General features: G+C 45.5%; 11 protein-coding genes, 4 long non-coding RNA genes and 2 pseudogenes across 38 annotated transcripts; 9 read left to right on the forward strand and 8 right to left on the reverse strand.

Moving 5' to 3' along the window:
- Nucleotides 1-9385: 9385 nt before the first annotated feature.
- On the reverse strand, nt 9386-38090 carry RPN1 (ribophorin I). The gene is made up of 10 exons (XM_025448264.3): nt 37722-38090; nt 34114-34178; nt 29340-29646; nt 22283-22492; nt 20733-20925; nt 16497-16596; nt 15051-15189; nt 14689-14808; nt 10913-11158; nt 9386-9802 (listed from the first exon to the last, which is right to left on the reverse strand). Exons 1-10 carry the CDS (start codon nt 37980-37982, stop codon nt 9620-9622), a joined length of 1824 nt encoding a protein of 607 aa, XP_025304049.1. The 5' UTR covers nt 37983-38090; the 3' UTR covers nt 9386-9619.
- Nucleotides 9802-11160, forward strand: LOC125753094 (uncharacterized). The gene is made up of 2 exons (XR_007404108.1): nt 9802-10319; nt 10761-11160. It is a non-coding gene; the product is annotated as an uncharacterized LOC125753094 (long non-coding RNA).
- Nucleotides 38091-51389: 13299 nt separating the features above from the next.
- On the forward strand, nt 51390-77694 carry LOC112660642 (small nuclear ribonucleoprotein G-like; annotated as a pseudogene).
- Nucleotides 58413-63483, forward strand: LOC118351659 (26S proteasome regulatory subunit 4-like; annotated as a pseudogene).
- Nucleotides 77695-103489: 25795 nt separating the features above from the next.
- RAB7A (RAB7A, member RAS oncogene family) lies at nt 103490-175437 on the forward strand. Of its 2 annotated transcripts, XM_035702468.2 has the most exons (7): nt 103507-103735; nt 121416-121553; nt 154400-154460; nt 156151-156277; nt 168256-168474; nt 170141-170269; nt 173982-175437. In XM_035702468.2, the coding sequence occupies exons 3-7, from the start codon at nt 154408-154410 to the stop codon at nt 174075-174077; spliced, it is 624 nt and encodes a 207-aa protein (XP_035558361.1). In that variant the 5' UTR covers nt 103507-103735; nt 121416-121553; nt 154400-154407; the 3' UTR covers nt 174078-175437. The 2 variants fall into 2 exon arrangements, with proteins under 2 accessions (XP_035558360.1, XP_035558361.1); XM_035702467.2 differs by lacking the exon at nt 121416-121553 and having other exon boundaries at nt 103490-103735.
- A 10245-nt stretch (nt 175438-185682) lies between these two features.
- LOC112660657 (uncharacterized) lies at nt 185683-188057 on the reverse strand. 2 transcript variants are annotated; one of them, XR_003137129.3, is made up of 3 exons: nt 187938-188057; nt 186338-186475; nt 185683-186120 (listed from the first exon to the last, which is right to left on the reverse strand). It is a non-coding gene; the product is annotated as an uncharacterized LOC112660657 (long non-coding RNA). The 2 variants fall into 2 exon arrangements; XR_003137131.3 differs by having other exon boundaries at nt 187942-188047.
- Nucleotides 188058-188600: 543 nt separating this feature from the next.
- Nucleotides 188601-192671, reverse strand: LOC118351660 (collagen alpha-2(I) chain-like). Its single transcript, XM_035703100.2, has 5 exons — nt 192198-192671; nt 191424-192119; nt 190859-191035; nt 190104-190175; nt 188601-189922 (listed from the first exon to the last, which is right to left on the reverse strand). The coding sequence occupies exons 1-5, from the start codon at nt 192669-192671 to the stop codon at nt 189902-189904; spliced, it is 1440 nt and encodes a 479-aa protein (XP_035558993.1). The 3' UTR covers nt 188601-189901.
- Nucleotides 192672-198129: 5458 nt separating this feature from the next.
- On the forward strand, nt 198130-199431 carry LOC112660663 (histone H1.10). The gene has a single exon (XM_025448347.3). It carries the CDS (start codon nt 198360-198362, stop codon nt 198999-199001), a length of 642 nt encoding a protein of 213 aa, XP_025304132.1. The 5' UTR covers nt 198130-198359; the 3' UTR covers nt 199002-199431.
- Nucleotides 199432-199663: 232 nt separating this feature from the next.
- On the forward strand, nt 199664-203657 carry LOC125753095 (uncharacterized). The gene is made up of 2 exons (XR_007404112.1): nt 199664-199775; nt 200879-203657. It is a non-coding gene; the product is annotated as an uncharacterized LOC125753095 (long non-coding RNA).
- Nucleotides 203658-207420: 3763 nt separating this feature from the next.
- HMCES (5-hydroxymethylcytosine binding, ES cell specific) lies at nt 207421-229441 on the reverse strand. 6 transcript variants are annotated; one of them, XM_025448389.3, is made up of 7 exons: nt 229306-229441; nt 228544-228749; nt 219051-219194; nt 218267-218392; nt 212480-212658; nt 209503-209695; nt 207421-208059 (listed from the first exon to the last, which is right to left on the reverse strand). In XM_025448389.3, exons 2-7 carry the CDS (start codon nt 228724-228726, stop codon nt 207811-207813), a joined length of 1074 nt encoding a protein of 357 aa, XP_025304174.1. In that variant the 5' UTR covers nt 228727-228749; nt 229306-229441; the 3' UTR covers nt 207421-207810. The 6 variants fall into 6 exon arrangements, with proteins under 6 accessions (XP_025304174.1, XP_048953602.1, XP_035558363.1 ...); XM_049097645.1 differs by having other exon boundaries at nt 229248-229345; XM_035702470.2 differs by lacking the exon at nt 229306-229441 and adding an exon at nt 229029-229130.
- A 967-nt stretch (nt 229442-230408) lies between these two features.
- COPG1 (COPI coat complex subunit gamma 1) lies at nt 230409-258367 on the reverse strand. The gene is made up of 24 exons (XM_025448376.3): nt 258209-258367; nt 257230-257282; nt 256706-256786; nt 256169-256240; nt 255976-256055; nt 254395-254470; nt 254041-254133; nt 253566-253652; nt 251966-252123; nt 251745-251878; nt 250596-250663; nt 250003-250191; nt 248943-249038; nt 246796-247039; nt 245299-245374; nt 241661-241764; nt 241064-241189; nt 240686-240754; nt 236585-236727; nt 236088-236259; nt 235302-235399; nt 234159-234297; nt 233736-233834; nt 230409-230888 (listed from the first exon to the last, which is right to left on the reverse strand). Exons 1-24 carry the CDS (start codon nt 258243-258245, stop codon nt 230758-230760), a joined length of 2625 nt encoding a protein of 874 aa, XP_025304161.1. The 5' UTR covers nt 258246-258367; the 3' UTR covers nt 230409-230757.
- Nucleotides 258368-258450: 83 nt separating this feature from the next.
- LOC112660683 (CCHC-type zinc finger nucleic acid binding protein) lies at nt 258451-327286 on the forward strand. 10 transcript variants are annotated; one of them, XM_035702473.2, is made up of 6 exons: nt 258451-258602; nt 258926-259108; nt 324213-324350; nt 324449-324541; nt 324698-324896; nt 326276-327286. In XM_035702473.2, the coding sequence occupies exons 3-6, from the start codon at nt 324227-324229 to the stop codon at nt 326391-326393; spliced, it is 534 nt and encodes a 177-aa protein (XP_035558366.1). In that variant the 5' UTR covers nt 258451-258602; nt 258926-259108; nt 324213-324226; the 3' UTR covers nt 326394-327286. The 10 variants fall into 10 exon arrangements, with proteins under 10 accessions (XP_035558366.1, XP_048953607.1, XP_035558371.1 ...); XM_049097650.1 differs by having other exon boundaries at nt 324449-324539; nt 324693-324896; XM_035702478.2 differs by having other exon boundaries at nt 324213-324329.
- Nucleotides 327287-330386: 3100 nt separating this feature from the next.
- On the reverse strand, nt 330387-343606 carry LOC112660727 (uncharacterized). Its single transcript, XR_003137169.3, has 3 exons — nt 342971-343606; nt 335887-338511; nt 330387-335655 (listed from the first exon to the last, which is right to left on the reverse strand). It is a non-coding gene; the product is annotated as an uncharacterized LOC112660727 (long non-coding RNA).
- Nucleotides 343570-370279, forward strand: ISY1 (ISY1 splicing factor homolog). Of its 3 annotated transcripts, XM_025448430.3 has the most exons (11): nt 343570-344149; nt 346640-346662; nt 347502-347553; nt 348750-348815; nt 350222-350264; nt 353819-353931; nt 357472-357589; nt 361973-362095; nt 363774-363895; nt 369075-369161; nt 369529-370279. In XM_025448430.3, the coding sequence occupies exons 1-11, from the start codon at nt 344147-344149 to the stop codon at nt 369634-369636; spliced, it is 858 nt and encodes a 285-aa protein (XP_025304215.1). In that variant the 5' UTR covers nt 343570-344146; the 3' UTR covers nt 369637-370279. The 3 variants fall into 3 exon arrangements, with proteins under 3 accessions (XP_025304215.1, XP_025304217.1, XP_048953604.1); XM_025448432.3 differs by lacking the exon at nt 361973-362095 and having other exon boundaries at nt 344013-344149; XM_049097647.1 differs by lacking the exons at nt 343570-344149; nt 346640-346662 and adding an exon at nt 349940-350123.
- Nucleotides 370280-377070: 6791 nt separating this feature from the next.
- Nucleotides 377071-413264, forward strand: RAB43 (RAB43, member RAS oncogene family). 6 transcript variants are annotated; one of them, XM_025448459.3, is made up of 4 exons: nt 377269-377401; nt 394671-394852; nt 406184-406367; nt 409271-413264. In XM_025448459.3, the coding sequence occupies exons 2-4, from the start codon at nt 394721-394723 to the stop codon at nt 409519-409521; spliced, it is 567 nt and encodes a 188-aa protein (XP_025304244.1). In that variant the 5' UTR covers nt 377269-377401; nt 394671-394720; the 3' UTR covers nt 409522-413264. The 6 variants fall into 6 exon arrangements, with proteins under 6 accessions (XP_048953605.1, XP_035558372.1, XP_025304230.1 ...); XM_025448467.3 differs by lacking the exon at nt 377269-377401 and adding an exon at nt 377915-378127; XM_025448453.3 differs by lacking the exon at nt 377269-377401 and adding an exon at nt 378177-378425.
- Nucleotides 413265-425599: 12335 nt separating this feature from the next.
- GP9 (glycoprotein IX platelet) lies at nt 425600-427303 on the reverse strand. The gene is made up of 2 exons (XM_025448476.3): nt 427171-427303; nt 425600-426220 (listed from the first exon to the last, which is right to left on the reverse strand). Exon 2 carries the CDS (start codon nt 426207-426209, stop codon nt 425676-425678), a length of 534 nt encoding a protein of 177 aa, XP_025304261.1. The 5' UTR covers nt 426210-426220; nt 427171-427303; the 3' UTR covers nt 425600-425675.
- A 17879-nt stretch (nt 427304-445182) lies between these two features.
- On the reverse strand, nt 445183-487129 carry EFCC1 (EF-hand and coiled-coil domain containing 1). The gene is made up of 8 exons (XM_025448484.3): nt 485983-487129; nt 484246-484529; nt 455102-455259; nt 453265-453409; nt 451907-452069; nt 449927-450067; nt 448244-448313; nt 445183-447397 (listed from the first exon to the last, which is right to left on the reverse strand). The coding sequence occupies exons 1-8, from the start codon at nt 486712-486714 to the stop codon at nt 447261-447263; spliced, it is 1830 nt and encodes a 609-aa protein (XP_025304269.1). The 5' UTR covers nt 486715-487129; the 3' UTR covers nt 445183-447260.
- Nucleotides 487130-487587: the final 458 nt, after the last annotated feature.

A 487587-nucleotide genomic window follows, 5' to 3' on the forward strand; every position in this document is an offset into this window, starting at 1 on the left:
TGCTCCACTAGGTCTTTCTGCGAGCCCCACCTCCTGAGTCAGCTTGTCCGACCTTGCCTGGGGAACTGCATGTCCCTATGACCACTGTGGTCGCTCCAACAGTGAGCATGGCTGCTCTCTGGGAACGCTGATGCCTCAGAGCATACTGGAGCTTAAGACCAGGGCTCCCTCCTTGACCAGACCAGGCGCAGCACCAGCACTGTGTGGGCAGCACCACATAACCCCTGCTCTGCAACCAGACCTGCCCAATGGCTGTGTGGCCCCAGAAGACACACTTGTCTCTGGCTTCCAGTCCTCACTGCAAATGGGAATGAATTACACCTGCCAGGTTTGTTGTAGGGACCAAACAGAACCCTGGACAAAGTATCAGAATAGGGGGATACCCATGCACCCCAATGTTTATAGCAGCAATGTCCACATCAGCCAAACTATAGAAAGAGCCCAGTGGTCCATCAACAGATGAATGGATAAATAAGATGTGGTGTGTATGTACACACACACACACACACACACACACACTGGAACACTACTCAGCCATCAAAAAGAATGAAATCGGGATCCCTGGGTGGCACAGCGGTTTGGCGCCTGCCTTTGGCCCAGGGCGCGATCCTGGAGACCCGGGATCGAATCCCACATCGGGCTCCCGGTGCATGGAGCCTGCTTCTCCCTCTGCCTGTGTCTCTGCCCCTCTCTCTCTCTCTGTGACTATCATAAATAAAAATAAAAATAAAAATAATTTAAAAAAAAAAAAGAATGAAATCTTGCCATTTGCAACAATGTGGATAGAAATAGAAGGTACTATACTAAATGAAAGAAGTCAGGGAAAGATAAATACCCTATGATTTCACTCATATGTAGAATTTAAGAAACAAGAGATGAACATAGAGGAAGGGAAGGAAAAATAAAATAAGACAAACAGGAAGACAAACCATGAGATTCATAACTATAGGAAATAAACTGCTGGAGAGGAGACAGGTGGGAGGGGTAACTGGGTGATGGGCATTGAGGAGGGCGTTGGATGGAATGAGCACTGGGTATTACATGCAACTGATGAATCACTAAATTCTACCTCTGAAACTAATTTGAAAACAACAGAGTGCCACCACTGGTGGGCGGAGGGGGGCAGCAAACTGGTGGCGATCCTTGCATAGCCTGTGACTCACCAGTCCTCCCTCCCAGCTTCTTTGGCCAGTCCTACTCCCTGAAGCCTCCTTTGGGATAGAGGGAAGATGAGATGTGTGGGTGTCCATCACTGGGAATGGCGGTTAGGACACAAGAGAAAATGGGCATTATGGACATCCAACATGGCAGTGGGAGGTGTGACACGAGGGAAGATGAGGGCTGTATGTGGGCATCCACTACTGGGAGTGGGGAACGGGATATGAGGGAAGATGAGAGTATGTGTGTCCACCACTGGGGGTGGGGGTGGAACATGAGGGAAGATGGGGTATGGGCATGCATCAGAGGGTTAGGGGGTGGGGTATGAGGGAAGATGAATGGTGTGGGCACCACCACTGGAGAGTGGGACGTGAGGGCGGATGGGTGTCCACCACCGGGGGTTAGGGGGTGGAACATAAAGGAAAGTGGAGGTATGGGCATCCATCACTGGGCGTTGGGGGGTGGGACATGATGGGATATAGAGGGTGTGGGCATTCACCTCTGAGGGTAGAGGGTGAAGAGGTGGAGGACACACAGTGAAATAATCTGGTATAGAACATTGTGGAAATACACACAGCAACACGGGTAGACCCCCAAAATTGAGCCAAGTGAGATCAACAAAAATCAGATTATGATCTAGAACCAAGTGGACACACCTGCATGAAAACACAGCACACGCTTTACCAGGACACATACACATCTTAGGACATACACTCTACACAGGGGGGGTGTCCATGGGGACAGGGGATGGCAAGGGGGTCAGGGTGAAGATACTGTGAGGACAGAGGCAGTGGGTCCCAATTTGAGAAAAAGATAAAAGTAGAAAAGATTAATAACAGAATGCCCAGCACAGAAGCTAGCCTATCAGACCCTGGTTAAGGCCTAAGTGCCCGTGCCCATGTCTGTCATGTGGGAGCCTCGGCAGCCAGGACAGCCATCTGTGCTGAGCCCATACTGGGGTACTGTGGGTCCTGAGTAACAGGTGCCAGCGCCCCAGAATCACAGGACACCCAGGCTAGGAAGGACCTTTAAGACCAGCTCTGCCAGGACCTGCAGGTCACAAGCCCTAAATGGGCCCTAAAATCCTCCTCTGACACACACATAAGTGAATCACAGCGACTATGCATTAAGTACACACACTGTGCAGGGATATTTACTTTCATATTTTTCATGCTCATAACAGGTATCATTTGGCCCTCTGGGTGGACTTGAGTGACTTGAAGAACCAAGAATCGATTCCGCATAGGTCTGATTCCGTCCTCTTCCAGCTTCCCCAGGGCTGCCTTCTACCACCACCACCACCACCACACACACCCAGGAATTCGCACATGTGCACATGCACACACACAGGTCATAGCCTAACAGAACACCTTTCGGAAGCTGCCTCTTCCCCTCCCATGCCTGAGTGCACAGGTAGCCCATCCCAGGCCTCACGCCCCAAGTCGCCCTCTCTAGCTCTGCCAAGTTCAAACGGGTCTCCTCCTCAGGACCCAGTCTCCACCCCTGACAACACTCTCACCCCACCTCCATGCTCCCAGAGTCCTCACCTGGGTCTCTAGGGACTCTCCTGGCTCTGAGCACCCTGCTCCAGAGATCGGGCCTCACAAGCAGGAAAACCTGGTTTTTCTGGAAGAGCTCTGGGAGCCAGTGGGTGAGAGGCTGTGCCTTCGTAGTGCTCCTGCAAGTCTCCCTCACTATGTCCACAGACCTACCTCTACTGCAGGCCTCATGCCATGCACATAACCCAGGCCCTGCTAATTGGGATGGCCAGGCCTGAGCGCTTCTGTGCCAGGCCTTAAGGGGGATGAGTCAGAGCCACAGGAGCAGGGGCTGTGACGGGGTAAACAGACAGACAGGTGCCCTCCATTGAGAAGCCCATGTGAGCCAGGAAAGAGGAAGGGATGGAATAGTTGTGTGATGGGAATGGTGCACGTGAGAGCCCCACGCAGAGGGCCTGAGGGTGCAAAGAAGTGTTTCTGTTCATGAGGGTGCCCCTGGAGCAGCCTGTTAACCCCAAAGGAGAGAAAACAAGGTGAGAAAACAAGGGCCAGAAAGCAAGAGCGACAGGGGGGCCAGAATGCCAGGCCGACCTGCTGTGCCAGCCCTCCGGGCTGCAAAGTAAGGTAATAGCACCTACTGACAGAGGCTGAGGGTGAACAGGGGTGGACGCGAAAAGCAACTAGAGCAGCGGCAGTACAAGCTGCATGCCCTGAGCGCTGGCTGTCATTATGACGGAGTCTGTGGCCTTTGAGGGTCCGACAGGGCAGGGACTTTGCCCACTCCTCACCTAGCATCTGGCATCTATGACTCAGCCCAGTGGGTGCACATGTCCCTATGACCACTGAGTGCGTGTGCCCAATTGCTGGATGGCTGCACGCCTGTGGCTGTGGCCTTCTCTGCCCCCCATGGGGGTACACAGGAGACAGACACAGAGAGAAAGTGTAGGTCATGCAGGCTTAGGAAGGATCTGCTCTGCTCAGAGCCCCTAGGGCTGGATGACATGGCAACAAGGAACCAAGCCCAGCTCTGGGAAGAAGCCAGAATGGGGGGGCGGGGGAAGGAGAGAGGGTAGCCCTGTGCCTCCCTCCTCGACTGAGGCTCCTCCCTGCCTGACAGGCCCCAGCATCCTCCAGTGCCCTTGCTAGGAGGGCCCTCGGACATCTGTCATTGTGCAAGAAGACTTGAGTCCTAGAGTGGAAGGCAACTTGCCCAAGGTGGCCCAGGAGCTGGCTGCAGATCTGGGACCCAGCCTCCATGCCCAGGACCTCAAGTGGGGCACTGTGGGAGCCCCGGGAGCACCTGAACCAATGAGTAACAGACGCTTATAAAGGCACTTTGCAAACAGCTGAGCTCTTCCGACAACAGGGTTACATGCTGATCATTCTAATACCTGTTGAGGAAAGAAACTCCATTCCGTGGGCCGCCGCTGTGGAAGGCTGTCACTTGGTCCTTCCGTGGGCCGCCGCTGTGGAAGGCTGTCACTTGGTCCTTCCAGACCTCCCAGTATGGTCCCCAACCTCCAGGTGAGCAAGGTGAGGCCAGAGAACAAGCCGAGTCTCGAGTGGGTCACTCAGGCAGTCAGGAGCCTGGGTCACGACCACACCCCGACGCACAGGGCTGGGGAACGCCACGAGGACCTACAGCCTCAGGAGGCAGGCCTCAAGCCAGAGCGGAGGCTGAGGGTCTGGGCTGCCCTGGAGGGATGGGCGCCATGACCGGAGCTTCTGTAGCCAGGGTGCTGAGGCGGGGCAGGGCGGGAGGGGAGAGGCCGCAGGGCCTCGGGCATTCCCTCCAGAGGTCCTGGCTTCCTCTGCTCCCATTTCAGCTGCCCCCTCCCCCGGATCCCTGACAGCCCTTCAGACCAAACCGGTTTACTACAGCCCCCTATCTTGTCCTCGCTAGCATCCGTCACTACCTGCAAACATCTGCTTTCGAGTTTCTTTCTAAGGTCACACGCGATTGTGCCCTTTTAGGCACAGGGTCCGACACGTCGTAAATGTATCTGTTAAGTGAATCACAGGTGTTGCTGTGACGGCTTTTGGACTCTGCTCAGAGTGAGCCCCAGCCCAGGGAGGCGAGCGGTCCACTGCACCTCAGAGAGCGCCGCCAGATGCCCAGGGGGAAGGAAGGCCGCGGCAAGGTGAAGCCTCACCAGGCCTCTGCGGCTCCTCGGAGGCGGCACTGGGCAGCTGACCCAGTGGCTCAGACCTCCCTGGTGTCCCCCTTCAGCCCTCAGCCCGTCCAGTCCTGCTCTGGGGGCTCCGTCTCTCCTGGATCCACACCCTTTCCCTCCCACAGCATTTAAATGCACTCCTTTCTCAGCTTCAGATGAATCTTTCTGGATTTCATCTCCTGAATGGAAGTCAAAACTGGGGGCTGGAGTCCAGGCTTCTCCTCACCATCCCCCCCCACATGCAAATCCTTCAGGCCCCGGTACTACTCCTCTCAACTATGCCCCTGTCCTGTCTGCTTCGTCCGGGTGCCAGCACTACTACTGTTTTGTTCACTTCTGTGTCCCCTGCATTTCCTTCTGGGCCTGCCACAGAAAACACAGAGCCCATGACCTGAGGGAGCCTGAGAACGCAGAGGGCTGGGTGGGAGGCTGGAGGCCCCGTGGAAGGACTGGCCCCAGGAGGGGAGAGGATCTGGGTCAGGTCTAGCCCAGTCTCTCTTCCCTCCATCATCTCCCAAGGCTGTCCAGGCAGGTGACAGAGAAGTCCCCAGATCCCCGGCCAGAGTCCTGGAGTCCAGCCCAGCTTCAAAATGGCGCCAGGGCCTGGTCCAAGGCAGCAGGCCTGTGCGGAGGCCATGGGCCCTGGGGTACGCTTGGGGGCGTTTCCTGTCTGGGCCTGCGGCCCCCAACCGCTGGCAGCGCGGTTTCCGGCAGGGCTGCGGCCGGGCCCTGCACTATCAGCTCGGCACCAGACGCCCGGTCAGGATACTTGTGGTGAAACTGTGAGGGTGCACTCAGTCCTTTGGGGTTTTCTCCCATGTCAGCCTCCAAGACAAATGAAGGAGAGAAAGTGACATCCAGCCCTTCTTCAGCCATGTTTTCCCCCTTCTGAGCCGGGGGCCAGGCTGTGGGCAGCGGCTGCAGGGGCAGCTCAAAGCTGCGGCAGTAGAGGAAGCCAGGGCTGGCCACTGGGGTCAGGAGTCTCGGCCAGGACTGGACAAATGGGATCGGCCTGGGGGTCTGAACGATGCTGGGGAAGCCCCAGGTGAGCACTCCCCTCCCCCTGCCATGAGGGCCACAGAGCGGGCAGGCTGGGTCTGAGGCCGAATGAGAGCTACCAGGTGTCTGAGGGACCCCACCCTATACCGGGGTGGGGGGAGGAGTGGGGGCTAGGCCTGGGCCAAGACTGCACACTCGGGACCCCAGCTCACACCTCGGGACTTACAAAGGAGAACACTGGGGCCCTGTCTGCCACGGAGATCAAGAACCAGTGAGGCAGAGGGCTGTCCGCGGGCGAAGATGAGTTAGGGATGCGAGGAGCAGGGGCAAGGAGAGTGGGGATGCCTCACCTGTGGTCCCCAGCCCTGATGCTGGCCCCCAACCCCTACAGGACATCTGGAAACCCAAGTCCTCCTTGCCCTTCGGCAGCGCCACGGCCTGCCTTGCGCTCGGACCCCAGACCCAGCTGTAGCCCAGGCCCGGCCTGTGGTTCCCGACCCACACCCCTAGATGGCGCCACAGCCAGGGCATTGGCGTCGAGGCCACTCCGAGCTGCCCTGCCTTAAAGTGGCGGCAGCCCCGCACATGCGCGGCTTCCCTAGCCCAGCGGGCCCTCTGCGCCTGCGCACGGGCCTCCCTTCCTGGCGCCCCCACCGACGCGCCCGCAGGTTCCACGTCGTCACAAGGGCGCAGGCGCAGCTCCCTCCCCAGGCCTGCGGGCGGCCCACCGGCCCAGCAGAGGGCGCCCGTCGACGCAAGCCCTTGCTTCCTGCCCAGCTGTCCTTCCTGCTCCGAAAGTGAGAAAAGATTGAAGGAAATGCAGAAGGGAGTGGGGGCTGCCGCCCAGCAGTCGGGCGATTCCGAGGCCGCCACGGGAGGCGCAGCTCCGTCCCACCTAGGGGCGCCAGAGCGCGGGCGCCTGTGGGGCCGGGCCCGCGAGAACACCACGGTCAACACCCCTCAGCGCCGCCTCCACAGCTTCCAACCCGGGGGGCCCGGACACCCAAGGCCGCACCCGCGCTGCCGCCGGAAGCCCTGACTGGCGGACGGAAGGAGGTTCCCTGGCGGCAGGGAGCCAACAGCTAATGCCTAGCAAGCAGTTGCCCTAGGACACTGCACGGCTGTTACCTCGTGTGACCCCGCCTATGAAGCCGATCACCGAGCACCGCTCCATTCAAGGAGGAAATGGACACCCCAAACTCCCCGAAGTTTCTAGAGAGGCCGTGTGGATGCATGCCCAAGCCTTGAGCCAACGTTCTCCTCCATATCCACGACCTCTCCTTTCTTTCGACCCCGTAGCTTCCCACTGCCTGAGAAACCTCAGACAGCCCACCTGTATCTCCGTGTTTGGCCTCTCCTTTTCCAGCAGGCCCTTCCACAGGCCCTGAACACACCTGCATCTCCCCTCTGATAGCTTCCAGCTGCACATGCCCCGTGGCCCCGTCCTCGCCCCTCCGTCTTGCACCCGATCTCTGGTGCACACCATCCACCCTTGAAGGAAGCCCCAGGTAGCTCCCACTCCCTCCTTCCCACTGTTCCACCCGCACAGTGAAGGACCCCTTCAGTGACCTGCTCCCAGCACGGGCTGACCCCTCCCGGCCTTCCTCCTGCACAGCCACTCAGCAGCACTTGCTGCTCCTCCTAAGATCACGTCTCCTCCTGGTTTCCATGACACCACATGCTCCTTACTCCCCAACCTGTGTAGAGTGGGGTGCTCCAAGCGGCCACTCTACTTTGAAGCCATACATTCAGTTCTGGGTGTCTTCTCAACACCCTTCCTAGACACCCTCACCCACCACCACCTCTACCTCACCATTTCCACATCCCTTCCACAGCGTGTTGAGCAACATCCACATTTATCATTTCCACACCAAGCCCTTTCTTTGAACTCCAAGCCTGAATGTCCAACTGCCCCCAACATTCCCACTTGGAAGTCACAGGCACACCCACCTCACCCTGTCTGAAACAGAACCCATCATCATCATCCTCAAAACTGGTCTTTACTAAACTTCTCCATGTGAAACGGTGGGCACAAGGCTGTCACTTGTGTGTGACACCCTCAACCCTCAACCCACCCCAATATGTCACACACCATGAGTCACATGCTAATCCGAAAAACCAGCTGGTAACATAAGGCGACCTTATCAGACGACACCCCTGCCCCATTGGAACCAGTTCCAGCAATTAAACACCTCCCAGCTGTGGTATGATGTGGAGACAGAGTGGAACAAGAGGACCTGACTAGGTCTGGGACATCGTGGAAGGCCTCCCTGAGCCAATAACCTTAAGCTGTTGCCTGAAGGGTGAGCAGCAAATCTAAGTAAAGACCAGGCACAGACCTCAGGCAGAGAGAAAGCCTGCACCCACCTACATCTCTCAGCTGCGCCCATGTGGGCACATGGCCCTCCCTGCCCAAGGTTTTTTCCCACACCTATTTATGGCCTTTAGCAGTGTGTTCTCAGCCAAAATACAAATCTAAGTACGTCTCACACTGGTCGGTCTCCCCTTGATTTCAGGATAAAACCAGAAGCCTTGTCAGACCTACAAAGCCCGAGCTCATCTGGGCTCTCCCCCACCTCTGCAGCCTATGCCATACCCCCTCCACGTCTCTGGATTCCCTTCAGGTCCACAAGCCCCAGCCTGTCCCAGGGCCTTTGCACATGCTATGGCTATCTATATAACTCCTATAGAGCCCAATTCCAAAGTCACTTCCCTAGGGAAACTGCCCAATTCCCCTATCCATCCAGAGTACACCCAGTATTCTCCAGTAAATACTGTCAGGAGAACCCTGTCCCTTTCCTTCATGGGGTTGTCACAGTTTGTGATTATGAATTTGTGTCTGATCATCTATCTGTCCTCAATAAGAACTCCTGTTCTCTGGGACCCCTGGGTGGCTCAGTGGTTGAGTGTCTGCCTTTGGCTCAGGGTGTGATCCTGGGATCTGGAAGGGAGTCTCACATTGGGCTCCCTGCAAGGAGTCTGCTTCTCCCTCTGCATATGTTTCTGCCTATTTCTCTCATGAATAAATAAAATCTTTTTAAAAATTATTTTTAAAAAGAACCCCTATTCTCTATTTCATCCATCACTGTGTCCTTAGTGCCTAGTACAGCATGTGATGCAGAACAGACAAAAAGTAACAACAGAGCCCTCACTCCCAGACTCTGTCCGGTAACCTTACGTAGCCCACATTATCTTTGTGGCCTCACTGTTCTAACATGTAAAATAGAAGTGATGCTTGCCATGCAAACGTGCTCTAAGTAAATCCACTATTTAATAAAAAGCACTTGATAAAAGTACTATCCTCAAGGTAAGTTATGAGATTGTCGCCAGAACAAATGTTCACAGTCCCTGCTTTATTTTCATTTGGCCACGCATACTTTAAAAAAAAAAAACAAACAAACACACTCACACACACAAAACACACACTCATAAAATACCCAAACATCAGGTATTAAAAGGGCAAAACACAAGGGGCTTACGGGATAAAAGAATATCCTAGGCTTCAGAACAAAACCATCAACTACTGAAAATTTCTTTGTTCAAAACACAAAGATATTTTGTTTTTAACGGGATTTAATTTTTTTTTTTTTAAAAAAGAATACTTTTAAGACAAAAACTAAGCTGCTTATGTTGCCTATGGCAGGGCCTGGCCTCACTTCCTTGAAGGCCTTTTATAAAATACAGATGCCAGCATTCAATGGCCTTGCTGGTGGCCTTCCCTCCTTCACCCCCAAACTGCCATCGGAAAGTGCAGCGCCCTGGGCCCATGCTGATGATAACGGTCAGAGGCTACAGAGCATCTAGAATGTGGTCGATCTTGGTGACCAACTCCTGCCGCTTTCCAGAGATGAGCTTCTCATTCTCAATGTACGTGTCTTTCTTGAGCTTGCCGGCCACCAGCCGCTCAGCTTCCACTGCAGACTTCAGCACCAGCTCCTTGACCTGTGCATCCAGCTTCTGCATCTCGCTCACCTGGCCAAGGCAAGAGCAGGGCAGAGCTTGAGAATGGTCCTCCCACCCACACTCAGCAGGGCCCACCACCTCCCATGCCTACAGACCCTGGAGCTCCCAGGGTAGAGGGGCTGGCTGTGGCAGGAGACAGGCCTGGCTTCAAATGCCAGCTCCACTTTCTATACCTTCAAGCTCTGACCTTGGACCTTAGCTATAAAGGATTGTGAGGATCAAGTGGAAACATTACGGGCAATGTCCTGGTGCGGTGCCAGGTACACCTCTTCCCTTTGGCTAGCCAAATTAGGTCCAAGGACTCAGGCAAGACTAATGGCAGGGGTGTGCCAAAGAGACTGAATGATCACCAGCTGGCTGTGAGGCTGAGGACTTCATAATCACAATCACTCAACATTCAGCAATTACTTAGTGAGCCACAGTGCTAGGCACTGGAAAACTGCAATCAAGAGAGATGAGCCATTTTGCTTTCATGAAGCCACCAGGAAACACTCGAGCACATAAAGAAAAGAGCTGCAGATAAAAGGTAGGTGCAATGAAGAGCACAAGGTAAGGGGAGGGAGTTCTGGGAGCAGCATGTGGAGAAGGGCTTGATCAGGGACTCTGAAGGGCACCTCTTCTTGTACAGGTAACAAGAACCACAAAGCACATCCCAGGTAGGGTGCCCAGCACTTTATATGCACTAACTCATTGTGCACTCACAACACTGTGAGGTACTAAGACACAAAGAAACAGAAGTTTGGTTACTTGGCCAGATTTACAAAGTCTGAGTCAAACACCTGAATCTAAGTGTAGCTTCTTCTCAGCACACAAGAGCAGTCTGGAGCTGTGCCCAGTCCACCCTCTGGGAGAGGAAGCCGCTGCTCTCAGTAGCAGCCAGGTGGAGAACGGACAGTGACACGGAGGCTAGCAGAGCCTTCTGAATCAGCCAGTAACCGAGATCCCAACCTTCTTATTCCACCATAAGGGTCAGCACCACAGGACAAGGCAAAGCAAGAGCTGCCCGGCATGTGACCCACACACAGCAGCCCCATGGTGCTCTAGAATGTGGAGGACAATCCCTAGAGGTGTGACAAGAAGGGCAGAGAGCTGAGTGACTCTGGGATGGCACACACTTACTTTGTCACACAGGTCGGAGCCCTCTGTCTTCAGCCTGGACTGCAGCGACGCAATCTCACTGGTCAAGGCCTTGTGTTCTGTCTCCAGGCTCTTCTTGCCACTGTTGAGGGTGGACACATCCCGCGACTGCTTGTACCTATTGATGGTCTCATCAAAGTGACGGTAGAGACCTATTCTCTTGTTGACCAGGGTCAAGACCTGCTCTGTGATGCAAGCCACCTTCATCCTGGCCTCTGCAGCCGGATCCTGTGGGGGAGACATCATGGGTGACAACATCTAGGCCTGAGCCGGCTCCAACCTTGACCTCCCTAAAAGTACCCACCACTGGCTGTGCAAACAAGAAAAGCCATCTTCTTGGAAAGTCAGAGAATCAAACCTTTGTGGATGTTAAATCTTGACCAGTTCAGCATAGGGGAGGACAGGGGACACAAAGATAAAGAAGACATTCACTTCAAAGTCCCACAGCGCAGAGAGAGGATGGGAGAAAGGCTACTAATGCTAGAACACACCACAAAAGGGACAAGAAAGGGAAGAAAGAGCTCAGTGCACGTCAGGGAAGGCTTCCAAGACTTTTATTAAGTCTCTCTCCTTAAAACCTTCAAGAGTTTCCTAGGGCCTGAAGGATAAAGCCCAAGCCATTCACGACCTGTCATTCACAACCCTTTAGATGAGGCCCTACATACTTTCCGGAATTCTCTCTCATCCCATGTCTACTCAAAAATTCTGACTTGGCAGCTCAAAGGCTGAATCTGGTCTGCAAATGGCTGATTTGGCCCACAATTGGTTTTTTCTCAATAAATTATCAAAGGTTTAAGATAGGGAGATGTATACATAAGGAACTGATTAAATAAACTGACCCATTCATTCAATGCAGTTCTCTGTAGCTATACAAAAAATTAAAAAAAGGTAAGATCTCTACAAACTAACATGGGTAATTCTCACAATCTGTTTAGTGGGGAAAAAAATGACAAAACATATATGGTGCTTTCTTCATTTTGTGCAAGAAAGAGGAGAAAATAAAGTATCTGCTCATTTTTGCAAAATAAATCATGAAGGATATCCAGAGACTGCTCAAATTGCTTATCTAAAAGGCAGGGTTTTACAATTTTACAATCAAAATTAAATATTTAGAGTGCCAGAGGGAGAAACTACAATAAATTCAAACAGAAATAAATGAATCTAGCTATATTTCCTATGAGTTAACATAGAAAAACTAAGCTAACTACCTTAGAACACAGTACTCAACAAGATATTCTCAGTCTAAAGACAAAAAGAACTGCTAGCAAATCTTGGGACTCTACAGATAGGCCTGGTGTTTGTGGTGGCATGAGTGCAGCAATTCTGAAACTATTTTGTATGTTTATGGAATTCAACGAATATATAAATATATTGACGTAGGGTCCAGGAGAGAAGGAAAAACAGTAGAATGAGGAAGGATGGCAAGAACCCTGTGGCATCAGACTGGAGTGAGATATCAGTGTTAACTGCTATTGTAAATACCATACATTTCTCCCCTAGCTCTGTCTGCTGGAAGGCCCAGACACAGCAACACCCCAAAAGCAATGATCACACCTAGCCCCCAGATCCTGCTCTCTAGGTACCATTCTCCTCTAAAAGGAACCAGGGCTGACTGGAGAAAGTACAGGAGGCTATGCCTTAAACACACTGTTGTGCCCAACAAAAAGGAAGTACTCTAAAAAATGACAAGACATGAAAAAACCAGACAAATCTAGAACAATTTGAGCATCAAAATAAGTAGCACCAGAGGACACTGGCCCATAGAGTAAAGAAGCCAGGAGTCCTAACAAGTAACCAGCCAACCAGGAAGAAAAGCTTCCCCTTACAGAACAGTGCCAACAAAAGGAATCAGTTTTTCAACCACCACACTAATAACAGATTCAGGTAAGAATCAATACTAAATGCTATGACTAATGAGTAAATGTACATGAGAGTATTTATATAGCCTCAAACAGATCATACCTTAATTGCAAAGAGAAAAACAATGAACTTTGGGGCTGCGATAGATCTCTGGGACCTGGGATGGAGCCTGAAGTCAGGCTCCCTGGTCAGTGGGGAGTCTGCTTCTCTCTCCCTCCTGCTCCTCCCTACCCCTCATGCTCTCTCTCACTCTCTCTCTCTGAAATGAGTAAGTTTTTAAAAAATCTTAAAGATAAAAAAAAGTAACCTTAACATGAAGAAATTAGGTAGACATCCGCTTAGCCAAGTAAGGAGAGTTAACATCCCCAGCACTGAGACCAGCTGACATCAGGTACCCCCGGTTGTGATGCGCTGCAAATGCAGCATCACTTTATAGCATTCTTGCCACAAATGCATAATCTGAATTTAATCAGAGAGAAACAGATGATACACCTAAGTTGAGGGACATTCTACAGAACCGATGTATACACGCCAAATATGTCAAGGTCATTAAAGACAGAGAAATGCTCCAGAGCTGTTCCAGATGAAAGGAGACTAAGGAAGTGTGGCAACTAAATGCAATGCATGATCCTCAGCTGGATCCTGGAGGAAGAAAAACAACTGCTGAAAATGTTATGGTCCCTAGGACAGTCTGCCAAATCTGAACACAGTTTGCAGGTTGGTTAACAGTGTTACAGTGACATCAAGTTTCCTGAATTCGATCATTCTACTGTAGTTAAGAGAATACTCTTGTCCCTGGGCTACACGCACGCTTTATTACTCAAGAGAATAAAGGATATAAATGTCTACAATCTACTCTCAAATGTCCAGGAAAAATAACTGTATATAATGGGAAGGCCGAATGTTAACTGTTACGCCTAGGTGAAGAGTATACAATCATTATTTCTGCTATTCTTGCAAAGTTTCCATAAATGTAGAATTATTTTATTTTTTTTTTTTTTTAATTTTTTTTTTTTTTTTTTTTTTTTTATGATAGTTACAGAGAGAGAGAGAGGCAGAGACACAGGCAGAGGGAGAAGCAGGCTCCATGCACCGGGAGCCCGATGTGGGATTCGATCCTGGGTCTCCAGGATCGCGCCCTGGGCCAAAGGCAGGCGCCAAACCGCTGCGCCACCCAGGGATCCCTGTAGAATTATTTTAAATAAAAGTTTTAAAAAACCAAAGCAGGGGTACCTGGCTGGCTCAGTCAGTGAAGCACGCGACTCTTAATCTCAGGTTCATGAGTTTAAACCCACATTGGGGGTGGAGCCTACTTAAAAAAAATTTTTTTAATAAATTTAAAAATGAAAGCACTTATAGCTTAAAAAGTGGGGCCATTTCATAATAAAATCTACACTCAGCCCTTCTGTATGACAAGGCTTCCTAGCAGATGACTCAGTGGGTAGCCTCACTGTTCTACGGAACCAGGTTGGATCAACATCTTTGCTACATGTACCCTACTGCTCCCCTTTGGATTCCACCAAAGTTGTCCCTGCTGTTGCACAAACTGTTCCTGCCAGCTGAATGCTCTTCCCCAATTTCTCTGCCAGTCACATCCTCAGGGAAGCCCCAACATGAAACACACACTGCTGGCTGTCCTATTTCTGCAGTGCTTGCCTACCAGCAGCACCCTGTCTCACAGAACACTGCATGCTCTGTGATCATAGCAACAAGAACAAGGTCTCTCTCTTTACAATAAGGGTCAGCAGAGGCCACAGGCAGGAAGGGGCTTCTGGGCAAGAGGGTTCTGTCTCGGATTTGCTGTGAAGACCAATGCTCAGTAAAAAGCTAATGAAACAAATTATCAAGGTCCAAAATGACTAACCAAAAACGTGAGCAAAAGGCCAAGGGGTGGGTACCTTTGTAATGGAAAAGTCCAGCCTGACGTAGATGATGACAGTGAAGAACAAGATGTAGAAAGCTGCCACCACCAGCAGTGGCTCCTGCAGCATGAGCACCTTGTTGAATGTGTAGTGCACCTGTAGGGGCAGAGAACGGGGAATGGGCAGGGATGAGGGGGACTGGCTTCCACAGGTCTGCCTAGGGGCAAGAGGGGCCCTAGCAGGCCCACCATCATCCAGGCCGCCCACTCACCCCCAGACTGTGCTCAAAACCCAACAGCCCCAGGAGGGAAAAGATAAAGACAGGCAAGTGCCTGGCCCCCAGGACCCCATACTCGGGGAGGAAGACACAGAAGGCAGAGAACAGTGGAGTCACTTACCACGATGTCCTGAATGTGCTGCTCCACCAGATTTTTCTTATAGGCAACAATCACAGGGCGGCCAAACGTGTCTAGGTAAGTGTAGTGCAGCTCATCTGGGGCCCGACTGATTTCATAGGGACTGTCAACTTGGATGTTCCTAGATGCAGGTAGGAATGAAATACAGCCTAAGACAAACCGCACTGACCAACAAGTTCTTTAGGATTGGAAAATTTTAATGCCCACGGGGGCCTTTCAAGGTCACTAAGTCCACACTCCACTCTGCTCCCCTCCTGGCACCACAGACCACCAGACCTCCTGAAACAGCTGACCCGCTGTCAGAATACCCTATTAGACCATTCTCCTGCTGAGGTAATGACCAGCTCCCTGCATCTTGCTCTTGCTAGTGCTCACCAATACTGGCCCACTCCTGGAGGCACACCACCCACACAGCCCGCCAGCCTGCTGTGCACTCCACCCAACAAGAACTTCTTGGGAACTTAATAAGGCCTCTGAAAAGTCACTCCATAAGGTACAATGGAGACATGTCCTGTTTTTGTCTGCCTAGATCCACTCTCCCTCCTCTGGGTTCTCACTATAGTTTTTGCTAGAACTTCCCATCCCCAAGAGAGGGCAAACAGAAGCTCCCCTTGAAGTAGAGTGAAGTGCACAAAGACACACATAGTTGTTTATCACTCATGTCAAGGGTAGGTCCTCTCTGAACAACTGTCTGTTTCCACCACCTGGATTTCCAAAGATGTCCTGGCTCTGCAACTTCTGCTGCCATTTTATAAGACATGCCTTACCCTTCCAAATGCACTCCTGTCTGCTTAAACTGGCCAAAGACAGCACCTACTGTTTGCAAGCACAGAACCCTAACACAAGGGATCCCTGGGTGGCACAGTGGTTTGGCGCCTGCCTTTGGCCCAGGGCGCGATCCTGGATATCCGGGATCGAATCCCACGTCGGGCTCCCGGTGCATGGAGCCTGCTTCTCCCTCTGCCTCTCTCTCTCTCTGTGTGTGTGACTATCATAAATAAATAAAAATTAAAAAAAAAAAAGAACCCTAACACAAGATCAGGACCTCACTTTCGGAACCTAGTTTGACTAGTCCAGGATAAAACAATGCCATTGCTGCACCGCTCTTCTTTTTTGTATTAACGCAGCACAAGAGCTACCTGGCTGTCCGGACTCTGCATTCTGTCTGCTACAGACCATCCCATCCCCTTTGGATGCTACACCTGTCATGAAGAGGGACTCTGTTCAGGGAATATATTTCATAAATCAAGCTTGTGCCTCATTTGAGTCTAACTTTTCTGTTGAAAGTCCAGTCAGAAAGTCCCTATAGAGCTCTCAACTATGTGCTGAGCACCTACTCAGCGCCCCCAGAACACAGCTTCCTCTTGAGGTACCACAAGGCCACTGCCAGAGAAATGGGAAGCAGAGGAAAGGAACAGTCACACCCACTTGGCCCCTTCAGGCAAGATGATCTTCACTGTCAGAGAATCTATCACTTGCTCATCAAACACATGGTCCACGAACCTCATCTTCAGTGCATACTGGTCACCTGAAGAAAGACAAAGATGTGCAGGCATGTGAAAAACAGAGGAAGTGACACAGGAGCTAGGGGGCAACAGAGGGTAGGAACACTTGCTCTTTACACAGAGAAGAATAAAGAGATACTATCTAAAGTTAACAGACTACGAGATTCTGGGAGACCAAGGTGGTGGTGGCAGTATACTTACGGGTCTTTCCCAATTTTTACATAAAGACAGAGCAACTACACAGCAAAACTAAAAACCCACAGAACGTATTTATAACAAAACTAGGTAAAACACAGATCTCCAAGGGGGCGGGGGGGGGTGTTATAAAACAAAATGTGCATACAACCTGCACATTACTAGTGTACATAAAGGAGAAAGTGGAGGAGACAACAGGGCAAGTGACAGACCTGAGAAGAGCAGAGCCCCAATCAGGCCACGCTGTTCACCAGAGAATGAGGCAGGCCAACTGTAGAAGAGCGGCTGGAGTTCCAAGGAGTCCTCCCCTGACCCCACATGGTGGGTGAGCAAACCAGGCCCAAGGAACTGCCAGTCTAGAGCAGTCTAGTCCCTGAGAACTTGGAATAGCCATCAGAGCTCCACTCCCAGGACAGCACCCTACTCAGAGGAAAAACTGCCAGAGGAAAAATCAAAATGAAGCCTAACATGGACAGCAGAGCTACAGGAAACTGAGCCAGGGAAGGCTCCAAAAGGAAGCCGCCACATTCAAATCAACAGGGAACTGGGCAATTACAATACCTCCTCCTAAAAGCTCACATTAAAAATGAACAGAAGGGCACCTGGCTGGCTCAGCTGGGAGAGCACACAACTCTTGACCTCAGGACTATGAGTTTGAACCCTACACTGGGTGTGGAACCAACTTAAAAATTTTTTTCTTGGGCAGCCCCAATGGCTCAAGGGTTTAGCGCCGCATTCAGTCCAGGGTGGGATCCTGGAGACCAGGGATCGAGTCCCACGTCGGGCTTCCTGCATGGAGCCTGCTTCTCCCTCTGCCTGTGTCTCTGCCTCTCTCTCTCTGTATATCTCTCAGGAATAAATAAAATATTTTTTTTAAAAAGTTTTTTTTCTTAATTAAAAAAAAACGAGCAACAGAAAAAGGGGGCCCCCTCACTGTTTTTAAAAGTTACAAAAAGAGAGAATATCCCAAGTAAAATGAAAAACATGCCAGAAATTCATGCCACAGAACTGATTAAAACTGTTCCCATGGGGCACCTGGGTTTCCAACTCTTGGTTTCAGCTCAGGTCATGATCTCAGGGTCGCAAGATGGAGCCCCGCATTGGGGTCCATGCTGAGTATGGAGCCTGCTTAAGATTCTCCTGCTCCCACTCTCTCTTAAAAACAAACAAAAAAACTGTTGTATTTCAAAACAAGCTAAAGCCATTTAAAAAATGACACAAGTCGGGATCCCTGGGTGGCTCAGCGGTTTGGCACCTGCCTTTGGCCCAGGGCATGATCCTGGAAGTCCCAGGATCTAGTCCTACATTAGGCTTCCTGCATGGAGCCTGCTTCTCCTCTGTATCTCTGCCCCTCTCTCTCTCTCTCTCTCTCATGAATAAATAAAATCTTTAAAACAAATGACACAAGTCATAAAAGAGCAATATAAACCAGAATTATAGAAATTCAGAAAACTGACAGAAAGTAAGAAAAAATTCAGAAAAGAAATTTTAGAAATAAAATTGTTTTAGAAATAAAGGCTATGGGGCAGCCCCGGTGGCTCAGTGGTTTAGTGTCGCCTTCAGCCCAGGGCCTAATCCTGAAGACCCAGGATCGAGTCCCACATCGGGCTCCCTGCATGGAGCCTGCACTCCCTCCCTCTGCCTGTGTCTCTGCCTCTCTCTCTTCTCTCTGTGTGTCTCTCATAAATAAATAAATAAAATCAAGAAGAAAGAAGGAAGGGAAGGGAAGGGAAGGGAAGGGAAGGGAAGGGAAGGGAAGGGAAGGGAAGGGAAGGGAAGGGAAGGGAAGGGAAGGGAAGGGAGGCTATGCTAAAAGGAATACAAGTGAAAAAACACAACAGGTAATGTCTTGTAATAAATAAAAAGTAAAAAGAAGCAAAGTTTTCAATGAAGGAAAGACTCAAGAGAAACTGCCAAATATTGAAAACAGGCAAAGACTCAATATAGAATAGGAGCCCCAACAGAGAAAACTTACAAAAAGGTTTCAGACTGTAAGGTAAAACCATAATGCTAACCCAAGAATAGCAGCACAGCAACCACATGTAGCCAAAACATGTTCTATAAAAGTATTAAATTTTAAAGAAAGAATCCTTTTCAGTATTTATATAAAAAGACTTAGAAGGGGAGGTGACTTAGAAAGGGGAAAAATTAGATCATCAGACTCTGACAGTGACACTTCATACCAAAAAAAGTAACCTATTTAAGATATTCAAGGAAAGATGTGTGAGCCAGTGATTTTATGTTCATCAAAATAGCTTATATGCACAAAAGGCACAACCTGTTATCAACTATCAACATGTAAGAACTCATTCCCACAAGCCTTCCCCAAGGAATCTACCAGAGAATGAGCTTCAGAACATGAAAATGACGAAAGTCATTGGTCACTGTAAACACTGATGGGGTGAGCATTAATTAGAGTTACTGCAGAGCTAAGTCTAGAGTTCAAATGGGAGAGGTACACTATCAGTTCTGACAAGAGATATTCAGTATACATACAGCACACCAAAACACTAGGGTAGGATCAGGAGAGGTCATGCCAAAAATAAATAAACTTTTTTCAGTAATCCTATTGGAAATGGTAGCATGACCACTTTTATTCTGAGACTGCGTAAGTGTGGGATCAAACAATTGTGAAAGGCTCTCTAATTATTACGTCACTTCTCCTCCTTCAGAACAAGGACTCTCAATATAGAATCAGATACAGACAAAACCTATGAGCAAAATCCCTATAGTCCACACTAACTATATAACTTCACAATTTTCTTCCACATAGGTATAATACACACCTAGCTCTGTCAGCTGAAAAGGCCTAGATATTGACCAAACTCAGAACAATATGCATTTCTAGTTCTCCAACTATGGTCTTTTAAAAAAAAAAAAGATTTTATTTACTCATTAATGAGAGATACAGAGAGAGAGGCAGAGAGAGAGAAGCAGGCTCCATGCAGGGAGCCCAACACGGGACTCGATCCCGGGTCTCCAGGATCACGCCCTGGGCCAAAGGCGGGCACCAAACTGCTGAGCCACCCAGGTGTCCCTCCGACTGTGGTCTTAAAATACATTTTTCCACAAAGAGAAACTGGGGTTTGAGGAGAAACAGGTGATTCCAAGTCTCGGTCAGAAAATACCCAAGCGGACCAAGAATTATCTTTTGTACAGCACCAAGGGAGGTGAAAGCTTTCAGCTTGTAAGAAATACACAAAGGCAGGATGCCTGGGTGGCTCAGTAGTTGAGTATCTGCCTTTGGCTCAGGTCATGATCCCAGGGCCCTGGGATCAAGTCCCGATCAGGCTCCCCACAGGAATGCATGGAATTGCATTCTGAGTAAGGAGTCAGCAAAACCTCTCGACTATAGGTTACAACTGACTCAAGGTCTGCAATAGATAAGCAGAAACAAATAAATCAGGTGGAGGAGGGAACTATGGATTAAGAGAAACCAACAAAACCTCAAATTTTTCAAAAAGGGCAAAACTAAAGTAGAGATTCAAGAGACATACAGTTGGGTGATAAAACTGAAGAAAGTCGAGAAAGTGGAGACTAAAAACCAGGGCAGTAAATACTATTGTGGGGAAGGAAAGCTGGCTGGCTCAATTCAATGTCTTGGCCTGAGTGAGTGGTGGTTATAAGGTGTTCTTAGAATCAGTTACTGAGGGCAGCCCTGGTGGCGCAGCGGTTTGGCGCCGCCTGCAGCCCAGGGTGTGATCCTGGAGACCGAGGATCGAGTCCCATATCGGGCTCCTTGCATGGAGCCTGCTTCTCCCTCTGCCTGTGTCTCTGCCTCTCTCTCTCTCTCTCTGTCTCTGTCTCTCTCTGTGTGTGTGTGTGTCTCTCACAAATAAATTAATAAAATCTTAAAAAAAAAAAAAAAGACTGGCAATTGTTAAAACAAAACCACCACTAGAAATAAAAATGCAGGAAATGAAAGAAAATGAGTGTCTCCCCTTTCTATTCCCTAAATACTGACCCAAATTATAGAGGTACTCATAGCTTGGGAGGTTGTAGCCAACGATGTAATGGGTCTTCCACCCGCCAAACAGAGGGAAGCGAGGCCGGATTTCCATCTCTACCGAGTCATCCAAAATAAGGAGGTGGCTGGTGGAAACATTGCCAATCTCATCCCGGTAGTAAACATCCTGGGCAGCGGCAGGGAGGATGGTCTGCAAGAGAGAGCACAACGCCTTCTAAAGCCTCCAGAAACTTACTCACAGGAGATGATCCTAAAAACAGAAGACTTTCTGTGCCAAGAGCCTTCCCCATAGCATAGTCCCCAAACTGGGAATAACATAAGCCTCCCAATCAAGTTTGCACTAAATAGTGCAACTATTTCTCAATCATGGCAGGTAAATAGCTAATTCTCCTAAACAATAAATAATGGAGACAATTGTAAATACTTTAGCAAATACTGAAGGACTAATACAAAGATAAAGGTAATTGCTAAGTTACTCTGCAGGGAGAGAAACTAAAAATGAAAGAAACTATATCCAATCACTAGGTGATAGGGTCATGGAGGGGGTTTCCCCACCTCACATTCTTTACTGTACCTTCCAAATCTATAAGCATATTTCCATAATGAGGAAGAAATAATTCTAACACTTCATTCCCATAATGAATCCTTCTGTAATACTTAAGTACAGTTAACTCTTGAATAACATGGGTTTGAACTGCACAGGTCCACTTTTATGTGGATCTTCTTCAGTAAATACAGTAAGTACTATAAATGTATTTTCTCTTATGATTTTCTTAATAACATTTTTTTCTCTAACTTAATTATAAGAATACAGTATATAATACATACAACATACCAAATATGTGGTAATGGTCTACTCACGTTAGTAGTTAAGCTTCCAGAAAACAAGAGGATGCTAGTTAAATTTTCAGGAAGTCAAAAGTTACATGCAGATTTTCAAATGTGTAGGGGACAGGTGCCCCTAACTCTATGTTTTACAAGGGGGTTTTCAACTGCATATGTTTTCAGTTTTCAACTGTACATGAAAATACAAGATTTCATTTATAAGACTAAAGATATATACAATTTCATGTGCAATATGATAAAATCTTTTTAAGAGTATTATAAAAGTAAGAAGAAATATTAAAATATGAGCAATACTAATTCTGGGTGGTGGTATGGTTTTCCCTTTTTCTATTATTCAAATTTTCTTTTAAAAACATGGCCTACTTTGGTGTGCCTGGCCAGCTCAGTTGGTGTAGCACATGACTTTTGATCTCAGGGTTGTGATTTCAACCCCATGGTGGGTATAGAGATTTAAAAATAAAATCTCTTTTTTAAAAAATGGCCTATATATAAATGGGAACTATCTTTTTTAAGATTCTTTTAGTTAAAAAAAAAAAAAAAAAAAAAGACTCTTTTTGTTAGTCCCAACTGTGATCTACTTGAACACCTTGAACACCAATCGAACCCAAACAATGCTCCATATTTAGACACTTTCAAAAAGCCAAAGCACAGATATGATAAAATGATACTTTCTCCCAATGTCTGAGTTGCATACCCCATACCTTAAATGAGCGGATGGACGCTATTCCACTATCTGGCTGTCTCTGGTAATCATAGCGTGAAAAAGGTCCCTTCAGCACAGCCCCTGTGTGCTTCAAGTCCACATTTTCTTCCACAGCAATGTTACCCCAGTGAGACACCTCAATGACTCGGGTCATGCTGGTGATGGTCAGGAAAGGGCTGTTGTTCTCATAATGTACTTTAAAAGTATCCTGGAGAGGAAGGAAACAATTCCAATTTTGGGTGACGGATAAATCAACACTAGTTTCAAATACTACTGGAGTCAATACATATATAAGCAAAAGAACGGCTCAATTATGGGATAGTTAATGTGTGCTATATTCTAAAGTGATGCTTACTAGGACTTTTTAATGGCGTATGGAAATAAATACTCATGATGTTATTACTAAATAGAAAAATAGGGGCAGCCCCGGTGGCTCAGCGGTTTAGCGCTACCTTTGGTCCGGGGCGTGATCCTGGAGACCTGGGATCGAGTCCCATGTCAGGCTTCCTGCATGGAGCCTGCTTCTCCCTCTGCCTGTGTCTCTGCCTCTCTCTCTCTCCCTGTGTCTCTCATGAATAAATGAATAAAATCTTTTAAAAATAAATAAACAAATAAATAAATAAATAAAATAGAAAAATAGGCTACACAAAATTGTTTTAGGTTCTAATATAAATACCATTTGTATTTTAGAAACAAAAACTTCTACATGCCACTTATCTTAAAGCCACCATAGGAGTAAAAGAACAAAAAGAACCTGAAATGAAATACAGAAGAATCCCAACACAGGCAGAAATCAGAGTTCTTAGATTGTTTCTACCTTCTCCTTGTGGTTTTATTTTCAAAATTTCTATAATGAGCTTTTTTAAATTGCCTTTTAACTAATTTTTGCAGTTTTTTTTTTAAAGATTTTATTCATTTACTCATGAGAGACACTAAGAGGGAGAGAGGCAGAGACACAGGCAGAGAGAGAAACAGGCTCCATGCAGGGAGCCCAATGCGGGATCTGATCCCAGGACCCCAGGATCACGCTCTGGGCCAAAGGCAAGCACTCAACCGCTGAGCCACCCAGGCGTCCCTAATTCTTGCAGTTTTAAAAGAAAATGAAACCTTAAATTGTAATAAAGAAAAATTCTGATGAGGTGATATATATGATCTCATAAAGACATAATGTCTACCCAATAAGCTAGCAAATAACCTCAAAACTGAAGATGATTCATAGCACTGCTGGGTTTTTCTAACGTGGAGAAAACTTACCTGGAATAGTCCCTGGAAGAGAGACTTGTTTAGCTAACTTGTCGAGCTAACACAAATATACGTGTCAGGGCAGCCCAGGTGGCTCAGCGGTTTAGCGCCACCTTCAGCCCAGGGTGTGATCCTGCAGACCCGGGATCGAGTCCCGCGTCGGGCTCCCTGCATGGAGCCTGCTTCTCCCTCTGCCTGTGTCTCTGCCTCTCTCTCTCTCTCTCTCTGTGTATTCTCATGAATAAATAAATAAAATCTTTCAAACAAAACAAAACAAATATACGTGTCAGTTACTCTTTCACGAGCGTTAAACAAACGCGTGATCATTTAATCCTCAACACAATGAGCTAAGTACTACTCTTTGCGTTTTACAAACTAAAAACACCAAGGTCCAGCAGTTTCAGCATATTCAAGGTCATAAATAAATCTAAATGGCAATAGTAGGTCTTAGGGTCTTCAACATTTTAGCTCTGGCTGTGCACTCCTCTGCAGTAAATACTGCCTTCCCAGACAGTTCTCAGAGAATTAAAGGATACACCTTTAGAAATTCCTCCACTTTGCCAATTTTACCACTGAAATTACTATTAAATCTTTCTGGTCACTGAGTAGTATGAGTGCCCTTCTATGAATACATACTTGGAACCTTAGAAACAGAATCTGAAAGGACAAGAAGTAATAGAAAAACACCCTTCTTCCCCCAAAAGTCCATGAAAAAGGACAGTTTATTAATTCTCATAGCTCCTGCTACTTTATTCACTCATTCTATGAGTAAATTCTTAAAGGTTTAACTTCATAGTATTTAATGCCAATACTGACAAGGGTACAGGAAACTGACAGTTTCTGACTGCTGGTGCCATAATAAATTCGCTAAATCTTTTGAAAAACCACTTGGCAATATACCTCAAAAGATTTTTAATTTTGGGCAGCCCGGGTGGTGCAGCGATTTAGTGCCGCCTTCGGCCAAGGGTGTGATCCTGAAGACCCAGGATCGAGTCCCTGCATGGAGCCTGCCTCTCCCTCTGCCTGTGTCTCTGCCTTTCTCTCTCTGTGTCTCTCATGAATAAATAAAATCTTTTTAAATTTTTTTTTTTAATTTTTGAAAAAGATTTGAGAGAGTGACAGCTCATGTGTGGGGGGTGGGGGGGTGGCATAAGGTGCAGCAAAGGGAGAGAGAGAATTCCAAGCAGACTTCCTGCTGAGCACAGAGCCCAAGGCAGGGCTCAAGGCTGGGCTCAATCTCACGACCCAGAGAACATGGCCTGAACTGAAATCAAGAGACTGTTCAACCAACTAAGCTACCCAGGTGCCCCACATTAAGAGATTTTTAAATGTTCATATGCCTTGATTTGAAAACTTTTACTTCAGAAAATCTACCCTATGACCAAAAGACACATGAAAAGATGCTCATCATCACTTATCATAAGGGAAATACAAATTAAAACCACAATGAGGGAAGCCTGGGTGGCTCAGCAGTTGAGTGTCTGCCTTTGGCTCAGGGCGATTCCGGAGTCCAGATATCAAGCCTGCTTGTCCATCTGCCTATGTCTCCGCCTCTCTGTGTCTCTCATGAATAAATAAATCAAATATTTAAAAACACACACACACAATGAGATATCACCTTAGAACTGTCAGAATGGCTAAAATCAATAACATAAGAAATAACAGGTGTTGGGGAGGATATGGAGAAAAAGGAACCCTCAATGCACTGCTGGTGGGAATGCAAACTAGTGCAGCCACTGTGGAAAAAGCATTAAGGTTCCTTAAAATGTTAAATACAACTACCTTATGATCCACCAATGGCTCTTTTTGGGTATTTACCCAAAAAATACCAAAACACTAATTCTAAGGGACACATGCACCCCTATTATTTATAGTAGCATTACTTACATTAGCCAAGAAATGGAAGCAGCCCAAGCGTACATTGGCTGATGAATAAAAATGTGGTACATATATATTCACACAATGGAATATTATTCGGCCATTAAAAAAGAATGAAAGCTTACCACTTCCAACACAGCATGGATGAAGCTAGAGCATAATGCTAAGCGAAATCAGAGAAAAACAAATACCATGTGATTTCACTCATATGTGGAACTTCAAAATAAAGCAGCAAATGGAATATGTAGATAGAAGTCAAGAAACAGACTCTTAACTATAGAGAACAAACAACAAAATGATGGTTACCAGAAGGGAGGTGGGTGGGGGGATGAGTTAAATAGGTGATGGGGATTAAGGAGGGCACTATTGTGATGAGCACTGAGTGTTGTATGGAAGTGGTGAATACTATGTTGTACACGTGAAACTATTACACCATATGCTAACCAACTGAAATTAAAGTCAAAACTCAACTTAAAAAAAAATTTATCCTGAGATTATATAAAAAGTTGTATGTAAAGAGATGACTACTGTAGTGTTAGAGAAAAAAAGCTAACTGTCCAACATAGGAAACTTGGCAAAAAAGCTTTAAGGCATCAAATTATAGGATCTTATATGGCTATTAAAGATGCTTTACAGGGGTGCCTGGACGGCACAGTTGGTTAAGTGTCTGCCTTTGGCTCAAGTCATAATCCCGGATCCTGGCTTCCTGCTCAGTCGGGAATCTGCTACTCCTTCTCCCTCTCCCTGTCTGGCACTCCCCTACTTGTGCTCTGTCTCCCTCTCCCTCTCTGTCAAATACATAAAGAAAAAAGAAAAAAAAATATTTTACAAAGGTAATGTAAAATGTTTAGAGAATATTCTAAGTGGTAAAAGTATCATGCAATACTTTAAACACGATAGGATTTCCATATCAAAAAGCACCCATGCTTAGAAAGAAATGACTCCGGTACTATTATGTCAAAAGTAGAGGTCAACTGGTGTCAAATTTTCCTCTGTATATGCCAGTCTCTCATGAGTATTTTATTAATTTAAAATGGAGGAAGAAAGTCCAAAATCCAAAAGATGTAAAATTTAAAAGCCAAAACATTAGAAAGATAAACCAAAAGCTAATATGAATGCTCTCCAAGAAGAACAGAGAGAAGGGAGAAGTGGAAGCAAGAGTTCTCTGAGCCTACCTTGTTACAGAATTTTGGCTGTTTTCATTTCAAAAAATTGAATCAATTAAAAAAAATTCTTAATAGTGGAATGACCCAAAATGAACAGCCCTATGTCAAACTAACATCTGAGACACCAAGAAAACAATTATTTCAAATGACATTAGAACAAATTATTTTGACTGTACATCCTCAGTGATATATGTTCTAAACAAGAGATTGCAAAAGAAGTCTTAAATATCCTTGTGTTTTAGAGATGATAATTAAGTACGTAGGCTGAAATGACACGCTTCCTAAGATTTACTTTAAAATATTACAGCAGAAAAAAATAATAAAATAAAATAAATAAATAAAATAATAAAATAAAATAATAAATTAAAATAAAATAAATAAAATAAAATAAAATGAAATAAAATATAAAATAAAATAAAATAAAATAAAATAAAATAAAATAAAATAAAATAAAATAGGGATCCCTGGGTGGCACAGCGGTTTGGCGCCTGCCTTTGGCCCAGGGCACGATCCTGGAGACCTGGGATCGAATCCCACATCGGGCTCCCGGTGCATGGAGCCTGCTTCTCCCTCTGCCTGTGTCTCTGCGCCTCTCTCTCTGACTATCATAAATAAATAAAAATTAAAAAAATAAAAAATAAAAAAAATAAAAATAAATAAAATAAAATAAAATAAAATAAAATAAAATAAATAAAATAAAAATTACAGCAGAGGGACAGCCAGGTGGCTCAGCAGTTGAGCGTCTGCCTTCGGCTCAGGGCATGATTCTGGAGTCCTGGGATCGAGTCCCACATCGGGCTCCTTGCATGGAGCCTGCTTCTCCCTCTGCCTAGGTCTCTGCCCCTCTGTGTCTCTCATGAATAAATAAAATCTTTAAAAAATAATAATAATAAAATATTACAGCAGAACCTGGGTGGTTCAATCAGTTAAGAGGCTGCCTTCAGCTCAGTTCATGGTCCCAAGGTCCTGGAATAGAGCTCTGCATCAGGCTCCCTGCTCAGCAGGGAGTCTGCTTCTCCCTCTTCCTCTGCCCTGCTTCCTTGTTCATGTGCGCGCGCTCTAATTAATACATGAAAATCTTTAAAAATAAATAAATAAATATTACAGCAGAGAAAAAAGAAAGTGTCGATAAGTGTGGTAATATTCTGATACCCACAGAGTTAAAGTGATAGGCTATGGGAGTTTATTACACTATTCTCTACACTTCTGCATTTGTTTGAACTTTTCCATAACAACAGTCTGTTTTAAGCCTTGACCGCTCCCTCTATGTTTAAGGCCCAACGCCTAGGCTCAGCGAGGCAGCCAGCTTTACTACCCCAGCCACCCCAGTCAGTATAGTGCCTGGTCTCCCATCTCCAGGTCTCTACATACAATGCCTTGTTCCCTTCTCCCCCAGCCCCCACTCCAACTCTCTATATGCTACCTCCTTATTCTTTATTATTATACTTTTTTAATGTGAGTATATTTGCTGGAATTGTGCTACATACAACTTGGCCATCCACCCTAGAAGCCAATTTATTTGTAATCTAATCTTAGAGGAATCATTTAGTTTCACCAATTGCTTCATCTATAGCCAAAGACTTTTAAATTTTTAACTATTTTTTTAACTATGATTCAAAGAAATGCTCATATTTATTATTTAATACACTGTCTACAAAGGCTAGGAAATAAGATGGTCGGTCAGCAAGCTATTCTTCCCTTCCCTAATCCCCTCCTCCTCCACTTTGTTTGCATTTAAAAAGTTAAAAAAAAAAAAAAAAAGTTAATGTCTCTAAGCTCACATTTTATTTCATGTGATGGGAGTACTTTTAGTTTAAAACTGAGCCTTTTCATCCAGAGGACTGGTATACCTTAAATAAATGGTAAAGTGGAGAAAAATGGACAGGGCATGCACTCCCCAGCTCCTCTGCTTCGTCTGGCATACCTGCCCATGGGCAGTTTGAGATCTCACTTCATTTGCTGGCAAGACCTGCACGTGGAGAAACTTGCCCTAGCCCATCTTATTTGTATGGACACTTCTGTTTCAATTTGGAGCTCAATATTAGGAAACACCCAGCAGTACCTACAGATAAACTATCTTCTTCAACCTAGTCTTTAACTGTAATAAAGCTACATTATTTTTTCACTTCCAACCTATCTCAATACTCTTGTTTCTCAGTATGTACAGAACTCAGGAAGGGGGAAGAGGACTACTGTTTGTAGGGTTCCCTCAGAGACCTTAGCAATCTCCATTTAGCACTGTCACTAGCTAATAGTTGGCTTTGACAGATCCTAAATGCTGATGCAATAATTAAACTAAGTTCATGTGTCATTGCTTCAAAAATCCAAGTCATGAAGTTTGAGATTCATCTGTCATGTTTTTCCTCTTTAAAAATCTTCCTAAACCTCCCAGCCTCCATCTGTACTCCCAAAATGAGAAAGGGAACCCCCAAGAGAGGCATTTCACAGTTGGTGAAGATATTTGGGGATGATCTTAAAAATGACTTCAGGGACACCTGGGTGGCTCAGCGGTTGACCATTTGCCTTTGGCTCAGGGCGTGATCCCAGGTCTGGGGATCAAGTCCCGCATTGGGCTCCCTGAGAGGAGGCTGCTTCTCCCTCTATGTCCCTGCCTCTCTCTGTCTCTCATAAATAAATAAAATCTTAAAAAAAAAAAAAATGACTTCAGATTTACGCCCATCTCACATCACCGTGCCTATCAACTAGTAGTCACTCCAGAAGACATTCACTGAAATAGACAGGGACAGACTGGACCCCACATGAGCCTACCTGACTATAAGCAGGGATGTCTCTGAAAGGTCCATAATCCAGGAGGTCCTCAGAGCGCGTAGGGTTTCCCAACTTGGTGTAGCTCTCTACATTTCGGGATGCAAGCTTCACACGCATCGTCTGTGTCTTCGTTGGATAGGGAGAATAGAAATAATGGTTCCCCTCAAACACTACAAACTGTTTCTCTGACTGTGTGATCTGGGTTGGATATGGCTGAAGCACATGGGTATAGACTGTTTCCACAACGACTGAGACCTTGGCCCCAGGATCAAGAGCAACTGGGAGCTTGACTGTGAAGAATCTCCCACTGGAGGAAGAACAAGGCAAGAGAATTAAGAGATGAAGGGAACTGAAAAGAGAGGCAGCAACTCACCATCACAGCAGTATTTTGTACCCAAAACGAAAGCAATTACCTTTAGGAGATCACCTCTAACCTATTAATTTAAGCCTTTTTAGATTAATGTCTGGGTTATCATTTCACATTTGTTTATAATAACAAAAGTATAGGAGCACCTGAGTGGCTCAGTTAAACATCCAACTCGTGGTTTCGACTCAAGTCATGATCTCAGGGTTGTGAGATTGAGCTCCCCAAGTCAGGCTCCACGCTCAAAGGAGAATCTGCTTGAGATTCTTCCTCCTTCCTTTGCCCCATCCCCACTCTCTTCTCTCTAAAATAAATAAATCTTAAAAAAAAAAAAAAAAAAAAAGATGGGACACCTAGGTGGCTCAGCGGTTGGGCATTTGCCTTTGGCTCAGGGCGTGATCCCGGGATCCAGGATTGAGTCCCACATCAGGTTCCTTGTGGGGAACCAGCTTCTCCCTCAGCCTGTGTCTCTGTCTCTGTCTCTCTCTCTGTCATGAAAAAATAAAAAATCTTTAAAAAGAAAAAGTATAAAACAACTAATGGTTGGATAATGGATAATGGATAATATTAATGGATATTAATATAATGGATAATGGATAATGGTTAATGGTTGAAGGATAATGGTTGGAGCATTCCAGCAGAGCCACACAGTAGAATATTGGCAGCCACTAAAAAAGATGTTTGGATCTGTGTAGATATTAATCATTTCCATGTACCATGTAAAAAAACAGAAATATTTACAAATGACACAGTATGACTCCACCCTAAAGTATAAACATACACAAATGTGAAGAAAAGTATTCCAATGAAATGTTTCCAAACTGTTAATGCTGTGTTGGGGAGGAGAATAAGCTTCATTTTATTTTTATTTTTCAATTTGTTTAATGAGCTTATATCACTCTCTAAACTAAAAAATAAAGCTACCAGCATTTTTTTTTTAAGATTTTATTTATTTATTCATGAGAGACACAGAGAGAGGCAGAGACACAGGCAGAGGGAGAAGCAGGCTACTCACAGGGAGTCCGATGTGGGACTCGATCCTGAGACCCCAAGATCTCACCCTGGGCTGAAGGCAGCACTAAACCGCTGGGCCACCAGGGCTGCCCAAGCTACCAGCATTTTTAAGAAAAAGAGATGGCTGGAAACTACTGAGATCCATAGGATATTAACTCAAAAATGAATCTGAGTTTTCTAAACCAGGAGATAACTTTTGGTAGACCCAAAAACTGTTAGTGGAAAATTAAAGGCATTTAACATACTTCCTTGGAATTTGTCCTCCAAGGTCAGAGTATGGATCACTTTTCCTGATATGGCCTTACAAAATTGTAATCTTGCATGTCTTTATCATCAGTCACACCATTACACACCCTGTTACTACTCTGAAGTACCTACTCTAAATATAAGCCCTATACCTTCTCCCAGGGCAGTCTTAACCAATTCTTGGCTTCAAGTTCCAGATCTGCTTCTTGTCCCATGCTCTGTCCAGAGCACTAAACTCTCCTATTTTCAAATCTTCAGCAGACAGCTCCAACAACCAAACCAAAATACCTAGTAACAAAAAAAAAAAAACAAAAAAAAAGAAACCTAGTAACATACATGATCCCAATTCCTTACTCTGTTAATACTACTACCATCTGACCACTTTTTTGTCAGATTTTATTTATTTATTTGAAAGACACAGATCACAGAGATAGAGGGAGAAGCAGACTTGCCACTGAGCAGGAAGCCTGACGCAGGGCTTAATCCCAGGACTCTAAAATCATGACCTGAGCCAAGGGCAGATGCTTAACCCACTTAGCCACCCAGGTGCCCCAATCTGACCGTGTCTTTTTTTTTTAATACTTTATTTATTTATTCATGAGAGACAGAGAGAGAGAGAGAGAGAGAGGCAGAGACACAGGCAGAGAGAAAAGAAAAGGCACACCCTGAGCCAAAGGCAGATGCTCAACCGGTGAGCCACCCAGGTGTCCCTCTGACCACTTCTAAACCAAAACCCTCTTGCATGTTCTATGCCTCACTTTACTCTATCCCCAAGGGTCTGGATAATCCTGCCTTAGAATGTCTATCATATTCATCCCTTCCTGGCTTCCCATTGCAAACAATTCCCCACAGTTCAAACAATTCCTCCTTGCCAAGATTATTACCTGTCTCACTACCTGACCCAATCTCTTTGTCCCTCTAGCCCATCAGCACAATATCTGATACAGCACCACTTTAATTTTCACATGAAATGTCCCAGCATAACTGAATCTCACTTTAACAACATTTCAGTGCTCCAAGATATCAATTTTCAGAGGGGCCTGGGTGGCTCAGTAAGTTAACTGACTGACTCAGTTTTGACTGACCTATCAGGGATTGAGCCCCTCTCAGGCTCCGCGCTCAGTGGGAAAGCCTGCTTGGGATTCTCTCTCCTCTCCCCCTCTCCCCCCCTATTCCTGCAGGCACTCTCTCTAGAATAAATAATACATTGAAAAGAAAAGAGAAATATCAATTCTCAGGGTACCTGGGTGACACAGTCAGTTAAGCATCCAACTCTCAGTTTTGGCTCAGGTTGTGATCTGAGGGTCCTGAGATGGAGCCCCGAGCCCTACATTCTGCACGGAATCTACTTGAGATTCTCTCTTCCTCTTCCTTTCCCTCTACCCCTCCGTCTCATGCTCACTTGTGCACACACACTCTCACTCACTCTCTAAAATAAATAAATAAATAAATCTTTTTTAAAAAGGAAAAGAAAAAAGATCAACTCTCATTGCAGCTCGGGGGCATCAACTAATGAAGGCTTCTGATTAATAAAAGACTAGGTGGACAACACAGATCTGACGACACTGGGGTCCAAGATTCTTTCATGGATCAGAACAATGACATGTAAGTTGTCATGTTAGGGTTGCAGGATACATAACTTGTTTAATGTTGCCATTAAGCTTTATGTAGACAAATTAATAAACTTAAAATTATCCCATTTATATGCTTACGTAAAATTATGTATAAATGGGCACATGCATAAAGAAAAGTTATTACTGTCATATTCTCATTTTTTAAAAATTCAAAACGAATGAGAAAATAACTTTAAAACTGTCAAGCAAGGAGACCAAACTGACACTTTCTGAATCACATAAGGACCAACAGCTCTAAGGTTCAAAGGTTTGCTGGTCAAGAATCAAGTATTTTATTTCTGCTTATGATTACAGCATAAGCTTAGTCCATTTGCCTTCAGTTACGAATCACTGAGCTAGGGGTACCTGGATGGCTCAGTCAGTTAAGCACCCAAATCTTGATTCTGACTCAGGTCATGATCTCAGGGTTGTGAAATCGAGCCCTGCATGGGGCTCTGTGCTGGGCATGGAGTCTACTTATAAGATTCTTTCCTTCCCTCTCCATCTGCCCCTCCCCTCCTCAAATAAATTTAAAAAAAAAAAAAAAATCACTGAGCTAAAAACATTTCTTCCTCCCACATCACTCATTCAACAAATATTTCATTTTTTTTTTTTCAACAAATATTTCAATGCCTACTAAATATCATGCAAAATCCTGATAACTGTTGAGGCTGAGTGATGAGATATATGGGGATTCTTTATTCAATTCTTCCTGCTTTTTATACATTTTGGAAAATATCCTTAACAAAATGTTTTACAATAACTACTAAGTGCCAGGCCCCTTGCTAGGTGCTGAGGTTAAAGCAGAGAACAAGGCAAGTCCAACCTCAGCCTTCAGAGAAGCTTGGTCTATCTCCTTCAAAGAAGTATCATGTTCAATGCTCTGAAGGCTCAAGAGGTGGTAAGGGGGGTACATTTGTCTGCCTTTTAGAAAGAGTATGGTAGCCAACAAGAGATGGTAGGCTATCTACTGAGACAAAGAGCTTGGAGTTCTCACATACTGGATCTCCATCCATTGTTTGGGGATCTCTATCCCCACATACATTAGCAGACCTAATCTGGTGTGGAAAGTAGCTAACTTCTGGGGATCCCTGGGTGGCTCAGCGGTTTAGCGCCTGCCTTTGGCCCAGGGCACGATCCTGGAGTCCCGGGATCGAGTTCCGCGTCAGGCTCCCGGCATGGAACCTGCTTCTCCCTCCTCCTGTGTCTCTGCCTCTCTCTCTCTCTCTCTCTGTCTATCATGAATAAATAAATAAATAAACCTTTAAAAAAAAAAAAAAGAAAAGAAAGTAGATACCTTCTTGTAAAACAAACTGCCACTGTTGGGGGCAATTTTAGCATTAGTGATCAAAAAAGACATAAATGGGTCAGAATATATTACAGCCTGTTGCTCACCTACCACACACTGTATTAATTGAAACAGTGTCTAAAACACCAGGTACTTCCTCAGCAACTCTCTTACCTTATGATTCCAACTGATATGATAACCTGTGACAAGAAGAGGCAAGATATATAGATATTCTGTTTGGGAGCTTACCTTTTACCCTTAATTTTGGTTTCTCTTACTTCCAAGTTGTTCTCTTCCTCATCTTCTCCCTTCACCTGTAACAGGACAAAAGAGACTATTCTTTTTATTATGTCTTTCAGTCTCTACGTTTGAGTCACCAAGTAACCAACTGCCTCAGAATGTCCACAGTAAAGTATTCAAACTACAAAAACTTTTTAAAGATAATTTTTTTTTAATTTTTATTTATTTATGATAGTCACAGAGAGAGAGAGAGGCAGAGACACAGGCAGAGGGAGAAGAAGCAGGCTCCATGCACCAGGAGCCCGACGTGGGACTCGATCCCGGGTCTCCAGGATCGCGCCCTGGGCCAAAGGCAGGCGCTAAACCGCTGTGCCACCCAGGGATCCCAAGATAATTCTTTTGTAACAATTTTTTTCATATGAAATACAAGAACATGGTCAAATACTTTTGCGCTGAATAAGCTATATAAAAAGCTCTATACATACATAACATTTTTCCTGAATGACCAAATTCACATATGTAAATAAAAATTATACTTACACTTTACATTTCCAAATATAAAGGTGACATTTTCTTCTCCATTTACATTCAAACACATATTTGCATAGAAAATAAGTATTACGATTTATTGTTATAGTAGAAAAGTCTCACACATGGCCAAAACTGGTTCTACCTGCATAAAAGTTAACAGTGGCATAAATCCAACAGCCACTGCTTGTCACATTCCCTATTCTCACCCTTCACTTCAACAGGATGTGTAGAACCAGGAAAAGAATGTTAACTCCAGTAGGCTGCATAGTTTATGTGAGAAAGAACAGACACCCTGAATCATGAGACTGTGGAGCAGACTATAAGGTAAAACTTATACCCACCGCTGATCACTTTGCCAACCCAATCTCTGAAGAAAGAAAAGAAAAAACAGAAGAAAGGGTAAAATTACTCTTTGGGCTGAAGCATTTGTTCACAATAGGATACACATAACTATAATGAGGAATAAGCTATTTTTAGTATTTTAAAATGTCTAAAGTGGACACCTGGCTGGTAGAGCATGGCATTCTTAATCTCGTTTTAATTTAGAACCTCCCACTGGGCCTAGAGACTACTTGAAAAATAAAATCTTTTAAAAAATTGTTTTTAATTTAAATAAAATGCCCAAAAGTAATCATACAATCATCCTCTCAATAAAGTTCTACAGGCTAATAAAAACAAGTTTCATCACTCTGACTGCAATCTTATCACAATGGTAACATTCTAGTATATTCCTACTTATCATTATTCATCTTAATAAAAGACATTAATGAAAGATCAGAGGGACGCCTGGGTGGCTCAGCGGTTAAATAAGCATCTGCCTTCGGCCAAGGCGTGATCCTGGAGACCCAGGATTGAGTCCCCACATCGGGCTTCCTGCATGAAGCCTGCTTCTCCCTCTGCCTCTCTCTCTGTGTGACTCTCATGAATAAACAAATAAAATATTTTTAAAAAATAAAATAAAATAAAATAAAATAAAATAAAATAAAATAAAATAAAATAAAATAAAATAAAATAAAATATCAGAGAGACAAAGATTTCAAATATAGGGTCCATATGAGAGGAAAAATACTAAGATGGATCCTTGGTAGTAAGAAGATGAGGAACCACTAGATTCTCATCATTAAACATCACTCTCATGAATAAAAAGATAAATTTCTAACCAGTTCCTAAAATTCTACATGGAGGGCTGAAGAAAATCCACTGAAAAACTTCTAACAACCTTACCAAGGCCTCCAAATCAACTGTTGAAAAATATACACCGGGAACCCTGGGTGGCGCAGCGGTTTAGCGCCTGCCTTTGGCCCAGGGCACCATCCTGGAGACCCGGGATCGAATCCCACGTCGGGCTCCCGGTGCATGGAGCCTGCTTCTCCCTCTGCCTGTGTCTCTGCCTCTGTGTGTGTGTGTGTGTGACTATCATGAATAAATAAAAATTAAAAAAAAAAAAAAAAGAAAGAAAGAAAAATATACACCGTTTTTGCTAAGCGTAACACCCAGTTCTGTTTCCCATTGGGACAGGGCTGTAAAGGAGCACATATACTCATTTAACCTGTTTCATGAGACTATAAAATTAACAAATGATTTTGAATAAATCTGGCAATGCGACTGCAGGTCTTATAACCCAACACAATCCTACCTCAGAGCCGTCTAGGCCAAAAGAGGCATTGGGGTACAGTGAAGAGCACAGAAAGTTTGAAGCTAACCTAACCCCTGATTCTCTCATGGCTCTGAGAGCTGACCCAGCAGGTTTAAACAACTTACTCCTAGACAGGCACTCCTCACCTCAAAGGGCCGTTATGAGGGCTAGGAAGAATGTACTCAAAACACCTACCACAACACCCATAGAGCAGACTGCCAAGAAGACAAGCCTGCAGCATTCTCCAGCATGATGGCAGATACCTCCTGCAGCTGTCTTGTTATACAATGGCAACTTCAAGACATCAGGACTAGATTTTACAAAAGAATAGGATCTAACACTCAAAACACTAAAAGTGGCAGCACACATTTATATGAAGTTTTGATGCATCTTTACATAAACCCGAGTAAAAGTGTGCATTCCATCATGGACAAGGAATGAAAAGGAAGAAGAGTCCTTTCAGAAGTATAATCTCTGTAAACCCAGCTTTATAGAGCTCCATGTTCAGTTGGAGAGTAAAGCCTACTTAGAAGAAATGTGACATTGTAATGACTATTCTCTTCTCAATAACCAAGGTAACCACTTACTGGGTGTTGATTAATGAAAATAGTAATAAAAAGCAAACCTAAGACTACGTAAGCTAACATTTTCCTTCCTTGGGAGTCGTGGAAGTGTGCACTGAAATGCCGGGAAGTACATAAAGCAAACTTCCACGCCAGATTCTGCGGAAGTGCAAGAACAGGAACTGGGAGGGGAAAGGGAGCTATCTGGACTTGGCCTTTCTGTACAGTTCAAAAGACGTTTTATGACCTATATGACTTTTTTTTTTTGTTTAAGATTTTATTTCTTTATCCATGAGAGACACAGAGAGAGAGGCAGAGACATAGGCAGAGGGAGAACAGGCTCCATGCAGGGAGCCTGATGTGGGGCTCGATCCCGGGTCTCCACGATCACAACCCGAGCCGCAGGCCTGCGCTCAACCCCTGGGCCACCAAGTGTCCCAACTTATAGGACTAAAATTTTTAAAAGGAGAGGGACAAAATTTTAAAAGCGGTCATGAGCAACCTTACGAATATGACACCAACAATGGGTTCGAGTTACAAACGGGAACATGCACAGCGTTCGGCCTCTGACCGCACCTACTAAGGGCCAGACGCGGAGCCAAGGGCTCACTTCGTCCCCCAGCGGAGCTCCTGAGCCAGGTCGCGCGCGGGGAATCCAAGTCTGGAGCACACCCGACCCGCCCGGCTCTGCGCGGAGGCGGCCGCTGCCCTGGCCTCCCGGGAGGGGGCGGCAGGGGGCTCGCGAGGCCCGACCGCCCGGGGCCCCGCCGAGCAGTGCGGCCCCGCCAGCGGCTGCCCACGTGGGCGGCGGCCCGCTCCTACGCTGACGTGTCCACCGCCTGGGCGCGCCGGCCGCGCGCGGAGCCCCGCCGCTGCCCCGCACTCACCTGCACGCCGAGGTGCGCCAGCCGGGCCTCGAGCTCGGGCTCCAGAGCCAGGAGGAAGGAGGCTGCGCGGGCCGTGGAGCCGCCGCCCGGGTGCGCCAGGACCACCTCAGCCGTCACCTTGGCCAGGTGGCTGCTGAGATCCACCGTGCGCTTCACGTCCTCGTTGACCAGCAGCGGCGCCTCCGGGGAGGCGCTCTCCGGCGCGGGGGCCCAGGCCCCGAGCAGCAGGAGCAGGAGCAGGCGGGCGGTGGGCACCTCCATGGCCGGGACGAGCTGAGCTGCAGGCCGTGCGGAGCGCCGCCGCCGCCCCGCCTCCGGCCACCGTGCTGCCGCTCATTGGGCCCGGCCTGGCGCCACAAGATGGCGGCGCCCACGGAGGAAGGATCCCGTCTCCAGGGCGACGGGCAGCCCGCGGGGCGCCGGAGTGCACGCGCCTGCGCCCCGGCCAGTGGCCCGCCTACGCTAAGGTCGCTTCCGCTCGTTGGGGCAGTTCAAGGAGTTTCTTCGTTCAAACGGGGAAAGTAAAAGCCTAAGCAAAAGTGTAAGCAAAAATAGGCTATTTGCAGTCTCAAAGTATATCCCCTAAAATATTTAGTTATTAGAAACAGGAAAGTATTAAGTTTACCGTGGAGGATCCTACCAACCACCAACCATATTAACCAAATGATTAAGGTTAATATAACCAATTATAAGATAGAGTGACGTCATGTACCCACTGATAAGATATACCCAGAACGGCACCCCACTTGTGTCCTATTGTCATAGAATTGCTGAAAATGCACAGTATAACCTCCAGGCAACCGTAAGAAACGTCAGACAAACCAAAAGCATCTTGACTTCAACCGGACGACACCCAATTTGACAGAACTGTAGAGATAATAAATTTGTATCGTCTTAAGCAACTAAGTTTGTGGTAATTTGTTATAGCAGCAATAGGAAACTATTACAGAAGGTAATATCTCTAAGAGCAGAAAGTTATCACTCCAGGATCCCAGTGTGTGAATAAATATTTAATGAATAAATGAGCTTTTCATTATAAATATTATTATCCTTACTTTATAGATGATCAAAGTCAAATATCAAAGTTAGAGGGGATCCCTGGGTGGCTCAGTGGTTCAGCACCTGCCTTCAGTCCAGGGCGTGATCCTGGAGTCCCAGGATCCAGTCCCACATCGGGCTCCCTGCATAGAGCCTGCTTCTCCCTCTGCCTGTGTCTCTGCCTCTGTGTGTGTGTGTGTGTGTGTGTGTGTGTGTGTGTGTGTGTGTGATGAATAAATAAATCATATATTTAATCAAAATAAATACCAGTTTGGAAACCTGGACTCTAAACTAGAGCTCTTTCCACTACCCCCACACCCTTAAATAAAACCCCAGATTCGTATAGACAAAAAGAAACATTAGGGATTCCAATCTAATCTTTATTTAACAGATATGAAATACAGGCCCAGAGAGGGTACCTTATCCAAAATCACAGCTCTCCATGAGCAGAACTTGGACAAGGAAGCCAATCTCATAACTCTCCATCAAAAATGCCAGAATAGGGACACCTTGGTGGCTCAGCCAGTTAAGCCTCTGCCTTTAGCTCAGGTCATGATTCTGCCTTCTGGGATTGAGCCCCCTATGGGGCTCCCTGCTCAGCGGGGAGTCTGCTTCTCCCTCCCCTGCTCTTGTGCTCTCATTCTCTCCCTCTCAAATAAATAAAATCTTTTATTAAAAATGCCAGAATGGAGGGCAGCCTGGGTGGCTCAGCGGTTTAAGCGCCTGCCATTGGCCCAGGACGTGACCCCGGGGTCCCAGGATTGAGTCCCACATCAGGCTCCCTGCATGGAGTCTGCCTCTCTCTCTCTCTCTCAGTCTATCATGAATAAATAAATAAAATATTTTTTTAAAAAATGCCAGAATGGATAATGTTAAACATTTTAACACAATCATTATTAAAATACAATATAGGGAAGTTGCTTTGGGAGCAGTCGGCTGCAAATCTAGGGAGATCCACCAAGTTCCAAATGAATGAACCAATTTGATTTTTTCCACCAAGTAACAATTACAGCAAAGATATCCCTGAATCATCCTGGAGTTTCAGACCTTTGTTTTTCCTGGGTAACTTCTGGCGCCGTCAGGCTCTTTCTCCCTCCCTCTTTCTTATTCCTCTTGCCAAAAACCACTCAAGTGAGCTTAGAGAAGATCCTCTAGCCCCAGTCAAGGCTTCAGAGGCTGCAGCCCAGCTGACAGATCACTCATGTGGCTACTGGCAGGAGGTGTCAGAAAGAGACAGCAACCAAGACAGAAGCCAGAGTGCCTCCCGCAATGTGTTGATGCGCAACGAGCAAACCTTTTAGAATCTCTAAAAGAGAGTTAATTTGAGCCCAAGTTGGGACAGCTGCCAGGAAACATGTTCTTCACAGGGAAGAAAATGTTCCAGAGAATGAATAGTTTTCACAGGGTTATATACTTTTTTGATCTTGTAAAAGATCAAAAGATTATAGATTAACATATAGGCGAGAATCACAAGTTTTAACATCAAGGAATGCTCAGAGTAGGAGCATTGATCAATATCTTAAGGACAAAGCGGTTTTCTTTAGACTACTCATTTACAAAGTAGGTGCACAATGTATGCTTGGTGGGCCATAAATCAGGCTTTGGTTCAAACAAAGTTTATGTACAGTAATGGTGACTTAGAAATTTAAAATGACTTCCCTTATATGTCAAGCCTTTAGAGAGTTTTTTTCTCTCATCAAATATAATGTCAGAAATGACATATCATTATTTCTGCCATATTCTACTTGTCGCAGACCAACCCCAGTACAATGTAGAAAGGAATTATGCAAGGCCATGGTGAAGACCAAGAGGCAGAGGACCATTTTGGAGGCAGGTGACTGCAAAGGATATGCAGCGGCAAGTCAGTCCTCATCTTCTGTTCTCCAGGAACCTAGTCATACTCCTAGAAGGCAACTGCTGCTCCCATTTCTTTAGTCTCTTATAAGGATAGTTACAAAGGGGGAATACAAATTGCATCTGTCTCTCAAAAATGTCAATACTGAGTGAACAGTATTTTTTTTTAATTTTAGAAAATACTGCCCAAAAACGTTCTGTAAACATTGAGGCCATTGACATTCTCTTCATTCATTCATTCACTTATTCACTCCTTCAAGAATCTTAAAAAAAAAAAAATAAGAACAGTTCATGAATCTTACCTACACACACAATTAATCCCTCATACTTCTGTGTCCCCTAGTAGGTGCTCTGTATACCTGCCTTTCTTTAAAGGAAACAGGAACACCAAGCTGTAATTCATCCTTCCCCATGAAGACTCCCAGAGTGCATGTATGCCAGTAGAAGGTATAGAAAAGTGTTTCCATTCAGTCAAGTGAGTTTGAGAAATACCACTCTGCACATTATCAGAACAGTGAACCCTCCTTATTATTCCCCTATTTTAGAAAGACAGAACTGTCCCGATATCACAGAAAACAAAGTCAAACACTGAGCCTATCAATTACTCACAGAAGAATATTCAGAACATTTCTTTCCTTTAGATCCCAAATTCCTGTTGTCATTTGTGTTAGCCAAAACTCTTTCAGTGGCAAGAGACAGAAACCTCACTCAAACTGGTCATAGCATAGTAGTATGCAGTATGAACTGCTGTTAGAAAATTCCCAAACAAAAAAAAAAAAAAAAAAGAAAAAGAAAAAGAAAATTCCCAAACAACAATGGATTAAACAAGAAGAATGTTTATTTCTCATGTAATAATCCTGTGGAACCCAGAACACAGCTTCCTTCAATAAGATTACTCACCCAGCCTTACCACATGTCTTCCATTTCATAAGCCAGGAGAGCTGCCCCTACTTCCTCATAAGGTCTACATTCTACCTAAGGGGAAGAGAGGAGAGGGAGGGCAAGAGCATGCTCCTTTCCTATAGAACTAGAGTCTGAAAACTATGGCCTGCAGGCCAACCACCTGTTTCTATAAATGAAGTTTTACTGGAACACAGTCACACCCATTCATTTACATATGATTTATAATCACTTTCATACTACAAAGCAGAGTTGTATAGTTGCAGCAGAGACCTTATGATCCACAAATTCTAAATCACTTACTATGGGGATCTCACAAAAAAAATCACTTACTATGGGGATCTCACAAAAAATGATGCCCATTCTATTCTATTATTATGCAAGAGGATCACATAAGGAAAAGCTGGGTGAGAGAGTGAGGGAGCAAACTAGCAGCTCTGCAGAAAGTCTGAGATTGGACAGGGACACTCTCTACTATTTTTCCCAATTGTTCTACAAATCCAAAACTCAAATCAAAAACAAAAGATTTTTCGGGACACCTGGCTAGCCCAATTGGAAGAACATGTGACTCCTGATCTGAGGGTCATGAGTTTGAGCCTCATACTGGGTAAACAGATTACTTAAAAATAAAATCTTAAAAAATAAATAAATGTGTAAACAGAAGATTTTTCACAAGATGCCATTAAGTGAAACACAGAGTGGAGAAGGTCACTGGAACACATCTAACAGAGAACCTACACCCAAAATATATACAAAAATACAAATCAATGAGAAAAAGACAGCACAATAGAAAAACAAGCAGAAGAATTTGACCAGGCACCTTTGAAACAAGAATTATTCAAATGGCCAATAAGGATGATAGGCATAAAATATCACTAATAATTTGGGAAATGCATATTATAACCACAAGAAGATGCCACTACACACTCACCAATTGGCAAAACTCTTAGTCTCATAATACCAACTGTTGGTGGGTATGTGGATCAAGGGGAATGCTCATATTCTGCTATAATTTGGTATAACCACTTAAGAAAAGTTTGGCAGCATCTACCAAAGACACGTGTACCCGATGGTATAGCAATTCCACTTCCAGATATATATGCTAGAGAATGTGAGCACGTGTCCCAGACACATGGACAAAAATGTTCATACAGCTTTGTTTGTAGTGACAAAAAAACTGAAAACATCCTATGTGGTCATCTATCAAGAGGTGAAAAGTAAAGACTTCTAAATACTACATGGATAAGACAACATCAGCAGGAATGACAAAGTAAGAACCTCTTAAACTGCTCTCCTTCATAAACACAACGAGAACACTGGGGAAAATGGTCAAAATCAATGTTTTGAAACTGAGGAATGAAATGTTCCATCTTCTTGTGGTCTAAAGGCCACATAAACATGTAGGGCTGCACACATGCTCAAAAAATACCTTAGGAGACTCTAAGCTCTCACTTGTGGCTGCTCATGAAGCTGTGTGGGAACAATAAGCGAAAGATAAGGTGGAGTTGCAAACTGCCTTCATGAGCATTGAAGGTTTGCCTGACAAGTACACAGAGCTCCTCAGCAAAGGTTGGAAGATTTAATGGTTCCAGGCATTTAATAAAATATCTGTGTAATCATTAGCTGACCACTAAGCTAACTGATCAGAGACTTCACTGACCACACATGACAAAGAACACAGACCTCACAGATTTTGTTCATGAAAGTCACTAAACAAACTGCAACAACAACAAACAGCAGAAACAAGTTCTGGGGAAGAGAGGAATCTGAATTACAGAGTTGCCACATTAGATTACTTTAAATGCCCAGTTTTCCACAAACATTATGAGGTATGCAAAGAAATAAGAAAGTATGGCCCATACATGGCAGAGGGGAGGGGGTAAAGGGAAACTGTACCTAAGGAAATCAAACATTGGACTTTCTAGACAAAGACTGTGAATCAGTTATTTTAAATATGTTGAAGGATCCCTGGGTGGCGCAGCAGTTTAGCGCCTGCCTTTGGCCCAGGGCACGATCCTGGAGACCCGGGATCGAATCCCACATCGGGCTCCCTGCATGGAGCCTGCTTCTCCCTCTGCCTATGTCTCTGCCTCTCTCTCTCTCTCTGTGTGACTATCATAAATAAATAAAAATTTAAAATAAATAAATAAATAAATAAATAAATAAATAAGTTGAAAGAGGGGGATCCCTGGGTGGCTCAGCGGTTTCGCGCCTGCCTTTGGCCCAGGGCACGATCCTGGAGTCCCGGGATCGAGTCCCGGGATCGAGTCCCGCATCGGGCTCCAGCATGGAGCCTGCTTCTCCCTCCTCCTGTGTCTCTGCCTCTCTCTCTCTCTCTCTCTCTGTCTGTCTATGATAAATAAATAAAAATAAATATTTTTTAAATAAATAAATAAATAAATAAATAAATAATAAATAAATAAATAAATATGTTGAAAGAACTAATGCCAAGTATAAGAACAGGATTCAAAGCAATCCATACCTAGACACATCATAATCAAGTGAACAAAAGGCAAACACAAAAAGAGCATCTTGAGAGGAGCAAAAGAGAGATGATCTACCATGCACAAAGAATCCCTGATAAGCTGAACAGGAGACTACTCAACAGAAATCAAGGAGGCCAGAAAGCAGTGAGATGCCCTCAAAAGGACAGAAAGAAAAACACTCAATCAGGAAATCTATATGAACAAAATATCCTTCAAAAATGAAAACCATGGGTAAAGGACTGACTTCCAGTATGACATGAGGAGTTCCACTGACCTCTGTGGTAAAACTGGTGTAAACTATAAAAACAGAACTATTTAAAGCCTCTGGAAATGACCATGCAGGCCAAGAACGAATGAAGAAACACCTATTCAACAAAATCTATAAAAATTGAGTAAGAAAAGCAAGAGTCTGAGGTATTCGAACCAAGACTGCTACCTCCCACCACCATCCTAGCTCAGCAGGGCAGAGACTCTACTAGGCCACTGCAGCTAAGAATACAGGGCTCCCTCTTCCTCGACCTCCCAGTCAGAGGGTTTGTTTTCTTTCCAGGAGGGACAGGGTAGCATGTCTCATCTTGCACCTACTTACCTAGCGTTCAGTCTAAGAACTGCAGGGGACACTACTATTGACGTTACAGAAATAAGAAAGGATTATAAAAAAAATAAAAGAAAAGAAAGGATTATAAAAGGGGGATCCCTGGGTGGCTCAGCGGTTTAGCGCCTGCCTTTGGCCCAGGGCGCAATCCTGGAGTCCCGGGATCGAGTCCCGCATTGGGCTCCCAGCATGGAGCCTGCTTCTCCCTCCTCCTGTGTGTTTGTGTGTGTGTGTGTGTGTGTGTGTGTGTGTGTCTCTCTCTCTCTCTCTATCATAAATAAATAAATAAATCTTTTTTTAAAAAAAAAGAAAGGATTATAAAGGAATAATATGACTATTTGTACACTAACAAAATATATAACCTGGATTAAATGAATAGATTTCTGGAAAGACACAAATTACCAAAACTGACTCAACATGAAATAGACAATCCAGGGGTGCCTGGGTGGTTCAGTCAATCAACCATTCAACTCTTGGTTTGGGTTCAAGTTATGATATCAGGGTTGTGAGATGGGGCCCCACATCAGGCTTTGTGCTAGGCATGGAGCCTGCTTAAAATTCTCTCTCACCTTCTCCCTCCACTCTTTCCTGCACTCACACTATCTCTAAAATAAATAAAATCTTTTTTAAAAATACACAATCTGAATAGAACTATAAAATTTTAAATTAGTAACTTTAAAAACTACCCATAATGAAAAGCCCAGGGGATATAGCTTCACTGGTGAATTCTACCAAACACCAAAAGAATTAATACCGATTTTTCACAAACTCTTCTCAAAAACAGAAGAGGAAGGAACACTTTCCAACCCATTTTATGAGGCCAATATTACCCTAACAACAAAACCAGAAAAAGATATCACAAGAGAAGAAAGGTAGACCAATATGTTTTGAATATGAATGCAAATGTTCTCAGCAACATTAGCAAACAAAAGCAAGCGACATATAAAAAGAATTATACACCATGATGAAATGGGCTTTTTCCCAAAAATGAAAGGTTAGTTTAATATACAAAAATCAATGAATGCAATAAAAGAGAAATTAAAACTTTCCTAGATAAACAAAATCTATTTAGTATTTGTCACTAGCAGATCTGCACTGTAAGAAATGCTAAAGAGAATCTTTTGAGCTAAAACTAGTAATTCTATTCCAAATGAAAAAACAAAGAACAAATAAAAATAACTACTTGGGTAAATAAAAAAAGACAACATAAATGTCTTTTTGTTTGTCGCTCTTTTTTCCCTCTAATCTAAACGACTATTGCATAAAGCAATAATTGTACATATTAGTTGGATAAAAGTGCAAAGGTCTGATATTTCTGTTTGTTTTGGTTTGTGTTGTCCTGCATGAATGATATTTCTATATTCAAGGATGACATTGTAGAGGTGCATGAGTGGCTCAGTCAGTTAAGCAACCAACTCAATTTTTAGCTGAGGTCTTGATCTCAGAGTCAAGAATTAGCCCTGCATTGGGCTCCACACTGGGCATAGAGCCTACTTAAAAAAATAAAAGAAAGAAAAAGACAATATTGTAGAATTTCAATCAGTTAGATAGTCCTAGAAAAATAAGAAGAGGCTTCCTTATTACATTTCTTCCACAACAAGACAATAACATTTGTGCACTTGCACACCTTGGTGAACAAACTTCATATATTTCTCTAGGACAGAAACAGTACCTTCTCTAAGTATTGGATTCTCACCCAGGAGGAAGAGGAGGATATGATGATGAAGATGAAAAGTATGATTTGCCCTTAACTAAGTGATAAATACATCTCTATTGAGTTGCTAACTAATAACCAATGTAGGGAATGATAACAGATATGAAGGTATTTTTGTATTTTCTTTATTTTTTTAATAAAAATTTTAAAGATTTTCTTTATTTATTCGTGAGAGACACAGAGAGAGGCAGAGGGAGAAGCAGGCTCCATGCAGGGAGCCAGATGTGGGACTCAATCCCCAGTCTCCAGGACTGGGCTGAAGGGGGTGCTAAACCCCTGAGCCACCCGGACTGTCTGTATTTTTGCATTTTAAAGAGAGGTCTCCTGAAGACCTGGAATGCATCCAATTTCCAGAAACAGGAAACTATCCTAATGGAATTGAAGGTGGTTTGATTGATGGTTTGAAGCAGATAGAGCAGGGAATGTTATCTAAAGATTCCAGAAATCACTGTTTATTTGCAACATCCTACTTAGTAAATAGGTGCTATGGATCTTGGAGGTGTGAATACCAAAGAGATCTAGTTTTCCTTCTTCTAATGAAGCCCCTGACAAGTGGGATCCTCCAGGAGAAGCCAGGCTGCCAGACTCCTGAGACAGAGCCAGGACTGCTTCCTAGGGCCTGCCCAACTTCAGTCAAGTTTCTGCCTGAAAGAGCTGGTAGTTGGGTGGTACAAGAACACCATCAACCATGAGAACGCATCACCAGCCACAGGTAAGGAACAAGGCTGTGTGGGCTGGTTTCTTCATGTTGGGCCTATATGGATTATGCTTGCCTAGAATTCTTCATAACCACCTCTGTCTGCTTCACAAACCACTGGGCTTAATCCTTAACATGTCGCTGACCTTGTTTAGCTTAGCAGGTATGTTCATTCCTCATCTACCCCATGGTTGGCCCCTCTGACGAAAAGTTTCCTTCGTTCTCATCAGCGATGTCCTGACCCCCATGCACCACAATGCTCCTACTGTCCTTCACTATTTCAATTTCTCCCTGCTCAGAAAGATCCTTCAGTCTGTGTGGATCCTGGGCAGCCAGGTCGCCATCCTGTTGCTTAGTGTTCACTGCCATCCTGGTGATGGAGCACCTGGGGACCATGCCGTTCTCCATCATCACCACCACCAAAGTCATGCCCTCGAACTCATTCAGTGCCACTTTATAGGACAGCCCATTTTCTTTGGTTGGCACCCTGACTGCCAACTACGTGTTTCCTATAAGCAATCAGTGCCTGAGGATCGCCTCCTCCCTGCACGTGACCAGTGCGTCCTCTCCCTGCCCCATAGCACGGCAGCATCAGACAGTGTCTTCAGCTGCTTCTTCATGGCATATGTGGTCATCCTGCAGATCACTATTTCCTGGCCCTGTCTAGGCTACAGTTCTGCCACTACCACAAACAGGTGGACCAGAATAGCATGGTGGACCACACACAGGCAGAGAGGATGAGCTATTCAGCCCTCAGCCCACAGCCTTCCTCCAATAACCCTCAGGTGGTTCTCAGAAGCATTGCAGTCCTGGCTCCTATCCCTGGCACAGATGAGGTGTCCCCACCAGGTCTGCCAAAGTTTAGCCCAGTGAGGGCACCAGCACTAAGCAAGCGACATATAAAAATCGCTTGCTGATATTTCTGTTTGTTTTGGTTTGTGTTGTCCTGCATGAATGATATTTCTATATTCAAGGATGACATTGTAGAGGTGCATTTAGTTGAGGGCACCAGTGCTAGCGGAAACTACTTTATTCCCGCATCCTATTCCTTGACTTTTAACATCTCTGACTGGTTGGGACACAATCCCATGGCTGTGTGCAACTGGCCATGGGGGGCCAGCTCAGGGCTGGCTTGAGAGGTGTTCCTGCCATGGATCTTGTCATGTATGCTGTGACTGCAAAACGCACCTACCTGGGATCTTCCAGCACATGGGGTAAAGGAACACAAGGAGAAATTTCTGGGATGCTGGCAACATTCTCTTTCTTGTTTTTTAAAGTTTATTTTTTTAAAGATTTTTTATTTATTAATTCATAGAGACACAGAGAGAGAGAGAGAGGCAGAGACACAGGCAGAGGGAGAAGCAGGCACCATGCAGAGAGCCTGACGTGGGACTTGATCCAGGGTCTCCAGGATCATGCCCTGGGCTGCAGGCGGCACTAAACCGCTGCGCCACTGGGGCTGCCCACATTCTCTTTCTTAATTAAGTAGTGGTTACATAGATATTCATGTTACAATAATTTACTAAATTGGACATTTACGTTTTACATATTTTTTTTAATTTTTTATTTATTTATGATAGTCACAGAGAGAGAGAGAGAGGCAGAGACACAGGCAGAGGGAGAAGCAGGCTCCATGCACCGGGAGCCCGATGTGGGATTCGATCCCAGGTCTCCAGGATCGCGCCCTGGGCCAAAGGCAGGCGCTAAACCGCTGCGCCACCCAGGGATCCCCGTTTTACATATTTTTTATGTATGATTCATAGTAAGAAGACTTTTCTGCACTTAAAAATAGAAGTCTGCATCCCTGATGGCACACTACACCCATACAAACTTCAGATCTATCTACGCGTGGACCACTTACTGTATTCAATAGATTAACACTGGTCTGTTAAAGCTGCAATAGAGTATTCTATTATCTGCAGCCACATGCATCATAATTATATGTGATAGATATAATCTTGGAGCTCATTCCATACAGCACTGCTTTGTTCTTTTTAAGAGCTGCATAGGGGCGCCTGCGTGGCTCAGTTGGTTCAGCGTCAGACTCTTGATTTTGGCTCAGGTCATGACCTCAGGGTCATGAGAGGTCAGGTCACCCTGTGTTCATGAGATTGAGCCCTGTGTCAGGCTTCCTGCACTCAGCAGGGAGTCTGCTTGAGATTCCCTCTCTCCCTCTGCCCTTCTCCTCCTCGTACTCTCTATCTCTCCCTAACAGTAAAAAAGAAAAAGAAAAAAAAAAAAAGAGCTATTAGTCCTCTGTCACACAAATGTGTGATTTTTTTTTTATAAAGATTTTATTTATTTGAAAGAGACAGAGACAGAGAGAGAAAGCATGAGCAGGAAGAGGGGTAGAGAGAGAGGAAGAAACAGACTTCCTGCTGAGAAGGGAGCAGGACTTGGGGCTTGGTTCCAGGACCCTGAGATCTTGACCTGAGCCAAAGGCAAACACTTAACACATGAAGCCCCCTGGGCACCCTGATGTGTCATATTTTTTAAACCAAATCAGTCCCCTATTGATGAATGAACCATTAGGTTGTTTCCAGGTTTCACGATTCAAACGATGCTGGATTGTTATCTCTTTGTACAGGTGTCTGTGCACATAGGGAATACACTGGTAAAACAATTCCCTGAGCCTTTAAGTGGTTGATCAAGTGATTTATGGACACGATTAATTCTATGTTAAAGGGCATTGACAGCCTGGCTTTTTTTTTTTTTTTCTTTAATGATAGTCACAGAGAGAGAAAGAGAGAGAGGCAGAGACACAGGCAGAGGGAGAAGCAGGCTCCATGCACCGGGAGCCCGACGTGGGACTCGATCCCGGGTCTCCAGGATCGCGCCCTGGGCCGAAGGCAGGCGCCAAACCGCTGCGCCACCCAGGGATCCCGACAGCCTGGCTCCTAATGAGGCTGTAAAAATGTACATTCCCCTCAACAGTAGATACCACAGTGCCCACTTGCCCCAGCCTTGCCAACACAGGGTCCCATTAAAAATCATACCAAATGATAGTGTAGGACACCAAACTCTCTCTCAAAACAGTCTGGCGAGGTGGCTGGGACAGAGGTTACCCTGTTTATTACCGCAGTTTTATAGGTAAGCAAACCCTGCCGAGGATAAGGGACCTACTTTTCCAACTTCACCCTCTGGGTTAACACCTCCTGAGAGTCGACGCGGTAGCTTCTAAGCGATCATAGCAATTATTGTTACTCTCATCCTGACTCCCCATTCACAAGCTGGAAGCCATTTCTTACACACCTGGTGCAAAGACAAAGATGTTGTTCTGTCCTCTCTCCCGCATTCCCTCTGGCTTAGTCCTTCTCTGGCCCCCACCCTCTTCTCATTCCTCCCAGATAAAGCCCATCCTTAGAAGCCCCGCTGCCCTGTCACAACAAGGCTACAAGAACTACGAAAATTGGTCCCTGTTCTTTACTGCCTTTTTAGCACATTCTCCAACCAGGTCCTGTTTCCCGAGCAGCGGTTAGGCTCAGTGTCCTACCCCAATCTGCCTGCGCAGGGCTACCAGCTATTTCTCAAACTGGGTCCAATTACTCTTGCATTCCTCGCTGTCCTCATTTGCAAAATGGCAATGCTGACCCTACTTACTTCTTAGACTTGCCGTGTGGTTAAGATGCCGTGCGCGCGGCACGGGCTGGTGGGGGACTACGTTACTACTACTGTCAATGGAGAGGAAACTGTTACTAACCAGGCATTGAATCTCGATCCTCGGTCCTCACGACAACCCCATTACTTATCCCATTTTGCAGAAACGGTGAGGGGAATGAGTAACCCAGAATGGGCAAGGGGAGGAGTGTGTTTCCTCAACTGGAAATGTAAGTCTCTCACGCGGTCGTGGTGGATTCACACGACACACAAGACCCGAAACAAGCGCGGGTTTCTCCATGTCGCACGCCACGGCCGCTCAACGCGCGAACCCACACTCCCCCCTAAGCCTCGCGCCCGCTCGGCGAGCACCCTGGGGCCCGGCGTCGCCAAAGCCCCGCCCGAGCCGACCCGGAAGCAGACTCCCCAACAGGTCAAAGCTGGAGCCGCTGCTAGGGCGCCAGCGCCAGGGGGCGAGAGAGTTGCCTGTGTGGGCCCGTGCCCCCGTTACGTCAGCGGGCCGCTCCGGAAATGGAGGGGTTTGCGGTGCAAGATGGCTGCTTCCTTTGTGGTTGTACGGAACGTTGAGCGTTTTCCCGTTTCCGAGAAACGCGATGATCTGAGCGCAGGGATTGCCGAAAAGGCTTCTCGTAAAAGATGGCTGCCGCGGAGTTTCCAGGTGTCTCTCTTGACGGAGCAGGGGACCCAAAGTCCAAGATGGCGGCTCCCACTGCTGCGGAGACAGCCGGAAAAATGGGAGCGTGGGTGCGTGCGTGGGGCGGGGCGGGGGACCGGCCCCGCCCCCTGCCCGCGCCGCAGGTGGGACGGGCTTTGCATGCCGGGGCTTTGTGTGCAGGTGGAATGATGGGGGCTTCCCTTCTGGGCTCCTCGCCCACGCTCTTCCTGGGCCTCAGCTTGAGCTTAATGATACCCAGATGTGGCGCGGTAAGGAATTTTTCCCTTCCAACAACTAAGAAAAGTGGGCGGAACGGGGATTCCTAATAACCTCACACTGACTCATGTAGACATAAAGACGTTTTCGTCCCTTAAACCATAAAACCAGAGAGTGACCAGGTGAGATTAAATTAGACCCCATTTTCCCCCCCCGCAGGAATAACTTGAAATTGCTAAAAAGAGCAAAGCAACAGTTTACATATTAATATGGAATGAATTCCAAGATACATTACGTGAAAAAAAGCAAAGCACAGATAATTGTGTTATGGTTATAACATTGCCTGCATTTTGTTTTGTGACCCATACGGGTAGCCCTGGGGCGCCAGGCCGGCTCTGTAGGTGGAGCATAAGACTCTTGATCTCCTGGTTGAATTCAAGCCCTACCTTTGGGTGTAGATATTACTTAAAAATAAAATCTTCAAAAAATTTTTTAAAAGACCCACGTGGGTAAAGATACAAAGGAGCTTGTGAGGGGAAGCAGAATATGCCACCCCAAAGTGTGCCTGCCACTTTGGCATGTGGATTATTTTAAAGGTATGTCAATACAGACCCAGCAGACCCAAGAAAAACTGTATTACCTCTTCCTTAACTTCCTGAAAGGATTTAAATAAGGGGACCTGGCCCAGAAAGAGAGTTATTACCAGGGTTACCTTTTTATCTCAAGGACTTACCCTCACTGCAGGGCAAACATCTGCTTTTATCTTTCTGTGAATTGCCCTCCTCCTCTTTGAAGTCCCAAGCCCTTAACCCATTCCTTAGCTCAGAAATGGCATATAAGTTTCAATTGCCTGGGTGTCTTTGGGTTTCACATTTTTATGGGGCTTTTGTATATACAAAATTAACTCCCCCCCCCAATTAATCTGTTTCATGTCAATTTAATTATTAGACAAAGAACCTAGGAGAGTGGAAGGAAAATTTTTCTGCCCTGACACTTGCATAGGCATAAAATATCTCCGCAGAGGAACTGGTAACAGTAATCGCCTCATCTAACAAAAGGAATAGATATGAAAAGGTGAGGAACAGGAATAGAAGGAAAGATAAGTTCTATGAATATTTAAATATGTGATTTAATCATACAAAGATTCTTTATAAGGTTATCATATCATTAAAGGACAATGGCAAAAGAAAGTGACATTTTTCAGCTTTAACCATGAATTTAATAAAGATCCATAGGATTCAATTTGTAAGGATAAGATTTTCAAGGTCAATGCTATAGCACTTAGTGCAAAGGATCTATTCTATATCCATGTGACAACCATAGCCCTTTTGAAGGCTAGATATGTGGGATGGGGGTGGTTTGTTGCTTTTTTGTTTTGGGGTGGTTTTGTCTGTTTTGGTTTTTTTTTTGTTTGTTTTTTAAGATTTTATTTATTCATGAGAGACACAGAAAGGCAGAGACTAGGCAGAGGGAGAAGCAGGCTCCCCATGAGGAGCCTGATGCAGGACCCAATCCCAGGACCTCGGGATCATGCCCTGAGCCAAAAGCAGACATTCAACCACTGAATCACCCGTGCACACATCTGTTTGCTTTTTGAGGGGAGGTGGGGGAACAAGAGGTTTGGCCTGGCAAACAGAAGACACTCAAACTTATTTGTTGAATGAATGAGTGCCTTTTTACTATAAAGCCACATGTCCTTATCGGCATCTTCTGGTATATCTTCCTGGTTTTAGGGTTAGTATCATGGAAAACAGTGGCAACATTGAGCTAGCATTCAAAGCAAGTTCTGCCTTAAAATCATCCAGAAATGTGTTTCCAATGCTCAAAAAATAAAGTATTAGTAACATGGGAAACAAAGGGAGAAGAAAAATTATTAAATTTCCTTACTACTTCTAGCCCATTGACAAGTCCTTGAAACAGGGTGAGCTTCCTCTGGGAGCTCGGCTGCCTCAGTGTTGACACTGCTGTGACCAAAAGGCAACCTTAACCTGACCCTCCAGGATCCTGTGAGTCTACTCTAAACATATAGAAATTCCTTTGGAAGCTCCCTTTCTCTTTACCCCCCTCCCCTAGGTACACATTAAGAATCATCCTCCAGGCATATGGCCCACTGATAGACATCTGAAGTGTCTCATGACTGAAGGCTTACTAAACAATAATGATCCTTCCAAAAAATAGCTAGCCCCCTCAAGGTCCTGGAAACCTTGTTTCCAAAATACACGGGAAGCTTAGGCTATCTCAAACCCCCTCCCAAGTTGAAGACATATTATCACTGCCCCTCACAACCCCATTGCAGCTCTTTCTGCCCATGGGTCCTGTCCCCATGCTTTAATAAAACCATCTTTTTGCATCAAAAACATCTCAAGAATTCTTTCTTGGTCATCAGCTTCAAACCCTAATGTCTTTCCTACATCAGTCACAGTTCCAGAATTGGCATTGATCTTGGGAATCATATATTTCAATGTGAAAGAAGTATTTATCCTCTGTCCTGTGGGCACCTCAGTGGCTTAGTCAGGTGGGCATGAATCCCAAGATGGAGCCTCACATCGGGTACTCCACTGGGCAGGGAGTCTCCTCCCTCTACCCACCCCCCCTTGCTCTCTTTCTCTCTCTCTCTCAAATAAATAAAATCTTAAGAAATCCTCTGTCCTGAAATAACTGACCATTGCTGAGACTTAGCCAATGTGCAAAGCACTGGACAAATGGGCACTCTTAGACATACCACCCTGGGTTATTGGATATATTAAATGTGGTAATGTGATGAGGGTTTCACCAAGTTCCTAACCTGTACTAAATGCTCTTTTATAGAGCAATTACTACTAGATTACTAGATTACTACTAGATTACTACTAGATTACTAGAGTATTAGCAATTACTACTTTGTGGCAACTCTGAGTTACTTACAGTATATTTTTCCCTCTGAGACCTTATGGAGGCTTTAAAAATATCCCAGGTACTGTAGACGTTTTATTATTATTATTATCATAGGAGCCACATGATATAATGGAAAGAATTTAGTGTCTTATTGTGCATCTTTGAGTAAGTTACTTAACCTTCAGGACTTTGGTCTCTCATGAATAAGACAAGAATCACAAGACCTCTTTCATAAAGTCACTGTGAAAATAATAGAAACAATATGTAAAGAACTTTGTGCAGGACATATAGTAGAACTCAATAAGTGGTCTCTAATTCTGCAATATTTCAACCTCAGAGTTAAGGAACTAATAGTGCACTCAGAGGCAGGAGAACTCTGGTCAAAGGACAGGAGCAGGCGGCCACAGGGTGACAGTTACCACAGGAAGCTACAAGGAGAAGTTGGAGGGATGGCAGGTCCACTGGCTTCCGTCCCTCAGGCTTCTTGCCTCCATTGGGAAAATTGCAAGGCCTCCACCCCAAGCAGATATGGTCTGCAGACCGTTTGCAGAGACACCCCCTTGCCAACAGCCACTTGCACTATTCTAACTCACAATCACCTCTTTGGAGCATTTACGATGCCTCTAAGAGGCACCAGCTACTATTTCCAAGGCTTATTCCTCATACTTCAGAGTTTAATATAAAGTGCCTACTACATATGTTTAAGAATTTTTAATTGTGGAAAAGTAAAATTAACTTTTTTAAAGTGTACAGTTCAGAGCAAGAATAGGTACAACAACAGTGAAGGATCATGGGCTCATGGTTGGTTGAATCCTTTTCACAAGGTTGATGACATCACACTTCAGAACCAAATTAAGGGGATCCCTGGGTGGCGCAGCGGTTTGGCGCCTGCCTTTGGCCCAGGGCGCGATCCTGGAGACCCGGGATCGAATCCCACATCGGGCTCCCGGTGCATGGAGCCTGTTTCTCCCTCTGCCTATGTCTCTGCCTCTCTCTCTCTCTCTCTGTGACTATCATAAATAAATAAAAATTTAAAAAAAAAACAAATTAAATGCTTAGAGTATTAGCTGTTCAAGGTTTGAAAGATATTTAAGAGTCATCAACTCCAATTACCTAATGCTCTGGACATCTTGCCTACCACTTGAGTACCCAGTTTCTACCTGTGTTGCTCAAGGAAAAGGACGCAAACTCAGCCTGTTCCATTTTTAGAGAGCTCTGGCTATGGGAAAGTATTCACCCACTTGGAGCCAAATCTGATCCCTTGCTCTGTTCCTTACAGATGCGCAGAGTGTGTAGTGCCTAATCCAAGACAGATAACGAGGGACTTTAAAGTATCCACCTTGAACTCTTGTGACTTGTTTTTTTCTAGCCCAATCTTTTTTCCAAGTTCCTGACCTACATATCCTGCTGTCTCCTGGTCCTCCACAAGTGGCTGGCTATCCCACAAGGATCTCAGACTCAACATTTCCAAAGCATGACTGTTCTCTTCTCCTTCCTTATCCAGAACCCAAGCACAGTGAGTGCCCTTTGCTATTTGTATCTGGTACAAGTAACAAACAAATTAGGACTTTTCTTTTTCCCTTTTCTTACTTAAAAAGTTCGGATTTAGGCAAATGTAACTACCCTGTAGTGCCAACAAAGACCCAGGTTCCTGTGTTTTGACGGGAAACCCATAGTACCTTAGCCAAACAGAGATTTCCTTTTTCTCATGGTTTGAGAAGTTCTGAGAAGTGCAGTCAACCCATGAAGCCATCAGAGGCCGAAGCTACTTTTATACTTTCTGTCAATTATTCTTATCCTGTGTCTTTCATCTTCAGGCTTGTCTCTTCTGTCACATGCATGTTTCAGCCAAGGTAAACACGAAGGGAAAATAGCAACCATACTTGACAGCTTGGTTGGTCTTTTATGAACTACTCAGGAAGCTCCATTCAGCAACTGCCACTTCCACCTCTTTGCCTAGAACCATGTCACCCAGCCTCTAACTACAAGAAATGCTGAAAAATGTGGGACTTTAGCCGGGCACATTGTTGAACAAATCAGGGTTGTAAGAACAAAGAGGAGAGTATATATGTGAACAGTAATGTCTGTCACAGTAATGCTTCATTGAGCAATATAAATCAGGTTTCCTAGTTGCAGGATTTCTCAGAGCCTTTAAAATTCCAGGGAGAGGAATGCCTGGGTGGCTCAGCAGTTTAGCGCCTGCCTTTGGTGAAGGGCGTGATCCCGGAGTCCCGGGATCAAGTCCCACATCGGGTTCCCCACAGGGAGCCTGCTCTCCCTCTGCCTGTGTCTCTGCCTCTCTCTGTGTCGCTCATTAATAAATAAATAAAATCTTAAAAAAAAAAAAAGAAAAATTCCAGGGAAAGATACTGTATGTATCCATGGAAAAAATACTTTTTGCAGTGGTAGTGTCTCAGGAATACCGTTTCATGCTACATGTTTAAGGAAGCACAGAACAAATACAGTATCTCTATAATTCTTTCAAAGAAAAATTTTATCTGAATCCAGGGTGGATTTGTTAAGGTATTTTTGGTACTATTATCTAAGAAGAATGACAGATTTAATATTTTCATAATAATTATATCATTATTCTTTCCATTTCCTTTTTTTTTTCATTTCCTTTTTTTTTAAGATTTTATTTATTTATTCATGAGAGACACACAGAGAGACATAGGCAGGGAGAGAAGCAAGCTCCCTACAGGAAGCCCAATGCAGGACTCAATCCGAGGACCCCAGGGTCACGACTTGAGCCAAAGGCAGACGCTCAACCACTGAGCCACCCAGGCGTCCCATTTTCTTTCCATTTCCTAATCCAAAAAGCTTCTGGTCATTTTCAGTATTTTTTCCCTTTCACAGGGAAATGGATTTTTTCCATTTTTTTTTCCTTGGACTTTTTTTTTTTTTTTTTTTTTATGATTGTCACACACAGAGAAAGAGAGGCAGAGACATAGGCAGAGGGAGAAGCAGGCTCCATGCACCGGGAGCCCGATGTGGAATTTGATCCCGGGTCTCCAGGATCGCGCCCTGGGCCAAAGGCAGGCACCAAACTGCTGCTCCACCCAGGGATCCCTTCCTTGGACTCTTGAAACAAGTCTTCACCCTTAACATTTTTATGTATTTCCTCCTTGTCTTTTTTTTTTCCCTAGTCTTTTTTTATATGCATGGGTATATGTATTTTTATAAATAGTTGAGATCATATGCATATATGCAGCAGCAAGAATGATGTTTTGGGTTTTTTTTTTTCTTTCCATTGCCTGTTTTTTTTTTTTTCCCCCCCCATTGCCTGTTCTAAGACCAGGTATACACAGAGATTAATACAAGAAGAAAGTTTTTGGTCACTAGGGTAAGCTCTGTTGATTGATATTCCTCCTTTCTCTTTGGAGGCACACTGGTTAGAAAGCTCAGAGTTAAGAAATAGATACAGCTACTATGACAGAGATGCAAAATAATAGTTATTTTATTAAGATGAAAATATGTCTCCACATAAAAGTCCAATCTTGGTGGCTCCAATGGCTGAAGCAAGAAGGGTCAAAGTCAGAGTAGTAGTAGTCATGGTCTTGGAGGTAGTAAGAAGGATGACAAGGACAAGAAAAAGAAATATGAACCTTGTGTACCAACTAGAGTGGGGAAAAGAAGGAAACCAAGGGATCAGATACTGGCAACAAACTGCCCCTGGTGATCCTCCCATTCAGTGCCAGATAAAATTATTGAAGTTAGAGGAGGAGGAATTCATTAGAAATGAGGAATAAGGGATCCCTGGGTGGTTCAGCGGGTTAGTGCCACTCTCAGCCCAGGGCCTGATCCTGGAGACCCAGAATCGAGTCCCACATCAGGCTCCCTGCATGGAGCCTGCTTCTCCCTCTGCCTATGTCTCTGCCCCTCGATCCTTCTGTGTCTGTCATGAATAAATAAAATCTTTTTTTAAAAAATCAGGAATAATTGAAGACTTTAGGAGAAAAGCAAGGGGAGGAAATATCGAAGGTGAATTATCTGGGGATCACAGTTCCTACCAAAAGTTGGTAGGAACCTTAGAAGAGGTCATTGATGATCGAAGCCATTTTGTCTACATCTGTGGGCTCAGAATACCACATCAGGATTCTTTCATTTGTTGACAGCAATCTGCTGGAACCCAACTGCTCAGCCCTGCTCAACCACAAGCTGCATGCTGTGATGGGGTGTTAATAGATGACATGGATCCCCTGGTCACAGTGAAGAAGGTAGAAAAGTCCCTCCAGGAGACCTATGCTGTTATTAGGGTGTTAGACAACCAGATCAGGGAATTAAGGAATCTGTGAGTTTCCTCTTGCTCATCCTGAATATTATGGGGAAAAAAATGGATATAAAGCACCCAAGGGAGTCATTCTCTATGGGCCACCTGGCACAGGTAAAACCTTACTGGCCAAAGCAATAGCAAACCAAACCTCAGCCACTTTCTTGAGAGTAGCTGGCTCTGAATTATTCAGAAGTACCGAGGTGATTGGCCCAAACTTGTACAGGAATTGTTTCAAGTTGCTGAAGAACATGTACCATCCAGCATTTTTTATTGATGAAATTGGTGCTATTGGGACAAAAAATATTATTCAAATTCTGGTGGTGAGAGAGATACTCAGCAAACAATAATAGAACTGAGGAAGAATGGGATCCCTGGGTGGCGCAGCGGTTTAGCGCCTGCCTTTGGCCCAGGGCGCGATCCTGGAGACCCGGGATCGAATCCCACATCAGGCTCCCGGTGCATGGAGCCTGCTTCTCCCTCTGCCTGTGTCTCTGCCTCTCTCTCTCTCTCTCTGTGACTATCATAAAAACATAAAAAAAAAAAAATTAAAAAAAAAAATAGAACTGAGGAAGCAATTGAATGGATTTAATTCAAGGGGAGATATGCCCTTGTATCATGTATCATGATACATGATACACAAACCATGTTTGTATCATGGCCACAAACCAAGTAGGAAATGTGGATCCACGGGCACCTGGGTGGCTCAGTGGTTGAGCATCTACCTTTGGCTCAGGTTGTGATCCCCAGGTCCTGGGATGAAGTCCCACATCAGGCTCCCACAGGGAGCCTGCTTCTCCCTCTGCGTATCTCTCTGCCTCTTCCTTTGTGTCTCTCATGAATAAATAAATAAAATATTTTTTAAAAAAAGAAATGTGGATCCAGCACTTATCAGATCAGGCCTCATTGACGGGGAGAGCAACGTCCCCATGCCCAGTGAAAGGACTAAGAAATATGATTCATGCAAGCAGGATGAGGCTGGCTGCTGCTGATATAACCCTAGATGGCTTTGATCATGATCAAAGATGACCTCCCTGGTGTTGACATCAAGGTAATCTATATCTATGTCTAGTCTGATGACCTTGAGAGAACATAAAATAAAAGTAACAAATGAAAAAAAAAAGTAACAAATGAAGACTTAAAAAAAAATCTAAAAATGTTTTTATGAAAAACAAGAAGTCACCCTTGAGTGGCTTTATCTTTAGCAAACCACAATCTCTTTCAGAGAAATGGTTAAGAGTACACCAGCCCTCAGAGAGATATGATTGGGGAGGGATCCCAAAGGAATATGTATTCCAGTTGATCTTTCTTAGCAAAATATCCTGTGTATCTTTAAAACTTTTTTATTCAAGTATTATTTATACAATGTTATATTAGTTTCAGGAGTATGATATAGTGATTCAATAATTCTATACATTACTCAGTGCTCATCATATTAAGTGTACTTTTAATTTTCTTCATCTATCATCCTTTGTATCCCTTAGAACGTGATGTGTAGGATGCCCTCTGAGCTGCCTACACCTTTTGGTCATGTGCAATGCTCTCTTTCAAATAAAGTGTGCTCTTTCTCAAAAAAAGAAAAGTCCAAGCTTTTTCAACAGCTTTGATTCAAGAAATCAATAGGTAGCTAGGTTCCATCAGTCATGTTTCTTTGTCATCTCTAAGGAGTTGTCATTATCTAAAGAGTCTAAAACTGGTTACCACCACATCCAATTCTAGCCAGTGGAAAGTGGGGAAAGAGTAAAGGAGGTACACTCCTTGTTTTCAAGGATATGACCTAGGAGTTTTTCGCCCATTGGCCATCACTAAGTGCTTTTATTCTGAGCATCTATATATTCAGATAAAAATGTGAGGATCCTATTACAGTAAGAGGGAGGCCAAGATCTTTGCCTTCTTGAAGTTTATATTCTCTTTGAGGAACAGAAGGTAAAAACAGATGACGTGTCAGGCAATGACAAATACTAATAAAACAAAAGCAAGGTAATGGAATAGAGATGAAGATGGCACTTTAGATAAGGTGCTGAGGAAAGACCTCAGTGAGAAGAGGATGAATAATCAGAGATAGGAAGGCAGTATGTTCCTGAAAGAAGGAACAGCAAATATAAATGTTTGAGGTGGGAATGTACTTGGTGTGTTTGAGAAAGAGCATGGTGTGGGCAGTGTTCCTAGAATTTGTTGAAATCAGAAAAATGTAAACTGGATCATGTAAAGGCCTGCAGGCTAGAATAAGAATGATTTTTAATTTGATTGAGGTAAAAACCTCAGGAAATTTCTGATCGTATTGACATGATTGTTTTTTTTAATATTTTGAAAATTAAAAAAATATATATATATATTTTGAAAATTTATGTACTTGAGAGGGAGAACAAGAGAGTGAGAGAGCACAAGCAGGGGGAGTAGCAGAGGGAGACAGAGAAGCAGACTCCCCGCTAGTAGGAAGCCCCAATGTGGGACTGGATCCCAGGACCCATGGATCATGACCCAAGCTGAAGGCAGATGCTTAGGCAACTGAGCCACCCAGGTGCCCCTGTATTTATATTTTTTTAAAGATCACTAATTTAACAAGTTATAAAACCTAAAAACTGTGGATCAAAGACCTTAATGTAAGAGGTAAAACTATAAAACTCTTAGGAGAAAACAGTACAAAACATTCTTAACAATGGATTCAACAATGATTTTGTGGATCTGAAACAAAAGGCATAGGCAAAAAATTGGACTTCATCAAAATTTAAACAGAATTACCATATGATTCAGTAATTCCATTTATGGGTATATTCCCAAAGAATTGAAAGCAGGTATTCAAATGCATATTTGTATACCAGTGTTCATAACAATATATTCACAAGAGCCAAAAGGTGGCCCAAATGATGGACCCAAATGTCCATCAGTGAATGAATAAACAAAATTTAGTGTATGCATATAATATCATAGAATATTACTCATCCTTAAAAAGGAAGGAAATCTAACATGTGCTACAATATTGACTTTTAAGGAAAGTACATTAAGCAAAATAAGCCAAAAGGATGAAAGAACAAATACTGCATGTGTTGGGAGGAAGAATTTCTTTTCTACCCTTCTAGGTTCTTTGGCTGGTAATTTGATATAAAAAATATTAACAGGAGAAAAACATTTAATTACATACAGAAGTCCCATCAGAATAGGAGACCCAGGGGATCCCTGGGTGGCTTAGCGGTTTGGCGCCTGCCTTTGGCCCGGGGCGCAATCCTGAGGTCCCGGGATCGAGTCCCGCATTGGGGTCCCAGCATAGAGCCTGCTTCTCCCTCTGCCTGTGTCTCTGCCTCTCTCTCTCTCTCTCTCTCTCTGTGTCTATAATAAATGAATGAATGAATCTAAAAAAAAAAAAAAAAAGAATAGGAGACCCAAAGACAAGCCCATCTGTTGAGGCTTATGTGGCATCCTGAACTAAGGAATGAGATAGGGGCCTGGGGCTCCAAAGGGAAGGATGGTGACAGGACAATAAGAGGAATAAGTGTTTGGTAATTAGATGTTTGCTCTACCATATAGATAAGTCTTTCAAATAAAAATTTATCTCTGATAATCGCTCTCTTTCTGGGCCAGGTTCCTTATCTAAATTCTTTTATGTGATTTTGGAGAAATAAAAGTTTTTCTTGAATCTGCCTTCAACTCAAAATAACCCATAAGCCAAAATGGCATATTTTGGAGTCACAAAATTTGCCCGTCCCCTCCATCCCACCTTGGAAATGTCCCCAAGATGTTTCACAATTCTGAAATTAAGTTGGTAGATTGCTCCATCTCACTGAACCACTCTCTTAATACGGAGACTAGTCAGTTCAATTAAACAGTTGTATCTCATTTCAGAAGGTGATGATTCAGGTGCACTCACAAAGTTAGGGCTATGGTACAAGAAGCATTTCTATGGAAACAAAAGAAAAACAAATATTAATGATTGGAGCAGTGGACTCCTGTTGCGGAGTTCTGAAGTCAGTGATACAGGAAGATTTCTAGATATCTGGCTCAAAATACCTTCAGACAGAGGCAATCTGACAGATTTTTCTGGTTTGTAGTTTGAATATCACTGATCTTTTTGAGGGGACACACTCCAACAGGCATCAAGATTTTCTGTACATGAACTTTTGTGGTGATTTCTCTGAAGTTTTTGTTGTTTGTTTGTTTGTTTGTTTGTTTGTTTGTTTTTTGAAGATTTTATTTATTCATGAGAGACACACGGAGAGAGGCAGAGATACAGTGGGAGAAGCAGGCTCCGTGCATGGAGCCTGACATGGGACTTGATCCCAGGTCTCCAGGATCACACCCTGGGCTGAAGGCGGCGCTAAACCACTGAGCCACCAGGGCTGCCCGATTTCTCTGAAGTTTATATTAAGTTGTCCAACTTGCATAGCTTATGCAACTTGCATAGTGAACTTGCATAGCTTCAGCAAAATAGCAGTTTTAGTTCTCAAGGATTCCATGTCAGAAGTGTGGGAGGAACGCTAGAAACCTTCATTTGGACATTTGTAGCCAAATATTAGAGAAAACTAGAAAAATTCAGGATCTGGTCCAGTTTACAGGTAGAAAACAAAATCCCAAAGACAATTAACAACACTAGAATTTGATATCCACAAAGATATATTACTAAAACATAATTTTTCTCTCTTCGATCGCCCCCATTTTCACCAAAGATAACCACAGCAAGACTAATTCATCTGAAAACCAAGCCTAGCTTAAATCAACTTGGCCTGATTGTTTACAGAGATGCAGCAAGAGTAGTGATTGACTGTATAGGGTCTTTTAAATCTACTTTGCTGGAACTTTTTTTTTTTTTTTTTTAATTTATGATAGTCACACAGAGAGAGAGAGAGAGAGGCAGAGACACAGGCAGAGGGAGAAGCAGGCTCCATGCACCGGGAGCCCGACGTGGGATTCGATCCCGGGTCTCCAGGATCGCGCCCTGGGCCAAAGGCAGGCGCTAAACCGCTGCGCCACCCAGGGATCCCTGCTGGAACTTTTTTTTTTTTTTTTTTTAAAGATTTTATTTATTTATTCATGAGAGGCACACACAGAGAGAGAGAGAGAGAGAGAGAGAGGCAGAGACACAGGCAGAGGGAGAAGCAGGCTCCATGCAGGGAGCCCGACGTGGGACTCGATCCCAGGTCTCCAGGATCACACCCCGGGCTGAAGGTGGCGCTAAACCTCTGAGCTACCGGGGCTGCCCCCTGCTGGAACTTTTAATAAGGAATCTCAGATTGAACTTTTAAAAGCTTCTTGAGGTTAGCAAGCCATGCCAAGAAGTAGCATCAGATTGAGCCTGTGATACCTATAGATTTGGGTAAATTCTTTTTTTTTTTCTTTTTTTTTTTTGAGGTCTTCAAAATATCCTAAGGTCCTACACCTGCCAGGATGTGCCCTTCTTTATTCACCTGGTGAGGCTGGTAGGAACCCTGTAGGCAAGGTACCAGGCCAATTTTTCCATGAGACTTTATTGGCTCCATAAAGTTACTCTTAGTTCCTTAAAGCTGTCTGGTCATGGGAGTCATGGGACACCTAGCTGGCTCATTCAGAAGAGCATCTGACTCTTGATCTCAGGGTCGTGAGTTCAAGCCCCACATTTGACATAGAGATCACTTAAATAAATTTTTTAAAAAACTTTAAAAAAATCTGTCTGGTCATATATGAGTCTATATACATATCTCTCAAATGTGACATTCCAGTCAAAGCCTTGGTAATATAACCTGTCTTTTCTTTTCTTTTCTTTTCTTTTCTTTTCTTTTCTTTTCTTTTCTTTTCTCTTATGTATTTATTATTATTATTTTTTATAACCTGTGTTTTCAATTGTGTCCTATTACAAGGAGAATGGGTTCTTACTGATTTTGCAAATAATTATATTGCTGTGAATATAAGAATACTCATTCACCAAATTCTAGAGGGGTCAGGTAGGGAGAAAAATTGTTAATCTTTGTTCACAAAGATATATCTTACCAAATTGTTAATAACAAAAGGTTTCCTTAAATCTGGAGAAACAGTCATAAAATATTTCCCAAAAGTCATAAAAATTATAATCATTCCCCTTGGTTCATTCATTTCCAAATAATTAAGACTTGTTCCACCTAATCCAGTTTTTCCGTTGGTTCTGGAAATTCTTCCTTAGCACAATTTTTTTGGTGAGGGTTTTATTTTATTTTATTTTATTTTATTTATTTTATTTATTTTATTTTATTTTATTTTTTTATTTTATTTATTATTATTTTTTTATTATGTAGGTTCCATGCCAAATATGGACATTGAACTCACAACCCTGAGATTAAGAGTTACATGCTCTACTGACTGAGACAAACAGGTGCCACCATTATCCAGCCAGTTTCATAATCTCAAGTTATCAGAAACCTGTACTTGTCAATAGTTACTCTCTTGAATCTCCTTGAAAAAGGAGTACTTTTGCAAGAACACTTTGCAGAGCATCAGAGTAGAACAACTATCTGTAAATGGCAAAAAATTTTAAATGCCCCTTGTTGAAATACAAATCAAAACCACAATGAGATACCACCTCACACCAGTGAGAATGGGGAAAATTAACAAGGCAGGAAATCACAAATGTTGGAGAGGATGCGGAGAAAAGGGAACCCTCTTACACTGTTGGTGGGAATGTGAAATGGTGCAGCCACTCTGGAAAATTGCACTGTTGGGGATTTACTCCAAAGATTCAGATGCAATGAAATGCCGGACACCTGCACCCCGATGTTTATAGCAGCAATGTCCAAAATAGCCAAACTGTGGAAGGAGCCTTGGTGTCCATCGAAAGATGAATGGATAAAGAAGATGTGGTTTATATATACAATGGAATATTACTCAGCCATTAGATTTTTTTTTAATTTTTTATTTATTTATGATAGTCACAGAGAGAGAGAGAGAGGGGGGCAGAGACACAGGCAGAGGGAGAAGCAGGCTCCATGCACCGGGAGCCCGACGTGGGATTCGATCCTGGTTCTCCAGGATCGCGCCCTGGGCCAAAGGCAGGCGCCAAACCGCTGGGCCACCCAGGGATCCCTACTCAGCCATTAGAAACGACAAATACCCACCATTTGCTTCAACATGGATAGGACTGAAGGGTATTATGCTGAGTGAAGTAAGTCAATCAGAGAAGGACAAACAGTGTATGTTCTCATTCATTTGGGGAATATAAATAATAGTGAAAGGGAATAGAAGGGAAGGGAGAAGAAATGTGTGGGAATATCAGAAAGGGAGACAGAACATAAAGACTCCTAACTCTGGGAAACGAACTAGGGGTAGTGGAAGGGGAGGAGGGCGGGGGGTGGGGGTGAATGGGTGATGGGCACTGAGGGGGGCACTTGATGGGATGAGCACTGGGTGTTATTCTGTATGTTGGTAAATTGAACACCAATAAAAAATAAATTTATTAAAAAAAATTAAATGCTCCTTGTTAAAGATCTGTTGAGAGTTTATTATAGTGGAATTTACACATAAACACATAAATGTGGTTATATATGACATACAATATTTTAAGGTAGTAACTAGAATTATGACTGATAACGTTATAACAGTACATATTAGAATTTTAGGAATTTCATACAACTTCTGTAATATTTATATTAATATCAATAACATACAACATAATCTAAGAAGGTTTATCATCACTTATTTTTTTTTAAGACCTCTAAGATTTTTTATTTATTTATTAGAGACATAGAGAGAGAGAGAGAAAGGCAGAGGAGAAGCAGTCTCCACGCAGGGAGCCTGACATGGGACTCAATCCGGGGTCTCCAGGATCATGCCCTGGGCCAAAGGCGGCACTAAACCACTAAGCCACCAGGGCTGCCTTTTATCATCACTTATTTGACAATACTTCCACTGTAGTTTAACATACCAAATAAGCCCAATTGATTTTAATAGCTCTCCTTTTATAAAAGAAAACAAATCTTTTGAGATATTACAGGGACCCTCTGAAATTCTCAAAACTTAGTTTGAGGTCAAAAAAGATTGTTTTTAAAAGATTTTGTTTATTTATTTGACAGCACTAGCAGGTGAACAGCACAGGAAGAGGGAGAAGCAGGCTCTCTACTGAGCAGGGAGCCTAATTCGGGGCTTGATCCCAGGACCCTGGGATCATGACCTGAGCCAAAGGCAGACACTCAACCGACTGAGCCACCCAGGTGCCCCCCCAAAAAAAGATTTTTAGAAAGATTTATTTATTTAAGAGAGAAAGAGGGAGCAAGCACAAGTGGGAGGGGCAGAGGAAGAGGGAGAAAGAATCTCTAGCAGACAGCACATTGAGCAGGGAGCCCAATGCTGGGCTCGATCCCATGACCCTGAGACCACTACCTGAGCTGAAACCCGGAGTCAGATGCTCAACTAGCTGTGCTGTCCAGGTGTCCCTGAGGTCAAAAAAGATTTTACTGAGAATTTTATTGTAGAAACTTTTTCAAAAATATAAAATGGAAAAAAATATATAAAATGGTTTGGACACTTAACCAAATAGGATCACAGATCACTATGAAATAATTCTTAATTATCTATTGAACCAATGACAAAAGATTTTATTTTTTTAATTATTTTTTTTAAAGATTTATTTATTCATGATAGACATAGAGAGAGAGGCAGAGACATAGGAGGAGGGAGAAGCAGGCTCTATGCCAGGAACCCAATGTGGGACTCGATCCCGGGGCTCCAGGATCGCACCCTGGGCCAAAGGCAGGCGCTAAAGGGCTGAGCCACCCAGGGATCCCGACAAAAGATTTTAAAGGCAAATGCAAAATGTTATGTAGTTGTGAGCAAAACCAACAAAAGACCTAGTAAAGCACAGAAAATTATTTTGATAAAACACAGAATCTCTGCTTTCTAGGCAGATTATTTAAAAGGTGAATTTCTGGGATCTCTGGGTGGCGCAGCGGCTTAGCGCCTGCCTTTGGCCTAGGGCGCGATTCTGGAGACCGGGGATCAAATCCCACGTCGGGCTCCCGGTGCATGGAGCCTGCTTCTCCCTCTGCCTGTGTCTCTGCCTCTCTGTCTCTCTCTGTGTGACTATCATTAAAAAATAAAAAAAAGAACCAGTCCTAACTTTAAAATAAAAGGCAAACTTCTTTTGCGATCTGTTACAAACAGCAGACCAAAAGTCCAAGAAAACTTTGTCCTTTTTTTTTTTTTAATTTTTATTTATTTATGATAGTCACAGAGAGAGAGAGAGAGAGAGGCAGAGACACAGGCAGAGGGAGAAGCAGGCTCCATGCACCGGGAGCCCGATGTGGGATTCGATCTCGGGTCTCCAGGATCGCGCCCTGGGCCAAAGGCAGGCGCCAAACCGCTGCACCACCCAGGGATCCCACTTTGTCCTTTTAAGAGAGAGAAAATCAATTCTAATTTTTCACTAGCTTATTTTTGATATTAAAATTCACTTACCTGGGCTGCCTGGGTGCCTCAGTCAGTTAAGTCATGGGTTCTTGGTTTCGGCTCAGGTCATGACCTCATGGTCATGAAATTGAACCTCTGTTGGGCTCTGCACTCAGTAGGGAGTCTCTTGGAGTTCTATCTCTCTGCCCCTCCCATGTTGCTCATACATGCATTCTCTTTCCCTCTCTCTCTCAAATAAATAAATATTTTAAAAAATAAAATAACTCACTTAAAGTTACTCTAACATTAGCAAGTTTGACCGCATATTAAAATTTCTTTCCAAAGATTATTTTTCCACAAACCTTCTACACCTTCTTTTCCTTCAACAAAAATTCATTTTCTTTCTTCATATCTTTTTTACCAGAAACACACATCCTACTTTCCTTGCATATGGAGATATTTCCCTTATTATTTCTAGTAACTTTAATTACATATATTAATTAGAATTCTTAACCCTTAGAAATCTTAATTTCTAATGAAAAATAAGAATAAGCAACTGTGAATTGTATTATACCAGTGTTCTTTAAAGTGGCAAATTTATGAATACATTTTATAATTTCTAGAAACACATGCTTCTTCACAGAGTAATCTTTCAACATGACACAAGATGTGTTTACAAAAAGACCCAAATATCTTTAATTCCTATGTGATACACTTAAAAAATTCAGCTGAGTTAAATTTAAATGTCTAATTGGCAAGATTCAGGAATAGAACAACATCCAAGGAGCTATACAAAATGGAAGGCTTGGAGGGCACCCAGGTAGCTCAATCTGTTGGGTGTCCAACTCTTGATTTCTCCTTGGGCCATGATCTCAGGGTTGTGGGATGGATGGAGCCCCATGTCAGGCTCCATGCTCCCTGGGGAGTCTGCTTGGAATTCTCTTTCTGCTCCTCCCTTCTGCATTCTCTCTCTCTCCAAAATAAGTAAATCTCTTTTTTTTAAAGGAAGGCTTTTACAGGCAGAAAAGACAATAATTACTATTCAGTATTTTATGTTATTTGAAAATGATCTCAGGGCACCTAAGTAGCTCAGCAGTTGAATGTCTGTCTGCCTTTGGCCCAGGTCGTGATCCTGGGTCCCGAGATCAAGTCCTACATCAGGCTCCCTGCAGGGAGCCTGCTTCTCCTTCTGCCTATGTCTCCGCCTCTCTCTCTGTGTCTCTCATGAATAAAGAAATATGATCTTGGGGCAGCCCAGGTGGCTCAGCGGTTTAGTGCCGCCTTCAGCCCAGGGCCTGATCCTGGAGACCCTGGATCAAGTTCCATGTCGGGCTCCCTGCATGGAGCCCTCTTCTCCCTCTGCCTGTGTCTCTGCCCCTCTCTCTCTCTCTCTCTCTGTCTCTCATGAATAAATAAATAAAATCTTAAAAAAAAGAAATAAGATCTTTAAAAAAAAGAATAGATATTTGGTGACTATACATCCTTTGATTTAACTTAGCAAAACTCTCAAGTTGTAAGTTACTGAAAAGATTTGGGGAAGCTAAGTAGACATATCTTAAAAAAAAACCATAAATATTGCTCAAAAGTTGATTTATTTTTTTTATTTATCTTTTAATTTTTATTTATGATGGTCACAGAGAGAGAGAGAGAGAGAGAGAGAGAGATGCAGGCAGAGGGAGAAGCAGGCTCCATGCACCAGGAGCCCGATGTGGGATTCGATCCCGGGTCTCCAGGATCGCGCCCCGGGCCAAAGGCAGGCGCCAAACCGCTGCACCACCCAGGGATCCCCAAAAGTTGATTTATAAACTGTTACCTTACATTTAATTCACTTGTTCTTAACAATTATGTTTAGATTATTTAGGAAAATTTCATGAGACATTAAAAAGCTAACCATCTTAAGGTGTCTTTCTTGCTGACAAATTCTATAACAGAGATGGCATGAACTTATTTGACTTTTGGTAAACTTAGGTAGAATAAAAGTATATTTTATGCTGATAATTCTGAAGATATGCCTATTTTAAAAACACCAACAAACTTAAACTAGCTTTAATACTAAATGTTTCTCCAGACCACTTGAACTGGAAAAATATTTGGGTTACATATTTCTGAGAACTTGATTATGTAAGCACTTCATTTTCTTAATTTTGGCAATACCATCCACAGGGATAAGGTGGTACACATCTACAATATCCATATATGGACACACATAGAACTACAGACAGACACAGAAAGCTTATAGTTTCATTTTAAAATTTCAGCCATGAAATAGGTATAATAATGTAAAATTCATGTTACAAAAGAACAGTTGAAATAAGTTTGCTCAGATGGCTAAAGCCTTTTAGAAGATACTTAAGATTTGTATTTGTTCTTGACAAGTAATCTTAATGCAAGTTCTTTCAAGACCTTTGGTTTCTTAAGAGTTTTTTTAGTACTTAGGTTTCAGGATTGGTAAAAAGGAATAGGTGGAGTTTGAAATGCCTCTAGAGCTGTATTTCTAGTTTTGCAAAGATTTGTAAGACAAGAACAGTCGTCCAAAATTCCTCAAAGAATTGGTTTGTAGCCTGGATAATAAGGAACCAACACACCCATACACTTACATTAGAATGTTTTCCTTCCCTCTGGGTACATTATTGTGCTGCACTTTATTATGTTTTGCAGATACTGTGGTTTTTATGAATTGAAGGTTCCTGGTCACCTTGGCATTGAGCAAGTCTATTGGCGCCATGCCCACTTCATGTCTTTGTGTCACATTTTGGTAATTCTTAAAATATGTCAAACTGTCTCATTATTATATTTGTTATGGTGATCTGTGAATGGTGTTCTATTATGTTACTATTGTAATTGTTTTGGAGCACCAAAAAATGAGACCACATAAGGTAGCAAATTTAATTGATAAGTATTATATGTGTTCTTGACTATTCCACCAACCAGCCATTTCCCCCTCTCTTTATCCCTCTCCTCAGGTCACCCTATTCCTTGAGGTACAACAAAACTGAAATTTGGTCAATTAATAAACCTACAATGGCTTCTAAGTGTTCAAGTGAAAAAGAGTCACACATCTCTCATTTTAAATCAAAAGCTAGAAATGATTAAATGTAATGATTAAGGCATGTCGAAAGCTCAGATAGAGGCTGGAAGCTAGGCCTCTTATGTATGCTAAACAGCCAGAGTTGTGAATGCAAAAGAAAAGTTCTTGAAGGAAATTAAAAGTGCTACTCCAACAAATCTGTGAATGATAAGAAAGCAAAACAGCCTTCTTTCGATATAGAGAAAGTTTTAGTGTTCTGGATAAAACCACCACCACATTCTCTTAAGTCAAAACCTAATTGAAAGCAAGGCCCTAACTGTAATTATGTGAAGACTGAGACAGGTGAGCAAGCTACGTGAGAGAAGTCTGAAGCTAGCCGGAGGTGGTTCCTAAGGGTTAAGGAAGAAGCCGTCTCCATAACATAAAAGTGTAAAGTGAAGCAGCAAGTGCTGATGTAGAAGCTGCAACAAGTCATTCAGAAGATCTAGCTGAGATCATTAATGAAGGTGGCTTCACTAAACAGATTACCAATGTATATGAACAGCTTTCCGTTGAAAGAAGATAGCATCAAGGAGTTTCATAGCGAGACAGAAGTCAGTGCCTGGCTTCAAAGCTTCAAAGCCAGGCTGACTCTCTTGTTAGGGGCTAATGCAGCTGGTGACATTAAGTTGAAGCCATGCTCATTTACCATGCAGAAAATCCTAGGGCCCTTAAGAATTATGCTAAGTCAACTCTACCTGTGCTTTATAAATGGATAACAAAGCCTGGATGACAGCACATCTGTTTACAACATGGTTTACTGAATATTTTAACCCCACTGTTGAGACCTGCTGCTCAGAAAAAAAGATTCCTTTCAAAATACTACTGCTCATTGACAATGTACCTGGTCACCCAAGAGCTCTGATGAAATTGTGTGAGGTTAATGTTGTTTTCATGTCTGCGACCATAACATCCATTCTGCAGCTCAGGGATCAGGGAGTGATTTCAACTTTCAAGTCTTATTATTTAATAAATACTGTGTAAAGCTATAGCTGCCACAAACAGTGATTCCTCTGATAGATCTGGGCAAAGTCAATTGAAAATCTTCTGGAAAAGATTCACCATTCTAGATGCCATTAAAAACATTCATGATTCATAGGAGGCAGTCAAAATACCAATTTGAACAGGTGTTTGGAAGAAGTTGACTGCAGTCCTCAAGGAAAGATCCTCATGAGGATTGCAATCCTCATGCAATCCTTGAAGGTTTAAGACTTTAAGGGAGGAAGTAACTGCAGAAGTGGTGGAAGTAGCAAGAAAACTAGAAGTGAGCCTGAAGACGTGACTGAATTGCTGCCATCTCATGATCAAACTTGAATGGATAAGTTGCTTCTAATGGATGACAAAGAAAGTGGTCTCCTGAGATGGAATCTATTCCTCACGGAGATGCTGTGAAGGTTGTTGAAATAACAGGAGATTTAGATAACATAAACTTAGTTGATAAAGCAGTATCAGGGTTTGAGATGATTATAGTTTTGAAAGAATTTCTACTGTGGATAAAATGTTACCAAAGAGCGTCCCATACTACAGAAAAATGGTTTGTGAGAAGGAGAGTCAATGCAGCAAACTTCATTGTTGTCTTATTTTAAGAAGTTGCTACAGCCACCTTAGCCTTGGACAGCCACCACCACCAACAGCCATCAACATCAAGTTAAGACCCTCTACCAACGATGAGATTATGAATCCCTGAAAGCTCAGGTGATGGTTAACATTTTTCTAGCAATAAAGTATTTTTAGGGCAGCCAGGGTGGCTCAGCGGTTTAGTGCTGCCCTCAGCCCAGGGCGTGATCCTGGAGACACAGGATCGAGTCCCACATCGGGCTCCCTGCATGGAGCCTGCTTCTCCTTCTGCCTGTGTCTCTCATGAATAAATAAATAAAATCTTTGAAATATATATTTTTTGATACAATAGGAATTTCTTTTTTTTTTTTTTACGATTTTATTTATTTATTCATGAGAGACACAAAGAGAGAGAGACAGAGACACAGGCAGAGGGAGAAGCAGGCTCCATGCAGGGAACCTGACATGGGACTTGATCCCGGGTCTCCAGGATCTCGCCCTGGGCTGAAGGCAGGCGCTAAACCGCTGAGCCACCCGGGCTGTCCCAAAATAAAGTATTTTTAAATTAGGTGTGTACATTGGGTTTTTTTTAGACATAATGTGCATTTAATAGGCTGAAGTATAGTATAAACATAACTTTTATATTCACTGGGAAACTAAAAAATTCATTTGGCTGACTGTATTATGATACTCGTTTTATTGTGGCGGTCTGGAACCAAACCTGCAATATCTCCAAGGTATGCCTGTATCATGTTAGTTTTCAGCCAGAACAAACAGCAAATATTTCCATCAGTATTAAACAAATTCTCACCTTGGATGTAAGAGGAGTCCCCAAAGAGGGTGCCAAAAATATTACCTTCCCAAGATCCAGAGTCACTCCCAAAGGTAGCCAAAAGAAAAAACCAACAAGGAATCCTTGGGTGGCGCAGCAGTTTAGCGCCTGTCTTTGGCCCAGGGCACGATCCTGGAGACCTGGGATCGAGTCCCACGTCGGGCTCCCGGTACATGGAGCCTGCTTCTCCCTCTGCCTGTGTCTCTGCTTCTCTCTCTCTCTCTCTCTCTCTGTTTATCATGAATAAATAAATAAAATCTTAAAAAAAAAAAAAAAAAAACCAACAAGCTGTATGTCCCAGGCAAACAGAAGCCAAACCAAGTTCTTAGGACACAAAACTAGGCAAGCAAGAGTAAACAGTTATCCCTGGGAGTAAAAGGATAAAAACCAACAGTTCTGGATTTGCAAAGGAAGAAATAACGTGAAATTTTATTTTCTGCCATCTTGAGAACATGAATTATTTGGATGGGAGTCTACAATATACCTGCAAAGGACATTAGTAGGAAAGCCTGACATTGGCAGAGCCTGATTGTAGAGCCCAGCAAACCAAGCCCTATTCCCTGTCCTGGATGCTTCTGTTAAATTCACTTCCTGACTTTTAGCACTTACATGAGTAACTTACATAATCATGGGCCTGGAGATCAGGCCACAGTGCTCTCTGTAAATCTTACGGGGAAAAGAAAGTTAAAATAGGCAGATGGGGCCAGATTTTAAGAAGAGGAATTCGGGAAAAAAAAAAGAAGAGGAATTCGCATCAAATTTAATTTTTAAGTCAAATTTGTGTTCTTTCATCTTGTTAAGAGAGTCCCTGAGGCTAACCATTATAATTTTGTGTGTCCTTTTTTAAGTTTGGTCTTTGTATAGGTACCAATAAAATAATTGGTAGGATGAGAGCTCTCTAAAACAATTTTTTTCTTTTAAATATAGCCAATTCAGAGGCTCCATCATCTGGTCATTGACAAGTAGGATTTTACACTAATTTCAATAACAACTCAAACCAATAAGCCTTTTTGTGATAACCATAAACTCAAGAGGTTTGTACTCAAGGAGAGTACAAAAATGCGGCCCTAACAAGGTCCAAAAAGTTCACTCCCGAAGTTAGCCTGAAAAAGATCTAGCTGCAAATGGAGTACATCCACATTTCTGTCCAGCCAAATTAGTGACAACAAAGGTTGAGACAACAAAGGCCCCTCATGGACCAGGACCCCTTATGATAAATTCCCTTGAAAGCTGGTACAGTTGGACAAGGAGAATTCTGCTTATCAAATCCACAGGCAGTGGTTATCCCCTGAATGCACACCTGTACATGCGTCCTCCAGTTGGCAGAGACCTGAGAGAATATTCTCACTATTCATAAAGCCAAGCCCTCAAAACACAGAACAGGGCAAAAGAGAAACCATATTCGGGTTTTCTTATACGTATATCAACAGCTTTAGCTAAGCTAAAAGTGTCTCTCAGCCAAACTAACAAGTAGGAGGGATATGTGCCCCAGGGGTGGGGATTGTGTGGTGGTTTACAGTGTGCCTCATTACACAGAAATGTTTTTTGCGGTTGGCAGCTAACCTATGGTCAGTCCAATCTGTTCTGTGACTAACTTATCCTAACACAAGAGTCTTTGAGTTAGGTAGCATTTGCTCTAATAGCCATAATGTGCTAGACCATGCCCACAGCAGAGTTTGTCTAAGCGAACATTGGTCTGGTGAAAACCATGGACTCACTGTGCTGTGAGGCCAGGTCAAACAGCAGGCTCACAGGCCTTACACCTGCATCCTTCCCAATGGTTTTCTTCCTCATGACAAATGACACAATAGAGACAAAGGAAAACAGTGACCATCTCTAGGAGGAAAATGATCAACAAAAATCAAGAGTACTCCTAACAATTCTTTAGCCGAGTCAATAAATCCAAGGAACTAGTTGCACAAATATTTTCTCCCACTTACCTAAATTTTAAAAAAGAAAAAAGAGGGGAGAAAAAGAGTCACCACTCATACTTCTACCAGTAGCTGTGGGCAGAGATGTGGGAGACTGAAGTAACAATTCTTGCCTTCTGCTAGTGCTTATCAGAGATCCCAGGAGCTCTCTGCTGCAGCAGCTTCAAAGCAAGCAGTGTCCAGTCAATGGTTCATCCTGCCACCTGTGCTGACTATTGGGAAGGAAAAATCTTTCCTCTACCCTTGGCTGCTAAATTGACATAAGACAGATTAATAGAAGAAAAACATTTAATTTCATACATATGCGGACTCCACAAAGACCATTAGAGTCCAAAGACTAGTCAGTCAGTTGAGGCTTAAATGCCATCCTAAGCTAAGAAATGGGATGGGAGCCTGGGGCTCAGGGGGGGAGGGGGGAGGAGTATAATTCACAGGACCATAAGAAGAGCAGGTATTAGGGAATTAGGTGATTGCCCTGCTGTACAGATTAATCTTTCAATTAAAAAAGTTACCTTTGGTAAGAGCTCTCTTTCTAGGCCAAGACTGTTACTAAATTAATTTAAGTAGTTTAAGTACTTAAGAGAGAGAAATTTTTCTTGAGTATGCAGGTGATTGCCTTCAGTTCAAAATAATCCACATGCCAAATTGACATATTTTGGGATCATGTATTTTGCTCCCTTTCATATGATTCCATTTATGTGAGGTTCTTGAAATAGTCAAATTCATAGAGACGGAGTAGAACAGTAGTTACCAAGGGCTGGGGAGAGGCAAATGGGGAGTTGTTAGTAGGTACAGAGGTTTAGTACAGAATGATGGGAAAGTTCTGTAGATGGTTGGTGACGGTTGCAGAACAGTATGAATGTACTTAATGCCACTGAATTAAACACTTGGAAATGGACAAGATGGCAAATGTTATGTTACATGTGCTTTACCACAATAAAAATTTTAATTTAATTTTAAAAATGTAAATCAAATTCCATTTGGAGGCATATTTAAGCTTACTCAGTAGACACCATGAGCAAAGCTCACCCTCCCAAGTTGAAAAACTTATGGGCAAGAAATTATCATTGAAGTTAAGTGGTGGCCAACATGTCCAAGGAATATTACAGGGGTTTAATCTTGTTTTTGAATCTTGTGATAGATGAATGTGTGGAGATGGCAACTAGTGGGAAAAAGAACCATATTGAAATAGTGGTAATATGAGGAAATAGTATCATCATGTTAGGAGCCTTGGAATGAGTATAAACAATGGGTGTGTTCATTAGAAGAAATCAACTGCTTCCACATGTCCTCTCTCCATATAGTACCTGTTTTTACTGCAATATAAAAATAAAGTCATGTGTGTTTTCATGTTAAACTTTTTTTGTTAAACTTTTATAATAGTCAAAAAATCAAAAATTTAAATCTACAGACTTGAATTACCATAGAGTCATTGTAAAAAATGGAAGACTTTTCAGACATCATTAAGTAGAAACAGTTGATTTTTATTTGCTTTTTATTTTATTTATTTATTTTTATGATAGTCACAGAGAGAGAGAGAGAGAGAGAGAGAGAGAGGCAGAGACACAGGCAGAGGGAGAAGCAGGCTCCATGCACCGGGAGCCTGATGTGGGATTCGATCCTGGGTCTCCAGGATCGCGCCGGGTCTCCAGGATCACGCCCTGGGCCAAAGGCAGGCGCCAAACCGCTGCGCCACCCAGGGATCCCTTATTTGCTTTTTAAAATATTTTATTTTTATTTTTTTAAAGATTTATTTTTATTTATTTATTTATGATAGACATAGAGAAAGAGAGAGGCAGAGACACAGGCAGAGAGAGAAGCAGGCTCCATGCCGGGAGCCTGACGCGGGACTCGATTCCGGGACTCCAGGATCGCACCCTGGGCCAAAGGCAGGTGCGAAACCGCTGAGCTACCCAGGGATCCCCCAAAATATTTTATTTTAAAAAAGATTTAATTTATTTATTTGAGAGAGGGAGTGCAAGCAGGGTTGGGAGTGGAGGAAGAGGGAGAGAGAGAATCTCAGGCAGACTCCATGCTGAGCTCAGAGCCCAAGATCCTGACCCTGAGCTGAAATCAAGAGTCAGATGCTTAACCAACTGAGCCACCCTGGTGCCCCTATTTTATTTTATTTTATTTTATTTTATTTTATTTTATTTTATTTTATTTTATTTTATTCTTGTAAGTAAACTACACCTACCATGGGGCTTGAACTCATGACCTCAAGACTGAGCTAGTCGGGTGCCTCTAAAAATAATTGAATACAAGAGAAGTCAAAGGATCCCAAGAAAGAAAATGTAACCATTGTACACTGCTTGGTTGTGCAGGTAATAAAGTTTATATAGTCTTAATCATATGAGCAATATTTATTGACTTTTCAACTTTTTAAAAATTTATTTGTTCATGAGAGACACACAGAGAGAGGCAAAGACACAGGCAGAGGGAGAAGCAGGCTTCTCACAGGGAGCCCGATGTGGGACCATATCCCAGGATCATGACCTGAGCCAAAGGCAGACGCTCAACCACTGAACCACCCAGGCATCTGACTTTTCGAATCTGAAAGCCAACCTGTAGACTCAGCAAAGAAGACAGTTGTGGTTACAGAACAAAGACATAAACACTATCCAATTTGACAGTATAAAATTAAAATCACAGATCATGGAAGTAGGGAGGCAAGAGAATGAGGCAATGGGAAGAGTAGGTGCCAGAACAGCCATATCTGATAAACTTGGACCTTAGATACTGTCTTGATTTGATAGAAAAACAGAAAACCTAAAGTTACAAGGATGAAAAATAGTGATAAAAACTCTATTGGAAAGAGTGGGAGATGGCAAGGTATAAGTGACTTAAATCCCCACACAGAGCAGGATGTTGATAACATCATTCATATATCCATGAGTAGATTTAAGAGCATAGGCCAATTATTCTGTAGATTGTCCCTCAGTTTGAGCCTTCCTGATATTTCCTTCTTGTTAGGTAGATCCAGGCTTTACATTTTTGGCAGAAATACTGTATGTGAACTGTCTAGGTTCATCTTATCAGGAGGTCCCTGATGTTACTTTATTTCAATATTGCTGACATTAAGTATGATCATTTGGTTAAGGTAGATGTCCACCAGTTTTTAGTACGTCAGTGTTTTGTAATTAGTAAGTTATAGGGAGATACTTGGAGACAAATGTGTCCTTTTTTTCCTAAGCTAGTTAGGGGAATGACAGGAGGCACTTGAGAAGAGGGTTTGGTAAAGGCTAGTTTCTGGGACCCAGTATCCTTTCTGTTCACCTGGTTCTCCCAGCCTGGAGAGCTCTACCATGACTTGCCATTGGTCTCCTCTAAGTCATCCATTTCTGCCTTGGGTATCTTCAGAGCCAGTGGCTAAATGAGGCCCTGTGATCATTTCTTTGAACCCGAGGCCTAGAAGATCCTAGGGCAATGGTTCTCAAACTGTTTTTGAATCTAAGACATAAAACAGAAGTTGTTTGGGTTCGAACAAGGGCAGTGCCCTAAAAGACCTTCTCTTTCCCTGCTGTTTGGGTTGAGGGCTCCCCAACCTGAAGCCTATGACAGTGTCGAAACTTCTGGCCTGGAAGCCTGGATAGCTCAGTGTTTGAGTGTCTCTGCCTTTGGCTCAGGTCATGATCCCGAGGTCCTGGGATGGCGTCCCATATCGGGCTCCCCATGGGAAGCCTGCTTCTCCCTCTGCCTGTGTCTCTGCCTCTCTCTCTCTCTGTCTCTCATGAATAAATAAATAATATCTTAAAAAAGAAAGAAAGAAAGAAACTTCTGGCCCAAGAGACATACCAATGGCCACTGGATCCTTGGGAAAGCTGGCTTGGATCTTATCCGCCCCTCTTCCATTTCCTCAAACAGCTCTGACTTTGAATCCTGGGGCCACATGGGTCACTGACTTTGGAGAAGGAATTCTCAGCCTGTGCTCAAGCAGCATCTCAACCCCCTTATGCCATCCCCACTGCACTTTCTCTTTTATTTTCCTAAAATATAGACCATAGTCCAGAGACAAGGGCAAGGAGAAGGAACAGGGACAGGCTCCCCCCATCTCTCTGGCCTTGAACCTTCCAGCCTGGGATGCTGGAGGAGGCAGCCAGGTTGGATGTCCATACCCCAAACCTGGCAGATTTCCTGAGTGTTCTGTGCAACAGACCAGCCCCAACAGAGGGGAACCGGGATCAGGTGGATGACCTCAGCCACCAGGAGGAAGTGAGCTGGAGGAATTTTCACTTCTCCAAAGTCGTCTGTCCTGGTGCCTTGCAGAGCCTACATGACAAATAAGATGGGGAAAGAGGGGGTAAAAAACGTTGGCCAGAAAAAAAAAAAAAAAAAAAAAAAAACGTTGGCCAGGAATGAATCTCAACTTTGTCACTAAACATAGCAGCCATGTGACCCTGACAGGTCATTTGTGTTTCTGGACCCTCAGTTGCCATTCAAAAACAGGGGCAGGTGGGACGCCTGGGTGGCTCAGCGGTTGAGCGTCCTCCTTTGGCTCGGGCGTGACACCGGGGTCCTGGGATGGAGTCCCACATCGGGCTCCCTGCATGGAGCCTGCTTCTCCCTCTGCCTGGGTCTCTGCCTCTCTCTCTCTGTGACTCTCATGAATAAATAAATAAAATCTTTAAAAAAATAAAATAAAATAAATAGACAACTCCAACAGTTGTCTTGGAGAAATAACTGATCCTGCAGTGGGCTTTCCAAATTTTAGGAAATGCCATGCCACCCACATGGTTTGGGCCATGTCTTCATGCCAGCTCTACTACTACTTACCTGATAACTCCCCGTAATTGGTTTGCCTTTTAAACATGTCCTGAAGGGATGCCTGGGTGGCTTCAGCGGTTGAGCATCTGCTTTGGCTCAGGGTGTGATCTGGGGTCCCCAGATTGAGTCCCGCGTCAGGTTCTCTGCGTGGAACCTGCTTATCCTCCCTCTTCCTGTGTCTGCTTCTCTCTCTGTCTCTCATAAATAAATAAATAAAATATTTTTAAAAATAAAAATAAAATAAACATGTCCTGAAGAAATACTGCTCATGGGACACCTGGGTGGCTCAGTGGTTGAGCGGCTGCCTTAGGCCCAGGGCATGATCCTGGAGTCCCAGAATCGAGTCCCAATCAGGCTCCCTGTGTGGAGCCTCCTTCTCCCTCTGCCTGTGTTTCTGCCTCTCTCTCTCTGCCTCTCATGAATAAATAAATAAAATCTTAAAAAAAAAAATACTGCTCATGAAATTGGCTTTATTTCATGTGTTATATTTTTCTACTCTACCTTAAAAGAAATAAACAATGATTTTTTTAAAAGATTTTATATCTCTCCCCTCCCCTCCCCCTACAGTCTCTGATTTAATGTCCATAGCTTTGTTTGTATGGAAAAGAAAGAGGCCCCAAATCTCTGTAATGATAGGTATTTTAACCCATTCAATATATTTTTGCAGAAACTCAAGTGGCCTGAGTCATGGCCAAGATTGTACAACCCCTACCTTTGGGTGTGGAAGGGAGGACCATGAGAGAGAGCAGACTATGTCACCCCAAAATATGCCACTTTGGCATATGGATTATTTTCAATTGAAGGCAGTCAAGACCCAGTAGACTCAAGAAAATGTTTACTTCTCCCTTAACTACCTAAAATAATTTAAGATAGGGAGAGCCTGGATGAGAAAGAGGGCTCTTACTAGAGGTAACTTTTTAGCTGAAAGATCTATCTGTATGGCAGGACAAACACCTAATTACCAAACATCTGCTCTTCTGATTGTCCTTTGAATTATCCTTCTCCCCTTTGAAGCCCCAGACCTCCATCCCATTCCTTAGCTCAGGATGGCATATAAGCCTCAATTGCCTGACTTGCCTTTGAGTCTCATATATTTTGGGCTCCCTTAGGTATGAAAGTAAATTTGTTTTTCTCCTGTTAATCTGTCTTATGTCAGTTTATTAGATCAGCCAAAAAACCTAGAAGGGAACAAGGGAAAAATTTCCCACCCCTACAATTGATATATCAGAAGCAGGATCTCTGCAGAGCAGGCTGTGTTTACACTTACCCTAACTAACTCTCAGAAGTGGCCTATTCTCCACTTATAGCAGGCCAGGCCAGGAGGCTTTCTGGTAGGGGGTGATCACATTGCCTCTTAGGCATAACAGTAACAGGCTCTCCAGACGTAAGCCAGAGCCTGATTTGAGTCTACATTTCAGGTGGAATACAGCTAGATAGTTCCAACTGACTATCGCTCTGCATTAATCAGAATTCAATTATGAGAAGCAGAACCCATTCTAGCGATTTTAACCACACGGAGATTTAATATAGGGGATTAGATGCTTATAAAATCATTGGAGGGCCTAGAGGAATGGCTTTGCTGGGTCTCTAAGCCAGCACCCAGAATGACGCAGCAGAGCTGACCTACCAGAGGAACTGCAGTTTCTCCCTTAGGAAGTGGGGGAGTCAGGAGACTGTCACTTGAACTGTGATCTGGATATAAGGAAGCTTTTGCCTCAGCTGCAACTCTCCCTTAATCTCTTTTAGCTCCCACAAGGAGCTGCTGTGAACTGCTGCTGAAACCTAGTGTCTCCCAGGCATTGCCAGCCAGAGAAGCAAAATAATGGCCTCCACTCCTAGTTGCATGAGTTTAACTGGTAGAGCTAACTCTTACCCAGAATTCCACCTGCAAGGAAGGCAGTGAAATTTTTGGTTTTCTAAACTCTGAAACATGTTGAAGGCACACTAGGATACTGGAATGGACAATGAGAGTCAGTTTATCTTGCCTACCACGGTTGGAAAAATGAGGCCCAGCGAATCTCCCCAGCATGGGTTGCGGGTTACAACCCATCCACACTGTGTTCAATTGAATTGCTGGGGTACCTCCAATACTCAATGCATTTTCTCAAGATGAACCCTTTGTTGGTAACACTCTTACTTTTCCTTCCAGATAAATTTGGATGGCCTGTCCTATTTTTTTTTAAGTAGGCTCTATGCCCAATGTGGGGCTTGAACTCACAACCCCAAGTTTGAGAATCACATACTCTACCAATTAAACAAACCAGGTGTTCCTGGATTGCCTCTTCTTAGAAGCTTTCTCTTACCTCCTGGGAAAAAGTCTTGTTCTTGGCTTCTGTATGTATACCTTCTCCAATTATTTATTTACTTGATTGTCTCCTGTACTAGACCAAGAGGGCAGGGACTGGGTCTCACCTGTCTCTGTTTACACAGCTGAGCAAAGTTGGGGGCAATTCCTTTTAGCTCCTGGCATACAAAAAAGAGAAAGAAGACAGAAACAGGGTAGCAAAATTGCTGCTACTGTTTAAAGGTTTAAGTTTACCAACTTAATGCTTTAACATTAAAAGAGTATTAGAAACTCCAGGAGAAAAATGTTAATTTTATTCCAAATCGGTTCTCTACGTTTTATGTTATCATGATCCTCAATTTTTATTTTATTTTATTTTATTTTTTTTTTAAATATTTTATTTATTTATTTATTATAGTCACAGACAGAGAGAGAGAGAGGCAGAGACACAGGCAGAGAGAGAAGCAGGCTCCATGCACCGGGAGCCCGATGTGGGATTTGATCCCGGGTCTCCAGGATCGCGCCCTGGGCCAAAGGCAGGCGCCAAACTGCTGCGCCACCCAGGGATCCCTTATTTTATTTTTTTAAAGATTTTATTTATTTATTCATGAGAGAGAGAGAGAGAGAGAGGCAGAGACACAGGCAGAGGGAGAAGCAGGCTCCATGCAGGGAGCCTGACATGGGACTTGATCCCAGGTCTCCAGGATCAGGCCCTGGGCTGAAGGTGGCGCTAAACCGCTGAGCCACCCAGGCTGCCCATGTTCCTCAATTATTAGCTGTATTTATGGTCAACCAGGTCAAATACTACACTTCCCAGACTCCCTTGCAGCTATGTGTGGCCATATAATTAAGTGTGGCCTCTAGAATGTGGGAGCAAGTGATATACACAACTTCAGATGCTTTAAAAGGGAAAAGGTGTTTTCTTGCTTCCAATAGGCAGTAAGCCATATTGGGCTGAGCAAACTTGGGCATGCCTAGGTACAGGTGAGCAATGATACATTTGGAGGCTGGCTCCCTGATACTGCAAAGTAAGACTATTAACAGATAAAAAAGAAACTTCTCTTTAATGTGCAAGTATTTAGGTTCTCTCTTAGAGCAATTAAAACTACACCCTAATTGTTCCTGGTTCAGAACTATGGAATTATATGAATACTACTCTTTGGCAGGTATAATTTCATTTGGAAATATTGGTAAAATTCTAAATGTAGGGTTTTATTCCTGAGTCCCTGTAACAGGTGCTAGACTTAGGCCCAGAAAAGACACTCACTATAGAAAAGAATCTAAGAGGTCATATGTGTTTTTTACTCTATCTCAGGTGGGGCTTTTTTTTTTTTTTTTTTTTAGATTTTATTTATCTATTCATGAGAGACAGAGACAGAGGCAGAGGGAGGATAAGCAGACTTCATGCAAGGAGCTTGATGTGGGACTCGATCCTGGAACCCCAGGATCATGCCTTGAGCCAAAGGCAGATGCTCAACCACTGAGCCACCCAGGCGTCCCAGGAGGTGGGGTTTTTAAAATTATTTAATTTATTTATTTATTTGAGAAAGAGAGAGCATGAGTGGGGGAGGAACAGAGGGAATGGGACAAGAAGACTCTATACTGAGTGTAGAACCTGACATGGGGCTTGATCCCATGACCCTGAGATCATGACCTGAGCCAAAATCAAGAGTTCAATGCTTAATCAACTGAACCACTCAGGTGCCCCTCAGATGTTGTTTGTTTGTTTGTTTGTTTGTTTGTTTTGACAAGATAATTTGTTCCCAGATTTAAAGGAGTTGTAAAAAGATATAAAATGGTCATTATGCAAAGATGTCCATCACTGTGAAACATCGGAAATAACCTAATAATAAATCGACATCAGAAGGATTAAAGAAATATGATTCATTCATTGAAAGGAAAATTGCAGCTATTAAAATAATGACAATTATGTGTCAAAATATAATAAGCTTTGAAGTTTTTCTGAATCAAGAAAGATTATAAAATAGTACTCAAATTGAAAATCTGACTCTGTTAAGAAGCATGCACACACAAAAAATCCAAAAAACTCATGATCACTTACAGTGTGCTTGACCCTCTTCTGAGTCTTAAGAATACACAAATGAATAAAATGTGGTCCTAATATGACTTTCTGTTATGGTACTTGTACCTAGTGATGTGCTGTTGATTGTTTAACAGCCACCTATCAGTTGGGGGTGGAGAGAAACATTTTGTATTTTTTGCTGATTTCTGTGGTGTAAGCCTTTCAACCATGAGTGATTTCAAGCTATCAATGAACTCTCTCTGAACAGAGAATTGGGAATAGATGTATACAAATGGGTCTTGAAAGTCAGTGCATACTGGCTCCAGCATATGCCTGGAGATTTCCACCTCCTAATGTCTAACAGTTGGGAGGTGGTTCTTAAAGAAACAATAATTTATTCATGGAATGGAATGCAACTCAGTCATGAGAACATCATACTTTAGGATAATTAGTCTTATTTTTAAAAGTTCAGGGTTCATTTTCAAGTTTAAAAAACAAGTATGTGTGAGTGAGGTCAATGAAAATGACAATACAAGGACTCAAAAAATTGTCTCCTCCATAAAATCAACCAGAAAACTGGCAAAAATTATCAGAATCAACTTTTTGAGGAGTGTGGAAATTAGCCAAAGGCTTGGAATAACTAAAGAAAATTTATTCAAGAATAAAGGTGAATACCAGTAAGAACAGTGAGTTTTATGACATTTTAACTTGCCCTAGACCTATCTCCTGTTCTCCAGGTCCTCAGTAGCCTTCAAAAATAACAGTCTGCAGGGTGCCTGGATGGGTCAGTGGATTGAGTGTTCCACTCTTGATTTCAGCTCAGATTGTGATCCCAGGGTCATGGGATCAAGCCCTGCATTGGGCTCCATGCTCAGCACAGAGTCTGCATGAGACTCTCCCTCTCCCTCTGCTCTTCCCTATCACACACTCTCTCTCTTTCGCTAAAAATAAATAAATCTTAAAAAAAAAAAAAAAAAACCGCCATCCTGGTATAGTGTGGCAGATACCAGAGGAAGAAGAATGGAGCTGGAACTCTTTAAAAGATGCATTTCCAGGGATCCCTGGGTGGCGCAGCGGTTTGGCGCCTGCCTTTGGCCCAGGGCGCGATCCTGGAGACCCGGGATCGAATCCCACGTCGGGCTCCCGGTGCATGGAGCCTGCTTCTCTCTCTGCCTATGTCTCCGCCTCTCTCTCTCTCTCAATGTGTGACTATCATAAATAAATAAAAATTTAAAAAAAAAATAAAAATAAAAGATGCATTTCCAAATGATTTTCATTATTTGACTTGTCTGGTGGTTCCCTAAAAGACTTCAGTGGCAAGATTGTATTTGGCTCACTTGGAGCTCACCCAGTGTGAAAAGTTTTCTCTTTAGGTGATTTATTTATTTATTTGTTTGTTTGTTTGATTTTAAGATTTATTTATTTTAGAAAGAGAGAGAGTAGCAGGGTGAGACACAGGAAGAGAGAATCTCAAGCAGACTCCCCGCTGATCTAGGGACCCCCCCCCCAAACACAGGGCCCCATCTCACGACCCTGAGATCATGACATTGAGATCGTGACCTGAGCCAAAATCAAGAAGTTGGATGCTGAACCAACTGAGCCACTCAGGTACCCCTGGGGGATATTTTTTAAAAAACAAATACAGGCAGGTATTTTAACTTTGTGACTGCTGGAGGTAGTAGATAAGAGTTGGGTCACACAATAGATGAAAAAAAGACTGAAAAAGGAAAAAGTAGGGAATAGATGTCCATAGGGGCTTTGAAAGCTTTGACATATTCTAGGAAGTCTAGAAGTTCAATGTACTTGCCCAGGGATGCACATGCTCAGGAAAGAATCAAAAACACCCTAAGCTCTCATCTTTAGTTGCTCTTGAAGCACTGCTCAAGCAGGAAGTGAATGTTAAGGTGTAGTTGTAACTGCTTGCCTGCACATTGAAAGCATGTCCTAATATACATTCAGAGCCCCTTGACAAACTTGGAGATTTATTGATTCCAGGCATTTATGGAAATCTCTGTCCCATCATCAGCTGACCACTAATCTAACTGAGTAGACGTCAGTGGCCCTATATAACAAAGAATACAGACAATATAGTTCAGGATAGTCACTTAACAGACAACTACCACAACAAGCAGTAATGACAAAAGACCTTGAGGAGGGAGAGAATGTGATTTCTAGAGTTGCACATTCAGTTATTTAAAATGTCTAGTTTTCGGGATCCCTGGGTGGCGCAGCGGTTTGGCGCCTGCCTTTGGCCCAGGGCGCGATCCTGGAGACCCGGGATCGAATCCCACGTCGGGCTTCCGGTGCATGGAGCCTGCTTCTCCCTCTGCCTGTGTCTCTGCCTCTCTCTCTCTCTCACTGTGTGCCTATCATAAATAAATAAAAAATTAAAAAAAAAATAAATAAAATGTCTAGTTTTCAACAAGAAAATATGAGAACACTTCCCAATTCAATCTATGAGATCAGTATTACCCTGACACAAAACCAGAGAAAGACATCACAAGAAAAGAGAAAAAAAAAACTACAGACCAACATCTTTTGTGATTATAAAAATAAAAATCCACAACAAATTAGCAGCAAACCAAATTCAGTAGCATATAAAAAGAATTATATACCATGACCAACTGAGATTTATCCCAGGAATGCAAAGTTTACTCAACATATGAAAATCAATTAAGGTAATGCACCATATTATTAAGATAAAATGGGGGACGCCTGGGTGGCTCAGCAGTTAAGCATCTGCCTTCGGCGCAGGGTTCCGGGATCGTGTCACGCATCAGGCTCCCTGCAGGGAGCCTGCTTCTCCCTCTGCCTATGTCTCTGCCTCTCTGCGTGTCTTTCATGAATAAACGAATGGAATCTTTAACAAAAAAATCAATCAATTAATTAATTTAATGGGGAAAAATGACCATCTCAATAAATGCAAAAAAGCATTTGACAAAATCCAACACCCTTTATGATTAAAAAAAACAAAAACAAACAAACAAACAAAAAAACCTGGGATCCCTGGGTGGCGCAGCGGTTTGGCGCCTGCCTTTGGCCCGGGGCACGATCCTGGAGACCCGGGATCAAATCCCACGTCGAGTTCCCGGTGCATGGAGCCTGCTTCTCCCTCTGCCTGTGTCTCTGCCTCTCTCTCTCTCCCTGTGTGACTATCATAAATAAATAATTAATTAATTAAAAAAAATACTTAACAAAATAGGTATAGAGGAGAGTTCCATGAATTTGATAAAGGACATCTAACAAAAACCCACAGCTAACATCATGCTTAATAGTGAAAGAATGAGAGATTTCCCCTAAGATCAGGAACAAGGCAAGGACATCTGCTCTCATTACTTCCAGTCAACATTGTTCTGGAAGTTTTTGCCAGGGAAGTTAGGCAAGAATAAGGAAATAAAAAGCATTCAGATTGGAAAGAAAGATGACATGATCTTGCATATAATAGAGACTCCTAAGGAATAAGTGCACACGAAACAATGTACACTATTAGAGCTAATAACAAGCTTATCAAGGTTGCAAGAAACAAGGTATGTACAAAGATGCACGAAGGGCGCCTGGGTGGCTCAGCGGTTGAGCGTCTGCCTTTGACTCAGGGCGTGGTCCCAGGGTCCTGGGATCAAGTCCTGCATGGGGCTCCCTACAGGGAGCCTGCTTCTCCCTCTGCCTATGTCTCTGCATCTCTCATGAATAAATAAATAAAACCTTAAAAAAATTGAAGGCAGAGAAATGACCAAAATAACTGTCTGACACTTGACATAATCTCCAAAGACACCTGAGAAGGGAAATTGATCTACTCTCTCACATCGCTAGTGCTATTAATTTCAAGTTATTTGAAAGCTTTACATAATTGTTTGTGTTCTATTTGCCTTACTTCCCCCAAGAGTGGATTAGAGACCTGGCCCCTTCAGGATATTCACCAATGTACACAGTGGGAGAAAAACATATAGTGTGATCATGGTCACTAGTATTCAAAATCTCCTCCTTTCTTTTTTTTTTTTTTAAGATTTTATTTATTTATTCATGAGAGAGAGAGAGGCAGAGATACAGACAGAGGGAGAAGCAGGCTCTCTGCAGGGAGCCCAATGCGGGACTTGATCCCAGGACCCCAGGATCACACCCTGGGCCAAAGGCAGACGCTAAACCCCTGAGCCACCCAGGGATCCCTAGATTCTCCTCCTTTCAAGGACATAGTAATATCATGCTTCTCTGCCTCATTGAGGTTAGGGCATGACCATGTGACAGGCTTTGTCTAAGAAAACACAAATGGAAGCAAAATGTTTCACATCTGGGTGGTGGCCAGAGCATAGTTTGCATAGTCACACCTCTGTAATGCAGTAACATGTGATATGTCAGGAGATGGAGGCTGGCTCCATCAGCCCAGGTTCCTAAATTAGGACAAGTTGGGGCAAGACATACCATTAAAAAACACATGGTCTGTGATGATAGAGACACAAACCTAGACAGGGGATCAAATTGTATAGAATTTAGTACACATACATACACACAAATGAACACATGTAAAACTGAGGAACTTTGGGGATCCCTGGGTGGCTCAGCGGTTTGATGCCTGCCTTTGGCCCAGGGCATGATCCTGGAGTCCCGGGATCAAGTCCTGCATAGGGCTTCCTGCATGGAGCCTACTTTTCCCTCTGCCTCTGTCTCTGCCTCTCTCTCTCTCTGTGTCTCTCATGAATAAATAAATAAAATCTTTAAAAAAAAAAAAAAAAAGAAAGAAAGAAAATCATCTGCCTTCAGCTCAGGTCGTTATTCCAGGGTTCTGGGATTGAGCCCTGTGAGGGGCTCCTTACTCACTGGGAAGTCTGCTTCTCCCTCTCCCTTTGCCCCTCCCCCTACCTCATGGATGCTCTCTCACTCTCTCTCTTGCTTGTGCTCCGTGTCTCAAATAAATAAAATATTTTAAAAATATTTTTTATTTACTTATTTTAGAGGGAGGGAGAGCGAAGGGAGGGGCAGAAGGAGAGAGAGAATCCTGAAGCAGACTCCTTGCTGAGGACAGAGCCTGACAAGGGGCTCAATCCCAGGAGCATCGTCTGAGTCAAAACCAAGAATTGGTTGCTTAACCGACTGAGCCACCCAGGCACCCCAAGATGATCTTTTTTTTAATTTTTTTAAAAAAGATTTTTTTAAAAGATTTTATTCATTCATTCATGAGAGAGAGAGAGGCAGAGACACAGGCAGAGGGAGACACAGGCTCCATTGCAAGGAGCCCGACACAGGACTCAATCTGAGGACCCCAGGATCACGCCCCGGGCCAAAGGCAGGCGCCAAACCACTGAGCCACCCAGGGATCCCTTAAAAAGATTTTTATTTATTTATTCATGAGAGACACACAGAGAAGGCAGAGACACAGGCAGAGTGAGAAGCAGGCTCCCCGCAGGGAGTCGAATGTGGGACTCCATCCATGAACTCTGCAATCATGCCCTGGGCCAAAGGTAAACACTTAACCACTGAGCCACCCAGGCGTCCCAGATGATCTTTTTAATAGATGATACCGGGTCATGGCTGCTTCTCTGGCTATGCTCAGTGATCCCGAACATCCTCTGTGGGGGCTGCATTTCTACACAGGGCACATGCACAGAGCCCTATGGGGCCTTCCCATAGTTCAACACCATTATAAGGGAGATCTGACTCATGCTTGAACTATTTCTACCCCTTAGCTCTACTGAGGAAATATTCCCAATCCTCTTAAGTTTCTTCCATTCCCTCACCAGCCCTCTTGGGTGAGGAGCCAAAAGAAGGATGTGGTCTCCAGTCTCCATATTGGGCCCAATGAGCTTAACTTCCTGGTATTCATTTCCTTCTGCAGTTTCATCTCACATTGAATCAAAGCTGAACTGTATAGCTAGTAGAATTCTGTAGAGGTGATGATGAATGGCTTCTGAAGCTTGGTCATCTCACACATTACAGCTTCTACCTTGGTCCTTTGGGTTGTTTTCTCAGGGAGAAGTCAGCTGCCATGTCATAAGGACAATCAAACAGCTCTATGGAGTGGCCCATATGGAAAAAACCAATTTGTTGGTACCAGTTTGCTGGCCATGCGATTAAGCCTCCTTGGAAGCAGATTGATTCTCTAGCCCCAGGTAACCGTTCAGATGATTCTAGCTTCTAGCTTTGTGTCTTTAAGCTGAGGTCCCAAACATCATGGAGTAGAGATAGGTCATGCACACTGTGCTCCATCTGAACTTCTGGTCCATGGAAATCATGAGATTTATCATCTGTTGGTTCATGGCACTAAATTTTGGAGTGTTTTGTTTTGCAGCAATAGGTAGCTAATACAATGGCTCATGCTTGATGCCCTTCTGGACCAAACCTGGGAAACTCTTGCACATTAGCCTCACCCACGTGGGTTCATCGGCAGCTACCCTGCAGCCTCGTCTTGTCCTTTTATCCCTATCCTTTCCCTGTCTAGGGAAGCGGAAGGCAGGATCAGTACATCTGCCTCATCAGGGGTTCCACTAGGAAATGAGATGCTCATCAATCTTGTTTGTAGCCCCGCCACCCTACCTTTAAATCTCTCAGAACCCCCTCAACTTGGCAGTGGTGGAGAAGGGGAAAAACCCAGTATTCCCCAGTGGGAGTAGCCCAGGCCTACTCAGATTCCCTGTCTCAACACTTCCCACACTTTTGCTCATTGAGAGTGGGGGAGGAGGGTGAGTGACTGTTGTAGGGCCAGTCCTGCCACTTCTCCGTATCCTCCCAGGGCAGTGCCTGTTCTTGCCCAAGTCTTAGCAGAAATCCTTAATCATCCTTAAATGTGAGGTCCTCAACTCTGTCCTCAATCTTGTATCTCAATTGTCAATACCAGGAAAACAGGAAAATTTTCCGTCAACATCTAGATGAAAGGCATTCACAACCTATCATGACTGCTGTTTCTTCTTAGGTTTCCTTGCTGCTCCTGCTTCCTTCCTCTAACTCTGTTCTCTAGGAACACTGAACTGTCAGCAGTTTCTAGAATGAGTTATGACATGCTCTCTCTTTTCTCCAAATCTTTGCACATAGCTCTCCCTCTGTTGGCAGTAATGTCCTCCTTCCTTTGCCCAGCAGATTCTTTCTTACCCTTCATGAGCCACCTCAGCACTGCCTCCTCTGGGAAGTCCCCCGGAGGCACCTGATGTAGTCTCCCAGGCTACATAGGTGCCTCTGCTAGGCCACTCTCAGTCCTTTGCTTCCTTTATGTAGCATTATCATGCTGTATTTATGGCAGGGGACAGGGTCTGTTGCCACCCTGCTTCCCTGCTTTGTTTTTCTCTGTCACTTACACCATCTAATACTACATAGTTCACTTATTTACATGGTTTATTTTCAGGGGCTTCCACTAGAATGTAAGTTCCATGAAGGAAGAGGTTTTGTCTGATTTGTTCACTGCTCTCTCTCTCCAGGGCTCAGAACAATGCCTGCCACTCAGTAAATGCTCAAACTAGGCTTATTGCATGAATAAATCCATGAAAGGGAGACAAAGACCAAATGATGTTGGGCCTCAAAGACCTCAGTAGTAGGGCCATTCCAGGCAAAGGGGACAGAGGCACACACAGGGATGGGCATGTGTTGGTAAAGGCAGGACGAAGCACCCACAGCATTGTCAGAATGGAGCCAGAGGACGGCTTCAATTCACACCATAGAAGAATGACTGGGTGGAAGCAGGGCTCCCTGGTCCCCTGAAGGGCAAAGTCTGAGACAGTCAGGTGCAGTGGTCCAATGAAGTGGAGCCAGGGGAGACATTGCTTACACAGGAGAACACAGATGGAGCCTGCAGCCACTGAGGAGATAGCAGCCCTGTCTCCCAGCCCCATTAACTCAATGTGTCAGGGCCCAGCTCTGGGACTCAACTTCCTGTGTTCCAGAGTGACTGCACTGACCCATTGGCTCTGGCTGTGTGGGTCATAAGGTCTTTTTACCTTTTCGTCCATCCTGGGGTGTCAATGGGGTAGGAACTCTTATCCTCATTCCACAGAAGAGGAAACAGGTGAGTTTTCCTCAGGACTCTTGGATGTAAGTGAAAGAAACCTAACTTGAACTGCCTTATCTTGGCTTAGCTCTTAGAAACCAGCCCTTGAGAACAAAGCTAATGTGCTGCCACTTTATTGTGGAGTTCCGTACCTGGGCAGCAAGAGTGAAGGACAGAGTGATGAGGGAAAGAAAAGAAAAGAAAAGAAACACAAGGTTGTCACACCGTTATCACACTGACCACAGTCTCAGCAGACACAGCTTGTTGCTGGGTCTCATACAGGGCTGCCAGACCAATATAGGACCCCCGGGTAAATTTGAATTCCAGATGAACACAAACAGTATTTTACACCAAGTGTTTTTATTGGCTAATTCTGACAACTTTAGTCCCATGAGATGTCACCAGAAAGGCATTTGGAACCATCCACTGGGGAAAGGTAAAAGCAAAGACTTTACCTCTCAGCTCCTCCCCAAATCCTGAGTCCCATTGGGGATGTTCACTCCCCCACATCTCTGGGCTGTATCCCTTGACTTTCCTGAGCAGTCACGAGAAGAGTCACCAAAGCCTCTGTGAGTCCATTCAGGCAGGACCTGGGACAGAAAGCTGCTCCAGTTCCAGCTAAGACTAGCCCCTGATGCAGCTGAGATTTTCTTTTAAGCAAGTGGTAAAGGTTGGAGTGTGGAGTGGAAATGAGGTTGGGGAAATGGGGAAGGGAGAAAGGCAGGTGAGTTCAGGCATCACTGGATACAAGTGCCCAGGTTTTAACCTTAAGATGTACGTGTCCCTCACCATCTCTTTGTTTTCCCCTGCTTTTATTTTTAATTTATTTTTATTTTTTAAGTAGGCTCTACACCCAACATGGGGCTCAAACTCACGATCCCAGTATAAAGAGTTGCATGCTCTACTGACTGAGCCAGCTAAGCACCCCTGTTCTCCTCTTTTTTATTTTTAAAGATTTTATTTATTTATTTATTTATTTATTTATCTATTTATTTTTTTAAGTTTTTTTTTATTTTATTTTATTTTTTTTATTCATGGGAGACACAGTGAGAGAGAGAGGCAGAGACATAGGCTGAGGGAGAAGCAGGCTCCTTGCAAGGAGTCTGATGTGGGGCTGAATCCCGGATCCCGGGCATAATCCGGGATCACACCCTGGGCCAAAGACAGAGGCTCAACCACTGAGCCACCCAGGCATCCCAGGATTTTATTTATTTATTTTAGAGAGATAGAGAGAGAGAGAGAGAGAGAGAGACATGAGTGGTGAGAAAGGACAGAGGGAGGGGGGAAGCAGACTCCCCGCTGAGCAGGGATCCTGATACAGGGCTCAATCCCAGGATCCCGAGATCACAACCTGAGCCAAAGGCAGATGCTTAACCATTTGAGCCATACAGGCACCCCTCCTCTGTTTTTACTTAGTATTTAGTTTTACTCTCCAATAGGTTCTGCCCTTGAGGTGATAAGAAGTCCCCCAGCAATTCTAGACATGTCTTATTCTTTCTTCACAGGGAAAAGATCTTCTTCCTTCTAATCTATCTGCCTCCCTCCACCCTAAAAAAGAAGCAGATCTGAGAGTTACTGGCCTTGATTGCCCTGGAGCTGGTTGAGTGCCTGTTCCGAAAGGGTTACTGTGGGCAGAGAGGGGGCTGCAGTGTAGCTTTGTGAGCAGGAAGGCTCTGGAAAGCAGCCCGTGGCTAGAGTTATGGGAGGAGGAAGAGGACCTAGTATGATGTGAGGTTGTCTTTTTGGGGGTGTACCCCGGGCTACACACAAACACACACACACACACACACACACACACACACACACACACACAAAACTGGGACCTTTTGGAACATAGGGACTGTGGCTGGTTCATCTCTGTGTCTTTAGGGTTGTCCTGGAAGCTGAGGACTGATTTATTTTGGATGAATCAATGAATGAATCTTTGCTTTCTTCACCACATCTAGCAGGAAAATGCCTGAAGCTACCATCCCAGATTTATCTCAACCAGCAACTGATACGTAACTTCAGCCATTCTATGTGTGATAGAGCACTTGATAAATCACTTTCACATCTGGTTCCCACAATATCTCAGAGTTGGGGTTATTAACACCATTTTATTTATTTTTTTTTATTTTTTTTTAAAATTTTTATTTATTTATGATAGTCACAGAGAGAGAGAGAGGCACAGAGACACAGGCAGAGGGAGAAGCAGGCTCCATGCACCGGGAGCCCGACGTGGGATTCGATCCCGGGTCTCCAGGATCGTGCCCTGGGCCAAAGGCAGGCGCCAAACCGCTGCGCCACCCAGGGATCCCATTATCACCATTTTAGAATGAGGAAATTGAGGCCCAAATTGCTCAAGTGAGTTGCTCAAAGGGATTAGACTGGGGAAGTACCAAGAAGGGAAGACTAGAGCGGGCATGGAGGGACAGCCAGTCAGTGACTCCTGGATTAGTAAAAACTGCCAAGGAAGGAACTCTTGAGCAAAACTGGCCATGTTTACATAGCAAACCCCAAAGAACTTCATAAATCATGTAAAGCTGTGTCAGAGAGAATAATGCAACAGTTGACTCTGTTTTGAATGGTTCGGTTGCGTGGTGAGGTTTGGCAATGCCTATTGGGGCACTGGGGACATTAAGGCAGATCCGAACAAGTGCTGGCCCTTGAGAAGCCCCTCAGTCTAGTTGAGGAGCAGAGGAATAAGCAGACATCAAGTAAGCAGTGTCGTGGGGCTGTGACAGGGGCCTACCAGGGCTATGGCTTCACGTGGAAACAGGAGACAAGAGAGTGATGGCCAGAAAAAGCACTACAGTGCAAGTGACCTGTGATGGGAGACACCTCTCATACATAGACACATACATGCACACACTCTCTGCCTAACTTCCAGGGGCTTCATCACAGCTAGTATGTATTTCAGAGGTCTTACCATGACTATGAGACCCCATGTGACCTGCTCTGCCCATTTCTCCAGCCTCACCTCTTTGTACATTCTCCCTTCCTCGATCTGCTCCAACCACACTGGGGTCTTTGCTGTTCCTTGAGCAGGACACTTGTTTCTTCACAAAGTTTTTGCCCTTGCTGTTCCATCTACCTGTAATGTCTTCTGCTCAGGTACTGTCAACAGGCTGGCTCCCCCCCTTGTCAACAGGTGTCTGCAGATATGTCACCTCCTCAGGGAGCCTTTCTTGCCACCTGTGTCTAATATCACTTTCCCCCCAACTTCCATCACTGTTTCTTTGTTGATTTTTTTTAAAGATTTTATTTATTTATTCATGAGAGACACAGAGAGAAGGCAGAGACACAGGCAGAGGGAGAAGCAGGCTCCATGCAGGGAACCCCATGTGCGACTCAATCTGGCACTCTGGGATCACAATCTGAGCCAAAGGCAGACGCTCAACTGCTAAACCACCCAGACATCCCTCCATCACTGCTTCATATACCATCTTACCATCTGCATCCCTTCATCACTTTATGGATTTCTTTTTTTTAATTTAAATATCTGATAGATAATATAATCTCATGGTTAAAATTTAAAGATAATATAAAGGGCATGGACTGAAAATCTAGCTCCCAGCTTTATCTCATTCACCAGGTATTATGGTGGCTTTGTAGTACAACTAAGCTGGAACTACATTTCCCAGAATTCTCTTTCTCTATGTGGATCTGTGGTCACATTGGTCATAAGAGACATTTGCATGAGATTTGGAAGGCAAAAGTGAAACAGCAATTATACTGTTTATCCTCTGAAAATCATACAGGGCGCCTGCTCCTGGGACAGCTCATAGTGTCACTAGTCTGGTGGTCTTGTTGGCTTGAGTCAACACCCTCTCCAGCCCTCCATCAGATCCCCCCCTTCAGCTTCTTTTAATCCTGGGCCAAGCATGTGTGCAGCTTTATGGCAAAGGACAGACACTAGGTTTTGCTGCATGTCATCTACTCGTGGCACTGAAGTTAGAGGTGAGAAGACAGACATGGGTTCTATTTGGTCCTTGTGGATTCTAATTATCTTTATGGGGTCCAGTGTGTCATTGCCCTCCTCCATATCTGACCTATGGTGACCAATGTTGGTCCAACACTGAACACAGAAGCAACAGCCTGCATAAACTTTTTTAACAACTCCAACAATTGGGTAGGTCTAACCCCTACCATTAATTTCCTATTCTAATTTCTCTGATTAAATATTAATTAAGGGACACCTGGGTGACTCAGGAGTGTCTGCCTTCATCCCAGGCCATGATCCTGGAGTCCCGGAATCAAGTCCCACATCGGGCTCCTACATGGAGGCTGCTTCTCTCTCTGCCTGTGTCTCTGCCTCTCTCATGAATGAATGAATGAATGAATGAATGAATAAATAAATAAATAAATAAATAACCTTTTTTAAAAAGTCTTAATTGAGGGTGCCTAGGTGGCTCATCTGGCTTCAGCTCAGGTCATGATCCCAGGGTCCTGGGATCGAGTCCCACATCGAGCTCCCTGCTCAGTGGGGGGCCTGCTTCTCTCTGTCTCTTTGCCTGCCTCTCTGCCTGCTTGTGCTCTCTCTCTCTCTCTCATTCTCTGTCAAATAAATAAATTGATACACCAGTTAATCACATGTTTTATTTGCTGAAGTATGTTCTTATTCTACCTTCACTCTTCCCCCCTCCTGAAAAGCAACATATGGTATATTCTGTATTTTGCTTGTCACTTAATAAAATTCTTACAGATGTTTTCATATCAATACACAGATAATTCTCTCATTCATTTTTATAGTTGCATAGTATTCCATTGACTGAATGTATTGTACTTTATTTAACCAGTTTCCCCTTGATGGAAATTTGAGTGAAATTCTGTGTATGTGGGGAGGTGTCTACTTATGCATTGTTTACCACACAAAGTAGTAAGGATCTTGAGAGCAGAGGCCTTGCTTTTCTCATGTCCTTAGCATGTAACAATGCTTAGCACATAAGAGAATCTCAGTAAATAGTTTATTGAAAAATCAACCACCTCTAGACTTTTTTCATGGGTTATCTTAGTCACACCCATCACTACTCTCCAATCTCTACTGTCATCCAAATCCATACTGAGGGACCCAGATTGCTAACTGCCCTCTCTCTTCCTCAGTTTCCTCCACATCTCTACTTACATGTCCCACAGACATCCTCTGAATCAGTATTTCCAGAACTGAGCTCCTTACTCCTAACCTCACTTTAACCTCCTTTGAACCTTCCAGGTTCCAAACTTCTCTCTTATCCTCTGGCCTCACAAACTCAGTCAGAGCACCACGTCCCATCTGTGACCCACTGACAAATTTCCTTAAGTGAGTTTTCTGCATGGATCAATAAGTCACAATCTCTCATTCCCTGCCCACTCAGCCTCACATGCAGTCCCAGGTTGGGCTTCCTTTCTCACTTCCTGCAGGACACCAATTTAGTGAAGACTCTTAAAACAGCTGTCAGCATGTCATTTCCTTAACTAACAACTCTGAGAGGGATCCCTGGGTAGTGCAGCGGTTTGGCGCCTGCCTTTGGCCCAGGGCGCGATCCTGGAGATCCGGGATCGAATCCCACGTCAGGCTCCCGGTGCATGGAACCCGCTTCTCCCTGTGTCTCTGCCTCTCTCTCTGTGTGTGACCGGTGCATGGAGCCTCTCTCTCTCTCTCTCTCTCTCTCTCTCTCTCGCTCTGTGACTATCATAAAAAAAAAAAAACCTCTGAGGTCTGTCTCCCTCAAATCTGTTCTACTAGAAGTCTTTTTTTTTTTTTTTTTTTTACTAGATGTCTTTTATATAACTGTTCCCTTCCCCTTCATTTTCTTTTTTTTTCCCCTTCATTTTCTATAGGCCCTATTCTGGTTTTCTGTTGCTATATAACAAAGCAGCCCAGGAGTACCTGGGTGGCTCAGTGGGTTAAGTGTCTGCCTTCAGCTCAGATCATGATCCCAGGGTCTTGGGATTGAGCCCTGCATTGGGGGGGGTCCCTGCTCAGCAGGGAATCTGCTTCTCCCTCTCCTTCTGTACTTGGTCTCTTGCTTTCTCTCTCTCAAATAAATAAAATCTTTAAAAATAATCATAATATCTAAAAAAAAAAAAAAAAGCAGCCCAAAACATGGCAGCTTAAAACAAAAATTTATTAGCATCTCTTGGTTCTATAGGCTGGCTAGGCTCAACGGGGTATGTCTCACTTGGAGCCTTTTGTATGATTGCAGTCAACTTTTAGTTGGGGCTATACTCTTTTGAAGTTTAACATGGCTAGACATCCCACATGGTACAGTTACGTGGCTGGCAACTAACGCTGACTGCCTCCTGGGGGCTCAGCTGGGGCTGTTGTTAAGAACACTTGTGATGGTTTGGGGTTCCCAAAGCACGAAGGCTGATTTCTGAGGAGGAGCCTCTACTGCCTGAGCCTTTCAAAACTTCTGGTTGAAAACTGGAAGGCTGGGGCACCTGGGTGGGTCAGCGGTTGAGCATCTGCCTTTGGCTCAGGGCGCGATCCCAGGATCCTGGGATCGATTCCCGCATTGTGCTCCCCAAAGGGAGCCTGCTTTTCTCTCTGCCTCTCTCTGTGTCTCTCAGTAATAAATAAATAAAAATCTTAAAAAAACCTCTAAGGCTTCTTATGATCTAGCTGTGAAAGTCACAGGATATTACTTCTCCTACATTCTATGGGCCAAATAAATCAGGAAGGCCAACCCAAATTCAAAAGGAAGGGAAGTAGATTCAACATCTTGAAGGAGGAGCAAAAAATTTACCACCATCTTTAATCTACCATAGTCCACCTTCTGGACACACATTATTTACTTCCTTCCGTGTGCAAAATATATTCACCTCCTCCCAAGGACCCTTAAGGTCTCATTCTAAAACATCGCTGGGTCATAATGTATCTTATCATATAAATCAAGTCCCAGTACAGATTAGGCATGATTCCTCAAGAACAGATTCTTGAGTACTATTCTTCTTGAAGACCTGTAAGCTACAGATAGGTCTTCTGCTCTTCAGAAACCCAACAGAATTGATGGGCTTGAGATTACCAGACCAGACACTTTTTTGAAAAGATTTACTTATTTATTTGAAGGGGGGTGCAGAGGGAGACAGAGAGACAGTCCTAAGCAGACTCCCCACTGAGTGCAGAGCCTGACACGGGCCAGATCTTAGGACCCTGAGATTGATTGCAACTTGAGCTGAAACCAAGAGTTGAACACTTAACCGACTGCACCACCCAGGTGCCCCCAGAGCAAACACTTCTGTTCAAAAATGGGAAAAACAGGAGTAACATAACTACCACTGGGTCATAGCAATTCTGAAATCCAGTTAAGCACACATTGCCAGCTCTTTGATAGGGGTTCATTCTTGCTCCCTGTTAATGATTCTGTGCAGCTCTTGACTCTATCCTCTTGGCTCATGTGCTTCTTCTAAGTCATCCCTTCTTTTCCATAAGAAACAGCCCATGTTGGGGCGCCTGGGTGACTTAGTTAAGTGTCTGCCTTCAGCTCAGGTCATGATCCCGGGGTCCTGCGATAGAACCCTGAGTTGGGCTCCCTGCTCAGCACGGAGTCTGTTGCTTCTCTCTCTGCCCCTCTCTCTGCTCATACTTTCTCTCTCTCTCAAATAAATAAATCTTTAAAAAAAGAAATGGCCCATGTTTATATCTGAATAGCCTTCTCAGTCAGCTTTTTGGAGGGCTGGGGCTCACAGCTCTCTATATTTTGCTTTGCCTTTTCCTGTGTTCTCTAATTGCTTCTTTATCTTCAAACCTAGCATTTTATATGGCTGCAGAATAGGGTGGAATTTTCATAATTCTTGGCCTTTGAGACCATTTCCAGTTTCTATTCTCCCAAATATTCTGCAAATGGTCCTCATTGAACACCTTCTGTGCGCCAGCACTATTCTAGGGGATCAGGGATATAACACTGAATGAGATAGACAAAAGTGCCTGCCCTATAGAACAGCCATTCTAGTGGGAGAGATGGGCAATAAGCAAGAAAACAATATAAAGAAACAAAACAAGTGCCTGGGTGACTCAGTAGGTTAAGCATCTGACTCTTGGTTTTAGGTCAGGTCATGATCTCATGGTCGTGGGATCAAGCCCTGCACTGTGCTCTACACTAAGCAGGGAGTCTACTTGAAGATTCTCTCCCTCTTCCATTCCCTCTATCTCGAATAAAAATCTTAAAAAAAAAAAAAGGCAAGCAGGAAAATAGCATGTGGTGTTTTGTGTCTAAATGTTGATAGGAAGGGCAACTTCCATTTTAGAATTTTTTTTTAAATTTCTACTTTATTTTATGATAGTCACACAGAGAGAGAGAGAGGCAGAGACACAGGCAGAGGGAGAAGCAGGCTCCATGCACCAGGAGCCCGACATGGGATTCGATCCCGGGTGTCCAGGATCGCGCCCTGGGCCAAAGGCAGGCGCCAAACCGCTGCGCCACCCAGGGATCCCGCAACTTCCATTTTAAATAGGAAAAGCCATTCTCAATGGGAAGATGACATTTAAGTCAAAGTGAGGGATTGGCTATACATGTATCTGGAGGAAGAGCATTCTAGAAATATAGAAAGAAATACAACTGCAAATGCCCGAGTTAGATATATCCCTTCTCTTTTCATAAACTAGTATAGTTTGAGAAGACTGATCTGAGGGGATATTAGAAGGAGATGAGGTCAGAGAGGTATTTTGGGGTCAAAGCTTTTAGTTTTAGTCTTATTTACGGGAAGAATTTGAGGAGGAGAATAATGGTTTGACATTTTTATAGAATTACTTTGGCTGCTGTTTAAGAAATGGCAAAGGGTCACATGGGAGTGGGAAACCAAGGTTTTTTTGCAATACTGCAGGGGAGAAATGATAGAGGTTCAGACCAGGTGGTAATAGCAGAGATAGTAAAAAGTAGTCATGTTCTGAATATCTTTTGAAGGCTGTGGATGAGGGGTACCAGAGAAAAAGGAGTTAAATTCATTTTCTAGGACTTCTGTAAGAAATCACCACAAGCTTGGTGGCTTAAAACAACAGAAATGTATTCTCTCATACAACCTAAATAGGAAATTCAAAATCAACACCCCTCCTTTTCCTTGGTTTTTTCAGCTTCTGACGACTGTCAGCACTCTTTGGCTTGTGGCTACTCATTCCAATCTTTGACTCCATCTTCACGTGGACTTCTTTTCTCTGTGTGTTTGCACTCCATGTGTATCTTATAAGGAAACTTGTCATTGGATGTAGGACTCACCTGATAATCCAGGATGCTCTCATCTTGAGATCCTTAATTACATTTGCAAGTACCTTTTTGTAAATCGAACCATATCCACAGGTTCCAGGATGTAGGCTTATCTTTTTGTAGGTCACTTATTCAACCCACCACAGAAGACAAGAATGATTCCAAAGTTTTTTGTGGAGTGAGCAACTGAAAGAATAAAGTTTTCATGAACCAAGACAGGAAAAAACTATGAGAAGAGTATGATGTTGAAGATGGAGATAAAGTTCTGAGTTGATCTGAATGTGTTCAGATGGGGTGGATCTTTGGTAGTATGTCTTATCCTCTTAAGAGCTGTATAGTGTACAACTTTATTGTCTTTATTTATTTACTTATTTATTTATTTATATTTTATTTATTTATTCATGAGAGACACACACACACAGAGAGGCAGAGACACAGGCAGAGGGAGAAGCAGGCTCCATGCAGGGAGCCTGACGTGGGACTCCACTCAATCCCAGGTCTCCAGGATCACGCCCTGGGTGGAAGGAGGCACTAAATGGCTGGGCCACCCGGGCTGCCCTATTGTCTCACCTTTAATAGTAAGCTCAGAGTCTTGAGCTGTTGTCACCAGCTGGACTCTGAAACCTGACCTTTACTGTCTACCTGCTTATTGTACTTACTGATGGGTCTCACATTTTTCCTTAGGTTCTTCTTTCCAGCTTATCTCTTAACTCAGGCAAAAGATCCGAGGGGCATAATATTCCCTGATGGAAACCAAAATACCCCTCAAACAATAACAACTGCCCAGATCACACAGACCACTTTGGACTTAACCCTCATGCCTATGCAGATGGACCATGGAGTGACCCACAGAGTGACCAAGTTACCTCGTTATAATAGTAAAATCTCGACCCAAGGAGGAGCACAAGCTTTATATACATAAAATACAATGTATGTTTGTGTAGGCATGTTTCCTTAAGACACAAGCACCTCCTTTTGCCCACCTCTACATTCGATGACAAGGCTTCCCTATCTAAACAATCATCCTAACCCCAAATGATAGGAACCCATTCTCCCTTGATCCATGAGCCATGGATTTGGCAGTTATTTCCCAGCAATTTCCTTATTTGCTGCAAATAAAGTTTACTTTGTGAGACAACTCCATCTGGTGTATCTGTGACTCATTAAGGAGCAACCTCAGGTTAGTTGGGTTACACTATTTTTCCATTTTCTTGGACCCTCTCTTCTGCCATAGGAAATGTTCTGGTAATGCCTAATTCACCTTGGTGTCTCTACCACTCTGTTACACCATTGGTGCAGTTGTTTTCAGCCTACTAGATCATGCACATTGACATCAGACACCCCTTGGTTCTCATCTCACTCTACCACCTAAGTGTGAGAGTGAGGTCAAGTAACTGTGGTGGGTCTCTGTTCCCTATTTGCAAAATGGTGAAAATAATCTCTCCTTAAGCGGCTAAAGTGAGGACAAATAGAGATGATCCAAAGGTGCAGTATAGGGCCACGGCAGGTGTTCAGTAAATAGGGGTACCCTTTCCCAAAGCATTGCAAGTGTGTCAAATAATCACTCTCTTATCTCCCACCACTTTCTCAATGAGAAAGCCCATTCCTAGAGCATGCTGCTTTGCGGATCCGGAAGAGCTCAGGGCACATAGTAGGATTACTTAGTTGACTGATCTGTGCCTTCTGCAGAGGGACACTACTGTTAGAGCCAGTTTAATCTCGTCCTCTTCCCTGGCTTTCGTTATTCCGGGGACACCGGGGAGATGGCCGAGACATCGGTTCTTGGATTCAACATGGCGTCGTCCTCCTCATTGTACGAGCCTCAAAGATGGCGACAACTGCCTGGGGGCAGACATATTTGCACCACGTGATCCAGGTTCAGCCCAGAGGCGGCCGGAACGTGACGCAATATTGAGGCGGGGCTCCCTCCCCGCACTCTTGGCGTCTAGAGTCTCGTGACAGGTACTTCCGCTCGGGGCGGCGGCGGTGGCGGAAGTGGGAGCGCAGCCGGAGTCTTGGCCATAAAGCCCAAGGCGGCGGCAGCGGCGGCGTTGAAGGCCTGGGGAGTGCCGAGGAGTCCGCCGGAACCGGAATTTGGACTTGTCCTCGGCCCCTGTCCATCCTTGCTCCACTTCCTCCGCGGGAGCCCTAGCGACGCGCCCTGCCCGGAGCCTCCAGCGGAGCGGCTGCGGTAAGCAGCGGGCCCAGCCTGGCCGGTGGCCTGGCCCCATCCCCCTCCTTAGCTCCTCGGTCGCCTGGGCCTCCCGTCGCCGGTAGTTTGGGGCGGCTCTGGGCCGGTACAGGCCCCGTGGGGAAACCCTGCGGAGCTCGGGGCCCGAGACCAGGCCCGGACCGCACCCGGCGGGGAGGAGGTCAGAGGTCGCCGGGTGTGACCTCTGGTCGGGTTGCGGACCGCGGGCCGGCTGCCTGGGACGCCTGGTTTGCCGCTAGCGTCAAGACCTCACACCCGGAGTGTCTCCTGATTTGGGTGGCCTCCGGACACTGAGGGCCTGCGCCGCGGTGGGACGCGCTGGGCCGAGTCCCTGGGAGCCGCGAGCGGAGTGTGTCGGAGCCGACCCCGCCCGCTGCCTCGTCCGGGGACGCTGGCCCGGGGCGCCGCCGACCGCGCGGGCCTTGCCAACAGGCGCCCGGGGCCGAGGCACGTTCCTGACCCTGTTAGTGCGGGAGGTTCCCTGACGGCAACTGAGTCAAGGCGGTGAGTCAGGTCTCGTGCACTGGGCTCGCCCCAAGCGCTTGTATACATGTGAGACGCCTCTGGCTCTGGGAGACAGGGGGCTTGTTGTCGTAAATGTGTTGTGGTCAATCCCGAAGGAAGTTTTCAAACTTACTGGGTGAGAGATGGTGGCTGACTCTAGAGCTATGTTTGGATCCCACCGCATTGGGGGCCTCTTACTGCATTACATCGAAGCTTGATGCCTAGTGGTTCGTAAAGGTGGAAAATTGAGAAGAATAATTGCAAACATTTAAGCGCTGGTTGTGTTCTGGGCAGCGTGGCAAGACCTTTGCATAGATTTTTGTGTTTGATTCTCAGAACAGCTCTCTGAGGTACCGTAATTGTCAAAGAATGGAGAGGTTAAGTTGTTTGTCCAAGGTCATCCAGCTAATAAGTAATGGAGCGGAGAGTCCAGCCCAGGCAGGCAGACTCCGGAGTACTGTGCTCAGTCTCTGGGTTGTATTGCTTTCCGAGGCTCCTGAAGTTTGTGATCTATCTTTTGTCACCTGGCATCTTCCTCTCTCCGCCTCCTTTGTTTCCAGTGATGCCATTTGAAAGCCTCCTTCGGTTCTACCCTACAGCCAACTTGGTGCTACCTTAAAATCATAAAATGTTCCATTTGCGGTTGTGACTTTTAACACAACTTTTTTTTTTGTACTGTAGTGGCAGTAGATTAGAAGCTCTGCAGTTTTAGCAAAGTGCTTAATTGAGGTCTGAAAAATTTTGATAAGTAAATGTTTTGTGAAATGAAGTAAGCCTGGCAATCCTGCCATGTGAACCTTTCTTAAAACCTTAGTACATGGGTGTCTAGTCAGTTGGTTCTGTCCTGTTGAAAATACTGTATCTTCTCTTTGGATTCCAAAAGAACAGCCTCTTGTCTTTTCCTTGTGACTTAAGCAGCTGATTAGCCTCATGACTTATCATCCATGGATTAATAGAGTCTCCTATTAGTGTGTTTCTCTTCAGACTTGGGAGACTTTGTTCAGATTTGAGTCTGAGAACTGGAAGGTGAGTTGTGAGTATTTCTGAAAATACTGTCCAAGCTAAAGCTTAGTTCTCCCAATCCTATTGTATTCTAATTTAGTTTCTTTTTAAACTTTGCTACCCAAAGTTATATTTGGGTATCACTCAGTTAAATATATCGGCAAACTGATATATTTAAGTGAGTCTTAAATAATGTTTGAATTTAGAGAATAATGATGAGCACCTTTTCATTCAGAGATGTTTTGAGTATCTACCATGAATTAGGCATCACTGGTTATTGACTCAGGGAGACAGGTGTGGTTATTGTCCTGAAGGAATTTAAAAATGGCGTGTGATCATGGCCAGGAATTCTGTTGTGGAATGGCTTGGTGATAGAACCTGAGGCTTTTGGAAAGAGGAATCTTTTCTCATCACTGCATGTGAATCCATAGTAGGCAGTCTGATGTTCTGGCCAACTTGAAGGCTTTGTTAATTGTAATAGCATTTGTATGATTTGCTCTTGAGAGTATAGAGGATAATGTTACAGTTTCAAATTGGTCATGTCTTTGGAAGAGAAACCTTCAAGACTAAATATGTTTTTCCTTTTGCTGCACTGGCATTTTGTCCTTCACTTGAGGGAATTCTTGTCACTGCTATTTGACACTGTAAACGTTTGCTGTTGCTCTGCTCTTGGAGCAAAAGCACATTTGGCATGCTGGATTATTATTATTATTTTTTTAGCTGATGAAGAAAGTTTAATATAGTGTCCACCATTTATAGTCCCAGTATTTTACTAAATAAAGCCCTACGCCACCCCAACTCCTGCCACTGCTCTGGCTCCCCTTCTTTAAAAGGAGATGTAAGTTTTATGTTTGTGTAGAACTGCATGAGTAAACAAACAGAAGGGTGGAATGTAGAGAAGACACTCTAAAAATAGTTTTGTTAGTATATCTCTCTAGGTAATTGTTAGCAGTCACTTGGGCATTTGCTTGTTTTGTTACGTTTTTTCATGCCAATGAGGCCTAAACCCCCAAACCCTGTAATCAAGAGCATTGTTTTATAATAAAGTGTAAAAGTGTAATCGGCTTTGAAGCCGATTCGCGATCCCACCACCAAGTGAAACAAAAACTTGGTTTTGATTATTGATTAGCTTCTAATCTCCAAGAGAATTGTGCGGTCATTTCTGCCCTTCTATTTAGTATTACCCTTTCTCTGCAAAGGTGTAGCAAACTCAGACCACACTTTTGTGATAGTCTTCTTATGCACTGTTTCTTTCTGAGATTTGACATAAGTATTTACCATTATTCTGTGATAAAGCGTTTAACTCTACATCTGTACAATTCAACAAATAAGGCTTTGGATTTGACCAAATATTGGACTAGGAGTTACATACAGACAGGCAGAGTTTTCTGGGGAAGTAAGGACAAGTCCTCCAGAGTAAGGCTAACTGGTGGTTCCCCTTGGTACTGATGTCATCCTCTGAAGGAGACCAAAGCTGTAGAGATGAGCACCCCCCCCCCACCTTGTGGCTGCTGGCTTTCTGCAGACTCTCATCACCCATGTAAGGTTGCTATTGTGTCCCGGGTCAGCCATCCTGTGTTAGCAGACAATCATCTGTTACTGCCATCTCCCAGATCTCCATGCCTGTCTGCAGTTTGCTGCAGACACATTTTGCAACGTGTTGATCTCTTCAGTTTTTTGCTCTCACATCTTCCTTCTATTTTCTGCTTTTTCATAAACACAGAAAAATAGCTTGCATTTGTGTTTTAAAACTTCTTCATGGTGGTTGTGGTCAGTGTGATTTGTGAATCGAAGGTAAACGTGATGTGTGGTGGGTGAAATCAGAGTAGGCTTTATAGCAGTGCCTCTGACTAGTTTCAATTTTAGTACTCAGGCTGTGATTTCAAAAACAAATTTAAGAATAACTACTTACAGAATGTCTCTGTAGGGGAGGAAGAAAGCTTGGGACTTGGTTCCAGTGGTGGCATACAGTGTTGGCCTTGCTCATTTGCCTGAGGATGCAGTTCTTAATGCAAGGGACCTCAAGCCTCTTCTAGGCTGTTTTGGTGATGTCGTCACTGCTGTGGAGCTCAGTCTGACTTTGTTGTCCATTTCCTGGTCGACTCAGACTGCTTGCTGTTCGGGCAGAGCAAGACTGAGGAGGCATGGTAAGGGAGGCCTGGGGACCTGACAGTGTTAGGAATTCTGTAACCTCACTTGGCTCTCAAATGAGCTTGCTTGTGTGATTGCTGCCAGAAACGGTGGAGCTTCTCTGTTCTCCCTGACCCTTCAAGTAAAGATGGCTTGTGCTTGCTACTGGCTTTCCTATAGTTGTTCAGCTCAGTTGGGTTGGTAATCCTTTAAAAATTACATTGTGAGCTAAATAGCTACATTGTTGGTTTCTAATTTTTGTGTGCAATTTTAATTAAAAGTTTATTTCCATTTGATGAACTTTTAGTTTGAGTAATTTGAGAGTACATGATAAAGCCAATATGAATTAACCTTTTAAAAACCCAGTTGTAACAGCATAGAATTTATTTAAAAAGTAGTGCCTCTTACATATGGTATTTAGTCAATCTACCAGCAGTGCTCTATGCACTTACAGATCTGAGGACCCCGGAAATTACCCTGGGTCATTTGGACAGCCTACAAGTTAAGAGCCACTCATCCTATGACATGTTGCCATTCAGTTGACCGTTGCTAAAGAGTATTAACATTCTGTAGAAACCTTCTTACCCAATACTTGTTTCTAAATGCTTTTTAGTGTTTGTGTAGTACTTACCATTTTAAAGTTTTGGTTTTTTCTTGTTATCTTTACACTCGACATGGGGCTTAAATTTATAACCCCAAGATTAAGAGTCACGTGTTCCTCCCACTGAGCCAGCCAGGCACCCCCCACTACCTTTTATTTAGGATGACATTTCTTGGGACCCCTGGGTGGCTTAGTTGGTTAAGTGGCTCTTTCATTTCTGGCTCAAGTCATGATCCTGGGGTCCTGCAATAGAGCCCCACCTGGGGCTCTGCGCTTAGCAGGGAGGGGGCTCTAGGATTCTCTCCCTCTCCCCTACCACCTGCTTATGCCTGCATGTGCTCTCTAAAATAAATAAATCTTTAATAAAATTATGTTTCTCTTTTGCTGATTAGTAAACAAGTCAATTATTTTTAAGAAAAAAAGAGGGGGAACACCCCCCCCCCCCAGGGGAAAAGAAGAAGTAAAAAGAAATCGATTCACTACCCAGAGGAAGACCACAGTGTTAACTGGTTATTTTCTTCCTATGAATGTATACTTTAATCTTTCTTTTATGCAGTTGAATAAGATACAGTATGGTAATTTAACTATGGGGGGACTGAACACTCTTGGGTCTTTGACCTATGGGATCTTTCCTAAAAAAACACTCAGTGATAGGAAGCTGGGCATCATCAGACTAGCTGTGTTTTTCATATGTTTAATGGCAACTGGTAAAGAACCTGATACATCCAGTTCAAGAATAAAGTTATTTGGTGTGGTGACACTTGATAAGTAAAGTGTTGCTCCTGTTTTTAAGTAATTTTTCATTTCTATGTTAGTAAACTTTGAATTTGAAGTAGGACATACGGAAAAGTACACAAATAAGTGAACTTGGATATTTTTTATAAACTTAGAAGCCTCCTTGTGACTCCTTCAAGTCATTATCCTCCCATCCTCCCAGCGTAATGAGTCTGCTGATTTTGAACATTATAATGTGATTTTGCTGCATTTGGACTTTGTATAAATGGAATCACACACTACATATTCTTCTTTGTCTGATTTCTTAGATCCATTGTTGTGTTTTGCATTCAGTGCAGCTGTAAACTCCATCTTCATTGCTCAGAAGTATTCTATTATGTGGTATACCATAATGTATTTATTAATTTATTGATGTGCATTTGGATAGTTTTAAATTTTATGGCTGTTACAAATCATGCTGTATGAATGTTCTTGTGTCTGTCTTTTAACTAACATATTTCTATTACGTTAATAACAAGCAGTGGAAAGGCTGAGTTTTAGGGTATGTATCTGTATTCTTTTGTGGGAGTGCTGTAGCAAATACCACAGGCTTAACCAAAAGAAATTTCTTTTCCTATAATTCTGGAAACTAGAAGCTCAAGATCAAGCTGTTGGTAGGTTTGACTTGTTTAGAGACTTGTCTTCTTAGCTTGTATGTGGCTGTCTTCCTGTGTCCTCACATGGTCTTTCCACTGTACCTGTTGTATCCTAATCTCTTATAAGGGCATCAGTCATATTGACTAGAGCTCACCCTCATGACCTCATTTAACCTCAAATCATATCTTTAAAGTCCCTGTCTCCAAAGATCATCACATTTTGAGGTGTTGGGGGTTAGGACTTTAACAAATGAATTTGGTGGGGATACAATTCAGCCCATAAATGTATTGCACTTTGGTAGATACTTTCAATTATCCAATTGTTGTACCAGCTTTCACTCCCACCAGCAGTATTGAGAGTTCCAAATATTCCACATCTTTGTTAACAATTGTCGTCTTTTTCTTTCTTTTTTTTTTTTTTTTTTTTTTTTTGCCGCCCGGGTAGGAGCCTACTTTTTATAGCCCCATTCAGTACCAGTATAGGCAATCCTTGAAGGAGTAGAGAAGTTGTTTAAGGAGCTAAGCGTGTTAAAGTTTGAGACAACCTCTTGTAAATGCTTCGTAAATCTGTTAGGGTTAGAAAAGCAGATTGGTTTCTGTCTAGTGAGTGGTTAGTCCTCCATAGTTGTGGATTAGTTTTTGCATTTATGATCTGGATCCATTCCTGGTGGTGGAATTGGCCCAAAAGTATCATCTGTAGGGTATAAATCTAGCCATAATAAACAGTGCTTTCATTCAGATTCTTCTTTGATCTAAGCTTGAGCCCTGAAAATATTGGATTCATTCATACATGTACTAAAAAATATTGGATTCATTCATACACATACTAGAAATAGGTCTGTTTGCATATTCTGGCTGACCATTTATTTTATTTTTTTTATAGATTTATTTATTCGAGAGAGGGGCAGAGACACACAGGCAGAGGGAGAGGCAGGCTTCATGCAGGGAGCCCAATGCAGGACTCGATCCCGGGTCTCCAGGATCACACCCTGAGCCAAAGGCAGACAGACGTTCAACCGCTGAGCACCCAGGTGGCTCTGACTGACCATTTAGATATTGGTGTTTGACCAGCAGTTTTCTGGCTGAGTGATCTTGAGCTTTGTACATCTACTGTAGACCTAGTTTGGTTGAAATATTACATGACTTTTCCTCCCTTCCTACCCCCCCCCCAAAAAAAAAAAAAACTCTAAACTCCTGGAGAGCAGGGATGAATCATTCTAGGATAGATCTTGAAACACTACTCAGTAAACTTAAACTTTTTTTTTCCAGTTCTAACTTTGCACAGTAAGTTACTATTTGTAAGTTATGCTTCTGGGCCTGTGATTAATATGTAGAGCTTTTTTGGATGCTAAACTGTGTTCTGTATTCATTTGACAGATTTTTATTGTCTGGTGTAAGAAAACACTGCTGGCAGCTGTGGGGAATATAAAATAAAGATCACTGGAGGTTTAGAAATAATTGTAAAACAAGGCGGTTGGAAGTCATAAAAATAGCTTAAAGAAAATGCCAGAGGTGTTCAGATGTCTTGGTTCAGTAGATGCTGAGTGGAGTTTTGGTATGGAAGGAGACTTGGGAAACCCATTATAGTTGGAGGGAATGGCACAAGCAAATGAATGGAGGTAGGGAAATGCTAAGGCAGATGGAGTAGCTGCAGTATCTCCAAATTGGGAAAGACTGTATGGGGGCCAGATTGAGTGGGGGAGGGGAGGCACTCCAGTGCCTTCTTGAAGGGTTTATGTTTAACAAAGTGGTACTTCACTAGGTAGTGCTAGGATAGGGCATCCTCTCACTTAAACCTCAGTACCCTACTGAGTAAAGCAGGTGGTATCCCAGTTATGGATAAGGAATGAGTTTGATGTTATAATTTACTTAGAGAAATACATGTTGAGAGATTAGTGGGACTAGGACTCAAATACAAATGTGTTTAAACCTTGAAAGAGATGCTTCCACATAAGTGCCTTTAACACATTAAAAGGAGTTGGCTTGGGACGGATGGGATGGAGACAGAACAATTTGATTTTCCTCTTTAGCCTGCTGGCCCATTTTGAGCTCCTCTTACCAATTTATGGATAATCTATTTTACTAGGTAAATGCTTGAGATAAACTAAGGTTGCTAGCAAAAGCTTTGAGCTATAGGAAATAATTCTGTGTAACTGTTTTACTATCTCTGCTTTCCAATCTGTTTTACCAAAAAAGAGGGGGGAAAGGCACCATCGTCCAGGTCTCTGGCTAAAAACTCAGCTCTTGATTTGGTACCTGCCTTTAGAAAGCTTGAGAGCAGTGGGGTGCATCATAGTCAAGAATCTAGGCTGGGTTGCAAAGTCCTCTTAACGAGAATTGCTTTGCAGGGAACTTACTCCTTTGTAAAAGTTGCTTTAGTTTTGTTTTTTTTTTCCCCCTTCCACATGACTGATACAAGGAACAAAAGTATGTATGATCAGTCTCTTACAGAGCTCACCTGTTACCTTGTTTTCAGCTTCACTTCAGCGTTCAATTCAAGCAGCATGAATTGTGACCATCTCTTTTCAGATGAGGAAATGGCCCAAAGGACATGCTCAGTATCATGGAGGCCTGAGTAGTGAGATTGGAACTGGCACTCCATATTCCAAGTTGCCAGATGTTTCTTTAACCCTAATGGTCATGAGGAAAATAACGTCTTCTCTGGAAGAACAGCCTGTGTAAATTTTATTGTTCAGTTTAAGTTTTTTTTTTTTTAAGAGTTTTATTTATTTATTTATGAGAGATACAGAGAAGAGAGGCAGAGATACAGAGAGAGGGAGAAGCACACTCCTCTCAAGGTGCCTGATGTGGGACTTGATCCCCAAACCCGGGATCACACCCTGAGCTGAAGGCAGACACTCAACCGCTGAGCTACCCAGGCATCCTAGTAAGTTTTTTTTTTTTGTTTTTGTTTTTTTAAAGAGGGATGCTTTGACTACTTCTTTTGAAATGTAAGTTTTTTCCAGGTAGTGAATTTTCCAGCTGTATGAGACTGAATAGGCTAGGTTATTCTGCAACAAATAATAACCTCAAAATGGTGGAAAGCAACATAGGTTTATTTTCTGTTCATGCAGCATGTGCAACATAAATTTTCCAGAGGCTTTGCATCATTCCTACTTCAGTTGAAGGGGCAGCCATGGTACGGAATATTGTTGCGTATCTTGGCAAAGTGGAAAAGAAATACTGGAGGGTCTTGCTCCTGCAGTTAATAATGTTCCACCCCAGAATGACACGTCACTTCAGCTTCCAGCTCTCTGGCCAGGATGAGTCACACCACACAAGAGATCAAGAACTGTGATTCTGCTGTGGACCCAGAAAGCACAGAGTTGGAAATATTTGGGAAATAGTACTAGTTTTACAGTGGCTTGCTGTTAATAGGTAATAGCTGTTGGGGGAAAGAATGCCTCATTTGTAGATTCTCATTCCAGTCAAGTGGCAATTTAAATGAGGAAAAGGATACCACCTTGCCTCACTGACAGATCACCTATCCTAAGAAATCTGTATTTCTTTTAAATGATGTGTGATAATCTCAATTCAAGTGCCTTGAAATACCTTTTGCAGAAGCAGGTGTGAAAGAAACGATTGAGTATTCCCTTGCCTTCCATGTTTTCAGTGCTGGAATCCTATAGACTTAGTAGATATCCTTTTACTGATTTCTCAGCCCCCCGCCCCCCTTCTTGTAAAGCACTATCAGATAGTCTTAAAAGTACTCCTTAGGTTGTTCCTTCTCTGCCCAGAGAACCCTTGGTTTTCCATTGCCCTTGGTTATGTCTCTTCACACACTGCCTCTGGTTTGGTCCTTTCTCTGATGCACACCTTGTATTGTTTTATTTATCCTAAATTGTTTTACTTACTTGTTCCTTGCCACACATTCCTTGCTTCCTTCAGCTTGGCTCCTGTCACTTCCCTTCATTTCAGTGTTCTTCTTTTGGCATCCTGCCTGGCTCAGGTACCACGAGCTCCATTTTTAAAGCTTTTTGTGGCTACTCTCAGCTTTCACTGAACGCCTGTGACTTGTATTTCATAAATGTGTCTTATGTTCATTTTGTGTATGCATTTGCCTACTCTAGGAGAGGGGCTTCAGGGTAGATATTAATTTATGTTTTCCCCCAAAGCTCATCATTTGAAGGAAAGAACTGAAAATATGTCCTCCAAATGGCTTTTGATGTGTGTGTGTGTGTGTGTGTGTGTGTGTGTGTGTGTATGCACATCTGTTGCGTTCTCTGGCTGAAAAAAGAAATATCTGTAAATTCTTCACATTGTTTGAAATCAGTAGGCCAGAAGCTATAGGATTGCAGAGTCTTTTCTTTTCTCTTTTCTTTTCTTTTTCCTTCCTTCCTTCCTTCTTTTCTTTTCTTTTCTTTCTTTTTCTTTTCTTTTCTTTTCTTTTCTTTTCTTTTCTTTTCTTTCTTTCCTTCCTTCCTCCCTGCCCTTCCCTTCCCTTCCCTTCCCTTCCCTTCCCTTCCCTTCCCTTCCCTTCCTTCCCTTTTCTTTTCTCTTTTTTTTTTTTTTCTTTTCTTTTCTTTTGCCTTTTTTCTTTCTTTTCTTTATTTTCTTTTCCTTTTTTTCTTTTCGTTTTTTCTTCTTTTCTTTTCCTTTCTTTTTACTTCTTTCTTCTCTTTTTTTCTTTTCTTTTCTTTTCTTTCTTTTCCTTTCCTTCCCTTTCCTTCCTCCTCTTCCCCTTCCCTGCCCTTCCCATTCCTGTATTTCCCTTACCTTTTCCTTTTTTCCCTTTCCTTGCCCTCCCTTCCATTCCCTTTCGCCTTCCCTTCCTTTCCCTTCCCTTCCCTTCCCTTCCCTTCCCTTCCCTTCCCTTCCCTTCCCTTCCCTTCCCTTCCCTTCCCTTCCCTTCCCTTCCCTTCCCTTCCTTTTCTTTTCTTTTCTTTTCTTTTCTTTTCTTTTCTTTTCTTTTCTTTCTCCACAAGAGACTCAGAGAGAAAGAGGCAAAGTCACAGGCAGAGGGAGAAGCAGGCTCCATGCAGGGAGCCTGACGTGGGACTCGATCCTGGGTCTCCAGGATCAAGCCCTGGGCTGAAGGCGGCGCTAAACCGTTGAGCCACCTGGGCTGCCCTAAGATTTTTTTTATTCATGAGGGACACAGAGAGAGAGAGAGAGAGGCAGAGACATAAGTAGAGGGAGAAGCAGGCTTCATGCAGGGAGCCCGATGTGGGACTCCATCCCGGGACTCCAGGATCATGCCCTGAGCCGAAGACACACACTCAACCACTGAGCCACCCAGACGTCCCTGAAGAGACTTTCTTAAGCAGGGCCACAGTATGGCTCTTAAATAAGTTACTAAGCTTCCGTTTCCACTTCTGCAAAACAAGAGTAGCAGATTGGCTCTTCTCAAGATCATTTTATATTTTGGCTTTCTTTGGCTTTTGATCATACTGCAGTGGCTTTTGCAATATCCCAACTGACAAGATGACGCTATAGGAAACTTTGAGGACCCTTTAAGCCATTTTAAAAGCTATCACCCACATGAAGGTCCTGCTCATTGACTTCTTTATGAGGGGCAAGAGTTATCGCACTATATAGGTGGTTAGATTTTTCCTAAAACGGATTTGTTTCTAAGTTTCAGTGGTAAGTGAATAGTTCTCTCTCACCCTTCTGGGTAATTTGGTGGTTATACTTCCAATCTTGTTTATATTTAAATGGTATCATACAATGTACACTCTTCTGTAACTTGCTTTTAAAAAAAAAAAAAGTATATTGTATGTACTACACACCTTTTTTTTTTTTTTGTCATTACCTACTGTTATTTTCTTTTAAGATTTATTTTAGAGAAAGTGTGCACACGCAGCCGTTGGGGGGCAATTAGCAGAGGGAGAGGGAGGGAGAATCTCAAGCAGACTTTATTGAGGGCAGAGCCTGACACAGGGGTCAATCTCATGACCCTGAGATCATGACCTGAGCCAAAACCAAGAGTCAGGTGCTTAACCAGCTTCACCACCCAAGTGCCCCCCAGTACATACTGTTTTTAATGGCTGTGTAATACCATATTTACCAAGTTTAACCATCCTCTAAATGAACATTTCAGTTAGTTCCAACTTTCCTCTTTAAGAAAATTATTTGAGTGGCTCAGCAGTTGAGTGTCTGCCTTCAGCTCAGGGCATGATCCCATGTCCAGCTGTCTGTGGGGAGCTTGCTTCTTTCTCTGCCTATGTCTCTGCCTCTTTCTGTGTGTCTCTCATGAATAAATAAATCTTAAAAAAAATTTATTTAAGGGGCACCAGGCTGGCTGAGTCCGTGGAGTATGTGACTCTTGATTTCGGGGTTGTGAGTTAGAGCCCCATGCTGGGCCTAGAGATTACTTAAAAATAAAATCTAGGGATGCCTGGGTGGCTCAGTGGTTGAGCATCTGCCTTTGGCTCAGTGTGTGATCCAGGAGTCCTGGGATTGAGTCCCACATCTGGCTCCCTGCAGGGACCCCGCTTCTCCCTCTGCATATATCTCTGCCTCTCTCTCTGTCTCTCATGAATAAACAAATAAAATCTTTAAAAAATAAAATAAAATCTAAAAAAAAACCCTAGTTATTTAGTATTTATCTTTATCCACTTCTTTGATCATTACCTTATAGTTGTTATTCATACTTAAAATTTGGTATTCATTATACTGCCTCCAAGAAGGTTGTCTACTTTACATTTGTAGTTTGAGAATTCTATTTATATAGTTGCCAATTGTCAATTTTCTTCATGGTTGCTAGTTTAACTAATGGGAAATTTATGTATTTATTTTAAATTTTCAAAAAATATTTTATTCATGAGAGACACAGAGAGACAGGCAGAGGGAGAAGCAGGCTCCATACAGGGAGCCTGGGGCAGGACTCTATCCCAGCACTCAGGGATCGTGCCCGGAGTCGGAAGGCAGATACGCTTGCTTAATCACTGAGCCACCCAGGCATCCCCTAATGGGGAAATTTAAATGATACCTCATTTTTATTTTATTGATGAATAGATGTAGCTTTTTAAAAATGTTAGCCATTTCTTTTTATTCTGTGAATTGACTGTTTTCTCTAAAGCTCAAGTGAGGCTTTTTAGTTTTGTTTTAAACTAAACTTTTTATAGAGCAAGAATATTGACCTTTTTCATGGTGCAAACATTCCAGGCTTGTTATACATGGCTTGGTTTGGTTAATGGTGTGTTTTTGTAGTAAAGAAACTTTGCTATAGTCAACATCTGTTGATTTGTTTTAGTTTTGGGGTTTTATGTTAAATATACTTAAGCCTTCCCTATCCTAAGGGCAATAAAAACGATGTTTTCCCCTCATACTTAGTACATTGGAATTCTTACATATGCTGCAGTATGACATCACAATCTTTCCAAACATGTGGTTGTCCCAGTATTTCGTTGTATTGTCATCCTTTCCTCACTGACTAGAAATCTTTTTATCCAAACTAATTACCCACCTACATGTGTCTTTTTTTTTTTTTAACTCTTCTGATCTATTCTTTGTGGGGCAGTACTATTGTCTTATTTGCTTCTGCTTCATAATACATTTTGACAAGCTCAGCAGTTTTCCATCTTTCATAGAACTTTGTTGAAGTTAGGCTCAAACACGTTTGTTTCTCATTAAATTGGTGTTCTTTCTACCCCTTGTCCTGGTTCTTTAATCAGTTTGTTTGGCAGTTTCATCCATCAAGAAATTTAGAAGAAGCATTTCTAAGGTGCCCTGGCATAGGGAGGCAGCTAAATTCTCTCTCTTAAGTATCTGGGACAAATATGTATCTGTATATGTATCTGTATAATAGCTCATACAAGTCAGTAGGTTTTATTGAGTACCACCATATCCCAAGCCTTGTGCAAGGTAGTAGCTCTACAAACCATAGAAAACCTGGTTTCTGAGGAAGCCTTGGAAATCCAAGGAGCCTTGGATTTGATGGGGCAGTATCTTTCAGTCCTTACAACCCATGTGTCTTATGTAATGGATTGAAAAAAGACTTTGGAAAGCAAGTATTTAAATTAGGTCCATGAAGCTTTTATGCATTTCATGTTTTGACTTCTATGGTCATTTCTTGTGGTATTTGAACATACACAGTTTATAATCTGCACTCTAGATGGATTTTTTACCAACTTTTTTTTTTTTTTTTTTTAAGATTTTATTTATTTATTCATGAGAAACACAGAGAGAGAGGCAGAGAGAGAAGCAAGCCCCGTGCAGGGAGCCCAATGTGGGACTCCATCCCAGGACTCTAGGATCATGCCCTGGGCTGAAGACAAATGGTCAACCACTGAGCCACCCAGGCGTCCCTTTACCAACTTTTTTGGTCTCTGACAAATGAGATTTGTTTGTCACTTCTGGTGGAGGATTGTAAAAGCAGATTCCATAGGAGTGTCTGAGACTTGGCATGAGTTAAAATGGTTTTTTCTTTTTTTAAATTGTAACAGATAAGGAGTGAGTTAATTAATTTTCACAGATAAGGAGTAAACCAGTGGCTCAGTCTTTATTTTTAGGGCTGTTGAAAGACTGTTAGTTTGAATTGGGAGAAACGATTGTGTTTTAGGGAAAAAGTACACTGGATCAGGCAATTCTTTTTTTCCCTTGCTTATTCTAAAGTTATAGCTAATCATTTCTGCATGACAACAACATGAAATCTTGTCTGCACATGACTGGCCAGCTCCCCTGCCAAATGGCAGTCTTCTCTGGCTTGCATTTCTATGCACCCATAAAGTCATCTGGAGTTATAGAGCATCCATGATCTACTTGGAGGAGAGAAAGGCATGCTGTTTCTGTGAAGGGTGGAGCCTTGTGGCCAGACTTCTGTTAGACCACTGGAGAAGTGAGGCAGTAGCAAGATTCCCCTTGTGAGTTTGGGAAGGGGGGGTGAGAGGGGAGTGAGGAGCTCCTATTGGTCAGCCTTTTAATGTACCTGCTCCCTAGACAGATGGTATATACAGTTAATGAATAATTCATCTGTAGTGTTCTCAGGCCAAAATCAAACAGTGCATGTCAGAATCTGAAAAGTGAGTTGGTTTTTCTGCTTCCCACTGCTGTAGTAGAGAGCAAGTTTTACCCCTGGTGACAGAGGAAGTGGAAATGTAGTCATTCAGACATCAAGCATCCAAAGGATGCTTTGTATCAAGTGCTATAGGGAAATGCCAGAGGAGTGAGGTAGTTCCTGGAGGAATTTTTCTTTTTGACTGTGACATGTGAGGAGCCACCCACAAAAGGTGGTGATGTAGTATGAAAAAGATTTGATAGTAGGCTTCTGGACAGGTGTCAGTTTTTGTATGTGAAGAGGTAATGATATACTTCATACATCCAGTTGTACAGAAGGAAGCCTTGAAAACAAATATTTTCCTACCTCAGTCCTTCCTACTGTAGAGACCGTGAACCCTATAGATTTGCTTGGTTTTGACCTACAAGCTTGGTCTAAGATGGTGACTGTGCAGGGACACCTATTTGACAGGTTTTGCGACACATAGGGGTAGGCATGGGCAAGCACAGGGTGTTGGTGAAAGAGGAAACAGCTGGCTGCTCCTGAAAAAACAGGATTAACCATTAACTGAAGATACCTGGGCAGTGCGGGCATGGTGTGGTACCCTGATTTGTATCCATTGATTGCTCCTAACCAATGATTATGTCATATTCATAGTGAACTCATATTCACAGCCACTGACTGGTTAATTGTTGAGGTAGTTTGGCTGTTTTTGGAGGAAGCATTTATTTGGTATTTGTTGGGAACTGCTGACTGTTAGAACATTAATTTCTCAAACATTGTAACTCCTGGCTTATTTTACTAATACAAATTTATTGCTTCAAAAAAGGCATGTTTTACATTAGAAACAACAAATACATACCCACCATTTGCTTTGACGTGGATGGAACTGGAGGGTATTATGCTGAGTGAAGTCAGCTCAGAGAGGGACAAACCTTATATGGTCTCATTCATTTGGAGAATATAAAAAATAGTGAAAGGGAATTAAGGGGAAAGGAGAGAAAATGAGTGAAAATATCAGTGAGGATGACAGAACATGAGAGACTCCTAACTTTGGGAAACAAACAAGGGATGGTGGAAAGGGAGGTGGGCGGGGAGTTGGGGTGACTGGGTGATGGGCACTGAGGGGGGCACTTGACGGGATGAGCACTGGGTAATATGCTATATGTTGGCAAATTGAACTCCAATAAAAACAATAAATTTTTAAAAAGGTGTGTTTTAAAGTTTTATTTTTTGGAGAGTGAACAGGGGGAGGAGCAGAGGAAGAGGGACAAGCAGACTTTGTGCTGAGCGTGGAGCCTCACTGGGGCCTCGAGATCATGACCTGAACCGAAATCAAGAGTTGCATGGTCAACTGAGTGAGCTACCCAGGTGCCCCCCCCAAAAGGCATATTTTAGAGAGGTTTCTGGAGTGTGAGCTAAGTACTTTACCTGTATGGAGCATTCTTTGTATCCTTTCTTATGTATGCTTCCAGAAAGTTGCTTCTATTAAGACAAAGGAAGCTAAATATTTTAGCAAATATTTAAGTCCCTAATATGTGCTGAGCACAGAGTTAGAAATATTAACTCCAGCTGTACCTTTAGAGCACTGGATGGTTGTATCCAGAAATCAAAACTTTTGAAGCATCGGGCTCCCCACAGGGAGCCTGCTTCTCCCTCTGCCCCTATGTCTCTGCCCCTCCCTCTCTCCGTCTCTCATGAATAAATAAGTGGAATCTAGAAAACAAAACAAAAACTCTTGAAGTAAATTCTCTGCCCTACTCCTAGTCAATCACCTCTTTTTTTTTTCCAACCACCTCTTAATACTACATTTCACTCCTAGTATTTTGTTTTGTTTTTTTGTTTTTTTTAAAGATTTATTTATTTATTTATTTATTTATTTATTTATTTATTCATAGAGATGCAGAGAGAGAGAGAGGCAGAGACACAAGCAGAGGGAGAAGCAGGCTCCATGCAGAGAGCCCGACGCGGGACTCGATCCCGGGTCTCCAGGATCACGCCCTGGGCTGCAGGCGGCGCTAAACCACTGCGCCACCGGGGCTGCCCTCACTCCTAGTATTTTGAACAATACCTCAACTCAGGAGCCCCTAGTTTCATATTTTAAGCCTGTGTTATTAGATTATCTTTGTCTTCTGCTGCATGTCACATTCTTTCCCGTGATGGTCTTCTATAGTCACAAGAGATTTAAGAAAGATGTTACATTTAAAGAAGGAATGACTCATCTCGAGCCTTCACCAGAACTAGAAAACAGGTCATATTTATGTCCAAAAAATATTCATGTACTTGGTATTTTCTGCTGAGCGAATTAGCAGTAATTCAAGGGCTTGAATGAGTTTGATCAAGGTCTGAAAATTGGACTGATTGACTATTTACATTAAAAGATTATAGACTAAAAAAATAAATAAAAGATTATAGACTGCAGTGATGTCACACAAAATGACTTGAATGGGAATCTTTAGAGGGCAACCCCTCTACCTAGTCAGCTATTGACCTGGAGAGAGCAGTTGGAATCAACTGTCTTGGAACTCCAGGACCTACTTGGTTGGAGATATACCACATTATAATGCTTAGAATGTTCATTTCTCAACAAGAAAAAAATATGAAACATAAAAAGAAACAGGAAACTGTGACCCATTCACAGGGAAAAAAGGAATTGGACAGAAACCATCTCAGAGGAAGCTCAGACATTGGAATTGTAAGTTAAAGACATTAAATTGGAGTGTCTGAGTGGCTGAGCATCCAACTCTTAATTTCTCCCCGGGTCATTGTCTTGGGGTCATGGGATTGAGCCACACATTGGGCTCTGCACTCAGCAGGGAGTCTACTTCTCTTTCTCTCTCCTACTCTCCCTACTTGCCCATGCTTTCTCTCTCCTTAAAATAAATCCGTCTTTTTTTTTTTTTTAAGATTTTATTTATTCATGAGTGACACAGAGAGAGAAAGAGAGAGGCAGGCAGAGATATAGGCAGAGGGAGAAGCAGTCTCCCTGCAAGGAGCCCCATGCAGGACTTGATCCCCGACCCTGGGATCACGCCTTGAGCCAAAGGCAGATGCTCAACTGCTGAGCCACCCAGGCATCCCTCAATCTCTCTTTTTTTTTTTTTTTTTTTTAAGACACTGAATCAACTGTGTTAAATATACTCAGTGAGTTAAAGGAAATCATGGACAAAGAATTAAGGGCAATTGAGAATAGTGTCTGCATAAAACCATCAAGAAAGAAATTCTAAAAAGGAAACCTGGAGTAGAAAAAAGGTACAGTAACAAAGTTTTTTTTTTTTTTAAACAAAGATTTATTTATTTTAGAGAGAGCACCTGCGAGTGGGGATGGGGGGTGGACAGATGGAGAGAGAATCTCAGGTAGACTCCCTGCTGAGAAGGGAGCCTAATGGGGCTTCATCTTATGACCCTGAGGTCATCACCTGAGCCAAAATCAAGATTCAGACTTTCAATTGACTGAGCCATCCAGATGCCCCTGAAATGAAATTTATTAGAAGGGTTTAGCAGCAGATGTAAACAGACGGAAGAAAAGATCAGCAAGCTAAAGGTAAGACCATCAAAATTATTCAGTCTGAGGAACAGAAAGAGAAGAGAATTATAAAAAATGAACACAGTCTGAGGGACCTGCAGGGCACCATCAAGCATGCCAGATACGCTTCACAGAAGCTCCAGAAGGAGAATGTAGAGAGGAACAATACATTTGTGAAAATCTAATGTCCAAAAACTTCCAGGATCTAAGGAATTTACACATCCAAAAAGCTTAATGAAGTCGAAGGAGAATAAACTCAAGAAATTTACACCAAGACATGTTATAGTCAAATTGTAACTTGAATTTGCAAAGCAAGAAGAACTTGAAAGCAAGAGAATCAACCTGTCATATATAAGGAATTCTGAATAAGGTTTATAACAGTTGATTTCTCATCAGAAATCATAGGCACAGGGGGTGCTGGGATTGAGCCCCATGTCAGGCTCCCTGCTCACTGGGGACTCTGCTTTTCCCTCTCCACCCTGCTCATGCACACTCTGTCTCTCAAATAAATAAATCTTAAAAACGAATATTCATGGCTGCCAGAAGACAGTACAAATGACATTTTAAAGTCCTGAGAGGGGGAACAAAACCTTATCAACTGAGAATACTGTATCTGGTAGAACTATTCTTCAAGATTGAAGGAGAAATTAAGATATTTCCGGATGAACAAAAGTTGAGGTTATTCATCATAGGTATGCCTGCCCCACAAGAAATGCTAAAGGGAGTCCTTCAGTCTGAAGTGAAAAGACACTGATACTAACTCAAAGACATAAGAAGAAATAGTACTGGTAAAGGTAACTATAAAAGCCAATATTATTGCTCTTTTGTTCTGTCCTTTTTGTAAATATATGATTTTTTAAAAGATTGTATTCCTTCATGAGAGACACAGAGAGGCAGAGACATAGGCAGAGGGAGAAGCAGGCACCCTCTGGGGAGCCCGATGGTGGGACTCAATCCCAGGAACCTGGGCCACCCAGGTGCCCCTAAATATATGATTTTAAAAAGACAGGAACATGAGGGTGCCTGGGTGGTTCAGTCAATTAAGCATCTGTCTTTGGCTCAGATCATGAACTCGGGGTCCTGGGATCAAGCCCTGCGTCGGCCTCCCTGCTCAGCTGGGAAACTTCTCCTTCTTCCTCTGCCTATCCCCACCACTCATGCCCCACCCCCATAAATAAGTAAAATCTTGGGCAGCCCCGGTGGTGCAGCAGTTTAGTGCCGCCTGCAGCCCAGGGCGTGATCCTGGAGACCCGGGATCGAGTCCCACGTCGGGCTCTCTGTGTGGTGCCTGCTTCTCCCTCTGCCTGTGTCTCTGCCTCTCTCTCCCTCTCTCTCTCTCTCTCTCTCTCTCTCTCTCTCTCTGTCTCTATGAATAATAAAATAAAATCTTTAAAAAAATAAGTAAAATCTTTTAAAAATAAATAAATGACAAAAACATAAAAGTTACAAGTTTGTCATAACAGGCACACAATGTATATAGATGTAATCTTTGATAATAACAATGTAAAGGAGAAGACAGATTAGAAAGTGTATACCAGGGTAGCCTTGGTGGTGCAGCGGTTTAGCGCTGCCTGCAGCCCGGGGTGTGATCCTGGAGACCCGGGATCGAGTCCCACATCGGGCTTCCTGCATGGAAGCCTGCTTCTCCCTCTGCCTGTGTCTCTGCCTCTTTCTCGCTCTCTCTGAATGAATAAATAAATAAATCTTAAAAAATAGATAAATAAAACTTAAAAAAAAAAAGAAAGTGTATACCATTGAAACTAAAAAGATGTTAATTGTCAACCCCCAGGTAACCACTAAAATAATAATAATAAACAGAAGAGGAAAGAAGAGGGAATCAATGGTACATAAAACTACATTAAAAATTCAACTAGATACAAAAAAATCAGTAAGTGAAGACTGAACAACAAAAAAGAGACGTACAGAAAACAAATGTTACTCAGCAGAAGTAAATATTTCCTTATCAATAATTACCAAGTTTTCTTCCGCAAGCATCTTGCACACACAGCATGTACTTCTTTTTTTTTTTTTTTTTTTTTTAAGATTTTATTTATTCATGAGAGACGCAGAGAGACAGAGGGAGAGGCAGGCTCCCTATTGGGAGCCCGATGCAGGGCTCCATCCCTGGACCCTGGGATCACGCCCAGAGCTGAAGGCAGATGCTCAACCATTGAGCCATCCAGGTATCCGTCTGTCTTCTCTTTCTCTTTCTCTTTCTCTTTCTCTTTCTCTTTCTCTTTCTCTTTCTCTTTCTCTTTCTCTCTCTCTTTCTCTCTCTTTCTCTCTTTCTCTTCTCTTTATTTATTTATGAGATACACAGCGAGAGGTGGAGACACAGGCAGAGGGAGAAGCAGGTTCCCCGCCAGGAGCCGGATGGAAGGCTTGATTCCCGGGATTCCCAGACCCTGGGATCGTGCCCTGAGCTGAAGGCAGATGCTCAACCACTGAGCCACCCAGGTATCTGTCTTTCTTCTCTTTCTCTTTCTCTCATTCTTTTTCTTTCTCCATACTTATTTATTCATGAAATACACAGAGGCAGAGACACAGGCAGAAGGAGAAACAGGGTCCATGCAGGGAGCCTGATGCGGGAATTGATCCCGGGCTTCCAGGATCACGCCCTAGGCAGAAGGCAGGCACTAAACCGCTGAGCCACCCAGGGATCCCAATTTCTAGCTTTGAAGACCTCAGTGTTTACACTTAAAATATCCATTTCCTTTCACTTAAACTGTGATTGGCCTCAAAATGACCCTGCAACTCTGTTTTTATCACAGTATAGGAAAGGGTTTTGTTGCATACAACACAATAAGGTCTATTATCTGTTAAGCCAAGAGGAAGATTGCTTTCTTTCATCTTATTTTCAACAATAAGGTCATGAGTAGATTTCTCATCAGAAACCTTGGAGGCCAGACTTGGGTTGGACATGTTCAAAGTGTTGAAGGGAAAAACCTGTCAATCAAGAAACCTTTATCTGGCAAGACTATTCTTCAAAAGTGAGGAAGAAATTAAGACATTCCCAGATAAACCAAAGTGGAAAGACCCAAGTTACAGTAGGTTCTAGCTTTTATCATTTTCCAAGTATTTTCTTTACCAGACACTTAACCAACTGAGCCATCCAAGTGGCCTTATTTATAATGTTCTGAGTTACTGTCTAGTGTCCTTTCTTTTCAACCTGAAGGATTCTCTTCATTTAGGCCATATCTAAATACCCAGGCTACCCTTATATTTTTTTAAATTAAATATTTTTGGACATGGGGATCCCTGGGTGGCTCAGTGGTTTAGTGCCTGCCTTCGGCACAGGGTGTGATCCTGGAGTCCCGGGATCAAGTCCCGCATCGGGCTCCCTGCATGGAGCCTGCTTCTCCCTCTGCCTGTGTCTCTGCGCCTCTCTCTCTCTCTCTCTGTATGTCTCATGAATAAATAAATAAAAATTTTTAAAAAGGGCATTTAAGAAATAAATATTTTTGGACACATGCATAAATGTGTAACATTAGTTACTGAAAGGGTGTGGGTTGGAGCTATAAAGGAATTGAGGTTTTGGGGGTGGGGTTTTTTTTGTTTAAAAATTTTTTTTTTTTTTTTTTTAAGAACAGAGAGAGAGCGAGCCCACAAGCAGGGCAAGCGGCAGAGGGAGAAGGAGAAGCAAGCAGGCTCCCTGTTGAGCAGAGAGACCAGAACAGTCTCAGTCCTAGGACTGTGGGATCATAACCTGAGCTGAAGGCAGGTACTTAACCCACTGAGCCACGCAGGTGCCCCAAGGAGCCGAGTTTTTATGTTATTGAAGTTAAGCTGGTATAAATACACATAATGGTGTGCATAATTTAGGATGTTAAAGGTAATCCAGGGATAATGACAAAGAAAATAGCTATAGAATACCCACAAAAGAAATGAGAAAGGATTAAAAAGTTTTACTTTTTATCAAGCGAACACAAAAGAAGATAGTTATGTAGAATAACAAACTGTAAGACATATAGAACACAAACGCTAACGTGATTGAAATAAGTCCTTCCTTATCAGTAATTTCTTAAATGTCAATGCATTGAACTCTCCAAAAAGACAGATTGACATATTGGATAGAAAAACCTGATCCTGGGATCCCTGGGTGGCGCAGCGGTTTGGCGCCTGCCTTTGGCCCAGGGCGCGATCCTGGAGACCCGGGATCGAATCCCACATCGGGCTCCCGGTGCATGGAGCCTGCTTCTCCCTCTGCCTATGTCTCTGCCTCTCTCTCTTTCTCTCTCTGTGACTATCATAAATAAATAAAAATTAAAAAAAAAAAAAAAAAAGAAAAACCTGATCCAACTATTTGTTGTTTACAAATAGACAGTTTTCAGTTTAGATCCAAAGACACAAAAAAATATGAATATGAAATAGTGGGAAAAGATAATCAATGCAAATAGTAACCAAAAGAGAGCTAAGATGGCTGTACAAATATGAGTCAAGACAGATTTTATTTTTTTCAAGATAGATTTTAAATTAAAAATACTTACAAGAGGGCTCCCTGGGTGGCGCTGTGGTTTAGCGCCTGCTTTTGGCCCAGGGCGCGATCCTGGAGACCCGGGATCGAATCCCACGTCGGGCTCCCGGTGCATGGAGCCTGCTTCTCCCTCTGCCTGTGTCTCTGCCTCTCTGTGTGTGTGTGTGACTATCATAAATAAATAAAAATTTTTAAAAATTTTAAAAAATACTTACAAGAAAAAAAATACAAGAGACAAAGAAGGACATATATTAATAAAAGTCTCAGTACAGCAAGAAGATAAAATGGTAAACCTTTATACATCTAATGACAGGCCATCAAGTTATATGAAGCAAAAATTGACAGAACTGAAGGGAGAAATAGACAATTTTACCATGATACTCGAGAGTGGATAGAACCAGAGAACAGAGAAGTAAGGAAATAGAGAACTTGAATAACCCAATCAGATCTAACAGACATATACAGGACTCCACCCAACAACAGCACATGTGTTCTCCTCAAGTGCACATGGGACCTTCTTTAGGACACCTGGTGTTAGGCCACAATTTAAGTTTCAATAGCAAGGTAGATATCATGCAAAATAACTTTTCTGACCACAATGAGCTGAAGTTAGAAATCAGTAACAGGTGGAAAACTAAAAATTTCAAATCTATGAATATTAACACACTTTTATATATTTATTAAAGGTTTTATTAAAGGTTTTATTTATTTATTCATGAGAGACAAAGAGGCAGAGGGAGGAGAAGCAGGCTTCATACAGGAGCCCGATGCAGGACTTGATCCCAGAACTTCAGATTATGCTCTGAGCTGAAGGCAGACGCTCAACTGCTGAGCCACCCAGGCGTCCCTAAACAACACACTTTTATTTATTTATTTTTTTAAGATTTTATTTATTTATTCATGAGAGACACAGAGAGAGAGAGAGGGGCAGAGGGAGAAGCAGGCTCCATGCAGGAACCCTGACGTGGGACTTGATCCCGGGCCTCCAGGATCAGGCCCTGGGCTGAAGGTGGCACTAAACCACTGAGCCACCCAGGCTGCCCCAACAACACACTTTTTTTTTTTTTTTTTAAGATTTTATTTATTCATGAGATACAGAGAGAGAGAGGCAGAGACACAGGCAGAGAGAGAAGCAGGCTCCATGCAGGGAGCCCGACGTGGGACTCGATCCTAGGTCTCCAGGATCACACCCTAGGCTGAAGGCAGTGCTAAACCGCTGCACCACCGGGGCTGCCCCCAACAACACACTTTTATTTTTTTTATTTTTTATTTTTTATTTTTATTTTTATTTTTTTTAACAACACACTTTTAAAGAACCAATAGACGAAAGATGAAATCACAAGGGAAATTTTTAAATACTTAGAGATGAATAAATTGAAAACACACATACCAAAACTTACAGGGCATAGCAAAGCAGTGTTAAGGGAAAGATTTATAGCGATAAATACTAACATTGAAAATGAAGAAACAGGGCAGCCCTGGTGGCTCAGCGGTTTAGTGCCACCTGCAGCCCAGGATGGGATCCTGGGGTCCCGGGATTGAGTCCCACGTTGGGCTCCCTGTGTGGAGCCTGCTTCTCCCTCTGTCTGTGTCTCTGCCTCCCTCTCTTTCTGAGTCTCTCATGAATGAATAAATAAATAGTGTTAGAAAAAAGAAAAAGAAAATGAAGAAACATCTTTTTTTAAAGATTTTATGTATTTGAGAGGGAGTGCACACAAATGCAGGGGTGGAGCAGAGGGGGAAGGAGAGAGAGAAAATCTCAAGGAGAGTCCGTGCTGAGGGTGGAGCCCCATGCAGGACTCAGTCTCACCACCCTGAGATCATGACCTGAGCTGAAACCAAGAGTCAGACTCTTAAACTGACTGAGCCACCCTGGTACCCCATGAAGAAACCTCTCTCTCTCTCTCTCTTTTTTTTTTTTTAATTTATTTATGATAGTCACAGAGAGAGAGAGAGAGAGAGGCAGAGACATAGGTAGAGGGAGAAGCAGGCTCCATGCACCGGGAGCCCGACGTGGGATTCGATCCCGGGTCTCCAGGATCGCGCCCTGGGCCAAAGGCAGGCACCAAACCGCTGTGCCACCCAGGGATCCCCTGAAGAAACCTCTCTAATCAACAACCTAACTTTACTTCCTACAGAATCAGAAACAGAACAAACCAAACCCAAAACTAGTAGAAGGAAAGGAAATGATATAGATTATAGCAGATAGACTTCTGGTTGGATTGACTAAGGAAAAAGCCAAATATTCCTAAAATCAGAAATGAACTTTATGAGAATGTTACTATCAATTCTACAGGGGGGGGAAAAAGAAACATTGTAAGAGGGTCCTGTGAACATTTGTACTCCCAACAAATTTAATAACCTGGATGAAATTAATAAGTTCATAGAAACACAAACTACCAAAACTGACTCAATAAAAATCATACTTTATTGTCAAGTGAGGAGATCGAATCAGTTACCCAAAATCTACCGACAAAGAAAAGCCCTGGACCTGATGTCTTCACTGGTGAATTCTAACATTGAAAGAACTAACACCAATCCTCACATTATTCCCAGAAATCAAAGAGGAGGGAACAATAATAAATCATTCTTGAGCCAGCATTGCTCTGATACCAAGGCTAGGCAAACCCTACAAAGAAAGGGAAACTACAGGTCAGTAGCCCTTATGATGATTCAAAAATACTGAACAAAATACCAGCAAATCAAATTTAGCCTATTAAACGGATTACACACATGAGCAGTGGGATTTGTTCCTGAGAGGTAGGATGATTGCACATTGAAAAAGTGATCAGTATAGTATATACCACATTAACGGAGTGAAAAGAACAAGAAAAACACATGGTCATCTCAGTTGATGCAGGAAAAGCCTTTGACAAAATTCAGCCTTTCATGACGCAAAACACTAGGAATAGAAGGCAATTACTTCACCATAATAAAAGCCACATAGGAAAAGCACACAGTGAACAGCATAGTCATTGGTGAAAGACTGATAGCTTTTCCTCTGATTTAGTTCAGGAAGAAGGCAAGGATGCCCACTGTTACCACTTCTAGTCATACTAATACTGGAAGTTCTAACCACAGCAGTTTGGCAAGAAAAAAATAAAAGGCATCCAAATGGGAAAGGAAGGAGTGGAATTATCTCTGTTGCAGATAACATGATCTTATATATGTAGAGTATCTAAAGATTTCCTACCTAAAAATAAAAATATATCTTGGAGCTAATAAACTAATTCAGCAAAGTTTGCAGGATAGAAAATGAACATACAAAAACTGGTTGCATTTTGATATACTAACAATGAACTATCCAAAAAGGAAAGCAAGAAAACAGTTCCACTTAAAATAGCATCCAAAAAACTAGAATTAGCTTGGTAGGAAAGACAAACTATATATCTTGGCAAACCCACTCTTAGGTATGTACCCAAAAGATTTGAAAACAGTTAATGATACACTGTTGTTCATAGCAAAATTATTTACAATAATCAAAAAGTAGAAACAACCCACATCATCAGCAGATAAAAGGATAAGCAAAATACACTATATGTTTTTTGGTTTTAAGATTTTATTTGAAAGAGAATGAGTGGGGTGGGGGTTGGGTAGAAGCAGACACCCGGCTGAGCAGGAAGCCCAATTGTGGGGGGTGGGGGGGTGGGGGTGGGGGTGGCTCTCTCCCAGGACCTGGAGATCATGACCTGAACTGAAGGCAGATGCCCAACCACCTGAGGCACCCAGGTGTCCCCAAAATACACTATATGTTAACTAACTTGAATTTATTTATAAAGATGGATGAAGTTCTGATGCATTTTATAATGTGGATGAACCTTGAGAGAACATGCTGAGATATGCCAGACATGAGGACAAATATTGTATGATCCCACTTACATGGGCTATTTTAAGAAAGGAAAATTCATAGAATAGAGATTACTAAGGGCTAAGGGAGTGGGACCTGGGGAATTGCTGCTTAACTTGTATGGAGTTTCTGTTTGCTGTGATGAGAAAGTTCTGGAAATAGATGCTGGTGATGTTCTTACAAACGAGGAAATTAAGATCAGTATCTTCAAAAAAAAATCAGTATCTTCTCTTCATATAAACTCTTCCTCAAATAAAGCCAGACTACATTTTTAAAAAAGATTTTATTTATTTGTAAGATATGCAGAGAGAGGCAGAGACATAAGGAGAGGAAGAAGCAGGCTTCCTGTGGGGAGCCTAATGTGGGACCCTGATGTGGGACTCGATCCCAGGACCCTGGGATTATGCCCTGAGCCACAGACAGATGCTCAGCCACCCAGGTGTCCCAGCCAGACTGCATCTTAACTGACAGATTATGGATATTGAAGTATGATTTTATAAACCATGTATTACCACATAGTGTGCTCAGCTGTGCAGTATGGTGTGGTGGAAAAGCAAGTATAGTTATGGAATGTGGTGGAATGTTCATCCCTTTTCCTTTTTTGTCATGGTAGTTTTGTGTTTTCACCTTGAGTATTTAGCAGTGATGTCTCTCAATGTCCGAAGCAAGCTATGTGTTGGTGATATACAGTTTGGCAGACAGATCTTTATTTTGCCAAAATCTTACTAGCATAGTTTCTGTCCCCTTAAACCTTCTCTTCAATAATGTAATCTTTGAAATAGAAGCAAAGTGTTGTGAAACTTTTGACATTACTGTTCTTTAGCATTTCCTTTTTAACCCTAAAGAGCTGGGCCTGTGCTTGAGCATTACAGTTCCCCATTTTACCTGAAACCTCAAATAGGTGAGCTCTGTTAGCTTTTCATATCTAGCCCTGGCCTGGTGGTTAATTTTATGTGGCAGCTTGACTGGGGCAGGGATGCCCAGGTATTTGATTAAAGCACTACTCTGGATGTATCTGTGAGGGTCTTTCTGGCTGAGATTAATTTGAATTTGAATCTGTAGACTGAGCAGAGCAAAGCAGATTGCCCTCATCCAGTCATTAGAGGCCTGAAGAGAACAAAAGGCTGAGCAAGAGAGAATTCACTCTATTTGAATGTCTTTTCCTGCCTTCAGACTCAGACTGGATCTTACACCACTGGTTCTCCTGGTTGTCAAGCCCACAGACTGCAGATCTTGGGACTTCTTGGCTTCTGTAATTGTGCAAGCTAATTCCTTGTAATAAATGTTAGATATATAAAGTTTATGTATGTATATATACAATCTTGTATGTATTCATGTGATCTTATACATTATTAACAGATACAAATCTTCCATATATAAAGATTATTTTTAACATATTTTAAATCTTGCTTGAAGGTGACTGGCAAAATATGGGCTTATATATGGTGCAACAGAGCTAATAGATTCTCTTCCTCCATCTTGGTGGTCTGTTGGTTCTGTTTCTTTGGAGAACCCTAATACATTTGGCATTAATAGTCACTCTTTCCTAAGGACAGGTCCCAGAGCATCCTTATACTGGTATTCATTCCCTTTCAGGCCCTTCTGCCCCAACGCAGTAAACTAAACAGTGTTGTTTATTCTTTATTACAAATCTCTCCCACACTTCTTAACTTTCTGAAGTCTTATCACACAGCACTCTAAAACAAAAAAAACGGGAGTAATATAATGACGTCAATCATTACTTAAACCTGAATTAGTAGTGGAGAGCCTTCTTGCCTGGGGAGAACTAGCTACTGGTTAAGGACACCTGAAGTACTATAGAAGGTTTAGTTTAGTTTGAGGCATTTCTGCATGTTGAAGTTCTGCATGTTGAAAGCCCATGGTGAAGTTGGGGGATTCTGGGGATTAAGTATCAGAAACTGTTTAACCAGATTTTGATTTGATCAGAGATCATGCTCTAACAGTGCTGCTTCAGGAAGCCACTCTTCCTCTAATGTGGAGTAGCTGTCTCTTTTTAAAATGTTCTATTATGAAAAAATTCAAGTAAATAGAATCATAAAATACACGAACACACACACTTCTACCTAATTTCAGCAGTTGACCCTTGAACAATGCAGGGCTTAGGGGTACAAACCCCCATGTTGGTCAAATTCCAGTATAACTTCTGACTCCCTGCAAACTTAAGTACCGGTAGACTGTTGACCAGAAGCCTTACCAATAAAGAGTCGATTAACACTTGTTTATGACTTATATACAGTATTTTTACAATAAAGTAAGCTAGAGAAAAAATAAAATATTTTTAGTACCATACTGTAAAAAGTCCACATATAAGTTGACCCACACAGTTCAGACCGTGTTGTTCAACGGTCAACTCTATTTGCTCTATTTTTTTGGTTAAACTAATACAAAGCAAATTAGATATTTTCATGACACTTTACCCCTAAATGCTCAAGTCTTTTCATCTAGAATGTGGTCCCCTCCCCCCCACTTATGCCATTACCTTTAACTTGAAAACATCAAGCCAGTTGCTTTAACAGAATGTTCCACATTCTGGGTATATCCTTTGATATTGAATGTTCCTCTAGCCCTGATATTTCTTGTGCACTGAAAGTTAGATCTAAAAGTTTGGGTGAATTTAGGTTAAAAAAAAATTTTTTTTAAGATTTTATTTATTTATTCATGAGTGACACAGGGAGGGGTGGGGGCAGAGACACAGGCAGAGGGAGAAGCAGGCTCCCTGCGTGGAGCCTGATGTGGGACTCGATCCCGGGACTCCAGGAGCACGTGCTGAGCCAAAGGCAGATGCTCAACCCCTAAGCCACCCAGGTGTCCCAGGTTATATGTTTTTGATGAGAATATTTCATAATGTCTGATTGTCCCACTGTTAGTGAAGATTAGTTTTTTTTTTTTTTAGTGAAGATTAATCACTATATTAAAATGGTCACAAATATGTACTGCTCTTCTTTCCCAACCTCTGTGATTAGGAAATGATCTGTGAGGTGCTATTTTGGTGACATACATGTACAGCTTTAGTTCCCCATCCCCCCTTCACCTGTGGAATTAGCATCATTGATGATATTGACCTTAACCTTTTGTTTTCATTAAGGGTTGCAAGATGATTTTTTTTTTATTTCAGTTATTCTTTATATGTTCCTTTTTTTTTTTTTTTTTTTTTTTTTTTTTAGTAGGCTCCATGCCCAACTCGGGGCTTGAACTCAAACTGAGATCATGACTGAGCCGAAATCAAGAATCAGACACCCAACTGACTGAGGCACCCAGACATCCCTCAAAATTATTTGTTAAACAGATAGTTCAGGTTCTGTCATCCAGAGTAATGCAATTTGGCAAACATTTATTATATTCTAAGGCTACCATGTTTGATTATCTGTATTCAATGTTAATGTTATCATGTTAATGTTATAATGTTAATTTGCCTATGTAGGTAGAGAGGCCAACTGAAGAGATGTGTTCAGTTTATTTATTTTTATTTTTTATTTTTTTAGATGTGTTCTGTTTAGGAGGCGTTATTTAATTGTGTTTTTCGAGGTGGATTAGGGAGGGTTGGTGGTACCCTTGAAAAGGGGCAGGAAGGCCATTGGAGTTAAAAGCAGCATCACTGGCAGAATCAGCAGTAGAAAAGTCTAGGGCACTGGAAAGGGACTGAGTTTGGCAAAGTAAGAAAGTTGTGGCTAAGGGAACTGTTTCTTTCTGAGGATGGGAACAGTGTGTGCAGTCTAGACTGCCTCCACATTACTCATGACTCACGTGGACAGGCTTGCAAGAATTGCCAGGAGGACAGTGGAGAGAATCTTAGGGAATTCATTTCCAGCCCAGCTTAATGGGAGGGGGAAAGGTAGTCCTCTCTGTGGAATGTCTCATGGATTCTCATCTCTCCTTTTTTTATTTCTTTAGGTTCCCTAAGGGTCCAGATGATTTTGCTTACTCAGCTTTTTCTGTGTTCAACACCAGATGTTGGTACACAGGTGGTTTTCTCTTTTTTGGCTATCGTGGATAATGATGCTGTCAACATTTGTGAGCAGGTTTTTGTGTGGATGTATGTTTCATTTCTCTTGGGTTCAACTCTAGGAATGAAATTGCTGGGTCATAGGGTGACTCTATGATGAACTTTCTGAGGGACTGCCAGACTTTTGCAGAGTGACTGCACCCATTCACCTTTGCCCCAGCAGTGTATGGAGGTCTAGTTTTTCCACGTGCTCATCAGCACTTGTTATGGTCTGTCCTTTCAATTATAGTCATCCTAGTGGGTATGACGTGGGTTCTTCTTGTCTTTTGACTTACACCTGGGGCTGGCTTGCCTGACACCATCTGTTGCTGGACTTTTTGTGCCCAGTACTTGGCACTATTTAACCAGATTGCATGCTGGGATTCAGATTCCATTGAGAATCTGCGTGGCTCAGCCCCTACTATGGTTGGCTTTCTCTTCAATCAGTTGTTTACTTTTAGTCTAATCAGGAGTTGCTGGGTTTGGGTCACAGTACAACAGGGATGCTCCTTGTGGGAGCTGAGGCTGGCAAAGTGTGAAGAGGCAGGTTACAATGGAGGGGGGAGTTGAATGTGGTAAGCAAATAGACCAAAAGGGAGCTGGGGCCAAGCCCTGGGAGGGCTGGAAAAGTAAGCCGAAGGTGCTCTGTGATTGCTAACACCATGTATATAGAGCAGAGCAGGGCAACTCTGGGGCTGAAGAAATAAAGAAGCAGGAAATAACGAGGATTCTCACTGGGGCTGTGCAAGTTTTTGAAAAGTTTAGGGAAGATTAGTTATGGGTAGGACTAGGTCAGATGTAATGGTTAGGGTAGAGGAGCATAGGAAATAGTTTTATGTTTGAGAACAGGAGAGAATGTTCCCCTTGGACAGATTTGGGTGGATGGAATGTTTTGTATGTGATGCTACTCTAGGTGCTCACAGAACACATGACAAATGTGTGTGCGGCAGATAAAAGCATAAACTGGAATCCAGGTTTGATGCCCTGAATGAAGTAGAAAGTGAAGCATTGCAAGGTCACCAGTTCTTCCAGGTCATCTCCTCAAATATCTGCAGATGGCCTCTGATTACCTTCTCTTTTTTATAGAACAGCTTAATTGAGGTGTAATTGCCATATAGTAAACTGGACGTGTTTATATATGTTGAGTTTTGACATATGCATATGTCTGTGAAACTGTCACCACAATCAAGATGATGAACAAATGCATTATCCCAAAAGTCTCCTAATGCCCCTTTACAAATCCTCCCTCCTGTCTACTGCCCCTTCCTTATCCATCCCCAGGCAATCACTGACTGACTTGCTTTCTAGTTTGCATTTTCTTTCCATTTCATTTAAATGGAATCTGTGTATGTACTTTATGTATATGCACATACTGTGGATATACTTTTGAGGGAGAGGTGTTTGACTTCTTTCAACGTTGTTATTTTGAGATTCATCCATGTTAAATGTATCAAGTAGTTCATACCTTTTTGAAACCAAATGGTATTCTATTATATAGATGTGTCACAGTTCTCTATTCTCTGATTGATGGCCATTTGCTTCCAGTTTTTGGCTATTACAAATAAACCTGCTGTGGGACGCCTGAGTGGCTCAGCAGTTGAGCGTCTGCCTTTGTCTCAGCGCGTGATCCCAGGGAGCCTGCTTCTCTGCCTCCCCCCCCCCCCCCCCCGAATAAATAAATAAATCTTAAAAAAAAACACACACAAACCTGCTATGAACATTTGTGTACAAGTCTGGATATATGCTTTCATTTCTCTTGGGCAGCTACTTAGGGGAATTGTTAAGTCTCACCCTTTCAAGGTTTGTTTTAGTGCTATTTTAGTTTATTCACAAGATTGTGCAACCAACACAACTCTGTCATTCTGGGAACATATTTTATATTTTCATCACCCCAAAATGTATGTTTAATTTTTAAAATGGTTTTTCTGTGTCTTACATTCCCACTAGCAGTACTGTTCCATATCCTCCAATTGTTCCATATCTTCACCAACACTCAGTATGTCATTTAAAATTTCTAGGCATTCAAACAGGTGGGCAGCTTTTTTTTGTTTGTTTGTTTTTAAAGATTTTATTTATTCATAAGAGACACAGGAACAGACACAGGCAGAGGGAGAAGCAGGCTCCATGCACAGAGCCTGACATGGGACTTGATCCTGGGTCTCCAGGACCACACCCTGGGCTGAAGGCTGCACTAAACTGCTGAGCCACTTGGGCTGCCCAGGTGGGTAGTTTTATCTCATGGTTTTTGCATTTCCTTAATGAGTAATAATGTGGCTCATCTTTTCACATGCTTACTCATCTTTGATGAAGTATCTGGTTAATCTTTTGCTTATTTTATTGAGTTGTTTTTGTACTGAGTTTTAGAGTTCTAAGTCTGTTAGATACATGGTTTGCACATATGTATTCCATCTTTGTCTTTCCATTGTATTAACAGTGTCTTTTGAAGAGCAGAAGTTCTTAACCCTTATAAAGTCCAGTTTGTCGGGATCCCTGGGTGGCACAGCGGTTTGGCGCCTGCCTTTGGCCCAGGGCGCGATCCTGGAGACCCGGGATTGAATCCCACGTCGGGCTCCCGGTGCATGGAGCCTGCTTCTCCCTCTGCCTGTGTCTCTGCCTCTCTCTCTCTCTCTGTGTGACTATCATAAATAAATAAAAATTAAAAAAAAATAAAGTCCAGTTTGTCAATCCTTCTGTACATTGTGCTTTTGTTGTGATGTCTAGGAAATCTGCCTACCTCAAATTTCCGACAGTCTTGAAATAGGACTAGGTTTTATTGTATTTTATTGGGTTTTTTTGAAAGATATTATTTATTTATTCATGAGACAGAGGCAGAGAGAGAAGCAGGCTCTCCATGAGGAGCCGGATGTGGGACTCGATCCAAGGACCCTAGTATCACGACCCAAGCTGAAGGCAGATGCCCATCTGCTGAGCCACCCAGGAGTCCCAGGACTAGATTTTAAACTGAGGTAGGGTCTCAGGTACCCAGGGGGCATTTACATTTGTCGTCTATGTCCCTCACTGGATACACTGGAGAGTCAGAAATTGTCGGGTTAATAAATAAGCCAGTTATCAAAGTAGTCAGTTGCTCAGTCACCTGTCAGTTATGTGAGAATGCCTGTACTTAGCCAACTCTAAAATGATACAGGGTTCCTCATCCCCATCTGTCTCCCGTGTTCTCTGAACTGGCTCTTCCTCCTGTCAAATGGATGCCTAAAGAAAAAAAATCAGTGTTACCTTAAGAAAAATAAAATTTGGGAGGCACATCCCCTTTCTCTTTCGAAAAAATCCAAGTCTCCTCTGGAGTCTTCCATCTCTGAGTATGGTTAGACTCCTTTTATAAAAGTTGTAGTTACAGAGCCTGTTAAAACTGAAGGTATGAGGATTGCCCTTTCCTTATTGTCTTCCCACTCCATACCTTGCTTTGCTAGAGAAGGAATCCTATTATGCTTGAGATGAGGAAGCTTTTGATCAGTGGCTACTACATACTCTTTTCCTAAGCCTCTCTTGTGTTCTTGCTCCTGTCACCTAGATGTTCCCAGTTTTCAGGTCTTTGAGTTTTTCTTCCTTTTCTTTCTAGCCATATTTCCTCTCTTACCTCCTAAATTCCTAAGGAGACCTAAATTTATTGGCCCATTAGTATGTTTAGGCTTCATCGTTGTAGATTGTACTCTGACATAGATATCTTTTTTTTAAAGATTTTATTTATTTATTCATGATAGTCACACACAGAGAGAGAGAGAGGCAGAGACATAGGCAGAGGGAGAAGCAGGCTCCATGCAGGGATCCCAATGTGGGATTCGATCCCGGGTCTCCAGGATCGCGCCCTGGGCCAAAGGCAGGCGCCAAACCGCTGCGCCACCCAGGGATCCCTTCTGACATAGATATCTTGACTGAGGCATATTGATATCCCTGAGGGCTATGTTTGCTTATTGTAGATGTTCATTTCTTTTTTCTTTTTTTTTTAAGATTTTATTTATTTACTCATGAGAGACACACAGAGGCAGAGAGAGAAGCAAGCTTCCTGCGAGGAGCCCAATGTGGGGCTCTATCCCAGGACCCTGGGATCATGACCTGAGCCAAAGGCAGACGCTCAACCACTGAGCCACCCAGGCGTCCCGTGTAGATGTTCATTTCTTGATTGGACTCTTGCTGCTGTTTTTCTTTTCATTAAGTGTTAAGAAAGGATGTATTTTTTATTCTGGGACGCCTGGGTGGCTCAGTGGTTGGGCCTCTGCCTTTGGCTCAGGGTGTGATCCTGGAGACCAGGATCAAGTTCCACATTGGACTCCCTGCAGGGAGCCTGCTTCTCCCTCTGCCTATGTCTCTGCCTCTCTCTCTTTCTTTCTCTGTCTCATGAATAAATAAATAAAATCTTTTAAAAAAAAGATTTATTTATTGAGAGAAAGAGCATGCACATTTGCACTGGAGGCAGGGAGGGGCAGAGGGAGAGGGAATCTCAAGCGGACTCCCTGCTGAGGGCGGAGCCTGATGTTGGACTCCATCCCATGACCCTGAGACCATCAGCTGAGCTGAAATCACCTGTTAGATGTTTAACCGACCAAGCTACCCAGGTGCCCCAAGAAAGGATATGTTTTAATTTTAAGTTCTGTAATTGGAAAATGTTCTCAGTCATGGGGATCATCTCAGCAAGAAGAGTGAAGACTAAAGTATGTTCTATAGTTACATTGGTTGAAGGACAATCCCGTAGCAAACTGAATTGGAGAATATTGTATTGCGTTTATTAGGGACTCACTCCATTTTACCACTAAGCATTAGTAGCTCCAAGAATTCAAGAGGTGGGGAGATACTGATCTTTTTTTTTTTAATTGTTCTTCTTTTTTTTTTTAATTTTTATTTATTTATGATAGTCACAGAGAGAGAGAGAGAGAGAGGCAGGCTCCACGCACCGGGAGCCCGACGTGGGATTCGATCCCGGGTCTCCAGGATCGCGCCCTGGGCCAAAAGCAGGCACCAAAGCGCTGTGCCACCTGATACTGATCTTAATAGTAATGAGCTACCACCACTTTTTTTTTAAAGATCATATTCATTTATTTTTTTGAGAGATAGACAACATGAGCATGAGCAGCAGGAGAGAGGAGGCAGAGAGAGGGAAAAGCAGGCTCCGCACTGAGCAGGGAGCCAGATGTGGTGCTCGATCCCAGGACCTTGACTTCATAACCTGAGCCAAAGGCAGATGCTTAACCAACTGAGCCAGCCAGGGGTCCCACCACCACCCCTTAATGATAATGTATCAGACATTGGTGTCTCTGGTTCTTTTACATCTTCATTCTCATTCTTCAAGGAGCACAAAACGATAAAACTACAACTTTTTACAGATTTAGGAATTCACTATAAAAGGCCCAAGAAGGGCAGATTATTTACCCCAACTTGCACAACTAGTAGGTTTCAAAGCCCTGATTTGAACCAGAGCCTTGCTTGGTTGGTCTGTTATCCCAGTTTGTCTTGCATCTGGATAAGGATCAGATCTGCTTTTCGGGAATAGTATTGAGAACACCCCCTAAGCCATAGCATTCCGACCAACCTTTGTATGACCAGCTGTGGATTATTAAGGAATCCCAACACTCCTCACATTCTTTCCTTAAGAGTATTGCTTTTTGCCTCTGAAGATAAAACAAACACACTTAAAGCTTTGTTAGAAATGTTAGCTGTAGGGGATCCCTGGGTGGCCCTGCGGTTTAGCGCCTGCCTTTGGCCCAGGGCGCTATCCTGGAGTCCTGGGATCAAGTCCTGCGTTGGGCTCCTGGCATGGAGCCTGCTTCTCCCTCCTGTGTCTCTGTCTCTCTCTCTCTCTAGGTCTAAAATAATAAATAAATAAATAAATAAACAAACCAAAAAAGAAATGTTAGCTGTTAAATCTATGATCCTTTTCAAGAAAAGGTAAGATCATGACCGTCATTTAAATATGAAATGAACACATGTCAAAAATTTTGTTTAACACATTGATTGAATAAAGCAGGGGGGAAATGTTACAACCAAAGAATACAAAGAACAGATATAATTGTAGGTCAGTAAAGTGAAAGGAACATGCAAATGAACATAAAACCTGCTCATCCAGAGGGGAAAAGAGAATTCTCCAGCTAGAATTCATTTGCATATCCACAAACAGAGGTTCTCTACAATTTACAGTTGGGTTACAGGCAATGGAAAGCTAGAGTCAACCCAAAAGAAAGTGCTCTAGATTTAGAGTCTAAGTAATGCATAGTTTCCCACTGGAGACATCCCATGCTGCTTTTAAATTCAAGTTTACTTACAGAATATGAGAATCTATAATGTTTTCTCTACTTTCTTTTGTTTCATATATTAAGTACTTGTTTAAAAATGGTTTTGGTGGTGAGGCTTTCTGATTTTAAGCCCCAGTGATTGCATATTAGGCTTAATCTAATCTGTTCATGTATTTTGGAGACATGATATGAAGTAAGATCTTTATTTTAAAGCTGGTGTACTTAGGGACATGTGGGCGGCTCAGTGGTTGAGCATCTCCCTTCAGCTTAAGGCATGATTCTGGGATCAAGTCCCACATTGGGCTCCTCTTGAGGAGTCTACTTCTCCCTCTGCGTGTGTGTGTGTGTGTGATGAATAAATAGATAAAATCTTTAAAAAAACTTCAAGCAAGCAAGCAAGCCGGTGTACTTAGAAGCATTTACTACTTTGAGCATCTGTTTTGAGAATTACAGCCACTTCAGCCCTTCAGACAAGTTGTCAGACTTGCAGTATTCCTGCATTCCTAGTATCTGACTTGAAGAAAGAATCAAGGGTTTAGAACCCTGTAGAACCTTAAACATTGGGTAAGAGTTTGCTGCTCTAACTTGTATTTCCCTAGAGGTAACTTGCCTCCTCCCTCCTTCTAATATCAGAGAGAGAGAAATGCTATATAGCTACAGTTTTTTATTCCTTTGATCTATTTTTTTAATGTTTTTATTTATTTATTCATGAGAGGCAGAAAGGGAGAGGCAGGCTCCCCCTGGGAGCCTGATGAACCAATCCTGGAACTCCTGGATCACAACCCGAGCCAAAGGCAGACACCCAACAACTGAGCCACCCAAGCGCACCCTCCTTTGACCTATTAAAAAGAAAATTCAACTGAGTAAACTAAAGATTTTACTGGTTTTATTCAAGAAGTCATGAACCAAAAAAAAAAAAAAAAAAAAAGAAGTCATGAACCAGGCAACATCCCATTTAGCAGCGAAGGGAACTCCAAAGAGCTGTACAAAATGAAAAGACTTTTATTGGCAGAAGGGAGTGGGACAGGGAAGTTATATATTAGTAATAACTAATAATAAGTTATTAAATAAGTAACTAGTAATAAGTGGATTTTGTGAGAAGGTCACTTTTCTATGGGAGACAGAGGGGTCTTCAGGCAGATTACCTCACTGGTGTTGACCAGGTAATTCCTGACTGACTGGTTTAAGATTCCATTCTGGAAGAGCCCAGAACTGTAATTACGTCTCAATTTGGTGATGCTGGGCTTAGGATAAGTGACTTCGTTATATGCCTCTTGTCTTGTTTTTTAACAGATCTTATTTTTTGGAGAGGTGGGATTGGTGTGTTGTGGTAAAAAGAACTAGTATTTTTATTGTGTTGTCAAGAGTGAAAGACAAGATAATCAATAATGAAACAAGGAATAGCCGTAAATTGAGATTTGAGATGTTTGAGGACTGTACACATCCTAGTGAAATGCTCTGGAATTTAGACCAGCCCTATACAATAACACTTTCTGTGATAATGGAAATGTTCTATATCTGCACTGTTCAGTATGCTAGATGCCAGCCACAGGTGGGTGTCAAGTGCCTAAAATGTGGCTAGTGTGGCTGAGGAACTATATTTGACCTCATTTAGTTTCATTTAAATAGCCACCTGTGGTTAGTAACGACTGTACAGGACATGTGCCCTGTCCAAGCAGTAGTTGTTTACCAAGCCCTCTGTGGGGTGCACACTGTTGGAATTGGGGATTCAGGGATGGAGGAGAGACTGCCTTCAAGGAGAACTTGCCTTTGTCCCCGTTTGCGTGGGAGGCAGTTATGCAGGAAGGCCCGATTCAGTATGATGAAGGGGGCTCTGAGACCCAGATGCTCTGGAGTTTGGGGAGTGGTGTGCAGGAAGACAGGTTCTCCACATTACCTAGCCGTTACCCCCTCCCAGAGGAGCAAGCTCCTGGTACATGAAGAGGGTAGGACCCTGGGGGAGGAGTGGCAAGCGCACTTGAGATAGAGGGAATATAGGGGTGGAAATGATGCATAATCTGGAGAAATATTTTAAGATTAGACTTGATACCTGCCTCCCATGGTCGTCTGGAGGGCCCATGGCAGGCTGGGCTTTTGTGTGCCCACTCTCTAGTATGTGAATTCATACTCTCAGGTCCTGTGGGCATCCCCGCTGTCTTGACCTCAGACAGCTGTTTTTCATCCTTCTGGTCCAGCTGCTCCTCAGACCTGACCCTTCACGGTCTTGCTCTTTCTCTTTTCAGTCCTTTAACATTTCCCACTAGACTTCCTGGGAACTTCTCTGAAGCTTGTAAGGGATAGAAAACAAGTAAAACATCCTGACCAATTAGTTTTGACACGTTGGACATTCCTCCTTACACATTGTGTGTACAGCTCTTCAGCCTTGCTTTTTAAACTGTTCCAGTATTTCTGCTGGTAGTGTTCTTTCCCTTAAACTCCTGTATTTATACTGCCCTGTGGAATGATTATGTCTTCTTGCCATCAAACAGCACACCTCTAGAAGGCAAGGCCAGCCATCTATTACTGTTCTTTGAACTGCCCTGTGTGTCCAGTGAATGTTGACATTCCCATTTTAGCACAGGCATCTAAACTGAAGTCATAAAATCCTAGCACAAAAAACATTCCTCAGCAGTGAAATTTGAGATACAACTATAGTATATCTTTTTTTCTTTTTTAAATATAGTATATCTATATAAAAAATAGGGATGCCTGGCTGGCTCATTAGTTGAGCATCTGCCTTTAGCTCAGGGTGTGATCCCGCGGTCCTGGGATCAAGTCCCGTATCTGGCTCCCATAGGGAGCCTACTTCTCCCTCTGCCCATGTCTCTCTGCCTCTCTCTGTGTGTGTCTCATGAATAAATAAATAAAATAAAATAAATTTTTTAAAAGATTTGATTGCAAAATTACTCCGGGCCCTCTATTTAGGAAGAAAGGGAGGGGGGGATCCCTGGGTGGTGCAGCGGTTTAGCGCCTGCCTTTGGCCCAGGGCGCGATCCTGGAGACCCGGGATCGAGTCCCACGTCGGGCTCCTGGGATGGAGCCTGCTTCTCCCTCTGCCTGTGTCTCTGCTTCTCTCTCTCTCTATCATAAATAAATAAATAAATTTAAAAAAAAAAAAAAGGAAGAAAGGGGAATATGATAAAATTCAACTGAGCTCATGTTTTTTCCTAGACTTGGAAGTCCCCTTAAGCTGTAACATGAAAGTAGTTGAAATATGAACTTCAGAATCCATGTTCCTGACCAGATCTTTGACTCTGTTAAATCAGTGGCTCTTTTTTTTTTTTTTTAAGATTTTATTTATTTATTCATAGGAGAAAGAGAGAGAAAGAGAGAAATCAGTGGCTCTTGAACTTTCCAGAGTACAAACTGGTTCGGCATGGCAAGAAATTCCACAGGCCCTGCCCACTTCTCCCAGCCATCTTTGTCCCAGGTGTGGGCTCCCTCTTAGGGCATTCCACCCTGGGTATGCCCTAAGACATATGACTAAGACAGCTTAGTCATGCCCACAGCATCCATTTGTGTACTGGGTGGTTGTAATGGAAACTAGTGGAAGGAAGCCTTGAGTTTGTCTTGGGTTCTGGGGAGAGGAGGCTAGAGGAGGCTTCCTTCTGAAGGCAGCATTTGACCTGAAAGGGAAAGAAAAAACTTGCTACAGACAAACCCTGGTGCCCTGGAGTAGAGACCTAGATTTAAGGTTTTAGGATTATTCTGAGATACACTTGTGTTGAATGAAGGGCATTGGAGCTTAGCCAGTTGAAGGGTAAGAAAGGTGCTCCAGACCAGGCAAGTGACTTTATTCAAAGGCTAGTTAAAAGTAAAAAGGTGGCTTACCTGCCTGAATGCCTGTTGTACATTTGGAGATAGTGATAGTTCGTACCAACCAGTTGCCAGATTCTTCTTTCCAACCTAATCTTGTTGTATGAGTTTCTAGAACACCAGCATTATCCTGAGCTTGTGACTTGACTCCACAGAAAGGGCTTTTGTCCTTCCCTCTTCCTTCCCATATTGGCAATCTTTCCACTCCTGTGCCACCGCCCAGGATGAGCCGCCTCCTCTCTGGAGCTTTGTATCCCTTCTGGAAGTATATGGCTGTGGCCTCCTACATTCTTCTCCCATTCACTTTGGTGTACCTGCACCAGGTACTAGCACTGTCTGATCATTGGGTTTCCAAACAACTCCAGTTTTCCATCTTTCTCATTTCCTTATAGGAGGAATTTTTGCTACTTTTTTTTTTTTTTTTTTTTTTTTAAGATTTTACTTATTTATTCATGAAAGACACAGAGAGAAAGAGGCTGAGACACAGGCAGAGGGGGAAGCAGGCTCCATGCAGGAAGCCCGATGAGGGACTTGACCCCGGGACTCCAGGATCACGCACTGGGACGAAGGCAGGCACTAAACCGCTGAGCCACCAAGGGATTCCTGCTACTGTTTTTAACTATGGCTTCAGTTTTAATTTGGGAGCTTTCAAAACATCATTTGAGATGTTATTTTCTTGCCTTTCTTCTGGGCCTAGAATTTTGAGAACATTTTTATTTTTAACTCAGGCAATCTGTTACACCCCGTCCTTTTTCCTCTTTTTTAAAAAAAATTTATTTATTTATTTTTTAATAGGGTATTTTCTGAATTTGCTAACCCTTGGATTATTAAAGTAGCCGTGCTCCAACTCCCATCCCCAAAGGACACACTGAACATCCTTTAACTGTCCCATAAGTAACACTAAGTTATCTTAATCTTTATGCTTACCCAGATGAGATGATACAGGTAAGATGCTTAGCTTGGAGACAAGCACACAGTAAGTTTTCAAGAGGTGCACTTAGTAATGTTTGATTGTAGGCTTTCACGTAGCTAGTCTTCCTTCACTTGTTACCAGTGCTTCCCATGCCCATCAAGCACACCTACCTTCTACAACCAGTATAACTTATTTCCTTTCATCTCCTGGCTTAGAGCTGCTGCTGAGAATTGTTTTTATTTACCTTTATGACCTTTTATGGTTCTCTCCTGCTACTCTAGAACCCTTCTACAGTGCCAGTGCCTTTTAGCCATTGACATTGGGATTGGCTGGGTGTTATTATTGGTTGAAAATTCTGCTCTTGGGGAGCCTAGCTGGCTCAGACAGTAGAGCATATGACTCTTGATCTTGGGATCATGAATTTGGGGGTAGTTTACTTAAAAAGATTCTGCTCTTGTTCAAACTTCTCTTTCCATCCTTTAAAAAAAAAAAGATTTATTTATTCATGACAGAGAGAGAGAGAGAGAGGGGCAGAGACATAGGCAGAGGGAGAAGCATGCTACATGCAGGGAGCCCGACATGGGACTTGATCCCAGGTTCTCCAGGATCACACCCTGGGCTGAAGGTGACGCTAAACTGCTGGGCCACCAAGGCTGCCCTCTTTCCATCTTAAGCTGCTCTGTTGTGGAAATCCAAATTCATACTGTGCTTCTCCCTTTTTCTCTCAAATTGATCTTAAAACAAGTAACTTCTGGGGTGCCTCGCTAGTTCAGTCAGTAGGTTATGTGCCTTGATCTCAGGGTCAGGTCTCAAATTCCATGTTGGGCCGGGAGCCTACTCCAAAAAAAAGTTACTTCTGGGGCACCTGCGTGGCTCATTAGGTTAAGCATCTGCCTTCAGCTCAGGTCACGATCTCAGGGGTCCTGGGATTGAGCCCTGAGACAAGCTTCCTGCTCAGTGGGGGAGTCTGCTTCTTCCTCTGTCCTTCCCCCTAATTCTTTCTCCTCTCTCCCTTTTTTAAAAAAAGTTACTTATCAAAGTCATAACATAGTTCTTTATTTAGGCTTCATTTTTAGAAGGTATGTACTAGATGTTTCTAACCTAAGATTTCTATCATGACAAAACTAACAGTCTTCTTGCCCTCAAACCAAAGGCTGATTATCACAGATAACCAGAGATGATTATCAAGCCAGAATCTGGGATACATTGCCATAAAAGTTTGTCACAGTATTTTTATTAATGAAAATAAATGTATACATTCTTGATTTTCCTATAGACATTCCAATTTGTTAAAAATGTGAATTGCATTTACAGTTTTTTAAATTGAATTTTATTTATTTATTTATTCATGAGAGACACACAGAGGAGGAGGTAGAGACACAGGCAGAGGGAGAAGCAGGCTCCATGCAGGGAGCCTGACGCAGGACTCGATCCCGGGTCTCCAGAATCATATCCCGGGCTGAAGGTGGCACCAAACCCCTGAGCCACTGAGGCTGCCCCTACAGTTTTTATTATGGAAAAGTTTCAAATATGTGCAAAAGTAGTGTGAACCCCCATGTACCCATTGCTCAGCCTGTTAATAGCTCATGCCCATCTTCTTTTGGCTGTGCACTCCATCTCACCCTGTGGATACAGCAGACATTACTGTTGAGGTTGGCAACCAGCACAGTCATACTCTGTGATTTCAAATTCCTTTCCAGTCCCTTCCCTCCTCTGTTTCCCCTGAGCCACGTAGGAGCCCCTGCTGGTCTTCTTTAATAGTAGGGTACAGAGCACAGAGTCTTGGAAGAAAATGGATTGGAGAGGTTTCATTCTGGTTAAAGTTTAGAATGGTACTTTAGAACCTGCTCAGAAGCCTACAGCTCCAGGTGGTTTGGTGGCTTAGTTGGTTAAGTGTCTGCCTTCTGCTCAGATCATGATCCCAGAGTCCTGGGATCAAGCCCGGCACTGGGGCTTAATTCTCCCTCTCCTTCTCCCTCTGCCTACAGCTCTGCTTGTGCTCACTCATTCTCTCTGTCAAATAAATAAAATCTTAAAAAGAAAAAAAAAAGCCTACAACTTCTAAAATCTGTGTCCCCATGATACTTTCTTCTCAATACTGTATTTAGACTATGCAGTGAATCACTTTATAGTAGGTAAAATAGACAAAGACCATCAGACAACTGAAAGATACCTGGTTGAAATGTTTGACCTCTGCTTATCTAGGAGTTGCAGATGGAACCAGTTGACTCTCTCTTCTAGCTATGTGATTAACAATGATTTGTGCTAATGATAGCTGGGGTATGGCAAAATGGAAATACTAGTTCACTGCTGGTGTGGGTGTTAATAAAAGCTGTTCTGGAAAATAATTTGTCAGTATATTTCAAGGGCTTTTAAAATATTCATACTACTTTGCTGAATGATAACACATTTATGTTTGTGTCTGATGAGATATGCTGACAGATTATATGCATAGGTTCATCTCATAATTAAAAATAACTGCATGCTTAATAATGGGATTATCAATATGCTGAAATATCATGCCACCTTAATAACACCGGAGGATATTTAATATAGTAAAAACAGGATGCACCAGTATAGTCTCAACCATTTGAAGGAAAACTAGAAAGACTTCTACCGTGCTGTTTCAGTATTGATTGTTTCAAGGAGTTGGAATTTTGGGTCCTTGGTCCTTTTTGTCTTTGCTTCACTCTTTTATATGCCTTTGAATTTTCTATAATTAATACTTTAATTGGGGGGTGGAAGAGAGGGTAGCAGAAAAGCCAACTGTCTGATTAGGATCTAGCTAGCTGTTAGAGGTAGGCAACTAACTTGGCAACACCAAGCAAATAAAACTGTTAATGGGCTCTAGAAAACCAGTTGGTTTCACTGTCCCAGCCTTGTTGGACATCTAACGTTTCTGCCATCACTGTGTCAGACACACATGTAAATCAGAACAGCAATTATGGGGCCTCAGATCAGTGGTTTCCAGACCCAGTGTGTGTGCCTCAGTTGCCAGTGGGAACTTTTCAGAATGCCCTGATGAGGATTGTTCTCCAGCTTTGGTGAACCAGAATCCTCTTGCAGTGAGAGCTGGTATTGCAGAGTGGCATGATGGTGGAGTATTGGGGCCTGGGCTGACATATCTGATAATTCCAGCTCTGCCACTCAGTTGCTGTGTGATCTTGGATATGATACAACACCTGGTTCACTTTTATTCCCTGTGTTTTACACTGTTGATGGCTTTGCAACGCTTTGCTCAGCTCCTTGATACTGCAACTCCCTAAAGTCTCACCTCTACTTGAGCACAGTCATCATGAGTTTGTGATCACCATGCAAAATTGCATTGGCCAGACTTTGTAGTGGCCCCATGACCGCCAACTTCTACCGCTTCCCTGCTCCTTCTGTTTTTCCCATACCCATTCTTTGTTCTTGCTGCCCTCCCCTTGACCATTCTCGATTGAGCCCTTTCTGACTCATTGACCCTGCCCAGCCTAGACCCTTGGAAAGTATTTTCCTGACCTTTAGAAGATAACGTATATAAATGGATTAATGGATGTTATCAGAAATGTTAAAAGGGGTTAGGGACCTCATACAACTTTTTTTCCTCTTTGCCTCCTTGGTTTCTCCTGTGGTCTCCAGTGGTCTCTGCGTTAGAAACTGTTTTCCAGTTAAAAATTGCTAGTTTGTAGTTGTGCATGCTCTACCACCTGAGCCAGCCCTGTTGCCTAAATTTGTAGGATTTCAAAAAGTAATTTCAGTCCTCAGAAATCCATGAAGGTGCTGATGGAAATCAGTAACAAAAGAAATTGCTAGGGGCACCTGGGTAGCTCTGTTAAGTGGCTGATTTTTTTTTTTTTTAAGATTTTATTTATTCGTGAGAGACACAGAGAGGGACAGAGAGACAGAGACACAGGCAGAGGGAGAAGCAGGCTCCCTATAGGGAGCCTGACCTGGCACTCGATCCCTGGACTCCAGGATCATGCCCTGGGCCGAAGGCAGGCGCTAACTGAGCCACCTGGGCTGCACAAGTGGCCGATTTTTTATTTCAGCCCAGGTCATGATCTCAGGGTTGTGTGAGCCCAACGTCAGGCTCTACACTCAGCGAGGAGTCTGCTTGCCCCTCTCCCTCTGCTCCTCCTCCCAAATAAAGTCTTAAAAAAGAAGAAGAAGAAACTGCTAGTGGAGATTTTAAAGCCATTGCAGCCTGGGCAGCTTCTTATAGGAAAAGTACTCAGGTTTTGTTATGGTTTTTTTCTTAGCTCTTTTGTAGAAACAAGTGTCCCATTCTTGGTCCTGGAGATCAGTAAGTACAAAAACATAGCTCTTAACTTTGCCAGTTTAAAGCCATCAACGTCCTGGTGAAACCACATGTTGGTTTCTTCACATCCACTGTTGAGTGCCATTTGCAACAAACCTTGAATTTTCGATAGGCCCTAAGTGAAGATGAAAATCCTCATTCATGTGTAATTCATCTTTCATGATGAATAAGGACTATTTTTGTAGTGAGGAAACGTATTTGAAAAATCAGCATATTAACATTTTCCTCCAAAATTGAGGCCTTTTCAGTTTAAAGGTAACATGTTCTTCCAAAGGTCACAATAAGCTAGTATAAAGAAAACTAAGCTATTTGTAATTCTGTCCCCCAGGAAGAACCTGCTAAAGTTCTGTGTATTCCTTTCAACTTTTACATTTACATCTTTACTCCTTTGGGAATCTGTTTTGGAGCATGCATTGTAGAGATCTTAATTCTCATCAGAATTTTTCTGGCTGCCTTCTCTTAGTGAATTCTTTTTTATCCTTTTGCTACTGAATTTTATAATGCCGTATTTGCCCAAATTATTCATTTCTGGGTTATTTTTCTTTTTAGTCCTATTCCAGCCCCATACTTTTAATACTCTATTTTTCTAACATACTTTCCCAAGACTATGAAGGCAAGTCCGCTGTCCTATCATTATTATTTTGGGGGAGGATTGAGAGGGACTCGTGTATTTTTATGAATAAAAATCCTTGGGATTGTTTCAGTATGGGAGAATTTACATCTCTCATTAAAGCTTCCTATTGGAAATATTTCTTCAGTTACTCAGATTTCCTTTGTTTCAGTAAGATTGTCATTATTTAAGTGCTATACTGCTGTTAATCACTGCAACAGCGGTTATAGTATAAATTTGGAGGGACACCTGGGTGGCTCAGAGGTTGACTGTCTGCCTTTGGCTCAGGAAGTGATCCCAGGGTCCCGGGATCGAGTCCCACATCCAGCTCCCTGCAGGGAGCCTGCTTCTCCCTCTGCCTGTGTCTCTGCCTCTCTCTCTCTCTGTGTCCCTCATGAATAAATAAAATTTTAAAATAAATAAATAAATTTGGAAAATCCTTTAGGAAAGCGAATTAAAGTCATGAAAATGTTTATACTTTTGATTCAGTAACCCCATTCATGAACAAAATCTGTAAGTTAAGTTTAACAAAACCCTTTGGCCAGTGTGAAAATTTGGCCTGTGGCTAACTTTGTTCCTAGGGAACCTGATAAAGGCAGACTATCACTTCTGTTGCTGTGCACTGTGGCTTATAGTAAAATGTCTCCTGGTTGGTAATTGCATCTGGACAGGGAGAGGCTGTGAGTACCCAATAGACCCCCATGCTTGGGCTTCCCAGAGCACGGTGGCTCTTGTGCTGGATATGCCCCTCACAAGGAGCCAAAGGAGCTATTAAAAGAGATGATTGGCTCCTCAGCAATGTGGGTATTAAGTCAGGGGTTGAACCCACACTGTCTCCCTGTATCTGAGCCTTCTTCTGTGTAGACTGCTACAAGAACAGCCAGCAGCTGTGTTCCTATCCCAGTCCTCCTTCTTGACAAGTGCCAGGTATGCCCTGTGATATGCTTGTGAGTCTAAGAACATCATCCCCACCACATGGCTGTTCCTGTGTCCCAAGGAAATGATCCTACAAACAAGTTCAAAGATATTCTTTATAGCATGACTTTCCCCAGATTTTTGGTATATTAAGTAAAAGGCAGGAATGGCTATTTATTTATTTTTAATATTTTATTTATTCATGAGAGAGACAGAGACACAAGGCAGAGGGAGAAGCAGGCTTCCTGCACGGAGCCTGATGCCAGACTCATCCCTGGACCCCAGGATCATGCCCTGAGCCAAAGGCAAACGCTCAGTCACTGAGCCACCCAGGCACCCCAGGAACGGCTATTTAAACACTTAATTCACTCAAAGAAATATGAGGCGTTAAGACTATAACAGAAGCAAGTACTAGCAACAAGGATAAAGAATAATACAGAAGGAACAGAATATAGATTGTGTGCTGGGCATATGTGCCTGCTCTAGTGAGCACTTAAGAACCTTTTGGGCTGTGTCAGGTGTTTCTGGGATCTTTATGACTGAGATTTGCAGATGAGGAAAGAACTTAGGACTCTCCTGCCCTAGAGAGTCAGTCTGCCTGACAAGGTGAGTTGTGTTTGTTTTTTAAATAAAAATAATAATAAATTATAAAATATTTTGTTAAATATTGTTTACAGTATTAAAGAGATACGAAGCAATACTTGGTACACCAGTGAGGTTTACTAAACCAAGTAATGGAGACCTCTTTTCACGTTCTCAAAATCAGTGACTTTCCTAAATATCCTTCAAGAATTTTTTTGTAAAGCTTCTCATCTTTTTTCATCCTTTTCCTTAAGTTGCCCTTCTTTAAGTTTGAAACTATCCTGTCATAATCTGATCTCCAACCCAAAATGTGGACCAGAACTTGGGGTGAGATTCTTTAACGTTGGTCAAGGCAGTCTCTGGGGAGGAAGGTAGGGCTGGTAGGGCTCCTTAGATAACAGGTGATTTGAGGGTATAACTCTCACTGTGGATGGGGGAAAAAAAAACTAGGTATGATGCAAGACTAAAGGAAATGGAATTTACAACAAACTCAGCTCATCCTATATTGCTCCCTGACACACCAATGGGAACTTTATAGACTGATCCTGGTGGGCAGAGAGTTGGTGTCTTCAGTAGACCTACCAGAGAAATGAGACTTTGGGCAGTGACACAGCATAACCCTTGGGTGTGATGTGGGGGCTGGTTTAAGTGCCTGGTAGTCTGTCTTCTGGTCTCGCTCCCACTTCCAAAGTGTTTGAGAAGCTTTTGGAAAGCTCCACCTTCAGGAGCATAGGGCTCATTATCTAATCCTTCCCTGTGGGGCAGTAGTCAGTTGTAATATTTCCTTTCAGTTTGTGGTCTTTGGTGCAATCCCACCTGTTGAAAGAGAACAGTTGACAGCGAGGCATCTGGAAATGAGGGAGCGTAGCTTAATTGCCTTGCATGGACTCTTGATTTACTGGTTCTCTCAATGCCTTCTGAAGTCCATGTTCTGTTTTTATTCTCTCTGTATTTGACACACATTAAAATGATAGCAGCCAGTACTCACTGAGCACTTACTACATTCTAGTGACTGTCCTGAGCATTTTAGTCCCTCAGGCCTCACAGCATCCTTAGGACCTGATAGCCATTACCTGTATATCCCTAGCTCAACACAGTGGTTACATGACTTGCCTCAGATCACAGCTAATAATGAGTAGCATAGCCAGAGTAAAAATCTAGTGGTCCAGGATCAGTATTTGCATGCTTAAGTCTCACTCACTATAGCCAGTATGATCAGCCTCAGCCTTCTAGAAGCTAGGTGGTTAAAAATGAGACTAAAAAGTAGCTTTTCTGAAATGGAGTTTTGACAGCATTGTTCCCCCAAACTGAAGAAGAATAACAACAGGCTTTACTGAACCCACTTCCTTACCTGCCTTTTTTATATGTAAACACATTTCCTCCAGCTCCACTGAAGGCAGGAGGTTGATGTTGACCCTTGCCTGGGTCCTTGTAGTCTCCTGCCCTGGCATTTTCACTGTCTGCTGAGGATAATGGGCCAGAGCTAAGGTTTCTCAGGTGTAGGTATCAGTCTCGATTCAGTCTTGAATTCCTGATTATAGAGAAGAATGCAGGCCTTCTGCTGGGGATTCCAGCTGTCTGAGGAGTGATCCTCCAGCAGTCTTAGGTAAGTTGCTAACATTGGAGTCCGGAATATAGGACTCCTGCTTTTCTGAAACTCAGAATCAGGTTCAGGAGACCAAGGGATAATTAAGACAGGAACCCTGCCTTAGTAAGTAAATAGGGGCAGATTTCTGGAATAGAGATAAGCAAAAATGAGGCATCTTACATATTGTCTAGCCAGGCTGCCTGAAAGGTTCTTTTCTTTTCTTTTCTTTTCTTTTCTTTTCTTTTCTTTTCTTTTCTTTTCTTTTCTTTTCTTTTCTTCTTTCTTTTTTTTTTTGATTTTTTTTTATTTATTCATGAGAGGCACACACAGAGAGCGAGGCAGAAACACAGGCAGAGGGAGAAGCAAGCTCCATGCAGAGAGCCCAATGTGGGACTCGATCCCCCATCTCCAGGATCAGGCCCCGGGCTGAAGGCAGCCCTAAACCACTGAGCCACCTGGGCTGCCCTGAAAGGTTTTCTAGAAAAGGGTGATCTCAAGAGCTGCAGGTCAACAAGTATTGTTCTCACACCAACCCCAATTTTTTTTTAATTTTTTTTTTTTTTTTTTTTTTTTATGATAGAGAGAGAGAGAGAGGCAGAGACACAGGCAGAGGGAGAAGCAGGCTCCATGCACCGGGAGCCCGATGTGGGATTCGATCCCGGGTCTCCAGGATCGTGCCCTGGGCCAAAGGCAGGCGCCAAACCGCTGTGCCCCCAGGGATCCCCCAACCCCAATATTTGATAATTGTTCTCTACTTGGCACTGGAGATGCAGTGGGGAATAAAACTGTCTTGGTGGAAGTTGTTGGAGAAGGGAGAAAACAAATTAATAGATTTGGATGTCAAGTAGTGGTAAGTGCTCTGAAGAAAAAAAGTAAGGCAATGTAAAGGGTTAGAGAGCAGATGGGGAGAGGGTGTGCCACTTTAGATAAAGTGATCATGTCTCTGAGGAAGTGCTATGTGAGCAGAGACTTGAATGAAGCAGGGCCTAGTTGTTAAATTGAACATTAATCCACAGTGATCCAGCAACATCTGAGAGGGAGAATCCATCCTTTTAGACTGCTCCAAGGGGCAGGATGACCCTGCCTCTCATGATTTTGCCCAGCTTGTGTCCAAAGTTCTAAGATTGATTCTGCTTTCTGTCTGGTCCCCCTGGGTGGCAGGGAAATAGCTAAATGGGAAGGCTTAGTGCTCCTGGGGCTGTGTTGATGCTTGTACAGAGGGATGAGGTTTGCCTGGGTATTTCTGTCACGCTCACAAGTACTTTCTCCTTTCTCCTTTTAGTTTGAAGGATGACCTCTAGGAAGAAAGTGTTGCTGAAGGTTATCATCCTGGGAGATTCTGGGTAAGTTTGAAGTAACAGATTGGTTTGGATTAAATGTGACTTTGAAGCCATGCCCTCCCTGCTCACATTTGCCACTTCTCTAATAGTAGTGGCAGTAGGGTTCTAGGTCTCTTGCCATTTCCAGCACAGCAGATTTTTTTTTTTTAAGCACAGCAGAAATTTTAATGATCTCTTAGCCTGTAATCCTTGGTTCCCTGGTCTTTGGCATGATTTAGGGGAAGGAGTAGCCATTTAAACTCAAGAACGGTTTCACTGGAATCTCTTTTTTCTGAGCTGATTAGACAAGGGAGTTCTGTTCATGTGTAGATTTGTTGCCACTGACCTCATGCCTACCAGTTGTGGGTTTGGAGTCTGGATACAGCTGTGCAGTATCTTCCCACTACTGGGTCTGATTTGGGGTGTATCTGAAAGAACCTGCGACTGGAAAACTGGGTTCTGATCCTAGATCTGCCACTAATTAAGTGACTAACTCTTCAGTAGCTGTTAACGATTCTGTGGGAGGCTTTTCAGACTCAGCATCTGATGTGACCTGGAAACCTTAGACCAACTAGAAGCTATGTATTTTTTTTAAATGATGATGATGATGATGATGATGATGATGATGATGATAAATCCAGGTGTGCCTCCTTACACGAAAGTTCCCTGCCCTTTAAGAAGGCAGTGATTTTTCTACCCTGTCTGGCTTTTCTGATTGCCCTGAGGAGCTTTTCAAAAGTAAGCATTTTTCCAGACCATTGTGTTGGGCCTCATTGGCAGTACTTAAATACATATATCTCTCTGTCTCCCTCCTCCCTCCTTCCTGGTGACCACTGTGCTGTCAGGAATGAAAGGTACTGTTTTAGGCCCAAACTTGCATGGGAAAAATCACCGGGCCTTTATTTGATTAGAGACCTCCTGACCTCTCCCCTGAAAATTCAGACCCAGGTGACCTGGATTGGAGAACACTGCCTTAAGCCATAACTTACTTCCAGGTCCTCTGCCTATGAAGATGAATATGTTCCTTAGAGGGAAAGGAAGGTGATCCTGTTGACTTGGAAGAAGACTTTTATGTTATCTTCAGCCTGCCCTAACTAATCTCATCACCAAAAAAATCCACACATTGTCTCTTACTGAGTTTTCTTACTGAAAAACTTCCCTGGAGGAGCTTACTCTGAGGTAGATTCTGATTTGGTGGGAATATTGATGCTTTCCTCACTTCAGATTTTAATCTTTGAAGTAGCAGGTGGCTGACTGGCATATATGTCTGCTCATAGCCAGTGACTTTCTCCTGCTATTACTTTCTTGGACTGAATATCAGCCCCTAAATGGAGAGACACCCAGGACAGCAGAGATATTTTTAGAATGGTGGCAGGATCTTATTGCTGTAGCTTCTTTTAGAAAGAGAGTATTTGCTGACATCTTTCTGGAAGGAAAAAAATAATACTAAGTTCTACCATCTGAGTTACTTGTACCAAAACTTAAGAGCAGCTTTTCAACATCTGATCCACATCTATAGCCCGTACTTTTGTTCCAGGAGAAAATAAAACCTCGAATGAGTAACACTGAGCAGTTTGCTGGCACTATCCTCTGTTGTGATTACAGTTGCTTGTTATCTTTTAAGCTGGCAAGTATCTTCAGAGCTGCAAATATCAGAATCATTTTTCTGCCCCTTCTAACTTGACCTATACTTGTGGTTTTTCTCCAATTTCAGAGTTGGTAAGACATCACTCATGAACCAGTATGTGAACAAGAAATTCAGTAATCAGTACAAAGCTACAATAGGAGCAGACTTTCTGACAAAGGAGGTGATGGTGGATGACAGACTAGTTACAATGCAGGTAAGCACACATCTCAACTTTGTCACCCAAGCCTTGTTCATTCAGTCTGAACTCTTTTGTTCATGCCTAGGCATTTTCCCACCCCATTCCTCATTTCCCACTACTATATTCATGGATAATTGGTCGCAGGTAGGATGGCCAGATACAAATACAGGACATCAGGTATGACCCAGGCATTGCATGAGACATACTAGAAATTTTTCATTGGTTTTCCAAAGTTCAAATTTAATTGGAGTTCCTGTTTTTTTGTTGGTTTGGTTTGTGTTTTTTGTTTTTGCTGAATTTGATAACATACAGGCCCAAACTTTTGTCTCCAAAATGTTTAACTCATTCCTTTCTCTTAATATCCCCACATGGGGGACGCCTGGGTGGCTCAGCAGTTGAGTGTCTGACTTTGGCTCAGAGCATGATCCCGGGGTCTGGGATCAAGTCTCGAATCAGGCTCCCCTTGGGGAGCCTGCCTCTCTCTCTGTCTGTGTCTCTGGGTGCTCCCCCCCCGCCCATGTCTCATGAATAAAGAAATAAAATCTTAAAAACAAAAATCGCCGCATAGTATTTTAGGTCAGAATATCTTTGGGTCTCTCCTAGATTCTTATAGTAGCTGTTAATGTAGTTTCCCTGTTTTTCTGACTTTTAATCTGTCCTATCTATAGCCACCAACTTTGTATTTCTGTTAAGTCAGCCTGGCTTTTTTGTGTATCACCTTACTTTAATCTTTCAGGGGGTTTCCCTTGCAACAGTTAGGATAAAATACACATTCCTTAATATGACCTTTTGAAAGTCTTTGCATTCTGACTACAAACTATTCTTCACTTTTTGTCTTTTTCCAGTCCTTCCAAACCATGTGCTGCTTTTAACAAGCTGTCGTTGCACCTGTCTGCCTCCATCCCAACCCCTTTGTCCCATCTCCATCCCAACCCCTTTGTCCCATCTCCATCCATCCTGAAAAGTCTCCAACTTTTAGCCTAGGTGTTGTCTTTTGAAATTCCTATCTCCACAGCAGTTGTTCCTTCCTGTATTTTTTTTTTCTAAGATTTTATTTATTTATTCATGAGAGACAGAGAGAGTCAGAGACCTAGGCAGAAGGAGAAGCAGGCTCCATGCAGGGAGCCTGATGTGGGACCCTATCCCAGGTCTCTAGGATCATGCCCTGGACTGAAGCCAGGCACCAAACCACTGAGCCACCCAGGGATCCCCTCCTTCCTGTATTAAATGAGATCCCTGGCAGACTAGGCCTCTAGAGACAAATGTAACTCTTAATCCCACTGTGTGGTCCTAGCAAAAACCAGGCTCACCAAAATGTTTGGGTGATCCAGGTGTTACAAGTAGAAGCTTTTACACGTTGACCTCAAGCTGTGATGTTCTCTGAGAGGATAAGGACTCGACACTTCCTTGGCTCATACATCCAGGATGGATTTAATACGGGTTCAAAAAATTATTAAAGAGATGTTCAAAATATGACTGAAGTTTTAGTAAGCCAAGCTTGAGAGAAAGAGAATTTCGAGATTATCAGAAAGAAGGGAGAACTGAAAGCCAGTGATTCGCTCAGGGGCTTCTGAGCTCATGGTGCTTTGCAAGTGTATAACCAGGATGAGAACTTCATCACTCACCAGGGGCAGGAGATGTGACTACAAAAGATAGAGGAGCTATCTTTTTTGTCTCCCTTGGGGAGATACACAAACACCCTCTTTCTCTCCCTCTCTCTGTCACTGACTCTCACAGTCACCCAGGACCTCAGAAAGCTGTGGAAACAGGATCAAGTACCTTAGCCCAAGGAAGTGGCAGAGCTCATGAAGTAAAGGCCTGAGGCTTTGCCTCTTTTCCTTTTTTTTTTTTTTTTTGGGGAGACTGTCATTCTCACTATGCTTGTCTGGATTCTGAGCTTATACTCTGTGGTACAGAAATGTAGATGAAAAAAAAAAAAAAGAAATGTAGATGACTTCAATATAAACCCATAAATCCCCGTCGTTCGTGACAAAAGCAGAGAAAGGACCATTCTATAGGAAGACTTGCAACCTCAGGATAGAAGATGAGCTCATAGCCACATGAGGAAATAATGTACCACAAAAAATGTTCACAATGACTAGAGATTTTTTTAAAAAGGAACAGAAACCATAATGAACAAGGACACTAAAAAAAATGAGGATATGGAAAACTTAGAACTTGAAGAAGTGAAAAACGTGGTCAGCTAGAGAGAAAAGACAGATTACTTACAAAGGAACAACAGAGGAGTTCTCAGGGACAACAGGAGGCAGAAGGAAAGGGAATGTCTTCCGTATGCTGGGGTTAAGTCCTACCTGCAAATTTGACATGTGTTCCAGCCAGACTGAAGGCTCCTTCTTGGACCAGGAGAGACAGAGCTATGGAGCCAGGCTGTGGTTTTGACAGCAATGTACGTTGATCCCAGAGTCAGAAACCTGCTCCTCCTGAGTGTAGGGCCATTATAATAGAGCCCCATGTATTCGACCAAGCAGAACCCTGTGGTGCTGCACTACAAGACTGGACACCACATGGAGAACCACAGGTCATCAGAGTCAGGAAACAGTGGGAAAGGGAATGTGTTCCTGAAAGGTTGAAAAAACGGCTGACCCTCATGCTCTTGTGGCCAGCTTGAAAGACTAGAGGGAAATGAAAACCATCATCTCTGGACAAAGGCATCACCATCCTAGATCTTTTTCTTTCTTTTTTTTTTTTTTAAGATTTTTATTTCTTTATTCATGAGACACAGAGAGGGGGAGAGAGAGAGGCAGAGGGAGAAGCAGGCTCCATGCAGGGAGCCCGAAGTGGGACTTGATCCTGGTCTCCACGCTAAAGGTGGTGCTAAACTGCTGAGCCACCCTGGTGGCCCACCATCCTAGATCTTGAGGAGAGGAATATTCACATACTTTTCACAGGCTTTTAGCAGCATGCAATAAGATAACTCGTAAGTAAGAAAACAAGGCAAGAACTAATGGAAAGCTCCCTGGTCATTCAGAGTGATTTTTATATTTAAAGAAACAAGGCAATCTTATATATCTGGAGAGAAGAAATTAAACAGGTGGTTTAGGTTAATAGAATTTCTAAAAATAAACTACAATAAACAAAAGGTGGAAATCCAAGAATGTTTTTAGCAGCAGCTAAGATATGCCAGAAGAGGGATCCCTGGGTGGCACAGCGGTTTGGCGCCTGCCTTTGGCCCAGGACGCGATCTTGGAGACCCGGGATCGAATCCCATGTCGGGCTCCCGGTGCATGGAGCCTGCTTCTCCCTCTGCCTATGTCTCTGCCTTTCTCTCTCTCTCTCTCTCTCTCTCTCTCTCTCTCTCTCTCTCTCTCTCTCTCTGTGTGTGTGTGTGTGTGTGTGTGTGACTATCATTAAAAAAAAAAAAAAAAAAAAGATATGCCAGAAGAGCTGAAAGGAAGAATGGTAGGAAAGAGGCATGAACAGGATTCAGTAGATAGGTCAGACCTCCTTTTAATCTCAAAAAGAAGAGATCAAAGATAGTATTTGCCAAAAATTTTCCAGAATTGACGAGGCACCAATTCAGAGATTGAGGAAGCCCAAATTGCAAGGTTGGATAAATAAAAAAGAAATCTTGACAAATCATAATAAAATTGCAAAAACAAAAGATAAACTCGGAAAGCATCAGAGGAAAAGATGACCTTGAAAAGGAACAAGAATGAGGCTGACAGTTGACTCTGAACAGTATTAGTGGAAATCAACAGGCGGTGGAATAGATTCTGAAAGAAACCTTCAGCACAGTGTTTTGCCTCTGCTAAAAATAACCCCGAAAAATGAAAACCTACATCCTTAGGTTCTATGGCGAAAATTCTAAAAGCTGTACTTCAGGCAGAAGGAAAGTAATTTCATTTAGTAAGATCTGAGATGGTAAGATAAACTGAGATAAATTTTATTTTTTTTAAAGATTTTATTTATTTATTCATGAGAGGCAGAGACAGAAGCAGGCTCCCTGCAAGGGGCCCGATGAGGGACTCCATCCCGGACCCCAGGACCACGCCCTGAGCCAAAGGCAGACTTTCAACTGCTGAGCCACCCAGGCATCCCTGAGATAAACTTTAATTGTATGCATATATTATTAGAATTATGACCCTAATAGAGTGTGTATCTTCCAAACTATCACAGAAAACTGGGATTGGACCTATACAATTTAATGTGCAGAGGAAGATTAGTGATCCCTGTGGATTTCTTTTTAAATTCCTTCTCTTGTTCACGAAGAAGCTAGAAATCAATCAGTATTTAACATTAGATGGAATCCAGTATGCTTCAAAAAAGTAAAGGTAACTTACTATGAAGTGATGGTAATTTAAACAATGTGTTATTGTCAGAGATTCACAAATCGGGGACAGAGAACACAAAAACAGGGCACACTAGTTGGACACTGGGTAGACAGGTGCCTTCCAGAAGAGTAGGGAAAGGGGTAGTTATACAGTAAATGGGAGTGGGCCAGTATTCCATTTGGATGGGGAATAACCAGAGGGTTCAAAACCTGAATGAAAAAAATATAAAATGAAAACTTTAGAAATGAAAATAATTGGGCAGCCCTGGTGGCTCAGCGATTTAGCACCTGCCTTCGGCCCGGGGCGTTATCCTGGAGACCCGGGATCGAGTCCCACATCGGGCTCCCTGCATGGAGCTGCTTCTCCCTCTGCCTGTGTCTCTGCCTCTCTCTGTGTGTCTCTCATGGATAAATAAATAAAATCTTTAAAAAAGAAAGAAATGAAAATAATTGTTTTACCTTAGGTGTTTAAAGTAGAGAAAGCACAAATCATAAAAGATTAAAGATCGATAGTAGACCACATTAAACATTTGAGTAACAGGGCAGCCCTGGTGGCGCAGCGGTTTAGCGCCGCCTGCAGCCCGGGGTGTGATCCTGGAGACCCGGGATCGAGTCCCACATCGGGCTTCCTGCATGGAGCCTGCTTCTCCCTCTGCCTGTGTCTCTGCCTCTCTCTCGCTCTCTGACTGAATAAATAGATAAATCTTTAAAAAAAAAAAAAAAAAAAAAAACCATTTGAGTAACAGAATTCCCAAATAACAGAAACCGCAGACCAGAAGAAAATGTTGATAATGCATAATAATATCCAGTCAACAAACAGCCTGTGGAGAACTGGACAAATGACATGAACAGGCAAGTATTAGAAGAAACCTTTACTGTCTAGTGACTTGGTTTCAGGGAATTAACAAATGTAAAAATGTAAACAAATGTAAAAAACGACAGGACAGGGTAGCGCTGCTGTAGACACGGGGATATCTCTCTCTCTCTATCTCTATTTCTATCTCTCTCTCTATCAAATGATGCTCTTTAGAAAAATTTCCCAGCGGTTGGGTGGCTTAAAGAAACTCCCATGGTCACGTGACTTTGGATACTTTGGGTTGGTTGAATCAAGCAGATGTCAGCCCTGACAGGTGGCATCCAAGTGGCTGTGCTGTGGGGCTGTGGTGTGCTACCATGGCCAGGAGAGTTGGTAGAAAGACTACAGCAACCTTTCATCAGGCCCTCTGGGCAATCAGAATGCAGGCAGTTGATGCTACCACTCTTAAATCATGAGCATTAGATTTGACACATGAAGGGCTAACAGCATGCTGGAAAAACAAGATCATGCAAATGTCATTATATTGAGCATGACTGGAGGGACTTTGTAAACTTGAAAAGTTTAAAGTAAACTTTAAACTGGGGCCCTGAGATTGAGTCTCAAATCAGGTTCCCAGGGAGCCTGCTTCTCCCTCTGCCTAAGTCTCTGCCTCTCTCTGTGTCTTTCATGAATAAATAAAAAAATCTTTAAAAAAAAAAAAACATGTTGGAAATCTCATCTGGGTCTATCACAGACAGAAGCATCATTGCTCTATATCACTTAAGAAACCTCAGGTTTTTTGCTGTTAAGTAAACTTACTGGAATAAGAGAAAAAGAAAACTCTGTCCAAGCCTTTGAGATAGCACCATCTTCTCTGGTCTTAAAGTAAAATAATAATATATTCAGTAAGTATCTTATTTCATATGGAAGCAGCCAGCCCAAGTGTCCATCTACAGATGAATGGATAAAGAAGATGTGGTGTGTGGAACATCTGGGTAGCCTAGTGGTTGAGTGTCTGCCTTCAGCTCAGGGCATGATCCTGGGTCCAAGGATCAAGTCCTGCCTCAGGCTCCCTGTAGGGAACCTGCTTCTCCCTCTGCCTGTGTCTCTGCCTCTCTCTGTGTGTCTCTCATAAACGAAATCTTAAAAAAAAAAAAAAAAGTGCAGTATATATACACAATGGAATATTACTCACCATAAAAAAGAATGAGATCTTGCTGCTTCCAACAACACAGATGGGCCTAGAGAGTATTCTACCCGGTGAAATCAGGGACAAATACCACATGATTTCACTTATATGTGTAATCTAAGAAAAGAAATGAACCAACAGCAACAACACAAAAATAGACTCATCAGTACAAAGAACAAACTGATGGGTGGCCAGAGGGGAGGGTGTAGGAAATGAGAGAAATAGTTGAAGGAGACTAGGAGGGACAAACTTCTGGTTATAAAATAAGTAAATCATGGATATGGGGAAAAAGTGTCTTATTTCAATATAAAGTCTCATTTGAAATTCTTGATCATAAACAGTAACATTTATCAACAGAACCAAAAAGGTGATCCAACACAACATTTTATTTATTTTTTTAAAGATTTTTATTTATTCATGAGAGACACGGGGGAGGTGGGCAGAGGGAGAAGCAGGCTCCATGCAGGGAGCCCGAACGGGACTCCACCCCAGGTGCCCAGGATCAAGCCCTGGACTGAAGAGGGCGCTAAACTGCTGAGCCACCTGGGCTGCCCCTACTACTATATTTTAAAAGCGAAGAGCCTCTCATGTAGAAAGTAAATGTTCAGATATGACATACTAAAGTTAATGAGTTGGAAGTGAGAATTTATGTACATTTTAAGAAAAATGCAAACCAGATAGCATTTTAATTCTAATCGATTCCTCATTTTACATAGCTGTCTCTTAATGTAGATAGTGTTCTTTAAAGTCATTTAAATACAAAACACTGATATTCCTTACTGTATTTTAATAGTAATTTGTTATGTTTTACTTTAAAATTAATAAATCATGTTGCTGTAAATGTAAAGATATGAAAGAAAAAACAAGTTTTGGATGGAATATAGATGGTAGAATATTCTCAAGCTGATAATGGGAGTGTATCAGTGCCGCCCTTTTCATTAGAGACTATCATTTTGCTCTCCATTGTTAAGCATGCGCAATTACCTGTCTAGGCAGAGAACCTAGATGAACTGAATGAACTCTGGGCTCAGGAAGAGAAATCTCATTGCCCCTGAGATGACCAAAGAATAGAGTGTGTATATGAAGACAGTGGAATGCTATATAGCTGTTAACTTTTGGAAAAGAAAAGAAACAAGTTGCAAAAAGTTGTATAGGATCATTTACATCTGGGAAGAAGGAAAAGGAATGCTGAGGAAGGGTTAACTCCGTTTCTGGAAGAAAAAAAATAACTGACATTAAGGTGGCAGTGTTGGGCAGCCCAGGTGACTCCCTGCCACTCCCTGTTTCTCCCTCTGCCTATGTCTCTGCCTCTCTCTGTGTGCCTCTCATGAATAAATAAATAAAATATATTTTTTAAAAGTGGCATTGTTAATATTTGTCACATTGGAGTGTGGGTAAATACATATAGGGATGTGCTTTGAATGTAGAAAATAAACTATTTCAATTAAAATGTTAAAAATTTTAAAAGATCACAGCCATAGGACTGTACATTTCTGGTGTGAAAATAAATTAATCTTTGAAAGTTGCTGAGAATAGGGCAGCCCCAGTGGCTCAGCGGTTTAGCGCCACCTTCAGCCCAGGACATGATCCTGGAGACCCGGGATCAAGTCCCACGTCGGGCTCCCTGCATGGAGCCTGCTTCTCCCTCTGCCTGTGTCTCTGCCCCTTTCTCTCTGTGTCTCTCATGAATGAATAAATAAATAAAATCTTAAAAAAAAAAAAATTGCTAAGAATAACTGCTAGTTTTTCAACTTTTTTTTTTTAAGATTTGTTTATTTATGATAGACATAGAGAGAGAGAGAGAGGCAGAGACACAGGAGGAGGGAGAAGCAGGCTCCATGTCGGGAGCCCGACGCGGGACTCGATCCCGGGACTCCAGGATCGCGCCCTGGGCCAAAGGCAGGCGCTAAACCGCTGAGCCACCCAGGGATCCCCAGTTTTTCAACTTTTTAAGCCTTACTTCGTCTTCTCTGTATACCCCAATTCCAAATACCCATTTGGTTCCACCAGGAGTCATAGAGTTCTTATGTTACTCTCCTCTTGGGATTCTTCTGTCCTAAACAAGCAATCAGAAACACAGAAGAGACTCTGAGGTCCTTAAAATTGTGGAAAATTGGCAGCAATGTGTTTATATTTTTATTCTTCTAAAGATTTTTATTTATTTATGAGAAGAGAGAGAGTGCATGCACTTGCACACACATGAGCAGTAGGGGCATAGGAAGAAGCCGACTCCCTGATGAGTGGGGAGCCCATTGTGGGGCTCAATCCCAGGACTCCAGGATCATGACCTGAGCCAAAGGCAGATATTTAACAGACTGAGCCACCTAGCCACCCCAGCAATATGTTTTTAGAAAACAAGAATGAAATTGCTGAATTTATTGGGCAGCAATAAAGGTGTGAGCTGCTGTCAGAAAGTACCATGGTAGTCCACACAGAGAGGAGTAGGAGTGATGGGGGAGAGCAGAGAGTGACATGTGGTATTAAGATTTCAGCTCCAGGGGATCCCTGGGTAGCGCAGCAGTTTAGCGCCTGCCTTTGGCCCAGGGCGCGATCCTGGAGACCGGGGATCGAATCCCACATCGGGCTCCTGGTTAATGGAGCCTGCTTCTCCCTCTGCCTGTGTCTCTGCCTCTCTCTCTCTCTCTCTCTCTCTCTCTCTCTCTCTGTGTGTGTGTGACTATCATAAATAAATAAAAATTAAAAAAAAAAAAAAGATTTCAGCTCCATAGGGGTGCCTGGGTGGCTCAGTGGTTGAGCGCCTGCCTTAGGCTCAGGGCATGATCCTGGAGTCCTAGAATTGAGTCCCACATCAGACTCCCTACATGGAGCCTGCTTCTCCCTCTGCCTGTGTCTTTGCCTTTCTCTGTGTGTGTCATGAGTAAATAAATAAATAAAATCTTAAAAAAAAAAAAAAAGCTGAAGCTCCATAACCTCCCCCCCACCCCAGCATTAGACACCTAGAATAACAAATGAGGTAATGAAGATGGTCTCTGTGTGGAGGGTGCCAGGTCTTGAGGTGTGGGTATTGGCTTTGGCTTTACTTAACCAAATGTTTACATAATAGTGTTACTTCTCTAATAGAAAAAAAATTTTTTTTTAATTTCTACAAGCCTAGACTTAAGTTCTGGTTTTAAATCTTTCCTACTGTCCCTTTATAGGAGTAATTTTCTGTTTCTACTTTCCTTATTGTATGACCATGCTCTTGAGTCCCACTCCATCTTAGTCTCCCTCTTGTGAGAGATGTTTGTTTTTTCAGTGCGAAACACACATTTGCTATAGGACTTTGGGAAACCAGAAAAGCACACAAGCAGATAGCACCAGCAGTCTATCTACTGGTTATTCACTGGCAACAGAGATTGTATTTGGTCTACATGTGTGTACTCAGCTTGTTGCGTTGGAGGTTGCATTTAGTTCCCCATCCTGATAAGAGAAATTTGCTTTGTTTTTATGGTCTTAACCCTTATGTTGAAGTCATTTTCACTTCCTTCTGGTTCTGAGTGGTTCCTACTTTTACCAGTGGGCTGAGCACTTCTCTGCCATACACAGACATTTATGACACCTCCTACCTCTACTCTGCAGTCAGGCTGACCTCCCATGGCTGCTGGGGCACGTCCTATTTTAGAAGGGTTCTTCCCAGAGTGAAGTGCGTGTAGATAGTGTATATAGTAGTTGGGGTTTCCTGGGAATGGAGTGGGCTGCCAAGGTCAGGCTCCCTGCTTCCAGAGCTATGGCCAAGAGTTCCGTCAGCCCTGTCGTCATTAATGACTGTGGAGGACCATGTGCACTGAACGAAAAGTCTGAGGTGGGCTTCTCAGAGCTGTTGTCCTCATAGGAGTAATGCTTGGGCTCTCGGGGAAAACTTAAGTGTGTCCTTGCCTAGCACTGACGTCAGTAACCATAGTAGCCCCCTCCACCATGCTGCTGACCTGAGCTGTCCTTGGCCAGTCTGTGGGCCAATATTAGTATGTGCACAAGCAAGGGGAGCATCAGGCAGAGGGAGAAGAAGAAGCAGACTCCCTGCTGCACAAGGAGCCCAATGCAGGCCTCTATCCCAGGACCCTGGTTCATGACCTGAGCCGAAGGCAGACTCTTAACCAACTGAGCCACCCAGGCGTCCCTTTAGGGGATTCTAATGTTTCCAGCCCTCCAGTTAGTATTTAAGTTCTGGCTCTGCTCCTATTTGCTGCGATGTCATTTGAGCCGGTCCCCAAGAGTAAACCAACTGCCTGAGTTTACACATTGTTTTAGGACTCTTTCAGAGGATATTTTGGGAGATGTTACCAGATTTAGTAGAACATCATGAGCTTTGATTACCTTGGTGTAGTATTAAGAAAATGTGAATCCCGCATTACTGCCCTCTCCTGTGTTATATTTCCCTTGTGCAATTTTTTAAAGATTTTATTTATTTATTCATGAGAGAAAAAGAGAGGCAGAGACACCGGCACGGCAGAGGGAGAAGCAGGCTCCATGCAGGGAGCCCGATGTGGGACTCCATCCTGGAACTCCAGGATCACACCCTAAGCCAAAGGCAGATGCTCAACCGCTGAGCTACCCAGCCAAGCATCCCATGCATATTATTCTAATCATAACCTCATCTTCTGTGATATTCTTGCTACCTGAACTGGGAGCTCAATCTGTGTATGGCCTAGGGACACCGGACAGGTTCCGCAAGTGTTCTGGATCACTTGGAGGGAGGCAGGACTGACCACCTGAGAATGGCTTCACAGAGGAACTCAACCATCCTTCTGCAAAATCTGGTTCTGTAGACAACACGATAGTGGCCCAGTCCACACCCCATTTTGGTTCAAACCCTGGGTCTTTGGGGTGATTGGCTGGTGAGTTGGACTTAAAGTTGGCATTTATTTGGGTTATAAGGGGTGGTCCAAGTTTTTGTGTTGTTCTGAAGCTAAGTGGCTTCCCTGCAAACAGTGAATCCAGCAGTTGAAGACCCTGGCCAGCTAGAAATGATGGTGTGCTACTTCTGAGCAGACGCTTTTTAAAACCAGGTGACTTGTTGGAGCGTGTGGGACCATTCCTTGGAACACTCACCATCTCTCAGGTTGACCAGGGTGGCCTTGTTAGGGATGTAGAGCAATGAGGAAATCATCCTTGCTCTTGAACCTTAGCAGGCAGTGAAGGATAGGAAGTTTTTGAGCTGTTGAGTAGTGGTACCTGGTGTTCTTTTGATTAAAAGCTGGCTTTCTCCTCTATTCTAAAGTATGTTCTTATCTTTCCCTTCATCTCTCTCTGTCAGGGGTTTTTGCTTTTTTTTTTTATTGAGTTATGACATAAATAAAACGTTGATTTTTTTTAAAGATAACTTTATATGCAGTAAAATATGTAGATTTAAATGTATATTTCAGTGAGTGATCACGTCCCTGTATTTCCATCACTCCCAGAAAGTTCCTAGAGTACTAGATCTTAAGTTTTCATCCTGAACGTTACATAAATATCTATTCGTGTGACCACCACCCATGTCAAGATAAAAAGGTTTTGTAACAGAGTTCAGACTCAGTGTTAGCTCTTGCAGAACATGTACTCACACATGCTCTCTCTCCCGGGCTGTTTGGGATACTCTGGTGCTGTACTCTGCTTCCTGAATTCTGAAATCTGACTTTGCTTATCTCGGAGTGGCTGCATGATGCAGCTCGTTTCCTCTGATGCCCCTCACTCCTAGTGCTGTGCCCCTGAAGGGATAATGTTTTTGTCTCTCGCAGATCTGGGACACAGCAGGCCAGGAACGGTTCCAGTCCCTTGGTGTGGCCTTCTACAGAGGTGCAGACTGCTGCGTTCTGGTATTTGACGTTACTGCCCCCAACACATTCAAAACCCTCGATAGCTGGAGAGATGAGTTTCTCATCCAGGCCAGTCCCCGGGATCCTGAAAACTTCCCTTTCGTTGTGTTGGGAAACAAGATTGACCTCGAAAACAGACAAGTAAGTGCTAAAGATAGTGGGAATCCTAAATGTGGAGGCTCATGAATCTACCCTCATTAGGGTCTTCTTTTAAAAGTGGCAGCTAAGTTTCAGATGACAGGTACTGTTTTTAGTTTTGATTGGTAAAAACCCATGTGGCTTAAGGAGACCAGCATCCAGTATCTGTGTGTGTGTGTGTGTGTGAGAGAGAGAGAGAGAGAGAGAGAGAGAGAGAGAGAGAGAACCCACCATGGGGGAGAGAAGGAGGGATGACTTAACTAGTTTCCTGCCCAGCCTTGGAATCAGGCCTTGCTTCCTAATCTACTAAAGGCATACTGTTTTTGCTGGGGGAAAACAGAGACCATGAAAGTCTGCAAGGGTACAAAGTAGCAAATCCATTTTGTGGAGTTGCCCATACTAGCCATTGTTTTGGTCCTGCTGAAATAATTTGACTTGAGGCTGGTTGCAATCTGCATTTTGGTCTTTTGGATTTAAAGGCAAACTTGCATTTAAAACCTGGCTCAAAAAAAAAAAAAAAAACAAAAACAAAAAACCTGGCTCATGCACTTTTAATCTGGGAATATTTCTTGGAGTCTCAGTCTTGACTTACATGACAAGAATACTCAATGACAAGAATACAAATGACAAGAATCAGATGACTATACCCAAGAGCCCTGGCACCTAGGAGCAGCTTGGGAAATGGTGACTTTCTAGTTGACCGTTGCTGTTTTCCTCCCCTCTGAGGGACACTGACTTCTGAGTGACTTGTGGTTTCGTGGGTTCTGTGTGAAGTCCAGAAGGGCTCTAGAAAGGTACCTGTGGGAATATGAACTACCTTCCGGCCAGCTGCCTTTGAGGGCAGGGGCCCAGAAGATCTGGTTTAAATCCCTATGCTTTCTCTGCCTGGCTATGACTTTGGGCCATTGCCTTTGCCCTCTGAGCCTCAGTTCTCCTTCTGCATTTGAAGGAATTAGATTTTGTCATTCTTGAGTGCTCTCCTGCCCCTCAGGGGCCTGCCTGGATCTCCATGTGTGCAGAAGATTGCACTCTGGGCTCTGAGCAAAATTGCTCTGGTTTACTTTGAAATAACATTTTTCTTGGGAGCATAGACTCTTAATTATAGCTTGGTTTATTTCTGGCCATTGATCTCTTTTTCTGCCTTTCCTAGGTGATGGTCTTCTCGTGCCTGAAAATGAACTAGGGGTGGGGGAAGGAATTAGGGTAGGAGAGGTAGGGGGACAGTGAGAGCTGCAGAATTCTTTGGCAAGAGGGTGTGGTACAGGTGGTGTAATACTAGCAGTAATGAGGAAGATCTACTGCAAACCTTAAGACCAAGCTGCCGGGCATTTCCTGGGTTGGGACCTCTGAGGTCCCAAGAGAAACGATTCACTACTTCTCAGGCTGCTTATTCCTTTCACCGTTGTCTGTAAGTGTAGCTAGGGGTCAGAAACTATGGATTGTAGAGTGGGCTTGGGTTTGAGGCCCAGCTGTATCACACAGAGCTAGCAACATGACCATGGACAGGTCTGCAGCTCCCTTCCTCCAATCCTGCACACCCTCATCCCAAGTTTGCTCCCTCCCCTGTGCTACCTGTATAGCCTCGGTACTGTGACCTTTCCTAGAGAAGGTACAGTCCATGCTCTCTGCTTCTGTTAAGAGCATACGTACATCTTGCTTCCTCTTCCAGGTGGCCACAAAGCGGGCACAGGCCTGGTGCTACAGCAAAAACAACATTCCCTACTTCGAGACCAGTGCCAAGGAGGCCATCAATGTGGAGCAGGCGTTCCAGACGATTGCAAGGAATGCACTTAAACAGGTGGGTCTCTGGCAGCTGTCTGGCTCCCTCTGGTGACTGACCATCAACCCAGCCCCATGCCTGGCTTTCCTGTCCTTAATCTTTCTTAGTGCTTTTTCCTGTGTAGCCAGAAGAACCCGTGTTGTTTATCTGGGAAGGTAATGAGACGTTCTGCTAAAGCTTCTATAGAAACCCTACTTGTTTGTGAATAATCTATCCAATGCAGAGGCAACAAAGGCAGGCTGAAGCCACCATTATTTGGGTATGTTCTTTATTCTTCAGGAGGCCCTTGGTCTGGTGGTTCCTTCTACCAAAGGAGGGGATAAACTTGAATTCAAATCCCAGGTCTGCTACCCATCATTACGTATGTTTTTTTGTTTTTGTTTTTTGTTTTTTTGTTCTGTTTTGTTTTGTTTTAATCATCTCTGCTTCCATCCCCTCATCTGTCAAATATGAATACTGGCTTTGCAGAGTGGTTGTGAAGATGGAATGAGATGGGCTCACTCTTGGTGTTCTCATAACTGGTTCTGTTTGATCACCAGAAGGAAAGCTTAACCAGAAGTTCTAGGAATTGCATTCCTTGAGTGAGATTTTCTTTCTTATTTATGTTGTTTACTCAGCTGTTCCCACAAGAGACCGTTACCTCTTGTTGGCATGAGGGAGTTGAAAGCTCTCTTGATTCAACAGCTCTTTTGGGGCCAGTGCATTAGGGCAGATCATGAGGCACCATCAGTCATCTGTGGTGGTCAGACTTGGGGAGTGGGTGAGGGTCAGAGGTGAGGTGCACGCCAGAAGGCGCGGCAAACAGGTAGGAAGCATGTGTTAGCTGTAAAGGGCACAACAGGTTTTGCCAGATCTAGGAAACTGGGATTATAGAAAGCAGCAGTTCTTAGCAGAACAGGGCATCTGAACCTGTGGGAAAGGAAGTAACTGGATTGGGTTGTTCCAAGAGCTGGAGGCTGCACCGCGTGTCCCCTGATGAAAGGAATCAAGCCTCCCGAAATGCTGGGAGCCCCCACTGAGCAACACTGATAGCAGGATGCAGGTCTGAGGCCTTTGCTTCCCCCGTCCCCCTTCTTTTAACCCACCTTCACACTTAGGTCAGTAACCCAATGTGCTTTTCCTAATTCTCCCATCCTTGCATGCAGATCTAAACAGGCATGGGGAGTTGTTTCTACAAGCTCCCTTTGACTAGAACCACTGTCAGTTCTTCTCTCTGAATAGTGCTGTCCCTGTAGTCTGATTATAGTGCTTTTTTGTTCCTACCTGCTAGCTCTCGGGACTAAGATGATTAGATTGAAAGGTATGTGTGCTTTTAAAAAATGGTACCAGATCTACTTTCCTCGAGGGCAGTAGTACATCAGTCCTTCCTCTTACCCACTCACCAGCAGGTGGCCAGCACCACCTGTAACTCTGCTGCCAATCTGTGGGTTCCCTCTGCTACACACCACCACCAGTACATGACACTGGCCCAGGCACCCATCGCTTCCCATGAGCGTTCCCTGAATGAGAATTAACTTTACCTGTGTTGCAAGTGACATTTCCACCTCTGCTGTATCCCTGAGCCATAGAAAAAAAAAGTAATTTTTGTTAGATAGGTGTGTCATTTTAAATGTGTAGGTTTCCTCTGTCTAGATTATTTATTGTCTAATTCAGTTAGAATTCATTTTGGCTTTATGGCAGGAAATAGCTACTCACCTTTTTCTTTCAGAGGGATAGCCAGTTTTGAAATATGAGTAGCAAATTGTTAAATAAACCACTTTACCCAGTGGATTGAAGCATTACAATTGAGATTGCGCATTACTGCAAACTCAGTGGCAAAACAGCAGGCTTTTATCTTCTCTCAGGTTCAGAGACCAGAGGTTTATAACTAAGGTGCCAGCAAATTCCGTTTCTGCTAAGGGCTCTCTTCCCCCACTTGCAGACTGCCGTCTTTCTCCCTGTGTCCTCAGGTGTGTGGCTTTTCCTCTGTGCTCGCAGAGAGCGAGCTAGAGCAAGTGAGAAACCACCACTCTCTGGTGTCTTCTCAAAGGACACACTGATCCTCTCGGATCAGGGCCCCACCTCTGTGACCCCATTTAACCATAAATACTTTCTAATCCTAATACTAGCACCCTGAGGATTAGGATTTCAACATAAGAGTTTTGGAAACATACAAGCAGTCCATGACAGCTGTTATATTTTAGATCCTGTGTGATACCCTTCAATAAAACTATCATTTTTCAGATCCTTTGCCTTTCATATTAAATATACTCATAGGTGTTAATTGGAATGTAAAATGGTGCACCCACTTTGGAAAACAGTGTGGCAGTTCCTCAAAAAGTTAAACATAAAGCATTATCATATGACCCAGCAATACTACTCCTAGGTATAGGCCAGGAGAAACAAAATCTTATCCACATGAAATCTTGTACATGAATATTCATAATGGCCAAAAAGCAGAAACAAACGTTCATCAAATGAAGTGTCCAAAATAGACAAATCTGGGGATCCCTGGGTAGCGCAATGGTTTAGCGCCTGCCTTTGGCCCAGGGCGTGATCCTGGAGACCTGGGATCGAATCCCATATCGGGCTCCTGGTGCATGGAGCCTGCTTCTCCCTCTGCCTATGTCTCTGCGCCTCTCTCTCTCTCTCTCTCTCTGTGTGTGACTATCATAAATAAATTTAAAAAAAAAATCAAAATAGACAAATCTCTTAAGACAGAAAATAGGATGTCTGGTCACCAAAGCCTGGGGCTGTCTGGTTGGAGTGGGGGATGACTACTCATGGGTGCAGGGTTTCCGTGTGGGGTAAAGAATCTGTGGAATTAAGGGTGATAGTTGCCCAACTTTGTGAATGCACTAAAAACCAAACCACTGAATCATATGTACTGTGGTAGATCTCAGTAAACCTTTTTAAAAAATTTTTTTAATGTGTATTCCTAGAGGTTTTTACTTTTATAGCTATTATGAATGGAATGATTTTCCCCCAGAGAATTTTTAATGAATAGAAACATTCCTGCTTTATCTCCTTATCCTAGACAGTTCCTGACACATAGGTGCTCAGTGGTCAAGTGACACATTGTTTTCCTTCCTACACCAGGAAGTAAAAGCTGCTCCTCACTGGACACATTTTAATTCAGCAAAAAGTCACACTAAGCTGACCATGGTCCATCTCCTATGACCTCTCACCATCTCCAGTTGGTGATAAAATTCATCCATAGCTGGTTCCTTAGCATGCAGCACTTAGAGGCAAAAACCTTCCTAAACCTTTGGAAGAAAAAAAAAAAAACAGACCATCGGTCCAGAAAAATGAGTGGCAACCAGGGAGCTAGAAGGATGTTTGGGGACTGAGGAGGCAGGTAGCACTCCTGTTCCAGCCCACTCTTGCCTTGGGGAAGTGCTAAGGGCTGCCACATTCTAGCCCGTGTTGAAGTCTGACTTCTGGAGTGTTGGCAATGATCCGATACGGAGACCAGAGAGCATCTGTGGGGCTGGCTTTGGTCCCTACGCCACCAGATTGCCATCATGCTGGAAGCGTGAGTCAGCTCTGTCCCGACTGCTCAAAGTGTGGATTGCTGCTCTTCCTGCTTAGTTTCTCTCTTCATGCTGTCCCAGGGTTATCACAGAACCTGCCGAGCCCTCCCTTCACTGCCACATGCAGTAACCCGTGGGAGAGCACCACTAAGGGCCACCGCTGGGCTTGGAGGGCGCCCAGTACCCTGAGTAACAGGCCTCTCTTTCTCCCTGCCCAGGAAACAGAGGTGGAGCTGTACAATGAATTCCCTGAACCCATCAAACTGGACAAGAACGACCGGGCCAAGACCTCAGCGGAAAGCTGCAGTTGCTGAAGGGGCAGTGAGAGCAGAGCACAGAGTCCTTCACAAACAAAGAACACACTTAGGCCTTCCAACACGAGCCCCCTCTCCTCTTCCAAACAAAACATAAAGTCATCTCTCGAATCCAGCTGCCAAAAGACCCTACCAAACACATTCACCCTGACACACACATACACACACATACAGGCCCCTGACACAAGCAGACTCCAGCCCAGGCCTGCGATGACGCCGTTGGGGTCTGCCCACCACCGCATCAGCCCTCGTGTGGCCACAGGACAGGCAAGCTGTAGAAATCATTCTGGTGTGGAGTCGGCATCGGAAGTTTAGTCTTTTTGTCCACTGGGGAGAGAGAACTGTTTACAGTTAATCTGTGTCTAATTAGTTATCTGATTTTTTTAACGGTCTTGTGGTCTTTTTACCCCCTATCCTGCCCCCCCCCCCGCCCCCTGTGAAGGCTACCACTTGGGAAGGCTGGTGCCCCGTGCTTCATTACAGGCTCACACCCAGTCTGATCAGACTGAGTTTTGTATGTATCTGTTAATGCTTGTTACTTTTAACTAATCAGATCTTTTTACAGTATCCATTTATTATGTAATGCTTCTTAGAAAAGAATCTTATAGTACATGTTAATATATGCAACCAATTAAAAATGTATAAATTAGTGTAAGAAATTCTTGGATTATGTGTTTAAGTCCTGTAATGCAGGCGTGTAAGGTGGAGGGTTGAACCCTGTCTGGATTGCAGAGTATTAGCAACTCAGAATTCAGAAATCCAGCTAGAGGCAGTATTCTGTACAGTAGACACAAGAATTATGTACGCCTTTTATCAAAGACTTAAGAGCCAAAAAGCTTTTCATCTCTCCAGGGGGAAAACTGCCTAGTTCCCTTCTGTGTCTAAATTTTCCAAAAGGTTGATTTGCATAATACAGTGGTGTGTGCAATGGATAAATGGCTGTCGTTTCAGAAATTAAAATTCTTTTTTTTCTTTCTCTCCCCCTTCCCCCCAGCTCCACACTTCAAAACTCCCCTATTAGGTCAGCATCCTACTGATAAGAGGGAAAGGAAAATCCAAATCTGTCCTAGTGATTTTACCTTTGTTCTAGAAGGCGCTCCTTTCAGGGTTGTGGTATCCTTAGGTTAGCAAACCTTTTTCTCCTTTTCCCCACTGCCTCCCAGTACTGTCCACTCTTGATTAACCTGTTTCTTTGGTATGGAACCCTGACAGTCCTGCCCCTTCCCTAGGATCTGCCCCTGCATTGTAGCTTGCTTAACGGAGCACTTCCCCTTTTTCCAAAGGTCTACATTCTAGGGTGTGGGCCAAGTTCTTCTGTAAAGAGATGAACGTGATGCCAATAAAATGTAACAAGAACAAAGATCATCTGCCTTTGCCCTGTCTTTTTTCCTTCTTCTGGATCCTTGGCTCGGTAGAGCCCATGTTTCATAGTCCGTGCTTTATCAAGCCAAAGAATCCTCCATAACTGGGCACATGTGGTGCCTCTGAGGCAGAAAGGCTTGTCACATCCAGCCCTGCATGCAGTACCTGTCCCTGGTTTTTGGGTTTGTTTTTTTCTAATTACAGTGATGGGGTATGGGGACTCTGAATGGAGAAAACACTGTCCTGTCCCTGTAGAGGAGCAACTGCAAACTGTTGGTTGCCTGTGGACCATGCACAGCCTATTGGATACAAGTGTAACTTAGCTTTTGTGTTGTTTTGTAGTCAGCATAGTTGCTAATACTTAGATATCACATGGTTCTGATTTTCTGATTATTCACAGGGAAAGATGATGTGGCAGCCGCAGGGCACTGTATTCCGATATTCTAGGTCACTAGCCAGAACTGAATATATGCCACCTAGCACCAAATGTATAAAATAGTAGTGTTTCAGTAGAGGGTTGGTAAAGGTTTTGCTTCTAGAAATGCCGACAATAACTAAACTCTTGGATTCTACTTTGCTCCACTTTTCTACATTTCCACTTCTCAGGCTCCTCAGTTGGTTCCTCTCCTCGTGCCTGCTAATGGCTCAATTTTCGTGTTACAAGTAGCATTTTTAGAAGCTCACAACTACAACTCCACCATGGCTAGTACTCCATGGCCTAGATCTTCTCCAGTTTATGGACCCTGTGTGATGCCCACGTATACAAACCAGACTCCTATTCCGTGATCAAGTTCTCTAGTCTTAACCTTAAATGTGACGTGGAAACGGATCTGGACCTCGGATCACAACCATCAGTCTGAAACTGATAATCATCCTGACATTGACTTTCCTCATTTTGAGATGACCACTTACACAAGAGGTAATGGCTGAAGGATGTCTGGGTGCCTGTCAGTTGAGAACCCTGACTCTTGATTTTGGCTCAGGTCATGATCTCGGGATCCTGGGACCAAGCTCCACATCAGACTCCTTGCTCACTGGGGAGTCTGCTTGAGATTCTTTCCCCTCTTCCTTCCCCCCACTCGTGCACACATATGCATGTGCTCGCTCTCTCAAATAAATAAAATCTTAAAAGGCGGAGCGGGGAGATGCCTGGGTAGGTCAGTGGTTGAGCATCTGCCTTTGACTCAGGTCGTGATCCCAGGGTCCTGGGATGGAGTCCTGTATCAGGCTCCCAATGGGGAGCCTGCTTCTCTTTCTGCCTGTGTCTCTGCCTCTGTGTATCTCATGAATAAATAAAATCTTTGAAAAAATAAGTTTAAAAAAAGAAGTAATGGCTGAGACTGAACTCTGTGTTCTATTTTCCATGTTCCCAATTAGATTCACCATAAACGTGCTTTTGAGAGAAACAAATAGTTTTGCTTCAACAAGCAGTGTAAGGATTTATTTTTGAGAAGAAAGTCTGGGATTGAGTTTGTTTTCATTAATACTTAGGATTCTTTTCAGTAATACTCCTTGGGTTCATATGAATTTGCTCTGCTTCCCAGTAAGAATGTGAATTGAGGGACACCTGGCTGGCTCATAGGATGTGGTCCTAGAATCCCTGCAGGGAGCCTGCTTCTCCCTCTGCCTATGTCTCTGCCTCTCATGAATAAATAAAATCTTTTTAAAATGTGAATTGAGATGAACGTGTGTTGCTGTTTCCATTCCTCTCAATTTTTTCTAACAGGAGTTACTTTTGAGAAGAATGGGAATGAACTTAAAGATTTTTATTTATTTGCAAGAGGAGGGTCAGAGGGAGAGGGAGAAGCAGGCTCCCCACTGAGCAGGGAGTCTGATGCAGGGCTCCATCCCAAGACCTCAGGGGCAAGTCATGGGCCGAAGGCAGAAGCTTAACCAACTAAGCCACCCAGATGCCCAGCACTAATATAGATTTATTTAAATAGTATGCCTTAGTTTGACCCAAACTCACTATCACAATATGAATGTGTATTGCTGTGCTTACTTGAAGTTTACTCCAACAATCTATAAGGAGTCTGAGGCTGGGTTTGTTGCAGTTAACAGGAATTCTTTTCCAAACACCTATTCAGATTGATTCTCATTCCTTCCACTTCTTGTTAAGAATGTGCCTTTGAGATGAATGTATGTTGTACTGCTTATTTTCATGTTAGTTAATACTAACCAGCAATAAGGTTTTGCCTTTAGGAAGAATGTCTGAGATTGAGGTTGTTTGAACTAAATAATGATGCTTTTCAATAGCACTAATTCAGTTCATGCCAATTCACTCTACATGAATGTGTGGAGCACACTTCTTGAGTCCATCTTGGTTTACACTAGTATGCAGTAGGAGTTTTGTAAATCAAATGATTGAGATGGAGAATGCTTACCTTAATTAGATGCCTTTAGTTGACTCAAACTCTCAGAGCTGGCTGTTGAGGTGAATCTATATTGCTGAGTTTCATTCTTGTCTCACTAATCCTGACACAGGCCCTGATGCTCAGCCAGACACACGCCAGAGACCCATGATTTTTCCCCCAGTCTGACCTTGAATGTGAGTTTGGCCTTGATATTGAACCCTTAACCTTCATTATGACTTTGATAATCTTCCTGTACCTCACATTGACCTTGACCATTCCCAGGCATGAAAGGACCTTGAAACTCATTCTGACCATGTCTCATCCTAATTTTAAATTGACCCTGTACCTTGCCTCAAACTGGATCTTTTCCATGAACCCAGCCTTGACCTGCCCTGGGTCAAGAATGGTATTCTGGCTATGAAATGATCTTGGACTTGATTTTATCATTGAAACTGCCCTTGATCCTAACCCTGATCCAGTCTTACCCTTTTAGATAATCATGTTTCTCTTGAATTCCCCCAATTTTGAGCTTAGCCTGAACTTGACCCTCAATATTATATTACTATTTATCACAACCTTGGAGTGAACTTGAATTTCAAAATCTTAGCCAAGATCATGGGCACCGGGGCAGCTCAGTGATTGAGCGTCTGTCTGCCTTTGGTTCAGGGTGTGATCCCAGGGTCCTGGGATCGAGTCCCACATCGAGCTCCCTGCATGGAGCCTGCTTCTCCCTCTGCCTGTGTCTCTGCCTCTCTGTGTCTCATGAATAAATAAAAATCTTTTAAAAATAGGCAAGATCAATGTTGAACTTTAATTTAACTTAAAATTTGTTTGTTTGGTTTGGTTTGGTTTGGTTTGAGAAAGATACAGCATGGGGGGTTAGGGGCAGAGGGAGAAGCAGACCCCACAGAGCGGAGCCTGACACAGGAATCCTGGGATCATGACGTGAACCAAAGGCAGATGCTTAACCAACTGAGCCACCCAGGTGCCCCAAATTTGATCATCTTGAAGTGACCTTGAAATTGACCTTTATCCCGACCTTGATCACCCTGCCACCTCAAACTGAGTTGCTGACTTTAACCAGAACTTCTTGACCCTGATCTTGTCCTTCATACACTAATGATCCTGACCATTGATCCTGACTAATGATCCTGATCCCCTTGAAATGACAAATGACATTGTATTTACTTTGAAATTGACCTGGAACCTGACCTTGATCTAATGTTCTATATATAGGTCACCCTTTTAACTTGACCTTGACCTATCTTGTACACTGATAATCCTGATTTTAATCCTCCCTGAGCTTGGAATGACTATGAATTTGACCTCGAATTTGAAAGTGGTCCTGAACCAGGCCCTGATTTTGACTCATTTTCATCCTGACCATAATTCTTACAATATTCTATTCTCAGTTTTATCCTTGAAACTGTGACATTGCCTATGGTACTGAACCAAATACACTGATGATTTTCATGATCTTGAGCCTAAATCTGAAACACCCTGATTATTGTCCTGGCCATGTCGTTATCCTGAGTTTAATACTTAACCTTGAATCTGCTCATTGCGTCACTGATGATGGACCTGATTTTGAGCTGCCCTGAACTTAAAATTACTTTAATCCTGGCCCTTCACTTTATTCAGACCTTTGACCTGACCCTTACCCTGATGTAAACCAGCACTCAGACCATATCTTAGCCTAAATTTTTACTTGAACCTGATCTTGAACCTGACCTTAATTCTTGGGACTATTTATTAAGTGTTTTTATTTATTTTTATTATTTTTTTAAGTAACCTCTGCAGCCAGTGTGGGGCTTGAACACATGACCTTGAGATCAAGAGTCGCATGCTCTTCTGAGCCAGCCAGGTGCCCCTTTAGGGCTCTCTTCCTGACACCAACAACCTTCCTTATCTTGAGACACCCTGACTTTGAAGTGATTTTGAATTTTTCCTTGAATCTGACTCTGGTTCTGACCCTGATCATTATGATGACTATATCTTTCATACTGAACCTGACCTTGACCCTGCTCTAGATTCTCACTTTGACATTGACAGTCATTCTAACCCTTCTCAGCTTGACCTTCAAATAACATTGCCTTCATACTGATTGTGCCACTGTGCTGACAGGCCACTGTAACCTGGTACCTTATATCTTAACCATCGTTTGTACACAGACCATCATTCATACTTTAACCTATTGTGACCTTGAAATGATTGATAATTGGGTGTCTGGGTGGCTCAGTGGTTGAGCGTCTGCCTTTGGCTCAGGTTGTGATCCTGGGGTCCTGGGATCAAGTCCTGCATCGGGCTCTTCATGGTGAGCCTCCTCCCTCTGCCTGTGTCTCTGCCTCTCTCTGTGTCTCTCATGAATAAATAAAATCTTTATTTTAAAAAAATGGTAATTATCCTAAAATTGACCATAACACTGACTCTGATCCTTATTCTCCTACCTTCATCCTGACAGATCATAATCTGATCTGCCACTCCTTGAACTTTATCACGAAGCGAACTCTGAATCTGACCGTGACGTGCCCTCCTAGAGGCCTTTTCCTGTGTCCCAAACTACTGTCACCTCACAGATCTCGTTTTCTTGACCCTTCTCTTGGATATGTCCTGTATTATTAGTTTACTAGGACTAATCTTAACAAAGACTGGGTGACAATTTTATTTTCTCACAATTTTGGAGGATAAAAGTTCAAGATCAAGGTGTCAGCAGAATTGGTTCCTCCTGGGGGCTGCTCTCCTTGACCTGTAGGTGGGCATCTTGTTTCTTCACACGATCTTCCCTCTGTGTGTCTGTGCCCTAATCTCTTCTTATGAAGACACCAGCCATACTGAGTGAGATATACCTGCATATATAACCTCATTTTAGGGACGCCTGGGTGGCTCAGCAGTTGAGTGTCTTCCTTTGGCCCAGGGCATGATCCTGGAGTCCCGGGATCAACTCCCACATCGGGCTCTCTGCATGGAGCCTGCCTGGGTCTTTGCCCCTCTCTCTCTCTCATAAATTAATTAATTAATTAATTCTTTAAAAAAAAAAAACTCATTTTAACTTAATTACTTCTATAAAGAGCCATCTTCACATTCTGAGGTACTGGGAGTTAGGACTGCAACATATGAATTGGGGAGGGGACACAATTCAGCCCTGTAACAAATCCTGTCTACATATTACCTCCCGTGTCTGTCATTAACTTTTCACTTGTCTTCATTTCTTAAAGCTGGCTTCATGCCAGGTTTCCCCTTTCCTGACTTAAAACTTTGCTCTTTTCCTTAAAAACCTTGTAAGGTACGAAATACCCTCTATAAAGAGAAGGAAAAAAAAAACCAAACAGTTAAAACAGCCTACTTGTGTATTAGGATTAGCTGGAGGGGGCCACCTGGGTGGCTTAGTTAAGGATCTGACTCTTGGTTTTGGCTCGGATCTTGGTTTCACCATGATCTCATGGATCGTGATCATGAACCCCCCGTCAGGCTTTGTACTTAGCAGGACATCTTCAAGATTCTCTCCCTCTGTCCTTCCCCTTCACTTGTGTGTGTGCTCTCTCTCGCTCCCTCTCCTTTCTCTAATCTTAAAAAAAATCAGCTGAAGGCCTGGGCCCGACTCTATTTACTGAACTTTACAGTAAGCTTTTTTTTTTGTTTTTTGTTTTTTTAAGATTTTAAGTAATCTCTACACCCAATGTGAGACTCAAACTCACAACCTAGAGATGGAGTCATTTGTTCTACCAACTGAGCCAGCCAGGCACCTCCAGGGTAGCGTTTTAAAGCCTCACCAGGTAATTCTAATGTGCAGCCAGAGTTGAAGTGGTGAAAGTTATTACCCTAAGTATTTTATGAGCTATAATTATGTGTAAGCCCGTTGCTGGTTCCTAAAGAGATAAGAGAATTTTTAGCCTTAAAAATGCAAGATTGCAAATGTGTGCTCTAGCCCTACATCCTAGACACACACTAAGTTGCAGTCTTGCCCACTAACTTTTGACTTTCCATTTTCCACGTTCCCTATGCACATCCAACCAATATCTAAACTGAAAGCTGCAAAAAATAAAAATAAAAATAGGGATCCCTGGGTGGCGCAGCGGTTTAGCGCCTGCCTTTGGCCCAGGGCGCGATCCTGGAGACCCGGGATCGAATCCCACGTCAGGCTCCCAGTGCATGGAGCCTGCTTCTCCCTCTGCCTATGTCTCTGCCTCTCTCTCTCTCTGTGTGACTATCATAAATAAATAAAAATTAAAAAATTAAATTAAAAAAAATGGGCAGAGGAGGTAAATAGACATTTTTCCAAAGATGGCTAATAGCTATATGAAAGAGTGCTCAACATCACTTATCATGAGGGAAATGCAAATCAAAACCACAATGAGAAATTACCTGTCAGAATGGCCAAATCAAAAAGCTGAGAAATAAGTGTTGGTAAGGATGTGGAGAAAAAGGAACCCTTGTGTACTGTGGGTGGGAATACAAACTGATGCAGCCACTGTGGAAAACAATACAGAGGTTCCTCAAAAAATTAAAAGCAGAACCACCTTATGATCCAGGAATTCCATTTCTGGGTATTTATCCAAGGGAAATGAAAATATAAGGTCAAAAGACATATGCACCCCAAAGTTCACTGCATTATTTATGATAACCAAGACATGGAGCAATCTAAGTGTCCATTGATGGATGAATGGATAGGATGTGGTCTATGTGTGTGTGTACACAGCCATAAAAAGAGGGAAATTTTGCAATTTGTGTCAACATAGACCTTAAGGGCATAGTGCTAAGGGAAATAAGAAGTACCGTATGATCTCACATGTGAATCTAAAAAACAAAAAGTCATATAGAGAACTGATTGGTGGTTGCCAGAGGCAGGGGATGGGGAGTGAAGGAAATGAGTGATGGTGGTCAAGGGTACATACCAGTTATAAAAGAAGCCCATGATATAATTATAGAATGGTGACTGTAGTTAATAATACGTATTACATATTTGAAAGTTCTTAGTAAATCTTTTTTTTTCAGAGTAAATATTAAAAGTTTTCATAACAAGGAAAAAAATTTTAATTGTATTGATGGATGCTAACTAGATATACTGTGATCATTTTACAATATATACAAACATCAAACCATTTTGTGCACCTGAAATTGATATAGTGTTATGTCAGTCATATCACAAAACAATACAACATCAATTCATGATAAAAACAATAAACTAGGCAGCCCAGGGGCTCAGCGGTTTATTTATTTATTTATTTTTTAATTTTTATTTATTTATGATAGTCTCAGAGAGAGAGAGAGAGAGAGAGAGGCAGAGACAAAGGCAGAGGGAGAAGCAGGCTCCATGCACCGGGAGCCTGCTTCTCCCTCTGCCTGTGTCTCTGCCTCTCTGTGTGTCTCATGAATAAATAAAATCTTAAAAAAAAAAAAAAATAGCAAGAGAAGGAAACTTTTTTTACATAAGAAGGGCCACATACGAAAACCCAACAACAAACATCATACTCGGGGTGAAAGCATTAAAGCTTTTTCCCTCAAATCAGGGAAGAAGACAAGGATATCCACTTTCATCACTTCCATTGAACATACTGTTGGGAGGTTCTATGCAGAACAATTATGCAAGTAAAAGACTACCACATTGGAAAGGAAGAAATAAAATATCTCTGTTTACAGATGAAACACTTTCTTAAAAAAAGATTTTATTTATTCATGAAAGACAGGCAGAGGGAGAAGCAGGCTCCCTGCAGGGAGCCCAATGCAGGACTTGATCCCAGGATCCCCGGATCATGATCTGAGCCAAAGGAAGATGTTCAACCACTGAGCCACCCAGGTGTCCCCAACACACTCTTATATACAGAAAACCCTGAAGGATACGCACACAGTGTTAGCAGTAGCAAACTATTCAGTAACACTGCAAATTACAAAGTCAATACACAAAAATCTGTTGGATTTCTATACACTAACCGTGAACAATTCAAAAAGTAAATTTAAGAAAATAATTCCAGGGACACCTGGGTGGCTCAGCAGTTAAAGTGCCTGCCTTTAGCCCAGGCGTGATCCTGGAGTCCTGGGATGGAGTCCCACGTCAGGCTCCTTGCATGGAGCCTGCTTCTCCCTCTGCCTATGTCTCTGCCTCTCTGTCTCTCATGAATAAATAAATAAAATATTTTTTAAAAAACTGATAGAAATTAAAGATATAAATAAATGGAAAGACATCCCATCTTCATAGATTGGAAGGCTTAATATTAAGGAACAGTACTACCCAAAACTATACAGATTCAATGCAGTCTTTATCAAAATTTCATCATGTTGTTTTTTTTGTTTTTTGTTTTTTGTTTTTGTAGCAACAGAAAAACCTGTCAGGTTTTTCACCCTGGGTGGCTCAGTCAAGTGTCTGACTCTTGATTTCAGCTCAGGTCATGATCTCAGGATGGTAAAACCCACCCCTGTGTCAGGGGATCTGAAGCCTGCTTAAAATTCTCTCTCCCTCTTTCTCTGCCCCTCCCACTCCCTCTTTAAAAAAAAAAAAAAAAAAAAAACACTACTGTAGGCAATCTCTCTTTTGCTCTCCTGCCTGCTGCAATGTGTTCAATAAACTTCTGTCTCCTTAAAACAAAATAACAAAACTAGTATAATAAAAACAGTGTAGTACTGGCACGATAACAGACATACAGACTAATGGAAGAGAATTGAGAGTCCGGAAATGAACCATTGTTGGGGTGCCTGGCTGGCTCAGTCAAGTAGAGCACTCAACTCTGGATCTCAGGGTTGTGAGTTCAAGCCCCGTGTTGAGCGTGGAGTCTACTAAAAGGGGGAAAAAAGACCTCTTACATGTATGGTTAATTTTCAACAATGATGACAAGATGATTGAGTGAGGAAAGGACAGGTTTCTCAACAAATCATGTTGGGAAAACTGAATAGCCACATGCAAAGGAAAGAAGTTGGCTTACCTAACACCATATACACAAATCAAAATGGATCAAAGAACAATAGCTAAACCTACAAAACTCTTAGAAGAAAACATAGGGGGACACTTCATGGCAGTGGCTTTGGCGATGATTTCTTGGATATGACAACAAAATAGGTAAACCTGACTTCATCAAAATCAAAAACTTTAGTAAATCATATCTGATAAGGGATTAATAGAGTATATATAAAATCCTACAACTCAATAAGTGTTCACAATGATATGGAGAAGCTGGAACCCTTGTGCATGATGGAGGGAATATAAAATGGTGCAGCTACTGTGGAAAGTAGTCACTCTTCAAAGAGTTAACGTAGATGGGATGCCTGGGTGGCTCAGTGGTTAAGCCTCTGCCTTTGGCTCAGGGTGTGGTCCTAGTCCTGGAATCAAGTCCCACATTGGACTCCCCATAGGGAGTCCCTCTTCTCTCCCTCTCCCTGTGTCTCTGCCTCTGTGTGTATGTGTCTCTCATGAATAAATAAGTAAAATCTTTAAAATATATATATAATCCAAGTGCCCATCAGCACCATGAATGGATAAACATGTGGTATATATGACTGTGTGTATATGTATACATATGTGTATATATGTAACATATATGTATACATGGCTGGTATTCTAACTATACCAATTTTTATAAACACACATATATGTAGTGGGACACTATTCAGCCATTAAAAGGAATAAAATTCCAAATCCTGCTATGACATAGATGCACCCTGAAAACATTATGCTAAGCAAAATAAGCCTACATACAGGGATACCTAATGTAGGATTCCACTTATATGAAGTGCCTAGAAGAGGAAAAGTCTGAGAGACTGAAAGTAGAAGTTAGGGACAGGGGGAATGGAGAGTTAATATTTAGTTGGTACAGTTTCTATTTGGAATGATGGAAACATTCTGGAAATAGTGATGATGGTTGCACAACATTGTGAATATACTTAATGCATTGAGCTGTGAATTTTGTTTCATACATTTTATTTAAAAAATGATACCAATGATGAAAAAAGGTCAAAGCCAATTAGTACCTAAAGTCCATGAACCTGTAACTAGGGCTTAGCCTCACAGAAACCCCAGCTGCCTCCATATCTGGTTGAAAACTTCTCCATCCTCTGTATGTCTCCCCAAAACAGACACCTCTTTGGAATCAGCCCTCCCAGCTGCAAAGGAGGTTGTGAGCACCCAACATCATACAGGATGCAAGACCAAAGGATATAACCTCCACTCTCAGCCCAGGTTGAGAACTATTGAGTTCTGAGTTCTGCAGCCTTCTGATTGCAGCTCCCTTGTAGGAACAGAGGGTGAGCTTTTTGCAGTGTTGGGGAGGAGTGAGGAGGGAGGATTTCTTTGGCCATGATGCTTGAAGAGAAGCTGTGGGCCACACCTGCCAGCTTTGCTCCTGTTAGGACATATAAGCAGAAGGGAAAAGAGAATGCTTGTCGGGCACCCTTACCCCCCTGTGAAATGATCCAGGAAAATGCAGTGACATCCCCTCTTCCCGCCCCCCATCCCAGGTCCCAGGCTTCCCTTTTACCCAGCTTCAGATTGCTCTCTACTTTTGGGAGTGGATCCCCTCCCCACAGCCATTCTGGAAGCGGGGATGCCCAGAAGCTTACCTCTTTGACCACTGGGAGCCCCTGGAGCTCTCATCTCCTTGGGTTGAGCTGCAGAGCTTAACCTCCCAAGGCAGTATTTACACATGTTTCAAGACAGTTGTTCTCCCCCCCTGGTGATGCTTGGACTTGACTGGAGAGCTAGAAGTAGGGAAGGAGTGGGAGTCATTGTATTCTGACATCCCTGGCCCCGTAAGATGACAGGTTGGCAAGAGACTAGTATTAGTGGGCAGGCACAGAGGTTTATTTCTATTCTTGCTTTGTGTGCTTCTGTGTAGGCAATGAAAAAAAAATCTTTTCCTTTCTTAATCAAGGACTGAAACCTGCAGAACTGCTCTTCACATATTGTATGCACATGAACATGGTCCCTGGAGGAAGTTGTGACTATCCCACTGCTTTGGGAAGCCACACCTGGACAGGAAGGAGGCAAGGACTCCCCTAGAACAATGTGGTCCCTGAATTGATCGCTGGTGTGCCTGAGTGGGTGCTGGGTTACCGACAAAGGCAGGTTGCTAATTAGCACTTATAAGCCAGCCAGAAAGGGGCCCAAGAATTCGTCGCAGGTATCTTTTTTTTTTTTTACGATTTTATTTACTTATTCATGAGGGGGGGGGGGTAGGCAGAGACACAGGCAGAGGGAGAAGCAGGCTCCATGCTGGGAGCCCGATGCGAGACTCGATCCCGGGACTCCAGGATCAGGCCCTGGGCCGAAGATGGCGCTAAACCGCTGAGCCACCCGGGGCTGCCCCGTTGCAGATTTTTAAACCTTAGTTTAGGCATCTCAGGGCTGGGTGCGCGAGCCAGGCACTGAGACGGGCAGAGTATGGTGTTCTGCGTCTGATCATGTCTCCGGTAGTTTTTGGTCAGGGAAGTCTGGGAAGCACTGGTCCCCAGGGTCCAGTGTCAGCACAGGGACTGGCGGCATGGATCCTAAAGACGGAGAGCCAGCAGGTGCTTATTGCACAGGCCTTGAAGGCAGCATCAGGAATAGAGCCTTTATCCAGTGGTCAGTGGGGATCAGTGAAAAGGTCATTCTGGAAGCTGGTGCTGCATTAAGTTCACCGCGCCACCCGAGACACCCGAGAAGTCAGCGTTCAGGTCAGCCTGCCCCAGTATGTGTATTTTTAACCCATGAGTTTCTCTGCTGGGACTCGAGACATGTAAAAATCTATTCTGGGGGTCTTCCAAGATCAGCAGCTGGTCTCCTTGTCAGGCTTAGATGTGGCCTAGCCTGAAGCGGAGGAGACCACAAGTGAGCGCTAGAGTATTCTTCCAGCCTCCCAGTTCAAGATCAAAGACGGCGTCAGCTTTGCAAAGCTTCTGGGATAGCCTGGCTAAGATTGGTTGCGGACTAGCAGTGCCCAAGGCAGCAGTGGCTTCCCCGGGGAGGGAAGTCCCCGACCCAGCAGCCTCAGAGCCTCCGTCACTGCAGCCGCCCAGGGGATCTGTACCCAGGGCACAAGCCCCTGGTGTCTGACCTCGGCTCTGCCCCAGGGGAACCTTAGCGACGTTTCCGGGGAACCTGGCTGCAGCAAAGCTCTAATGCAGGTCGAAACTCCCTAGACTTTGGGTCAGTTCCCTTCCCAAGCCCGCCGATCCTCACCGACCCTAAGAACCGCCCTGCCAGAGTAAGAAGCTACCGCCTGACTCCTCGGAGGCGACTGGGGGGCACAGGCCCGCGGAGCGCAGGCGCAGGCGCAGGCGCAGGCGCAGGCGCAGGCGCGGGACGCCGCTGGGAGGCGGGGCGGGAAGCGCGCTGGTTTCCGTGGAGACGGGGGCGGGGCCGAGCGCCGCAGCGCTGACGCCGGGGGCGGGGCGCGCGCCCAACGCTTAACGGCCGCGCGGAGAAGCCGACGGGGCTCGGGCGTCTCTGACGACGGGGGGAGCCGGCGGCGGGGCGGATGCGGGAGGGAAGGAAAGGCGCCCCCCAGTGCCAGGGCCCCCGAGACCTGAGGGGCTGGGAGGGGGCGGCGCTGGCCGAGGCAGGCGGGCAGGCGCCGGGAGCGCGGGAACAGGCCTCCGCCGCGTCCGGGCACCTCTTGGTGCTGCCCCCAGAGGCCGGCGCCGGGGCCCGGCCTCGGTCCTCGCCGCCCGCAGCGACGCCGCCCCCCTCCTCCCTGCGCGGGGGAGCCGGGGTGCCCCTCGGGGTTCCTGCGGTCACGGGGTCGGCGAGGGGCGAGATGCTGGCCTAGCCTCGCCCTTAACCCCGGGCTCCGCACACGCCCGGTTTGACACTTGGGGCAGGAAGGACCAGGCCAGACCTCCGTACGCCACGAGGGCCCTTTTTATTTCATTTATTCAAATGTTTATTGAGCATCTACTGTGTGCCAGGTGCGATGGAGTCCGTGATCGCCCAGACAAGCTGGCCTGAGGGTGGCGCAGAAAACTAGGGTTATCAGTGCAAAAGCTCCCAAGTGGTGATAAGTGCTACCGAAGAAAAACATGGAAACGTGATTTGTGAAAGACGCGGGGGCGGGGGCTCGGGGAAGTGGTGAAGCAGGGAACCCCACTGCAGATGGGGTGTTTAGGGAGGGCTTCCCTGGGGACACTACACCTGATCGGCACAGGGGGAGGAAGACTGTGAAAGTCTGCGAAGAGAGGGAACAGCAGCACGAAGGCCCCGTGGTGGCGGGCGGCTCGCGGTCCGGGGCAGGGACGGCGAAGGGAGCCGGGGTGGGGACCGGAGGAAGACCGCGGGGCGCAGGCCACACCCGGCCTTGGGGCTGGGGGAGACCCCTGGATCTTACTCTAAGTGTGATGGGAAGCAGGGTGTGGGCAGGACCCGATGGAGGATTTGGGGAAACCTGGCCCCTATGAAGACCTGGCACCAGGAGCCCCACTTGGAGGCTTTCTCAACTGGACAGGAGATGGAGGCGGGTCGGGTGGGGCAAGAGTACTGGACTGGGAATTAGACTTGGAGTATATCCAGATGGCCCCCGCGGGCCCTGCCTCTTCTCTGGACCTCAGCTGCTTCATGCAAAACGAGGCAAGGGCAGGGCAGGTGGGACAACAGGACAGGGCTAAGGGTCCTCCCTTTGGATCCCTTGCCCATCCCAAAGCATTCCTCAAAGGCCACCTCTTTCAGGAGAGATTACCTGAAGAGGGGGGACACATTTTCTGAGAGCTATTTGTCAGGCTCCAGGTTAGGTGTTGGTTTGATTGGGATTTTTTTTCCCATCCCCATATATATCTCTGAACCTGAGTAGGGCCAGAGGTTAGACTCATTTCTAGATTCTCATCATTCGATGCTACACAAGACAGACAAGGTCTTGGAGGTAGGGGAACAGATAGGAAGGAAGCAAATGAAAGCCCACATAGCTAGAGGAATCTTATGAGAAAAGGAATCAGGATGGCAGGATTGAGGGAGTTCGTGTGGGGGGCAGGCCCCAGGGTGTCACTGCCCAATGGGACCCCATGAGTCTGCTCAGGGTGTGCCCCACAGAGAGGGAGCCCAAAGGGAGGGCAGGATCGCCAGGAGATAAAGTCGAAGAGGTCAGCAGGGTCTGGAGGCTGCAGGACATGGGGGCAGGTCCACTCAAGGACAGCAAAGAGCTCAGGTTCGCCTTCTCAAAGCTGCCCTGGCTGCCTCTAAGGGGAGGAAGAGCTGGATTGAACATGGGGGAGGAGAAGGCCGCGGCAGGGCCAACTGGCAGGTGACTGTCCAGAGTGGCCCATCTTTGTGACCAGCCACCCAGTGCGGCCATCACGTCCCGCTCTTCAAGCCCCTCAGATAATGGCCGTTAGGGAGCAGTCTGGCTTGAGGTCTCACCTCCACCTCATTGCAGCAGGAAACTTCCAGAGCATTTGTTAACCAGTTCTTGACCAGTTCAGGATCCTCAAACTGGACGAGCAAGTAACAGAAATAAAATTCTCTGGGCCTTGCAAAGATTACAGGCTTTCTGCCAGACTTTTCAAAGGTGCTGCAATCCTGTGGGGTCCCTTGGCTGCTCTGTTAGGAGGCCTAGTAGGCTCAGTGCACACTTTTTGAGTTGTGACACATGTAGGGACAGTACTGTGACAGGAAGCACAAGCCTCATGGCCAGAACTAAGATTTGAATCCCACCCATCTCATTCATTCAACAAATATTCATTGAGGGCCTACTATGTGCCAGACCCTATGCAGCAGTGAGTTAGACAAAGTCCCTGCTCTTGTGGGGACTCCAGGCAGCGGACAGGATAATCTCAGCAAAGTAGAGAGACTGCCTGAGAGCAGGAGGGGCTACTTGCAATGGGGTAAACAGCAAATGCTTTGCCATCTTTTCCTGGCCAGTATCATTGGGGACATTACCCAACCTCCCTGAAGCCTCAGTTTCCTCATCTGGACAATGGAGGTAGAAATACACCCACCCCACCCCCACCCCCCTGCCCTGGAATGTTCAATTCCTGGCCAGCATGATACTTGAGCAGGGGCCAGGCTGCTCTCCCACCCATTAGGGCTTTCAGTTCTTCCCCAGGAAGAGGGTGTCCACAAACTGAGACTGCTTGTAAGAGAGGGAGATAAAGCCAAGATTCCCTTGTCTGCACCTCAGAACAGGGATCGTGATGCAGCGGCGGCCAAAGCAGGCGTGTGCTTGATGGCACAGGAGGGGGAAGGAGGTGGTTTCTCCGTCTGTCAGGTTTTGTCCTGGTTGTCTGGAGCCCCCTCCCAGAATGGTCTTTCCATCCTGCCGTCCCAGCTCCTTGGGCCTCACATGGAGGCTTCTGGAGAAGAGATGTCAAGTCCTACCGCAGGTCGGAGGCTGGCCTTGTCCACCTCAGGAAGCCAAGCCTACCCCCAGAGCCGCACTTCCCAAAGGGGCAGAAGCAAGGTCCAGCCCAGCCGGGCCATGCTCCCCCTCGGAGGGGGTGGGAGGCCCAACACTGGGCCTGGACACCCCTGCATCCCTGGAGAGGACGCCCCCTGAAGGCTTCCGCCTGGGAGCTACCCTCCTCTCCTCCCAGGCCTTGCCTCCCAAACGCGACTGGCCCGGCTCCTCCGAGCTTCTCTCCACGGTCCCCACCCAAGGGCGGGGCCTGGAGAAGCCATTTCCCAGCTTCCACGGCTCAGTCCCTCCTCCTAACCCTCAGCCCTCGAGCAAGCTCCCAGCACCTGCACCCCGCCCTTTTCCAAGCCCCGGGACCCCAGGGCGGGGGAGTCAGGGCTCTGGGGAGCCGCAGGGCCCAAGGCGGCCAGGCAGGCAGACGGGCGGCTTCGGCCTGCGACGGGACGAGGAACGGATGTGAAGTTAGACGCGCCGGCAGAGGGCGGGCGCCGCGGGGATGCCAGGGCCGGAGGGGGACGCCAGCGCCCGAAATGGGGGCCCAGGGGAGGCGCACATTCACAAGCCGGGGCTGCCAAACAGGAAAAGAAAACCAAATCCCGAGGCTGAGTGCCCCGCGCCACCCGCCCCGTGGTGGCACCGGTGCAAGGAAACGGGCCCCAGGTGGGGCCACGGGGCACGGCAGGAGGAAACGGGGCGGGGATGAAGAGGGGGTCCGGGGCAGGGCTTGCTCGGAGGACGGCCAGGCCATGGCCACCAGGAGTTAACTCTCTGACAGAGAAACCGCTTACAGACGAATCTCCTAGATCTTTCGGGCTAGCGAAGAAAGGGTAGCCACGGGGCACGGCAACAGCGCTGCACGCCCATCCCCGGGGCCGCTTGGGTAACCTCGGCACCGGGCGGGCGGCGGCGGCGGCGGCGCCGCGGAGGAGCGAGCTGCGCCCGCAGGAGCCCCGGCCCGGCCCGAGCGCCCCCGGACACCGGCGGGGAGTGGGGCCGGGGCTTTGTTTCCACTTCGCATCCTTCTACACCGGGGGGGCTTAGACCACGAATAACTTTACTGAGAAGAATCTCGAGTGGGCTTTTGAAGAAATGAGGCAAACGAAGGCGTGGGCAAGAGCAGCGCGCTCTGCTGCAGGGCCCGCCAGCGGGGCCCACTCCCGGCCCGGCCCCAGCCCTCGCAGCCCCGGGAGGACCGGCAGAGAGGGCGGAGGGCAGGGCCGCGCGGCTTCAAACTCCGACCATCCTCCGCTCTCCGCCCTTTTGTGGGCCTCCTCTCTAGGTTGAGGATTCTCACTGGGCACTCCAGGTCCCCCGGTGCCTGGGGTGGAACCCTGCCCTGAGGCTCCACGCAGACGTGTGCACGTGGGCCTGCCGTCCCTCGGCCTTAATGCAGCTCCGAAAGAACAAGGCGCTTCACGCTGAGCGCCCCCCACAAAGGTCTGGTTTCTTCCCCCAGGGGCGCTCCTTACCTCCATTCGCAAGACAATCGCATCGGAGCCCTCCGCCGGCTGGGTTTGCTGGTGCCCTAAGCCTGGGCCGCCTGCGGTTAGGAACCCGCCCCTGGCCTGCCCCATTCTCCCGGCAGAGTTGGGGCCCAGCTCCTCCTTCCGGACCCTCCCAGGCTGGAGGGCCCAGCCAGCTACCTCCAAGTGAGGCCTCCGGGAACTCTAAGCTCTCTCCGTCCACATGTTTCGCACCCTTTCAGCCTCAGCATCGACTTGTCCACTCCTTTGATCTCAGGCCGCTCTGCCAGGGTTCTTCAGACCCTCCGTCCCCTCAGAGCCCACTGCACAGCCACAGGGGGCCGCGGGCCAGGGCCCCTAAGAACGTCCCCATTCGGGGCTTCACAATACACATTTGCATCTTAAAGGCAACCTTCCCCAAGGTCTTGCCTGGTGAATTTCCCTTTGTCTCCCCTTAAATGCTGAAAAATACTTAATGCCTCTCTATTTACATTTTAAATCCCAAATTGGGCCCCATCACCCTCCCTCCCGGTCCAGGCCTAGGGTGAAGCCAACCTCTCGGTTTAAAACACATTTTGGGGAGACACTCTTGGCCCTCCACTGTTACCCTCAGCAGTTAAAAGCCAACGGGGCCTCCCTGGTGAGGGGCCCTCAGCAGCAGGGCCTCTGAACCCGGTCCCTGAGGCTGGTGACACCCACCCAGGCCTTCTGAAACCCTCCCATGCAGAGGGGCCTCCGCTTGAGCTCTAGAACGGATATCCTCTCTACAGGTAACCCCGAGGCCGGCAGAGGCAGAGGAGCCCACCCAGAGTCTAGGGTTCTACATCCTAGTCCCAGACTTGCCACCGGGCCAGGCCGACTCCTCTGTTTCGTGTCTCATCCTCCAGGAAGGTTGTATTCTTGTGGGTCTTCCCTTCTCTTGACATGTCCTCTGTTCAGAAGTCCAGGCTCAGGCTGCCAGAGCTGGAGGGCGCGGCACACATCCACCCCCTTTTCACAAACTGGGACACTTAAGGGCAGAGTAGTGTAGGAGGAGCGGGGGGCCACATGTGGAGTTTGTGGGAGTGCTAGGGTCCAAGCACAGCTGGGAGCTCCTGTGACTCCCAGCCCACCTTCCTGTTGCAGGAGCAGGCAAACCTGTCCTGGCTCCAGGTAGCAGGCGGCAGTGAGCAGGGGCAGCAGCCAGGCAGGGTGTGCCCAGGGCTGGGGTCCAGCGGGGAGCAAGGCCCACCCAATGCTCTTCTTACCAAGCACCCGGTACACATGTAAACAGACCAAAGACGGTGGGATGATGAGGATAGTGGGCAGCCCGGGGGGCTCAGCAGTTTAACGCCGCCTTCGGCCCAGGGCCTGATCCTGGAGATCCGGGTTGGAGTCCCGTGATCGAGTCCCGGGACGGGCTCCCTGCATGGGGCCTGCTTCTCCCTCTGCCTGTGTCTCTGCCTCTCTCTCTCTCTCTCTCTCTCTCTCTCTGTCTCTCATGAAAAAAAAAATCTTAAAAAAAAAGAAATGATGATGATAGTAAGTGCTATGAAGGAAATCAAGTAGGGCGCTGTGATTACAGAAACTCTGGGAGGTATGCAGCCTGGCTGGCTAGGCGGCTACGTGGGGAGGCTCTCAAGGATGGAGATGGGAATAAGTGTAGTCAGCCGCACAGCAGGTGCAAAGACCCTGAGGCGGGGACGCCCTGGGTCTGTGTGAGGAAAGAAATGGCCAGTGGGGCTGAGAGCAGACTCATCCTAAGTCTGATGACAGCCACCGGAGGCCCTTCCGCAGAGGTGAGATGCAGATCAGAGTTCTGTGTTAGCTGCTCCATCTGCTGCTGCGTGCCTGCAGTGTGCCAGGGCCTGGCAAGCCGAGAGGGGACAGGTGGAGACGGGGTGGAGCTCGGGGAGGATGTTTGCGGATAGATGTGACAGGAATCTGTAGGTTGAATGAGAGGGTAGAGGGAAAAAATGGGGACAAGTCTGTGCTTTGGGTGGAACTGCCCTAGAAACCTTGGGGAGGAGCAGGTTTGCGAGAGAAAAAAGTTCTGTTTTAGCCATCACCCGAGAGATGTGTTTGGACATCCAGGTGGAGTTGGGGGCAAGCAGCTGGCTGCCAGTCTGTCGGTCAGAAGAGAGACAGAAATGAGGGTTGACATTAATGGGTGTCATCAGTATATGGATGGTGTTTGGAGCCCCAGGACTGGAGGACTCTCCTAGGGAGAGAGGACCCACATGCCCACCCTGATTCTGCCTTCAGCTTAGCTCCCAAGACTAGCCTGGTGCTGGGGGGATGAGGGAAGGGGGTCACCCTTCTAGGCCCTGGCCACTTCCAGATTTTATCATTTTTCATTGGTTACTTGAGGCCTTCCCCACCTATGTTTCCTGGGAGGGGTGCCAGGAGGCTGCTGGGGAGTGTGGGATTTGAGAAGCATCCCTGAAGACTGGCAGGACCCCAGGCCTAGAATCCTGGCTAACTGGACAAAGCCACTGTCCTCTGTCCTCCAAGCCTGTTTTCCTCATCTGTTTAATGAGGCCAGTGGAATGAAACCACTTGGTCTCTGCCAGTTCCCAAGGCCCTGGAATCAGTCTCCCAGAGCTTGGTCCACAGGCCCATAGGCAGAAACCCCTCCCCCCCACAAAAGCACCTGCTCCACCAGCAGGCCAAGGAGCCCAAGCCACACTGCCCTGCCTGCATGTGTCCACTCCCTCCACTGATTCCTTCTCCCCTCCAATCACCACCAGGCCTCCCCCAGGGCTAGAGAACCTTCCCGCTGCCCCACAATGGCCACACTCCCCAAACTGAACAGGTGCTGGGAGTCTGGCTCATCCACAGGGGTGATGGTTTCAGGCCCCATTATTTCTGCCCCCACCCAGGGTAAATCTTCAGATTTTTTTAAGGGAAAGCTGAAATCTGGACACATTTTTATCTGAAATCACTTGAATTTTCAATCCTATTTGTTTGTTTCATTTCATTTTTGTTTTTAAAACACTGGGCAAAAACAGGCAGATTCTAGCCAGAGGGTCTTGGAAGCTGCAAGCCTGCCAGGCTCTCCAGCTCTGCTGAACCTGTCCACTCTGCTGATTCATCTATCCACTTTCTGAATGGGCTGCATTGTGACAGACCAGCCCTTCTTTCTTGAAACTCTCTCCTCCTTAGCTTCCGAGACACCAGCCACACCTGGTTCCCTCCTTACTTTCTGACATTCCTCCTCTGCCTCCCACAGAGCAACCTTCCCTTTCCTACCATTTCCACATCCTCCTCTTCCCTGCACCATGACCCCAGGGAGACACACCTGACCCAGCCTCCTGCTGAACCAGCTCCAGATTCACATTTCCAGCGACCTTCTCTCCGGGATGGCTGGACCAATATCAGTCTGAGGGTGCCCTTGCTCCCATGCAGGGGTTCCATCAGGGACATCACCATCTGCTATTGCTCTGACCTTTCTGAGACCAAGCTCAAGTCTCCCTCCACCCCCCCACCCCCCCCACCCCCCTGCCAGTCACCTGGCTGCCTGCCCTCCAGCTAGGTCCTTGGGCCAGCTCTCTTCCTGGTGTTCCTGCCCCAGCTCCAAGCACCCTGGTCCACTGCAGCAGGGCGGCCATACCCACCTCCCTGCCAGGTCCTCTGCTCAGTCTCGGATGGCTTCTGTTCCTGGACAGAACCTCCTCCGCCGCTGCAGCAGCTCCATCTTACTACTTCTCTTTCACTGCACTACATCCTCTGTGTAGCCCTGCATGCACACACTTGCATTTCCAGAACCTGTGGTTTTCTCCGCAAGACCTTTCAGCTCCCCAGGGCCGCCCCCAGGGTTCAGCCAGCAGGACTTCCAGGAACCCACCCCAATCTCTGCTAGGAGATTCCTGATGGTCTTTTCTCACCTTGCGGGAGGTCTCAGGCCTGCAAGGTTTTCCATGGCTCAAGGTCCACTTAGGGTCCTTCCTGGGAGAGAGGCTTGGCCTTCTTTGCAGGGACCTGAGCTTATCTTTCCTCTCCTATGGGCTGTACTCACTGCGGGGGAGCTGAAGACCTCCCCTGCCTCCAGGCCACTGGCTCCTCTCCCCGCCAAAAAATCTCCACCCCCCCCCCCCCGTCTCACTGGTTCCTAGCCTCAATTTCCTCCTCTCCTGGGTCTTATTCACTAGCTTGTCGGAGGGCAGATGGGGTCTGTGCCTGCTTTGGAAAAAGGGTGCCCACTGACAGGGACCTCTTGGGGTGGAAGGCCCAGAACATCTCCCCTCCCCCTCCCCCCCTTCTCGGACTTCACGGCCTCCACCTCTCTCCACCCCGGAACTCCAATTTTCTACCGTCCCGTCCCATCCACTCTTCCATGCTCGGCCTAAAATCACTTACCCCGAAGGAATCAGCTCTCCCCCCGGGGTGTCTCCCCATGGATCCAGCTTCCCCAAGTAGAGGCATCTTTCACTTCGTGAAATGCCTTCCGGCGCCTCCAGGGCACCAGTCACGCTGGATCCCGCCCATATCAGAGCCTCCAGACTTGCACAAGCCCCCGCGGGGGACTTCGCCTGGTACCAGGAGAGAGGGAGCTGGGAAAGCAGTCTCCAGGCCCGGCTCGCAATCGCCCTCCCCTCCCGCGAGGGGGAGGGGTGCGGCCCAGCACCTCCCCTCCCCCCATCACGTCGGAGAACTCCTTGGGGGGTCGCAGCCTGACACTCAACCGGCTCCACCGTGGAACCGCCATTTGGCTTTGGGGCGAACGGTGGCGGCCACTTGCGCACCACAAAATGGGGCATTTGGAGCATCGGCGCCAGTTGGGTGGGGGTGGGGGGAGGTTAGGGAATGTCCGCAGGGAGACACCCGCAGTGGCCCCCACGTCCTCCCGGGCCGTGCTCAGGCCCCTTGGCATAGCAGGACCGCGGGCGCGCAGTCGGAGGGCGCCTCCAGCCGCCGGCCCCTCGGACTCGGGTGGAGACCCCCCTCGAAGATGTCCTAGCACACTTCACATTGCCCCAGCCGACCACGTGAGGGCGTGCCCTGTGTTAGTTCGGACAAATTAAAGCTCGTCCTGCGGGCAGGCCAGGGCCCCCCAGACCGCGCTCAGGGCACGGGAGGCCGTGGCGCACTCTTGGCCGCCGGCCGCAAAGCTCCGGGCCGCGTGGCCTCCCCCGGAGCCCGCGCTATTCGCCCCTAAACCGGGTGCCCCCCTCCACTCGCGCTCCCGCAGCATAGGGTGCGCCCCTCCGTTCCCCTTTGCCGAGCCCTTCCCGGGCGCAGGCCGCCTCTCCGCTGCGCCGCGGGCTCGGGCCCTGTCCGGGGCGCTCGGCCGTGGGCTCGGGGGCGCCCGGGAGGCGCGGGCCGGGAAGCCAGCGGCCGAGGAAGGGGCTCCAAGAAGCACAAGTTGGCGCTGGCTCCAGACCAGGCTGTTGTTGTTCTCAACGTGGTCCGCCACGGAGCTATAAAAGCGGAGCGCAGCGCCCTCCTCGCCAGAGCGCAGCGCGCACGCCCAGCGAGCTCCGGCAGCGGCTTCCGCGGCGCCCCCCGGCCGACCTGCCCCCGCTCCGGCCGGCTCCCGGCTCCGACCCCCTCCGCCCCGGCTCTCTCCGCTCCGGTTCCGGCTCCGGCTTCGGCTTCGGCTCCGGCCCCGGCTCCGGCCCCGGCCCCGGGACCCCCGCTCCGGCCGGCTCGGCCCCCGCCCCAGCCCTGCCGCCCGGCCCCAGGCCCGGCCGCGGCCGCTCCCGCCTGGAGCCGCCGCGCGCCCCCAGTCCCCCGGCGCCCCCTCGGCCCCTCGCCTTCCTCTTCCCGGCGCGGCCCCCGGGCTTTCGCGCCCCGCCCGCCACCAACCCGCTCGCCACCATGTCCGTGGAGCTCGAGGAGGCCCTGCCGCTGACGACCGCCGAGGGGGCGGCCAAGAAGGCGGCCAAGGCCGGCGGCTCGGCGGCACTGTCCCCGTCCAAGAAGAAAAAGAACAACAAGAAGAAGAACCAGCCGGGCAAGTACAGCCAGCTGGTGGTGGAGACCATCCGCAGGCTGGGGGAGCGCAACGGCTCGTCGCTGGCCAAGATCTACACGGAGGCCAAGAAGGTGGCGTGGTTCGACCAGCAGAACGGGCGCACCTACCTCAAGTACTCCATCAAGGCGCTGGTGCAGAACGACACGCTCCTGCAGGTGAAGGGCACCGGCGCCAACGGCTCGTTCAAGCTCAATCGCAAGAAGCTGGAGGGCGGCAGCGAGCGGCGCGGAGCCACGGCGGCCGCCACCGCCCCGGCGCCCGCCGCGCACAAGGCCAAGAAGGCGGCCCCGGGCCCACCCGGCCCCCGGCGCGCGGACAAGAAGCCGCCCAAGGGCCCGAAGGCCGAGAAGCGCTCGCACAAGAAGGGCGCCGCCTCCAAGAAGGACAAAGGCAGCAAGGCTAAGAAGGCGGCGGCCGCCGCGGGCAAGAAGGTGAAGAAGGCGGCCAAGCCCAGCGTCCCCAAGGTGCCCAAGGGCCGCAAGTGAGCGCGCCGACGCTCGGTTTTCTACCCAAGTGTATGTAGGTTTTGTACGGATGCCGCCGCCCCTCCTCTGAGCCGCCGGAGGGCCCCGGGCCCGCGCTCCATCCCCTCCCCGCCCCTCCCCCGCCGCCCTAGCGGTGGTTTTTTTTTTTTTTTCCTTGTTGTTTTTCCTTTAGATTTTTTGAAACGGCCTGGCGACGCCACTATTGGCTCTCGCCCTTGGCAACGGCCGTCGTCATGGTTACCGGCCCCTCGGCGCCAATGGCCGCGACCGCGCCTGCCCGGCCCGGTCCGGGTACTCTGGGGGACCTTTCCCACTCCCCACCCTCCGCCTTTGGGTGCGCGACACACAATCGCTCGGGGCGCGGCCCGCGCGGCCTTCCCTTCATCCCGCCGGCCTTTTTGGGGCACAATAAATTGTTTAAACCTTTGAACCGCTCTCGTTTCCTTCCGAGTGGAGTAGGGATGGGCGCGGTCGGCGCGCGCTGGGGGTCGGATGGTGGGGCCCCAGGGCCCTGGGCGCCCGGGATGTGCGCGAGTGGGCCTGGAGCCCGGAGTGCTCCGTCGGGGGCGGTAACTGCAGGGGGCTGGGGCCGACCGGCTGATCCTGGAGGGACCCTCGAGGAACGGATCCCCTGGGAACGGAGGTGGAGACATGTTGAAGACCCGCGGGTCCGGGGCTGGGGGAGGGGGGACGGGGCAGCCCTGGCTCTTCCGGGTTTGCCGGCCTGGGCCCCTCAACACGTACAAGGTCACACCAGGCTAGGCATTTGCACAGGTTAGTTCTTCTGAACTCACGGAGACTGTGCTGATGCAACAGGATATTGGAAATGAGGCCTTGGGCTCTGGCTCACTGAGTACGACCCTAGGTGTGGCTTGAGTCAGGTGCTGATCCTCCGCTCACTGGCTGCTCCGGGGTGTACATGGTCGAGGGTTATTGGACAAGTTGGAAGGATGACCCTCCGCCCTGAGACACCCTGGCGTCCAGTACATGTAATGGTTGTATTTAAGACCAAGTGAGCCCTTGACAGATGCTCCCATGAGGACAACCCTGCAAAAGGAAGGCTCTGGGGCAGTGGGAAGCTAGGGAATGTTCCAGAAGAGTGGGTATGTGCATGTACCAAGCTAGGTAAGCCTGGGCTGGGGGTAGGTGACAGACGGAGATGATCTCTGGGTTAGAGACTATGGGTGGGGGAAGGGGAAAGAGCATCAACTAGAAAAGCCCCTCTGGCTTGCTGGTGTCCCTGACCCTGGCCTGGCAGCCACTAGCCTCCCCCAGCACAGATGGTGGGGTCACAGGGCAAAGCTTCAGGCACTCACCACCCTGCAGATCCTTCCACACAGGGCAAGTGGCCAATCCACGGGCTCTTTCAGTTTAAAAGTCTTGCTGGGTCCCCCAGCTGCCTCCTGTCTCTGGGAGCTGCTTCCCGCCCTGGGCTGGCTGTGAGGGGGGCACAGTGGCGGGCGGGACAGCGCAGGTGCCTGCCCTGCTGGAGCCTCCCTGCCAGTGGAGAAGTCCTATACGGTCCCTTGGCACATCATTGCTCTCTAGGCAGGAGGTTTGAGAACAAGATGAAACACCCCCCTCCCCCCCACCCCGGCAGTACAGACACCTGTGTCTGATGGCAGCAGGGGGCAGGGCCCCCACTCCTAGTTTTCTAGGACCCAAACCACTCTACCCTCAGGCCATGTGGCTCTGGGGATGGGACTCGCCAGGCCAGGGATGGTCATGTGACTGGAGACCTGACCAATGAGTGTTCCGTTGTCCCCTTTGCCACAACCATTGGGTCAGAAATAGGTTCTTGACCCCAGTGAGTTCAGTGAGAGTCAATCCTGGGACTCTTCCCAGAGCTGTAGACAAAGAGGTGCTCTCTCCCCCAGGTGGGGATGTGGGGCCAGAATTGCAGCCATCTTTGTCAATATACTGTGAGAGCCCATCTGAAAAAGGAGCCAAGACAGAAAGTTGGAACCACAAAATGGAGAAACAGATACTTGAGGACGTTAACAGAGCTTCTGGATCCAGCCATGCCTGAAGCTGGTGTGAACCTGCCTCCTGAGCTGCTACTTTGCTTTTTATGTCAGCTCACTTGAATTGGTTTTGTCATTTGCAATCTGGTCTCACTCTGTTGACTCACTTTACCCTCCCATGCTCCCAATGGACCTTGTCATTCCTTTAAATTGTTCTTCTGAAAGGACTGCCCCAGTGTCCCACTGTCCACCCACAGGCCCCTGCCCTCCTCTCTTCTCGGGGTGCTCCCTAGGCCCTTCAGCTGGCCCTTCTGTGTGGGTCCTACATCTCTGCCCTACACCCCAAGGAGAAGAATGGATGGCTGTGACCTGCTCCATATGGAGACTTAGTGTATACCAGGCACTCTAAGGAAGGCTGCATGGGCCGTCCTTCAGCCTTGGGACAGCCCCAGCAAAGACGGGGTTCAAAAGCTTGTCTTGCTAGTCTGGTGCTGAGACTGGAAGGCTGTATTTTCTGCCCTGACCCCACACTCCACTCCTACACAGGGCTGGGGAGCCCTGGACCCACCGTTGGCCTACTGTGTCTCTTAGACCTCACTTCCAGGAGCCCCGTGAGGCTCTGGAGAAGGGCTTCCTGTGCTGGGGGGGGGGGGGCAGTGACCCCAGTGCCATGAGGAAGCAAAGGACCACATGTATTTGCTTGTCTGTAAAATAGGGGCTTAGCAATGGCCCCAGCCTCCTCTCTGTACTCCCTGACCAGGACGGGGGGGGCACTTGGGCAGGAATAGGTCTCTGGAGGCCTAAGTCAGCATCCTGGGTCTGGTCCACCATGGCTTTTGGTCCAGGCAAGCTTCTTGTTCCCACGCCTCCACTTCCTTATCTCTAAATGGAGCCAGGAAAGATTTCTTTTACTCACCCATCAGCTAAGCTGGGAGAGGGTGGACACACCTCCAGTCAGGGGCTCCAGCTTTTCCAGCCTCCAGCCCTCATCCCCAGTGTAGCCACTCTCCTGTGCCCCTGCCTCCCGCCTCTGGTGGGGCTGGAACCTGTGTCCCTGCAAACCTCCTCAGCACAGAATCAGATGGGGTTGGGGGGCTCAAGCACTCAGCACAAGCTCAAGCTTGCCATCCCTCTGTCCCAGGCATCAGACCTTGGGTCATATAGCCAGAGGGCCCTTTAGCCATTTCGGCAGCTCCATTTGTCAGAGGCAGCAGAGAGGCCCTGGGTCTTTCTACAGCGAGCACTACTGAGGCCACTGGCACTTGCACAGTGGGGCATTGATCCTTACAGAGGTACTGGGGGAACAGGAGGGCTCTATGGCCCAGTCCACAGGTACTCATCAGCACACACTGGCTGAACAGAGGCAGCGATGGGGACCCATCAGACCTGCTTCCTGTTCTTGGGGAGGATGCACAGGAGGACAGACAAGCCAGCAGCTTTAGGGTAGGGACCGTCCAGGCTGGAGCACCAGCACAGGCCCCCAGGATGGCCAACACTCCTGAGCCTGGAGAATGGCGAAGATGGCACGTAGACTGACCAGGCACGAGGCAGGAAGAGTCAGCAGGGCTTCAGGTTCCCCTCTGAGAGTTCAGTGGAGCAGCAGAACCACAGGGGAAGTGGCACATACACACACCTGGCCCCTGGCTGCACACTTGAGGGGCTGATGAACCAGTTCCTGAAGACTGGATTTCCATGGTGGAGGCTGAAGTCTGAGACCCCCAGGCATACAACCTGGGTCAGTGAAACAGAAGGAGAATCCAGGGAAAATGGAGTCATTGGTGCTGTTTGACACTAAGGAGGTAAATCAGCTGATCAGCAACCAAAATGGTGGTTTCCTTCCAAATCTGGCAAGAATTGAGCTTGTGGCCCACCCTGCAGAAAACCTGTGAGTAAGGGAGTTGTGGGAGATGTAGTTTTCAGCCTGGCCAAGCTGACACACTCCACTGCCACCACGTTTCCCTGTTACAGAACAGGCACATGTGAGAGGGTGAGGAGGAACTGGCCCAGAGGTCTCAAACATAAATGAGCACAGGCACCAGGCCAGGTAGGGCAGACTTGCCAACCAGGGGACACAGACCCTACCTGAAGGGGGGCAATGACTACCAGTTCTGCGAACTGCTTCCCATTTTCTCAGAAAGTGTCAGAAGCACCTCCTGAAAATGTGTCTACATCCCCTTCCAGAGGCAGGGAGTGGCTTGGGCCATCCAGGGGGCAGAGGAGGGTGCAGCTGCCTGCTAGTGGTCCCACAAGGGGCTCCATCTTCAGAAGCACTTCCTGAGAATTTATGTAGAAACCATACTTTTGGGGGTGTGAAACCCACTTGTAAAATGAGAGCTTAAAAAAATACCCCACCTCACAACCATCAGGACAACTACTATTTTAAAAAATCACAAGTGGTGGCAAGAACGTGGAGACAGACATAACCTTTATACACTGTCAGTAGGTGGGATCCCTGGGTGGCGCAGCGGTTTAGCGCCTGCCTTTGGCCCAGGGCGCGATCCTAGAGACTCAGGATCGAATCCCACGTCGGGCTTCTGGTGCATGGAGCCTGCTTCTCCCTCTGCCTGTGTCTCTGCCTCTCTCTCTCACTGTGTGCCTATCATAAATAAAAATTAAAAAAAAAATACACTGTCAGTAGGAATGTGAGATGGTGCAGCCACTGAGGGGAAACACTATGTCTCAAAAAAATTTTTTTAAATTATTTATTTATTTATGATAGTCACACACACACACACAGAGAGAGAGAGAGAGAGAGAGAGAGAGAGAGGCAAAGACATAGGCAGAGGGAGAAGCAGGCTCCATGCACCGGGAGCCCGACGTGGGATTCGATCCCGGGTCTCCAGGATCGTGCCCTGGGCCAAAGGCAGGTGCCAAACCGCTGCGCCACCCAGGGATCCCTCAAAAAATTAAAGAATTATTATATATATCACCCAGTAGTTTTACTTCTGGACACATGCCCGAAAGAACGGCAAGTATCAACTCAAAAAGATTTGTACACCCATGTTCATAGCATTGTTCACAGTAACCAAGAGGTGGAAGTACCACACATGTCTATCAACATGGATAAACAAAATGTGGCATCTCCATATGATGATTAGCCCGTCTTAAAGAGAGAAGTCTGACACACACTAGAACATGAAGGAAGCTTGAGGACACGGTGCTAAGTGCAGTAAACCAGTCACAAAAAGACAAATACTGTATAATCTCGCTTACATGAAATATCTAGGACACTGAAAATCATAGAAAACCTGGTGGTTGCCAGGCCCTGGGTGGGGTAGACAGAAATGGGACTTGTTTAATGGACAGAATTTTAGTTTTGTAAGATGAAAACGTCCTGGAGATTGGTTGCACAACAATGTGAATATATGTAATGCTACAGAACTGTGCACTTAAAAATGGTTAAGATGGTAAGTTTTATGTCATGTATTTTATCACGACTGAAAACACTACATGAGCCAAACAAAACCATGTGTGAGCTCAGTGGGGCCTGCAGCTCCCCACCTTTTGAGGTCACTCAACCTGATCTTCTATGAGGGCCCTTCCGGCTGCTTCACAAGACAAGAAACCCGAATGGTGATGTTCTGGTGGCAAGAAACGAGGCCAAAGGAAGCTCTAAAGTGGTGAAAGTGAGACCCAGCCTGCCAGTACTGTGGGTCGGCACCAAGGGTCACAACCTCTCCCCAGAGGATTGTCATTAGGATTTCTGAGCCTTCGGCAGCCCTGGTGGCTCAGCGGTTTAGCGCCGCCTTCAGCCCAGGGCGTGATCCTGGAGACCCTGGATCGAGTTCCATGTCGGGTCCCCTGAGTGGAGCCTGCTTCTCCCTCTGCCTCTCTGTGTGTCTCTCATGAATAAATTAAATATTAAAAAAAAAAAAAGAAAAGATTTCTGAGCCTTGTGAGTGCACCCTGCAGATACACACTTCCAGAGGCCCCTTTTCTTGCCCACCTCACCTTGGCTCTCCTAGCTCCTGTCCTTCTGGAAGCTTCTGTTAGGAGCTGGGAGTGTGGCACTGGGGCCCTGCCTCAGCCTGTCCTTGAAAACTTTTTGTTCAGCTTGATTGTCCAACTCCTTTCACTGATACTCCCAGCTCCGCCAAATAGTCCTCTGGCCTCTGTGGCCCACAGGAGCACTGCCTGGGAAGTCTGCAGTATACCTCTCCTCCCAGGAGTCCTGGATGCAAGGGGAGATCCTCATCTATCTCGTCAGAGCCCAGAGGTAGATTCTGGTCTCACAACAATGAGATCTGTTTCTCTGGGCTCTTAGGAGTTCAACTGTGAGTACCCACTGTCCTGATTCACAGATGGGCAAACCAAGTCTCTGAGGAGCCAAAGTACTTGGTCAATTTTTCTTATACTGGGGACCCTGCCATACAACCTGAGCCAAAGCTCCTTTCTCCAAAGAATGACCTTCCACCCTTCCTACCACTTGCTTCTTGCTCCGGCTGAGAAGGGGAAGTTCAGGCCCAGTGGGGATTTAGGAGTCTGAGGCCTCCCATTATTCTCTGGTTCTCACCACCAATCCCCCCTCTAGGTGTTCCCAACAGCAAACAGGAGCTTGTCCAGACTCTAAGCTTAAACACCCCTCCCAGGCTAGGAGCCCTTTAGATTTGTCCTCAACTTAATGCCTAGCTTTGTGTCCTTGGCCAAGCCCCTCCCTTCCTCCCTTGCTTGAATTTGTTCTGCCTCTGTAGGAAGCAGGTTGGCTTTAGGAACACAAGCTTTGCACTAGGAGATGGATCTTGATGGACTGGAGACAGGAGCAGAGGAGGCGGGGTGGGGGGTGGGGGGGTGTCGGAGTGGTAGAGTGGGCAGATACCTATTAGGACCTGGAACAGAGGACCCTCCCCTCCTCTAAGGCTACAGAGGAGCAAGGAATCTCCTAAGGCCTGGACCCAAGCCTGGTCACTGCACAGGCTGAGCAGGGGCAAGAGGGGCTTGCTATCTGGGAGCCCAGCCAAGGGGCCAGACAGCCATGTTTGAGGCCTGTCCCACCTATTCCGGGGAAACCGTTGGGGTCCTGGCCTGACTTGGCCACGTCGAATGGCAGGTGAAGGCTGTCCTGTTTGTCTCTGAGATTTGTTCTTTAAAAACAAAGGATGGGAGGAGATGCTCCACTGCTCTAATAAGCAAGCTAAGTATTGAAAGGTGGGATTCACGTGTCCCTGAACTGAAAATTTGGAGCAATTTGGCAATACCTATTAAAGCTGGATGACCCAGCTAAGAAAAAAAAAATGCAAGGGGAGATGCCCAAAATGATACCATTTACAAAAACCTGAAAAATCATAAAATATGTTATCAGGTTCAAGAATGTGTTTTTTTTTTTTTTTTTTAAGAATGTGCTTTTAACATCCCATTTATGTGCAAGTAAAACCTGAATGAAAAGGATACACACCCCTGAGGACCTTTCGTGTTACAGTGAATACTAACAACTCAATAAGCCCAAACCAACATGGAGGCCGCTGTGAAAACGCTCCCACCTCCAGGGCTCAGGGAGCTGGGGCGCGACCCACCACAGCCCACTCCGCCCCTCGCGGGAAGGAGGGCGCTCCACAGAGGAACCCGGAGAGCCGGGAAGGAGACCCCGGGCTGGCCCCGCCCCCAGGCTCCCATTAGCGAACAGCGCGAGAGCCCCCCTCTGATTGGTGGACACTGCGATCCTTGATTTGCATAGGGCTTCGGGCTCTCGCCCTGCCCGCCGCGGGCTGCGTCTGCGCAGCCTGCTCCAGAGGAGCCCTGCCCCGCCCCCGCCGGCCTGTGCATCCCCTCTTCCCCGGAGCCCTGAGGGAACCTTCCCTTCTGGGTGCGGGTGTGGTTATTCCTATTCTGCCCGTACAGAGCAGGGCACGTAGAAGTGCTCGCAGTCACCTAACAAGTAGTTACACGTCCGTCTGTTAACGGTGAAGCAGCGGCCTCTGCTTTCAGAGAACTAACGGGCAGGGTGCGGAGAGGACAACAGATAACCATTCCAAGTAAGGGTTCAGTGCCGAGGAGGAGCCTGCAAAAGCAAATCACAGGGGCTGTGTCCAGCGCCCTTGGCAGCCCGGGTCACCCTCTGTGTCTGCTCTGCCCAGAGGCTGGGAATCTGGGTGGAGCTTAGTGGGCTGTGCCTGGGGCTTCCCGGCCAGACCCTATGGTCCCTGTGGTCAGGACAGGGTCTTGACCTCTGTGTCCGATTCTCTGCCCAGCTTTGTGTTTAGCAACCACTCAGCTTGGTTTTCAGCTAAAGGATTCACAAAACTTCCAAGTATTAAGAGTGAACAGTGCCTCAACGAAGACACCCTCACCACACACACACACACACACGCTGAGCCTTTTTGCGGTTTCCAAAAAAAGCAGTTTTGTCCACAAAAAGCCCCAGGGCTCCATATTTGTGACAAAATCCATTCCTGGGGACTGATGCCAGGAGAAAACAGTAAGATCCAGAACTTCCCCTGCCAGCAGCATTTTCTGAAATGTAGACAGTATCAAATATAATTTATTCAGAGAAAAATACAATGTTTTAAGAACTTAATTCCAAAAGGCTGACAGAACCCAAAAGCTGAGCAGAAAACAGCCTTCTGTGAGCAGTAACAGGTCAAGCTGAGAACCACACGGGGTCTAGCTTGGAGAGAAGGCTCCACCAGCCACACACCAGGTATAAAGGCCCCTATGAATTACTGATGGTGGGCGGTCCCTCCTCTGCCCAGGCTGCCATCTGCTCCACTGTGGGTTCCTAGTTGCAGCCAGGAAAGCTATCCACTCATGAATCCACAACTGTCAAAGCAATACTGCTATCTCATCCCAAAGCAAATCCACACACATAATAAGCAACAAAATTGAGTACAGCAAATCACAGTCTTGGTCTCTCAAAGTCCCTGATATTGGCTGTGAGGCCGCTTGGCTACAGGCTCCTCTTCCTTCTCCTGCTTCAGCCATCGCTCCAGGAGTCCTGCACTTCCTCTCTTGGTGGGGAATGGGCTCTTTTGTAGGAACTGGCTGGACCACTGGGGCACATCTGACTCTGCCTTTTGGGGTGTTTTGGACTCTTCCTTTTTGGGTGACTTTGTGGCCAGCCATTTCATCATCTTCTGGCTACTACCACTTGCCTTGAGATCCTAGGAGAAAGAGGAAAATGCTCAAACCACCCAGCTTAAGCTTTTGGGAAAAGGCCAACTGCAAGGTAAGACTAGAGAAGAGGAATTAGGTACTGACCCAGCCTTGGAAGAGGTTACTGAGAGCGAGACTGGGCCCAGTGGTCAGGAGTGGGGAGAAGGGAGGAGCAACTGAGTATACTCCAAGAGGTGCAAGGAGTAGGGAGTAGCTCTTACAGCAGGCCTCAGATGAAGTGTGTGGGACCAGTCAGAAAAGAGCTGATGGGCAATCCAAACAGGTGCAGAGAAAGAAGAATTCTCAGGGAAGAGGGTATATTCAGTGTGCCCAGGCTGAGTGTGGGGATATCAAACTGGAGATGTATGGCTTCAAGCAGTCACCGTGATTAAGGATTCAGCTAAGGCTGAACAGGCTGACCTGTTTCCCCACTGTGCAGCCAGCCTCTCCTCGACTGGCACTGCTTCCCCCTCCAGCTCTTACACTTGCACCTCAACCCTAAACTGAAGGTTTTATATTCATTTAAATGCCACCTCTCCAGAATTGAGAATTCTTCAGGGGTAAAGACCATGGCAGAAATGGGGCAGTATCTAGTACAAAATGAATGTGTATCATTACATTTTTAGAGACCTCTAGGGAATAGAGGGATCAGGATTGCAGGAGTTTGCAGAGAACTGAGACAAAAGAAAAAAAGATGACACTGCGTATTGAAAACTTAGAAACTTTCAGAAAAATGAGGTGTAGTAGCTATTTTGTAATCATTGTCCTTAACACTTCTCAGGCATTCTAAGATGTCTATTCTTGGAACACTCAGAGCCATGTCCTACTTAAGTCCCTCAGTATCACCTGGAAACAACTTCTATTCCCAAACCTTTGCTCTGGAACTTTTGTTCCCACTGGAGGTCTCTGGCCTGTTCACCTTCCCTTCAGAATATAACTATTCTTTCCAATTCTGAAAAGTTAAAGTTCATGGCAGGAATGTTCTCAAATCCTCCTGAAGGAGTATAAGGATTGGAACTCCTCCAACTTGTAGCTGGGAAAACAAAGGTACAGAAAAGAGACAGAAAAAAATTCCACAGTTGCAGACAAAGATACAATTGCTGACAAGGGCTCTTTTGTCTTTCTTAAAATCACCCTCCAGATTAGGAGTCCTCAAATTTGGCTTATCAGATTCGCTTAATGACACAGAAGCCCAAGCCCAGCCCTGAATACTGACTCAACAGGTCTAGATAAGGTCCAACATTTATATCTTGAAAGAGTTCTCCTGAGGAGTCTAAGTCATAGCCAGATTTGAGAATAGTGCTCTGCTCCATCTTACCATACATAAAGAAATGTGAGTCTTGGGTGGTTTAGATTAAAGCTAATTGTGAAAGGCCATATTCTAACTGAAAAAGCTATCCTGGCAGAAGACAGAAAGCTCAGAAAGGACTATCAGAGTCACAGGCCCTTACCTTTTTGACCAATAGGTTGACAGGAGCAAGACATTTAGGAGTGTTGTTTCGGGAGTTGTTCACCACGGAAGAGACTGGATGGAAGGTGATGTTCTCTGTGGGGTGGATTAACTTCAGAGCTTCCTGAGTTGAGACCTCACCAAAGTTAAGCCATTTAGAGACTTCTTCCTCTCCATCTAATATGGCAGGCATCCTAGCCAGTGAGGTAGAGACATTGGTTAGGAGGTAGAGAGAGGGTAGGGAGACAGAAGGAAGACTTGAGTCAGCACAAATCAGCCTAAGGATAAACTTGTCCTCTTTTTACACCTCCTGTGCTGATCTGAGGCCATGTGCTCCCTGACCACAACTTGATAGGGAACAACATTCAACCCTTGGGAGCTAGCTTACAAAGTTTATGGCAAAGACAGTGAATAGTGCTATGACAGGATCCAGTGCATTCCAGTGTACTAGCTAACCAACTGGTGAACATTCTGTGATGACTCAGATGCCTAAAATTAAAGGGAAATTAAAGGGAAAATTTGTCTATCAGTAATAATCTCTAGATTTACAGTAAGAAAGAGCTATTTACATAATTGTGAACTACCAGAAACTATGCCTCAGAAAGCAAGGATGCTGCCTAAGATGACTCCTGATATCTACCCAGGGAAATGTTAGGAAAAGACCCTGTGTTTAGCTTCCAGTTTTATGTCCTAGACCAAGGGAAAGCATGCTACACATTCACTGGTGGAACACTTGATTTTAGGAGATATATGCATAAACATCTATTTTAATAATTATTAGAACTTCAACAAATCAAACGTTCACTTTCAAAAATATTTTAGAATTGGGACATCTGATCTGAGTGGCTGTTGGTTAAACGTCAACTCTCAATTTTGGCTCAGGTCATGATCTCAGGGTTGTGAGATGGAGACCCACGTCAGGCTCTGCACTCAGTGGGGAGTCAGCTTGAGATTCTCTTCCTCTGTCCCTCCCCCTGCTTGCTAGCTCCCTCTCTGAATAAATAAATCTTAAAAAAAATTTAGTCTGTGAAATCCAGATGCATTTTCTGATGAATGGCATCTCTGCATTGTATTATAGTTTAACTGGAAGTAAATGGGAGCACTTAACTTTTCTTAACAGTGTATAAAATAATGTTGTATTAAAAAAAATCAATGGGAATTTATTATTTTTTTAAAAGATCTTATTTATTTATTCATGAGAGACAGAGAGAGAGGCGAGACACCAGGGAGCCCAATGTGGGACTCGATCCTAGGACCCCGGGATCACGACCTGAGCCGAAGGCAGACGCTCAACCACTGAGCCACCCAGGCATCCCAGAATTTATCGTAAATTAGTGAGAAATACAACCACTATATCATATGAAAGTATAATTTCACAAAGAATGCTTAGGACAAGGCTAAAATAGATAATCCTATCATGTACAGCACTACATTCTTTTCAGCAAAACATCAAGTATCACTTCTGAGGGCACCTGGATCTGGCAAAACCTGTTAGTGACAGACAGTCAATTCTACTAATGCTTGTTTTTAAAATGTGGTCTGTTCCAATGTGATTGATGTATTAGAGAGCAATTTCAGCATAATGTAAATTTCTTTTTTTTTTTTTAATTTTTATTTATTTATGATAGTCAGAGAGAGAGAGAGAGAGAGAGTCAGAGACATAGGCAGAGGGAGAAGCAGGCTCCATGCAGGGAGCCCGACGTGGGATTCGATCCCGGGTCTCCAGGATCGCGCCCAATGACAACATTGTGAAAGTAAAAGGAATGTCTATGGTTGCAATAACTTCAAGAAGTATCATGAAGTCAGTATCAATCAGGTCTAAAGGAACAGAAAAAAATGAAGAGATTCTTCAGCATATGGATTGAATGCCAAACAGTAAAAAAACAAAAACAAAAACAAAAACAAAAACAAAAACAAAAAAAACCCCTGTAAGCTCTCATAAGTTTTATTTATACTTAAAGGCCTGGATGGCTTGGTGGTTTCAAACAGTGATTAAATTTCCAAAACTTTCAGTGTCAGGAGAAGACATTAGCATGGATGAAAATGCTGCTAAAGAATTTTCAGGGGGATCCCTGGGTGGCGCAGCGGTTTAGCGCCTGCCTTTGGCCCGGGGCGTGATCCTGGAGTTTTGGGATCGAGTCCGGCGTTGGGCTCTCAGCATGGAGCCTACTTCTCCCTCTGCCTGTGTCTCTGCCCAGCCCCCCATGTCTATCATGAATAAATAAATAAAATATTTAAAAAATAAAGAATTTTCAGCAGTTAATACAGAAGTTAATTGCAGGAAGGGGCTATATACACTGGATTAAAAAGTTCACTTTTGATTAAATATGTATTTATTATAAATGCATGCCCTGAAGAACAACATTTCTTTTTTTAACTCTGAGATCATGACCTGAGACTAAGGCAGACACTTAACTGAAATGAGCTAGCTACCCAGGCACCACCCCCTAAGGAACATTTCAAAGGCAGAAAAACTTGCCCCAGGACTTACGGCCTTCACAATAGCTCATAAGTTACAACTTCTCCGACACTCATTTTCCACAAGCAAATTCTGCAACTTTCTAAGGTAAAGTGCCATATTTAATGTAATATCTATGTAGATAACTGTGGAACTGTTAATAGGTTCCTATTATTTTTTAATGTGTTCCTGATGAATTTTTAGGCATTGTCCTCTTTTTTTAAAATTTAATTTAATTTAATTTAATTTAATTTTATTTTATTTTATTTTATTTTTTTTTTGGCATTGTCCTCTTAACCCACACTTTTCTCATATGTTCTTGGGTTTTCACTGTACAGTTTGGCATAGTGTGGGGACTTTTTTTTCATATTATAGCCAAACTCCACAAAGCAACTGCTACTCTCTAAATTTCTGCATACATAGAAACATTGAATCCAAAGCTACCTATCTAAAAGCAGAGGACAAATCCTAAATCCTCTTCTGAATGCTTTTGGACCTAGGTATTAGAACTGTAACTTACCTAGGGTGAATGTCATTCAAGCTCTTGCAGGAATCTACTGTGATGATGGTGTAGGAATACAGGAGGTCTCCTTCTGGGGACTCCCAGCAGTCAAAGATCCCCGCCATTGTCAGCAGCCTCCAGTTGTCCCAGACTTTCTCCCAGTACTCAGAACTGTCCACAGCACCAATGCTACCTGACTGGAACAAAATACATGGGCAGATTAGATACTCAGCACCCCCTCCTACACACAGGCTGGGCACTACCACAGACTTAACATAGCAATCATTTTAGAAGTACTTTAGCCCATGCGCTAGCTCCTCTTGATCCACTATTGCTAAAAGAAAGAGGTTTGATGGCAAGTACCCACTGAAGCTATGGATTTATGGCTCCTTAATGCTTTCAGAATACAATCCAACATCATCAATGGGCATTCAGGCATTCCATGATCTGGCCCATCATTCCAGCTTTTACTAACAATTTTTTTGGTCTTTAAAAAAATATATTTATTTATTTGACAGAGAAAAGAGAGAGTGTGAGCACAAGCAGGGGGAGCTGCAGCAGGAGAGGGAGAAGCAGATTCCCGACTGAGCCCGACACAGGGCTCAATCCCAATCATGACCTGAGCTGAAGGCAAATGCTTAACTGATTGAACCACCCAGATGCCCTTTTAATAACAATTTTAATTTGAGCCAAACCCAGCTGTTTGTAAATAAAGCCCTTGTACAATTTCATGTCCTTGTATCTTGCCAGAGCAACTTCTTCTGCCCAAAATGTCCTGCCATTTCTCATCATGCCAGCTCCTACCTAACATTTAAGATTCAGTTCAGGTATCCCTGGGTGGCGCAGCGGTTTGGCGCCTGCCTTTGGCCCGGGGTGTGATCCTGGAGACCTGGGATCAAATCCCACGTCGGGCTCCCGGTGCATGGAGCCTGCTTCTCCCTCTGCCTGTGTCTCTGCCTCTCTGTCTCTCTCTGTGTGACTATCATGAATAAATAAATAAAATCTTTAAAAAAAAAAAAAAAAGATTCAGTTCAAGACCTAGAACTTAGAAAGCTGGAAAGAGTACCCCCTCTACTCTAACAATAAGAAAAAAGCTAGATAATCTATAAAAGTCATAACTTTTTTTCTTCTTTTATTATTTTATTTTTATTTTTTATGTTCAAGCCCCATATGGAGCCCAACACGGGGCTTGAATCTATGAACCTAAGATCCAGATCTGAGCTGCTATTAAGAGTTGGACACTTAACCAACTGAGCCACCTAGGGTGCCCAAAAATCATAACTCCTTAAACTCATCAGAAAACAGGTCACTGGGCAACCAATTGGCATAAACTTTATGGAAAGAGAGGGGCTTCCAAGGGAAGATGAAACATAAGTACTGGCTTACTGGAGACAACAGGAGGAAAGCAAGGCCTTCATTCAGGTAAAATTATCATCAAATTGCTAAAAACAGTGTATGGGCTAGCCTGAGAGTCCAGAACCCCTGGAAGCTGCAGACATTAGGGGAGTTTACATCAGTTTACAGAACTCTTCTCCATGAGCCTCTCCAGCTGCTCACAAGAAAGACAGGGGCAGAGCAGGAAACCAGAGAAAGCCTTTCTTGCTGGTCCATGCCTAGAGGAGGGAGGCCTCACTCTCTTACACCAAGGAAAGGCATGAAGCCTCACCCAATCACTTCTCCTCTAAGGAGCAAAAGCCTTAAGGGGCCAGGGTATAGGTAATACAGCCTGTTGCCCGTAAGATACAGGTAAGACCCACTGAGTCTGGGGAAGGGTAGAAGATCCCTCCTACTCGAAGCAGCAGGATTCCCGAGAAAGCCTGAGCCTGACACCAAGGGTCACAGATCTGTTGAGACTGAGGCTGTATGAAGACAAGAAAGAACACTCTCCCACCTTTTAGATCAGCAAGTACCACATGAACAGCAACAGAAGCCTAATTCTGGGGAAGGGGCAAGAGCATAGAGATCCTCTCGAAAGCACAGGCTTAAAGGGAGGTACTATAGTTGAAGGAAGCAGGGCTACTGAGAAAAACGCTCTGGAAGTTTACTCTTACCCTGAACACAAAATGGCATGGAGAAATTTAAACCCTGTAGTGGGGATCCCTGGGTGGCGCAGCGGTTTGGCGCCTGCCTTTGGCCCAGGGCGCAATCCTGGAAGACCCGGGATCGAATCCCACGTCGGGCTCCCGGTGCATGGAGCCTGCTTCTCCCTCTGCCTGTGTCTCTGCCTCTCTCTCTCTGTCTGTGAGACTATCATAAATAAATAAAAAAAAAATTTTTTTATGATAGTCACAGACAGAGAGAGAGAGAGAGAGAGAGGCATAAACACAGGCAGAGGGAGAAGCAGGCACCATACAGAGAGCCTGACGTGGGACTCGATTCCGGGTCTGCAGGATCACACCCTGGGCTGCAGGCGGCGCTAAACCGCTGCACCACCGGGGCTGCCCGAATAAAGGTAATTGTAACAACAAAACCAGTTTAGCTCCTGATAAGATCGACTCAATCTCATACATTTATGGCTTATTAGAAGAATAAATGTATCCATTTCCAGATGTAATTATCTCAGTCTCTGGCAATCAAAAATTTTAAGACTGGGCAGCCCCAGTGGCGCAGCGGTTTAGCGCCACCTGCGGCCCGGGGCGTGATCCAGGAGACCCGGGATCGAGTCCCACATCCGGCTCCCTGCATGGAGCCTGCTTCTCCCCCTGCCTGTGTCTCTGCTTCTCTGTCTCTGTGTCTCTCATGAATAAATAAATAAAACCTTAAAAAAAAAAAGGACTGGAAAAATTCTAGTCATTATTTTAAAAAACAAAACAACCACACACACACAAAAAATACCAAAACCAAAAGCAGATGCTCAATCACTGAGCTACCCAGGCATCCCCACTATACAGTTTAAAAGGGTGAATTTGGGCAGCCCGGTGGCTCAGCGGTTTAGCGCCACCTTCAGCCCAGGGCCTGATCCTGGAGACCCGGGATCGAGTCCCACATCGGGCTCCCTTTGTGGAGCCTGCTTCTCCCTCTGCCTGTGTCTCTCTGCCTCTCCTTCTCTCTGTGTCCCTCATGAATAAATAAATAAAATCTTAAAAAAAAAAAAGGGTGAATTTTATGATATGTAAGTTACTTCTCATAAAGAAAATTATGATGATTAAAAAAATGAACTAGATAGTTTCTTGGACAAACAAAAATAGAATTCATTACCAATAGGCCTGAACTACAAGAAGTATTAAAGGAGTTCTTTAGGCTGAAGGAATATGATACCAGATAGAAACTTGGATCTACCCAAAAAAGTAAAGATCCATGGAAATAGCTAAAAATTAAGGTAAATGTAATACTTATTTTTTATCACTATAAAATAATTGTTTAAAGCAAAATAGTAGCAATGTATTGTGAGTTTATAGCATATGAAAAAGTAAACTGTATAACAATATACCAAAAGATAGGAGGATTCAGAATGCACTATTATAAAATTCTTACACTATTCAGGAAGTAGTTTATTCTTTGCAGACTTTTTTTGAAAGATTTTATTTATTTATTCATGAGAGAGAGAGACAGAGACAATGTTCAATGGGCTGAAGGCGGCGCTAAACCACTAAGCCACTGGGGCTGTCCTCAGATACATTCTGATAGGTAAGAAAAACTGGACAGAATTGAGAAAGTGCCATCCTACTTAATCCACACAAGTGCCTAACAGTCTCTCAAGAAGAGGGGATCCCTGGGTGGCGCAGCGGTTTGGCGCCTGCCTTTGGCCCAGGGCGCGATCCTGGAGACCCGGGATCGAATCCCACGTCGGGCTCCCGGTGCATGGAGCCTGCTTCTCCCTCTGCCTGTGTCTCTGCCTCTCTCTCTCTCTCTCTCTCTGTGACTATCATAAATAAATAAAAATTAAAAAAAAAAAAAAGAAGAGTGCCAGAGGGAAAGACTCTGAAAAGATATATAATTCCTAAAGACAGAAAAGCTAAGCTCTAGAATCCTATGGAGTGGTGCCCTCAAGAAGCCACAGAATTCTGACTTACTGCTAATTTATTTATTTACTTAAATATTTTATTATTATTTTTTTTTAAAGTAGGTTCCATCCTGGCGATCAAGTCTCAGATCAAGACTGAGCTGAGGGATCCCTGGGTGGCGCAGCGGTTTGGCGCCTGCCTTTGGCCCAGGGCGCGATCCCGGAGACCCGGGATCGAATCCCACATCGGGTTCCCGGTGCATGGAGCCTGCTTCTCCCTCTGCCTGTGTCTCTGCCTCTCTCTCTCTCTCTCTCTGTGACTATCATAAATAAATAAAAATTAAAAAAAAAAAAAAAAGACTGAGCTGAGAGCAAGTGACTAAGCCACCAAGCACACCTAAAGGATTTTATTTTTAAGTAATCTCTGCACTTAAAGTAGGGCTTGAACTTACAACCCTGAGATCAAGAGTCACATGCTCCCTTGGCTAAGCCAGCCAGAGGCCACCAATAATTCCCAATTTTTAAAAAATTTAAATTCAATTAGCCAACATATAGTACATCATTAGTTTCAGATGCAGAGTTCAGTAATTCACCAGTTGCGTATAACACGCCTGCCTTCCGCTCAGGTCATGATGCTGGAGTCCGGGATCGAGTCCTGCATTGGATTCCCTGCGGGGAGCCTGCTTCTCCCTCTGCTTATGTCTCTCTCTTTCTCTGTATCTCTTTCATGAAATAAATAAATAAGTCTTAAAAAAGACAAAACCACACCCAGTGCTCATCACATCATGTGCCCTCCTTAATGCCCACCATGGCCCCCCCCCCCCCAAAAAATGCCCATGGCCCAGTTACCCCATCCTCCCACCCACAATAATTCCCAATTTTAACAAAGCAAACTGGTGAGAATGCAAAGGCTTTAGCAACACCAAAGCAACAAATGTGATTAAAATGAAAACATGATACTGGCATGTCTGATTTGTTTTTAATTTCCTTATAATGGGGGTGCCTGGGTGGCTGAGTTGGTCAAGCAGCCACCTTCAGCTTGGGTCATGATCTTGGGGTCCTGGGATTGAGCCCCACATTGGGCTCCCTGCTTAGTGGGGAGTTTGCTTCTCCTTTTCTCCTTCTGCTGCTCCCTCTGCTTGTGCTCTCTCACTTGTATTCTCTCTTAAATAAAATCTTTAAAAAACCTTTTCCTTAAAATGTTATGTGAACAGCCTAAATTTTTTGTCTTAAAATGGGAGTTCTATGAGGAAAATGCTAAATATAATCACCATGTGACCTAGCAAATCCACCTCTAGGCATAAACCCAAGAGAAATTATAACATATATTCATATGAAAACTTGTACATGAATGTCCACGTAGCAATATCTGTAAGAGTCAAAAGTAGAAACAACGTACGTATCCATCAACTGGTGAATGAATAAACAAAATGTGGCCTATCCATATAATGGACGAGCAATAAATGAGCAATGAAGTAGTGACATGGATCAACGCTGAAAAATTATATTCAGTAAAAGAAGCCAGCTACAAAAGACTATATATTGTAGAAGTCTAAATATATTAAATGTCCAATATAGGCAAATCTACAGAGATCAAAAGACTAGTGGCTGTCAGGGCTGGGGAGAATAGACATGGACACTGACAGTTAAAGGACATGGGGTTTCTATCTGGGGTGATGAAAATGTAAAATTAGCAGCGATGGTTGAACAACTCTGAATATACTAAAAAATCACTGACTTGCATACTTTAAAAAGGTGAATTTTATGGTGAATTATACCTCAATAAAGCAGTTATTTAAAAAGAAATTCTATGAAGAAAGAAACAAAGTGTGCCTCTTTGGATTAGCTACTATTGACAATACCTTTTCTGTTTTGGCTTGGGGGAAGTAGATGAAGTATGGCTGTCTTTCACTAGTAACCTGACATCGCTGCCACTCGTAGAATCCATCTGCTAAAACAACACAGCGTCTTCCTTTTCCAAGAGGAACCTGAGGGAAAATGTGAGCAAAATACAGTTTTAGTGAGAGAATATGTCATGGGCTTGAGTTGAAATCTCAGGTCCACCAATGTAGGACCTTAGGGCAGTTATTTCTGTCCCTCACTTTTCCTATGCATAAAGTCACCATTCACACAGCTGTTGAAAAGATTAAATAATGTACTACAGCCTCAGCTGCATTTAATTTTAATGCATGAGGGGTGCCTGGGTAGCTCAGTGGTTGAGTGTCTGCCTTAGGCTCAGGTCATGATCCCGGGGTCCTGGGATTGAGTCCCGCATCGGGCTCCCTGCAAGGGAGGCTGCTTCTCTGCTTCTCTGTCATAAATGGATAAATAAAACCTTAAAAAAAAATGTAAGTGCATGAGAACCTCCAAATGAAAGCTGTCTACCTGGGGGGGCGGGGGGGGGGAGAGGAAACTGTCTAGCTGGACCCATTCAACCTACAGAGGATGAGAAGAAATAATAGTTTTGTTTCAAACCATTAAGTTTTGGGATGACTTACACAGTAATATATATAATAGCACTCAACATTATTAGCAACTGGGAACACACTTTCCAGGAGAATCTTATTTCCTGGGTATATAAGGCATTAATAGCTCTGTTGGAAGAAAGAACAGAATATGCGCATTTTCCATAGACCTGTGACCTACCTTAAAGGAACGTTTCTCCATCATGGTATCACTACGACAGTTGGTAATGTTGAATGGCAGCTTGGAAGGATCACTCTCTTTGAACCATGATGGGACCAATCCCCATCTCATGGGAGCAATGATACGCTCAGATGAATCTGCACCCTGCCATGGGAAAAGATAAGATCCGTGAGGAGATCATAATGAAATTTAGAAAACCAATGGCTCAGCGGTTGAGTGTCTGCCTTCACTTCAGGGTGTGATCCCAGATTCCAGGATTGAGTCCCACATCGGGCTCCCCACAAGGAGCCTGCTTCTCCCTCTGCCTGGGTCTCCACCTCTCTCTGTCTCTCATGAACAAATAAATAAAATCTTTAAAAACAAAACAAAACAAAACAAAACAAAAGTAATGGGGATCCCTGGGTGGCTCAGTGGTTTGGTGCCTGCCTTTGGCCTGGGGCGCGATCCTGGAGTCCCGGGATCGAGTCCCACGTCAGGCTCCCTGCATGGAGCCTGCTTCTCCCTCTGCCTGTGTCTCTGCCTCTCTCTATGTCTAACATGAATAAATAAATAAATAAATCTTAAAAAAAACCAAAAAACAAATGTAGCACATGCATTATATTACTATTAGTATAAAAATACAAAAATAACAGAGATTATTAAAAGGAAAAGATTCGATTTGAAAACAATTTTAATGATTTATCACAATGTGAGTAACTTAAGTTCTTCAGCATTTATTAGAATGTAAGACATACTACTTGGGTAGGGTGGGACACAAAATTTAGTTTCTAGGGCGCCTAGGTGGCTCAGTTAAGCTTCTGTCTTTGGCTCAAGTCATGATCCCAGGGGCCTGGGATGGAGCCCTGTATCAGGCTCTCTGCTCAGTGGGGCATCTGTTTCTCCCTCTCTCTCTGACCCTCCCCCGTGCTCATTCTCATTCTCTCTCAAATAAATAAAATCTTAAAAAACACAAAAAACTCTTCAAAGAAGTTTAATTTTTTTTTTAAAGAGACATACAGAGAGAAGCAGAGACATAAGCAGAGGGAGAAGCAGGCTTCCTGTGAGGAACTCGATCCCAGGACCTGAGCCAAAGGTAGACAGACACTCAACCACTGAGCCACCCAGGTGCCCAAAGAAGTTTAGTCTCTGTAAATGTTTACTTAGTGCCTCTTATGAGAGTCATAGTACTAGGCCTAGCAGTATGTGGTCCCAGCTCTCAAGAACTACATATCACAGACAATGATAATACAATAAGGTAAATGCTATGATCTAGGGATACACAGGGTGCTGTGGGGCAAATGAAGGAGTGCTTAACCTCAAAAGGATTGCACTATAACATATGAAGCCACAAAGACATAAAAATATTAAAACATGGGAGTGGCAGCAAAGGAGTTCAATGAAGAGTGATCTGTAGGAGATGGAATGGAGAAGTATCAACTTGGAAGGGACAGAAAGGACAGGGGTGGTGGTGGGGTGGTTCTTAAATCAGATCTCACAAGAGGTACAGAATTACACTGAGTGTGGAGCCTATTAAAAAAAATAATAAAAACATTAAAAAAATATTTATTCATTCATGAGAGACAAAGAGACAGGCAGAGACACAGGCAGAGAGAAAAGCAGGCTCCATGCAGGAAGCCTGATGTGGGACTCGAACCCGGGCCAAGCTGAAGGCAGATGCTCAACTGCTGAGCACCCAGGCATCCCCAAATAAAAATCTTAAAAAAAAAAAAGATTTCAGAAAGAAAGATAGAAAGTGTGCAAGTGTGGGGAGGACATAGGGAGAGGGAATCCTCAAGCAGACTCCCCACCGAGCATGGAGCCCAATGCAGGGCTCGATCCCAGGACCAAGATCATGACCTGAGCTGAAATCAAGAGTCAGTTGCTTAACTAACTGAACCACCCAGGTGCTCCTAAATAAAATCTTTAAAAATAAAATGAAACAAAGCAAAAACAACAAACAATGTTGGGCTTTCAGTTTCTAAAGGGTTGCTCCAGGTAAAAACACTGCACAGTACTACTTTTTCACTGCTGGAGAAGCAACATGCCTGGTGTATCCTCTCACAGAAAGGAGGGAAGATAAGGAAGCCTGTGCATGGATTTTTTTTTCCAGATTCCTACTGGTGTTTTTCCCTTACTGATTCTATTATGTATTTTTTCACTGTAATAAACCTTAGCCATAATATGCCTTGTATGCTGAATCCTTCCTAACGAATCTTCAAACGTGAGGGTACACTTAGGGGCCTCCAACACATCCTTGTTTAACTTTTTTGGGGGGTAATTGGCCCCTTGAGAATCTGATGAAACCTATAGATTATAATATCTGTTTGCATGCACACACAATTTTTTTTTTTTAGATTTTATTTATTTATTCATGAGAGACAGAGAGAGACAGAGGGAGAAGCAGGCTCCCTGTAAGGAGCCTGATGTGGGACTTGATCCCAGATCCCGGGATCACACCCTGGGCCAAAGGTAGATAGATGCCCAATTGCTAAGCCATCCAGGCGTTTCCCCCCTCCCCCGCCCACTATTCTATATGTGTACACTATGGGTCGGGAGACACCATGAGCAGAGAGCACATTCTGGGTGCTATCATAATGGTTTAGGGATAAAAATACGGTGGGTCTCATGATGGTAGTAGAATAAAAAACAACAAAAGATAGACTAAAAATAAAATTGTGAATGTAAATGTAAAAGAAAACAAGACTGTTTAAATTTTCAAGCCTAGATGACTGAGCTAAAGAGAAAAGTCTGAAGAGGGGCATGATTTGGGGAAAGGTCAGGTGTTGAATTTCAAATAATAACTGGAAGTCTGGAGCAGTTTAAAGAGATGGTTGCAAAATCTTTGATACTCCTCTCATTGACAGGTGAAGGTGAATGTTCCCTCCCCTTGAATCTGGATGGGCCTGTGATTCACTTGTAACCAACATAATGTGGCACAAGTGACACTATATGATTTCTAAGACTAGGTCAGAAAATGTGTGTCAACTTCTTCCTTGCTTATGGAGACATCGCTTCTGAAGCTCTGAGCTGCCAAAGAAGAAATCCAGCCACCCTAAAGACTGTCATGCTGCAAGGAAGCCCAGGCTGCATTGTGGACGGCCATGGACTAGCTAGAATTACTAAACCAAAACAAGCTCGGACTTGCGTCCCTCATTTACTCATAAGGCTGAGAGCCCAAACGGTAAATAGTTGGTTGATGCTTGAGAAAGGGCTTGAGCAATGGTTTCCGGAGCTCGCTTATACGTGATCACCCACATAATACAATTGATATAATGTGTTCTAGCCTGATGGTAAAGTTAAATAGGGGTCTGTGCTATTCTTACTGGTCTGTTAATCATATCTATTATCCTTTTGAAAGCTATGTACCTAGAATAGCATGTTTATCTATTAACTAGGACCCTCCTGTGTCAGTAGGGTCTGTCATGCATGTAGGTATTCCTTTATCTTTGTTCTGCTTGTGCTATATAATACCGTAAGAAGCTTGAATAAAGTTGACACTGCTTGGACACCGTGTCCCTCCTGTCCCCATCTCTTTACATTTTTTTATTTTCCTCATCCTCTTACCCTCAGGACCCTGATCGTGTTGCCACAGAGTGCGCAACACTGCATGGAGAGGCCACATGTAAATGTTCTGGTCAACAGCCTCAATTGAGAACCAATGTCAACTGCCAGATAAATGAGTGAAAATGCTTCTAGATCAGAGGTTAGCAAATTTTTCTGTAAAGGCCAGATATTAAGTATTGAAGATCTTGGAGGCCCTGTTGCAATTATAATATAACTATTGTTACAGGGACAAAACAGCCATAGACAACGGATAAATGAATGGATGTTGTTGTGTTGCATAATATTTTATTTACATAATAGTCAGAGGGCCCTAGTTTTCGGATTCCTGCTCTAGATGATTCTAGCCTCAAATGCCAGGCCTTCTCAGCTGAGACTCAGATGTCAGGGAAGAGACAAACCATATCTGTAATGCCCTGTCCTCATCCCTCACTGGTGAACAAACGTAACAAAAGGTCCTTTAAAGTCAGTTGAATAAAATCCAAGTACAGGTGTTTATTATGTCCAAGAAACATTTAGAAATATGGAATTAAAACTTAGGAGAGGGGGATCCCTGGGTGGCGCAGCGGTTTAGCACCTGCCTTTGGCCTAGGGCGTGATCCTGGAGACCCGGGATCGAATCCCACGTCGGGCTCCCGGTGCATGGAGCCTGCTTCTCCCTCTGCCTGTGTCTCTGCCTCTCTCTCTCTCTCTCTCTCTCTCTCTCTCTCTCTCTCTCTGTGTGTGTGACTATCATAAATAAATTTTTTAAAAAATCTAAAAGTTAGGAGAGGGACACCTGGGGGCTCTGCATGGAGACTGCCTCTCTGTCTCTCGTGAATAAATAAATAAAATCTTACACAAACAAACTTAGGAAAGAGGCAGCATGAGGGATCCCTGGGTGGCGCAGCGGTTTGGCGCCTGCCTTTGGCCCAGGGCGTGATCCTGGAGACCCGGGATCGAATCCCACGTCGGGCTCCCGGTGCATGGAGCCTGCTTCTCCCTCTGCCTATGTCTCTGCCTCTCTCTCTCTCTGTGTGTGACTATCATAAATAAATAAAAATTTAAAAAAAAAAAAAAAAAAAAGAGGCAGCATGGTACAAAGAATGGGTCAGCAAGCTTTCTCTGTGAAAGGCAGATAGTAAATATTTTTGGCTTTGTGAATCCATAGTTTCTGTTGCAATGACTCAAGCAACTCAACTCTACTACCATTGGTATGATGAAAGCAAAGAATGAAGGAGCATATCTGTGCTCTAATAAAACTTTATTTACAAAAACAGGCAATGGGCTAGATTTGATCTGAGGACCAGTTTGCCAACTGCTGGTATAGAGCAAAGAATAAGGCCTTTGCAAGAAGATCCTTGTTCAAAAATCTTGTCTCTGCTACTTATGAGATTGGACTAGTCTCAACTCCCTGGACCTTCAAATGTCCTTATTGAAAAGTAAAAGTAAAAGTCAACTTATAATAAAAGTAAAGTGAACAATACCTACCTTGCAGGATCATTTAAATGCATGACATGAAATACACAAATTATAGTTCAATATTTTTCTAAGGTTAGAATTAAAAATAAACAGTAAAATTTTTCTATGCAAAGGTGATTGTTAAAGCCATGAGGATAAAAGTTTCTTAGAAAGTACATCAGGGTGCCTGGGTGGCTCAGTTGGTTAAGTGTCCAACTTTTGATTTTGGCTCAGGTCATGATCTCAGGGTTGTGAGATTGAGCCCAGCATAGGGCTTGGTGCTCAGGGGGGAGTCTGCTTGAGATTCTCTCTCTCAGATTGATAAATCAATCTTTTTTTTTTTTTTTTTTTTAAGATTTTATTTATTCATGAGACACACAAAGAAAGAGAGGCAGAGACAAAGGCAGAGGGAGAAGCAGGCTCCATGCGGGAAGCCTGATGTGGGACTTGATCCTAGGACTCCAGGATCACAACTCCAGGATCATGCCCCGGGCCTAAGACAGGTGCTTAACTGCTGAGCCACCCAGGTGGATGCAATTCTAAGAAAAGAATCATCAGCAATGGTACGGTCTCCAACGGGCTTCCCTTTTGTTCAAAGCTAATCCCTCCACTGTGCTCCTGGTAAGATCCTGTCCTGTTTCTTCTAAAATCTTCCCTGGGGGCACCTGGGTGGCTCAGTGGTTGAGCATCTGTGATCTCTGTGGCCTGGGATTGGGTTCTGCATCCGGCTCCCTCCCTATAGGGAGCTTGCTTCTCCCTCTTATGTCTCTGCCTCTCTCTCTCTCTGTGTGTCTCTCATCAATCAATGAATGAATGAAATCTTGCCTGTATCAGATAATCCTCTTCTCTCTCTCACACACATACACACACTCCATTTTCATTATTCATGGCAGTTAGGTTCTACAAAGTCACTGGAAACATTTTATTAGGGAATACTGAACTGCTACTCTTAGGGGAAATATAAGGTTAGGTTCCCACTTGTGTATGGAGACAATATTTTTATCAATTGATCAATATATAACCTGTTCTGTATGTATTTCTGTTTAAAAACACTTTAATAGGGCAGCCCGGGTGGCTCAGAGGTTTGATGCCGCTTTCGGCCGGGGGTGTGATCCTGGAGATCCGAGATCGAGTCCCCTATCAGGCTCCCCGCACGGAGCCTGGTTCTCCCTCTGCTTGTGTCTCTGCCTCTCTGTCATGAATAAATAAATAAAATCTTTTTTTTTTTTTTTAAAGGAAACTATTTGTAGCAAATAATATGGAAGTAAGTGGAGATGGGGTGGTAGTGAGCAGGTTTCTTTTATTTAGGGTTAGGATGAATATTCAGAAAGTGGAGCTTTGTCATTGCATGTAAAAGTGGGCATAAGGTTGCACAGATGTACTTTGAAAACATGCCTATAATGTATCTGATGTTACGTTAATGAAGCCTGTGTTCCTCCTAGGGCAGAGACTTTAACATAATGAAGCAGACTCTGGGATCATGACCTGAGAGGATGGCAGATGCTTCTCCCTCTGCCCTTCCCTGCACTTGTGGGCACTTGCGTGTGCTCTACGAAATAAATCAATCTCAAAAAAACAAACCCCCAAACCAAGAAAAACCGCTTTTGTGAATCCTTTGAGAATCAAACGTGTGAAGCAGAAGAGCCCCCTACCCAGAGGATAAATGATTTAACATTATACAATAGTGATCTAAATGATCTCTCATCAGGAATTTACAAGACAATAATACTCTAAATTTGAAGTTCTCAACATGCCCTTTTATTTATTTATTTTTTTTAAGATTTTGTTTATTTATTTGAGAGAGAGAGAGAGAGAGCACGAGCTGAAGAAGAGGCAGTTGCAGGCTCCTCACTGAGCAGAGAGCCTGACGTGGGGCTCGATTCCAGGACCCCAGGATCATGACTGGAGCCAAAGGCAGATGGTTAACCAACTGAGCCACCTATGCACCCCTTAACATGCAATTTTGACAACCCGTCCCCACCATCAAGATCTAGTGGGGAGAAAGGAGGCATCTGGTGGGTGAAGGCCAGGAATGCTGCTAAACATTCTGCAATGCACAGGACAGCATCCCATCCAAAATGTCAATAATGCCAAGGTTGATAAATCGTATCTTAAAATCCCACTGTTCAGCTTTAATGTTAGTGTGTTCACTGGACAGTTATAAGCCAAACCTAAACATGAGGCTTCCCCCTACTGGGAACAATAAATAGAAAGTAGCTGAGAAGCCACAATATTGAAAATATTGCTCAATATTAGTCATCTTTTCCTCTACCCTTTTGGACTTGTGTAGAGCTGGGGTAAATAAATGAAAGAGGAAGTAATTTGCAAACCAGTGGTTTTAAACGCAAATGTTGCAATCTATACACATGTGCTGGCCACTGATGATATGGATTAACGAAGACCTGAAATGATTCTAATTTTGTTTTATAATTTATAGGTTTCAGACAAATGGAATCTCATATATTTAACAAAATTAGGGAACTCCAGCAATCTTAAAATTTATTAGAGATGTGGAGTCAAAAAACACTGCATCAGTAAATTCATAACACTGATGGAAAAGAGAGGGGGTTATGTTTACTAGGGGCTCTACCTTCTCCATTTCTAGCTCTAGAAGCATCCACTGGAGTGGAGAAAGTGGTCTGGACCTCAGTCCCAGCTCTGTCCCCTCACTTACTGGGTAACCTAAGATAAGTCACAATCTCCCTACGTTTCTATCTTTATATCTGTTAAACAATTTTTTCTTCTAGCTAACGTGCATTCTATAATTCTACAGACGTGATATAGAGAGAAGCAAGGTCAAAAAAGGCACATACATTTAATCTGTCTTCACTTCAAATTAGGCCTTCCTTTATTTTTATTTTTTAAAAGATTTTATTTATTCATGAGAGACACAGACAGAGAGGCAGAGACACAGGCAGAGGGAGAAGTAGGCTCCATGCAGGGAGCCTGATGTGGGACTCGATCCCAGGACTCCAGGATCACGCCCTGGGCCAAAGGCAGGTGTTAAACCGCTGAGCCACCCAAGGATCCCTAGGCCTTCCTTTAAAACATGTTTTATTCTTTCCTTTCCCAGTTAAGGTTCCCCATGATATTTATTTTTTATATTTTTAAAATACTTTATTTATTTATTCCTGAGAGACACAGAAAGAGGCAGACATAAGCAGAGGGAAAAGCAGGCTCCCCGACTTGATCCCAAGATCACGACATGAGCTGAGGGCAGAAGCTCAACCACTGGGCCACCCAGGTGCCCCTCCCCATGATATTTAATTTTGATTTGTCTCATTAAAAAAAAAGTTTTTTTAGTTTCAATAGGGAAGGATTGCACCCAATAAAAATAGCTCAAGAATAAACTATTTCATATATATGGCTTCATTCAACCAAAAAGATCAATGTTATTTGGTATGCTTATTCCAAATAATATAGAAATGAATCTTGACTATCACAAGAATTCTGACAAGTAGCATAGGTATAACTGACTTTATAAAGTGATTTAAGCATTATGGATCAAAGAGAATAAAAATCCAGGATGGAAACAATCATGATTTTTTATCCCTATAAATGCCACTTAAAATGCTTAAGACATGGAGGGGCCCCTGGGTAGTGGAGCCAGTTGAGGATCTGACTCTTGGTTTCTGTTGAGGTCTTGATCTCAGGGTTCTGGAATGGAACCTGGGGACCAACTCTGTGCCCTGTGTGGAGTTTGCACGGGATTCTCTCTCTCTCTCTCTCTCCATCTCCCTAACCCCTCTCCCTCTGCCCCTCTGTTCCTGTTGTCTCTTTAAAATAAATAAAATCTTAAGTAAAATAAAATGCTTAAGGCATGGAGAAACCATTGATTTCTGGAATTAAGCATTTTATTTACCGCACTGGTGCCCACCTGCATACACATACACCCACACACACATTCAGGAGATAAAGAACCAAAACAGGATTTTGAATTATTGGGCATGCCAACACTACAGAGGTAAATACTATAGAAACAATGAGTGCAATTAAACCTCAGATACCCAAACCATCCACCATCCACATCGGTTCTTAGCTTCAGTAAAAGACAAAACGACTGAAAACATAAGCAGAAAAAAAAATCACCAGAGGTGTTTCAGATTAGCTCATCTTAATCCTGCTCTAGCCTAGAGATTCTGGGTCAGCTGGGTCGGTAAGGGGCATGAAAGTCTTTTTTTTTTTTTTTTTTTTAAATACTCAAAAGACTGATAATCAGTAAGGTTTCGAAGATGTGGTCTTAAAAAACGTATTCAAATAGGGGGGTTCTAATCCCTTTGCACGCATTACGACTAGCCCTCAACTGAGCCTGAGGAACACGGCGCCATCTTCTAAGATGAGCAAATACCGAGGACACTTCTCCTTTGCACCGGGGCGGGGGTGGTGCTCAAGGAGGCGGGCGTGGGTCGCGGGGGGTGGGGGGGTGGAGATCAGACCCCGCGAGCCGAGGCGGAGCGCTCGCCACACCAAGCCCCGCCGGGCCGGAAGCGGGCGGGCACACAGCGGCGGTTACCTTCTCCAGGTGCAGTCGTGACAGGAGCACTGGGCTGCTGGACTGCGGGCTCTTGTTGTACGACGGGCAGTACTTGTCGGGGTCCTTCCACTCGGGGAGCCGCTGCCGGCCCTGCCGGTCCCGGTAGGCACACGCTCGGGCCAGCACGTCCTTAGGCAGGTGGCAGGAGGTGCGCCCGCACATGCTCGCGCGCGGCCCGGCGCGGCCTGCAGACCGGAGCACAGCGGGGACGGTCACCGCCCCGATCCCCCGCGGGCCCCCGCGGCCCGGCACAGCCTCGCCAGGCCCGGACGCACGGCGGGGAGGCGGCGCGCCCGGAGACGCCGCAGGCCGGTCTGCGGTCAGGGCAGGAGCCGCACGCCCCGGCTCCGAGGGACCCTTTCCGGCCTCGGCGTCCCGGCCCCACTCCTCCCCTCCTCCCTGCCGACTCTCCCCTCCGGGCTCCGCCGCCGAGACAGGGCACGGGGGGGCTCCCGCCCGCCAACCTCTAGGACTGCAGCCGCCGCCGCCAGGGGTCCCGCCTTCCGGCGCAAACTCCACCTGCTCCTCACCGGCTCGCCTCCCGTCCTCCGCGGCCTGCCCGCCCCGCCTCGCCTCGCCCCGCCTCGCCTCGCCTCCCCTCCCCTCCCCTCCCGTCCTCCGCGGCCCGCCCGCCTCCCCTCCCCTCCCCTCCGCTCTCGTCCTCCGCGGCCCGCCCGCCTCACCTCCAGTCCCCTCAGCTCGCTCCACGTCCACCTCGGCCGGCTTGCCCGACCGCCTTACCTCGGCCGCCTCACGTCCACCTCCGCCCGACCGCAGGCAACGCTCTCCGGCCGCAGGCTCTCAGTACAATGCCGCCCGGCGATCCGGCGCCAGCCCCGCCCCCAGCGCGGTCGGCCCCGCCCCCGAGGGGCCGCCGGATCCCGCAGCGTCCCGCGCCCGCGCAGGAATCTGAATCTTCTTAAAGTACCCCAGGAGGAGGCTACGGCTGGCTTTGGAGGCTGCCGGCTCCCTCCATCTTGGCCCGGCCCCCTGCGAGGTTAAGCCCCGCTTCCCCGGCCGGGCCGCAGCAATGGGCGGGCGGAGACCTCCGGTGCGTCCCAGGGAGCGTGAGGTGCCCGCCTGCACAGAGGGAGCCAGAAGTAGTGCACCGCATCCTCGTGGTGAGAACAGGAAACCTTCCCTTTACGTCGCAGTGAGGCTAACTGCCTCAGTTTTGAGGCAAAAATTGAGAAACCATCAGGAAAACTTCATACTTCACTCTCATACTTCAGTGGGCACCAGAATGCGATTTTCCAGGACCTTCCCTTCCTAACCCTAAAACTGAATTTTTAAGGGTGAGACCTAGATTTTTTAAAAACAGGCCTTGCAGGTGTATTTCGGGCATGAAATTAGCAAAGCTACATGGCTTGAGTTTAACAGAAGTTGAGGTGGCCTCTGAGCCTGCTCCCTTGGGACATAAACCAAGGCTTTCTGGTCTTCAGCCAACAGAGTGCTCTCCTTAGAGAGGGGGCTGTTCTTCCCCTCTGTGTGTTCACAGAATTGGGCTGATTGGGAGCAGACAAACCCCAGGGCGCATGTTAGGGAACACCCAAATCATCCATCCAAACCCTCTGAGGGCCCCGTTCATAACCTAGAGAGGGAGCAATGGTCAGGACTGCAAGAACAGGTGCAACCTCAGTGCCTGCTGTCATCCTCTCCACAAACCTGCACTGCTCCTGTTCCTGGGGCTTGAATGGAGAGGAGTGGAAGTCGTCTGACCTCAAGTACAGCAGCCAAAAGGCTGTGTGTGTAAAGGGGATAGGTCAGGTGTTCCTGGGATGGGGCTCAGAAGGGGGGAAGGGGAAAGTGGAGCCCTTAAGCATGAGTCTGCAGAGTAGCAGCCATTCAATAAATACATGCTGATTTATTTATATGGATAAGATGGTTTTCTTGGGGATAAATTCAAGAGGAGGTGCGAGCATTTTATTCATTTGCGATGTCCTACCCTGACAAGAAGGGCAACAGGTTCTAGGACAAGCTAAAATCATCCCCTATTTAAAAAAAGGAAAAAAAAAAGTTATCCCCTAGCAGTCCTGCAGGGAAAAAAATTTTTTTTTTTCCCCAGTGATTCCTAGTTGTTTTTGAATGCAGAGGCTTGGGAAGGAGTTTCCATTGGAATTCAGGATGAAGGCATGACTTCTGCGTAGTGTTGAGGGGAAAAGGGTAGGAGCAGGGTCCATGCAGTCTGGCCCCTTAGCCCACAGATGCCAAGATGATGTCTACTGGCAGCTCCTCTGAACTTCTGGCTGTCACCTGCATTGTTACTGTGTCCAAAAGCAGCAGTCTGGAGCGCACCAAGATATCATGACCTCCCCGGAACACACCTAGAGGAAAGAGAGAAGTACAGGTGTGTAAGGAAGAAGCTGCAGAGAGTGGGCTAAGGGTGGGATTTGTAGCAACTCATCAAGGCAGCTGTGATGCAGTGAAACGGGAGTGGGCCTGCAAACGGGAGTTGGGCTGAAATCCCTGAGATTTTATGCAAGTCACTTTACCTCTCTGAGCTACAGTATCCTCAACTATGAAGTAAAGGAGATAATTATACTGTTTTTTAAGCTTTTGCCAGGTGCAAATGAATTAATAAAACATACAAGGCTTTTACCTGGCATCACAGAGGCTCTCATGCATGTTGGCTAAATCTAAGAGCAAAGATGAAGGGACAGCCCCTTCATGACAAAACCACATCGCAGGTGTCTGCAAGACCCAGGGGACTAGGTTGCTTCAGTGTGGCCAGAAACAACCGCTTGGGGTCTATCAGCTGTGAGCAGGGCACTGAAGCAGAACTGCCTCCCAACCCTGTTTAGAAACACTCAGGAAAAAGGGACGCCTGAGTGGCTCAGCAGTTGAGTGCGTGCCTTCGGCCCAGGGCGAGAACCCAGAGTCCCGAGTCCCGGGATCTCTCTCTGCAGCTCTCGTGAATAAATAAATAAAATCTTAAAAAAAGAGAAACAGGAAAAAAAGAAAATCTCCCATTTCCTTTTGTTCAGTTTTAGGTGTGATAATTGTATTGCCCCCACTCCTTTAAACAAGGCATCATTATCTCTTAGAGAAATATACAGATATAGAGACATTTACATACAAAATGCTGTATCTGGAATTTTCTTTAAAATAACTGGGGATGGGACGCCTGGGTGGCTCAGCGGTTGAGTGTCTGTCTGCCTTCGGCTCAAGGCGTGATCTCAGGGTCCCAGGATCGAGTCCCATGTCAGGCTCCCTGCATGGAGCCTGCTTCTCCCTCTGCCTCTGTCTCTGCCTCTCTCTCTCTCTGTGGCTCTCATGAACAAATAAATAAATTTATTTATTAAAAAAATAATAAAAATGAAATAAAATAAAATAAAATAAAAAAATAAAAAAATAAATAAAATAAAATAAAATAAAATAAAATAAAATAAAATAAAATAAAATAAAATAATAAACCGGGGTTGGGGGATAGAGGGAGTGGCGGTATGGATGCTGTTAAGTTACTGAAACTGGAAGATGAGCACATGAGGGCTCATTATAGCATTCAATTTTTTTTTTTTTATAGCATTCAATTTTTGTGTAAGTTTGAAAATTTCCATGTTGACTTCTTAAAATACCATTCCTATTAAAAAAAGACCAATCAACCTAGTAGAGAATTTGAGAAAGGATATGGAAATAATTCACAGAAAAAGAAATACAAATGGCACACATATTTGGGAAGAATGCTTAACTTCTTTCAATATACAAGAAATATAAAATAAAAACTACAGGGACACCTGGGTGGCTCAGCCATTGAGCATCTGCCTTTGGCTCAGGGTGTGATCCTGGAGACCTGTGATCAAGTCCCACATCGGGCGCCCTGCATGGAGCCTGCTTCTCTCTCGGCCTATATGTCTGCCTTGCTCTGTGTGTCTCTCATGAATAAATAAATAAAATTTAAAAAATAAAATAAAATAAAATAAAAACTACACTAAGATACCATTTTCCACCCAGACTGGCAAAGATCATTTGATAATGACCTGATAATATACTCTGTATATTACTGATTACTGTATTATACTGATAACATACTATGTTGTCCACAGTGTGGAAGGAAAGGCATACAGTTCCAATAGAAGGCAACTAGAAAAAAAAAAAAAAAGAAGGCAACTAGAAATTTATATCAAAATGAGAAATGCGCTTTGACCTGGTAATGCCTTGGGAAGTTTATCCTATAGATATCCTCAGGGAATACATGCAAAATAAAGTATGTGTGTGTGCATGATTAGTCACTGTAGCATTGTTTGTAATAGCAAAAAGCCTGGAACAATCTATATATTTATCAATGCAGGCTGATTCTATAAATTATGGTACACCCATACAATGGAATATAAGGAAGCTACAAAAAAGTATGAAGATTTACTCTGGGATGATAAAAAAGTCTTGGAGAAGAACAGTGCTAATATCTACACAATAATGCAGATATACTTCATGCCACTGGGCTGTATACCTGAGCTTAAAATGGTAAATTTTACATTATGTACATTTTACTACAATTAGAAAAAGAGGAAACTCTATGTATTTTTAAATATATTTTTAATTAGAAAAAGAGGAAACTCTATGTATTTTTAAATATATTTTTAATGTAATCTCCACCCCCAACGTGAGGCACAAACTTAGGACCCTGAGATCAAGAATCACATGCTCTACCGACTGAGCCAGCCAAGCATAGGAAAGACAATATATATACTATTTACACGTAAACATCTGAGTTAAAATAGGAAATTGTGCATGTCAGTGTTCGTATCCATAAAATCACTGTTTATAATAACAATGCTGATCAGTCACCTGTCGGAAAGGAACTAGATAGATGACAGGCAGCAAGGGTCGGATATTTCACTGCTGGGCTTTTTTTACTCTATGAATTTTCTTTTTTGTGTTTTTAAAGATTTTATTTATTCTACAGAGTGAGAGAGAGCACAAGCAGGGGGAGTGTCAGGCTCCCCACTGAGCAGAGAGACGGACACAGGGCTCCATTCCAGGACCTTAAGATCATGACCTAAGTTGAACGCAGACGCTTAACCGACTGAGCCACCCAGGTGCCCCTTACTTTGTGAATCTTCAATGCTATAAATTTGAATCCCCATGTTCCCAGTGGGAGCCCTCAACCCAGGGCACAGTAGCATGCAGACTGTAAACTACGTAGGCCCTTCCCACCTAGAAGTGTTGCTTACCAGCCAGAAGCAATGTGTGGGTGTTCTTGTTATCTGGCACTTTGTCTGACCTCTCACAAGGATGCATTCCCAGGAATTTCACGATATTGCCCACAGCCTCTATAGGGAGAAATCCCAGCATCATTAAGCCACATCTCATTTCTACCTTTGTGTCACCACCACTCCCCCATCCTCTAAGCCTGCTCTAAGTTGCGCTTTTAAAAATTTTATTTAGTAATCTCTACACTCAATGTGGGGCTCAAACTCATGACCCTGTGATCAAGAGTCACATGCTGTTCTATTGAGCCAGCCAGGCCCTCTCTAAGGGCCTTTTCATGAAGTGCCATCTGAAGTATATACTCTCAACATGGCCCTGGGTTCCTGGGGGGCCAAGGCCAGGAGGAGTGAAAGGGGAGGACACATTTCAATAGCCAAGGATTTTACCTTCAAGTGTCTTGATAGTAGACAAGGTGAATGTTTCCTCTTTCTCAAACTCATCCCCTACCTCATCCCAGGCTGCTTCAAAGTTCAGTTTCATGACCTTTTGGATATGATCAGCAACAGTGATTTCCAGATCTTCCAGCTGTGGAGATGGAGGTGGAAGTTAGGCATACACCTCCGGGGGAATGGGTTCCTGTTCTGCACACCTGTGGGGCCTCTGCTCTGCACTCACTGCTTATCCCTTTCTTCAACGCATTGGGCAAGTGCTCACTAGACACAGAGCACTGTGCTTGGCTCTGGGGACATACAGTAACTGGACTTTCCTTCAGGTGCTCACAGCCAAGTGGTGTCCTTTCAATAGAAATGCCCTGACCCAAGTGCTCACCTTAGGATGTCAGCTGCAAGGTCACGTCCCTTTGGAAGCCTGCCTAGAGTCAGTGCCTTAAGGATCCAAAGGTCTGCCTTCTACGGCTCGGACACTTATGACTCATCAGATCCCACCCTCTGCCTCAGAATCTCTGAGCCTGACAGATTCTGGACCCCTAGCCTCCATCTCAGCTGTGTCCTCTCTGAACCTGACACATATTAACCCCCAACCTTGGACTGAGAGAGCACATAAAGGTTCCCCATTCATCCAGCCACCAGCTCTTCACTGAGCCCCTACTCTTGGGGATGTTTGTTTCAGGTATGTAAGTAGGACTCCACTCCCACAGCAGAAGCAATCCTCAGGCCCAGTTCTCCCAAGGAGCTCACTTGATCCTAGGGCAATTCCTGCTCTTAGGGTTACTGCTGGCTTCGGGAGGTCCCCTTAACAATGGCCCCCGTGTGACAATGTCAATTATATTCCACAGTGACTGTCCCTCTAGTCACGAGGAGCTGGAACAATTTGCATCACCAGATTGAGTCTGCCCTCAGATGGTACTGAACCACACTGCCCCACGGTCAAACTCCAGAGCAATCCTGCACTCAGCTCATCCAAGCTCAGAAAAGTGGAATTAGACGTCCTTTGAGTGCATGAAAGGACTACTCAACAGATGCAAACCAATCCAATTCTCTAGAAAGCTTGAAGTCTAATTGTTAGCTCCTGGAAGGGGCTGCTCTGCAACCTTAGGCACAAAATTGAGCCTTCCAACACTAGCTTCTTACCACATATTCATCTTCATAGCCTTCATCATCAGTCTCCCCAGTGGTGGGGTCACAGTCCTTGACAGTGAACTTCATCATGCAGCTGAATGTGCAGGCCACTGCAGAGAAGAAAGGCTGGGTGGTCAGGTTGGCCCTAGTCCCTACAGGGGATAAGTTCCTCCATAGGGCAGGTGGCCATGGCCTGTGTTATATTATCAATAGCAGCAACCCCACACAAAATAGCCATCCAATCCCACAAATTTGGACAGAAGATACCACCTTGTGGAAGAGTTAAGTCATGGGTCTGAGGAGCCCCCTCAGAGGGAAGGAAGAAAGAGGAAAGCAGGAGTGCTTTCAGGATGGCTAAGCCCATGCCAGTCACATGTCCAACGTCCAAGGTCTGGAAAAAGACGCTGGTGGGTCCCTTGGAAGGAGTGGAGCTGGGGTGTTTGAGTCTTTGTGCCTATCTTTGTACTCTCATGGTAAAATGAAAAAGTACAAGTTGAGAACCAGAGAGACCTGGGTTCTGCCTCTTACCAGCCACAGGAGCTCAGGCAAGTCCTTTACCCTGAGTCTCATCTAGGAATAGGGAGAGCAGTACTTATCCCCTTAGGAGACTATGAGGGTGAAATGGGATGATGTAGGACAAGTTCCCAGGACTCAGCCTTTCTTCTTCTTTTCCTCAAGACTGAAATCAAGGAGTTGAAGCTCTCAGAGGAGACAAATGGCTGGTGTACATCTGGCCCACACCATCTGGATCCCCAGGGTTCTCACATGGTCCAGGGTGATTTCTGGAGAGGGGCTCACCAGCTGTGGGGTCTTCCTTGGGCAGTGACACCAATGTGTAGCAGGTCCCAGGCTGGTTGTAGGGTAGGCTTCGGGCAGGCACGTAAGAGACCACCTCATAGGCTTCAGTGGGCTCCATCTGCACTGTGACGTTCTCCAAGGTCTGGTCGTTGAGTGTGTTTGTGCAGTCAAACTGAACCAGGGAGGAGAAGGGTTGCTAAGAGACTGCTCTAGGTCTAAGCCCTGCTGTAGAGGAACAGCCCAGAGATCCTAACTCACCCCATGAGCCAAACTAATTCCTATCCCAGTACCTCTGCGCAGGCTCCCTGTCCCAATGCTGACACATAAGAGCCAGAGAAGTCCTGGGTCAAGACTGCAAGATACATACCAGCTGGTGACAGAACCTATCATTAAATTGGGCTCCTGACCAAATCAGTGTGGGACCCTATAGGACCTGTCGCACTTAAGACCACTCCCTAGGCCCAAGCCCCAGCATGGCCTCGGCACTCCCTTCTCACCTGGAACACCATGTGATCAGTGAAGGTGTGTTTGGTGCAGCGGATGACATACTCTGTCTCTGATTCAGTGAGGGCCACAGGCTCAGGCGAAGACTTGAAGAGGGGCCCCAGGCCATGGAACTCTGGCACTGCCGCCAACTGCTCTGAAAGCCACAGGCCACAAATTCACTCAGCCTTTTAATTCCCAGACCAACCTGTGATGGTTTCTAATATATGCTCATGGCCAACTCTCCATGTCTTTCACCCTACTGAGATGGATGTATATGTATACACAACGGGTTACTCGCTATTTCCCAAATATACAAATACATTTTCTCCTCTTGCTAACAAAAGACCTCAGCCACAGAAAACTGACTGAGAGACCCCAATGTCTGAGGCCTAATCCATTTGGAGACTCCTACAACTTTAGAAGCTCAGCAAGAATTCTTTTTTTTTTTTTTTTTTTTAATTTTTATTTATTTATGATAGTCACAGAGAGAGAGAGAGAGGCGCAGAGACAGAGGCAGAGGGAGAAGCAGGCTCCATGCACCGGGAGCCCGATGTGGGATTCGATCCCGGGTCTCCAGGATCGCGCCCTGGGCCAAAGGCAGGCGCCAAACCGCTGTGCCACCCAGGGATCCCAGCAAGAATTCTTAAAAGGAAAACTCTGGGCAGCCCCAGTGGCTCAGCAGTTTAGCGCCGCCTTCAGCCCAGAGTGTGATCCTGGAGACCTGGGATCGAGTCCCACATCAGGCTCCCTGCATGAAGCCTGCTCCTCCCTCTGCCTGTGTCTCTGCCCCCTCTCTCTCTCTGTGTTCCTGGTGAATAAATAAAATCTTAAAAAAAAAAAAAAAAAAAAAAGAAAAACTCTAAAGATGAGATGAATGACGTTACAGCCACAGAATCAGGCAAAAGAACAAACTGGTCCTATACATTTGTCAGTTAAGATAAACCGGCCAGTAATGAGATGTTTCAGATTCAGACTTGTAGAAAACCTCACTTCAAGTGGTCTTGGGCACCTGGTAAACCTATCCCTACACCCCAAAGCCTGCTTCCAGCAGTGGGCTGGGTCTTCTGGCCTACAGGCCCACATCTGGCAGCAGTCTGCACACCATGTTTGTCTATGATGACTGTGCCTACTGCTCTCTTCCCTGTTCTACAGTAGGGGCATCGTTTCTCAAAGTATGGTCATGGATCACTGGTGTCAAGAGTTATCTAAGGGTGTGACTTGTCAAAAACTCAGATTCTTGGCCCATCATAAATATGCTCTGGCTCTGGGATTCAGGAATCTCATTTCTAAGAAAATTTCTCAGATGTTTCTGATGTACACTAATATGTGTAGACCACTGCCCTAAGATTTTTAACTTGTCTTCCCAATTAAGTTGAACTCTGTAAGGACAGGAATTGTGGCAAGGCCAGGGATCTGATTATTTTGCCCTGAACTTAGTAGGTACTCAATTCATGTTTCATGGGTAGAGACAAAAAAAGTAGGCATTATTATTATTTTTTGCTTTCTCTTTGTGACTGCTTCAGTCCTCTGCCACCTACAGGACTGCATCTGATGAATGTGCAGGCAGTAAAAAGCCCAGAAAGAGCCAGCCTAGATATCTGGGCAGTAAAAAGCCCAGAAAGAGCCAGAAAAGGGCACTTTTGGGCCATCATGATCATGAGCTACTACAGTGCTTTTTCTGTGGGAATTTACTTCTTGGAGCACCATGTTTCTACACCTGACACTTAACTAACCCAGGGGATTCTATAGAAGCTATCAGTTAACACTGAGTGTCTGATTCTTCACCAATAAAATAGATTTAACAATCTTGTTCACAGTGTTGTTGTAAAGATAAATGAAGCAATAAATATCAGGATCTAGCAAAATTCCTAGAACTGAACAGGTGATCAATAAACGTTAGGCTTTGGAAGACTGTTTAAAGATGAAATTCACAGCCCCTTAGAGATTTAGAAGGAGTCTTCCTTCGAAGGTATGTCAGAATGGTGGCCCCAAGACGTACACAGGCTAACTCCCAGAACCTGTAAATACGTTACATCACATGGTAAAAGTGATTTTGCAGATGCGATTAAGTTGTATTTTTGAGAAGGCGAGATTATCCTGGATTATCTGGGTGGGCCCAAAGTAATCACAAGGATCCTTATGAGAAGGAGGCAAAAGGCTCAGAGTCAGATCTGGCTGACTGTGAAGGTGCTGGCTATGAAGGTGAAGGAAGGGATCATTAGGAGAGCAATGAAGGAGGCCTCCAGAAACTAGAAAAAGCAAAGACATGTTTCTCCCCTAAAGCCTCCAGAGGGAGCTCAGCAATACCAACACAGTGAAACCCATTTTAGACCTCTACCCTCAGAATTGTAAGACAATAGGGATCCCTGGGTGGCGCAGCGGTTTGGCGCCTGCCTTTGGCCCAGGGCGCGATCCTGGAGACCAGGGATCAAATCCCACGTCGGGCTCCCGGTGCATGGAGCCTGCTTCTCCCTCTGCCTGTGTCTCTGCCTCTCTCTCTCTCTCTCTCTCTCTGTGTGTGTGTGACTATCATAAATAAATAAAAATTAAAAAAAAAAAAAAAAAAGAATTGTAAGACAATAAATTTGTGTGGTGCTAAGCCACTAAGCTTGTGGTGATTTGTGGTAACAGCATGGAGAAGGTAATACAGAAGGAAAAATTCTGTGTTAGAGTGGTCCCAGTTAGTTCCAGATCCTAGTTTTGCTGAATTTGAAAGGTAAATTGATAGAAGATAGGATTCTCGAATGGAATGGAAAAGGGGGGGATTTAATTAAACAATAATTGGGAACTGACCGTGAGGAAGAAAGGTTCTGTTCTAAGTGCCATGATAGAGCATATAAAAGACAAAACCTGTGAAGAACCATATAGAACTAATTAAGAGAAGACAGAAGAGCTGGAATAGAAGAGATGAGCATAGGAGATCCTTCAAGAAGAAAGAGGGGCACATGTTAGATCCTGAAGGTGGGAATTCAGTAGATAATATGGTATGGCAATTAGATACACAGCCTCTACCCTTAAATAGATGCAAGACCAGAGGGATAGATAAATATCTAAATAAAACCTTTCCAGACAATGTGGACTTAAACATCTCTGGAATCCAAGAAAAAATACTAGGGTCTCTGGATCCCGACTATACTGAATTTGACCTCTGGTACCAGCCTGGGCTCCAGGCACCCAAGCTCTCAGAACCAAGGCTAAGTGGTAGCCTTGAGCCAGTCTGATGTGAATCTTAATTCCAACCCCTCTACTTTCTTGCTAATGCAACTTTAGGCATATCACTTTCTCTCTCTGAACTTCCAATTCCTCCAATACTAAATGGACCCAATACCTTACAACTGAGGATTAAATGTGCTGTCTAGGGTACCCTCAGGGCCCAGCACTCCAGAATAAGAACTGTTGTTGATGGGAGTCTGGGTGACTCAGTCAGTTAAGCATCTGCTTTCTTTCTTTCTTTCCTTTTTTTTTTTTTTTTAAGATTTTATTTATTTATTCATGAGAGACACACACAGAGAGAGGCAGAGACAACATAGGCAGAGAAAGAAGCAGGCTCCATGCAGGGAGCCTGACGTGGGACTCCATCCTGGGACTCCAGGATCATGCCCTGGGCTGAAGGCAGGTACCTAACCACTGAGCTACCCAGGAATCCCAAGCATCTGCTTTCGGCTTAGTCATGATCCTAAGTTCCTGGGATCAAGCCCAGCATTGGGCTCCCTGCTCAGCAGGGAGTCTGCTTCTCCCTCTGTCCTTCCCCACTCATGCTCTCTCTCAAATTAAGAAGTAAAGGGATCCCTGGGTGGCTCAGTGGTTTGGCGCCTGCCTTTGGCCCAGGGCGCGATCCTGGAGTCCTGGGATCGAGTCCCACGTCGGGCTCCTGTCATGGAGCCTGCTTCTCCCTCCTCCTATATCTCTGCCTCTCTCTCTCTAAGTCCATCATAAATCAATAAATAAATCTTAAAAAAAAAGAAGTAAAATCTTAAAAAAAAAAAAAAAAAAAAAAGAGTAAGAACTGTTGTTGATTGAGTCTCTTCTAATTTCCCTGAGAAGATCAACTACCCTAAAGCTGAGGAGACCAAGCCCAGGTCCTAAGAGCCCCACCAAGCACTGCTACTCACCCTGGAAGATCTCTTGCCGGGTAGCTGCCACTTTCTCAGGCTGCTTGGCGGCTGTGATGGGGGTGCTTTCTGCAGGAGCAAACAAACATTGTGACCAACAACTCCAGTAATGGGGCATGTTGACCACAGAACTGTTACTTAGGGATTATAACTTCCAACTCCCCTGACAGAGTGTGAACATGTAAGAGTACAGAACACGTGAGAAAGAGTGTGTGCATGCGTCTCTATGTCCTGGAGCTAGATGTAGAAAGGATTATTCCATCCTTTTGGTGTAAGCACCCCCATCCTGACTAGGTTTAGTGGCTTCAAGGCCCATGCAGACCTTCCCACAGAGCTTTGGACCTGATGGCCTCTGAAAGGAGCACAGATATTACTTACCTGTTCTCTGCTCTGCCATTGGCGTGGTGGCCAGGGGCACAGACTTGAGGTCAAAAGGTTTTTCCGATGGTTCTAGAGTATACTGCTGCAGAGCTCTCTCCAGACCAGGGATGGAAACCGTCAGACCTAGAAGCCAGTGGGAGACAGACATGCCTGCATACATGACAGAACGAGCACCTGGAATCCCCCACAAAAGATTGAGACCCAGGGGCCTAGGTTTTATGACCCTAGACCACTGAGAAAACCACTTAAAACCCTCTGGGCCTCCACTTTCTCATCTATATCCTTCTTCACACAGCTGGTATGGGGATAAATGTATATAGAAAAGTGACTTATAGAGAGTAGAGTACTATGCAAAGAGAGATTTTTATTAATGACTAGTGTTTCAATTTACCGAGCTGTTTCCACCCACATTGGTGTGAACCACAAGATTGTAGGTCTCCTGAGGTTAGTGATACCATGAAGTTTCCATGCAAGTCTAGCCGAAAGTGTCTTGCCTCAGGCTTCCCCTCCCCAGTGAGGTGCACCTGCTCTGGAATAGTGAGAAGGGCCACAGCTCTGGGATGGGGCCAAGTCAAAGGAGCCGGTGAGACTCACCATTTAGGATATACCCTGCATTGAGGGCCTTCTGCTTCTGCTCCAGGACATTGAGATAGAAGGTGGCTCGGTCCCTTACTTCATTGTCATCATCCATCACACACCTGCAGTCAGAACACACAGTTTTCCTGGCTGGGGCCCCACAGGGATAGCAGGAGGGATACGGGAAGCCTTCATCAGAGGCCAGTCAGAGGAAGCAAGTCTCCTAAAGCTTGGTCCCTAAATGTGCAATCCAAGCATGAAAAGCACAGAAGAGCCTATGATATTCTAACTACCTAAGGGGTGGCCATATTCATATTCCCTGGACCCCCTCCCTGAAGTCCATCCAGTGAAGAAAGCAATCTCCTATATCCAGCAGCATGTGTCAAAAAACAATTTTTTAATTTTTTTATTGGAGTTTGATTTGCCAACATATAGCATAACACCCAGTGCTCATCCTGTCAAGTGCCCCCCTCAGTGCCCGTCACCCAGTCACCCCATTCCTCCCGCCCACCTCCCCTTACATTACCCCTTGTTCATTTCCCAGATTCAGGAGTCTCTCCTATTGTCACCCTCTCTGATATTTCCCACTCATTTTCTCTCCTGTTCCCTATAATCCCTCTCACTATTTTTTATATTTCCTGTATGAGTGAAACCATATAGTTTGTCCTTCTCTGATGGACTTACTTCACTCAGCACAATACCCTCCAGTTCCATCCACTTGAAGCAAATGGTGGGTATTTGTCATTTCTTTTTTTTTTTTTTTAAGATTTTATTTATTCATAGACACACAGAGAGAGGCAGAGACACAGGCAGAGGGAGAGGGAGAAGCAGGCTCCATGCAGGGAGCCCGATGTGGGACTCGATCCCAGGTCTCCAGGATCACACCCCAGGCTGCAGGCGGCGCCAAACCACTGCGCCACCAGGGCTGCCCTATTTGTCATTTCTAATGGCTGAGTAATATTCCACCGTATACACAGACCACATTTTCTTTATCCATTCATCTTTCGATGGGCACTGAGGCTCCTTCCACAGTTTGTCTATTTTGGACATTGCTGCTATGAACATTGGGTGCAGGTGTCTCGGTCTTTCACTGCATCTGTATCTTTGGGCAAACCCCCAGCAGTGCAATTGCTGGGTCATAGGGCAGCTCTATTTTTAACTCTTTGAGGTACCTCCCACACTGTTTTCCAGAGTGGCTGTACCAGTTTACATTCCCATCAACAGTGCAAGAGGGTTCCCCTTTCTTCACATCCTCTCCAACGTTTGTTTCCTGTCTTGTTAATTTTCACCATTCTAACTGGTGTGAGGTGGTATATCTCATTGTGGTTTTGATTTGTATTTTCCTGATGGCAAGTGATGTGGAGCATTTTCTCATGTGTTTTTGGCCATGTTTATGTCTTCTTTGGTGAAATTTCTGTTCATGTCTTTTGCCCATTTCATGATTCCACCCTCACCACTGCTATTCAACATAGTACTAGAAGTCCTAGCCTTAGCAATCAGACAACAAAAAGAAATAAAAGGCATTCAAATTGGCAAAGAAGAAGTCAAACTCTCCCTTTTCGCAGATGACATGATACTGTACATAGAAAACCCAAAAGCCTCCACCCCAAGATTGCTAGAACTCATATAGCAATTTGGCAATGTGGCAGGAAACAAAATCAAGGCCCAGAAATCAGTGGCAGTTCTATACACTAACAATGAGACTGAAGTAAGAGAAATGAAGGAGTCAATCCCATTTACAGCTGTATCCAAAATCATAAGATACCTAAGAATAAATCTAATCAAAGAGATAAAGGATCTATACCCTAAAAACTACAGAACACTTCTGAAAGAAATTGAAGAAGACACAAAGAGATGGAGAAATATTCCATGCTCATGGATTGGAAGAATTAATGTTGTGAAAATGTCAATGCTACCCAGGACAATTTACACGTTCAATGCAATCCCTACCAAAATACCATGGACTTTTTTCAGAGAGTTGGAACAAATCATCTTAAGATTTGTGTGGAATCAGAAAAGACCTTGAATAGCCAGGGGAATATTAAAAAAAAAAACCAGAGCCGAGGGCATCACAATGCTGGGTTTCAAGTTGTACTACAAAGCTGTGATCCACCAAAACAGTGTGGTACTGGCACAAAAACAGACACATAGATCAATGGAACAGAAGAGAGAACCCAGAAATGGGCCCTCAACACTATGGTTGACTAATATTCGACAAAGGAGGAAAGACTATCCACTGGAAAAAGGACAGCCTCTTCAATAAATGGTGTTGGGAAAATTGGACAGCCACGTGCAAAAGAATGAAACTGGATGATTCTCTTACAATATGCACAAAGATAAACTCAAAATAGATGAAAGTTCTAAATGTGAGACATGAATTCATCAAAATCCTATAGGCAACACCCTTTTTGAACTTGGCCACAGCAATGTCTTGCAAGATACATCTAGGAAAGCAAGGGAAACAAAAGCAAAAATGAACTATTGGGACTTCATCAAGATAAAAAGCTTCTGCACAGCAAAGAAACAGTCAACAAAACTAAAAGACAACCTACAGAATGGGAGAAGGTATCCACAAATGGCATATCAGATAAAGGGCTAGTATCCAAGATCTATAAAGAACTTATCAGGGGCAGCCCCGGTGGTCCAGCGGTTTAGCGCCGCCTTCAGCCCAGGGTGTGATGCTGGAGACCCGGGGTCGAGTCCCAGGTCGGGCTCTCTGCGTGGAGCCTGCTTCTCCCTCTGCCTGTCTATGCCTCTCTCTGTCTCTCATGAATAAATAAAATCTTAAAAAAAAAAAAAAAAAGAACTTATTAAACTCAACGGCAAAAAAACAAACAATCTAATCATGAAATGGGCAAAAGACATGAAAACAGAATTTAGTATGACCCAACAATTCCCCCTCCTGGGTGAATTCTCTTGAGAACTGACAACACAGGTCACACAGAAACTTGTACGTGAATGTTCACCACAGCATTATTCGCAAGAACTAAAAAATGGGAAGAACCCAAATGTCTGTCAATTTGGTGAAGAGCTAAAATGTGGTCTACCTGTACAATGAATTCTTTGGCCATAAAAAGGAATGAAGTATTGGTACATGTTACAGCATGAATGAACCTTGGAAAAAAAACATTGTGGAGAAGCCAAACACATGAAAGCCCACAGATTAAATGATTCCATTTCATGAAATGACCAGAATGAGCAAATCCATAGAAATAAAAAGTAGATTAGTGGTTGTGTGGGGTTAAGTAGGGGGGGTGCTGAGGGGAGGGAAAAGTGACAAGTAATGGATATAGGGTTTCTTTTCTTTCTATCTCCACCCTCACCAGCTAACCAGCAAAACAGCCAAGCAGGTACAGTTGAAAACAGCCTCATCAAACTTCATATATTGCAAAAAACCCACAGAGACCAAGGAGTCTTAATGCTAGGAACACACATCCACAGAAAGTACTACCCTAGTACAACATTTAGTCTGCCGTATAAGCACCATGGATATAGGGTTCCTATTGGGGATGACAGATATGTTTTAAACTTAGATTACGGTGATGGTTACACAGCTCTGTCCCATAATAAAAAACATCACATTACACATTTTGAGTTGGTGAACTTTATGGCTTGCAAAATATATGTCAATAAAGCTGTTTTTAAAAAAGACTCACCTCTTCAGCAACACCAAGATACTGGGTAACATCTCTTCATTCTGGGCTCCAAACTTGGCCAGAGCACTCACAGCACCTGTGTTTATGAAGCAACTATGATTTATTCAACACACCTGACAGCTCATAGCTCGGACACTTCCAGCACTTGGAACAGGTGTTTGAGCAGAAGAGCCCCAGAGCTTATAAGCAGTCCTGAGCATGGAGGCCCAAATCTGCCACCATTGCAATGACTGGTCTTGGACGGACCTTCACTGGGCCTCAGCTCCCTCATCTGTTTCATGGAGAAGGCAGCCCCATTCTTGGGTTCCAGGAGCCATTTTGGCATTAACTGAGATGAGGCCACAGAAGCTAGCCACACACAGGTTGCTCAGCTTCTATACACAAATGGCCTCAATTTGTAGTTATTAACCTTTGGATTAACGTAAGAAAATGAACTATTATTAATGAATATCAATCGCTGAAACTGGAAAGATCTGTCCAGTGGGGGCATTAGAAGACAGTAAATTTGAAATAAAGAATATGATGGCGGGACACCTGGGTGGCTCAGCGGTTGAGCATCTGTCTTCACCTTAGGTCATGATCCTGGGGTCCTAGGATCGGGTCCCACATCAGGCTCCCTGCATGAAGCCTGCTTCTCCCTCTGCCTCTGTCTCTGCCTTTCTCTCTCTCTGTGTGTGTCTCTCATGAATAAATTAATAAAATCTTAAAAAAAGAGAAAAATATGATGGATGCATACTGAATTGTATACTCATTTAAAAGAGTGCATTTTGGGGTGCCTGGGTGGCTCAGTTGGTTAACCACCTGACTCTCAATTTTGGCTCAGGTCATGATCTCAGGGTTGTGAGAGAGAGCCCTGCATCAGGCTCTGCACTTGGTATGGAGCTTAAGTTTCTCTCTCCTCTTTCCCCTGCTCCTTCTCTTAATAAAAAAATAAAAAAATAAAAAAAAATAGTGAATTTTATAGTCTGTGATTTATATCTCAATAAAGCTACAGTTTTTAAAAAAGCTAACCAAAAAACAGCAAGAAATAAAAGAAAGTTAAACACCAACATGTAGTCAAAGTTAAAAACCAAAAATCAGTAACAAATCAGAGAGCTAAAGAACCATCCAACTGGGTGATACCCAAGCATCTGAGGTCCTTTCCACAATGTTATAAATCATGGAGCTTGTGAGGCAAGAACACAGAGTGCCTGTGGGCTGGGGCGTAGGTCCCTTTGGCAGGCCATTTGCTCAAGCAGCAGCTAAGAGCCCCAGTTTGGGGAGTGCCTGGGTGGCTCCGTCAGTTAAGCATCTGCCTCCCACTCAGGTCATGGTCTTGGGGTCCTGGGATCTAGCCCCGCATCGGGCTCCCTGCTCAGCAGGGAGTCAGCTTTTCCCTCTCTGACTCTCCCCACTGCTTGTGCTTCTCTCACAGTCTCACTCTCTCTTTCAATGATTAAATAAAAAAAATCTTAAAAAAAAAAAAAAAGCCCCAGTTCAACACCAGCTCAGACCCACCTGCCCGGACCTCCTCATGCTCCAAAACTACACGGTTATAGATGAAGCGGATATACTTGGAAGGGTTGTTGGTCTTGGGTCCCTCCTGCCCTAGAAGATGCAGGATGCGGGTGGCCAGCACGGTGAACTCGCAGTCCTCGATGAACTCGCACAGGTGTGACAGCCCCGTCTCCTTGCTCTCTGTGTTCTCCTCAATGATGCTGATGATGCAATCCACGATGGCCCGCTTGTATTCAAAGCCACCCTGCAATGGGAGGGGTTGAGCTGAGCAAGAAAGTTGCTCTTTTCAGAAATGAGCTGTGAGGCCCAACACCTAACCAGGACGAAGGACAGCGGTCCCAACACAGAACCTGGTCAAGGGAGACCAGGGACCTGGCTTATATTCTGTGTAAAATATAAGGCTTGGACTGAATGCATGCTGGGGCCCTTGCAAATCTAATAGTAGATCATTTAATAGAAATATTTTGGGTTTGTTGTATGGCTGTGAGTTACTTTCCTTGTCCGAACCTCAGGCATATTCATAATAAGGACCATCAGTGTACTTAGTTCACAGATTATTGTGAAGGGTTAAGATGCTATTTGTATGCTGTTTTATTTCAGTGAGGCGGTTATGTGAGAAAGCACACTATAAACCTTCAAACACTGTTTTCGGTAACAGTTTTACAGCCAGGCAAGCAGTGAAGGGGGGGGCGGGCAGCAAGAAGCTCAGACTAACTGCATCAAGGCTTCGCTGGCAGCTGCTCTGATTAGTGAATGGACATACCCCTGTGCACAAGCAGCAGATCCATTTCTAGAACACAAGGTTTCAGTGTCTGACTGCTGCACCCTAATGAATGAAGTCTTACATTTTACTGATATTTGGAACCATGAATTTTTCTGGGAGGAAAGGAGGTATGGGGAAAAACCATGGACTCTGGAGCCAGATACATCTTAGTTCAGATTTTGGCTCAGATACTGATTGGGCAGGTGACCACAGGCAGGTCACTTCACCTGAGTCTCAGATCCCTGATTTTTTTTTTAAGATTTTATTTATATATTAGAGAGAGAGAGAAAGAGAGAGAGAGAGGTTGAAGGAGGCAGGCAGACAGACAGAGGGAGAAGCAGGCTCCATGCAGGGAGCCTGATGTGGGACTCAATCCCGGGGCCTCCAGGATCACGCCCTGGGCTGAAGGTGGCACTAAACTGCTAAGCCACTGGGGCTGCCCAGATCCCTGATTTTTTTTTTTTTTAAGATTTATTTATTTACTTATGATAGAGAGAGAGAGAGAGGCAGAGACACAGGAGGAGGGAGAAGCAGGCTCCATGCCAGGAGCCCGACGTGGGACTTGATCCCGGGACTCCAGGATTGCGCCCTGGGCCAAAGGCAGGCGCTAAACCGCTGAGCCACCCAGGGATCCCCCAGATCCCTGATTTTTAAAGGGAGGAAATGATGTCTGTCGACAAGGCCTGTTATGAAGATCACAAGATTGTATACGCTGTGTGGTGTCTCCAAAGTGTTGGACCCATTAGCTAAAAACTCCCTAAGTATTAGCACCCTCCTCCCCTCTAATATTGCAAGAATCCCAAAGATACCCAAGGCAAGGGTTCCTCACCTGCCTTGTTCCAAGGGCCACTTTGGGCTGGGGTAAAGGGGCACTAGATATCTGGGGACCAATTCTACTCTAAAGCCCTTTGCTTCTGCTCCTCTGAATTAACTGGTTTTGTTGACACACCCAAGGAAGGCAGTGTGAGTCACAAACTTACATCAAAAACAAAAATAGAACCCAATGTTACATACATTATTAGCATTAATTTCAGAAGAAACCACCCCTGGAGCTCTTGGAATGCCCAGAAAATTTCTATACTAGACACCAGTGAACACAGGTGTTCCTGACTCTGGCATAAGCATCGCCACAGGGCATCTGCTGTGTCTTTAAAGCCAGGGTGGTGAGTCATTACTTATTACTGTAATTACTAGCAATTGGTATGTTTATACTATGGTTCATGAGGAGTATAAAGGCCACAGGCACCAGGAAATCTACCTCGTTAATAGGTTGATCTGGGTACCCCCCAAGAAGAGGACCTTGGCTCCAAATTGAGCATGGAGTTAGCAGCCAGGTCACTCCCTGCACGAGGAGACCTGGCAGGCCCCAAATGCCAGCTCTTACCTCTTCCCGCAGCATGGTGAACAGGAAGTTCATGAGCACAGCGTGTTTGCGAGGATACTTCTGACACAGGGCACTGATGGCCTGGACCACCACCACCTGAGTCAAACAGACATGTGTGAGCAGCGGCCTGACACTAGGGTCAAGTTACTTAGTTTACTACGTGCCAACAGAGTCCTTCCTTAGGTCCAGCCAGGCCCTGGACCTAGAGGGCAAGGAGGAGAGAGGAACTCCACTACCCTCAGGGAGTACATGATCCCTAAGCCCATCCAACTAGGGTGGCATGCACACAGGTCCCAAGAGCCCCAGACCCAGACTCTGGATCCGGACTCTGCTTTTCTCAGACCTCAAAGTAAGTCCACAGGCCCCTCTCCTTGCCACCTGTTCTGCTTCTCTTCCTACCTCCACCCCCACAATCTTACACATCAGCTGATCTGGTTCCTCCCTAGGTACTTTGGTCTTGGCCCTCTCCCCTTTGCACACAGTCTCAATTTTAGTACATGTGCTGCCAAAGTGAGCACTGCACAAAGTCTCTTAGGCAGTCCTTCCTGCTCCTGTAGTTTTACCTATTATGCCGCTCACTCTCAAACCTTTGTCTGTTGTCTGAGCTCAAGACCAGTGTTTCCAAATGCCCACCAGGCAACTCCACCTGGTGTTCACTGGCACATCAAACTCAACATATCTGCAATCACCACTATTACCTTCTCGCTGTGCTCATCCAGGACCTGACTCTCCCTCCTTCCCCAAACTGATCAATAGCACCACCATCAGCCCATACTAGTAAATGAGAGCTCTCTGACAACATTTGCTCCCTCAGCCTTCGCTCCATGCCCTGACAACTGGTCTCACAAAGGAACAATAAGGACAAAGTTCCAGAGGCAGGATGAGCGTGTCTCCCAAGTCCGAGCCCTCAGAAGGGCAAAGTGCCACCCTCTCCACCAAGTCTTCAAGCCTGACCAGCTCCCAGTCAATCTTGGCCTGGGGGCTAGGGAATGTGGAGGAGCAGGCACAAAGTGTCTTCCTCACTCTGGGGACAGTGGGTGTTCCAGGCACACCCGGGTACCTTGAACTCATCTGAGATCTCTGACATGAAGGACGAGATCTGCTTCATGAGGCGGTCGATGCTGCTCTCACTGCCGGTCTTGAGGAGCGTGGTGATGGCCAGTGTAGCGATGCTACGGTTTGAGTCTGTCACCAGGTTCTCCAGATCCAGATTGCATGCTGTCACTGCAGAAGGGTGCTTCATGGCCACCTGTTTGAGAGGACAGAGAGAACAGATATAAAAAGGGCCTTTTTCTTTTTTTCTTTAAAGATTTTATCAATTTATTCATGAAACATACAGAGAAGCAGAGACATAGGCAGAGGGAGAAGTTCCCTGCAGGGAGCCCAGTGAGGGACTTGATCGCAGGGCCTGGGGATCATGACCTGAGCCAAAGGCAGACACTCAACCACTGAGCGACACAGGTGCCCCAAAAAGGGACTTTTTTGATGGCTCTGGCCTCAGACGAGCCCATCTCACCATCTGGTAGAAAGCAACTGTGACCAGCACCACACCTTTTGTAACTCAGGTCAGGGGTAACTGAAATGCCTCCAGCTGATTAGGCCACCCCCCTGACCCTCTCAAAAGGCCAGAGTTACCCACCTCTAAACCCTTACCTTATTGAGGGTGCGGACAGCAGCATAGCGGAGAGCGGCCTTAGGTGAGCTGCAGAAAAGCTGGAGCACTGTGGGGATACAGATGCCATGTGCCAGGCTGCCCTCACCACTCAGCAGCTGGGAAAGCCCAGGCCTCCAGGGAAGGGCAGCACAGGGCATGGAGGGCACACAAGGGCTAGGAAGCTGTTCAGACCCAAACTCTGTGCTCATTTCCCTGCTGGCACCCTCACCATAACCAAGGAAGAGAGCTCATGAGCAAAGAGGCTTTGATATGCCTATGAGAGCCCAGTGGATGTTATGAATGATGCCGGCTGCTACTTACTGAGAACCTGCTATTTTCCGGGCATTGTGCTAAGGAGCTGCTATACCTTGTCTTATTCATTTCTCACAATCTCACAGAGCAGCTATTATCCCCGTTTAACAGATACAGAGACTTAAGTACACGGGTAAAGCTACTAAAGTTAACTCTGGAGCAGCTGCTAGCTACCAGAACCAGGACTGAAATCCAGGACTGCCTGTACCTAAAGCCTGAGCCCTCTACCTCTGTGAAGTAGAACTGCACTCCCCATTCCTGGGCATGCACTGAAACCAGCAGAATTAGCTCCATCCTGGCTTCAACAACTGCCCTGGTTCCTATGCTAACTGGTTACACGTCAGACAGCATATCTCTCCCCGTGTCATGGCTGTCAGGAAGCCAGGACTCCAATCCAGGCCATCAGGCTCCAGTGTTCAGGCTTCAGGGACCCCTCTGAAATGTTCTTCCTTTGTCTAAGACAGCTTGGCCCCTAGTGACCAATGCACTGGTTTTATAAATATTGGGTTCCTCCACCAGGCTCTCTTGGCATGGCTAGCCAGTCTGATAGGCTGCAGAGTGGATCTGAACCCCACCTCTGCCTCTTATCAGAGCCCCAGGCTCTTTAATGAATGGTAAGATGGAACTAAAAGTACCCTATCCCCAAACATAAGGCACACAAGAGAGCCTGGTACAGTGCCTGGTACCAAATACATACTAGATCCCAAATACTTCTCTTAACATAACACTATGGCCTATTTGAGGGCTTTTTCTTTCTTTTCCCTGACCCCTGGGCCCAGGGCCTAGTTCCCAGCAGACATAAACATGTGGGGCTTGGGTGAAGGGATGTCTGTAACCTGACACAGCTGGGGCCAGCTCTTTGGCGCTGCAACCTGGCAGATTGACGATGGCTGAGGCAGCTTCATACACCACCATCTCATGCTTGTTGCGCAAACAGCTCTCAATGAAGTCAAACAGTGGGCTGTCACGGCTACAAAAGAACATGGGCAGCAAGAAGTTGGGGGTGGCCCAACACTGAATGAGGCATTACCTGGCCAGGGGAGCCGAGAGCCATTACCTGCCGTCCTCCTCCTCCAGCTGCTTGCTGGCCACCCGGATCATCATGCAGTAGGCAAAGGGAGACTTGAGGCCGTGCCTGGTGAACTTGCTGATCATCTTGTTGACAGCCAGGCGGTCGTTCTTACGCACATGGTACAGGAGCCCCAGAGCATGGTACTAGATGATAGGAGACCATGGCATAGTATAGACATGTGAACCTCAGGTCTACCAGCAGGCCAGTACATCTCTCTGGGCTTTAGCCTTCTCATTCTACCTCAGAGGGGCTATGAACAATTTACCCAGATGCTCTGTATGGATGGCCTCTGACACAATACTCAATAAACCATACGAGTATATTTGTAGCCTAGCTCCTACCCCCAATTTTGGCAAGGCGGCCTGAGTACAGATGTGGAGGGGACAACAAAAACCAGAGATGAAAGAACAGGAGAAGATGAGATGTCTTTCAACAAGAGAAAGTGGGAGCCAGGCCTCGAGCATGGACCCATGCTCCTCCCATGAGATCTTACAGCGTTAAACCTTATGACACCCCTAAAGGTAGTTATTTGTAGCCCTACTGACTCCCAAGGACTCATGGCTGGCACTGGCAAAGCTAGGTCTGAGGGCACAAAGTCAAGGGATTCCCCTTTTGGAGATGTAAGGTACACAGAGTTCATTCTTATCCCCCTGCCCTTTGTTTTTTTTTTTTTTGTTTGTTTTCTTTTCCTTTTTTCTTTCTTTACCAGAGTGGTATTCAAAGGCTAAGGCATGCAACTGTGGGTGCCTTGTATGTGAGAAGCTTCTCTGACCCCAGGAAGTGTTCTGAGGGGCCACAGCCGGCCCTGGAGAGGAGAATCAGCACAAGGAGTGAGAAGAAAGAGGCGATAAGCACACAGGGAGCACTTACAGGTACGCACCTGAAAGGTCAGACTTTTTTTTTTTCTTAACTTTATTTATTTGAGAGAGAGAGAGAAGGAGCATAAGCAGGAGAGGGACAGAGGGAGAAGCAGATGCTCTGCTGAGTGGGGAGCCCAATACGAGGCCCAATCCCAGGCCTGTTGTATCATGAACTGAACCAAAGGCAGACACCTGAGACTGAGCCACCCAGGTGCCCCTGGACAGGTCAGGTGTTGTTAGATGCTGTCTCATAGTATTCTTACAGCCTTGTGAGCCAGAAACTTTCATTCCCATTTTACAGGAAAGGAAACTGAGACTCACAAAGATTAAAGGAATTCCTGGCCTAGGTCACTGAAAAAGAGTTGAGTGGCTGAAAGCCCCACCAATGTATTTACATGCACCACTAACAGCCAACTTGGCAAAGGCTCTCTGTCTCCCTGGGCCAGGTTTGCTCCCTCCCATGCCCCCAAACACTACTCGGCTGGTTATCAAATACTTGAATATTTCAGTTCCAGCTGGTAAGCAGCCTCTAACTTAAACCTTCCCAAGGGTACCCTGGATTCTTTTCCCAAATTCCCAAGTCTCCCCACAATCCAAGGACAAAAGATTAAAGCCTGCCCCTGCTAGGGACCACCAGGATCTCCAGGAGAGTGTCCTTTCTGACTGGCCAGTGCCATGCCATATGCCTAAGAATTGTAAATACCACTCCTCTGTTCACACCTCACCTGGACCATGATGTTATCGCTGGATGCCGCCTCCTGGGCCTCATTCACCCAGCGCTTGACTACGTCAAAGCTGCACTTCAGCAGGTGCTACGGGCAACAGAGCACATTAAGAAGCAGGTAGGCAGAGTGCTCTGCCATCATACTGCCTGGCCCCAGCTCACAGTTAAGTCCAGCTCTGGATCCTCCCTTGGACAGCCCAGAGACGCCCTGTTGTCCTGGTTTTGTGAGACAGTGCATGAGAACAGCTCTCAACCTCAGTCTCCACCCTGGTGACAGATCTCCCACCAGACCAAAATTTCAACAATCTGTCACCCTAAGGAATCGGTCAAAAGTTCCTTGGTACCCTTTACTGAGAAGGTGGTGGGACTCTCAGATCTGGGGACATAGAAACACTTTTTTTCCTACTGAAAAGCAACTGATATTTCCTCAGTTTCCCAACCTGATGCCTAGCCCCCCAGGGTCCCCAGCTACACACCAGGGAAGACACCAGGGCAGAACTGGAGACACTGGGCACCTTGTCCACGATGGCCTGTTTCATGTAGCGCTCGATAGCCTGCAGCATGGTGCTCTGTGGGGACAAGTAGGGGTGGGAGGGGACACTATCAATCCATGGCAATAGTCAGGAGTATAGATGATGGGTGGGAAGATTGAGGGCAAGAAGGAGGCAAACCTGTTTCTGGTGTTCCTGCACCCCACCCGCACCCCATCACCTGGCTCAGTGTTTTACCCAGGAGACACAGGACAACCTAAGGCATGTGAAGGAAAATCATAACTGAGTCTCTCCAGGAAGCAGGGAAGAATGGCTGCTGGGAGGGGGCAGGAGACTCACGTCAGTAATCTGGCAAAGGGCACGCACAGCTGGGCCCCGGTAGTTGTCTTCTTTCCCAGTCATGTCCTTTGTCAGGCTGCAGGAGGGGAAGGCATTGTCTACACACAGGAAACTGGGCCTCTCTGAGACCATGTCCCCATCCATTTCTATCCAGCTCTGGTCAACATGCTTGCCTGGACTACTACATGAGTTTCCTAACTAATGCCCTCACAAAATTCTTACTCCTTCCTGGTCAAACCCCACATGGCAACAAGAGAGATTTTTATAAAGCTTGAAACTGACAAGGTCACTCCCCAGCTTGGGTTGAAACGTTCCCAAGGCTTCCTATTGCCCATTACCACCAAGTATAAACTCCTTAACAAAGAAGTCCCCAAATAGGCCATGCTCTCTCCTCTCCAGGCCTTTGAATATGCTATTCCCTCAACCTGGAGCACTCCTGACCCCCGCCCCCCCACTTCTGTCCTGCTATTTATTTATCTAGGTTTCTATCCCTTCCTTCCTTAAGATTTTATTTATTTGAGAGAGAGTGTGTGAATGCAAGAGAGAAGAGCAGTGAGGAGGGGCAAAAGGAGAGGGAGAAGCAGGCTCCCTGCTGAGCAGGGAGCCCAACACAGGGCTCGTTCCCAAGGCCCTGAGATCATGACCTAAGCTAAAGGCAGATGCTTAACCGACTGAGCCAACGAAGCACCCCTAGGAGGCCTTTTCTGATCCAAATTCAAATGGGATATTCTTCTAGTCTGTTCTCACAGTCTATCATGATAAACTCTATTATATCTTTTTTTTTTTTTTTTTTAAGGTTTATTTATTCACGGGAGACACAGAAAGAGAGGCAGAGACACAGGCAGAGGGAGGAGTAACAGGATTCATTCGGGGAGCCCAATGTGGGACTCAATCCCAGGACTCCAGGATCACGCCCTGAGCCAAAGATAGATGCTCAACCGCTAAGCCACTCAGGAGTCCCTAAACTCTATTACATCTTAATACCTGTCTGCCTAGTTATTTCTCTGTCAATTCTGGGGCTGCAGAGCTCATGTCAGTTTTTTTTGCTGCTATATTCCCAGAACTATTCACAAGGACTAGTGGACATTCAATACATATTTTCTAAATGAGACCTATGATGTAATGTACAACATCCTTCCCTCCCCACATTCTTGGTTCTTAAGAACAGAGATTATATTTTAGTCACATCTGCCGCCTGAATAACTCAGTCTACAGCAGAAACCAGTGATTGGTAAGCAAGGCTGTCTGTATACCCCTGCACTCTATTTTTCTTGTGTTCTCTCTTGGTACTCACTAAAGTCTTTGTGAAAGTTCCAGGGTGGCTCAGTTGACTGAGAGGAATCAAGGCAAGGAAGGGTTTGTGCTCTAAGGTAAGGTCAGAGAATTAAAAAGGAAACTGCACACTCCGGAGGCTGCCATGGGGTAGGCAGCAGGAACACAAGGATGAGGGAGACAAAAGAGGAAAGGGTGCCTGGTATTATATTAAACAAAATCTCATTGCCTGATACACAAGAGAAAAAAACGGCCTCTGTGTCAATGGCCTCCATCAAGGGAACCATCATCCATCGACCTAAGACTCACCTGCTGGTGACGATAATAACATCCTCAGCGATGCAAGACATCTCCTTGATGGTCAAGTAGCACATCCGACGGAGCGTGGGCTGGAAAATAAATAGGAAAAGTCCTATAACTGACCCGTGGCTCAGCAAGAGGGCCAAGGTAAGGAAAACTCCAACCCACACAAAGGTAGACCATACTGACTGAGGGCACTTACGTCATTGGACTGAAAGAGCTTGGTCATGGCAAAGAAGGCCTCAGTTGCTTCAGTGGTCCCTAGGTGCTCCCCCTGTTTTAGTCGAAAAAGAAAGTCTCAGTGTGGGGCAGAGAGGCCAGAAGGCTCTTTCTGCCAGTTCAGCCCAGGCCAGATCCTCAGACCCTGCAGAGGCAAGGGCACCAAGGGCAATACATCAGAGTTAGACATTGAGGAGACCCAGAGCTGGACAACCATCACACAGGAGCTGTCAGATATCTGAAGGGCTATCTTAGCAACCCCTCCAACAACCTCCAGTACCATTTCCCTCACCCCCCAAGTTCCATCCTTTTTTTTTTTTTTTTTTTTTTTTTTTAGGATTTTATTTCTTTATTCACGAGAGGCAGAGAGAGAGAGACAGAGGCAGAGGCAGGCAGAGGGAGAAGCAGGCTCCCTGCCTGATGTGGGACTTGATCCCAGGACTCCAGGATCACACCCTGGGTTGGAGGCAGGCGTTAAACTGCTGAGCCACCCAGGGATCCCCAAGTTCCATCCTCTTACCTGGTTTATGAGGTAAAGGATCTTGGTGAGGATGTGCGCACATTTTCGAGGATTGATGGGAGTTTCATTAAATACACGAGCCTAATAAAAAGCAACCAAGAACATTACTTTCTAGCCTGGTTTATTTCCTTCCCATTGATTGCACTCAAGCACATTCAAAATCTGAGAAGTCCCAGGGTAAATAAATACATTTGCCTAAAAAGCTTACTTTCATGAGGAAACAGTGTTGTTTTGTTTTTTCCTTAATTCATCTACTAACCACTCCTCAAATCTTCCCTAAATATTAGTTAGGGATGTGCTGACTTACTAACAGGTTTTTAATAAACACTTGTTAAGTAGAAAAAGAAACAGAGAGCAGGAACAACAACAAAGGCGAGCATAATGAACTCTCTCCAGGAAGTTTTCCTGTCTTTCCAGGAACAGGTTCCTCCCTTACTGTTCTTTAAAGCACCACTTTAAAGGTGTTAGTATTTTGAACACGTTGATTATGAACACTTAGGATGGAGAAGGTAAATGATACTTGCCTCCTGGAGTACTGCACTCTTCTCAAGATGCTGGAATGGGTTAGAGCCTCCACCTACAGAGCAAAGAAGAGTGAGTATGGGTTGGAAGCCTAAACTGCAAACCTTGCAGACATAGAGAAGGGAAAGATGTCACTACTGTCTACCTAGTCAAGTTCAAATTACTCCAGAAGGGCAATCAAAGCTCTACAACTTGCACATAGATCCTACCACTCTTCTGCAGGGAGCTCCTTCTACCCGAAACCACTCGGTCACCCAGCAGCCCTGGTACAGTCCTTCTGTGCTTCTCAGTGTGGTGTCTTGCATTCATTTATGCAACTTGTACTTAACTGAGTCCCTACAATGTGTGGGGACCATTGTCTCCTAGTGACGAGGATTTCTTCACAGCAAATGTCACATTTGTAATCAATTACGTGTGTCTTTATCTGGTTGGTGTCTAGCTTCTCCACTAGGCCTGTGACTTAATATTCCCAGATGAAGCCCTGAGGGTCTCATTGTTCTACTACAATCTCGGGATGCAATACAGTGCCGGGCATTCGGCAAGCGCTCAACACATGTTTACTGAATAAATAAATGAAAGAGGGTTCTTAGCCACAGCACTGGCTCCACAGATTACGCTCCCGTTCGGCCAGCAGCAACGCAGCCCCGTGAATCCCAAGGGGTCTCACTGAGAAAGCCACCACGGTGCATCTGGCCGGGCCCCTCCTCCTAACAGCTGGGGAAACCGAGGCCCCCAGAGGCGCATGACCCACCCAAGGTCACCCAGCGAACTGTGGTCGAGCCCCCGAGAGGGGGCAGCGGAGCACGCTCGGGCTCTCCAAGGCCTGCCACTGCCCCCCTGCGGACGTTGGCACAACCCCTGCCCACCCCCGTCCCCGGGTCTCGGCTTCCCGTCGAGGAAGGGGCCCGGAAGGACGGCTCCCCGGGCGGGTGCAGAGAGCCTGCGCGAGGGTCCGGCCTCCCCCAGCCTACGCCCCCTCACCCGACTCCTCGTCTTTCTTGTCGAATTTCTTCAGCATGGTGGTGCCGGCGGGGCGCGAAGCAGCAGCCTTGTGGCAGACCCGTGCAGCAAGCGGCAGCGACCCGGGGGCAGCTCCGCACAGGCCACTTCCGGCCAGCCACGTAGTCCCGCGTTCTGCGCACGCGCAATCTGCGCTCCGCGCACGCGCACAACCCGGAGCTACGCCCGGCTTTAACCCTCTCCCTGCCGGGGAGGAACAGGGCTCAGGGCCGGGAGTTGCGGGGGAGGGCAGAGGCCTCGGACTCGGGCTGACGTGTACCCCTGCCGTGCGCCTTACGTCCTCCTTATTTGTGCAATGGGAGCAGTCGTTCCCCCCTCCCTGCGTTGTGGCGTTAGTCTAAACGGGCTTCCCCAGGTGAGGCCCCTAGCACGCCCGCCGCGGTAGACACCCAATTGTTAGCACTTACCAGGGTCACTTCAGGGAGGCCTTGCTTTCAGTCTCCTAACCGCGCCGGATTTGTCTCCCTAGCTCGAATCACCATCTAACACACTGCTTTTTTACTTTATTGAATTTATTGTCTTTTACTCACCACCGTGGATAACGGTGGCATATAGTAGGTGCTCAGTCAATTCTTGAATGAACTTTCGTGCATGAAATGCATGAACTTTCTCTTACTAATTCATATCTCCCCCTCCCCATCGCATCTAATCATGGTGCAAATTGTTTTTAACTTTCAGGGACCTAAAGTAAAAAAACAGCCTAGAAACTTCAAGGTGCTGTTTAAAATACTTTGGATGTTTATCAAGCGCTTACCAGACGCGCCGCCCTACCGCTGGAGGCGGGAATGGACTGAAAGGGGAAAAAGGAACGTCCTCCGCAGTTTGTCTACCTGGGCACCTGCGCGGGACACAGAGGCTCAGGTAAGGACGGTGCGTGCCAGCGTCCCGAAGTGCACCTGGCCGGCAAGCGCGAGCCAGGACGGCCGAGGACCTGGAGGTCGCTGGAGGAGAGGGGCGGAGGGGCCTGCGGCACAGCCGGAGTGGAGTCAGGGGGAGGGCCAGGCTCCAGGGTTAGGCTTTGCGGAGGCGGAGGCTGGGGACTGGGGGCTGGGGGCTGGGGGGAAGGGGAGGGGGCAGATCCTGCGCCAAGGTGCAATTGTGAAGAGTCGGAAAGATATTCAAAATCCAGCCGGTATCCCCACTCCTTATTCGGTGGAAATCACCCAAGAGAAAATAAAATTGTCCACTGCAGCAGTTTGCAGCAAGGTAATTGGAAACACCCTAAATGTCCCGCAATGATGGGATGGTTAAGGGAATCACGGTAGATCAGATGAAATATTCGTCACCCTTTATAAAGGGATATTTCTAATGACTTAAGAGGCAATATGCAAACTTCCTATAATGAATGAGACATTAAACGAGGAGAGCAGGGTGTAAAAATGTTCCCAATTAAGGTGAAATAAATATGCCTCATGGTTAAAAACCAGAAAAGAACCTCAGAAATTTGAATTATGTTAAGAGGCTGAAATACAGATGTATTGGGCTAAATACAGATGAATTATATTGGGCTAACATATCCTTTTATGTTTTAATATTAATTCTATAAAACTGTGTACCAAAGCCAAAATATACAATCTTTACCATAACTCTCTGAGAATGAGAATTGTAAGTGGTGACTCCAGCTCTAAGTGTGGGCATATATGTGTATATAATTGTAGGGTTTTTATTACTTTTATTTTATTTTTAATTTTTATTTATTTATGATAGTCACAGAGAGAGAGAGGCAGAGACACAGGCAGAGGGAGAAGCAGGCTCCATGCACCGGGAGCCCGACGTGGGATTCGATCCCGGGTCTCCGGGATCGCGCCCTGGGCCAAAGGCAGGCGCCAAACCGCTGCGCCACCCAGGGATCCCTTTTTATTACTTTTAAACGTTAGTATATGTTCTTTATGAAAATTGCTAAGTCCTTGGTAGAAAAACAGAATACTGAAAGTACTTGCGAAACTAGGAAAATCTGAATGACATTGGTAGATTGAGCCAATATTAATATACTGGTCATGATATTATTTTTTATTTATTATTTTTACTAGTTAAAATTGAGATATAGTATGACACAAAATTCACCCTTTTAAAGTATACAATTCAGTGGTTCTTAGTATATTCAAAGAGTTGTGTACCCATTCACCACTAATTCCAGAACATTTCATCACTCCCAGAAGAAGCTGGTACCCATTAGCATTCCTCACTCCCCTCCCTTCCCCAACCATTAATCTACCTTCTGTTTCCATGGATTTGCCTCTTCTGGATATTTCATATAAATGGAGTCATACAATATGTGGCCTTTTGTGTGTCTGGCTTCTTTCACTTAGCATAATGTTTTCAGAGTTCAACCACATCATAGTATCAATCAGGTACTTCATTGCTTTTTATTGTTGAATAATATTCCATTTTATGGATATGCCACATTTTGTTTATCATGCATTAGTTTATGGACTTTGGGGTTGTTTCTACTTTTTGACTTTCATGAATAATGCTGCTATGAACACTTGTATACAAGTTTTCATGTGACATGTTTTCATTTTTCTTGAGTGCATACGTAGGAGTAGAAATGCTGGGTTATGTGATAACTGTTTAACTTTTTGAGAAACCGCCTATTTTCCAAAGCATCAGTACCACTTTATATTCTCACCAGCGTTTTCAATTCACCACCAATCTCTCCACATCTCAGTAACACTTATTATTGTCTTTTTGATTATAACCATCCTAGTGTGTGTGAAGTGGTATCTCATTGTGGGTTTTTTGTGTTTTTTTTTTTAAGATTAAAAAAAAAAGAATATTCACGAGAGACACAAAGAAAGAGACCCAGACATAGGCAGAGGGAGAAGCAGGCTTCATGCAGGGAGTCTTTTTTTTTTTTTTTTAAGATTTTATTTGTTTATTCATGAGATACACAGAGAGAGTGAGAGAGAGGCAGAGACAGAGGAAGAAGCAGGCTCCTCACAAGGAGCCTGATGCGGGACTTGATCCCGGACTCCGGGATCAGGACGTGAGCTGAAGGCAGATGCTCAACCGCTGAGCGGTCCAGGCGTCCCTGTGCAGGGAGTCTTATGTGGGACTCAATCCCGGGACTCACAGGGCATTTATATATCTTCTTTGAAGTATTGTCTACTCAAATCCTTTGCTCATTAAAGAAAAAATTTTTCAAAAAAAAAAAAAAAAGAAAAAATTTTTCTATCATAGGGTTGTAAGATTTCTTTATATATTCTGGATACTAGATCCTTACAGATATATATGATCTGCGAATATTTTCTTCCATTTTGTGTGTTGTCATTTCACTTTTTTTTACAGTGTCCTTTTTTTTTTTTTTTTTAAGATTTTATTTATTCATGAGAGACACAGAGAAAGGCAGAGACACAGACAGAGGGCTCCATGCAGGGAACCCAATGTGGGACGATTCCGCGTGTCTAGGATCACACCCTGGGCTGAAGGCGGCGCTAAACCGCTGAGCCACCGGGGCTGCCCTTACAGTGTCCTTTGAAGGAGAAAGGATGAGGTCCAGTTTATCTATTCTTTCTTTTGTTGCTTATTCTTTTCTTTAAGATTTTATTTATTTATTAATGAGAGACAGAGAGAGAGGCAGAGACATAGGCAGAGAGAGAAGCAAGCTCCATGCAGGGAGCCTGATATGGGACTGGATCCTGGCACTCCAGGATCATGCCCTGGGCTGAAGGCAGGCGCTCAGCCGTTGAGTCACCCACGTGTCCCTTGTTGCTTAGTCTTTTGGTATCCATATATAAGAAATTGTTGCTCAAACCAAGCTCATGAAGATTTAACCCTATTGTTTTTTCCTAAGAGTTTTATAGACTTACCTCTTACATTTTAGGTTTTTGACACATTTTAGTTTTTGTATATGGTATGAAGTAGTGGTCCAACTTCATTTTTGTTTTCTTTTGCATGTGGATATCGAGCTGTCCCAGCACCATTTGTTGAAAAGACCATTTTTTCTCCCACTGAATTATGTTGTTACCATTGTCAAAAAAAAAAAAATCACCAGTAGTGTATGGGTTTATTTCTGGACTCTAGATTCTACTCAATTGATCTATATACTATAGTTGGTTTTTTTTAAAGATTTATTTACTTATTTGGGGGGGGGGGATAAGGGAGAGGGGTAGGGGGAAAGGGAGAGAAGATATCAGGCGGACTCTGTGCTGAGCGCACAGCCTGACCTGGGGGCTCAATTCTATGACCCTGAGACTACAACTTGAGCTGAAATCAAGAGTTGGATGCTTACCTGACTGCACCATTCAAGTGCCCTGTGTAATGTAGTTTTACAAGATGTTACCATCGGGGGAGACTGGGTAAAGGATACATGGCATTTCTCTGTATTATTTCTTTTTTTATGTATTATTTCTTATAACTGCTCATGAATCTATAATTATCTCAATAATAATTTAATTTTAAAAAGTAGAGATGATTTTTATTACCACCACCACCCCACCTGTGCCCTTAAACTAAAACAACTATTTTATTCTAAGAATTTTTCTAGCCTTCATCTAAGGTGGCTATTCTCACCCTCCAGGTGGCACCAACTCTCTTTTTTACCTCTAGTTTCTCACAAGCCAGAGTAGGAAAAGGCCCTGCCAGGATCTTTTGACACAAGCAGGGCCCCTTGCCAGGCTCTGGCGTCCACCAGGAAGACTTGGGGCAGTTTCAGAGCCCTGCCCTGCCCTGAAGGTTCCCTTAATGTAAGAGGGAGACTCGGGCCTACCTTTGCTTTAGGGGCAGCTTCTAGCCTCATAAAATGGAATTGCCCAGTCAAAGAAGCCGTCCACTGTTTTTTTCTCTGCTTATACTCACCTTTGAAAGCATTCATTCATTCATTCATTCATTCAATTAGCTCTTACTGAACACCCACTTTATATAATTCTTATAAACATAGCAATGTAGTACAATGTAGTCTCTACATGTAAGATATTATCTTAATAAAAATTAGACTTTTTGGGGATTCCTGGGTGGCTCAGCGGTTTGGCGCCTCCCTTTGGCCCAGGATGCGATTCTGGAGTCCCGGGATTGAGTCCCACGTCGGGCTCCTGGCATGGAGCCTGCTTCTCCCTCCTCCTGTATCTCTGCCTCTCTCTCTCTCTCTCTCTCTCTGTCTATCATGAATAAATAAATAAATCTTTTAAAAAATTAGACTTTTTTCAGGATCAGATAATGAACATAACTCCCTGCATACCTTTGCAAACTGTAAAGGGCTACTCTATAATAAGATACAATCAATGCTGGGACAGGAGGATGACAATGTAAGTGCTGACATTTATCAAGGACTCACCAGAAGACAGATACTTCATGTATTTTATCCTTAAGCCACCCAAAGAAAGCTCAAAGTAAACACCACTGCTCCTATAGTCACAAAAACCCAATCTCAGAGAAGTTACATACATTGCCAAAGGATACACAGCTGCTGAATGACAGAGCTGGCTTTCATAACTAGATTTCCAGGTTGCCAAAGACTGCTGCTGCTTCTCCTTAACCCCAAGCTATCAACTGAAAAGAAATTTCAGGAAGAAACCACCTCCAGGAAGGTTTGTGCTGAACACATAGTTACTAAATGACCTGGGTCAGCTTCCTAGATATACTTTCTTTATGCCGTTTCTTCCAAGCATCCTAACCCGGTTCTATTTATAAACGATTCCTGAATTTAGCAAGAGACATTTCCCAGGTAATGTAATATATTTCTTTTTTTTTTCCAATTAGAAAAAAATGTAATATATATTTGGAGGGAGGAAACTTTAGAACAATACAACAAAATAAAATGAAAAGGACAAAATTATTCCTTTTTTTCTTAGTTACATCTTTATATTTGGTGCATACAAAAGAATTTAATTGTAATAAATGTGTAAGTTTGGGGGTATAAGAATGCAATGACCCTCCTGAACTCACTTCCCAGGTGCAGATCTAGAACCTTACCAATAATCAGAGTTCCTTTACATGATCATCCTCTGCTCACCCCCAGTAGTCACTACCATCCTTAGTTTATTGTCTCCCTACCATTTGAAAAAAATAAATCAGGGATCCCTGGGTGGCACAGCCGTTTAGCGCCTGCCTTTGGCCTAGGGCGTGATCCTGGAGACCCGGGATCGAGTCCCACATCGGGCTCCCGGTGCATGGAGCCTGCTTCTCCTTCTGCCTGTGTCTCTGCCTCTCTCTCTCTCTCTCTCTCTCTCTGTGACTATCATAAAAAAAAAATCATCTACATATGCATGCTTAAAAATAAACATTGAAAAAAAAAGAAAAAAATAAACATTGTAGGTTTTTCTTGATTTTGAGCTTTATAAACACTACACCATAGGTTGTATTCAGTGGGTGAAGGAATAGTCTTTTCAACAAATGGTGCTGGAACAACTGGATATCCACATGCAAAGCCTCCTTTTCACTGCTGCATAATACTCCATTGTGAATATACCACTGTATGCTTACCTGTTTTCCTATTGCTGGTATTTAATTTGTACCTAATTTTTTTAATCACAAAAAAACCCCCACCCACTGCTATGAACATTTTTATGCCTGCATATATACAGGAATGCCTCTTGGACATACATAAGAAAAAGAATTGCCTAGGTTATTAAACCTTGCGAGATAGTTGGCAATTGTTTCCCAAATTTTTGTACCAGTTTATATTTATACCATAATCTCCCATCCTCTCCAATTCAGTATTGTAAAAGTTTTTGTTTGTTTGTTTGTTTGTTTGCTGACCTAGTGGCTATAAATGGAATCTCACTAAAGTCTAATTTGCCGGCAGCCCCGATGGCTCAGTGGTTTGGCACCACCTTCAGCCCGGGGTATGATCCTGGAGACCTGGGATCCAGTCCCACATCAGGCTCCCTGCATGGAGCCTGCTTCTCCCTCTGTCTGTGTCTCTGCTTCTCTCCCTCTCTGTGTCTGTCATGAATAAATAAATAAAATCTTTAAAAAATTTTAAAAAGTCTAATTTGCTTTTCCCTAAAGTTGAATATCTTTTATCTGTTTATTGAAAAATTATGAAATTTCTCTGAAATGCCCATTCATGTCCTTTGTTGTTTTGGGGTAGCCAATATAAAGAAGTTCTCTATATCCTATGAGTGCTAATCATTGTTGATTTATTGCAAATATCTTCTCTCAGTTCATAACTTGTCCCTTCTCTTTCTTCATGGTATATTTTGATAAATGGAAGTGTGAATATTTAATGTTGAATTATCAATATTTTCATTTGTGGGTTGCATTTTTTTTTTTTTGTCTTTTTAGGGAAATATTTCCCTTTCCCAAGATTGGGAAGATACTCTTCTATATCAAGTAATGTTCCATAGCACTTTCTGCAGTGGTGGATATGTCCTTTATCTGTGCTGTCCAGGATAGTAACCACTAAATGTGGCTAGTGTGACTTAGGGATTGAATTTATATTTAGTTTAATTTAATTTAATTTAATTTTATTTTATTTTATTTTTTTATTTAGTTTAATTTTAATTTAAAAATAATTGAAGATAGCCACATGTAGCTAGTGTCTACTGTATTGACCAGTACATTTTTATGTTTTCTTCTTTATTTCTTTTTAAAGATTTTATTTATTTATTCATGAGAGACACAGAGAAAGTGGCAGACACATAGGCAAAGGGAGTAGCAGGCTCCATGCAGGCAGTCCCATGCAGGACTTGATCCCAGGACTGTGGGATCATGCCCCGAGCCAAAGGCAGACGCCCAACCACTAAGCCACCCAGGCATCCCTGTTTTCTTCTTTAGAAGAAATTATGCTCTTCACATTTAAGTTCTAACTTCATCTGAAATTTTTTTGTGTGGTGTGAGATAAAAGGCCCATTTAATTTTTTTTCCAAAATATTTATTTATTTTAGAGAGAGACAGAGACAGCATGAACAGGGGAAGGGGCAGCAGTAGAGGGAGGAAGAGAATCTCAAGCAGACTCCCTGATGTGTGGAGCCCAACAAGAGGCTAGATCCCAGGACCCTGAGATCACCACCTGAGTGGAAACCCAAGAGTCAGACACTTAACTCACTGAGCCACCCAGGAGCCCCTATCTTTTCCTATATGGATAATCAACTGCCCCAACACAATGGATTGAATTATCCTTTCTTTCCATGCTGCTCTGCAATGCTACTATTGTCCTGTATTAGTCTTTCACTTACATTCTGCTTATATATCATATATCAAAAGCCCATTTCTATGGGTCTGTTTCTAGACTCCTCTATCATTGTCAACTTGTCAATCCCTGTGTCAATTCCATACTGTCTTTTTTTTTTAAATAAAGATTTTATTTATTCATGAGACACAGAGAGAGGGGCAGAGACATAAGCAGAGGGAGAAGCAGGCTCCCTGCAAGGAGCCCAATGTTGGACTTGATCCCAGGATCCTGGGATCATGCCCTGAACCGAAGGCAAATGTTCAATCACTGAGCCATCCAGGCATCCCAATTCCACACTGTCTTAATTATCAAAGTCTTAGAATAAATCTTGATATCAATATCCAATAGAGAAAGGCCTTCAATATTATCCTTTTTGGAGAATCCTTTGCCTCTTCTTGGCCTTGTCTCCTCATTAGAATTCCTCCAAATAAAGCTTATTCCATAAACAAACCTGTGGGTTTTAACTAGAATTGCATTAAATCTGTAGGTTCCCTTAAATTATCTTGAGCATAACCATCAGTTTTATATATGTATGTAACTTTCTGGCTTTTTAAAAAAGTTAACCTTATGGTCCTTACATTTTCTCTGATGGCTCCCACATACTACTGGGGCATGATGGGGCCACCAGGTGCTGAGCCATGGATCACATGTTCATTCCTATCTAATTGTACCACAGCCCTAGGTGGTGGGGTTGCCCTCGTTGTCTCCATTTTCCAAGACAAGTGAAGGTTACAGAATTTGATGACTTTCCAGAAGTCACCTAGAGGATACCCTGGAAGAGCCAAGTCTTTTTCACTTCAAAACTCTACGTATAACCTACCAAAGTGTTTTTAAACCACCCCTACCCCAGACATTTAGTTGTTTCCAGTTTTCCTGTGTGTAAATGACATTGCAACAAACATCTTTGTTTTTTTTAAGATTTTATTTATTTATTTGATAGAGAGGAAGAGTAGGAGGAGTAGGGGGAGGCAGGCAGAGGGAGAGGGAGAAGCAGACTCCCCATGGAGCAAGGAACCTGATGTGAGGCTTGATCCCAGAATCCCAGGATCATGACCTGAGTCTGAGGCAAATGCTCAACCAACTGAGCCACCCAGGTGCCCCAACAAACATCTTTGGTATACATTTTGTCTCTGTTTCTCTTTGTTTCCCTAGGCCACAGGGGAGGTAGCCCCTTGTCAAAGGATATGCTGACACTGCCTTCCAGAAAGTTCATGTCAGTTCCACTTCCCCAGTTTGTTTTACTATCAGCATTTACCAGTCATTGCCCCTGGTGAACAACCAGAAAAGAAACTGATATTTCTATAGCTACTTCTTTGGGCCAAGCATAGTACTAGCTCACTCTCTAATATTACCTCATTTATTCTCACGACAATGTCAGGAAACCAAAGCACAGAGAGGTACACTCATTTGCCCAAGATCATACAAGCTAGGAATACAAGCAGCCGAAGTGTTACACTCTACCTTAAAACTTTCCAAAGGATTCCCCTTGCACTTGAAATAAAATCCAAACTCCTCCTTATGGCCTATGAATCCTTAATGCCCTGCATCCTCCTCTCTTGCCTACCATTTTCCTCTCCAGTCATACTGGTTTTCTTTTTGTCCTTCCAGCTTTCCATGATCCTGCCCACCACAGGGCCTTTGCCTAACCATATCCCCACATATTTTACATGGCTGTTGCTCTCTCACTGTGACTCAGCTGAAAGGCCACCTCCTCAGAGACGTGGTCCTGACCTCCACACCTAAAGTACCACCCCTCTCTTTTCCACAATCTTGTTTTATTTTCCTCACAGCAATTTATCACTGTCAGATTGATCACTGATTTGCTTGCTGGGTTTGTCAGGATCCTCCAGAATAACAGAAACAATAAGGTGTGTGTGTGTGTGTGTGTGTGTGTGTGTGTGTGTGTGTGTAAAGAGAGTGAGAGAAGTTGATTTACTATAAGGAGTTCACTCATGCAGTTATGGAAATGGGCAAGTCTCATGATCTGCAGGGTGAGTGGGCAATCTGAAGACTCAAGAGAGCTGATGATTTGGTTACAGTCCAGGTCCAAAGGTCTGAGGACTAGGAGAGAAGATGCTGTAGTTATTGTCCAAAGACCGATAGGTTCAAGACCCAGAAAGTACCAATATTTCAAGTCCAAAGACAGAAGAAAGGCTGATGTCTTAGTTTGAAGGCAATCAGGCACGTGTCATTTTCTCTTAGTCAGCAATTTTGTTTCATCCAGACCTTCAACTGATTGTATGAGACCCACCTACCTTGAGGAGGGCAATCTGCTTTACTTGATCTACTGATTTAGATGTTAATCTCACCCCAACACACGCTCCCAGAAACACCCAGAAAAGTGTTTGACCAGACATCTGGGCCCCCATGATCCCGTCAAGTTGACACATAAAATTATTGTCCTCTCTCCACCTTTAGTGGCTAAGGCAGCTCCTTGAGTGCTCGGTCCCTGGCACATGGAAGATTGTGTTAGTTGAATGAATAGCAGTTGAATGAATGAATGACAGAGTCTAGATTCTAGCCCTGATCTGAGCAATTCCACATTTATTCTTTTTCTGTGATAAGTTACCTCACATTGATCACTGGTGGTTTACTGCAAAGAAGGTAATGTAACATCTAAAGTCAAATCAGTGTCCATGTGCAAATGGGTGATTTGTGTGTGTGTGTGTGTGTGTGTGTGTGTGTGTGTGTGATGAAAAGACCCTGGACTGAGAGTCTGAGGGCACTACTCAGCTTCTTTTGGACCCTTGGTTTAAGGGGTTAACACCCGGGCTGCTCTTCTCTGAGCGTGTGACTGTGAGCCAACTGAAAGTCAAGTTACCTACAGCAAAGCTTCAAGGTTACTGAGAGATGATTTCCTGTCACTGCAAAGTAGGAAGAGAAGCAGCATCTGCAGGAGGGGTAGAGTGGCTGAATACTTATTAGTGATTCATCAGGAGCTGGTGACAATGAATAGAAAGGGTTAGAGCATCTCCACTCATCAGTCTGTAGAATAATGACCTTCCAATATATCCAAGGGGAGTATCTATGATAATCTCTGAGGGGCCCACCCCTAGGTGACTGCTGTATACAACCCATAATGCCTGGGCCTAGTAAATGTTGGATTGTTCCGGGGCCTGGGGATTCTACAGTCAAAAGGCCCCCACAACAAGTCTGCCTTTACATAGATGGCTAAAATACACATGCATGTTGTGGTGGAGTGTACACAAATCACACTTGTGTGAATAAAGCAGGAACACATTTTATGTGCAGGGACTTAGTTCTGGCATTGGCCTGGAGGATGTTTATGGTGCAGTTTGTAAAGGACCTGAGTCAAAACTCAGGAATCCCCAGGAAGTTCAGCCATAGGAGTAATTTCATTTTCTCTTTCAAAAAAATGTCATTGGGGAGTTACTATACATTATGCTTTGCTTGGAAGAGACTTGAACAGGAGTTGGTGTGCTAGGGAGGAAGGGCATGGAGCTGGACTATCCAAGAGACAGATTAAACATATATTTGTACCCAGCCAACAGGGGCACCAAGAGGAAAATGGGAGAGAAAGAATGAGAATCCTTGAAATAATTAAATATTTGATATTTGCCACCTAGAATAGTCATCAAGAAAAAACATGAGAACATTGCTGGTTTATGTCTTGTTTTTTATTTTGCTTCAGACGTGGGCAGTTGAGCAAACATTTTACAAGCTCAGGAGCCATTCAGGTTGGGTTCTAGTCCCACTTGACATAGGTGCCATAGGTTTTAAACATGATCATTTTTTTTTCCTATTTTTAAAAGGAAAAGCGAGTAAAACCCTCTTTCCAACTACCATTTATCTCACCTTCTCAGGAAAGAAAACAGGCAATCCATAAAAATTATGTAGATGATTCCTGGAGCCCCTGAGTGGCTCAGTCGGTTAAGTGTCAGACTGTTGACTTTGGCTCAGGTCGTGATCTCAGGGTGGTGAGATTGAGCCCTGCATCTGGCTCCATGCTCAGTGCAGACTCTGTTTGTCTCTCTCCCTCTGCTCCTCACCCTACTCTTTCTCTCAAATTAATAAATCTGTAAAATCTTTTAAAAATATTACATAGACAACTCCTTTTTTGTTGTTTTTTTTTAAGATTTTATTTATTCGGGATCCCTCGGTGGCGCAGCGGTTTAGCGCCTGCCTTTGGCCCAGGGCACGATCCTGGAGAGCCGGGATTGAGTCCCACGTCGGGCTCCCGGTGCATGGAGCCTGCTTCTCCCTCTGCCTGTGTCTCTGCCTCTTTCTGGGTCTCTCATGAATGAATAAATAAAATCTTTTTTTAATTATTATTATTTTATGATAGTCACAGAGAGAGAGAGAGAGGCAGAGACATAGGCAGAGGGAGAAGCAGGCTCTTTGCAGGGAGCCTGATGTGGGACTCCGTCCCCGGACCTGGATCACACCCTGAGGCAAAGGCAGACGCTCAACCACTGAGCCACCCAGGTGCCCCTACATAGACAACTCCTTAAGTTTACTTTATTCCTTTTTGCATACTATGGCCAACCCCCCTCTCCACCTTCACCCTTTGAGTCTGCTTTGCCTGAGGTCTCCGCCTTTATTCTATGATGACTGCAGGAGTTTTTGTTTCAGTTCTATTGTTCAACCTTTAAGCCACATGCATTTAACCAATAACTACTCCCTCCTTGGGACTCACAAAATGAAGTGATATATTACTTATCTCGTGCTATGTAAGAATCACCCCAAACTTAGCTGCTTAAAACAACCCATATTTAGTGAGATACCTCTTCATGCACGTTGGGCTGACCACTATCAGAAAACCAAAAAACAGAAAAACAAGTATTGGCAAGGATGTGGAGGAATTGAAACCCTTATGCACTGCTAGTGGGAACATAAAATGACACAGCCACTGTAGAAAACAGTATTGTGGTTCCAGAAAAAATTAAACATAATTACCATATATAATTACCAGTAATCCCATTTCTGGGTGTATATCCAAAAGAACAGAAAATAGGATCCTGAAGAGATACTTGTACACAGTGTTTATAGCAGCATTATTCTAATAGCCAAAAGGTGGAAGCAACCCAAATATCCATTGATGGATGAATGGATAGACAAAAGGTGGTCTATACATACAATAGAATATGATTCAGCCTTAAAGAGAAAGGAGATACTGACATATGATGCAACACAGATGAACCTTGAGGACATTATGCTAAGTGAAGTAAGCCAGTCACAAAAAAGACAAATATTATATGATTCCCCTTCTTTTTTTTTTTAAAGATTTTATTATTTATTCATGAGAGAGAGAAAGACAGAAATATAGGCAAAGGGAGAAGCAGGCTCCATGCAGGAAGCCCGATGTGACATTTTGTCCCCTTGATTCTACTGAGTAGAATCAAGTAATGGTTCAGCCCACATTCAAAGGAAGGGGATGACACAAGGGCATGAGCACCAGAAGGCAAGAATCCTTGGGGACCATCTTAGAAATATCATAGGCAGAGAAGGCATTTCATTAAGAAATAGGCTTCCTCTCATTTTTCAAGTAATGCTTGACTGTCTCAGTCTATATTTTGTTTTCTTACTCTGAATAGAAACATACATTGAAGAAAGCCTCTCCTTTCTTTTAGCTCTACTAAAAGAAAAGTAATAATGTAATCAAGATGATGTCATAGGCTGAGTGTTGTATGTACTCCCCCTCCCAAGATTCATTATGTTGGAGCCTTAACCCCAAATATTTAAACCCAAATATGATGGTATTAGGAGGTTGAGATGAGGTCATGAGGCTGGGACCCTTATGATGGGATCAGTGCCCTATAAGAAGGGGAGGAAAGAGAGATCTCTCTATGCATAAGAACCAAGGAAAGGCCATGTAAGGACCCAGCAAGAAGGTGGCCATGTATAAGCCAGTAAACAGGCTTCCACTAGGAACTGAATCTGCCATCATCTTCCTCTTAGACTTCTCAGCCTCCAGAACTATGAGAAATAAATGTCTCTTGTGTAAGCCACTAGTCTATGGTATTTTGTTATAGCAGCTCAGGCTGACTAAGACAGATGGAGAAGGACATCTGCCAGGCCTCCAGTGTCAGGGACACAACAAGGATAGGTGGAGATTGAGACAGAGAGGAGAGCACATACCTCAGCTAATGGGGGGAGCCGTGACTCAGTGTACCTGGCTCTTGGCATACAGGAGTTCAGGCCCAGAATGGCCCATATTGTGATTTTTCCAGGGAAACTGGAATAGAGATTTCTTTTCTTTTTTAAAGATTTATTTATTATAAATTAAAAAAAAAAAAAAAAAAAAAAAAAGGGATCCCTGGGTGGCGCAGCATTTTGGCGCCTGCCTTTGGCCCAGGGCGTGATCCCGGAGACCCGGGATCGAATCCCACATCGGGCTCCCGGTGCATGGAGCCTGCTTCTCCCTCTGCCTGTGTCTCTGCCTCCCTCTCTCTCTCTCTCTCTGTAACTATCATAAATAAAAAAAAAATAAAAAAATAAAAAAAAAGATTTATTTATTGGGGCACCTGGGTGGCTCAATGTTTGAACATCTGCCTTTGGCTCAGAACATGATCCCGAGGTCCTGGGATCGAGTCTCACATCAGGCTCCCCACAGAAAGCCTGCTTCTCCCTCTGCCTATGTCTCTGCCTCTCTCTCTCAGTGTCTCTCATGAATAAGTGAATAAAATATTTAAAAAATAAAGGTTTATTTATTTGGCAGAGAGAGAGAGAACAGGAGCATGCACAAGCAGGCAGAGGGAGAGGGAGAAGCAGGTTCCCTGCTGAGCAAGGAGCCCATTGCTCCTCAACCAACTGAGCCACCCAGGTGCCTCTAACTTTTTAAAAGATTTGTTTATTTTAGAGAGAGAGAGCACAAATGGGAGGGGCAGAGAGAGAGGGAGAGAGAATCTCAAGTAGATTCCTCACTGAACTCAGAGCCTGACACAGGGCTTGATCTCATGACCTCGAAATCACGACCTGAGCCAAAACCAAGAGTTAGATGCCCAACCAACTGTGCCACCAAGGCACCCCTGGAATAGAGATTTCAAAGGAAATACTCTTGTTTTTAAATTGTAACAGCTAAGTCAAAGTGTTTTAAAATATATTTTTTAAAGATTGTATTTATTTATTCATGAAAGACACACAGAGGCAGAGACATAGACAGAGGGAGAAGCAGATTCCCTGAGGGGAGCCCAATGCAGGACTTGATCCCAGGACCCCAGGATCACAACCTGAGCTGAAGGCAGCTGCTCAACCACAGAGCTACCCAGGTACCCCAAAGTGTTTTAAAGTATCGTACAGGCCAAGAAAACAGACCAAAAAAAGCATGTTCCAGCCCAATAATACCTGTAGCTACCACATTGAACCCCTTTCTCTTTTTCCTTGGCCTCTGTGAGGGGGTTACACTGCCTTGGTTTCCCACTTAACTTTTTAGCTTCTGTTTTGCTAGGCTCTGTCCTAGACCTTCTCATCTCACTCAGAATACTTCCTTGGGTGATCTCAATTACCTCTAGACTCCATTTATTACCTGCATGCTGACCACTCCTAAATCCACATCCACCATCCACCACCCAAGACAGCTCCAGACCCAGGGCAACATAATAACTGACTTCTCAATGCCACATTCCCTAATCCAACCAATCCCCATCTCCAGTATACCTGCTGGCTGTCTCTGCATGGCTCCTGGCCTGGTTAATGGCACCACCCGGTTGCATAATCCAGAAACCTGGTATCATCCTGGCATCTTCTTTCCTGTCATTCTCCACATCCAGTTCATCTACCTTCTTCACTGTCTCTTCAGCAAATATGTGCAGTTTCTTCTTATGGGCCAGGCCATATGCTTGATCTTGGGGATCAGCAATAGACAGGACAGATGAGATCTCTGCCCTATTGATGCCCACACTCTAGCTGATACAGTAGTTTAAAATGTGTTTCCATAGCTTGAAAATTAATGTAAAATAGGATTTATCTGGCACATAATAAATAGGCTCATCAAATGCTACTTGTTAAAGTAAGAAACCCTGGGAATGAAGAGAAAAAGAGGATGTTGTAGAAGAGAACAGGAACATGGGCCTCCTCTCACTGGGGTGGGCAGGGGAGACTTTTTTTAGAAGCCCGTATATACTTTTTAAAGATTTATTTATTTATTTATTTATTTATTTATTTATTTATTTGACAGATAGAGCCAGAGAGCACAAGCAGGGGGAGTGACAGAGGGAGAAGAAGGAGCAGGCTTCTCCCTGAGCAGGGAGCCCGACTCAACTCTGGGCTCCATCCCAGGACCCCGGAATCATGACCTGAGCTGAAGGCAGATGCTTAACTGGCTGAGCCACCCAGGTGCCCCAAGAAGCCCATATTTTGGATGAAACCAAAAGGATGAGAGGGGACCAGCCAGACAAGCATGGGGGCAGGGAACAGCAAATGCAAAGATGAGAGGTAGTACTGGGCTGGGCTGAGGTGGAGGACGTGGAGAGAGAGAAAGGGTCCCACCTAGGAAATGTTTTGGAAGCAGAATCAACATGATTTGCTATGGGTGAGTGAGACAAGGGAAAGGGAGCAAAGAGAATGCCAGTATCATTTAATTAGCCAATATCATTTTTTGAAAAGGGGTCACCTAGGACACCACCAGTGTGGGAGAAGGGCAGAAAACAAGGCTCCCAGCTGAGTTGTCCAACAGACCATTTCCTGCATGGTCACTTGAATCTACTCTGTCCCTCCCTCTCCACTGCCACACCCTAGTCCCGGCTGCCCACCTCTCCTGGACTTCTGCAGTAGCTTCCACCCTGTTTCATTCCTGCCCATCCCTCCTTCACCCAGCAGCTCCAGCTGCCTTGCCTACACAAACCTTCTCCAGTAGCTCCCTGGCAAGCAAATAATTGCTTTGTCTAAGAGTTCAATAGTTGTTTATTAACTTACTGATTTATAAACTGTTGGAGCCAGAAGAGGCCTTAATAGCATCTTTACTTCAAATTTTCAATCAACTAGTCTTTCTGCTTCCACATTTCTCACGAGAGGCAGTGTAGCATGGTAACAGGGGGGAGGCCTTTGTTTTATTATTTTTTTAAGATTTAATCTATATATTCCTGAGAGATACACAGAGAGAAGCAGAGACACAGGCAGAGGGAGACGCAGGCTCCCCGCAGGGAGCCCGATGCAGGACTCGATCCCAGGACCCCGAGGTCACGACCTGAGCCAAAGGCAGACAGATTTTCAACCACTGAGCCACCCAGGCACCCCGAGTGAGGCCTTTAGAATCCGGTGGAACTTCCAATCAGTTCAGGTACGTTACTTACATTCTGGGGACCCTAGACATTTTGTTTGTGAAAAAAAAGTTTCCTTTGTAATTGGTATGTTGGGGGCCCCAGGACCACACTCAGGTTTGTGATTTGCTAGGAAGACTTTATGCAACTCAGAAAAGCTGTTCTACTTGTGGCTACAGTTCATTACAGCAAAAGAACAAAGCTTAAAAATCAGTAAAGGAAAAAGTGCATTGGCCAGGGTCCAGGAGAGACCAGGTATGTGGTTTTAGTTGTCCCCACCCAGGGGAGTCCTACAGCCAGCTGAATTTTCCCAGTGATGACTTGTGACAATACACACAAATGTTGCCAACCATCTGAGCCTTGGTGTCTAGGGTTTTTACAGAGAATCAGTTGTGTAGGCATGGAGGAGGGCCCGCATGACTGACCACAGGTATTCAGTGTCCACCAACAAACACTCCCCAGCCCCAATGAAGTCAGACTGGAACAGTGTGGCCAAGGCCTCAGGCAAATTAAAACAGGCATTCACTCTAAGTCACGAGTGTTAGTGTAAGCTATCTGGTGTGACCTAAGGTCTGCAGTATAGAAAGATACTCTTATCAGGCAGGATATTCCAAGGGTTTGTAAGTTATCTCCCAGAGCCAACCAAGAGCCATTCCGCTTTGTGGCTTGTCTGGGGTTTGAGCACCCCAAGCCTGCTGAATTAATCCTTTAATGCATAGTTACTTAAAAAAATTACTATGTGTATCTGCTAGACTCCAGTCAGGAAAATCAAAACCACTGTAGTTATTTTAAACAGACAGGATTCTTTTTTTTAAGATTTATTTAAAACAAAAAAAAAAAAAGATTTATTTTTTTAGGGATCCCTGGGTGGCTCAGCGGTTTGGCACCTGCCTTTGGCCCAGGGTGCAATCCTGGAGTCCCGGGATCGAGTCTCGCGTCAGGCTCCTGGCATGGAGCCTGCTTCTCCCTCTGCCTGTGTCTCTGCCTCTCTCTCTCTCTCTCTGTGTGTGTGTGTGTGTGTCTCTCATGAATAAATAAATAAATCTTTAAAAAAAAAGAAAAAAAATAGTCTGTAGGGGGTGGAGAGAGTTTTTGGGGTGGGGGAAGGAGGAAGGATTGTAGGCTTCATCCCATCATAGATGCTTGTAAAGTTTCTCCAAAAATCTTTCAGGGCAGGAAGTATCCCTTGTAGCCAGAGCTGGCAAAGGTGGAAAGAGTGAGATATTAGTTCAGCAGATTCTTTATTAATTTAACACAGTAAGGAATTTCCTCCTGCCTGGAGCCTCATTTCCTTCCTCAGTCAAATTGCCCCACCCAGATGTCCCCTGGGAAGATCTGGGTTCATTAACAGCAGAAATTGTGTTGAATGGTTTCTTTTTCTTTCTCATGTGTGCAAAGATGACTTGTGACTCCAGTTTGTTTCTTCTCTCAAGGACTGACTTCTGTGTTTCATGTCATTTTCATGCTGTCAATCAGTGAAGTCAGCCTGGGGCTTGTTAATACACAGGCAGTTAATTATACATGCTTGAATCCAGAGACCGGAGAGCTCCCACAAAATGGTTTTATTAAAGATTGATTGATTTTAGAGATGGAGGTAGAGAGAGAGCACAAGTAGGGGGAGAGACAAAAGCAAAGGGAAAGAGAATCTCAAGCAGACTTCCTGCTGAGCGTGGAACCCAATGATCATGACCTGAGCTGAAATCATGAGTTGAACGCTTAACCAACTGAGCCACCCAGCACCTCTACCACAGATGCCAACTTCACAAATTTTTCCAGGTCTCTGAGGTTCAGAAAACCTTTTCTTTCCCAGCTCCCTCACATTTGGCCTAGGACCCTGGCTGACTTTCCTATGCTCCCAGATAAGAGATAGAGATAAGGCTCTTATCTCCTTCCTCCAACCCCTGTTCAAAGATTCTGATTATAGTTAATTTTCTTAGGTACAACAATGTTATGGTGGTTATGTAGAAGAATTGGACTTACCTCCAAATCTTTGAGGAAAACATACATACATGTACACAGAGTCAATGTGGCCACTTATTAATTGTTGAATCTAAAAAAAAATTTTTTAAAAATTGTTGAATCTTTTAACTCTTCTGTATATTTGACTTTTTTTGTAATAAAAATATTAGGAGTAAAAGAATCCCTATTCCCTCCCCCTTTAAAAAATTTTAATGTATTTATTTGTAACTGTAAAGTTAATTATTTTTTTACTCTCGCATAACCAATCATTACTTCTAATCTCCTTCAGATAAATTGTGTCATCACTTTGAATTTACTTAATTCCATCCAAGAGGGAAAAAAAAGAGAAGAAAGAGGGGCACTGGGTGATGCAGTCAGTTATAGCATCTGACTCTTGGTTTCAGCTCAGTTTGTGATCTCAGAGTTGTGACATGGAGCACCACGTTAGGCTCCATGCTCAGCACAGAGTCTGCTTAAGACTGTCTCTCCCTTGAGTGCCTGGGTGGCTCAGTTGGTTAAGCATCTGCTTTGGCTCAGGGCATGATCTCAGGCTCCTGGGAATCGAACCCTGATTCAGGCTTCCTGCTCAGTGAGGAGTCTGCTTCTCCCTTTCCCTCTACCTCTTTCTCCTGTTCATGCTCTCTCTCTCTCAAATAAATAAATAAAATCTAAAAAAAGGACTGTCTCTCCCTCTTCTTCTGTGCCTCCCCCCGCACTCACATGTGTGTACTCTCTTTCTCTCTCCCAAATAAATAAGTCTTTTTTTAAAAAGAGGAAAAAGAAATACTTAGCTTAGGTTTGGAGGCAGTATAGAGTAGGGTTGGGTTTGGTTTGGTTTTTAAAGACATGGATGAACTTCAAGGTGAGGCAGACCCATCCCATTTTCCTTCCCTTTCTTTCTCCCTGCCCCACCCCCAAAGAGCAGCTGGGGCTGTGGAAAAGGGGCCAGAAGATAGGATGGGTGTGTGTCTGTCCAGCGTACAGGGAAGGGGAGATTTGGCCCCCAAACCTTGGGAGTCAGGGAGAGGGCAGAGTGATTTTGAAGGTCTGCAGGAAGCTCACTCTTGTAGCTCAGCTATGGCAATCCTTCATGAGCCTATTACATTTGGTGGTTTTAAAGATCACATGAGCAAATGACTGCAATCACCTTGCCAACTTCCCTACTTTCAGACAGCAGCTGGAACACTGATGCTCAGTTCAAAAGCTGCTCCTGAGGTGGGTAAAGTTTCCCCCAAGTCTTGGGTGGCAGTTAACCATGCCTTCTCTGAGCCCCCATAGACCTTTCTTTTGACGTCTCTGAACGCTTATGTTCAACCTCCTGCACTTGGGCTGCTGTGCTGGGAGTTGGGTATGATCTCTGACCTCAAGGAACAGCCTTGTGAAGTGTTTGGGGAGTGAATCTTCACTACTTCTTTTTGCACCTTCTCCATCCCTGACTGACAAACACATACACACAAACACACAACTATCTGCACATAGGCGGCACGGAGACTAGCATGTAGAGGAGCTCAACAAATCTTTGAATGAAGACTCCTAGATTGACTTAGCTTGTGCAGGATGCCAGGCAAAGTGAGGAAAGCAAAGATAATCATGTTGCATCCCTTTCCCTTGGGCTCACAGTCTAGTAGAGGAAGGGTATAGACTCATACACAACCATTTATAGTGGAAAGTAAGCTGGTGTTTTAGCTACCTGTTGCTGTGTAATAAACCATGCCAAACTTATACAAAATAATGACTTATTATTTCTCAAATGGTTCTGCAATCTGAGTTGGGCTCAGCTAAGTGGTTCTACTTGGTACTACTTGGTACCTGCTGGGGTGAAACGTCCAATTTCACTCACATTTCGTTTTTTTTTTTTTTTTTTTTTAAGATTTCATTTATTTATTCATGAGAGACACACAGAGAGAGAGAGACACACACACGCAGAGACACAGGCAGAGGAAGAAGCAGGCTCCCTGCAGGGAGCTTGATGTGGGGATTTAATCCCGGGACTCCGGGATCATGACCTGAGCCAAAGGCAGACACTCAACCACTGAGCCACCCAGGCGTCCCTTCACTCACATTTCTAGTACTTCAACTGGAATGGCTGGAACAGTGTGGGCTGGCCAGGCTCATCTGTCTCTCTATGTGATCTCTTCATCAGGGTAACTCTTTACAGGGTAACTTGGGACCTTAAGACACAGTGTCCCAAGAGGACAAATAATTATTCAAGGACTTATCAAGCCTCTGTTTGCATCACACTTTCTAAGGTCCTATTGGCAAAAGCAAGTCACACAGTCAAGCCTGGAGTTAATATGTGAGGTACTACAAAAGAGCATGAATCCTGGATGCTGTGTTCCATTGGAGATCACCAATGTACCAATCCAGCACAAGTAAAATATGCACTGAATACAGGAATAAATATACTGCCATGAGTCACCCAGGAGGAAGCTATTCATTCTGCTGTGAAGATAGTGTAGAGGTTTTCGCTCATTCATTCACTTACCCAACACTTCTTGAGTGTGGAAGTGCTGGGGATTCAGTATGGATAGATGTGCTCTTGCCTCTGTGGGGTATTGTATAATAAATACATATGCAAATAAAGCGATCTCAGATGATGATAAGTGCTAAGAAGAAAGTCAAGCAGTACAATAGGGTAAAAAAGTGACTAGTGGTTGAGGGATGGCTACTTTAGCTAAGGAGGGCAAGAGAGACCCTCTGTGGACGGGTAGCTTTGTGGAGACCTAAATGATGAGAGGGACCTGGCCATGTGGAGATCAGGGGAAGAATGTTCTAGAAAGAGGGAACAAGGGCAAAGGAAGGAGGCAGGAATACACCTTGGAGTACACCTCAACTTGGCATGTTTTAAGGACAGAAAGAGGGCCAGAGTGACTGAAGAATACGAAGAGCTTGGAGAGAGTAGAGTAAGTTCAGAGGAAGCAGGCAGGTGCCTTCTGGACTTTTGGATGCAGCCTTGAAGTATTTATTGAATGTCAGGACCTGTGACCTGTAATTCCTTCCCTACAAGCTTGGCCTTGTGTATTTCCAGAACCCTTCTGAGAAGCTAGCTGAATCTGACAACTGCTCAAAGGGGAGGGGCCCAGAAGAAAGTTAAAATATATCATAACATTTGAGGCTAACATCCTTTTTCTGGGAGTTGGGAGGCAGCATAGCCAAAGACCTCCAACACTACCATCTACAACACAAACAGACATGCTGTCTTGACATAGATTCAGAGCCCCTGTTACCCACTTCTAATTATAACCAACATTTGTTTTCACATACATCATCCAAGGTAATCCTCATGTCCAGCAGAGAGAGACAGTCCAAGGAAGCAAACATTTGAGCAACCCTGGTGCTAAGCCCTGTTCTAGGGACCGTCCTGTGTATTACCTCAGTTATTCTTCCCCACCACCCTCTAAAGAATATTTTATTACTGCCTCCATCTTGCTGTGGAGGACATAGGCTCAGAGTTAACACAAGAAATGGGAGAACTGTGATACCAACATGAGTCCTTTGATTTTGTGCCATAGGTTCATCTACTCCCTGCAGCTCTTGCTGTCTCATAGCAGGGCCTGCCATGGGCTGGTGGCCAGGTTGCGCATTCTCTAAGAGCCTCATCTCCAAATAAGGGTGTGCATGAGTCAGAGACACCCTGGCAGGATTAAAAGAAGATACTTATCATATTACTTTGAATTTGTCTTCCTTTATCAAACTGGAACACCTGGAATACACTGAGTAGTTACATAGATATAATATTATGCATATATGTGTAAAAACTTTATAATATATGTACCTTTTAGAAGGAAGAATTGGATCTCTTGCTTTTTTAAAAAAAAATATTTATTTATTTATTTATTTATTTATTTATTTGAGAGAGAGTGAACAAGAAAGAGAGCAAGCGTGCGCACAAGCCAGGGAAGAGGCAGAGAGAGAGAGAGAGGCAGACTCCCCACTGAGAAAGGAGCCTGATGCAGGGCTCAATCCCAGGATCCTGGGATCATGACCTGAGCCAAAGGCAGATGCTTAACCATCAGAGCCACCCAGGTGCCCCTCTTGCTTTAAATTTAGGTGTGTTTTTTTTTTATTTTTTTTATTTTTTCGCCTTAAAAGGTCTCTAGAAATTAAACAAATATTGAACATATCATTTGAAAAGACAACTAATATACTACTTAAAAACAAAACATCCTATTTCCTGACTTTTAAAAATACCTATATGTTCCAAAAAGGAGATATATGTATCTCCATACATGCATATAAGATTCTGTAGTCATCTTTAGAATAGCAATATTATAAATGCAATGCTTGTATGTTGAAAGTGTTAATCATTTAAAGTAAGCATTTAAAATGTACCACTATTTTTAAACCTGATGTGATATTGCTTCATATTGGAAAAACAAATTAGAAGTGGCCTGAGCCTCTCTCAACCTGTAAGAGGCCCTCTGTTCCAGTGGATTTGAACCATATCCAATGTAGGATTGACTTTGTTTTATTTAAGTTGCAGGGAAAAGTGACCTGCTTGGATTATATTCAATTGCACCCCATGTTCATATATTTCAAAAACATTTGCTGGCTAATCACAGTCCCCTCCCTTGGCAGAGACTGTGTCTCTCTCCTGAAAACTAGCCCGTTTTAGATCCTTGCCACTTGTGTCCCTTACACAGTGCAGCCACTTCAGATGTTCCAGTGACCCCACCAGCCCCCCGGGGTTGAGTTGTAACTGATCATGAGCCTCTGTCCTAAATACCTCTCACTGTGGCCAAGCCTGATTACAATTCTTTCTGGATATAGTCTCTGATTTGCTTTCCAAAGGTCAGCAGCTCAAATTAATGTGTTTCAGGGATGACCCAATCAGCTTGTATTTAGGAGAGATTTTGTATAACTTGAAAAAGAAGCTTGAGCTTCTGGGAACTGGAAAAGCACAAGTTAAAAAGCCTTTTCCCTCTACTCTCGATTTGTATTCTTTGTGATATAACAGTAAAGGAAATAAAAATTAGAAACCCTCAACAATATAGGGGTATATTGTGACAAAGCTATAGTCATAGCATAATACAAATTTGTGTTCTAATGTCATTAATTCCAAAAAAAGGAGAACCTAGCCTTTTATTTATTTTTATTATTTATTTATTTATTTTTTGAACCTAGGTTTTTAGAGGGGAGGAGTTACTTTTTTATCCTAAGATATTATAATATTGCATAAAGAATGGGAAAATTGAAAAAAATGTATTCATAGGCCTACCATCCTTACTAAAGAATTTTAATTTTTGCATTTCTATCTATACTTTGTTCACTTCATCCGTATTTTGCATACTTTACATAATAGAACTATTTTGGTTATTGCCCACAAGCATTCACAGGTTTAAAAAAAGAATGCATACTCCCACACTCTAAAAAACTCTAAAAACCTGTTTGAGTTCTCCTTACCAGCCCTTATCCACATGCATATTTCATTTTTACAGTTGTAATCCAAGCATGAATTCAATTTGATTTTTTAATTCTGTCATTTTATATTGCAAAATATTTACTATTATAGTCTTTGTCATTCTTAAGTTTTCTTTAAGACTTAAAATAACTACAAAAGGCAATTCATGCTTATTTGTTACAAGTGGAATAATAAAGAATTTTGTGAAAGAATAATTTTATATGCCCTACTCTAATTCCATCCCCTGAAGTAATAAATATTAACAGCCTAGAGTGCTCAATGTGTATTTTTCTATCTTTCAGATATGAACAATATATAAAATAAATACTTTTTGGTTTTTAACAGAATAGGATATTATTCACATTTCTTGACAAATCACTTTTTAAAAAAAAGTGACATGCATATTTCTTCAGGTCAGTAGATACCAATTTAACTTATTCTTTCATTTATTTATTTATTTATTCTAAAGATTTTATTTTTAAGTAATCTCTGTGCCCAGCATGGGGCTCAAACCCACAACCCTAGGATCAAGGGTCACAGGCTCCAGAGACTGAACCAGCCAGGTGCCCCACCAATTTAACTTATTCTTCTATTTATTTATTTTAAATATTTTATTTTATTTATTCATGAGAGATATATATAGAGAGAGGCAGAAACTTAGGCAGAGGGAGAAGCAGGCTCCCTGCAGGGAGCCTGATGTGGGACTCCATCCCCAGACTGGGATCACGCCCTGAGCCAAAGGCAGGTAAGACGCTCAACTGCTGAGCCACCAAGGCATCCCTTAACTTGTTCTTTTAAATGGGTTCATCATAGGGGCATCTGGGTGGTTCAGTTCATTCAGCGTCCAACTCTAGTTTTTGGCTCAGGTCTTGATTTCAGCATTGTGAGGTTGAGCCCCAAGTCAGGCTTTGCGCTGGGCATGGAATCTGCTTAAGATTCTCTCTTTCCCTCTCCTGGTGTCACTCCCCTCTCCCTCTCTAGATAAATAAATAAATAGGTTCACAATAGTCTAAAGGAAGGATCTACCTTAATTTATTCATCTATTTTCTTAATGATAAACACTCCTATCATTTCCAATTTTTGCCTCTTAAAAACAGTGCAATAAAACATCCACTTACATACATTCTTCTGTACTGGTACTTTTATTTCTGCCAGCCAGATTCTCCAAAATGGGACTTACAAGGTCAAATATATACACATATATATTTGTATTTGTAGTTTTGAAACCATCTTTATTGAGATATAATGAGCATATAGTAAAATGCTCCCATTTTGAGTCTCATTCACTGAATTTTGACAAATGTATTAATCAATCAACGTAACCACCAATACAATCCAGATATGAAACTTGTCATCACCTCCAGAAGGCTCCTCCTGCTCCTCACTGAAGAGCCTTGCTCCCACTATCTGTGCAGGTTTCAATTTCCTAGGATTCCACATAAACAGAATCATCAATGCGTAGACACTTATGTCTGGCTTTTTTTACTTGGCATGATACCTTTGAGATCCATGCATCTTGTTCATATCATTAGTTTCTCCTTTCTTGCTGCTTAGTGTAATTTTGGGAATACCACATTATTTTCCAAAAAGGTTATAGTAGGTCATACTCCTACCAGCAATGAACAGGAATGTCTTTTTCCCTGAACCTTTACAAGGACTGGATGTTGTCATCCTTTTTGGTTTTTGCCAGTGTCACAAATGAATATTAGTATCTTGTTGCTGCCTGAATGTGCATTGCCCTAACTGCAAAGGTTGTGTTTCTTGGATTTCCCCTTATAAATTGTTTGTCCTTATTATTACCCATTTTTCTACTGGATTTTAATTTGTAGAAACTGTATACTAAGGCATTAACCTTTGTTGTACATATTAGTTTTTTCCTGCTCTGTTCTTTGTCCTCTGACTTTTCAATAGTTTTTTTTTTGTCATAAAATAGTTTAAGTATTTTTGCTTTTATAGCTTCTGGATTCTCCATAATCATAATGCATATGTGCTTTTGTGTTATCTTTCTTCCCTTAAGATATAAGTATTTCTTATTTGTTAGATCCCTCACAATTGTCAATACCCCATCCAGAGATGATCCATAGTTTTTAAAAAAGATTTATTTATCTATCTTAGAGAGAAAGAGCATGAAGGGGAGTGGCAGAGAGAGAGACTCTCAAGCAGACTCCTAGCTGAGCACAGAGCCTGGTGTGGAGCTTGATCCCACAACCCCGGGATCATGACCAGAACCAAAACCAAGAGTCTGACAAGTAACTGTGTAACCCAGGTCCCCCAAAATGATCTATAAATTAATTAAAATTATTCTTCTTTTGGATACTTAAGTTGTTTTGATTTTTCATTTTTTATTGAAATATCTTTGTGCATATATCCTTTTCTATTTATTCAATTAATTTGTTTCAGTAATTTCCCAGGAGTAATAACCTAGGTTTTGAATATATCAGATAATTTTAAAAATATCTCAATAATCTAAAGAAATACTAGCACAACATCATTAATGATTTCATAGTTGAGTGTAAAAGAGGGCTAATAGTAGACTTACAGGTTCAAGGAACAACACATCAACCCCAAATGTGCCTAGAGCTTACTGCTATCTGGTTTGTAGTAGAAGAGAAATGGACACTTGATGCTCCAGGCTTTCCCATATCTCATTTAAATGTCCTGTGTCTCCCCACCCTCATTTCCCTTTTACTGCTTGGTAAACAAGCTCAGAGCTGAGTGGGTAGAGCCAGGATTGGATCACAACCCTGACTCTGATTCGGAAGCCTGGTCTTCACACTGTGTCTGTGAATAAAGTAACATTTGTACAGCACAGAGCACATCACAGTTTAAAAAAGCCCTTTTACATCTCTTTATGCTGGCACTCCATTTCTGCTTTTCTCAGCCCAGTGAATGCTTTCTCTTTCTCGGGATGGTCTTACCATTTACTGCACTGTATTTTAGTCTGACCTTTTTGTCAGTCTCCTTAACTAAACCTAGTTCCTCTACCTACTTTGGATCTGTCAGAAGAGCAGCAACTGCCTTTGCAGGCTGAGCATGGTGAAGGATCTAGTGTGCTGGGATCTAGGTGAGGACAGGATGGAGCTGGTAAGGTTGGCTGAGGCTGGGTCACCAAGAACCTTGCTTGCCATGCAAGAAACTGGACTCCATCCATGGTTAGCATGGAGCTGATGGAGGGCCTTAAATTATGTGCATGCTAATGACAGGGCCCAGTAGTGACAGCTGGGACAAAAGAAAAGGAAGGGCCTGGGTTCCAGAGGAAAATTGGATTTTGAAATAATACATCTTGACCACTGTAGTGTCTGCCGTTATTCAGGAACACCTAGGTTGTTTTCTGGCTTCAGAACTTGACAAGCCAGTGAGGTGGAGTATGGGCATTGGGGGTGTATACGGCAAAGCAAAGTAAGTGGTTAGGAGTGTATATAGGCTTTGGGGCTGGTGTGCCTGGGTTCAAATCCTGTGAGTGACTGCCTATAAGTTACCTGACTGATCTGTGCATCCACTATTTTGGCCCATACCCCAAAGGCACAGACAAACAGAATCTAGAGTCTTCCTTGGTGGTAGTGGTGGAGGAGAGGAGTAAAGGCAAATGGGTTTTTCCATGTGCACACTGTAAACTCGTGACTTGTATTTTTTTGAAAAGATTTTATTTATTTATTCATAAGAGACATACAGAGAGAGGCAGAGACACAGGCAGAGGGAAAAGCAGGTGCCCCTTGGGGAGCCCGATCCGAGACTTGATCCCAGGACCCCAGGATCACTACCTGAGCCAAAGGCAGATTCTCAACCACTAAGCCACCCAGGCATCCCATGTCTTATAAATCTTGTCTCATTCTTCCCCTTGGTGGTCTGGCACATGGTAAGCTCCTAAATATTTGTTACGTGAATGAAATGCTTCAAAAATATTTTCTAATTTTTCAAAATTTTGTAAATATATTTTAAAATAATTTTATTTATTTGTTTGACAGAGAGAGAGTGCGAGCACAAGCAGGGGGAGCTGCAGAGGTAGAGGGAGAAACAGGCTCCCCACTGAGCAGGGAGCCTGACACAGGGCTTGATCCCAGAACCCTGGGATCATGACCTAAGCCCTAGGCAGACACTTAACCTACTGAGCCACCAAGTACCTTAGTACTTTTTTTTTTTTTAATTTTTATTTATCTATGATAGTCACACAGAGAGAGAGAGAGAGGCAGAGACATAGGCAGAGGGAGAAGCAGGCTCCATGCACCGGGAGCCCGACGCGGGACCCGATCCCGGGTCTCCAGGATCACGCCCTGGGCCAAAGGCAGGCGCCAAACCGCTGCGCCACCCAGGGATCCCAGTACTTTTTTTTTTTAATCAAAAAACACTCATAGCAAAGAGTTTACCCATTCATTCATTCATTAAAGAAACCTTAGAAAACAGACCTTGTCGAAGCTGTCGAAGCTAATTAATGGAGTCCTCTGGCTTTGATAGAATGAAGTGGAAGCTTAGGCAGCCTTTTCAAATTACTTATATTTATTATAAAATTCCTTTTTAAAATATTTTATTTATTTATTTATTTATTTATTTATTTATTTATTTATTTGAGACACAGTCAGAGACAGAGAGAGAGAAAGCATGAGCAGGGAGAAGGGCAGAGGGAGGAGAGAATCTCAAGTAGACTCCATATGGAGTGTGGAGCCTGATGTGGGGCTCAATCTCACGACCCTGAGACAAACCAAATCGTTCTTTCTTTTTCTTAAAGTAAGCGTTATACCCAACAGGGGGCTTGAACCCATAATCCCAAGATCAAGAGTCACATGTTCTACCTACTGAGCCAGCCAGCCAGGTACCATTTTATTATAAAATTCTTAAACATAACAAAAGATTGTCTAATATAAAAGTATCTCATCTATCCTAATTTCCTATTAAGCAGCAGCATACAGAGGCAAATTTCTGTGGGGTAGGGGCAGAGCCCATATATAGTACCTTAACTTCTAGGTGGATATTGTGTTCGGGAGCCCCATCCTCACAGCTGCTAGGCGTTTGCTCACTGTGGACTGGATCCAGTACATAAGGCTTCCCCATCAGAAAGAAGGCCAGAGCTTTCAACTGCAGACTCCCTCCACCATTCAAGAGCCAGAGAGTGGGTGAACAGCATGTCATGCCCCCGCAATGGTACTAATGCCAATAGGATCTGCAGGCTCAGGCTCTTGAACTCTGGAGTGGGGAATGGCTTTCTGAGATCGATTGCCTCAAGAAAATCATTTCCCATGGCCTCCCATAGTCTCATCTGATGGGCTCCATGCAAATGAGCAAACCCTAGCATGTTGTTTCTAGGTATGACTAGTGCACATTTGTCTCTGCTCTAGGTCTTATAAATATGCAAATAGGCAACCCCAATATGTTGATACTGATATGATAAGTTGACCCCCTCCCTAGAATAGGGCAGCTCCCATATGTTGGTAATTGATAAGATACTGTGCCCAGAACTAGGCCTTTGAGTTATAGTTCATATGCACACCCACTCCACACATATAAACAAAGAAGAAAGTCATAATTTTTCATAATCCCACCACTGATAACATTTTGTTGAGGTTATGCATGTGTTATGTATGTATGTATATGTTGCTATGTTTTACCTATCTCTACAGACACATATTTTGAAATTTTAAAAAAAGATTTTATTTATTTATTTGATAGAGAGAGAAAGAGTACATAAGCAGGGGGAGCAGGAGAGGGAGAAGCAGGCTCCCCCCTGAGCAGGGAGCCTGACAGAGGGCTTGATCCCAGAATTGCAAGATCATGAGCAGAGCCGAAGGAAGACACTTAACTGACTGAGCCACCCAGGTGCCCCCAGGCTTTTATTTTGAAAAAAAAAATAAAATAAAAGCTACAGCAATAAAAATGAGATAATACGATACAAGCAGTTACATACCTTATTTTTCACTTAAATAGGTTAATGGATATGTTCCAGGCTTGCCACTGATTAACTAGGTGAATTTTTTTTTTTTTTTTTTTTTTTTTTTTTTTTTTTTTTTATGATAGTCACAGAGAGAGAGAGAGAAAGGCAGAGACATAGGCAGAGGGAGAAGCAGGCTCCATGCACCGGGAGCCCGACGTGGGATTTGATCCCGGGTCTCCAGGATTGCGCCCTGGGCCAAAGGCAGGCGTGCTAAACCACTGCGCCACCCAGGGATCCCTAACTAGGTGATTTGAACAAGTTACTTAACCCCCATGCTTCAGTGCTCTCAGATATAAAAATAAAAAATATGAGTATTTTATCATAGGGAGTTACATTATAAAGATTAAATGAGAGGGGCACCTGGGTGGCTCAGTGGTTGAGTGCCTGCCTTTGGCTCAGATTATGGTCCCAGGGTCCTGGGATCAAGTCCTGCATCAGGCTCCCTGCAGGGAGCCTGCTTCTCCCTCTGCCTATGTCTCTGCCTCTCTCTCTGTGTCTCTCAGGAATAAATAAATACAATCTTTAAAAAAAAAGATTAAATGAGAGAATATATGTGGAGCACTTAATTAAGGTCCAGTGTATGTTAGTTACTATTAAGTTATTAAATACAGTTCTTTAATTTTAATGGCTATATATATATGTTTACATATATATATATAATTAGATTTTATTTTATTTTTTTAAAGATTTTATTGATTTATTCATAGAGACACACAGAGAGAATGAGAGGCAGAGACACAGGCAGAGGGAGAAGCAGGCTCCATCCAGAGAGCCCGATGTGGGACTTGATCCAGGGTCTCCAGGATCACACCCTGGGCTGCAGGCGGCGCTAAACTGCTGCGCCACCGGGGCTGTCCCATATATAATTAGATTTTAAATGGCTATATAGCATTTCATTGTATTGATACACTAACATAAGTAAATATATGTAGGTAGAATATAAATATATTTACATGTTATTTAATTACATATACATATGATATATATCTGGCATATATATTGATAGACTGATTATGGTGGCATATGTATACTGGTGTATGGTTTTGTTTTTTTTTTTTTACTGGTGTATGTTTATTTATACATACACTATCATATCTATCTATATAATATATATAAAACCAATTTGTAATCTTTAGACATTTAGGTTTCTTCTTTTTCAGTATTATAAATAATTATCTTATTCCATTTGGTTGTTATAACAAATTATCATAGACTGGGGGGCTTAAACAACAAGCATTTATTTCTTACAGTTCTGGAAGCTGGGAATCCGAGATCAAAGTACTGGCAGATGTGATCTCTGGTGAGAGCCCCCTTCCTGGTTTGCTGATGGCCATCTGCTCATTGAGTCCTCACACAGTGGAAAAGGAGTAAGCTAGCTCTCTAGCCCCTTTTTATAAGGGCACTGATCCCATTCATGAAATCTCCATCCTCATGAGCTAATACCTCCTAAAGGCCTCCCCTCCAAACACTATCACATCGGGGATTATGGTTTCAGCATAGGAATTTGGGGGAGACACAGTCCATAATGACAATCCTTCAGGGAGCATCCTTACAACTAAATATTTGTGCATATCATTGAACATTTCATTAAGATCATTTTCCAGAAGTGAAAATGATGAGTTAAACTGCCTTAAATATTTTTCTTTTTTTTTTCTTTTTTTTTTTTAAATTTTTATTTATTTATGGTAGTCACAGAGAGAGAGAGAGAGGCAGAGACACAGGCAGAGGGAGAAGCAGGCTCCATGCACCAGGAGCCCGACGTGGGATTCGATCCCGGGTCTCCAGGATCACGCCCTGAGCCAAAGGCAGGCGCTAAACCGCTGCGCCACCCAGGGATCCCGCCTTAAATATTTTTCCCAGTTGTTCCATATTTTATTTTAAATACCTAAGTGTTAAGCTGGAATGTGGTGGAATCAGGAGAATCACCATCAATTAGCTTCAGCCACATCCAAACATTTTGTAAAGGGGAGTCCTACAGTATATGATTGAGACTTGTCGTGTAGTGGCAGGGAGTCTTGCTTTGTTCCTTGTCGATGCCATATAATATTCCACTGCCAACCCGTTTCACTGCCTTCTTTGATTTCTACATTAAGCTATTCATTATTAATATCCAGGTTTTGCTCAACATCTTAGGCTGATGTTTGTGGGCTAAGCATAGAGAGAATAACTAAAATCTCCTTTGGATAATTTCTTTTGTGAAAACCCTGATATCATAATGAACACTAAAGTTACTGGATAAGTCAGCCCCAAAACTGTGCAGTGTTTTGTTTTGTTTTTTCATTTATTTCTCAAGAAACCTTTTGAGATAGCCAAGGTGCCCTGATGAGGATAAAATCATCAATTGAAAATTGTAGGAAAGAAAGTTATTTCTATCTTGCTATACTGTGTTCCCAAATTTGGTCTCTAGGCCCTGGAACTAGGAGCATTCTTAGAGATCTCAGTCCAGCCCTTTCATTTTGCAAAAGAGAAGGCAGATCCAGAGAGGGGCTTGTCTATGGTCACTGTTCTAGGTGGTGGCAGAGGTGGACCTGGAACATCAATCTCCTGACGGCAAGTCCAGTGGCCTTTCTGCTTAAGTCCACTGTTCCCTGAGGACTTGGCCAGCTCCTGCCTCTGCTTGAACCACTTTCTCTCTTGGTCCATTCAATTGCTGAGCAGACGGCCATATGTGAGCCCAGATGACTCAGAGTTGAGGCCTAGGAGGGGTCTGGGTGGGGTGGTAGATGGTGCAGGAGTGGCCGGTTACTCACCGGAGGGAGCCAGACTCTCAGACTGGGAATTGGAGAAGGCTATGTGGAGCTGGGCCAGTAGGATTTGGGCATAGGCCAAGAGCAGCTTCGAAGAGGTAGAAGGACTTGTGGGAAAAATGTTTGGAAAGGCAGAATGGAGGTCCTGCCTCCAAAAATCCATAGGTGTGGATTTTTAGTTCTGCAAAGCTGTGGAGCCACTGAAGGATTTTTTGTTTTGTTTGTTGTTTTTTGTTTCTTAGTCTTTGGTGGGGAAATCTATATAAAATTGACCATTTCCATTATTTTTAAGTGTACAATTCAATGGCATTAATTACAGTACTGTGCAACCATCACCACTACTTAGTTCCAAACTCTTCTATCACCTGAAAGAAACTCTACTCATTAAGCAATGACTCCCCATTCCCCACTTCTCCTAGCCCTTGGTAACCTCTGATCTACTTTCTGCTTCTATGAATTTGTTTTCAGCTCAGGTCATGATTTCAGTGTTCTGGGATGGAGCCCCACATCAGGCTCTCTGCTCAATGAAGGGAGCCTGCTTTTCCCGCTCTTTCTGCCCCTCCCCCCTGCTCATACTCCCTCTCTTTCTCAAATAAATAAATAAATAAATAAATAAATAAATAAATAAATAAATAAAATCTTTAAAAATAAGATTCATCCATGTTGTAGAATGTATCAGAAGTTCACTCCCCTTTTATAAGGGGGGATGTCTTAAATATGTCATGTTTTCATTTGCTTTTACTTTATTTTGGTAAAATATAGATAACATGAGGCAGCCCCAGTGGCTCAGCGGTTTAGCGCCGCCTGCAGCCGGGGGTTTGATCCTGGAGACCCAGGATCGAGTCCCACATCAGGCTCCCTGCATGGAAGCTGCTTCTCTCTCTGCCTGTGTCTCTGCTTTTCTCTCTCCTCTTTGTGTATTCTCATGAATAAATAAATAAAATCTTAAAAATATATATATAGATAACATAAAATTTGCCAGTTTAACCATTTTTAAGTGAACAAACAGTTCAGTGGCATTAGTACAGTCACATTGTTGCACAACCATCCCAGCCATCCTTCTCCAGAATGTTTTCATCTTCCCAAACTGATACTGTCTCCATTAAACACTAACTACCACTCCCTCTCCCCAAGCCATTGGCAACCATCATCTTATTTTCTGTCCCTAGGAATTTGACTATTCTAGAGACCTCAAGTAAGTGGAATCATATAATATTTGGCCTTGTGTAACTGGCTTATTTCACTTAGCATAATGTTTTCATGGCTCACCCATGTTGTAGCATGTATCAGAATTTTATTATTTTTTAAAGGTTTTTAAAAAGATTGAAAAAATTTTTTTAAGTCATCTCTCTACTCAACATGGGGCTCAAACTCACAACCCTAAGATTGAGAGTAGCATGCTCTACTGACTGAGCCTGCCAGGTGCCCCAGAAATTCTTTATTTTTTAAGCCTGATTATTTATTTATCCATTCATGCATTGTTTATACACGCATCCATTTTTGGACGTTTGGTCATTTTTACCTTTTAGCTTTTATGAATAATGCTGATGTGAATATTGGTGTACAAATATCTGTTCAAATCCTTGCTTTCAGTTCTTTGGGGTATATAGCTAGGAGAGGAACTCTTGGGTTATATAGTAATTTTATGTTTAATTTTTTAAGGAACCCAAACTGTTTTTCACAGCAGCTGAATCATTTATACATTTCCTCCAGCAAAGCATGAGGATTTTAATTTCTCCACATCCTTGCCAGTACTTGTTATTTTCTGTGTTTGCTCCTTTTTATGGCAGAATAGTTTTCCATTGAATGTATATATCACATTTGGTTTATCCATTCATGTATTGATGGACACTTGGCATGTTTCCCCCTTGTGGCTATTGTGAATAATGCCTCAGTGGACATTGGCATACAAGTATCTGTTTGAGCCCCTGTTTTCAGTTCTTTTGGATCTGTACCTATGAGTGGAATTTCTGAGTCATATGGTTCCTTTTTGAGGAACCACCAAACTGTTTTCCACTGTGGCTGCACCATTTTACATTCCTACCAGCAATGCACAAGGGCAACAGAGGGTTTTGAGCAAGGCCAAAATAAGAGAAACTTCTCCAAACCACCTCCCCTCCTGGCCTGCTGCAGTGTTGTTCCAGGATTAGGAAATCACTTCTGTGTAAACTGCCTGCTTCTGGGCTATTGCAGTGCCATCTCTAAGGCTTTCTTTTCTTTTTGGCTTTAGTATTTAATTCTGTAGTGATTACCTTTCTCCTTAATTGTAATAGATCCCACTCTATGAAGATTCTGAGCAAAGCTATTTTATATCCCTTATTATAGCATATTTCTGCTTTGTTACGTATTTTTTCACGTCCTTGAGAACTTTCTTATTAGAATCTGTTGGGTTTCAGAAAGGGTTGGTCTCTTGGCTCTGTGACCAGCAGCAAGTCACTGAATTTTGGGGGGCTTATGGCTTCATGGAGGATGTTGGAAGATGTAATGTCTGAGTTAGTTTTTCAGAAGATTGTCTGTCTTGCTATTTGGCGAAAAAAAAATAACCAATTATATAGTATATCTTCATAATATTTCTAATATGCCCAAACTTGATATTGAAGTTTTTAAAAGTCATAATTATATTTAAACTTATGCCTTAAAAATTGGTGGTTTATGCCCTAAAAATTGTTTTGACTGAAATTCATACAGAATAATTCAAGTTCACAGTCCATATACATTTGAAATATAGTTATTATATTTTATGTATTTTTAAATAGAAGTATTTATCTTGTCTTGAATTTTCCTCCTATCGTGGATACTGATAAGATAATCAAGGCAGCATTTATTTGTCACAATGTATATGTTAGGGGTAATTTTTTAAATCAGTAAATACCATTAATTTTACAGATATTAAAATATATATTCTTTATAATAATATAAATATGCTACATTTATGCATATGCTTATAAATATGGAATATAATTATATTATTTATGGTAATACAGTGTAAGAAAGCAATATTTCCTGGTTGGATTGTTTTCTAGATGCACTAGCAGTTATTACTTTGACTTCAGTTCGATAAGTGTATGATAGGAAGAAGCAATAAAAATTACTGTACTTTGAAAATATTGTATGAAAAAAGTGTATGGTAGAATGTTAAATTATGAGAATAGGCATTATTAAATGTTTTATACGTTGCCATTTTCCTATAGACTAAAAATTTCCTTGCATCAATTAATGCCCACTTTTTGTAAAGATTTGTATAATGCAATACAATCCATGATTTATATTAATTGGTTTGTCCTAGATTGGAAAGTCCTAAGATACTTTGTTTATGGACTTTGTGGACTCATTTGTATCTATTTCTCAGAAACACAGCTCCAGAACACAGGCTGATTATCTCAGAGCCTGTGGGATAAAGTGAAATATCTAAAAGCAAATAATGTTTACAGTTGCTCTGATTCAGCACAATTTAGATTCTCTTTGGCAAAGAAAACTAAATAATACTCTGCTATTTCTCAGCCTCAGTCGATAGAGCTTTGAGCTCCTTGTCCTAATGATCATCATTGCAAAGGCAGCCTCTGGAGAGGGCCAGGAAGCCAGCATGGACACTTCACACCAGATGCTCCTCTTGGACAGCTGTGTCTTTAGGTTGCCTCGACTACGTTTGTTTGTAAAATCAGGACTGATTTTGATCGTTGTAGTTTTAATGGGAAACAAAATGAAGAAATAAAAGTTCAGATAGAGATTTAAAAAGGGAGCAAATTCTGACACATGCTACAACATGAATGAACCTTGAGGACATTATACTAAGGGAAATAAGCCAGTCACGAAAGGGCAAATATGGTATGATTCCACTTAGGTGAGGAATACTCTATTCTAAGAATCTTCAAACTGATAGAAACGGAAAGTAGAATGGTGGTTTCCAGGGGTTGGGGAGGGGAAGTTGGGAGTTGTTGTTTTGTGGGTACAGAGTTTCATTTTGGGAAGATGCAAAAGTTCTGGGGATGGGTGATGTTGATGGTTGTACATCAACATGAATGTACTTAATGCTGCTGAACTGTACAATAAAAAATAGTTGAGATGGTAAATGTTATGTTAGCTATATTTTACCAAGATAAAAAAGAAAATTCAGTTAGAGAATATACCTCAAATCCACATAGTTCTGTTCATTTAGTCTTTGGCTTGTTAAACAGCAATCTGCTTAGTCGTCTTTTACTGAACACTGAGCTTTTTTTTTTTTTTTAACTTTCATAAATCAGTTTAATACAAAGAGAAGTAGAGATTTGGGAGCTTTTTTAAAAGACAGTTAATCCTTCCAGGTTAACTGTAATGTCAGACTTGGCTCAGATTCAGCAGATTCAGTGGTGCCAGTACTCAGGGCCTTAACTCTGCCATGTACTGAGAGGTAGCTGGGTGGTCCCAGCCTGTTCACAGACTACATGGAATTGAACTAGAAATCAACAACAAAAAGAGAGCTGGAAAGTCCCCAAATATGTGGAGATTGAACACACACTTCTAAATAACACATGGATCAAAGAAGAAGTCTCAAGAGAAATTTTTAAATATTTTGAATATACAGGGGCGCCTGGGTGGCTCAGTCGGTTAAGGATCTGACTCTTGCTTTCAACTTGGATCGTGAGTGAGCCCTGCATTGGGATCCATGCTCATGTGGAATCTGCTTGAGATTCTCTCCCTCTCCCTATGCTCCCCCCTCTCAAATAAATAAATAAATAAATAAATAAAATCTTTTTTTTTTTTTTTTTAAGATTTTATTCACTTATTCATGAAAGACACAGAGAGAGGCAGAGACACAGGCAGAGTGAGAAGCAGGCTCTGTGCAGGGAGCCCGATATGGGACTCGATCTCGGGACTCCAGGATCACGCCCTGAGCCAAAGGCAGATGCTCAACCACTGAGCTACCCAAGCATCCCAAATAAATAAAATCCTAAAAAATAAATTTTGAGGGGCTCCTGGGTGGCTCAGTTGGTTAAATGCCTTCAGCTAAGGTTATGATGTCAGGGTCCTGGGACTGAGCCCTGAGTAGGGCTCCCTGCTCAGCAGGGAGTCTGCCTCTCCCTCTCCCTCTGCTCCTTTCCCTGCTTGTGCTCTCTGTCTCCATCAAATAAATAAATAAAATCTTAAATAAAAATATATTTTCAATATACAGAGAACTCTTAAACTTTGAAATTAAGAAAAGGAATAACCAATTAAAAAATGAGCAAAACACCTGAACAGACATCTCACCAAAGAAGGTACAGAGGTGGCAAATAAGCATCTGAAAAGATGCTCAACATCATATGTCATTAGGGAAATGCAAATTATTTTTTAAAAGATTTTATTTATTTATTCATAAGAAAGAGAGAGAGAGAGAGAGGCAGAGACACAGGCCAGACGGAGAAGCAGGTTCCCAAGGAGCCCGATGCAGGACTCGATCCGAGATCTTGGGATCAGGCCCTGAGCCAAAGGCAGATGCTCAACCACTGAGCCACCCAGGCATCCTGGGAAATGCAAATTAAAACAACCATGAGACACCACTACATACCTATCAGAATGGCCAGTCTGAAACACTGACAACACCAAATGCTGACAAAGAAACCGGAACTCTGATTCATTGCTGGTGTAAAGGCAAAAATGGTACAGACACTTTGAAGGACAGTTTGGCAGTTTCTTACAAAACTAAACATACTCAGGGACCCTGGGTAGTGCAATTGTTTTAGTGTCTGACTCTTGGTTTCAGCTCAGGTCATGAGATCAGTGAATGATCTGCTAAAGTTTTTCTTTCCTTCTTCCTCTGCTCCTCCCTTCACTTGTGTTCTCTCTCTCTAAACATAAATAAATTTAAAAAGAAGAGGTTTTTTTTTTAAAGATCTGTTTATTAATGTTAGAGAGCAAAAATCCAAGCAGACTTTGGAGCCTGACATGGGGCTTGATCTCATGAGCCTGAGATCATGACCTGAGCTGAAACCAAGAGTCGAACACTTAACCCAGGCACCCCTAAACATACTCTTACCATAGGATCCAGCAATCATACTCCTTGATGTGAACCCAAAGAAGTTGAAAACTTTTGTGCACAGAAAACCTTCACACAGATGTTCATAGCAGCTTTCTTCATAATTGCCAACACTTGGAAGCAATCAAGATGTCCTTCAGTAGGGTGAATGGATGGGTAAACTGTGGTACATCCAGGTAATGGGATGTTATTTAGCACTAAAAAGAAGTGAACTACCAAGCCACCAAAAGACATGGAGGAAACTTAAATGTATATTACTAAGTGAAAGAAGCCAATCCGAAAAGGCTATATACTATATGATTCCAATATGACATTCTGGAAAAGGCAGAATTGGAGACAGTAAAATGAGCAGTCTTGCCAGGGTTTCCAGGGGAGGAATGTGGGAATTTTCTGTACTCTCCATTCAATTCTGCTGTGAATCTAAAACTGCTCTTAAAAAAAAAAAAGTCTGAAAAAAAAAAGTCTGGAATTAGATAGTGGTGATGATTGCATGGCTTTATGAATGTACAAAAACCCACTGAATTGTACACTATAAAAGGGTGACTTTTTTAGCATATCCATTTTATCCCAATAAAGCTGTTATAAAAAAAATACCTACTTCATAAGGTTGTGCAGATTAAAGAAGGTCATGAGGGGGAGCTCCCTTCTACTTGCTAAATGGGATGCTCCCCAATTCATGAATCACTTAATAAAGACTTTCAAGTTAACAAAAAAAGGTTACGAGTCATTTTATATAAGTGTATTATAACACTTAGTAAATACTGTTTTGCAAATACTTGTCCCTTTCCACCTTTCCCCCCAAAGCCTGGACTACATTTTTTTATATTCATATCCTCAGTACTTAGCATAGTACCTAGCATTTAGGGAATGCTCAGTAAAGGTTTAATAAAGGAATTGGAGATGAAAGATGAAATAGAGATCAGGTCACAGATGACAGCAGGGTTTCTAATCTGGACAATTAGATGGACTGTGATCAACAAGGACTTCAAGATGGGAGGCAAGTTTCATTCTGTTTGTATGTTGAGGAAGATGTATTGTAGTTTAAACAGATTGTATTTGAGTAGTCTATGGAATGCCCCAGTTAATTTATCCACATTCTCATTAAAGAAACAGGTCTCAAGCTCAAGAAAGAAGTGCAGGGTAAAGCTAGAAAATGTACAGTCACAGGTTGCTAACCACAGTCTATGCATACTACTAATGGGTTTCATTTGGCCACAGTAGTTTTTTTTTTAATAGACACTATTTATTAGAGTAGTTTTAGGTTCCTGAAAAAAATGAGTAGAAGGTACAGAGTTCCCCTGTGCCTTCTGCCTGGACGCATGCATACTGTTCCCTACTATCAATATTCCCCATCAGAATGGTGTATTTGTTATAGTCAATGAACCTACACTGACACATCATTATCACCCAAAGCCCATAGTTTCCATTAGGATTCACTCTTGGCATTGTACATTCTTCGGGTTTGGAGGAATTTATAATGATATTTATACACCATTGTAGTATCATATAGAGTAGTTTCACTCCCATAAAAATCCTCGGCAATTTTATTTTGAGAAGGAGAGAGAGCACAGAGGGAGAAGACGACTCCCCACTGAGCAGAGAGCCCAATGTGGGGCTAGATCTCAGGACTCTGAGATCATGACCTGAGCTGAAGACAGATGCTTAACTGAGTGACTGACCCAGGTGCCCCTCCTCTGCAATTTTAAAAATAAATTGTCAATAGTTGAAATTGGGAGATTTGTCCTAAAAACCAAGAATTTCAACTTCTGTCAAAAAATGAGGGGAAAAAAGGCCCAGAAAACAAAACAAAAATGAGACACCTGAAACCCTAATCTCATATTCTCCAAAGACAACTAGCTAGATCTAAATAAGGAGGCTCACATGCTCAAGTTTGTTTCAATCATTTTCATTCTACTCCATCCCTAAGTTATTTTAGGTAACTTTCCCCTTCCCTCCTTTCCTCTTAGGTAAATGGTAATTGAAACAGGGAAATTAGGGAGTGAGGAGAGAGAGCAGTTGAGGACAGATCCTTTGAGAACACCAATGATTAAAGATTGAGAGGTGAAAGCAGGAACAGTGGTAAGTCTTATGTTTAATGGTCTCTCCTCCTCTGAGCCTTTTTCTGGGTTTCTCTAGTCCTTAGCTTGGCTTCCTGTTGCTTCATCAAGAATCTAATCATTGGGGCATGTGGGTGGCTCAGTCCATTAAACACCCAATTTGATCTCAGCTCAGGTCTTGATCACAGGGTCCTTCATTTAAGCCCTGTGTTAGAGGCCAGCATGAAGCCTACTTAAAAAAAAACAAACAAAAAAAAACAAAAAAAACAAAAACAAAAACAAACAACCCAAACAGACAAAAAAAGAACTACTGATAGTTGATCTTGGAGGAGTTGATGAAGAATGTAATTGTAGTTATTCTTGTACTTGAACTCCTTTCCACAATTCTTTTATTTCTGTTTCTCTTTCTTAACAGAAGATTATTGGAAACTGGAAATTAAAAGTAGTCTTTTTCTTTCCATTCACTCGGGTAAAACACTTGCATTAGATAAAAGTGAATGAGATCGAAAGTGTTGAGGTGTTTTGCCAGAATGATTAACCAAAAATATTGGAGAGCCACTGCTTTGTCATGTTGAGTAAAAGTATCCTTGAGTAAAAGTATCTTCTTTATAAGATTGTATGGGTAGTTTTCTGGTATTCTAATAATGATAGTAGCTAAAATATGGATAGCACTTTACAGTGTAAAAAGTGCTTCTTACATACATCATTCTAAACTCCCAACCCTCTTGTTAGGTAAGCATCCAAACTTCCTTTTCTATGGTAGTTCCATTTTAAAACTAATTGTGTTAACATCAATTCTGGAGATTCCAGATTCTGTTACTGTATCATTGCAAAGGCCAGCATAAAACACAAGCCAACTGATGTCACCAGCAAATCAAGATTGGCCAGTACTGAAAAAAAACAGGAAAAGCCTGTGGAAAATGCCTTGTCTTAGCGACTTTCAAGTGAGATGTAATAAATGCTGGCTCTGAAGATAATGAACAATCTGAGCAATCTCAGGCGTGACGCCGAGAGGGAAAATGAAAATGAAATCTTCATTCAGTCAATAATAATTCACTGAAGACCGATGTTCAAGATACTCTGTTAGGTACTGGTACTATAAAAATTAGACTTTGCCTACCTTTGACCTCGAAGGGTAGTGTAGAATCATATAATGAAATGAAGAGATTTGTTTTCAAAGATTTCCTCAGATTTTACTTTTCAGAGTTCTCTTTTTTTCCCTATTGTGGATCTTTTTTTTTTTTTTAAGATTTTATTTATTTATTCATAAGAGACACAGAGAGAGAGGCAGAGACACAGGCAGAGGTAGAAGCAGGCTCCCTGCTGTGAGCCCCATGTGGGACTCGATCCCAGGACCCTGGGATCACAACCTGAGCCGAAGGCAGACACCCAACCACTGAGCCACCCATGGATCCCTCCCTTTTGTGGAAATTCAACTAGAGTTTCACCTTTTATGTCCCCACACAATAACCCAATATAGTGTCCTTCCTTTATATTGGAACATATAAAGGTCTTAAAAGTGGGTAGAATAAAGAAGTAAATGAGGATCTGTGTCTATGATGTGAGGAACCTTGAGGAGCCTGTCCTTTATTAGCCTCCCTACGACATCTACCACAAAGGATTTAATGGGCTCTTCAAAAAGGACCCATGGAAGAAATCCCGGAAAAGCTAAGACCCTAGGCTAATGTGTTCTAACCTCTCAATAGGAAGCTCTTTGTTTAAAAAAAAAAAAAAAAAAAGGAATGGGATCCCTGGGTGGCGCAGCGGTTTGGCGCCTGCCTTTGGCCCAGGGCGCGATCCTGGAGACCCAGGATCGAATCCCACGTCGGGCTCCCGGTGCATGGAGCCTGCTTCTCCCTCTGCCTGTGTCTCTGCGCCTCTCTCTCTCTCTCTCTCTCTCTCTGTGACTATCATAAATAAATAAAAATTAAAAAAAAAAGGAAGCTCTTTGTTGGCTCTTTTACTCAACTGAGATCACTACCTAAGAGTATGGGCAAGACAATGGTAAGGAGTGGGAAAGGGAGTTGTGAAAAGGTAGAGGGCTAGAAATCAGACAGTTGTCACCCTCCAGTTGGGTCTTAGGGCCAGTCGGTATCCTTAGAGTTGTTGATATCAAGGGGAGGTTTTACCATTCTGTGTCGTTCTTCCAATCTTCCACTTAATCAAGGGCACATAACAGTGCTGTGTGCAGGTATGTGCACTGCACACACACATACACACACGCAGAATGAGATTGCTGCTCTGAACTTGGAAAGCTGCCTGCATCTGGAGACCCACACCCACACTGGATGTTTCAGACATACATACCATATGTGCTGAAGCTCTCAAGCATCCCCTCTATTAGCCTTTCACTACCTTCCTCACCCTGACCAAACAGCCCCATAGACAATTTCCTGGGATTAGCAAGCCAACAGGAAAAGCTCGTTGAACAGCAGTCAGACATTTATGGTTCCCAGTACCAGCCCTGGGCTCCAGGTTCTTCTGCTCTGAAAACTCTGCACACAGAAGAAGTAGGAAACAGGAAATGGTTTCTGTCCTCTTTTTTTTCCCTCCCTCAATTTAAAAACATTGTTAATGCTCAAGGATAGCTGGCCAACATGTTATGATTACTCAACAGCGTCCTTGCCATATTCAAAGGAAAAAAATGATCTTGTGTTTTATTTTTAATAACAATAGTGTATTTCTTGAGGATCTTTCCTTCCACCATAATTACCAAATTACTCTGGCAGCTGATCTTCAAGGCCTGTTAGAGTTCAAAGGCAGATACTAAAATTGGATTAGGTGAGAGGCTCTGGAAATGCCATTCCCATGTACTTCCCTTCTCCTCTTCCACTATTAAGGATTCCTTTGAATTTCACCTGCTTTCCCAGACTTGCTCCCCTAGCATACCCTCCATTCCATCTTTGCCAAATCTACCTATCCTTCATGCTATCTTTGGAATTGTTTACATTTTGTTGTACTTCCTCTGCTCTTATTTACTTCATATTTATTCTCCTAAAAAAAGATTTATTGGGGACGCCTGGGTAGCTCAGCAGTTGAGCACCGGCCTTTGGCCCAGGGTCTGATCCTGGAGTCCTGGGATTGAGTCCCACATCAGGCTCCCTGCATGGAGCCTGCTTCTCTCTCTGTCTCTCATGAATAAATAAAATCTTTTAAAAAAATTTATTGATTTTTTTATCAGAGGGAAAGAATTTCAAGCAAACTCCCTGCTGAGCGTGGAGCCCAACATGGACCTCAATCTCACAACCCTGAGGTATATCTTGAAACCTGAGTTGAAATCAAGACTAGGATGCTTAACTGACTGAGCCATTCAGGTGTCCCATATTTGTTCTTAAATCAACTCATGTTTTACTCTTATTTTAAGAGGTAACTTGAAAAAAAAGAGGAAACTTGAAAAAAATTATGTAAATATAGTTGACACATAATGTTCCACTAGTTTCAGTAGTTGTACAGCATAGTGATTTGACAAATTTCGACATTATTCTCTGCTCACAAGTTAGCTATCATCTGTTACTATACAACATTGTTATAATACCATTGACTATATTCCCTATGCTGTGCCTTTTATTCCCATGACTTATTCATTCTGTAACTAGAAGCCTGTACCTCCTACTACCCTTCACCTATTTTGTCCATCTCCTCACCTCCTCCTCTCTGGCAACCATCAGTGTTTGTGGGCCTGTGTCTGCGTCTTATTTGTTGTTTTTAGTTTTTGTTGTTAGATTCAACATATAAGTGAAATCATGTGGTATTGTCTTTCTAAGTCTGACTTATTTCACTTAGTATAAAGCCCCATAGGTCCATCCCTGTTGTCATAAATGTCACAATCTCATCCTTTTTTATGACTGCATGATATATATATATCATATCTTCTTTATCCATTCATCTATCCATGGATGAATAGGTTGCTTCCATGGCTTGGGTCTTGTAAACAATGCTGCAGTAAACATAGGGGTGCATAAATCTTTCAAATCAGTGTTTTCTTTTTCTTTGGTGTATACCCAGTAGTGGAATTATTGGATTATACAGTATTTGTATTTTTAATTTTTTGAGGAAACTCCATACTGTGTTCCACAGTGGCTGCACTAATTTACATTCCTACCGACAGTGTAAGAGGGTTCCCTTTTTTCTACATCCTCACCAAGACTTGTTATTTCTTGTCTTTTTTTGTTTTTAGCCATTCTGACAAGTATAAGGTGATATCTCACTGTGGTTTTGATTTGCATTTCCTTGATGAGGAGTGATGTTGACCATCATTTCATCATTTCATTTCATACCTGTAGGTCTTCTTTGGAAAAAAAAATGTCTATTCAGATCCTCTGCCTGTTTTTTAATTGGATCATTTGTTTTTTTGGTGTTGAGTTGTATCAGTTATTTATATATTTTGAGATCATCTCTCTCTTTTTTTTCCAGAACCAAAGAGAGAGAGAGCATGGTGGGGGGAACAGGGGACAGTGGAGGGAGAGGGAGAGAATCTCCATGCTGAGCATGGAGCCCGATGCAGTGCTCGATCTTATCACACTGAAATCATGACCTGAGCCAAATTCAAGAGTCCCACTTTTTTTTTTAAGATCCCAAGACCCTGGGATCACCACCTGAGCCAAAGGCAGAATCTCAAACACTGAGCCACCCAGGCATCCCCAGTTCTTTTTATATTTTGAACATTAACCCTTTATCGGATATGTTATTTGCAAGTATCTTCTCCCATTCAGTAAATTGTCTTTTTGTTTTGTTGATTGTTTCCCTTACTGTGCAAAGCCTTTTTATTTTGATGTAGTCCTCAGTTTATTTTGCTTTTGTTTCCCTGGCCTCAGGAGACCTATCTAGAAAAATGTTGCTATGGCTGATGTCAGAGAAATTACTGACTATGCTCTCTTCTAGGATATTTTTTTTCAGGACTTATATGTAGGTTTTTAATCCATTTTGAGTTTATTTTTGGTGTTAGAAATTGGCCCAGCTACATTCTTTTACCTGTAGCTTTCCAGTTTTTCCAGCACCATTTATTTGAAGACATTGTTTTTTTCCTCATTGTATACTCTTGCCTCCTTTGCCATAGATTAATTGACCACATAATCATAGGCTTATTACTGGGCTCTCTATTCTGTTATACTGGTCTATGTGTAATTTTTGTGCCAGTACCATACTGTTTTGATTACAGTTTTGTAGTATATCTTGAAATCTGAAATTGTTATACCTCCAACTTTATTCTTCTTTCTCAAGGTTGCTTTGGCTATTCAGGATCTTTCGTGGTTCCATACAAATTTTAGTATTATTTGTTCTAGTTCTGTGAAAAATGCTATTGATGTTTTGGTATGGATTGCATTGAATCTGTAGATTGCTTTGGGTAATATGGACATTTTAACAATATTAATTTTTCCAATCTATGAGCATGTAATGTCTTTGCATTTGTGTCATCTTCAATTTCTTTCATTGATGTTGTATTTTATTTTTTTAAATATTTATTCATGGGGCAGCCCCAGTAGCTCAGTGGTTTACTGCCGCCTTTGGCTGGGGTTGTGATCCTGGAGGCCTGGGATCGAGTCCCACATCAGGCTCCCTGAGTGGAGCCTGCTTCTCCCTCTACCTCTCTCTCTCTCTCTCTCTCTTTCTCATCTATGAATAAATAAATAAAATCTTTAAAAAAATAAATATTCATTTGAAAGAGAACAAGAGCAAGAGAAAGAGCAGGGGAAGGGCAGAGGGAAAAGGAGAAGCAGATTCCCCACTGAGCAGGGAACCCGGTGTGGGGCTCAATCCCAGGACCTGAGATCATGACCTGAGCTGAAGGCAGTGCTCAACCATTGAGCCACCCAGGCATCCCTCATTGATGTTTTATAGTTTTTGAAAGTACAAGTCTAAAAGAAAAAGAAAAAGAAAAAAGAAAGTAAAAGTCTTCCATCTTTGGTTAAATTTATTCCTAGGTATTCTTTTTTTTTTTTTTTTTTTTTTTTTATTCCTAGGTATTCTTTTTGGTGCAATTGTAAATAGTATTGTTTTCTTAATTTCTTTTTTTAAAAATATTTTATTTTTAAGCAATCTCTGAACCCAATGTGGGGCTCAAACCCACAGTTCTGAGATCAAGAGTCACATACTCCACCAACTGAGCCAGCCAGGTGTCCCATTTTATTAATTTCTTTTTTAGGGATCCCTGGGTGGTGCAGCGGTTTGGCGCCTGTCTTTGGCCCAGGGCGCGATCCTGGAGACCCGGGATCGAATCCCACGTTGGGCTCCTGGTGCATGGAGCCTGCTTCTCTATTTGCCTGTGTCTCTGCCTCTCTCTCTCTCTCTCTCTCTGTGACTATCATAAATAAATAAAAATTAAAAAAAATAAAAAAAATAAAATCTTAAAAAAATTTCTTTTTTAAAAAGATTTTTATTTTATTTTTTTAAATATTTATTTATTCATGAGAGACACAGAGCATGAGAGAGAGAGACAGAGACACAGGCAGAGGGAGAAGCAGGCTCCCCATAGGGTGCCTGATGTGGGATTCAATCCTGGGTCTCCAGGATCACAACCCAGGCTGAAGGCAGCGCTAAACTGCTGAGCCACCCGGGCTGCCCCCTAAAAAGATTTATTTTAGAGAGAGAGCACGTGAGCATGTGAGCAGAGGGAAGGGGGAGAGGAAGAGAAAAAGAAATCTCAAGCAGACTCCTGCTGAGTGCACAGTCCGAGACAGGGCTTGCTTGATTCCAGGACCCTGAGATCATTATCTGAGCCGAAACTGAGCCACCCAGGGCCCCCTTGTTTTCTCAATTTCTTTTAAAAAATATTTTATCTATCTATCATCTATCTATCTATCATCTATCTATCTATCTATCTATCTATCTATCTATCTATCTATCTATCTATCTATCTAATCTATCCATCCATCCATCTATCTAATTTATCTATCCATCTAGAGAGGGAGTGCCAGCAGGGGGAGGAGCAGAGAGAGAAGAGAGACTCTGTATTGAGTGCATGGAGGCTGACAGCGGGCTCGATCTAACCCAGACACTACAACCTGAGCCGAAATCAAGAGTCAGCCACCTAACTGATTGAGCCACCCAGGTTCCCCTCATTTTCTTAATTTCTAAGAGGAAACTTTTGGAAGCAACCTGAATGTCCAGTGAGGGATGAATGGATAAAGAAAGTGTGTATGGAATATTATTCAGCCATATGAGAGAAGGAAATCCTGCGATTTGTGACAACATGGATGGATTTGAAGGGATTATACTAAGTGAGAGAAGTTAGACAAAGAATACAAATACTATATGATCTCACTTCTATGTGGCATCTAAAAAAAAAACAGGGGCACCTGGGTGGCTAAGTCAGTTAAGCATCTGCCTTCTGCTCAGGTCATGGATGATGAGGTCCTGGGATGGAGCCCCGCGTCTGGCCCCCCACTCAGTAGGGAGTCTGCTTCTCCCTCTCCCTCTGCCCCTGCCCCTCTCTCCACTCATGCTGTCCCTGTCAAATAAATAAATAAAATCTTTAAAAAAAAAAAAAAAAGGAGCCTGCTTCTCCCTCCTCCTGTGTCTTTGCCTCTCTTTCTCTATGTCTATCATAAATAAATTAAATAAATAAATAAATAAATAAATAAATAAATAAATCTTTAAAAAAAAGGGGGGGGGGATCCCTGGGTGGCGCAGCGATTTAGCGCCTGCCTTTGGTCCAGGGCGCAATCCTGGAGACCCGGGATCGAATCCCATGTCAGGCTCCTGGTGCATGGAGTCTGCTTCTCCCTCTGCCTATGTCTCTGCCTCTCTCTCTCTCTCTCTCTTTCTCTGTGTGTGACTATCATAAATAATAAATAAAAGTTTTTTAAAAAATAAAAAAATAAAACCCCCATATATACACACAAACCAAAAAAATAAAAAATAAAAAATAAAAACTCATAGATCCAGAGAACAGATTGGTGGTTGCCAGAGGCAGGGGGAGGGTGGTAGGTGAAGTAGGTGAAAGGGGCCAAAAGGTACAACTTCCAGTAATAAAATAAATAAGTCCTGGAGGTATAATGTACACCATGGTGACTGTAGTGAGTGATATATTCTAAAGTTGCTAAGAAAATTAATTGTAAAAGTTTTCATAATGAGAAAAAATGTGTAATTATGTATATGATGACTATTAAATAGATTTATCGTGGGGATCATTTTTCAATATATACAAAGGTCAAACCATTATATTGTTACACCTAAAACTAATATGTTTTTATCAATTTTATCTTGATTAAAAATGCCCAAAGTCTGCTTCTTACTCTTAGCTGCTTCAGCAATAAAATAAAATATCTATGTGTGGATGTGAATGTAAGAGGAAATTTGATTACACAAATTAGGAAACAGTGTAACTTGTCTATTATATTATCATAATAAAATGAATAATGTTCTAGATGGTTACTATGCTCTTCTCATTAAGAAAGGTTAAATACAGTGTTGTAGAGGAGTTAAAGACTGGTAAGCACCAAACTGAGACTTCCCCTTGAGATAGATAGAAGGCTTGAAAGAGCTTGAAATGAGACTTTATTATACCATATGACGTAACTTTAGTTGATGCCCTGCCATATACCACCTGAAAGTATTGTGTACATCCCACCCTGTGAAAAACACTAGGTAAGGAGGTTGGTGCCTCCTACATAAATACATAGATCTTACCTAGAGAAGTTATGCTTGAATCTGAGGTTTCTTTTTTTAAAAAATATTTTATTTATTTGAGAGACAGAGAGAGAGCATAAGCAGGGAGAGGGCCAGAAGGGGAGGGGGAAGCAAACTCCCTGCTCAGCAGGGAGCCTGAAGCGGGGCTTGATCCCAGTATGCTGGGATCATGATCTGAGCTGAAAGCAGATGCCTAACCGACCAAGCCACCCAGGCACCACATGAAGTTTCTGTACTAACTAAATAAAACAGAGGTGAAAATACCCTGGATAATGTGGCACATAATAATCTCTCGATGAATGCTGGCTGAATGTTTATGTGCAACTATGAAGGGCTATGTAAATGAAGTTATTACCCTAGCTTGCGTTGGTTGATAAAATGATAGTCCCTGATAGAGCAGGACACGTCAACCTTGAAGAGAAAAGGAAGTTGGCCCAGATTGACTCAGGAAATCCCTAGGAAACTAGACGTGTATTTGAGGTGTCAAAAAGGAAGAAAATAGGAAGTACGGAGATCACATTAACCACCCCCTTTAGCTTAGTCCAGAGCTGTCTTTGAATTCTGTGCCACTCAAAGCAAACTTCATCTTGGATAAACGTTCAGCCTCAGAAGTTTGAGAGTCAGTTTCAGGCCCCTGAGAACTTTTATTGCATCAAGTGGGGAAGCCATCCGCTAAATAAAGGGAAGAAATTACTTCCAGTCATTCTTCAAATGCAATAGAAATATTAGCATTGCCTATTCACATGTCCAAGATACAGTCTTTATCTGTTTTAAATCAGCATAGAAAAGGAATGTCATGCCTTAGATGTGTCAGAAACTGATCTTAATAATATTTTACCGTGGCAAAACGCTTTGGAATTTGCAAAGCATCTTCCATTTGAATACCTTATTTAATCCTCACCATTACCCTTTGAAAATATCCAAAGCCTCTTTAACATTCATTTTGGTTTTTTGTTTTGTTTTGTTTGTTTTGTTTTAAAGATGGTGGAGGTAAAGATCCCTGGGTGGCTCAGTGGTTAAGGGTCTGCCTTCGGCCCAGGGTATGATCCTGGAGCCCCAGGATCAAGTCCCTCATCGGGCTCCCTGCATGGAGCTTGCTTCTCCCTCTGCCTGTGTCTCTGCCTCTCTCTTTGTGTCTCTCATGAATAAATAAATAAAATCTTAAAAAAAAAAAAAAAAGAGTTGGATGCATAACCAACTGAGACACCCAGACACACCTAACATTTATTTGTATAGCATAGGCATAAATTTCATGCTCCTAGAAATCCTGATACTTGCCTTTATTTTTTTTCCTGTGATTTATGAGGGGAAATTATAAGAGACTTTGTCTATCAGTTTCTTCACAGGCAATAACTGTGAACAATTGCAATGTTCTTATAAATAAACTAGTGAAGATAATTTTGGCCAGTGAATGTTTTATAAGGTAATTTATTGAAATGAGAGCTAAATTTGGAATTGTTAATTCAGCTATGCAGATTGTTTCACTGTAAGCGCCACGCCCCAGCTGAGACTCTGCAGATGGGAAAGACAACTCACTGAGCTCAGAAGGACAGCACTGGCTGTGCCAGCTCGTACAATCCACAGCTTTCTGGCCAGGATTGCAGAAGTGTGGCTTCCCTGTCAAAGGAGAAAGGATAGCAGCTGAGCAGAAGAGAAAGTTAAAAAGGAAAAGCCTCACTATTACCTGAAATTGCACTGATTTTGGTTTGTCCAAAAGCTATTTCCCCTTTCAAAGTCACTTTGTGAGCATTGACCATACCAGAATGATCAGCATTCTCTGTGGCTGGCTGAAGGGTGAGTCAGGATTCTAAATTCTGGCTGCAGTGCTAGGGAAAATGGAAACACCAGTGAAGGAGTACATCATGATGTCAGCAGTTTCCAAGGGCTGATTAAAATGCTGAAAATCATAGTTTTGTGATGCAATAAATGCATCTGAATGCCCTCCCGCCAAATGAAGCAAAGGGTTTGCTAAAGACAAATCTAAGGACTCATGGCATTTGCTCACAAGCAGGCAGAAATTTTGATAAGCTCTGCCTGGCATTCAACATGCCATTATATTGTTGGCATTTAACAGATGCAAAGGAGGCACTACACAGTGTGGGGATTGCAGTAGTCTCCCCAAACTCTTGGTGGGTAGCCCTGAGTAACATTCCCTGAATGAAATCACTCTGTCTCTTCATCAATTATCCAAATCCAAGTTTCAAAAATTCTTTATCCATTTCTAAACTTTGCATCACATTGAGAAACAATGATCACCAAAATGTCAACACATACGATTTCATGTAACTGATAACATGTAACATGTAACTGATACTGTGTTGAGCACAGTCGCTAAATGCACTACCATGATTAAGTACTGGTGATCTGAATCCAGGTGTAATGCCTGATTCCTATCACCTGAGCTCTTAACCACTGTGCCTCCCCATAAACATGATTAGTATCCCAAACATATAAAAAATGTTTTCAAATCAATAAAAGACAAACAACAAAATGAGCAAAATCTGCCCTTCTCGAAAGAGGAAACTTGGACAACCTACAAATATATGAAGATGATGATCAGCCTCACTGCTAATATGATCCATAGGAAGTTACTTTAAATGAATGCATCTGCTTTTCTTGTAAGAAAAAAATTGGTGGTTTTATTTTGAACCTTTAAAAACTATTTTCAAATGATGTTCTCTTGCCAGTTATTTTGCAGAAGTAGAGATAGTTTCAATTTGAGATCACAGAGGAGGAAGCCAACTGATGGAATGCTCACTAAATTATTAGTGTTTCATATTTTTTAAAAGATTCTATTTATTTATTCATAAGAGATACAGAGAGACGCAGAGACACAGGCAGAGCGAAAAGCGAGCTCCCTATGGGGAGCCAGATTCAGGACTCGATTCCAGGACCCCAGGATCATAACCTGAGCCGAAGACAGATGCTCAACCACTGAACCACCCAGGTGCCCCCAGTGTTTCATATTTTCCTTACCATGTTAGTATTCCCTATACTGTCACTTTAATGAGTCAATGGGAAATTGTAAGATTGGGTTTCAATAACTACTAGGAGGCTGGAAGCTTTGTATTTAAGCACGTACTCTATCTCTGAAGCCTGCCCTGTCATTTATTCACTCTCTGCCCTTGGCGGAATACGTGAATCTTCTGGAATTGTATTTCTTCACGGGATTAATAAAAGTACGTATCTCAATGAGGTTTTGTGTAAACTTATAAAGAGGTTATAAACAATGACTGGCATATAATAAGCACTCCATAATAATAAAAATCATAGATAACACTTTAATGGTAATTATGCTAAGCCCTGTTAAAGAAATTATATATACTACCAGCTATTCTTAGTATAACTGATAATATTTCGGGATTTAGCTTAGTAAACTATGTTTTAGCTTCAGAAACAGACAGGAGTGGTGAAACAATTTACACTTAACTTTAGTTGCATACTTTCCAAGTCAAGTCATAGAGCCTCTTTCCCTGTAGGCAGAGAAAACAGGACATGGAAGGATTTAGAAAGACAGATACGATATCATCTCCATTTAACAGCAGAATTTAAGGCATGTACTATGCAATTGGGCATTTTAGCGGAAATTAAGAGTTGGCAGGTATTGCTGCTCAACTGGTATTTTAAGGAATCCTGAATCATGCTGAATCATAGCATTTTAGCTGGTCCTCCTCAGGACACTTAATACTTTCTTATAGCCCATTACATCTTGCAAGATCTTCAAGGGCAAAGTCTATGTCTAAACTAGTCACGTTTGTAACACACTGCTGACCACAATATGTGTGGGTAGACTGGGTAAGACTGAACATTGGAAGGGAGGAGAGGAGAAAATACGTTTCCAAGATAGGGACTCTTTCTTCATATATGGTTGGCAGTTTATCTTTTGAGTGGAGTGGCTTTTTCTTTTCTTATTTTCAAACATCTCTAGTGAGATAGGTGTACCCAAGGGCATATACAAACACAAATGACTGTAGTTAAATTCCATCATAAACCTCTGGAGACAGAATGCCTCATGATCAGTCTGGTTCTGTTAATAGTAATAGTTATTACAGAAAGCTGGATGCCAGGTAGAAAAGAGCCATTATCTGTTACTACTCCTAGAGCTGAGAAGTGAAGACCACATTATGTTTCCATTCCTTCCATTTAAGTTTTTTGAAACCTACAGAAGAACATTATGTCCACTATTTCATACCCACCCTCTTTTTTTTTTCTTTTTTTTAACATTAGGAACATTCTGTCCCTGGGTCTATAATAAATATCAAACGTTTTATGTAGTATTGTGTTTGGAGTGATAAGTCAAAGTCAGACAAAAATAGGAATTTATGGTTCTATGACAATTTAACTAGTCCTCTTGGATGTACCCAAGGTGGACTTCCTCCATTTAGCCTGTTGCACTAATACTGACTCAATGCTTGGGCTTAGGAAATCATGGAATGATTGTCTTCAATTACCATCCTACTACTTACCTCGAGATATTATAAAGATTAATCTGTTAGGGAGGGGAAATCTGTAAAGCTGTGTAAGATTCTTGGGAATAAAACTCTTTAAGCACAAAACACTGTTTTATTATTGGTAACTGTGGTGTTATATAACTCAATACATAAACAGCTAGGCAATTCAATCTTACTGGAAATAGGACATTTCATACTGAATTCTAAAATATTTTTACTTTAGTTGTCTTGGTTTAAAAAAAGCTGAAAAAGTCATTGGTCCTTGAAATAGTTCATTCACTCTTAGATAATTGCTAACCTTTACCAAATACTGTGTTGAGCACAGTCGCTAAATGCACTACCATGATTAAGTACTGGTGATCTGAATCCAGGTGTAATGCCTGATTCCTATCACCTGAGCTCTTAACCACTGTGCCTCCCCATAAACATGATTTCAAAAGTCATACAGCCTGGGGACTGGGAGAATTCAATGAGATGAGACTAAAGGCAAAGAACAGCTGGAGTCTTCACAGCTACTCACTGAATTAATGCTACAAACAAGGACTGTTCAGCAGTTTTAACATCGTAATAGATCTGTGCAATTAATTTCAAGTACCATGGTCATTAAAAGAATGAGAAGTAAATCTCCGGGATGTACCAGCCAACAATATGGGCTACATCCTAACCTTGAGGAGCATATTAAGCTTTAGTAGGAGACTATAGTTAATTTCAGGGCTTTTAGAGCTCAAGAGACTGGGGTACTTCTTTTTTTTTTTTTTTCCTGTTTCCAACAAAAGCTGTTCCAAGATGGCACTCACAATTCTAGAAAATCTTAGTTCACATTCAATAATTTACATTGTTTTCATCCTGAAAGAGTATCAATGACGACACACACAGTCTTTTTGGGACAAGGTAAGGGATCCCAACCGGAGGCCGTTCCTGAACACGAGAGCCCGGCCAGGTGGCTCTCCTGGCACTTGCTACCCTAAGTTGCAGGATGTCCTTCACCGATGTGTGAAGCGGTCCCAGGGGGAGTCGTGAGGCAGAGGGTCCGGGGCCCTCCCTCCGCCATCTTCACACACTCCGCAGGGCAGGTCCCATCCCTCATCTGGGACATTTGGGGCGCACATGGTCCTAGGGCGCGGCGGTGAGGGTCTACCGTTAAGAGGTGTAAGCAGCGGCCATTCCAGGCTCTGCCTGGGTCACACAAAAACCAAACCAGGGATCCCTGGGTGGCGCAGCGGTTTAGCGCCTGCCTTTGGCCCGGGGCGCGATCCTGGAGACCCGGGATCGAGTCCCACGTCGGGCTCCCGGTGCATGGAGCCTGCTTCTCCCTCTGCCTGTGTCTCTGCCTCTCTCTCTCTCTGTGTGTGACTATCATAAATGAATAAAAAAAAAAAAAAAAAAAAAAAACCAAACCAAAACTCGGGGCCGGGACCCATGGCCACAGTAACTTGTTACTTGGAGCTGCGACTTTCCCCCGAATTGGGATGTGCAGATTAGAAACCGGGAACCAACTGACGAGCTCTAGGAACCGGGGCCGAGCTCGTAAAGCCAGTCAGAGCCACAAGCTTGGGGGCAAGCGCTTCTCCTGAGCCCCAGAAGGGACCGGAATTTTCCCTGACCCCACGCTAATCACAGCCACTTCACGAAGACCTGCCCTCTGGCACCCCTCGGCGCCCGCTGCCGCGAGAGACCACCAAGGCCCGGACGACCCAAGTTCCCCGGCGGGGGGAGCGGCCAGGAATAGGGTCGGGGCCGGCGGTTCCGGGCGGGAAAGGCCGCGCGCGGGGCACGGCGGGAAAGGCCGCGGCGCGCGGAGGCCGAGGCCCGCCCCACGCCGCGCCGCGCTCAAGCTGGGCGGCCCTCCTCGGGGCGGCTCTGATTGGACGCCGGAACTCCGCGTGCTGATTGGCCGCGTGGGCGAGGCGGAGGAGAGCCGTGCGCAGCGGCGTGTGTGGGGCCGTGTGCAGACCCGCGTGTGGCGCAGGCAAGGACCCTGAAAATAAACAGCCGCTACCTTGTGAGCCGCCTTCCCCGGGCCCGCGTCCGAGTCTCCGCCGCTGCGGACCCGCTCAGACGCCGAAGGTGAGGGCCCGGAGCAGGGCCTGGGGGCGGGGGGCATCCGCGGGGCGGGCGGTGGCCGAGGCGGACGGAGAGGTTGGGAGCGGCTCGGCGGCGATGGCGGCCGCGCTCTGGCCTGCTCTGCTGCTGCGTCAGGCGGGAAACTCGGCTGCTGCAGCCGTCCCGGGCCCAGGTTTCCGGGCTGCCGCAGTCGGGCGACCCCGCCGCCCTTCCTTCCGTCTTGGGAAGCCGGGCCGCCGGGCCTCGGGGCCTCTCCCAGGGCCGGGCCGCGCCCCAGGCCGCGGCCTCAAGCGACGGCGGCCCGGGCCGTGCGCCCTTGGGACCGAAGCCCTGAGACCTCGGGGGTCGCGGGTGCGGGACGGAGGGGCGATTTGGCGGGAACTTACTGGGGGGAGGCTGCGGGTGGGGAGGGTCGGGGGTGTTTCTGCAGGCCATGTGCTGGGGTCGGGGGCCCGGCGGGCCATGTGCCAAGGGTCCTGAAGGCGCGCTGGTCCTAGGGCGGTGGGATACTCCGCCTGCAGGCCTGCGAAGCCTCGAAATTCGTACTCTGCGTACTTGGTAGCTTTCCGATTCTTGAGTTCTTACGGTGGTTCAAATGTTGAGTTACTTCTCTTGACAGTGTAACTCGAAAAGAGGCAGATAGGACTGGCTTTCCGTGAATCAACGAAATCCAGTCATTTCTTGGATTAATTAAACGGGTACAACTTAATCTAAAAATGAGACCTGGAAGTTAATGAGCCAGTCCCCATCTAGATATTCCAAATGTGCAAGCCTATTTTAGGACGACATAATTGCCCACATTTGGTTTTGGGTGTTGATTTTATTATGGGTAAGGCTTATGCTTGTTGCCACATGTTAACCACATGGCCTCAGCCACAGGGCACTTCCAAAGGAAGTCGATACATCTGGTCTCCGAGGTCTTAGAAAAAGAAAATACTGCTCAGTAGCCCTCTGTGACTTGGGATAGTGTGTTTCAGTCATTATCCAGAAAGAGTAAGAAGCCCAAGAGTCTGGATTACTCGTTTCTTTTAAGGTAAAGGGAGATTAATTTACATCCTCCTACCCCAAATTATTCAAGTTTTTTAAAAAACCTGTTTCTCCTTTCCTGTTGTTTGATCCAATTTTTGGAACATAACCAGTTACTTTCTGCATGGACATGTTATCTTAACTAAGATAGCAACTTGTTACTCTTTTTGCTCAAGCACTATAAATTGCATATACGATTTTGAGGGTTCTTAAAAGATGAATGAAATGAAATTCCTACATCTTAGATTTTTTTCTTCTTCTGCAAAGCAGTCCTTCTCGAATGCTTAAAAATTACTCTGATCCTGGTTTAATCAAACCCCTACAAAATGCCACGTTCATAGGTACATGCTGTGTTTAGCTTGTTGAGCCTGATTCTTGTCTACAAGGAGCTCTCTGTACTGGAATAAAAAAGGAATAATTTATTAGATTCCCTGGGGCTGAATTAAGGACTTAAAATTTTTTCCAGATCGCAGTTGTCGGCAACCGTTTTTTTCTTAAACTAACAATATATGTTTGTGTACTTATCTGCATATGTCACATTAGAAAACTTGGGTAAGTCCTGGCAAGCTAAATATCCGCGTTTCATACTGATGATGAGAGGTAATATATTTCAAACAAATATGGAGTCCGTAAAAAATACTCTGAGCCAGATCAATAGAAGACCAAAGGGCATTTATTACACTAGCATTTGAACAACTGGAACAGGCAGAGTAACCTCTTCCTTAAGGTATTATTAATGGGTTTTGCAAATGGCTATATGACTTTTTGGGGTATCTGTCCCTTTTAAAATCTAATGAAAATATGGTACAAATGGGAAGTTATCAAATTGGTACTTAAAAGCAATAGAACCACAGTTTGACTAATTGGAATGATTGGTCTGTTGGCTAAGCACTTGACCACAAGAGAGATTTTGCTTTTTCTTGCAGGAGTGAGAGTTTTAAAAAATTGTTGGCTGCTTTTTTCTTCCTAGCCTTCTGACAGTTAAGTGGAGAGCCAGAAGACTGATGCCAAGGCATCCTGGCCTGCTATGTGGAGAATGCTCTTTCCCTACTGTCTCACTTTAATAGAACTCCTATTCTGGCAGTGTCTGATGCTGCCGCAGTAAGAGCATAATAATGAGAATTCCGGTAAATTGTGCACCATTTTCATGTTGTAAAAAACTGCTGGAGTAATAAAATGAGAGCTTGTGACCACCCAAAATGCAAGTTGTAAGTAGATGGACTCTATTAATCAGTAGTATGAGAGTGTAGTATAGTGATCAGCTGCAGTGACTCCATAATTACAAATGAGGCTATTAACTAGTGGAATCAGATAGCCAGTGTTTGGATCTGTGGTGACACTCTTAAGTACTTACCACAGAGAAAGTTAAGAAAATCTATCTTGGCTTAAAATTCAGGAAAGCTGTATGGTGGTATACTGTGAATAAGTTTATATATGGCTGTGGATTTTTAAAAAGTTTATCAGTTCTAGTTTCGATTTATCTAAAGAGAACAAAGACTTTTTACATTGAAAACTAATGTGTTTTTCAAAGTCTCAGATCTGGGCAGCCCTGGTGGCACAGCGGTTTAGCGCCGCCTGCAGCCCCGGTTGTGATCCTGGACACCCAGGATCGAGTCCCACGTGGGGCTCTCTGCGTGGAGCCTGCTTGTGTCTCTGTCTGTCTCTCTCTGTGTGTCTCTATGAGTAAATAAATAAAATCTTTAAAAAAATAAATAAAGGAAGTTAAGGAGACTGAAGATCTGAGACTTTTTTTTTTATCAGTAAAATGGGGACAAGAATACATAACTTGCAGGGTTGTAAGGATTATAGATAATACGTTTATTAACCTTTGAGTCATACTAGATAGCTATTAAATTAAATCTCTTGGGGGGGGGGGTAATTATGGCAGGAGCCAGGATAAGAACCCAGAATTGTTCCAGTATTACACTGTGGTCTCCATTATTCTGGTCCGAATGCAAGTAATGTACAGTGTAACTTGCTTCCTTCCCTCCTGTCTGTAGTTTTTTTATTTATCTTAAAACAGTCTGAAGTGTTTTAGGACCATGTTGGAACACTAAACTGATTTATTACAGCATCATGATGAGTAAGTACATTCAGGGGGCAAAATCTCTCCTATGGTCTGGATGTAGTTAGGTCAGCAATGTGGAGGAGTCAGGGATAACCCTAAACTTGAGGGAAATAACTAGAAAAATACAGTAAATACACATTATCTATATTAGGAAAGCCATATAAAACAATAAAGATAGCCAGATCCATATCATAACTTTGTTCCCAGGACCCCCTACACTTGCCTGTCACTATTTATTTAAAGCCCTAAAGAGTTAGGGCTTTCTATTCATTGGAACTCCCATTGTTAGTCTTGTCAGTGACCTGTTAAGATTTAAGTGGTTTGGGTGGGGGTGAATGGGTGACGGGCACTGAGGGGGGCACTTGACGGGATGAGCACTGGGTGTTATTCTGTATGTTGGCAAATTGAACACCAATAAAAAATAAATTTATTATTAAAAAAAAGATTTAAGGGGAACCCTGGGTGGCGCAGCGGTTTGGCGCCTGCCTTTGGCCCAGGGCGCGATCCTGGAGACCCAGGATCGAATCCCACATCGGGCTCCCGGTGCATGGAGCCTGCTTCTCCCTCTGCCTGTGTCTCTGCCTCTCTCTCTCTCTCTCTCTCTCTCTCTGTATGACTATCATAAATTAAATAAAAAAAAAATAAAAAAAAATAAAAAAAAAAGATTTAAGTAGTTTACTGGCTTTGCTCTTAGTATCAAAAAATGTGGAAAAATTACATTGATGAAGACAAGTTAGTATAACCAATAATGTTTTGGTATCAATTCTAGGATTTAATCCTAGATGAGTATAAAATAGACTCTTAATTATATACTGGCCCTCTCAGTAAATTTTCAAGCAGTATCTTGACTGCCTTACTGCTGCCTGGCATGCCCTGTGTTCCTACATTTCTTTGTGTGGTTTGTGTCATGCAAATTTGGTAGACAAAAAATGAAGTGGAAACATACCTGATGTCTGTTGTTGCAAATATGAAATCATTTGGCATTCACCCATTTTTCTTACCTCTTCTCCAGTCCACTCAGGAAGTAGACTTTATGAGATGGGAAACTTGAGTATAAGCAGTTGCCCTCTTCTAAACTTGTTCTGTAGGGATCCCTGGGTGGCGCAGCGGTTTAGCGCCTGCCTTTAGCACAGGGCACGATCCTGGAGACCCGGGATCGAATCCCACGTCAGGCTTCCGGTGCATGGAGCCTGCTTCTCCCTCTGCCTGTGTCTCTGCCTCTCTCTCTCTCTGTGTGACTATCATAAATAAATAAAAATAAAAAAAAAAGAATAATTTAAACTTGTTCTGTAGGCATTGCATGGGTGGGGTGTTTCTAATCCACCTGTAAGCAATCTAACTTAATTGGAGTGGAAAGGAAAGAATAAGAAGACATAAGCCCTTAAAGTTTTTTAAGTTGAGCATCTGGTAAGGACAAGACACCTGGTAACAATTCTCATCACAGATCAATTTTATCATCCTTTCCTGATAAGGACAGACCTCAAGTGTCTGAGGTAACAGCACAGATGGTTCAGTGGTTAACCCAGGTTTAGCTATTAGGATCCTCAAATCTTTTTACTGTCTGATGATAACATCAGTGTAGATACAGCGATGATTGCTAAAGCAGCAAAAGGAAGAAAATAAATGCTCACCTTCTGCCTGGCAACAGTGGAAAATACAACATTTTGTCTTTTATCTTTATTAGTAAATATGTTTTGTAGCATTCCATAAAATATTAGGTCTGGCAGCCCCGGTGGCGCAGCGATTTCGCCTGGAGACCCGGGATCGAGTCCTGCATCGGGCTCCCTGCATGGAGCCTGCTTCTCCCTCTGCCTGTGTCTCTGCCTCTCTCAATCTCTCTCTCTCTCTCTCTCTCTCTGTTTCTCATGAATAAATAAATAAAATCTTAAAAAAATACATATTAGTGAGGTCTAGTTGATTGTGAATTCTTGGAGTAATAGGATTTTATTAGATAATCCAAAATAAGCATTCTTGAATTTAGATTGATAGTCTATCCTCAATGAGTACATAATTTGGGATGCCTGGGTGGCTCAGCGGTTGAGCGTCTACCCTCAACTCAGGATGTGATCCTGTGGTCCTGGGATCGAGTCTCCCGCATCAGGCTCCCTGCATGGAGCCTCCTCCTCCCTTTGCCTCTCTCCTCTCTCTCTCTGTCTCATGAATAATCTTTAAAAAATGAGTACATAATTTAAAAATATTTTGCCTTTTTTTTTTTTTTTTTTAGATTTTATGAGAGAAAGGGGATAGAAGGGGTAGCGGGAAAGGGGGAACAAACTCCCCACTGAGTGGAGAGTCTGACATGGTACTTGGACCTGATCCCAAGGATGCTAGGATCATGACCTGAGCTGAAGGCAGATGACCAAATCACCTGAGCCACCCTGGTGCCCCTATGTTGTTACTTTATTATTATCATCGTTTTTAAAGATTTATTTGACCGAGAGCAAGCAAGCACCAGCTGGGGGAGTGGCAGAGGGAGGAGGAGAAGCAGGCTTCTTCTGAAATGGGGGAGCCGGATGCAGGGCTCAATCCTAGGATCCTGGGATCAGACCTGAGCCAAAGGCAGACGCTTAACCAACTGAGCCGCCAGGGGGCCCTCCTACGTTGTTACTTTAATGGTGCAGTAATTCTTGTCATAGCAAGAATTGAGGTGGTGTTAGTACTTAGTCAGATTGGGTTGGGTCTGTACAAGAAACAATTTGTTTCATTCACAAATGACTATTAGCTGCCCCCCCCCCCCAGCAGTTAAAATACTGAGTATAACTGCTACTGAAAGGATAATTATATGGGGTGTTGGTGATGATTGAAAGGTGAATTATTTGGTCTCTGCCTTCAAGGAATATGATAAAAGTCAATATGGTAGTGTCAGACAAATACTAATAAAGAACTATGGGTTTTGAGAGTTCCAGGCTGAGAGATGTGGTCAGATTCTTTTATAAGAGTTGGCATTTGAGTTGGCTGTTGAAGGTTGGAAAACGTTGTGACAGGTGGAGAGGGCGGAGGCAGGACAGTGCGGCAAAATTCCAGCCAGGAGTAGTCATAGGCAGAATCACAGACTCATAATTCTCAGCTGTCTTACCTTACTGCCTCTTCTTTTCTTAGAGATGGCATATAGCTCTCTAAAGATCTTTTAACTAAATACATTTGTATATAAGATGAATATTAGGATGGGAACCTACTTCTAGGATAAGTGGCAGGACTCTAAAACATTGTGGGAATTGGTTGGTTTAATGTTACTGAAGAAATAAATCTATCACAAGGGACTTGGAAAATGTAGATAGAATAGCTAAATGACTGGCTTGGCCCAAGGGGGAGAAGACAATGGAGAAACAGTTCATGAATAATCTACCTGTAGATTAATCAGTTCTTAAGTAGTTCTTTATTTTTTTAAAGATTTTAAAAGAGAGGAAGAGGCAGAGACACAGGCAGAGGGAGAAGCAGGTGCCATGCAGGGAGCCCGACGTGGGACTTGATCTGGGTCTCCAGGATCACGCCCTGGGCTGAAGGCGGCGCCAAACCACTGAGCCACCTGGGCTGCCCCTTAAGTAGTTTTTTAAATTCATATTACTGTGCTGAAAATAAACCCAATTACCTGTTGACTTTATTCCACTGATAAACATGATGATGTGTTATAATGCATTTCTTTTGTACTTTATTAAATAAACAAGGTCCTTTTAAAGCAGCAGTCTAAAGGAAAGATTGCCTAGAACCGTCGTTTCTTTAGCTTTGGAATGTATAGGACTGTAGTATTTTGTAAAACATAAGTGTCTTGTTCATATATATGTATGTGTATATAGATATATAATATAATTTAAGATTGAGAGTGTAGAGGGGAGCAAGGAGAGAGAACCTTCAGCAGATGCCCTGATGAATGTGGAGCCTGATGCAGGGCTTCATCTCAACCTGACATCATGCCTCAGCTGAAATCCAGACTTAGCTGCTTAGGGATCCCTGGGTGGCGCAGCGGTTTGGTGCCTGCCTTTGGCCCAGGGCGCGATCCTGGAGACTCAGGATCGAATCCCACATCAGGCTCCCGGTGCATGGAGCCTGCTTCTGTCTCTGCCTCTCTCTCTCTCTCTCTCTCACTCTGACTATCCTAAATTTAAAAAAAAAGACTTAGCTGCTTAACCAACTGAGCACCCCTTAGCTGCTTAACCAACTGAGCAACCCAGGCACCCCTCTTGTTTAAATATTAAGTGATAAACTACTCAGGACTTGTCAGATTGCCTGTATTACTTTGTAAAAAGAAATGATCATTTCTCTGCAAATAACTCATTGACATCAGTAGTTAAATATGCTTAAATTGGTCTGGCTATAAACTAGAGAAGGTGCAAAAGGAAAATGAGGGTGGAGGGGAGGACAAAGTACTATAAACTCTTTTCTGTGATTTTTTTTTTTTTTTTAAGATTTTATTTATTTATCATGAAAGACACAGAGGCAGAATCATAGGCAGAGGGAGAGGTAGGCTCCATGTGGGATTTGATCTCAGAACTCTGGGATCACACCCTGAGCCAACCAGGGGTTCCTCTTTTCTGTGACTTTTTAATTACTTTTTACCCTAACTCTTCTCTCTGGTGGAAACTAGTACTTAATATGATTTAGAAGGCTAATACCAGTAAAAGAAAGCAAATGTAATCTCATTATTTTACAAAAATACATTTTTAATCTTCACTGGCTGTTTTCTTTTTTTCTTCTGACTAGAAATATGCGTTATGCATCTGAAACAACTATTTTTAAAGATTTGTTTGAGAGACAATTGGGGGGAGGGGTAAGAGAGGGAGGAGAGAATCTTAAGCAGACTCCCAGCTGAGCATAGACTCAGATGCAGGTCTTGATCCCAAAACCCGAAAGATCATGACCTGAGTCACCCAGGCACCCTAGAATCTATGGACTCTTGAGTATTCTGTGCAGGTACCTGCCTGTACTTCCCTCATCCCCTTTTTTGGTAATGTGTTTATATGGTAAGTGGCAAGAATTGATAGAAAGATCCCTTTGAAAACTTACTCTGAATCTGATTGCAGAGACTTGGGATAAGTATTGAGTTCTTTTGAATATTTGACAATGGAAACTTTTGAAACTGAACTTTAGCTTAATTTTTAGTTACTAGATTCTCTATAACTTAGTGATGAACCGGTTACTGAAAGGATGATTGGGAGGGGGGCCTTGTCCATTTTACTGTCATTTGAGTTTGGTGCTGTGGTTGATTTGGATAATTCCACTATCCAGTCTTACTCAGTTGAAGCAGTATCTTTTGCTAGATCATAGTGCTTATGGCTTTGAGAAGATAGTTTAAAAAGTTGGTGTGCCATGGCTTGACACTGGAAATAAGGGTAAAAATATTCGGATGTGGAAGTGTGGAAATGTAAAGATTAGATTGTTCTGAGCTAGTTTGTTTTTTAAAAACCACTTTCCTAGGAGTTTCTCCTACAACATTCCATTCTATTCCAGGAATAGTTCCTGTTTATTTTTAGATTGTTACATAAGAAGTGTAAAATTCATTTACTTATTGGGAGATTTGCCCCCCTCCCCCATTTTTAAATAATACCCAATAAAGGAATCTATTGTGAAGTTCCAAGTAGCCTTGTTTTAAATGTAAAAATTACAGGAAAATTTAGAGAATAAAAGAAAAAAATGGTCCTGGTGCTTTAGATACTATTAGCACTTTGGTGTGTCCTTTTGTTTTTCTAATATTTTTTGCCATACGGTATTCTCTAGAGAAAATTTTTATCTGCATTTCTTATAATATACCTGCTGTAAAGAGTGTGCAAACAAGTGTTGTAGTATAGCTAGACACTGTTGGATTTAAAGTTAGAAATAGTTTCTCTTTACCTACCCCTCACTTTTAGAGTCCATACTATAGCTGTGTTGTTTTGAGCTATTTCCGATTTTATGACCATTAAATAACTTCAGTTGCCCAAAATAAAGTTTACTGGCTTGTAACCATGAAAATAGTCTACAAATTAGACCTTGAGTGATATGTTACTATTTCTAATAATGGATGTGCATTAATCCTTTAAATTCTACCACCCCATTATAACTGAATTAACATTTGTATTAATCTGTATATCCATAGTCTTAATGGTTTTTAAAAAAAATCACAAATTGTATCAAAATACATGTTTTACATTTTTTTTCACTTCTAATATATTTCTTAATAGTTATGTAAGCCTACAAGTACATAGTTGTGTGGCTATTTTTCTAAGCAAGGTATATGCTAAGCTTCATCCCCCAGAATAATTATCTAAAAATACACTAAAAGGGCAATAAAAAGCTAAAAGTAATTTCAATTAGTTTAACATTGTCATTTTTAATATTTCGAAGATCTAACTGCAGCCATGAGCAGCAATGAGTGTTTCAAGTGTGGACGATCTGGCCATTGGGCCCGGGAATGCCCTACTGGTGGAGGCCGTGGTCGTGGAATGAGAAGCCGTGGCAGAGGTGGTTTTACCTCGGATAGAGGTATTTTTGTCGAATAAAAAATTTTGAAGTGCTTCAGTATCTATTAGTGTCAAGACTGGTCTAATTAGCCAAATTCTTTTTGTTTCTGCCCAAAATAGGTTTCCAGTTTGTTTCCTCATCTCTTCCAGACATCTGTTATCGCTGTGGTGAGTCTGGTCATCTTGCCAAGGATTGTGATCTTCAAGAGGATGGTAAGTATTTAACACTTCATTTTCATACCCTTCTAGAACTTGGAGAGGTGAGCCTGTGCTACTGCTGCACATAGCATTGGAAAAGACTTTTTAAAACAAAGAACGTTTTGTAAAGGTTTTATAGTCTTGGTCTGCTTCTTTTCCTTATTGTTGAAGCCTGCTATAACTGCGGTAGAGGTGGCCACATCGCCAAGGACTGCAAGGAGCCCAAGAGAGAGCGGGAGCAATGCTGCTACAACTGTGGCAAACCAGGCCATCTGGCTCGTGACTGTGACCATGCTGATGAGCAGAAGTGCTATTCTTGTGGAGAATTTGGACACATTCAAAAAGACTGCACCAAAGTGAAGTGCTATAGGTAAGTTGTTAGGGTGTTGGCTGGAGGAAGGCTCATGGCAGAGATTATTTTAGAGGTGAATTAGCTATAAATGGACTTTGTGGACCAGTATTCAGTGGAAGTTCGTTTTGACCAGATGATACTGATTTTCAGCATATATAACCAGCAGTTTGTCTATACATCAGTTACTATTTTGCCAGTCATGGTTTGTGGCTTATGACAGCTGAAAAACTTACACAGCTTTGGAATTTTTAATATTTTATTTTTATTTATTTATTTTTTTATGATAGTCAGAGAGAGAGAGAGAGGCAGAGACACAGGCAGAGGGAGAAGCAGGCTCCATGCACCGGGAGCCCGACGTGGGATTCGATTCCGGGTCTCCAGGATCGCGCCCTGGGCCAAAGGCAGGCGCCAAACCACTGCGCCACCCAGGGATCCCGAATTTTTAATATTTTAAAAATAAGAATGTTAATGCTGTACTTCGGAGTTTTCAGAGACATTGTAGAAAACTATAAATAATTCACATATACAAATTTTTTGTCCTACAACCTGAAATCCTTGTGGATGTGACATAAGATAAAATGTACATATTTAAGCTGTAAAATTTGGTAAATACCAGTGAAATCTTAAGGATTAATTTGTATAAAGGTACAACATCTTGGGGCGCCTGGCTGACTCAGTCAGCAGAGAGTGCGACCCTTGATCTCAGGGACGTGATTTTGAGCCTCATGCTGAGGGTAGGGATTACTTAAAATAAAACTTAAGAAAGATTCCTGGGTGGCTCAGCGGTTAAGCATCTGCCTTCGGCTCAGGGCATGATCCTGGAGTCCCAGGGTTGAGTCCCACATCGGACTCCCTGCATGGAGCCTGCTTCTCCCTCTTCCTGTGTCTCATGAATAAATAAATTAAAAAAAAAAAAAAAAACTTAAAGAGAAAGGTATGTATTGGCCAATGTTATTAGTGTTTGCAGTGGGAGGGAGAGAGAATCTAAAGCAGGTTCCATACCCAGTACAAAAGTGGGTCTGGATTGCAGGGCTCCATCTCATGACCCTGAGATCATGACCTGAGCCAGAATCAGGAGTTGGCTGCTACACTGAGCCACCCAGGAGCCCCTATTTTTAGTGTTTTGATGTTAGTGGATCTCTTGGGGTAAAAATTTTAATTTTATGGCTTAGTCTGCACAATTGAGTACTTTGTTACTTAATTCCTCCTTCCTGCTCTTAGTGGAGGGGTTAATGAGACTGTCCTGAGGGGAAAAAAGCATTGCTTCACTGATCATTGCATTTGTTACCCAGTTACTACTGTTTCTACAGTTACTATTGTTTCAGTGCGGCTTTATGTTTTCTGGGGACATTGTGAAAACTCACTGTCCCTCTTTCTTTTTTTTTTTTTTTTTTTAGGTGTGGTGAAACTGGTCACGTAGCCATCAATTGCAGCAAGACAAGTGAAGTCAACTGTTACCGCTGTGGCGAGTCAGGGCACCTTGCACGGGAATGCACGATTGAAGCCACAGCTTAATTATTTTCCTTTGTCGCCCCTCCTTTTTCTGATTGATGGTTGTATTATTTTCTCTGAATCCTCTTCACTGGCCAAAGGTTGGCAGATAGAGGCTACTCCCAGGCCAGTGAGCTTTACTTGCCGTGTAAAAGGAGGAAAGGGGTGGAAAAAAAAAAAACCGACTTTCTGCATTTAACTACAAAAAAAAAAAAAGTTTATGTTTAGTTTGGTAGAGGTGTTATGTATAATGCTTTGTTAAAGAACCCCCTTTCCGCGCCACTGGTGAATAGGGATTGATGAATGGGAAGAGTTGAGTCAGACCAGTAAGCCCGTTCTGGGTTTCTTGGATATGTTCCCATGTAGGAGGTAAAACCAATTCTGGAAGTATTTATGAGCTTCCATAAACAACTTTAATTTTAGCATAATGATGGCCTTGGATTGTCTGACCTCAGTAGCTATTAAATAACATCAAGTAACATCTGTATCAGGCCCTACATAGAACATACAGTTGAGTGGGAGTAAACAAAATAAAAAGATGTGTGTTAATGGCTGTGCGAGAAAAATCGGGATAAAGGCCTAAACAGGAACAACTTCACAGCGTTGATGCTGGATATGCATAAGGTGATGGCAAAGGTTTAGAACACATTTTTTTCAAAGTCTAAATCTAAAACCCAGAGTAAACATCTATGCTCAGAGTTAGCATAATTTGGAGTTATTCAGGAATTGCAGAGAATTGCATTTTCACAGAAATCAAGATGTTATTTTTGTATACTATATCACTTAGACAACTGTGTTTCATTTGCTGTAATCAGTTTTTAAAAGTCAGATGGAAAAAGCAACTGAAGTCCTAGAAAATAGAAATGTAATTTTAAACTATCCAATAAAGCTGGAGGAGGAAGGGGAGTTTGACTAAAGTTCTTTTTGTTTGTTTCAAATTTTCATTAATGTATATAGTGCAAAATGCCATATTAAAGAGGGGAATGTGGAGGACTAAAAGCTGACAGTTTGGACTTTTCTTTATGTACTAACTCAGTCATGTCTTCAGTAATGTAAAATAGCTATTTTAAGGAAGCATAGCCATTAGATACTTTGGTGTCCCATTTTGCAGGGATACAAAAAATTTAAGTCTCTTTGTAACCCATTATAATGCTGCCCTTTAGCTCTGTGTTCATTCTTGATTGCCATTATTATATTTTAGCATTTAATATTTTTCTTGGGCTTCACAAGGTTCTGAGATGTTAGATTGCGTGTTTTTCCAGGATTTGTTCTGAAGTCGGGATGGAACTTAGAAATCACTTGGATTAATGAATGAATTCACTTTATTCATGAGTTAGTGGAAACTTGCTTGAAAAATGTACAGCTACCTAGGGTCTAGAACCTACTTCAAGAATCCCTCCCACCCTATGTCCTCTTTTTTTGACACCCCACCCCCCCCATACTCACTCTATAGTTAGTGGCTATGCTTTCCTGACTTAGTTTAATTTTTTTGTCCCTTTTCACTGCCATGTGATTCATTCACATCGGATATACTGGGTTTTTCATCCTTATGTAGTCTGGTCAATTTGTGATCTATACCATTGCAGGGTTAAGACGTTGGTGTCTCAACTGTGCTGTGCCAATTCCTACTTTGTCAATTCTTTTTTTAAGGAAAGGTTTTCTTCTTCTTTTTTTTTTTTTTAAGATTTTAAATTTATTTATTCATGAGAGAGACAGAAAAAGAGAAGCAGAGACCCAGGCAGAGGGAGAAGCAGGCTCCCTATAGGGAGCCCGATGTGGAACCCGATCCCAGTACTCCAAGATCACGCCCTGAGTCAAAGACAGACGTGCTCAACCGCTGACCCACCCAGGCATCCCTACTTTGTCAAATTAATAGTGAAAAGCAGGCAAAAAAAAAAAAAAGGTGTGAGGTCATAAAATGTTCTTTTTCCTCATGAATACTTGTTAACAAGTTCCTTTATCATTTGATATTTGTATTAAGCAAATGGTATGTGTCAGATGTTAACTAAGCATGTTAAATATCTTGATAATTTTGTTTCTCCTATAAATACAAAACAGCATAAGAGAAGACCTATTTTCAAAGGCATCACTGTTAAATGTAGTCAGATTCAGGTTTGGGGGTAGCGTACATGTGGTTATTTTCCCCCAAGGTTTCCAGCCTCAACTTGGAAAACCTAATGAGTGAGATATTTAGAACTGCTTTGCTTCACACAACTGTTCCTTGTGCTGCATTTGTAGTACCTAACAGCCTTTTGTTTCAAGCCCTTTGATACACATAACTGAGAGCCTATTCACAGGCCACATAAGTGTTCTTTCATAAGGTTGCATTTGATTGTATTGACCTTGATTACTGAGCAAGTACAACGTGAAAATATGTGTATTCTAGGGAATTCAGGCTAATTGCTGAGAGCCAGTGAGCAGTTACTGTGGCAATTTTTTTTTTTTTTAAGATTTATTTTTTTATTGGAGTGGGGCAGAAGGAGAGAATCCTCAAAGAGATTCCCTGTTAAGTGTGTTGCTTGATGCTGGGCTTAATCCCAGGACCTTGAGATCATGACTTGACCTGAGGAGTCAGATGCCCAGCCAACTGAGCCACCCAAGTGCCCCGTTAAGACTTGGTTTTAAGCAAATTTTCAAAAATTTTTCAGATAGTAAGTAGCATTGCCTTGATAGGTGAATGGTTCTGTCAAAAGTGAGGTTTGTTTGGGGTTTAGCAGCTTTCAGCTTTGGGTAAGAAACCAATCCCATGTTTCTGTGATATCTGCTAAGATTCCTGTCCCTGCAAGCTAGATAAATGGGCAAGTATTTCTCTTGTGACAAGGATTGAGGGGATGATGAAAAGGTGAATGGAGGTGCTACAATGAATTTTGCATTGTCAACAAATTTTCATCTTTGCATCCTTGTTAAGTTTTGCTGCCTTTTTACGTACTTTAGCTGTTTCTCCTCAGCCTCTTAAAGCTGCTTCATCAGTGACTTGAATGGATCAGATGGAGTTCTTGCCTGCAAACTTATTTTGAAAAATTCCATAAAGAACAGTTAAGAGAGGGACACCTGGGTAGCTCAGGGGTTGGGCACCTGCCTTCAGCTCAGGTCATGATCCCGGGATCCAGGATCGAGTCCCACATCAGGCTCCCTGTGAGGAGCCTGCTTCTCCCTCTGCCTGTGTCTGCCCCTCTCTCTGTCTCTCATAAATAATCTTTTTAAAAAGATAAAAAGAATAGTTAGAACGATCTATACATTGAGGGGTGCTTGGCTGGCTCAGAGCATGCGACTGTTGATCTTGTGGTCCTGAGTTCAAAACCCCACATTGGGCTTAGAACTTATGTTTATTTTATTTTATTTTTTTTAAGATTTTATTTATTCATGAGAGACACAGAGGGAGAGAGAGAGAGGCAGGCAGGATCCTGGTGTGGGACTCATCTCAGATCCAGAGCCGAAGGCGGACACTCAACCACTGAGCCACCCAGGCATCCCAGAGCTTATGTTTAAAAACAAAAATAGTACAGTGAACACTTGAGTGTATTCTCCACCTAACAGCAAACGTTTGTTACTGAGCCATTTGAAAATAAGTTGTAGACCTGAAGTGGCAAAAGCATCTTCATTTTTGTATGCATGTCCTAAGAATTAAGATACAGGATCACAATCTATTATCATACTTAGAAAATTTTACCTAATTTCCTTAGTACCATCTGATACCTAACGTAATATTCAAGTAGTGACTAGAATAGAATATTACAATTCTACTGAATTGTACCAAAATTTTAACATTGCCCAGTTTTCCAAACTGGTATCCAGCCAGGGTTTGTCATTGCATTTGGGGTATAGGTTTCCTTGGTCTCTCTTAACCTAAAACTTCCCCACTTTCCCCCTCATAACATTGATTTTTTTTTTTTTAAGTGCCCAGAGCAGTTTTTTTGAATGTCCTATATTTACTGATTGTTTTTTCTTCCTGATGTTCACTTACTTCCTGGTCTAGAGGCCTGATTATTAGGTTCCCCTTGAGCTTGTTTTCATCAGTTTTTTTTTTTTTTTTAAGATTTTATTTATTTATTCATGAGAGACCTAGAGAGAGAGGCAGAGACACAGGCAGAGGGAGAAGCAGGTTCCATGCAGGGAGCCCGATGTGGGACTTGATCCTGGGACTCCAGAATCATGCCCTGGGCCGAAGGCAGGCACTAACCCGCTGAGCCACCCAGGGATTCCCGTCAGTTTTATTTTTGATACAGAACTTGATCATTTAAGACAATTTTGTATTTTCATTGTAGTTATAGGTATTTCCCTTGAAAAATTTAGTAAGTCAGTCTCCACTCCCAGTATCCACTTAATGCTTTTTTTTTTTTTTTCCACTTAATGCTTTTAGCATTTATTGTTCCTTGTGTAGCTGTTGCTTTGGGTTCTTAAATTTGTTAGCAATAGCTGAGGATGTAGAATGTAATTCCACTGGTTTCAGCAAAGCCAGGTTATAGCTAGAGTGGTAACAGTGTATCCCTAAGCATAGGTTCTTTATAAATGTTTCACTAAAAACACATGAGAAAAATTGGTTTTCTTGATATAGTTAGATTTCTGCTTAAGTTGTGGGAAAACTTAGAAAACAAACATATATAGTCCTTTGAAAGATTGTAGGTTATAGGTTGGAAGATTGTAGCTTTTGCACTAGAGTTATTTTGATTTTTTTTAATACGTTCGGGAAAACTGTTTTTAAGAGCAATTCTAGAGTTTGGGGTCAGACACTGGTTTTCTAAGAGGAGAGCATGAAACATTTTCTTTGGCAAGTGTAGTGGCTGGAGGGAGGTAGAAAGCTTACATTTTTTTAAAATTCCTAATGAATTTTTTATTTATTTATGATAGTCACACAGAGAGAGAGAGAAGCAGAGACACAGGCAGAGGGAGAAGCAGGCTCCATGCACCGGGAGCCTGACGTGGGATTCCATCCCGGGTCTCCAGGATCGCGCCCTGGGCCAAAGGCAGGCGCTAAACCGCTGCGCCACACAGGGATCCCCGAAAGCTTACATTATTGACATTCAAATTGAGGTGTGCTGGGGTGGGGTGGCTCAATTGGTTAAGCATCTGACTCGATTTCAGCTCAGGTCATGATCTTAGGGTTGTGAGATTGAGCCCTTCCTCATCCTCTGCACTGGGTGTGGAGCCTGCCTAAGTTCTCTCCCTCTTCCTTTGCCCCATCCCACCCTGCTTGTGCAGACACACAGAAGCACATGCGCTCACTTTCAAACATTCAAATTGAACATTCCATCTAACTTTGATACGCATGGCAAAGCTATAGTATCAAGTACTATTTTAAAATGTTAATTTCAGGGGATCCCTGGTGGCTCAGTGGTTTAGCGCCTGCCTTTGGTCCAGGGCGCGATCCTGGAGTCCCAGGATTGAGTCCCGCGTCGGACTCCCGGCATGGAGCCTGCTTTTCCCTCTGCCTCTCTATGTCTATTATGAATAAATAAATAAAATCTTAAAAAAAATGTTAATTTCAGGGGTCTGTGTATTCTTGCTTTGAAACTTCATTAAATATTTAGCGTGAACCAAGTGGAAGGGGGAGAGAGGGAGAATCTCAGACTCCTCCCTGAGCAGGGAGCTGGACAAGCGGCTCAATCCCAGGATCCCAGGATCACAACTTGAGCCACCCAGTATCCCCTGCCCCCGGTCTCTTATTTTCTATTTTGGATGTGTTTGCCCTAATATGTAACAGTATTTGTTATGATAATCTAAGTTAAACTTCCATGATATTGAAAATTCTTTAAAAAGGTTTGGGGCATGTTTTTGTGGTGGACTCTGGTATGTCATAGTAAGCATTAGATATTGCATTTCCTGTGTGTAACCTAAAGTATTGGGGGCTCCTGTTGTGAGTCTTCTGTGCTTGATGTGAAAAGCAAGTAACTGCTGAAGCAGTGGAGAAGCATGAATCTAATTAGCAACAGCCTCATGGCTAACCTTTAGAATTAGACATTTAGGCATTTGGCTTTAATTTGGGTGGGTCTGAGCTATCAGTATTTTTAAGCTTCCAGATGATTTTCGGGTACCACTGGATTGAAAACCATTGGTGTAAGTAACCGAAGGTCATAGCCACAGTGGTGCTGTTGGAATTTGAAAACACAGTACTGTGCTTATGTTAAGATAGTGGTTTACATGTAATTATACTTTTTTGCTTTAGGATGGAAAGAACATTCATTATGCATAAACTGCTTCGTATCCATCTATATTCAACCCCACAACAAATCTTTACATGGAACTTAGGTGTTATCTGTAATCTTACAGTAAATTTTTTTTTTTTGAGATTTTATTTGATAGCACAAGCAGGAGGAGCGGCAGAGGGAAAGGGAGAAGAAGCAGGCTCCCGGCTTAGGACCCAATGTGGGGCTCCATCCCAGGACTTGAGGATCATGACCTGAGCCAAAGGCAGATTAGATGCTTAACCAACTGAGCTATCCAGGCGCCCCTTATTAAATATGTTGATAGCAAGCTATATGGTATCTTACCTCCTAAGGTTGCTGGTACATATCTGCATGCAAGGATAGTGATAGTGTTTTCTTAAAAATAACAAGGCTAAAAAAAAAAAAAAAAGCCTATCTTTTTTGACTTTTACTTGGATTTTGCTTCTAAAAACATCCTTTCTTAAATGGGTCTGAGGAGATGAAGGTAATTCTGTTTAGTGTGGGTACATTTTAGTCTTGATTGTTCCTGGTCTTTTTTCTTCCTGCAATTGTGGTTCTTGGTTTTCGGCATTGAATTTTTCATTGAAGTTACTTTGCAGCATGGCCCACCAACTAGGGCCTGGGGCTTAACTACTCTTGTCTCCCCAGATAGCATTGCTAGGTGACCAAACTTAGGCAAAAATAATTTGGTGGCAGATAGTTCATTACTCAGCGAATTTTTTCGCTTGACTGAGATGGACTTGTTTCAGAAGTATGGCTGCTTCATTGCTTTGCCTTTACAGAGTAACCATCCTTTTCCCTTAGGTTCATTTCAAATATTCTTAGTTGCAATTAGCTTACCCTCTTGTGCCCCCAATAATGAAGGTCACTGGAGAAGATTTATTACAATGGGACCTCTACTTAAATTGGATGCAAGTGTTCTAGAACCGGGGACCCCATTCTCCTGGGGAACTGCATCCAGTCCTTCTGCCTACTACATTTGTACTTCCTGGGTCAGGCCACAGAAATTCATCCAAATGGCGCTTGATGCTTAGCTGACACACCTGCCATTTATGAAGCAGCCTTATTACATACTGGGAGCTCTTAGCCTTCTAATCAAGAATTGATTATACCTGGTTGAATGGTTCAAAGTCAGAAGATCTGGGGCTGGTTTAGGTATAAAGCTCCTTAGAGGAATGGGCATTCATTCAGTGCTTGCAAGTATTTTTAATTTGGAAAATTAGAAACTATATTTGCAAATTATGTGGTGTAAGAGATGAGGTGACACTCTTCTGCAGGCTATGGCCGTTTGCTTGTCTGCTAATGTTTTTGGATGATAGTTTCCACATGGAATCTGAACAGGTATGTTAAGAGGTCAGAGCTTATAGTCACAGATCTTTTTTTTTTTTTTTCCTAAGTAGGACAAAAATTTAGAGGCAAGATTTTTGTTTTTTAGATTTGTAACCATACAGCTGAGGGCTGAAGCAGAAGCAAAAACTCACTTGTCATGGATTTTTCAACCTTTGCTGATTCTCTATGGTGAATCGAGGAAAAAGCCAATTCACTCTAGTGGTTTTTGTGCCAGTTTTCAGAATTAGATCACAATTATCCTAGTTACCAAGTTTATGTCGACTTTACAAAATTGCTCCATTAGGTTTGTGAATCAGATAAAATGCCTTGGAATATTTGCAAAATGATAAGTGATAATGTACAGAGGAAACACGAATTTCCATTTGGTTTCATTTTAATTTTTGCTGGTTGGTTTGTTGGATCAGGATCCAAATACTCCATATACATTGCATTTGGTAATGTCTCTTAAATCTGTGAGCATTGCCTGTCCTTTTTGGGAAAAAAAAAAAATTGAATTCCTAATGACCTGCATTTGGCTGATTGTATACCTTTAGTATTGTTTAATATGGTTTTATCTCCCAGAATTTAGTGGTAGTCAGGTCTAGGAGCTTGATTATATTTAAAATTTTTTTAGGCTAGATATATCATGCAGGGTGCCGTGTACTTCCTGTTGGATTATATCAGGAAGTACATGTCATATTGCCTTAACTTATGGTGATATTAAGCTGGATTAGTAGATTCAGGTGACTTCAATGTTTTCTATGTTATAAAGTCTTCTATCAGCCTTGCACCACATGGTTTTAACAGCCATGGATGATACATATACTCCACTAATACTTCAGTCATAAAGAACAATTATTGAAGGTGCCTGGGTGTCTCAGTGGTAAAAAAGCAAGCAAGCCCAGGATAGAATACCCCAGAAATTAATGTGTGTGACTTCTAAAAGCTGGCCAAGTTACCTTGCACTTTGTCACCCAAGGTATATTGGTACTGCAGTACCTGGGCCTTAAACCTGATTTTAGCTGCAGGGCTTTGCACATTTTTGAGATCGTGGCATCATGCAACCAGTATGGGCTGCGGTGTCAGACTTCACTGGAATCTGCTCCAAGTCAGTTTTTAGTTTATATTTGAAACAGCTTGCTCTAAACTCCAGTTTCCTCATCTGTAAAGTGAAAAAAAAAAAGTATTTTGCAAGATCACTAAGAGAAATTTCATGAGACATCATTCATAAAGGGTGTACCACTTACGGAATAATAAATGGTACTTACTGTTTTTATGCAAACTCCTACAGTACCACCATCTGGTTTGTATGCTACCTGGGAAGAATACTTCTTAGTATGTTTGGCAAGTCTCAAGGCCTGGTTGAACCAGTTCAGGGACATCTTAAATGCATGCCAATGACTCCAGAGCCTTGGAAGGCAGTAGATGGTGATATGAATGAAGCTGGTATGTTGGGAGATGGAGGAGGTGGTGCCATAGAGAACTGCTAAGGAGCTCATGTCCCTCAGGACAAAAAAAATAAGAGACAGAGAGGCAGACTCCCTGTCAGGAGCCTGATATGGGACTTCATCCCAGGGTCCTGGGATCATGCCCTGAGCCACACATCCCTACTTGGCTCCTCTTGATTAAGAGATTCGCTAATGCTTTGTTGCATGGAGGAGCAGCCTGCTATTTTTTGTGTAATGCCTACTCTGTTAAACCTGAGGAAGATTTTGAAAATCAGTTTTTCTTATGCACTTAGGTCTTGATTCTAAATTTGTTCTAAATTTAAATTTTTTATTTTTATTTATTTACTTTTATTTTATTTTTTTTTTAAAGATATTTTTTTTTCTTTTTTTTTAAATATTTTATTTATTTATGACAGATACAGAGAGAGAGAGAGGCAGAGACACAGGCAGAGGGAGAAGCAGGCTCCATGCACCGGGAGCCCGATGTGGGATTCGATCCCGGGTCTCCAGGATCACGCCCTGGGGCAAAAGCAGGCGCCAAACCGCTGCGCCACCCAGGGATCCCTATTTATTTACTTTTAAAGATTTATTTATTCAGAGAGAGAGAGAGGGGCAGAGACACAGGCAGAGGGAGAAGCAGGCTCCATGCCAGGAGCCTGACGTGGGACTCGATCCTGGTCTCCAGGATCACACCCCAGGTTGCAGGTGGCGCTAAACCGCTGCGCCACTGGGGCTGCCCTAAATTTAAATTTTTTTAAAGGTTTTATTTATTCATGAGGGACAGAGAGAGAGAGAGAGAGAGGCAGAGACACAGGCAGAGGGAGAAGCAGGCTCCATGCAGAGAGCCTGACGTGGGACTCGATCCCGGAACTCCAGGATCACACCCTGGGCTGAAGGCGCTAAACCGCTGAGCCACCTGGGCTGCCCTAAATTTAAGTTTTGATTAGAAATTTAATTTGGCTTTGAGAATTTGAAACACAAACACTACCGATATAATAGTTTAAAGTTTTATTGATGACTTTAAATTTTTTTCTACTTTGGTGATGTTTCAATCCTGTAACTTCCTAAGGATTTTAATAAATTTTTAAAAGTTTAACCTCTACACCTTACATGGGGCTCGAACTCCTGACCCCAAGATCAGGTTGCACACTCCTTGGACTGAGCCAGCGAGGCACCCCAAGATTTTATTTTATTTTTTTAATGCTTTTTATTTGAGAGCATGAGGGGGTGTAGGAGTAGAGATAAAGGGAGAAGCAGACTCGCCACTGAGCAGGGAGCCTGAATCCGGCCTGGATCTCAGGACCCTGGGGATCATGACCTAAGCCAAAGGCACACACTTAACTGAGCCACCCAGGCTCCCACCCCACGGTTTTGTAATTCTATATTATAACATTTTTATACTTGTTCTTGAGTATAAACACTCAGATCCAAAAGAAAAAAAAGGATGTCTTCTCATCTTAGGTTATCAGCATGGGAGTTTCTGGTATTGTGGGCTAGTTAACCCTAGGTTAAGTCATACAAGCCCAAAGGTGATTAAGATCTGAGATACCGCAATGAGGTTGAATCCTCTTTTGCAGGTTTCTTAGTATTTTTTTAAAATTATTTATGATAGAGAGAGAGAGAGAGGCAGAGACACAGGCAGAGGGAGAAGCAGGCTCCATGCACCGGGAGCCCGACGTAGGATTCGATCCCAGGTCTCCAGGATCACGCCCTGGGCCAAAGGCAGGCGCCAACCCGCTGCGCCACCCAGGGATCCCCTCTTAGTATGGTTATATACGGCAGGTTTCCCAGTCCCTATCTTTCAAGCATATTTTAAAATGTTTAAAAAAACTAAATAAAAATTGACCTTTTTTTTTTCTAAAAACAAAGTGTCCTTGAACTATTTATTAGGCCACAGGTGTTGATCAGACCTTTTTGCTCTTTGTATAGTTTACAAATTTTCTGGATTGTTTAGCTGCTTTAGCATTTAACATTTTTATTCAATTCTTCACAGGTGAAAAGTACACCTATGAAATAAGAGTACATCTATATAATAAGTACTTTCTATATAGTAAGTTCCCTCAATAGAACTTCTTCATGTTCATATTTTTGCAACTAGTTTTTGTACAGTTTTAACTTTTTTTTTAGAAAAATTATGAACTCATGGGCTTTTACAAATTGCATTATTATTCATTAAGGACTTTATTTTAGAGAGAGAGGATGGGGGTGGGCCAGAGGGAGAAAGAATGTCAAGCAGATTGCTGAATGGGGAGGCAATCCCCTGAGCCCTCCCCCTGAAGCAGGGCTCCATCTCACAACCCTGAGATCATGGCTTGAGCTAAAACCAAGGATCTGAGGCTCAACCTACTGCGCCATCCAGGCACCTCTCCTTTTTATTATTTTATATCCATTGTCACCTCGTTATTTTCTGCAGAGGAAAGAATTCTACAAGATCCATTCTGGGTTTGTTTTTTTTTTCTTGCCCCAAGACAAGGACTCAATCACTGAATTAGTTCCCTAATGATGCTGTAACTTCATCACATCCCAAAAGTCCTTTGGCGATGTGTAGTAACATTCACAGGTGTTGGGGATTAGGACATGTACATTTTTGGTAGGTTGGCAGGGTATTCTTCCTTAGTCTGGCCTTTGCCCCTAAAGATTCACAGCCATCTCACACATACAGAATGCATTCATTTTAATCTCCGTGTTACCCAAAGTGTCAACCATTGCATACCATCAAAGCAACATCTCTGTCTTGGCTCCAAAGTCCAAAGTCTCATTGTCTAAATGAGGTATAGGTGAGAGCTAGGTATGATCCATCCTGGAGACATGGCCCTTCAAAATGGGAGGACAATAGATGGGAAAAAGCAGTCATTGGTCTTAACCAATTTAAAAATCTAGCTGGAAAAAGTATCCAGGCTTTAAGGCCAGAGAGTATTCTCTGAGCTCAAGCTGACTTCCTAGGAGCCCTCGCTTTTTCATGAACAGAAGCACTTGTTTATAGATGAGTAGTTTTATCAGCTTGTTTCCTGCTTTTGGAATTTTGGGGATTCACAGCCTTCTTTCATTTTGTTCTTTTTCTGTCCTTCAGAGTCTCAAGTTGGCAGTTCTGCTGGTGTAAAATTCTCAACCTTGTGGATCTGTCATGGGAATTCACTTCATTAGACAAGAGGCTCCTCCACAGAACTTTCCTGGATAATCCCATCTCTGTCCTGGGTTTTGCTGCAATAATTGAGAGGATTCATGAGTCACATGCCTAATCTCTTAACCTATCTCTGTGAATGAATATTCTGGCCTTTTGATCATTCTGAGGCACTAGAAAAAGGTGGTTCAACCATATCCTTGGCTTTTTCTCCAGAGCACATTTACCAGTGAATCTCCTAATTTTAGCATCTTTTGGTTAGGCTAAGGTTTTTCTCAAATCACCAAGTTCAGTTTCTAACAGTACTTCCCTAGGTTATCTCTTTGCTCTTGCATTTTGTTTTATTTTTTTATAAGGGATTTTATTCATTTATTTATTCATGAGAGACACAAAGAGGCAGAGGCACAAGCAGAGGGAGAAGCAGGCTCCTTGCAGGGAGCCCGATGCAGGAGTCGATCCTGGACCAGGATATGGTCAACAGCTGAGCCACCCAGGCGTCCCTATTTACTTTTTTAAAGATTTTGTTTATTCATTTTTTTAAATTATTTATTTATTCATGAGAGACACAGAGCGGCAGAGACACAGGCAGAGGAAGAAGCAGGCTCCCTGCAAGGAGCCCAACGTGAGACTCGATCCTGGACTCCGGGATCACGCCCTGACCTCGAGATCATGCCCTGAGTTGAAAGCAGATGCTCAACTGCTGAGCCACCCAGGCGTCCCTTTGTTTATTCATAAGAGACACACAGAGAAAGGCAGAGATATATATAGAGAAGACGACTCCCCACGGGGAGCCTGATGTGGAACTTGATCCCAGGACTCTGGGATCACGACCTGAGTCGAAGGCAGATGCTCCACCACTGAGCCACGCAGGGACCTTTTGCTCTTGCATTTTACTACAAGCATCCGAAAGAAACAAACAAACAAAAAAAACCCTCAGCTAAATATCCAAGTGGTGTATACAAATTCTGTCTTCCACATAACTGTAGGATACAACTCAGCTATGTTTCTACCATATAAGGATTCCCCTTTCTTCCAGTTTCCAATATTCCCCAATTCCTTCTGAGCCCTCACCAGCAGTGCTTTTAGTGTTCATATTTCTATTTATGTATTCTCTAAGACTACAGATTTCCTGTTGAGCTCTTCACCTCCGAGTCCTCACTAGCAAGAGTTGTTAACATCCACATTTGTACTAATTATCTGTAGAAAGCATTCAAGGTTTTTTCTCTCATCCCTGTAATTCTTCTAGCTTTGTTCATTGCCCAGTTCCAAAACCACTTCTAGGGTGGCCCGGATGGCTCAGCGGTTTAGCACCTGCCTTCAGCCCAGGGCCTGATCCTGGAGACCCAGGATCGAGTCCCACGTCGGGCTCCCTGCATGGAGCCTGCTTCTCCCTCTGCCTGTGTCTCTGCCTCTGTCTCTATGAATAAATAAATAAAATCTTTAAAAAAAAAAAAACAAAAAAAAACCACTTCTACATTTTAACATGGACTGATCTAACATGATTTTTCACTTGGATTTTTTTTTAAGTAGGCTCCACGGCCAGCATGGAGCCCAATGCCGGGCTTGAGCTCATGACCCTAAAATCAACATGTGCGATGAGATTAAGAGGTGCTTAACCAACTCAGCCACCCAAGTGCCTCAGGATTTTTCACTTGTATTGACAGTTAACTATACATATATCGGTTCAGTGTTGCCTCATATCAAGATTTCTGTGTGAGATTTGATATAAGTCAAAGTAACTCTGTAGGCCAAATTCGGTCTGCTGGTCAGTTTATAATTATTATCTAGATTAGAAATGTGATCTAATGATAGGTCATTATTGTGGATGCATAGATAGATATATATGATGGATACTGGGATTTATGTACAGAAACTCTTAGCACTACAGAAACTGTTCAAATTTACAGGGGGGCTGGGCAGCCCTGGTGGGCCAGCAGTTTAGTGCCGCCTTCGGCCTGGGGTGTGATCCTGGAGACCCGGGATGGAGTCCCGCATTGGGCTCCCTGCATGGGGCCTGCTTCTCCCTCTGCCTGTGTCTCTGCCTCTCTCTCTCTGTGTGTGTCTCTCATGAATAAATACATAAAATCTTTTAAAAACCCAAATTTACAGGGGGGGCTAAGAAACACAGCATAGGGTGGAGCGGTTGGCACAAAAAAAAGGCAGCGCAGCGCTATTGTCTGTTCCTTTCCTCATTTGGCTATTATATCTCACGAGCCAGACCTATGGGGTGGAGAAAAAAAAAACAAGATAGGATCCCAGTAGGGCAAGGCCTGTAAATATTATATTTGGTTATTTGGGCAGCCCCAGTGGCTCAGCAGTTTAGTGCCGCCTTCAGTCCAGGGCGTGATCCTGGAGACCCAGGATCGAGTCCCATGTTGGGCTCCCTGCATGGAGCCTGCTTCTCCCTCTGCCTGTGTCTGTGCCTCTCTGTGTCTCTCATGAATAAACAAATAAAATCTTTAAAAATAAATAAATAAATTTGGTTATTTAAGGGCTAACAGAGCTTTCACAAAACCCCTGATGGAATTGGGTAAGGGCATATAATAGATGTGACTGCAGATCATGGGGTTTTTGATTTTGAAATAATTATTGAGAATTTTACATAGATTTGTTCTGAGTACCTTATATATAGTTGCCTCTTTTTTTTTTTTAATTTTTTTTTTATTTAATTATGATAGTCACAGAGAGAGAGAGAGAGAGAGAGAGGCAGAGACATAGGCAGAGGGAGAAGCAGGCTCCATGCACCGGGAGCCCGATGTGGGATCCGATCCCGGGTCTCCAGGATCGCGCCCTGGACCAAAGGCAGGCGCCAAACCGCTACGCCACCCGGGGTTCCCCTATAGTTGCCTCTTTTAACAATAGCTCTGCAAGGCAAATGTCCCAATTTCATGATGAGGAAAAATGAGAACAGAAAGGTAAGTACTATTATGACAATTTCACAGACTAGAAATTAAACAGGTTGAGTAAGTCATCTGAGGCTGTTTAAATTGTCTCAAAGGGATCCCTGGGTGGCTCAATGGTTTAGCGCCTGCCTTTGGGCCAGGACGCAATCCTGGAGTCCCGGGATCGAGTCCCACATCAGGCTCCCTGCATGGAGCCTGCTTCTCCCTCCGCCTGTCTCTGACTCTTTCATGAATAAATAAATAAAATCTAAAAAAAAAAAAGTCTCAAATGAGAAGGAGGCATAAACAGAGGGATTAGTCACGTAGCAGGATGGAAGGGTGCTGCAGGCAGAATGAACACTATGGGCAAAGACAGGATCAGTATGCACAAAGGAAGGACATTAGCCAACTGTAGCAATGGTATAATCAGGATGCTTTTAGTTTTAAGTACCAGATAAGTCTGACTCTTACTTGTTTCAACACTAAAGGGAGTTTATTGGTCTACATTACTGAAGACTGAGCAGTGCGCTTGAGGCAAGGCCTCATTCAGCAACTCACTGATGTCACCAAATATGGAATCTTGCCTTGTAGTCTTAAAGTGGCTTGACAGCAGCTTCTGGTATTACATTTGTTTTGACACCCAGCAGAAAATATTCCACCCAGCCCTGCAAGCCAAGTCCTGAGACCAACTCTGGGTCAGCTTGCGTCTTAAGCCCACCAATCAATGTTGGTAGGGAGATGGCATGGATTCTTTAATTTTTTTTTTAAAGACTTTATTTATGGGATCCCTGGGTGGCGTAGCGGTTTAGCGCCTGCCTTTGGCCCAGGGCGCGATCCTGAAGACCTGGGATCGAATCCCATGTCGGGCTCCCGGTGCATGGAGGCTGCTTCTCCCTCTGCCTGTGTCTCTGCCTCTCTCTCTCTCTCTGTGTGACTATCATAAATAAATATTAAAAAAAAAAGACTATTTATGAGAGAGAGAGAGAGCGCGCGCGCACATGAGCAGGGGGAGAGGCAGAGGGAAAAAGACTCCCTGCTGAGCAGGAAGCCCCAATGCACTTTAACCTAGCTTTCTTAGTCTGTTCTTAAAGCTGGGGATGTAGTTCCCTTCCCCAAAAACTAGGATTCCCAAATGGAATTCAGGTAAATGGGTGGGGAGAATGAAAGGTGGAAGGACAATCCATGTAGGTAATGCCTCCTGAATCCTGTTTTTTTTTTTTTTTTTTTTTTTTAGATTTTATTTATTCATGAGAGACACACACAGAGAGAGAGGCAGAGACACAGGCAGAGGGAGAAGCAGGCTCCATGCAGGGAGCCCGACGTGGGACTCGATCCGGGGTCTCCAGGACCACGTCCCGGGGTTAAGGCAGACGCTCAGCCGCTGAGCCACCCAGGCGACCTCTCATGGTTCTTCCACGTCTGAGTTCAAGATGTTTGCTGCCTTAGTCACTCTTGGCGGTGAACAGAGAGGGCAAGGGAAGACATGTCCACGCTTTTCATGGTACTGCCTACGTGGCACAGATTCCCTCTATTCAATTCCCATTGGCTACCACCTAATCACAAACCCACAAGTAGCCGCCAGAAAGGCGGTAAGATGGAATGTAGTTGGGTGGCCATAGGTCCACCTAAAACTTTTAAGGAGACAACCTGCCCTTACCGCGGTTCAGGCATGCGCTCCTGGTGTCTGTTTTTCTAAGTACTTGTCTGTCCTGTCTGATCCTGAACCACAGGTCAGCTGCTTCCCCGCTGGCTTGTGCGTCTGGGCTGGAGCTCAAGTGCCAACACCGGTGAGCTCCTCCGGCAGAGGCCGTCGCCACGGCTGCGGCACCTCAAGCGGGAGCCGCCGAAGCGCGCTTACTCTGCTACCGTCCGTGCCGCGAGTTCCCCAGCAAGCTCGGACACCACCGTGAGCGGCCTCTCCCGGGGGTCTTCGGAGGCCAGGGTGCCCATCACACATGGCTGCCCGCATCTTCCTGGGCGGGGACACCGCCTCTCGAGCCAACCTCCGCCTGAGTCCGGAGCTCTCTCTTCCCTGGGCCTTACATTTCTCTCTTTTTTTGAAGGAGTGTGATTTCGAGCACTGGTCGGGCTCTCATGAGCCCCGCGATTCCAGGAGAAGAGCTCGGAAGCTGCAAGGCCCACGTAGATGACGGGGCCACGCGAAGGGGCTTACGAGGCCGGCCGGCGCGGTGGGGCTCGCGGAGCGCACGCGCTCGCCCCGCCCCGCCCGGCCCCGCCCCGCCCCGCCCCGCCCCGGGCTGCGGCTGCGGCTGCGGCTGCGGCTCCGGCTCCGGCGCTGCCGAGCCCCCTTCACGCACCCTGGTTCAGCGGCCCGAGCCCGCCGGTGAGGACGAGCGGCCTCCAGAAGGGCGTGTCTGCCCTCCCCAGAAGCCCCGGGGTGGGGGTGGGGGGGACAGCAACCAGCCTGCGCTCCCCGCCGCCGCAGGACCAAGAGTTAACCCGAGACCGTTTGCACTGGTTATCGCGAGAGCAAAAACCAGGGGCGGAGCCCAAACGTGTCCGTCCCACTACGCAAGCGCAATTTCGCCAACGCCCCCGTTCGTACGCGCGTTTGGGTGCAACGTCCAGACGTCCAGACGTCTAGGGAAGGCCCGCCCCGCAGGAGCCCGCTGGCATTTCCTCCTCCCGGTGTCAATTCTCAGTCCACTTCCGGCCCCTCACTTCCGGTCCTTCCCCTTTGTCCTTCCGACGGAGAAGTCGGTGGTGTGGGCCGCGGGAGTGACTCAGTTCCTGCCAGGGTCGGCCTCGCGCGAGGCGGTGAAGCTTCGGGGGCTGGGGCCGCGGGGCCCCAGGGCGGCGACCTCACGCAGCCATGGTGAGTTGGGTGGGTGCGTGACGGAGGGAGCGAGCGGGCGGGCCGTGAGGGTTCCTGGCCGTGTCCGGGCACTCGCGGTGCAGGGGCGCAGGCTTCAGACTCCTGGGCGCCTGTAACTTGGCCTTCTCCTCCTCCCGGCTTCCTCTGTCACAGGTTGTGGGGGGTGAGGGAGCCTCGGGCGGAGTTCCCGGCCCCCGCCGCATGTCTGCGTCCGCCTAGCGCTCTGAGTTACCGCTCGGGGAAACTGAGGCACGGAGCGGCGCCGGGAGGCTCCCAGCCACGGAGCGCGGCGCGGGTCCACCTGTTTGTCCCCAAGCCCCGCTCGGGAGACGGGCAGCGGTTGTGACCACGTGTGTCTGGGAGGTTTGAAGGTTTATTCGTGAGACAGAGAGGCAGAGACACGAGCAAGCTCCCTGCGGGGAGCCCCATGCGGGGACTGGATCCCAGGACCAGGGATCACGCCCTGAGCCCGGGGCAGGCGCTCGACCGCTGAGCCACCCGGGGCCCCTCAGCCTTGCTTTCTTCATGTCTGCCGTGGTGTCCGGCCGGGCCCCGGCCCTGGGTGTTGAGTGACGTGGGATGCTCGGCAGCGTGCTGTCCCAGGAGGGTGTGCTCTGTGTGGTGCGAGTCGCCTGGTGGCTTCCCCAGGCGGTCAAGAAGCGCTCCCTGCGTGTGACTGTGAGAACACACATAGCGTTGGCACACAGAAGCTGCCCAAGCAAGTCTGTAACCATGATATTTCCATTAAGTGAAGCCCCCATAGGAAGGACACGGCGCAGTGACGGAGTAGAAGTATTGCAAGCTCTTGTAGAGTAATGAGCCCAAGATCCCAGGATGGAGAGAAGCCCGTGGGCTAGAAGCAGCCCTTTCTGTGGGAGAATGACTGCCTTACACTGCCCTGCTCAGCCTTGAGGCTCTGTTCCTGAACTCTAACAAACGGGGGATCGCACCTCTCCATTCCCTAGCAGGGGAGAAGGATCCCTGGGCCTGGATATTTCTGGGCGCAGGAGCTGTTGGTTATTTTATCACACCATCACACGTTCCTATCTGTGGGCTTACCTAACCCTGGGTACATGCCCTTACCACATTGATTCGTTGTTTTGGGGGAAAGTTCCAGTAGGTTCCCCCAAAAAGAAGACCCTTGGCTAAATTGCCAGCACCTACTATGGTGTTTTAAAAATGAAGTAAGCAGGGGGTCCCTGGGTGGCTCAGCGGTTTCGCGCCTGCCTTTGGCCCAGGGCGCGATCCTGGAGTCCCGGAATCGAGTCCCGCGTCGGGCTCCCGGCATGGAACCTGTTTCTCCCTCTGCCTGTGTCTCTGCCTCTCTCTCTCTCTATGTCTATCATGAGTAAATAAATAAAATCTTAAAAAAAAAATGGAGTAAGCATTGAGAAACATTAAATTAAATATTTAGAATCTCTAGGATTTAATGAAATAGGACACTGCCTTAGCCTTCAAGATGGCTTTCTCTGCTCTGTTTTATTTATTTATTTATTTATTTGTTTGTTTATTTATTTATGATAGTCACAGAGAGAGAGAGAGAGGCAGAGACACAGGCAGAGGGAGAAGCAGGCTCCATGCACTGGGAGCCCGACATGGGATTCGATCCCAGGTCTCCAGGATCGCGCCCTGGGCCAAAGGCAGGCGCCAAACCGCTGCACCACCCAGGGATCCCCCCTCTGCTCTGTTTTATTCCTTAGTAGGTAATGTGTTCATGTGTCCACCAAGCCTTTGCCAAGTTTGCTTCTGTGTTCACTGAAAGGGAGAGCCAGAAAGGAGATTTAAGCTCATTTTTGCTGAGTATCTATAAACTGCATACCTGATATTTTCAAGTATTTTCCTCATTAACTCATCATGACATTCTCTGTGAGATAAGAGGTTTGATCCCTGTTGTAAAGGTGTGAAAACTGAGAGACTGCTTCTCAGGGATGGTAAGTGGAAGACCCGGGGGTAAAATTCAAGTCCCTGATTTAGGAAGTACTCTTTTTACTTATGCTACAACCCAGAAAACATGTTCTGTGCTTGACACTGTTTCATGGACAATGGTCTTGACACCAATGTGACAATACTTACATAAAACTCAGGTTGGAAAAGCCAGTCTTTTCTTCCTTAAATTCTCCTGGCAGGAAATAGTCAATTGGGATGCTGAGTGGAAAGGACCATGGTGGTTATAAACCCAGACAAAAGGTAGCAGCTTCCAGTTGGGAAGAAGGGACTGCAGAAGAACTTTCTGAGATGGTAATGACACAGGTGATACATTTTGAAGGATAGTTAGGAATTAGCCAGATCCAAGGGTGTGGGGACAGTGGAGGGAGCAGTGTAAGTAAAGACAGGATTTGAACGTCATTTGATTTTTGTTGTTGTTAACAGTGTACATATACTAGTTCAAACTGCGCTTGTGACTGTCCTTGTGATAACTTTTCTCTAAAAAGTACATTAAAAAAGGATATTTTAAACATGGGCATTTTTTTCTCTTCTCTATTCTTTTAGGCCCGAAATGCAGAAAAGGCCATGTAAGTATCAACTCAATTTTGTCCATAAATTTTATGTAACTTAATTATCTCCACAGAGCACTTTTTGTGTTTATTCCTTTTGGTATGTTTCTTTCTCTATGTGTGTTAAAATAGTATTCCCATATTTGCTGTTAGTTTTCCCCGCATATATTCACTGACAGATCCTAGGACTTATACTGGATACACATTAGTTCACTTGGGAATAGTGCAGGGGCTGTGAGAGTGACAACGTGGCATCTCATGATACTACCTTTTAACATCTGGATGTCTTGCTCACCACAGTGGTCTGATCAGTACAGTTTCCCAGAGTCTTTAATGCACAGTCTAAGTAAAATTGATACTTGGGTGTTTAAGAACATTAGTGGCTTTTTTTTTTTTTTAAGATTTATTTATTTATTTATCATAGACAGAGAGAGAGAGAGAGGCAGAGACAAAGGAGGAGGGAGAAGCATGATCCATGCCGGGAGCCCGACGTGGGACTCGATCCCGGGACTCCAGGATTGCGCCCTGGGCCAAAGGCAGGCGCTAAACCGCTGAGCCATCCAGGGATCCCCATTAGTGGCTTTTTTAAGTTCCACTGTTGGAACAGGGAAACCCATAACTTTAAAATAAAATTAAAAAAAAAAAAACCTCATAACTTCTCTGTAGTGTCTTAATCTCTTGCACATGCTCGTGTATGCTCTCTTTTTTTGTGAATAATAATTATCATTAAAAATATAACATACATGAATAATAGTAATGAATGGCTTATGTTATGGTCATGAGCAGATCTTCCCCATCTAGGAACCTGGGTGATAAATCTGAGCAGTATCTAATGGAGTCTTCTCTCTTCCTGGTAGGACGGCCTTAGCAAGATTTCGCCAAGCTCAACTGGAAGAGGGAAAAGTGAAGGTTGGTGTAAATCTTCCTCATGAATTATAAAATATCAAGAACAAATGTGGTAAAACTCCCTCCTGAGCAGACTAGACTTCCTATTCGTTTCACTGTCTGTACTTGCTGACATTCTTACGAGTCTGCACACTTGAAGTATAGGTGTACCTCTCTAGCTGGGGCAGCGTAATGATCTAGCTGTTGCTTCTGCCACCGCCTCTGTATTATGATGGTTGGCTTCCCATATGATCCGAACTCTGTCTAATATTGAATAATAGGAAGTGCTGTGGAGCAGCTCTAAGCGGAAACCAATAAATGTCTCAACATACAGAGGCTCAGCCAGGTCAGGAATAATAGGTACCACTGTTTCAATACCTCTGTTTTCTTTTTTTTTTTTTGTTTTTTTTGTTTTTTAAAGATTTTATTTATTCATTCATGAGAGACACAAGAGAAAGAGACACAGGCAGAGGAGAAGCAGACTCCTTGCAGGGAGCCTGATGTGGCACTCGATCCCAGGACCCTGGTGATCATGACCTGAGCCAAAGGCAGTTGCTCAACCACTGAGCCACCCAGGCATCCCAATACTTCTGTATTTTTTTTTTAAATTACACACATACATGCTCATGAGCTCACATACATGTATGCTTGTTCTAAATACTGATAACCATTATTTCTTAAGATAATATGAATATACCATGAAATGGATATAACTTAGCTTATTTAGCCCTCTCTCTATTACTGGACTTTTAAGTTGTTTCTTTTTTTTTTTTGTTAATTTTTATTTATTTATGATAGTCACACACACAGAGAGAGAGAGAGAGAGAGAGAGAGGCAGAGACACAGGCAGAGGGAGAAGCAGGCTCCATGCACCGGGAGCCCGACGTGGGATTCGATCCCGGGTCTCCAGGATCGCGCCCTGGGCCAAAGGCAGGCGCCAAACCGCTGCACCACCCAGGGATCCCACTGGACTTTTAAGTTGTTTCCATTGGTTCACTCTACTACATACAGGGCAGTGTATGTATGTTTTTGCATGTATACTTACTTCCTCAGTAGAGACTGTGGGATGAGATATAAAGCTTGATGAAGATCATCTGGACCTGAAGCTTCACATGTATTTTTAGACTGTTCAGCATTTAGTCTTCAGGGGTTAATCAACTGCAAATACTGCATAAAGCTTGTAATTATCCAGTGGTAACATGTATTTTTCTGCTTCTTAGGAACGAAGACCCTTCCTTGCCTCAGAATGTACTGAGCTGCCCAAAGCTGAGAAGTGGAGACGACAAGTATGTTCTGGGTGAATTTAGTCTTAGTAGAAGTGACAAGTTTCTGATTGTTTCTTTTTGAAATGAAGTGTAGTTGACACAGAATGTTCCATTAGTTCAGGCATACAACATGGGGACACCACAAGTACAGCTACCATCCGTTACCATAAATGCTGTCAAAATATTATTGACTATATTCCCTATGCTGTACCTTTTTACCCACGACTTACCATTCCAGAACTAGAAGCCTGTCCCTCCCATACTCCCCTTCACCATTTTGTCTACCCCCACCCTCTCGCCTCTCACAATCATGAATTGGTTCTCTGTATTTATCGAAATGCTTATTTTATATCTTGTATATTGCAAATAATAGTGCAATTAACATTTTTTTAAATTAGTGTTTTCATTTTCTTTGGGTAAATACCCAGTAGTAGAAATGTTGGATCTATAGTATAGTATAGAATCTCTTATTTTTTTTTTTTTTTAATTTTTTTTTTTTTATTTATTTATGATAGGCAAACAGTGAGAGAGAGAGAGGCAGAGACACAGGCAGAGGGAGAAGCAGGCTCCATACACCGGGAGCCTGACGTGGGATTTGATCCTGGGTCTCCAGGATCACGCCCTGGGCCAAAGGCAGGCGCTAAACCGCTGCGCCACACAGGGATCCCAGAATCTCTTATTTTTAATTTTTTTAGGAACCTCCATACTGTTTTCCATGGTGGCTATATCAGTTTACGTTCTCACTAACAGTGTGTGAGGGCTCTCTTTTCTGTACATCTTTGCCAACACTTGTTGTTTCTTGTCTTTTTGATTCTAGCCATTCTGACAGGTGTAGGGTGATACCTCATTGTGGTTTTGATTTGCCTTCTAATTGTTCTTATGTAAATGATTTTTTTTCCAGAATTCTAAGTTGTTTTTTTTTTTTTTAAGATTTTATTTGTTGGGGTACCTGGGTGGCTCAGTCAAGCGTCTGCTTTCAGCTCAGGTCATGATCCCAGGGTCCTGGGATCAAGCCCCACATTGGGCTCCCTGCTCAGTGGAGAGTCTGCTTCTCCTTCTTCCTCTGCCCCTCCCCCTGTTTGTGCTCTCTCTCTCTCTCCTCATTGTCTCTCAACTAAAATCTTTTTTTTTTTTTTTTTTTTAAGATTTTATTTATTTATTTGACACACAGAGAGAAAACACAAGCAGGGGGAAGAGGCAGAGGGAGAGAGAGAGAGAAGCAGACTCCTCACTGAGCAGGGAGCCCAATGTGGGGCACGGTCCCAGGACCCTGGGATCATGACCTGAGCCACAGGAAGACACTTCACTGACTGAGTCACCCAGATGCTCTTAAGTATTTTTAGTTACTAATTTTGAGTTGTTTTTTCTGTGCTTTCAGATACATTCAAAAGTCATGAGAATTTACTGTCTTTTTTTTTTTTCCACAGATCATTGGAGAGATCTCTAAAAAAGTGGCTCAAATTCAGAATGGTAAGCTAACCTGTTTTGAAATGTTAATTCTCAAATCCACAATTAGACTTGGGGATTTCAACACTTTTCTCTCAATAATCAATAGAACAAGTAGAAAAATCAGTAATGACATAGAAGAACTGAACAATAATATTAATCACTTTGACATTTATAGGATACTCCAGGGGATGGACATTTGTCAGTATCTGGAGAAATTTTGATTTTTACAACTTGAAGTGCTACTGGTATCTAGTGGATAAAGCCGGGAATGCTGCTAAGCATCCTACAAAGAATTATTTGACCAAATATCAGTAGTGCCACTGTTCAAAAATAATTCAAAAGGAGGGGATCCCTGGGGATCCCTGGGTGGCGCAGCGGTTTAGCGCCTGCCTTTGGCCCAGGGCGCGATCCTGGAGACCCGGGATCGAATCCCATGTCAGGCTCCCGGTGCATGGAGCCTGCTTCTCCCTCTGCCTGTGTCTCTGCCTCTCTCTCTCTCTCTCTCTCTGTGTGTGTGTGACTATCATAAATAAATAAAAATTAAAAAAAATAAAAATAAAAATAAAATCTTTAAAAAAAAAAAAAAAGGAGGGGATCCCTGGGTGGCTCAGTGGTTTGGTGCCTACCTTTGATCCAGGATGTGATCCTGGAGTCCCGGGATCAAGTCTCATGTCGGGCTCCCTGCGTGGAGCCTGCTTCTCCCTCTGCCTATGTCTGCCTATATCCCTGCCCCTCTCTCTCCCCCTCCACTCTCTCTATATGTGTCTCATGAATAAATGAATAAAATCTTAAAAAAAAAAATTCTAAAGGAAATTAAAACCTGAGTAGTCCTTTATCTATTTAGGAAATAGAAATTTTTATTTTTTTTATTTTTATTTATTTATGACAGTGACAGAGAGAGAAAGAGAGAGAGGCAGAGACACAGGCAGAGGGAGAAGCAGGCTCCATGCACCGGAAGCCCGATGTGGGATTCGATCCTGGGTCTCCAGGATCGTGCCCTGGGCCAAAGGCAGGCGCCAAACCACTGCGCCACCCAAGGATCCCGAGAAATTTTTTTTTAAGATTTTATTTATTTATTCAAGAGAGACACACAGAGAGAGAGAGGCAGGCCCCATGCAGGGAGCCCGACATGGAACTCGATCCTGGGTCCCCAGGATCACGCCCCAGGCTGATGGTAGCACTAAACCGCTGAGCCACCCGGGCTGCCTTTTTTTTTTTTTTTTTTTTCTTTTTAAGTAAACTCTATGCCCACTGTGAGGGTTGAGCTCATGACCCCAAGATCAAGGGTTACTATGTTGTACTGACTAAGCCAGCCAGACATCACTATATCTGTTAAAGAGATTGAATTCATACTTTATAGAGATTGAATTCATACTTTATTTTATTTTTTTTAATTTTTATTTATTTATGATAGTCACACAGAGAGAGAGAGAGAGGCAGAGACACAGGCAGAGGGAGAAGCAGGCTCCATGCACCGGGAGCCTGACGTGGGATTTGATCCCGGGTCTCCAGGATCGCGCCCTGGGCCAAAGGCAGGCGCCAAACCACTGCGCCACCCAGGGATCCCTGAATTCATACTTTAAAGCCTTCCAGCAAAGAAAACTCCAAGCCCAAATGGTTTCCGTGGCCAGTTCTACCAAACATTTAAGGAAGAAATAATACCAATTTAACATAGTTTCTTCTAGAAAATTGAAGGGGAAGGAATACTTCCTCATTTGTTTAATTAATTTTACTATTAGCGTTACTGTGATGCTAAAATCTAAAAGATACATTACACAAATAGAAAAAAACTGTCACCTAATATTCCTCATGTGTATAGACACAAAAATCCTCAACAGAGTATTAGCAAACCAAATCCAGCAATTTATAAAAAAGGATAATAAATCACAACCAAGTGGGATTTACCCTGGGAATGCATGGCTGATTCAGCATTTAGAAATTAATATAATTCATTGTATCACCATTCTAAAATAGAGAAACCACATGATCCTTTCAGTAAATACAGAAAAAGTATTTGGTAAAATTTAATATTCACTCATGATAACAACTCTCCACTAACTGGGAATAAGAGGGAATTTTTTTTTTTTTTACCCTGATAAAGCACTTCTACCAAAAAAACCTATAGCCAGCATTATACTTAATGGTGAAAGATTGATTGCATGTTTTCCTCCTAAGAGCAGGAACAAGGCAGAGATACCTCTTCTTACCACTTCTATTCGAGGTCATACTGGAATTCCTAGTCAGTACAGTAAAGCAAGAAAAGGAAATAAAAGGCACACAGATTGGAAGGGAAGAAATATAATTTTCTATTCCCAGATTATGTAGAAGATCCCAGGAGATCTATGGAATGATTTCTAAAATAAATAAGTGAGTTTAGTGAGGCCACAGAATAGAAAGTCAATACACAGAAATCAATTCTACTTTTATAAACCAGCACTGAAAATTTTTTTAAAAAGTGCTCTTTACAAGAGCACCAAAAGACAGGGAATACCTAGGTATAAATCTAACAAAATATGTGTGCAATCTGTATGCTTAAAACTACAAAACACTGATGAAGGAAATCAGAAGAGACCCAAGTACGTGGAGGGATACACAGCATTCATGGATGAGAAGACTCAGCATAGTAATGATGTCACTTCTGTCTTTTCAACTACTCACAACCAAAATCCCAACAGATTGTTTTTTGTATAGGTTGCCAGATTTTTTTGCTACATTTTGAGTGGAAAGGCAAAGAAGCTTGAATAGCCAAATAGTTTTGAAAAAGAACAAGATTGGAATATTCATACCACCTAATTTAAGATTTAATATAAAGCTACTGTATTGCAGACGGTGTGGTATTGGTGAGAGACAGATGGTTGGAACAGAGTAGGAAGTATAGAAATAGGACCACACATGTGGTCAGTTGACTTTTGACAATGGTACAAAAGCCATCGAATGGAGAAAGGGAGGGATACTTCCTTGTGACAGCCATGTGATATTTTATTCCAACATATCAGGGTTCCTTAGCTATTCTCCTTCCTCTGGTGGGCTGCCCCAGCTGCTCCCAGCTCTTGGCCACCATAGACCACATCTCAGGAAAGTCCCTTGTGCATATTCCTTTATATAAGTCCCTTAGGCTTAATACTTAACGGTATAGTCTCTGCCAAAAGATGTCCCCGTTAATAACACATTGCTTTCCTGAGAGGGTGAGACCAACACAGAATGCTCACAGGCCCTGGTGCTTAGGCCAGCCTCACTGCATCTTTTCTGGTGTTGGATGCTAGGTTCTACCACCACGAAGATGTTTTAATAGTTGTATGAATGGAACTGCCTGCAGTTCCTGCTTGCTTCAGTTTATATTTCTTCAGTTACTACTCAGGATGAAATTGTTTTTCAAAGATTTATTCCCCCTTGGGCTGGTGGGAACTCTGTTCATAATCCTTGCCTTTTCCTTTATGGGATGTTGATGGTTTTTTAAAATAAATTCAAATGTGTATTTTTGTGCTGTATACCTTCCTAAGTGTTGACATTCGTTTTTGAGGGTATAACATTGAGTGCTGTTTTGAGGAAATGATATTAATGTGTTTGTTTTCTAGCTGGTTTAGGTGAATTCCGGATTCGTGACCTGAATGATGAAATTAATAAACTGCTAAGAGAAAAAGGACACTGGGAAGTCCGGATAAAAGAGCTGGGCGGTCCTGATTATGGGGTGAGTACATGGAGAACCCCATGGATCCTGGGGGTCAGCTAGCGAGCTTTGTCAGGCTGGGTAGCTTTGCATCCCCTGCAGCTCCCAGCCCATGCCTGCCACAGAGCAGGCACCTGAGCAATGAAAGGTTTGGAAAGTGCCCATTGGATGTGGATAGGAAACATGGAAAGGACCCCATACCCATAGCACAGCCCTCAGAGCAGACAGGGCACCTGAGTTTACTGTCCAGTTTTCTTGAGTAAGCCACTTAATCTCTCTGGGAGCCTCTTGTTTAAAACTGAGCCTGCCTGGCTCAGTTTGTGGAACATGTGACTCTTGATCTTGGGGTTGTGAGTTTGAGCCCCATGTTGGGTGTAGAGATTACCTAAAAGAATACAAATCTTTTTTTTTTTTTAAATTTTTTTCTTCATTTATTTATGATAGTCACACAGAGAGAGAGAGAGGCAGAGACACAGGCAGAGGGAGAAGCAGGCTCCATGCACCGGGAGCCCGACGTGGGACTCGATCCCGGGTCTCCAGGATCGCGCCCTGGGCCAAAGGCAGGCGCCAAACTGCTGCGCCACCCAGGGATCCCCAAATCTTTTTTTTTTTTTTAAGATTTTATTTATTTATTCATAGAGACACACACACAGGGAGAGAGAGAGGCAGAGACACAAGCAGAGGGAGAAGCAGGTACCATGCAGAGAGCCTGACGTGGAACTCGATCCAGGGTCTCCAGGATCACGCCCTGGGCTGTAGGCGGCGCTAAACCACTGCTCCACCGGGGCTGCCCAAGAATACAAATCTTAAAAAAAAAAAAAAAGAAAAGAAAAAGAAAAATGACCGTGGTCTCTTTGCATCATCTCTGAGCTCCTTGGGAGTCAGAGCAGCCATTGTTGGGTTCTTTACCTGAGGGGGTCTCAAGGGCCCTCCATTCTTTACTTTCTTTGAACTTTCATAAATAAAATCCTCTAGACTAGCTGTTAGGTTTTTAGGACCAAGACCTCTATTGTGAAATACATGTATATAAACTCTCTGTCATAACCTGATACGTACAAAAATGTACTGAAAAAATAGTATGTGTGATGCATGTTGATATCCTATTCTGTTGTATTCTGATGTAAAGGATCAGAAATGGATGATTGTGACCCACTTAATTGATTTCATGACCTACTCCTGGGTCTTGACTTTAAAAAATACTACCCCAGAGCCCACCCTGTTTGTTTGTTTGTGAAGAGAAGTATCTTAGGTCATTTGACCTGATCAGTGAGCTGTAATGTGTTAGGCAGGAAATACATGAAGTTTTCTGACATGCTGGTATTTGCATTTTTATGGAAGTTTAACACAATTCTCACTTTAGTACCTGGCATAAAAATGAAGGAGAGGCATTCATGTTTCTTGAGCCCTGGTTCTTGGCACTGTGTGAGGAGCTTTCTCAGTTACTCTCTTTAGCACTTCTGTGACAGTGATTCTGTGTATCCTGTCGTATAGCATTAAAGTCATGTGGAAGTGGGGTGCCTGGGTGGCTCAGTCAGTTAAGCATCTGCCTTTGGCTCAGATCATGATCCCAGAGTCCTGGGATCGAGCCCCAAATTGGCCTCCCTGTTCAGTGGGGAGCCTTCTTCTCCCTCACCCTCTACTGCTCCCCCTGCTTGTGCTATCTCTCTGTGTCTAATAAATAAAACCATTAAAAAAGAAAAATAAGAAATAAAGTGGTGCAGAAGTTGTTAACCCTCCTAGAAGGGTGCTTAGGTGGCTCAGTTAAGTGTCTGCCTTCGCCTCAGGTCATGAGCCCAGCGTCCTGAGATTGAGCCCCACATTGAGCTCCTTGCTCTGCTGGGAGCCTGCTTCTCCCTCTGCACCCCCCCCCCCTTCTCTCTTTCTGTTTCTCGTGAATAAATCAATAAAATCTTTTTTTTTTTTTTTTAAGATTTTATTTATTTTGGGGATCCCCGGGTTTCTCAGTGGTTTGGCACCTGCCTTCAGCCCAGGGCGTGATCCTGGAGTCCTGGGATTGAGTCCCGCGTCGGGCTCTCTGCATGGAGCCTGCTTCTCCTCTGTCTGTGTCTCTGCCTCTCTCATGAATAAATAAATAGAATCTTAAAAAAATATATATTTATTTTATTCATGAGAGACACAGAGAGAGACAGAAAGAGGCAGACACAGGCAGAGGGAGAAGTAGGCTCCATGCAGGGAGTCCGTCGCAGGACTCAATCCCGGGTCTCCAGAATCAGGCCCTGGGCTGAAGGTGGCACTCAACCGCTGAGCCACCGGGGCTGCCCCCAACTGTGCTTTATTCACTAACAGTTTATCAGAAACATATTTTCATGTTAGTAACCATTTGTAACACTATTTTGAAAAGCATTTTTGAGAAAGTTGGAAAATTAGTACAGAGAATTCTCATACACCCTTACAGATTTACCAGTTTTTGACACTCTGCTGTATTTGTCATTTTATATTTGTACTTTGATATTTATTTTTTCTGAACCATTTGAAGCTTAATCATGCTTCCTTACCCTGAATAATTAGTATCCCTGTGTTTTCTTTTTTTTCTTCTCTATGTATTTCCTTTTTTTTTCTCTGTATATTTTCTAAGAGTAAGAATGTTCCTCATAACTGTGTAAAGTTATCAAGTATAACATTTAACTTTGGGGAACCCTTGGTGGGTCAGCAGTTTGGCACCGCCTTTGGCCCAGGGCGTGATCCTGGAGACCTGGGATCGAGTCCCACGTCAGGCTCCCTGCATGGAGCCTGCTTCTCCCTCTGCCGGTGTCTCTGGCTCGCGCTCTCTCTCTCTCTCTCTCTGTCTCTCATAAATAATAAAATCTTAAAAAAAAAAGGACAGTTAACTTTGATATGATCATTTTATCCAAACTACTTGGCTGTTTCACTGATTTTCCCAATAATGTCCTTTTTAGCATTTCCCCTTCTAAGACAGGACCTCATCCAGAGTCACATAATACATGTAGTTGTTGACATCATCATTTTTTAAAATAAAGATTTTATTTATTTGAGAGAGAACATGTGAAAGATAGTGAGAACAAGTAGAGGGAGGGGCAGAAGGAGAAGCAGACTCCCCACTGAGCAGGGAGCCTGATACGGGACTTGAATCCAGGACCTTGGGATCATGACTTGAACCAAAGGCAGACACTTACCTGACTGAGCCACTCAGGCACCCTGACATCATCATTTTTAATGGATAGAATTCTATCATCAGGATGTATTTCATTTGTCTTTTACTGCTTGTCATTTAAATTATTTACAATTGTTTCTTTAAGCTTTTGTCACTTAGGTTATATAAGTGTTTTCCTAAGGCAATATGAAGTTTGATAAGAATCATTTTGAAGGTATAGAATATATTCCATCCTTGACTATGCTATAATTTAAATCATCTACATACTGTTAAGTATTTAGGTTGATTTTAATTTACCAAAAAAATGTATTTTCTGTGTACATCAGTATTTTCCCACATTCAGTGCTATTATCTTAAAGTATATTTGCAAACACGGAAATAGTGGGTTAGAAGATCAGATCCATTTTCTCTTTTTCCTTCCCAATAAGAAAGTTGGTCCTAAAATGCTGGATCATGAAGGGAAAGAAGTCCCAGGAAATCGAGGCTACAAGTACTTTGGAGCGGCGAAGGATTTGCCTGGTGTCAGAGAGCTATTTGAAAAAGAACGTGAGTAACTGCTCATGTTTCTCTCATTGTTGATGATCATCATAACAGATCTGTAGGCTAGGTGCTCTTCCTGTATTGTTTCTCAGCTACACAGCAGTGGGGTCAGAATGATTGTTCCAGACTTTTTTTTTTTTTTTTTAAGATTTTTATTTATTTATTCATGAGAGACATAGAGAGAGGCAGAGACACAGGCAGAGGGAGAAGCAGGCTCCCTGCAGTGAGCCCGATGTGGGACTCGATCCCAGGATTCCAGAATCACGCCCTGATATGAAGCCAGATGCTCAACCACTGAGCCACCCAAGCATCCCAGTTGTTCCAGATTTTAAATGAGACGCTGTAAGTTCCAGGAGTTGTAGTCATAGGCCCAGGGCACGCAACTGGGGTATGCAGTGGATCCAGAATTGACTGGTGCCAAATTCTCACTCTTTGCATGTGCCAGTCTTACCACGAATGAAGAGTTTCCCTGTTTGAAGTTTCCTCAGATGATCAGAGCAGGCTCCACTGTTCACTGAAACAAGTTCATGTTTTAGATACTTACTAGTTGAAAAAAATCCTACCTAAAGAACGAGTACAACATTGGGCGGAACCCCAGTGGGTATAAATGGAGAAAAGTGGATTCACACTGCTGGTCCCCTCACCTGTACTGCCTTCTCCCTGCTTTGCCTTGGGGAGCTTCAGCCAAACTTTAGCCTTCCCAAACGCAGTTGGAAACCACTAGCCAGGAGTGTTCGTGGATTTTAATTTTGCATTTTAGGAAAGTAGTCTAAAAACTTTATAGAAAAAAGTATGAACAGCAGAGAAGAATGACTCCAGTATTTTCACCACTGTTAGTATTCTGCTGTGTTGCCTTCCAGTCAGTTTTTCTGTTGGTTTAAAAATATAATTCTACCTGTATTAAGCCCTGCTTATTTTATTTATTTATTTATTTAACTTAATTTAATTTAATTAATTAATTTATTTATGATAGTCACAGAGAGAGAGAGAGAGAGAGGCAGAGACACAGGCAGAGGGAGAAGCAGGCCCCATGTACCGGGAGCCCGACGTGGGATTCGATCCTGGGTCTCCAGGATCGCGCCCTAGGCCAAAGGCAGGCGCTAAACCGCTGCACCACCCAGGGATCCCAAGCCCTGCTTATTTTTATTTTTATTTATTTTTTTATTTTTTTATTTATTTTTTTTAATATTTTATTTATTCATGAGAACACACACACAGAGAGAGAGAGAGGCAGAGGAAGAAGCAGGCTCCATGCAGGGAGCCCGACGTGGGACTCGATCCCGGGTCTCCAGGATCATGCCCTGGGCCAAAGTCAGGTGCTAAACCACTGAGCCACCTGGGCTGCCCCCTGCTTATTTTTAAATTAATTATGCCCAAACTGTTTTGCATGCATTATTAACAACACTTAAAAATAATTCAGGGTAGGGGCACCTGGTGGCACAGTCGGTTAAGTATCTGACTCTTGATTTTTTTTTTTTTAAGATTTTATTTATTTATTCATGATAGACACAGAGAGAGAGAGAGAGAGGCAGAGACCACAGGCAGAGGGAGAAGCAGGCTCCATGCAGAGAGCCTGATGCGGGATTTGATCCTGGGACACCAGGATCACGCCCTGGGCCAAAGGCAGGCACTAAACTGCTGAGCCACCCAGGGATCCCTGACGGTTACAATCTCAGGTTCGAGAGATCAAGCCCTGTGTCATGCTCTGCGCTTAGCAGGAAGTCTGCTTGAGATGCTCTCTCTTCCTCTCCCTCTGCGCTACCATCCCCACCCCACTAAAAAATAATCTTTAAAAATAAGAATAATAATTCAGGGTGCTGATTAGCTCACTTGGTGAAATGTGCAACTCTTCTATCTCAGGGTTGTGTGTTTGAGCCCCATGCTGCGTGTAGAGATTACTTAAAAATAAAATCTTTAAAAAAAAATCTTTAGAAAATAATTCTTAAGTTTAAGTATTATGCTGTTCATTATGAAAGTAATATAATTTTATTACAGAGAAGTTGTAAAATACAGAAAATCAGGGAAAAAACACTCATATTTTCACATCTTGTAGATGACAATTGTTGACCTATTGGGGCATGTTTCCTCCCAGTTTTTATTTTTATTTTTATTTTTTTAAAGATTTTATTTATTCATGAGAGACACAGAGAGAGGGGCAGAGACACAGGCAGAGGGAGAAGCAGGCTCCCCACAGGGAGCCCGATGTGGGACTCAATCCCCGGGCCCCAGACCCCCAGATCAGGCCCTGAGCCAAAGACAGACGCTCAACCGCTAAGCCACCCAGGTGTCCCCCTCCCAGTTTTTAAAGGGAAGTGATAACCCAACAGTTTGGTCAAAGAATCAAAGCTGATAATTTAAGAAGAAAAAATTCTTATATATGAAAATACATGTGCTGAAGGGGGGCTCCTCTATTGAGATTATGCTCTACATGTTACTTTTTTTAATTTGCATTTTTCTAAATCAGTTGTCGATTTTTAAAAATAAACAAAATGCTTAAGTCTCTCTCTTTTTTTTTAAAGATGATTTTTTTATTTGAGAGAATGGAGGAGAGAATGCACAAACAGGGAGGAGGAACAGAGGGAGAGGGAGACCAATGCAGGGCTGGATCCCCAGGCCTGGAGATCATGACCTGAATCAAAGACAGGTGCTTAACTGAATGTGCCACCCAGGCACTCTGAAAGTGCTTAAGTCAATCTTAATGAGTATAATTCAGATAGCACTGTCCCTTGGTGCTATCTGGGTCCCCCCATACCTGTGCCCCTGGATTACTGGTAATTATAATTATCTATTTTGGTACATTTCCTTCCAGGTCTTTTTTATGCACTTACATGCTTATTTCATCAGCTAAATTTCATCAGTATGAGTGACAGATGACTCAACCCCAGTTCGGCTTAGGCAGAAAAGTAAATTTATTGACTCACATAACTGAAAAACCCATGGGTAGTTTGTCTTCAGGAATAGCTGATTCCAAGTCACATTTGCTCCATGTTGCAGTTTTGACTTCCATCCTGTGAACTTCTTTTTCTCTATCTGGCCTTCTGCTTGTGGTGGCAAGTGGTCCATCATCAATTTACATTTTGTTCTCTCTCAGCGAGAGATTTTTTTTTCCCCAAGCAGTTCAGGCAAAACTCTTAGAATTGAATCTGGTTGGCTTTGATTGGATCATAGTCCCATCCTTAAACCAGTCCTCGTGACTGGGAGGAACACAGTGTTCTGAGTCGAGTCAGCCCAGTGTTAGCCCTGTACTTGGTCCTGGGTATAGCCAGCATGGTCAGGGGCAGGGACCAAGAGTGGTGGAGGGGCAGACAGAGTTGCTGTTACCAGCGTCAGGGTGATGGGTGGAGGCCTGCCAAGACACGGTGGCTCCCCCATACCTGTTGTGTTGTGTTCTGCATTGATATCTTCCCATCCTTCTGCTTAGAGCTCTGTGAGTGGATGTGAAGGATTAAAAGCATATGAAACTTCACATAACCATTCATACATTGGGTAGACCTTTAGCTATTTCTAGTTTTCCAGAATTATAAAACTTTTGTTGATCTGATGGTTGAAAATCTAATATTTTTACTTTTTGTTTCTTTGATTACTAATGAAATCAATCATTGAATTTAGTTATTAATTAAAAATGTTATACATATAAATTTTTTCTTCTGAAAATAACAGCTTTTACTCTTTAACCTGTCTGTTGGGTTATCATTTCCCCTTTGATTTTTTTTTTAAGATATTTAAAAAATTTTTAGTAATCTTTACACCCAACATGGGGCTTGAACTCACGACCCCGAGATCAAGAGTTGAATGTTCCACTGACTGGGACAGGCAAGAGCCCCTCCCTTTTGATTTTCAAAAATTACTTAAATATTCTGAGTAGTTCAGAATATTAGTCTGAAAATATTTTCTTCAGGACTTTCTCATTTATCTTTTTGATTTGTTTTTAGTTTCTTTTGTCTTATCTATATACTTCTATTTCTCCATCATATTTTTTTCATTAAACCTCGCGACATTTCCTGTGTTATCAAAACATCCATGAAATAGTGAAAGAGGGGCTGTAGTGACCCCATTCCATACTCATCCTGTGGTTTATAGCCCTAGTTATTCTAGGTTTTCACAACTCTGTAACAACCTACATCTCTCTCCATACAGCTTTGCCAGAGTTTGTTTTTGTTCTTTAAATTAAGATAAATTTCTTCTCATATAGATTAATAGGGTTAAAGATTTCAAGACTGATTTGAAAAAGGTTTGTACCACTTACATAATTCTGTTGCTAGTATAGGAAATGCTTATGTCCCCGTATTTTCTTGAGCACAAATACTCCCTGCCTGCGTAACATGGTACAGGATGCAGGCTCCGGGGTAATTGTGGGGTATTTAGCTAAGTTGGTGCTATTTCTTCTAGCTCTTCCTCCTCCAAGAAAGACACGTGCTGAGCTCATGAAAGCAATCGATTTTGAATACTATGGTTACCTTGATGAAGATGATGGTGTCATCGTGCCTTTGGAACAGGAATATGAAAAGAAATGTAGGTCTACAAGCATTTCATTTTCTCTTTTCTTTCTTTCTTTTTTTTTTTAAATAAATTTATTTTTTATTGGTGTTCAATCTACCAACATACAGAATAACATCCAGTGCTCATCCTGTCAAGTGCCCCCCTCAGTGCCCGTCACCCATTCACCCCCACCCCCCGCCCTCCTCCCCTTCCACCGCCCCTAGTTCATTTCCCAGAGTTAGGAGTCTTAATGTTCTGTCTCCCTTTCTGATATTTCCCACACATTTCTTCTCCCATCCCTTATATTCCCTTTCACTATTATTTATATTCCCCAAATGAATGCGAACATATAATGTTTGTCCTTCTCCAATTGACTTTTATTTCACTCAGCATAATACCTTCCAGTTCCATCCACGTCTTTCTGTCTGTCTTTCTTTCTCTCTCTCTCTCTCTCTTTCTTTTCTTTCTTTTCTTTTCTTTTCTTTTCTTTTCTTTTCTTTTCTTTTCTTTTCAAGATTTTATTTATTCATTCATGAGAGACACATGAGCAGACAGAGAGGCAGAGACATAGGCAGAGGGAGAAGCAGACTCCCTGCAGGGAACCTGATGTGGGACTTGATCCCAGGACTCGGGATCACGTCCTGATCCGAAGGCAGATGCTCAACCACTGAGCCACCCAGGTGCCCCATGAGCATTTCATTTCATTATAAATGGCATCTGGTTTCTGTTCTGTCTTTGAAAATGGATTTATTTATTTATTTTAAATTTTTGTTTATTTATGATAGTCACACAGAGAGAGAGAGAGAGAGAGAGAGAGAGGCAGAGACATAGGCAGAGGGAGAAGCAGGCTCCATGCACTGGGAGCCCGATGTGGGACTCGATCCCGGGTCTCCAGGATCGCGCCCTGGGCCAAAGGCAGGCACCAAACTGCTGCGCCACCCAGGGATCCCGAAAATGGATTTTTAGATAGTGCTCTATGCTGGAAGCAATTTTGTTTTATTTCTAATGGACTTTGGAGGAAATGAGCTACTAATGACCTCACCCTCAGTAACTACATTGCGGTCCAGGGCTGTGTTTGGGCCAGAAGCAGCAGGTTGGGGAAGCCCAAGAGTGACATTGGACCTATTCCCCATCCACCTGGAATTCATCATCTGGATTCCTTCCCATGTTGGCCTTTCTTGAAATCAGGAAATGGTCCATTTAAGTAGCTTTTAGATCTGCTTTGAATATAGCTAATATGTTATTAGTAGAGCAAGTAATGTGGCTCTTTCTGAGTACTTTCCCCATGCCAAACACCGTGCTAATAAGTGTTTTATGGATACTGTTCTGAAGCCTCATGATGGCCCCGTGAGGAGTAAGTGAGTGCTAATCTTTCTGTGGTGTGTTGAGTTTGTGCTTTGGGTGCAGGTGGTCAGGAGTCTGAGCCCTTTTCTGGCTGGCTGTACTGCTCTGTCTTCTTTTTCACATGAGTGTGTCAGGAAGCCACTCAGTTTGCTGAACTGGAAGTGATCTGGGGACATCCCCTAGAAAGCTGCCTTGTGATTTACAGCTAGAGCTATGGTATGACTAGACTAGGTCTCATATCCCATTCCTGCTCGCCAGGACAAAATGGAGGGTGTTCCTCTTCAGAGGGGACATGTAGGCCTCACCCTGTATTGCGTGTAAAGCTAATTTAGAGGCCTAAGCAGCACCTGCTCTTTTGTTTCTCCAGTCAGGGCTGGATTAGTGGAAAAGTGGAAAGCAGAGAGAGAAGCCCGGCTGGCAAGAGGAGAAAAGGAGGAGGAGGAAGAAGAGGAGGAAGAGATCAATATATATGCTGTCACCGAAGAGGAGGTACTGTGGGCAAAAGGGGCTCCAGTGCTCACTGCCTTTTGCTCCGAGCCACGAAGGCTAGGCCTTGGGAGAGTCAATGGAGTGGTAGGAAGGCTCTGCTTATTGGTGAGGGGTTGGGGTCCAAGCCTAGCCCTGCCCCTATCTCTAGCTGAGAACTCCCCATCCTCACATGGAAAATGGATATGAAGATCACCTCTCAGCATTCCAGGGAGGGTTCCAGAAAGGAATGGCCATGAGGGCACTTTGTAAACTGTACTTTACACCCAGAATTACTTACCTGCTTTTTAGTGGTAGGTCCTCCTGAATATACTGCTGTTGGACTTGTAAACACATTTGAAGCCATATGAGTTCTGGCTCCTGTCCTTATCATTTCTTGTTATTTTTCTATTCACTTATTATCATGTTTTCAGATTAAATTATAGATCTATTATATTTGTTGCTTATACTTTACAAAGTACCAGGGCTTTGTAAACACCAGATTAGGTGGCTTAAACACCAGAAATGGGTTTACTCAGAGTTCTAGAGGCTGGAAGTCTGAGATCAAGGTGTCAGCAGTAGGTCTCATCTTTTCTTTTTATTTATATATTTTAAAATTAAAAAAAATTAACTTATTTATTTATTTATTTATTTGAGAGAGTAAGAGAAAGCATAAGCGGGGGGGGGGGGGGTGGGAGGGGGCAGGGCAGAGGGAGAAGTAGGCTCCCCACTGTGCAGGGAGCAGGGAGCCTGATGCAGGGCTCCATCCCAGATCTCTGGGATCACGACCTGAGCCAAAAACACACTCCCAACCGAGCCACACAGGCACCTCTCATCATTTCTTTTTATTTTTTTTAAAAGATTATTATTTATTCGTGAGAGACACAGAGAGAGAGAGAAAGACACACAGGCAGAGGGCGAAGCAGGCTCCATGCAGGGAGCCTGACGTGGGACTTGATCCCAGGTCTCCAGGGTCAGGCCCTGGGCTGAAGTTGGCACTAAACCGCTGAGCCACCCGGGCTGCCCTCATTATTTCTTTTTAAATGGCAGTGCCAGTAGCTCCTCTGCTGTCTTAACACCCCCATACCCTCATGTTAGGAATAGAAACCAACCCAGAGCAGAGAAGGGACTTATTCAGAAGGTCACAGTTGAAAGTGGAGCTATTATCCTGCCTCTCAGGCAGAGCCTCCTAGCTCTAGGCTGTCCTCCTGCATGGCAGGCCTTCTTCCTTGGAAAAGTCAAGAAAGAATGAAATGGATTTGCTAGACTGAGAAGGGGAGGAGAATTAGCTGTGCATGGGCAATAGGTCAGGTCCTGTGTGAGGAGCTTGTCATGACATCAGTGACAAAGAAACAGAGAAGTTTAGTGACTTGGTCAACATGACATATTATAGCAGACCTGAGGTTCTTGTGCAGGTCTGGCTGATAAGCAGTGGGGACAGTGAAGCATTTGAGGCAAGCTGGCAGCATGCTCTAGAAAGGTCCTCCCTCCCTCCCTCCCTCCCTCTCTCCCTTTTTTCCCTTTCCTCCTTCCTTCCTTCCCTTTCCTCCTTCCTTCTTCTATCCCCCCCTTTTTTTTCCTAAGTGGAGCCTAATGCAGAGCTTGACCTTACGACCCTGAGATCAAAACCTGAGCTGACATCAAGAGTCAGATGCTTAACCCATTGAGCCATGCAGGCACCTAGGAAGATCTTTCTTTCTTTATTTTTTAAAAGATTTTAGGGATCCCTGGGTGGCGCAGTGGTTTGGCGCCTGCCTTTGGCCCAGGGCGTGATCCCGGAGACCCGGGATCGAATCCCACATCGGGCTACCTGTGCATGGAGCCTGCTTCTCCCTCTGCCTATGTCTCTGCCTCCCTCTCTCTCTCTGTAACTATCATAAATAAATAAAAATAAAAATAAAAAGATTTTATTTAATTATTCATGAGAGAGACAAAGAGAGAGAGACAGACATAGGCAGAGGGAGAAGCGGGTTCCATGCAGGGAGCCCAATGTGGGACTCAGTCCCCGGACTGCAGGATCACGCCCTAGGCCGAAGGCAGGTGCTAAACCGCTGAGCCACCCAGGGATCCCTGGAAGGTCTTCTTTAGCTGCAAATATTCATTTGTCTTTCAGCAGATGTTTGCTAACATGCCAGGGGCACAGCAGTCAAGAAACTCTGCTTGTAGCTTAAAGTCAGTGGGGAGACAGTCCAGTGGTATAGTTGTTAGAAAACAGTGGCTGTCATAGTGGCTCTGAGATGGTGACATGGTGCGGGGAGAGCCTGTGAAACTTTGCCTGGGGAGCTGACCATTCAGCTGAGGCCTGGAAGATCAGAAGTTAATCAAGTGAGAGGCAGTGGGGGAAGAGTGTTCCAGGCAGAGGGGAGCAGCATGTACTGAGAGAAGCTGTGGGAGTGTGAGGGACAGAGGACAGGCCAGTGTGGCTGGAGCATAGTGTGGGCCGCTGGCGGGGAGAGGAGAGGAGGCGGGAGAGAGGGGCAAAGCAGGATAAGTAAGTGCCCTGGTTCCACTGTGAGGAGGGTTTGCCTTTATCTGGAGAGCAGTGGAGAGACACCAAAGATTGTTGTGTTGTTTTTTTTTTTAATTTTGAAATGATTTATAGGAAGTTGTAAAGGTAGTACAGAGGGTCCTGTGTATCCTTCACCCAGTTTCCCCCAATGATTACATCTTCCAGAGTGATAGTACAATATCCATGCTAGGAAACGGAGTTGGTGTAATGAGTGTGTAGAGTCTTGCATCTTTTATCACATGTGTAGATTTGTGGAATCACCATTTCTTCTTCTTCTTCTTCTTTTTTTTTTTGATTTCTTCATTTGAGAAAGAGAGAGTAGGTGTGTGCATGCAGTGGGGACAGAGGGAGAGAGTCTTTTTTTTTTTTTTTTTTCATTAAGAGGTAAACTTGACTCTAGTTTGTTTGTTTTAAAATTTATTTATTTATTTATGATAGAGAGAGGCAGAGACACAGGCAGAGGGAGAAGCAGGCTCCATGCTGGGAGCCCGACGTGGGACTTGATCCCGGGACTCCAGGATCACGCCCTGGGCCAAATGCAGGCACTAAACCGCTGAGCCACCCAGGGATCCCCGGGAGAGAGAGTCTTAAGCAGACTCCATAATCAGCATGGAGCCAGACACAGGGCTCAGTCCCAGGACCCTGGGATCATGACCTGAGCTGAAACCAAGAGTTGGAGGCTTAACTGACTAAGCCACCCAGGTGTCTTTGTGACTACCATTTCAGTCAGGATACAGAAATTTTCCCTCCAGGCACCACCCCCTTACAGAATCATACCTCTCACCGTCCCCCATCCCTTGCCCCTGGCAAACTCCAGTCTTTTCTCTATCTCTAGATTTCTGTCATTTTGAGAATGTTGCATAAATGAAATCTTACTGTATGTCACCTTTGGGGATGGTCCCTACACTCAGCACAGTGCCCTTGAGGGAGGTCCAGCGAAGTTGTTGAATTTGAGTTCACTCCTGGGCAGCCCCGGTAGCCCAGCGGTTTAGCGCCGCCTGCAGCCCAGGGCACGATCCTGGAGACCTGGGATCGAGTCCCATGTTGGGCTCCCTGCATGGAGCCTGCTTCTCCCTCTCTCTCTGCTTGTGTCTCTGCCTCTCTGTTTCTCATGAATAAATAAAATCTTTAAAAGAAAAAAATAAGAGTTAACTCCTGGGACACCTGGGTGGCTCAGCAGTTGACCGTTTGGCTCAGGGCACGATCCTGGGGGCCCAGGATCGAGTCCCACGTCTGGCTCCCTGTGTGGAGTGGAGCCTGCTTCTCCCTCTGCCTGTGTCTCTGCCTCTCTCTCTCTCTCTATGAGTCTCTCATGAATAAATAAATAAATAAAATCTTAAAAAAAAAGCTCATTCCTTTTTATTGTTGAACAGTATTCCATATAGAGAGAATACGCAAGGGGCAAGTGTACAGGCTGGAGCATTTTCACAGGGTGAACCACCCCATGAAGCAAATACCAGCTGAAGAAACAGAACATGACTAGCACCCTAGAATAAGCTCCGAGCTTTTTTTTTTTTTTTTGAAATTGAAAAATTAATTTATTATGTGAAGAAACATAAACAATATTTATTAGAGTCACTGGCTGCACAGAAGTTTGCTCCTGCCCCCCCTGGGTGTTACTCTCCTGACCTCTAGTAACCCTTATGCTCTTACCTGTTTCTGAACTTTATGTCTCTCAATAGAATCATGCATACTCTTTGGTGTCTAATGGTCATGGGTGTCTGTTTTTTGTTTTTTTTTTTTAATTTATGATAGTCACACAGAGAGAATGAGAGAGAGAGAGGCAGAGACATAGGCAGAGGTAGAAGCAGGCTCCATGCACCGGGAACCTGACGTGGGATTCGATCCCAGGTCTCCAGGATCGCGCCCTGGGCCAAAGGCAGGCGCCAAACCGCTGCGCCACCCAGGGATCCCTGGGTGTGTTTTGTGTCCAGTTTGGGGCTATACCAAATAAGGCTAATGTGGCCTTTCTGGTTCATAGGCAGCTGTTTATGTTGAGTGCACACTGAGGAGTGGAATTATCAGCTCCTAGGGTAAGCATGTACTGGGCTTCAGTACATAGAGCTAAGCCATCTTCCAGAGCGCTGGGGCCCGGTGTGCCCTCCTACCAGCAGCATCTGAGAGGCTCTGCCAAAGTGTTTCCAGCCAGCTCCACCCGGCAGTGGGTATGCAGAGAGGCTGCTGCAGAGCATCTGGTCCCAAGACTGGCAAGTGGTGGGGCCCACCACCTCATAGGAGTCCTTTTTCCTCAGATTTCCAAGGCCACGTTACTTCCTTAGGTTATTAGTTAATCTCTTTTAACTCACATGCAGACTCTGATTTTTTTTCTATATGTGGTACAGTTTTAAATTTTAATTAAACAAAATAAGTGACATTCACAAAGTTCAAAAGCCAAAAAATATATACAGATCAACAAAGACTCCTTAGTGCTCTAGGTGTAGACATGCATCTGGTTCTCACTGCTGTCACTAGTTTCTATTGTTTCTTTCCTCAGACAAAAGGTGCCATAATTTACAGAGTGCTTTGTTGCTTTTTAAATAGTTAACGGTGTCTTTGTGTCTTTCTGAGCACTGAACTTCTCATTCCTTTTGTTTTGTCCTCTTAAATAGCTGTAGAGCTGTGCATTTTGTAGCAGTACCAACATGTGTTTAAATGGGCTCCTGCTCCCTGACTTTTTGGTTTTTCTGTTTGTAGTCTGATGAGGAAGGCAGCCAGGAGAAAGGAGGTGAAGACGGACAACAGAAGTTCATTGCCCATGTCCCAGTGCCATCCCAGCAAGAGGTAGGACAGAAGCTGGGTGCTGCCCTTGCTGGGGGGTTTCCCCAGTGCCGGGGAGGGGGGCCCTCGTCTCTAAAGCAGACCGGTCGCTCAGAGTAGGAGGGTAGGTTTTCCTCATCCTTCTGACCTCATGGCACCGGTCGCTGTGGGATCCTGAGGAGGCAGGATCTCATCTGCTCTAGGGGGTGCTGAAAAAGACTGTTGTTCCCATGCTTCCACTGGGAAAGCGTGGGGTTCTGGGAGATGCCTCTGGGTTTTGTCTCCTTGGTGGCCTCTGTCCTGGGAACCCACTCCTGGCTGGGATCCAGCAGGGTAGGGAGGGTGTGGCTGCAGAGGAAAGCCTGAGCCCTTGACTCCTGCCTATCCACAGATCGAGGAGGCACTTGTGCGAAGGAAGAAGATGGAACTCCTCCAGAAGTATGCTAGTGAGACCCTGCAAGCCCAGAGCGAAGAGGCCAAAAGACTTCTGGGGTATTAGGGCTGAGCTGGGACCTGCTCAGGGTCTGCAAATTTGCTGGGAGACCCTCATCCCCCCAGTGGCCCCTGGTGAGTCCACAGGGCTCTGCTGTCCTGGGATTGCATACGGACTGGCTGGTACTACAAGGCGTCCTGCTACTTCTCTTACCTTTTCTTACCCCATCTCCTGATCTAGAGGGACGGGCTGCCTGTGCCTCCCTGGCAGGCTGTCTGCCTTCTGAACCCGTTAGCAGTCACTTTTGTACAAACATTTTGCTATCATAGGAACCCACTTATTTTTACCTTGAGTATGTAAAACAGGCTGCTAACAGGCTGCCTGTGTTTTACTTATCTCTCTGCTGTCATTTGCTGGGGAGGGAGGTCACTTGATGACTACCATTAAAAAGATGCAGTTTTTCCTAAAAAGACTTACTGCTCTCTCCTTGAAGTGAGAAAACCTGTCAGCCTTGGGCCCACAGTCCCACGTGTCAGTTACCAGCCAAGGCTGTTCCTTCTGGATTGAGTACTGCTCCCAGTTCTCCATGGCCCACTCAGCCTGCCGCATTCCCTCCTGCTCAGGTGGCAGAAATTTGTTTGTTGCTTCTGTTTTATGACTCATCCTGAAGAGAGCTATTTTTATTAAAGATTTTTATATGAAAGGGCAACTTCCATGTCTGTAGCGTGTTCCGCAGGCAGGTGCTGGCAGCCCCAGGATGCAAGGTGGGGACAGAGGCCCAAAGCACACAGCCCCGGCGTGGGAGGGGGGAGACCCGTCCCAGCTCCCTCCATCTCACAGCCAAGGTGGGCGGGCAGAGCTGGCCTTGCTACAGCCCCCGAGGTGGCCCGGGGAGAGCACGAGGTGGCCCGGGGTGAGCACGGCGCAGATGCCCAGGAAGCAGCAGTGGGAGCCAGCCCGCCATCGGGGCGAATCTTGTCTTTCCCATGGGGGACCCGACGGCAGGCTCTGGGGGCAGGGCCCCCATCCTAGAGGGCTCCTGGGGGTGCCTGGGAGTCGATGTCAGGGGCAGGTGGTTGTCCTCTGGGCCCAGGGCCCCAGCTGGGACTGTTGGTACGCAGAAGGCCCTGCTGGGGGCAGCCGCAGCAAGGTGGGCAATTCAGGTGGGTCTGGGGGTCAGCCCATCGGGAGCAGCGGGGCCAGGAAAGGGCAGAGCCCTGTGGGCTGGGGTTGGCGAGTGTCAGGGCAGAGTGTGGCCGGCTGTGAACGGCCCTGACGGGCCCTGAGGGGAGTCTGCGGGCAGCAGGGGCCTGCAGGTCCAGGCCAGGGGGTGACCTGCTCGAGGAAGGTGTGTGGAGCTGGGCGTGGAGGCAGGAGGTGGGAGCAGGCCGGGCAGAGGCTGCTGGGGTGGGGGGCAGCTGTGAGGGAAGGGTGCCTGGGCTGAGGAGGAGATGGGACTGGGGTGGGGGCACCGTGCATCCCGGCTTCCCTGAAGGAAGGGCTGGTGACATCCCTCCTCAGCTGAGCCCCTGGGGGAAAGTGTGCGGGGAGTAGGGGAGTCGGGCTTGGAGCTTTGGATGCCCCCACAGGAGGGGCAGGGCCAGGCTCAGCTCTTAGAGCCCCTGGCCTCAGTTTCCGTGCTTTAAATAAGCCCAGGGCCTTGTCCCGGGGTCTGGCAGTTCCCTGGCGTGGACAGAGGTGAGAGAGGGCAGGGCCCTCCTCACAGCCTCCGGGGGGAGGGCATGTGGTGGCCCAGCTCGGACCTCCGGGTTAGGGCTTTGTCTCCCAAGGGGCACATGCAGGCTGGGGGCTGCCCTGTATTCTAGGACAGCAGGAGATTCAAACCACAGGCATTTCTTCTCCCTGGAAAAGGCGATTGGAAGTGCCTGGAGCATGGCCCCTCTGGGATGTCCAGGCTCCCGGCCTTCATCACTCACTCAGTGGAATTACCAGGCTTCTGACCTCTGGACAGAGCCAGAAACAGGAGCCCCTGTTTACAAAGCCCTCCCAGCTGGGATCTTAGGATGCTTGCCGGGCTGCAGGCAGGACAGGAATCAGGGTCCCCCATCTGAGGACACCGAGGCTGGGTGGGAAAGCAGCTAACATAGTGGCAGAGTGGACCCAACCCCAGGCTTCTTGTCCCGCAGGCCCTGGCTGCTCACCTGCCAGAGGCGCTGGAGGGAAGATCTCTGCAGGGTTCCTGTACCAGGCCTGGAACAGCAGGGGAATCAGCTTGTCAGTGTCCCCATTGGTGGGGATGTGGTTCCCTTGGCTAAGTTCATTGCTCAGAGGCAAAGGAACCAGTCTTGGGAGCCTTGATTTTGTTGACAAAATCTGTTCCGTGGTTTATATTAGCTTTGGCTCTGTCTGCGTGAAGTTTCCAAAAATGTAACTTTCCATAGATACACTTCCATAGACTTCCCTTCCCTTTGCTCACTCCACTGGTTTTCCTATGAGTGAAACCAGTCTTTTCTTGTTTTGCTTTAAGATTCATCAGGCCAGCTCCACTCAGGCCTCAGATCAGCCTTCCTCCCCCTGCCTTCCCACCCACCCTGCACTCTGTCCCCCTGACACTTGTGTTCCTGCTCTTGAGCAATTTTTAAACAAGGAAGAGATTAAAATCTTTCTCCTCTGCCCCTGGATACCTTTGGTGGCTGTGAGAGGGACAATGCTGTCACGAGGATGCAGCGGTGTAGATTGTGTCACTGTACAGGCTGTCCCACTCTCACCCCCACCCCATCATCTGATGACTTTCCTGGAGAAGAGACGACCGGCCTCCCCCTGCCTCTCCAAAGCCCCAGGAAAGGATGAAGTGGGGGTATCTCATTCCCTGCCCTCAGGAACTGGGAAGCTGTGACAGTAGGAGCCCATCTGGGAACATCAGGCCTTCCCACTGGACAGGCAGTGCTTAACAAATGAGCAGACAGGTCCTTGGGGGGGAACTAGTGACAGCACCTCCATCTTCAGGCATTTTCATATCTGTTCCCCTCCTGTTTCACTCCTCCCCCCACCCAACCCCCAATACCCCCTCCCCCAAGAAATAAGAATGTGTAGAGGGAAGTTCAGTTGCAGGGCTGAGCAGTGCATGAGTTCCTGCACAAGATATTTTTCTGTAAGTCTCAGAGCCTGGGTTTCCACCTCGGTGTGGTGAGGAGTAGGGAGAGGGGGTCTGATCCCCATCAGTCCCTCTCTCTAGGCCATACAGGATTCTGTGAAACTTGGCAAGTTGGAGGGTCTGGGCAATAGGGGAGGGGAACAGATGGTGTTGGAGGAGTAAGGTGGAATACTGGGTGTTCCAGAGTCTGGGGCTTATCACAGACGTTTCAGCAGGGAAGTGACCTCATGAGAGTCCTTCCAGCAAACCCATTTGGTGGGGGCGGGGGACCGTGGGGACTAGAAGCAGGAGAGGAAGCCAGGGTGCTCCTGGGTGGGGGCACTGCATCAGGTGGAGGGTGGCAGTGGGGGTGGGAGGGCAGCATGGTGTTGGTAGAGGTGGGAGTAGGGGTGCTGAGGGCCGTATGATCCCTTATTTTCAGGCAGAGCCTCAAGAGTGAAATGGGTGCCATCAACAGAAGCAGGGAGGGCTAGGGTTCATTTGACCCGTGTTTATGACATTTTGGGGTTCTGGGAGGGGAGAGAGAGTTGGATGGCTGGCATTTCTTTGGCCTCCAGGTGGGCTGAGGGCTGGCCCCTGGGAGGGAGCCTTCCTAGTCCTCAGCCAGGATCAGCCTACAACTGTGGCAAGATAGCTTTGTTTCCTTGCTGCTCTCATTATATTCTAATATTGTGTAGCAAGCACTTTTCTATGTTAAGAATGGAGGGTATCATGGTTGATGTCTGGTCTTCACTTCTTTACAGTGTTTTCTCACCTTCATATCTGATGGGGGCACATTTTTAGCACTAAGTCTAGGTGCTGCCAAATAAAACTCAGATGACACATGGTTAGAGGCTGTATATTTTAATCATGGTGACCATTGGAAAGAATAAAGATGGAGGAAGAAAGGAAGAAAGAATGGAGGGAGGAGCCAAGAAAGGAGAAGAAAGATGGCTTTTGTCCCTTAAACACTTGGAGGAGTTCTGATCCACAGATCATTGGGGTTATGGCAGATCCCTCAGTTTATCTATTAAGGATGTTATGCCCCCATGTGACAACAGCATAAACACAGTTAAAACTCAGCCCACCCTCCACTAGCTTTAAGAATGTTAAAATTTTTTTTTTAAGATTTTATTTATTTATTTGAGAGAGAGAGTAAGAGAGCAAGCATGAGTAGGGGGTGAGGAGAGGGAGAGGAAGAAGCCGACTCTGCTGAGCAGGGAGCCCAACACAGGGCTCAATCCCAGGACCCCCAGATCATGACCTAAGTCACCCAGCTGCATAACTGACTGAGCCACCCAGGTGCCCCAAGAATGTTAAATTCTTGATACATTTTTAAAAATTTGAGATATGCATTATAAATCTGGGGTATTACATGAGATATCATAAACATATTTTTAAAAGATTTTATTTATTTATTCATGAGAGACACACAGAGAGAGAGAGGCGGAGACACAGACAGAGGGAGAAGCAGGCCCCATGCAGGGAGCCTGACATGGGATCCAGGGACTCCAGGATCATGCCCTGGGCTGCAGGCAGGCTCTGAACAGCAGAGCCACTCAGGGATCCCCTCATAAGCATTTTTGAATTTGAATTACTGTTTCAAATGAGCATAAACTTACCACCAAAAGAAAGAAAATAAAGATATTTTTTAACAGTTTTATCGAGGTGTAATTTATGTACCATCAATTCCACCCATTGTAAGTGTACAATTTAAGGATTTTATAAATTCCTTGAGTCCTGTAGCCCTCATGACCATCTAGTTTTATTTTATTTTAAAGATTTTTATTTGAGAGAGAGAGAGAGAGGGGATGAGTGAGTGGGGGGAGGGGCAGAGGGAGAAGGAGAGGCAGACTGGAGACTCAATCCCAGGACCCTAAGATTATGACCTGAGCCCAAGGCAGACACTTAACCGACTGAGCCACCCAGGCACCCGACAGTCTAGTTTTAGAACATTTCCATCACCCTACAAAGATAAGTGGTAGCTGGACTTTTCTGGCAAAATCCATAGGCAGACAAACGCACCTCCACCCGACCCTAAGTCAATTCCAGGCAAGGCAAATGTAAAGGCCATTTCAGTTATTCAGCTACCTCTCCTCCTCGCCCTGCAAATGTCTACACTTTTCCTTCCTCTTCCCATGTTTCCAGTAGTTGAGTCGTGGCTCATCCTGGCCCCTGGGCTCACCTTTTCCTTCCCTCTCTCCACCAGTGGCTGTGAGTAGCCACTCTGAGCTAGGACAGATGTTTTTTTTCTGGACTTTGAGAAAAGGTTATGAACTCTGAGACATGCCCCAGAGCCAACTGCAGCATGTGGATGCCTCCCATCCCATGTCCTTCTATCTCGGAATGGGAGGCTATTTCCTGACACCACAGTCTGATGTTATAAAGCTGGGCTTCCAGAATTGCTTTTCCATGGCACTCTGGGGGTCCCTGCCTGGCACGATTGGGTATTTCCCATGGGAGAACAGTTGACACTGTTCCAGAATAGATTGCTCCTGCATCTTCTCCATGGGTCTGTCTTTGCTTCCTCATCCAGTCTCTTCCCCATTTGGCTGGTATAGGTGGTCAGGGATCCTTAGGGTACTATTGGTCCTGGTGGACTTGCCCTTTGTGGTCTTCTTAAGCCACGGGAAAGCCCTCTTCCTTTTTCTGCTGGAGAGGGTATGGATTTTTGTCTGCTTTTTCACTGATGTGTTCCAAGGGCCTTGAACAGTACCTGAACCATAGTAGCATTAATCAAATTTATTGAACCAAGAAGAATTGGATTCTGAAGAGGGGTGGAAGTATTCTCAAAGCCCCTTGTGGGGATAGGTCCCATCTGATCTATTTTAAGCTTTTTTTTCCTTTTGATTTTTATTTTTTTATTTTTATTTTTTATTTTTTTAATTTATTTATGACAGTCACACACACACACAGAGAGAGAGGCAGAGACACAGGCAAAGGGAGAAGCAGGCTCCATGCACCGGGAGCCTGATGTGGGATTTGATCCCGGGTCTCCAGGATCGCGCCCTGGGCCAAAGGCAGGCACCAAACCGCTGCACCACCCAGAGATCCCTCCTTTTGATTTTTAAAAAGATTTTATTTATTTATTCATGAGAGACATAGAGGCAGAGACCTAGGGAGAAGCAGGCTCCCCACGGGGACCCTGATGTAGGACTCCATCCCAGGATCCCCGGGGTCATGATCTGAGCCAAAGGCAGATATGCTCAACCACTGAGCCACCCAGGTGTCTCTATCCTAAGCTCCTTTATAGACATTTGGGTTTCATTTTTCCAAGGACCCTTGGTTAATGGGCTATCTTGGCAGGAGCTCGTCTGCCCTTCCACAGAACTCCCCACAAACCTATCCATGTTCCTCTGCTCAGGCCAGTCATTGGTGCTGTTTAGCTGGGTCAGTTCGCCCAACTGGGCCCATTATAACCCCAACTCAGCCAGCCCACCCTGAGCCATTTGGACAGCTGCTTCAACCATCACTAGGCTGCCTTTGGGGGTTGTGATCTCTCAACTCCTCTGGCCTAGCCATCCACCACACGGTCTCTCTAGTTCCCCTCTCTCCAGAGTCCTGAAAGGGGGGGGGGGGGGTCACTTTGAGCACACAGCCTTCAGGTCTCTTTCCCCACTGGGATTCTGGTCTTCACCCTAGTTTGTAGCCAGCTTGATTTCTGGCCTCACTGAAGCCCTTCTCATTCCTGGTAGTGGGCCCTTGTGCCTTTCCCTTCCGTGTGGGAAGATGCTATCACCTATCCCCATCCTCTGTTAGAGGGATGCTGCATTATCGGCCCTGCAGAAGGGACGCCGCATTGTTGTCCCCTTCCTGACGGATCCATTCTAGAGGAGCCATGGCCGTTCTGGGTACATTGGCTGGGTTAATAGGCCCCCAGGCCTGCAGGCCCAGAGACCACCACTCCCTTGAGCCTGCTCCTGACTGCTCAGGGCCCGCAGCCTGGCCCGCAGCCTGGCCCGCAGGCGATGGGGGCGTGGCGAGCGCTGGGGGCGGGGCTGCGAGCCGAGTCGGGTTGTGGGCGGGCTTAGGGGCGGGGCTGAGAAGCGGATGTCGACGGGCCGAGGGCCGCTAGCCGGGCTGGGGGCGGGGCCAGGAGCCGGGCTGGGGGCGGGGCCTGATCGGGGTGTGGCCGAGGGCGGAGTCTGTCCCGAGGAGCGCCGAGGCTGGCGCGGGGATGGGGCGGGCCCGACGTGCCGAGGGTGGTAGAGTCGGGCCGGGGCGGCGCGGGGGGCGGGGCCTGGCCGCGGCGGGGCTCGGGGCGGGCGGCGGCGGAACTAGGCGAGCCCGGGGGCCGAGCAGAGGCCCGCGGACTCCCTGGCCGAGGGCGGGGCGGGAGGCCGGCGGGGGCGGGGGCGGGGCCGGGGCCGGGCCGGGGCGGGGCGGGCGGGCGGGGCGGGGCCGGGGCGGCAGTCGGCGGCGCCCCTTCTTCAGGTGTTGCGGCGGTTCCACGTCGCCAGGCGGTCCGCGGCTTCGGCGCGCTCGGGCTGCTCTCGGCGTGTGGCGCGCCGGCCCTTCGGCTCCCGCGCGGCCATGGCGGGCCCAGGCCCGGGCCCGGGGGACCCGGACGAGCAGTACGATTTCCTGTTCAAGCTGGTGCTGGTGGGCGACGCGAGCGTGGGCAAGACGTGCGTGGTGCAGCGCTTCAAGACCGGCGCCTTCTCGGAGCGCCAGGGCAGCACCATCGGCGTCGACTTCACCATGAAGACGCTGGAGATCCAGGGCAAGCGGGTCAAGGTGGGAGGCCCGGCCCGGAGTCGCGGCGCGGGGGCGGCCGGCGCTCGGGCTGCTCCGACGGGCCCCGCGGTCCGCCGGCGCCCCCAGAAGGCGCTTCCTCCGCGGGGCGGGGGCTGCGGGAGCCCAGGGCCGCAGCGGGCGCCCCGGATGGCCCTCGGCTTTCTGGCAGATCCTTTCCGCTGCCGCGTCCCCTTCCTCCTGTGGGAGCAGGCCTGGGCTTGGGGTCGGGGTCGGGGTCGGGGTCGGGGTCGGGGTCCGGGTCAGTCCTCGGGCGCCGGCCTCGGGGGCGTGTGTGTGCTGGGGGTCACGGGGGTCCTGCGGGGGAGCAGGCCCGACCCCCCCGAGCCCCCCGAGCCCCCCGCCGCGGGCACTTGCTCCAAAATAACTCGGCCGGTGGAAGGCAGCAGAGCGCCTCCGAGTGCGGGGACCGAAGGGCGCCGGGCGGCCTGCCTGCCCCTCCCGCCGCGTTCCGAGCGCCCAGCGCGGCGGCCCTGGCGGGGAACCGGCCGCAGAGGCACCGTCCCCTCCCGCGACTGCGGGCATCAGGAAGTAGTTGCTCCTAGGACCCGAGGGCCCAACTTTTTGTCAGAGTTTCCGGCCTGGCCACGCCTCCCCGCAGCCTCTTTGTGGACTTGGCGGTGGAACTTCACTCGACGAGGGCCGGCGCTGGGTCCCCTCCCCCAGCTGGAGTTTGATAGAAACCGGAGAGTTCGCAGATACCGGAAGGTGGGGGAGAGGACCGACCTTTGCAACGGCTCTGAATAGAAACAGCAGGATGTAGTTGCCACCATGTCCTGGCAATGGTTTGATGAATAATATTTATGATTAATGAATCAGAGTCTCTTAACCTGGCCACCAGCCCTCCCTCATAAGAGTCCGGAGACCGTGGCCAGGACGGAGCATTGTTTTTGCTCAATATCTTTACTCAACTGAGCTGTGCAGAAATCTTTTCCATTCTTTCATGGTTTTGAGTTCACGTATCTGCAGGACAGCTCCTGAGAGCACTGAGCAGGGGCAGCACAGGGCAAGTGTTATCTCCTGTTATCTCTGTGTTTTCTAGAAGTTGAGCCAGGTATTGGAGTCCCTGGAGATGTGATGCTTTGGGTCCCTGGGCTGCTGTAGCCGTGCTCATGCTTGGCTTTTGCACGGTCTTTAGCTCTTTGTTTCTGCAAAATTGGGATAATTTCTGGGTGTTGCCTACTCCTGTCCCTCCATGGAGAAACAGTACGCCAACAAACTTTACGCGGCCACAGTGCCTCTAGGGTTGATGTGCCAGGGGAAGCAGAAACTCCCTGCCTGAAGGGTTTATTTGTTTTGTTTTAATAATATTTTGGGTTTCTGTATGCTTCTTTTGGTTTCCTTAGGATAGAAAGATAGGAGCAAGGTGTGGCAGGCAGCTTTGAGTCATTATTTGGGACCACCCCTTTGGAACAGGTGGCGAGGGAAGGGCTGGAGGATGGGTGGAGTGTGTCTGTGGATGACTTTGTGCCCTGTGATGATGCCAGCAGCCACAGGGAAAGTGGAGTGCCTAAAATATAGGCATAAATAGCAGTGGCTGCTTCTGCAAGCTGTGGGCCGGTCTTCTCTTGCACCCGTGTGTTTGTGGCGGCTGGGTGCTGACGGTGGTCAAGGAGGGGGCAGGGTGTTCCTGTTTACCTGGCGAGATAACAGCCTGTGCCCCAGTGGAGCCCAGGGTGTACTGTGTACTCGAGCATGGGTTATGCAACACAGGGCAGGCAGTTCACGATTTCTTTTCCTTATGGGCACCTCCACATTGTTCTTAGGACACAGCTGGGTGGGATTGGGATCAGGACACTGAAGGGATGGTAAAACCCCTCCACATAATGGCTTCCCCTTTTGAGAGTCTGTTGTGTGACAGCTGATTTACAGATGTGTTCTTACTAACCCCGTCTGGCATAGGACAGGGTGGCTCTGGCACCCACAGCAAGTAACTGACAGAGCTGGGCATTTTTCTTCCAGTTTTTCTGACTCTATAGGGTTGAGGTCTTTCCCCTGTGCCAGACTGCTTCTTAGAATCTGATTGGAGTGGAAGAATTTTTGGCGATTATCTACGTCTTCATTTTGTAGTCAGAGAAACCTGAGGCCCAGGGTGCTAAAGAGGCATTGAATTGAAACTGAGCAGCAGTGGGTGGGGGACAGTCCTTCAAGGGGCAGTTTGGGGGCTCTACTGACTCAGCAGGAGCAAGTCACTTTTGCTTTCCTCAGAGGTGTCTTCATAAACATCAGGTTCATGAAAGTTTAACTTACACTCCTTTAACTTCACCCACTTTTGGTGTACTGTTGTGTGAATTTTGACGAAACGTATACAGCCCCATAATCACCTCCACAATCACAGTATAGAATACTTCCAGCAACACAGAAAGTTCCCTCGTGTCCCTTTGTGTCAGTGTGCTCCCTTCACCCCAACCCCTGGCAATCACTGATCTGTTTTCTGTCCCTATAGCTTCAGCAGTGTGATTTTAACTGGAACCTTTGATGAACCAGATTTTATTGTTATTGTTCCTGCAGAAAGTGTGCCCACATCAGGGATTTAATTTAAAACCTTTCCAGAGGCTGCCTGGGGTCCAGCAGGCATCCGGTGTCATATCCCAAACCTCCTCCCTGTACTTTTTTGTTAGACCTTGAAGCACCCAGACATAGATCACCTGGTGTTTTTCCAGCTCCTCTGAGCTCCAGGGTGTGGGGGTATCCCCTGAGGGGTGGGGGGTGGGAGCTGGGAAAGCCAAGAGGCCACAAGGTGGGAAGGGCCTTAACTAGCTTCTCACCTAGACAGAGCAAAACTACTTGTATCCAGTTTGGTATTGAGGTTCCACTTGTTTTCATTTGACTGCTAAAAAAATTAAGAAGTTGCAACTTTACAGATCTAATTAAACCTTTTTATTTCTATAGTCACTTCCCGTTGCAACCAGAATGACATCCAGACTGCTCACCTGAAGAGGTGGGCCCCTGTCTGCCTTGGCTGGTTTAGCTCCTTCCCTCTGCCCCTCACTGAGTGCTTTCTGGCCTCACTGGCCTTCTCTCTCCTTCAGACAGGCCTGCCTTGGGCTCTTTATCCCCTTGCTTGTCATACTGTGTCCCTACATCCCCCTGCTGCCTCATCATTTGGCTCCCACTGCAAATGCCTCCTTTTCAGAGAGACGCCTTCCCTGCCCTTCTGGACCTTCTGTTCCATTACAGGGTAAGGTCAGGGATAAGTTCATAGCACTTATCAGGACTTAAAATGACCTCATGTGACAGTCTCCTCCTGTACAAGGCCTGTCAGCTCCTTGAAAGTGCAGGGATCCATTCTCCTTTGTGGGCCTGCGAGTCCCCGCACCTACAACAGTGTTAGATGCGTGGTGTGGGGTACATGTCTGCGAGTTGATTCTTATTAATAGGGGGGAAGCTGAGGCCAAAATAAATGAAGTAACTAGCATGCAGAAGGCCACACACAAGTCAATGGTAAAACTGGGACTTGAACTCAGGGTCTGCCTGGGTCGTAAGCCCAGTGCTCATTTTTACACTTGACCACCCGTCTGAGTCTCTCTGAGTTCATAGTGATGACTCTTGAGAGTCTGCAAGTTAATGAATCTAGTAAAAAAATGTGGTTGCAGCCACCACGCTTGAGAAACAGTGTGGACTTGGGCATTTTATAGATTTTTCAGTAGTAAGAGTTGAAGCCTTCACGAGTTTCAGGATGTTTTTCCACTGCCAGAACATCTAGCCAGCCCTGAACAGCTCACATAGCCCGCTGTGCTGGTTAGTAGAGTTCTGTATGGGGTGCTGGGTTCCTGTGCCCTTCCCCATGTGGATTCACGCAGCTCTAGCTATGTGGGGTTGCATCTTTCAAACTGTGGAGTTTCCAAAAGAGAACACTGGCTTAGGAGTATGAAGGTCAGGGGCAGCAGGGTGGCTCAGTGGTTTTGCGCCTGCCTTCGGCTCAAGTCGTGATCCCAGGGTCCTGGGATCAAGTCCCCCATCAGACTCCCCGCAGGGAACCTGCTTCTCCCTCTGCCTGGGTCTCTTTAAAAAAAATTTTTTTTTTTTTTTTTAAAAGGAGCGTGAAGGTCTGAGTCTTACTTCCAACTCTACCACAACTGTGGCCAATTCCTTTTTTTCTTAAAGATTTTATTTATTTATTTATTCATGAAAGACAGAGAGGGAGAGGCAGACACGGGCAGAGGGAAAAGCAGGCTTCATGCAGGGAGCCCAATGTGGGACTCAATCCTAGGACTCCAGGATCATGACCTGAGCCAAAGGCAGACGCCCAGCTGCTGAGCCACCCAGGTGTCCCTCCTTTTTCTTTCTTAGAGCCCATGGCTTCCTCATCTGTGAGTTGGAACTAATGATCTTTGCCTGCTTCTTAGGATTGTTGGAAAACTCTAGACATGGTTAAAATAGTGTAAAAATTCCCTTTATATATTTTTGAATAGATAATCCATCTACATGGTCCAGAATTTCGAAATTTCAAGGGCACACAAAAAAAACAAACCCAAAAACCTCCCTTCCACCTTTGTCTCCCAACCCTACAGTGCCCTCTAAGAAGAGGCAGTCAGTGTTACTGGATTCTGGTCTATCCTGAAAGTGCTATTGCGAATAAGGCCAGGAATTACAAATATGAGGACTTAAATTATTACTGCTGTTGTTACCATTCTCCTCTGTAGATCAGACAGGTGATGTCTTAACTCCCCTCTCCCCTACCCTTTGCTTCCTCCCTGCCATCCTCATCCTCAGTGTCCCCCAGGAATCTTAGCTGGTTCTAAATCCTTAAAACACTCTGAGAGCTCTTCTACTCTGTCTTATCTGGGGCAGCACAAAGGCCTGTTATGTAAACTCGTTTTGCAGATCACTGGGGACACAGGCCTCAAGTCCACACACACAAGTTAGTCTTGTCGAATTGTATCCCCTTTATTCAGCTCTCTATCGGGTTCACTCTCCCCTTGTTGGGATGTTGCCGTATCTCTCCTTCACAGAGGTAAGGTTTATGCCCTTGGGCCTTGGCTCTCTAGCTGCCCTGGGCCCTGCAAGTCACCTTTGTTTTTGTAGCTGCTCCTGGCACTTCCAAAAGAGGGGGCAGGGGCAGGGAAATAAGAACCGTCTTCTTTTTCGAGTTTACATCCTCTGGGCGTCCAATCAGAGGTCTGATTTTGCTCTTTGGATCGGGTGCTTTTCTGATTTGGATCATATTGGTTTGACTTTTTCAGTTTTGATCAGAAAGAGCAAAAGGACTGTTAAATAAGAAAGAAGTTCTGGGTCATGCTGGTTGTCTGAAGAAATCTGTTCTTGAGGCCAATGATGGCCATCCCCGTTGCAAGATAAACCTTGCCTCCCGAGGTTTCTGACAGTCCTGGGATAGCACATTTCATGGAGAGACAGTGGAAGGAGGGCCAGTGTTAGACCCCCACCGCGGCACCACCTTTAAATCTTGGCTTTGCCTTCTAGTGTTCTGGGCATGTGACGTCACCACTTTTGATCTGCTTCACTTGCAAACCTCTTAGCTTTAGGGACCTGGCCCATTGCAGATCATCAGTAAACAGGGGGCCGTCATTGGTGCGGCAATCACCTGAGAGAGAGAAAGTGTGGCTTGAGGAGTCCAGAAGCTTGGCTTCTCGGCCTGGGTGCTCAGCTGACCTTGTGCAAGTCACTTCACTGACCTGTTACTCTATCAGTGAGCTACAGAAGGAATCCCTGTCTCACCTACCCACATAGGATTTGCTCATGGGGATGAGAAGGATCTCCATCTTACAGAGCAAAACATCAAGGCTTGTGGGTGGCAGATCTGAAAAGAACTTATCCTTCAGGCTCCTGGTCTGGTGCTTACCCTCACGGCTGTGCTATGCCCTCTTCCACTGGGAGAACACGCACAAGCACCACATATGCATGGAAAGGTTTGGGATGAGTTTAATATCTGGGCTGTCATAGATCACTTGCATTTTACTTTTTTGTGTGTTTTGATTAGCAGTACGATAACAGCATCTTAATGCCAGGTGCTTGTTAAACAAACAAATCCTGATTAATTCAGATGAATTGGGTGAATTGGTGCGTATGGCTAGTGTGTACAAAAGAAAAAACCCATCTTTAGAATGGCTTACAAAATGCTGTTCTCTTGAACATGTTGCAACAGAACTTGAGCAAGTGCTGTTAGAGAGAGGATCTCTCCAACCTGCTGTGATAAATTAATCAGCAAGGATCAATTCTCTCTTCTTTTTTTTTTAAAGATTTTATTCATTTATTCATGAGAGACACACAGAGAGAGGCAGAGACACAGGCAGAGGGAGAAGCTGGCTCCATGCAGGGAGCCCAATGTGGGGCTCCATCCCAGGACCTCAGGGTCATGCCCTGAGCCGAAGGCAGATGCTCAACCACTGAGCCACCCAGGCGTCCCAAGGACCATTTCTCATTAATAGCTCCCATATCTATATACCGTGACACACATGGACTCCTCTGATCTTACTTGTACTCCTTTGTCTTATAAGCTTCCCTTTCTTGTGCTGGGAAAAGAGGAACTTAGTCCTAGATGAGGTGTGTTAGCATTGTGGGTTCTTCGAGGTTTTTGCACCTGTTCATCAGTGTTTGAGGTGACACTGTCCCAAATCTGGAGCGTGATAAGGAGTAATGTGGCTGATTTGTAAACAGTAGTGACCTAGAACCTAATGTGTCCATGAGCGCTGCCTCTTTCAAAGTAGTCTCCTTGAGAAATTGTGTGCGCATTTCCCAAATGTTTGATCAGCTGTTGACGATCCTTAATCACATTCTTTGGGACCTACAGCTCTTCCTTCTGGCAGGTCTTTCTGGGGTGTATTTGAGAGCATTCCATAGAGGTAGCGGTTCTTCTGTTCTTTGGTCCAAATTGAGGTCTTACCTATAAAGCCACAATTCTGGTGCCAGGGGTGCTTGCCTGAGGGCCCTGACAGCAATTGCAGTGTGTGTTGGGCAGGGACAGGTCATTGGAATGTGTCACCTCTTGAGGCGACTGCTTTTAAGAGGATGCTGTTCATCTTGCTTGATATGAGAGGCCTAAAAGGTTGGCTTCCAGCTCATGGCTCATGGGTAGGTTAGGTTAGCTGATGCTGGTGGTGTGGGACCATTTCATCACTGAAGAATTCCATCACTCACTGAAAAAAATAAGTCTTACAATTTCAAGTCAGGTAATTCCCACTCCTGGCATTTTGATGCCTGAGAAGGGTAAAAATTAGGTATTTTTTTTAAAAGATTTATTTATTTATTTATTCATGAGAAACACACAGAGAGAGAGAGAGAGAGAGAGAGAGAGAGAGGCGCAGAGACACAGGCAGAGGGAGAAGCAGGCTCCATGCAAGGAGCCTGATGTGGGACTCGATCCTGGGTCTCCAGGATCACACCCTGGGCTGCAGGTGGCGCTAAACCACTGCGCCACCGGGGCTGCCCAAATATTAGGTATTTTTAAAATTAAAAATATTCTGAAATGCCTGGGTGGCTTATTCAGTTAAGCTTCCAACTCTTGATTTTGGCACAGGTCATGATCTTGGGGTCATGAGATTGAGCCCCAAGTTGTTGGGGTCCATACTCAGTGTGGAGTCTGCTTGAGATTCTCTCCTTCCCTCTCCTTCTGCCTCCTGCTCACATGCTCTGTTTCTCAAATAAATAAATAAAAATCTAAAAAAAATTTTTTAAAAATCTGTTTACATTTTCCAGTGAAAAACTTCAATTTTTTTCTTGATTTAACTTGTTTTTTATTCTTGGATTTTAGCTCTTTCATGGGTATATAAATAATGGGTGATTTCGTGATGAAAAGAATGGGTCATAGCTGTCAGAATAAACTTCAGTTTGCTAGCTACAAATTGTGAATATCTGCCATGTTTACATTATAGATAATTACATGGAGAAAGATCAGTTTTATAAAAACATGAAAATCCTTTGAAATATATAGAAAAAATCTGTTTTATTATTGAAATCACAAGGGTAGGGCAGCCTGGGTGGCTCAACGGTTTGGCGCTGCCTTCAGCCCAGGGCATAATCCTGGGGACCCGGGATCGAGTCCCACGTCGGGCTCCCTGCATGGAGCCTGCTTCTCCCTCTGCCTGTGTCTCTGCCTCTCTCTTCTCTCTCTGTCTGTCTCTGAATAAATAAATAAAATCTTAAAAAAAAAAAAAATCACAAGGTAAATACCTCAGTGTAAACTTCAATTCTCGAGTTTTCTTTTTTGGTTATTTCCCCCAAAATAAGCCCTTGGAAAGTATTGACTGAATCAACTAGCAAGTAGTGAGACAGAGGGAGGGAAAGCCTTCTAAGCAGGAAAGGGTATGAGTGAAGCTCTGCTTGAAGGCTGGAGTTCATGCACGAGCTGAAGGTCTCCTGGCCAGGGAGGAGAGATAAATGTTGGGTGAATACATGAGATCTTATGGGAACTCAGTGTTGTTTTGTTTGATTTTATGACTTTTATTTTTAATTTTATGACTTTTGAGAAATAGTATCACCATAGCACAAGTTGATGGGGAAATTTTTACAGGCTCATTTGCTGAAAAGCCTAATCTCTTAAAACTAACTGGCAAAGTTTGGTTAATTTGATGTGAAATGGTCATGGTTGGTATTTTCAAGTCTAGCATGAAAAACTCATCAAGTATTAAAATACTCTCCAAGCTATAGAATTCCAGCTGGATTCTTCTCTTTACTACTCAGGGGTTCCCCTGCCTCTGAGCAGCAGTATGGTTATGGATGAAGGCCATAGAGTCTTAAGATGCTTTGGGGCAGTTTGCTCTCCATGTGTATATGTGTATGAATACACAACAGATTATTGTTTTACCTCACATGAGGTGGCCTCACTTGACCCTCTTTTTTTTCTTTTAGATTTTATTGACTTATTAGAGAGAGAGAGAGAGAGAGAGCGCGCGCGCGCGAGTACCAGTGGGGGGAGGGGCAGAGGGAGAAGAGAATCCCAAGCAAACTCTGCGCTGAGCACAGAGCCTGACGTGGGGCTCGATCCCACGACCCCAAGATCATGACCTGAGCTGAAGTTAAGAGTCTGATGCTCAACTGACTGCCACCCAGATTCTCCCTTACTTGCCTATCTTGTCTAAAGTAACACTCTATCAAGTTCCTTGAAAAAAAAATCTTTATTGAGATATATAATTCATATGCCATAGAAACCCCCTATTTAAAGTGTTCAGTTCAGTGTGGTCATGTTGTTTACTCACAGAGTTGTATAGCCATCACCACAATCAGTTTTTATATATTTTCATTACCTCAAAAGAACCCCCCTACCCCTGAGCAGTCATTCTCATTCCTGCTTCCCCAGCACCCACTTGTCTACTTTCTGTCTCTATAGAGTTGCCTGTTCTGGACACTCCGTATAAATGGAATCCTGCAATATTGCAGGCTTTCCTGTGTCTGGCTTCTTTTTGTTTTTGAGGTCTGAGTTACTTTATAATCCTTATTCACCTTGCTTTTTCTTCCTAGCACTTACTGCCATCCTCTACACCTCACTGACCTGTTTATTCCCAGGCCTGGGAGGAAATGTGAGCTCTGCTGTGTGCCTGCATTTAGCACTGCACCTTCTCTGTTGTTGCAGGAACTGGATTCAGTGACTGGCTTTTTCCATGTCACAAAGTATGTCTTGGCTTCTGTTGGATCTCTCTCCTATGCCACCCTCTTAGTAATTTGGAAGTGTGTATATCCTATATATATTTATCTTGTTAAATGTTAAACATGTACTCAAATTTATATTTTTCTACCTGTGGTCTAGAATTAGTATCTATTTCTTTGACCCTAAGAGAACAAGAACCCTGGCACACCTTTTTTCCCCCTCATTGCCCCCTCCTCATTGCCTCCTCACCCCCAATTTCCACATTGAAATCATCCAGGGTTCTAGTGCCAGACCATTATTGATTTTTTTTTGACATTATGGCACCAGCAGTTATTTTGATAACTATTGGATTTTAATTCCAAGTTTTATTTATTGATTTTTGGCTTACTGTTTATAACTTTAGTTCATTTTCATTTTGCCTGAATTGTTCCTCAAGTGTTTCTTTCAGAAAGAATCTCTAAGTGACTCTTAAAATCAAGTGACCCTTGATTTCTGATGTTCTGAAATCTTACCATTGTATTGTATATCTAGGTTGTGGGATATTTTTTTCATTCACCCTGCTCTGAACTCAGTAGGTATAATCAGAGTGAAAATTCCTGTATTTCTAAAGGTCTTAAGGAATTTTTTTTTAAAGATTTATTTATTTTAGAGAGAGAGCAAGCAAGCATGGGTAGAGGGAAGCAGAGGGAGAGGGTGAGAGACACCCAAACTCCACCCTAAGCATGGAGCCCAACGTGGGGCTCGATCTCAGGACCCTGAGGTCATGGCCTGAGCCATAACCAAGAGTCGGATGCTTAACCAACTGCACCACCCAGGCACCTCTGAAGGTCTAAGGAGTTTTTTAAAGATGTCTTTGATTAGCTCTCGTTTTTCCCTCTGGAACTTGCATGGGACAGGAGCTGGAACTTAGGATCTGTTCTCCATATCTCTTATCTTCTCCATCTTAATAGTGTGGTGCTCTATTGTGTTGTGTTCTGGACAAACCCTGGGCTTCACCCTCCAGCACACTGATTTCCTTTTCAACTGTGTCCTTTTTTTTTTTTTTTTTTTTTTAAGATTTATTTATTTTAGAGAGAGAAAGAGCATGAGCAGGAAGGACAGAGGGAGAGGAGGAGAGAATCTCAAGCAGACTCCATGCTGAGCACAGAGCCCACACTGGGCTTGATCCCGAGATGGTGACCTGAGCTGAAATCAAGAGTTGGACACTTCAACTGACTTTCACCACCCAGGTGTCCCTCAGTTGTGTCTGTTCTGATCATTTATTCCAGCTCTTGTTGTCTTTATTTTGACAATTACAGATTTGGTTTCCAAGATCTACAGTTGGTTCTTTTTCATATTAGTAATATTGTCATCCTGCAGATAGTATTAATACTCTTTATTTTTCCTGACTTTTTATTATGAAAACTTTCAAGCATACAGAAGTGTTGAAAGAAGAGCACAGTAAACTGTGCTAGGTGGACAAATCTGTCCTCCACCTAGATTCAACAGTTCTTCCTGTTTTGCTCTATTTGCTTTATTCTTCTGTATATGTAATGCCCATTTTTTAAAGTTGCAGATAACATGATACATCACCCCATACCATAACGTAATCTTTTAAGAATAGGCATGATATATATATATATACTTTTTTTTTTAATTCCAGGGTAGTTAACATACAGTGTTCTACTAGTTTCACATGTACAGTATAACGATTCAACAGTTCTATATGTTGCTCAGTGCTCTTCATGACAAGTGTACTCTTAACCCCCTTTATCTATTTCACCCATCCCCCCTCCCATCTCAGGCAGCCACCAGTTTATTTTCTGTATTTAAAAGGCTGTTTTGTCTGTCTCTCTTCGTTTGTTTGCTCTTTTTTTTTTAAAAATTTTTATTTATTTATGATAGTCACACACACAGAGAAAGAGAGGCAGAGACATAGGCAGAGGGAGAAGCAGGCTCCATGCACTGGGAGCCCGACATGGGATTCGATCCCTGGTCTCCAGGATTGCGCCCTGGGCCAAAGGCAGACGCTAAACCGCTGTGCCACCCAGGGATCCCTTTTGTTTCTTTTTTTGTTTGTTTTGTTTCTTGAATTCCACATATGAGTGAAACCATATGGTATTTTTCTTTCTCCGGCTGACATATTTTCACTTAGCGTAATACCCTCTAGGTCTGTCCATGTTGTTGCAAATGCCAAGGTCTCATTCTTTTTTATGGCTGAATAGTATTCCATTGAATATCTATACCACATTGTCTTTATCCATTCATCTATGGTTGGGCAGTAGGGTCACTTCCATGTCTTAGCTATTATAAATAATGCTTCAGTAAACATAGGGGTACATACATCTTTTATAATTAGTGTTTTCATTTTCTTTGGGTAAGTACCAGCAGTGGAATGATTGGATCATGGAGTAGTTCTATGTTTAATTTTTTGAGGTGCCTCCATACTTTTTTTTTCCACAGTGGCAGCATCAGTTGGCATTCTCATCAATGGTGTGCATGAGGGTTTCTTTTTCTCCACATCCTCACCAATACTTATTTCTTGTCTTTTTTAGTTTAGTCATTCTGACAGGTGTCAGGTGGTAACATCTCATTGTGGTTTTGATTTTCATTTCCCTAAAAAGAATAAGGACAATACTTTTAGCACACCTAAGTCAATCAGTACAGTTGACCCTCAAACAACTGGGTACACTTCTATGCAGATTTTTTACAGTCCAGTTCTGCAAATGTATTCTCTCTTCCTTATGACTTTCTTTTTTTTTTAAAAGATGTTCTTTTTTTTTTAAGATTTATTTATTTATGATAGACATAGAGAGAGAGGCAGAGACACAGGAGGAGGGAGAAGCAGGCTCCATGCCGGGAGCCTGACGCGGGACTCGATCCTGGGACTCCAGGATCGCGCCCTGGGCCAAAGGCAGGCGCTAAACCACTGAGCCACCCAGGGATCCCCCCTTATGACTTTCTTAATAACATTTGTTTTCTCTAGCTTATTTTATTGTAAGAATATAATATATAATACATATAACATACAAAATATGTGTTAATCAACTGTTTATGTTATCTTTAAGTCTTCCCATCAACAGTAGGCTATCAGTAGTTAAGTTTTTGGGAAGTCAAAAGTACACAGATTTTTGACTGCCCAGAGCGTTGGTGCCCCTGACCCCTACATTGTTCAAGGGTCAACTGGTATTTCTGTAAAATAGCACCTACTGTGTAGCCCATTTTTTTCCCAACTTTTCTCCCAAATGTCTTTTATAGTGTTTTTCCTCTTTATTTTTTGTTTTTTGAAAAGATTTTATTTATTGATTCGAGAGAGAGTGAGCATGAGCAGGGGGAGGGGCAAAGGGAGAGGGAGAAGCAGACTTCATGCTGAGCAGGGAGCCCGACATGGGTCTTAATCCCAGGACCCTGAGATCATGACATGAGCTGAAGGCAGATGCTTAACTGACTGAGCCACCAGGTGTCCCAGTGTTTTTCCTCTTTGAGCCAGAGTCCAATACAAGTTTGGTCCAGAACAATACCTTGCCTTTTTTTTTTAATGACTTTTTGTTGTTGTTAATGATACTGATTTTTTATTTTTTTAAGATTCACTTCCTGGATTTGTCTCATGGTTCCCTTGTGGTGTCTTTGCACTTGTTCCTTTGTCTCCTGTATTTCCTATAAGCTGGAGGTTGAGTTAGAGGCCCAGTTTGACTTGGGTGGGACAATTTTGGTGATAATGAATCATAAGTAATGTGTATTGCCCATTGCACCACGACAGGTGGCACAGGATGCCAGGTTACCAGTTGGTACTGATGCCTTGGTTTGACCACTTGGTTAGGATAGTGTCTACCGGGATCCCTGGGTGGCACAGCGGTTTGGCGCCTGCCTTTGGCCCAGGGCACGATCCTGGAGACCCGGGATCGAATCCCACGTCGGGCTCCCGGTGCATGGAGCCTGCTTCTCCCTCTGCCTGTGTCTCTGCCTCTCTCTCTCTCTCTCTGTGTGACTATCATAAATAAATAAAAATTTATAAAAAAAAAAAAAAGGATAGTGTCTACCAGATTTCTCTATTCACATTTATCATCAAAAGATTCCTTTTTGCTCTGTTAAATTTGTTTCTTGAGATGTCACTTAGGAATCATGGCCTTGAACTGGCCTTTTCTGTCTGGAGCAGCAGGCAGGATGAAATGGGATTAAAAGGGGGAAATGAAAAATAAACAAACAAATAAATAGATAAATGAGGAAAATGTTTGAAACTTAGAAAATGTTCTGTCCAGCTTAATTACTGTTGTTGGTAGATGTTACCATCTGACACCCTGAGACATAAACTGTATATTGGGGAGATTCATTAAATGGTGACTAGTTCATGGTTTGTCCTTCCACTCTGTAACTACCTCTTCTTTCCTGGGCACTGTTCTAAGCTCTGAAGAGAAAAAAAAAAAAGAATAAAAGACAGTCCCTATTCTTCAGGAGCTCAAATCTGGAAACAGCTAGCTCTTGTGCAGTGCTTTTAGTGTTGTTGCTCAGGTTCTGAACCAGGAATTGGAACACATGGCCTGACAAGTATGTGTGTGTTTATTTTGGTGACAGCAAGACTGAATATTGAAAATGAGGACTGTTCCTGCAAAGCTGGGCCCTGTGGTTGCTATGGCTGTCACAGGGGTGTCTGTTGAATGCCACAGGGACACAGAGGAGGCAGCAATCTGCTTTCCCCGGGGGACAGAGGCAGTGAGTTTCAAGCTAGGTAGGCCCTGAAAGATAGGTGAGTTTCCCAGTAAGGAAAGATAGAAAGGGCTTTGCTACCAAAGCCATGTGTGTGCAGAGCCGTAGAGGTATGAAAGAGGATGTGTGGTTATTTGTCCAAGTCAAGTGTAGCTAGAGTGTTGGGGGAGATGAGACTATGGTAGGGGCTCAGCTCAGGACCAGACTTCTGATCATGGAAGATGTGTCACCTGTGTCCTGCGGGCTGTGGGAAGCTTTGACTGGGAGACCCACTGTTTGTCCCGAGGGTTGCTGCTTGCTGGAGGCACAATCAACCATGGCTTGGGGGGAGGGGGGCGGCAGCCAAGGGGTCAAGGCTGAGCGGGGCTCCCAGCTTGGCGCACTCTCTGTTAACCCTAGTAGCAGGCACGGGAGGGACAGTTTGAGGGAAGGCAGAGCTCATTTAGGGGACGTCTGGCATTTGATCCCTCTATCTAATCAGCTGGGTCCTTGCTGCAGAGGAATTTTGAAAAAAGAGAGTGGATGGCTTTTTGTTTTTTAAGATGTTATTTATTCATGAGAATCACAGAGAGAGAGGCAGAGACACAGGCAGAGGGAGAAGCAGGGTCTGGGGAGCCTGATTGGAACTTGATTCCAGGATCCCAGGATCATGACCTGAGCCAAAAGCAGACGCTCAACTGCTGAGCCCCCCAGGCACCCCAAGCAGATGAGTTTAAGGGAATTACTGTGGAGACAGTGAGGGACCATTTGCCCAGGAAGTCAGAGCCTGTGGCCATGGCTTTAGGACTGCTGCCATTGCTTGCTCTTGCCTTCTTGTAGCCACGGGGTGCTGGCAGTCCACGTGTTTGCCAGGGGCCCTCCTGGCCTAGTGGGCCTGCCTGACCACTGAATTGGGTGGGAGGACTCCTGGCAGTCGGCTCTTGTCTGGTCACTCTCTGTTTCCTGCAGTGCCTAAAGAGGCCTATGAGCATGGTTTGGTGGCAGCAGGGATGAGCGCTATGAGAGGGGCTTTGGTTGCTAGGTGGTCTCAGCTGCCCCTGTGAGGGCATCCCTGGGGAGCCGTGAGCCCTTTGGGAGCAAACAAGGCAAGACTCATTCAGAGGCTTTGGTCTCTTTCCCACGTCTTGTCTTTTCCCCACCAAGACTGTTCAGGAAGGGGTTTCACCGATTCCTGCAAGAGGTATGAATCATCACTGAGGCTTCTCAGAAGAAACAAAACAAAACAAAACAAAACAAAGCATTTAAGGTTTCTGGAGGAGCTGCTCACAGTAAAGGGCCTGGGGTTTAGAGTCAGACAAAGCTCCTCTGCCGAGGCTGCCCTGTGACCCCGTGGGCCCTATGTAGAGGATAAGAAGACTTAACCTTGGGGATCCCTGGATGGCTCAGCGGTTTGGCGCCTGCCTTCGGCCCAGGGCGTGGTCCTGGAGACCCGGGATTGAGTCCCACGTCGGGCTCCCTGCATGGGGCCTGCTTCTTCCTCTGCCTGTGTCTCTGCCTCTCTCTCTCTCTCTCTCTCTCTCTCTCTGTCTCTCCTGAATAAATAAATAAAATATTAAAAAAAAAAAAAAGACGACTTAACCTTCATGAGGAAGACACGGGCTGCCAGAACGCTGACACTGGTGGCGCCCGGAGGTTCTCCAAGCACGTGAGGATCCTGCCTGTGCCATCGCTGCGGAGTGGGACTGGTCACTGCTGTTCCTGGGGAGGAAATGCCTACTCTAGGAAGCTTCTGGTACCCTCCTGGACTCTTCCGCTGATGCACGAGATGGGAACCCGAGATTCCCGATCGCTCTTTCACTTCCAGCTGCGGATACCCAGGGAGGGCTGCGTGGTAACAAGGGACAAAGGAATCTGTGAGGCCGGGACCATGAGCCGCTGTGTTCAGGGGGCAGGAGGAACTTTGAACTCGGGAGCCCGTCCCCAGCCCCTCCTGCCCGCTGCAGAGGAGCCATTGTGTTCAGCACCGTGTTACTTGCCCCTACCTGTGTCACTCGCACAGCGTGTCCTCGCCCTGCTCCCCTTTGCTTGGTCTCTGCCTGCCTGCCCGCCTGTCTTCAGCTAACATACTGGACATCTGGCAGCTTCTCCCTATTGCTCCTAATGGTGCACCCATGAGTCGGCTGTGGCCTGTTGGCAAATACCCGGACGGGCAAAGCCCTGGGCTGTGCTCTTCCCTGGAGGATGAGGCCAGAGAAGCAACAGCAGCCAGCCAGAGGAGTGGCCTGCAGGCTCCACCTCCTGGTTCCACTCACCACATCCCAACACATGATGAAAAAATAGCTCAGGAACCCATCTTTGGGTCAGTCTGACCAGTTTTCAGAATTTTGTCCTGGGAACTAATTTTTCCAAGGTCCTTTTCTACTATGAAGAGGCAAGGAACTTTCCACTGTCTGTTTCGTCATGTGGGAGAAAGACTGTCCAAATAAAATCCTCCTTTATTTCCACTGCAGGGTTGGGGGGGTTGGGGACAGTGCCAGACATAGGTTTTGAGAACTGACCCACTAATGGCACTTTATTTTTTTAAAAATATTTATTTATTTGAGAGAGAAAGAGCAAGAGCATGAGCTAGGTGGGCAGAAGGAGAGGAATGGAATCTCAAACCTACTCCCTGCTGAGCGCAGAGCCCGACATGGGCTCAAATATATGACCCTGAGATCGTGACCTGACCCGAAATCGAGAGTTGGACACCCCACTAATGACGCTTTTAGCCTGCAGAGCTGACTTGATTTCCCACTAGGGCACATAGGAACTCCTTCCTTAGGGATAGCAGGTATAAATCCCTGGAAAGTAGCTTTAGCCTCACCATACCTCTTGTCCTCCTCTTGTTCCCTCTCTCTGGCCTGACTACCAGGACCTGGCCAGAGAGAGGCTTACAGACCAAGAATGCCCACATGGACAGTCCTAGGCCAGTTCCCTTGAAGAAACCTATTTTTTCATGCCCACAGAATGGTGTTCAGCTGGTGTGTTTTTAATTGCATTTACTTGAGGTGAGATAACCTTTGCTGTCATCTTGCTGCATTTTAGGTTCCTTGCCTGACCCCCAAAGGCACCTTAGTTTGGGACACTTGAATTGAATGATGAACTCTGCAGCATATGCTGTCACAGAGGCAAAGACACAGCCGCTAGGGAGCAGGAAGGAAAGAAGAGTGAATTCTGTTCTGGGCTGGAGCTTCGGCCTGTGTGTCAGGGAGAGCTCTACTGACCAGGTAACTTTTGCATGACAGTCTTGAAGGTTAGGTAGGAGTTCACCAAAAGGTCAAGATGATGCAATCTGTCCTCGAAAAAGAAGATAAAGACAAGAATATGCCATCCAATGAGCCTGTAGGCAGAGGACATATGGTGGGTGGAGAAGCAGGTGGATAGGGTGGTGGTTTCAACTTGGCACATGTGGTATCAGGCTGATGTTGGACTCAGGATAGTGCAACACTCACAGTCATACTAGGATGCAAAGACCCAGTGGTTCCCTTTCCAAAGCCAAGGCCTGGAGCCCAAGCTGTTAGGTAGAGACCCAGCAGGGCAGGGTGACAGGCTCTAAGGGCAGTAAGGGTATTCATCTGCCTAGCATGGCTTCATGCCAGGCGCTATGCTGGGTGCTGCCAGCCAGCCAGGCTCTGCCCTTGTGAAACTCATAAGACAGAGCAGTAAACATTTAAAAAGTGCATATGTGTGAGCGTTGCATCTGGAGCAAAGTAAATTGGGATGCGGGGACAGGATGGGCTGCTCTTTCAAGAAAGGAGGATCGTGAAAGACCTGTGAGCGCAGTTGATACTTGAAAGCAGGCTGGGGTGAAGGGAGGTGGCAGTCATGTGCCGGCCTGGGGGAAGAGCACGTCTGGAAGGGGGAATGTCAAGGACAGGGACCTCGGAGTTCTCAGGGACCAGCCAGGAGCAAATACAGCTAAGGTGAAGTTCTGTGAAGATTGCAGGTCCTTTAGGCCTCCCAGGATGGAGAGCTGAGGAGCCCAAGATCCTTCTTAGGGGTTCCACATCAGTGGCTGAGTGGAGGATGGACTGCAGTATGGGTGGAAGCCTGGGACAGGCTTGAAGCTGTGGGCTGTAGCCATGGTGTGAGGCTCGGTGACAACAGGTGTGCAATGGGGGGAGCGACAAAGGATTCCATGCCCATGATTCCTGCTCGCCTAGGCCCCTGCTGAGGACGGGTTACAGTGAAGTAGGCAGATAGACAGATGGGCTTGGGCCTGGCATCACGCCCCGTGCCTTGGCCCATCACAGCGCTGTTAGATCTTGCCTTTCTGCTCTTTGTGTGGGGCTGGTGGTCTCTGCCTGCAGGCTTTGCTGGGGACCCAGTGAGGTGGCCTAGACACCCACCCCAAGACCCCACAGCATCCATGCCATGGATTCTGCTCTGGCTTCTGAGAAATAGAGTCTGCGACAGTCCTCTCCAATGGATGGCTCAGGATAACTCTGGTGTGCTTGCCTGCTTCCTCACCTGCCTGTCTCTTGAGTAGCCAGAGTGGCTGATCATACTCATTAAACTTTTCACCCAGACCCCCTTGGGGGCACTGCCTAATGGCAGGCATGGGGCTCCAGCAGAGAAACTGGCTGCTAGGGAATAGGCTTTCGCCTGGCCTGGCTTCTCCCACCTCTTTTGGAACACACGAGACATTTGGGCCAAGAGATTGAGTTTCCTCTACTAAACCTTCTCTGAGATCCCACAGTGGGACCATACTCCACTGAACGACCCCAGTGATATTTGACAAATAGAGTGCCTGTCATTTTAGCCTGGGCTCCCTCTGGAAAACCAGAGCCCAAGACATGGGCTTGCATGCAGCTCATTTGTTTTGGTGACAGGAGAGAGTAAAACAGAGGAGGAAGGAATGCTACAAGGCTGCATCCTCTAGTTGATCACTGCCATGGGCAAGTAGGGCTTGATCGGGCGGGGCATCCCTCACTCCCCATTGGCCAAGGGTTGATCCATAGGGTGGTAAGACCCTCTCCTTTCTTGGACGTGAATGCACAAATGCTTGGTGGTTTCCAGCAGGCCTCCTGGGCTAAACCAGAGAGGCTCCAAGGTAGGCAGCGAGGCACCCCTGGTGCAGGGAGGCACTTCGGGCTGTTACACTGTAGGCTGGTTGCTGCTAAGATCTGTGAGGTGGGGTAAAAGAGATGTCTAGTACGTATTTCTCTGCTTCAGACAGTCTCCAGTGGCTTCCTTGCCATAAAAATAAAATCCGCTCTCGATGTTCACCGATAAGAACCTAAATGTTCTGGCTTCAGCTGCCCCTGACTGCATCTCCAACCATGTCCCTTCTTCCCTGCCATCTGGCCACACTGCCCTTTCTGTATCTCCAACACGGCAAGCTTTGTCCTTCTGGACACTGTGGCACTGTTCCCTGTGCCTGAACACTGACCCTGTGCCTGGCTTCTCTTCATCAGGCCTCAGCTCAAGTTTCACCTTCTGGGACCACCCTAGGAAACCCCTATCCCGGGGAGTCTCTCCCGTTATCTTTACTTTTTTCAGAGTGCTCATTATCCTTCTCTGCAAGGATCCTATTTGCATTCTTCCTGTCTGTCTTCTGCTGGGATGCAGGCTCTGTTTTTATTTCATTCCCCGCAATCTCCCCAGCTCCTAGAATCAGGGCTGGCACGTGGCAGAAACTCAGTACATAGTAGACAAAAAAACAAATGACCCGTGGACACAGCCCAATATATTTTTGAGGGGCCATTTTATATAGTCTACCTTGCATTAAAGCTCCTTTGCATGTATTAAAACCACTAGCCAAGAAATTGTCATAGCTCAGTAAATACTGTTAAATGGATGCATTTATCCAGCACCTTCTTTGTGTTAGTCACTGTGCACACTGAATCTATCATTTGGCCCTTACTGTACCTTTTTATTTTTATTTCTATTATTTATTTATTAATATTTTATTTATTTATTTATTCCTGAGAGACACATAGAGAGGCAGAGACACAGGCAGAGGGAGAAGCAGGCTCTCTACAGGGAGCTGGATGTGGGACTTGATCCCAGGACCCCGGGACCATGACCTGAGCTGAAGGCAGACGCTCAACCACTGAGCCACTCAGGGGTCCTCCTTACTGTACCTTTTTAAAGAAATTTAATTAAAAAAATGTTTTTATTATTACTTTTAAGATTTTATTTATTTATTTGACAGAGTACAGATAAGCAGAGCAGCAGGCAGAAGAAGAGGGAGAAGCAAACTCCCCTCTGAGCAGAGAGCCCAATGCAAGGCTCGATAACCAAGACCTTGGGATCATGACCTGAACCAAAGGCAGATGCTTAACCAACTGAACCACCCAGTTGGGTTTTTTTGTTTTTTGTTTTTTTAAAACAGTTGAGAAACTGAATTAAGTTGTAGCTCAGAGATACCATGCTAGAAAGTGATGGAACTGGTTTACCATTTCAGGCCTGTTGGACCCTGGAGTGCTGACACTACTCGTTTCCTCTCGCCTTGTAATGTGGGAGAGTAGGAAGAGAATATTACCAGTCATGGGAAGGACCTACTTTCCAGAAATACCTCTTCCATTGCTGTCCAAATTTCACCAATTGGTTGACCTAAATACCTTAATCTGGAGCTATTTTGTTGGTTTTTAATTTAGTTTTTATTTTTATCAGAGTTATACATGTGTATGCTTTAAAGACTCATTTGGTTCAATAAGACTTGTTACTTAAAGGTCTCCTGATACCCCCACCTCTAGCCACTGGGGGTGATCACTTCAGCTCTTTTTCAGTTGATGGGATTTTTCTATTTCTTTTGCTTATATTGCCACAAACCCCCCCCCCCCCGCCCCCCCCCACACACACACAGCCTTCCCCCAGGTATAGGCATAGTTTATTGACTTCTGACTCTGGAAGGTGATGGTTAACTAACTCAGTGCTCTCCCAGCCCCCATCACACACGTACACACTTTACATCCTCCCAATAGTGTTGTGTGGCAATACTGATGAGATCAGGATTACATTCCTTTCGCTCTGTTCCCAGAATGTATTCTGAACTTGCTCACTTCACCCTCCACAATTACTACATTCATCTAACCACTGTCTTTTACCTGGATTATGGCTATTGCCTCCTAACTGGTCTTCCTATTTTTGTCCTTGATCTCTTTTGTTGTTTTTTATTTTTAAGATTTTATTTATTCGTTTGACAGAAAGCACAAGCAGGAGGAGTGGGAGATGGAAGAGCAGGCTCCCCGGCTGTGCAGGGAGCCCACTGCAGGGCTCAGTCCCAGGATTCTGGGATCATGACCTGAACAAAGGCTGACACTTAACTGACTGAGCCACCCAGGTGCACCTGTCCTTGATCTCTTTTGATCTCTTCTCAGTACAGCAACCAGAGTGATCCTGTTAAAAAGTAAATGATTGGCTCAAAACTCCCATGGCTTCCTGCCTTCACTCAGAGTGAAGGCCAGAGTTCTTACCTATGATCTAGAAGGCACTGTGTGATCTTGATACTTCTCTGTCATCCCTTATTACTCTCTCCTTTTGTACTCTGCTCCAAACACACCGATCTTCCTTGCTTTGTCTCTGCCTCAGGGCCTATGTACTTGTTCTTCTCTCTTTCTGGAATACTTGTTTCCCAGACATCTGCACAGCTGGCTTCCTCCAGCTTCCTGAACAGATACCCATCTGCACAGTTAGCTAACTTTCTCCACATCTTTATTTTTTATTTACTGATTTTTAAAAAAAGAATGTCTTTTAACGTTTATTTATTTTTTAGTAATTTCTATACCCAGCATGAGTATAAGGGGCTCAGTTTCACTACCCTGAGATTGAGAGTTTCATACTCTTCTGACTGAGCCAGCCAGGCGCCCCTATTTATTTATTTATTTATTTATTTATTTATTTATTTATTTATTTATTTATTTATTTATTTAAAGATTTTATTTTTAAGTAATTTCTATACCCAACCTGGGGCTTGAACCTACGACCCTGAGATCAAGAGTTGCATGCTCCACAGACTGAGCCAGCCAGACACCCCTCTCCAGATCATTACCAATGGTTATCTCAGTGAGGCCCTCTGTGGCCATCTTATCTGAATCTTCATTCCTCACCAAGGTTCATAATTCCTTCTCCTGCTCATTTTTTCCCCATATTTTCACTATCTAGCATATTTGTTATTTTTATTACTTACTTTATAATAAGTATCTTTATATTATATATTTATGTATAGGTAAATTTATTTTATTTTATTTTTTAAAGATTTTTATTTATTTATTCATGAGAGACAGAGAGAGAGGCAGAGACACAGGCAGAGGGAGAAGCAGGCTCCATGCAGGGAGCCCGACATGGGACTCAATCCTGGGACTCCAGGATCACACCCTGGGCTGAAGGCAGACGCTTAACCGCTGAGCCACCCAGGCGTCCCAATATATTTTATAATAATTATAAATTCTTATTACTTAGGATCTTACTTAGCATTTGTTTCCTGCACCAGACTATAAGCTTGAGGATAGGAATTTGCATCTGTTTTGTTGGCCCTGGTATCTTCAGTACCTAGAACACATAGCAGGTGTTTAGTAAGTTCTTATTGAAATGATTGAATTAATACGTTATGATTAGTAAGTGCTACCCACTGCTAAGCCATGTGATATATTGCCATTATTTTTCATTTGCCATGTTCACTAGTTTTTCCTGGAAGTAGTGATCATCTTTGTTTTGCTCAGGTGTCTATGTATTTACCATTAATTCATCTCCCCAATTAGGGGAAATCCTAATTGATAAAGTTTTCTTCTCCATCTGTCCAACATATTGTATACCTTCCCTCTCAATATATGGCCTTCTGAGTTCTGTCTTTTTTTTTTTTTAAAAGATTTTATTTATTTGAGGGGAGGAAGAGGAGCAGAGGAAGGAGAAGCAGACTCCCTGCTGAACAGGGAGCCTGATGCAGGCCCAATCCCAGAACCCAGAGATCATGACCTGAGCTGAAGTCAGACACTTAACCGACTAAGCCACCCAAGTGCCTCTCAGTTCTGTCTTCTTGAAGAAAACTGTCTCAGAGCTTTCTTGATTTCTATTTAAGTTTTTCTGTGGTTACAGAAATAATCTATAAGAATTCAATCTTTGGAAATTTATTGAGACTTATTTGAGGCCCAGAATATGAATGGTTTATCTTGGTGAATATTCTAGGTCCACTTGAAAAAAAAAAAAAGTGCTGTTCTGCAGTATTGGGTGTGATGGTCTAGAAATGTCAGTTTGATTGAGAATGTTTAGATATTCTTTATCCACACAGATTTTTTTTTTCTCTACTAACTCTATCAATTACTGAGAGGTGTTAAAATAAAATCTCCAACTACAATTGTGGATTTGTCTCTCCCTTTAGTTATGTCAGTTTCACTTCATGAAATTTAAAACTGTAATTATGTGGATACATATTTAGTATCATGTTTTTCTGATAATTGTCTCTCTTATCATTATGAAATGTCTCTTTATCTCTTGTAATTCTTTGTTTGGAAGCCTACTTTCATATTCCTATAACTGTTATTCTTATACTTTCTTATGCTTACATGTATTTTATATATTTCATTTTTTTATGGGCTATCTATTTGTGTCTTTATATTTAAGGTGCATCTCAGGTAGATAGCATATAGTCTTGCCTGTTTTCCAGTCTGAAAAGCTGTGGCTTTTAATTGGAATGTTTAGTATATATTAAAGATTGTATTTATTTATTCATGAGAGACACATAGAGAGAGAGGCAGAGACACAGGCAGAGGGAGAAGTAGGCTCCATGCAGGGAGCCTGATGCGGGACTTGATCCTGAGACCCTGGGATCACACCCTGGGCTGAAGGCAGACGTTCAACCGTTGAGCCATCCAGGAGTCCCAGTCCATTTATATTTAATGTGATTATAGACCTGGTTGAATTTAATCTTCCATTTGCTACTTGTTTTTGTTTTTTGTTTTTTGTTTTTGCCTCTTCTGTTTTTTATTCCTTTGTTCCTTTCCTACTTTCTTTTGGTTTAGTTGAAATTTTTTAAAAAAGAATACCATTTTAGAGGTACCTGGGTGGCTCAGTTGGTTAAGCATCTGACTTCAGCTCAGGTCATGATATCAGGGCCCTGGGTTCAGCCCCCTCATTGAGCTCCCTGCTCAGCGGGGAGTCTGCTTTTCCTTCTCCCTCTCAAATAAATAAATAAATAAAATCTTTAGAAAAAGGAATAGCATTTTGTCTCCTCTATTGACTTGCTATTTTTTTTACTAGTTAATATAGGGCTAACTATGCATCCTTATTAATTTACTAACACTCTTTAGAGTCAGTTTTGTGTCACTTCATATATTACAACTGACACTTAACACTTCTCATTTCTCTCTTCACGTCTGACACCTTACAAGTATATTTACCTCACAACAGTATAATTTCATTTAACTGCCCTCCTTTTTTTGTGTGCTATTATTGTTATACTTTTAATTTCAAATACATTATAAACCCCACTTTACAGTAATTATTTATAGTTTTCCAGCCAGTTGTCTTATATGGCAACTATAAGAAACAACAATAACATTTTTTAAAAAAATTTTATTTATTTACTTATGAGAGATACAGAGAGAGAGGCAGAGACACAGGCAGAGGGAAATGCAGGCTGTGGGACTCGACTCAGGAACCCTGGGATCATGACCTGAGCCAAAGGCAGACGTCCACTGAACCACTCAGGCATCCCTAAAATCTTTTTTTACCTTTGTTTTCATCAGTTGGCTATAATCCCTCATATTTTGTATTTCTTCTGAGTGGGTTTTCTGCGTTCTTTGGATCAAGGTGATATCTTCATTAAGTTTGGAATTTTTAGTCCTTATTCTCCCGCATTCTCACTATTTTCTCTCCCTGGGACTACAATTATGTGAATATGGAACTGTATTCCATTGTATCAACTGTATGATATTGTTGTCTAGGGGTGCACAGGGTGTCCTGTGCCTCTGTTGCTTTTTCTTCAATATTTTTTTCTTTGTTCTACTGATTTTTCTTCATGTTCGCTGATTCTTTTTGTATGTGTGTGCTGTCTCCATTTTGCTGTTCATATTGTAGAATGAATTTTCCGCTCATTGTACTTTTAAGCTCTAGAATTTTGACTTTTTTTGTATGCTTTAAAAAATAATTTCCATTTTTGTGCTGAAATTTCTTGTCTACTTATTGTCATCATATTTTCCTTTAATTCTCTGATCATATTTAAAATCACTGCTGTAATATTTTTACTTACTAAATCCGATATTTGGATCATTTTGGCATCATTTTCTATTTACTTTTTCCTTTGTGGGTCAAATTTTCTTAGGGTTGTTTTGTGGGGTTTTTTTTTGCATGTTTAGTGATTTTTTTTTTATTGTATACTGGCGATAGTGGTTGATGCCTTAGTGAGACTGTGGATTCTGTTATCTTGTTTTAAAGAGCATCATGTCCTGATAGTCAATTCAGTTTGCTGGCTGATCACCTTGAAGCTTGTTTTTATGTTCCGTTAGGGCAGGTAGGTGGAAGTCCAAGGATGTTTCTCTCATCACCTCTGACTTGACAGGGGTCAGCCTCCAAACCTGAGACTTGTGTTGGGCTTTGGTTTTAGGCTTTGTTAGGACAGATTTACTCATGGTCTACACTCATAGGTGGCATCTTTCTGGATTATTGTCTCATGCTGCTTGTTATTTACATCTTGAAAATGGCAGCCTCTCATATTTTTCTGTCTAATGACTGTTTATGGAGGGAGGGCTCATCTGCCAGTAAGCACCCTGCCAGAGATGGGAGCTGCCCTGGAGCCCTGTGGCCTGCTCCATATGGGTTGATGTCCAGGCTCGCTGCTCAGCTGTTGTCTTGGAATCTCTCTCTACCACTATCCTGAGGTACCCTTTGCCTTTTGAGCTGAAGTCTCTGTTTTCTGGATACCACATTTTCTTATTTTTGGTTGATTTCTTTAGGTAGAGGAACAGTCAGTAGCTTCCTGAGAAAGGGAAGATGAACTTTTTGAGTATCTGAAAATGTGTTTAATAAACCGTCACACTTGACTGATGGCTAATTGGGTAGAGAATTCTAGGTTGGAAATAATTTTCTATCATAATTTTAGGCATTCTTCATTGAATATCTAATGCTATGTGGATTTTGTGAAACTTTAACCTGAAAACCTCTCCCCCTCCCCCCCCCCCCCTTTCTGGAAGCTTTTAGGACCTTCTTTTCTTCCCCATTGTTGTGGAATTCCCATGTGGTGTATTTTGTGGAGGTCTGTTCTCCTCCATTGTGTGTGTGCTTAGTAGGCTTTTTCAACCCAGTGGGAGTTTTCTTGAAGTCTTTCTTTGATTTCCTCCTCTTGACTTCACTTTTCTTCTGAAATGTTTACTATCCAAGTATTGGACCTCCTCCAAGTATTGGCTCTACAATTTTTTTCCCCTCTCTATTCTATCTCTTTGTATTTCTTTATTTTGGAGAGATTTCTTCAACTTTATCTTCCAATGCTTAGGTTGCATTTTTCATTGATGTTATATTGTTAATTGTTAAAAACTTAAAAAAAATAATTTGAGGCACAGAGAGCGAGAACATGAGTGAGGGAGAGAGGAACAGAGGGAGAGGAAGAGCAAGAAACAGACTCCCCACTGAGCAAGGAGCCTAATGTGGGGTTTGATCTGGGATCATGCATGATCTACCTTTGGCTTCAAAGGTAGATGTTTAACCAACTGAACTACCCAGGTGCCCCAAAATCTCTCTCTCTCTTTTTAAAAGATTTTATTTTTAAGTAATCTCTATACCCAGGGTAGGACTTGAACCCACAACCTTGAGATCAAGAGTTACATGCGCATCCAACTGAGCCAACCAGACACCCCTCTGTTTTTCTTTGACTACTCCCTCAACGTTTTTTTTTTAAGATTTTATTTACGTATTTGAGACAGAGAGCATAAGCAGGGAGGAGGGTCAGAAAGAGAGGGAGAAGCAGATTCACCCTGAGCACGGAGCCTGATGTGAGGCTCAATCCCAGGACCCTGAGATCCTGACCTGAGCCGAAAGTGGATGCTTAACCAATTGAGCCTCCCAGGAGCCCCCTCCCCCTCACTTTTTTTTAAGAAATAGCATTCTATTATTGTTTTACAGATCTTTTCCTATGTCTGAAAATATTGATGTTTATTTTGGTAAACAAAAATTTGCCTCTGCATTGTTTTTCTTTCGTCTCAGTCACTTGCTTTCTGTGTTTGTTTGGCGTGTCTCGTGTGCTTTCCTGTGGGGTATGGAGAGGAGTTTCTTGGTCATCTGGTTTGTGTATTGCCAGAGTTCATGCCTTTTTCTTCACCCTCTGTGTGAACTAGAAGACCCCCAGCTTCCTTGGAGCCTTTTGTAGTTGGGGAGTAAACAGGAGGTCTCAAGACTAGAGGCTTCTGCTTGGCATGTTGTAGAAGAGGGGGTCACCTCCACAGCCCTGCCCTCAGGAACTGTCTAAGGCCTCTGGGGTTCTTCCCTGTGCCAGGCAGACTAGTGAACTAGATAGAGGCACCCAACGTGCTTGTGCCATTGAAGGAGGATGGATGGGCCTACAGCTTACTGGAGATCAGAGGCTTGTGTTCATCTTCAGGGAGCCCCAAGAACCTGTGATCTGTGGAGCAGAGAAGACAAACACTGAGCCCCCAAGAGCCCTGGCATCTGCCCACTCTGATGCCCTCCCATAGTCCATCTCTCCCCAGCCCAGAGCTGGTGATGTCCTGCCAGAGTGAGCAGCCTCCCAGCCTGGGTACAGTGAAAGTCCAGGTCTGCCCTGGCTGCAGCCTCCCGCCCTGTCTGGCATCTGTTATGCCAGACTGCTGCTTCTACAGAAACCAGGCAGGCTCCTGCTACACACAGGCACCTCTCCTCCATGGCCATTGCCCAGGAGGGCTTGGTAGTGGGCGCTGATGGGTGTTTGTTAAGTGAAGACATGGGCAAAGGAAGACCTCAAGTTCCTTGCATTTGGCCAGGCTGGGCCAGCTGGTGGTAAAGGCCTTACAGGAGGACCCTACACGTTGCCTCCCCCAGGACCTCACTACCATAGCCCAGGCCCCCTCACCACCAGGCTGTGAGCATGCTCCCACGCGTCACTGAGGTGGAAGCAGGGAATCTGAATGCTGGAGAAACCTTCCACACGGCTGGGGATAGTGGTGCAATTACAGGCCCAGAGAGGGGAAGGTATAGGACATGCACACACAGCCAGCTGTGAACCTGAAGCTGTGAGCTGCTAGAGCCCTTCTGGTTCATTGTTCCTATCAGTGAGCCTGCTGTGTAGGGGAGAGGGCATACAGAGGACTCTGGGCCAAATGGACCCCCTGCTGTGGTGCGGAATGTCCCCTTACCACCTTTTCCTGGGGATCTAGAGAGCAGAGGTGAGTGCTCCCCACCTTCCTTGGCATCCTCCCAGCCCCCTCAAAGTTGGGCCACTGAGTTGTTTGCTGCGGGCCTAGAAGTCCTCTCTCTACCTTCCAGCCTCTCTTGCATGATTCCTGCCAAAGTGTGAGCTGGTGGCCTGCCCAGTGGAACCAGCACTTTGGGGACGGGTCTTGGGATTACACGCCCTATCCCCTGCACATGGTCACACGGCCAGGTTCACAGGAGGCCCCCTATTTCTTTAGCTGCAGATCTGGGACACAGCTGGCCAGGAGCGATTCCGCACCATCACCCAGAGCTACTACCGCAGTGCCAACGGGGCCATCCTCGCTTACGACATCACCAAGAGGAGCTCCTTTCTGTCTGTGCCTCACTGGATTGAGGATGTGAGGAAGTACGCGGGCTCTAACATCGTGCAGCTGCTGATTGGTGAGCTGGGGGGAACGGGGCAGGTCTAGCAGTGTTCCTCAGGGCATGGATCTGCCTCTCTGTCTTAGTCTCTTCCTCCTTTTTATTTATTTTTTATTTTTTTAAGGTTTTATTTATTTATTTGAGAGACCAAGTGAGAGAGACCACGGGCAGGGTAAGAGGTAGAGGGAGAAACAGACCCCACGGAGCAGGGAGCCTGATGTGGACCTCTATCCTTGGACTCCAGGATCACGACCTGAGCTGAAGGCAGAGGCTTAATTGACAGAGCCACTCAGGCGCCCCTCTTTCTCCTTTTTAAACAAAGGGCAAGTGGAGTACAGAGAGAGGCTGAACTTGGCCAGGCAGGAATGAAACAAGAACTGGAACTGCGATCTTCCAAATTCTGATCCTGCCAATCACTTACACAGTTATATTCAAAACTGGAATTAGAGGGAGGAAGAAAGGGGTTACCATGTAACCCCACAGAGGGTAACACTGGTTAAACTTTCACTTGGGTCGTTGCATTTAGTTCCCATAACCTGGCCACTCACTCCTTGTTTGTAAGGGGTAGGAGCTGAGGCTCAGAAAAGTGAAGTCTTTTATCCCAGTCCACACAGCCTGTGAGCATATAAATACGAAACTTTGAGCTCTGCCAGTTGTCATTCAGTGACGTCCCCTCATACTACACTGCAGAGCAGGGTTGTCAACCATCTGTGTGCTTCCATGTCACTCTGAAGTTTGTGAAAACACAGATGCCAGGCACCACATCTGGATGGGGCCTGTGAATGTGCATTTCTCACAGGTTCCCAGGTGGTGCCGAGGACACCTGTTTGTGACCCAGGGACCCCACTTTGAGAACCACTGTTGCTCTTACCTGCTCTTTGCTTTTCCTCATAAATCAATTCCTCAGACCTGGGCTCAAGAAGCTTTGGACCATTTGTGTGGTCCTGAGATTCTTACTCCAACAGTCAGGCTGATTCTTTTTTTTCTTTTTTTTTTTTTTAAGATTTTATTTATTTATTCATGAGAGAGAGAGAGAGAGAGGAGAGGCAGAGACACAGGCGGAGGGAGAAGCAGGCTCCATACAGGGAGCCTGACGTGGGACTCAATCTCGGGTCTCCAGGATCACGCCCTTGGCCAAAGGCAGGCGCTTAACCGCTGAGCCACCCAGGGATCCCAGTCAGGCTGATTCTTTCAAGTTTCATATTTATATGCTCACAGGCTGTGTGGAGTGGGATATGCAAGCATTTGGCAGAGCTGGACTTCACAGGCAAGAGTGGAGACTTAAAAGAATTCTTCTAGAAATGGGGTCAAGGAGCCGTTGACCAGATTTTTTAGAACATAATGAAACCTCTGACGCCTTGTAGAAGCCAGAGATGTGCCCTCGGGTTGGCTGGTACGCTTTGCTCTGACAAGCCGAAAGCAAAATAATCGAAAACCACGATCTTAGAGCAAATAAGAGAATTCCAGAGGAAAGTAGGAGAGAATAAATAATAAGCCTAAAAAAAATTGTAGCGAAGGACAAAACTCACAATGCTAGGTTTCTTTCTTTTTTTTTTTTTTTTTTAAGGATTTTATTTATTTATTCATAGAGACACACACAGAGAGAGAGAGAGGCAGAGATACAGGCAGAGGGAGAAGCAGGCTCCACGCAGAGAGCCTGACGTGGGACTCGATCCTGGGTCTCCAGGATCACGCCCTGGGCTGCAGGCGGCACTAAACCCCTGCGCCACCGGGGCTGCCCAGCAATGCTAGGTTTCTTCCTTTTCCTTTTCCTTTTCCTTTTCCTTTTCCTTTTCCTTTTCCTTTTCCTTTTCCTTTTCTTTCCTTTTCCTTTTCCTTTTCCTTTTCCTTTCCTTTTTTCTTTCCTTCTTTTTTTTTTTTTTTTTTTTAAGATTTTATTTATTTATTCGTGAGAGACAGAGAGAGAGGCAGAGGGAGAAGCAGGCTCGATTCCTGGACCCCGGGATCATGACCTGAGCCGAAGGCAGCCAGGTGTCCCACAATGCTAGGTTTCTTTGTTAACACCGCCACATAGGGAGTGCCTGCCAAGTGCCAGTTGTGTTTTCAGGCTCGTTTTACCATTTGATTCCTCCTGGGCTGAGGTGGTAGCAGAGATGAGGAAACTGAGATTCAAGGATGCTGTGTGACCCACTTATCTGTGGGTCACACAGCAAGTGAAAGGGAGCCGAAGTTTCTCACAGCTCTGAAGTACTGTGTTCTTTAACCAAACTTTAGGGCTCCTGCTTGTCAGGAAGAGGCAATAAAATACTCGAGCCTCTGGCAAAAGTAAAAGAAAAAAAAATGAACAAGGGACTTCAAATGTTAGAAATAAGAGCTTTAACATTAAAAAGTCGGGATCCCTGGGTGGCGCAGTGGTTTAGCGCCTGCCTTTGGCCCAGGGCGCGATCCTGGAGACCCGGGATCGAATCCCACGTCAGGCTCCCGGTGCATGGAGCCTGCTTCTCCCTCTGCCTGTGTCTCTGCCTCTCTCTCTCTCTCTCTGTGACTATCATAAATAAATAAAAATTAAAAAAAAATTAAAAAAAAAAAAAAAAACATTAAAAAGTCTTAGAAAAAAGAGGGGGAGGGACACATGGGTGGCCCAGTGGTTGAGCGTCTGTCTTCAGCTCAGGGCGTGATCCTGGGGTCCTGGGATCAAGTCTCACATCAGGCTCCCTGCATGGAGCCTGCTTCTCCCTCTACCTATGTCTCTGCCTCTCTCTGTGTCTCTCATGAATAAATAAATAAAATTTTTAAAAAAGAGAGAGAGAGATGACCAAGCAAAGTGGTATTGGTTGGCAGCTGGTAGGGCACGATGTTCGGCCTGGCATCTCTGGGTCTCTGGGTGCGGCCCACCCGGTGGGTCAGGGCCTGCTGGCACCCATGGGCCTCACCCCGCCGCACTGGGCCTTTCCCCACAGGGAACAAGTCGGACCTCGGCCAGCTCCGCGAGGTCCCGCTGGCCGAGGCGCAGAGCCTGGCAGAGCACTACGACATCCTGTGTGCCATTGAGACGTCGGCCAAGGACTCGAGCAACGTGGAGGAAGCCTTCGTGAGGGTGGCCACGGAGCTGGTTGTCAGACACGGTGGCCCGCTGCTCAGTGAGAAGGGCACTGACCACATCCAGCTGGACAGCAAGGACGTCGGGGAGAGCTGGGGCTGCGGCTGCTGACCGGGGTGCCGGGCAGGCAGGCAGGGGCCTCCCCACCTCCCCGCCCCCCGCCCCCCGCCCCCAGCCTGCCAGGCCCACCCCTCCAGGGCTGGCCCTCCATGGCGCCAGCGATTCTAGTGCAGCTGGTTAAAGTCCTGGAATTATTTATCCATTCCGTGGCCTGGGTACTTGATGGGAAAGCTACCCTCGAGGAAGGAAGAAGTGGGGTGCCTTCTGGGTATTGGGGGTGGGGCCCCTCCTGCCGGCCAGTGACGGTCCCCTCCGAGTTCTTCACAGTCCAGGACTGGCCCAGGCCCATGGGTATAGACCACGGTGGGAGAGGGCCAGGATGTGCCTCCCCTGCGGCATGTGTACTGATTCCGACCACTTCACACCTTGAGTCTTGCTGTAGCTGTGGCGGCAGCAGGTTGCTGCCTCCCAGGGATGTGGCTGGTGCCGGTTCTCCCGGGTCACTTGGGGCCTCTGGTCGGAGCCTCGGAGGGAGAGAGCGAGCGAGCAGCCCAACAGATTCAGTTCCTGAGCACAGCCCCAGGGAAGCCCTAACTCCTTCCCGGCGAGGAACCTTCTTCCTTTCTTCACTGCCAGCTCTAAGCTCGCAGATAGCTTGGGGCTTGGCTTGCTGCCTTAGCAAGCAAGACCTCTCAAGTTTTCTGGTTTTCCATGTAGCTTCTTGTTTTCATCGGCACAAGTATGGGGTCATGGCCCACTGACTGTCTGCTGGCCTGGGGCACAAAGTTTTGCCACTCAGGTTGCAAAACCAGCTGATTCTTCAGCACGGACTCTCAGAACTTGTAGGTTTGGGGGAATGAGATAGGAATGTGGACATTTAAGGGAAAAGTAAAAGCTTGTATCCCTGAGGCTCAGGTCTAAGAGGGAACCTCAGGGCACCTAGTCTGACCTGTGCAGAAGCCCTTCCTGCCACGTCCAGAGTGACAGCTCCCCCACTGCCTCCAGTCTAGCTTATAGTTTCCCAAGCCAAGAAGGCAAGGCCCTGGCAGTCCTGGGTCTGGCCACTTCATCCTTGCGGCCCCACCCACCCTTAACGGTTTCAACATGTGTTGGATGCTGAGGTTAGAAGGCAGATGAGGGCTGGCATCACTGGGGCTCTTGGAAGCACACTGTCCTCTGGGGGTAGCTCAGAGGATCCCAGGGATGGAGCAGGTGATTTTTCCATACTGCCCCAGCCCTCCGCGTGGGGTCCCAGGAAATACACTGCTGTCAGAGCCGTGGGCAACGTCACAGCATGGAGCTCGAGCCCCAGGCCCGGCCCCAACCCCAGAGGTGGGCCACGGGCCTCCAGCTGACTTCCCTGGCCTTCCACTCATGCCCTTTGTTCTGCGTCACTGCCTCTCCCAGGCAGGCCTGACCACAGAGCCAGCAGCCAGACCCACGGCAGTCTGGTGAAGCAGGGTCAGGCATGGAAGGCTTCCCTGGCCGGGACCCAGACAGGCAGGGCTGGTGACTCCCTTTCAGGCAGGGAGGCAGCCATGGGATGGCTGAGCCTGGTTCTGGAGAGGAAGGTTGTTGGCCTGGTTGGACCAGGAGCTACTGAGTGGGTGTCTTTGCTGAGGGGAACCAGTTCATTGGTGTCCGGGATGGGGTGGGAGCAGGGAATGAGAAGGCCGCTGGGCTTCCTCCCTCAATGGCCTTGCCAGTGGGGTAGGGTGAGCAGGGCCTGGGACCCAGCTGCTGGCAGGCCTCTCCCCTGCAGTTCCTGGGCTCTACCTTCAAAGTAGAAAGTTCCTGTGAAGGAGGCACATTCAGGCCAAAGGCAAAGGTCCTCCAGCCCCATGACCTCTGCCAGGGGACTGATGTTTGGGCAGAGCTGGGCATTCAAGCTGGGCCCAAGCTGGAAGAGAAACTTCGCAAAGCCTGACCTTGTAGAGACCTGCTGCTTTGGGGGTGGGTGGTGGTGGGGATGTAGAGAGTTTTAGAGCACAGGCCTGGGCCTACCCCTCCTCCCACCCCAAGATTGACCTGCCGCCTCAGTTGCCAGTGAGCACAGGTATGGACCCTCCCCGTTGTTCCCTGCTGTCCCCCTCTGCCTCCACCTGGGATAGCTTGGGGAAAGTGGGAGATCCTTGCGTTCCATCTCCTGCACAGGGATGCCCTGGGCTGCCATGAGGATCCAGGCACAGCAGCAGGTAGCTGGCTCATGATGGGGACTCTAGCCATCCCCCTCCTCCTCCAGACCCAGGGGTTAAAGGCCGGAAACCCTGCAGAGGCTTGGCTGAGAAAGGGGAAAGATCACTGGCCCAGCCAGGACCGGGAAGGTTTCCTCCCACCCGTGGCCTCACGGCTCACCCAGCAACCACGAAAACACTTCCCTTTCCTGCCTGTCATAGTCCCACAGTGTCCAAAACGCTGGGCCGTGTGGTCTCCTGCCACCCTAATCTCCAGGGAGTTAGCCTAGAAATCCAGGGGTTGTCTTAGGCTCCTCACTCTCTCTCTGCATCCTACCACAGCGCTGAGATCCCACCTCCACGCCGGTCCCCATGCCTCTGCTCTGGACAGGCCCCAGCCTCCCCTGGACACCTTGTGGACCTCCTTGGCCCCTGGGCTTCTAGCCTGCGCAGCACAAACCACCCTCCTGCTGCAGTCAGAGTGGCACTTGTAAAAGGTCACTGCTGATGCTGTCCCCTCCCCTTCCAGCGTGCCTGGGGCCCTTGGGATACAGGCCATGCTCCACCCAGATGCCCAAGGCCTCCACAGCTCTGCCTTGGCCTCCCTTAGGACCACCCTCTGCCCAGGCCACTCCCTCCCCCTGCCCAGCCTCTCTTCATGTCGTTTAGGATCCCACAGATGACCCACCTAGACACCTCTGAGAATTGGCCCCACCCCAAGCTAGTCCCTTGGTCATAGAACCTTCTGGCATGAATGAGTTCTTTATCTCCTTCTTCCTGAGCAGGAGCCATTTCCCACAGGCTCAGACAGAGACCATTTCCCCACACAAATGCTGGTGCTTAGGGCCCGATGCTGGTGTGCTGACCGTGTGCCGGCTGGACTGCCTGTGGGGGGCCCGTCCCAGTCTCCTGGGCCTCGGTGTTCTGTCACTTGGGTAAGAGAAAACGGGGAAGTGTTGAGACAACATGATCCACCTCTGTTTCCTTCTGCTGCAGCCCAGGGCTTCTGGGGCCAGAGAGCTTAATCTCTTCCTCTGTTTATAAATTGCCCAAAAGCAGGAACAGGTGGGGTCCAGAGCCAGGGTGTGGGAGAGGAGGCAGGGGACAGAGGGCCAGGAAGTGTCCTGGCAGCCACCAGGCCCCAAGGAGAGTACCGTCTGAGGCCTGGGTGGGGCCCCTGTGACGTGGGCTGCAGAAAAGGAGGCTGGTGTTTTATACTTCGGAGGAGGAATGGGGCAGGCAAGGGATGCGGGTCGGGATTCCCAAGCCAGAGAGGTGGGTCCCTGTCCTCCGGAAGAGGCTGCAAGGACATCAGGCCCCAGCAGGCATGGAGCTGGAGGGAGCTCCTAATTCATATTGAATTCGATTACTCTTTCCCAGGAGGGCTGCGGGGTGGGGCCTCCGGCCCTGTGCGCCCTGCCAGCCCTGACTGTTGGGCTGTGGGGAAGGCCTCAGCGAGCCCAGTGATGCCGTTTGCATTTGGGGATTTTTCACATTATCTATTTATGATACCGAAATCTTTATAGCAAATCTATTTTTTAAAACATGGAAAAGTTGCCTTTATGGAAACAGAGCCAGAGTGTACACATTCCTAAACCATTAAACTGATTTCTGCAAAGAGCCAATGGTGCCCAAGACTGGTTCTCTCACCTTTGAACCCAGAGCCAGCCCAGGTGGCCACATCTCCACAGATGCTTCCACCTGCCCAGCTGGCTTCCCCAACTAGTCTCCAGGCCTGGAGTGGGTGGGGGGGTCTATGCACTGCCCACCACCCTTCTTAAGACATCTCTGCCCCAGACCAATGTGGAATCCTTCTACAGAGAAGCAGTCAGTGCCTAATGAGCAGGAAGGAGCTTGGGTTTGGTCCTCACAGTCAGGGATATCTGTGTGACCTTGGGCAAGTTACTGCACTTCTCTGGGCCTCTCGGGTTCCTTCAGTTGGGTTTGCAAGTTTGGGGGGCAGATTGAGGAGCATGGTTCAGTGCAGCAGGCCTGCTACCTCTCACACATCTACAACCCCGTGAGAAGGTGTTACTATTCCTGTTCTTTACAGATGAGCCAGCAGGCTCAGGGTTTGGGGGTTCCTTGCCCAAATTAGAGGTTTTATTCCAAGTCAGGAGATCCCCATGAAAGCCAGGCTGGTCTTGCGCACTGCTGTATTCCAAGGGCAAAGAATGGTTTCAGGCATGTAGTAGGTGCTCAAAGAATTGCCAACCGCCTAATTGGGACCCCTGGCACCACGACAGCCGTGAATCCATAGCCCACCCATATAATCTGTGGTCTGTTACTAGTGCTTCTCAGAAAGGGGCCGTGTTGACATGGAGCCAGATGAGAATTGCATAGTATGGCTGCACACCGTGGCCAGGTCGGACTGTGCTTGGTCGGCCACGCCCTGCTCTGAGACCAACTGACATCAGGGAGGTCAGACCAGCCTCCGTTCAAATCCCAGGTCGGCTGTGACTGGTTGTGTGACCTTGGGCAAGTCATTTTCCCACCCAGCCTCGGTGTCCTCAGATGGGGGACCCTGATTCCTGTCCTGCCTGCAGCCCGGCAAGCATCCTAAGATCCCAGCTGGGAGGGCTTTGTAAACAGGGGCTCCTGTTTCTGGCTCTGTCCAGAGGTCAGAAGCCTGGTAATTCCACTGAGTGAGTGATGAAGGCCGGGAGCCTGGACATCCCAGAGGGGCCATGCTCCAGGCACTTCCAATCGCCTTTTCCAGGGAGAAGAAATGCCTGTGGTTTGAATCTCCTGCTGTCCTAGAATACAGGGCAGCCCCCAGCCTGCATGTGCCCCTTGGGAGACAAAGCCCTAACCCGGAGGTCCGAGCTGGGCCACCACATGCCCTCCCCCCGGAGGCTGTGAGGAGGGCCCTGCCCTCTCTCACCTCTGTCCACGCCAGGGAACTGCCAGACCCCGGGACAAGGCCCTGGGCTTATTTAAAGCACGGAAACTGAGGCCAGGGGCTCTAAGAGCTGAGCCTGGCCCTGCCCCTCCTGTGGGGGCATCCAAAGCTCCAAGCCCGACTCCCCTACTCCCCGCACACTTTCCCCCAGGGGCTCAGCTGAGGAGGGATGTCACCAGCCCTTCCTTCAGGGAAGCCGGGATGCACGGTGCCCCCACCCCAGTCCCATCTCCTCCTCAGCCCAGGCACCCTTCCCTCACAGCTGCCCCCCACCCCAGCAGCCTCTGCCCGGCCTGCTCCCACCTCCTGCCTCCACGCCCAGCTCCACACACCTTCCTCGAGCAGGTCACCCCCTGGCCTGGACCTGCAGGCCCCTGCTGCCCGCAGACTCCCCTCAGGGCCCGTCAGGGCCGTTCACAGCCGGCCACACTCTGCCCTGACACTCGCCAACCCCAGCCCACAGGGCTCTGCCCTTTCCTGGCCCCGCTGCTCCCGATGGGCTGACCCCCAGACCCACCTGAATTGCCCACCTTGCTGCGGCTGCCCCCAGCAGGGCCTTCTGCGTACCAACAGTCCCAGCTGGGGCCCTGGGCCCAGAGGACAACCACCTGCCCCTGACACCGACTCCCAGGCACCCCCAGGAGCCCTCTAGGATGGGGGCCCTGCCCCCAGAGCCTGCCGTCGGGTCCCCCGTGGGAAAGACAAGATTCGCTCCGATGGCGGGCTGGCTCCCACTGCTGCTTCCTGGGCATCTGCGCCGTGCTCACCCCGGGCCACCTCGTGCTCTCCCCGGGCCACCTCGGGGGCTGTAGCAAGGCCAGCTCTGCCCGCCCACCTTGGCTGTGAGATGGAGGGAGCTGGGACGGGTCTCCCCCCTCCCACGCCGGGGCTGTGTGCTTTGGGCCTCTGTCCCCACCTTGCATCCTGGGGCTGCCAGCACCTGCCTGCGGAACACGCTACAGACGTGGAGGTTCCCAGTTAGAGCTACTCACTCATCAGCACAGCGTCACTTACCTATGAGGGAGCTGGAGGGTCCGAGTGTAGGGCTGAGGGGACAGCAGGAGGCATGGAGCTGACAAAGGAGGCCGGGAGAGAGGGTGCTCAGGCCGGTGAGTGGGGCCAGGATGCCTGCCCTCTGCTCAGGGGGCAGTCCAGGGAGAGCAGGTGGCGGCATCCAGGAGCTGCTGGAAATGTAGGATCCCAGCGCCCACCCCAGAGCTCCTGATTCAGAATCTGGATTGTTGTAAGGTCCCCAGAGGATTTGTGAGCCTGCTGCCGTTTGAAGAACGCTGGTGCCCCACAGCCTGCCCACCCCACCCAGGTGATCCCTGGGCAGGACTTTATGGCTCGAAAATGTTTAGGTTCTTCCAAAAAAAAAAAAAAGGAGGCCTGCAGGTTCTTGCCCATTTACCCCTGAAAGGTGTTTTCCATCCTCCGCCGAGGCACTGACTTGTTATGTGGACGTGAAGGGCAGAGGGCTGGTGGCTGGCTCCTTGGCAGGGTCACCTGGGATCACCCGGGCCACCCCAACACCCGACATTCTTCCATCAGACTCCAACCCCATCTGGCAACATTTGAGCTTGTGTCTGACAGAGGTTCTTGACCTTTTTTGGATCTCTGACCGCCATAAGCTGTAGACCCTTTAGTCAGGAAAGATCTATATTCACATCCACACCCAAATGTGGCGCGTTGTTGGGGGTGAGTAGACAGTTAGGTGAAGGTTGCCCACTTCCCATGTCTGGAATCTTCAAACTTCTATGGAAATGCTGTTTACAGCTCTTGAGATGGTAGAGTCTGAAACATATAGTTTTCTGTGTGAATTCACGAGAGTGAATGGCCCAGATGCCCATCCAGTGAACAGCAGAGGTTAGTTTTGAGCCCTGGATGTCGGGCTCCAGGGTTGTGCCTCAATCCTCTGAAATCCTGGGAGGGACCCTTGGATTTCGTGGGGTGGGACTGTGGCTGCACTAGACAGCCCAAACTCAGGTTTACATTCAACAAAAGGGACCCGATTCTAAGTGGACATTCCTGAAAATAACAAACTTTATGGCGATCTATCTCAAGGAACGAATCTTAAAAACAATAAAACCTCTATGCACAGGAATATTCATGGCAGCCTTATTTCTGTACAAGGGGAAACCAGGAGGCAGCCATCCCTTGCTGCAGAGTAGTTTAGACTGTGTGTCTGAGCACTGGAGGTGTAGGACTATCTCTCAGTGAAGGGCTGGGGAACGTGGGTCTTCCTTCCGCCCTCCTACACTTTCTGGTCTTCTATGGTCAACATCTACTACATTTGTCATAGAAAGACACAGTATGCTCCAGAAGGGTCATGAAAGCAATGTAACATTCAAAAATATGACGCTGCATTCATTGAAGGATTCAGAATACCCAAGTAAAGAAGTGTTACGATCGACGTAAATAATAAGGCGAAATAATAACACGAAAATGTTAACAGTGATTGTGTTAAAATGGAGCTATAGAGAACTTCCTATTTCTTTTCTCTCTTTTACAAATCTTTGAAAATGGAACTATGCTGCTTTTTGATATATATAATATATAGCATATTTTATATATAGCCTATTGAAATATATTACATAAGAGTGTGTAACTATGGATTTCTGTCTCAGCTGTAGACATGCACATGTACATATAGATACACGCTCATGTGGGAAATAAGTAATAAATCTGATAAAGAGTTTTTGGAAACTAGTTTTTATCACTCATAACCTTGCTCAATAGTTTCAGGGAGAATTTTGGCATAGTGAATTGATAATCAGTCAGGGATTTTCTTACTCATTTGGTGGAGGCTTTTTTGTTGTTTTTTTTTACTTAAAAATCACATATTTGATACATGATTTTTGCTTTAATTCTGAGAATTTCCAACTGCCTACAAAGGCAGAGAGTGCAACCAGGCCCTGTGTACCCACTGCACAGCTTCAACAACCCTTATCATCTTCCCACACTGGCTGCATCTATTCACCCCCTCCTCCTTTTCAGCTGGAGAATTTTAATGCAAATCACAGACAAGAGGAGGCATTTCACCCAAATTGGTCACTATGAATCTAAAAGCGAACAAGCAAGTGGAACCATAACAAAAGTAAGCCCCACCTAACAAAAGTAATCATAATTCCTCGAAGTCATCCTAGATCTAGTCTTTATTCAAATTCACCAATTGCCCCCTCCAAAAGTCTTTTAATTTTGTTTTTGGTTGTTGTTGATGGTTATCAGATTTGGGTGTGTATCTCTTTTTAAGTCTCTTTTAATCTAGAATATTATTCCCTTCTTTTATTTTTTTTCTTGCCACTTACTTGATTAAATGGGGTCATTTGCCTATAGCGTTCCCTCTCGAATTTTGGGTTTGGCTGATTACACCCCTATGGTGTTCTTTAGCATGTTTTTCTCTCCCCCATACTTCCTGGAAACTGGTGGTTTGATTGAACTCTTGGCAAGAATAGGGGTGGTGCAATTTGTACCTTTTGCTCATGCCAGGAAGCACATAATGGCAGGATGTCCCACTTTTAATGCTGAGGATTGACCAAGGGGCTCAAGTGGTGCTCACCTCAGGCCTTCTTGTAAGGTTCTTCATCAGCCTTTCACCTAATGCTTTTACCATCTGTTAACCATCACTGCCTGAATTGGCTGGGGGTCACAAAAATGGAGCCATCTAACTCCTTCTGCTCAACCTTCACATTAAAATTATCCCTGTATACACTAGCTGGAATTATTTGAGCTGACAAAAATATAATGGCTTGAATGAATTAAAACATATCAAATATGTGTGTGTGTGCTTCTATGAAGGAACATATTCAGTGGGTTAATCCATTGAAGCCATCAGTCTTTTTTTTTTTTTTTTTAATTTTATAGAGGAGTACAAATAGGGGGGTCAGCAGAGGGAGAGGGAGAGGTAGGCTTCTTGCTGAGCAGGGAGCCCGACGTGGGGCTCCATCCCAGGACCCTGAGATCACGACCTGAGCTAAAGGCAGATGCTCAACTGACTGAGCCACCAGGAGATCCTGCCATCATTCTTTTTAATGCTCAAATTATTCTATCTTTGGACAGTGAGACTCCTTTCCAGCAGGCTCCTGAGTTCTCTGCCATGACCCACTGGTCTTGAGTGTTTCTTTGCTTTCTGGCATATAGTGTGCATTTTCTGCCCCAGACCTAGAGTCATTCATTACTCCAAGGAGCCACTGGGTGTTTTGCTGTTTCTAAAACAAGTTTTTAAGTATCCTCTTGTTCTTTGTTTGGCGTTCCTTTTTCCTGTTGTTTGTTTTGAACATGCTGGGGCTTTTCTCAGCCTGGTCATCTCTGACTCTGCCCCTGTATTGAAAGCTTCTGGGGAGACTGCCTGGATGTGTGGGTCCTGTGATGGGTTGGCTTCTCCCTATGGGGTGATCAGGGCCACACTGGCCTTTCCACTAGAGAGGGGTCCTCAAATGTCTGGGCCTGGAGGTCTTTTCTCCCAGGTTTTTCTACTTTTGCAGTAAAGATCTTCTGTCTCCTGTCTCCTCCCACCCAGGGTGGGTGGTGATAGCAGAACCTCACTGCCCTGCTTGCTGTCACTGCCCTGCTTGCTGTCCCAGGCCTGAAGTCTCTCTTTGCAGTGTCTCTGAAAGTGGATCTCCTCTCTCCTGCAGCGCTCGGGCAAAATGGAGATCATCTAAAGGTGGAAGTTGGGCAGGGTGCCTGTGGGTTCTGATTTTCAGCCAGGGCTTGATTCCCAGCCCCTAGCCTCTCCCATGATCTGATCTGATTTTATTAAAACCCGAGCAACCTAGAAATGAAAGCAAATTCCTATTTGCATGTTCATGTTTTAAAAAAGAAAGTGGTTGGTGCTACGAATTTGTCTTACTTTTTAATATCCTGTTTTTCTACAACATCATTTAATATAAGGATAAATTCTATTTTAAAGGTTCTGTGTATTTTTCTAGATGTGAGCTATTTAAATTGCTTTTTTGTACCAAAGCTTGTAAACTAGGTATAAGAGGAATATTTTTAGGATCTATATGATTACTTCAATATGCACTTGCTGCTTTAAAGAGTATTGTGTCATCAGTGTTGTTGGGCTCATTTGTGCAATTGTTATGTTTGAATTTTATTATTTTAAATGAAAATCATGTAAAGTGTTATCATCTTGCAGACTTTAAAAAAATTCTTTTGTTTCATTTCTGAATAAAAGTCATATCACAGTTGCAAAAAGGAAGCGTGGAGCCTCCTGGGGGTTCTGTGGGGTGAAGGAGCTACCCCTCCTTGGGCTTCCTCTTCCTCTGGGTAGGTGCTTCTCTTACCTGACCAGGCAGCTGGCTCCTCTGCCCACTATCCATCTTACAGAAGCTTGTGCGCATCACTTTCTGACTGTTGTCTCCCCCATTAACCTGGTCCTTACGGATTTATGCCTTTTTTACAATCATCCAGTAATTTTGGTGGGACTTGGGGCAAGGAGAGGAGACCGTCCCACGTGGTCAGTATGCTCAGTGTAAGCAGAGTCTGGGAAGGTTCTGTACGCTTCACCAACATCTCTCCAAGCTGCTGTTCTGACTTTATCTGGCTTTCTGCTTAAATCTCTCATGAGGATTGATAAGGAGGTCCAGATGATGCCAGTGTCATCTCTTATTTGTTGAATCCTCTAGCAACGATTTTGATTGGGATGAAATTGAATTTATAGAATAATCTGAGAGGACTGAACCTTGCTGTTCATGAATAGGTACCTCTTTCCATTACTCAGACCTTCTGTCTTCAGTGACACTTTCTCGTGCTTGTTTTTTTCAACTGAATTTTAATACCCCACTTACAGTCTAGATCAGTGTTTCAAAAATGGGCTTTTAAAAAGTCTTGAAGCTCATTAATAGCCTACAAAGGCAGAGATGGAAAAAGAGGGAAGGTGGCAGGTTAGGTTCCTGTCCCACCAGATCGAGCCACTTCTTTTTATTTTATTTTTTAAAGATTTTATTTATTTATTCATAAGAGACACACACACACACACACACAGAGAGAGAGAGAGAGAGAGAGAGAGAGGCAGAGTGATACAGGCTCCACACAGGGAGCCCAGTGTGGGACTTGATCCCGGGACTCTAGGATCACGCCTTGAGCTGGAAGGCAGATGCTTAACCTCTGAGCCATCCAGGCATCCCAAGCCACTTCATTTTATATACCAGTAGTGTCTAGGGATTCATTGGAGAAAAGGTCTTACCACTAAAAAGATTTGAAAGCCATCACTCTAGACTTTTTAAAAAATTGTGATAAAACACACCTAACATAAAATTTACCATCTTAAGCATTTTTAAATGTACAGTTCAGTAGTGTTAAGTATGTTCACGTGGTTGTGCAACTATCACCACCATCCACCTCCAGAACTTATTCATCTTAGTTCTTGCAAACCTAAAACTCTATACTTGTCAAACAAGTCCCCATTCCCCACCCCACCCCCCGAGTCTCCACTCAAGGGTTTTTGATTTTTTAAAAGATTTATTTATTTGAGAGAGAGAGAGAAAAATAGAGAGAGAGCACAGGCAAGAGTGGGAGGGGCAGAAGGAGAGGGAGAGAGAATCTCAATCAAGCTCCGCACTGAGCATGGAACCCTACACGGGGCTGGATCTCATGACCCTGAGATCACAACCTGAGCTGAAACCAAGAGACCAATGCTTAAGCAACTGTACCACCCAGGCACCCCACCATTCTAGACTTTTTAAAGGCAAAATGAATGGGTGTCTTCAGTTACAGAATAAAATTACTCACGTTCGTTGAAAGATAGTACAAAATATACTTACTTAAAAAACTCTATAAGGTAATTCATACTTTCTGGACTCAAAGTAAGGACTAGTTCAGGTTGAGATTCAGGTGCATGCAGTTCTTTTAGAATTGAAAGCATCAAGTGCATGTACTCATACTTTTGCTTTTACTCATAGGTCTGTCCCCCCAAGGCATTTGATAAAGAATCCAGGAGGTTGGCTTAACCTCGGAGTCTTACTTGTCTTTTCATGATGTCTTTGTAAACCTCACATTTGTTTTCTACTTAGTAGGGATACACAGACCTAAAAGAAAGGAATAGGATTTTATCTACGTTCCTGTAATAGTCTGAACAAAAACAGGATCACTGGGGCTGTCAGGGGCTCCATCTGGTTCCTTCTCTGTTGTTGCCCTGACAACTCTGAAGTATTTTAATTTTTTAAATTAAGAAAGTATACAGTTTAGCTTCCCTCTCTGGATTTCACCCACTTTATTAGAGATCTATTTCAAAAAACAAAACTTTCCCAAGATTTTGAGACATTTCACAAAGCCTGAATAAGTCATCATTGCTTATTAAATGAAGGATTTAATATGAGGATTCCAGCCCCAAAGCTGTTTAGAAAGCTGACAATCAGAGGCCGGGGCTGTCGAGTCAGGTGCTGTTGCTCGAAGATTCCCCAGGCCACCGATTCACTGCTCCCCTGCTGGGGCAGAGCTGGGCAAGGACAAGTCTTCCACCTTCTGCTCTCTGCCATGTCAGTCACGCACAGAGGACGGGCTCAGGAGGTGGGGGTTCGCTTTCAAGAGATGGCATGCATTCTTGGCTTGACAGGAACTGGCTCTCATCTGGTGTGACGCGTCATCCCCAGGGGCTAGTGAGGGTGAGGGTCCTGGCTGGGAGACCGTGTGCACACATGCACTCATAGGAGTTGTGGGTGGGTAAGCGTGCATGCAACACCACATGAGACAGAACTTGTGTTAGTGGCTCAGGGCCAAGACCCAGCGTGTGCCCCCCGAGAGGGCCACCCTTTAACAAATTCCCTCTCTGCGGCGTGTCCGCCTTCTGATCAAGTGCCATTAGCTTCACATAGTCCTGTGGGCCCAACGCGGCCAGATGCCACCTGCCGCTGAGCCGGGCACACGGGAAGATCAGGGTTCCAGGCCTGCCTTGCGGTTAGGGCGGCGGGCTCCTGGGTGCAGGCGGTGATTGCTTGGGAAGCCTCCCTCCCACCATTCCCAGGCCTGGCCGCCAGCATCCGCACTTGCCTCTTCCCTCCCTCTGCTCACCTGCTGGCCAGAGCAGCGCAGAGGCCCCGCAGAGGCCCTGAGAGGGAGCCTGGAGCCAGCCAGAGGCCTCCTGCTGGGCAGCCATGGGCCCTTCGCCCAGGGGCAGCGGCCTGCAGGACAGGGCTTGTCACCGCAGCTGCTAAAGTCACCTCAGCAAATTCTCCAAGTGCTTTTAAAATGCTTTTTAAAATGCTTTAAAAAAAAAAAAAGTGCTTTTAAAGTGATTTTAAAAATGCCCATGAAGGAGCACCTGGGTGGCTCAGGGTTGAGGATTGGCCTTCCGCTAGGGGTGTGATTCCAGGGGCCTGGGATCGAGTCCCATATCGGGCTCCCTGCAGGGAGCCTGCTTCTCCCTCTGCCTGTGCTCTGCCTCTCTCTGTCTCTTATGAATAAATAAATAAAATGTTTTTAAAAAATGCTCATGAAGGAAGTGGTCGTGAGGATGATGCCGTGGTGACTGGGATAGATTGATGGCAATGACAGATGATGGCACTTTGCTTATAATAGGGCTCAGGCCCATGGCTGTTTGGTGCTAGTGGTGACAGGGGTGGTAGGGGGCTGGTGAGGGGGGCAGTGTCGCCTCCCGGGGCTGACATCTGTGGCTGTGGTGGAGAGGATGAGTGGCGGTGAGTGTGAAGCCGGTGAGCAGGCCCATGTGGGCACCAATGGTGGAGGTGCTGGGGGTGGTGTTAATAGCCATTATGGGTTGTGGGGACCTAAGGTCCTGCAGGGGACAGTGGTGGCCAGTGGGGGATGGTCAGTCGTGGTGGTGGGATCTGCGGTTGCTGCTTTGGTGGCTGTGGAGCCGGTGGGGACTCTGCACATGGCTCTCCGGTGGCCACCTGGCTGGCCCGGGACAAAGACCATGGGGACAAAGGAGGTGGCAAATTAAGTTTCCCAGTACACCTGGTTCCCTGGGGATTCTCGCGCGAATCTGCCATCCACCTTGGGAGATCCCTGCTTGGCCACTGGCAGTCCCTCGGGGGCATCATCCTCTGCATTGGCGATGCTGAGCTGCTCAGCCTCCCGGCAGGTTCTCATGCAACTAGCTGCTCGGCCAGCAGAATCAAGGCTAATGGTCGCTTTTGTGCCAGACCTGTGGCTGCATGTGTTGGCCTCCAGAAGGAGCAGGAACAGAATTCAGGAGCACCCCACATGGAGACTGGAGGGCTGAAGGCCCTCAGTTTCAGGAAGCTTCCAAGAGGACACTTTTCAGGTGTGAAAGGGACCTGTTTAGGATCATGCCTATGAAGTGACTGTCAGGGGTCCTGGGCCGGTGTCCTCCATCACATGTGGGGGAGTAGTGCCTTCCTCACAGGGTACAGAAGAAGGACCCCCGGCAGGTGCTTCCTGCAGGGCCGCACACGTACTAAGTGGCCCGTGAGGAGACGCCAGCTTTTCCTGTTCTCCTGAGGCAGCCCTGTTCAGCTGATCTGACTGCAGAAATCACAGACTCAGCCTGTGCAGTCTATCCAGCCACTTACTATGTTTTGTCTGTGCTGTTGATATATACGTAACATTTTTTGGATTTAATTATCAGCACTTAAGGCAGAGGTTTCACACAAAAATGTAGATTTCCAACCCCTCTGGAAGAATGGGAAGACTTGGTGCCTGGGTCAGCACCTCCACAGGGCAGCGTTAGGTGGGACATGGGCTCTCTGGTTTGTCACAGGCTCCACCTCTCCCTACAGCCCACCCTCTCCCCTGAGTTTGGGCCTCCTGCTCCAGCCTCACCTCTGTGGCTCACTGTCCTCCAGTGGTGCTCTGTGCCCACCTGGCCTTCCTGTGGCACCCTCTGAGCCACAGGCCCACCACATGACCTCCTTTGAGGGAGGGGTCTTGGTGTCATTATATCTGGATTTGGGTTGGCCAGTATCAGACCTGGAAATAGTCTCTCACGTGATGGAGAAAAGTTTATTAGTTTAATTGCTGGTACCAGAAATTCCCCAAGGGAGAGAAGTGTCTTGTTTGAAGAATTTTGATGATCATTGCTGGGGGTAGAAGTGGGATTCCAGGACACCTGGGTGGCTCAGCGGTTTAGCGTCTGCTTTCAGCTCACGGTGTGATCCTAGGGTCCTGGGAACGAATCTCACATCGGGCTCCCTACAGGGAGCCTCTCATGAATAAATAAGCAAAATCTTAAAAAAGAAAAAAAAAAAAGAAGTGGGACTCCAGAGTTAGCAGGTGTCCTGATGTTGGCACCTGGAGTTGTTTCCATGAGAAAGGGAAGAATTTGTTATTTGGTTTCTAAAGAGGACGGGTAGAGAGGAGGAAAAAGAGAGAGAGCTTATAAGAGAAGGGGAGAAAGGATGGGGCCAGGTGAACAGGTGTCTTCATGGCCAGGACAGAGTGGCCAAAGGCCATTTTGGAGACTGTGATGTGCCTTTCAAGGTATGTCTGCCAGGGAGATGGAAACGGCTCTTCCCCTACCCACCTGGGGTCTTCCGTGCCTCCTGCTCTGCTCACTGCTGTGTCGGGAGAGCAAGCTTTCTGTGGAATTTCTAGGGAGTAAATGTTATTTTTTTTAAAAGATTTTATTTATTTATTCATGAGACACACACAGAGAGAGAGAGAAAGAGAGAGAGAGAGAGAGAGAGGCAGAGACACAGGCAGAGGGAGAAGCAGGCTCCATGGAGGGAACCTGATGTGGGACTCGATTCCGGGACCCCAGGATCACGCCCTGGACCAAAGGTGGCGCTAAACCACTGAGCCACCAGGGCTGCCCCTATAGGGATTAAAGGTTGATATGAAATCCACCTGGGCCCTCCGGAGTGGCCGATGCAAGAAGCAGGTGCCAGGGCAGAGGAGAGCGTGGGTGCTGGAGTCCTGGGACCTGTCAGGCTACTGAGCAAGGGCTCCGGATGTCCATGGATCATGGGGTTGGGGTGGCTGGTGTGGAAGAGGTGGTACAGCCCATTTTACTAGGAATCTGGGGGACAGAGAAGCCCCAGTTGGTATCTGGTTATAACAAAATGGACCCAGGTTTCCAGAGCCAGACATGGGTGCTGAGAGGAAAAAAAAACACATTCTGAGCTTGGAGTAAATGGTTGAGCAGCCAGTTTATTTGGAGCTGCTGGTGGCTCAGCTGCCTGGGCCTGGCGGGGTCTGGGAGGGGCTCAGCCGAGCATCTCCGTGGTGGTGCACAGCAGGCCAGCCAGGAGAGCCAGGCCCAGCGCGGCCACACCAGCCAGAGCCACATCCCACCAGACCCCCGGGTAGGTCCAGGGTGCCTGTAGCTGCCAGCCGCAGCTGCCCAGCTCGTAGCCCGTCAGCCAGCCCAGCGGCCGGGTGGTGGCCAGCGCGGGGCTGGCACAGCGGACCTGCAGCAAGGCCTCGGGCGTGTGGTCCTCCAGCCAGAGACGCAGGTAGGTGAGGCTGCAGTCACAGTGCCAGGGGTTGTGCATCACGTCGAGGATCTGCAGCCCAGGCAGGTGGTCGAAGGCACCAGGGGGCACGGAGCGGAGGCTGTTATTGGCCAGCAGGAGGTGGCGGGTGTGGACCGGCAGGGCGGGCAGGGCCTTGAGTCCCCGCCCCCTGCAGTCCACCCACAGCCCCATGGTCTCCAGGGTCTGGCAGGTGCACTCTGCGGGGCAGTCGTTGGTGGCCTCCGTGGCAGCCCAGAGCAGCAGCAGGGCCCCCCAGGCAGGCATTGGCGGGCTGGCTGTGGAGACAGTGGCCGTGATGTAAGGGATGCTTAGTGGCCGGCACCCCTGCCATTGGCCTTTGGGACCGACCTGGGGCAAAGGACAGCTCACTTCCCTTCTCAGGCCTCAGCCTTCTGCTCTGTGAAACAGGGTGGCAAAGGCCGAAGGGAGTGATGGGCGCCCAACCCAGGCCTAGCTGAGCCTCCCTGGACAATCACAGGGACCAATGGTGAGCGGAGCTGTGACGGCGGAGAGGAACGTGGGTAAGAACGCTCTTGGAAGAGCCCCTGACAGAGACCCCAGCTCCTGCTCGGGGAGAGGGGTGCAGAGGCTTGCTAGATGCTTCCCAGTCCTGAGCCCTGGCCCACAGGCTGCCCCCCGCCCCCACGCCAGAGCCTGGGGACAGGCTGATGGAGTGGACTTCCCAGACTGCACCTCCTCCCATCGATTCCCAGGTGCTCGTCCGTGGCCTAGTGAACAACTAGGTGATACCCGATGTAGAAGACAGTAGGGTGAGGATGCTGATATGAGGGCCAGGAGGGAGCCACGCATCTAGGCTAACCCTCAGAGTTGGGCAAATCAAGGCCCGGAGATGGGGAGTGACTCCTGTGGGGTCCACCCAGGGGTCTGTGTCGGAGGATGGACTCTGACTCAGGCCTCGTGAGCTCCAAGCTCTTGCCTGGTTCACTGACTTTCTTATGACTGTTTCCCTTTCCTAAGTCAGGCTCGCCCCCCAGGGCCTGACCCATGGCAGGCTGTCCGTGAATATTAATTGAATCAGCCATGGAGCCAGTGTCTCTGAGCGAGTGCCCCCGCAACCCCACCTTCTGGAGGGGAAAGCTGAAGGAGAGACAGGGCAGGCCTCCATGGCTGCCCTCCGTCCCTGCCAGGCCTGACTCACCGTCCCACCTGCATAGGGTGTGCTGTGGGCGGGGGGTGGTGCTGGGCAACAGGGAGGGACACTTACTTGTGAGGCCTGCAGCCGGCACCCCTTTCTGTAGCCTGAATGGTCCTGGTTGGGGCTGAGGAGGCAGCTCTATGAGAGGCAGTCAACGGTGGCCGACGCTTGGGAGGAGGAAGGAAATGATGAAAATAGCCTGGCTTATCCCCCGCGTGCAGCCTTGGAGGGCTGTCTCCAGAGGCCACGGGCTCTGGGGCTCCCAGGGACTTGGGCCCCGAATGGCAGGTCAACCCCTATTTACAGAAGGAGGTCCCACAGTGCATCTCCTTGTACCACCAGTGCTTCCTTGGGCCTCAGGACAGGGTCTGTGGGAAAACCAAAGAAGCCCCTCACCAGGCCCAGGAGGTGGGGAAGGCTTCCAGAAAGAGGAGGCCTTGGAGTTGAGCGGCTCTGCTGATTGTTCCTCCAAATCTCAGATTTCCTCATCTGTAAAATGGGAGCAATAATCCCTGTCCTGTGTGCATACACAGGGTGTGGGTTGGGTAGCTCCCTTGGGCTGAGGACCCTATGAAGGGAGAACAATTTTTTTTTAATTTTTTAAAAAATATTTTATTTATTTATTCATGTGCAGACACAGAGAGAGATGGAAGCAGAAACACAGGCAGAGGGAGAAGCAGGCTCCATGCAGGGAGCCCGACACGGAACTCGATCCCAGGTCTCCAGGATCACGCCCTGGCTGAAGGTGGTGTCAAACTGCTGGGCCACTGGGGCTGCCCAACAATGTTGTTTTAAATTGTCTTTGGTTCTTCTGAACAGGTCAAGGAAAAAGGCACTTTTTTTTTCTTAAAGATTTTTTAAATCTATTTATTCATGAGAGACACACGGAGAGAGGCAGAGACACAGGCAGAGGGAGAAGCAGGCTCCCTGCCGGGAGCCCAATGCGGGACTCGATCCCGGGACTCCAGGATCACATCCTGAGCCAGAAACAGACGTTCAACCACTGAACCACCCAGGCAGCCCTGTGGGTGTTTTATTTTTTTAGCATCTCACACCTCAGAGCCCGCATAGAGGGCATGGCGTGGTTCCCGTTCATCTGTGTATTTGTCATCTGCTTCTCCCCCACAGCACAGCAGTCCCCTGAGGGCTGGAGCCATCTCTCTGGTCAAGCCACAGTGCCCAGGTCAGCGCCTGCACTTGCAGGCCCTCCCTTAGTGTTTGCTGGGTGGCTGCAGGAGGGAGCCAATGCTTTGACTCTGAGAGATTCCATCAGCAGGGAGGACCTCTGAAAGTGGACCCCTCATTGTGCAGATGCCAGCAAGCCTCTCAGAGGGGAAACCTGACTCCCTGAGAGGCTTGCCTGCCACTGGGGCCCGGGGCCCCCTCAACAGCCTTCTGCTCCTAGGACATCTGGGATTGGGTTTTGTTTTGTTTTAAGTGCCCAAAGATGTATACTGTGGTGTTGTTAGTGGTAGCAAAAAATTGGAGACAAAAGGAATAGGTACGGTTGCATGCACACCACAGGATGTTATGCAGACATTATGTTAAATGAAATAAAACTGCATGAATTGCGTTGGAGGACTTTCCATTGTGTTGTTGAGTAACAAGAGTGAAATGGGCAGAAGTGTAGAGTAATACCTCATTTTGGTAAAGTGAACTGTGATAAACTTCCCTTGCCCAGGGTGACCTGAGGATGTGGGCCTTCTTATTTCTTATCACGTGCCCCCCTCAAGCGAGCCTCTGCACCCTCCATGGCCAGGGGCCTGGGTCTCCCCTGCCAGCCCCAGAGGGTCCCTGGGCTCCTGTCCTCTGCTCAGTTTGGCTTTGCTCTCTGGGAAGGAGCTGGGCATTCACCTTCCTATGAAGCCCAGGTAGGCTAACAGGTGTGCCCCAAGGGGCCAGCCTCCCCAACCTTCTGATCCCTGATCCAGAGCAGGGTGGGGAGGGAAGGTGTCATCTGGTGCCCCAGAGTCATGCCCGCTGTGGAGATAGCTTGCCCCAGCTGGGGTCACCTGGCAGGTATGTGGTGAACACTGTCATAGGAACCTGGAGCCCAGACAGGAATGTCAACCTCCATGGACCGTCCCGGCTCCCATTGTGGACGCCTGGCCTTGGCCTATCTCCCTTTGCCTACACACCGTTACAGCAGGTGCGGAGGGAGTCCGGGTGAGCGGGGGTCCCGGCCCCCAGGCTGTGTTTCCTGATCTGACCTGACCCAGTTGGACACACACTCCTCCTCTGGGGCCTCTGAGATTTCCCTCTGATTTTTAGCCTGTCCAACATTAAAAAAACAAAACAAAACAAAAACAAACAAACAAAAACCCAGCACACATGAGAACTCATTTTTGTTATGGGAAAAATTGCCTGTTCAGATGAGTAGGAAGACAATAAAATTTTCCATCAGTTCCAACATCAAGCAAGACTTTTATTTTTTCTCCTGTGTGTATTTTTCTTTTTCTTACCCAAAATTGGTCACTGGGGCCCACGCTCTTCCGGAACCTCCTTTTTCTACCTGTGAATACACCCACATAGGCCACCAGTGTTCGCCATGGTTCAGTCGTATGGATGTGGCAGCTTTTATTTAAAGAACCTCTGGGCCTAAAGAGCATGCCTCGTTCTCCTTATCTTGGTCAGCCAGGCCTTTGTCGGGGTTGACGGAGGGAGAAGGACAGCTCTTTGGGCTTCCTGAGGTAGGAGCTTCTGCCTCCCAGGGCTGCCCAAGTTGGCTGGCCCGGTATCCTATGCTATGTTCCCTGTGGAGAAACTGAGGCATTCTCCACTCCTGCCCCTTCAGGCTCCTTACTAGGTCACCCTCTACTTCCTATATATGGAGGCCCACTCTGTCTGGCCCCCTCCTTCCTCTCAGTTTGTAAACATGCTTATGACTTCTTTTATTCTGGAAAAATTTTTTTTCTTTTAAGGTTTTATTTATTTATTCATGAGACACACACTGTGTGTCTCACACACACACACACACACACACACACAGAGAGAGAGAGAGAGAGGCAGAGACACAGGCAGAGGTAGAATCAGGCTCCATGCAGGGAGCTCAATGCAGGACTTGATCCTGATTCCCGGGATCACACCCTGAGCCAAAGGCAGATGCTTAACCACTAAGCCACCCAGCTGCCCCCTATTCTGGAAAAATCCTGTGTGTGTGTGTGCATGTTTTGAACACCACAGCATGCTCCCTGCCCACTTCCCTCACCCCCTTGTGTTCACAACTAACCCACATATAGTTGATACTTCTCACGGGCACCAAGTCCCATCTCAGTCCTGTATGTTCTCTCTTGGCTTCTGGCCCAGCTGCCCCGCTTGCCGGCCATGTCCAACGCCAGCCCAGACCTGGCATCCTGTATTTGCTGGGCATTCCGTCTGAGTGTCCTACAGGGTGCTCACACCCACCATGCCCTAAACCTGGCTGTCTTTGCCCCCAGAACCTGCCCCCCTCAGTGATCTTCCCCTTATGGAGGGCCAGCTGCCTCTACCCAGCCACCCAGCCAGAAATCTGTGACACCGTCAGGGATGTCCCCTCGCCCTCGCTGCCATATCCCATCACCTGCCAAGTTGGCAGGCTGCCCTTTGCCTTCTGTGTATCTATGGACTTCGTCCCCTTTCGGGTGGTTGTCTGTTCACTCTACAGCCCCTCCTCCTGCCCTGTCTCCCACCTCTCTCCAGAGCCCTTCACCTGCTTCTCCTCTGAGATCCTCCTCCACTTCTAGAATGGGAACCCAGTTTTCCCCCAGGAGTCTGTCCTCCTGCCCCATCTTGCTGCTCCCTGTGATTTCTCTTCCTCACTGAAACCCCACTTCTTTTGGTCTGTGTGTTGTCCTCCAGGCCACCTGCTCCTGCCCGCTGCTTCCCATCCTGGTTGCTCCTCATAGCGGTGACTCCCACTTCGGGCACATGGCTTCCTGTCCACCATGAACATTGTCCTCCCTCTCTGTAATTCCAGCATTCACGTGGGTGACCCTTGCTCACCCTGGCCTCGCAGTCTCTTGGCCTTTGCCCGAACTGTGCTCCTGCACTCGGGCCCACTCCAGCCATTCATCCTCACGGCCCTACCTCAGACTGGCCATCAGCACAACTGCTCCTCCTCAAAGCCTTGATGCAGAGGTCTCACCCCTTGACGACACCTCCCCATTCCAGCACAAGTCCTTGAGCATTCCCGCTCTGCTCCTTCTCGGACCTCATCAAGGTCTCCTGGTCAGTGATCTTGTCACTGTACTTTTATACTTTCAACATCATGACCTCACAAGCTGACTCAGGGATGACCATTGTCCTTCACTGTCCACTCTTCCGTTCTTTCATACAAATAGAATTTTAGCAGGACATTTGGCCTTCAGGCCAAACACTACATTTCCCAGCCTCCTTTGCCTTTAGATGTAGTCATGTGACCAAGCTTAGGCCAATGGGAAAGGAGGAGGAGGTAACTGTTTCTGCTTCCCACTGGCTGCAGGGCCTAGAAAACCATCTCCCTTTTTTCTTTTCTTTCTTTTCTTTTCTTTCCTTTTCTTTTTTCTTTTCTTTTCTTTTCTTTTTTCTTTCTTTTCTTTTTTTCTTTTCTTTTCTTTCTTTCCTTTTTTCCCTCTTTTCCCTTTCTTTCCTTTCTTCCAACACACAGAGAGAGGCAGAGACACAGGCAGAGGGAAAAGCAGGCTCCATGAAGGGAGCCCGACGTGGGACTCGATCCCAGAACCCCGGGATCACGACCTGAGCCAAAGGCAGACGCTCAACCGCTGAGCCACCCAGGGGCCCCTGAGGAAAACCACCTTGGTCCATGGGGTGTAGCCCTGATTTGAGGATGGCAGAGCCAGAGGACAGAAGGAGCCTGGGTCCTTGACAGTTCTGGAACTGCCATCCATCTCAGGCATGCCTACCTGGGCGTTTTCCTGAGAGCGAGAGAGAGAGAGTGAGAGCGAGAGCAAGAGAGAGAGAGAAAGAGAGAGATAACATCTATCTTGTCGAAGCCTATCTTTTCAGGTTTCTGTTACAACTTCTGAGGGCAAACCCACCAGTCTGCCTGTCCGTGTGCCTTCACGCATCCTGCCTCCCCACCTGCTAGAGCTCAGAGTTGTCCTGCTGCTCTGAGGCTGAGTGGGCAGCAATCCAGGGGATGCCTCCCAACATCCCATACCCTGGTCCCCGGAGTTGGTGAATCTGGTGAGACAGCACAGCTATAGTTGTGCTGTGCTCTGTGGCACAGTTGACTTAAAAAGGACGTTTTTTTTCCAGGAAGGCCTAATCGAAACGTGTGAGCCCTTAAATGCAGAGAACTTTCTGTGGCTGTTGGCAGAAGAGGAAGTGAGAGAGATGCAGCAGAAAGGGAAGTCGGAGAGATCCGGGGTGTGAGCATGGAACCTCTATAGAAACGTAAAGGTGAGGGGCGCCTAGGTGGCTCAGTGGGCTGAGCAGCTGCCTTGGGCTCAAGTCATGGGCCCAGGGTCCTGGGATGGAGCCCTGTGTCAGGCTCCTTGCTCAGCAGGGAGCCTGCTTCTCACTCTCCTTCTGACCCTCCCCCAATTTATGTGCTCTCTTTCTCTCAAATAAATAAATAAAATCTTAGAAAAAACCATAAATGTGGATGAGAATGAAGATGGACACACTAGCGCTTCCAGAAAGCTTGACTTCAAACTGAACAAATATTTTTCTTTCTCATTCTTGAAGCCTCCCCTCCGCTTCACTTGTTTTCTTGTAGAATCCTTGGGTCCAGGAACTTGGTATTGACACTTAGTAAGGAGGCTCGGGGGGACAGGGCCAGCACCAGTTGTAAAACCACGTTGGAGACATGACCAATGTGGCTGGTGGAACGTGCTGGATTCTTATCAAAACCTCCCAGAAAAACAAAACAAAACAAAACAAAACAAAAAACCTCCCAGATCCTGCATTTTCCTATAAACCCCTCAGCCTTTTACCCCTGGTGGGTCTGCAGTCCGGAAGCCTTTAGCCGGCTGCAGCCTCCTTTGCCGGGCAAAGTAAACAGGTGTCGTTCCTCTTTATTCCCAAACTCTGTCTTCGGGTTATATTTCGGCTCCAGGGCACAGAGGTAGGTTTCCCACCGTAAGAAGGACTTGCTGCAGATTGCTGCTTGGAAGAGAATGCGGGAGCTGGGTGCTGCCAACAGCTGCAATGAGCCTGCAAGTGGAATTTTTTTTTTTAGATTTTACTTATTTATTCCCACCTGATGTGGGACTTGATCCCAGGACCCTGGGATCACAACCTGAGCCAGAGGCAGTCACTCAACCACTGAGCCACCCAGGTGCCCCTGCAAATGGATTATTACCGGGAGCCTCTGGGAAGGAACAGGCCTCTGCCCGCACAGTGATTTCAGCCTTGGGGTACCTGAAGCAGAGAACCCAGGTCCCACTGCTGCCCCTTAGAAAGTGGGAGGTAATACATGAGTGCTGCTGTAGGGCTCTCAGTTTGTGGTAATTTCTTACAGCGGCAAGAGAAAACCAAGAGGAAGGGCAAACTCTGCTCTGGGCTCTGCGTTAGGTCCCCTTTGTGAAAATTAATGAAAGGAAATCTTGTTTAGGATGGAGTGGGGAGGCCAGCAGGGGGAGTTCTCATGCCCCTCCGATCGTGGTCCCTTGTAGACCCGGCAGGAAGACAGGGACCTTGCACGTGGAGGCTACTGTACTATCCCAGCAGGTGGAAGGCAGGTTTCTTCCCCGCCTCGCCCGGCAACAGCCCAGCGAGGAGGGGCCGTCACGACTCAGCCCAATGAAAAGTCACCGCACTTTGAGCTGTTTGCTCCAATGGACTTTTGTTTATAACAGCCCCTCCCGGCTCCCCTCCCCTTCCTCTATGAAAGGGCCTTCCTCTTCTGCATTCTGCCGACTCAGTTATGGTTTTGCAGTGCTTTACGTGTCTCAGTTTGCGGTTCTCTTCTATTCCCCAATCAATTTTTGCTGGCAAGGTAACTGGTGGTTTTCTTCTTAAGGTTAACATCTTTCCTGATCTCAGGGATATTGCTCCCACAGCTAGCTGCTCCCCTACCTCATCAAATTGATCCTTTCCTGGGTCATCCCCATTAGATTACAAATGGCCTATAATATTGTCCTTTTAAAAAACCCTCTCTAACTGCACGTCTTCCTCTGATTACCACTACTTTTCCTGCCTCTCTCCACCACAAAACCCCTCCAAAGATTGGACTCTACCCCTACCCAACCCATCAGTAATTCCTGCTGTCTCAGCCCCTAAAATATATTCAGAACTGACCCACTGTACTGCCACTGCTCTGCTCTTCCGTTAACTTCCTTGGCTTCCCATTGCAACCAGAATAACACCTCCTCTGTGTTTCACGAGGCCCTCTGGGGCTTGACCCACCTAGTTCTTGACCTTGTCATGCACTCTCCTCTTTACTTGCTAATCTGCAGCCACATTGACCTTCTTTCTGTTTCTCAGTCACTCCAGTATCTTCCTGCCTCAGGGCCTTTGCACTCACTGGTGCCTCTACCTGCAGCCTTCCCCCAAATTCTACCATGGTTTCCTCTTGACCATCATTTATGTCTCAATTCAAGTGACCTCCTTCTCAAAGACCTTCCCCCCTAGTTAAGGCAATTCTCCATTATTTTGCACCAAAGTATTCCACGTAATTCCTTTCATAGCACTTAACAGGACCTAAGATTATTTAAATTTGTATGCATTTCTTCTTTTTTAACAAGGTTTATTTAAGTTTTTATTTAAGTAATCTCTACATCTCAACATGAGTTCCCAACTCATGACCCTGCCACTCTAAGATCAAGAGTTGCATGCTGGGATCCCTGGGTGGCACAGCGGTTTAGCTCCTGCCTTTGGCCCAGGGTGTGATCCTGGAGACCCGGGATCGAATCCCATGTCAGGCTCCCGGTGCATGGAGTCTGCCTCTCCTTCTGCCTGTGTCTCTGCCTCTCTCTCTCTGTGTGACTAACATAAATAAATAAAAATTAAAAAAAAAAACATTAAAAAAAAAAAGAGTTGCATGCTCCCCTGACTGAGCCAGCCAGATGCCCCTACGTTTTTACTCATTTCTTAAATGTCTGTGCCCACTGAAAGTGAACTTCAAGAGGACAGAGACTCTGTTCTATTAACTGCTGTTTATAACCCCATCTACACCTGGCACATAGTCCATGCATAATACATATTTGTCAGTTTTGCAACTGTCTCTCTGGTTCCAGCCAGTCCATATCTCTCCAGGACTTTTGTCTTCTGGATGCCAGTCTCTTCCTCTGGCTACAAAGGTTTGACCTTGACACTTGCCTGCTCAACATCCTTTCATGGCTCCTTGGCGTCTTTGGGGTGAAATCCAACTCCTCGGCAGAGTTCTCCTTGACCATCCACTCCAGGGTCCCCTGTCATCTCTTCCTGATCCGAAGCTTCATGGGAGGTCATCTTTGTTGCTACTCCCCACACACATGCTGGTTTCCCTCACTGTGCTTTTCTCTTTCTGGAGCCCCCTTGCCCTCACCCTCCACAGTCTTGCCTGTCACACTCCTTCCTTTAGGATTCACCTAGGGCATGACCTCTTCCAGGAAGCCCTCCCTGACCTGCTCCCCCAGTTGAGTTAGTGGCCTTGCTGTTTGCCTGTTTTTCTGTCTGCCTGCAAGCCCAGCTTCTCCTCAGGGACCCCAGACACCCACAGAGGCATAATGGAGGAGGTTCACAGAGTAAAGAATGACGGTTGAGTCTCTTAGGTGATTTCAGGTAGTCCCCATGCATATGGCATACATACATACTGAGACACACGAGGAGCAGTCACTCCTTTTCCATTCCCTGACCTGAAGGAGAGAGTCTTGGTCTGGTCATTGTATTATAAGGGAAACTGCTTAGAAACCCTTTATTTGGAGGAACCAGGATCCTTAACTCTTCCCCTGAAAGAATTTAATTTTCTCTTCTCATGGGAAGCAGAGGAGAGTAAGAAGTGGAAACTATTACCTAGCTTTTTTAGCCTGTGTTCAACCAGAGGTAATTGGGTCATCCTTGCCCCAGCTACTGGGGCCCCTTTGACCAGAAACTCTGCTAGCTGGTTCTCTGTGGACATACATCTCTATCCATAGAGCCTTTTGGGGCCACGCTGTGGAGCAGCATGCCCAGCTTCTGAACCCAGTTTTGCTAACTTACTAGCTCCGTGGTCTTGGGATATAGTCTCCACTTCTCTCTGGCTCAGTTTCCTCATCTGTAAAATGAAGGAATAAAAGACTCCACTTCCCTGGGAAGCCAGAGGGCTGAATGAGTCGGTACTTGAGGTGTGTTGCTTGGAGCCTGGCATAGTCTGTCGTGGCTGGCCCTGGCCAGCCACAGGGGAGGGCCTGTCTGAATGCTGTCAGGACATAAAAGGTGGGCCTGGCACCCTTTGATCTCTCTGTGGTGTCAAAGGATTTTTATCTCTTTGGTTGAATAGATCAAATAGGCTGGCTTGACCCCCCTGAGCCCCAGGGCTTTGACCCTTGCTTGTCCCCTCAGCCTCAGCAAATGCATCTGGCCAGAAATTAACAAGTCATTTTATTTTATTGATAGAATGATTTATTTGTTTTTTTAATATTTATTTATGATAGACAGAGAGAGAGAGAGAGAGAGAGAGAGAGAGAGGTAGAGACACTGGAGGAGGGAGAAGCAGGCTCCATGTAGGAGCCCAACGAGGTGGGACTTGATCCTAGGTCTCTAGGATCAGGCCCCAGGCTGCAGGCGGCGCTAAACCGCTGCGCCACCGGGGCTGCCCAACAAGTCATTTTATTTTCCGTGAACTTACTGCGATGTTACCTTCCCTATATGGCAGGTGGGACCTCTTTCTCAATTAAATTAGAGCATATCAACTTTCTAAAATCATTTCCATAGATTTAAAAAGTGGGCTGATTCTAAGAAAAATACTGAGTTGGTAATAGCACGTGTGGTGCAAAGATATGGCAAATATCTAAGGAGGGTCACTCAGACGAGTTCCACCCCCTGCTCCCAGACGATTCCGAAGCTGGCCTGTTCATTCCTCGGTTAAACGCGTGCCCTCGCCACCTAGTGGCCAGAGTGTGAAATTACAGGCTGCTCGGCCGAGCGGGGCAATTTCAGGTCAGCAGAATGATTTTGTCGCCAGAAGATGAGAAAGGGTGTTAGTTAGAAATTCCTACAAAAACATTTTTCCCCCAGAAAAAAAACATTTTTACCGAGTTGCAGACCATTTGAGCAATCCCAAAGAAACCCCCCTAGAAAATAGGCAAAGAAAGGGGTGAGAGATTTGAAGGCTGTTCACAAACACCTAATTCTCCTATTTTCCAGGAAGCACGGTGAGATGGTGAGAGGACTGCCTCACTCCCTGCCTCCTGGCTTTGCCACTCGGCGCCAGCTTCAGAGCCAGTTTCAGAGCATGCAACCCCTGCCCCTGTAGCTCAAGGGCTCCCCACTCAGGCCCTGAGATTGGGGTTTAAGGCTCTGTGGCTGTAGTCTTGAAATTCATAATCGTCTTAACTTTGAATTTGTTCAGTGGAGCATGTCCTGGGGACTTGGAGCCTGGCTAACATGTACGCCACAGCCTGTCATCTCCTTGGCTCTTGGTCGCCTGTTCTCCTGCCTCACTGGCCCCCCAGACCTCCTCATGCGGCCGTCCGGGCCAGGGCCAGGGTGTGTTATGCTGGTCAGCAAGCTCTATGCCCGCGGTGGGTCTTCCTTTCAACCTGTCTTTTTTTTTTTTTTAAGATTTTATTTATTCATTTATGAGAGACACAGAGAGAGAGAGAGGCAGGGACACAGGCAGAGGGAGGAGCCCGATGTGGAACTCGATCCCGGGACCCCTGGATCATGACCTGAGCCAAAGGCAAGATGGCCAACCACTGAGCCACCCAGGTGCCCTGAGAGGCATCTGCCAAGGGTGAGTTAATCCGTGGTAGCTCCCAGGAGCCTCAGTTGACAGGAAACTTCTAGGTTAGCATTGCGACTGGTACTCAGGCCCAAATATCAGGGGAGGCCCTCTTTCTGGTGAGAGCTTCTCAAGAACTGTGCACTTACGTTGCTTCTGACCAGAGGGAACCCCAGGTTTCCCGTGATGGCAGCTCCCTGGGTTCCACAGTTTCTCCCCCCCCGGAGACATCACTCCAGCCTGCAGCTCAGCAAAGCTGTGCCCCATCTTTCTGTGACATTGTACCCTCTGACCCTGTTTTTCATCAGTGACCTCAGACCTGAGTACAGGCCCTACCTGCTTATCACGGGGACAGGCTGGGGCCTGAGTCCGGGCTCTGCTCCTGAGCTTCATGGCCGTGGACGTGGGCCCTCATCAGTCAGAGGCAGAGGTGAGAGAGAACACGGGCCCCCCCGCCCCCCACCAACCCAGCTTCTGCTGGTCACAGATGTCGATGCTGCCTTTGGTCTCTGACCCAAGCCTTTCTCCAGGGAAGTCCCATGGTCCTCTCAGGATGTTTCACCCTGAGGTGGGGAGCCAGGTTCCACTGGGCGGGAGCAGCGGGTCAACCTTGGGCCAGGGCAGAGAATCAGGCAGATGCTTAGGTCACACCTAAGTTCAAGGTCCTAAAGTTGCAGAGGTTGCAGCCTGTCCCCCACTGGGCAAAAGGAAGGCCCCCCAGGGCCCAGTCAGCAGGGCTGAGGGAGCCGGATGCAACGGACACCAGCGCTGTAAACACAGCTGAGAGACCTTCTGTGCCCATTCCTCACCACCCCCGCCTTTTTTTCTTTTCCAATGGATTTAATTTTTTTTAGAGTAGTTTTAAGTTCATAAAAAAAATTGAGCAGAAAGAATAGAGTTCCCCTGGGCTCTGTGACCCCAGCTCACAGGCACAGCCTCCCCCACTGTCAACACCCCAAATCTGGGTGCTGCATTTACTACAACCGATGAACCTACCTGGACAGGTCATCATCTTCCAAAGTCCATGCTTTACAATACGGTCCACTGTCGGGGTGTCCATTCTATGGGGTTTGACGAATATACCTACTATCGCAGCCTCATACAGAACAGTTTCTCTGCCCTAAATTCCTCTGGGCTCCACCTTGTCATCCCTTCCCCCCTCCAGCCCCTGGCAACCTCTGGTCTTTCTACTGCATAGTTTTGCCTTTTGCAGAATGTGATACAACTGGACTTGCACAATACATAGTCTTTTCAGACTGGCTTCTCTCACTTAGTGACACACATCCAAGTTTCCTCCGTGTTTTTTTTGTGGCTTGGTAGCTCATTTCTTCCTCTTTCTTTCTTTTTCTTTTTCTTTCTTTCTTTCTTTCTTTCTTTCTTTCTTTCTTTCTTTCTTTCTTTCTTTCTTCTTTCTTTCTTTCTTCTTTCTTTCTTTCTTTCTTTCTCTTTCTTTCTTTCTTTCTTTCTCTTTCTTTCTTTCTTCTTTCTTTCTTTCTTTCTTTCTTTCTTTCTTTCTTTCTTTCTCCTTCCTTCCTTCCTTCCTTCCTTCCTTCCTTCCTTCCTTCCTTCCTTTCTTTCTTTCTTTCTTTCTTTCTAAGATTTTATTTATTTACTCATGAGAGACACAGAGAGAGAGGCAGAGACACAGGCAGAGGGAGAAGCAGGCTCCCTGCCGGGAGCCCGATGCAGGACTCAGTCCCAAGACCCTGGGATTATGACCTGAGCTGAAGGCAGGCTGAAGTCCAGTCACCCCTTGGTAGCTCATTTCTTTTTTGTGCTAATATTCCATTGTCCACAGCTGATGTATCCATTCCTCCACTGAAGGACATCTTAACTGCTCCCAAATTTTGGCAACTAGCTGCCATAAACACTCACATGCGAGCTTTTTTATGTATCTACATTTCAACTCATTTGGAGAAAATCCCAAGGAGCGTGATTGCTGGATGATATGGTGAGGGTATGTTTAGTTTTAAAGAACTTTGTCTTCCAAAGTGGCTGTGCCACTTGTGCCTTCCCAGCCAGCGAAGTGGCCTTCCTATCAGCAGAGAACAAGAATTCCTGTTGCTCCACATCCTCACCAGCATTTGAGGCTGTCAGCATTTCTGATTTTGGCCATTGTAATAGCCGTGGAATGGCATCCCTTTGTGTTACTTTGCACTTCCCCCATGACATCTGATGTGGAGCATCTTTTCATATGTGTATTTTCCATCTCTGTATCTTTGGTGAGTTGTCTGTTCAGGTCCTTTGCCTACTGGGAAAAAAATCAGCTTGTTAATTCTCTTATTATTGAGCTTTAAGAACTCTTTGTCTCTTCTGGATACAGTCCTTTATCAGTTATGTCTTTTGCAAATATTTTCTCCCAGTCTGTGGCTTCTCTTCTCATTCTCTTGACAGTGTCTTTCTCAGAGCAGGAAATTTTAATTTTAACAAATTCCAGGGTATCTGGGATGGATCATGTCTTTGGTGTATTTTAAAAGGTTATAAGATACCCAAGTTCATCTAGGTTTTCTCCTGTGTTATATTCTAGGGGTTGGGTAGGTTTGCATTTTATATTTAGGTTTACGATTCACTTTAGTTTTTGTGAAGGATTAATTTTTGTTAAGGGTGTGAGGTCTGTATCTAAATTATTATTATGATTTTTTGCATGTGGATGTCCAGTTGTCCCAGCACCATTTATTGAAAAGACTATCTTTGTCTTATATTGCCTCTGCTCCTTTGTCACAGATCAGGTGACTGTATTTGTGCGTGTCTATTTCTGGGCTTCCTATTCTGTTCCACTGATTTATTTGCCAGCACTACACAGGATTACCGTAGCTTTATGGTAAGTCTTGAAGTCGGGTGGTGTCAATCCTCCAATTTTGTTGTTCTCTTTTAATATGATGTTGGCTCTTCTGGGTCTTTCGCCTCCCCATATAAACTCTAGAATCGATTTGTCAATATTCACAAGATAACTTGCCGGGACTTGGATTGGGGCTGCACTGAATGGAGAGATCAGTTGGAAGAACTGACATCTTGATAATACTGAGTCTTCCTGTCTGCAAAAGTGGAATATGCCTCCATTTACGTAGTTCTTTCATTTCTTTTATCGGAGTTTTACAATTTTCTTCATATAGAATTTGCACATACTTTATTAGATTTGTATCTCAGTGTTTCATTTTGGGGGGTGCTAATGTAAATGGTGTGGTGTTTTTTAAATTTCAAATTCTACTCATTTATTGTTGGTATATAAGAAAGCAGGTGACTTTTGTATATTAACCTTGTATCTTGTGATCTCTCTATCATTGCTTATTCCAGGGTTTGTTGTTGTTGTTTCTTTGGGATTTCTACTTAGATGATCATGTCATCTGTGCACAAAGACAGTTTTATTTCTCCCTTCCCAATCTGTGTACCTTTTGATTTAGTCAGTTTGGGCTGCTATAACAATGCCATGGACTGGGGCGCTCAAGCGACAAACATGTATTTCTCACAGTTCTGGAGACTGGATCAGCGTGCCAGAGTGGTTGGGTTCCTGGTGGGAGCCCCTTCTTGGTTTACAGATGTCCACTTCCTTGTTGTATCCTTGACTGGCAGAGACTGAGAGAGAGGAAGCAAGAAGTCTCCTAAGGACACTCATTATCATGAGAGCTCCACCCTCAAGACATACTTCTCTCCCAAAGGCCTCAGCCACAAATACTGGGGATTAGCGTTTCAACATATGAACTTTAGAGGATACAATTATTCAGTCCACAGCACCTTGTATTTCCTTGTCTTGTCTTTTGCTTTGGCTAGGACTTCCAGTAAGATGTTGAAAAGGAATGGTGAGAGGGGACATCCTTGATGTTCCTGATCTTAGTGGGAAAGTATCTAGTCTCTTGCCATTAAGTGTGATGTTGGCTCTAGGTTTTCTGTAGATGTTCTTTATCAAGTGGAAGAGGTTCCCTATGCCTAGTTTGCTGACAGGCTGTTATTGTTGTTTTATCATGAATAGGTGTTGGATTTTGTTAAATGTTTTTTCTGCACTTATTGATAGAATCATGTCATTTTTCTGTTTTAGTCTGTGGATATGATGGATTACCTCAGTTAATTTTTGAATGTTGAGCCAGCCTTGCATACCTGGGATAGATCCCATTTGGTTATGGTGTATAACTCTTTTTATATATTGTTGGATTCAGTTTGTTATTTTTTTAAAGATTTTATTTATTTATTCATGACACACACACACACACACACACACAGAGAGAGAGAGAGAGAGAGAGAGGGAGAGAGGCAGGCTCCATGCAGGGAGCCCGATGTTGGATTCGATCCTAGGACTCCAGGATCATGTCCTGGGCCGAAGGCAGGCACTAAGCCTCTGAGCCACCCAGGGAATCCCCCAATTTTTTATTTTTTTAATTATTTATTTATTTTAAAAGATTTTTATTTATTTATGATAGACATAGAGAGAGAGAGAGAGAGGCAGAGACACAGGAGGAGGGAGAAGCAGGCCCATGCCGGGAGCCCGACGTGGGACTCGATCCCGGGACTCCAGGATCGCGCCCTGGACCAAAGGCAGATGCTAAGCCTCTGAGCCACCCAGGGATCCCCCAATTTTTTATTTTTTAAATGACTTTTGCCTCTGTGTTCATGATAGGTATAGCGCCATAGTTTCTTTTCTTGTAATATCTTTGTCTAGTTTTGCTATTAGGGTAATGCTGGCTTCAGAATGAGCTGGGGGAGTATTCCCTCTGGTTCTATCTTCTGGAAGAGATTGTAGAAAATTGCAAGAATTCCTTTCTTAAGTGTTTGGTAAAATTACCAAATCCATCTGGTATCCAGTGAATCCATCTGGGTCTGGTGCTTTCTCTTATTAATTATTGATTCAGTTTCCTTAACGGATATAGGCCTATTTATAATTCTTCTTGTGTGAGTTTTGGCAGATTGTGTCTTTCAAGGAATTCATCAATTTCACTTAGGTTACCAGATTTGAGGGCTCTGAATTATTCATAATATTCCTTTATTATCCATATAATGATCATCTATAGTGATATCTGTTCATTCATTTCTGATATTAGCAATTTGTATCTTCTCTCTTTTTCTCAATTAGCCTAGCAAGAGACTTATTGAGTCTATTGATCTTTTCAAAGAACCAGCTTTTGGTTTCATTGTTATTCTCTATTGTTTTCCTATTTTCAATTTCATTGATTTCTGCTCTATTTTAAAAAATTATTTTTTTTCTTCTGCTTATTTTGAATTTAATTTGCTCTTCTTTTTCTAGTTTCCTAAGGTGGGAGCTTAGATTTTTTATTTTAGATCTTTTGCTTTTCCAATATACGCATCCAATGCTATAAACTTCCCTTTAACCACTGCATCCCACAAATTTTGGTAGATTGCATTTCATTTTCATTTAGTTCAAAGTATTTTTAAGTCTCTCCTGAGATTTGTTCTTTCACCTGTGTGTTATTTAGGAGTGTGTTGTTTAACTTCTACATACTCTGGGATTTTCCACCTACTTCTATTGATTGATTTCCAGTTTAATTCTATTATGGTCTGGGAGCATACAGAATATGGTGAAATTTGTGAGGGTGTGTTTTATGACCCAGAATGTGGTTTATCTTGGTGAATATTCCATGTGAGCTTGAGAAAAAATGTGTGTTCTGCAATTGCTGGATGAAGTCATCTATAGATGTCAATTAGATCCAGTTGGTTGATGATATTGTTGAGTTCAACTATGTCCTTACTGACTTTCTGTCTGCTGGATCTATTCATTTCCATTAGAGGGGAGTTGAAGTTTCCAAATATAATAATGTATTCATCTATTTCAACTCACAGTTCTACTGTTTCTTGCCTTATGTATTTTGACACTGTTGTTAGGTGCATACACGCTAAGGATTGTTACATCTTCCTCGAGAATTGACCCTTTATCATTGTGTAATGCCTTTGTCTCTTAAATTTTTTCCTTGCTCCTGAATTCTGCTCTGTCTGAAATTAATACAGACTCTGATAAAACCCCAATTGGTTAGGCTCTGGTAAAATAGTTTCTCCTAAGGGTAGGCCTTCCTAAGGAAAATGGAATGTTCTGGCATATTTCAAAAATGGTTACTTCCCTTCCCACTGTGAGAAGCAGGGTTTTTTCTACTTTGACTTTCATTGTGAGGACCTGGTAGAGTTTCAAAAGGTAAAACTTGGGCAGCCCGGGTGGCTTGGCGGTTTAGCGCCGCCTTCGGCCCAAGGCCTGATCCTGGAGACCTGGAATCGAGTCCTGTGTCGGGCTTCCTGCATGGAGCCTGCTTCTCCCTCTGCCTGTGTTTCTGCCTCTCTCTGTGTGTCTCTCATGAATGGGTGAATAAAATCTTTTTTTTTTAAAAGTAAAACTCACAAAGGTGTGGGACTCCACCCCTCATGACTGGGTCCCCCTGGAGTTTTTAACTGTCTATACTTGCCCAAAATGAGTCTTCACCAATTCTGCTGATTGCAGTTCAGCTTTTCCTATTCTGGTACTGGTTCCTGAGAAGGTAGAGTCTTCTTTGGCAGGTTGTGATTCTCTGCATTCACCAGTCTGTTTTTCCAATTTTGGAGGCCGCCGTTTGTCCTGCAACCTCACTTCTCTTATGCATCTAAAAGGAGTTGTTGAATTTTCAGCTTGTTCAGCTTTTTACTTGTCATTAGGATGGACTGGTGACTTCCAAGCTCCTTCCATGCTGGACTGGAAACTGGGCCCATGGTTGCCTAGCCACAGACGACATCTGCCAGCCTGAGCATGGCCACTGGGAGGTGAATAGAAGCTTTGTGAGCCAGAGTGCCTTTCTTTCCCTTTCCCTTTCTTTCTTCCTGTGGGTTGGAAGGCAGATGCAGTGCTGATGAATTGGCTTCCACTGTGCAAGGGAGGACATAACTCTAGGGAATGATAGAACAACCAAGTGAAAGGGACCTGGGTCCCTGGGTGACCATATAGAGTAGAGCTGCTCTGCCAACCAGGACCACTCACTTCTGGACTCTTAGAGCAAGGAGATAAAGTTATATCTTATTTGACCCAGAATATTTAGGTTTTAGGTTCTCTTTATCAAGGCATTTTAGCCTATACCATAACTAATCCAGACTCCAAACCCTTAGCGAGCCCAGAGTCTCCTAGCCAGAGACAGCTGGTTGTGGTAGAAAGTGCAAGAGATGTGGGCAGAAAACAGGCCCTTCTCCAGGCTTGGATGCTGATTTGCTGTGTCATTCTGGGTATTTCTATATCTGAATCTAGCTCAACTTGCTTCCAATGAGATTAGGGATATACAAATGTGATGAACCACTGATGGTTGGGCAGTTGTAAGAGATTTTAATTAGGGAAATCTTGAGGATGAAGCTTAGTGTAGTTGTAACCCACAAAGAGCCCTCTGCCTCTGTCTGCAGATTCCAGGTCCCTAGAGCCCGGAGGCACTCCAGGAATATCTCTTCTGGTCCCTCTTATTTTTTGTTAACATACAGTGAAGTGCACTTTTTTTTTTTTTTTTTTGAGGGGAGCTTCCAGGTCTATGAATCTTTTTCTATTTTTATAATTTTTTAAAAAGATTATTTATTTTAGAGAGGGGAGTGGGCAGGGGCAGAGGGAGAGAGAATCTCAAGCAGACTCCCTGCTGAGCGTGGAGCCCAGTGTGAGGGCTCCATCCCATGACCCTGAAATCATGACCTGAGCTGAAATCAAGAGTCAGAGCGTTGGACACTCAACCAACTGAGCCACCCGTGAGCCCCGAATGTCTATGAATCTTAACATACGTGTAGATTTCTGTGAATGCCACCATGGGCAGGATATGGAAAGTTGAGCTTTCTTACTGGTCAGGGGCACAGGTGGGGGTCATGCAGTTATTAGCACAGCCAGGAGGAGGAGGGCTGTGGGCTCAGGCTGAGCTGAGAGGAGCAAGCTGGGGGCAGCCCTCTCTGCTCAGACCACCCTCCTCAGTGCCTAGCCCTTCCCAATGGCCCATGAGGTATCCTGGGGACTTTCTCAAAAAAGACTGGCCCATCTGATAGGACCAGGGGTGGGGTGGCCCCTCTGGAATGGCCACTGGCCTTGGTCTCTCATTCCATTCCCAGAGGAATCATAGGGAAACTGGGAATGGGCCTGTGTCACTCTCCCTAGGAGGCTGCAGTGGCTCCTTGATGCCTCCTGCGCCCAATCCAAGTTGCTGAGTGTCTGAGTCCAGACAGGAGGTCAGGTATTGTCTGTCCCTAGTCCCTGCTGCCCTGCCCTGGGGTGCCTGCTGTTCCCAGGCTCCCAACCGGATACCCCTTGGTCCTCTTTTCATGACCATGATCCCCTTCTGTGTCCCGTAGCTCTGGCTCCAGGCTTCTACTACCCCTTCCTCCTACAGTCCTGCAGCTGCCTCTTCTTCCCTCTATCCACCTCAGAATCCTCCTATGGTTCCCGATTGTCTGTGGGAGCAAGTCCCAGATCCTCATCTGCCATCAAGTCCTCCAAGTAGCCTCAAGTCCTGCTACTGTTCCTCCAGGCACCTGCCCTCCACCCTGTAGTTCCCCTCTGTGGTGCATGTGCTCTCCTTGGCTCAGATGAAACCCTCTTGGCTGGACTCTCACAAATATATTACATCGATTTAGCACCGATTTCACCCATGTCATATTATTTGCCAATGTATCTTTCTCTCCTCCAAGATGCTAAGGTAGGTGAGACCAGCAGCTTGTCTTAGCCCTTCCTGTGACCCTGTGAAATCCAGTACCCACTATATGCTTGGAAAAGAGGTGTCCTAAGTACTGTACTAATGGGGGCCTTTTCTGGCACCACATTTTGCTCTTGCTGTTCCCTCACATTAAATCCTCTTTGTATCTAAATTCTATCTCTTTTCTAGAGCTAGTTCAAGGACAGCCTCCACCTAGAAGCCTGCAGTAATCACCCCCACTTTGTGTTCCCTGAGCCCTACCTGGTCTTTAGTGCTTCTGGGGGCGTGGGAATCCCCTAGTATGCCAAGTGTGGCCTGGAGGTTGGGCACAGTGTGCCTGTATCAGGCACACCAGTGAGAGGAAGGGGACAGTGCTGGGAGGGGAAAAGATCCCAGAAGACCAAGGAAGGGATTCTGGGCTGGGCTGTGTGAGAAAGTGGGCAGGAGGGGCAACAGCAGGTATGGGCTGATCCAGCAGCCCTAGGGCTTCAATGTGAACTCTGGCAGCAGAAATGCAGGGGCTGTGAAGAGACCTGGGAGGAATTCAAGGAAAGGATGTCTGCCAGGCTCTGTTGTGGGAGGCTCTGTGGTTGAACCCAGTCTCAGAAGGAGCCAGGTTCTTCAGGGTTCTGAGGATGTGACGGTGGTCAGACTGATCCCGTAGGCTCGTTTGGTGGAGGTCAGGCTGACCAAGATACCCTTAGGCTGAGCCAGTGACCTCAGCAGGAGATGAGGAGGGGATTGGTGAGGGCAGGAGTTGTGGAGGCTGGTGCCGGGAGCTCTCTCTGCAGGAGCTCACAGCCAGCCAAAGCTTGGTGCAGGGCATCCAGAATGGCCGAGGGTCCAGATCTCCCCTCTGGAAGGAAAGAGCAGACAGGGAGGATAGTTCAGGTTGCTCACTGTGGCCCACATAGCCACTCTTTCTCCTTTCTGGAGCCTTCCCCAGTCCTGCCCAGCTACCTTCCCATCTTATCTCCCTCCCACTGAGGACCCCAGAGAAGGGGGCTCCTAGCACACAATTTCTGACCTCCCTCTCAGTTCCAGGGACCATTCAGGGTACTAGAAAAACCTGAGCCTTGCCCAGAGATGCCCTGTGAGGCCAGTGAGCAAAGGCTCATCATCAGTTCATTGCCTCCATTAGCACATGAGGCTCTTTGAGGAGAGAGCTTGGCCTGGTTCCTCTTGGTTTCACCAGCTAGTCTGGAACTGATGAAATACCACTGCCCTGAACTTTCTCTAGACAATGGGGGCTATGTAGCTTAGTGCTTAAGGGGGGAGACTCAAGGCTTTGGGCACAGTTGGCTCTTGGCCTTTCTCTGCTTCAGTCTCTCCATCTGTGGAATGGGTACAATAACAGCACCTTCTTCAGAGGGCTGTTGTCATGACTTGGGCACCTCCCCAGAGCCTGGCGCGCACTCAGCTCAGGGACTGAACTGACAGTAGGTCAGGGAACCCTGCCTACCTCCCTTGGGGGTGTGTGACCATGCTGGCTTCTGTTTAGTTCTTCTCCCTGGGATATTGGTTCCCCTGCTCTTGTCAAATAGCCTTTTTAACTTTCTGAAGCCTCTTCTTGACTATGCACTTTGTGAGTGGTAAGGTCAGTAATGACAGTGGCATCTTGCAGACAAGACACTCAGGACAGACAGCACTGTATCAGTCACTCTCTGCACCCAGGCTCTGAAAGATGAGGGAGTTCTCCTACCGTGTGTGGGGTCCTTGCAAGCATCCAGGGTGTTCAGCAAGATCTTCCCCAGGGCTCTTTTTGATATGTTCTTAAAAAGAAATGGAGACAGGGCTGGAGCTCTATGTGGCTGCCATGTCCTCATTCAGTGGGTGGGACTTGGTGGCCCCTAGAGGCTTCTGTATGGCTCCCTGGGGGCACACAGAGTCACTACCCCCATCCCTTCCTGGGGCCCTACCCTGGCCCCACTACCTGATGGGCTTCTCAAAGACTTTTGGTGGGTGAATAGAGGGGGTACAGGATCCATTCCATCAAAGATCACATATTTATGGGTTACCATTTATGTGCCAGAGTAGAAGTTGGCACTTCAGAAATAGACAGGAATAAGAGCATTTTTATGCATTCATTCACTCATTTAATCTTTGCAACAACTTCTATTATAAGGCTCCTTTTAACTAGTGAAGAAAAGCAGTGCTGAGACAGGAGAAATTTGCCTAAATCGACCTAACTAGGAGGTAGAAGAACCAGCTTTTACCTCCAGGTTGCATGGCCTGGAGCAGTGGCAGTAACCACCATCTTCACAGGCTGCTGGTGTTGGCTGCCACTCAGCCATCCTCTCAGGCTGTCTGTCTGCACTGGCTTTGGCCTTGGTAATTCTGTGTCCTAGGCAGTTTGGTGCACAAGCAAGAGTCCACTTAAAACCCAGACAACATGGGTTCAAATCCTACTTCCACCTTATAGTGGCTGTAATCCTAAATTAACCTCTCTCACACACACACACAAAAATAATGGTTTGTTGATGCTCTTTAGGAACACAATTGATTTCTGTGTTCTGATATTGTATTATTTACCTTGCAAAGAAATTACAATAATTTGCCTCTGGATTCTCTTGGGTATTCTATGTAGATGAGTATGATATACAATCACTAGCAGCTTTGTGTCTTCCTGTCTAATCCTTACATCTTTTCTTTCTTTTTCTTGTCTTATTGCATTGGCTAGAACCTCTAGTTAGCATACAAACAGCGGTGACAGGCATGCATGTCTTGATTCTGACTTTAGAAGCATTCCTTCAACATTTCACCAATAAGTATGAGGTTTATGAGAGGTAGTTGGCTGAGACTCCTCAACTGGTAAAGGAAGGTCTTTACTGTTCTTAATTTTCTGAGGAGTTTTATAATAAAAGGAGACCATTTTTACTTTTCTGCATCTATTGAGATGAATATATGGCTTTTCTCCTTTAACCTGCAATGTGGTATATGACGTTAATAGATTTTTTAATCTTTTTTAAAATTTTTTTTTAGATTTTTTGATCTTGAATTAACTGCAAATTACTGGGATTAATTCCACCTTGGTCATGCATTTCTTTAAACACTGCTGGATTTGGCTTGCTAATATCTTATTTAATATTTGTTTATTTGTATCCATGTTTCAATGTGACATTAATTTATAATTTTCCTTTCTTATATTTTTATCCTTATCTGGTTTTGAAATCAAACCTATATTAGCTTCATGAAATGAATAATATAACCTTGGGCAGGACAGAGAAGCCTTCCCTTCCTTTTAATTAACATCCCTGAGCCTCCTTTTCTGAATCTAGAAACAGAATGGACACCTGGCTAATGTGGGGAAAGCTCAGGGCCAGGTGCCTGACACAGGCCAGTGCTCTCTCCAGAGAGCTCCTCCCCTTGCTCTGGGTGTGCCTACCAGGTCTCGGAGCCTCTGCAGGAGCTGCAGCACGTCTACCAGCTTCTCCTCCAGCAGGGACAGCCGCACCCTCTCTGTCTCCACCATCTGCAGCTCCAGCCTCAGATGCTCATTCTCTTCCACCTTTTGCTGCAGCTCTGCCTGCAGGGACCACCGGGAATTCAGCACCCACCCTGCTGCCTTCTGCCCAGGACTCTCTGTGCCATCTCCAGACAGGGCCTACAACTTGCCTTGACCCTTTTACAGAGGTCATCTTGTCTGACCCACCCTGGCCTGCCAGGTGGCTGAGCAGATGAAATCACCCACCTTCCCAGGGGTGGGATCAAGGCCCAAAGAGGCTGCGTGTCTGGCCTTAGGTCACACAGCAAGTTGCATTAATATAAGAATATGCATATTTTGTTTTCTAGTTGACGACTCCATTTTCCCTTCTCTACCCCTCTGCTTTCTTTTCTGTTTAATACATTTTTTTGTTGTTGTTGCAGGCAATAGAAACCTATCTGGCTAGTTTGAAAAGAAAGCTAATTCACTGGCAGGCTATGGGTCATTCCCAGAACAGACTGGCAACTGGAGATACTCAGGGATGGAGCAGCAATGTGGGTTGAGAGGGCAGGACCATCTCAAGCCTCTTGTCCAGGGGCCAGAGCTGAGAAGGACACCCTCCAGCCATGCTCCCACTTCCCTCAAGATGGAGAGCCCCAGGAGAGGGGCCCGATTGGGACAGCATGAGTGATGGCCCACCCTTGGCCAGGGGAGCCGAGACTATGGGTCCCCCCAGGATTCCCACCAGGGGCCAGATGCCAGGCAGTCACAGTGTCACATGGCTACCTGCCTTCTAAAGCAGGGATGCTAGGAGTGAGACAGTCCCTATTCTTGGCGCTGATGGAGGGAAAGAGAAGCAGCTGAAGGTGTGGTGCCCTTGGACACTCGGGGTCCATTCTGGGCTTTGGGCAGGACAGAGAAGGCATGGTGTCAGTGCCCATTGCCGATGGGACTAGACAGTAGGCTTGGGGACACAAGTCATGTGCCCCAGTAACTCTCCTAACCCCCCACTTCCTTGGAATTTATTTAGAGAAGGGGTGGTGGCCATGCCCTTTGGAACCCCATCAGACCACAGATATGTCAAAAATAGTATGGATTCAGAATTTCAGGTATATAAATATAAAACCATCTTACAATCAAAACCACAGTTTGCAAAAGTGCAGTGGGCTAGGGCTGAGTGCAATGATAGCGCTCGGCACTCCACACGTGACTACTGTGGAGTGTAGAAGTTGCCATGGAGTAGAGAGATGAGAAAAAAATGCTAAGTGGTCTTATCGAAATGGTGACACCCTGCTCGTGGTGTTGCCTTCCAGCTCCTTCCCTTGCCCTCAGTAACTTTCCTGGGCATCTGACTGATGGAGCTGCTAATCCTTAAACCTTGCCTGCCCACCACACGGATTGGCCCGGGGACAGGCACGTGACCAAGGCTGGGCCAGCTGGAGTTCTTCCCTGAGATTTAATACATTGGGCTCTTATCTCCCTGGGCTTTCTTAGGTGGACCAATGAGAGCCTAGAGCTGTCTGTGGTCCTGCCTTCCTTTCCCCACCCCATGGAGGAGGCCCTTCTGGAGTAGGGGGAAATGAGGCCAGCACCCAGAGAAGCAGAGCAGATAGGGGTAGGCAGAGACCATCTGGTCTGAGTCACTGGATCCAGCTGTTCCTGAAGCTCATCTCCTCGGCTGTCCTTCTGAAGCTGATCTTGCCAGCTCTGTATTATAATAAGTACCTGTTTTGCACTCAAGCTAATCTGAGATGATTCCTTTAACTTGCAACCAAAATATTATTCATTAAATCAAATCAAAGCAAGTCGCATCTCCTCTCTGAGTCTTGGTTTGCTCATCTGTGAACAGGGCCCCGGACTTGGCTGACATCCCTCAGGGTTCTTCCAGCTATGAGAGACTCTAGCATTGGTCCAGACCTTGACCCCTGGGGCTCAGCTGACCTTGTCCCCAGGTGTCCCTAGGGCCTTCCCACTGCAGCCCTGGGTCCCCAGGTGCTCCACCAGCATGGCGATGCGGGCCTCTAGCTGTCCTGGGGTGCAGACGTGGTCACCACCGTCAAAGTGGAAGTAAGTCATGAGCTTCTTGGCTGTCTGGTCATCACACCTGCAGCAAAGGAGAGCACTAGCATTGTGGAGCTACTCTGCAGAGTCTGCTCCAGCTTCAGGAAGTGGGTGTTGCCACTGAGTCTGTCCCCTGAAAGCTAAGCCCAGCCATGACAACCCCTGCTCTGTACTCCCCCATGGCTCCCCATTTTACTCAGAGGAAAAGCCAAAGGCCTCACCCAATCTGCCCCTGTGATCTCTCTGACCTCCCTCCCATTCACCTTCACTCACTGTGCTCCAGGCTCTGTAGCCCCTTCACTGCCCTTCCAACGTGCCTCAGGGCCTTTGCACTTGCTGTTCCCTCTACCTGGAACGCTCTTCCCTCGTTTCCTTAAGGTCTTTCCTCAAATGGCACCTTCTTAGAGTGGCCTTCCTAGAATCTTCTTGCACTCCCCTCTGTCCCTTTCCCTGCTTTACTTTTCTTCCTTATGTTTGTCACCACTCACTAGAATAGGGGCTCCAGGAGAAGAGGGCTCCTGTCTTGCATATTGCTGTTCTCTCAATGCCTCCAGATTGCCCGGTGCTTAACAAATACTTGTCATTGATTTAAGGGTCAGTGAGAACAATAACCCGGGAAAATGGGCAGCACTGGACAATCGAATAATGAAAGTCGGTGCTGCCCCTCAGGGTGACCCTACGGTGATGAGGCACCTGTCAGGCATTTTATAGCCTCAGGAGCGAGTCTTCATGAAACCTCTGCTAGACAAGTATTACTGCCCCATCTTAGCGACAAGAAGGCTGAGGCTCACAGGCGTCAGGTGACTTGTCTGAGGTGCCCCAGGTGTGTGGGTCTTTCTTGGCTCTAGGGTGGCCATGAGGATTCAATAAGCTAGGGGGTCAGCTGGAGCAGGCGCTGTAAACATGGTGGGGAGGGTTGGGGAGGACCTGGTACGTCCTGGAGTTTTGCTACAGCGTTGGGCCGTGTCTTGGGACAGCAGCCAGGGGAGTGGGAGGAGGCCAGTGAGAACTAGAGCTCCCCACAAAGTGTGCCTTTGCCAGTCACCTCGTTTCGTCCACGTACATGCTGGGGGGCCGTCTTCTCACTTCCCTCCTACGGCCTGGGGCACAGTGTCAGGGGAGCTGGGGGTGCCCAGCCTGGACCTGATCAGGTCCCCAAATTTAAGCTCTTTGAAGGGGCTCTGGGCCTCCAGCGCTGATCCTGGACGCCCCCTCTGCCCCCCGCGCAGCACACATACCCACTCTTGCAGCTGGAGAGCCCGGCCAGCAGGTTCGTGACCTCTGCCAGTGACCTCCACTCTTTCTGCCACTTCTCCTCACCCTCCTCTTCTTCATCAGAGGCGGCCTGGCCCTCCACCGAGCGGAACAGCTGCCCGTCTGTTGCTGGAGAAGCATGGGAGGCAGGTAGCAGGACAAGGGGAGGGAGCCAGGCAGCCCACCCTGGGGGACGGTGCGGGTGGGCCGCGCAGAGGGCAGGGGCTCTGGCACCATCACCCCCTCTGCCAGCCTCTCTGCCGCCCTCCACATCCTGCAGGGTGAGGACACCAAGGCTGGGGGGCCCCTCCCAAGTGCCCAGCCCAGGAGCCCAGCGGGCCAATCCAAGCCCCCTCGCCGCCCTGAGGTTTTACTCAGGGACCCTGGGAGAGAGAAGCCCTTTCTCTCCTCTGCTTTCGAGGATGACACAGCCAGCCAGGGCCTGTCTGTGCTCTCAGGGGTGTGTAGTGTTTCCATTTTAGGATAGGACAGTCCCAGCCAGGGAAGCCGTGGGTCTAGGGCTGGGGCTCTGTAGGGCAGGGGTCCCGGGTTGAACAGATTTTCAACTCCCAGGGAGCTGCCTGCCTCGAACCCTTGGGGGAATGTAAAGGAAGTGTCACGCGTGTGACTGTGGGATGCCCAATGTGGCTGCGTCTGGTTGGAGTGTTCCTAGTCGGCTTGTGCATCAGAAACCCAGGGTGTGTCGTGGCCGCCCAGAGTCAGGCTCCATGTCCAGGGTGGTGGGGGGGGGCCCAGATCATCTCTGCAGGGGAAGCCCGCCCTCTCCTCCCCACTCCGCCCCGGCCCAGGGGACACATGAGTTCAGCCTGCCGGGCAGAGTGCAGACAGCCGGGCCACATGACTGGCTCAGCCACGGCAGGGGACCCAGCATGAGCCAAGGAGAGTCAGGCCAGAAATCTGATTCAAACTTCCAGGGAAGAGAAATGCCTTCATTCCTGTGGCCTTGATAATCATGGATGGAGAGAGTGTCCCGAGCCGCAAAGCTATGTCCTCCTCCCCCTGCAGAGGGCCAGGAGAATCCTAAGCAGCAGATCTGGGGTGGGCCTGGCCCTCTGTATTTTTGAAAGGCTCCTGGGTGATCCTGGCCACCTGGCAGGTTCGGGAACCACCAGCTTAGGTCTTCTGACTTGGGACACCTGTCTCTCCAGCCTGATTGTCCCGGCTGGGTGGGCTCCGGGCCCTTCCATTTTGTTTCAATGGAAACTGTCCCAGGCCAAACAGAATCGGGGTTGAGGTGACTGGTCCATAACTTTTTGGTTGTGTGAATTGCATTCCCAATATTGACAACTCGGTTTTTGTCCTGGCAACTTCCAGATGCTGTGTGGGTATGTGTGCTGTGTATGTGCATGCATGTGTGTGTGGCATCGTCATTGTCACAGTCATTAACACCGTCCTGGTGCCCAAGGCAGGGGCAGACAAGAGGCCCTGAGGAGGGACAGGAAGGATGGCATCCAGCAGCCCCTCCACACCTGCCCATGGCTGAGCCTGGAAAGCACTGGGCACCATCTCAGCCAGCGTTTCTCCTCTTTCCACCTCATCCACACCCATCAGGCCCAGGTTCTTAAGATGATGGGCATCTTTGTGGGCTTCTTGAGGGATGACCATCCAGTCCCTGCTCTGATGATGGGGGGCTCACTCCATTTCAGCTCCCTGGGCACCCAACCCATCCCTGTATGGGACTGAAAGGAGACAGATTTTTTTCCCACACTGAGCTGGAACCTATCCCTGGGATGTACCCTCCCCCACTCTCCCACCCCCCCACCCACCCTCCCCGACCAGGTGAATGTGGCAGCAACAAACCTTCTTCTAGGGGTCTGCTCCCAGAACTGCTGTCTGACTGCCAGGCTCCCTCTGGAGGGGTGTCTGGGCTTCTGGTCCCACTGTCCTCAGGTTCACCACTCTTGGCTTCTGGCTCTGGGCTGGCTTGGGATGAGATTGGGAGCTGGGTGTCATCTGACCTGTGGGCAGGGGAGAAGACACAGGTGTTGAGAGGGAGGAGGGGGCCTGGCCGGCTTCCTGCAGGAAAGTGTGGGACGTGAGCTCACTCTCTTCCACTGCTTACTCTGCACAGGTAAGCTGTGTATGATGTGCCTGAAAAAGACACTGGATTGTCTCTGTGGTTGACCCTACTGGCTCCCTATCCAACAGCCAGCATGTTAGAGCCAACCTTCCATGACAGATACTCTCTTAGCTTCCCTTATAGCTAAGGCACAGGCTACTACCCGATTTTAGCCAATGAGATTAAAGGCAAAATCTTCCGAGGAACCTCTGGAATGGATTTGTATTCCTCATAAAAGGAAGATCAGGAAGAGAAATGCCCTTCCTTCCTGCCTTTGGACATTGTCGTGTGGATATGATGTTTGAAGCTAAGGCAGCCATTTTGTGACCATGAGGAAATGGCTGAGAGAATTAGAGAGTAGTTGGACAAGAGCCTTGACATCTTTCAGCTGCTGAGTTAACTAGTCTTGGAGCCACCCACCTCTGGACTTCTTATTATGGGTGAGATTTTTAAAAAATCTCTGGATCATTATGCATTCAGTTACTTTTAATTGTATTAAAATTAAAGGTATCTCTCCTCTTTGGGCTTTGGAGAACCTACTTCACTCTCATCAATCAACCTTCTTGATATTCTAAGGGCCTCACTTTTTGAATAATCATTTTCCATGTCACTGCAGTTACAAAGTTGAGGAAAAAATGAAAATGAATCTATCATAACCTGAAAATATTCACCAATGAACTGGCTGCTTATTAAATTAGTCCTTCCTTCCTCCTTCATTTTACACCAACATCTGTCTCTCATCTTTTCAGAATCTGCTCATCTCTCCCTGACTATCAGACCTGTCGTCTATGTAACGACCGGTACAAAAGGTCTGTAAAATGAACCTGCACAGCTTGAAAAAGGAGAGGCTTGGGGAAGTCAGCCAAGGGAATCCTGGGAATCACAGGCAAAACCACTGATGGTGGTGAGGGGCAGGGCTGGACCAGTTTACAACTGATTAAGAGAAAATCAGCAGGATTAGGAAGGGCCATGAGCACCAGAAGACACTTGGAGGCCAGGTAGACAGCCCATAGACAAACTAACCAAAGTCTCAAATATTTTTGCAAGAGAGACGCGCCTCATGATTAAGCTGCAAAAATAAGAAAACGCTTAGTTAGGGATGCATCATTGTATTCTCACGCAGTTTTTTCAGAAAAAGTATTCCAAAAGGAATATAATCAACCCAGAAACAGTCTGTGTCTAAGTGCGCTGTACCGCTGTCCTGAAGATTAAAGAATGAGTGAAAAAAAAAGAATGAGTGAAAAATGAAAAATAAAATTGCCACGGGATCTAGTAAGCTGCTTCTGGGTAGAAACCTGAAAGATTTGAAAGCAGAGACTCAGGCAGAAGTTTACACCCATGTTCACAGTAGCATTATTCACAAGAGCCAAAGGTAGAAGCTACCCAAGTGTCCACTGATGGAGGAATGGATAGAGCGTGGTCTACAAACAATGGAATATTATCCAGCCTTAAAAAGAGAAAGATCTGCCACATGGTACAACATGGATGAACCTTGAGGACATTATGCCCAGTGAAATAAGCCAGTCACAAAAGGACAAACACTGTATGAGGTCCCCAGAGCAGTCAAATTCCCAGAGACAGGAGGACAGCACTGCCAGGGGCTGGGGGCTTGGGGGTAGGGAACAGGGAGGTAGTGCTTCATGGGGCAGAGTTTCAGTTTGGGAAGATGAGAAGGTTCTGTGGATGGTGGGGATGGTTGTGTGACAGTGTGAATGTGCTTAAATGCCACCCAACTGCGCACTAAAAATGGCTAAAATGGTAAATTTTATGTTACATACACATTGTAGAATTTAAAAAAAGAATGAATGAGTAGTTGAAAACACCCGGGTTTTTTTTAACTAACTAGTACAGTAAATTCACCTTAACACATTTTGGTTTTCTTTTTCTTTTTTAAAAGATTTTATTTATTCATTCATGAGAGACACAGAGAGAGAGGCAGAGACACAGGCAGAGGGAGAAGCAGGCTCCCTGTGGGGAGCCTGATGCGGGACTTGATCCCGGGACCTTGGGATCACGCCCTGAGCCAAAGGCAGATGCTCAACCACTGAGTCACCCAGGGGTCCCCCTTGTTTTTATTTTTCAAGTTAAAGCCTCAATCAAATCTGACACAGGTCACTCTCTCTTTGGTCCCATTTTATGCAGATTCATTTCAGTGGGTTTCCCAGGACTCACTATTGGAAAACCAGGACCCTTCTGCTCAGTTCAGGAGTCGCTATTTGGAGTCACTGCCAGTCTTCGCTGACACAGATCACTGCAAATATAGAAGCCATACAACACCGCGAGTGAAGCGGGGTCCTTGGTTCCACACCCCAGCCTTGCCAACGAGGAACTGAGAGTGGGACTTGGTCCCCGTTTTGCAGATGGGCCGCTGGAGCCGGTGACCGCTGAGGTCCCTCGTCTCTGCTAGGGTTCTCGTGATCAGGCCTGTGTGAGTATTCAGAGGAGCCAGCGTGGCCAAGGGCAGTGTTGGCCACATGCATGTCAGGAAAGCCACAGCAGCTGCTCCAGAATGATTGGGACACGGGGACGAGGCACTGCAGAATTCTAGCAGGTGTGGGCACCCAGGGTTTGTCAGGTGGGTTCAGCATCCCAAAGACTGTCCCCTGAAGCAAACAAGAGAGGATCCGCGGGGCTGCCCTTGAGGCCCAGGGTGGGGCTTCGGCCACCTGCGGCCACCCAGCACCTACTCCCCTTGGTGACAGCTCCCCCAACCGCCACCCAGGTAGCTCCCCTGCTCACCTACCCCTACCACAAGCAGCTCACCTGCTCAGAGGAGGGCGGAGCACGTGGCTCCTCCCCACGCTAATTAGCACGACCCGCCCCTGCCGCTGAGGACCCCTGCGCAGGTAGCCAAGGAGCTGCAAGGAGCGTCTGCTGGGGTTTCCACCGGATGCGCGCTCGCTCCCTGCGTGGTGAGGCGGGAGGATGAGGGGGGGAGCTGTGACAGCCCAGGGGACGCCCAGAGATGCAGGGGGCTACAGATAGAGCCTAAGGATGACCACAGAAATGAAGTCCTGGATAGCATTATTCGAGTTGCTGGATCAGGCTCTGCCTGAAGCTAACCCTAAGCTGCTGTGTTTTCTGATCCAGTAACTCCAAGTTCTGCATTCAAGCTCCTCTAATGAAAGCTGAGAATGGGGACATGGCTTGGCAGCTGCAAAAACCCCATGGGTGGGTATTGTTGTTTAAGCATGAAACCATGTGCGGTTTCCAGAGGCTTAGGCCACAGCCTGAAGAAGAGAAGACACTAGGGTATAGAGCCACTGTTGCCAAGACTCGAGGGTGGAGGCAGTAGACTTTATATAGCCCCAGAGAGCGGTGTTTGCTCAGGATGGGGGGAAGCAAAGGTGAGACTTGGAGAATCACAAGGAGGAAGCTTTAGCTCACTGTGAGGAAAAGCTTTCTTACAGGGATTGCTGACCAAGAATGGAGTGGGCTGTCTTGTAAGGTAATGAGCTCCCCGGCAGAGGAAGGATGTGAGGAGGTAAGGACTTCAATGGCTGGAAGTTTAATAGAGTTGGAGGTTGAACTCAACAGTATCTACATCTTCCCACAATGACATGCTGCTTCCCCCTAAATTATTTAAGGGCTTCAACAAGCAATATGAGATGGAGGGGACAGCCCTTATTTAGAAGTTTCCTAGCATCAGCTAGCTCTGGCACAGTGGTCCCTACACACCTCCCATCCCCACAGCCATGCCAGTCTTCGAAGCCCTACTCCAAGTGCAACTTCCTGCACTAGCAACAGCTAAATCTTCCACAGAGCACTTGGTCAGTGCTGGGCACTATTCTCAGTGTTTTAAACATTTTCCTCACAACAACCCTAGGAGGTAGGTACTGCCATTACCCCCATTTTGCAGATGAGGAAAAGAAAGCACAGAGAGATCTGCGCATAGCTCAGATCCAGAGGAGCTGGGATTCACACCCAGGCCACTGGCTCCAGGCAGATGGGAGGGAAGCTTGGAAGGCAGGTCTGGGATGACCCGGCCCAGCTGCCATTCTCATTAGGCGACTGCAGGTCACATGTCATGAAGTCAGGAAGAGGAAGCCTCTGGAACAGAGTGTGAAGAGTGGACAGATGAGGACACACTTTGGGATTTTCCAAGAAATAAAACGTGGCTGCAGAGAAACAGTTTCCCTAGAGAGACCGAGGGTGTGCTGCTTTTGTCTAGTAATTGGTATTTAACTGAGTCTGTCATTAGCCCACTGATTCTGCCTGTAGGATCATTCACATAATCACATAAATGTGCTGTAATATCTCTACAGTAATACAAAAAACAAAACCCAACCAACCGAACAAAATAACCCTCCCATGGGCCTAGAGAAGAGGACTCACAGCCCATCAAGGCTAAACAGACCCTGACTGGGCGCCCCAACTTTGGGCTGGGCCTTATGTGTGCTATTTTGGGTCCTGCTCATCCCCTGGACTTAGGAGGTTGATATCTCTCAGAGGAAGAAAAGGTTAAATCACAAAGGTGGTTGGGGGCCGGCCGAGATCTGGACCTGGGTGCTTCCCCTCCAAAGCCTGACCTAGTTCTGTTGTCCCACCACCTATGCCACCAGGCCTTGGAAAGTCCCACATCTTATAGATGGTGGAAGCCAGTGGAGCTTTGTAGGTATTAGGTTGTATCCTATGGAATTGCTGGGGTTTGCTGCTTTTGACCTGCAACGGGGTAATTTAAAATGGTTTGATCTCCTAGAACATGTTTCCATGCTTCTTGATTGATTGGCTACAAATCTGACACTTCAGTAGTGAGTATCCTGGTTTGTGAAAGGCTTTGTTAGAATCTTCTGGGTCTATGGAGTGCCTGGCTGGCTTAGTCAGTAGAGCATGTGACTTGATCTTGGGGCTGTGAGTTTGAGTCCCATTTTGGATGTAGGGATTACTTAGAAATAAAAATCTTAAAAAAAAAAAAAAAGACAAAAGACAAAAGGACTTACTGGTCATCAGTGCTAGGACTGGACCACATGGCCCAATGGTTTAAGTAGGGTTTCTCATAAGAATAGGTCCCTTAGGATTGGCTCTGGGGAGGAGGAGATGGAACCTCCTGGGGACAGGGCAAAGGGTCACCTGTGGCCTTGCTGAATGATCTGAGTGCTATGGCCCCTCCTGACCTGCAGGTCCAGCCTCCTTAAAATGCCAGCCCCAAAGTCCCAGAGCTGACGCTGCATTACGTTATATCTCTACTCTTACCTCAACCCTGGACCACTAGCACTTGCTACCATGGTCATTTTCTGGAAACAGTTCTGACTCTGCTCCAAAAGCGCTCTAGAAGAAGTCCAGATCCCCCGATATTCCAGCTCTCCACGGAGGAGTTTCCAAAATTGCAAAGCAAAGATCCCAAGGAAGAAAGAACACATTTTGCTCAGGAGGGCCCCAAGGGTGGGGAGAAGTCCCTCTGCTCCCTTCCCACCCCCCACCCCCCGTGCTGCCCCTCTGGCCCCTGCTGTACTGCCAAAGGGAGCAGTGGTCAGCTCTGATCCTGTCTTTCTTCCTTTCAAAATGCATCAGTGGCTCCCTGTGGCCACCAGAAAGAACTCCAATGTTCTAACACAACATTGAAAGTCCTCCAAGATCTGACCCAACCCTCCAGTCTCATCAGTGGTGACAACCACTGGGCACAGCACAGCCAGGCCCACTGAACCTCCAGTGCGCCACCCTTGAGGCCTTTGCACATGACAAGCACAGCCAACACCTACATGGCCTTACTGTGTGCCGGACACTGTACTGTTCTGAGTATTTTTGTGCAAACTCATCTACTAAGAAGGAATGATTCTTATTGCTGCCATTTTATGGATGAGGAAATTGATGCGCAGAGAACAGAGTAATTTGCCTGAGGCCACACAGATTCCTCTGTCTTCAATATGTAGCCCAAGCCTAGCAAGCTCTGCCTGGAAAATCCTACTGGTCCGCCCCCAACCCCCCAGTGCAAATGCCACTTCTTCTGGGAACCCCTTGTCTCTCAGATGGATTCCCAGGGGTCCTGTTAGGATGTGTGTCCCTCATCAGACTGGGATTTCCTCTGGGAAGACAGCACAGGGACAGAGTAACCCAGTAAAAGTTGGTTGAATCAATGAAAGAAAGCATGGGCAGGAGCACCTGGTTGGCCCAGTGGTTGAGCAGCTGCCTTTGGCTCAGTTTGTGATCCCGGGGTCCTGGGATCGAGTCCCGCATCGGGCTCCTCACGGGGAGCCTGCCTCTCCCTCTGCCTGTGTCTCTGTCAACTGCAGCCACTTTTGGTCACTGACCCTATTCCTTACTCATATAGATTTCCTTCAATAGGAAACATTATATAGGAAATAGTGACAAGCCAGTATCTTGTCATAGAGAGAAAGTAATCGGAAAAAATACACAAAACAACAAAACAAAATGTGCCAGTTCTAGGTAGGCCTCATTTTTTTGCCTGCTCCCAAACCCGAGGCTGTTCTTTCTCATTCAGAACGGGGCTTAGCCTTGTGAGGAGCGAGAGAGTCACCAGCTCCAAACCAGGAGCCTCCTTGCTCCGTGCCTCCTGGGCCTCTGGGCCACTCTCCTTTGGGAGCTGCGAAAAAAGGAGGGGGGCCTCCTGTGACTGCAGAGGTGCCTGTCACTTGGCAGGCCTTGGAGAAGGACCTCCCTCTCAGCTCCAGGTGGTTCTGGGGACAAAGGTGGCCTGTGGAGGCTGCCCACAGGCCCTGGACACCCTCACCACCAAACAGACCCAAGTCCTCCTGTGAGGTCGGGCGTTCCCTCCGGCTGGCCACATCTGTGCACTGCCTCTGATGTCTCCCTCCTGTCAGACACTGATGGCCACATCTGGCCACCAGCCCAGCGGCTTACACAATCTGACAAAGGCCAGATGTTGCTTCCCCTCCGTTCCCAGTACTGCAGCTCCTGGCTCTTGGCTCCAGGTCTCCAACAGACGGGCCTCCTTTTTGGGATCTGTGATGCAGAGAGGGGTCGTGGGGGACGCCTGGGTGGCTCAGCAGTTGAGCCTTTGGCTCAGGGCATGATCCCCAGTGCAGGGATCGAGTCCTGCATCGGGCTCCCCGCAGGGAGCCTGCTTCTTGCTCTACCTATGTCTCTGCTTCTCCCTGTGTGTCTCTCATGAATAAATAAATTTTTTAAATGTTGAAAAAAATGAGAAGGGTCTCAGGAGCTGCCAAATCTGGGTTGTGTCTCACAGGACCATGGCTTTGCAGTGTGACTCCCCCTCCCCCAAGTCTTCATTTCATTCACTCATAAATAAACACAGAGGGGCTCTGGGTCCCATGAAGATGAAAATAGCCAGCTGATGAGGAATGCCTGTGTCTACTGGCACTCATTAGGCTGTGTCCCAGTGAGTCTACATATCTACCTATGCATCTATCTGCCCATCCGTTCGCTTATCTATCCATGCATGCATCCATCCATCCATCTGAACATATTTTCTTAGCTCTTATTTCACAATGGAATTTTATATATTTCATGTCTTCCAAAGGCGTTCCGGCCTCCACCAGCATTTGAGGCCATTTGAGGTGGAACTCAGATGAACAGGTGTGTGTATTTTTTATTTTATTTTATTTTTTATTTTTATTTATTTTTTATTTTTTATGATAGTCACAGAGAGAGAGAGAGAGAGAGAGAGGCAGAGACACAGGCAGAGGGAGAAGCAGGCTCCATGCACCGGGAGCCCGACGTGGGATTCGATCCCGGGTCTCCAGGATCGCGCCCTGGGCCAAAGGCAGGCGCCAAACTGCTGCGCCACCCAGGGATCCCTATATTTTAAACAGCTAAGCATTTATTTTAACATATATTAAAAACAATTAGTAAGCACACCAGACAATTTTAGTTTTACCTGTATGACAGTGGTATACCCTTCTTTTTTTTTTTTTGAAAGATTTTATTTATTTGAGAGAGAGAGAGAGTGAGAGCAAGAGCATGCATGAGCAGAGGGAAGGGGTAGAGGGAGAGGGAGAAGCAGACTCCCCACTGGGATCATGACCTGAGCTGAAGGTAGATATTTAACTCACTGAGCCACCCAGGTGCCCCGTTATACCCTTCTTTTAAATAAATTTATTTACGTAAAAAGAGTGAGATGATATAAGGAAAAATGTTATCAAATAATAATAATACGGATGATATGCAGATATGGCAAAAAATGACACAGACCCTAGGAGAATGTCTGAAGTTTGGCAAACCCTCAGACATCACACAGTGAGCTCTGGGGACTGTGAGAGCTATGCTCCCACCACCTCGGCCACTCATCTTGCTCTCCACTGGAGACGACCCCAACTCTAGGTATGGGCACCCTCTTTTTGTAATGGATATTCTGCAATGTTCCCATGAGATCCCAAGATGAACTGGATAAATAATATACCCAATCTTCACAAATACTCTGGAAAATTTAATGTGATGTTCTTACAGTGATCTAGAGGAGAAAGCAATTTTATGATGTATATTTCAATATGTAAATATTCAGACATAATGATATTTTTAGATGCTTCAACCATTATAAATGGCTATGTTTTTTTCCTGAACTAAAGTATAATTGACATGCAATGTTACATTAGTTTAGGTGTACAACATGGTGATCATACGTTATGCTCTGTAATCCCAATCTGATGATGGTCACAGCATAACTACCATCTGTCATCATACAACCTTGTCACTATACCATTGACTATATTCCCTATGCTCTGTCTTTCCTCCCTTAACTCACTCATTACAAAACTGGAAGCCTGTATCTCTCACTCCTTTTCACCCATTTTTCCCATCCCCTGACCCCTTCTCCTCTGGCAGCTGTTTGTCCTCTGCATTTATGGGTCTGTTTCTGCTTTTTGTTTGTTTTAGTATAATGGCTAAGTTTGACTTTGAGGATAGTTGTTGACATTCTTTCCTTATATTTGACATTTTGAAATAAGGGCTAAGAAAATATATTTAGAGGGATGGATAGATGGATAGATAGGTGAATGGATTGGTGGACAGATGGACAGATGGATATGTAGATAGGTAGACTCACTGGGACACAACATAATGACAGTGGACACAGACATTCCTTTTTAGATGGTTAATTACAAGTATCATCAGTATGTATGATGTGGTTCTGAAATGATGAGCAACTCTTGAAAAATTCCAAACAAAACAAAATATAACTTTTCCACTGCTCACACAGCATTGCATTCTTGGAAAAGCCATTGTACATTAAAACTATGCAAAAATTGTATTTATATGTAAAGCACAGTTAGATTCTAGTCTTAGATAATTGTAGTGAAAGCAAGTTTTTTAGGAACATCTGGAAGTTATGTGTGTGTGTGTGTGTGTGTGTGTGTGTGTGTGTGGTGTTATAGAGCAATCCTGGGTTGCACAGGATCTGTGCAGAGGCTTATATCCCAAGTGCCAGGAACACTGTCCCCCTAGTCATTGAGACAAACACTCCTTCCACACAAGTTTCCAGAATGTCCCTGGGAGAGATGCTTCTTCCAGAGACATGCCTTGTTATAGACTCTGTCTCTGATCCTATGTTCTAGCCTCATGACCCACTGGCTACAGCAGCCTCCATCCAAACCCAGCTCTAGGCTGCCTCATAAGAGGAACTATGAGATGTCCAACCGATGAATTTGGACTGGGAGGCTGCTGGGTCAGCCACCTGGGCTGCACATATGTCCTGGGGAAGCACCCAGAAACTCCAACTGCCATTGCCCGCTAGCCTGCAGCCATCCTGGCCCCTTCCCCATGTGGCCTCTGGGCTCGCAGAGCAGCACCAGATTGGGGATTGGCTTATACCTGTTTACTCCCAGGCCTGCCTTTCAATCAAGGGGTGCTCTCATCAACTCCTTTTCCCTCACTGAGACTCAGCCTCCCCAGTTCTTGGATGGGGACATCGCCCCACTCAAGGACAAGATCTGGGGCTAAAGGGAGGGATTCATATACTGGCACATGGTATGCGCACAACTCTCATTATCTGCCATCCTCTGTTTACAACTGCCTCCTTCTCTATTCATTCTGCTTTCCAAAAACCTCAAATAAATGCTTGAGCCCAGGGATAGTCCCATAGTTTCTTAATCTGACCTGTGCCGTTGAATATGACTGCCACTAGTCGCATTGGGCTACTGAAATTCACATTAATGATAGTGGAATAAAACTAGAGATTCAGTTCTTCAGCCATGTCAGCACTGAGAGTATGTTTAAAAGGTGAATAGTTTACAGTCATTTTGTCTGGAACTGTAATTCTCACTTATAAGCCACCTGTTCAGTTTACTATTATGTTTGTGAAGTGACAATTCTGCTTAAATTGCAATGATCTGAACCTAGAACCTGACTCTGCTGTTTGTATAAACAACAAAATATATCACAAGTGAGTTTCCTGCCATAATTCCAACGCACCCCTTTCTACATGGAGAAAACTCAACCTGGGTCCCTGTCTACACCACCTGAAGGAGGTGGATCCTGGATAAACCTCAATGTGAAGGCAGAATTAAAACAGAACATACAGCAGGATGAATGGCTTTGAAACCTAGGGGTGGAGGACAGCTCAAAAAAAAAAAAAAAAGGGTCAAAAGTCATAAGGCCCAGTGCATTTGGTGAATTTGATTATATCAAAGAAGACATTGGAGCCAGCTGGTGTCCCTTGGCCAAATTCTGTCTAAGGCTCCTACAACACAGCAATTCCTCTCCAGAGTATATTTTCTGGGGAAGTTTTCGCATCTTTCTACAAGGTGGATGGAGGAGATGCTCATCAGTGTCTTCTGGGGATGTGGGAGCTGGGAGGCAGCTCTGGGACTGGGTGGGTGTCTGCTTCTGGGATCAGGTGGGAGACTCACCAGAAGGAGAAGCAGAGAGCAGATGTGCACATGGCCAGTGCCCCTGAACCATGCAATGCTAGCGAAAAATGCAAGAAGCAGAGTGAGGCATAGAATGCAGTGCCTTTATGGAAACAGAACATAGACACAAAACCACACATTGTGCAAGGACACAGCAATAGGGAGATACACGGAACTCATATGAGAAGGTTGCCTGTAGGGCAGATAGGGAAATGGGAAGCAAAAGGAGAAAAATCCATCCCTACCCCTGCCGCAATCCGAGTCCCCTTGCTTAGAATACACAAGTTTCCAAATGTCAGAATAAATGTTCATCAATAACCAGCATAGAAGCAGTAGGACATTATCATTTCACATAGGGGCTGGCAAACTTATCTTGTGGAGGGCCACGTAGTAAATATTTCAGGCTTAGCAGCTTATGTGGTCACTGCTGCAATGACTCAGTTGTGCCTTTCTAGTGCAAAAGCAGCTACGGATAATAACATGGCTATGTTCCAATAAAACTTTATTTGTGGATACTGAAATTTGAAATTCATGAAATTCTTCTGATGTCAGGGATATTGTTCCTTTTTGAGTTTCCCCAACCATTTTAAAAGGTTAAATCAGGGGACGCCTGGGAGGCTCAGCGGTTGGGTGGCTGCCTTTGGCTCAGGTCATGATCCCAGGATCTGGGATGGAGTCCCACATCGGGCTCCCTGCATGGAGCCTGCTTCTCCCTCTGCCTGTGTCTCTGCCTCTCTATGTGTGTCTCTCATGAATAAATAAATAAATCCTTTTTTTTTTTAAAGATTTTATTTATTTACTCATAGACACAGAGAGAGAGAGGCAGAGACACAGGCAGAGGGAGAAGCAGGCTCCATGCAGGGAGCCTGATGTGGGACTCGATCCCGGGTCTCCAGGATCACGCCCCAGGCTGCAGGCGGCGCCAAACCGCTGCGCCACCAGGGCTGCCCCAAAATAAATAAATCCTTAAAAAATAAAATAAAAGGTTAAATTGTAGTTCACATTAGGTACAATAATCAGCCTGGGGCTAGATTTGGTGAACCCAGGCCATAGTTGGCAAACCTTTGATTTATGGTGGACAGAATTTTGTCCAGGGAAAACGTGTTTAATCAGTGTGGTGGACTGAGGTCTCACTCTTGCTCCTAAGGCCAGCCAGCCAGCACCTTCTGGATTTGCTAAGTGTGCAGAATGAGGATATGGAGCAAAGCAACCATCTGGCAGCGGCCTGAAAGCCACACGGTGGGGAGTGCAGTGTATCTGTCCAGGTCAGCAGGAGGGAGGGATGCTGTTTGTAACTGATATGCTAAGGGGGTGGGAAGGAGACAGTCCCTGGGACACACATTCAGACACAGGTGCAGGTTCACTTGAGCTCATTGGTGGCGTCTGATGGCATGGGGCATGAGCTGTTGGGGTGGCAGGAGGGCACTCCAGCAGCCTGCTCCTGGACCAGCTGGGTCTGCCCTGCCTTGCTTTTGGCCTGAGTCTGGCCCTCCAACCTGCCCATTGACTGTGCTGGTCCCTGAAGCCCTGCCGAAGAATTCCTTTCCTGCCTCAGTGAGCCAGTGTCACATGTCCTGTTGTTTGCGATGTGGACCCCTGGCTGGTATGGCCTTGAGCAAGTCGTGTCACCCTTCTAAGCTTCACCTTTCTTTCCCCAAAAAAATGTCTTCCTGTGGCATGTACCATGTAAGACCATGGTTACTGCAGGAAACGGGGATCTCAGTCCTACAACTGTAAGGAACCTAATTCTGCCAATGCCTGTGTTTGGAAATACATTCTTCCCCTGAGCCTCTATACTTGGCCAACAACACCTTGATTTCAGCCTCCTGAGAGCCTAAGGATAACCAAGCCAAGCCTGCGTGGATTTTTGGCCTACATGGTGTGAGATCATAAATGGGTGGTTGTGTTAAACCACTAAGTTTGTGGTTAATTTGTTATGGTTGCATAGAAACCAAACACAACTGCACAAACAGACACACCCCGTCTGCGTTGATGGCACACACAACCTCAATTATTCTTTTAGGCCTGAGTGGCTGTGTGCTTCTGGAGAAGAGATCTGATTGGTCTGTGCCAATCACGATGATTCCTTCCCTTTACCAAGGATTGGTTTAAGGATAGGCATGTGATGTGCTTCTGGCCAGTGAGAGGGGAGCAGAAACCTTCCAAGTCCAAGGAAGAAGTTATGTTTCTCTCTGTGAATGTGGCAGTGATGCCTGAGGCCATGGAAACTATCTTGTGACCATGAGGGACACTTGCTGACAGGCAAAGATGACAAGCTGAGGAAGACACTGTGAGAAGATGAAGAGTTGTAGCCTTGCATGGGGTGCCTGGGTGGCTCAGTTGGTTAAGTGTCCAACTCTTAATTTCAGCTCAGGTCATGATCTCAGAGTCATGAGATTGAGACTTGCATCAGGTTCCATGCTCAGTGGGGAGTCTGCTTGAGATTCTCTCCCTCTCCTTCTGCCCTTCTCTCCACTCTCTCTTAAATAAATGAATCTTAAAAAAAAAGAAAAGAAAAGAAAAAGAATTATATCCTTGTAGACATCACTGAGCTACAAAGAAACTGCTTTCCCCTGGACATCTCATGCATGATCATCAGTGTCCTTAAGATTTAAGCCATTTGGAGTTGGGTTTTCTTTTTCTATTTTTTTAAGATTTTATTTATTTATTTGAGCTAGCACAAGAAGTGAGGAGAGGCAGAAGCAAGCTCCTCGTGGAGCAGGGAGTCCGACGTGGGGCTTGATCCCACAACCCTGAAATCACGACCTGAGCTGAAGGCAGACACTCAACCGACTGAGCTACCAGGTACCCCTGGAGTTGGATTTTCTATTTCTTGCAGCCTAAAGCATTATTACTGAAAACAGCTCCCAGCGCTGCCTGGGGGTTAAATGAGATTGTGTACATGAAGTCCTTAGCACAGTGCCTCATCCCAGCAGGTGCTCAGAAATACTGGCCTGTGTTCTCAGGGCTTCTCTCCTCCTGCTTCTGCCCTGGGGTGAGTCAGGCTTCAACTGCAGAAGTGGGGCCAGTAGGGGGTACTGATCTGTGTCTGTATCTGTAGTTATAGTGCTGTCTCAAGAGTTTTTTTTTTTTTTTTAAGATTTATTTATTTATTCATGAGAGACACAGAGAGAGGCAGAGACGTAGGCAGAGGGAGAAGCAAGCTCCCTGTGGGGAGCCGGATGCGGGATTCAATCCCAGGACTCTGGGATCACGACCTGAGCCAGAGGTAGATGCTCAACCGCTGAGCCACCCAGGTGCACCTCAAAAGCTTTATTATAAGGAAGTGGCTTCTATGATTGGGGGGGGGGGCTGGCTCAGCCAGTGTGAAATCCATAGGAGGGAGATCACAGGCAGGCTGGGCACAGGTGGAAGCTCTGGTCACAGGCGGAACCCCTTCTCTTTTTCAGGAAGTCCTCACTCTTGATTTAAAGGCCTTTCCTTTTTTTTTTTAATTTATTTTTTATTGGTGTTCAATTTACTAACATACAGAATAACCCCCAGTGCCGTCACCCATTCACTCCCACCCCCCCGCCCTCCTCCCCTTCTACCACCCCCTAGTTCGTTTCCCAGAGTTAGCAGTCTTTACGTTCTGTCTCCCTTTCTGATATTTCCCACACATTTCTTCTCCTAAAGGCCTTTCCAATGATGAAATCGGGCTCACCTGGATGATGTAGGATACACTCCCTTATAGAAAGTCAACTGATAATGGGCTTCAGTAACATTTGCAAAATGCCTTTGCAGCAAGTGTAGATTCATGCTTGGACAACCTGGGGCTGTCCAAGTGACACATCACGGTGACACATCAGAGGACCATCACCATTTTCACTTCCTCTAGACACACCTTCCCCCAAGCCCTGCCTTGCCCTCCCCTCCCCGCCCAGCTCCGCTTTTTCTAGAATGGATGGAAAGGGTCACTTGCATTTGCTTCTCTTTCTGCTTTCAGCCACCTAAGTCATTCAGCCACTTCATAAGCTTTAAGAAGCTGCAGGGCAGACAGGACCCCCAGAGCCTGGCTCTGTGTGCTGAGGGGTGGGGGCTGTCAGGCAGCAGGCCAGGCCTCCGAGCCCGCCAGGCGGGCCTGGGGGCTTGCACACTGTGCTTCCTTTGCTGCTTGGCATTTCCTGAGCGAAGCCTTGCAGGAAACAGAGACTAGCATGTGAAAACAAGAGAACAACAGTAGGAAGAAGAGCTTGGGAGGGGGGCCGTGGAGGGTGAGCTGAAAATAAATCACGAAGAGGGGAGTGTGGGACAGTCCTCAGGGGCCTCCAGGCCTGGGAAGTGTTCTCCATGGCCCCTCATCTCTGGCTCCCACTTGATTTGCTGGGGTAGGGGACAGGTGCAATGGGACCCACCGGGGTCTCATTGCAGGGACCGCGCTGCTGCTGAGTGGTCTCCAAAGGCATCTGCGAGCCTGGCTGCTAATTCTGTTCTGTGATTCACCCGACAGAGGCTTACTGAGCTTGCTGCTGAGCTGGGTGCCAGAGATGCTGCACTTCGCAGCAGAACAGCCCTGACCTCAAGGAATCTACCTTCCCCTGGGGGGCAGAGATATTAATGAAGTCGTAACAAAAGTAAATTAAGGATGGGAAAGGCCAGGGGCTGTGAGAGATGACAGGGGAGCACACTGGATGGGGCCGGGGCCGCTCTGAAAAAGCGAGCCCTGGCGGAGACCGGCAGTGCGGATGCGAATTAGACAGGGCAGGCCTGACAGTGGCCAGGAAGTGAACGCCCGAGGAGAGAGGGTCGCTGTGGCCAGAGCAGTGCACGGTGGGCAGAGTGGAAGACGCTGGGGCCAGGCCTGTGGCAGTGGCCAGGTCACTCAGGGCCATGACGGTAACCGCAAGGAGGCCGATGTTTATTCTAAGAGCAACAGGAAGCTACAGGGTTAGATGAGGGTTTAGAGAAGCTCCTCCCACCCTTGGCTACTTTGTGGCCAGTGGACTGGTGGGGAGCTAGGGACAGCAGTCACATCCGGGCCGGTGCTGGCGCCCGGTGAGTGAGTGGGTGCAGCTGGAGAGGAGCAGGGGGGTTGGAGACTTGGCAGGACTCAGAGGGGTTGGCTCTTGAGATCCCAACTCAAATGTTGCCTCCTCCAGGAAGCCTCCTGCCATGGACTTTATTCATATGAAGTCCTCACCCCCAGCACCGCAGAACGTGACTCTATTTGGAGACAGGGTCTCTACAGAGGTGATCAAGTTAAAATGAGGTCACAGGGGTGGCCCTAATCCAATCTGATTTGTGTCTTTATAGGAAGAGGACATTAGGACACAGACACGCAGAGGGAGGACTATGTGAGGACACAGGGAGAAGACGGGCATCTGCAGGATAGCAGAGGCCGGGAATACGTTCTCCTGGGAATATGTTAGCCCCCAGAAGGAACCAGCCCCGCCGACCCCTTGCTCCTGGACTCCTGGCCTCCAGAACTGTGAGACAATCCATGTGTGCAAAAGCCAGCCAGTCGTGCTATTTGTCATGCAGCCAAGTTGACTGATAGGGTGCCCTGAGTGCCACAGTAAAGCAGCCTCCTCCCCCTCGCCCATCCCTTCTTCATCCTGTTTAGGGCCACCCCCTGGTTCACTGTCCCCCTCAGCCAGGATGTCAGTCCCCTGAGGGCTGACACTGTCTTGGTCACGGCTGCCAGCATGGCATCGGGACTCTCCAGGCAGGCAACAGAATTTGCGTGAATGAAGAAAAGTCAGTAGTTATTTCTGACAGAAATTCTGGAGAGCCCAAGAATCTCTGCCCCTCACCCTTACTGGGTCTCTCACTGTGTTGGCCCCAAGCTCCTCCAGGTCCCCTGTATCCCCAATTCAGAGCAGACAGTGGGAAGCCCTGGATGTTTCTGTCCATCCATGCACCTGCCAGTCAGGAGGAAACCTTGTCTTTCCCGGGCTTGGCCCTCTGCTGGGCTCAGTGACAGCAGGGACAGAAAAGAGGGGCACTGCTCACAAGAAGCTCCCAGCCTAGGGGGAGTCCACCCTCCTGCCTTACTCCATATGACCCTGGCCTGGTCAATCACAGGAATTGGTCCAGAGTAGTTACAAGACCCCTACCTGGGCCAACCAGCACATTCCATGTCCCTGGGGTCAATGATTGGTTCAAGGATGGGCATAACCATGTCAGGATAATCAGAGCTAATCTAAGGATTTTGTTGGAACTACTGCAAAAGAAAAGCTCCTTCTGTGGGGGGTGACTGGGAGAATGGGAGCTCATCCTGGTGATGTTGGCAGCTATCTTGCTCTCATATGGGAAGAATGTCTGAAAGTAGAGCCAACTAGAGGAAAGCAGAGATTCCATGGGTCATTGTTTGGGCTCCAGGATCCAGCCACACCTGAAGCCATACTCTCAAGCTTACTTGTAGATAATTTTTAAGAGGTATTTATTATTTTGAGAGAGAGAGGGGAGAGGGAGAGGGAGGGAGAGTCTCTAGCAGACTCCCCTCTGAGTGCAGAGCCTGACACCAGGGCTCAATCTCAGGATCCTGAGATCATGACCTGAGCTAAAACCAAGAGTCAGTCACTCAACTGACTAAGCCACACAGATGCCCTAATACCCCCACTTTTAAATTTAAGGCATTTGGGGTTTAGTTTAATCATTAGCAACAACTCTCCAATATAATATAGATCTCTCTCTACCTTGACAAAAGCATGTGGTTATTTCTCACCATTTCCCCTACACAAGAGCCCATGATTATCTATACCTCAGCTCATCCCATCACAACATCCTGGAGACCATGGTGCCCACTCCTGCATGCGTTCCAGAGTTTCTCTGGCTTGAGTCTCAGGCAGAAGCCATCTATACCACCCATAACTTGAGGCCAGGCGATGTCAGGATCCTGATTCTAGCACCTCCAGGCCCCCACCCAGGCACTGGCCTCTTCTTCCAATATTTCCTTGTGGATAAGCAGTACATTTTTATGCTAATGGGAGCACAGTAGATGAGTGGAACCATCCACACGTACCAGGACCTCTGACTTTCTGGAACACCACTACCCTACCCTACACTACACTACCCAACACATTTCTTTTCTTTTTTTTTTTTTTAATTTTTATTTATTTATGATAGTCACAGAGAGAGAGAGAGAGGCAGAGACATAGGCAGAGGGAGAAGCAGGCTCCATGCACCGGGAGCCCGACGTGGGATTCGATCCCGGGTCTCCAGGATCGCGCCCTGGGCCAAAGGCAGGCGCCAAACCGCTGCGCTACCCAGGGATCCCTACCCAACACATTTCTAAAAAACATCCAGCATCTGGCTCTGAGGCCCAAACATCCGCTTTTTCATTTTCCCTTTGCTTGGTGCCATGCTACAGCCTTTATACTTCTTTGGATTTTTCACTTCCATAAAGGAAGTTCCCAGGCTGGAAGTTGGCTGTTTTTGTCTGACCAGTGTCCTTCTGTCCTTCCGTCTCCTGGTAACAGCACCCATGCTGCTTTGAGGAGCTGCCCCGCCCCCTCTCTCCTAGACTGCGGGGTGGAGCGTGGCTCTGGCCCTGGGGCATGGAGTGTCCCAGCCCCTTGGCCTCAGGAATCCTAGCCCTGGATCTATCACCTGGGCTGGGTCAGTCTTCCCTGGGACTTCATCCCCAGGTGCTGGAAAGCAGTAGATTGGGTCATTGAGTTTGAAAAGTGGTGCATCTGAGGTCACTGTGGCCATATTCCCCACCGTGTGCAGCACAAGTGAGTAAAACCAAGCAGCGACAAGCAGAGGTACAGGACACATGGAGTGTGCTGGCGGCAGGGGGCTTTCAGTCTGCTCCAGAGTGTGGAGCAGATGCATGAATGCTCCCCACAGGTGAGAAGGCCCCCCATACGACAGGGCCAACTGATGACAATGACATTCATGAGTGCTAAGTATGTGCTGGGCACAATCTGAAGTGCTTTTTATATCCTGTTTAATTCTTACCTCTTGATGTAGGCACTAAAATTAGCCCCATTTTCCAGATAAGGAAACTGAGGCACAAACAGGTGGAGTCAGAGTTTCCCAAAGAGCATGAAGGCACCAAAGAAAATAGACAGTGGGGCAGCCCCGGTGGCTCAGCGGTTTAGTGCTACCTTCAGTCCAGGGCCTGATTCTGGAGACCTTGGATCGAGTCCCACATCAGGCTCCCTGCATGGAGCCTGCTTCTCCCTCTGCCTGTGTCTCTGCTTCCCTCTCTCTGTGTCTCTCATGAATAAATAAAATCTTAAAAAAAAAAAAAAAAAGAAAATAGACAGTGTATAGACTTAAACAGCAAGGTGGGTCATGGCCAAATGGAACTGGCCTGGCACCCCAGGCCACCCTGAGTCCTGTGCGGCTGCCTCTGACCCGGGGACCCAGGTCCACTTGAAACCCATCTGCATGCCTCAGGCCACCCACCTGTCTTGGAACTGGACAAGCTGGAATTTGAGAGCTGGGGGATCTCAGAGCCTATCCCCTAATCGAACCACAAAGACACAGGAACAAGAGTGTTCCGAACTACCTAAGGGAAGTAGCACAGACAGCCCTCCACTCCAGGACCCTTGAGACCTGTGCCCTGTCCTACCAGGTGACTTTGGGCAGATCACTATCCCTCTCTGGGCTCCAGCTTCCTCTCTGAAGGACTCATTTCCTGCATGCATTGGCTTGTGCAATCAAGGTCCCTCTCCCTGGTAGGGGCACAAAGCCCCAGACCCTGGGCTGTCACCCAAAAGTGTGGGCTCAGCTCTGTTCTCAGATAAATCTGGCTGGGGGCATGCATTTGAATGAAGGCCGACTTCTCTGGGAGGTACTATTGATTAAAGAACTCCACAGATCCTCTGCCCTACTGTCTCCATTCTTTTTTTTTTTTTTTTTTAAAGATTTATTTATTTATTAATTCAGAGAGAGTGAAGAGAGAGGCAGAGACACAGGCAGAGGGAGAAGCAGGCTCCATGCAGGAAGCCTGATATGGGACTCGATCCTGGATCTCCAGGATCACACCCCGGGCTGCAGGCAGCGTTAAACTGCTGCGCCACCGGGGCTGCCCCACTGTCTCCATTCTTGAGACTAAAAAGGCCTCACTCATTCTCTGGGCCCCCTTGCCCCTCTCTGTGACCCTGCTCTGGCCGTGGTGTTCAGGTAGACATCCACTAGTGGTTTCTGGGCCGGCTTTGCTTTTCTGGATAGAAAAGAACAGATGTTCCCCTTCTTTCTGCCTTCAATAGGGTTGCCGAGGCCACGTGTCTAAAGAACATTGCAAAGACTCATTAGAGCCACTCCCGGACTTCTGGTTAGGTGTGGACAAGGAGCCCCAGGGTATTCAAACCACTGTCAGGTGAGTTCTCGGTAGCTTGCAGCTGAAACATCCCTAATGGATAAATCCATCACCAGGGACATCTTCCCAGCTGCCCACAGAATGTCATCCTCTCACAGCTGTGGGGTGACCCCCCATGTGCCATGTCTGGCCATTGGGTATTGCCTGTGGACGATGTAGCAAGAGGTGTCAGGGAGGTGGCATGAAACTGCACCTAAAACCTGAAATTTAGATCCAGGTGGTGTGGCTTGCTAAGGGCAGTTTTGCAAACTCAGGCTGCGATTTCAGAGTGATGCAGCTAGGTTCTGTGTCAGGACCCTGATGAATCAGGAGGAACGGTACTCACTGAACACCACCCACCCACCTTGGTCTGTGCCCGGGTACCCTTCGCTGAAATGGGTTCCTTGGAGTTTGTCACTGTAAACACGACCCATCTAAGATTCAGGGGACAGAATGCTCATTGCCTCTGACCTCTGAGGTCTGAACCCCCCTCATCTACTCCATGCTCTTCTCACATGTCCACGATATATTGGAGTGCTGTGTTGACACCAGATGTTAACACAGATGCGAAATCCAGATGTGTCTGCTCTACCCGGGTCCGGAACCCACCATGAGGTGAGAATATCAAGACCTGTTTTGGTCCCCTTGCGGGCTCCTCTACCCAGAGGAAAGTCCTTGTTGCCAACGCAGCACCATATCCAGCTCTGAAGTCCGTTTTGGCCTGCGAATCCTCAAGTGCTGTCCTTGCAGAAAGCTCTGTCGTGGAACAGAGAACAGCAGGCCCGCGGCTCCCCCCGGCTCCGGGCAAGGCCTCCAGGTATGGGGCTGGTGGTTCATCCCTTCTCAGGTGCTGGAGGCCAGGCCTTGTGTCTTCTCTCTCTGGACCCAGAAATAGCTTCCTCACCTGCCTCCTTGCCTCTCGCCGTCCCTCCTGCCTGATTTGTTGTCCTCCACACGCAGCCACGGGTCTCCGTGAAGCTCCAGTCTGATTACTTCACTCCTCACTAGGGCCCTTCTCTGTCTTCCTCGTTGTCTGGGGTAAAGGCATCATGTTCAGCCTGGTGTTCAGGGTCCTTCACCCCCGCCTGCTTTCCAGTTTCCTCTCCCGTCACTTTCCACTTCAAACCCTCCACAACAGTAAGCCTCCCTGTTCCCAGGAGGCACCAGGGCCTTCACGTCTCTAAGCCTTTGTATTCACTGCAACCTGCATTTGCAATGCCTGAGAAAACTCCTACTCATCCTTCAACACCCAGCCTGGATGATGACATTCCTTCAAGAGCTGCCCTGACCCCTTGCCAGTCAATCAGGCTTGTCTATACTCTGCAGCTTTGTTAGCATCCTGTCTACAATCAGCTGAGACTGTCCATTGTTTCCTGGTGGTCTCCACAGACAGAAGGTTCTCTAGCGGCCAGGCTGTTAATATTAACAATACTGACCACCACCACCATTACTATTGATGGGGGGGTTACTGTGATGAAGGATTAATAATAATAATAATAATAATAATAATAAATAATTTATCATATTTATTAAGCATTTTCTCAGTGCTAAGCACTATTCAAGGTGCTTTATACATGTTAGCATTCTGAATCTTCAAATAGCCTAGGAAGCAGATATTATTATTCGTTGTCTATATTCTCATCATCCCATTTTGCAGATGAAGAAACCGAGGCTCATGAAATGAGAATGACTTGCTGTGGGTCCCACTCCCAGAGCTGCACTTCCAGCTATAGCACCCTACAGCTTCCCATGTCTTCCAGCATATTTACACCAAGACCCAGAGGAACAGAACCCCACGCCTACTTTGTGAATGAGGAGACTGGGGCTCCCAGAGAGAAAGGGAAGGGCTCAGAGTCCCACAGGAGAGATGTGGAAAGGCTGGGATTCAGACCCACTCAGGCTGGGCCCCTGAGCTTGCCCCCGCCCCGGCCCCGCCCCCCCCAAGCTCTCCGTGGAGGGTCTCAGGCCGCAGCGTGCAGCAGGTGCCTGACCAGGACTGCCCCTTGGCGAGCCCCGGGGTATTGTCCCTGAGAGAAAGGCCTCAGTTCCCACCAGCGGCCGCCCACACACCTGCTCCCAAGGCTAATGGAATCCGTGACCAGACGCCTCCCAGCTCCAGATGGTACCCCGAGCCCCACTGCCCCGCCTCTGCCTGTCTGCATCCTTCCCTCCCCCACCTGCTGACTTTGCCTGCTCCTCCCCCCAAGGTCAGGCTGGGCTGCTACAAGGGGCAGAAGAAAGGAGGTGGCCCTCCAATGGCCTCATCTTTGTGTCCCCTCCATGGTGGCCTGGCCGGCCAAATGAGCTGTTCTCCGGCCCGCCCCCTCCCCCACCAGGCCTTTTCATCTTCCCTCCCAGACAACAATGTCTCAGAGGCCAGGCCGAGGCCCCTCCTCCCTGTTTCAGCTGAGCTGGGGTTTTTTCAGGTCTACTTGTCTGTGAGTTTGAGCCCAGCCCCTGCCCAGTGGTGCAGGTCCCTGGCTGCCTGCCCAGGTGTTCTGAAGGCCCAGATGCCCCTCAGCACAGAGCCAGGGCAGGCGGGGCAGGCAGATGGCCGAGACACCAGGGCTTCAAGAGAAGATGGAGATGCCCACAGACCCCAGGTCATCCCAGTCAACGGCAGCTCCCCCAGGAGCACCACGGCCCTTGAAGCAGATCTGTCCACTGGACCACTCACGCAGGGCTCACCTTGTGCTGGGGTCCCATGTGCGCCCCCTCACTTCTCATCAAGACACGTTTGGGATCAGCATCCAACCACATGCTTGTGCATCCATTCATTTGCCTCTTACTATGAGCCCTGGGTGGGTGCTGGCCTAAAGAAATGCCAACATGGGCTACCTTGGTGAGGGTGCAGAGTACCCCTGACCACCCCCAAAGCATTCAGGAACTGGGAAAAGCTGACTTTGAGATAAGCCAGTTCTGCATCTCACCAGGCTTCCTCCTGGGGCTCCACCGTCCAGGGAGTCTCCAGTTGCCCAGGTGGCCTGTTTTTCAAGACAAGAAAGGGGATTTGGGCCACAAGCTCCAGCGAGAGGCAAAGGCAGGGGATATGTGGTGTTTAACGCACATGGGATATGCTCCTTCTTGATTCTCCTATGAGGAGCTCAGTCCCAGAGTTCGATGGGGCTGGCAGTGGTTCCAGCAGTGGGAATGTGACTAAGGTTTAGCCAATCAGAACATCAAATTGTCTTGGCCCCCACGATGGGTTTAGGGGTGAACATGTTTCCAAGTTGGTTCCATAATTTCCAGTTCCAGGACTTCAGTGGGATGGCTCAGACGAGAGATGATCTTTCTACTGGACTTGGAGCTTTGAAGAGGTAAGCCCCCCAAAGGCTACCAGGGGAGAGAACTTGTCTGAGAGTGAAGCAGTGCTTCTATATTCTGGTGACATTGTTTGAGTACCTGGATCCAGCCACACCTGAAGCCAGATGCCTACACTTTCCAAGGAGCCACTTCCTTTTTTAACCCAAGTCAGTAAGAGTCAGGCTTGCAGGAGAGATGCTAATAGGAATAAAGAGAAAACAGAGAAGAGAAAGGTGCAGAGTGGCTGGGTGTAGACTGGGAGAAGTAACAACAAAACACCCTCATTAGATGTGGGGTTAAATGACATTTTATGAATCATGACGTCAAATACTCCTATAAAACCATCATTGCAATGTAATCTGTACCCTTCCTCGCAAATCATCTGTAAGGTCTACTGTGCTCAAAAATGTGTTAGAAGGAGGCATTATTTTGTGGGATTTGAAGAAGAAGCTGAGTCTGTTGTCTGAGATGAGGTGGTGTGACCAGCCATGGGAAGCAGGAGCCCAGAGGCTGATGTGGCTGTGATGGAACAGGTAATCCTTCCTGGCAGACTGGGCTGGGTCAGGTGAGTGCCTGGGTTTTTGTCTGGTTTCAAGAGGCCTGAAGAGCTCTTTGATTCCTGGAATACTTCTGTATGATCTGGGACTAATAAGTGAGCATCCCCAATTGCTTAAATATTTAGTGTCCATTCCCTTAGGTTTTTGGCTAGGATGATGCATCGAGGTGCTAAGGGAGGTTCCCTTTCCATGTACAAATATGTGGAAGTACTAGATAAAATATAACCATTTAAAAGAATACAGAGCCAAGGTCAAGAACAAGAAGGAGAGACCTCCAGCTTGCACGGGGTGCAGGAGATGGAATTGAAATGCCCATGGAGGGGTTGGGACTGAGGTTCTAATGCCCAATAGGGACAAGCACTGAAGACCTTGCCTGGTGAGTTCATACAAGGAGGCTCCTACATGAAGCCAGGAGACCTCCAGGGGTTGTCTCATCCATGAACAGAGGTGAGAACTAAACCCCACTGACTGTCCTTGGGGTAGTGTCCCCAGATATAGAGCTCAATTTCTCCCAAACTGTATAGTTAAGAAACTTTAAGCTTAGCAATGAAATTAAACACTGCCCCAGGCTGTCTCAAATGAATAAATAAAATCTTTTCAAAAAGGGTAATGGGGGCACCTGGATGGCTCAGATGGTTAAGCACCTGCCTTCAGCTCAGTCTGTGATCTCTGGGTCCTGGGATCAAGCCCCATGTCTGCTCTCGGCTTGGCAGGAGTCTGCTTCTACCTTCTCCTGCTGCCTCTCCCCCTGCTCATGCTTTCTCTCTCTCTGTGTCTCTCTGTCTCAAATGAAAAAAAAAATCTTGAAAAAAAAACCAAACTGGCTCAGAATCAGGCCCTTGTAGAGGCAGATGGGGAACAGCTCTAAAGGGAACTCCACATCCCCGGTGATGGGTGGATTCTCCAGGATCATGGCTTCATTCAAAGATGGGCTCACAGCTGACAATCACAGAGCACACCCAGAATTGTCATCATCACAGAAAGAGCAGAGATAAAATACCAGGGAAAGATTGGATGTTGCAGCAATTCCAAAGAGACTAGAAAAGAAGGGTGTTTAAATGAGAAAGAGACGAAGGACTGGATAGAACTCACAACACAAGGATGGAGAGGGAGGAAAAAGTGTATGTGGTTTTGAAAAAGAAGTAAATGGAAGTCCAGGAAATGGGCAATGGAGTCACTGAGGTATCATTTTAGGGCAGCAGCAGAGTGGGGAGGCTCATCAGAATGCTCAAACAGCCACGTTTTGGTTAGGAGACCACCCCCCAAGGCTCTATATCCTCATTTGAAAACCGGCAGCATAATACCAACCTCCACACGTTATGAGAAGATCAGAGTGGGTCCGTTTCTGACACTGCCGGAAAAGTGTGGGTCGGGTCATTCATTCTAACCAGATGGCTTCAAGCTGTCAGTCCCAGGAGGGATTTCAGCCATTGCACTCTTCCCCGCCCCCAAGAAACATCTGCAGAGTACCTGGAGGGATTCCAGAGTGATGTCACTTAACAGGGCTGATGGGGCTCTAGCCTTTGGGGTGTGGTGCCTCTTCCACCTAGAGGTACCTGCTCCTCTAGACTGCGGGTCCAATGGGTCTGACCACAGAGGGAGGTGGTTCAGCTCAACAAGCAGGGGACATCTAACTTCCTGACGCTTATCACACAAAAGCAGAGGTAACATTGTAGCCCACAGCCCCTCTCCAGGCCATGAAGTGTCCTGCAGGTGTTTCTGGGGTGGGAGAGTCCAGCAGGACTTGTGGGTATTGCCAGGCTGGCCTGGGGCATGTGGCTTTGGCCTGTTTGGGGGCTGGCGTCTGAATCCTGGCTTGTCACTTGCTGTGCCACACCAGCAAGTTGCTTCCTCTCCAGCCTTGGTTTTCTCATTTATGAAGTGCAGATAATAATTCCTTTCTCTTGGGCCAGTTACAGGGCTCATTTGAGCAAATGTGGGGAGAGTGTCTGGCATCATGCCTGGTACACAGGTGATGCTCAGTATCACCTTGGCTGTTCTATGCTCTCCCCTTTCCTTTCTTCAAAGGAGAGCTTTGTAGCAAGTCAGCTCACAAATTCTGCCCATAGAAAACATGCAGAGGAGGTCTGCCTCCTGGGGCTGGGCACGGTTTAGGGGGCATATCTTTTTTTAAAGATTTTATTTATTTATTCATGAGAGACACACAGAGAGAGGCAGAGACACAGGCAGAGGGAGAAGCAGGCTCCATGCAGGGAACCTGATGTGGGACTCGATCCCGGGACTCCAGGATCACACCCTGGGCCGAAGGCAGGCGCCAAACTGCTGAGCCACACAGGGATCCCAAGGGGGCATATTTTTATAGGGGCAGGGTAACAAGTGACAGAGCCATTTCCTAATCACTGTGACCTTCACACGATGTCACTCATTCCCTGGCCCTCAGTTTCCTCATTCCCTGGGCATCTTCTTGGAACCTCTGCAACATCTGCTCCTCTTTTTTTTTTTTTTTTTTTTTAATTTTATTTATTTATTCATGAAGGACACACAGAGAGGCAGAGACGCAGGCAGAGGAAGAAGCAGGGCCCGATGTGGGGCTCGATCCCAGGACTCCGGGATCATGCCCGAGCCAAAGGCAGACGCTCAACCGCTGAGCCACCCAGGTGTCTGCTCCTCTTTTCCTCACCAAGAGAACCCAATTTTGTTTGGGGCATCAATATGGCCAGCTTCTCCTGTAGATAGGAGCAGCCACATGACATGGTTCTGGCCCAGAAGATGGAGGTGCAAGTTCTGGTAGGGTGAGGGTATCTCTCCCTGAACACGAAGGCAAGGCTCACTTGAAAAAAATCCTCTCCACCCTCAACCTTGCCTGTCCTTATGCCTGAACAGCAGACATGAGGCCTGGAGGTGGGGCAGCCATCCTGTAACTGTGTGTCAACAAAAAAAGGTAAAATGCAAAGAAAGAAAGAACACAAGCTGTAGGGGCAGGACAACCTTTTTTCCACTTTTTGACTGGGTGGCTTTGGGTATGTCACTTCAGTTTTCAGAGCCTCACTCCCCACAGCCTGTAAAATGGTGATAACACCTTTACCTTGCACAATTCTTGTGAGGATTAAATAGTGCCATGGTGCAATCCACCTTTTCTACTGTAAAGGGCTACCCTGATGTTCATGGTGGCTCTTACATCATGCTGTAGAGGACAGTTACTTTAGGGTAAAACAAAAGAAGAGAGACCCTTTATTTCTCCTCTTGGAGAAAGTTCCAAGGTTGGACACGGGCCCCAAGCCAACCAGCCCTACTTTTGAGCCGATCAGCTATGCAAACAGGAAGTGCCTATCCAAACATTTGGAGCTGCAGGAGGCTGGCCCAGAGTGGGTCTCCTCATGGAGGTCTCTCTCCACATTGTCCCTTCTTATCCCCCAGCTGTGAGCACCTCAGAATTAAGGAGGAAGTCCCTCCTCTAAGGGGCTAGACTCAAAGCCTCCCCTTCTGATTGCCCTGCCCACCAGTCTGGGCCAGACCACGTTCCTTCCTGGCTGGAGGATGACTACAGCCCCTCCACTGTCTCTTGCTCTTCCCCCTCCTCCCATCTTTTTGTCACAACTGTAGCCAGGGTAAGGTTCTTTGAAATGCAAATCTGTTCCTGTCACCCTCTGGCTGAAGGCTTCCATGCTCTTTTTTTTTTTTTTTTAAGACTTTATTTATTTATTCATGAGAGACACAGAGAGAGCGAGAGCGAGAGCGAGAGAGAAAGGCAGAGACACGGGCAGAGGGAGAAGCAGGCTCCATGCAGGGAGCCCGATGTGGGACTCCATCCTGGGACTCCAGGATCACACCCGGGCTGCAGGCAGCGTTAAACCGCTGCGCCACCGGGGTTGCCCTCCATGCTCTCTTTGAGGGGAAGATTGAAGTCCCTGACACAACCTTCCAGGCCCTGGATGGCCTGGCCTCTGCTTGCCTCTCTAGTTCTCCTCCTCCAGCCAGTCCGGCCTTCTTTAGTTTCTGGAACATGCTGAGGTGCCTTCTGTCTCAAGGCTTTGCCCCTAGTGTTCCCATTTTTCTAGAACACTCTCGCCTTTTCCTTTCCTCTTCTCCCTGTCCCATCTTGCCAAGTAATATATCCTATTCTCAGCTCTCAGCTCAATATCACTTCAGGTGCTGGCTGAAGCAAGCACGACAAAGGTCCTGCATTCATCCAGCCTGCTGCCATACAGCTGGTCCCAGGATGATCTCATATAGCTTAGTAGTGGCTACTCCCGGCAGAGATTTCAGGTTGCCTGGTTCCCAGTCCCATCCCTGCTACCTGGCATAGCCTCTGGATGGAGGTGGTGCCCAGTAAATGTAGGAGACAGGCATGCAGGCATGCCTTGTGCTTCCAAATAGAGAGGGAGCTGTTTACAGAGCACCTACTGTGTGCCAGACAGGACCTCGCTGCCTCTTCACAACCGTTCTGGCAGGCAGGGACTCCAGTCTGTGCTCTACAAAAGGGGAAATAGGAGCTCCAAGAGGGGCCGTGACTTGCCCCCAAGGTCACACATCTGGTAGAGGCCCTGCTAGGACTCGAGACGGTCCCACGCCCTGCTTCCTGCCCCGTTGGCGCTATCACCAGGGATCAGTGTACATCTGCTTCCCCATCTGTAGAATGGGGATGAGGCGGTACCCACCCCACAGCGAGGACTCAGTAGGCCACTCAAGGGCTTAGCTCAGAGCCTGGCACACCTTAAATGCTCAGCAACTGTTAGCTATCATCATCATCATCACTGTGTCGGTCAAAGAATAAATATATCTTCTTGCGACCCACGAAGGGGCAAGTGGAAAGCCCTTGTGGGGGAACAGGCACATGAACGGATGGGTGGGTGGAGAGCAAGTGAATGAGAGGGTGCATGGCTGAAGAATCAGGAAGCGCGGAGTGAGTGGGGAACACGAGAGCGAGCGCGTGTGCTGGGGGACGCACACCTGAGGTCTGGGAGACCCGGAGCCGACTTGCGGCCCTGCACCCCCCGCCCCCGCCGCCCCCCGCCGCCGCCCCCGCTCACCTGTACCGCCGCAGCTCGCCCTCCAGCCGCCGCACCCAGCGCTGCAGCCCCGGCACCTGTCGCGCCAGCACCTCGAGCTCGCGCACGCGGCCCAAGCTGCGCCGCACCGCCTCCCGGGCCTCCTCCGCGCGCCGCCGCACCTCGGCCTGGCCCTGCCGCAGCCTTTGCGCGCGGGCCTCGGCCACCGCCAGGGCGCCCCGCGCCTGCCGCAGCTCCCGCGCCGCCGCCTCGGGCCCGCCGCGCCCCGCCTCCAGCGCGCCCGCCTGGCTCTTCCAGAGGCCGACCTGCGGGGACAGTGCCGCAGGGGCCGCGGTGAGCGCCGGCACGCCCCCGGGCCCGCGCCCCCGGACCACCACGGTGCACGTCTACTGCGCGCACCGGCTCCCAGGCTTGTCCCAACTCCTTCAATCCTCGCGCCAGGCCAGGTGAGGCGGGAGCTCTGATTACTTACACCCCCTTTTTCCTAGGTGAGGGAAACTGAGCCACAGGGCCTATATTCTCAACTCTGCGTGGTACCAGAAATTCCGGGACTTCACGACTCTTCTCTGCTGTCTCCTGCATTGGTAGCACTCAACCTTCTGGGCTCCTCGGATCCCTAGACTCGAGGATCAATCTAAGTGTCTCAAAAAGGCGTCTTTGGGCCTCTCCAGGGCCTAGTCAATAGACTGTTCTCAAGGGTGGGGTGTTTCTCTCCTTTACTGCTGTGTCCCCGACGCCTAAACCAGGTCTGGCACACAGTAGGTGCTCAGTAAACACCTGGAGAATGAATGATCCTGGCCCGTCTTACTCCGCACCGTGGGAGTCAGTTCCCACTCCCACCCTTTGCTTCCCCGTGTTCCTAGGCCGCCGGCCCTTGTCTGTCCATAGCCATGGCCCCTGACAGCAGCCCCTTGCCACCCTTGCGCACTCGGCAGCCTTCCCTCTGCCACTCAGGGCTGGTGACTGGGTAATGTGCAGAGCCCCACGAAGACAAGTCAGCTCCCTCCTGGCCTACGGTCCCTTGGGGCAGTAGCCGTTCTTTTCCTCCTCCCAGCCTCATCACCCTTGGCACGCGGCCCAGCACAGTGCCGAAGTGTTTGTTGAGGGAATCCCAGACGCTTGGGCTGGGTCCATATCTCACACAGCGCTTTCTTCTCAACATCCCAGAGGTGTGGCCCCCACTGGTGTTCGGTGGCCAGCGACTGCCTGATGAACAGTAACACTATCTGTTTAGCACCTGGCCCTGGCCCTGACGGAGGCCTATAAATATTTGCTAAAATGACCCAATGAGTTGCCAGTCTACCCCATTAGGCAGGCAGGAGGCTCTTTAAGAGTAGGGACAGGGCCTATGTCACCCCTGACCTTCTAACCCACACTCCACCCCCCCCCCCAGCCTGGCACCACAGAGAGCTCCAGATGCCTGCTGAATGACTGAATGCGCGAGGCGGCCCAGGTTTCCTGGGAGAGTTCAAGTACTGGGTTAGAGGAGGCCGGAGGAGCTAGTGAGGGCGGGGGCATGGCGTGGGATGGCGATCCGGGTGGGACCGGGTGGGACCGGAGGTGGAACGGTGAGGAGAGGGAGGGGGTCTGGGGCGGGCTGAATGCAGTGGGGTGGGATGAGGCAGGGCGCAAGTGAGCTGAAGCGGGCTGGCGCTGCCCTGCCTCCCGCTTCCACTGCTCGGCCCAGTCGGGGCTGCTCCCACGGCCGCCCCGCCGCCGCTTCCAGTCCCGCCGCCCCCCCTCGGCGCGGGCGCGCACCTGCAGCGCTAGGCAGCGCGCGTCACTGCTCTGCAGCGCGGCTCGCAGGTCCTCCACCAGCTCGCGCAGGCTGCTGTTCTCCTCCTCCAACCGCGCCAAGCGCTCGCCGCCCCGCCCGCCGTCGGGGCCGCCGTCGGGGCCGCCGTCCGGGCCGCCCTCCGGGCCGGGCGAGCGGGGCGGCCGGCGGCGGCGGCGCGGGCGGCGCAGGCGGATCTGCGTCTCGATGTGCTCGCTGAGCGCGCCGCGGGGCAGCCGGGGGCCCTCGCGGGTCCCGAAGTAGCCGCAGAGGCGCGCGTGGAACTGGCGGAAGGTGAGCTCGGGCGGCTCCGCGCGCAGCGCCAGGCGCGCCTCCTCTGCGGCGTCCTCGTCCCCGGCGGCGGCTGCCCCGGCGGCCGCGTCCCCGTGGCTCGCGTCTCGGGCGGCCGCATCCCCGGAGGCCTCCCCGGCGGCGGCGGCCCCGTCGGCGCGCAGCCCCAGCACGGCGCAGAGAGCGCGGAAGTCGGCGCGGGGCAGGCGGCCGGCGCCGCGGCAGTCCAGGTGGTGGAAGACCTCCTGCAGGTACTGGTCCAGGCCGGTGGCCAGCACCACGATCTCGTTCTCCACGCCGCGGTCCAGCCCGTAGTGGTGCGCCAGGGCGCTCAGCAGCCACTGCGTGCGCCGCGCGGGCCGGCGGTACGGGTCGCCCGCCGCGCCCTCCCCGCCGGCCTCCCGGCCCGGGCCGCTGGGCTCCATCGCCGCGCGCCGCCGCTCGGGTCCCTCCGCCCCGCCACTTCCAGGGGCGGCCCCAGAGTTCCCGAAAGGAGGGGCTTAGCGGTCGCGGTCGGGTTGGGGCGGCGCAGAGGGCCGCGTCCAGCCGCTGTTTGCGCGGGTTAGTTAGGAGGGAGTCGGGGTGGGGGGCCAGGTGCCTCTCGGCGCGTTTCTCCGGGTGCCCCCCGCCCCGCGCTCTTCGCCCCTCATCACTCCCGGGGCCTTCCTGGCGTCTCCATCTCCTTCCCCCTCCAGGCTCTGTCGGCTTTCGACTCCCGACTCCCGCAGCTTCTGTCCACCCGCCTAGCGCTGGGAGTTGGCCCGGGGACGCGCGAGGCGTGGGCGCAGGAGGGCAGCCGGGGAGGGACGGGACGGTGGCTGCCGGGTCCTGTTGCTGGGGGCGTGTCCCAAGCCCACGTGTCACCCCCCCCCCCAGCGCCTTTCCGGGGGAGCCCCGCGGGCTGGCTCTCGCCGCCCCCTCCTCGTGCAGGTGCGGGGAAGCGCCTCTCCCCTCAGGTCGGACACCGAGCTCCCAAGCTCACAGGTCGCTGCACCGTAGATAGTGCAGAGGCTCACGCGGTGACCAGAGCAGAGACACAGGGTTGGAGAAGTCAGAGGGCTGCTTGAGGGACTCTCGCTGGTAAGAAGTCGATCTGAAACAGACCCTTGCTCCCTAAGTTCTGTGTGTGTTTGGTGAGGCGTGGGGGGTGGGGGAGGCAGGGATAAAAAAGTGATGGTTTTACAGCCCTTACAGGTGTGCCTGTGGCCGTGAGTTGGCCACGTGACCTGGGTTCCTCCCAGAGCTGGGGCTATGCTAACAGGTTGTTTGGCCAACATTTTCTCTGGTGCCTTACAACA

Source organism: Canis lupus, chromosome 20 (genome assembly GCF_003254725.2).
Source record: "Canis lupus dingo isolate Sandy chromosome 20, ASM325472v2, whole genome shotgun sequence".
Lineage (NCBI taxonomy): Eukaryota > Metazoa > Chordata > Mammalia > Carnivora > Canidae > Canis > Canis lupus.

Coding starts and splice junctions, on each gene's coding strand:
- LOC112660683 (XM_049097650.1), top strand. CDS start 324,227: ATGAGCAGCAATGAGTGTTTCAAGTGTGGACGATCTGGCCATTGGGCC. Junction 324,351..324,448: donor TGGTTTTACCTCGGATAGAG/GTATTTTTGTCG, acceptor TGCCCAAAATAG/GTTTCCAGTTTGTTTCCTCA. Junction 324,540..324,692: donor GATTGTGATCTTCAAGAGGA/TGGTAAGTATTT, acceptor TTTCCTTATTGT/TGAAGCCTGCTATAACTGCG.
- RAB7A (XM_035702467.2), top strand. CDS start 154,408: ATGACCTCTAGGAAGAAAGTGTTGCTGAAGGTTATCATCCTGGGAGAT. Junction 154,461..156,150: donor ATCATCCTGGGAGATTCTGG/GTAAGTTTGAAG, acceptor CTCCAATTTCAG/AGTTGGTAAGACATCACTCA. Junction 170,270..173,981: donor CAAGGAATGCACTTAAACAG/GTGGGTCTCTGG, acceptor CTCCCTGCCCAG/GAAACAGAGGTGGAGCTGTA.
- LOC118351660 (XM_035703100.2), bottom strand. CDS start 192,671: ATGGGGCAGGCCAGGGGCGGGTTCCTAACCGCAGGCGGCCCAGGCTTA. Junction 192,120..192,197: donor CTGCTCTTGCCCACGCCTTC/GTTTGCCTCATT, acceptor CCCCCGGTGTAG/AAGGATGCGAAGTGGAAACA. Junction 190,176..190,858: donor ATCACGATCCCTGTTCTGAG/GTGCAGACAAGG, acceptor TTGCTCGTCCAG/TTTGAGGATCCTGAACTGGT.
- COPG1 (XM_025448376.3), bottom strand. CDS start 258,245: ATGCTGAAGAAATTCGACAAGAAAGACGAGGAGTCGG. Junction 256,056..256,168: donor AGCTCTTTCAGTCCAATGAC/GTAAGTGCCCTC, acceptor TTTATTTTCCAG/CCCACGCTCCGTCGGATGTG. Junction 230,889..233,735: donor CCACACATTGCTTCTGGCTG/GTAAGCAACACT, acceptor TCTTTCCTCTAG/GTGTGTTCCGGGGAGGTCAT.
- LOC112660663 (XM_025448347.3), top strand. CDS start 198,360: ATGTCCGTGGAGCTCGAGGAGGCCCTGCCGCTGACGACCGCCGAGGGG.
- RAB43 (XM_025448445.3), top strand. CDS start 377,198: ATGGCGGGCCCAGGCCCGGGCCCGGGGGACCCGGACGAGCAGTACGAT. Junction 377,402..406,183: donor TCCAGGGCAAGCGGGTCAAG/GTGGGAGGCCCG, acceptor CTATTTCTTTAG/CTGCAGATCTGGGACACAGC. Junction 406,368..409,270: donor CATCGTGCAGCTGCTGATTG/GTGAGCTGGGGG, acceptor CTTTCCCCACAG/GGAACAAGTCGGACCTCGGC.
- RPN1 (XM_025448264.3), bottom strand. CDS start 37,982: ATGGAGGTGCCCACCGCCCGCCTGCTCCTGCTCCTGCTGCTCGGGGCC. Junction 29,647..34,113: donor ACCAAAATTAAGGGTAAAAG/GTAAGCTCCCAA, acceptor TTCTTCCTCCAG/TGGGAGATTCTTCACAGTCA. Junction 20,926..22,282: donor CGTCCATCCGCTCATTTAAG/GTATGGGGTATG, acceptor TCTCTCTTGCAG/ACCATCCTCCCTGCCGCTGC.
- EFCC1 (XM_025448484.3), bottom strand. CDS start 486,714: ATGGAGCCCAGCGGCCCGGGCCGGGAGGCCGGCGGGGAGGGCGCGGCG. Junction 455,260..484,245: donor GGCGAGCTGCGGCGGTACAG/GTGAGCGGGGGC, acceptor CCCTGCCCACAG/GTCAGATGACACCCAGCTCC. Junction 453,410..455,101: donor GAGCAGACCCCTAGAAGAAG/GTTTGTTGCTGC, acceptor ATGCTTCTCCAG/CAACAGACGGGCAGCTGTTC.
- ISY1 (XM_025448430.3), top strand. Junction 350,265..353,818: donor AGTGGCTCAAATTCAGAATG/GTAAGCTAACCT, acceptor TTTGTTTTCTAG/CTGGTTTAGGTGAATTCCGG. Junction 369,162..369,528: donor CAGTGCCATCCCAGCAAGAG/GTAGGACAGAAG, acceptor GCCTATCCACAG/ATCGAGGAGGCACTTGTGCG.
- HMCES (XM_025448389.3), bottom strand. CDS start 228,726: ATGTGCGGGCGCACCTCCTGCCACCTGCCTAAGGACGTGCTGGCCCGA. Junction 212,659..218,266: donor CCCAAGCCAAAACAGAAAAG/GTATTGTCAATA, acceptor ATTTTGTTCCAG/TCAGGTAGCATTGGTGCTGT. Junction 208,060..209,502: donor TCAACCTATTGGTCAAAAAG/GTAAGGGCCTGT, acceptor TCTTTCTCCTAG/GATCTCAAGGCAAGTGGTAG.
- GP9 (XM_025448476.3), bottom strand. CDS start 426,209: ATGCCTGCCTGGGGGGCCCTGCTGCTGCTCTGGGCTGCCACGGAGGCC.